General features: G+C 45.2%; 3 protein-coding genes across 4 annotated transcripts; 1 reads left to right on the plus strand and 2 right to left on the minus strand.

The window, feature by feature from the left end:
- Window positions 1-16,852: 16,852 nt before the first annotated feature.
- On the plus strand, window positions 16,853-41,420 carry LOC143809859 (germ cell nuclear acidic protein-like). Of its 2 annotated transcripts, XM_077292842.1 has the most exons (14): window positions 16,853-16,963; window positions 18,183-18,261; window positions 18,754-18,796; window positions 19,027-19,097; window positions 19,198-19,314; window positions 19,606-19,651; window positions 20,109-20,250; window positions 20,555-20,687; window positions 21,142-21,349; window positions 21,487-21,726; window positions 22,091-22,231; window positions 22,532-22,660; window positions 23,079-23,283; window positions 23,842-24,096. In XM_077292842.1, exons 1-10 carry the CDS (start codon window positions 16,895-16,897, stop codon window positions 21,566-21,568), a joined length of 990 nt encoding a protein of 329 aa, XP_077148957.1. In that variant the 5' UTR covers window positions 16,853-16,894; the 3' UTR covers window positions 21,569-21,726; window positions 22,091-22,231; window positions 22,532-22,660; window positions 23,079-23,283; window positions 23,842-24,096. The 2 variants fall into 2 exon arrangements, with proteins under 2 accessions (XP_077148957.1, XP_077148958.1); XM_077292843.1 differs by lacking the exons at window positions 18,754-18,796; window positions 19,027-19,097; window positions 19,198-19,314; ... (7 more) ...; window positions 23,079-23,283; window positions 23,842-24,096 and adding exons at window positions 38,577-38,616; window positions 38,847-38,917; window positions 39,018-39,134; ... (3 more) ...; window positions 40,961-41,168; window positions 41,306-41,420.
- Window positions 41,421-127,131: 85,711 nt separating this feature from the next.
- On the minus strand, window positions 127,132-397,093 carry LOC143807683 (amine sulfotransferase-like). The gene is made up of 6 exons (XM_077289511.1): window positions 396,909-397,093; window positions 337,311-337,519; window positions 279,236-279,362; window positions 205,891-205,985; window positions 182,831-183,011; window positions 127,132-127,525 (listed from the first exon to the last, which is right to left on the minus strand). Exons 1-6 carry the CDS (start codon window positions 397,066-397,068, stop codon window positions 127,395-127,397), a joined length of 903 nt encoding a protein of 300 aa, XP_077145626.1. The 5' UTR covers window positions 397,069-397,093; the 3' UTR covers window positions 127,132-127,394.
- LOC143807684 (uncharacterized) lies at window positions 324,366-325,422 on the minus strand. Its single transcript, XM_077289512.1, has 3 exons — window positions 325,405-325,422; window positions 325,164-325,311; window positions 324,366-325,084 (listed from the first exon to the last, which is right to left on the minus strand). The coding sequence occupies exon 3, from the start codon at window positions 325,060-325,062 to the stop codon at window positions 324,436-324,438; it is 627 nt and encodes a 208-aa protein (XP_077145627.1). The 5' UTR covers window positions 325,063-325,084; window positions 325,164-325,311; window positions 325,405-325,422; the 3' UTR covers window positions 324,366-324,435.
- Window positions 397,094-475,338: the final 78,245 nt, after the last annotated feature.

Below are 475,338 nucleotides of genomic sequence, written 5' to 3' on the forward strand. Positions count from 1 at the left end.
AGATGATCCGCATGGAAGTAAGGGAATCTCTGCGTTCCCTATCCCAGGCGGGTGGTTCAAAGCATAAGTCTCCCCTGGTGTCTGATTCTTCGGAGGAAGAAAGAGAAGAAGGTTCTTATGCCTCTATTCCCTCTTCCTCTTCATCTGAAGAGGACTCTGGCCAGTTCTGCCTACCTCTGGATCGGGTTGACAAACTAGTTAAGTCAGTCAGAGGCACAATGGGCCTGGAAGAGCCTAAAACTCAGCCTTCCAGGCAAGAGATTATGTTAAGTGGGTTGGATCATAAAAAACGTAGATCCTTTCCTGTGAACGATAAGATTCAGGATTTAATTCTACGAGAGTGGAAAAAACCTGAAAAGAAAGGCTCATTACCGCCAGCATTGAAGCGCAGATACCCCTTTGATGATACAACAGTGGTTACCTGGGACAAAGCCCCTAAATTAGATGCTGCAGTGGCGAAGGCATCAAAGAAAGCCTCACTACCATTTGAGGATATGGGGTCCCTTAAAGATCCTCTTGATAGGAAGGCGGACACCTTCCTTAAAGGTACCTGGGAGATGGCGGCCGGATCGTTGAGACCAGTAGTGGCCACAACATGTACAGCTAGATCGCTAATGGTCTGGCTGGATCAGTTGGAGTCACAACTTAAGGAAGGCGCGTCTAGGAATACAATCCTAAATGCGCTCCCCGTAATTCAAGATGCTGCGGCCTTCCTGTCGGACGCTTCGGTTGACTCAGTCAGAATGGCGGCCAGGGCAGCAGGTCTTTCCAATGCGGCTCGTAGAGCCTTGTGGTTAAAGTGTGGGTTCGGGGTACATTCAATCAAGATCCAAGCTCTGCGAGGAGTTCCCTGGGTGATGTGCAGCGCCCCAGAGTCCTGGTCGTTGCAGTACTGTGGCTCCGCCACTATGGGGAGCTATGGTGCATCCGATGGCACTGAAGGAGTTCATCTGATCAGGTATCACAGACACCAATACATTTCACAGCCGGGCCTCCGGGGGGAGCTAAGGGTGCTATTCATTAGGCCACTCCCCACCATAGTGGGTAAACTGGGGGTCAGGCAGGAAGTTAGATCAGAAGCTGACTGGGTTGGAACCAGGCAACACCTTGTGGCAGAGGGTGTTGTAGGGGAAGATGCAGTAGGGTCTCTGTCAGGGGTGGGATCCTGACAGAGGCTTGGCAACAAGAACGAACGTAACGGGACCGTGCCTGCTCCGGGTAGCGGCGGTGCCCAAGAAAGGATTAGAAGAGAGATAGATTGTGCTGAGTGAGAAACGGGATCACGCAAAGGAGAAATACCAGTAGGAGTCGTGCTGTAAGACCGAAGCAACATCCTACTGAGGCGCACTACCGGTGGCCGGAACGCCGAGGGAGTAGAATAACATTCAGCTTCAAGCAATACTCCAAACAGCGGCAGGACAGTCAGTCTCAGGCGGGCTGTCTAACTCAAATCACCTATGAAGTCTTGGGAGGCAATTGTGGGAGAGGGGCGTCTCTAGGGTCCCGGAAGAACTCCAGGCCTACCCGTCAAACGGGTGCCGTTCCTACCCGAACCTCAGGGAGGGACGGAGGATTAGCAGAACATCATTTAATCGAGTTGTGAGGGAACACCAGAAACAGACACAACAGTTGTGGGGTACTTTCCGTAAGCACAGCAGGGAAGGACTACAACACATAGCGCTAGGGGGAAGGCACAGATTTCCTCCTGTGAAGAGAACTCTGGAAGTGCCATTGGACCGGCCAGACTTGCGTAGCCTGGTGAGCCGTATTCTGGATTGAGGACCCAGAGATCTTCAGTAAAGAGGTAAAGAGACTGCAACCTGGTGTCCTTGTTATTTATCGCGACCTGCACCCCACAACTGCACCGTTACAACACCTCTTATTTCACCGGACGTCCCCCACTGACAGACAGGGCCACGGACCGGGTCTAGCCACCGTGACAACCCCAGGACTGAGACCCAGAGGCCCGGTGCCGGGTACCCCTAGGCCCTGCGGCGGTGTGGGGGCGCTCTAACTTGGCGTCACGAACAGGATCTACTTAAGCCTGAAGAATCAGGTCATGTGTGCCTTGGAACTGTGATTTATCGTGCTTGGACTGTGCTTTATTACAAGGACTGTGTGTTGCCACTTGCCGCCAGAAGTTCCCGCCAAAACCGCCGCCATTACAGTGCTAAGGAGAGCGCAGGAGAAGAAGAAGGGCGTGGAAGTGGGCGTGAACAAGCTGAAGAGCGCGAAAGACAATGGCCGCCCAGTCTAAATATCTCGGCCCCTTGAGGACGTGTCCGTCAGCAGCCGAGATCCGCCTCCTGATCCTTAATGGTGGGCAGAGACAACGAAAACGAAACCGCCCACGAAGAAGAGAGCGGGAAAAGGACCAGGAAGAAGGAGCGAGCAACATGGAGGCCGCCATGGCCAGCCGCCCGGAGCCGGAGCGTGGGGTCGGAGCCGAGGACTCCCCCAGCTACCCGGAGAGGCACCGCAGCCAGACCTCCACAGTTGACGCTGACCTCCTGCAGACCGGAGCGGACGGGCTGATCCATCAACCCCGGCGGATGCAGCTGAGCACTGAGGCCGGGTGGAAGAAGACCATCATCGGGAGCCTCGCCAGACGTCTGTCGGCAGCCTCGTCTGGTCCGGAGCAAGAAAGAAGTTCCAGCGCTCCGAAGCCAGAAAGCAAGGCCCTGCCGGAAAGCGAGGTGCTGCAAGTAGAGATGACAGCGTCGCAGCACAAGGCCCCGCAGCCAGCGTTCCAGACCCCAGCGGAGACGGAGCAGACCGGCACCGGAGGAACCGCATCTGAAGCAGGTAGGAAGAGCCACCCTGCCCTGACGACCGACACCACTCCAGTGACTGCTAGTGCCACAGCTGCTGACTCCGTTCCAGTGACTGATCTTGCAGCAGCCGCTACCTCTGCTGCAGCAGATGCCCATACTCAAGCTGCGCAGACCTCCATCGCTGCGCATGATTTAATCGTACATGAAAGACGGATTAACGGCGTTTGCCCAGCACTGGGTGCAACCCTGGACCTCACTTTGCCCAGGCCAAGAAGGGTTAAGTGCCAGGTGCAGCCCTGGAAGCCGTCCAACTAAGCCTCGGAAACCTGAAACTGTAAATAGTTAACTGTTTATTTCCTTGCTGTTTTGCTGCTAAAACCCATCCTGGGTTAACTCTTAAAGGGATCCCTTTGTTTACCCGGGATCCCTATTGCTTTTTATTTTTGCTTTCACTTTCATTTTTGCTTTTTTGTTCCACAATGTTATAAAAACTGTTGAATCATGAACAGTGCATGATACAAACTTCCTGTATATAGTTTGCACCTTCTTAACCCCTTAAGCCCGTATGACGTACTATACCGTCGAGGTGGGGTGGGCCTTAATTCCCGGTGACGGGATAGTACGTCATACGCGATCGGCCGCGCTCACGGGGGGAGCGCGGCCGATCGCGGCCGGGTGTCGGCTGCATATCGCAGCTGACATCCGGCACTATGTGCCAGGAGCGGTCACGGACCGCCCCCGGCACATTAACCCCCGGCACACCGCGATCAAACATGATCGCGGTGTACCGGCGGTACAGGGAAGCATCGCGCAGGGAGGGGGCTCCCTGCGTGCTTCCCTGAGACGATCGGTACAAGGTGATGTACTCACCTCGTACCGAACGTCTTCTCCCTGCAGGCCCCGGATCCAAAATGGCCGAGGGGCTGTATCCGGGTCCTGCAGGGAGCACTTCCGGGTAGGAGCAGGCTGCAGATGAAAGCTGCAGCCTGCTCCGATGAAAGTATGATCGCGGATCTGATAGAGTGCTGTGCACACTATCAGATCTGCGATCTGTGATGTCCCCCCCTGGGACAAAGTAAAAAAGTAAAAAAAAAAATTTCCACATGTGTAAAAAAAAAAAAAAAAAATCCTAAATAAATAATAATAAAAAAAAAAATATTATTCCCATAAATACATTTCTTTATCTAAAAAAAACAAACAAAAACAATAAAAGTACACATATTTAGTATCGCCGCGTCCGTAACGACCCAACCTATAAAACTGGCCCACTAGTTAACCCCTTCAGTAAACACCGTAAGAAAAAAAAAAAAAAAACGAGGCAAAAAACAACGCTTTATTACCATACCGCCGAACAAAAAGTGGAATAACACGCGATCAAAAAGACGGATATAAATAAACATGTTACCGCTGAAAACGTCATCTTGTCCCACAAAAAACGAGCCGCCATACAGCATCATCAGCAAAAAAATAAAAAAGTTATAGTCCTCAGAATAAAGCGATGCAAAAATAATTATTTTTTCTATAAAATAGTTTTTATCGTATAAAAGCGTCAAAACATAAAAAAATGATATAAATGAGGTATCGCTGTAATCGTACTGACCCGACGAATAAAACTGCTTTATCAATTTTACCAAGCGCAGAACGGTATAAACGCCTCTCCCAAAAGAAATTCATGAATAGCTGGTTTTTGGTTATTCTGCCTCACAAAAATCGGAATAAAAAGTGATAAAAAATGGTCACGTGTCCGAAAATGTTACCAATAAAAACGTCAACTCGTCCCGCAAAAAACAAGACCTCACATGACTCTGTGGACCAAAATGTGGAAAAATTATAGGTCTCAAAATGTGGAGACGCAAAAACTTTTTTGCTATAAAAAGCGTCTTTTAGTCTGGTTTCACACTTGCGTTTTTATCTGCATGCGTTTTTTAAAAAAACCGCATGTGTGAAAAAATGCATGTAAACGCGGTAAAACGCATGCGTTTTTATAGAAAAACACAAGAAAACAAGAAAAAAACAAAAAACCCTAACCCTACCCCTAACCCTACCCCTAACCTGAAATACGTGGCACTGAAATACGTGGCACTGAAATATACGTTTATATACGTATATACGTGCCACAATATTTCAGTGGCCACGTATATAAGTGCCACGTATTTAAGTGCCACGTATTTAAGTGCCATGTATTTAAGTGCCACGTATTTCAGTGCCACGTATTTACGTGCCACGTATTTACGTGCCACGTATTTTTCAGTGCCTGAAATACGTGGCACTGAAATACGTGGCACTGAAATATCGTGGCACTGAAATATCGTGGCACTGAAGTATTTACGTGCCACGTATTTTTCAGTGCCTGAAATACGTGGCACTGAAATACGTGGCACTGAAATATCGTGGCACTGAAATACGTGGCACTTAAATACGTGGCACTTAAATACGTGGCACTTAAATACGTGGCTCTTAAATACGTGGCACTTATATACGTGGCACTTATATACGTGGCACTTATGACTGTCAGAAAATGTTCAGTAAACTGTTAGGGGTGAGGTTAGGGGTAGGGTTTCAGGTAGAATTGGGGAGTTTCCACTGTTCAGGCACATCAGGGGCTCTCCAAACGCGACATGGCGTCCAATCTCAATTCCAGCCAATTCTGCGTTGAAAAAGTAAAACAGTGCTCCTTCCCTTCCGAGCTCTCCCGTTCGTCCAAAAAGGGGTTTACCCCAACATATGGGGTATCAGCGTACTAGGGACAAATTGAACAACAACTTCTGTGGTCCAAGTTCTCTTGTTATCCTTGGGAAAATAAAAATTTGGGGGGCTAAAAATCATTTTTGTGGGAAAAAAAATATGTTTTATTTTCAAGGCTCTGCGTTGTAAACTGTAGAGAAACACTTGGGGGTTCAAAGTTCTCACAACACATCTAGATAAGTTCCTTGGGAGGTCTAGTTTCCAATATGGGGTCACTTGTGGGGGGTTTGTACTGTTTGGGTACATCAGGGGCTCTGCAAATGCAACGTGACGCCTGCAGACCAATCCATTTAAGTCTGCATTCCAAATGGCGCTCCTTCCCTTCCGAGCTCTGTGATGCGCCCAAACAGTGGTTCCCCCCCACATAGGGGGTATCAGCGTACTCAGGACAAATTGGACAACAACTTTTAGGGTCCAATTTATCCTGATACCCTTGTGAAAATACAAAACTGGGGGCTAAATTTCATTTTTGTGAAAAAAAAATAAATATATTTTCACGGCTCTGCGTTATAAACTGTAGTGAAACACTTGGGGGTTCAAAGTTCTCACAACACATCTAGATAAGTTCCTTGGGGGGTCTAGTTTCCAATATGGGGTCACTTGTGGGGGGTTTGTACTGTTTGGGTACATCAGGGGCTCTGCAAATGCAACGTGACGCCTGCAGACCAATCCATTTAAGTCTGCATTCCAAATGGCGCTCCTTCCCTTCCGAGCTCTGTCATGCGCCCAAACAGTGGTCCCCCCCCCACAAATGGGGTATCAGCGTACTCCAGACAAATTGTAAAACAACTTTTGGGGTCCAATTTATCCTGATACCCTTGTGAAAATACAAAACTGGGGGCTAAAAAATCATTTTTGTGAAAAAAAAAAATAATTTTTATTTTCACGGCTCTGCGTTATAAACTGTAGTGAAACACTTGGGGGTTCAAAGCTCTCAAAACACATCTAGATAAGTTCCTTAGGGGGTCTACTTTCCAAAATGGTGTCACTTGTGGGGGGGTTTAATGTTTAGGCACATCAGGGGCTCTCCAAACGCAACATGGCATCCCATCTTAATTCCAGTCAATTTTGCATTGAAAAGTAAAATAGCGCTTCTTCCCTTCTGAGCTCTGCTATGCGCCCAAACAATGGTTTACACCCACATATGGGGTATCGTCGTACTCAGGACAAATTGCACAACAACTTTTGTGGTCTAATTTCTTCTCTTACCCTTGGGGAAATAAAAAAATGGGGGTGAAAAGATCATTTTTGTGAAAAAATATGATTTTTTATTTTTACGGCTCTGCATTATAAACTTCTGTAAAGCACTTGTTGGGTCAAAGTGCTCACCACACATCTAGATAAGTTCCTTAGGGGGTCTACTTTCCAAAATGGTGTCACTTGTTAGGGGTTTCAATGTTTAGGCACATCAAGGGCTCTCTAAATGCAACATGGCGTCCCATCTCAATTCCAGTCAATTTTGCATTGAAAAGTCAAATGGCGCTCCTTCCCTTCCGAGCTCTGCCCTGCGCCCAAACAATGGTTTACACCCACATATGGGGTATCGTCGTACTCAGGACAAATTGCACAACAATTTTTGGGGTCCATTTTCTTCTCTCACCCTTGGGAAAATAAAAAATTGGGGGTGAAAAGATCATTTTTGTGAAAAAATATGATTTTTTATTTTTACGGCTCTGCATTATAAACTTCTGTAAAGCACTTGTTGGGTCAAAGTGCTCACCACACATCTAGATAAGTTCCTTAGGGGGTCTACTTTCCAAAATGGTGTCACTTGTTAGGGGTTTCAATGTTTAGGCACATCAGGGGCTCTCCAAATGCAACATGGCGTCCCATCTCAATTCCAGTCAATTTTGCATTGAAAAGTCAAATGGCGCTCCTTTGCTTCCAAGCTCTGCCATGCGCCCAAACTGTGGTTTACCCCCACATATGGGGTATCAGCGTACTCAGGACAAATTGTAAAACAAATTTTGGGGTCTATTTTCTCCTGTTACCCTTGGTAAAATAAAACAAATTGGAGCTGAAATAAATTTTGTGTGAAAAAAAGTTAAATGTTCATTTTTATTTAAACATTCCAAAAATTCCTGTGAAACACCTGAAGGGTTAATAAACTTCTTGAAAGTGGTTTTGAGTACCTTGAGGGGTGCAGTTTTTAGAATGGTGTCACACTTGGGTATTTTCTATCATATAGACCCGTCAAAATGACTTCAAATGAGATGTGGTCCCTAAAAAAAAATGGTGTTGTAAAAATGAGAAATTGCTGGTCAACTTTTAACCCTTATAACTCCGTCACAAAAAAAAATTTTGGTTCCAAAATTGTGCTGATGTAAAGTAGCTATGTGGGAAATGTTATTTATTAAGTATTTTGTGTGACATATGTCTGTGATTTAAGGGCATAAAAATTCAAAGTTGGAAAATTGCGAAATTTTCCAAATTTTCGCCAAATATTCGTTTTTTTCACAAATAAACGCAAGTTATATCGAAGAAGTTTTACCACTAACATGAAGTACAATATGTCACGAGAAAACAATGTCAGAATCGCCAAGATCCGTTGAAGCGTTCCAGAGTTATAACCTCATAAAGGGACAGTGGTCAGAATTGTAAAAATTGGCCTGGTCATTAACGTGCAAACCACCCTCGGGGCTTAAGGGGTTAAAGGCGCTTCCTACTGGTCTTACTTGGAAAGAGACTCTTTGCGAAGATACCATACCGGAACCTTTGCTGAGTAAGGACTGGTAGCTTGAGAAGAAATGCTACCTCATAGAGACTTGGTCCCTTCTTAAAGGGGATGTTCAATTGTTGCACTTAAACGGTGATATTGCTTTAAGACAGGTAGCAATAATGTTTGATGAAAGAAAGTGATGATAATGTGTACATGAGAAAGTTGTATGTATCCAACCAGTTAATTGTGAAGAAATGATGATGATGTTTCTCGAAAGAAAAGGAATGATTGATAATGTTGATAGAAAGTGGGGATAGAAGGTAAACCCTGAGTCCTCCATAGTAAGTTGGTTATTGTAAAGAAAGAGTTAATAATGTGTTACAGAGGACAGAAAGTGAACCCGTAGGGGTTAGGTAGAGAGTCCTCCTAGGAGCCATACGTAGATGGCTCAGTGCTTCTAAAACTGAAAGTAATGTTATGATCTGTACTGTGTATAGAAGTTGAAAAGGCAGTAGGCCCTGGCTGAACGGGGCGGTCCTGTAACCGAAAGGAGAGGCAGTAGGTCTGGTGCCGATAGGACAGGCAGTCCTGCAGATTTAAAGAAGGGGAATGAAAAAGTTAACTTACCTTATAATGTGATTATAGGAAGGTCTTTGGTGGATACAGAGTGTATGTCCTTAAAGGCAATGTTAAAGTATTGTTCAGCAATTTTTGCACTTAGTAGAATACCCGGTTGGGTAACAGGAGTTATTTATAGCCTGTAATTTATAATGTTTAATGTTTAACCATGTTTTGTAACGTTCAAGTGTCCTCACCTCCCATAAAGGGAAGCTTGTTCAAGTATACGTATTGTTATTTGCACTCAACAAAAATTGTATGTCTTTTTGCTAAACTTGTATTGTTGTTTTCTTCCCAGTCCCGGAGTACTGTGTTTAACCAGGGGGGAGTGCAGCGCCCCAGAGTCCTGGTCGTTGCAGTACTGTGGCTCCGCCACTATGGGGAGCTATGGTGCGTCCGATGGCACTGAAGGAGTTCATCTGATCAGGTATCACAGACACCAATACATTTCACAGCCGGGCCTCCGGGGGGAGCTAAGGGTGCTATTCATTAGGCCACTCCCCACCATAGTGGGTAAACTGGGGGTCAGGCAGGAAGTTAGATCAGAAGCTGACTGGGTTGGAACCAGGCAACACCTTGTGGAAGAGGGTGTTGTAGGGGAAGATGCAGTAGGGTCTCTGTCAGGGGTGGGATCCTGACAGAGGCTTGGCAACAAGAACGAACGTAACGGGACCGTGCCTGCTCTGGGTAGCGGCGGTGCCCAAGAAAGGATTAGAAGAGAGATAGATTGTGCTGAGTGAGAAACGGGATCACGCAAAGGAGAAATACCAGTAGGAGTCGTGCTGTAAGACGGAAGCAACATCCTACTGAGGCGCACTACCGGTGGCCGGAACGCCGAGGGAGTAGAATAACATTCAGCTTCAAGCAATACTCCAAACAGCGGCAGGACAGTCAGTCTCAGGCGGACTGTCTAACTCAAATCATCTATGAAGTCTTGGGAGGCAATTGTGGGAGAGGGGCATCTCTAGGGTCCCGGAAGAACTCCAGGCCTACCCGTCAAACGGGTGCCGTTCCTACCCGAACCTCAGGGAGGGACGGAGGATTAGCAGAACATCATTTAATCGAGTTGTGAGGGAACACCAGAAACAGACACAACAGTTGTGGGGTACTTTCCGTAAGCACAGCAGGGAAGGACTACAACACATAGCGCTAGGGGGAAGGCACAGATTTCCTCCTGTGAAGAGAACTCTGGAAGTGCCATTGGACCGGCCGGACTTGCGCAGCCTGGTGAGCCGTATTCTGGATTGAGGACTCAGAGATCTTCAGTAAAGAGGTAAAGAGACTGCAACCTGGTGTCCTTGTTATTTATCGCGACCTGCACCCCACAACTGCACCGTTACAACACCTCTTATTTCACCGGACGTCCCCCACTGACAGACAGGGCCACGGACCGGGTCTAGCCACCGTGACAACCCCAGGACTGAGACCCAAAGGCCCGGTGCCGGGTACCCCTAGGCCCTGCGGCGGTGTGGGGGCGCTCTAGATGCATGTGACTCGTGTAATAACAACAGACGCCAGCCCTACGGGATGGGGGGCACACATGGGTGACATCGTATTTCAAGGGCTATGGGACCCTCAAACATCAGCCTCTTCTAATCAGAGAGAGTTAATGGCTATTGATTTGGCAGTTAAGGAACTCCTCGTGTATCTACAGGGTCACCATGTCAAGATCCTCTCCGACACCCAGGTGGCAGTAGCCTACGTAAATCACCAGGGTGGAACACATTCCGAATCTCTGATGGAAGTAGTGGATCGCCTTCTCCAGACAGCAGAGAGCCATTTACTATCTTTAACTGCTCTGCATTTAAAGGGGAAAGAAAACATAACAGCGGACTTTCTAAGCCGCAACACCTTAAAACAAGGAGAATGGTCCCTGAACAGGAACATCTTCAGTCAGATTGTCCACATGTGGGGTCATCCAGAGGTGGACCTGTTTGCCACCAGGGACAACAGAAAAACAAAAAAGTTCTGTTCCCTGAATCCCAGGGAGAATCCGTTGGCAGTGGATGCTTTCCTGATCAAATGGGACTTCCAATTGGCTTATGCGTTCCCCCCGCTGGGCCTATTACCTCTTGTGGTCAGGAAGATAAGGGAGGACCGAGCAAGGGTCATACTGGTCGCCCCTTTCTGGCCCAAGAGGGCTTGGTTCGCTTGGCTCAGGACCATGTCGGTGGAAGATCCCTGGGTACTCCCGGACATTCCAAATTTACTCCATCAAGGTCCGATCACCCATCCGCAGGTGAAGGGACTCCATTTGACGGCATGGTGTTTGAGAGGTCATTGTTAAAAAACAGAGGTTTTTCCCCAAATTTAATTGATACCCTTATGAAGAGTAGAAAAAATATAACAACAAAGATCTACTCTAGAACCTGGAGGAAGTTCTTGGCCTCTTCAGATTTTAGAATCGAAGAAGGGTTACCAATTAACCAAATTTTAGAATTCCTGCAGAAGGGGTTAGAGCTAAATCTATCTACAAGTACGTTAAAAGTACAAGTCTCAGCCCTAGGGGCCCTGTTTTCTTGTAACATTGCTAATAATTATTGGGTATCAAGGTTTATAAAAGCTTCTAGTAGAGCTAGACCTATACACAAGAACAGGTCGGTACCTTGGGATCTCAACCTAGTCCTTTCAGCCTTGACTAGAGAACCATTTGAGCCCTTACATTCAGCCTCAGTTAAATTATTGTCCCTCAAGACAGCATTATTAGTAGCAATAACATCTGCTCGTAGGGTAGGGGACATACAGGCGCTCTCTAGACTCTCCCCTTATACAGATTTTCTACAGGACAGAGTAGTCCTCAGACCGGACCCAGCCTATTTGCCAAAAGTGGCCTCACATTTTCACAGATCACAGGAGATAGTGTTACCATCATTTCTCCCTAATCCTTCTAATACTAAGGAAGAACTACTCCATACGTTAGATGTTAGAAGATGCCTGTTAGAATATATCACAGTCACTGATGCTTGGAAGAGAGAGGATGCGTTATTTTTATCCTTCCAAGGTCCTAGGAAAGGGCTTAGAGTTTCGAAGTACACACTAGCGAAGTGGATTAGGGAGGCTATCTCTCTGGCTTATACTGCAGGTGGAGGTCCGGCTCCGCAGAATCTGAGGGCGCATTCCACCCGGGCCATGGCTACATCCTGGGCGGAGAGATCTGGAGTATCAATCGACCAAATATGTAAGGCAGCTACGTGGTCGTCCCCTTCCACCTTTTTTAAACACTATCGGTTGGACTTGGGGTCCTCCTCTGATCTCACCTTCGGGTTAAGGGTGCTGCAAGCTATAGTCCCTCCCTAAGGTAGTTTTACATCTCTGTAATTCTCTCGTAGTGCTGTCATGGGAGTCCGAATAAAGCATTAAGCTACTTACGGGTAGCGGCATTTTTCGGAGGCCCATGACAGCACCCTTAGTTCCCTCCCTATTCACGTGGGGGCTGCACTTCCTTTAATGAGACATATAGATCTCACGTGTGATTTCTAGTTATATTTCAATTGATTGATTTGGTATATAAACTGTATATAATGTATATAATGTATACTTGTGTGCTACTAACCGCGGTAGTCCTCTCAGGCTCTAATATACAACCGATGCATGGGGAGAGGTGCCGCCCTTTTGTATCTGTAGGTTTCCTGTTCCTAAAGGGCGGATCCCCTCTCTCGTAGTGCTGTCATGGGCCTCCGAAAAATGCCGCTACCCGTAAGTAGCTTAATGCTTTTCCTTTCACTCATGACAGCACACCTGAGAGAGAGAGAGAGGGATCCGCCCACCCAAGACTGGAACCTACTGAAATAAAAAGGCTGTACCTCTCCCCCACTTTGGTTGGGTTCCTAGCCTTGATGGGATTCCCATACTGAGAAAGACGGTCACCTGTAATGGGTGAAAGGAAAGGTCCCAGGCCCGTCCCGGAGTCTGAAGAACAGGTCTCGTACCTGTTGTGCTGGCCTTCCGGTTCTGGAAATGCTGTCCATGAGTCCCCCAGGGGCTCAGTGTATTAGGGGGCACAGGCGGCATAGTCGGTTTATCCTGGCTTGGTCCACCATGCCGCCTTCCCCCTGCTGCACTCCCTGAGCTGGCTCCCAGCTGGTCTCAGCATGGTTGAGCGGCTGGGGCATCTAATGGGTACCACCTACAACATGGGCAGGATGGTGGTGCGACAAGGCATGCTGGTAGGCGCCCCCGAGTGACGTCAAGAAGGTGTGCCGGAAGCAAGAGACGGCACCCTATGCAATGCCGGATGCTATTTTGGAATGAGGAGTGTGTCTGGCCGGCTTTTGCGGCGAGGGGGAGGGCAATCATCGGAACTGGAAGGGAGGCCCCACAAGATGGCACTGGCTACCACTTCATAAGGTCAAGGAGCGGAGCAGGTAGCTGCTGAAGCCAGATCATCGCATGAGATGAAGATGGACCAAAACGATTTGCTCACCATCAGCATGGACACAAGGAAGGCAGCCGTTCAAGTGGCAGGAGCAGCAGCCGTCCCAGCCAGAGGAGCAGGGCATACCAGGGCTCCTCTCTGTCCAGAGAGGATTCGTCATGTGTCCCGCCGCAGCCTCCGAATCCTTTACCTTTGATTGACAATATACTATTGGCCCCATTTCCTACTCCTTTTATAATTGTCCCCATATACTGGTCCATATGTAATTGGCCCCATATACTGCTCCATATGTGATTGACCCCATATACTGGTCCATATGTAATTGGCCCCATATACAGTACAGACCAAAAGTTTGGACACACCTTCTCATTTAAAGATTTTTCTGTATTTTCATGACTATGAAAATTGAACATTCACACTGAAGGCATCAAAACTATGAATTAAAATATGTGGAATTATATACTTAACAAAAAAGTGTGAAACAACTGAAAATATGTCTTATATTCTAGGTTCTTCAAAATAGCCACCTTTTGCTTTGATGACTGCTTTGCACACTCTTGGCATTCTCTTGATGAGCTTCAAGAGGTAGTCACTGGGAATGGTCTTCCAATAATCTTGAAGGAGTTCCCAGAGATGCTTAGCACTTGTTGGCCCTTTTGCCTTCACTCTGCGGTCCAGTTCACCCCAAACCATTTCGATTGGGTTCAGGTCTGATGACTGTGGAGGCCAGGTCATCTGGCGTAGCACCCCATCACTCTCCTTCTTGGTCAAATAGCCTTTAGACAGACTGGAGGTGTGTTTGCGGTCATTGTCCTGTAGAAAAATAAATGATGGTCCAACTAAACGCAAACCGGATGGAATAGCATGCCGCTGCAAGATGCTGTGGTAGCCATGCTGGTTCAGTATGCCTTCAATTTTGAATAAATCCCCAACAGTGTCACCAGCAAAGCACCCCCACACCATCACACCTCCTCCTCCATGCTTCACGGTGGGAACCAGGCATGTAGAGTCCATCCGCTCACCTTTTCTGTGTCGCACAAAGACACGGTGGTTGGAACCAAAGATCTCAAATTTGGACTCATCAGACCAAAGCACAGATTTCCACTGGTCTAATGTCCATTCCTTGTGTTCTTTAGCCCAAACAAGTCTCTTCTGCTTGTTGCCTGTCCTTAGCAGTAGTTTCCTAGCAGCTATTTTACCATGAAGGCCTGCTGCACAAAGTCTCCTCTTAACAGTTGTTGTAGAGATATGTCTGCTGGTAGAACTTTGTGTGGCATTGACCTGGTCTCTAATCTGAGCTGCTGTTAACCTGCGATTTCTGAGGCTGGTGACTCGGATAAACTTATCCTCAGAAGCAGAGGTGACTATTTGTCTTCCTTTCCTGGGGCTGTACTCATGTGAGCCAGTTTCTTTGTAGCGCATGATGGTTTTTGCCACTGCATTTGGGGACACTTTTAAAGTTTGCCCAATTTTTCGGACTGACTGACCTTCATTTCTTAAAGTAATGATGGCCACTCGTTTTTCTTTACTTAGCTGCTTTTTTCATGCCATAATGCAAATTCTAACAGTCTATTCAGTAGGACTATCAGCTGTGTATCCACCAGACTTCTGTACAACACAACTGAAGGTTCCAACCCCATTTATAAGGCAGGAAATCCCACTTATTAAACCTAACAGGGCACACCTGTGAAGTGAAAACCATTCCGGGTGACTACCTCTTGAATCTCATCAAGAGAATGCCAAGAGTGTGCAAAGCAGTCATCAAAGCAAAAGGTGGCTACTTTGAGGAACCTAGAATATAAGACATATTTTCAGTTGTTTCACACTTTTTTGTTAAGTATATAATTCCACATGTGTTCATTCATAGTTTTGATGCCTTCAGTATGAATGTACAATTTTTTCATAGTCATGCAAAGACAGAAAAATCTTTAAATGAGGAGGTGTGTCCAAACTTTTGGTCTGTACTGTACTTCTCCATATATAATTGGCCCCATAAGATGCTCCATATGTAATTGGATCCACATTATTCTCCATTTATAATTGGCCCCATAAGATTCTCCATATGTAATTGGCTCTATATTATGCTCCATATGTAATTGGCCCCATATACTATTGGTCCCATATACTGCTCCATTCATAATTGGCACCATATACTCCTCCATATGTAATTGGCCCCCTAAATTGTTCCATATGTAATTGGTCCAATATACTGCTCCATATGTAATTGGCCCCTTATAATGCTCCATATGTAATTGGTTCAATATTCTGCTCCATATGTAACTGGCCCCTTATAATGCTCCATATGTAATTGTTCCCTTATAATGCTCTATATGTAATTGGTCCAATATACTGCTCCATATGTAATTGACCCCATAAGATGCTCCATACATAATTGACCCCATAAGATAATCCATATAAAATTGTCCCCATATACTGCTCCATATATAATTAGCCGCATATACTGCTCCATATATTATTGGCCACATACGCTGCTGCATATGTAATTGTCACCATACACTGGTCCATATGTAATTGTCCCCATACACTGGTCCATATGTAATTAGCCCATATACTACTCCTTATATAATTAGACGCATATACTGCTCCATATATTATTGGCCACATATGCTGCTGCATATGTAATTGTCACCATACACTGGTCCATATGTAATTGTCCCCATACACTGGTCCATATGTAATTGTCCCCATATACTGCTCCATATGTAATTAGCCCATATACTACTCCTTATATAATTAGACGCATAAACTGCTCCATATATTATTGGCCACATATGCTGCTGCATATGTAATTGTCACCATACACTGGTCCATATGTAATTGTCCCCATACACTGGTCCATATGTAATTGGTCCCATATACTGCTCCATTTGTAATTGGCCCCATATACTGCTCCATATGTAATTGGTGCCATATGCTGCTCCATATGTAATTGGCCCCATATACTGCTCAATATATAATTGGAACTATATACTGCTCCATATGTAAATGACCTCATGTACTCCTCCATATTTAATTGGCCCCATATACTGCTCAATATATAATTGGCCCCATAAGATGCTCCATATATTATTGCCCCCATATACTGCTCCATATGTAATTGGCCCCATATACTGCTCCATATATAATTGGCCCCATAAGATGCTCCATATGTAATTGGCACCATACACCACTACATATGTACTTGTCCCACAGTCCTGTAAGCCTCGGTTTCTTATAGAAGAATATTGGTCTTATTTGATAAATCTGAGCCATTTTTTTATAAAACTGTAATTTTTTTAAGTTACAGAAAAAGCTAAACAGCGAGAAAAGATTTAGGAAGCAGACATACAAACTTATAAAAGCAATGATAAAATGAGGAACAAGGGGAGAGAAGGGAGGAAAATAAAAGGGGGAAATCTATTTTCACCAATAGACAACAACACTTTTTACAAACAGACTTCATTGGAAATAACCCCACCATTATTACCCCATGTGATTAGAATAATTAGCGGGGATATTCGTGCAGCCTCCTGTCTGTACATACATAGCTGCTTATAATTGTATATGTGCTGAGGTCACAGTGACGATGGTGTAGAGCTGATGGAGTCACTACAGTGATGTCACAGTTACCGGACAGTTCTAGATGCCGTGTAACGCGTAATTCCGTTGAGGGTTGTTGAAGGCGTTGGAGAGAGTGGATTGTGGTTTTGTGAGAGTCATAAAATGGCGAATAAAAAGCGAACATTTGTTCTGTCTGATTCAGAGAACAGCAGCGATGAGGATTTCCATCAGGTGAGCCGTCACTTCTCTGCATTATTCTTATATATAACTCATTTAGGCAGTGGCGTAGGAAGGGGGGTGCGGGGGGGCGGGCCGCCCCAGGCAGCACAATGCGGGGGTGGGTCACCGGGCCGCGGCCGGCGCTGCAGGCTGCAGCTGTTTAACGCTATTGACGTGCGAGACCGCACCCGCACGTCACTAGTTAACAGCCACCAGCCAATCTGAGGCTGGCAGCTGACGTCAGTCCCAGCGTGCATGTCGCCGGCGTCTGATGTCATTGTCAGTCGCCGGCGAGTGCACGCTTCAGCTGCGTGGAGAGAGCAGGAGCGCGGTCAGGTAAGCAGAACTTGGTTTTTTTCGTATTGTTATACTTTTATATTATATATACATATGTATTTGTGCTGCCCATATAATGCCCTCATGGATATACATGTGTCTGATAGTAATTAGCATTATATAATCTATATGTGATTATGTGTTGGATAATTTGGTACCCCGTTTAATTTATGTAAATGAATTTTTTGCTAGTAAATGCCACCTTTATGCGCCCGATGCTGATTATTTTGCCATAAGTGTTTCTTCTTTTTTCTTGGGTCGTTATTTATATATGTAATGTGTCACTCTGTGGACTTGCCCGGTTTTGCGTGCTATGTGGTGTGCCATTCTTGCAACTTGACCTTATTCGGTCTTATATTTGCGCAAGTATACCCCTTAGAGATGGTGACTTGGCTCCTTATGCACATGTTTATTTTCCTCTCCAAGATGGCCACTTCATCGCATATGCATGCCCGAGTATGGTCTCCAGTAAAATGGCCGCACGGTATAATCTGCGCATGTCTATCTTCATTTCACTCTATGACCCCTGTGCGATGCCCCCAGACGTCATTTTTTTTTCGTGAGGGTGCATTGAGCCGGGGGCATTTATGGCCAATGATTTATGTGTTAGAATACATAACATTGCTGATTGTTGGCTCCTTACTAACTGATAATGGAGAGTAATATTCCTGTTTGGGTATTGGGTAAATGAGCTTTGACCTTAGAAAATCGCAAAAGAGTTTATATCCATCTTACTAGACCTTCTCTATCATTATTAGTATTAATATAAGAATAACATGCCCCCCGCACCCGCATCCGTTACCTCATGTGCCCTTGTGTTATTTTCATACCCTTTACTGATGTTTCTGATGATTTATGTGACATTGGGGGTCTTATATTTCTTCTCTTTTTCTAGTCCCATCCGAAAAAAAGACCGAGACTTCCGGACCAACAGGAAGCTGGCTTTGATACTGGGGTAACATCTGCAGACCCAGGTACTGACCCCGATACAATGTAATCTGCTGATATGGGCCCTCACAATAATGGGTTTATAATAACAGCTTTGCCTGGGATTGTACGGTTTACAGTTTCTATACTTTCTTATTTTTATTCAATTTTAATGTCTTGTGTGTAACTTAAACGTGAATGGCCTATTCTTAGTAAAAGCTGTCAGTGTTTGATCAGTGGTGGTCGGATCCTGGAAAACATCCTTCATTGTAAGCTCAGGCTTGATCTCTTGGGCAGCTGATTCTGGTACTGCAGCTCACACAATAGGACTGGGTTACAAACAATGAAGGGGGCAATGATTAGGTTTCCAGAGGCACTGCGGCTCCTTTATTGTTTTGATAAGACCCACACTAATCATTATGAGCCTATACTAAGTATTGCAACCAATCTTCACGTCCTGAAAGATCCCTTTAGTTATCACTTATTGCTGTTACCTATAATAAACGTCTAACATATCATCTTTTTTTTCACTTCCTCAGATGTAATAACAACTTTTCCGTCATTCAGCAATGACATTTACAGGTAGGATGAATCTCATCTTCTCCATCTCTGAGCTCAGGTCCCATTGGGAGACATTTCTATTGGGGACAATCAGTGTCCTTCATCGTGGCTTCATATGAGACCCTAATGGTTCCTGGGCTGTGAATTATTTCATCTGATCCATTTATATCAATAATTTCATAATTAATTTCATGTAGTTTTAATATTAGAATTTTCCCCATTAATTCCAATTTCTTTATTTGCTTTCACAGTGACTTCAACGTCATTGTTGTGTCTGATGACGATGATTATCTTAGTGGGGAGGAGACATCATCTCCCAAAAGTAAGGACTAATTAGCTGTGTTTTCTAGACACAACCTAGATTTCTGGTATCTGACACAGTCCATTAATCCATTTTCTGTTCTGTTCTATGTTATTCACAGGACTCAGGACTTCTGACATCGAGGCTGATGACGCCCCTGAGCAATGTGGATCTCCACAGATTTATATTCTTAGCGATGGAGACTACAATATAATAACACCATCATCTCCTGTCACTGGTCAGTGTCCAAAACTATGGATTATATCACAGTTTATAAAGATTACACATATTTCCCCTAAATATAATCTAACAACAGACAGGGCACCTTGGCCGGATAGCCAAAAAGTGGTCACAGTCAAGGCACTCTAGAGTAAAAAGGAGTAATGGCCCCGAATATCTGCTGCCTTTTCACTCCCTTTAAATCAAGGGTGGCAAATTTAGCTAAACTGTATACGAATATTACGTAGATGCCCTAATGTAAAAATGACCAAAGATGAAAAGATTTTCACTGCTCCATGTTTCCTTCCAGATACAGAATCATCAGGATGCCTGGAGAGATCCACCTCAGAGGAGCAGTAAGTTACATAAAGTTATGGTATCCTATAAACTAAAAAGTGGTGCAGCCTACTGGTGGACGTCCTCAGCCATCACCTCAGTTCACATAATCCAGCACTCCCACATCTCCTTGCTTTACACCCCAATCCATGTCAGGGTGTAGTTAATCCTCCTCTCTGCCCTATAGAACTCCTGGCTCCCAATGAGACGTTCCAGCTCCGCTCACATAGCAATATATTATATTCTTGCATAGACATTTTCGGGAGATTTATCTCCGTGCTGATACTTCCACCTGCCCGGACTCGTAGCTTGTTGCTGGATGCCCCTGCTGTATATGTGACCTTCTACCATTGGGGTGACTTGATTCTTAATTGGGAAATCCCTTCTAAATTGTAGGGCAAAGGAATGAATAGGTAAATGTTCTGTATGTCCTGAGATATGACCCAAGGCTTCATGTATGATCTTCTATACTTCTAGGCCTATTTGTGCCACTCAGGGCTGGGTCTTAATGGACCTCACATCTCCGGCATCTCCGTATGTGCAGGACTTCCAGAACACCAAATATGAGCTGGTTACATGGCTGTTCAAGATCTTCAACAGCACCGTGTTTGAGAGCAAGGTAAAGTATTACAATCCCCGGGTCGTACATCCTCATTTATATTCTGCTATCTGTAACTCTTCATGTAAACGTCTGTGTAATAAATCATCTATAACTTTTACTATTCCTCCATGTAAATGCACAGTGATACTGCTGCGGAGGAGGTAGCACTCACCCCGGGACCCCGTGGCTACGGGAGTCTTTAGGACCAGTAGTCACAAGTTATACCTCCCTTTTGTAGTGTCTTAGAAGGGACTGTATTTTTCGCTGTTTTTCATTGAATTACAGATATAAAGTATTTTATTTCTTCATTCCTCATCTTTAGCTTCCTGAGTCAAACATAGAAATAAAGTGGAGTAAGAGACTCAGGGTATCAGCTGGAAACTGCCGTAACACCTTTCTGGATGGAGATCTATACTCCATAATTCAACTGTCAGAGAAAGTGTGCGACTCTGCAGGTAAGTCTGATATGACCATCATATAGCAAAAAATTGTCATTGTGATAGAAATAACAGGTTGTTAGGGCCAGACTGAAGTTACTGAAACTTTCATAGCTTGCAAACCAGAGAAACACAGACACACATACACGGCTGTAGGCTCTTAACTGGATAGGATAATTGAAAAACCTTCCATGGCTCCTTTTTCCCTAAGTGTGGGGGGTCCGAAGGTGAACAATGCATAAAATACACATAAATAGTAACTTCCAGGCTTGTAACTAGAAATGACTGGGTCGATGAATCAGAAAAGTCAGCCTGGGTGATGGAGATCCTTCAGATCCTTTAGTTGGGGAAATCTCCAAAGCTCCAGGGCAAAGGTTTCTGAAGCTTTCCCGATTATATGGCCCAGCAGGTTGGCACTTGTGATGTGAAGTATCTTTATAACTTATAGTAACTGTGTAATTTCTATCTTTAGAGCGCCTTAGAGACACATTACTGCACGAAATGTGCCATGCCGCTTGCTGGCATTTAAATGGCGTACAAATTGATGGACATGGTCCATTCTGGGTGTCGTACACCGAACAGGCCGCACGTGTCCACCCCGAGTTACCACCTGTGAGCGTCTATCACACTTTTGACATCAAGTACAAGTACAACTATGTGTGCGCAGGTTGTGGACGCAGGTAAGGAAATATTTTATTTTTATATAATTATAAAGAAACTACATTAATGCAATATTCTGATACCCGGACATCATCTCTAGTAACTGATATTCCTGCCCTTTCTTGCCTGCTAATCCATGTTCTTTCTGTCTCCTTAGAGTCGGACGTTTCTCTAAGATCTGTAAAGAGAAGGAATATTGCCGAAAATGTGGAGGCAAACTTCTTATGGAAAACATCTAAGATGAATACCACCTACCTCTGGGAGGACCATCTACATCTCAGGGAGACCTGCATTCCAGAAATAAGACCTAAATCTGGAAAAATCCACCAAAACCTGCAGAAACATAATCAGGGCTGGACTACCAATCAGAAGCAATTTATTGCTTCCTTTATCCCATGTAAGTATACATGTTTATTGTATAGTAACAATATGAACAACATTTATGCAATGGTCAGTGTCCAGTACATCAGGAAACATATATCCTACCGAAACAATGTTTTATAAACTCACAGCATTAGAAAGGATGGCAGATTAAGATTACAGTGTTAGACTCACCAGTTGAGGTGGATCCTCCAAGCCCAAGGTTGGGGTGGGCACACGGACAACAGACATCGGTGCAGCATAAAGATTGAACCCATAGGACACGGACAGTTGAGGGAAAGGAAACCACAGATAGACAATAGATGTCTAGACAACCGCAAACAGGCAGTCAGAATGAGACATTATCCACGGCTTACTATACGAGCTTCCATTATTTGCAGACCTTGCATAACATCCACGGCTGCTTCCTAAAGGATATTACATCATCCACATCTCATTCCATGATGGATTTCCAGGAGACAAAACATGAGCTGGTTACATGGCTGTTCCAGCTCTACAACCGAACCGTGTTTGAGAACAAGGTAAAATATTACAATCCCCGGGTTGTACATCCTCATCTATGTTCTGCTATCTGTAGCTCTTCATGTAAACTTTCATATAAAAAAAATCAACAATACCCTTTACTATCCCTCTATATAAATGCAGTTATAGAGGTGTAAATGTAACAGTCACCCCAGGCCCTGGTGCCCAACAGAGTCTTTAGGACCAGTAGCCACAAGTTATTCCTCCATTTTGTAGTGTCCTAGAAGGAACTGCTTGTCTACTGTTGTTGATGGAACAACAGATTTAATACATTTTGATTCTTCATTTCTCATGTTTAGGTTCCTGCTTCCATACAAATATCGTGGACCAAAAGACTGAGGGCAACATGAGCCCATTGTATCCATATCTATCAGGAAAAGGATCGATTTCCCAGGATGAGCGGTCAGAAAAAGTCAGTGACTCCGCAGGTAAGTTTCACATGGCAATTATTTTGCAAAAATATAACATTTTCATAGAAGTAACAGATTGTTAAGGCAGGACTAAAGTTACTGCAACTTTTGTAGCTTCCAAGCTGGAGAAACACACATGCTCGGTTATATGTTGTTAACCAAACCATTGAAAAGCCTTTTTTCCGTGTTCCAGAGGTGAGCAGTGGATACACTACATATAATAACTGACTGCCAGGGGTGTAACTAGAAATTGCTGGGTCAATAGATCAGAGGAGTCATCCTGGGTGATGGAGTTACTTTACATCATTTACTTGACGAAAACTCCAAAGCTCCAGGGAAAATGTCTCTTCAGCCTTCCCTATAATATGGCCTAGCAGGTTGGCACTTAGGATGTAAAGTATCTTTACAACTAATATTGTGTATTTTCTATCTTTAGAGTGCCTTACAGACACATTAGCACAGAAATGTGCCATGCCACCTGCTGGCATTTCCAGAGTGCAAAATGATGGACATGGTCCACTGTGGATGTCCTACACTCAGAAGGTCACCCATGTTGACCCTGGGCTTCCACCAGTGAGCATGTATCATACAATTGATGACAACTGAATGCACAATTACGTGTATGCAAGTTGTGAAAACAGGTAAGAAGATATTTTATTTTCATATAGTTATTAAGTATATATTAATGACATTTATATTCTGACACCAAGAGTTCACTGAAGACAAGGATCTAATATTTCACTAATAATCCATGCCCTTCCACTAATAACTGATATTCCTGCTCTTTTCTGTCTATTGTCTATTCTTAAGATAGAAACAAAATGAAGATATACCCTGCTGTTAGTAAATAAGTAAAGGCAATACAGCATATAAATAATAAAGTACTTAGTAAACACCACTTTTGATTTAAAAAAAAGCGTAAAAGCCATCCTACCAGCGTCAGCATATAGTCCAGTACACGTCAGGAAACACATATCCTATGGAAACATTGTCTTATGGACTCACAGCATCAGACTGAATGACAGATTAAGATTAAAGCCAGTATTAAGAGAAATATCAATTGAGCAAAAGACATTTTCTGTAATCACTCAGTTGACATGGGACTGCAAACATGATCATATTCATAAAGTTATATCCTTACGCTATAAAATAAGTGTATTTTTGTTTTAACAAGTCATTCTTATTATCCACATTCACAGAATACGACCAAGGATGCACCTCTTCTTCCAAAATTAAACATCCTGCTCACGGCCTACATGCTATTCTGAAGGCTACGTACTTGGTGGACAACATGACTTGTCCTATCGGAGACTATGCCTACGACTCCTGCGAATGTACATCCTAATGGAAAGTTGTCTGCAAGAGTCATCATAAAGCCTGGAAGAGCAGCTAATGATACCAACCATTGGCCTACTGCAGAAGAGGAGGAAGAGTGTGCTGAGAAAAGGTTGTAAGAGGAAAAAAATAAAATTAGCAAAAATTATATAAAAAAATTATATTCTTCTTCCTCACCCCGACCCCAAATAAAAACAAAGAATATACAGTATGTATTCCTCATCTCTTCATTATCTACTCCTATATCTGCTGGCCATCCTCAGGAACTTCAGATTGCCGAGATGCAGAACCTGCCTGCCACTATCTCTGGCACTGCCTTGTAAGTGAGAAAAATAAAAGGAAACCTATAGGAGTTATCACCTATTCAGGCCATAGGCATCGGAGGTCTGTTGCCTTTACTGTAGACTGCAGTTTGGGGGGAATTTTTCTGTAGACTGAGGGGTTGTGGGACTTCTATTGAAAAAGGAGACCAGCTCACCTGGTCCAGCTTCAAGTTTGACATCAATAGTTAGAATCCATTATTTATTGGTTGCAATTAAAACATGATGATACGGTGCACAATGTATTCAGTGTATGATCAGGTTTTAATCACAACCAATAAATAATAGATTTTAACTATTCATGCCTCAAACTTGGAGCTGGACCATTGTGGAGTGTGATCTTTTTCAATTGTTAGGGGCGCTTACAAAAAGAGGGATAGTGCAAGAGACAATATGGATGTGTCACAGTGTGAGTGTTTCTTTTCATTCAAATGTCAATGGATAATTCACACTGACACTGATGTACCCTGAGACTTCAGGGCAGCTTCAATTTCTTTGGAACTTAATTTTAGCTGCTTATCTACTATCCAGACTATCCTGTGTTTCAACCTTTCAACAATTTTTCTCTGCCGTCCACATCCAGGGAGGTTAGCCTCGGTGTGCCCGGGATGAGTCCGGAATGTGATGGTCAGACGGCGCCATTATTCCAGATACCTTAAGCCCCAGCTGGGACTTCTGTCTTCAATATACCTAGGTCAATCCTGGCTATTTTTTTTTATTTCCCAAGGGAGGTTTGATAAAGACCCAGGAACAGGGTCGAAACGTTACCTTACCTTGGCACTTAATTGTAGTGATATTTTCCTGTGGTGAATGTTCAATAAACTTAAAATCTTTTTTTACTTGCAAATTGAAGCATAAAATCCCTTTTTTTGAGTGCGGCTGCTTCTCTCACCTGATCCAGTCCCACAGTGACTCTGAGCATGAGTGAGCCCTCCCCTTGACCAGACCACAGAGGGCGCAGTTCTAGACTCGACATCCCGGCCGTGAACCAAGTGCGGCCGTTAAATGTATACTCTCCCGCCTGTATTAGCGTTGTGCCGACGCTTAAAAAGAAAGGACTGTCCTCTCTCCAGCGTGACCCATCGTGGAACCAGGACCCGCAAATGGACATTCCAGGACCCCAACGACACCAGAACCCAGGACTTAGACCAGGATGCAAATTAAGGTCTGCGGAAAGAATCTGGGCCACAAAGGAGTGGTGCTGACCTCGGGGGACATAGAACGAGGGTACACGGTCACCTTGGCGATGAATGTGTTGAAAGAGTTCAGAAGTGTTTTGATAAATGAGGCCCCGGATGTATTCCTGCTACAGTGGAGTCCACAGACCCCCAGCAATTGATACGGTTGGCACAGGCCTAAGAAGCCACCGGCGAAGGGAAACTGCTGGGAAAGGTAATCACCCCAGCTACATGTGGATTTAAAATACCTCCTGGAAAGACCGTGCTATCCTTGCCTGTCTGGGCCCAGACGCCCCTGGAAGGGGTAGAGACACAACTGGAGCCAGCTGCTCTGGAGAATTTACCACCCGGGTTATTGGTCGTATGGACGCTGGCTACCGTATGTGAAGGAAAGGTACCAGTGCCCTTTATAAATTTAAAGGAAGAACAGCTCACTTTGTCCCCCACGTGTGAGTTAGCCCAAGTCATCGGCATGCCAGAAGAATTGATACCACGCCAGACCATCCGATTAACCACAAGGGAAGAAGATTCTTGGATCGTAGCTGTAAGAACTATCTCTGCGTCAGAGCCATTCCAGCAAAAAGAGGGGTGGAAAATACTTGACCAAATGCGGACTGAACTTACTGGGCTTACACCTAGCCAGATATAAGTGGAATTCCTGCTGGGACGCTATCGGGATGTGTTCACTCAGCATGACGAAGACTTCGGCTGTACCCCCGCTATCACCCACGAGATCCCAATGGGACAAGCGGCCCCTGTGGGAGCGTTATCGACAGATTCCTCCACAGCTGTATCAGGAAGTAAAGGGGATGTGCAGCGCCCCAGAGTCCTGGTCGTTGCAGTACTGTGGCTCCGCCACTATGGGGAGCCATGGTGCGTCCGATGGCACTGAAGGAGTTCATCTGACCAGGTATCACAGACACCAATACATTTCACAGCCGGGCCTCCGGGGGGAGCTAAGGGTTCTATTCATTAGGCCACTCCCCACCATAGTGGGTAAACTGGGGGTCAGGCAGGAAGTTAGATGAGAAAGCTGACTGGATTGGACGAAGCAACACCTAGTGGCAGAGGGTGTTGTGGACGAAGAGACAGTAGGGTCTCTGTCAGGGGTGGGATCCTGACAGAGGCTTGGCATTGAAAAGAACGTAACGGGTCCGCGCCAGCTCCGGGAAGCGGCGGGATCCAAGAAAGGACTAGAAGCGAGATAGATTGTGCTGAGTGAGAAACGAGATCAAGCAATAGGAGAATTCCAGTAGGGGTCGTGCTGTAAGACCGGAGCAACACCCTACTGAGGCGCACTACCGGTGGCCGGAACGCCGAGGGAGTATTATAACATTCAGCTTCAAGCAATACTCTAAACAGCGGCAGGACAGTCAGTTTAAGGCGGGCTGTCTAACACATATCACCTATGAAGTCTTGGGAGGCAATTGTGGGAGAGGGGCGTCTCTAGGGTCCCGGAAGAACTCCAGGCCTATCCGACAAACGGGTGCCGTTCTAACTGTAACATCAGGAAGGGACGGAAGATTAGAAGAACATCATTTAATCGAGTTGTGAGGGAACTTAAGAAACAGACACAACGGTTGTGGGGTACTTTCCGTAAGCACAGCAGGGGAGGACTACAACACATAGCGCTAAGAAGGAAGGCACCGATTTCCACCTGTGAAGTGAACTCTGGAGGTGCCATTGGACCGGCCGGACTTGCGCAGCCTGGTGAACCGCATTCTGGACTGAGGACTCAGAGATCTCCAGTAAAGAGGTAAAGAGACTGCAACCTGGTGTCCTCGTTATTTACCGCGACCTGCACTCCACAACTGCACCGTTACAACACCACTTACTGCACCGGACGTCCCCCACTGACAGACAGGGCCACGGACCGGGTCTAGCCACCGTGACAACCCCAGGACTGAGACCCAGAGGCCCGGCTCCGGGTACCCCTCGGCCCTGCGGCGGTGTGGGGGCGCTCCAAACTTGGCGTCACGAACAGGATCTACTTAAGCCTGAAGAATCAGGTCATGTGTGCCTTGGAACTGTGATTTACTGTACTTTATTGCAAGGACTGTGTGCTGCGCCACTTGCCGCCAAAATTCGCCGCCATTGCAGCGCTGAGGAGAGCGCCGGAAGAGAAGAGGGGCGTGGAGTGGGCGTAGACGAGCTAGAGAGCGCGAAGAACAATGGCCGCCCAGTCTAAACATTTCTTGGTCCTGAGGACGTGTCCGTCAACAGCCGAGGTCCGCCTCTTGATCCTGTTTGGAGGGTGGAGACCATGGAGACGGGGCCGCCCACGAAAGAGACCGCGGGAAGAAGACATTGGAGAGGAGATAAAGATGGCGACATCAGAAGCACCGCATGGGGATGGTCGAACTCCGAGAGAGGCTGGACAGCCCGGTGTGGCTCGGGATACGCCGCCGCTGCGGGAGCTGACCCTTACGGAGCCAACGATGGGCCAACCCCCCAAGCCGCCGTCGGAAGAGTGCACGGCCGCAGCCGAGGCCCGGCGGATCGCTGCTCGCCTGGAGGCCGATGCTCGAGTGACTGCTCGGCTGGGCCAGCCCACGGAGGTCTGCTTGTCTCCAATGTCCCTTGATCCTCTCAACCCGGTCGCGGCTGGAAGTGCGCCGCTGACACCAGGCTTGAAGCTCATGCCTGAAGCCGAACACCTGCGGCACATGATGGCTGCATGGCGAGCCCGGCCACAACCGGTACCCCAGGTAGACTTACTCACTGTTGCGGAGTCCCCCTTGTCCCACTGGGGTGTAGTGGTCTCCTTCAACCCCCGATACGGACGCGGGGTTATCCAGGAGATCGGGGAGCCGCTACAAGTCCACGTGGACCGAGGAGAGGTGGAGCCTTGCAGTGGAAGATTTGATCGTGACCTGGAGCCGGGTGATGCCGTCACTTATACCAGGTGGAGGAGGGCAACCAGCAAAGCGGGCTGGATGGCGCGGGGCGTCCAGCGGTGCATTGCGCTTCAGGCCGCCGCTGCCACTTCCGAAGAGAAACCTCCCACCGATAGGACAACAGAACCTGGTCCTGGGGAGCAGCGAGGGACCCGGACCTACCATGCACCGTGGGGGCGTGCCGGATCCTCGGTAAAAAGAACATCCCGGCGGGGAATCCTGTCGCTGTTGGGGCGGGACCCGATCCTTGAACCAGCCGGACGACCCATTGGTCTGGTGAGGCCCGGGAGGAAACCACCTTCCTCCCCGAAGAATGAGTAAGCATGACTGCTTTAAAAATGTATATAGTTCTTCGTTTAACTGTTTGTTCCTGTTTTGCTGCTGAACCCGTCTAGGGTTAACTTTTAAAAGGGATCCCTTTGTTGACCCGGGATCCCAATTGTTTGGTTTGTTTTTCCACTTTTTGTTTCCTGTTATCAAGAACTGCCGCAATCATGGACCGTGCATGATACAAACTTTTTGTATATAGTTAGCACCTTATTAAAGGTGCTTCCTACTGGTTTTACTTAGAAAGAGACTCTTTGTGAAGATACCACACTGGAGCTTTTGCTGAGTATGGACTGGTAGCTAGAGAACAAATGCTACCTCCTAAAGACTTGGTCCCCTCTTAAAGGGGATGTTCACGTGTTGCACTTAAAGAAATGGTATTGCTTTAAGACTGATAGATAGCAATGATGTTTGATAAGAGAAAATGATGATGCTTACATGTAAAAGTTATATGTATCCAACTGGTTAACTGTAAAGAAATGCTGATAATGTTCCTTAGAAGAAAGATTGAGAGACAGAAGGAAGATGCAGTAGGCCCATAGGGGTAGACAGAGTGTCCTGCATAGTTGGAAGTAAGAAAGTATTAATGAAGGTTGATGATCTAAGAAGATAGTTGATAATGTTGATAAGAAACTGGGGATAGAAGGTAAACCCTGAGTCCTCCATAGAAAGTTAAGAAGAGTTAATAATGTGCTACAGAGGACAGAAAGTGAACCCGTAGGGGTTAGGTAGTGAGTCCTCCTAGGAGCTATACGTAGATGGCTCAGTGCTTCTAAAACTGAAAGTATGTTATGTCCTATACTATGTATAGTAGTTGAAAAGGCAGTAGGCCCTGGCTGAACGGGGCGGTTCTGTAACAGAAAGGAGAGGCAGTAGGTCTGGTGCCAATAGGACAGGCGGTCCTGCAGATCCAAAGTAGGAGAATGAGAAAGTTAAAATGCCTTATAATGTGATTATAGGAAGGTCTTTAGTGGATAAAGAGTGTATGTCCTTAAAGGCAAAGTTAAATTATTGTTCAATAATGTTTGCACTTAGTAGGATACCCGGTTGGGTAAGAAAAGTTAATTATAGCATGTTGCTATGACATTTTTGCCATGTTTGTAACGTTCAAGTGTCCTTACCTCCCATAAAGGGAAGCTTGTTCAAGTATACTTATTGTCATTGCACTCAACAAAAATTGTATGTCTTTTTGCTAACTTGTATTGTTGTTTTCTTCCCAGTCCCGGAGTACTGTGTTTAACCAGGGGGGAGTGCAGCGCCCCAGAGTCCTGGTCGTTGCAGTACTGTGGCTCCGCCACTATGGGGAGCCATGGTGCGTCCGATGGCACTGAAGGAGTTCATCTGACCAGGTATCACAGACACCAATACATTTCACAGCCGGGCCTCCGGGGGGAGCTAAGGGTTCTATTCATTAGGCCACTCCCCACCATAGTGGGTAAACTGGGGGTCAGGCAGGAAGTTAGATGAGAAAGCTGACTGGATTGGACGAAGCAACACCTAGTGGCAGAGGGTGTTGTGGAGGAAGAGACAGTAGGGTCTCTGTCATGGGTGGGATCCTGACAGAGGCTTGGCATTGAAAAGAACGTAACGGGTCCGCGCCAGCTCCGGGAAGCGGCGGGATCCAAGAAAGGACTAGAAGCGAGATAGATTGTGCTGAGTGAGAAACGAGATCAAGCAATAGGAGAATTCCAGTAGGGGTCGTGCTGTAAGACCGGAGCAACACCCTACTGAGGCGCACTACCGGTGGCCGGAACGCCGAGGGAGTATTATAACATTCAGCTTCAAGCAATACTCTAAACAGCGGCAGGACAGTCAGTTTAAGGCGGGCTGTCTAACACATATCACCTATGAAGTCTTGGGAGGCAATTGCGGGAGAGGGGCGTCTCTAGGGTCCCGGAAGAACTCCAGGCCTATCCGACAAACGGGTGCCGTTCTAACTGTAACATCAGGAAGGGACGGAAGATTAGAAGAACATCATTTAATCGAGTTGTGAGGGAACTTAAGAAACAGACACAATGGTTGTGGGGTACTTTCCGTAAGCACAGCAGGGGAGGACTACAACACATAGCGCTAAGAAGGAAGGCACCGATTTCCACCTGTGAAGTGAACTCTGGAGGTGCCATTGGACCGGCCGGACTTGCGCAGCCTGGTGAACCGTATTCTGGACTGAGGACTCAGAGATCTCCAGTAAAGAGGTAAAGAGACTGCAACCTGGTGTCCTCGTTATTTACCGCGACCTGCACTCCACAACTGCACCGTTACAACACCACTTACAGCACCGGACGTCCCCCACTGACAGACAGGGCCACGGACCGGGTGTAGCCACCGTGACAACCCCAGGACTGAGACCCAGAGGCCCGGCTCCGGGTACCCCTCGGCCCTGCAGCGGTGTGGGGGCGCTCCAGATGCTCTCTCCAAAGCCTCATTATGGTGGTCAATTAGACCTTTAACTTCACGGATACCGCTACGGAACCCGCAGAACAGGCGGTTTCGTTTAGAAGGTCGAGACCAGCTCCTAAGGTCTTTGCCACACTCAGAGAATTTGAGGAGGTATTTTCTACGGAATGGGAAAACCCAACCAGATGCTTCCAAAGAGAGAAGTGCCTCAGCGTCCTATATCCCTTCGCCCCTGAGCTCACGGCGAACTGGACCACTTCTCAAACTGTGGACCCTCCAGTTTCCAGACTGTCCACCAACACGGTCGTCCCACTTACAACGGGAGCATCCCTCATGGACTCAAATGACAGGATCATAGAGTCTTTTGCTAAGTCTGCCTTTGAAGTGGCCGCTTCTACATTGTGCCCTGCCCTTGCCACCGCCTGGGTGTCAAAGTCCATAGCTGCATGGGCTAAACAACTCCGTCAGGGCATTCTTTCTGGAGTCCGAACGGAGGAATTGGCCGACCTCGAGGACCAGTTTCCTCATGCAGGGAAGTACATGGTATCCACCTCCCTGGACACCGCTTCATGTGCAGCTCAGGCGTCCAGCAATATTGTGGCCATCTAATGGACTATTTGGCTTAAGGCATGGCAGGCGGACTTATCTTCAAAAAAGTCACTTACCAGCTTGCCTTTCCAGGGTTCGCGTCTATTTGGCTCCAAGTTGGACCAAATTATTAAGGAGGCAACTGGAGGGACGAGCTCCCTCCTTCCTCGGTCCAGACTTCACCGGCCTCCTCTGAAGGGTAAGTTTTGTTCCTTTCTGCCCTTTCAGCGTTTGTCTGCAACGGAAGATTTTTCCCACCAGGAGTGGCCACAGGCTCGCCAGGATAGGAAAATTGCATATTTTCCTTTCACTCATGACAGCACACCTGAGAGAGAGAGAGAGGGATCCACCCACCCAAGACTGGAACCTACTGAAATAAAAAGGCGGTACCTCTCCCCCACTTTAGTTGGGTTCCTGGCCTTGATGGGATTCCCATACTGAGAAAGACGGTCACCTGTAATGGGTGAAAGGAAAGGTCCCAGGCCCGTCCCTGCGTCTGAAGAACAGGTCTCGTACCTGTTGTGCTGGCCTTCCGGTTCTGGAAATGCTGTCCATGAGTCCCACAGGGGCTCAGTGTATTAGGGGGCACAGGCGGCGTAGTCGGTTTATCCTGGCTTGGTCCACCATGCCGCCTTCCCCCTGCTGCACTCCCTGAGCTGGCTCCCAGCTGGTCTCAGCATGGTTGAGCGGCTGGGGCATCTTATGGGTACCGCCTACAACATGGGCAGGATGGTGGTGCGACAAGGCATGCTGGTAGGCGCCCCCGAGTGACGTCAAGAAGGTGTGCCGGAAGCAAGAGACGGCACCCTATGCAATGCCGGATGCTATTTTGGAATGAGGAGCGTGTCTGGCCGGCTTTTGCGGCGAGGGGGAGGGCAATCATCGGAACTGGAATGGAGGCCCCACAAGATGGCACTGGCTACCACTTCATAAGGTCAAGGAGCGGAGCAGGTAGCTGCTGAAGCCAGATCATCGCATGAGATGAAGATGGACCAAAACGATTTGCTCACCATCAGCATGGACACAAGGAAGGCAGCCGTCCAAGTGGCAGGAGTGTAATAGTGTGCAGGGTTGCGTATGTCACCACGGAACAGACAGACCAACTGTTGAGGGGAATTTATTAACAGGAGTAGATTCTCCTCGCAGGGAGTAAACAGGGGGTTAATAGAGGTAAATCAATAGTAAACAGTTAAACGGAAACGAAAGGGTTAACGAGTGTTCTTGTAACTTATCAGTCCAGGGAGGTCCTGACTGAAGGGTCCTTATTCCAATGTGGGTACAGTCACCAACAGCACTTGAAAAGTCTGAAGTCTTTCCTGTCTTCTGAGAACTGGAGACTCCTGGAGACTCCGGGGTTAAACCTTTGCAGCCTGTTCTTCTCAAAGTGAAACTGGAACCAGGAAATAGCACAGTCTCCGTCGCTGCTGCAAGAGCCTCTGTGCACCAGGCTGACAGTCTCTCTGTAGTAACGGTGTCACACACACACTGGGCAGTTACTTATCACACTCAGGGATCTTTGCTTGTCACTGCGGTCACCAGGGCTGCACAGTCACTGTCTCTGATTCAGGAGGCTTCCAAATCTAAACCCCTACATCCAGCCTTCACTCTGGTGGGTATCTCAGCCTCAGTGCCCTCACGGGGAGCACTACTTTTAGGGGAGCACGGCGCTGCAGCCTGCCCTCTCTTTGGCGCGCTGCCTTTCCTCTGCTCTCCCGCTCTTTTCTGACCACTCCCCTCTCTCTTCCCAGCAGTCCCCTGGTCCCCTCTGTCCAAGGCAGAAAGTCTTCCCCCCAACAACCCAGCTGTCTGACTAAGTGGTTCCAGGCAAGGAGCAGGGAAAGCAACCTCCTTACAGGAGCAGCAGCCGTCCCAGCCAGAGGAGCAGGGCATACCAGGGCTCCTCTCTGTCCAGAGAGGATTCGTCATGTGTCCTGCCGCAGCCTCCGAATCCTTTACCTTTGATTGACAATATACTATTGGCCCCATTTCCTACTCCTTTTATAATTGTCCCCATATACTGGTCCATATGTAATTGGCCCCATATACTGCTCCATATGTGATTGACCCCATATACTGGTCCATATGTAATTGGCCCCATATACAGTACAGACCAAAAGTTTGGACACACCTTCTCATTTAAAGATTTTTCTGTATTTTCATGACTATGAAAATTGAACATTCACACTGAAGGCATCAAAACTATGAATTAAAATATGTGGAATTATATACTTAACAAAAAAGTGTGAAACAACTGAAAATATGTCTTATATTCTAGGTTCTTCAAAATAGCCACCTTTTGCTTTGATGACTGCTTTGCACACTCTTGGCATTCTCTTGATGAGCTTCAAGAGGTAGTCACTGGGAATGGTCTTCCAATAATCTTGAAGGAGTTCCCAGAGATGCTTAGCACTTGTTGGCCCTTTTGCCTTCACTCTGCGGTCCAGTTCACCCCAAACCATTTCGATTGGGTTCAGGTCTGATGACTGTGGAGGCCAGGTCATCTGGCGTAGCACCCCATCACTCTCCTTCTTGGTCAAATAGCCTTTAGACAGCCTGGAGGTGTGTTTGCGGTCATTGTCCTGTAGAAAAATAAATGATGGTCCAACTAAACGCAAACCGGATGGAATAGCATGCCGCTGCAAGATGCTGTGGTAGCCATGCTGGTTCAGTATGCCTTCAATTTTGAATAAATCCCCAGCAGTGTCACCAGCAAAGCACCCCCACACCATCACACCTCCTCCTCCATGCTTCACGGTGGGAACCAGGCATGTAGAGTCCATCCGCTCACCTTTTCTGCGTCGCACAAAGACAAGGTGGTTGGAACCAAAGATCTCAAATTTGGACTCATCAGACCAAAGCACAGATTTCCACTGGTCTAATGTCCATTCCTTGTGTTCTTTAGCCCAAACAAGTCTCTTCTGCTTGTTGCCTGTCCTTAGCAGTGGTTTCCTAGCAGCTATTTTACCATGAAGGCCTGCTGCACAAAGTCTCCTCTTAACAGTTGTTGTAGAGATATGTCTGCTGGTAGAACTTTGTGTGGCATTGACCTGGTCTCTAATCTGAGCTGCTGTTAACCTGCGATTTCTGAGGCTGGTGACTCGGATAAACTTATCCTCAGAAGCAGAGGTGACTATTTGTCTTCCTTTCCTGGGGCTGTACTCATGTGAGCCAGTTTCTTTGTAGCGCCTGATGGTTTTTGCCACTGCACTTGGGGACACTTTTAAAGTTTGCCCAATTTTTCGGACTGACTGACCTTCATTTCTTAAAGTAATGATGGCCACTCGTTTTTCTTTACTTAGCTGCTTTTTTCATGCCATAATGCAAATTCTAACAGTCTATTCAGTAGGACTATCAGCTGTGTATCCACCAGACTTCTGTACAACACAACTGATGGTTCCAACCCCATTTATAAGGCAGGAAATCCCACTTATTAAACCTGACAGGGCACACCTGTTAAATGAAAACCATTCCGGGTGACTACCTCTTGAATCTCATCAGGAGAATGCCAAGAGTGTGCAAAGCAGTCATCAAAGCAAAAGGTGGCTACTTTGAGGAACCTAGAATATAAGACATATTTTCAGTTGTTTCACACTTTTTTGTTAAGTATATAATTCCACATGTGTTCATTCATAGTTTTGATGCCTTCAGTATGAATGTACAATTTTTTCATAGTCATGAAAAGACAGAAAAATCTTTAAATGAGGAGGTGTGTCCAAACTTTTGGTCTGTACTGTACTTCTCCATATATAATTGGCCCCATAAGATGCTCCATATGTAATTGGATCCATATTATTCTCCATATATAATTGGCCCCATAAGATTCTCCATATGTAATTGGCTCCATATTATGCTCCATATGTAATTGGCCCCATATACTATTGGTCCCATATACTGCTCCATTCAAAATTGGCACCATATACTCCTCCATATGTAATTGGCCCCCTAAATTGTTCCATATGTAATTGGTTCAATATTCTGCTCCATATGTAACTGGCCCCTTATAATGCTCCATATGTAATTGGTCCAATATACTGCTCCATATGTAATTGACCCCATAAGATGCTCCATACATAATTGACCCCATAAGATAATCCATATAAAATTGTCCCCATATACTGCTCCATATGTAATTAGCCCATATACTACTCCTTATATAATTAGACGCATATACTGCTCCATATATTATTGGCCCCATATGCTGCTGCATATGTAATTGTCACCATACACTGGTCCATATGTAATTGTCCCCATACACTGGTCCATATGTAATTGGCCCCATATACTGCTCCATTTGTAATTGGCCCCATATACTGCTCCATATGTAATTGGTGCCATATGCTGCTCCATATGTAATTGGCCCCATATACTGCTCCATATATTATTGCCCCCATATACTGCTCCATATGTAATTGGCCCCATATACTGCTCAATATATAATTGGCCCCATAAGATGCTCCATATGTAATTGGCACCATACACCACTACATATGTACTTGTCCCACAGTCCTGTAAGCCTCGGTTTCTTATAGAAGAATATTTGTCTTATTTGATAAATCTGAGCCATTTTTTTTATAAAACTGTAATTTTTTTAAGTTACAGAAAAAGCTAAACAGCGAGAAAAGATTTAGGAAGCAGACATACAAACTTATAAAAGCAATGATAAAATGAGGAACGAAGGGAGGAAAATAAAAGGGGGAAATCTATTTTCACCAATAGACAACACTTTTTACAAACAGACTTCATTGGAAATAACCCCACCATTATTACCCCATGTGATTAGAATAATTATCGGGGATATTCGTGCAGCCTCCTGTCTGTACATACATAGCTGCTTATAATTGTATATGTGCTGAGGTCACAGTGATGATGGTGCAGAGCTGATGGAGTCACTACAGTGATGTCACAGTTACCGGACAGTTCTAGATGCCGTGTAACGCGTAATTCCGTTGAGGGTTGTTGAAGGCGTTGGAGAGAGTGGATTGTGGTTTTGTGAGAGTCATAAAATGGCGAATAAAAAGCGAACATTTGTTCATTCTGATTCAGAGAACAGCAGCGATGAGGATTTCCATCAGGTGAGCCGTCACTTCTCTGCATTATTCTTATATATAACTCATTTAGGCAGTGGCGTAGGAAGGGGGGTGCGGGGGGGCGGGCCGCCCCAGGCAGCACAATGCGGGGGTGGGTCACTGGGCCGCGGCCGGCGCTGCAGGCTGCAGCTGTTTAACGCTATTGACGTGCGAGACCGCACCCGCACGTCACTAGTTAACAGCCACCAGCCAATCTGAGGCTGGCAGGTGACGTCAGTCCCAGCGTGCATGTCGCCGGCGTCTGATGTCATTGTCAGTCGCCGGCGAGTGCACGCTTCAGCTGCGTGGAGAGAGCAGGAGCGCGGTCAGGTAAGCAGAACTTGGTTTTTTTCGTATTGTTATACTTTTATATTATATATACATATGTATTTGTGCTGCCCATATAATGCCCTCATGGATATACATGTGTCTGATAGTAATTAGCATTATATAATCTATATGTGATTATGTGTTGGATAATTTGGTACCCCGTTTAATTTATGTAAATGAATTTTTTGCTAGTAAATGCCACCTTTATGCGCCCGATGCTGATTATTTTGCCATAAGTGTTTCTTCTTTTTTCTTGGGTCGTTATTTATATATGTAATGTGTCACTCTGTGGACTTGCCCGGTTTTGCGTGCTATGTGGTGTGCCATTCTTGCAACTTGACCTTATTCGGTCTTATATTTGCGCAAGTATACCCCTTAGAGATGGTGACTTGGCTCCTTATGCGCATGTTTATTTTCCTCTCCAAGATGGCCACTTCATCGCATATGCATGCCCGGGTATGGTCTCCAGTAAAATGGCCGCGCAGTATAATCTGCGCATGTCTATCTTCATTTCACTCTATGACCCCTGTGCGATGCCCCCAGACGTCATTTTTTTTTCGTGAGGGTGCATTGAGCCGGGGGCATTTATGGCCAATGATTTATGTGTTAGAATACATAACATTGCTGATTGTTGGCTCCTTACTAACTGATAATGGAGAGTAATATTCCTGTTTGGGTATTGGGTAAATGAGCTTTGACCTTAGAAAATCGCAAAAGAGTTTATATCCATCTTACTAGACCGTCTCTATCATTATTAGTATTATTATAAGAATAACATGCCCCCCGCACCCCGCATCCGTTACCTCATGTGCCCTTGTGTTATTTTCATACCCTTTACTGATGTTTCTGATGATTTATGTGACATTGGGGGTCTTATATTTCTTCTCTTTTTCTAGTCCCATCCGAAAAAAAGACCGAGACTTCCGGACCAACAGGAAGCTGGCTTTGATACTGGGATAACATCTGCAGCACCGCTGCGCTCTGCTCTCACTTTCCGGCCGGCACTCAGAGCAGGAAGCAGACGGCAAGGGACCTGAAGGACACCGACGGGTGAGTATGTACGGTTTGTTTTTTTACGTTTACGCTTGTAACCAGGGTAAACATCGGGTTACTAAGCGCGGCCCTGCGCTTAGTTACCCGATGTTTACCCTGGTTACAAGCGAAGACATCGCTGGATCGCTGTCACACACAACGATCCAGCGATGTCAGCGGGTGATCAAGCGACGAAAGAAAGTTCCAAACGATCTGCTATGACGTACGATTCTCAGCAGGGTGTCTGATCGCAGTAGCGTGTCAGACCCAGCGATATCGTAACGATATCGCTAGAACGTCACGAATCGTAACGTCGTAGCGATGGAAATTTCAATGTGTGACGGTACCCTAAGTATTGCAATTTGCCACCAATCTTCACGTTCTGAAAGATCCCTTTAGTTATCACTTATTGCTGTTACCTATAATAAACGTCTAACATATCATCTTTTTTTTCACTTCCTCAGATGTAATAACTTTTCCGTCATTCAGCAATGACATTTACAGGTAGGATGAATCTCATCTTCTCCATCTCTGAGCTCAGGTCCCATTGGGAGACATTTCTATTGGGGACAATCAGTGTCCTTCATCGTGGCTTCATATGAGACCCTAATGGTTCCTGGGCTGTGAATTATTTCATCTGATCCATTTATATCAATAATTTCATAATTAATTTCATGTAGTTTTAATATTAGAATTTTCCCCATTAATTCCAATTTCTTTATTTGCTTTCACAGTGACATCAACATCATTGTTGTGTCTGATGACGATGATTATCTTAGTGGGGAGGAGACATCATCTCCCAAAAGTAAGGACTAATTAGCTGTGTTTTCTAGACACAACCTAGATTTCTGGTATCTGACACAGTCCATTAATCCATTTTCTGTTCTGTTCTATGTTATTCACAGGACTCAGGACTTCTGACATCGAGGCTGATGACGCCCCTGAGCAATGTGGATCTCCACAGATTTATATTCTCAGCGATGGAGACTACAATATAATGACACCATCATCTCCTGTCACTGGTCAGTGTCCAAAACTATGGATTATATCACAATTTATAAAGATTACACATATTTCCCCTAAATATAATCTAACAACAGACAGGGCACCTTGGCCGGATAGCCAAAAAGTGGTCACAGTCAAGGCAGTAAAAAGGAGTAATGGCCCCGAATATCTGCTGCCTTTTCACTCCCTTTAAATCAAGGGTGGAAAATTTAGCTAAACTGTATACGAATATAACGTAGATGCCCTAATGTAAAAATGACCAAAGATGAAAAGATTTTCACTGCTCCATGTTTCCTTCCAGATACAGAATCATCAGGATGCCTGGAGAGATCCACCTCAGAGGAGCAGTAAGTTACATAAAGTTATGGTATACTATAAACTAAAAAGTGGTGCCCCCTGCTGGTGGACGTCCTCAGCCATCACCTCAGTTCACATAATCCAACACTCCCACATCTCCTTGCTTTACACCCCAATCCATGTCAGGGTGTAGTTAATCCTCCTCTCTGCCCTATAGAACTCCTGGCTCCCAATGAGACGTTCCAGCTCCGCTCACATAGCAATATATTATATTCTTGCATAGACATTTTCGGGAGATTTATCTCCGTGCTGATACTTCCACCTGCCCGGACTCGTAGCTTGTTGCTGGATGCCCCTGCTGTATATGTGCCCCTGACCTTCTACCATTGGGGTGACTCGATTCTTAATTGGGAAATCCCTTCTAAATTGTAGGGGAAAGAAATTAATAGGTAAATGTTCTGTATGTCCTGAGATATGACCTAAGGCTTCATGTATGATCTTCTATACTTCTAGGCCTATTTGTGCCACTCAGGGCTGGGTCTTAATGGACCTCACATCTCCGGCATCTCCGTATGTGCAGGACTTCCCAAACACCAAATATGAGCTGGTTACATGGCTGTTCAAGATCTTCAACAGCACCGTGTTTGAGAGCAAGGTAAAGTATTACAATCCCCGGGTCGTACATCCTCATCTATATTCTGCTATCTGTAACTCTTCATGTAAACGTCTGTGTAATAAATCATCTATAACTTTTACTATTCCTCCATGTAAATGTACAGTGATACTGGTGCGGAGGAGGTAGCACTCACCCCGAGACCCTGTGGCTATGGGAGCCTTTAGGACCAGTAGTCACAAGTTATACCTCCCTTTTGTAGTGTCTTAGAAGGGACTGTATTTTTCGCTGTTTTTCATTGAATTACAGATATAAAGTATTTTATTTCTTCATTCCTCATCTTTAGCTTCCTGAGTCAAACATAGAAATAAAGTGGAGTAAGAGACTCAGGGTATCAGCTGGAAACTGCCGTAACACCTTTCTGGATGGAGATCTATACTCCATAATTCAACTGTCAGAGAAAGTGTGCGACTCTGCAGGTAAGTCTGATATGACCATCATATAGCAAAAAATTGACATTGTGATAGAAATAACAGGTTGTTAGGGCCAGACTGAAGTTACTGAAACTTTCATAGCTTGCAAACCAGAGAAACACAGACACACATACACGGCTGTAGGCTCTTAACTGGATAGGATAATTGAAAAACCTTCCATGGCTCCTTTTTCCCTAAGTGTGGGGGGTCCGAAGGTGAACAATGTATAAAATACACATAAATAGTAACTTCCAGGCTTGTAACTAGAAATGACTGGGTCGATGAATCAGAAAAGTCAGCCTGGGTGATGGAGATCCTTCAGATCCTTTAGTTGGGGAAATATCCAAAGCTCCAGGGCAAAGGTTTCTGAAGCTTTCCCGATTATATGGCCCAGCAGGTTGGCACTTGTGATGTGAAGTATCTTTATAGCTTATAGTAACTGTGTAATTTCTATCTTTAGAGCGCCTTAGAGACACATTACTGCACGAAATGTGCCATGCCGCTTGCTGGCATTTAAATGGCGTACAAATTGATGGACATGGTCCATTCTGGGTGTCGTACACCGAACAGGCCGCACGTGTCCACCCCGAGTTACCACCTGTGAGCGTCTATCACACTTTTGACATCAAGTACAAGTACAACTATGTGTGCGCAGGTTGTGGACGCAGGTAAGGAAATATTTTATTTTTATATAATTATAAAGAAACTACATTAATGCAATATTCTGATACCCGGACATCATCTCTAGTAACTGATATTCCTGCCCTTTCTTGCCTGCTAATCCATGTTCTTTCTGTCTCCTTAGAGTCGGACGTTTCTCTAAGATCTGTAAAGAGAAGGAATATTGCCGAAAATGTGGAGGCAAACTTCTTATGGAAAACATCTAAGATGATAACCACCTACCTCTGGGAGGACCATCTACATCTCAGGGAGACCTGCATTCCAGAAATAAGACCTAAATCTGGAAAAATCCACCAAAACCTGCAGAAACATAATCAGGGCTGGACTACCAATCAGAAGCAATTTATTGCTTCCATTATCCCATGTAAGTATACATGTTTATTGTATAGTAACAATATGAACAACATTTGTACAATAGTCAGTGTCCAGTACGTCAGGAAACATATATCCTACAGAAACACTGTTTTATAAACTCACAGCATTAGAGAGGATGGCAGATTAAGATTACAGTGTTAGGCTAGGTTCACATTGCGTTAGGGCAATCCGTTTAGCGCTAGCGCTAGCGGATTGCGCTAACGCAATGTTTATTTAGGGGCCGCGTTCAGGGGTCGCGTTAACGTCTCCGCTCTCGCAGATCCCCGATCTGCGAGAGCGGGGAACGGACCTCGGGCGCGCCGCGGACGCTGCAAGCAGCGTCCGAGGCGCGTCACAGAAGAACGGCACATCACTAGCGCGAGCCGAAAAAGGCACACGCTAGTGATGCGCTGCAGGCGAAATTTACATTGCTGTCAATGGGTGCGCTAACGGACCCGTTGCACGGCGTTAATTGCGACATTTTCGCCGTGCAACGCTGTCCGTTAGCGATCACCCACTAACGCAATGTGAACCTAGCCTTAGACTCACCAGTTGAGGTGGATCCTCCAAGCCCAAGGTCGGGGTGGGCACACGGTCAACAGGTGCAGCATATAGATTGAACCCATGGGACATGGACAGTCAAGGGAAAGGAAACCACAGATAGATAATAATTGTCTAGACAACCGCAAACAGGCAGTAAGAATGAGAAATTATCTCCGGCTTACAATATGATCTTCCATTATTTGCAGACCTTGTATAACATCCACGGCTGCTTCCTAAAGGATATTACATCATCCACATTTCATTCCATGATGGATTTCCAGGAGACAAAACATGAGCTGGTTACATAGCTGTTCAAGCTCTACAACCGAACCGTGTTTGAGAACAAGGTAAAATATTACAATCCCTGGGTTGTACATCCTCATCTATGTTTTGCTATCTGTAGCTCTTCATGTAAACTATCACATAAAAAATCATCAATACCCTTTACTATCCCTCTATATAAATGCAGTTATAGAGGTGTTGAGGACCCCTGGACGAAGCATTTCAGTGCGAAACGTGCATCAGTTGTGGTGTGTTCCCCAGGAGTACTCCTCAGGTAACGATATGTATTGTCTGCACAAACACTTGTATGAATAATAACCTATTGTGTGGCGCTAACATGTGCCTTCTGTGCATAGTTACATAGTACTAATCTTGATTTCATGTGTATATATAAGTCTGAACTCTAACTTTTTTGATTACATTTATATGTATATATACAGTGCTTTGCTAAAGTATTTGGGCCCCTTGAACTTTTCAACCTTTTCCCACATATCATGCTTCAAACATAAACATACAAAATGTAAATTTTTGGTGAAGAATCAACACCAAGTGGTACACAATTGTGAAGTTGAACAAAATTCATTGGTTATTTTACATTTTTGTGGAAATTGAAAAACTGAAAAGTGGGGCGTACAATATTATTTGGCCCCTTTAACTTAATACTTTGTTGCGCCACCTTTTGCTGCTATTACAGCTGCAAGTCACTTGGGGAATATCTCTATCAGTTTTGTACATCGAGAGACTGAAATTCTTGTCCATTCTTCCTTAGCAAATGGCTCGAGCTAAGTGAGGTTTGATGGAGATAGTTTGTGAACAGCAGCTTTCAGCTCTTTCCACAGATTCTTGATTGGATTGAGGTCTGGACTTTGACTTGGCCATTCTAACACCTGGATACGTTTATTTGTGAACCATTCCATTGTAGATTTTGCTTTATGTTTGGGGTCATTGTCTTGTTGGAAGACAAATCTCCGTCCCAGTCTCAGGTCTTTTGCAGACTCCAACAGGTTTTCTTCAAGAATGGTTCTGTATTTGGCTCCATCCATCTTCCAATCAATTTTAACCATCTTCCTTGTCCCTGCTGAAGAAAAGCAGGCCCAAACCATGATGCTGCCACCACCATGTTTGACAGTGGGGATGGTGTGTTCAGGGTGATGAGCTGTGTTGCCTTTATGCAAAGCATATCGTTTGGCATTGTTGCCAAATAGTTCGATTTTGGTTTCATCTGACCAGAGCACCTTCTTCCACATGTTTGGTGTGTCTCCCAGGTGGCTTGTTGCAAACTTTAAACGACACTTTTTATGGATATCTTTGAGAAATGGCTTTCTTCTTGCCACTTTTCCATAAAGGCCAGATTTGTGCAGTGTACGACTGATTGTTGTCCTATGGACAGACTCTCCCACCTCAGCTGTAGATCTTTGCAGTTCATTCATAGTGATCATGGGCCTCTTGGCTGCATCTCTGATCAGTCTTCACCTTGTTTGAGATGAAAGTTTAGAGGGACGGCCGGGTCTTGGTAGATTTGCAGTGGTATGATACTCCTTCCATTTCAATATGATCGCTTGCACACTGCTCCTTGGGATGTTTAAAGTTTTGGAAATAATTTTGTATCAAGATCCGGCTTTAAGCTTCTCCACAACAGTATCACGGACCTGCCTGTTGTGTTCCTTGGTCTTCATGTTGCTCTCTGTGCTTTAAACAGAACCCTGAGACTATCACAGAGCAGGTGCATTTATACGGAGACTTGACTACACACAAGTGGATTATATTTATCATCATTAGGCATTTAGGACAACATTGGATCATTCAGAGATCCACAATAAACTTCTGGAGTGAGTTTGCTGCACTGAAAGTAAAGGGGCCTAATAATATTGCACGCCCCACTTTTCAGTCTTTGAATTTCCACAAAAATTTAAAATAACAAATAAATTTCGTTCAATTTCACAATTGTGTTCCACTTGTAGTTGTTTATTCAACAAAAATTTACATTTGGTTTCTTTCGGCTTGAAGCATGATATGTGGGGAAAAGGTTGAAAAGTTCAAGGGGGCCGAATACTTTCGCAAGGCACTGTATTTATGCACACTATTTTTGGGTTACTTCCTGGGTTACCCACCCCTTTTTTCCTGTGCTTGTGGTTTTTGCCTACTTTTAACATTATTGAATTTTTCTAATAAAGATTATGTTTAGTTTTATTGGCCTTGTGTGAAGTTCTGTTCTTAGGTGGATTATACATGTTGACTTCATGGCTTTGCTTAAGGGATATGCTTAGGTGTGTTTGAACGACAGATTAAGATTAAAGCCAGTATTAAGAGAAATAACAATTGAGCAAAGGACATTATCTGTAATCACTTAGTTGCCATGGGACTGCAAACATGATCATATTCATAAAGTTATATCCTTACTATATAAAATAAGTGTATTATTGTTTTAACAAGTCATTCTTATTATCCACATTCACAGAATACGACCAAGGATGCACCTCTTCTTCCAAAATTAAACATCCTGCTCACGGCCTACATGCTATTCTGAAGGCTACGTACTTGGTGGACAACATGACTTGTCCTATCGGAGACGACTATGCCTACGACTCCTGTGAATGTACATCCTAATGGAGAGTTGTCTGCAAGAGTCATCATAAAGCCTGGAAGAGCAGCTAATGATACCAACCATTGGCCTACTGCAGAAGAGGAGGAAGAGTGTGCTGAGAAAAGGTTGTAAGAGGAAAAAAATAAAATTAGCAAAAATTATATAAAAAATACATTCTTCTTCCTCACCCCGACCCCAAATAAAAACAAAGAATATACAGTATGTATTCCTCATCTCTTCATTATCTACTCCTATATCTGCTGGCCATCCTCAGGAACTTCAGATTGCCGAGATGCAGAACCTGCCTGCCACTATCTCTGGCACTGCCTTGTAAGTGAGAAAAATAAAAGAAAACCTATTGGATAATCTGACAACTTAGGGTACTGGCACACAGTGCAATTTTGATCGCTACGACGGCACGATCCGTGACGTCGCAGCGTCGTATGATTATCGCTCCAGCGTCGTAGACTGCGGTCACACTTTGCAATCACGGTGCTGGAGCAATGCCGAAGTCCCCGGGTAACCAGGGTAAACATCGGGTTACTAAGCGCAGGGCCGCGCTTAGTAACCCGATGTTTACCCTGGTTACCAGCGTAAACGTAAAAAACGTAAAACGTAAACGTAAAAAAACGTAAACGTAAACGTAAAAAAAACAAACAGTACATACTTACAAAAAAACAAACAGTACATACATACTCCGGTGTCTGTCCCCCGGCGTTCGGCTTCTCTCCACTGTGTAAGCACCATAGCCGGAAAGCAGAGCGGTGACGTCACCGCGTCACCGCTGTGCTCGCTTTCCGGCCGGCAGGCGCTCACAGTGCAGAGAAGCTGAGACGCCGGAGGACAGACACCGGAATGTGAGTATGTACTGTTTGTTTTTTTTACGTTTACGCTGGTAACCAGGGTAAACATCGGGTTACTAAGCGCAGCCCTGCGCTTAGTTACCCGATGTTTACCCTGGTTACAAGCGAACACATCGCTGGATCGGTGTCACACACAACGATCCAGCGATGTCAGCGGGTGATCAAGCGACGAAAGAAAGTTCCAAACGATCTGCTACGACGTACGATTCTCAGCAGGGTCCCTGATCGCTGCTGCGTGTCAGACACTGCGATATCGTAACGATATCGCTAGAACGTCACGAATCGTACCGTCGTAGCGATCAAAATTGCACTGTGTGACAGTACCCTAAGTCATGAATAATCACAAAGGGAGCTTCTTTTTGTTTTCTTTTTAACTAATAAGGTATTTTGGTAAAAAGGAGTTATCACCTATTCAGACCATAGGCACCGGAGGTCTGTTGCCTTTACTGTAGACTGCAGTTTGGGGGGAATTTTTCTGTAGACTGAGGGGTTGTGGGACTTCGAGTGAAAAAGGAGACCCACTCACCTGGTCCAGCTTCAAGTTTAAGACATCAATAGTTAGAATCCATTATTTATTGGTTGCAATTAAAACATGACGATACAGTGCACAATATAATCAGTGTATGATCAGGTTTTAATCACAACCGATAAATAATGGATTTTAACTATTAATGCCTTAAACTTGGAGCTGGACCATTGTGGAGTGCGATCTTTTTCAATTGTTAGGGGCACGTACAGAAAGATGGATAGTGCAAGTGACAATATGGATGTGTAACAGTGTGAGTGTTTCTTTTCATTCAAATGTCAACGCATAATTCACACTGACACTGATGTACCCTGAGACTGCAGGACAGCTTCAATTTCTTTGGAACTTAATTTTAGCTCCTTATCTACCATCCAGACTATCCTGTGTTTCAACCTTTCAACAATTTTTCTCTGCCGTCCACATCCAGAGAGATTAGGTACAATGCCATGGGTAAATTTCTTGATTATGTGTGTGTAAGGAGGAAAGCCAGCCTCGGCGTGCCTTATCTAGGACAAGTCTGGAACCATCAGTGCTGTCACCCAAGTTGCAGGGGGGAGAGTTTAGTGCCCTGGACAGACTTTTGAACTGGAGATCTGGGGGCGTGAAGGGTATAAGAGGAGGACAGTGCGCGGGAACAGGCTCTCAGTTGGCGGGAATCTGCAGTGTGCGGAGACAAAGTGAGAGCCTTCCCAAGCTGTACAGTCAGGACATAGTAGGCTCAAGTCAGAGAGGTCCACAGAGACTTACCGGAGACTGTAGGAAGAGAAGTCTCCCGAGATCCCTGACATCCACTCCCGCAGTGTCACTGAGCGTGAGTGAGCCCTCCCCATGACCAGACCACAGGGGGCGCAGTTCGAGACTCGACATCCCGACCGTGAACCAAGTGCAGCCATTGAACGTATACTCTCCCCCCTGTATTAGCGCTGTGCCAACGCTTAAAAAGAAAGGACTGTCCTCTCTCCAGCGTTACCCATTGTGGAACCAGGACCCGCGAAAGGACAGGAACCCCAACGCCACCGGAACCTAGGACTCATCTCAGACCAGGAAGAAGCCGGATTTATCAAGCGTTCAGGCCGGAACGCCACCACTATCTTCACAGAGACTGATCGTCAACAACGCCGGACTGATAAGTTTGATACCTTTGTATTTACCTCAACCCTTCATTGCCCCTGCTATACCTATATCCACCAGACACAGTTCTATTATCCTTATCCCACTCATTTACCTTCTCCCTGCGTGGAGTAGCGCTGTTTCATTAAACCCCCTGTTAACCCTTGTTCTTCTTCCGATTGTTACTGCATCCTGGTACCTTCTCACATGTGCACTGTTGACAAAGAACAGCAAGATCTCTGGAGATAGACTTGTAACCTTGAAATTGTTGATGTTTATCATATAACACCCCCACAGCATTATGCCTCTAAACTCCCCCACCTGCCACCTCCCACTCAGTATGGGGGTCCCTCACCTTTTCCCTACTTAGTTTGGAATCCCCCAATGTGCGGGGGGCTTCCATACTATGGTTGCCTTCAGAGCCTCTCATAGCATAGTGACCCCAAAATTGTCCACTCAGCATGAAGGGAACACTTTCCCCATACGAGCAGTATGACGCCCACAACACAGTAGAATACCCCCACAGCATGATGCCCCTCCAGTGCCCATTTCTATGCAGTATTATGGCCCTCCCCATAAGTACTGACATTTAAAAACAAACACTATATACCAATCCTCATTACCCCACCCTGCTGCTTGGGTCTTTGCAATGTAAAAACCACACACAGCAGGTGCAATCGAGTGATGTCATCTTGCTAGCACCGTGCTCAGTCTCAAACACACAGGGGCAGGCTGAATGATCGATCACAGAGGCTATGATCTCCTGATTCACCATTCTATTCAACTATACATAGAACTGAAATTGTGAGAACGAGTGAATGAAGGGCCATGTGTGGTTTGGTGGTAAGAACTGTACGCCCCTGTTGGCGGAGGTCTTACCATTGGGTCCCACATGATGGGCAATATGAACCTCTTTAAACTACGTTAGAATAGGGTAACAGTGCACATGCTTGATAGTCGCTCTATTCATTCCTCATTGGCCTGTTGAGTGCTGCATTCTGCTGATCAGTACGGCTCCCAGCAGTCGGTCTTTCTCCAATCAGTAAGTTAACACCCATCCTGTGAATAGGTGAGAACCTATTTTAAGCAGACATTAAAGTTCCCTGGTCTATAATTATCTGGGAAAGACTTTGAGCCCTTTGTGAAAACAGACTTCTTCAGCAGGACACAAACAATACAAGACCTTTTCCTAGACAGGGTCAGACTGGCCTGGTGGATAGAGATGTGCGAACCATTTAAGGTTTGATTCAGTTTCATTTGCTGAACGTTTAGATGTTCACCAACATGTTTGCCGAACGTACCCGATCCCCATTAAATTCAATGAGAGGCCAAACGAAAAGTATACACTTAAGGGATGCCAAAAAGCTTTCCAATCAGCTAAAATTAAGGGCAGATACCATGAAAAGTGGCATCAATTGACCCACAGCCATGGGCCATTCATGAGGTATTAGGTTCTGGCCCAGCAGTTCCAGCTTTGAATTGAAGTTTAAGTGAAGACCTGGTGGTTAAGGGAGCGGTGTAAGCCACCTTTGCTGGCAGCCCTGATATCTCATGCAATAGCACAAATTTTTTTCCAGCCACACTCAGGTGACACAAACGTCAGTTTCACACATTACTATTGTAGAAAAATGGAAGGAAAGTAACACAGCTTGTTGACTGATCAACTGACCCACAGTAGAACATTTTATAGTGGCACAGCAGCAGTCAGCCATGGGCTGTGCATGAGGTATCAGGGTCTGGACAGCATTTACAGCTTTGAATTGAAGTTTGAATGAAGACCTGGTGGTTAAGGGAGGGGTGTAAGCCTTCTATGCTGGGAGCCCTGATACCTCAAGCAACAGTTCCAATTTTTGCCTCTGAAGTTCAGAGGCTCAATGGAGTGAGGAAATAAAGCTGAGCGAATGCACAATATTGGTATAGAGCTGGTGATGATGCTGATGCTTGTAAGGCTAGGTTCACATTGCGTTAATGGGTTTCTGCTAGTGGACTCCGTTACATGGCAAAATTGTCGCAATTAATGCCATGTAATGGGTCCGTTAGCGCACCCATTGACAGCAATGTGCTAACGGGTCACCAACGCATTGCTAGCGCATGCCATTTTCGGCACGCGCTAGCGATGTCCCCTTATTTTCGGATGGACCTCGAACGCTGCTTGCAGCGTCCGAGGTCCGTTCCTCGCTAGCGCAGATCGGGCATCTGCGCTTTCGGGATCGGCAAACGCGATCCCTAAAGTGACATTGCGTTAGCGCAATCCGCTAGCGTATGCGCTAAACGGATTGCCCTAACGCAATGTGAACCTAGCCTAAGTCATGTTATTCCGCCCACAGGGTGGTAATAACGTGCTAAGTGAGCCGACTAGACTGGAAAAACTAACACTCCATTGACTAGTCAAAACCCTCATTTACCTATAATAAACGAACTTTAGAAATATTTTTTATAAAGATCTGTTTCTGTGTGCAATTCATGCCACAACTGTCAGTGATTCTGGGGGCACGGGGAACCTGACAGGTTCACTTTTAGAAGACCAGAAGTCTGTGATTGAAGACTAGACTGGAATGACCAAGAGGGGACCCGCATGGATAAGGGGAGCAACAAGGAGTACTAAGTATAATTTTATTTATTTTTAACACCTTTCTTGCCCTTTCTAATTAAGCAAATTAAAGACCACATAGCTGTCATTTTCTGGATTAGCAGGATTAAAACTGCAATATCTCCTAACCTGGCAGCTTCTGAGCCTTTGTGCAAAATCTGTAACTGGTTCGCGCATGCACCATGTGCCATTATACAGGGTGGGCCGTTTATATGGATACACCTGGGTGGGCCATGTAAATGGATAAACCTAAATAAAATGGGAATGGTTGGTGAAATCAACTTCCTATTTTTTGGCACATTAGTATATGGGAGGGGGAAAACTTTTCAAGATGGGTGATGACCATGGTGGCCATTTTGAAGTCAGACATTTTGGATTGCATCTTTATAAATGGCCCACCCAGGTGTATCCATATAAATGGCCCACCCTGTATATGCCCTACAATGTGGGCAGAATATTTCCATATGATTTTGCCAGTTATCCTTACTGTTCAGAAACTGTCATCCAAGGATGGAAGCTCTTGAGTTTTCTGTCTAATATATTACATTGTGTTTAGTGATGCTGTGGCGCCCCTGAGGGTCCAGTCACCACAGAAGTACTGCACCTCAGCCAGAGGTGTGGTACTCCGCTGTCGGGTAAGGAGGGGGCACTGCATAAAACTCCCACTAGCATCCAACACCACACCACTCCAGGCCAGGGGATCTGGGCGGACCCTATTGAGAGAGGGTGCCATCTCAGGCTGGAGGTGGGAACTAGGTAGAGGGTATGGGTGGAGAGAGTGACAGTTAAAGGGAGGAGTTAGTTAGGAGTTAGTGAGGAGTTGGTGGGGAGGTGCTGATGAGAGCAACCATTTAGAGATAAGCTCCTGAGAGGAGGAAGGAAGAGGTCCTAGGGGCCAGGGAACTGAGGAATCCACCCTGGGCGCTCGAATCCATGCCGACCGAAGATGGGTGGAAGGACCAGGTCGCAGTGGGGGGGACCAGCCCCAGACTAGTGGAGGAACTTCAAGGCTCAGCTAGCAAGCCGAAAAGGCAGCCGCATAGGATCAAGGGGGCCAAGAGAGAGTCGCCCGACAGGACCCAAGGCTGCTGGCTTGAGATACTGTGTGTAAGGCGCAGGGCAGGAGGGCGAAGCCAGCACAGAGACACAACCAGGGAAGGAACATAAGAAAGGGAGTCTTGGGAAAGTAAACCCCAAATTACTTGAGAGCTGGCTGGACCACAGACCCAGACTAGCACCCGGCTGGGGACTGCATCTAAGAACTGTGAGTGAAGTGTGGAAACTGCACCCTGCGGTATCCTCAGAATTATTTACTGCATCACCTGTCCTGCACAACAACATTTACCATCATTGACTTTAATTCCTTATCTAACCCGGGGCGTAGCTCTATCCGTGGAGAGCTGTAACATCTCTGCTGCGTCACCAACTGCCCCGGTGGACCACCAATGCTCCAATGCATTCAGAGCAGTAATTAATTCAGCAAACATCACTTTCATTGTGGAACTTCAGCAGCTTATATTGCTTCTGTAAATGGCAGGAAGAGAGATATTAGGAAGATTTCTTGTGTATAGCAGATTGAACATTTCCAAGATTATCTTCATCATCATTGACTGAATGCACTCACCCTAGAAAGACGCTGTTAGACCACATTAGGAAAATCAGCAACAATGTAGTCAAAATTCAATAACAAGCAATTTAGAAAAAGAGTGAATGATTCCTATGGAGCAGCATTATGCAATGTGTCTTTTATGTTTCTTGTAATGACTAACGCTATATTCACGCGTTGCGTTCTTTGCTGTGTTTTTTTAATGTAAATTTTAAACTGCCTATTACACTACCAGCAAAGTGCATGAAATTTCAGAACGCGCACATTGATTTTATTTTTCTGAATGATATGGAAAAATTCTGCGCTTTTGAAAACTGCAGCATGTCACTTCTTTCAGTGTATTTTCGCCCATATAAAACAATGGGTAAGAGCAGTAGCGTAGCTACCGGGGAGCAGAGGGTGCAGGCGCCCCGGGCCCGGTGCTCTGACACGGAGCTACGCTACTGTAACTGATACTGATACAGCTACATTCTGCGGCAGAACAGGGAGAATCGATCTCCCTGCTCTGCCGCCCGGCCGCTATGGGGCCCCTGAGCAGGCGGGGGGGCTGTGCCAGCAGTGGGCGCCCCGCCATCATCGGAAGATCAGCTGTACCGGCATTAAGCCCATACAGCTGATCGCAATGATGGGAGAATGAGCGCTACTCTCCTTCTCCCATCATCCCCCTGTCAGTGTCGGCGTCTGACGTCGCCGACACTGACAGCGGGCGCGATGACATCACTGCCCGGCACCAGGTGTAAGGAGATCAGCGGGAGCCGCGTAGAAACCAGGAAGAAGAGAGGTGAGTATTTATTTATTTAACGGGTGCTGCTGCCTTATTACAGGGTCTGACTATGGGTGCTGCCTTATTACAGGGTCTGACTATGGGTGCTGCCTTATTACAGAGTCTGACTATGGGGGCTGCCTTATTACAGGGTCTGCTGCCTTATTACAGGGTCTGACTATGGGGGTGCTGCCTTATTACAGGCTCTGACTATGGGGGCTGCCTTATTACAGGCTCTGACTATGGGGGCTGCCTTATTACAGGGTCTGCTGCCTTATTACAGGGTCTGACTATGGGGGTGCTGCCTTATTACAGTCTCTGACTATGGGGGCTGCCTTATGCTATACAGTCTGCCTATGGGGAGTGCATTAAACTATACTGTGAACTATTTGGTGCATTATGCTACTGTATATGGAGGCTATCTAGGGGGCCATCATACAGTATGGAGATTCCAGTGTTGGGGTCATTATACATTGTTGGAGCCATCAAACAGTTTGGGGGCTACTAAGGAGTCAGTATTACTGTGTGGGTGCATTATACTGTGTATAAGAGAGCATCATGCTGTGTATAGGGGAGCTATACAGGGAGAGACTTGGAACTTTATTAAATGTAAAGTGGGCAGATATTGTTATAGGGGAACTCAGGTTACTGTGGCTATCAAAGGGGCACACATGGCATTATTACTTCCTAGGGGCAAAATCGCCCATATTTAGGGCATATAGGGCACTTGCGCCTGGCATTACTATATTATAGAGGGGTGCTTTAGAATTTACCGGGCACAGAGAACAACACAGCAGGTGCAGTAATAGGGACACATACGGCAGCAGTGGCTCAGTATTGGGGTATCAGGTGGAGTAATAGGGTCACATACAGCAGCAGTGGCTCAGTGTTGGGGTATCAGGTGCAGTAATAGGGACACATATGGCAGTAGCGGCTCAGTATTGGGGTATCAGGTGCAGTAATAGGAACACATACAGCATTAGCGGCTCAGTATCGGGGTATCAGGTGGAGTAATAGGGTCACATACAGCAGCAGTGGCTCAGTATTTGGGTATCAGGAGCACTAATAGTGACGCATACGGCAGCAGCGGCTCAGTATTGGGGTATCAGGTGCAGTAATAGGAACACATACAGCAGCAGCGGCTCAGTATCGGGGTATCAGGTGGAGTAAAAGGGTCACATACAGCAGCAGTGGCTCAGTTTTGGGGTATCAGGAGCACTAATAGGGACACATATGGCAGCAGCAGCTCAGTATTGGGGTATCAGGAGCACTAATAGGGACACAAACGGCAGCAGCGGCTCAGCATTGTGCTATCAGGTGCAGTAATAGGGACACATACGGCAGCAGCGGCTCAGTATTGGGGTATCAGGGGCAGTAATAGGGACACATACGGCAGCAGCGGCTCAGTATTGGGGTATCAGGTGCAGTAATAGGGACACATACGGCATCAGCAGCTCAGTATTGGGGTATCAGGTGCAGTAATAGGGACACATACGGCAGTAGCGGCTCAGTATTGGGGTATCAGGTGCAGTAATAGGGACACATACAGCAGCAGCGGCTCAGTATTGGGGTATCAGGTGCAGTAATAGGAACACATACGGCAGCAGCAGCTCAGTATTGGGGTATCAGGTGCAGTAATAGGGACATATACAGCAGCAGCGGCTCAGTATTGGGGTATCAGGTGCAGTAATAAGGTCACATACGGCAGCAGCGGCTCAGTATTGGGGTATCAGGTACAGTAATAGGGACACATACGGCAGCAGTGGCTCAGTATTGGGGTATCAGGTGCAGTAATAAGGTCAGATACGGCAGCAGCGGCTCAGTATTGGGGTATCAGGGGCAGTAATAGTGACACATATGGCAGCAGTGGCTCAGTATTGGGGTATCAGGTGCAGTAATAGGGACACATACGGCAGCAGCGGCTCAGTATTGGGGTATCAGGGGCAGTAATAGGGACACATACGGCAGCAGCGACTCAGTATTGGGGTATCAGGGGCAGTAATAGGGACACATACGGCAGCAGCGGCTCAGTATTGGGGTATCAGGGGCAGTAATAGGGACACATACGGCAGCAGCGGCCAAGTATTGGGGTATGAGCAGGATGAGGAGTTTGTGCAGGTTGGAAATAGATGGTGATGGGGCTGGAATATGAGAAGTGAAATGTGTCTTTTTTGTATTCTCCGCAGGTGAGTCGTTGCTGGAAGAAGTTGTCATGTAGGTCTGGGCCAGATGGAAAAGACGGGAAAAATGATCGATTCCATCAGAAAGGACGTCAGCTGTAAGTCATTATCTGTTACTGTGAAGTGATCTGTTAAATGTTCTATAGGGCTGGTATCTACCACTGACCATATGGCGGTAATATCCATATTGGTCTTTATATAGAGACTAGCTGAAGAGCCCGGTGTTGCCTGGGCATAGTAAATATCTGTGGTTAGTTATAGCACCTCACTACTCTTATTTTCCCATCACACCTCTCATTTTCCCCCTCACATCTCTCATTTTCTCCCTTACACCTCTCATTTTCCCCCTCACTCCTCTCATTCCCCCTAACACTTGTCATTTCGACCTCACATCTGTCATTTTCCGATCACTCCACTATTTTCCCTCACTCCTCTCATTTTGCACTCACACCTTTTCATTTTCACCTCACACCCCTCATTTTCACCTCACACCTCTCATTTTCCCCTCAGTATATACATGTTTGTCATCTCCCTTATATATAGTATACACCTGTATGTCATCTCCCCTGTAAATAGTATATACCTGCTGTATGTCATCTCCTCCTGTATATAGTATATACCTGCTGTATGTCATCTCCTCCTGTATTCTGTATATACCTATGTGTCATCTCCTCCTGCATATAGTATATACCTGTATGTCATCTCCTCCTGTATATAGTATATATGTGTGTGTCATCTCCTTCTGTCTATAGTATATACCTGTGTGTCATCTCCTCCTGTATATAGTATATATCTGTGTGTCATCTCCTCCTGTATTAGACCTCGTTCACACGTTATTTGCTCAGTATTTTTACCTCAGTATTTGTAAGCTAAATTGGCAGCCTGATAAATCCCCAGCCAACAGGAAGCCTTCCACCCTGGCAGTATATATTAGCTCACACATACACATAATAGACAGGTCATGTGACTGACAGCTGCCGTATTTCCTATATGGTACAGTTGTTGCTCTTGTAGTTTGTCTGCTTATTAATCAGATTTTTATTTTTGAAGAATAATACCTGACTTGTGTGTGTTTTAGGGCGAGTTTCATGTGTCAAGTTGTGTGTGTTGAGTTGCGTGTGGCGACATGCATGTAGCGACTTTTGTGAGATGAGTTTTGTGTGGCGACATGCGTGTAGCAATTTTTTGTGTGTCGAGTTGCATGTGACAGGTTAGTGTAGCAAGTTGTGTGCAGCAGGTTTTGCGCATGGTGAGTTTTGCGTGTGGCGAGTTTTATGTGTGGTGCGTTTTGAGTATGTGCAAGTTTTGTGTGAGGCAACTTTTGCATGTGTTGCAACTTTTGTGCATGTGGCAATTTTTCCGTGTGTGCAAGTTTTGCGTGTGGCGAGTTTTTAATGAGGTGAGTTTTGCACGTGTGGCGAGTTTTGCGTGAGCCTAGTTTTGCATGTGGCGAGTTTTGAGCGGCGACTTTTGTGTTTCGACTTTTATGTGGCGAGGTTGGTGTATGTGTTGTGAAATGTGTGCTGAGGGTGATATATGTGTTCGAGCACGTGGTAGTGTGTGGCGCATTTTGTGTGTGTGTTCATATCCCCGTGTGTGGTGAGTATCCCATGTCGGGGCCCCACCTTAGCACCTGTACGGTATATACTCTTTGGCGCCATCGCTCTCACTCTTTAAGTCCCCCTTGTTCACATCTGGCAGCTGTCAATTTGCCTCCAACACTTTTCCTTTCACTTTTTCCCCATTATGTAGATGGAGCAAAATTGTTTGGTGAATTGGAACGCACGGGGTTAAAATTTTGCCTCACAACATAGCCTATAACGCAGAGGCGTAGCTAGGGTTTCAACTTAGGGGGGGCGAAACATCTGAGTAGGCCCCTAACCAGCTAACCCTGATTACAGCTACGGTTGCGCACCCTTATTGTGAATATAGGGGAACCTCAGAATATGACAGCTCTGTTATTGAAAATAAATCTATATACAAAAACGAACATTGACTTTACCGCCATATTGTGACCATATGCAACTTTGATGGTCACAATACTCTGAGTGCCCCTATAACAATAATGCTTAAGTGCCCACTTAACATTTATTAATGTCCCCAAAGTTCCCCCATGTACTGCTCCATTATACACAGTATGGTGAGCTCAAAGCTTCCCTATACACAGTCTAAGGCCCCCACAGCTCCTCTATACACAGTATGATGATTCTATAACTCCCCTATACACCACATGATGGTCCCACTGCTCCCCTTTGCACAGTATGATGTTCCCACTGCTCCCCTCTACACAGTATGATCCCACTGCTCCCCAATAGATAGTATGAACCCAATGCTCCGCTATACACAGTATAATGCTGACAGGACTCCACTATAGAAAGCATAATGCCCCCCAGAGCTCCCCTATATACAGTGTAATAGGCCAACAGCTCCCATATGCACAATATGCCTTCACAGTTCCCTATACACAGTATGATGGGCCTGCAGCTCCCGTCAAACAGTATGATGTCCCTCACAGTTCCCCTGTACACAGTATGATGGGCCCACAGCTTCCTTATACACAGTATGATGGGCCCACAGCTCCCCTATACATAGTATGATGGGCCCACAGCTCCCATATACACAGTATGATGGACTCACAGCTTCCTTATACACAGTATGATGGGCCCGCAGCTCCTGTATACACAGTATGATTGGCCCGCAGCTCCCGTATACACAGTATGATTGGCCCGCAGCTCCTATATACATAGCATGATGGGCCCGCAGCTCCCTTATACACAGTATGATGGGCTCACAGCTTCCATATACACAGTATGATGGACTCACAGCTTCCTTATACACAGTATGATTGGCCCGCAGCTCCCGTATACACAGTATGATGGGCCTGCAGCTCCCGTCAAACAGTATGATGTCCCTCACAGTTCCCCTGTACACAGTATGATGGGCCCACAGCTCCCTTATACACAGTATGATGGGCCCACAGCTCCCTTATACATAGTATGATGGGCCCACAGCTTCCTTATACACAGTATGATGGGCCCACAGCTTCCTTATACATAGTATGATGGGCCCACAGCTCCCATATACACAGTATGATGAGCCCACAGCTCCTTTATACACAGTATGATGGGCCCGCAGCTCCCGTATACACAGTATGATGGGCCCGCAGCTCCCGTATACACAGTATGATGGGCCCGCAGCTCCCTTATACACAGTGTGATGGGCCCGCAGCTCCCTTATACACAGTATGATGGGCCTGCCACTCCCTTATACACAGTATGATGGGCCCGCAGCTCCTGTATACATAGTATGATTGGCCTGCAGCTCCCGTATACACAGTATGATGGACCCACAGCTCCCGTATACACAGTATGATGGGCCCGCAGCTCCCGTATACACAGTATGATGGGCCCACAGCTCCCTTATACACAGTATGATTGACCCGCAGCTCCCATATACATAGTATGATGGGCCCACAGCTCCCTTATACACAGTATGATTGGCCCGCAGCTCCCTTATACACAGTATGATGGGCCCGCAGCTCCCTTATACACAGTATGATGGGCCCGCAGCTCCCTTATACACAGTATGATGGGCCCGCAGGTCCTGTATACACAGTATGATGGGCCTGCAGCTCCTCTATACACAGTATGATGAGCCCGCAGCTCCCGTATACACAGTATGATGGGCCCACAGCTCCCGTATACACAGTATGAGCCCGCAGCTCCCTTATACACAGTATGAGCCCGCAGCTCCCTTATACACAGTATGATGGACCCGCAGCTCCCGTATACACAGTTAGATGGGCTCGCAGCTCCTGTATACACAGTATGATGGGCCCGCAGCTCCGATATACACAGTATGATGGATTCACAGCTCCCTGTCATGATTTGGATACCCTGGTCATTTACTCATCCTCCGGCGTATTCACTATTTTGTGGCACCGCTCCAGTCCCACAGCTTAAACTTGTGAGCGCAGCTTCTGACAGGTCAGAAGTTAGAAGCTATGTCACAAGCGCTCAATGTAAGACTATGAGGCTATGTGCACTTGTTGCGGATTCGTGTGCGGATTTACAGCGGATTTCCTGTGTTTTTTGTGCAGATTTCATCTGCGTTTTACCACCTGCGGAATCCTATACAGGAGCAGGTGTAAAACGCTGTGGAATCCGCAGAAAGAATTGACATGATGCGGAAAATACAACGCAGCGTTTCCGCGCGGTATTTTCTGCACCATGTGCACTGCGGATTTGGTTTTCCATAGGTTTACATGGCACTGTAAACCAGATGGAAAACTGCTGTGAATCCGCAGCGGCTAATCCACAACGTGTGCACATAGCCTGAGAGTGAGAAAGAGGCCAGAACGAGGCTCCCACAGACTCACACTGATTAGTGACCTCTGCGCTGCTCCTGAAACACTGGAGCCTCGGACAGGCCACAAACTGCAGGAGACGGAGCCGAGCGGAGACTAAAACAGATGAAAACGCCAGCAGGTGAGGATCAGACAGGGGATGTGGATTTTCAGCACCGCTCCAGCAGTGAAATAAAAAATAATACTGGAGTGGTTCTGTAAATGTGATGCAGCTCTTGGTTACTGTATGTGGACTCCTTATACTAATACTCATAAAAGACCCAGGTGGTATGTATCAAAGGCCCCCTACCCCCCCCCCCCTTCATCTCCAGCCTCCCCAGACAGCAAATATTACATGATAGATCACATATAATGTCATAACTAAACATTAATATTCAGCCCCCAGTGACCTGTCCCCCCTCCCCCACTTCAGCCTCAATGCCCCCATCATCTCACATCCACTCCTCAGTGCCCTGTCCCACCTCACCCACCTTCTCCCCTCACAACCACCAAATGGTCTCACATTCACTCCCCAGTGTCCTGTCTCCCCTCCCCCACAATACCCCCACGATGCCACAATACCCCCACGATGCCAATCCCGGACATACACATACACATACACACACACATTCAGCTTTATATATTAGATTATCTTCAGTAATAGAGCGGTCATCTGCTGAGGTTCTCCTCCAGTATTAGGGCGCGTCACTGAGTTGTAATCAAGGTTACCTGGTTAGGGGCCAACTCAGAAGTTTTGCCCCCCCTGAACCAAAATCCTAGCTACGCCTCTGGGTAAGAGGAAAAACTCAGCAAAAAACACAGATATCAGTTTTTGATGGGTTTTTGGTGCAAACGCCTAAGGAATTTAAATCATGCTCTTTTGGGGGCCACTAAACTTTATCAACATGCACAAGAGACAACAAAAATGCAGCAATAAAAATGCAGCAAAACCTACTTTTTGTAAACCGCTTCTTTACAGCCAAGAGAGCAGGTTTTGCCTTCTGTACAAAGAATGCAGCAAAAATGCCACGTATGAACACAGTCTAAGATCTACGGAAAAAAATTCTCGTATTGTTTGAGCTTGGCACATTCCTTCATTATCAGAAATTAACAATAAGATTGTGCAATTACTTTCCTTTCACAAATCAATGATGAAAGATGCTCTATCATTTAGAAATGCATTCAGGAACAGAATATGACCTTGACAGCCTTTTTTACTCTTTAGGGCTCATACTCACATGTGAAAAACTCGGATGTGTCTTGCACGTCTATACGCGCACTGCATCCGGCGCTCAGGAGTGGAGCGTGCGGCTGCATGTGGAGCGACCTACCAGGGCAGTGGGGTACTCGGCATCAGGTCCCGTTTCTCTTAAAGGGGATGTCACGGTGGCTGCGACCCAGTCCGTGGCCCTGGGAGTCCAATAAAAGGGGAACGGACTTTAAATGGATATTGTAAATAAGTCTGTTGTGACACCACCTGTGGTGTTCGGTCAATTGTGGGACCGATGCTGCATTAAAGGGGTCCTCTGGGGGATGTTGTCGCAGCGATGATGGTACCGCTTCCCACAGGTGAAGCGGGGTCCCCAGAGATCCTGAAGTGTATGGCAATGATTGTGTAGGCTGGTAAAATGAGTAAAGGACACAAGTTGTAAGTCTTTACCTGGTTTACTGTAGTTAGCAGGCCACAGTCCAGAGTACCAGGCATGGGTGATGGTATGGCCCGGCCGGCTATGAGGCAATGGAAGATTCTTTTTTTCCAGTCGAGGTCCGTGAGCCTTTCCAACTAGCGCTTGCTGTATATGAAGTCCCTGCTGCCTGAAGCTTTCTGCAGAGTACTCTATTCCCCCTGTCCTGAGACAGGTACCTGCATGATGGGCAGCTTGAGCCTTTTTATAGGGACTCTATCATGCCCCGTGCTCCTCAGGTGCTGCTGCGTCTCAGGTGTGGTTTGGGCCAATCCCATAAATTTCTCAGCCCTCTGGTTCTGCCAACTCCCCTTCCAGACCAGGACATATATCCATATTTGAGGGTAGCTCCCCAGAATCCGGGTCTTGAGCTCCCCCTCCTGGCCTGGATTCGGAATGTGTTGCATGCGGGTGCCTTACCTGGTGAAAAGAACTCCATTAGCTCTGAGCATGTTAGTACCCTCCCCGAAGGGAAAGCATCATCAATGTAACAACCAGTTACCTGGGGTGTTACACAAGAAATGGCCGGAGCAAGGCCGCCCAACCCCCTCACCCAAGGCCTGAAGCGGAGGCCAGCATGACAGTGGGTTGGAGGTGGGTATTTAGGGAAATTTAGGAGAGGGAACTATGGAGAAGGGTTTTATGGGTCAGTTGGGGGAGGGGCCTGGCAGTTCCTGCTCTCCGAACCCTGAAGCATCCCGCCCCCCCGCCCCCTTTATGTTTTTTATATGAATATTGTGTGGTAGGTCATGTGTTTATTTGCTTTTACGGGTCACTGTGGCCTAGGCGGCTGGGGGGAGTCCTTGGAGTTGGTGGAAAATTGGTTCGGGGGATCCGTTGGCTTATCGGTCCCCTGTTTTTTCAGAGTTTAACTGGGTTCGGATCTGGTGAATTGTGGTGGGGACTTTCGGCTAGTGTGGCCGAATCCCCGGGTAGTTATCGTGAACAGTTAAACCTTTGAGTTTATTGGTGCTCCCGAGCCAGGGTGGTAACGGCTGGGAGTAATTCTGTGTTTACTGTTATGTTCACAGTTATTGTATGGGTATTCGCCAGATTCTTTGTAGCTTCAAGGACTCCTCCTAGTAAAAGATAGTGTCTACATTGTGTGTAATTATTATTTATTTGTTGTGTTAAAATAAAAAGGCTGCTGTGGCCAAGTTATTCCAAAAGTAATTATTGTCATGTGTTCTTTGTGTGAGTTGGAGTGTGGATGGGGGCTGGGGTGATAGATGGGGAGGTGGTGATAGGTGGGTTTTGGAGGGAGACAAGGGGGGTTCACCCGGGATACCCAAAGTATCGACAATGCCATTGTCATGTATTGCTACGCGGCCGCACGCTCCGCTCCTGAGTGTCGGGTGCAGTGCCGGGTATTGACATGTGAGACTCATCCGAGTTTGTTGCATGTGAGTATGAGCCCTTTCCAAGAACCTGCCAGCGTGATTTTACATGTTAAAGTAAAGGCATCACTATAATGGCCTTACTACTCAGGGTAAATAGATACTTTTAGTGAAGAAATTTGTATGGTGGTTGTTCCTTAATCAGCTGTTGAAGTTTTGGTGTAATTAGCTTTAAGTCATGGGGCAGGACTGAGGGTAGAGGCTTCTGCACGGGCCCCTCCACCGGCCTCTGGTGTTTGTGGGACAGGTTACTGCTATGTGAGTGACCTGCCTCCTGCTTGAAAGCTTGCGCTGGTGCCATTCTCGCTGAGGGTGGCACTTGTGTAGGTTAATGTGACAGTGGTCTTCAGTAAAATGGTAATACATGCGCAGATTGAGATCTTGGCGCAATTAAATATCTAAAGGCCTTCATTGAGGCGAGATCTCAATCTGTGCATGCGCCACCACAGGAGTGATTTTACTGAAGGCAGCTGGAGGTCAATCTTCAGTGTCATCTTGTGGTGCCCCAGGGACCTGGTTGTCACAGTAGCATTGCTTCCCTCACGGGGGAGGTGATGTTACGTTTGGAGGCAAGAAGGGATAACTGTAACCAGTTAAAACACAACATGCAACACATTCACACTCCAGGCCACCAGGAGGAGCTTTTGATTCTATTTACTAGGTGACTCCCCATATATATGGGAGTTTGTAGGGAAAGTCAGTGAGCTCTTGCCAGGAAACAGACTGGAGCAGTCTGAGGCAGAAGAGGGTTTACGGAGCTGTGTAGCCGCAGTGCATCAGTTCCTGGAAAGAGATATACAGAAAGCCGAATTGATTGCAGTGAACGTGCAGGAGAGCAAAGCACAGGAGAGGATACCAGGGGGAGACCAGCCACGAGCAGACTGCCTCCCTCTGAGGCACAGAGACCGGTAGCCGGAACACCAAGGTCGTAAGGCCCTCCACGACTTACATCAGAGACCGGCAGGACGGCTGAACTGCAAGTTACCTGTCCGCCTTAGTACCCAGGAGGCATGGTGACACCCTTAGAGCCTGGGGCGTGCTAGAGTCCCTATAAACCAGCTCAAGTCACCAGTCATACGGGTCGTGTCCTATCTTATATGGGGACGGAGAGAGAGAACATCTGTGAGGACCTTATCTGAAGCAATAGGCAGTAAGGGACTACAACACCACGGTGCCAGAGGAAGGCTTTGATTTCCACCTGGATAAGGGGACTCCTAACTTGCCTTCAAGCAGGCTGGACCCTGCCTGCCCTGTGATCTGGTGCCCTGGATTGGGGCTGCTGAAGTCTTCAGTAAACCAGGTAAAGAGACTGCAAACCTGTGTCCTCATTCTTTACTGCACCATTCACCATCTTCCATCTACACACCGGGAGCCCTGGGGATATACTTCACCTGTTTGAAGTAATACCATCTAGCTGCCATAACATCACCCCAGAGGACCCCTTAAAGCAGCGTCGGTCCCCACTAACCAAATACCACAGGTGGCGTCACGAACACAAACTTTATTCGCTTTAAAGATCCCTTTCACATGGGCGCCCTGGGCCACGGACCGGGTCGCCGCCGTGACATTCCCCTGTGAACGCAGGACCCGGTACCGAGTACCTCACGGCCCTGGCGGGCGACTCAATCTTTATGACACTTAAATTAAATTTGCAGAATAATTGGAACACAATATTAAGTAGGTAACTTTAAGCTGAAGCTAGCCATACACATTATATTAACCCCTTCCGACCTTTGACAAACTGGTACGTAAATGGTCATGTCCCTGCCTTTTAAGATAGCTCCGACACTGAGGTTTTATCTTTCCCTGCACTTGAGGGCTGATTTAATCAACCATCAAGTGCCCTTAACAGCCGGAGGTCTTCCGTAGCTGTTAAACTGTTAAATCCCGCTGTCCACCACTGACAACAGGATTTAACACGCGGCAGCCGAAAGCATGTCACAATTCCAGCCCATGGGCGCCCCTGTCAGAATAGCCAGGTAGGGGCAGATGTGGTCTGCTCTTGTTAGGGTGGGAGTTTTGAAAGACCGAGGCAAATGTTTAATGTTAAGGACCAAATAGGATGTTTTCCAAATCCCACTGTTGGATCATACTGGATTGATTAGAATTGACTCTGGAGGTTGTGGAGTTTTCCCCTGAACATAAGAAAAATGGGTGAGATGTTTCTCATTTATTTTATTGCCATTTATTGTTTTAGACTGTTGCTATATACTCGCATGTGAACTCGACCAACGTGAGGCTCAGTGTTACCTTCAGTTTGATAATAGTTAAATTGATCACTGTCAATTCCACAAAGTTGCTACCTCACTGGATGGACTACTACTGTATTCAAACAGCCAAGACGTTATGAGGTTGTTTCACCTGTTCTATGATGGTGTGAGGGAGGGCCAGGGCCTTAGTCGTGGCTGAGAATATCTGTTTACATGCGCCCTCTCCTTCCGCCACATGGAAACAATGTCCCCTTCAGCTACACCTTCTGCACCATCAGGGTCCCATCTGGGCGGCTGAAGTACTGCTGCTGGCGTTGTTATACAAAAAGAGACAGAGTCCAGGTCCAACTTAACAATAAAGAATTTACGTGCTTCAGTACACAGTAGGTCCATTTCAGTTACAGCCATGTCATAAGGTTCCACACAGTATGCATCCTTCGCTTTGCCTGTGTCTTCCCTCATTCCTCCCAGGGCGTCACCGAGACGTACCGACCCTTCGGTATTGCAGCGTCCTCCCTGTCTGGATTAACTACTTTCAGGAATTCCCCTGTCCATTTCGCAACAGACATAAGGACATCTGCCCACGTAGTAAGCTGCAACATTTTGGAGCGACCTGGGTCTCTGTTCTGCTGTGACTTCTGCTGTCACTGCTGCTCTCACTTCTTCTGTAACCTACAGCCACTATCCGGCCCTGGACCAACTGGACTCTTAACTTGAACATTGCAGAGTCACTGCACTGTCCTGGGCTCTAAAGCCCTACAGGACACCATGGGCTCCCTGGTCCTTCTGGGCTGTCTGGGCTCCCTGACTCTACTGCCTCACTATCTTATCCCACAGTAGACTTCTCCTATGTAAACTATGTACATTAATGTATCCACATCTAGTGTCCACCTTGAGGTATTGCACTTACCCTAAACTACAGCATAATACACTATTTACAGTTATGTACATTACACATTAGTACAGAGGGGGTGGGGTACACGTCAGTCCTGGTACACTCCTTACAACAGGTCATTTTAAATGTGTGTTTTGTGTTCAATTTATGGATTTTTTTATGACTAATCTATTACAAGCTATGCTTTAATATTTATTCACATTCTCCTTATCCAATATTTATAGTGAGTTGGGAGAGCCTTGGTGTTAGGACAAATATCTTGACAGATGTTTTTTGCTTATACCGTACATCTATCAAAATATAAAAGCAATTAACCCGTTTGGTAAACAGCGCAACAAGAAAAAAATCAAAACACCAGAATTTAGTTTTTTGGCCATCATAACATTGCAATAAAATGCAAAAAGAGGCGATCAAAATATCATAACTACCCCAAAACATCAATAAAAATGTCAGCTCAAGCTGCAGAAAAATAAACCCTCAGTTGAGTATACTCGAGCATAAGCCGATCTGAGTATAAGCCGAGGCACCAAATTTTGCCACGAAATACTGGGTAAACTTATTGACTCGAGTATAAGCCAGGTTTGCATTGTCCCCTCATCCTTGTCCTGGTATGCATGGCTCCCCTCTTCCCTGTCCTGGTACGCATGGCTCTCCCGCCCCTGTCCTGGTATGCATGGCTCACCAGACCCTGTCATTGTATGCATGGCTCCCCCGTCCATGTCCTTGTATGCATGGCTCCCCTGTCCCTGTCCTTGTATGCATGGCTTCCCATCCCTGTACTTGCATGCATGGCTCCCCTGTCCCTGTCCTTGTATGCATGGCTCATCAATCCCTGTCGTTGTATGCATGGCTCCCCTGTCCCAGCGCGTGGCAATATCAATGAGGGACACCGGAACAGGTGCCAAACTATTTATAATACAGTTCTCAGGTAACACTCTATATTTTAACTGTACAGAAAAACATCAACATAACATATTTATAACTTTACTTTCACTCAGGTGAATGTCTTTTTACTTTTTCTTCCAGGGCAGGTCCTGGTGTGCACAGCTTCCTAGCTGGGGAAGTCCTTTGGTGTAGGTGTCAACAGGTGACTCCATAGGAAACTGCTCTGCTTCCAAAGTCTGTGTGGCTACACGAGTATTAGTGTGCTGTATTGGGCACCTTTTAACATAAAGGGAATAGCATCCCCTTTCTCCATGGTGCCGGGTAAAAGTTACTTTGTCACCGGGGTACAAATCACGGTCAGGGTGTCCCCTTAAGAGATGCGATTCCACGTCTCTGCGGTTGACAAATAGTTCCTTATGTCCTCCTTGTTCTCTGATAAAACCCCATCCTCTGCTCAGGTTGAAGGTTACAACAGTTCCTGACTGTATAGGTCCACTATTAGTAGGTCTAGCTGCACGGGACTGAGCTTTAGCTAGCAGGTTCCTTTCCTCCATAGCCTCCCATCTAGCTCTACAGTGTTTTTCCTCTGTGGCCAGTTTTAAGATCTGCTGTCTGCAGTAATTTTCTGTTTCAGTGATTTTAACACTATTAGCTGTGGATTGAGCCTCTATTGCGAATCCCATTAAGTCTGTTTTAGGATGCCTCCAATGAACAGTCTCTTTGGGCCTGCATACTTTCAAGGGTGACGGTTCAGGTACCATTGGCTCAGTAAGTGCGTCTCCCATACCAAGCATATGGTCCCAGGTCACTGTGACTGTTACTACTGGCCAGGTGATAAAGTCGGTGAGGATGTTAGGGGTCCCACTAGGGTGTCTTCAGCTACCGGGGCAGTTTGCATACCTGTCTCGCTGGTGCCGGGGTCTTTTTCCGCCTCCGCTGGGGTCAAGATCGCTGGTTGCAAGGCCTGATGCCTTGTTATCTCTGATTGCGGCGTCTTGCTTTCTGGTTCTGCTGAGGTCACAGGTGCGGGCTCCGGGTTCTCCATCGGTGTCGTCTCACTTTCTGGCAGTGCCTCACTTTCTGGCTCCATCGGGGTTACAGGAGCAGGCTCCGGATCTGTCACTGGCACCATCTCCTGCAGCAGCGTTGCTCCCTCTCGCTCCGCTGGGGCCTGTGAGCGCTGTTGGTAAGCTCCGGTGAGTTTCAGTCTTTATTCTGTGGATCAGGGCCTCCTTCCAGGTGGCCACACTGTCACCTGGGTCCGCAGGAGTCGCCGGGCCAGGTCCTCCATTTATGACTCTGTTGGAGTCAGCTGATCTAGGCGGCTCTTCACTGTTGTCCGCTAATGCATTTTCCAGGTAGCGTGCAGCCATGCTGCTGCCGCACTTTCCTGCGTGTTCACTGTAACAACCGGTTACCTGGGGTGTTACATGTGTATGTGCAGCGCCCCAGAGTCCTGGTCGTTGCAGTAACGTCGCTCTGCCGCTAAGGGGAGTGATGTTACGTCTGATTGCACTAAAGGAGTTCACCTGATCAGGTAACACTCACATTACACTTCACACTCCGGCTACCAGGGGGAGTGGTTCTATCTAGTAGGCCACTCCTCACACTCTGGTAAAACTGGGGGTTGGACAGGAAGACAGAGAGAGAAGTAACTGGGAAGAGCGAGAGAGAGGACCTGTCAGGGATGGGATCCTGACAGATTCCTAAGAAAGGACAAGAAGCGAGGTTTATTGTGCTGAGTGAGAAAAGCAGGAATACAGCAAAGAGGCAATAGGACCAGAAGGAGTCATGCTGTAAGACCGAGGCAACATCCTTCTGAGGCGCAAACAGTTGGTGGCCGGAACGCCGAGAAAGTAAGAGACTTTAAGCAATACTTCAAACCACGGCAGGACAGCCAATTCTAGGTTGGCTGTCTCACACAAATCACCTAAGCAGACAACGGAGGCAGCTGTGGGAGAGGGGCGACTCTAGATTCCCAGAATAACTCCAGGCCTACCCCGACATACGGGTGCGTCCTAACCATATCACCTGGGGGACGGAGAGAACGAGCATCAGAGACAGACAGAATCAGTTGTGAGGACTATCCCGGGGTGCTCAGCAGGGAAGGACTACAACATACACAGGCGCTAGAAGGTAGACGCTGATTCCCACCTGTTAAGGGGACTCTTGATGTGCCTTCGGATCGGCCGGTCTCCGACAGTCCGGCTAACAGTGCTCTGGATTGGACACCTGAAGCCTTCAGTAAAGAGGTAAAGAGACTGCAACCTGGTGTCTTCGTTATTTGAGAAGGAAAGAAAACTGGGGAGCCAGCTCACTGATCCTGAAGAGAAGCACGGAAGCAGTCCCAATAAAATGTGGTGAATAGAAAAAAACGAAATTTCCAGCTTGCTCTAGATAAAATATAAATCTTTAATCCAAATGGTTAAAATAGCAGTACAAGCTCCATGGACCCACCATGAACCCCTGAGGGTGAGCGACGCGTTTCGACTGACAAGCAGTCTTTATCCAAGCTAATTTACCCCACACAGACACCGTTATTTAAGGACCCGACAGCCAATAAGATTTCTATATACAAATCACATGGTATAATCAATGAACAGGTCCTAAAAATATGTGAATGGAACATATAAAAATACAAAAAAATATGTACAAGAATCAAACAAATGAGAAACAAATATATACAAATATAACAAATATAAATTAAGCTGCAAAAAAATTGACGGAAATCAGTAGTGAAACATAATTTCATTTCTGCGGTTGAGTCCATCAGGAAATCTTGTGCCCAGCATGAAAATCCAATATGCTTCACGGGTGAGTAAAGTTCTATGTAAATCACCCCCACGGTGAGGTTTATTAACCCTCTCGATGCCAGAAACTCTAAAAGATGAAATGTCACGTGAATGATAATCTATAAAATGTTTGGCTGCAGAAGAAATGTTGCGATTAAAATTTCTTTCATTAGAAATATCATGCAGATGCTCAGAAACACGAGTTTTTAACTTGCGAATAGTGCAACCGACATAAGATTTATTGCAGGCAACACAATCAATTTTATATATTACAAAACGGGTATTGCAATTAATAAATTTATTTATATAAAAAAATATTAGAACCCGTATAATCAGTAAAAGATTTGGTGGTAATCATTTGTCTGCAGGTGGAACAATTACGGACATTACATTTATAGCTACCTTTACAACTCAGCCATGTAGGTTGCGGTTTCTCAGAAATAAATAGACTGGGTGATAAAATATTCCCAAGAGTGGGTGCTCTCCTAGCTACAACATTGCATCCATCTTGTAAGATTTTAAATAGAATTGGATCTTCATATAAAATTGGAATAAATTTATTAATGAGAGTTTTAATTTTGTGAAATTGAGGACTATATTGTAAACAAACAAATGGTTTGTCAATCTTTTGATTAATGGCTAAATTGGTACTAGATACAACATTTCTATTATCATTTATGTTACTGTTCGAAATGTTACCTGAATTATGCGTTACATCAGAATTCAAACGAATACCAGGAGATGCAATGTTGAGGGCTCTGTTAAGCATCCAGTTGGGATAACCCCGTTTGTTGAATTTGACACAGGATTTGGCAAGATCTTGTTTCAAGAAATTATTATTGTTGCAATTTCTCTTCAGTCTAATGAACTCGCCAACAGGAACCGAACGAACAGTATGTCTGGGGTGGCTGCTCTTTGCATGCAAGATAGAATTCCCTGCCAATGGTTTAAAATAAGTTTGAGTAGATATTAATTCATCTGCCACACCCGTCAGTTCCAAATCAAGAAATGAAATTTTAAATTTATTATGAACAAAAGTGAACCTGATATTGAAATCATTATTATTAATATAGAAAATAAAGTCCGGTATGGCAGATACATCGCCCCTCCAAATGATGAGTGTGTCGTCGATGTATCTGCCATACCAGAATATTTTGACAGTGCTAAAAGTGAATTGAACTCTCACAATGTTGTTTTGGATGAAAATATATGTTTCATAAAAATTCAGGATGAATTAACTAAACTAGAGGATGGTATTATGCTTAGAAAAAAGCGAAAATTCCAGCGTGATTTGGAGGATTATACATCCAATAAAGTCTATGAATGGGATTCTTTTTCTAGAACTCCTAAATCTATTTTAAGACAGAACAATTATAAAAGGAGACACTCCAGGAGATATGTCAGTTTTAGTTCTCATGAAGGAGATTCTGGAGATTATGGTTCCAGTGTGTCAGATGCGTCTTTAAATGAATCTTCTGCATGCAGCACTACCAAGAGCATGAACAAATCAAAAAACGCAAAAGGCGTGGCGGCCGGAAACATAGAAGGCAGTTCTGGCATGCAAACACGCCAGAAGAAATTCACACCGAAATAAGTCCTAACAATGTATTAAATCTTTCTTCTCGTAATTTTTCGGACGAACAGTTAAAATTGTTGTCGTATGGACTTAATTTTGTTCCAGATCACAATTTTAATTTATTTACCACTTTATTGGATATTAATAAATTTGTCCGTAATTTAACGGTAAAAAAACATTTTTGGGCTGACGATCCTGATATTTGTGATGATGACCAGACTGTCATTACAAAAAATGAATTTCATTCGCTTGATTTTCAGGAACAACTAACCTTATTGACATTACAAGAATTGCAGGATCATGACACCATTTCCCATCCTCCTATCAATCAGTCTAATCAGCTGAAACTAAAAAATCCTTTTTTTTACCCAATTCAATCCAGAGCAGATTGCATGAATCGCTTTCAAGAAGAATCCTGTGTCAAATTCAACAAACGGGGTTATCCCAACTGGATGCTTAACAGAGCCCTCAACATTGCATCTCCTGGTATTCGTTTGAATTCTGATGTAACGCATAATTCAGGTAACATTTTGAACAGTAACATAAATGATAATAGAAATGTTGTATCTAGTACCAATTTAGCCATTAATCAAAAGATTGACAAACCATTTGTTTGTTTACAATATAGTCCTCAATTTCACAAAATTAAAACTCTCATTAATAAATTTATTCCAATTTTATATGAAGATCCAATTCTATTTAAAATCTTACAAGATGGATGCAATGTTGTAGCTAGGAGAGCACACACTCTTGGGAATATTTTATCACCCAGTCTATTTATTTCTGAGAAACCGCAACCTACATGGCTGAGTTGTAAAGGTAGCTATAAATGTAATGTCCGTAATTGTTCCACCTGCAGACAAATGATTACCACCAAATCTTTTACTGATTATACGGGTTCTAATATTTTTTATATAAATAAATTTATTAATTGCAATACCCGTTTTGTAATATATAAAATTGATTGTGTTGCCTGCAATAAATCTTATGTCGGTTGCACTATTCGCAAGTTAAAAACTCGTGTTTCTGAGCATCTGCATGATATTTCTAATGAAAGAAATTTTAATCGCAACATTTCTTCTGCAGCCAAACATTTTATAGATTATCATTCACGTGACATTTCATCTTTTAGAGTTTCTGGCATCGAGAGGGTTAATAAACCTCACCGTGGGGGTGATTTACATAGAACTTTACTCACCCGTGAAGCATATTGGATTTTCATGCTGGGCACAAGATTTCCTGATGGACTCAACCGCAGAAATGAAATTATGTTTCACTACTGATTTCCGTCAATTTTTTTGCAGCTTAATTTATATTTGTTATATTTGTATATATTTGTTTCTCATTTGTTTGATTCTTGTACATATTTTTTTGTATTTTTATATGTTCCATTCACATATTTTTAGGACCTGTTCATTGATTATACCATGTGATTTGTATATAGAAATCTTATTGGCTGTCGGGTCCTTAAATAACGGTGTCTGTGTGGGGTAAATTAGCTTGGATAAAGACTGCTTGTCAGTCGAAACGCGTCGCTCACCCTCAGGGGTTCATGGTGGGTCCATGGAGCTTGTACTGCTATTTTAACCATTTGGATTAAAGATTTATATTTTATCTAGAGCAAGCTGGAAATTTCGTTTTTTTCTTTTCTTGTCTTCATTATTTACTGCACCGCACCTCCACCACCATCCGCATCTATTATTGTACGCCCCTCAGCAGGGTCACGGACCGGGTCTAGCCACCGTGACAACCCCAGAGCAGAGACTCAGAGGCCCGGTACCGGGTACCCCTCGGCCCTGCGGCAGTGGGGGCGCTACAACTTGGCGTCACGAACAGGATTTACTTAAGCCTGAAGAATCAGGTCATGTGTGCCTTGGAACTTTGATTTATTATACTTGGACTGTGACTTATTGCAAAGACTGTGTGTTGCCAATTACCGCCAAGAGTTCCCGCCACGATTCGCCATTGCCGCGCACGGAGGAGCCTTAGCTTCGTTGGCGGAACCGGTCAAAAGAAGCGCGGAACGAGAAAACGCGGCAAAGCGCCAACCCCGGAAGAGGAACTCCGACCTCCAGCAGGTTAGTGGGAGGAAGGGACAGCCATGTCCGAGTCGGGAGGAGAGGAGGTGGCGGCCGCAGCCGTGGCCGCAGGGGCACCTCCGGTCCCCGCAGCGGGCGAAGCCGCGGCCCTAATACCACCACTGGCAGCCCCGGAGCCCGCTGCCCCCATCAGCCAGTCGGACACCGCCGCTACCGCAAAGGCTATAATGCCCTTCTCCGTGCCATACCTGCCCGGGGCGGCCTGGCTCCCACGATACTCCGGGGATTCACATACATTCACTGACTTTAAAGAAGGGATCTGCAGCCTGCTCGAGTTCTATCCCCTGACAGAGCCTCAGAAGGTTCATCTGATAACAAACCAACTCTTTGGGGCGGCTCTGAGAGAAATGAAATCCTGGCCCGCCACGGATAAGGGAACTGCACAGCAGGTTTTTGCAAAGCTTAAAGCCACCTTTGATACCCGCACTGCTACCGAAATTAAACTGACTTTCTATGCGTGCAAGCAGAGGCCGCAGGATATCTTACGGGATTATGCCCTTAATCTTCAGGAGGCGATGCGGGCCATTAAGCAGAGTGACCCTGACAGCATGCAGGATGAGGATAAACTCCTGAAGGAGCGGTTCATTGAGGGGCTCCTGTGCAGCCACCAAAGGGGTCAACTGCACTTCCTGGCCATGCAAAATCCAGACTTGACTTTTGCGCAATTCAAGGATAAAGCTATCCAGGCATGGCAGGAGCGACAGCCTAGCCGTGCAGCACCTCCCAGGAGTCCCGCTCTCACATACCACCAGGAGGTGGCGTCGGATGTTCCAGTCGCCGCCGAGGCCGATGCCCAGAGCTTAGAAGACGACTCCCCTGCAGGTCTCTGCCTCCAGATGCAGGAGCTGACCAAGAGCGTTGCTGCCCTGGCCCGGACGGTGCGGTCCCTACAAAAGGCCCCCAAGGAGAAGATCCAGCTGGCCACCAGACCGGAGGATGTTCCTTGGATGCGACAGAGGAGGACCCCGCCGACCAGAGGCCGGTCCGACGATCGCTTCCATGAGGATGGATGACCCATCTGCCGCCGGTGTCATCAGGTGGGCCACCTTGCAAGGTACTGTCCTTTAAACGAGCAACCCCTGGGGCAAAGGGCCAACCCCCAGGAATAGGACGGTCAGGCCCACAGCATTGGAGAGCCAAATACATTGGAGGGCGACCAGTTCTTCCTGTAGTGGTTGACGGCATCCCCCTGAATGCTTTGCTGGACACCGGCTCTCAGGTGACGACTATGCCTTATGTACTCTATAAACAGTATTGGGAGGACAGCGATATTACTCGTGGCGCCGATGACGATTTCACCATAATAGCCAGTAATGGTCAGCCATTGCCACAAGTGGGGTATAAAGAGGCCACTATCAAAGTGGGGTGGGTGGAGTTGAAAGCCCAGGGGATTGTGATTGTTGATATTGACCGCCGAGAATGTAATCCCATGATGACTATCGGTACCAATGTTATAGAAAATTGTCTTGCAGAAGTTATTGTTTTGTTGCAACAGGTAGCCGAGACCGCTGGCCACAGCGAACAACTTGCCCTGCAAAAAGAAATCAGAGCTCTGATGCAGAGACAGCAGGTAGAGCTGACTGGTGGTGAGATTGGCCGTGTCACTGTGAGTGATTCAAACCCCATTGCGATACCCCCCAGGAGTGAAATGTTAATATGGTGTCGGGCAGCCATAGGCCTCAGGGGAAAGGACTACCAGGCCCTGGTAGAACCCGTGTATTCAGAAAATAGGCCTACTATTCTGACAGCCCGGGGGGTGGTCGACGTGCGCCAGGGGAGGGTGCCCGTACGTGTCCTCAATTGTGGGGAGGAAGAGGTTCATCTCACTAAGTATGCCACGCTCGCCAAACTGTTCACTGTCAACAATAGTGTGATACGGACACCTGAACCCTTGGTCCCGTCAGACGTGACGGAGTACAATGGTTCTGCAGGGCACATGAAAGATTGGTGTCGGGAATTGCATGTGGGCACTGACTCCACCCCATCCCATCAGAAACAGGGGGCCTACAGGGTGGTTCACGAGTACAAGCGGGTATTTAGCAAACACCCCTTAGATTTTGGACAAGTGAAGGGGATCCAACATCACATCCCCACGGGAGATCATCGGCCCATAAAAGAGAGGTATCGCCCTGTACCCCCAGCTCATTACCAGTGTGCCAAGGACATGTTGCGAGAAATGAAGGAGGCTGGGGTGGTGAGAGACAGTTGTAGCCCCTGGGCAGCTCCATTAGTCCTTGTTAAAAAGAAGGATGGTACAATGAGGATGTGTGTTGATTACAGGCAGTTGAATCGCATTACACATAAGGATGCATACCCACTGCCCAGGATAGAGGAGTCTCTGGCTGCTCTAAAATCCGCTAACTACTTCTCTACCTTAGATCTCACCAGTGGGTACTGGCAGGTTCCCGTGGCAGAGGCGGACAAAGAAAAGACGGCCTTCACGACGCCGATGGGGCTCTGCGAGTTCAACTACATGCCTTTCGGATTGTGTAATGCCCCGGGGACGTTCCAGAGGATGATGGAATGCTGTCTGGGGCACAAGAACTTTGAGACCGTACTGCTGTATTTGGATGATGTCATTGTCTTCTCTAAGACCTACGAAGACCATCTGAAGCACCTGGCTGAAGTGTTTGAAGCCCTGTCCAACTTTGGCTTAAAGGTGAAACCGTCCAAATGTCATCTGCTGAAACCCAAAGTGCAGTACCTGGGCCATGTGGTGAGCGCCGAAGGAGTGGCCCCAGACCCCAACAAGGTCACGGTGATCCAAGACTGGCCGAAGCCCAGCAACCTCCACGAAGTCCGGCAGTTCCTCGGACTAGTAGGCTACTACCGAAGGTTCATCAAGGACTTCACCAAGAAGGCCGCACCCTTGCAAGACCTGTTGGTGGGCCAATCAAAGAAGGCCAATGGGAAGCACGCCCCATTTGACTGGAACGAGGGGCTGGAAGGGTCCTTCACGTGTTTGAAGTCGGCACTGACGGGAGAAGAGGTACTGGCCTATCCTGAATACGACCAACCGTTTGTGCTGTACATGGATGCCAGCAATGTGGGATTGGGAGCCGTGCTGTCCCAGGTCCAGAAAGGCAAGGAGAGGGTGATCGCTTATGCCAGCAGGAAGCTTCGTCCCACGGAAAGGAACCCTGACAACTATAGTTCCTTTAAACTGGAGTTCCTTGCCATCGTCTGGGCAGTGACAGAGAGGTTCAAACACTACCTGGCCTCCACGAATTTCACCGTCTTCACGGACAACAATCCGCTAACACATCTGGATACAGCCAAGCTCGGGGCCTTGGAGCAGCGGTGGATGGCTCGGCTGTCCAACTACAACTTCACCATCAAGTACCGGGCAGGACACAAGAATGCGAATGCTGATGCCTTGTCTCGGATGCCCAATTTGCCAGAAGCAGAGGAAGACCCGGAGGCACTTGAAGAGGTGGAGCTGCCCACATTCCATCGCCCTAAAGCCACTCAGAATTCCCATCATGTGAGGAACAGGCATAAGAATCAACCGGAAGCTACGCTGAACCCCCTGCCCCATCACAGGTGGGCGGCAACCCAGGATGGTGACCCCGCGGTCCGTCGGGTGAAAGAGCTCTTGACGCAGGCAGGGTTACGTCCCGGCCCAGATGACCCACAGGAAACCCAACAGCTGTGGAAGGGGAGAAGCAAACTGTTTATCCATGATGGCAAGCTGTGCAGGAGAAGCATCGATCCACGTACTCATGAATTGGTGTTGCAGATAGTGGTGCCAAGGCGAGATGCGCCCATGGTTCTGGGAGCCTACCACGATGGAGCCGGACACTTCGGATGGAGGAAGCTAGAGAGGCTGCTCCAAGGGAGGTTCTATTGGATTGGCATGAAGAGAGCCATTGAGAAGTGGTGTCGGGAGTGCGGTCCATGTAGCCTATGCCGGAAGGACCGTGACAGCCAATGGGCTCCCCTGCGGCCTATCATCACCAAACGGCCGCTCGAACTGGTCGCGCTGGATCATGTGAAGCTGACACCTAGCCGGTCAGGCTATATCTACGCTCTTACCATCGTAGATCACTACTCCAGATTTTTGGTGGTTGTACCTGTCAAGGATCTAACGGCCAGGACTGCCGCCAAGGCCTTCCAGCAGTACTTTTGTAGGCCCCATGGCTACCCAGAGAAGGTACTGACCGATCAGGGACCAGCCTTCGAAGCAGAAGTGTTCCAAGAGTTCTGCCAACTGTACGGGTGTAAGAAGATCAGAACCACACCGTACCATCCTCAAACCAATGGGATGTGCGAAAAGATGAACCAAGTGGTGATTGACTTATTGAAAACCTTGCCCGTAGAAGAACGGAACCTGTGGCCGACAAAGTTGCCTGACTTGGTGGATATATACAATCACATCCCAGTAAATTCTACCAACTGCACTCCAGCGTACCTGATGCGAGGAAGGTCTAGCCAGTTACCCGTTGATCTGGACATGGGGGTCCTAGTCCCCGAAGATACCTCACCGGATGCAAATTGGGATGTAGAAAGGCAGCAAAGGTACCGCAGGGTACAGGAGTGCGTAGAGAGGAGTCTCGCCCAGGCTAGGCAAAAACAAGAAAGGGACTACAACCAGCACGCTCCTGCGATTCCCCTGTCACCTGGTGAGCAAGTACTCAAATGAAAGAGGAGACTACACAAGCTCGATGACCAATGGGAAGCGGAACCGTATACCATCCTGCCATCCGATTTCGACAACACGAAGGTCTGTCTCATCAGCAAGGATGGAGGGGAGACCTCAACGGCGATATCCAGGGATCACCTTAAGGTCTGCCCTGATAAGTTGAGAGAGAGGGAAACGGCTCCAGGAATCTCCCCACCTGAAGAAAAGGAGAAGATGATCCACACTGTCCTTGGTGACTTCCCCAGTCTTGGACTCAGATAAATCAGGCCATCGTGGTACCTGTTCTAACGTTCCAACAGCCGGACCCACCAGAAACAATGGTGGTACCAGATCATCCGGCCCCGCAGCCTCAGCCAGCTCAGCAGATCCGATTTGAAAATGCCATGCCAACCGTTGAACCGGCAAGTCCTCCCTCTGCTATCGGCGAATCTGTCGTACCCACTGTTGGTAGCAGCAGCCCTGAGAGCTCTAGCCTGCCAGTGCTACCCAGACTCACTAGAAGTGTAGCCAGAAGACAGTGCACTACACCAGCGGTAGCAAGCATAGCGGGTCCTGTTAGGTCAATAGCGACCACTGCGCTGCGAAGGTCCACACGCAGCACTCAGAATCAAACTCCACTCCGCTACAAAACTTGGAGGTATTAATGAGGGCTGCTATTTAGTTGAAAATGTTTGTGTGCATATTTTCTGTTACAGGTTTTAAAAAAAATGGACAACGGAGTAATGGACAGTGAATTGCTCCAAAAACTTCTAAAAGGGGACCCCTTTGTTTACCCGGGGTCCCCGCTGTTTCAACCACTGAACTGAGAGTCATAAACTGTGCATGACCTAACTTCCGCAACGTTCAAGAAGTCCTCACCTCCCATAAGGGGAAGCACTGTTATGTTTAATTGTTTATAATCTTTCAAAATGTTGTGTGTTTTCCTGTTAACATGTATTGTTGTTCTTATTTTCCCAGTCCGGGAGTACTGGATTTAACCGGGGGGGAGTGCAGCGCCCCAGAGTCCTGGTCGTTGCAGTAACGTCGCTCTGCCGCTAAGGGGAGTGATGTTACGTCTGATTGCAGTAAAGGAGTTCACCTGATCAGGTAACACTCACATTACACTTCACACCAGGGGGAGTGGTTCTATCTAGTAGGCCACTCCTCACACTCTGGTAAAACTGGGGGTTGGACAGGAAGACAGAGAGAAGTAACTGGGAAGAGCGAGAGAGAGGACCTGTCAGGGATGGGATCCTGACAGATTCCTAAGAAAGGACAAGAAGCGAGGTTTATTGTGCTGAGTGAGAAAAGCAGGAATACAGCAAAGAGGCAATAGGACCAGAAGGAGTCGTGCTGTAAGACCGAGGCAACATCCTTCTGAGGCGCAAACAGTTGGTGGCCGGAACGCCGAGAAAGTAAGAGACTTTAAGCAATACTTCAAACCACGGCAGGACAGCCAATTCTAGGTTGGCTGTCTCTCACAAATCACCTAAGCAGACAACGGAGGCAGCTGTGGGAGAGGGGCGACTCTAGATTCCCAGAATAACTCCAGGCCTACCCCGTCATACGGGTGCGTCCTAACCATATCACCTGGGGGACGGAGAGAACGAGCATCAGAGACAGACAGAATCAGTTGTGAGGACTATCCCGGGGTGCTCAGCAGGGAAGGACTACAACATACACAGGCGCTAGAAGGTAGACGCTGATTCCCACCTGTTAAGGGGACTCCTGATGTGCCTTCGGACCGGCCGGTCTCCGACAGCCCGACTAACAGTGCTCTGGATTGGACACCTGAAGCCTTCAGTAAAGAGGTAAAGAGACTGCAACCTGGTGTCTTCGTTATTTACTGCACCGCACCTCCACCACCATCCGCATCTATTATTGTACGCCCCTCAGCAGGGTCACGGACCGGGTCTAGCCACCGTGACAACCCCAGAGCAGAGACTCAGAGGCCCGGTACCGGGTACCCCTCAGCCCTGCGGCAGTGGGGGCGCTACATATGCATGGCTCCTATTAAAAAAAAAACATCCTTCTCACCTTCTTGCACGCCCTTGCAGCATCTCATTCCGGCGCTGGCAGCTCCTGCAGCTGAGCGATCCCATGTCCCCGCACATTAAGGTAATGAATATACACTCCACGCCTATGGGAGTGGAGAGGCATGCATATTCATTACCTTAATGAGCGGGGCCACGTGATCGCTCAGCCGCAGGAGCTGCTGGCATCAGGACCACATGCAGCGAGGGTGCGGCTGCGATTGTAACTGTGCGTGCTATAAGAGAAATGAATATTAATTTTTCTTTATCAGTGGCACAGGCTTTAGGCACAGCAGCCATCTCCTGTCTCTGTAACCCGCTGCTCTGTCGCTACCCCTCCCCCTCCAGCTCCTGCCTCTGTGTCCCTCTGCTCCCCCTCCCCCCGCTGGCTTTGTTGGATAATGTCTTGTGTATAAGCCAAGGGGGGGTGTTTTCAGCACAAAAAAATGTGCTGAAAAACTTGGTTTATACACGAGTATTTATGCATAGCTCCCAACCGTCCCTCATTGTGCGGGACTGTCCCGGTTTTGTTGCTTCGCCCCGCTGTCCAGCACGGGATTCTCTGATCCCGCCGCCTGCCCGCCCTCCCTCCCTGCTTGAAGACAATACTCACCTCACCTTGCTCCAGCGATGCTTGGTCTCGGCGTACACAGCTCGTCCTGAATGAGCGGTCACGTGGTACCGCTCATTAAGGTCATGAATATGCGCATATTCATGACCTTGATGAGCGGTATCACGTGACCGCTCATGCAGGAAGAAGCTGCTGCGCCGGGAGTCGGGACAGAGCGAGGGGGATGTCGGCGCGGCCACGCGATGTGAGAAAGGTGAGTATCAGGGACAGGTGAGTATGAGGGACGGGGACGGGGGGATGAAGGAGGACATAAGCCGGCGCGCCATGCAAGATGGGAGCAGGAGCGGGAGCGGGGGGTGGAGAGATAAGCCATGCATTCAGGGGGAATATGAGCCATGCATGGGCCCCACTGCTGTATATACTCCCCCGTGCTGTATATACTCCCCCACTGCTGTATATACTCCCCTGTGCTGTATATACTACCCCCACTGCTGTATATACTCCCCCAGCCCTGTATATACTCCCCCACTGCTGTATATACTCCCCCACTGCTGTATATACTCCCCAAGCACTGTATATACTCCCCCAGTGCTGTATATACTCTGCCAAAGCTGTATATACTCCCACAGCGCTGTATATACTCCCGCACTGCTGTATATACTCCCCCACTGCTGTATATACTCCCCAAGCACTGTATATACTCCCCCAGCGCTGTATATACTCCCCCAGCGCTGTATATACTCCCCCAGAGCTCTATATACTTCCCCAGCACTGTATATACTCCTCCACTGCTGTATATACTCCCCCCACTGATGTATATACTCCCCCTACTGCTGTATATACTCCCCCAGTGCTGTATATACTCCTCCACTGCTGTATATACTCCCCCAGCGTTGTATATACTCCCCCAGCGCTGTGTATACTCCCCCAGCGCTGTATATACTCCCTCACTGCTGTATATACTCCCCCCACTGCTGTATATACTCCACCTACTGCTGTATATACTCCCCCAGCGCTGCATATACTCCCCCAGCGCTGTATATACTCCCCCAGTGCTATATATACTCCCCCAGCGCTGTATATACTCCTCCACTGCTGTATATACTCCCCCTACCGCTGTATATACTCCCCGAGCGCTGTATATACTCCTCCACTGCTGTAAATGTAGCGCCCACACTGCCGCAGGGCCGAGGGGTACCCGGTACCGGGCCTCTGAGTCTCTGCTCTGGGGTTGTCACGGTGGCTAGACCCGGTCCGTGACCCTGCTGAGGGGCGCCCAATGAAAGGTGTGGGTGGTGATGCTGTATTGATGCGGGTCGCAGTAAATAACGAGGACACCAGGTTGCAGTCTCTTTACCTCTTTACTGAAGGCCCCAGGATCCTCAGTCCGGAATACGGTTAACCGGGCTGCGCAAGTCCGGCCGGTCCGATGGCACCTCCAGAGTTCCCTTTGCAGGTGGAAATCTGTGCCTACCTTCTAGCGCTTGTGTGTTGTGGTCCTCCCCTGCTGTGCTTACGGGATAGTCCCCACAACTGTTGTGTCTGTTTCTGAAGTTCCCTCACAACTTGATTATGATGTTCTGCTTCGTCCCCCAGATCATATGGATAGGACGCACCCGTATGACGGGTAGGCTCGGAGCTCTCCCGGGACCCTAGTGTCGCCTGTCTCCAGTTGTTGCCCCCTATGTCTTCTTAGGTGAATTGAGTGAGACAGCCCGCCTATAACTGACTGTCCTGCCGTAGGTTTGAAGTTAGGCCTGGAGCTCTATACTTCCTCGGCGTTCCGGCCACCGGCTGCGCGCCTCAGTAGGATGTTGCCTCGTCTTGCAGCACGACTCCTACTGGTGTTTCTCCTTGTTGCATTGATCTCGTTTCTCACTCAGCACAATAAACCTCGCTTCTTGTCCTTTCTTAGGGCACCGCCGCTATCTCGTGCAGGTGCGGTCCCGTAACGTTCTCTCTGTTCGCTAGGCCTCTGTCAGGATCCCACCCCTGACAGTGACCCCCCTGAATCTTCCCCTGCAACACCCTCTGCCACAGGATGTTGCCTGGCTCCAACCCAGTCAGCTTCTGTCTAACTTCCTATCTAACCCCCAGTTTTAGCAGACTGTGAGGAGTGGCCTAATACATAGCGCCCTTAGCTCCCCCTGGAGGCCAGACTGTGAAGTGCATTGGTGTCTGTGATACCTGGTCAGGTGAACTCCTTCAGTGCCATCAGACGTACCATAGCCCCCCTTAGCGGCAGAGCATCAGTACTGCAACGACCAGGACTCTGGGGCGCTGCACTCCCCCTGGTTAAATCCAGTACTCCTGGACTGGGAAGAAAACAACAATACATGTCAGCAAAAAGACATACAATTTTTAAATGCAATAACAATAAGCAAGTTTGAACAGGGCTTCCCTTTATGGGAGGTGAGGACACTTGAACGTTACAAACATGGTTGAAAATTTTAAATAACATACTATAAATAACTTCTCTTACCCAACCGGGTATTCTACTAAGTACAAATTTTTGAACAATAATTTAACGTTGCCTTTAAGGACGTACACACGAAATCCACTAAAGACCTTCTTATAAAACATTATAAGGCTAATCAACTTTTCTTCACTTTCCATCTTTACATCTGCAGGACCGCCTGTCTATCTACCCCAGGCCTACTGCCTCTCGTTCTGTTGCAGGACCGCCCCTTTCCGCCCGGGCCTACTGCCTTTCTGCTACTATACACAGTATAGAACGTATCATCCATCTCTCAGTTCAGGATCACCGAGCCATCTCTGTATGGCTCCTAGGAGGACTCACCGACTAACCCCGTACCGGTTCACTTCCTGTCCTCATTCTCTAACACATTATTAAACATTCCTTACAATTAACTAGCTAATTACATATAACTGTTGCATGTCAGCATTATTACTTCTTCTGTTAAAGTATCATCATTCTCTAAGTGCTATCGATGAACGTCCCCTTTAAGAAGGGACCAAGTCTCTACGAGGTAGTGCAACTTCTCAAGCTGCAAGTCCGTATGCAGTAAGGACTCCGATGCTGTTTCCAGGAACAATTTCTTCGCAAAGAGTCCCTTTCTTTGTAAAACCAGTAGAGGGCACCTTTAAGAAGGTGCAAACTATTTACAGTTTGTAATCATGCAGTGTTCATGATCCAGCAGTTCTTTCAACAATGATAAAACAGGAAACAAAAGCAAAAGCAGAGGAAGGGATCCCGGGTAAACAAAGGGATCCCTTTAAGAGTTACCCTAATCGGGTTGTAGCAGCAAAAAGCAGGGAAACAAGCAGTTAACTATTTACATATCCATGGCATCGAGGTTTACTCTCGCTCTGGCGGCCGTAGCTCCGCATAGACCTCGCTAGGCAAGGTGATCGGCGAGATCGGGGCCTTTAAGAAGTGCTCCATACCCGTGGCCCGATCCCAGGGTGTAAGGCGCCAGAGTCTATAGGTCCCAGGGAGAGGGGGTACCGCGACGGGGCCTACCAGCAAGTCCTCTGCCGGCGAGGCAGGGTCGTTCTTCATACCTGCTTCAGATGCGGTCCCTCCGGTGCCGATCTGCTCCGTCTCCGCTGGGGTCTGGAACGCTAGTTGCAGGGCCTTGCGCTGTGGCGTTGTCATCTCCGTTTGCAGCACCTCGCTTTCCAGCAGGGCCTTGCTTTCTGGCTTCGGAGCGCTGGAACTTCTTTCTTGCTCCGGACCAGACGAGGCTGCCAACAGACGTCTGATGAGGCTCCCGATGAAGGTCTTCTTCCACCCGGCCTCAGTGCTCAGCTGCGTCCGCCAGAGTTGGTCGCCGAGCTCATCCACTCCGGCCTGCAGGAAGTCAACATCAGCGGTGGAGGCCTGGTTGCGGTGCCCCTCCGGGCAGCTGGGGGAGTCCTCTGCTCCTACCCCACGCTCCAACTCCGAGTGGCTCGCCATGGCGTCCTCCATGTCGCTGACTCCTTCCTGGTCCTTTTCCCGCTCTCTCCTTCGTGGGCGGTTTCGCTTTCGTTGTCTCCGCCCCCCATTGAGGATCAGTAGGCGGATCTCGGCTGCTGACGGACACGTCCTCAAGGGGCAGAAATATTTAGACTGGGCGGCCATTGTCTTTCGCGCTCTCCAGCTTGTCTACGCCCACTCCACGCCCTTCTTCTTCTCCTGCGCTTTCCTTAGTGCTGTAATGGCGGCGGTTTTGGCGGGAACTTTTGGTGACAAGTGGCAATACACAGTCTTTGCAATAAGTCACAGTCCAAGCACAATAAATCACAGTTCCAAGGCACACATGACCTGATTCTTCAGGCTTAAGTAGATCCTGTTCATGACGCCAAGTTGTAGCGCACCCACTGCCGCAGGGCCGAGGGGTACCCGGTACCGGGCCTCTGAGTCTCTGCTCTGGGGTTGTCACGGTGGCTAGACCCGGTCCGTGACCCTGCTGAGGGGCGCCCAATGAAAGGTGTGGGTGGTGATGCTGTATTGATGCGGGTCGCAGTAAATAACGAGGACACCAGGTTGCAGTCTCTTTACCTCTTTACTGAAGGCCCCAGGATCCTCAGTCCGGAATACGGTTAACCGGGCTGCGCAAGTCCGGCCGGTCCGATGGCACCTCCAGAGTTCCCTTTGCAGGTGGAAATCTGTGCCTACCTTCTAGCGCTTGTGTGTTGTGGTCCTCCCCTGCTGTGCTTACGGGATAGTCCCCACAACTGTTGTGTCTGTTTCTGAAGTTCCCTCACAACTTGATTACGATGTTCTGCTTCGTCCCCCAGATCATATGGATAGGACGCACCCGTATGACGGGTAGGCTCGGAGCTCTCCCGGGACCCTAGTGTCGCCCCTCTGTTGTGGATTCTGTTTGTGGGCTCCCTCTGGTGGTTGCTGCTGGTACTGGGTGACTTTGGTGGGTTGCGGCCTTTGGTTTCCACCTGTCCATCAGAGGCTGGGTGTTTCCTATTTTACCTGGCCTTTCTGTCATTCCCTTGCCGGCTATGAATGTATTCAGATGTGCTCTGTTTGGTTCCTGCCTACCTGCTCCCAGATCTTTCAGGATAAGCTAAGTGCTGATTTTCAGTTGTTTGGTTTTTTGTCCAGCTTGCTTATTATGTCTCTATGCTAGCTGGTAGCTCTAGTGGACTGAGGTTCTCCCCATGTGCCATGAGTTGGCACATGGGTTCTTGTAATCTCAGGATGGTATTTTTGATTAGGGTTTTTTGCTGACCGCTCAGTCCCCTTTTGTATCTTTCTGCTTTCTAGTTTACAGCGGGCCTCAATTTGCTAAAGCTATATATATCATCTCTATGTGTGTGCCTTCCTCTCATTTCACCGTCAATACATGTGAGGGGGCAACTATATCTTTTGGGGTTCATTCCTCTGGAGGCAAGTAGGTCTTATTTTCTCTGCAGTACTAGTTAGCTCTTAGGCTGGTGCGTGGCGTCTAGAACCAACGTAGGCACGCTCCCTGGCTATCTCTAGTTGCGTTTGTCAGGCGTAGGGCAGCGGTCAGCCCAGGTTCCATCACCCTAGAGCTCGTCCGTTATTTATTTGTACTTTGTTTGTCCTGTGCTATCCCTAGCCATTGGGGATTCATGACAGTATAGCCGGCCCACAAAGTGTTAATATTTTGGGCTGAAGCAGGAGAAATAGAAGTGTTTAAGGGAAATTTTTTTTTTTTTTTTCCCTTCAGAGTTTTGCTGCCTAGCCCTTAATTGCTTCTAGCTGCTTCTTACCTCCTCTTAACCCTTGAATGGCTCTGATCTTAGCTGTTTAACATGGATGTCCAGAGTTTGGCTTCCAGCCTGAGTAATCTCGCGGCAAAAGTTCAAAACATACAGGATTTTGTTGTTCACACTCCCATGTCTGAACCTAGAATTCCTATTCCAGAGTTCTTTTCTGGAGATAGATCTACCTTCCTGAATTTCAGGAACAATTGTAAATTGTTTCTTTCTTTAAAATCTCGCTCCTCTGGAGACCCTGCTCAACAGGTTAAGATTGTAATATCTTTCCTGCGGGGCGACCCTCAGAATTGGGCATTTGCATTGGCACCAGGGGATCCTGCATTGCTCAGTGTGGATGCGTTTTTTCTGGCATTGGGATTGCTCTATGAGGAACCTAACCTGGAGATTCAGGCTGAAAAGGCTTTATTAGCCCTCTCTCAGGGGCATGATGAAGCGGAAATATATTGTCAAAAATTTCGGAAATGGTCGGTGCTTACTCAGTGGAATGAGTGCGCCCTGGCTGCAAACTTCAGAAATGGTCTTTCTGAGGCCATTAAGGATATTATGGTGGGGTTCCCTACGCCTACAGGTCTGAATGAGTCTATGGCTATGGCCATTCAGATTGATCGGCGTTTACGGGAGCGCAAACCCGTGCACCAGTTGGCGGTGTCTTCTGAACAGGCACCTGAGACTATGCAATGTGATAGAATTCAGTCCAGAAGTGAACGGCAAAATTATAGGCGGAAAAATGGATTGTGTTTTTATTGTGGTGATTCAGCTCATGTTATATCAGCATGCTCTAAACGCACAAAAAGGGTTGATAAATCTTTTGCCATTGGTACTCTGCAGCCTAAGTTCATTTTGTCTGTGACTCTGATTTTTTCACTGTCTTCCATTTCCGTCGATGCCTATGTGGATTCGGGCGCTGCCCTGAGTCTTATGGATTGGTCATTTGCTAAACGCTGCGGTTTTAGTCTGGAGCCTCTGGAAGTTCCTATTCCTCTGAAGGGAATTGACTCTACACCATTGGCTATGAATAAACCGCAGTACTGGACACAAGTGACCATGCGCATGACTCCTGTTCATCAGGAGGTGATTCGCTTCCTTGTACTGTATAATTTACATGATGTACTAGTGCTTGGTCTGCCATGGTTACAAACTCATAATCCTGTCCTGGACTGGAAAACAATGTCTGTGTTAAGCTGGGGATGTCAGGGGGTTCATGATGATGCACCTCCGATTTCAATTGCTTCATCTACTCCTTCTGAGATCCCTGCGTTTTTGTCTGACTATAGGGATGTTTTTGAGGAGCCTAAGCTCAATTCGCTCCCTCCTCATAGAGAGTGTGACTGTGCTATAGAATTGATTCCTGGCAGTAAGTTCCCTAAGGGTCGTTTATTTAATCTGTCACTGCCAGAGCATACTGCTATGCGGAATTATATTAAGGAGTCCTTGGAAAAGGGACATATTCGTCCATCTTCGTCCCCTCTGGGAGCAGGTTTTTTTTTCGTGGCAAAAAAAGATGGTTCCCTGAGGCCTTGTATAGATTATCGCCTTTTGAATAAGATTACAGTCAAATATCAGTATCCATTGCCATTATTAACTGATTTGTTTGCTCGCATTAAGGGGGCTAGGTGGTTCACTAAGATAGATCTTCGCGGTGCGTATAATCTGGTGCGGATAAAACAGGGTGATGAGTGGAAAACCGCATTTAATACGCCTGAGGGCCATTTTGAGTATTTGGTAATGCCTTTTGGACTCTCCAATGCTCCGTCAGTCTTTCAGTCCTTTATGCACAATATTTTCCGTGAATATCTGGATAAGTTTATGATTGTGTATTTGGATGATATTTTGGTGTTTTCTGATGACTGGGAGTCTCATGTTCTACAGGTCAGGAAGGTGTTTCAGGTTCTGCGGGCCAATTCTCTGTTTGTGAAGGGCTCAAAGTGTCTCTTCGGAGTCCAGAAGATTTCTTTTTTGGGGTACATTTTTTCTCCTTCTACTATTGAGATGGATCCCGTCAAGGTTCAGGCTATTTGTGACTGGACACAACCTACATCTGTTAAGAGCCTTCAGAAGTTCTTGGGGTTTGCTAATTTTTATCGTCGGTTCATTGCTAATTTTTCCAGTATTGTTAAACCTTTGACTGATTTGACTAAAAAGGGTGCTGATGTTGCTGATTGGTCTCCTGCGGCTGTGGAGGCCTTTCAGGAACTTAAGCGCCGGTTTTCTTCTGCTCCTGTGTTGTGTCAACCAGATGTTTCACTTCCTTTTCAGGTTGAGGTTGATGCTTCCGAGATTGGAGCGGGGGCGGTTTTGTCGCAGAGAAGTTCTAATGGCTCGGTGATGAAGCCATGTGCATTCTTCTCTAGAAAATTCTCGCCCACCGAGCGCAATTATGATGTGGGTAATCGGGAGCTTTTGGCCATGAAGTGGGCATTTGAGGAGTGGCGTCATTGGCTTGAGGGTGCTAAACATCGTGTGGTGGTCTTGACTGATCACAAGAATCTCATTTACCTTGAGTCTGCCAGGCGTTTGAATCCTAGACAGGCTCGTTGGTCGTTGTTTTTTTCTCGTTTCAATTTCGTGGTTTCATACCTGCCAGGTTCAAAGAATGTAAAGGCAGATGCTCTTTCCAGGAGTTTTGTGCCTGACTCTCCTGGAGACTCTGGGCCTACTGGTATCCTTAGGGATGGGGTAATATTGTCCGCCGTATCCCCAGACTTGCGACGTGCATTGCAGGAGTTTCAGGTGGATAAATCGGATCGTTGTCCACCAGAAAGACTGTTTGTCCCGGATGATTGGACCAGTAGAGTCATCTCCGAGGTCCATTCTTCTGTGTTGGCTGGTCATCCTGGAATATTTGGTACTAGAGACTTGGTGGCCAGGTCTTTTTGGTGGCCTTCCTTGTCTAGGGATGTGCGTACCTTTGTGCAGTCTTGTGAAGTGTGTGCTCGAGCTAAGCCTTGCTGTTCTCGAGCCAGTGGGTTGTTGTTATCCTTGCCCATCCCGAAGAGGCCTTGGACGCACATTTCCATGGATTTTATTTCTGATCTCCCGGTTTCACAGAAAATGTCCGTTATCTGGGTTGTGTGTGACCGCTTTTCTAAGATGGTTCATTTGGTGCCCTTGCCTAAGTTGCCCTCCTCCTCTGAGTTGGTCCCGTTATTTTTTCAGAACGTGGTTCGTTTGCATGGGATTCCGGAGAATATCGTTTCTGACAGGGGATCCCAGTTTGTGTCTAGATTTTGGCGGACGTTTTGTGCCAAGATGGGCATTGATTTGTCTTTTTCGTCTGCATTCCATCCTCAGACAAATGGCCAGACGGAGCGAACTAATCAGACCTTGGAAACTTATTTGAGGTGTTTTGTTTCTGCTGATCAAGATGACTGGGTTGCTTTTTTGCCACTGGCCGAATTTGCTCTTAATAATCGGGCTAGTTCTGCCACGTTGGTCTCTCCTTTTTTTTGTAATTCGGGGTTTCATCCTCGTTTTTCCTCTGGTCAGGTGGAGTCTTCGGATTGTCCTGGAGTGGACGTGGTGGTGGACAGGCTACATCAGATTTGGAATCAGGTGGTGGACAATTTGAAGTTATCTCAGGAGAAGACTCAGCAGTTTGCTAATCGCCGTCGCCGCGTGGGTCCCCGACTTCTTGTTGGGGATTTGGTGTGTGTGTCTTCTCGTTTTGTCCCTATGAAGGTCTCTTCTCCTAAGTTCAAGCCTCGGTTCATCGGTCCTTATAGGATCTCGGAGATTCTTAACCCTGTATCTTTTCGTTTGGATCTCCCAGCATCGTTTGCTATTCATAATGTGTTCCATCGGTTGTTGTTGCGGAGGTATGAGGTACCCGTTGTTCCTTCGGTTGAGCCTCCTGCTCCGGTGCTGGTGGAGGGAGAATTGGAGTATGTTGTTGAGAAGATCTTGGATTCTCGTGTTTCCAGACGCAAACTCCAGTATTTGGTTAAGTGGAAGGGTTATGGTCAGGAGGATAATTCCTGGGTGGTCGCCTCCGATGTTCATGCGACTGATTTGGTCCGCGCCTTCCATAGAGCTCACCCTGATCGCCCTGGGGGTTCTTGTGAGGGTTCGGTGACCCCTCCTCAAGGGGGGGGTACTGTTGTGGATTCTGTTTGTGGGCTCCCTCTGGTGGTTGCTGCTGGTACTGGGTGACTTTGGTGGGTTGCGGCCTTTGGTTTCCACCTGTCCATCAGAGGCTGGGTGTTTCCTATTTTACCTGGCCTTTCTGTCATTCCCTTGCCGGCTATCAATGTATTCAGATGTGCTCTGTTTGGTTCCTGCCTACCTGCTCCCAGATCTTTCAGGATAAGCTAAGTGCTGATTTTCAGTTGTTTGGTTTTTTGTCCAGCTTGCTTATTATGTCTCTATGCTAGCTGGTAGCTCTAGTGGACTGAGGTTCTCCCCATGTGCCATGAGTTGGCACATGGGTTCTTGTAATCTCAGGATGGTATTTTTGATTAGGGTTTTTTGCTGACCGCTCAGTCCCCTTTTGTATCTTTCTGCTTTCTAGTTTACAGCGGGCCTCAATTTGCTAAAGCTATATATATCATCTCTATGTGTGTGCCTTCCTCTTATTTCACCGTCAATACATGTGAGGGGCAACTATATCTTTTGGGGTTCATTCCTCTGGAGGCAAGTAGGTCTTATTTTCTCTGCAGTACTAGTTAGCTCTTAGGCTGGTGCGTGGCGTCTAGAACCAACGTAGGCACGCTCCCTGGCTATCTCTAGTTGCGTTTGTCAGGTGTAGGGCAGCGGTCAGCCCAGGTTCCATCACCCTAGAGCTCGTCCGTTATTTATTTGTACTTTGTTTGTCCTGTGCTATCCCTAGCCATTGGGGATTCATGACACCCCTCTCCAGTTGTTGCCCCCTATGTCTTCTTAGATGAATTGAGTGAGACAGCCCGCCTATAACTGACTGTCCTGCCGTAGGTTTGAAGTTAGGCCTGGAGCTCTATACTTCCTCGGCGTTCCGGCCACCGGCTGCGCGCCTCAGTAGGATGTTGCCTCGTCTTGCAGCACGACTCCTACTGGTGTTTCTCCTTGTTGCATTGATCTCGTTTCTCACTCAGCACAATAAACCTCGCTTCTTGTCCTTTCTTAGGGCACCGCCGCTATCTCGTGCAGGCGCGGTCCCATAACGTTCTCTCTGTTCGCTAGGCCTCTGTCAGGATCCCACCCCTGACAGTGACCCCCCTGAATCTTCCCCTGCAACACCCTCTGCCACAGGATGTTGCCTGGCTCCAACCCAGTCAGCTTCTGTCTAACTTCCTATCTAACCCCCAGTTTTACCAGACTGTGAGGAGTGGCCTAATACATAGTGCCCTTAGCTCCCCCTGGAGGCCAGACTGTGAAGTGCATTGGTGTCTGTGATACCTGGTCAGGTGAACTCCTTCAGTGCCATCAGACGTACCATAGCCCCCCTTAGCGGCGGAGCATCAGTACTGCAACGACCAGGACTCTGGGGCGCTGCATATACAGTATACTCCCCCTACTGCTGTATATACTCCCTAAGCGCTGTATATACTCCCCCAGAGCTGTATATACTCCCCCAGCGCTGTATATACTCCTCCACTGCTGTATATACTTCCCCCACTGCTGTATATACTCCCCCTACTGCTGTATATACTCCCCTACTGCTGTATATACTCCCCCAGTGCTGTATATACTCCCCCAGCGCTGTATATACTCCCCCAGCGCTGTATATACTTCTCCACTGCTGTATATACTCCCCTACTGCTATATATACTCCCCCTACTGCTGTATATACTCCCCAAGCACTGTATATACTCCCCCAGAGCTGTATATACTCCCCCAGCGCTGTATATACTCCTCCACTGCTAAATATACTCCTCCACCAGGGCCGGCCCGAACATATAGGCGAACTAGGCGGCCACCTAGGGCGCCGACCCTAAGGGGGCGCCAGAGAAAAAATAGAAAAAATTATAAAAAATATTTTCAAAAGGCAAAAGGTGTATGGAGCGGAGCTGAATGTGTATGAGGTGTATGGAGCGGAGCCGTGTGTGTATGAGGTGTACGGAGCAGAGCCGTGTGTATGAGGTGTACGGAGCGGAGTCATGTGTGAATGAGGTGTATGGAGCGGAGCTAAATGTGTACGAGGTGTACGGAGCGGAGCCGCGTGTGTACGAAGTGTATGGAGCGGAGCGCGTGTGTACGGAGTGCAGCCGCGTGTGTAGGAGTAGCTATGTGTGTCCATTATACGGTGCGAAGTATCATGTGCGGCCAATATACAGTATGGAGCATCATGTGCGGTCATTATACAGTATGGAGCATCATGTGTGGCCATTATACAGTATGGAGCATCATGTGTGGCCATTATACAGTATGAAGCACTGTGTGGTCATATTTTTTTGTTTATAATTATTCTTTATAAAACAGTGTGATCAGCAGTGCTAAATGGGTATGGTTGGGACGTGGATATGGGTGTGGCTGGTTATGAATGGGTGTGGTCAGAGGCGTGGCCTAAAATTTGCCACGGCGCGCTTTGCGCGCCACAAACTTTGTCCCTCTTTTCCATCTTCAAAAGTTGGGAGGTATGTTTATGGTATACATGTTTGATATCTGTGTACTCATATTGTGGCCATAATATTAACTAATACCTTACATATTTTGATATATTTTTGTGCACTTTATTTTTACTTTTTGGGGTGCAGTTGGGCCCAGATGGCTTTGTAGACTGTGGCCTCTGTTCACACGGGACACATTACAGTTAGCACAGGGCATTACTAATAGGCTATGATCCAGATGCTTTGCATTCTCTGTGTGAACACTGCTGCAGATTATTTGTTTGCACTGGTGTGCCAAGCGGCCAATCCCTGATTGTAGGCTGGCTGTCTCATTGGTATTACCACACCTGTGTAGTCGCCATCTTTACTTGGGCCCGTTGCACCATGAGAGTGCATTTGATTCAAGGTAGACAGGTAAGCACCTTTGCCTGTTTTTTCGTGTGTTTTCTAGACTAGTGGAGGTTTTTTCCTCTTTTTCCTCCTTTTGTGGTTTATGCTATAGAAGCGATCAGCCTGCACAAAATGAGTTTTACAGTGTAAAACTAAGAATTAAATAAAAACATTTTTTATTAAAAATAATACAAAATAATAATAAAAAAAATGTTTATTCAATCAAATAAGTATTTAAATAAAAAAAATCTACACAATAAAGTACACATATTTAGTATTGCCACGTCCGTAATGACCAGACCTATAAAAACGTCCAAGAAGTTAACCCCTTTAGTGAACACCATAAAAAAAACCAAGGCAAAAAAAGTAATGCTTTATCATCATACCGCTGAACAAAAAGGGGAATAACATGTGATCAAAAAGATGGATATAAATATACTTGGTACCGCTGAAAAGGTCATCTTGTACTGCAAAAAACAAGTCCCCATACAGCATCATCAGCAAAAAAATAAAAAAGTTATAGCTCTCAAAATAAAGCGATGCAAAAATAATTATTTTGTATAAAATAGTTTTTATTGCATAAAATCATCAAAACATAAAAAAATATACATGAGGTATGAGGTATCGCTGTAATCATACTGACCCGAAGAATAAAACTACCTTAATAATTTTACCACACGCAGAATGGTATAAACGCCCCCCCCCAAAAAAAAGAAATTCATGAATTGCTGGTTTTTATTCATTCTGCCTCCCAAAAATCGGAATAAAAAGCGATCAAAAATTGTCATGTGCCCAAAAATTATCTGTGGGCCAGAATATGGAAACATTATAGCTCCCAAAATATGGTGATGTAAAAACTATTTTTTGCAATAAAAAGCATCTTTTAGTGAGTGACAGCTGCCAAACATAAAAACCTGCTATAAAAACCCGCTATAAATAGTAAATCAAACCCCCCTTTATCACCCTCTTAGTTAGGGAAAAATAATAAAATAAAAAAGTATTTATTTTCCCATTAGGGTTATGGTTAGGTTTGGGATTAGGGTTAGGGTTTGCTTTACAATTGCAGGGGTTCCAATGTTAAGGCACATCAGGGGCTCTCCAAACGCGACATGGCGTCTGATCTCAATTCCAGACAATTTTGCATTGAAATTCAAACGGCGCTCCTTCCCTTCTGAACTCTGCCATGCGCCAAAACAGTGGTTTACCTGCACATATGGGGTATTAGCGTACTCAGGAGAAATTGCACCTCAACTTTTGGGGTCCAATTTCTCCTGTTACCCTTGGTAAAATTAAAAAAATTGGATCTGAAGTAAATTTTTTTGTGAAAAAAAGTTAAATGTTCATTTTTTTTTAAACATTCCAAAAATTCCTGTGAAACACCTGAAGGGTTAATAAACTTCTCGGATGTGGTTTTGAGCACCTTGTGTGGTGCCGTTTTTAGAATGGTGTAACTTTTGGGTATTTTCTATCATATAGACCCCTCAAAGTGACTTCAAATGTGAGGTGGTCCCTAAAAAAATGGTGGTGTAAAAATGAGAAATCGCTGGTTATCTTTTAACCCTTATAACTTCTACTTCTCCACATGCAATTGACCCCATATACTGCTCTATATGTAAATGGCCCCATATACTGCTCTATATGTAAATGGCCCCATATACTGCTCCATATATAAATAGCCCCATATACTGCTCCATATATAAATGGTCCCATATACTGTTCCTTGTGTAATTGGCCCCATATATTGTTCCATATATAACTGGCCCTATATTCTGCTCCATATGTAATTGGATCCTTATACTTCTCCATATGTAATTGGCCCCATATGCTACTCCATATGTAACTGGACCCATATATTGCTCCATATGTGACTGGACCCATATATTGCTGCATATATTATTGCCCCCATATACTGCTCCATATGTAATTGGCCCCATATACTGCTCAATATTTAATTGGCCCCATACGATGCTCCATCTATAATTGGCCACATGAGATTCTCCATATGTAATTGGCCCCATATACTATTGGTCCCATAAACTACCCCATATGTAATTGTTCCCATATACTGGTCCATATATAATTGGCCCCATATACTGGTCCATATGTAATTGGTTCCATATACTTCTACATATGTAATTGGCCCCTTACAATGCTCCATATGTAATTGACCCAATATACTGCTCCATATGTAATTGACCCAATATACTGCTCCATATGTAATTTGTCCCATATACTGCTCCATATGTAATTGGCTCCATATACTGCTGCATATGTAATTGGCCCCTTATAATGCTCCATATATAATTGGTCCAATAAACTGCTCCATATGTAATTGGCCCCATAAGATGCTCCATATATAATTGACCCAATGAGATAATCCATATAAAATTGGCCCCATATACTTCTCCATATGTAACTGGCCCCATATACTACTCCATAGGTAATTGTCCCCATATACGTCTCCATATATTATTGGCCCCATATACTGCTGCATATGTAATTGTCCCCATACACTGGTGCATATGTAATTGGCCCCATATACTGCTCTATATGTAATTGGCGCCTTATACTGCTCTATATATTATTGGCCCCATATACTGCTCCATATGTAATTGGCCCCATATACTGCTCCATATGTAATTGGCCCCATATACTGCTCTATATATTATTGGCCCCATATACTGCTCCATATGTAATTGGCCCCATATACTGCTCCAAATGTAATTGGTGCCATATACTGCTCCATATCTAAATGGCCCCATGTACTGCTCCATATGTAATTGGCGCCATACACTGCTCCATATATATATTTCATGTATCCTTTAATAAGATGTGTAGTAGAGAGGTTACAAGGACACTAAACTTCAGGATGGCAAATTTCCAACGGATGAGAGAGGATCTTGGCGCAATTAACTGGGACGATATCCTGAGACATAAAAATACACAAAGAAAATGGGAGACGTTTATTAGCATCCTGGATAGGACCTGTGCACAGTATATACCGTATGGGAATAAACATACTAGAAATAGGAGGAAACCAATATGGCTAAATAGAGCTGTAAGGGGCGCAATAAGGGACAAAAAGAAAGCATTTAGAGAATTAAAGGAAGTAGGTAGTGATGAGGCATTAAATAAATACAAAAAATTAAATAAATTCTGTAAAAATCAAATCAAGGCAGCAAAAATTGAGACAGAGAGACTCATTGCCAGAGAGAGTAAAAATAATCCCAAAATATTCTTTAACTACATAAACAGTAAGAAACTAAAAAATGGTAGTGTTGGCCCCCTTAAAAATAGTCTGGGTGAAATGGTGGATGAGGATGAGGAAAAAGCCAATATGCTAAATGACTTTTTTTCATCAGTATTTACAAAAGAAAATCCCATAGCAGCCAATATGACTAGTGATAAAAATTCCCCAGTAAATGTCACCTGCTTAACCCAGCAGTAAGTACGGCGGCATCTAAAAATCACTAAAATTGACAGATCTCCAGGTCCGGATGGAATCCACCCCCGAGTACTGCAGGAACTAAGTACAGTCATTGATAGACCATTATTTCTAATCTTTAAAGACTCCATAATAACAGGGTCTGTACCACAGGACTGGCGTATAGCAAATGTGGTGCCAATATTCAAAAAGGGGACAAAAACTGAACTCGGTAATTATAGGCCAGTAAGCTTAACCTCTACTGTGGGTAAAATCCTGGAGGGCATTCTAAGGGATGCTATGCTGGAGTATCTGAAGAGGAATAACCTCATGACCCAGTATCAGCACAGGTTTACTAGGGACCGTTCATGTCAGACTAATTTGATCAGCTTCTATGAAGAGGTAAGTTCCGGACTAGGCCAAGGGAACCCAGTGGACGTAGTGTATATGGAATTTTCTAAAGCTTTTGATACGGTGCCACACAAAAGGTTGTTACATAAAATGAGAATAATGGGGATAGGGGAAAATATGTGTAAGTGGGTTGAGAGCTGGCTCAGGGATAGGAAACAAAGGGTGATTATTAATGGAGCACACTCGGACTGGGTCGCGGTTAGCAGTGGGGTACCACAGGGGTCAGTATTGGGCCCTCTTCTTTTTAACATATTCATTAATGACCTTGTAGGGGGCATTCAGAGCAGAATTTCAATATTTGCAGATGACACTAAACTCTGCAGGGTGATCAATACAGGGGAGGACAATTTTATATTACAGGATGATTTATGTAAACTAGAAGCTTGGGCTGATAAATGTCAAATGAGCTTTAATGGGGATAAATGTAAGGTCATGCACTTGGGTAGAAGTAATAAGATGAATAACTATGTGCTTAATTCTAAAACTCTGGGCAAAACCATCAATGAAAAAGACCTGGGTGTATGGGTGGATGACAAACTCATATTCAGCAGCCAGTGTCAGGCAGCTGCTACAAAGGCAAATAAAATAATGGGATGTATTAAAAGAGGCATAGATGCTCATGAGGAGAACATATTTTTTCCTCTATACAAGTCACTAGTTCGACCACACTTAGAATACTGTGCACAGTTCTGGTCTCCGGTGTATAGGAAAGACATAGCTGAACTGGAGCGGGTGCAGAAAAGTGACCAAGGTTATTAGAGGACTGGGGGGTCTGCAATACCAAGATAGGTTATTACACTTGGCGCTGTTTAGTTTGGAAAAACGAAGGCTAAGGGGTGATCTTATGTTAATGTATAAATATATGAGGGGACAGTACAAAGAACTTTCTGATGATCTTTTTAATCATAGACCTGAGACAGGGACAAGGGGGCATCCTCTACGTCTGGAGGAAAAAAGGTTTAAGCATAACAATAGACGCGGGTTCTTTACTGTAAGAGCAGTGAGACTATGGAACTCTCTGCCGTATGATGTTGTAATGAGTGATTCATTACTTAAATTTAAGAGGGGACTGGATGCCTTTCTGGAAAAGTATAATGTTACAGGGTATATATACTAGATTCCTTGATAGGGCGTTGATCCAGGGAACTAGTCTGATTGCCGTATGTGGGGTCGGGAAGGAATTTTTTCCCCAATGTGGAGCTTACTCTTTGCCACATGGGGTTTTCTTGGCTTCCTCTGGATCAACATGTTAGGGCATGTTAGGTTAGGCTATGAGTTGAACTAGATGGACTTAAAGTCTTCCTTCAACCTTAATAACTGTGTTACTATGTTACTATATGTAATTGGCCACATATAATGAATCATATATAATTGGCCACACAAGATTCGCCATATGTAATTGGCCCCATATACTGTCCTTATATAAATGACCTCATATACTCCTCCATATGTAATTGGCCTCATATACTGCTCAATATATAATTGGCCCCATAAAATGCTCCATATGTAATTGGCACCACATACCACTAGATATGTACTTGTCCCACAGTCCTGCAAGCCTCTGTTTCATATAGAATATTGGTCTTATTTGATAAATCTGGGCCATTTTTTTTATGGTATCAGAAGGCAATCGACCTTCCAACATACCTTAAATGGGACAGTTTCCATCCAAAACACATAAAAAACTCTATTGTCTACAGCCAAGCCATCAGAGTCAATCGTATATGTTCCAACCCCATGGATAGAGATGAACATCTTGATCGCCTCAGAAAGACCTTTTTGAATCAGGGCACGGAAATTACAACCTTTATTACAAAAAGATGCCCGATTACAATCCATTTTTCCAGACCCCCACTACTGTGTTTTAGGCAGCCCTCAAATTTAAAAAATCATCATTGTCAGAAGCTCCCTGTCCTCTCCAACAGCTGCAGGAACCTTTCCTTGCAACCAGAAAAAATGTAAAACCTGTCCATTTATAATGACCACGGACAAGATAAATATCCCCAATTCACATCAGGACTACAAGATCCCAGGTACTTTCAGCTGCACCACATCTAATGTGGTGTACCTAATTATATGTACCAAATGTCCAGCTGGAAGTCTGTATGTTGTATGTTGCTGTATGTTGGGGAGACAGGGCAGAAACTGAGAACAAGGATAAATTCTCACCGCCACACAATAAGAGATAAAAGAATGGATCTACCTGTGGCCAAACATTTTTGTATGCCTGATCATAGCATCATGGACCTGAAATTACTTGTATTGAAAAGTAGCTTAAAATCTCAGAGAGACAGGAGAATCTGGGAGTATAAACTTATGACAACCTTTAACACACTACAGCACTGCAGGAATGAATATGTTGCATAGATTTGTGTCTTTTTACATCAATTAAGGAATTTGCACTTCAGACCTTATGGGGCATCATGACACAGAACCAGACCCCAATCAGAGGACAAAAAAATGTTCACTCCTTATCTACGAACTGTTCCAATATTTATTCACACAACTGTTTATCACTCTCCCATAATGACAGTTCTGTGCTGTGTTGTGTATAAATATGTGATTCTTCAGATGTTGTATTAGTCTATGCCTGATGAAGAAGCCTGAGTAGTCTCGAAAGCTTGCAATTTGTTACCATCTTTTCAGTTAGCCATTAAAAGGTATCAACCACTGAGGACTTTCAATTCCAAATATTATTGTAAATGCCACTGAAATATTACTGTGTTATGGTGAAATATGTGAGCATTTGGAGCCCCACTTAAAACTTTTGCCCAGTGCCCACTTTGTTTAAAACCAGCCCTGATAACAGGATGTCCTAAACGGAGAAAGAGGTCGTTTAGAAGGGAAAGTTGTACTTTCCCAAAGGGCAATTGACTCCATGGCTTGGTGGCTGGACTCAGGGAATCTGTTTCAGGGAATTCCATGGTCTTACCAGGTACCAAATGTGATTGTGATGGATGTGAGAGCAGAAGGATGGGGAGCACATCTCAGGGATCGCATAGTCCAGGGTGTCTGGTCAGAGACAGAAGTCAGCCAGTCCTCAAGCATGAAAGAGCTACTGGTGGTATAAAAAGCAGTAGTAGAATTCCTTCACCATCTAGAAGGGCACCACATTCTGGTAATGTCAGACAATGGGATGACGGTTACCTATATCAACCATAAGGGGGGCACAAGATCTCGGGCCCTGATGTTGCTATCACAGTCAATTCTCGAGGTCATGGAAGAACACCAATTGAGACTAACCACACTGTATATTAAAGGGAAGGAGAATGAGGAAGCAGATATTCTCAGCCGGAATACCCTGATGCAGCGGGAATGGGAACTGGATCCGCTAGTTTTTCAGCAGATTGTGGATCGATGGGAACAGCCAGAAATAGACCTGTTTGCCAACAAAAAAAACAGGTAAACAAACATCTTCTGCTCTTTGAACCCAAGAGAAGGACCGTATGCAGTAGATCCACTACAGATTCCTTGGGTTTTCAGGCTGACTTACGCATTTCTCCCATTGATGTTGATTCCAGTAGTCCTAAAGAAGATTCGAGAGGAGGGAGCAAGGTCATTGCTCCTTTTTGGCACAAGAGGCCATGGTTCTCATGGATGAGGAGAATGTCCTTATCAGATCCCTGGATTCTCCCGGATACTCTGGGTCTCCTCAGGCAAGACCCAGTGTCTCATTCTCACAGGTTAGGTCTGCATTTGACAGCATGGATTTTAAGAGGGCACTGTTAATACAAAAAGGCTTCTCCCCGGCCTTAGTTGTTGCCCAGCTGCAGATGAGGAAGCCAGTAGCGACTAGAATATTCGGCAGGATATGGGCTAAATTCTTAGATTGTTCAGGACAGTCCATGGGGGCAAGGTTCCGATTAAAGCTATATTGGAATTTACTCAAAAGGGTATGGAGATGGGCCTAGCCACTAGCACCCTTAAGGTGCAGGTGTCTGCTTTGGCAGCCCTATATAATTATAACCTAGCGGAAGATAGATGGATAGTTAGGTTCATTAAAGCATGCCATAGGCCGAGACCAATGCCAGCCCCAAATATGCCTCCTTGGGATTTAAATCTAGTTCTTGAGGCATTGACAAGATCTCCCTTTGAGACCTTGAGTGAATTACCGGCTAAAGTACTAAATCTAAAAACTGCGATATTACTGGTCCTAACATCAGCCCGCAGGGTCAGTGATTTGCAGGTTCTATCAATTAATCACCCATTCATGCAGGTATCAGATGACAGGGTTATTCTGAGGCTAGATCCAGCATATCTTCCGAAGGTAGCTTCGAAATATCATAGAAGCCAGGAGATAGTTCTCCTCTCCTTTTCTAAGGACCCAGAAAATGCAAAGGAACGCAGGCTTCACATATTAGATGATAGGAGAGCCTTGGTACAATACTTAGATTTGCCGAGACTGTGGAGGAAGAGTGAGTCCTTATTCGTGTCGTTCTAGGGAATCAGGAAAGGTCTTAAGGTTACGAGAGATACTATAGCTAGATGGATTAGGGACGCCATTAGCCTAGCAAACACCTCTAGGAATATGCTGATTCCTGAGAACCTGAAGGCCCATTCCCCCAGGGCCATGGTGACCTCCTGGGCTACGAAGGCGGAGGTGTTGATTGAGATAATATGTAAGGCGGCAACATGGTCCTCCCTTTCAACATTCTAGAAACACCACAGTCTTAAGCTATCTTCCTCTGATGACCTTTCCTTTGGGAGAAAGGACTTGCAAGCGGTGATCCCTCCCTAAGGTGCATTTGATCTATATAAATCTCTCAGGTGTTGCTGTCACGGGAGAAGGGGAAAAAATCTTCGTTACTTACCGGTAACGGGATTTTACAAAGCCCATGACAGCACCCTTATATTCCCTCTCCGTTTTATCACTAGTGGTGCGCACTTTTAATTTAAATTGTATTTTTTCATTAAAAATTGTTCAAATTTTACATGAAAAGAAAAGGGTGTGTTAGGAAAAATGTTTTTGGGGATGGTTATGTTACTAACTGTCTGGAGGTTCTCTGATGCTCTAAAACCCAAAATAATGCGGAGGAGAGGTACCACCCTTTTATTCAGTAGGTTTCCTGTCCTTGATGGGCGGATACCCTCTCTCAGGTTGTGCTGTCATGGGCTCTGTAAAATCCTGTTACCGGTAAGTAACTAAGATTTTTTCCTGTGGCACTAATCCTGCAAAGTTTTCTCAACATGGATATATCATACGTAATTTAAAATGAACAAGTCGCGTGGTAAGGGACAGGGAAGTGGACGTGATGCTAATGATGAGCACAGAGGCCAAATGGTTTTTCTCCATGTGCATGTAAAATCTCTATCAGAGATACTATGCAGGTAGCGATGCTCAAATATTTGAGCAGCCATGGTCACATGAGGGTGATGGTGGGAAAATGCAATTACTGTCTCAAGAGGTGGATGATGACAAGACACAATTGTCAACAAGTGGTGCTGTTAAATCAGCAAGTCAGGAGGAGGATCAGGGTGCAGAAGTGGAAGACGAGGTGGTGTACGATGAAGTCACTGACCCAACCTGGGAAGGTGATATGCAGAGCCAGGACGGCAGCGCAGAGGAGGAGAGATAAGCAGCACCACAACAGTCAGGAAGAGGCAGTGGGGTGGCCAGAGACACAAGACAAGCAACTGTTCCCCAGAGCACCAACACAGGTAAAGTTGTCAGGCCAAGGGTTAGTTGTTCCCAAATCTGGGGCTTTTTTTTAGAGACAGTCCAGTTAACCCAGCTGTTGTGTATGGGTCATAGTGACCCATACAGAGAATTTGTGAGGCCAGGTAGATATTTTTGTCTAAGTTTTTTTTTTGTTTACTTTTTGCTACACGCCGATTTGTACACTTGTCGTGTTCGGGCATCATTTTTTACAGCTGTGAGGCCATATTTTCAGTGAAATAAAGGAGTTATAACCTCAGTTGGGTCTATTTATTGCATCTACTATTGTATATCAATTTATTCCTAAATTATTTCAATGGGGTCGTACTTGCGCTCTGCCGGGTGTATGCATTGAGATCTGCGCACCATAAAAATGGCTTTATATTGATTATTTTTGGTGCACAGTCTGTACTAAAATGTAGAGCGCATCCAGAGAGATCACTAGGTGTGCACTACACATGTATATTCTGCGCAGAACGCGCTGTGTAAGAGGGCCTTATTTTGTAAAGCTGAGCTCTAAAGGCCTGCAAATGATTTTTTTGGCTAAGTAAGTCTGTATTCCTGGCTTATCTCCTTGTTTTCAGAACGGAAGGAGCAGCAGGCCTTGCACAGAGCATCCAGCAACATGCTCAGGAAAGTGAAACCGTGGCCTCCACAAGGACTTCTACCCCCATGGCCTCTATCAGCGGTGCTTCCAGAATAAAAAGAAAAAGGTGCAGCTATTGCCCTTATTCTTGTGATAATAAAACAAGTATTACATGTTCTGGATGCAAAAAATTCTTATGCAAAGCCCATGTTTATTGTTCTTCATGCAAGAATACTTAAATTTATATTACCATGTAAATATGTTCAAATTGAAGTGTTTTTTATCTTTAATTTTTTATCACAAAATGTTTCATTTGCTTGTTTTTTTTTTTACCACATATGTGTAGTTTGCTTTTTTTCGTTTTGCTTATTACTAAGGTTTTTTTAATAGAAAAATAAAAATAAAGATTTCAATTTCATTTTTCTTTTTTTTTTATATTTCCAAACATGTTCCCATACAGTCTAGTAAGCAAAAGGTATAAAAATAATTGAGTTAGAGTATCTAAAATCAAGATTTAATAAACCGGGTCAAAGTGACCCAGGAGCAATACAAGTGTATAGTACATGGGAACAAAACAGCAGGGTTAACCCAATAAAGGCCATTTGCAACAGCTGCCATGCCAGCATCAGCCACCACCAGCATGCTCAGGCACATGGCAGCAGAGCACCCGACTAGTTGGGCAAAATGACAGGGACCAGACACATGCCAATACCCTGTTCATGACGCAGCCCACCCTACACCTGTCATTGCACACTTGCAACCACTGTCAGAAACCACGTCCTTGTCCCAGCGCAGCATTCAGTTGTTCCTACCCAAGTCCTTGGAACACAAGCGCAAATATACAGCCACCAACCCACGGACCACAATACTAAGCGATCACATTTTCAGACTGCTTGTTCTGGAAATGTTGCCATATAGGCTTATGGAGATGGATTCCGCAACCTCATGGCAGCGGCCTTCCCTTAGTACTTGGACCCCATCGGCCACTATTTCACCCAGTGTGCTATACTCGCCTTACGCAAGCACATGTCCCATAACATCAGCCGTGCTCTGATCAACACTGTTACTGGGAAGGTCCTCTTAACCATGGACATGTGGACAAGTGCTTGTGGCCAGGGATGCTGCATTTCCCTGACAGCACACTGGGTTAACATTTTGGAAGCCGGGATCCAGTCGCACCCTACGATGGAACACGTGCTACCGACACAGAGGATTGTGGGCCCTAGTTCAATCTGGGTTTCCCCCACCTTCTACAGCAGTTCCTGTACCTCCTCCTCACCTTCTATCTCTGAAATGTAAACATCAGTCACAAGCTTGAAGCACTGAAGCACTGCCTCGACCAAGCAGCAACAGGATCTGTTGAAGCTAGTCTGCTTAGGTTACAAATGGAACACCGCCTCAGAGTTGTTGAAATGTCTAAGGCTATGTGCACACGTAGGAAGGGTCCTCTGCGGGTTCTCCCGCAGCAGATTTGATAAATCTGCAGGGCAAAACCGCTGAGGTTATCCCTTCAGATTTATTGCGGTTTGTCTTGCGGTTTCCGCTGCGGGTCTACTCCTGTACTTGTTTTACTATTGATGCTGCATATGCAGCATCAATAGTAATGTTAAAAATAATAAAAAAATGGTTATACTCACCATCCGACATCCCGATCTCCTCGGCGCTGCACGCGGTGGTCCGGTTCCAAAGATGCTACGCGAGAAGGACCTTCATAACGTAACGGTCATGTGACCGCGACGTCATCGCAGGTCCCGCTCGCATAGCAACCCTGCGACCAGACTGCTGTGTGCAGCGCTGAGAGGTGAGTATATCATTATGTTTTATTTTAATTCTTTTTTTTTTACACAAATATGGTTCCCAGAACCAGGAGGAGAGTCTCCTCTCCTCCACCCCGGGTACCATCCGCACATGATCCGCTTACTTCCCGCATGGTGGGCATAGCCCCATGCAGGAAGTAAGCAGATCAATGCATTCCTATGTGTGCAGAATTGCCGCGATTCCGCACAAAGAAGTGACATGCTGCGGATTGTAAACCGCTGCGTTCCCGCGCGGTTTTTTCCGCAGCATGTGCACAGCGTTTTCGGTTTCCCATAGGTTTACATTGAACTGTAAACTCATGGGAAACTGCTGCGGACCCGTGGAGCGCCCCCACTGCCGCAGGGCCGAGGGGTACCCAGTACCGGGCCTCTGAGTCTCTGTTCTGGGGTTGTCACGGTGGCTAGACCCAGTCCGTGACCCTGCTGAGGGGCGTCCAATGAAAGGTGTGGATGGTGATGATGTTGTGGTGGTGCGGTACAGGTCGCGGCAAATAACAAGGACACCAGGTTGCAGTCTCTTTACCTCTTTACTGAAGGCTTCAGGATCCTCAATCCGGAATACGGATAACCAGGCTGCGTAAGTCCGGCCGGTCCGATGGCATCTCCAGGGTTCCCTTTGCAGGTGGAAATCTGTGCCTACCTTCTAGCACTTGTGTGTTGTGGTCCTCCCCTGCTGTGCTTACGGGATAGTCCCCACAACTGTTGTGTCTGTTTCTGAAGTTCCCTCACAACTCGATTATGATGTTCTGCTTCGTCCCCCAGATGATATGGCTAGGACGCACCCGTATGACGGGTAGGCTCGGAGGTCTTCCGGGACCCTAGAGTCGCCCCTCTCCAAATGTTGCCCGCTATGTCTTCTTAGATGATTTGAGTGAGACAGCCCACCTATAACTGACTGTCCTGCCGTAGGTTTGAAGTAAGGCCTGGAGCTCAATACTTCCTCGGCGTTCCGGCCACCGGCTGCGCGCCTCAGTAGGATGTTGCCTCGACTTACAGCACGACTCCTACTGGTGTTTCTCCTTGTTGCGTTGATCTCGTTTCTCACTCAGCACAATAAACCTCGCTTCTTGTCCTTTCTTGGGGTACCTGTTGTGATTTTGCTTTTTGCTCCCTCTAGTGGTCATTAGTGATTTGACTCTGGAGCTTCTGTCTTTTCCTATATCCTCACCTGGGCCGTTAGTTCAGGGGCGTTGCTATATAAGCTCCCTGGACCTTCAGTTCAATGCCTGGCATCGTTGAAATCAGAGCTAATCTGTTGTGCTCTTGTCCTATGATCCTGGTTCCTGTATTTCAAGCTAAGTCTGCTTCCTTGCTTTTTGCTTTTGTTTTGTTTGGTATTTTTGTCCAGCTTGTTCCAATCTGTATCCTGACCTTTGCTGGAAGCTCTAGGGGGCTGGTGTTCTCCCCCCGGACCGTTAGACGGTTCGGGGGTTCTTGAATCTCCAGCGTGGATTTTTATAGGGTTTTTGTTGACCAGATAAGTTATCTTGCTATATTCTGCTATTAGTAAGCTGGCCTCTCTTTGCTGAACCTGGTTCATTTCTGTGTTTGTCATTTCCTCTTACCTCACCGTTATTATTTGTGTGGGGCTTGTATCTTGCTTTGGGGTCCCTTTCTCTGGAGGCAAGAGAGGTCTTTGTTTTCTTCTCCTAGGGGTAGTTAGATTCTCCGGCTGGCGCGAGTCATCTAGCGATCACTGTAGGCATGATCCCCGGCTACTTCTAGTGTTGGCGTTAGGAGTAGCTATTTGGTCAACCCAGTTACCACAGCCCTATGAGCTGGATTTTTGAATCTCGCAGACTTACACGTTCCTCTGAGACCCTGTCCACTGGGGTCATAACAGTATGCCAGGCCAGTATTAAATGTTTAATGCATTGCAGAAGTGGGATTATAAGAAAGAAAATTTTGAGGTTTTTTTTTCCCTCTCTCATTTTTTTTTTTTTTTTTTTTTTTTTCCCCTTTACCTCAGAGTGGCTTAAGCTTGCTGCAGACATGAATGTCCAGACCTTGATTACAAGTGTGGACCAGCTTGCCGCTCGTGTGCAGGGTATACAAGATTATGTTACCAGAAATCCTAGGTCTGAACCCAAGATTCCCATTCCTGAACTGTTTTCAGGAGACCGATTTAAGTTTAGGAATTTCAGGAATAATTGTAAATTGTTTTTGTCCCTGAAACCTTGTTCGTCTGGAGACTCTGCTCAACAAGTAAAAATTGTTATTTCATTCTTACGGGGTGACCCTCAAGATTGGGCTTTTTCGTTGGCGCCAGGAGATCCGGCATTGGCTGATATTGATGCGTTTTTTCTGGCGCTCGGTTTACTTTATGAGGAACCCAATCTTGAGATTCAGGCAGAGAAAGCCTTGCTGGCTATGTCTCAGGGCCAGGACGAGGCTGAGGTGTATTGCCAAAAATTTCGGAAATGGTCCGTGCTGACACAGTGGAACGAGTGTGCACTGGCCGCTAATTTTAGAAATGGCCTTTCTGAGACCATTAAGAATGTTATGGTGGGTTTTCCCATTCCCACAGGTCTGAATGATACCATGTCCCTGGCTATTCAAATTGACCGGCGGTTGCGGGAGCGCAAAACCGCAAATTCCCTCATGTTGTTGTCTGAACAGACACCTGATGTGATGCAATGTGATAGAAAAACCGCAAATTCCCTCATGGTGTTGTCTGAACGGACACCTGATTTGATGCAATGTGATAGAATCCTGACTAGAAATGAGAGGAAAATTCATAGACGCCGGAATGGCTTGTGCTACTACTGTGGTGATTCTACACATGTTATCTCAGCATGCTCTAAACGTATATCTAAGGTTGTTAGTCCTGTCACCGTTGGTAATTTGCATCCTAAGTTTATTCTGTCTGTAACTTTGATTTGCTCACTGTCATCTTATCCTGTCATGGCGTTTGTAGATTCAGGTGCTGCCCTGAGTCTTATGGATCTCTCATTTGCTAAGCGCTGTGGTTTTATTCTTGAACCATTAGAAAATCCTATCCCTCTTAGGGGTATTAATGCTACGCCATTAGCAGAAAATAAACCGCAGTATTGGACACAGGTTACCATGTGCATGACTCCTGAACACCGCGAGGTGATACGTTTTCTCGTTCTACATAAAATGCATGATTTGGTTGTTTTGGGGCTGCCATGGTTACAGACCCATAATCCAGTCCTTGACTGGAAGGCTATGTCAGTGTCTAGTTGGGGCTGTCGTGGTATTCATGAGGATTCCCTGCCTGTGTCTATTGCTTCTTCTACGCCTTCGGAAGTTCCGGAGTATTTGTCTGATTATCAGGATGTCTTTAGCGAGTCCAGGTCCAGTGCATTGCCTCCTCATAGGGAATGTGACTGTGCAATAGATTTGATTCCAGGCAGTAAATTTCCTAAGGGAAGCTCTAGGGGGCTGGTGTTCTCCCCCCGGACCGTTAGACGGTTCGGGGGTTCTTGAATCTCCAGCGTGGGTGGATTCTGTGGTGGATAGGTTGCAGCGGATCTGGAATCTTGTGGTGGACAACTTGAAGTTGTCACAGGAGAGGGCTCAGCGCTTTGCCAACCGCCGCCGCGGTGTGGGTCCCCGACTACGTGTTGGGGATTTGGTGTGGCTTTCTTCCCGCTTTGTTCCTATGAAGGTTTCCTCTCCCAAATTTAAACCTCATTTTATTGGTCCTTACAAGATATTGGAAATCCTTAATCCTGTATCCTTTCGCCTGGATCTTCCTGTGTCGTTTGCTATCCACAACGTGTTTCATAGGTCCTTTGTTGTGAATTTGGATTCTGGGCTCCCCCGGTGGCTACTGGTGGAATTGAACTTGTGACATCATCTTCCCTGTTCACCTGTTCTGATTAGATCTGGGTGTCGCTATATAACCTGGCTTCTCTGTTAGATGCTTGCCGGTCAACAATGTTATCAGAAGCCTCTCTGTGCTTGTTCCTGCTCCTAGACATCTACTAGATAAGTTGGACATTCGTCCATGTTTTGTTTTTGTATTTTGGTTCCAGTTCACAGCTGCAGTTTCGTTACTGTGTCTGGAAAGCTCTTGTTGATCAGGAATTGCCACTCTGGTATTATGAGTTAATGCCAGAGTCCTAAAGTAATTTCTGGATGTGTTTTGTTAGGGTTTTCTACTGACCATGAAAGTATGCTTTCTGTCTTCTGCTATCTAGAAAGCGGACCTCAAATTTGCTAAAACTATTTTCCTGCTGCGTTTGTTGTTTCATCTCATATCACCGCCAATATATGTGGGGGGCTTCTGTCTCCTTTTTGGGCATTTCTCTAGAGGTGAGTCAGGTCTTATATTTCCCTCTGCTAGCATTATTTAGTTCTCCGGCCGGCGCTGGGCATATAGGGATAAAAAGTAGGACATGCTACCTGGCTACTTCTAGATGATGCGGTAGGTTTAGTTCATGGTCAGTACAGTTACATCTTCCAAGAGCTTGTTCCTATTGAGGCTTATACTAGTTCTCTGGCCATGGAGATCATGACAGTCCTTGTTGCGGCGGTACGTTGTGCCTGTGGTTCCTTCTGCTGAGCCTCCTGCTCCGGTGTTGGTTGAGGGCGAGTTGGAGTACGTGGTGGAGAAGTTCTTGGATTCTCGTCTCTCCAGGCGGAGGCTTCAGTACCTGGTCAAGTGGAAGGGCTATGGTCAGGAAGATAATTCTTGGGTGGTCGCCTCTGATGTTCATGCGGCCGATTTAGTTCGTGCCTTTCACGCCACTCGTCCTGATCGCCCTGGTGGTCGTGGTGAGGGTTCGGTGACCCCTCACTAAGGGGGGGGGGGGTACTGTTGTGATTTTGCTTTTTGCTCCCTCTAGTGGTCATTAGTGATTTGACTCTGGAGCTTCTGTCTTTTCCTATATCCTCACCTGGGCCGTTAGTTCAGGGGCGTTGCTATATAAGCTCCCTGGACCTTCAGTTCAATGCCTGGCATCGTTGAAATCAGAGCTAATCTGTTGTGCTCTTGTCCTATGATCCTGGTTCCTGTATTTCAAGCTAAGTCTGCTTCCTTGCTTTTTGCTTTTGTTTTGTTTGGCATTTTTGTCCAGCTTGTTCCAATCTGTATCCTGACCTTTGCTGGAAGCTCTAGGGGGCTGGTGTTCTCCCCCCGGACCGTTAGACGGTTCGGGGCTTCTTGAATCTCCAGCGTGGATTTTTATAGGGTTTTTGTTGACGAGATAAGTTATCTTGCTATATTCTGCTATTAGTAAGCTGGCCTCTCTTTGCTGAACCTGGTTCATTTCTGTGTTTGTCATTTCCTCTTACCTCACCGTTATTATTTGTGGGGGGCTTGTATCTTGCTTTGGGGTCCCTTTCTCTGGAGGCAAGAGAGGTCTTTGTTTTCTTCTCCTAGGGGTAGTTAGATTCTCCGGCTGGCGCGAGTCATCTAGCGATCACCGTAGGCATGATCCCCGGCTACTTCTAGTGTTGGCGTTAGGAGTAGCTATTTGGTCAACCCAGTTACCACAGCCCTATGAGCTGGATTTTTGAATCTCGCAGACTTACACGTTCCTCTGAGACCCTGTCCACTGGGGTCATAACAGGTACCGCCGCAACGGAGTGCAGGCGCGGTCCTGTAACGTTCTTTCTGTTCGCTAGGCCTCTGTCAGGATCCCACCCCTGACAGGGACCCCCTTGAATCTTCACCTGCAACACCCTCTGACACAGGATGTTGCCTGGTTCCCACCCAGTCAGCTTTCTGACTAACTTCCTATCCAACCCCCAGTTTTAGCAGATTGTGAGGAGTGGCCTAATACATAGCACCCTTAGCTCCCCCTAGAGGCCAGACTGTGAAGTGTATTGGTGTCTGTGATACCTGGTCAGGTGAACTCCTTCAGTGCCATCAGACGTACCATAGCCCCCCTTAGCGGCGGAGCATCAGTACTGCAACGACCAGGACTCTGGGGCGCTGCACTCCCCCCGGTTAAATCCAGTACTCCTGGACTGGGAAGAAAACAACAATACATGTCAGCAAAAAGACATACAATTTTTAAATGCAATAACAATAAGCAAATTTGAACAAAGCTTCCCTTTATGGGAGGTGAGGACACTTGAACGTTACAAACATGGTTAAATACTTTAAATAACATACTATAAATAACTTTTCTTACCCAACCGGGTATTCTACTAAGTGCAAATTTTTGAACAATAATTTAACGTTGCCTTTAAGGACGTACACGCTGAATCCACTAAAGACCTTCTTATAAAACACTATAAGGCTAATCAACTTTTTCTTCACTTTCCATCCTTACATCTGCAGGACTGCCTAGTCTATCTGCCCCAGGCCTACTGCCTCTTGCTCTGTTGCAGGACCGCCCCTTTCCGCCCGGGCCTACTGCCTTTCTGCTACTATACACAGTATAGAACTTATCAACCTTCTCTCAGTTCAAGATCACTGAGCCATCTCAGTATGGCTCCTAGGAGGACTCACCGACTAGGTTCACTTCCTGTCCTCATTTTTTTAACACATTATTAAACATTTCTGACAATTAACTAGCTAACTACATATAACTTTTACATGTAAGCATTATTCGACTTTAAGTGCTACCGTTGAACGTCCCCTTTAAGAAGGGACCAAGTCTCTATGAGGTAGTGCAACTTCTCAAGCTGCAAGTCCGTATGCAGCAAGGACTCCGGTACTGTTTCCAGGAACAGTTTCTTCGCAAAGAGTCCTTTTCTTTGTAAAACCAGTAGAGGGTACCTTTAAGAAGGTGCAAACTATTTACAATGAGTTTGTAATCATGCAGTGTTCATGATCCAGCAGTTCTTTTCAACAATGATAAGACGAGAAACAAAAACAAAAGCAGAAGAAGGGATCCCGGGTAAACTAAGGGATCCCTTTAAGAGTTAACCCTAAACGGGTTGTAGCAGCAAGAAAACACATAGGAAAACGAACAGTTAACTATATACAAATGATGAAGCATTCTTGCTTACTCAGTTTCTGGCTGGACAGGAGGCGGCCTCCTCCCGGGCCTCACCAGACAAACGGGTCGTGATGGTGTAGCAAAGACCGGTCCCAGTAACGATAGGATCCCTCGTTGGGACACCCTACTCACTCGTGGGTGAGCACGACCCATAGCGACACGGTGGGTCTGAATTCCCTGGGGTTCCGCGGGGGCAGGTTCCGGCACCTTCCCTGCAGGAGGCTCGTCTTCCGACGTTCCGGCAGCGGCCTGGAGTGCGACGCACCGCTGGATGCCCCGAGCTATCCAGCCAACCTCCCTCCTCCACCGGGTGTAAGTCACTGCGTCTCCGGGCTCCAGGTTGCGACCGTACCTTCCCCCACAGGGTTCCACCTCTTCCCGATCCACACGGACCTGCAGTGGCTCTTCAATTTCTTGTATAACTCCCCATCCTTCCCGGGAGTTGAAGAACACAACCACACCCCAATGTGACGGGGGAACCTCCTCGACTTCCGTCAGGTCGATCTGGGCCGCAGGTTGGGATCTATTCCTCCACGCCGTCATCAGGTGCCGCAGATGTTCTGCCGCCGGCAGGATCCTCAGGCCCTGTGCCTGCAGCTCGCACTCTGCCGCGGCCGGGATGGAGGAAGCAGGGGACACCTGAGTTAGGTGGACGTCCGTAGGCTGGCCCAGCCGAGCGGTCACACGAGCATTGGCCTCCCGGCGGCATGCTATCTGCCGGGCCTCGGCTGCGGCCACACACTCCTCAGATGGCGGCCAGTTGGGTCGGCCCGTCGGTAGCTCCGTAAGGGCCAGTCCCTGCAACGATGGCGCGTCTGGGGCTGTGTCGGGTGGTGCAGCCTCATGCTGGGTCGGGTCGTCCCCACACGGTGCTCCCGGCGTCGCCATCTTTGCTTCCTCTCCAGTGTCTTCTTCCCGCGGTCTCTTTCGTGGGCGGCCCCGTCTCCATGGTCTCCACCCTCCAAAGAGGATGAGAAGGCGGACCTCGGCTGCTGACGGACAAGTCCTCAGGATGCAAAAATGTTTAGACTGGGCGGCCATTGTCTTTTCGCGCTCTTCAGCTGGTCCACGCCTACTTCACGCCCCTCTTCTTCTCCTGCGCTCTCCTCAGCGCTGTAATGGCGGCGGTTTTTGGCGGCAAGTGGCACTGCACAGTCTTTGCAATAAGTCACAGTCCAAACACAATAAATCACAGTTCCAAGGCACACATGACCTGATTCTTCAGGCTTAAGTAGATCCTGTTCGTGACGCCAAGTTGGAGCGCCCCCACTGCCGCAGGGCCGAGGGGTACCCAGTATCGGGCCTCTGAGTCTCTGTTCTGGGGTCGTCACGGTGGCTAGACCCGGTCCGTGACCCTGCTGAGGGGCGTCCAATGAAAGGTGTGGATGGTGATGATGTTGTGGTGGTGCGGTACAGGTCGCGGTAAATAACAAGGACACCAGGTTGCAGTCTCTTTACCTCTTTACTGAAGGCTTCAGGATCCTCAATCCGGAATACGGTTAACCGGGCTGCATAAGTCCGGCTGGTCCGATGGCACCTCCAGGGTTCCCTTTGCAGGTGGAAATCTGTGCCTACCTTCTAGCGCTTGTGTGTTGTGGTCCTCCCCTGCTGTGCTTACGGGATAGTCCCCACAACTGTTGTATCTGTTTCTGAAGTTCCCTCACAACTCGATTATGATGTTCTGCTTCGTCCCCCAGATGATATGGCTAGGACACACCCGTATGACGGGTAGGCTCGGAGGTCTTCCGGGACCCTAGAGTCGCCCCTCTCCAAATGTTGCCCCCTATGTCTTCTTAGGTGATTTGAGTGAGACAGCCCGCCTATAACTGACTGTCCTGCCATAGGTTTGAAGTAAGGCCTGGAGCTCAATACTTCCCCGGCGTTCCGGCCACCGGCTGCGCGCCTCAGTAGGATGTTGCCACGACTTACAGCACAACTCCTACTGGTGTTTCTCCTTGTTGCGTTGATCTCGTTTCTCACTCAGCACAATAAACCTTACTTCTTGTCCTTTTTCGGGGTACCGCCGTAACGTTCTTTCTGTTCGCTAGGCCTCTGTCAGGATCCCACCCCTGACAGGGACCCCCCTGAATCTTCCCCTGCAACACCCTCTGCCACAGGATGTTGCCTGGTTCCAACCCAGTCAGCTTTCTGACTAACTTCCTATCCAACCCCCAGTTTTACCAGATTGTGAGGAGTGGCCTAATACATAGCACCCTTAGCTCCCCCTAGAGGCCAGACTGTGAAGTGTATTGGTGTCTGTGATACCTGGTCAGGTGAACTCCTTCAGTGCCATCAGACGTACCATAGCCCCCCTTAGCGGCGGAGCATCAGTACTGCAACGACCAGGACTCTGGGGCGCTGCACTCCCCCCGGTTAAATCCAGTACTCCTGGACTGGGAAGAAAACAACAATACATGTCAGCAAAAAGACATACAATTTTTAAATGCAATAACAATAAGCAAATTTGAACAAAGCTTCCCTTTATGGGAGGTGAGGACACTTGAACGTTACAAACATGGTTAAATACTTTAAATAACATACTATAAATAACTTTTCTTACCCAACCGGGTATTCTACTAAGTGCAAATTTTTGAACAATAATTTAACGTTGCCTTTAAGGACGTACACGCTGAATCCACTAAAGACCTTCTTATAAAACACTATAAGGCTAATCAACTTTTTCTTCACTTTCCATCCTTACATCTGCAGGACTGCCTAGTCTATCTGCCCCAGGCCTACTGCCTCTTGCTCTGTTGCAGGACCGCCCCTTTCCGCCCGGGCCTACTGCCTTTCTGCTACTATACACAGTATAGAACTTATCAACCTTCTCTCAGTTCAAGATCACTGAGCCATCTCAGTATGGCTCCTAGGAGGACTCACCGACTAGGTTCACTTCCTGTCCTCATTTTTTTAACACATTATTAAACATTTCTGACAATTAACTAGCTAACTACATATAACTTTTACATGTAAGCATTATTCGACTTTAAGTGCTACCGTTGAACGTCCCCTTTAAGAAGGGACCAAGTCTCTATGAGGTAGTGCAACTTCTCAAGCTGCAAGTCCGTATGCAGCAAGGACTCCGGTACTGTTTCCAGGAACAGTTTCTTCGCAAAGAGTCCTTTTCTTTGTAAAACCAGTAGAGGGTACCTTTAAGAAGGTGCAAACTATTTACAATGAGTTTGTAATCATGCAGTGTTCATGATCCAGCAGTTCTTTTCAACAATGATAAGACGAGAAACAAAAACAAAAGCAGAAGAAGGGATCCCGGGTAAACTAAGGGATCCCTTTAAGAGTTAACCCTAAACGGGTTGTAGCAGCAAGAAAACACATAGGAAAACGAACAGTTAACTATATACAAATGATGAAGCATTCTTGCTTACTCAGTTTCTGGCTGGACAGGAGGCGGCCTCCTCCCGGGCCTCACCAGACAAACGGGTCGTGATGGTGTAGCAAAGACCGGTCCCAGTAACGATAGGATCCCTCGTTGGGACACCCTACTCACTCGTGGGTGAGCACGACCCATAGCGACACGGTGGGTCTGAATTCCCTGGGGTTCCGCGGGGGCAGGTTCCGGCACCTTCCCTGCAGGAGGCTCGTCTTCCGACGTTCCGGCAGCGGCCTGGAGTGCGACGCACCGCTGGATGCCCCGAGCTATCCAGCCAACCTCCCTCCTCCACCGGGTGTAAGTCACTGCGTCTCCGGGCTCCAGGTTGCGACCGTACCTTCCCCCACAGGGTTCCACCTCTTCCCGATCCACACGGACCTGCAGTGGCTCTTCAATTTCTTGTATAACTCCCCATCCTTCGCGGGAGTTGAAGAACACAACCACACCCCAATGTGACGGGGGAACCTCCTCGACTTCCGTCAGGTCGATCTGGGCCGCAGGTTGGGATCTATTCCTCCACGCCGTCATCAGGTGCCGCAGATGTTCTGCCGCCGGCAGGATCCTCAGGCCCTGTGCCTGCAGCTCGCACTCTGCCGCGGCCGGGATGGAGGAAGCAGGGGACACCTGAGTTAGGTGGACCTCCGTAGGCTGGCCCAGCCGAGCGGTCACACGAGCATTGGCCTCCCGGCGGCATGCTATCTGCCGGGCCTCGGCTGCGGCCACACACTCCTCAGATGGCGGCCAGTTGGGTCGGCCCGTCGGTAGCTCCGTAAGGGCCAGTCCCTGCAACGATGGCGCGTCTGGGGCTGTGTCGGGTGGTGCAGCCTCATGCTGGGTCGGGTCGTCCCCACACGGTGCTCCCGGCGTCGCCATCTTTGCTTCCTCTCCAGTGTCTTCTTCCCGCGGTCTCTTTCGTGGGCGGCCCCGTCTCCATGGTCTCCACCCTCCAAAGAGGATGAGAAGGCGGACCTCGGCTGCTGACGGACACGTCCTCAGGATGCAAAAATGTTTAGACTGGGCGGCCATTGTCTTTTCGCGCTCTTCAGCTGGTCCACGCCTACTTCACGCCCCTCTTCTTCTCCTGCGCTCTCCTCAGCGCTGTAATGGCGGCGGTTTTTGGCGGCAAGTGGCACTGCACAGTCTTTGCAATAAGTCACAGTCCAAACACAATAAATCACAGTTCCAAGGCACACATGACCTGATTCTTCAGGCTTAAGTAGATCCTGTTCGTGACGCCAAGTTGGAGCGCCCCCACTGCCGCAGGGCCGAGGGGTACCCAGTATCGGGCCTCTGAGTCTCTGTTCTGGGGTCGTCACGGTGGCTAGACCCGGTCCGTGACCCTGCTGAGGGGCGTCCAATGAAAGGTGTGGATGGTGATGATGTTGTGGTGGTGCGGTGCAGGTCGCGGTAAATAACAAGGACACCAGGTTGCAGTCTCTTTACCTCTTTACTGAAGGCTTCAGGATCCTCAATCCGGAATACGGTTAACCGGGCTGCATAAGTCCGGCTGGTCCGATGGCACCTCCAGGGTTCCCTTTGCAGGTGGAAATCTGTGCCTACCTTCTAGCGCTTGTGTGTTGTGGTCCTCCCCTGCTGTGCTTACGGGATAGTCCCCACAACTGTTGTATCTGTTTCTGAAGTTCCCTCACAACTCGATTATGATGTTCTGCTTCGTCCCCCAGATGATATGGCTAGGACGCACCCGTATGACGGGTAGGCTCGGAGGTCTTCCGGGACCCTAGAGTCGCCCCTCTCCAAATGTTGCCCCCTATGTCTTCTTAGGTGATTTGAGTGAGACAGCCCGCCTATAACTGACTGTCCTGCCGTAGGTTTGAAGTAAGGCCTGGAGCTCAATACTTCCCCGGCGTTCCGGCCACCGGCTGCGCGCCTCAGTAGGATGTTGCCACGACTTACAGCACAACTCCTACTGGTGTTTCTCCTTGTTGCGTTGATCTCGTTTCTCACTCAGCACAATAAACCTTACTTCTTGTCCTTTTTCGGGGTACCGCCGTAACGTTCTTTCTGTTCGCTAGGCCTCTGTCAGGATCCCACCCCTGACAGGGACCCCCCTGAATCTTCCCCTGCAACACCCTCTGCCACAGGATGTTGCCTGGTTCCAACCCAGTCAGCTTTCTGACTAACTTCCTATCCAACCCCCAGTTTTACCAGATTGTGAGGAGTGGCCTAATACATAGCACCCTTAGCTCCCCCTAGAGGCCAGACTGTGAAGTGTATTGGTGTCTGTGATACCTGGTCAGGTGAACTCCTTCAGTGCCATCAGACGTACCATAGCCCCCCTTAGCGGCGGAGCATCAGTACTGCAACGACCAGGACTCTGGGGCGCTGCACCCACAGCTGCAGAAACGCTGCGGATCCGCAGCAAAATCCGCAACGTGTGCACATACCCTAAGAGACCAGACTGATCTTTGGCTTTCGCCCCGGAACCTACAACAAGGCATGGTCAAGTGTGACAATGGCCATAACCTGGTGGCTTTGAAGCTTGGCAACCGCTCACAAGTACCTTGCCTGGCCCATGTGCTCAACTTATGGTTCAGCAGTTTCGCAAAACCTACCCAGATCTGCCTGAGCTGTTTGTGAAAGTATGCCACATGTGTGCCCATTTCCACAATTCAGATACAGCTTCTGCTCCCTGGCAGTGCTGCAGCAGCGTTTGCAACTTCCAGCTTACCAACTGCGATATTCACCACGCATTGGAACTCAACGTTACATATATTGGCAAAGCTTTCTGTGCAGCAGAGGGCAGTATATGCTATATATCCCAGCCTCATCTCATCTTCTCAATGCGATTGGGTGATAGTGAGGAGGGGGAGGGGGAACAGAAGCTGGTTGCCTGTGATACAGACGGTACTACACACACCACATTCATACCGTCTGTTTAGCATGGATGGCCTGAATACGAGGAGGAGAGGGAGGACTAGGAAGAGAAGATGGACAGTCGTCCTCTTGGTGGAGACAAGGAATTTTTGCCTGTTGACAATCTGGCACACATGGCTGAGTTTATGCATTTTGGCCAAAACTTATTACTGGTTGGTCACCCTTCTAGACCTATGCTACAAGGAGAACTTTACATCTCTCCTTCCTGTGGAGGAGAGGTCTAATAAAATGTTGCAGGACCAGAAGGCTGTAGTTCCTTGGATAACCATGGAGTGGAGACACACATCTGATGCAACAAAGACAGTGAAACACTATCACATGTCTGGGTCAGTATTCTCAGACCCTCCCAGCACCCACGCCATGATGCACGGGATACTCAGACAAGGAGGGAAAAGATTTTGAAGTTTCTGAAGGAGTACCTTGCCAGTACCAGTATCCCCCATGATTCTTTTGTGCCTTACAACTATTGGGTATCCAAGCTAGACACTGTCTTTCTGGCATGAACTCTCTCTCTACACCTTGGAGTTCCTGTCCTGCCTTTCTGCTAGCATTTTGGGAGAGCGGATTTTTAGTGCCGCCGAGGTATTAGAACTGATAGACGCATCTGCCTGTCAACTGAAAATGTTAATAGGCTGACTCTTATCAAAATAAACCAGGGCTGGATTGGGTCAGACTTCTCAACACCACCGGTTGACAGCTGAGGAACATAAACTCAAATCCAGTGGGTTTTTTTCTGGCGTATTCCCATGCATCCCTTTCCACTCAAAAATGGATAAACACTTCTGGATTTTGTCTTTTTTGTATCACCCTCCTACTTCTACTCCTACTCCACCATCATATCAACAAGGTGATCATGCTTCCATCGCTATAAACCTCTAACAGTCTTTTTTAATATGTACTGTATGTATACCCCCACGTGGTAAATGTTTTTCAGCCCATGCACTTAGTGCATGCACATTACCTGTCACGGGTGTGTCAGATGCTGCAGACAGTCGCTCTGCATCTGGCTGCAGAAGATCTCTGCATTTGGCTTTACAGATGCCTTCTTGATCCTTCTGACTCTTGGACCCAGTGGCAATCTCTTTCTGGCTCTAATTGACACACCTGGACCAGGGTTTTTATTGACTCCCAGTCTGCTTCTGGGAATCGCCGGTGATATTCACATTTTTCCCGAGAACTTGAAAGCTCTACAATGTTTTCTGGGTAATTTTTACTGGAAATTCATCCAGAATTATTCAGTAATTGTGAAACCCCTTACTCACATGACAAGGAAGGGGTCTGATTTTTCCAAATGGTCGGATGTCGCCCTGCAGGCTTTTTCTACCCTAAACAGCTGTTTTGCCACAGCTCCTATACTCAGTCCACCAGGATGTTCTCCCAACCCTTTGTTGTGGAGGTTGATGCGTCGGAGGTAGGGGTTGAGGCTATGTTGTCTCAGGGTCCGTCCACTGGTAAATGGCATCCATGCACTTTCTTTTCTAAATAATTGTCTTCAGCTGAGATAAATTATGATGTGGGTAAAAGGGAGCTTTTGGTGATTAAATTGTTATTTGAAGAATGCAACATTGGTTGGAGGGGGCTGTCCATCCTATTACTGTTATTACTGACGATAAGAGCCTCTCAAATCTTCAATCGGCTAAACATCTCAACCCAAGGCAACATAGATGGTCCTTGTTTTTTACTAGGTTCAATTTTGTTGTCACTTTCCATCCAGGGGTCAAAAATGTCAAGGCTGATGCTTTGTCCCAGAACTTCCCTGGTGGTGGTAACCATGAGAACCCTGCCCCGATTTAGCAGAAAGGGGGAGTCTTTTCAGCATTGTACCCTGAGCTGGAGGGTGAGGTGTTGGAGGCCCAAGGGGACGCCCCTGCCTTCTGCCCTCCAGAATGGGTATTTGTACCATTTGCGCCACAAGGTAATTAAGGAACATCAAAACTCTGTGTTTGGTGGTCATCTAGGGGGTAAGGTTACTGCGGACCTCCTTTCTCACTTTTTTGGTGGCCGGGGTTGCATCAGTTTGTGGTTAAAAATGTATGTGCTTGTAGTCTCTGCATGCATTCTAAAGTATCGCATGCCTGTCAGTCAGGTTCTTCTGCTACCTATTCCTTGCAGACCATGGATATACTTGTCAATGGATTTTATTACTTACCTACTGGTATCTGCAGGAAAGACTGTGGTCTTGGTGGTTGTAGATAGGTTCAGTAAAATGGTTCACTTCGTCGCATTACCGGCACTTCCGAATTCCCAGGCTGTTTCTCAGGTGTTTATAAATGAGACCGTGAAGCTCCATGGGTTCCCTTCGATGTGGTGTCAGAATAGGGGACCCAGTTTGTTTTCAAGTTTTGGAGGTTGTTCTGTTCTCGACTGGGGGTGCAGCTAGCCTTTTCCTCTGCCTTCCATCCCCAGTCGAATGGACAGACCGAACACGTTAACCAGAATTTGGAGACTTACCTCAGGTGTTTTGGCTCCGAAAATCCTACTTACTCATGGCAGAATTTGCTATTAATAATCACAGTCAAGAATCTACCGGCAGGTCACCGTTCTTTTGTGCATACGGTTACCATCCACAGTTTGGTACTTTTAGCGGGGGAGGAGCGTCAGGAGTTCATGAAGAGGAACATTGTACTTCATCGCTTTCCTCAGTGTGGTGGGGGGTTCTGAGTAATTTGAAGATTTTGGGAGACTGGTACAAACCTATGGCAGACAGAAAATACTTGCCTGGTCTGGACCTGAATGTGAATGTGTGGTTGTCTACAGGGAATATCAGGTTGAAGGTTCCTTCCTGGAAGTTGGGACCTAGATTTATTGGTCCCTATAAAAAGAACCGTCATCATTAATCCAGCAGCGTTTCGTCTTGAGCTACCTCAGGCCCTTAGGATCCACATTGTCAATCACAGGTCCTTGCTCAAGAAATATGTGGAACCTCTTGAGTCCTCACCCCTTCCGCCACCTCCAATAATGGTTGATGGAAATCTAGAATTTCAGATTTCGAAGACTATAGATTCTCGCCTGCAATGTTGTTCCCTACAATACTCATAGTGACACAATGTTGAGAACTGTTTACTTATTGTCTGAAAGCTTGTACCTCACAAACAGTTCTATGTTTCTCTATGTTTGTTTTTGTAAAACATAAAGGTTTATTTAACCTCTGTCTGTGGTGGACTTATCTAACCCTTGTGGGGCTTTTATATTCAGGGTTTATGGCCTATCATTGGATGTTTGCGTGGTATCTCTGTTTCATCTTATGTTGAAAGCTGGCCACTGGAGGGGTGAGATGAAACCAGAGTTACTACATAGGATACATCACTATATAAGATACACCAAGAAAAATCCTTCAATCCTACTGTCAAAAAACCCCTCAGGGAAGGAAAAGAGAAACTGCAAAATACACCAAAAAAGAAAGACTCATTCCCAAAAATGGGTTAAAAATAATTTTTTATTAATACAGAATATCATTAATACATAATCATGTTCAGAAAAAATATACCATAAAGGGGACCACACAGGGACAGAGATACAGACATTGTCTATAAATGTATGACCAGCAATGCTGCTCTCTGATGGTCTGAATGCATTCTGTATGTTTCAATATGGACTTAAAATATCCATTTTTATATTCACACTACAGGGCTGCATTATACTGTGTGTGTAGGGGGCTGATTTATTCGGTGTATGTGTGGGGGACTACATTTTGCTGTGTGTGTGGGGGCAGCACCATATTGTGTGTGGGGGGAGCTGAATTATACTGTGTGTGCAGGGATGTATTATACTCTGAGGGGGCTGCATTATGCTCTATGAGGGGACTATATTATACTTTATGTGTGCGGCTGCATTATACTCTATGAGGGGACTGCATTATTCTCTATGATGGGGGCTGCACTATACTCTATGATGGGGGCTGCAGTATACTCTGTGAGGGGGACTGCAGTATACTATAAGGGGGCTGAAGTATACTCTGAGGAGGACCATGGTCAGCGCATTATAATACTTGTACTATATGGGACCTGCTTTATACTGAATCGAGGAATATAGCTGTACCCATCAATGTTCCTCAGGTGTAAAGAGGCCTGGAAACAAGCATCAAACAACTTAAATATTGTCGATTGCAGTCGTTTAACGGCCTGAACTCAGGGCATGTAAATACAACAGAAATGTTTGTGTGATGGTGCAATATGTGAGCATTTGGGGCCTCACTTTAAACACTTGCCCAGGGCCCCACTTTGTCTTAAACCAGCCCTAACTATACTAAAAGATCTGTGTGTCCCCAAACTTTTAATGATTATTGCAACTCATGGTTAAAGTGGTCATCATTCTGTACTACTCTAGGTTGTAATCCTATATCAGGTCATCCTTTGTTATCTATAACATTTTCTGCTTCTTTGGCCAATAATAAGTATTGTTATTCCTCTGTGGCCCGCATTTTGCACAGTGTATCATTTTTTCAGAAATTATTCTAGTCCAGACCAGCAATTAATGTTTTTCAGGTATGACAGCTGTTTAAAGGGTTAAAGAAGGAGATTGGTGCAAAAAACACATGACACCCAATAACAATTGATTTATTGCAGAAGTTATTGAGTATATTAGATAGTGTTTGTTCATCTCAGTTTGAATTTATATATTATTTAAATCCTTGTTTTCTATTGCCTTTTTTGCAACCTTGAGAATTGGCGAGTTGGTTTCTGAGAGCAGGTCTCGTCCTTCTAGTTTAGGTTATGATAACATAGTTTTAGAAGACAGTTGTGTTAACCTTTGTATAATGAGATCGAAGACAGATAAAATTGTTAGAGGAACATGGCTGTGGCTATCAGCGATCAATAATTTCATATGCCCTTACTATTCTGTTGTTGATTACATTGCTATCAGACCCCTGATTAGCGGTCCGTATTTTGTTCACTCTAATGGTTCTTTTGTAACAAAATTTCAATTTAATTATATTTTAAAAAGAAAGCTTTGAAGTTTTTAAACCTAGAACAATGCACTGGAACTGCTACAGAAGTGGTGATGATGGATCTTAGCGAAGAAGCGGTGATGCAGGTGGAAATCTAGAAGGTATAATATTTATGTTAGAACAGATTTCATTTTTGTTTAATCTCTCCTAGAATCCAAACAACGCTATGTATGGATCATTGGCCACTCTTTTTGTACATTGGGCCAAAAAAAAAGCATCCTTAAGGAGTTATGGTGATAACTTAAGTTTTGACCAGTATTTATATTCTATCTGTGGGTCAAGTGTTAGGGGTTTATAATGGGGTCATGTAATGAATCGCTGCATGCTAAAGTGATTCTTCAGGTACCTAGTTTGATTGTTTTGTATGCTGGTGGTAACGATTTGGGTAGAATAAAAACAAAAGAATTGATTGACGAGATGAAATGTGTAATTTTATGCTGCTATGCCACTTTTCCAGCTACAAAAATAGTGTTTTCCAAAATTATTCCAGAATTACTGAGGGATGGCAGCGAATTTTCCTTTTTAGATAAAATTTGGAAAAGAGTGAATAGGATGATGTAAAAAATGTATGTAATCCTTAAATACTTTTTCATATCATCATGTCCAGCTGGAAGGTTTTGTACCTGGTTTATTTCGGAATGATTCAGTGAATTTGTCTAATATCGGTCTAGATATTTTTATTTTGGATTTACCGTACAGATCATTGTTGAGGCCGCTTTTTCTGTAAGTCACCATGGCTGGTTGGTGGGAGGAAAAGCCTAGCTCTCTAAATGAGGTTTGTTATGTTTTAATTGTTAATGGACTCAATGATCTGCTCGAGTCAGTTAAGGACTGAGCCCCCTTTTCTTGTTTTGTTTATTGTTGTAATGATTTAATGGATTATTTATTAATACAGTTTAATCGATCTAGTGATATAATTTAATGATATCCTTAATAAATCATTGCAGCCTTTTTGGTCTATGTCTGTTATTATTTTAGTTTTAAGTATAGTGCATATATTCCCATGATTGGGACAGTTGCACAATTTTCTGAAACAAAATCTGTAGTGTGTAAATTCACTCTAAGGCTATATTCACTTCTACTGACTTTTTTATTAAAGAGGACCTGGCACTTGCTCAAAAATTATATGTATCTTGTAAAAATCCCTGAGCTCCCTTGATTCCGACACTTTGGCCGGTGTCCCACCAGTGACTGCAATGCGAGAAACTCGTGCAAGTCTCTCGCCTCAATACCCGGCACTGCTGCCAGCACACGGGACCGGAGCGTTCAACTGCATAGAAATACATGCAGCTGCACACTCTGGTCCCAAGGGCCGGTGGCAGTGCTGGGTATTGAGGTGACAGACTTGCACGAGTTTATCGCATTGCAGTTTCAAGTGGGACACTGGCCTTTTTCTCATTCTGCGCTGCCTCACTCCATTGCAGAGATATTCACCTTTGTTGTGTTTGGAGAGTAGTAAGTGAAATTTCTGCTTGCACTCTAACTTGAGGTTATTTTCGCCTTATCTGGGTAAATGTGCTTTCACCTATTCCTCCCATATGCTGTTAGCTGGCAGCTGATCTAGTAGTGTAGCAGTCTCAGAAGCTGTGACTGACAGAGTCTAGGAGGAAGAGATGAAAGTGCATGCCCCCGAGAAAACTTTGAAGAAACACCTAATTGCACTAAAGGCAAAGATTTCACATACTGCACCCCAAAAGCAATAAATCTGAATATTTCTGTGATGGAGTGAAATAGTGCAAAATGGAAAAACAATAATTTTTTTTTCTCAAGTGACAGCACATGGACTTGGAGAGATTAATTAATTCATACATGGATCCAAAAATGAGAAATGGAAGACATACGTTTTTTACCTCAGTGTTCTATCCATGCTTCATCTATTTTTCACTGATCCATCGTTAATAGTCAATGGATAAATAAAAGTACAGATAGTTTACCTCCGCTGATTTTAAACACAGATGAGGAAGAAATTAAATGCAGCATATAGGCAAAACGGATGACATATTGAGAGAATAACGGCCCTTATTACACAGACATAAAACTACACAGATGTGTGAATGCAAATATTGTGATATCCAGTGCGATAAGCACATATTTATTGTTGCTGATTTTCATGCATAAAATATTCTGTAAAATACAGTACTAGCAAAGTTGATGACATTTTTAAGAAATCTCGTTTGCATGTCGTGGAAAAAAATGTGAATCAGACGTCCACCTGAAGCGCAGATTTAAAAGGCAAAAAGTGAAATCTGTTGCCACAGGATAGCTGCAATAAAAAATGTCAAAAAATTAGTGTATTAGTGTAATTTTTAGCAGTGGTGTAGGAACATACCCTGTTCTCAGACATTGCTACTGCATTGCATTGTTTTGCTGGTGTTAGAGCAGCAAAAAATCCATAAGGTCAAATGCACACGTTGAGTATTTGGTGAGTTTTTTACCTCAGTATCTGTAAGGCCGGTTTCACACGTCAGTGGCTCCGGTACGTGAGGTGACAGTTTCCTCACGTACCGGAGACACTGACACACGTAGACCCATAAAAATCAATGCATCTGTTCAGATGTCATTGATTTTTTGCGGACCGTGTCTCCGTGTGCCAAACACGGAGACATGTCAGTGTTCGTGGGAGCGCACGGATTACACGGACCCAATAGAGTCAATGGGTCCGTGTAAAACACGGACCTCACACGGACGTTCTCCGTCTGGGGTCCGTGTGCGTGCAGGAGACAGCGCTACAGTAAGCGCTGTCCCCCCCACATGGTGCTGAAGCCGCGATTCATATGTTCCCTGCAGCAGCGTTTGCTGCAGAGAAAATATGAATCATAGTGTTTAAAATAAAGATCTATGTGTCCGCCGCCCCCCCACCCCCTGTGCGCCCCCCCACTGTTCTGAAAATACTCACCCGCTCCCACGTTGGCTGTCACTCCTTCCTCTCTGCCCCGCGCCTTCTACTGTATGCGGTCACGTGGGGCCGCTCATTTACAATCATGAATAGTCGGCTCCGCCCCTATGGGAGGTGGAGCCACATATTCAAGACTGTAAATGATCGGACCCACGTGACCGCATACACTAGAAGCCGCGGCCAGACCAGGAAGCAGCGAGGGAGGCGGGTAAGTATTTTCAGAACAGCGGGGGGGCGCACAGGGGGTGGGAGGGCGGCGGACACATAGATCTTTATTTTAAACACTGTTATTCATATTTTCTCTGCAGCAAACGCTGCTGCAGGGAACATATGAATCGCGGCTTCAGCACGATGCAGGGTACCACACGCGTGGGTACCACACGCTCCGCGTGGTACCCACTCGCCATACGGGCGGCACACATGTGCCGCACGTATGGCCTACATGAGTTCCCAGGCACACGGACACGGATAACTCCGGTACCGATTTATTCCGATACCGGAATTATCTGGATGTGTGGGACAGCCCTAAGTCAAAATCAGCAGTGGGTGAGAAATACAGGAGTGGTGACGTGTTTCTATTCCACTTTTCCTCTGATTGTTGCATTCCTGGTTTGGCTTACAAATACTGATGTAAAATACTGACCAAATACTGAACGTGTGCACGTGGCCAAAGTTTACCAAGCTTTTTCAGTATCATGGCAAAAAATGTGGTTCTTCTGCGCTCAAAGCAAAAAACAATTGTAATGCAATTGTAACGTGCAAACACAGTCTTAAACTTCTAGCAGGACATGCAGGAAAAAAATTAGGAAACAACATTTAGGGGATTGATATGTGCCCTATAGTTTCATGTAGAAGGTTCTTTTTGTGGCATGCATATGGATTTCTGCAAGTTCCAGTCAGATAAATGAGGCACCAAAGACAGGTGATGAGTAAATTCACCTGACAAGAAGAAGAGATTCCCAGCATTTAAGAATAAAATAATATATTTTTTATTGATACACAATTTTAAAATAATTTAAAATGGTGGGGGAGGAGAATTTGACCTCCCAAAAAGGGAGGGGAAGTTGCTGCAAGCCAGAAATAACCTGTTGATCAAGGGAGGTAAAGACTGGGAAACCAGAGAGGGGAAAAAGGGATTGTAAAATAAGGTTGTGTAATTAGGCTACGTTCACATTTGCGTTGTGCGCCGCAGCGTCGGCGCCGCAGCGCACAACGCAAACGAAAACGCGGCAAAACGCACGCTAAAACGCTGCGTATTGCGCCGCATGCGTCCTTTTTGGCCGAAAGTTGGACGCAAAAAAAATGCAACTTGAAGCGTTTCTTGCGTCCAACGCTTGCGGCCATGCGGCGCAAAACGCAGCACAACGCATGTCCATGCGCCCCCATGTTAAGTATAGGGGCGCATGATGCATGCGGCGCCGCTGCGGCGCCCGACGCTGCGGCGCTGACCGCAAATGTGAACGTAGCCTTAATGAGAGGCAATATAGTATGCTGATTACATACCAAGCAGTCCTTTGTAAGGCTCTGCAGGATGTGAGGGGAACACCACACACGCCATCCTGATTTAATACCATCTCTGTGGAGATAATAATTACTAATTCCATGCTTATATATTTTGTCATGCATCACTATGGGAAGGGATTGTATACATACCTCATTTATAGGTGTTTTTGCACAGCCTGCAGAACCTTACAAAGGACTGCTTGGTATGTAATCAGCATACTATATTGCCTGTTATTAATTACACATCCTTATTTTACAATCCCTTTTTCTCCTCTCTGGTTTCCCAGTCTTTACCTCCCCTGATCAACAGGTATTTCTGGCTGGCAGAAGATTCCCCTCCCTTTTTTGGAGATGACATTCCCCTCCCTCCCTGTTTTCATTGATTTTAAAACTGTGTATCAATAAAAATATATTATTTTATTCTGTTGGAAATCTTTTCTTGTCTGTTGAATTTACTCATCACCTGTCTGTTTTTTCACACAGATTTTTGACATGCCTAATGCTTACTTTTTATTTTGGACTTAAGATTTAGGTACGGTAAATGGGGCAGTCATCAGAATGTACGCGTCTCAATCTGTTACATGGGAATTCATCCAAAGAGATACCGTATACAGTTATTATTAAGCTAGCAGATTTCTAGTTTGTTGATTCTTCATTAAGGTCCCAGAAAAACTTGATTGGCAGATCTCCCATCTTCTCTTTGTACACTTTATCAAGTATCTCACTATGTGCCACCGTCATTATAGTTTTCCAGTCACCAACAACACCTGGTAAAGAAAAAGGGATAAAACTGAGTGAATGCAATGGCTTTAATTAAATCTAACTGTTTATGTTAAAAAACACAATATTTTACACCCATTTTTGCTTTATATTCCCAACTTAAAAAGAATATGAAACCTGAAAATGACATTGTTTAAATCAGGTTTTCATATTATGGACTGGAGAGCGGTGTGGTCCGTGAGGAAAGCTGCACTAAAAATAGCAGGAGGAGGACCTGTCATAGGCCGGGGTTACACTTGCGAGTGTGATGCGAGAAACTCGAGCATCAATACCCGATACTGCCGCTGGCACTCGGACTAGAGCGTGCGGCTGCATTTATTTCTATGCAGCTGAACGCTGTGGTCCCGAGTACCTGCGGCAGTACCGGGTATTGATGCGAGAGACTCATTCGAGTTTCTTGCAGCACACTCGCAAGTGTAACCCTGGCCATACATATATAATAGTAAGTGCCACAAAATCATGCCCCCAATACATCTGATGATATAAAGATAAAGTGGCCGACCTCATTACCTCATTTTGCAGGCAGCAATAGAGCGTGTAAGAGTATGTGCACATGTGGATTTGGCTGCGGATCCTCAGTGGATTTTCCATGCGGTTTACAGTACCATGTCGACCTATGGAAAACCAAATCTGCAGTGCACATGCTGCAGAAAATTCCGTGTGGAAATGCAGCGGTTTATTTTCCGCAGCATGTCAATTTTTTCTGCGGATTCCGCAGCGTTTTTCACCTGTTCCATAATTGTAATCCGCAGGTGTTAAAACGCAGGTGAAATCCGCACAAAATCCGCATTAAATCCACGGTAAATCCACAAGTAAAACACAGGGCGTTTTACCTGCGGATTTTTCAGAAACCATGCAGAAAGATCCGCAATGGAATCCGTAACGTGTGCACATACCCTAATACAAAGGCTATAGGAAGCAACCATTGCAAAAGTTTTAATGAAACCCAATTGCAAAATTGAGTTTTAGCTCCAATTGCATGCATGTTTAGAAAAAATGTCACAAAAGATGGACAACACGTTTGACCCTTTTACGACCTTAGACATATCCATATGTCCAGGTTGGCTGGTACATACCAACCTTGGACATATGAATCCGTCTGGGCGATTTTGCATGCATAGATGCTGTGCGCACACGATTAGTGCCAGATGCCAGCTGATTCTGACAGCTGACACCAGGCTCTTAGCTGACACTCGGCACTTGTCTCAGATAGACAAGAGAGACTGAGTAACTGTAAGCAAACACGTCCATCTACTGGACCAAACAAAGTGAAAGTAAAAAAAAGAAAGAATTGTGTAAGGAGGAACGATAATACAGCTCAGTTTTGTAGTAATATCGAGGAATTCTTCCACAGATTATGGCTCAAATAATTATTTCATAATCATACAGATATCACATCACAAGACAATATGAACAACACATCATAAAAGAAAAAGAGGACAAATTGGACCCCGTAACCTGGGCACAACCAAACTCTGGTTAAATTTGACATTGTGGGCAGACACCATAAAGTGGGACACTACCAATATGGAGGAAAGAAAAGCCATATACAGTAATCCTTGAAAGCTAACAACAATATCATCATCAAACCAGACAAAGGAGGAGCTCTATTCATCATGAACATGTTATTGTTAGATTACATCCTAGTAGCACACACCCAACTCTTAGATAGAAAATACTACCCTCCACTTCAGGAAGACCCCACTAAAAATACACAGAGGAACTAACACATATCATCAATGGGTTTGATTATACTTCATCTTCACTACTGGAACTAATAAAAAACAATCCCCAAACAGGTACCTTCTACATGTTACCTAAAATACATAAAGAAGGTAATCCTGGGAGGTCTATTATCTCTGGTATTGGGACATTTACTGAGAATATCTCAGGCTTAGTGGAGAACATTTTGAAACCCTTGATGAGTCGCACACCCAGCTATATCCAGGACACCATGAATATTCCCTGCAAATTGTCTTCCCTGGGCCAACTACCGGAGGACACAATACTAGCCACTATGGATGTAGGGTCTATTCCAACTTTCCTCATGAGGATGGGATTGCGGCATAAAAATATTTCCTTAAAAAAAACAGTCTAGCCACAGAACCAACACTGCAATTTATCAGGTCTGTGCTCCATCAGAATTATTTTTCCTTTGGGAACAATTTATACCAACATTTCTTTTCATGTACATCCTCCAATGTGGTGTACATCAGAGGTGTCAAACTGCATTCCTCGAGGGCCGCCAACAGGTCATGTTTTCAGGATTTCCTTGTATTGCACAGGTGATAATTTAATCACCTGCACAGAATGATTCCAGCACCTTGTGGAATGCTAAGGAAATCCTGAACACGTGACCTGTTGGCGGCCCTCGAGGAATGCAGTTTGACACCTCTGGTGTACATGATACAATGTACCAGGTGCCCTGGAGGTATCTATATTAGGGAAACCATACAAAAACTACAAACAAGGATTAATCTACACAGACACAATCACAAATGTACTGGACACTCCTGTCGGATAACATTTCTCTGGAACTGAACACTGTATAACAGACTTAAAAGTTTTAATCCTAAAAGGTCATTTTAAGGAAGACATAGAGAGAGAAGAATTTGGGATTTCAAACTGATAAAGATGTTAAATTTTTTGATAATAGGACTCAATTTGACACCTGGATTTATGACTCACTACATGGATACAATTGACACCTCCACCAGAGGGACGCTAGATAACTAAGAAGAACATACCCTCTGCCTCTCCATTTGTAACAAAATGCTTAATTTGATTTCCTTGGCTTATCTTTAGGAGGCATTACCCCTTATACCTAATGAAACAAATGTTCTGCTGTAATATCTCTTAATTGTACCTTTGTCTTATTAATTAATTCGTAATTAGTGTTGAGCGATACCGTCCGATACTTGAAAGTATCGGTATCGGAAAGTATCGGCCGATACCGGCAAAGTATCGGATCCAATCCGATACCGATACCCGATACCAATACAAGTCAATGGGACTCAAGTATCGGACGGTATTCCTGATGGTTCCCAGGGTCTGAAGGAGAGGAAACTCTCCTTCAGGCCCTGGGATCCATATAAATGTGTAAAAGAAAGAATTAAAATAAAAAATATCGCTATACTCACCTGTCCGACGCAGCCTGGACCTCAGCGAGGGAACCGGCAGCGTTGTTTGTTTAAAATTCGCGCTTTTACTTGGTTACGTGAAGTCCCGGCTTGTGATTGGTCAGGGCGGCCATGTTGCCGGGACGCGGACCAATCACAGCAAGCCGTGACGAAATTACGTCACGGCTTGCTGTGATTGGTCCGCGTCCCGGCAACATGGCCGCCATTAACCAATCACAAGCCGTGACGTCACGGGAGGCTGGACACGCGCGCTTTTTAAAATGGGCGCGTGTCCAGCCTCCCGTGACGTCCCGGCTTGTGATTGGTTGCGCCGCGGTCAACCAATCACAAGCCGGGAGGCTGGACACGCGCGCATTTTAAAATGGGCGCGTGTCCAGCCTCCCGGCTTGTGATTGGTTGACCGCGGCGCAACCAATCACAAGCCGGGACGTCACGGGAGGCTGGACACGCGCCCATTTTAAAATGCGCGCGTGTCCAGCCTCCCGTGACGTCACGGCTTGTGATTGGTTGCGTCTCCCATGTGACTGCGACGCAACCAATCACAAAGCCGGGACGTAATTTTAAAATCCTTAAGGACCTGAAATTACGTCACGGCTTGCTGTGATTGGTTGCGTCTCCCATGTGACTGCGACGCAACCAATCACAACGCCGGAACGTAATTTTAAAATCCTGAAGGACCTGAAATTACGTCACGGCTTGCTGTGATTGGTTGCGTCCCGGTCACATGGGCGGCAGGCAACCAATCACAAGCCGGGACTCACGTAAAGGAAAGAAAAGCGCGAATTTTAAACAAAGAACGCTGCCGCTTACCTCGGTAAGGTGCAGGCTGCGTCGGAGAGGTGAGTATAGCAATATTTTTTATTTTAATTCTCTCTTTTACACATTTTTACATTAATGTTGTTTCGATACCGATACCCGATATCACAAAAATATCGGATCTCGGTATCGGAATTCCGATACAGCAAGTATCGGCCGATACCCGATACTTGCAGTATCGGAATGCTCAAAACTATTCGTAATTATTCCTGAAGAAGGAGCCTCTGTACTCTGAAAGTCTTGCAAACATTTTTTTTCTGGTTAACCAATAAAGGTATCACTCCTAGAATACTTTTGTCATCATAGGGCAGAAAAGTATTCACATCAATTGTTAGCAGGAACCAAATTGAGCTGGGGTATTTGCAATGGGAGTGAACCTGATCAGGTGACACACAGGAAGGACTTCCTTAACCCCTTAATCCCATATGACGTACTATCCCGTAGAGGTGACCTGGGACTTAATTCCCAGGGACGAGTGCATCATAGGCGATCGGCCGCGCTCACGGGGAGAGTGCGGCCGATCGCCGTCGGGTGTCAGCTGATTATCACATCTGACATCCAGCACTATGTGTCAGGACCGGTCAAGGACTGCTCCTGGCACATTAACCCCTGGAACACTGCGATCAAACATGATCGCAGCATTCCGGCAGCATAGGGAAGCATCGCACAGGGAGGGGGCTCCCTGCATGCTTCCCTGAGACCCTCGGAACAACGCGATGTGATAGCGTTGTTCAGAGGGTCTCCTACGTCCTCCTCCCTGCAGGCCCCAGATCCAAAATGGCCGCAGGGCTCATTCCGGGTCATGCAGGGAGGTGGCTTGCAAGGCAAGCCGGCAAGCTTCCTGCACTGCCTGCCAGATCGCTGATCTGACACAGTGCTTAGCAAAGTGTCAGATCAGCGATCAGACACTATAGCATGATGTTCCACCCTAGGACAAAGTAAAAAAAAAAATATTTACATATGTAAAAAAAAAAAAAAAATCCTAAATAAACAAAATAAAATATTGTTCCAATAAATACATTTCTTTATCTAAATGAAAAAAAAAAAAAAGTAGACATATTTAGTATCGCTGCATCCGTAACGACCCAACCTACAAAACTGCCCCACTAGTTAACCCCTTCAGTGAACACAATAAAAAAAAAAAAACAAGGCAAGAAACAATGCTTTATTATCATACTGCCGAACAAAAAGTGGAATAACACGTGATCAAAAAGACGGATATAAATAAACATGGTAAGCTGAAAACATCATCTTGTCCAGCAAAAAAACGAGCCGCAATACAGCATCATCAGCAGAAAAAAAAAAAAAAGTTATAGTCCTCAGAATAAAGCAATGAAAAAGTAATTTTTTTTTATATAAAATAGTTTTATCTTATAAAAGCACAAAAACATGAAAAAAAGATATAAATGGGGTACCGCTGTAATCATATTAAAGGGAAAATGTCACCCCCAAAATCACGGGTAAGGTAAGCCCACCGGCATCAGGGGCTTATCTACAGCATTCTAGAATGCTGTAGATAAGACCCCGATGTATCCTAAAAGATGAGAAAAAGACGTTAGATTATACTCACCCAGGGGCGTTCCCGCTGCTGGTCCGGGTCCAGGCAGGCACCGGGAAAGGTCAGAGAGGCCCACGCCTGGGCACTGCAGTACTTTGCTCTGACCTCAACAGAGCAGACAAAGAATGCCTGCGCAGGAGCCGCAGCGTGAAGACCAGAAGAGGACGTCATCTGATGAAGATGGGAGGCGCCGGACCCAGACCAGCAGCGGGAACGCCCCTGGGTGAGTACAATCTAACGTCTTTTTCTAATCTTTAAGGATACATCAGGGGGCTTATCTACAGCATTCCAGAATGCTGTAGATAAGCCCCTGATGCCGGTGGGCTTACCTCACCCGCGATTTTGGGGGGGCGATTTTGACAGGTTCCCTTTAACCCGAAGAATAAAGCTACTTTATCAATTTTACTAAACGCGGAACGGTATAAATGCCCCCCCCCCCCAAAGAAATTCATGAATTGCTGTTTTTTTTTGTCATTCTGCCTCATATAAATCAGAATAAAAAGCGATGAAAAAATGTCACGTGCCTGGAAATGGTACCAATACAAACGTCAACTCGTCCCGCAAAAAACAAGACCTCACATGACTCTGTGGACCAAAATATGGAAAAATTATAGCTCTCAAAATGTGGAGACTCAAAAACTATTTTTTGCAATAAAAAGCATCTTTTAGTGTGTGACAGCAGCCAATCATAGAAATCCACTAAAAAACCCACTATAAAAGTAAACCAAACCCCCCTCCATCACCCCCTTAGTTAGGGAAAAATGATAAAATTAAAAAAATGTATTTATTTCCATTTTCCTGTTAGGGTTAGGGCTACAGTTAGGGTTGGGGCTAAAGTTAGGGTTAGGGTTGGGGCTACAGTTAGGGTTGGGGCTACAGTTAGGGTTAGGGTTGGGGCTAAAGTAAGGGTTAGAGTTGGGGCTAAAGTTATGGTTAGGGCAACAGCTAGGGTTGGGGTTAAAGTTAGGGTTAGGGTGGGGCTAAAGCTAGTGTTGGGGTTAAAGTTAGGGTTGCGGCTAAAGTGAGGGTTGGGGTTGGGGCTAAAGTTAGGGTTTGGATTACATTTACGGTTGGGATTAGGGGTATGTCAGGGTTAGGGGTATGGTTAGGGTTATGGTTGGGATTAGGGTTAGGGGTGTGTTGGGGTTAGGGGTGTGGTTAGGGTTATGGTTGGGATTAGAGTTAGGGGTGTGTTGGGGTTAGGGGTGTGGTTAGGGTTGGGATGAGGGTTAGGGGTGTGTTCAGGTTAGGGGTGTGGTTAGGGTTGGGATTAGGGTTAAGGGTGTGTTTGGGTTAGGGGTGTGGTTAGGGTTATGGTTAGGGTTGGGATTAGGGCTAGGGGTGTGTTCGGGTTAGGGTTGGATTAGAATTGAGGGGTGTCCACTGTTTAGCCACATCATGGGCTCTCCAAATGCGACATGGCGTCCGATCTCAATTCCAGCCAATTCTGCGTTGAAAAAGTAAAACAGTGCTCCTTCCCTTCCGAGCTCTCCGATGCGCCCAAACAGGGGTTTACCCCCAAAAAATCGGGAGGCTAAAAAATCATTCTTGTGGGAAAAAAATGTTTATTTATTTTCACAGCTCTGCATTATAAACTGCAGTGAAACACTTGGGGGTTCAAAGTTCTCACAACACATGTAGATAAGTTCCTTGGGGGGTCTAATTTCCAATATGGGGTCACTTGTGGGGGGTTTCTACTGTTTAGGTACATCAGGGGCTCTGCAAATGCAACGTGACACCTGCAGACCAATCCATCTAAGTCTGCATTCCAAACGGCGCTCCTTCCCTTCTGAGCTCTGCCATGTGCCCAAACGGTGGTTGCCCCTCACATATGGGGTATCGGCATACTCAGGACAAATTGGACAACTTTTGGGGTCCAATTTCTCCTGTTACCCTTGGGAAAATACAAAACTGGGGGCTAAAAAATAATTTTTGTGGAACAAAAAAGAATTTTTATTTTCACGGCTCTGCATTATAAAGTGTAGTGAAACACTTGTGGGTTCAAAGTTCTCACCACACATCTAGATAAGTTTCTTAGGGGGTCTACTTTCTAAAATGGTGTCAGTTGTGGGGGAATTCAATGTTTAGGCACATCAGGGGTTCTTGAAACGCAACATGGTGTCCTATCTCAATTCCAGTCAATTTTGCATTGAAAAGTCAAACGGCGCTTCTTCCCTTCCGAGCTCTGCCATGCGCCCAAACAGTGCTTTATCCCCACATATGGGGTATCAGCGTACTCAGGACAAATTGCACAACAACAATTCAGGTCCATTTTATTCTGTTACCCTTGGGAAAATAATATATTTTTACGGCTCTACATTATAAACTTCTGTGAAGCACTTGGTGGGTCAAAGTGCTCACCACACATCTAGGTAAGTTCCTTAGGGGGTCTACTTTCCAAAATGGTGTCACTTGTTGGGAGTTTCAATTATAAGGCATATCAGGGGCTCTCCAAGCGTGACATGGTTTCCTATCTCAATTTCATTCAATTTTGCATTGAAAAGTCAAACGGCGCTCCTTCCCTTCCGAGCTCGGCCATGCACCCAAACAGTGGTTTACCCCCATATATGGGGTATCAGCGTACTCAGGACAAATAGTACAACAACTTTTGGGGTCCAATTTCTCCTGTTACCCTTGGTAAAATAAAACAGATTGGATATTAAAAAAATTCCTGTGAAACACCTGAATGGTTAATAAACTTCTTGAATGTGCTTTTGAGCACCGTGAGGGGTGCAGTTTTTAGAGTGGTGTCACACTTGGGTATTTTCTATCATATAGACCCCTCAAAGTTACTTCAAATGAGATGTGGTCCCTAAAAAAAATGGTGTAAAAATGAGAAATTGCTCATCAATTTTTAACCCTTATAACTCCCTAACAAAAAAAAAAATTGGTTCCAAAATTGTGCTGATGTAAAGTAAACATGTGGGAAATGTTACTTAGTAAGTATCTTGTGTGATATATCTCTGTGATTTAAGGGCATAAAAATTCTAAGTTGGAAAATTGCAAAAGTTTGAAGATTTTTGCCAAATTAGTTTTTTTTTTCACAAAAAAACGCAGGTAATATCAAAGAAATTTTACCACTATCATGAAGTACAATATGTCACGAGAAAACAGTGTCAGAATCATCAGGATCCTTTGAAGCGTTCCAGAGTTATAACCTCATAAAGAGACAGTAGTCAGAATTGTAAAAATTGGTCCGGTCATTAACGTGCAAACCACCCTTGTGGGTTAAGGGGTTAATCTAAAAGGCCTGGCCAGGCTGAGAAGAGCAGTTTGCTCCAGAACCTGCACCATTGTATGCCTGCGAGGTGGGCTTGCAGGAGAGTCCGGAAGCGGCCATTTGCTGGAGAAGGTCCCCCCGGGGTGCCCTGGGAAGAAACACATAAGGGACCTGGTCACACACCTATGCTTCGGTAATTACTATTTTAAAAAGTCTTATCTACCTCCATCTGCGTTTGCACTTTACCTTACATATTTATTCAGAACATACATGGACTACAAATTGCACCTTATCTTATGGTTTCCTGTTGTAATTTATTATTTATTGTCTTACTGTATATTAATTTAAAATACTAACACATACACTCACTGGCCACTTTATTAGGTACACCTGTCCAACTTCTTGTTAACACTTAATTTCTAATCAGCCAATCACATGGCGGCAACTCAGTGCATTTACAAGTAGAGGAGCTGCGGAGACACCATCACGTGTTTCTCAACGCAGGCAGTGAATAGCCAGGCCTTTCCCCGGGAAGGAACAACCAAGGGAAGGGCAGCATCCAATAAAGGAAAACATCCAATAAAGGAAAACCACCTGTGCCAAGCATGGTATCCATCCACAGACAGCTGTTTCGGGGTTTTTGCCCCTCATCAGTGTGGAGTAGGAAACTGGCTATCAGGAGCAGTGCCTAGTAGAAAGACTATAAAGGCACGGATGATTGACCTCGTGGAGACCAAAACATCCAACACTGCGGAGACACCATCACGTGTTTCTCAACGCAGTTATCCAGAACACTGCCCCCAAATATGCAAATGCACTAGGCACTGCTCCTGATAGCCAGTTTCCTACTCCACACTGATGAGGGGCAAAAACCCCGAAACAGCTGTCTGTGGATGGATACCATGCTTGGCATAGGTGGTTTTCCTTTATTGGATGTTTTCCTTTATTGGATGCTGCCCTTCCCTTGGTTGTTCCTTCCCGGGGAAAGGCCTGGCTATTCACTGCCTGCGTTGAGAAACACGTGATGGTGTCTCCGCAGCTCCTCTACTTGCATTTGCATATTTGGGGGCAGTGTTCTGGATCACTGTGTTGAGAAACACGTGATGGTGTCTCCGCAGTGTTGGATGTTTTGGTCTCCACGAGGTCAATCATCCGTGCCTTTATACTCAGTGCATTTAGGCATGTAGACATGGTCAAGACAATCTCCTGCAGTTCAAACCGAGCATCAGTATGGGGAAGAAAGGTGATTTGAGTGCCTTTGAACGTGGCATGGTTGTTGGTGCCAGAAGGGCTGGTCTGAGTATTTCAGAAACTGCTGATCTACTGGGATTTTCACGCACAACCATCTCTAGGGTTTACAGAGAATGGTCCGAAAAAGAAAAAAAATCCAGTGAGCGGCAGTTCTGTGGGCGGAAATGCCTTGTTGATGCCAGAGGTCAGAGGAGAATGGGCAGACTGGTTCGAGCTGATAGAAAGGCAACAGTGACTCAAATCGCCACCCGTTACAACCAAGGTAGGCCTAAGAGCATCTCTGAACGCACAGTGCGTCGAACTTTGAGGCAGATGGGCTACAGCAGCAGAAGACCACACCGGGTACCACTCCTTTCAGCTAAGAACAGGAAACTGAGGCTACAATTTGTACAAGCTCATCGAAATTGGACAGTAGAAGATTGGAAAAACGTTGCTTGGTCTGATGAGTCTCGATTTCTGCTGCGACATTCGGATGGTAGGGTCAGAATTTGGCGTAAACAACATGAAAGCATGGATCCATCCTGCCTTGTATGGAGCATCTTTGGGATGTGCAGCCGACAAATCTGCGGCAACTGTGTGATGCCATCATGTCAATATGGACCAAAATCTCTGAGGAATGCTTCCAGCACCTTGTTGAATCTATGCCACGAAGAATTGAGGCAGTTCTGAAGGCAAAAGGGGGTCCAACCCGTTACTAGCATGGTGTACCTAATAAAGTGGCCGGTGAGTGTATAAGCTGGTTTATCATCTTCATTGTCCTTTGTGCTGCATTTATTTTTAGAGGTTTCATTGTGACATATTGTACCCCAAGCATTACATTTGTGTTGTGCACTGCTGCATTGATTCAGCTGGTCAATTTTTGTTTATTAAATATTTTTTGCTATCTGATAAACTTTTAGACGTATTCTTACTTATGGTCTGGTCTACATAGCTTTCTTGTATATGATCCATGTTTGCATATCTGTGCTTGACCCCTTTGTCCTTTACCATACCTTTTGGGTAAACCTTAGGTTGCCTTTGGTGTCCAATCTAGGCTTATTAAGACTCCAGATTAACCCTGCTGCCTCATTATAGTGAATCAATCCCTTGGAGGGTTTCATCTGAATTACGTCACTTGGAGATTAAAATGGAAAACCTGATGTAACGGCTCAGCATAGTGTGCTGGATAAATGTGATACAAAATACTATGTAAAATGTCCCAAATAAAAAGTTTCAACTCAATTCACAAAAAAAGCAAGTCCCCACTCAGGACTGTCATCTGTTAATGGACATAGGGGGTTTTCATGTGACTAGCAGTACAAAGACTCTGGAAAACCTAAAAGGCCCTCTCCACCCAAAAGAAGTTCAGCAAATTCTGTGCTCCAAAATCCAAATGCCCCGCCCCCTTCTCAACGCCAGTGTGCCTAAACCGCAGTTATTGTCCACATGTTCGGCATTTCTGTAGTGATGAGAGCCCGCCTAATTTACGGGTGCATGAGCTTGGCACAATGTATGTGCACTACAATGAACTGGTCACTGCAAAGTACTGGTCACTACAATATCCACTGCTGCTTGTTTTTGGAAAACACCCATAGAGTCACACTTGTCACGACACCTGTAGATAAATTCCCAAAGGGTTATAATTTCCAAAATTGGTTCACTTGAGGGGGGATTCTGATCTTCTAGCAATTAGGAGCTCTGTATATGGAGTCTGCAGACTATTATAGAAAATTCTGCACTCCAGGATGCCTCCTGTATAACAGTACTGCTTAGCCATATGGTGAAATTCAGAAGGGGCAGAGCACTATTTGCCAATTAGCAAGTAACGCTCTGTCCCTCCCGAGTCTTGCTGTATGGCTAAGCAGTACTGTACAGCTACATATGGGGTATTTCAACATTCAGCAGAAATTGTAGGACAAATTTTGGTTACATTTTTACCAAATTCCCAATGTGAAAATGTAAAATCTGGGGATAAAACTACATTTTGATGGTAAAAAATGTAATTATTTTTTCTTCATTGCCCAATGGTTAAAAATTCAGTGACCCAGCTGTGATGTCAATATGATCACTGCACCCCTGGATGAATTCATTGACAGGTGTAGTCTCTTAATTGGCGTTCTGCTATATTGGCACCTCAAGGGCTCTGCCAATGTGACATTGCACACTGAAACGGTCCATCAAAATCTGAATTCCATGGTATAAGCAAGAGTATAAAGGCAGAATGGCACTAGGTGGCAGCTTTATAACGATCAGTCTAACGTTGAGGCGTTGAAATCCAGACTTTCTTAACGAAGAAACCGAGGGATATAGGATTCTGTGGAAGACCTCTTTGGCACGCAGTATTTATCAGCATACGGGTGGTGCTCAACAATAGTGGAGATATGGATCCAAACAAGAGAAGAAAAAAGAAGTGGCACTCACCCTGGTCTTGCTGTGCAATGATGTCCTTTATTCAAAATACAAAGGCACAAACATAATGTGGAGAGGCGGCTGGTGAGGGAGAGGGTACAAGAGGAGACGAAAGGACGATGGCCGTTTCGCGCCGGTGCGCTTCCACGGGTCCAGGTGCATTAATTAAAAACGTCATGTCCTATATAGGAAACTAGACAGCTTTGTGAACAGGTGAAACAATTAAAAACATATTCAAATATGAACACCAAATCATGCTGATAAGTACAATAGATCAATGTCTTTACTTTATACATGTTCTTAATCTGGCTTATTATAAGAAAATAGACATATCGAGTTTGTCATTTAGTCCGGTGGCTCCCTGCGCTTTAGTTTCCATAATCCACCTCGCTTCGCGTTGTAAAAGTATCTTACCCCGATCTCCTCCATTCTGGGGATTTTTTACAACCTCTATTCCTGCAAAGCGCAATACATTCGGATTTGCGTTATGTACGTCCTGCATATGTTTTATAAAGCGAGGACATCCTTTGCCAGTGGAGATGGAATTACAATGCTCCCTAAACCTGTGGAACATTGGGCGAATGGTCTTACCAATATAATAGTACTGGCATGGACATACTATTAAATAGACAACATACTGAGTTTTGCATGTGATCAACTGTCGGACTGTGTGACAAACGGGACCAATGTGAATGGGATTATCCAAAAGCCTAAGATGGCAAAAACTACAATTTCCACACTTGTGGTTACCTGTCGGTTGTAGTTTTTTGAGCCAATTAGTACCTTCATTCGTTACTAAACGATTTTTTACAAGGATATCACCTAAATTTTTTGACCGTTTGTAAGCAAAGATTGGATGGCTTATTGTTAAAGATGATAATTCTCTATCAGTTTGCAGTAAGTGCCAATTTTTGTTAATAGCTGCATAAATTGCTTTATCCATCGGGCTATGTGTAAAAGTAAACACAAATTTCTTATTGGCTTTATCGTTAGGGGCATATGCAGACTTCTTGCGACTCTTTAATAGATCAGTCTGTGTTAGTTGCCTTACTCTATTTTCAGCTGATGACAAGATTTTTTGAGGGTAATCCCTACTCAGGAAATTAGCTTTAAGTTCAGAAATCTGTCTATTAAATGTTATTTCGTTATTGTTAATTTTTCTATACCTAATCATCTGGCTGTAAGGAATGCTATTCTTTGTGTGAAATGGATGAGCGCTCTTAAAGTGTAATAGGCTATTTGTTGCAGTGGATTTTTTGTGTACAGACGTATTAATTCTATTCTCTACTATTTCAATTTTAACGTCCAAAAACTCGAGTGACATACCGCCAAAACATGCAGTAAATTGCATATTGTCGTCATTAACATTATTGAGATAAGAAACAAATTTATTAAATTCATTTTCAGAATTGTCCCACACGATAAAGACATCATCAGCAAATCTATGATAGGAACGTATGAATCGCAAAAACGGATTAGTAATAGAGGTGATGTACTTTTCCTCAAATACTGCCAAAAATAAATTAGCAAAAACGCATGCGACGGGTGTCCCCATCGCAGTTCCAGTGCGTTGAAGGAACCATTTATTGATAAATTTAAATGCGTTATGCGATAAAATAAAGTCCAAGCTATCAGTGATGAAATCAATGAAGTCTTGGTCCTTATTGCAGTTTTGCAAAATAATGCGAATAGCTTCGATGCCTTTATCTTGGGGGATACGTGTATACAAGTTTACAATATCTATTGAGACCAAAGAAAAAGTGGGTTGCCAATCTAATGCCCGTAGGACTGATAAAAAGTCACCAGAGTCCTTCACGAAGGATGGAATTTTTTTAAGAAGTGGTTTGAGTAACCAATCCAGGAAATTGGACAAGGGTTCCGTTAAAGAGCCAATGCCGGATATTATAGGCCGTCCAGGTGGTTTCGTGGCATGTTTGTGAATTTTAGGAAGACTATACCAATTGGGAATGGTAGGATGTTCAGGAAGAAGTTTCTCTGCTTTATTTTTTAACAATACACCTTTTACTACATATTTATTCAGAAGTATTCTTAATTTCTCTTTAAATTTCACAGTTGGATTGTGATCTAATGGAATGTAGGTGTTTTTATCATTCAATTGGGACATAGCTTCCTCAACATAATAATTCTTATCAAGAATAACTATGTTGCCACCCTTGTCCGCTTTCCGTATGATCGTATCCTCCCACTGTTGCATTTCACATATCGCTTTTTCTTCATTTGGGGACAAATTTTTTTGTGGACGATGATATAGGATGGCCTCCACATCTTTTATTACTGAATCCTGGAATAGATCGACAACATTTCCTGGGGAAATAGGGGGCATAAATGTTGACTTTGTGCCTCCTTTAAACGGTTCGATGTTGGGAGGATCTTCCTGGACGGAGTTCACATCACGTATACTATTTGGTTCACATAAATTGGCTAATAGCCACGCATTTTCAATGTCTTTCGGATCTGTAGGTGAAAAAGCCATGAAGCCTAAATTACCGATAGAAACCGGGCTTTCTGTAGCAATATCAGAAGAAGATTTTTTATCTTTCACATTTGAAAAGAATTTTTTTAAATGTAATTTTCTTGTGGCTTTAAATAAATCAACTCTAAAGTCTGTTAAATTAAATTCCTCCGGGATACAAAAATTTAAACCCAGCGATAACACTTTTTTCTGTTCATTAGTAAGAATTCTTTTAGAAAGATTTATTATTTGAAGTTCATTATTATCCACTCCTACTTTCTCCAAGAGACCTGTTTGCGTTTTTTCTGTTGATTTCTTTTTCCGTCCACCCCGTCGGGTCTTTTTCCTAAAGGGAAGTCTTCCCGTAAAGAAGTTGCTGCGGCTTCAGTGTTTCCCAATGGTTCTTCCACGCCGCTGGAATCAGAATCCGTTACCCATCCATCTTTATACGTTTTATGTTTATTGAATTTTCTGAAAGATTGATTTCTCTGAAAATTTCTTTTCTTGTTATATTTGTTCCAGGAAAAAATCTGCCCTGTGGCAAAATCATTTTTGTCTCTCAAAAATTTATCTTTTTTCTTTTGCTTAGTTTCTATTTGTATTAAAACGAGTTTTTTATTTAATTTCTTTAAAAAAGTACTATAGTAGTTGTCTGTAACACGTGAATTTAATTCCTGTTTAGCCTTGTCCAATTGATCACACAAAATAGCATATTCTTTTTCATTTTGAGTGACAACTAAAGCCAAAAGACTTCGTGAACATTGCAGATGGATATCTTCCCAAGCTTTTTGGAATAATTCATCTCCACTAAATTGGGAAATTTCTTTATAAACACGTAGTCCTCTGGGGACTCTCCCACATTCCATATAAGATTTTAAAGACTGTATGGTCCAGTATAGTCTGATTTCTCTCTCAGCCAGAGAGTATATTTTAGTTTCTAAAGTTTTGGTACTTATCAGCAATAAATCATCTTTATGGTTACAGTCCATAAAGAACTCCTCTGCACCCTCTCTACCAGCCTGTAAACCATCCTCCAAAGTAGTACCCAGGTCCGAGTCCATAATATCCTCATGAGAATTATCCATTTTACAAGTCTTTTATATGGCCACCTGTGCTCAATTCAAAAAAGTTTAGTAACGAATGAAGGTACTAATTGGCTCAAAAAACTACAACCGACAGGTAACCACAAGTGTGGAAATTGTAGTTTTTGCCATCTTAGGCTTTTGGATAATCCCATTCACATTGGTCCCGTTTGTCACACAGTCCGACAGTTGATCACATGCAAAACTCAGTATGTTGTCTATTTAATAGTATGTCCATGCCAGTACTATTATATTGGTAAGACCATTCGCCCAATGTTCCACAGGTTTAGGGAGCATTGTAATTCCATCTCCACTGGCAAAGGATGTCCTCGCTTTATAAAACATATGCAGGACGTACATAACGCAAATCCGAATGTATTGCGCTTTGCAGGAATAGAGGTTGTAAAAAATCCCCAGAATGGAGGAGATCGGGGTAAGATACTTTTACAACGCGAAGCGAGGTGGATTATGGAAACTAAAGCGCAGGGAGCCACCGGACTAAATGACAAACTCGATATGTCTATTTTCTTATAATAAGCCAGATTAAGAACATGTATAAAGTAAAGACATTGATCTATTGTACTTATCAGCATGATTTGGTGTTCATATTTGAATATGTTTTTAATTGTTTCACCTGTTCACAAAGCTGTCTAGTTTCCTATATAGGACATGACGTTTTTAATTAATGCACCTGGACCCGTGGAAGCGCACCGGCGCGAAACGGCCGTCGTCCTTTCGTCTCCTCTTGTACCCTCTCCCTCACCAGCCGCCTCTCCACATTATGTTTGTGCCTTTGTATTTTGAATAAAGGACATCATTGCACAGCAAGACCAGGGTGAGTGCCACTTCTTTTTTCTTCTCTTGTTTGGATCCATATCTCCACTATTGTTGAGCACCACCCGTATGCTGATAAATACTGCGTGCCAAAGAGGTCTTCCACAGAATCCTATATCCCTCGGTTTCTTCGTTAAGAAAGTCTGGATTTCAACGCCTCAACGTTAGACTGATCGTTATAAAGCTGCCACCTAGTGCCATTCTGCCTTTATACTCTTGCTTATACCATTGAACTATATACTTTTTTGAATTGAGCACAGGTGGCCATATAAAAGACTTGTAAAATGGATAATTCTCATGAGGATATTATGGACTCGGACCTGGGTACTACTTTGGAGGATGGTTTACAGGCTGGTAGAGAGGGTGCAGAGGAGTTCTTTATGGACTGTAACCATAAAGATGATTTATTGCTGATAAGTACCAAAACTTTAGAAACTAAAATATACTCTCTGGCTGAGAGAGAAATCAGACTATACTGGACCATACAGTCTTTAAAATCTTATATGGAATGTGGGAGAGTCCCCAGAGGACTACGTGTTTATAAAGAAATTTCCCAATTTAGTGGAGATGAATTATTCCAAAAAGCTTGGGAAGATATCCATCTGCAATGTTCACGAAGTCTTTTGGCTTTAGTTGTCACTCAAAATGAAAAAGAATATGCTATTTTGTGTGATCAATTGGACAAGGCTAAACAGGAATTAAATTCACGTGTTACAGACAACTACTATAGTACTTTTTTAAAGAAATTAAATAAAAAACTCGTTTTAATACAAATAGAAACTAAGCAAAAGAAAAAAGATAAATTTTTGAGAGACAAAAATGATTTTGCCACAGGGCAGATTTTTTCCTGGAACAAATATAACAAGAAAAGAAATTTTCAGAGAAATCAATCTTTCAGAAAATTCAATAAACATAAAACGTATAAAGATGGATGGGTAACGGATTCTGATTCCAGCGGCGTGGAAGAACCATTGGGAAACACTGAAGCCGCAGCAACTTCTTTACGGGAAGACTTCCCTTTAGGAAAAAGACCCGACGGGGTGGACGGAAAAAGAAATCAACAGAAAAAACGCAAACAGGTCTCTTGGAGAAAGTAGGAGTGGATAATAATGAACTTCAAATAATAAATCTTTCTAAAAGAATTCTTACTAATGAACAGAAAAAAGTGTTATCGCTGGGTTTAAATTTTTGTATCCCGGAGGAATTTAATTTAACAGACTTTAGAGTTGATTTATTTAAAGCCACAAGAAAATTACATTTAAAAAAATTCTTTTCAAATGTGAAAGATAAAAAATCTTCTTCTGATATTGCTACAGAAAGCCCGGTTTCTATCGGTAATTTAGGCTTCATGGCTTTTTCACCTACAGATCCGAAAGACATTGAAAATGCGTGGCTATTAGCCAATTTATGTGAACCAAATAGTATACGTGATGTGAACTCCGTCCAGGAAGATCCTCCCAACATCGAACCGTTTAAAGGAGGCACAAAGTCAACATTTATGCCCCCTATTTCCCCAGGAAATGTTGTCGATCTATTCCAGGATTCAGTAATAAAAGATGTGGAGGCCATCCTATATCATCGTCCACAAAAAAATTTGTCCCCAAATGAAGAAAAAGCGATATGTGAAATGCAACAGTGGGAGGATACGATCATACGGAAAGCGGACAAGGGTGGCAACATAGTTATTCTTGATAAGAATTATTATGTTGAGGAAGCTATGTCCCAATTGAATGATAAAAACACCTACATTCCATTAGATCACAATCCAACTGTGAAATTTAAAGAGAAATTAAGAATACTTCTGAATAAATATGTAGTAAAAGGTGTATTGTTAAAAAATAAAGCAGAGAAACTTCTTCCTGAACATCCTACCATTCCCAATTGGTATAGTCTTCCTAAAATTCACAAACATGCCACGAAACCACCTGGACGGCCTATAATATCCGGCATTGGCTCTTTAACGGAACCCTTGTCCAATTTCCTGGATTGGTTACTCAAACCACTTCTTAAAAAAATTCCATCCTTCGTGAAGGACTCTGGTGACTTTTTATCAGTCCTACGGGCATTAGATTGGCAACCCACTTTTTCTTTGGTCTCAATAGATATTGTAAACTTGTATACACGTATCCCCCAAGATAAAGGCATCGAAGCTATTCGCATTATTTTGCAAAACTGCAATAAGGACCAAGACTTCATTGATTTCATCACTGATAGCTTGGACTTTATTTTATCGCATAACGCATTTAAATTTATCAATAAATGGTTCCTTCAACGCACTGGAACTGCGATGGGGACACCCGTCGCATGCGTTTTTGCTAATTTATTTTTGGCAGTATTTGAGGAAAAGTACATCACCTCTATTACTAATCCGTTTTTGCGATTCATACGTTCCTATCATAGATTTGCTGATGATGTCTTTATCGTGTGGGACAATTCTGAAAATGAATTTAATAAATTTGTTTCTTATCTCAATAATGTTAATGACGACAATATGCAATTTACTGCATGTTTTGGCGGTATGTCACTCGAGTTTTTGGACGTTAAAATTGAAATAGTAGAGAATAGAATTAATACGTCTGTACACAAAAAATCCACTGCAACAAATAGCCTATTACACTTTAAGAGCGCTCATCCATTTCACACAAAGAATAGCATTCCTTACAGCCAGATGATTAGGTATAGAAAAATTAACAATAACGAAATAACATTTAATAGACAGATTTCTGAACTTAAAGCTAATTTCCTGAGTAGGGATTACCCTCAAAAAATCTTGTCATCAGCTGAAAATAGAGTAAGGCAACTAACACAGACTGATCTATTAAAGAGTCGCAAGAAGTCTGCATATGCCCCTAACGATAAAGCCAATAAGAAATTTGTGTTTACTTTTACACATAGCCCGATGGATAAAGCAATTTATGCAGCTATTAACAAAAATTGGCACTTACTGCAAACTGATAGAGAATTATCATCTTTAACAATAAGCCATCCAATCTTTGCTTACAAACGGTCAAAAAATTTAGGTGATATCCTTGTAAAAAATCGTTTAGTAACGAATGAAGGTACTAATTGGCTCAAAAAACTACAACCGACAGGTAACCACAAGTGTGGAAATTGTAGTTTTTGCCATCTTAGGCTTTTGGATAATCCCATTCACATTGGTCCCGTTTGTCACACAGTCCGACAGTTGATCACATGCAAAACTCAGTATGTTGTCTATTTAATAGTATGTCCATGCCAGTACTATTATATTGGTAAGACCATTCGCCCAATGTTCCACAGGTTTAGGGAGCATTGTAATTCCATCTCCACTGGCAAAGGATGTCCTCGCTTTATAAAACATATGCAGGACGTACATAACGCAAATCCGAATGTATTGCGCTTTGCAGGAATAGAGGTTGTAAAAAATCCCCAGAATGGAGGAGATCGGGGTAAGATACTTTTACAACGCGAAGCGAGGTGGATTATGGAAACTAAAGCGCAGGGAGCCACCGGACTAAATGACAAACTCGATATGTCTATTTTCTTATAATAAGCCAGATTAAGAACATGTATAAAGTAAAGACATTGATCTATTGTACTTATCAGCATGATTTGGTGTTCATATTTGAATATGTTTTTAATTGTTTCACCTGTTCACAAAGCTGTCTAGTTTCCTATATAGGACATGACGTTTTTAATTAATGCACCTGGACCCGTGGAAGCGCACCGGCGCGAAACGGCCGTCGTCCTTTCGTCTCCTCTTGTACCCTCTCCCTCACCAGCCGCCTCTCCACATTATGTTTGTGCCTTTGTATTTTGAATAAAGGACATCATTGCACAGCAAGACCAGGGTGAGTGCCACTTCTTTTTTCTTCTCTTGTTTGGATCAAAATCTGAATTCCGATATGGTGCTACTTCCCGTCTGAGCTTTGCACTGTGCATCAAAAGTAGTTTTCAACCACTCATGGGGTATAGGCTTACTCAGGAGAAATTGCACAACAAAATTTGGGGTCCACTTTCTCCTGCTATCCTTCTAAAACTAAAACATTTGTGGGAAAATTGCATTTTTTTATTTTTATGGCTCTACATTACTACTTCTTTGAGGCAGCTGGGGCTTCAGGGCGCTCACATCCGATCTAGATAAGTTTACTGAGGGGTCTAGTTTCCAAAATGGTGTCACTTGTGTGTGATTTACACTGTTTAGGCACATCAGAGGCTCTCCAAACGCAACATGGTATCGGCTAATTATTCCATCAGTTTTTATAATCAAAAAGTCAAATGGGCACTCCTTCCCTTCCGAGCCCTGCTTTGTGCCAAACCAATTGTTTTTCCCCACATATAGGGTATCGGCATGCTCAGGAGAAATTGCACAACGCATTTTGGGGTATATTTTTTCCTGTAATCCTTGCGAAAAAAAATAAAAATTGGGGTCTAAATTAAAATTTTTGCGACAAAAATTTAAATGTTTATTTTTTCCTTCCACATTCCGAAAATTCCTGTGAAGCACCTGAAGGGTTAATAAACTTCTTGAATGTGATTTTTTTGAGCACCTTGAGGGGTGCAGTTCTTAGGATGGTGGCACTTTTGAGTATTTTCTGTCATATAGACCCCTCAAAGTCATTTAACCCCTTAAGCCCCGAGGGTGGTTTGCACGTTAATGACCGGGCCAATTTTTACAATTCTGACCACTGTCCCTTTAAGAGGTTATAACTCTGGAACGCTTCAAAGGATCCCAGTGATTCTGACACTGTTTTCTCGAGAAATATTGTACTTCATTATAGTGGTAAAATTTCTCTGATATTACCTGCGTTTATTTGTGTAAAAAATGGAAATTTCGCAAAAATTTTGAAAATTTCGCAATTTTCCAAATTTGTATTTTTATGCCCTTAAATCACAGAGAAATGTCACACAAAATCTTAATAAGTAACATTTCCCACGTGTATACTTTACATCAGCACAATTTTGGAACCACATTTTTTTTTTGTTAGGGAGTTATAAGGGTTAAACCTTAACCAGCAATTTCTCATTTTTACTACACAATTTTTTTTTAGGGACCACGTCACATTTGAAGTCATTTTGAGGGGTCTATATGATAGAATATACCCAAGTGTGACACCATTCTAAAACTTGCACCCCTCAAGGTGCTCAAAACCACATTCAAGAAGTTTATTAACCCTTCAGGTGTTTCACAGGAATTTTTGGAATGTTTAAAAAAAATGAACATTTAATTTTTTTTTCACAAAAAATTTACTTCAGCTCCAATTTGATTTATTTTACCAAGGGTAACAGTAGAAATTGGACCCCAAAAGTTGTTGTACAATTTGTCCTGAGTACGCTGATACCCCATATGTTGGGGTAAACCCCTGTTTGGGCACACGGGAGAGCTCGGAAGGGAAGTAGCACTGTTTTACTTTTTCAACCCAGTATTTGCTGGAATTGAGATCGGACGCCATGTCGCATTTGGAGAGCACTGATGTGCCTAAACATTGAAACCCCCCAGAAGTGGCACCATTTTGGAAAGTAGACCCCCTAAGGAACTTATCTGGATGTGTGGTGAGCACTTTGACCCACCAAGTGCTTCACAGAAGTGTATAATGTAGAGTCATAAAAATAAAAAACAATATTTTTTCACAAAAATGAATATTTCTCTTCCAATTTTTTATTTTCCCAAGGTTACCAGAAGAAATTGTACCCCAATGATTGTTGTGCAATTTGTCCTGAGTACGCTGATACCCAATATGTGGGAGTAAACCACTGTTTGGGTGCATGGCAGAGCTCGGAAGGGAAGGAGCGCTGTTTGACTTTTCAATGCAAAATTGGCTGGAATTGAGATGGGACGCCATGTTGTGTTGGGGAACCCCTGATGTGCTTAAACATTGAAACCCCCCACAATTGACACCATTTTGGAAAGTAGACCCCCTAAGGAACTTATCTAGATGTGTGGTGAGCACTTTGACCCACCAAGTTCTTCACAGAAGTTTATAATGTAGAACCGTAAAAGTAAAAAATAATATTTTTTCACAAAAATGAAATTTTATCCCCCAGTTTTGTATTTTGCCAAGGGTAACAGGAGAAATTGGTCCCCAAAAGTTGTTGTGCAATTTGTCCTGAGTACGCTGATAACCCATATGTGGGGGGAACCACCGTTTGGGCGCATGGCAGAGCTTGGAAGGGAAGGAGTGCCATTTGGAATGCAGACTTAGATGGATTGGTCTGCAAGCATCAGGTTGCATTTGCAGAGCCCCTGATGTACCTAAACAGTAGAAACCCCCAACAGGTGACCCATATTGGACACTAGACCCCCCAAGGAACTTATCTAGATATGTTGTGAGAACTTTGAACCCCCAAGTGTTTCACTACAGTTAATAGCGCAGAGCCGTGAAAATAAAAAAATCTTTTTTGTCCCACAAAAATTTTTTTTAGCCCCCCCCAATTTTTTTTTTCACAAGGGTAGCAAGAGAAATTGGACCCCTTAAGTTGTTGTCCAATTTTTCCTGAGTACGCTGATACTCCATATGTTGGGGTAAACCCCTGTTTGGGCACACGGGAGAGCTCGGAAGGGAAGTAGCACTGTTTTACTTTTTCAACGCAGTATTTGCTGGAATTGAGATCGGACGCCATGTCGCATTTGGAGAGCACTGATGTGCCTAAACAGTGGAAACCCCCAATTCTAACTGAAACCCTAACCTGAACACACCCCTAATCCCAACCACACCCCTAACCCCAACGCTATCCCTCAGACTAGGGAAAACCCTGTCTGTCCCTCTCCCAGAATTTACACTGATCGTGTGCTTATCTGGGCCGCCAGGCCTGACCCTGACTCCTGTTTCAGTCCTATGCTGAAACCTCGACCCGCCACCCAGTGATTAGACCACACACCAACCCCTACAGAAAGCGCAGACAGGGAAAACTAAAAACACACCATGCCGCAGACACACAGGAAAACACTAAAATGTGCACAGGGCAAAACAAATACAAATATAGGAAGGAGAAATATGACAAAGGATAATACACCACCAGATATGATATTTCTTCTCTTAGACCACCACTCCAGACCGAGATCACCAGACACAAGACACAAGCTATAATCGGCGATGCCCAAAGTCCAGAATGACTATTTAAAAGCCACGGGCGTGACCCAGCCTCCAACCCGATTACCAGCTAGATTAACCCCGGACAACCTGGATAAAGTCTAGCCGGCGCCACAGAACATATAGTGGACGAATGTGGAATTACTTCTGTCTGTCGGATGCCCTAGTGTGAATAGCGTCCGACATGACAGTACCCCGCCTTCTACGAGGGACCCCAGGGCCCTCACGACTTATAGGACCATGGCGGCGGTGAAACATACTGACCAGCTGGTCCGCATGTATGTCCGAAGCTGGTACCCAAGACCTCTCCTCCGGCCCATAACCACGCCAGTGTACCAGATACTGTAATGTGCGGCGCACCATATGAGAGTCAACCACCTTGGAGACTTCAAACTCCAAATTGCCATCAACCAAGACTGGAGGTGGCATCGGCGCCACGTCCACGGAACCCACCACCTTCTTTAAAAGAGATCTGTGAAACACGTTGTGTATCTTATAAACTGTAGGAAGCTCCAATCGGTAGGCTACCGGGTTAATGATGGCGGCGACCCTAAATGGACCAATAAACCTTGGACCCAATTTCAGGGATGGTACTTTGAGTTTTATGTTTTTTGTGGACAACCACACCCAATCACCCACACTCAGGTCCGGACCTGGCACACGTCTACTGTCAGCCACTCGTTTGTACCTTGCACCCATGCTCAACAAGCGCTGTTTCTCTCTCCTCCAAACGGATGACAGTTGTGCTCCTAGCTGGTCCTCCTCCGGAACGCCAGCAGAGCCACCCTGACACAGAGTACAAAATTGAGGATGGTACCCGTAAACACAAAAGAACGGGGACTCCCCAGACGATTCCTGGCGGTGATTATTAACTCAGCCAAAGGAAGGAACGTCGACCACTCCTCCTGATTGTCAGAAACAAAGCAGCGTAAATACTGCTCCAAATTCTGGTTCATACGCTTATCTGACCATTTGACTGAGGATGAAACGCCGAAGAATGTGACAACTTGATCCCCAGCCGTGAGCAAAATGCTCTCCAAAATTTTGGCACAAACTGAGACCTTCTATCAGACACGATGTCAGACGGAACCCCATGAAGTCTGACCACCTCCTGCACAAATACCTGAGCCAGAGTCTTAGCATTAGGCAACGAAGGCAAAGACACACAGTGTGACATTTTAGAAAACCGATCAACAATCACCAATATGACCGTGTTCCCAGCTGATGAGGGCAAATCAGAGATGAAATCCATGGACATTTCCGTCCAAGGCTTACTAGGTACCTCAAGAGGAAGTAGTGTGCCAACAGGACGGGAGCGAGGCGTCTTAGCCTTAGCGCACGTGGTACAAGCTGACACGTATGAGACCACGTCCTGTCGGATCTTGGGCCACCAAAACCGACGTGACACCAACTCCAAGGTACCTCTAACCCCTGGGTGGCCAGCCAGGACAGCATCATGATGCTCCGCCAAAACCTTTAGGCGAAGATGAAGCGGTACAAAAGATTTGTTGATGGGAAGCTCAGATGGTACCTCCTCCTGAGCCTCGGCAATCTCAGCCTCAACCTCGGTAGTGAGAGCCGAAACCACAACACCCTTTTGGAGGATGGGTACTGGATCCTCCCAAGGTTCTCCCCCCGGAAAACACCTGGATAGAGCATCTGCCTTAGTGTTTTTAGACCCCGGTCTGTAAGTGACCACAAAATTGAACCGTGTGAAAAACAATGCCCAGCGAGCCTGCCTGGGGGACAGACGCTTGGCTGACTCCAAATACAGCAGATTCTTTTGATCGGTAATAACAGTAACCTGATGTACCAACCCCTCCAAGAAGTGTCGCCATTCCTCAAAGGCCAACTTAATTGCCAACAACTCCCTGTTGCCGTTATCGTAGTTACGTTCGGCGGATGACAGTTTCTTGGAGAAATAGGCGCACGGACGTAAACCACTCAAAGATGAGCCTTGAGATAGTACCGCCCCCACACCAACCTCAGACGCATCGACTTCCACAACAAAGGGTTTAGATACGTCTGGTTGCACCAGAATGGGGGCCGAAGCAAAACTGTTCTTCAGAAATTCGAATGCGCACACAGCAGCCTCAGGCCAGGCGGAGAAATTGGTACCCTTTTTCGTCATGTCAGTAAGCGGTTTAGCAATGGTAGAAAAATCTTTGATACATTTTCTATAATAATTAGAAAATCCAAGGAACTGCTGGAGTGCTTTTAGGTTATCAGGCCGTTCCCAATGCAGCACCGCTTGCACCTTAGCGGCGTCTATTTTAAACCCTGAAGAAGACACAATATAACCCAAGAAAGGCAACTCCTGAACCGAAAAAACACATTTCTCCAGTTTTGCACAGAGCTTGTTTTCTCTGAGTAGCTGTAACACCTGCCTCACATGCTCTAAATGAGTATCACGGTCGCATGAATAAATGAGAATGTCATCTAGGTACACAATAACGAATTTCCCCAGTAGATGCGAGAATAGATCATTTACGAAATGTTGAAATACAGCAGGCGCTTTTGTCAACCCGAATGGCATCACCAAATTTTCAAAATGACCCTCAGGAGGAGTATTAAAAGCCGTCTTCCACTCATCACCTTGATGGACTCTTATGAGGTTGTACGCCCCCCTGAGGTCAAGCTTGGAAAACCACTTAGCACCAGCCACCTGGTTGAACAAATCAGGTATCAGTGGCATAGGGTATGGATCACGAACCGTAATTTGGTTTAACTCCCTGAAATCCAGACACGGACGTAGTCCGCCATCTTTCTTCTTAACGAAGAAGAACCCCGCTACCACCGGCGAAGACAAAGGCCTGATGTGCCCTTTGATCAAACTCTCAGCAATGTAGTCTTTTAAAGCTTGCCTCTCAGGACCAGAGATGTTAAACATCCTTGCTTTTGGCAATTTGGCCCCTGGTTTAAACCTAATAGTACAGTCATAGGGGCGATGTGGTGGCAATTCTGAGCAACCCTTCTCAGAGAACACATCTGCGAAATCCAGCAGAGACTCAGGAATGCTAGAAGTCACAGCAGACACACATGTGGCCAGGCAATTCTCCTGGCAGAATCCGCTCCACTGAATTATGTCCTGAGTTTTCCAGTCAATCACCGGGTTGTGCATAGACAACCAAGGAAAACCCAGAACAATTTGTGCAGGAAGATTACTGAGCACCTTACATGTAACTTGCTCAGAATGTAGGAGCCCAATGTGGAGTTTAACCTCAGCCACAAACTCAGTAATCTCCCCCTGTGGGAGTGGAGTAGCATTGATGGTGACCACCCGGATAGGATGAGGCAGTTTTTCAACCGTGAACCCGGCCGTGCGCGCAAACTCCTCATCAATGAGATTAGTGGCCGACCCACTATCCACAAAAACAGTGATTGGCAGCTCTCTTCCAGCGACCATAACTCTGGCAGGAAGCATACATTGAGAGACCACCATGGAGGATATGCATAAGCTCAGATTGGCCTCCTCCACACCCTCTGAGCTTAGTAGTTTTCCGCTGTTGCGCTTTTCTTAGAAAACAGAGGACAAGCATTAACAATTTCCTTTTTAACCACAGCAAAAACAGGCTCCCTGTTTCCTGAGTGAGGGGGCTCGATGATGTGACACCCCTGCGATTTGCATAGGCTCCGTGGGCTCACCTGCAGCAACCTCACGTGCACCTATGCCCTCCCCCATAAGCGGCGTCTCTTGCACCCCCTGACGCAAACGGCGATCAATGCGGACTAGGGTTGAGCGAAACGGGTCGATCATTTTCAAAAGTCGCCGACTTTTGGCTAAGTCGGCGTCTCATGAAACCCGATCCGACCCCTGTGCTTGTCGGCCATGCGGTACGCGACTTTCGCGCCAAAGTTGCGTTTCAATGACGCGAAAAGCGCCATTTCTCAGCCAATGAAGGTGAACGCAGAGTGTGGGCAGCGTGATGACATAGATCCTGGTCCCCACCATCTTAGAGAAGGGCATTGCAGTGATTGGCTTGCTGTCTGCGGCGTCACAGGGGCTATAAAGGGGCGTTCCCGCCGACCGCCATCTTACTGCTGCTGATCTGAGCTTAGGGACAGGTTGCTGCCGCTTCGTCAGAAGCAGGGAGAGCGTTAGGCAGGGTCCACTAACCACCAAACCGCTTGTGCTGCAGCGATTTCCACTGTCCAACACCACCTTCGGTGTGCAGGGACTGTGGAAGCTATTTTTTTTTTTTTTTCCCCTCAGCGCTGTAGCTCATTGGGCTGCCCTAGAAGGCTCCGTGATAGCTGTATTGCTGTGTGTACGCCACTGTGGAAACCAACTGCTTTTTTCAAAGCACATATCCTCTTGTTCCTTCCTTTCTGCACAGCTATCTTTTTTGTTTGTCCACACTTTTTATTTAATTTGTGCATCAGTCCACTCCTATTGCTGCCTGCCATACCTGGCTTACATTACTGCAGGGAGATAGTAATTGTAGGACAGTCCCTGTTTTTTTTTTGTTTTTTTTGTGGGAGATTAAGATTGGCATTTCTGCTACAGTGCCATCCCTGTGTGTGCCATCTCTCACTGAGTGGGCCATAGAAAGCCTATTTATTTTTTCCGTGATTTGTGTTCTAAATTCTACCTCAACACAAAAACACTACATCAATCAGTGGGAGAAAAATATTGGCCTCAGTCAGGGCTTGTGTGCCACTGCTGTGTGTGCTATCTCTCATTCAGTGGGCTATAGCAAGCCTATTTTTTTTTTTTTAATATTATTTGGTTTCTAAAGTCTCCCTGAAAAAAAAAAAAAAAACCTAAAAAAACAGTGGGAGAGTAATATTGCCCTTTCAGCTTGTGTGCCAGTCTTGACTCCTGGGTGTGCCACCTCTCTCCCTCTCATTCAGTGGGCCATAGAAAGCCTATTTATTTATTTTTTAAAATATTATTGGGTTTCTAAAGTCTCCCTTAAAAAACAAAAAATACATAAAAAAACAGTGGGAGAGTAATATTGCCCTTTCAGCTTGTGTGCCAGGCTTGACTCCTGGGTGTGCCACCTCTCTCCCTCTCATTCAGTGGGCCATAGAAAGCCTATTTATTTTTTTTTTTAAATATTATTGGGTTTCTAAAGTCTCCCTTAACCCCTTCCCGACATTTGACGTACTATCCCGTCGAGGTGGGGTGGGCCCGTATGACCGCCGACGGGATAGTACGTCATCACCGATCAGCGGCGCTCACGGGGGGAGCGCGGCCGATCGCGGCCGGGTGTCAGCTGCATATCGCAGCTGACATCCGGCACTATGTGCCAGGAGCGGTCACGGACCGCCCCCGGCACATTAACCCCCGGCACACCGCGATCAAACATGATCGCAGTGTACCGGCGGTATAGGGAAGCATCGCGCAGGGAGGGGGCTCCCTGCGGGCTTCCCTGAGACCCCCGGAGCAACGCGATGTGATCGCGTTGCTGCGAGGGTCTCCTACCTCCTTCCTGGCTGCAGGTCCCGGATCCAAGATGGCCGCGGCATCCGGGTCCTGCAGGGAAGGAGGTGGCTTACCGAGTGTCTGCTCAGAGCAGACACTTGGTAAGCCTGCAGCCCTGCACAGCAGATCGTCGATCTGGCAGAGTGCTGTGCACACTGCCAGATCAATGATCTGTGATGTCCCCCCCTGGGACAAAGTAAAAAAGTTAAAAAAAAATTTTTCCACATGTGTAAAAAAAAAAAAAAAAAAAATCCTAAATAAATAATAAAAAAAAAATATATATTATTCCCATAAATACATTTCTTTATCTAAATAAAAAAAACAAAACAATAAAAGTACACATATTTAGTATCGCCGCGTCCGTAACGACCCAACCTATAAAACTGCCCCACTAGTTAACCCCTTCAGTAAACACCGTAAGAAAAAAAAAAAAAAAACGAGGCAAAAAACAACGCTTTATTACCATACCGCCGAACAAAAAGTGGAATAACACGCGATCAAAAAGACTGATATAAATATCCATGGTACCGCTGAAAACGTCATCTTGTCCCGCAAAAAACAAGCCGCCATACAACATTATCAGCAAAAAAATAAAAAAGTTATAGTCCTGAGAATAAAGCGATACGAAAATAATTATTTTTTCTATATTTTAGTTTTTATCGTATAAAAGCGCCAAAACATAAAAAAATGATATAAATGAGATATCGCTGTAATCGTACTGACCCGAAGAATAAAACTGCTTTATCAATTTTACCAAACGCGGAACGGTATAAACGCCTCCCCCAAAAGAAATTCATGAATAGCTGGTTTTTGGTCATTCTGCCTCACAAAAATCGGAATAAAAAGCGATCAAAAACGGTCACGTGTCCGAAAATGTTACCAATAAAAACGTCAACTCGTCCCGCAAAAAACAAGACCTCACATGACTCTGTGGAGCAAAATGTGGAAAAATTATAGGTCTCAAAATGTGGAGACGCAAAAACTTTTTTGCTATAAAAAGCGTCGCTGGTTTCACACTTGCGTTTTTGTCTGCAGCGTTTTTTGCACAAAAAAACGCATGCGTTTCTTCCCTATATTTAACATTGAAAACGCATGCGGTTTTTTTGTACGCGTTTGGTCGCGTTTTCAAACGCATGCGTTTTTTTTCTGCATGCGTTCATTTTCAGAAATACAACCTGCAGTATTTTCTTGCGTTTTTAAGCACATGCGTTTGTTTGAGTTAAAAACGCATGCATTTAAACACACTGAAAAGCCACCCACCACCATCAAGGTGATAAAGGGATCCAAACCCTAACCCTAACTCTACCCCTAACCTCACCCCTAACCGTTTAATGAACATTTTCTGACAGTCATAGTGCCACGTATTTCAGTGCCACGTATTTCAGTGCCACGTATTTCAGTGCCACGTGTTTCAGTGCCACGTATTTCAGTGCCACATATCACATATTTCAGTGCCACGTATCACGTATTTCAGTGCCACGTATCACGTATTTCAGTGCCACATATTTTAGTACCACGTATTTCAGTGCCACGTATTTCAGTGCCACGTATTTCAGTGCCACGTATTTCAGTGCCACGTATTTCAGTGCCACGTATTTCAGTGCCACGTATTTCAGTGCCACGTATTTCAGTGCCACGTATCACGTATTTCAGTGCCACGTGTTTCAGTGCCACGTATTTAAGTGCCACGTATCACGTATTTCAGTGCCACGTATTTCAGTGCCACGTATTTCAGTGCCACGTATCACGTATTTCAGTGCCACGTATTTCAGTGCCACGTATTTCAGTGCCACGTATTTCAGTGCCACGTATTTCAGTGCCACGTATTTCAGTGCCACGTATTTCAGTGCCACGTATCACATATTTCAGTGCCACGTATCACATATTTCAGTGCCACGTATTTCAGTGCCACGTATTTCAGTGCCACGTATTTCAGTGCCACGTATTTCAGTGCCACGTATTTCAGTGCCACGTATCACGTATTTCAGTGCCACGTGTTTCAGTGCCACGTATTTAAGTGCCACGTATCACGTATTTCAGTGCCACGTATTTCAGTGCCACGTATTTCAGTGCCACGTATTTCAGTGCCACGTATTTCAGTGCCACGTATTTCAGTCACGTTTAGGGTTAGGGTTAGGGGTAGGGTTAGGGTTAGGGTTAGGGCTAGGGTTGGAGGTAAAGTTAGGGTTGGGGCTAAAGTTAGGGTTGGGGCTAAAGTTAGGGTTAGGGTTTGGATTACATTTACGTTTGGATTAGGGTTGGGATTAGAATTATGGGTGTGTCAGGGCTAGGGGTGTGGTTAGGGTTACCGTTGGGATTAGGGTTAGGGGTGTGTTTGGGTTAGGGTTTCAGGTAGAATTGGGGAGTTTCCACTGTCCAGGCACATCAGGGGCTCTACAAGCGCGACATGGCGTCCAATCTCAATTCCAGCCAATTCTGCGTTGAAAAAGTAAAACAGTGCTCCTTCCCTTCCGAGCTCTCCCGTGCGCCCAAAAAGGGGTTTACCTCAACATATGTGTTATCAGCGTACTCGGGACAAATTGAACAACAACTTCTGGGGTCCAAGTTCTCTTGTTATCCTTAGGAAAATAAAAATTTGGGGGGCTAAAAATCATTTTTGTGGGAAAAAAAAGATGTTTTATTTTCACGGCTCTGCGTTATAAACTGTAGTGAAACACTTGGGGGTTCAAAGTTCTCACAACACATCTAGATAAGTTCCTTGGGAGGTCTAGTTTCCAATATGGGGTCACTTGTGGGGGGTTTGTACTGTTTGGGTACATCAGGGGCTCTGCAAATGCAACGTGACGCCTGCAGACCAATCCATTTAAGGCTGCATTCCAAATGGCGCTCCTTCCCTTCCGAGCTCTGTCATGCACCCAAACAGTGGTTCCCCCCCACATATGGGGTATCAGCGTACTCAGGACAAATTGGACAACAACTTTTGGGGTCTAATTTATCCTGTTACCCTTGTGAAAATACAAAACTGGGGGCTAAAAAATCATTTTTGTGAAAAAAAAAAAGAATTTTTATTTTCACGGCTTTGCGCTATAAACTTTAGTGAAACACTTGGGGGTTCAAAGTTCTCAAAACACATCTAGATAAGTTCTTTGGGAGGTCTAGTTTCCAATATGGGGTCACTTGTGGGGGGTTTGTACTGTTTGGGTACATCAGGGGCTCTGCAAATGCAACGTGACGGCTGCTGACCAATCCATTTAAGTCTGCATTCCAAATGGCGCTCCTTCCCTTCCGAGCTCTGTCATGCGCCCAAACAGTGGTTCCCCCCCACATATGGGGTATCAGCGTACTCAGGACAAATTGGAAAACAAATTTTGGGGTCCAATTTATTCTGTTACCCTTGTAAAAATACAAAGCTGGGTGCTAAAAAATCATTTTTGAGAAAAAAAATAAAAATTATTTTCACGGCTCTGCGTTATAATCTGTAGTGAAACACTTGGGGGTTCAAAGCTCTCAAAACACATCTAGATAAGTTCCTTAGGGGGTCTACTTTCCAAAATGGTGTCACTTGTAGGGAGTTTCAATGTTTAGGCACATCAGGGGCTCTCCAAACGCAACATGGCGTCCCATCTCAATTCCAGTCAATTTTGCATTGAAAAGTCAAATGGCGCTCCTTCCCTTCCAAGCTCTGCCATGCGCCCAAACAATGGTTTACACCCACATATGGGGTATCAGCGTACTCAGGACAAATTGCACAACATTTTTTGGGGTCCAATTTCTTCTCTTACCCTTGGGAAAATAAAAAATTGGGGGCGAAAAGATCATTTTTGTGAAAAAATATGATTTTTTATTTTTACGGCTCTGCATTATAAACTTCTGTGAAGCACTTGGTGGGTCAAAGTGCTCACCACACATCAAGATAAGTTCCTTAGGGGGTCTACTTTCCAAAATGGTGTCACTTGTAGGGGGTTTCAGTGTTTAGGCACATCAGGGGCTCTCCAAACGCAACATGGCGTCCCATCTCAATTCCAGTCAATTTTGCATTGAAAAGTCAAATGGCGCTCCTTCCCTTCCAAGCTCTGCCATGCGCCCAAACAATGGTTTACACCCACATATGGGGTATCAGCGTACTCAGGACAAATTGCACAACATTTTTTGGGGTCCAATTTCTTCTCTTACCCTTGGGAAAATAAAAAATTGGGGGCAAAAAGATCATTTTTGTGAAAAAATATGATTTTTTATTTTTACGGCTCTGCATTATAAACTTCTGTGAAGCACTTGGTGGGTCAAAGTGCTCACCACACATCAAGATAAGTTCCTTAGGGGGTCTACTTTCCAAAATGGTGTCACTTGTAGGGAGTTTCAATGTTTAGGCACATCAGGGGCTCTCCAAACGCAACATGGCGTCCCATCTCAATTCCAGTCAATTTTGCATTGAAAAGTCAAATGGCGCTCCTTCCCTTCCAAGCTCTGCCATGCGCCCAAACAATGGTTTACACCCACATATGGGGTATCATCGTACTCAGGACAAATTGCACAACATTTTTTGGGGTCCAATTTCTTCTCTTACCCTTGGGAAAATAAAAAATTGGGGGCAAAAAGATCATTTTTGTGAAAAAATATGATTTTTTATTTTTACGGCTCTGCATTATAAACTTCTGTGAAGCACTTGGTGGGTCAAAGTGCTCACCACACATCAAGATAAGTTCCTTAGGGGGTCTACTTTCCAAAATGGTGTCACTTGTAGGGGGTTTCAGTGTTTAGGCACATCAGGGGCTCTCCAAACGCAACATGGCGTCCCATCTCAATTCCAGTCAATTTTGCATTGAAAAGTCAAATGGCGCTCCTTTCCTTCCGAGCTCTGCCATACGCCCAAACAGTGGTTTACCCTCACATATGGGGTATCAGCGTACTCAGGACAAATTGTACAACAACTTTGGGGGTCCATTTTCTCCTGTTACCCTTGGTAAAATAAAACAAATTGGAGCTGAAATAAATTGTGTGTGAAAAAAAGTTAAATGCTCATTTTTATTTAAACATTCAAAAAATTCCTGTGAAACACCTGAAGGGTTAATAAACTTCTTGAATGTGGTTTTGAGCACCTTGAGGGGTGCAGTTTTTAGAATGGTGTCACACTTGAGTATTTTCTATCATATAGACCCCTCAAAATGACTTCAAATGAGATGTGGTCCCTAAAAAAAAATGGTGTTGTAAAAATGAGAAATTGCTGGTCAGCTTTTAACCCTTATAACTCCGTCACAAAAAAAAATTTTGGTTCCAAAATTGTACTGATGTAAAGTAGACATGTGGGAAATGTTACTTATTAAGTATTTTGCGTGACATATGTCTGTGATTTAAGGGCATAAAAATTCAAAGTTGGAAAATTGCGAAATTTTCAAAATTTTCGCCAAATATTCGTTTTTTTCACAAATAAATGCAAGTTATATCGAATAAATTTTACCACTAACATGAAGTACAATATGTCACGAGAAAACAATGTCAGAATCGCCAAGATCCGTCAAAGCGTTCCAGAGTTATAGCCTCATAAAGGGACAGTGGTCAGAATTGTAAAAATTGGCCCGGTCATTAACGTGCAAACCACCCTTGGGGGTGAAGGGGTTAAAAAACAAAAAATACATAAAAAAACAGTGGGAGAGTAATATTGCCCTTTCAGCTTGTGTGCCAGGCTTGACTCCTGGGTGTGCCACCTCTCTCCCTCTCATTCAGTGGGCCATAGAAAGCCTATTTATTTTTTTTTTTAAATATTATTGGGTTTCTAAAGTCTCCCTTAAAAAAAAAAAAACATAAAAAAACAGTGGGAGAGTAATATTGCCCTTTCAGCTTGTGTGCCAGTCTTGACTCCTGGGTGTGCCACCTCTCTCTCATTCAGTGGGCCATAGAAAGCATTTTTTTTTTTTTCCTTGATTTGTGTTCTAAAATCTACCTCAACACAAAAACACTACATCAATCAGTGGGAGAAAAATATTGGCCTCAGTCAGGGCTTGTGTGCCACTGCTGTGTGTGCTATCTCTCATTCAGTGGGCTATAGAAAGCCTATTTTTTTTTTTTTCTTTTTAATATTATTTGGTTTCTAAAGTCTCCCTGAAAAAAAAAAAAATACCTAAAAAAAAAAAACAGTGGGAGAGTAATATTGCCCTTTCAGCTTGTGTGCCAGTCTTGACTCCTGGGTGTGCCACCTCTCTCTCATTCAGTGGGCCATAGAAAGCATTTTTTTTTTTTCCTTGATTTGTGTTCTAAAATCTACCTCAACACAAAAACACTACATCAATCAGTGGGAGAAAAATATTGGCCTCAGTCAGGGCTTGTGTGCCACTGCTGTGTGTGCTATCTCTCATTCAGTGGGCTATAGAAAGCCTATTTATTTATTTATTTATTTTCTTATTATTTGGTTTCTAAAGTCTCCCTGAAAAAAAAAAAAAAAACATAAAAAAACAGTGGGAGAGTAATATTGCCCTTTCAGCTTGTGTGCCAGTCTTGACTCCTGGGTGTGCCACCTCTCTCCCTCTCATTCAGTGGGCCATAGAAAGCCTATTTATTTATTTTTTTAAATATTATTGGGTTTCTAAAGTCTCCCTTAAAAAACAAAAAATACATAAAAAAACAGTGGGAGAGTAATATTGCCCTTTCAGCTTGTGTGCCAGGCTTGACTCCTGGGTGTGCCACCTCTCTCCCTCTCATTCAGTGGGCCATAGAAAGCCTATTTATTTTTTTTTTTAAATATTATTGGGTTTCTAAAGTCTCCCTTAAAAAACAAAAAATACATAAAAAAACAGTGGGAGAGTAATATTGCCCTTTCAGCTTGTGTGCCAGGCTTGACTCCTGGGTGTGCCACCTCTCTCCCTCTCATTCAGTGGGCCATAGAAAGCCTATTTATTTATTTTTTTAAATATTATTGGGTTTCTAAAGTCTCCCTTAAAAAACAAAAAATACATAAAAAAACAGTGGGAGAGTAATATTGCCCTTTCAGCTTGTGTGCCAGTCTTGACTCCTGGGTGTGCCACCTCTCTCTCATTCAGTGGGCCATAGAAAGCATTTTTTTTTTTTTTCCTTGATTTGTGTTCTAAAATCTACCTCAACACAAAAACACTACATCAATCAGTGGGAGAAAAATATTGGCCTCAGTCAGGGCTTGTGTGCCACTGCTGTGTGTGCTATCTCTCATTCAGTGGGCCATAGAAAGCCTATTTATTTATTTTTTTAAATATTATTGGGTTTCTAAAGTCTCCCTTAAAAAACAAAAAATACATAAAAAAACAGTGGGAGAGTAATATTGCCCTTTCAGCTTGTGTGCCAGGCTTGACTCCTGGGTGTGCCACCTCTCTCCCTCTCATTCAGTGGGCCATAGAAAGCCTATTTATTTTTTTTTTTAAATATTATTGGGTTTCTAAAGTCTCCCTTAAAAAACAAAAAATACATAAAAAAACAGTGGGAGAGTAATATTGCCCTTTCAGCTTGTGTGCCAGGCTTGACTCCTGGGTGTGCCACCTCTCTCCCTCTCATTCAGTGGGCCATAGAAAGCCTATTTATTTATTTTTTTAAATATTATTGGGTTTCTAAAGTCTCCCTTAAAAAACAAAAAATACATAAAAAAACAGTGGGAGAGTAATATTGCCCTTTCAGCTTGTGTGCCAGTCTTGACTCCTGGGTGTGCCACCTCTCTCTCATTCAGTGGGCCATAGAAAGCATTTTTTTTTTTTTCCTTGATTTGTGTTCTAAAATCTACCTCAACACAAAAACACTACATCAATCAGTGGGAGAAAAATATTGGCCTCAGTCAGGGCTTGTGTGCCACTGCTGTGTGTGCTATCTCTCATTCAGTGGGCTATAGAAAGCCTATTTATTTATTTATTTTTTTTCTTATTATTTGGTTTCTAAAGTCTCCCTGAAAAAAAAAAAAAAAACATAAAAAAACAGTGGGAGAGTAATATTGCCCTTTCAGCTTGTGTGCCAGTCTTGACTCCTGGGTGTGCCACCTCTCTCCCTCTCATTCAGTGGGCCATAGAAAGCCTATTTATTTATTTTTTTAAATATTATTGGGTTTCTAAAGTCTCCCTTAAAAAACAAAAAATACATAAAAAAACAGTGGGAGAGTAATATTGCCCTTTCAGCTTGTGTGCCAGGCTTGACTCCTGGGTGTGCCACCTCTCTCCCTCTCATTCAGTGGGCCATAGAAAGCCTATTTATTTTTTTTTTTAAATATTATTGGGTTTCTAAAGTCTCCCTTAAAAAACAAAAAATACATAAAAAAACAGTGGGAGAGTAATATTGCCCTTTCAGCTTGTGTGCCAGGCTTGACTCCTGGGTGTGCCACCTCTCTCCCTCTCATTCAGTGGGCCATAGAAAGCCTATTTATTTATTTTTTTAAATATTATTGGGTTTCTAAAGTCTCCCTTAAAAAACAAAAAATACATAAAAAAACAGTGGGAGAGTAATATTGCCCTTTCAGCTTGTGTGCCAGTCTTGACTCCTGGGTGTGCCACCTCTCTCTCATTCAGTGGGCCATAGAAAGCATTTTTTTTTTTTTCCTTGATTTGTGTTCTAAAATCTACCTCAACACAAAAACACTACATCAATCAGTGGGAGAAAAATATTGGCCTCAGTCAGGGCTTGTGTGCCACTGCTGTGTGTGCTATCTCTCATTCAGTGGGCCATAGAAAGCCTATTTATTTATTTTTTTAAATATTATTGGGTTTCTAAAGTCTCCCTTAAAAAACAAAAAATACATAAAAAAACAGTGGGAGAGTAATATTGCCCTTTCAGCTTGTGTGCCAGGCTTGACTCCTGGGTGTGCCACCTCTCTCCCTCTCATTCAGTGGGCCATAGAAAGCCTATTTATTTTTTTTTTTTAATATTATTTGGTTTCTAAAGTCTCCCTGAAAAAAAAAAAAAAAACATAAAAAAACAGTGGGAGAGTAATATTGCCCTTTCAGCTTGTGTGCCAGTCTTGACTCCTGGGTGTGCCACCTCTCTCTCTCATTCAGTGGGCTATAGAAAGCCTATTTTTTTTTTTTTTTTTTTTTTATATTATTTGGTTTCTAAAGTCTCCCTGAAATAAAAAAAAAACTTAAAAAAACAGTGGGAGAGTAATATTGCCCTTTCAGCTTGTGCGCCAGTCTTGACTCCTGGGTGTGCCACCTCTCTCTCTCTAATTGTGGGCCATAGAAAGCCTTTTTTTTTTTTTTTTTTTTTAATATTATTTGGTTTCTAAAGTCTCCCTGAGAAAAAAAAAATAATAAATTAGGTGGGAGATTAATATTGACATTAGTGCTTGAGTGACAGTCCTGCGTGTGTGTCATCTCTGTGATTTTGTGCCACAGAAAACAGAGTGTGTAACATTGTGCCTGATTTTCCTTGTGGTCTCACCAACCTGTTAAGGGATATTGAAATCATACTGAAGTTATAGCTCACCGTGTAAGTTGTTTGACAGCAACAAATAAAGTTACTTTGGTTAAGATTTTAAAACAATGAGGAAGTCTGGTGCAAGAGGTCGTCGTGGGCGTTCATTGTCAGCTGGTAATGATGGTAGTGGTAGTGGAGCATCAGGTGGTCGTGGGGATAAAAATATTCCACCTAAGTCTGGAGCTGTGGAGCCAGTTTCGTCGTCAGGCTACACAAGGCCTCGAACGCTCTCTTTTCTGGGAGTAGGAAAACCGCTTTTAAAGGCGGAGCAGCAACAGCAAGTTTTGGCTTACATTGCAGACTCAGCCTCTAGCTCTTTTGCCTCCTCTTCCGAAACTGGTAAATGTAAAAGCAGCGCGTCGCTTGTGGATGTTCACGGTCAGGGACAAGTCGCTTCCTTGTCCTCCTCAGCAAAAACTACAACAAGAGAGAAGGATGCAGCAGGCGACACAACGGGTCACTCCATGGAGCTCTTTACACATACCGTCCCTGGCTTAGAAAGTGAAACATTTAACAGGCCATGCCCATTACAAGTATATTCTGACATGGAGTGCACTGATGCACAGCCACAGCCAGAGTACTATGCTGCTCCTTTGACTCAGACCACCACATTGCCCTCTCAGGGTACAGATCCACAATCAGACCCTGATGAGACTATGTTGCCCCGCCACGAACGCTATACCACCGACCGACACAGTGACACAGACGAAGTTGCACACGAGCTCGAAGAGGAGGTAATAGATGACCCAGTTATTGACCCCGATTGGCAGCCATTGGGGGAACAGGGTGCAGGCGGCAGTAGTTCAGAAGCGGAGGTGGAGGAGGGGCCGCAGCAGGCATCAACATCGCAACAGGTTCCATCTGCCGGGCCCGTATCTGGCCCAAAACGCGTGTCAAAGCCAAAACCTGTTGGAGCACAGCGTTGCCATCCGGTTAAAGCTCAGTCTGCAATCCCTGAAAAGGGATCCGAGTCTAGGAAGAGTGCAGTCTGGCATTTTTTTAAACAACATCCAACTGATCAGCGCAAAGTCATCTGTCAAAAATGTTCAACTAGCTTAAGCAGAGGTCAGAATCTGAAAAGTCTAAATACTAGTTGCATGCATAGACACTTAACCACCATGCATTTTCAAGCCTGGACTAACTACCAAACGTCCCTCAAGGTTGTAGCACCCTCGGCCAATGAAGCTAGTCAGCAACGCAACATCCCTTCCGTCACTGTAAGGCCACCATTTTCCGCACCACCGGCAGTATCTGTGCAGGTTTCTTTGCCAGCCAAAAGCAGTCAGGGTCAGGGAATCACCAGTTTTGTAGGAGGAAATATTGCATCTAGGGCACCGGCGGAAACAATACCGTCTCCAACCGTCTCTCAGTCTGCCATGTACACCGGCACACCCGAAAGTTCCACGATCTCCAGCTCTCCAGTCCAGCTCACCCTACATGAGACTCTGGTTAGAAAAAGGAAGTACTTATCCTCGCATCCGCGTACACAGTGTTTTAACGCCCACATAGCTAGACTAATCTCGTTAGAGATGATGCCCTACCGGTTAGTTGAAAGCGAAGCTTTCAAAGCCCTGATGGAGTACGCTGAACCACGATACGAGCTACCCAGTCGACACTTTTTTTCCAGAAAAGCCATCCCAGCCCTGCACCAGCATGTTAAACAGCGCATCGTCCATGCACTCAGGCAATCTGTGAGTACAAAGGTGCACCTGACTACAGATGCATGGACCAGTAGGCATGGCCAGGGACGTTATGTGTCCATCACGGCACACTGGGTGAATGTGGTGGATGCAGGGTCCACAGGCGACATCAATTTAGGGACAGTTGTGCCTAGCCCACGGTCTAGGAAACAGTTGGCTGTAGGCGTTCGCACCCCCTCCTCCTCCTCGTCCTCCTGCAGAAGCTACAGCTCTTCCACAGAACGCAGTCTGCCAACCACTCCATCGGCAGATGACACTGTTGCACACCAGTTGTCCCATTATGGGCCAGCTACTGCCAAGCGTCAGCAGGCTGTATTGGCTATGAAGTGCTTGGGCGACAACAGACACACCGCGGAAGTTCTGTCCGAGTTCTTGCAACAAGAAACACAGTCGTGGCTGGGCACAGTAGATCTTGAGGCAGGCAAGGTAGTGAGTGATAACGGAAGGAATTTCATGGCTGCCATCTCCCTTTCCCAACTGAAACACATTCCTTGCCTGGCTCACACCTTAAACCTGGTGGTGCAGTGCTTATTGAAAACTTATCCTGGGTTCTCCGACCTGCTCCTCAAAGTGCGTGCACTTTGCTCACATATCCGACGTTCGCCTGTACACGCCAGCCGTATGCAGACCTATCAGCGGTCTTTGAACCTTCCCCAGCATCGCCTAATCATAGACGTTGCAACAAGGTGGAACTCAACACTGCACATGCTTCAGAGACTGTGCGAACAGAGGCGTGCTGTTATTTATTTGTGGGAGGATACACGGGCAGGCAGTAGGATGGCAGACATGGAGTTGTCAGGTGTGCAGTGGTCTAAGATACAAGACATGTGTCAAGTCCTTCAGTGTTTTGAGGAATGCACACGGCTGGTTAGTGCAGACAACGCCGTAATAAGCATGAGCATCCCCCTAATGCGTCTGCTGATGCAAAGTTTGACGCACATAAAGGAGCAGGCGTCTGCACCAGAGGAAGAGGAAAGCCTTGATGACAGTCAGCCATTGTCTGGTCAGGGCAGTGTACAGGACGAGGTAGCGGGCGAAGAGGAGGTGGAGGATGAGGAGGATGATGGGGATGAGTATATTTTTAATGCCGAACCTTTCCCGGGGGCACAGGAAATTGGTTGCGTGTCACGGCCGGGTTCTGGTTTTTTGAGGGACACAAGTGACGTAGATTTGCCTGCAACTGCCCCTCAACCAATCACAACCGGAGATTTTACAACTGGAACTTTGGCCCACATGGCGGATTATGCCTTACGTATCCTAAAAAGGGACACATGCATTACGAAAATGATGAACGATGACGATTACTGGTTGGCCTGCCTCCTTGATCCACGCTATAAAGGCAAATTGCAAAATATTATGCCACATGAGAACTTGGAACTAATATTAGCAACCAAACAATCAACTCTTGTTGACCGTTTGCTTCAGGCATTCCCAGCACACAGCGCACGTGATCGTTCTCACACGAGCTCCAGGGGGCAGCAGACTAGGAGTGTTAGGGGTGCACACATCAGAAGTGGCGTTGGACAGAGGGGTTTTCTGACCAGGTTGTGGAGTGATTTTGCTATGACCGCAGACAGGACAGGTACTGCTGCATCAATTGAAAGTGACAGGAGACAACATTTGTCCAGTATGGTTACTAACTATTTTTCATCCCTTATCGATGTTCTCCCTCAACCGTCATTCCCATTTGATTACTGGGCCTCCAAATTAGACACCTGGCCAGAATTGGCAGAATATGCATTGCAGGAGCTTGCTTGCCCGGCAGCAAGTGTCCTATCAGAAAGAGTATTCAGTGCTGCAGGTTCAATATTAACCGAAAAAAGGACTCGTCTGGCTACCCAAAATGTTGACGATCTAACATTCATTAAAATGAACCACAACTGGATTTCGAAATCTTTTGCCCCACCTTGCCCGGCCGACACCTAGCTTTCCTATGAAAGGCTCTTGCCTGTGAATTACTTTTCTAATGTCTAATTTGCTGCAGCTGATTGTACAGCATACGACATGTTTACACCTCCCTAAATGGCCAAACTCCCCACACGGGGCCGTGGTATCGCGACTTGGCGCAAGCACCCGTGAGACTGCTGTTTGTCTGAAGAGGTGGGTGTGCTCGCTTTTGGTTGACGGCATTGCTACTGGGTCCCTCATAGTACAATGTAGTGTCTCTGGCGGTGGTGGTGCACACCCAACGTCAGACACACCGTTGTAACATGAGGGGCCCTGGGGCGGTCCCGCCGGCCTCTAGAGAGTTCCCCCCTACCCCAGCTCAAAATGTGCTCTACCACATGCAAAATTATGTCGCACAGCTCCACCAATCTTTAGTCTATTCGCTGACATCATTCAATGTCTGGCACTGACAATACAAATTTGTAGACATCTACGATGCAACTTAAAGTAGTCTGTGTCTGTGTCCTATATTGGCACCATTAAATAGTTACTGCCAAATTACTATGTCAGAAACTCAGCAGATGAGCCCACCCCTGTACCTAAGTATGCCACCTTTTTTTTTGTTTTGGTTGTTTTGCGAGACATTAACATCTATTTATATTTTGGGAGTACTGGGACAGACACTCCTTGCACTACTCCTCCACTCACCACCAAGCTGCCCGTGTATCCATGTAACCGCTGTAAAACTGCCATGAGCCTATTGTTTGTTATTTTAGGCCTTTGAAGCCTGTCTGCGGTCCCTCCTTCCACTAGTCCTCCACTGGCCAGACCACTGCTGCCCGTGTACCCCTGGAACCAATTATAAAGTGCCTACAGCCAGCCCATTTTTTTATGTTAGGCCTTTGAAGCCTGTCTGCGGTCCCTCCTTCCACTAGTCCTCCACTGACCAGACCACTGCTGCCCGTGTACCCCTGGAACCAATTATAAAGTGCCTACAGCCAGCCCATTTTCTTATGTTAGGCCTTTGAAGCCTGTCTGCGGTCCCTACTTTAAATACTCCTCCACTGACCACCAAGCTGCCTGCCCGTGTATCCATGTAACCGCTGTAAAACTGCCATGAGCCTATTGTTTGTTATTTTAGGCCTTTGAAGCCTGTCTGCGGTCCCTCCTTCCACTAGTCCTCCACTGGCCAGACCACTGCTGCCCGTGTACCCCTGGAACCAATTATAAAGTGCCTACAGCCAGCCCATTTTTTTATGTTAGGCCTTTGAAGCCTGTCTGCGGTCCCTCCTTCCACTAGTCCTCCACTGACCAGACCACTGCTGCCCGTGTACCCCTGGAACCAATTATAAAGTGCCTACAGCCAGCCCATTTTCTTATGTTAGGCCTTTGAAGCCTGTCTGCGGTCCCTACTTTAAATACTCCTCCACTGACCACCAAGCTGCCTGCCCGTGTATCCATGTAACCGCTGTAAAACTGCCATGAGCCTATTGTTTGTTATTTTAGGCCTTTGAAGCCTGTCTGCGGTCCCTCCTTCCACTAGTCCTCCACTGACCAGACCACTGCTGCCCGTGTACCCCTGGAACCAATTATAAAGTGCCTACAGCCAGCCCATTTTTTTATGTTAGGCCTTTGAAGCCTGTCTGCGGTCCCTCCTTCCACTAGTCCTCCACTGACCAGACCACTGCTGCCCGTGTACCCCTGGAACCAATTATAAAGTGCCTACAGCCAGCCCATTTTCTTATGTTAGGCCTTTGAAGCCTGTCTGCGGTCCCTACTTTAAATACTCCTCCACTGACCACCAAGCTGCCTGCCCGTGTATCCATGTAACCGCTGTAAAACTGCCATGAGCCTATTGTTTGTTATTTTAGGCCTTTGAAGCCTGTCTGCGGTCCCTCCTTCCACTAGTCCTCCACTGGCCAGACCACTGCTGCCCGTGTACCCCTGGAACCAATTATAAAGTGCCTACAGCCAGCCCATTTTTTTATGTTAGGCCTTTGAAGCCTGTCTGCGGTCCCTCCTTCCACTAGTCCTCCACTGACCAGACCACTGCTGCCCGTGTACCCCTGGAACCAATTATAAAGTGCCTACAGCCAGCCCATTTTCTTATGTTAGGCCTTTGAAGCCTGTCTGCGGTCCCTACTTTAAATACTCCTCCACTGACCACCAAGCTGCCTGCCCGTGTATCCATGTAACCGCTGTAAAACTGCCATGAGCCTATTGTTTGTTATTTTAGGCCTTTGAAGCCTGTCTGCGGTCCCTCCTTCCACTAGTCCTCCACTGACCAGACCACTGCTGCCCGTGTACCCCTGGAACCAATTATAAAGTGCCTACAGCCAGCCCATTTTTTTATGTTAGGCCTTTGAAGCCTGTCTGCGGTCCCTCCTTCCACTAGTCCTCCACTGACCAGACCACTGCTGCCCGTGTACCCCTGGAACCAATTATAAAGTGCCTACAGCCAGCCCATTTTCTTATGTTAGGCCTTTGAAGCCTGTCTGCGGTCCCTACTTTAAATACTCCTCCACTGACCACCAAGCTGCCTGCCCGTGTATCCATGTAACCGCTGTAAAACTGCCATGAGCCTATTGTTTGTTATTTTAGGCCTTTGAAGCCTGTCTGCGGTCCCTCCTTCCACTAGTCCTCCACTGACCAGACCACTGCTGCCCGTGTACCCCTGGAACCAATTATAAAGTGCCTACAGCCAGCCCATTTTTTTATGTTAGGCCTTTGAAGCCTGTCTGCGGTCCCTCCTTCCACTAGTCCTCCACTGGCCAGACCACTGCTGCCCGTGTACCCCTGGAACCAATTATAAAGTGCCTACAGCCAGCCCATTTTTTTATGTTAGGCCTTTGAAGCCTGTCTGCGGTCCCTCCTTCCACTAGTCCTCCACTGACCAGACCACTGCTGCCCGTGTACCCCTGGAACCAATTATAAAGTGCCTACAGCCAGCCCATTTTCTTATGTTAGGCCTTTGAAGCCTGTCTGCGGTCCCTACTTTAAATACTCCTCCACTGACCACCAAGCTGCCTGCCCGTGTATCCATGTAACCGCTGTAAAACTGCCATGAGCCTATTGTTTGTTATTTTAGGCCTTTGAAGCCTGTCTGCGGTCCCTCCTTCCACTAGTCCTCCACTGGCCAGACCACTGCTGCCCGTGTACCCCTGGAACCAATTATAAAGTGCCTACAGCCAGCCCATTTTTTTATGTTAGGCCTTTGAAGCCTGTCTGCGGTCCCTCCTTCCACTAGTCCTCCACTGACCAGACCACTGCTGCCCGTGTACCCCTGGAACCAATTATAAAGTGCCTACAGCCAGCCCATTTTCTTATGTTAGGCCTTTGAAGCCTGTCTGCGGTCCCTCCTTCCACTAGTCCTCCACTGGCCAGACCACTGCTGCCCGTGTACCCCTGGAACCAATTATAAAGTGCCTACAGCCAGCCCATTTTCTTATGTTAGGCCTTTGAAGCCTGTCTGCGGTCCCTACTTTAAATACTCCTCCACTGACCACCAAGCTGCCTGCCCGTGTATCCATGTAACCGCTGTAAAACTGCCATGAGCCTATTGTTTGTTATGTTAGGCCTTTGATAGCCTGTCTGCGGTCCCTACTTTAAATACTCCTCCACTCACCACCAAGCTGCCTGCCCGTCTATCCATGTAACCGCTGTAAAACTGCAATGAGCCTATTGTTTGTTATTTTAGGCCTTTGATAGCCTGTCTGCGGCCCCTACTTGCAATACTCCTCCACTGACCACAATGCTGCCTGGAGTGCCTGCCTGTGTATCCATGTAACCGATGTAAAACTGCCATGACTGCCTACTGTTTGTTATTTTAGGCCTTTGATAGCCTGTCTGCAGCCCCTACTTGCAATACTCCTCCACTGACCACACCAATGCTGCCCGTGTACCCCTGGAACCTATTTAAAAGTTCATAGAGCCTAGTTATATATTTTATTTACTATTAATAAGGCCATGATGGACTACGCTGTACCACGCTACAAGCTAACCAGTCGACACTTCTTTTGCGAGAAAAGCCATCCCAACCCTCCACCAGCATGTAGAAGACCGCATTGTCCATGCACTCTGGCAATCTGTGAGTACAAAGGTGCACCTGACAACAGACGCATGGACCTGTAGGCATGGCCACGGAAGATTACGTGTCCATTACGGCGCAATGGGTTAATGTGGTGGATGCATGGTCCACAGGGGACAGCCTACTAAGTCTGTCTGCAGTCCCTAATTCAAATTGTCCTCCACTGTCTAAATCGGAGCTTCCACCTTCTGGCTTTCGGCCTATAGTATCAGAAATTAAACTGCATTTGGCCTTCAACTTTGGTTAGGGCCTACTAACGGCTTCTGCCCCTCCCTGGTGTTGCCCTCAACTAAATAAAGCTGAGCTTCAACCTTCCGGCTCTCATTAAGTGGTTTTAAAAAAAAAAAATGGTGGTTAGGGCCTACTAACGGCTTCTGCCCCTCCCTGGTGTTGCCCTCAACTAAATAAAGCTGAGCTTCAACCTTCTGCTCCAAATTACCATTTTAAAAAATGCAATAGGCTTTTCCGGCCTACTAAAGGTGTCTGTCTGTGTGCCCCTGCCTGGTGTTGCCCTCAACTAAATAAAGCTGAGCTTCAACCTTCTGCTCCAAATTACCATTTTAAAAAATGCAATAGGCTTTTCCGGCCTACTAAAGGTGTCTGTCTGTGTACCCCTGCCTGGTGTTGTCCTCAACTAAATAAAGCTGAGCTTCAACCTTCTGCTCCAAATTACCATTTTAAAAAATGCAATAGGCTTTTCCGGCCTACTAAAGGTGTCTGTCTGTGTGCCCCTGCCTGGTGTTGTCCTCAACTAAATAAAGCTGAGCTTCAACCTTCCGGCTCTCATTAAGTGGTTTTAAAAAAAAAAAATGGTGGTTAGGGCCTACTAACGGCTTCTGCCCCTCCCTGGTGTTGCCCTCAACTAAATAAAGCTGAGCTTCAACCTTCTGCTCCAAATTACCATTTTAAAAAATGCAATAGGCTTTTCCGGCCTACTAAAGGTGTCTGTCTGTGTGCCCCTGCCTGGTGTTGTCCTCAACTAAATAAAGCTGAGCTTCAACCTTCCGGCTCTCATTAAGTGGTTTTAAAAAAAAAAAAGGGTGGTTAGGGCCTACTAACGGCTTCTGCCCCTCCCTGGTGTTGCCCTCAACTAAATAAAGCTGAGCTTCAACCTTCTGCTCCAAATTACCATTTTAAAAAATGCAATAGGCTTTTCCGGCCTACTAAAGGTGTCTGTCTGTGTGCCCCTGCCTGGTGTTGTCCTCAACTAAATAAAGCTGAGCTTCAACCTTCTGCTCCAAATTACCATTTTAAAAAATGCAATAGGCTTTTCCGGCCTACTAAAGGTGTCTGTCTGTGTGCCCCTGCCTGGTGTTGTCCTCAACTAAATAAAGCTGAGCTTCAACCTTCCGGCTCTCATTAAGTGGTTTTAAAAAAAAAAAAGGGTGGTTAGGGCCTACTAACGGCTTCTGCCCCTCCCTGGTGTTGCCCTCAACTAAATAAAGCTGAGCTTCAACCTTCTGCTCCAAATTACCATTTTAAAAAATGCAATAGGCTTTTCCGGCCTACTAAAGGTGTCTGTCTGTGTGCCCCTGCCTGGTGTTGTCCTCAACTAAATAAAGCTGAGCTTCAACCTTCCGGCTCTCATTAAGTGGTTTTAAAAAAAAAAAATGGTGGTTAGGGCCTACTAACGGCTTCTGCCCCTCCCTGGTGTTGCCCTCAACTAAATAAAGCTGAGCTTCAACCTTCTGCTCCAAATTACCATTTTAAAAAATGCAATAGGCTTTTCCGGCCTACTAAAGGTGTCTGTCTGTGTGCCCCTGCCTGGTGTTGTCCTCAACTAAATAAAGCTGAGCTTCAACCTTCCGGCTCTCATTAAGTGGTTTTTAAAAAAAAAAGGGTGGTTAGGGCCTACTAACGGCTTCTGCCCCTCCCTGGTGTTGCCCTCAACTAAATAAAGCTGAGCTTCAACCTTCTGCTCCAAATTACCATTTTAAAAAATGCAATAGGCTTTTCCGGCCTACTAAAGGTGTCTGTCTGTGTGCCCCTGCCTGGTGTTGTCCTCAACTAAATAAAGCTGAGCTTCAACCTTCCGGCTCTCATTAAGTGGTTTAAAAAAAAAAAAATGGTGGTTAGGGCCTACTAACGGCTTCTGCCCCTCCCTGGTGTTGCCCTCAACTAAATAAAGCTGAGCTTCAACCTTCTGCTCCAAATTACCATTTTAAAAAATGCAATAGGCTTTTCCGGCCTACTAAAGGTGTCTGTCTGTGTGCCCCTGCCTGGTGTTGTCCTCAACTAAATAAAGCTGAGCTTCAACCTTCCGGCTCTCATTAAGTGGTTTAAAAAAAAAAAAAGGTGGTTAGGGCCTACTAACGGCTTCTGCCCCTCCCTGGTGTTGCCCTCAACTAAATAAAGCTGAGCTTCAACCTTCTGCTCCAAATTACCATTTTAAAAAATGCAATAGGCTTTTCCGGCCTACTAAAGGTGTGTCTGTGTGCCCCTGCCTGGTGTTGTCCTCAACTAAATAAAGCTGAGCTTCAACCTTCTGCTCCAAATTACCATTTTAAAAAATGCAATAGGCTTTTCCGGCCTACTAAAGGTGTCTGTCTGTGTGCCCCTGCCTGGTGTTGTCCTCAACTAAATAAAGCTGAGCTTCAACCTTCCGGCTCTCATTAAGTGGTTTTAAAAAAAAAAAAGGGTGGTTAGGGCCTACTAACGGCTTCTGCCCCTCCCTGGTGTTGCCCTCAACTAAATAAAGCTGAGCTTCAACCTTCTGCTCCAAATTACCATTTTAAAAAATGCAATAGGCTTTTCCGGCCTACTAAAGGTGTCTGCCCCTCCCTGGTGTTGTCCTCAACTGAACAAAGCTGAGCTTCCACATTCTGGCTTTCGCCCTATACTATCAGATATTAAACTGCATTTGGCCTAGTAGTGTGGTTAGGCCCTTGAAACAGTGTCTGCTGCTCTTGGGTTTGCTACTCCACTGAACAAAGCAATGCCGCCTGTTTAGTCCTGTTACCAATTTTGAACTGCATGTAGCCTACTTTATTCTTTGGCCCTATATCTGTTTCCTCCTCATCCTGCCCATTGCCCAGCCACTGCTAAATGAGTCTGCTGGTACATTGACCTAGACCACTACATTCCCCTTGTACTCTACACAGCCAGAATCTGACCCTGCTGAAAGTAAGGTTCCCCTTCCCGCATGTTATACCACCTTACACAGGGACAAAGAGGAAGGTGCAGATGAAAGTGCAGGTTCCTTCATCAGGTGGGGGGGCATACTCGTTGGCGACGTCACTGGCACAGGGCCCCTCAGAGTACGCAAAAGTGTCGCTGCTGGTGGGAGGCGCCCCCGCCATGCAAACACACCGCCGTACTTTGAGGGGCCCTGTGCCAGTGGCAATGCGAACGAGTGGGCCCCCCCCTGCTTGCTCAGGATCACAGCACTTGCAACTTTTAAATACTTACCTTTCCCTGCAACACCGCCGTGACGTAGTCCGCATTTCCTGGGCCCACGAAAAACTTGAGCCAGCCCTACTCCCCCCACAACTTTCCCCCAATTCCCTATGCCCAACTATTATTATACAGTTAATTAAGATTGGCAAGCTTCAGAAACAAGAATGGATGTTTTTGGCATTAAAATGGGCACTGTAGGTGTTTTCCTGGCCTCCACTCACTGCCGACTATGCTTCCCCATTGACTTGCATTGGGTTTCGTGTTTCGGTCGATCCCCGACTTTTAGCGATAATCGGCCGACTGCACTCGACTCGACTCTGGACAAAATCGGGTTTCCCAAAACCCTACTCGATCTTAAAAAAATGAAAGTCGCTCAACCCTAATGCGGACAACAAGACTCATAGCAGACTCTAGAGGAGCAGGAGTCTCATACATCAGGAGGGCTTGTATAACCCTTCTCGAAACCCCATGTACAAACTGACTCCACAGCGCCGGGTCAGTCCATTGTGTGTCCACCGCCCAGCGGCGAAATTCAGAACAGCAATCCTCCGCCATTCGCTCCCCTGGCGGAGAGCGCGCATTTTAGATTCTGCTAGAGCCAATCTGTCAGGATCATCATATATGAGCCCAAGAGCAGAAAAAAAAAACTCCACTGAGTTAAATGCAGCTGAATCAGATGGTAATGAAAATGCCCATGCTTGGGGGTCTCCGTTCAGTAATGACAATACCAGGCCCACACGCTGAGCCTCATTACCTGAGTAAACCGGGCGCATACAAAAATATAATTTGCAAGCTTCACGAAAAACAACAAATTTACTGCGTTCCCCAGCAAAGCTCTCAGGTAAAGGAATCTTTGGCTCTGCAACTCTACCTGCATTTTCAGCTTGCACATTAGATACTACCAGACCCTGTTGCTGAACTGCCCCCTTCAACTCAGTGACCTGTAAGGACAGTGCCTCCAACTGGCGGGTTATGGAAGTCATGGGATCCATGGCATCCAAAATTTATTTAGGCCGATTATAATGTCATGCGGGTACTGGGTAGACTACAGCTTATTACCCGGGCCCCTGCGATATCCCTCAGACTAGGGAAAACCCTGTCTGTCCCTCTCCCAGAATTTACACTGATGGTGTGCTTGTCTGGGCCGCCAGGCCTGACCCTGACTCCTGTTTCAGTCCTATGCTGAAACCTCAACCCGCCACCCAGTGATTAGACCACACACCAACCCCTACAGAAAGCACAGACAGGGAAAACTAAAAATGCACCACGCCGCAGACACACAGGAAAACACTAAAATGTGCACAGGGCAAAACAAATACAAATATAGGAAGGAGAAATATGACAAAGGATAATACACCACCAGATACAATATTTCTTCTCCTAGACCACCACTCCAGACCGAGATCACCAGGCACAAGACACAAGCTATAATCGGCGACGCCCAAAGTCCAGAATTACTATTTAAAGGCCATGGGCGTGACCCAGCCTCCAACCCAATTACCAGCTAGATTAACCCCGGACAATCTGGATAAAGTCTAGCCGGCGCCACTGAGCGTATAGTGGACGAATGTGGAATTACCGCTGTCTGTCGGACGCCCTAGTGTGAATAGCGTCTGACATGCCATAGTGCTGTATAGAATTAGAGTATCAGACAGCAAAAAAAGGGGTACACCGGCCTACAATGACCAAACTTGGAGCACGCAGATATATGAGGGCTGTCACGGAAATACCACGCTGGCAAAAATGTGGCCTTTTTATTTTTTTATGCTAAATAGTGCTGTATATAATTTGAGTAACAGACAGCAAAAACAGTGGTACACCGGCCTGCAATGACCAAACTTGGAGCACGCAGATATACGAGGGCTGTCACGGAAATACCACACTGGCAAATATGTGTTCTTTTTTATTTTTTGAAGCTAAATAGTGCTGTATAGAATTTGAGTATCAGACAGCAAAAAAAAGGGTACACCGGCCTATAATGACCAAACTTGGAGCACGCAGATATATGAGGGCTGTCACGGAAATACCACACTGGCAAATATGTGGCCTTTTTATATGTTTTTATGCTAAATAGTGCTGTATATAATTTGAATAACATGCAGCAAAAAAAGTGGTCCACCGGCCTACAATGACCAAACTTGGAGCTTGCAGATATATGAGGGCTGTCACAGAAATACCACGCTGGCAAAAATGAAGCCTGTTTTTTTTTATTTTTTTATGCAAAATAGTGCTGTATAGAATTAGAGTATCAGACTGCAAAAAAAAAAGGGGTCCACCAGCCTACAATGACCAACCTTGGAGTGTGCAGATATTTGAGGGCTGTCACGAAAATACCACACTGGCAAATATGTGGCCTTTTTAGATTTTTTTTATTGCTAAATATTGCTGTATATAATTTGATTAACAGACAGCAAAAAAAGTGGCACACCGGCCTACAATGACCAAACTTGGAGCACTCAGATATATGAGGGCTGTCACGGAAATACCACACTGACAAATATGTGGCCTTTTTATAATTTTGGAAGCTAAATAGTGCTATATAGAATTAGAGTATCAGACAGCAAAAAAAGTGGTCCACCGGCCTACAATGACCAAAGTTGGTGCACGCAGATATGAGGCCTTTTTCAGTGAATTTAAAACGCATAAAAAAAAGTGGCACAAGGCTACCACACACAACTATGCTACGTATGCCTGACGACCTATGATTTTTAAACAGGCCTCAGTCTGACAGTACAGTTTGTTTGTTTTTCTTTTTTGTTGGGTTAATTTTTGGAAAAAAAAAGTAACTAGGTATATGGTAAAGAAGCTTCAGCAGCAGCAGACAGTTATGGAGCTTTGGGAGGGATGCAGTGGGAGCAATGGACGTACATACAGTTCCTGCAGGCCTTTCACTAATGAGGATATGCTGTGCCCTGCCTACCTAGTGCTGCAATATCAGGACCCACGAATTAGCCCTAAAAAGGACTTTTATTTCTGAGGAGTTGTGGATTTAAGAGTTGCACACCTACACTAACTCTAAAAACCACAATTCTGACCCTATCTCTGTAGCAGCTCTCCCTACTCTCGCTGAATCTGGAGATGAATGCGGCTAACAGGGCGGTGCCAGGTCTCTTATACTCGGGATGATGCTGCTCGGCCAAGCCAATCGCTGCATGACCACAACAAAAATGGCTGCAACATTTCATGGTCTGGCAGACAATCTCTGCACTGTGATTGGGTCTCTAAAGTCCGCCAAAAATGCTGGGTGGAGACACCAGTTACCGCCGAATAATCCCAGAAATGCTCGGTGCTCGCCGAGTACACCGAGCATAGTGATACTTGGGCGAGTAACGAGTAGTGGCGAGCATGTTCACTCATCACTACTCAGAATTATTTTTTTGTCTGGGTGTCACGACTCTGTTTCGGTGTCCTAGGACCAGGGGCTCATTCACTGTTCCTCACGTTAGGGGAGTCCTAGCTTGCCCTGTTCATTGGATTACTTCTGATGGGGAAGGCACCGGGGCCATGTACCTTGCCTTAGCTCCTGAATCCGTGCACAGTCTGTACCCTTCCCCTACTCAGGGAAGAGGGGAGTACTAGTGTGCTGTAATACTCCAACCAGACTAACAAGGTAATACAAACAGGGATAACGAAAAATACCAAACATACAAATATACTCACTCAGATAACAGAGGAATGCACCAGACAGTGGAGGATGGGATTAAACCAAAGTTGGAGAAGAAATGGAATTATCACACACTCTAAACCTAGCAACAGTCACAGATAAATCCACCAAACTCCTTCTCCTATAACAACCACCAACAACCACCAGCCATGCAGCATAAGCTACTCTGACAATGAGTGCTATCCAGGACCCAGATTATATAGGAGATTGGAGTGGCTAACAGTGTACACCTGAGAGCCTTAACCCTGCTGTGGAACCATGAAAAAAATCACTACTTTGGTACCATGGGGTCTATATGACCCCAGGCTCAAAATCGTCATTTTTCATTAAAATGAACATGCTGGCTGTTCAGAATAATCAAGTTTTATTCTGTCATCATTTCAGAACACAGTTATGAAATCAAACTTAACTTTGAAGTGATTTATTTGTCATCATCAAACACAAACTGAAATTTATGCCAAAATGCTTTACTAATAACTTAAAAGTATTGAAATTGAATAAAAAAGCACAATAACTGCAACTGTGTGGATTTTAATAAAAACATAATGACAACGAATGATCTGGCAATAAATTTAGCCCTTGCATTCACTGCACATCATAGTGCCATGTTCTTCACAAATGAACTTCTTGCAGTCATTGCAGTCAAATCTCGTCTTTTTGTCCTTTGATCGAGGTCAAATATAGCACCGTTTGCACTGTCCTGTGTCACTTGGAACTAGCCATTGTTTATTTACAATTATATTACAAAATCTGTGAATAAACAGAAAATATTCCCAAAAAAATGTCAGACAATAAAGGTACTATGGGGTCAGGAGAGTCCCAAACACAGAAAATTGAAAATAACTTTGAAACAAAATTGAAAAACAAATTCAAAATATCATCAACATAAGCAGAAATATGTTACTTGAAAATACATAGAAGGTCAATGTCTGAGATTTACCAGTTTTAGAAATATTTCAATTTATTCAGCGCTGGGGTCTATATGACCCCATGGTTCCACAGCAGGGTTAATGCTCCAGGAGCTTTCAACTGAGCAGATTTACCTAAAGAAAATACATTTACACAATTTATTATGAAGGTGAAGTGCTTCTAATCAGTGAAGGAGTAGGAAAAATTAGAAGATGCGGTATTCTGGCTCCTCTCAGGTGCAATAAACCCGTGACACTGGGTGCCCCATTTTAATAACCAGTAAAGGCTAAGTATACAACTGTGAGCCTATATTAATAGCCTGGGAAGCTACATGGGTATTACCCCCTTCCCAGGCTATAAACTAAACATCAGCTGCCAACTGTCCACTTTTCCTCTTCTGGTTAAAAAAATGTCAGGGTATCCCACACCACTTTTTTCAGAAAATTATTCATTTATTAATTAAAAAGATGTACAGTAAGCTACACACGCACCATAATAATTATATATGTCATTGACATCTTTATATCTATTCTATTCTGACGGTTCACACTGTAATTTTACTGTACGCAGCTGATGAAATGTCGGGTTTTCAAGGACTTGGGTGTGTAAAAATTGGACAGCACTTTTCAAGGACTTGGGTGTGTAAAAATTGGATGGCACTCCCATGGTCCAATTGTCGTTTGATTTTTTTTTTATGACCCCCATTGACTTGCATTGGAGAGTCTCGTCCGAGATATGAAAACAATCGCAACATGTTGTGATTTTTTTTTTCAGTACGATTGGAGCTGAGAAAAAAAATCGCAGATTAGCAGGGACTCCAAAATTATCAGTAACAGTGCAATCCAATTTTCTATTGGATTGCACTCGTTTTTCTCGCAGATGAGTATGAGCCCTTATACTGATGTGTTAGAGATATATACATAAATCTCTAATTGCAAAGCTGTATATAAATATTGTAACCTGAGTGCTTATAGATGTAAACTACTGATTTTAGATAAATATTAACCCCTTTACCTTTACGGAGAAATGCATTTTCACTGGCTTCTATTAGATCATTTGGGTAAAATGTGTAATTTGCATCTGGATCATCTTTCATGGTTTTAAAAGTTGCTTTTTGCACAACCATGTCAATTGCTTTCTTATCAAGACTTTTGTCTAAAAATGTGCATATTTTCAGCACAGCGGATCTTAGGTCCTGAAATGAAAAAAAAAAAAGCTACAAGAATGCGCAGAAAGAGAATAGTCAATGTGAATTTGTAAATTATGATTAGTATTACAGCATAACCATCCTTTACCTCATGTATGAGATATGAAACATAACAGACTTCTTTCATGAGCTGATTTGGAAGATGTACCATGTTTTTTGGATTATAGGATGCTCTTTTTTCTTCAAATTTGGGAGGAAAATGGGAGTGCATCTTGGGCCGGTTTCACACGTCAGTGGCTCCGGTACGTGAGGTGACAGTTTCCTCACGTGCCGGAGACACTGACACACGTAGACCCATAAAAATCAATGCATCTGTTCAGATGTCATTGATTTTTTGCGGACCGTGTCTCCGTGTGCCAAACACGGAGACATGTCAGTGTTCGTGGGAGCGCACGTTTTACACGGACCCAATAGAGTCAATGGGTCCGCGTAAAACACGGACCTCACACGGACATTCTCCGTCTGGGGTCCGTGTGCGTGCAGGAGACAGCGCTACAGTAAGCGCTGTCCCCCCCACATGGTGCTGAAGCCGGTATTCATATCTTCCCTGCAGCAGCGTTTGCTGTAGAGAAAATATGAAGAATAGTGTTAAAAATAAAGATTTAGGTGTCCGCCGCCCCCCCACCCCCTGTGCGCCCCCCCGCTGGTCAGAAAATACTTACCCGGGTCCCTCGCTCCTTCCTGGTCTGGCCGCGCCTCCTACTGTATGCGGTCACGTGGGGCCGATCATTTACAATCATGAATAGTCGGCTCCGCCCCTATGGGAGGTGGAGCCACATATTCATGACTGTAAATGATCGGGCCCACGTGACTGCATGCAGGAGAAGCCGCGGCCAGACCAGGAAGCAGCGAGGGAGCGGGTAAGTATTTTCTGACCAGCGGGGGGGGCGCACAGGTAGCACAGGGGGCGGGGGGGGGCGCACAGGTTTGGACACATGGATCTTTATTTTAAACACTATTCTTCATATTTTCTCTGCAGCAAACGCTGCTGCAGGGAAGATATGAATCGCAGCTTCAGCACCATGCAGAGTGGGTACCACACGCTCCGTGTGGTACCCACTCGCCATACGGGCGGCACACGTGTGCTGCACGTATGGCCTCCGTGAGTTCCCAGGCACACGGACACGGATAACTCCGGTACCGATTTATTCCGGTACCGGAATTATCTGGACGTGTGGGACAGCCCTTATAACTCGAATGTAGCTTACCAGAGGGGAGAGGCTCCCAGGTTTCCAGAAGGCAGGTTCGCTCCTACAGGAAACTGGTTGTGGCGACAGGAATTTGCTGCAGATTCGCTGAGTTTCTGTTTGCGTTTTGTACCAACTTCCTATGGTGTTTCCCATGCTGTCACCTGTGTCACAGTGTGGGAAACACCGGCTCTGAGGCAGTAACTGTGCGGAAGCGGTAACGCTACCACCGTTAAGACCGTCAGTCAGAGCGCTGCGGTTCTACACAAACGAAATAGTGCAATTAACAGTGCCCTAGACAGTGTAATGCCCCTTCTTTGTCCCATATAGTAATAGTACCCTCCTATTGTGCCCCGCACAATAATAGTGCCCCTCTCTGTGCCCCTACACAGTAATAATGTTCCCTCTCCATGTCCTTGTAGTAATAATGCTGTGCCTCCTTACAGTTATACAGCACTCTATAGAAATAACATCCACCCCCTTTATTATTATGCTTCCTTTGCTTCCCCTATAATGATAATGACTCACTTGGTTTTTATACTTTGAGAAAGGTGCCGGTCCAGCACTGAAACGTTGGTAATAATAAAACAAAACATTTTGGAATCCCAAGGCTCTTCATTTCATTTCATGCCAGCTTCCATTTTTGCAACGATTCCCCAGTGTGTTTTTTCTTTAATAATACCTCCTTATTGTGCTCTCTTATAATGACACTCATTGCCTATTTATTATAAAAATGCTCCTGAGCAGGGGTGTATATAAAAATAACATCAAATAATATCAAACGTATCTGTCATAGAAAGGCATACCTCCCAACTTTCTAAATAAGCACTCCTCCCATGAAAATGTTTATCCTCTTAACATTTTACAATTGTCATATTATATAGCACTGTGTACTTACTATTACTCATTTTGCCCTTCTACCAAACTAATTTTTCTCTTTTTCATTAGGTCTGTGACATCACAAGATTAAAAACAGACTAGCTAAATCCTTCTAGACTCTATGTAGAAACAGGACATCTCTATTCCCTATAGGTCATGAGTCACTGCAAAAGTCCCTTGCAGGGGGAAGAGTGAGCAGCTGGGTCAGTAGCTGAAGAAGGGGATGATAAATGCAGGGAGAAGAAACTTCCTCTTTCTACATAGAGCAGAGAAAATAATAATTAGCTGGGTAAAAAGGGAAACTGAGCAATTGTAAGTACACAGTGCTTTATAATATGATGATTGCAATACATTAAGAGAACAAAAACTTTGATGGGAGGACTGCTTCTTTAAGACACAGTGAGGGATTTGTATTGTTGCACTTGCACAATTATTTTGCCCCTCCTGAAGCCCCTAAGTGGTCACACCCATTTTTATGACTCCCATAAAGTATGATTGCCCCACAAACCCCACACAGTAAAATGGTCATTACAGGCCCCCATGGGCTACAGCACATGGTATTGCAGACAACCCCAATATATAGCTTGAGGTCTATCAAAAACCAAACCCCCATACAGTATGATGCCTCCCATAACCACTCAATACAGCATGCTTGTCCCCAAATACCTCCACATAGTATGATGGCCTCCACAGCCACACCTAACAGTATAATGTCCACCACAACCACCCCACACAGTATAATGATCCCCCCACAGCAGAGGTATTCACATTCACCCAGGAATTCAGTCATCAGCCTTAGAGAGGTATTCACACAGGTCAGGGCCCCATCAGGCTGAGACCACCTTAATGATGGTTGATGGGCACATAATATTTGGTCAAATTTTATGCTAAGGGTCTCATGTTTTTTCATAATCCTCCAAAGCTGTATTGCTATTCAAATTTCACATATTCCAAATTGACATGCTTTAGCATAATACAGTGCAACCTTTTTTTGTATATTGCTTGGATATAGAGTCCTGCTTAAGCTGCAGACACCTTCTAGAACATTCCAGAATCTTAATTCCTTATGGAGTTATAGAAATACTATATGTCCTATATGTTCTAGCATCCAGAGTTATGGAGGTATACAGAACATATAGTAGAAACCAGATAGCAAAGCTGTGTTTGGTCTTAAAGCAAAGCAGGGGCCCGGCCGGATCTAATGGCACCAAAATTGCCTAACTCGGACCATTTATTAAGGAACCTATCCTAGATTTTGAAGTTTTTAGCTGCTAGAGGTAAGGGTTGGGGATTTAGGTTCAGTCAAGAATGCAGGAGGGAAGTGACCCAAAGGGGATAAAGGCTAGTGTAAGGCCATGTGGTCTATCTCTCTCAGTGATGCATGCGGTCCACTTCAAAAGGGGGGTCATGCCGAGTAACGTGATGTGAAAGACCAAGGAGCCAGCTGGCCCATGCCCCGTGTGCACACGTCGTCAAACTGGTAATTGCCATTATCCATCTGCTTATATCTTTTGTCCTACCACTGTGTTTGCATATCCGACCATTGTAACCATCATTTATATAGTGGCGATTAAATATATAACTTAACCTTGGGCTATTCATTTATCTCAATCCACATGTCCATTTCTTGATTTAACTTTTAATACTACCGGGCTGGTTTCTGGCCTGATATAATCCCATTAACGGACTGGGCTTATACCTAACAAGAAACTGGTGGCAGTCCTACAAGGCTGGCAGGGCTCTGTTTCAATGGTGCTAGTGAAAGGGGCCTGTCAGGGTTGTGAGCAAGTGTAATGCCATGTCAGTGACTGCATGGGCCACATCCTCTCACTCCCCATGCTTCCCTGGGCCCATGTGGAAAGGGTTGTCTCTGTATAACTGTGCCAAGCTGACCTTTCTTGTCGCCAGGTGGTGTGGAACAAAATTTCAGTAGGCCAGCATTTCAGATTTTAAAATAATTTTTCAAGCTGGTGTTATAAAGTATTCTAATTTACTGAGATAATGACTTTTGGGTTTTAATTGGCTGTAAGCCATAATCATCAACATTAACAGAATTAAACACTTGAAATAGATCACTGTTTGTAATGACTCTATATACTAAATGAGTTTCACTTTTTGTATTGAAGAACTGAAATAAGTTAACTTTTTCATGATATTCAAATTTAGTGAGAAGCACTTGTATATCCCATGATATTACAAGCCTTATTGGTACTTTTGATAATCAAAATGACGGGATTATGTTGATACTATGCAAATATTGGGATATTCTATTGGTGAACCCAGATATCTCGGACCAGGTATCATCTAAACTATCGGTCATTTTCAGGAGAGGCAGGTCCGTGCGTGACTGTGTAGTTCACAGCCACTACAACCCCCCCAAAAAGACGGTCACCTGGCTCGATTGTAGAAATGTTGTCACCAGTGCGTCTCCGGCAGTTTTTGCCAATACATTAATCTATCTAAGATCTTTACCAGTGCAGTAACAGGAAATTTTATGAAAACAGGGATTTTGTTAACTGCAAAACTGCAGGGGTTATTTATGTATATACATGCACGTGTCCTAAAAACTATGTTTGGAAGACCAAGAGGCCCCTAAAAGTCAGGATTGAGGAGCACATTGACAATATCAATCTTAAAAGGGATACGCCACTAACTCGCCATATGGTCAATGTTCATCAGGGAGATTTAGTCTATGTGCACACGATGCATTTTGATGCATTTTTGCAGCATTTTTTTACGCACATAAATGGTCCTAAAAAGCAATGGAATACTAAAGCAAGGTAATTCAATGACAATCATGTACTGTTGTTCACATGATCAGTAAGTTTCCGTCCGTATTTGCAGTGTTTTTTCTTTTCTGCAGCATGTCAATTCTTTTTCTGATTCTGTAGCATTTTGGATTCATTGATTTCAATTGAGTACGTCAAATCTGCACCAAAAACGCAGGTATAAAAAGTAGTGATGATGAGCGAATATACTCCTTACTCGAGATTTTCCAAGCACGCTTGGGTGTCCTCCGAGTATTTTTTAGTGCGCAGAGATTTAGTTTTCATCGCCTCAGCTGAATGATTTACAGCTGTTAGCCAGGCTAAGTACATGTGGGGGTTGTCTGGTTGCTAGGGAATTCCCACATATAATTAAGCAGGCTAGTAGCTGTAAATCATCCAGCTGCGGCGAAGAAAACTAAATCTCCGTGCACTAAAAAATGCTCGGAGGACACCCGAGAGTGCTCGGGAAATCTTGAGTAATGAGTGTATTCGCTCATCACTAGTAAAAAGGTTTGCGTATTTGCTGCCAAAAACACTGATTTGTCAAAGGGATATGATGTCAGAAGGAGGAAGAGTGTGTGGGCAGAGAATATGTTTGTGTGCAGAGAATATGTGCATGTTTCTCTGTGTTTGGGTGGAGAATATGTCCGTGTGTCTGTGTGTGTAACCAGGCGTCGTCTGATAACAGAGATAGCATAAGCCGATGATGGGAGAATTGTCCCATCATCTGGCACCTGTGTTCAATTGTAAAAAAAAGAAAAAAAATTATAGATGCCTCTCCATTACTAATCCATGAGCTTCATGTCACTTGACAATACAAAAGTGACATCAACCCCATAAATATGAACCCCACTTGCCACCGCTATAGAGCAAGTGGGAAGAGCGAGGCTAAGTGCCAGAATTGGCGCATCTATAAGATTCGCCATTTCTGGGGCGGCTTAGAGCTGATGTTTTTAGCCTGGGGGTGCCAATGTTAGGTGTTGAGTTCCCACCGCTGCACAAGGGGAATCTCGAGCCACCTCTGCTGCGGTCTCTCATTCTTCTTCAGCCGCAGTGGAGCCTGCTCAGCGGAGACATCGGTCCCAGCGTCTGGCTCAGGCAGATACTGTGCGCTTAGTTACTGCTGATCTTCCAGGTTCAGCCATTGCAACCAGCACTGCTCTGCGGAGAGCAGATGCCCCTGGGACTAAGTCCTGCTTTTCCGGTACTGCGTATGCCCAGGGAACAACCTCTCATTGGAGATCGGGGGTCACATGCTCAAGTCCTAAAGTGGTTCCTATTGGACCACTAGGAAGGTCCTGGAGAGCTCTCTCTATAAAAGGTTCGCATGGCCACATGGCTATCTTGTGGTCTGTGTCTGCATGTGTTCAGGGTCGGCTGTATAGCCACTAGAATTCCGGCACCTCCGGAGAGGAGTTGTTTGTGTGCTATGCTGGCTATATGACCACTGTATGCTACCTGCTCTGTTAGTTAGCTGTGATCCTCTGTGAGGTTAACAGGGCACAGCGTTATCCTAATCCCGGCGACTCTGTGAAGCAATAGAGCTCACTCCTATATAGACCGGGTGACTGAACCCGTGTCTATTCAGGCGTTGTACTGCCATATAGTGCCACAATATACTAGCAGCAGGTTCCACTCCTGCACGGTAAACCCTGGGCTGTGAACGCACCTATATTATCTCAATATTTACTCGGTGCGTTCCGCCAGTCCTAACAGCCAATAATCATGGCCCCTTCCCAGGCTATTAATATAAGCCTGCAGCTGTCTGCCTAGCCTTTGCTGGTTAGATTTTATAGGGGGGCCCCATGTCAATTTTTTTCTGGGGTTCCCCTGTAAGCTAGCCAGTAAAGGCTAAGCAAACAGCTGTGAGCTGATATTAATAGCCTGGAAATCTTTGGCAATTGTCTCCTTCCCAGAATATTAACATTAGCCCTCAGCTGTCGGCTTTCCATCTGCTGGTTATGTAAATTATGTTGGAGCCCATGCGATTTTTTTTAATTTTTTTGAAAAATAAACAGATATTGCATTTCACATAGATTCCTGACAGTTGCTGTTTTGTTACAGCATATGCAGGTAAATTATGTTAATGCGCCTTCATAGGCTGGTGACTGTGTGTGTGTACAGTATGTCTTTATTGAATATTAATGAGGGTATCTGGCTAAAGAGTTTGAACAAGGAAATTACATCACAATTCTTTTTTCTTAAATAACATATCTTTATTTGGCTCTTTGGATTTACAAAAATGCATGCAAAAACGCATAAAAAATGTGCGTATTATCAGCTGTGTTTTTCTGCCAAGAGATACAGAAACCTTGCAGAAATTTCTGCAAGCAAATACGCAACGTACGCACATAGCCTAAAAGTCATTCTCTTTTGGTGTGATCGAGACAGTACCCCAGTCATTAATAATGGGTGATTGGGACAGAAGGATCATACAAAGAGAGACACATTGGATCTTCCTGCTTTAGTCTAGGAGTCCAGGGGAATCAATGAACAACTCAGCTTTGCTAGCTATATATGAATATGCATTTACTAATTTGTCCACTACATGGCAAAACAAGCACCAGTATATTTATACCTAAAGGAACCTGCCACATAATGTCCTTTTCTCAGTCCCAATGTGGACTGCATGTACCCACACACCTTCCCTATTTATCATGTCTTTGTGTCTCTGGGCGCATACACTATCTCGGTTTCTGTCCTTACTGATATATTTAATAAGGTGCCTGAGACGTAAAACATTTAATTGGGGGATGTGCTTTTCTTCATATGAGAAAGAGCGGTTACCCCATGACTCTATAGAATATTGTATTTTCTATGCCCACTTAATATTATTACATATTGATGTGGATTTAGGATGTCCCTTCTACTAAAGGTGTTCCTAACCCAGCACTGACCCCATCTCCTTGGCCCTACGGTGAAGTACATCCTGTGTTCCACCAATTGTGTATTACATTCTTATCGGACTGATTATGTGTCCGGATTGACATCACTTCCAGTCACATGTAAGGGCCCCATGCTCATCTGTGGAACGCATTCTGTGTTCCACCTGGACACTCCCATCATTGCGATCATGTGACTGGCCTTATATCATTTCCGGTCACACGCTTGCAGCCCGCCACCTTCCTGGAGCACGGCGTGCATTCCATTTGGAACAGTGGACTCATGTGACCAATATTTCCTTGCTTCCAGTCTATCCAGTGGCAACTCTTGAAATAGGACAGCGCTACGTACATGAACCACAGACGCACACAAGACCTGATGATATGTGGTCTGAGTGATAGGAGCTGATCGGAGCCCATCAGTCTCAATCCCCTGATGAACTCCTTACTTCTTCTGTAAGGGGGGAAAACGCATCAGGATGCGGTGTTATTCACCATAAGGTAAGTGATACCTACTTATTTCAGTTGGGAGGTGGTGTCATTAACCACATGTTTCGTTGACATGGAGTGAGGGGCGCCAATTTGATTTCATATAGGCAGCCGGCCTCCGTTGTCATTTAGGGAAACAAAGCATCAGTTCTATTTCCATAGTATATGTCCATTTTTGTACCTAATGTAATATTTAGCCTGGTTTATGAATATTATGTACTCCTACATAAATTGTCTGATTCTTTCACCGAATTGTTTTTACAGATTGAAGCATTTTAGAGGAATATATGATTAAAGCTATTTTTTTTAGGTCTGATTTATTTTGTTTTTTCATATTTATACTGGACCTGCTATACCCCTTTTGGTTTTTCTACATGTAGTTTTGAGCACCTTGAGGGGGGCAGTTTTTAGGATGGTGTCACTTTTGAGTATCTTGTATCATATAGACCCCTCAAAGTCACTTCCAATGTGAGGTGGTCCCTTAAAAAATGGTTTTGTAAATTTTGTTGGAAAAATGAAAAATCGCTGGTCAACTTTTAACCATTATAACTTCCTAACAAAAAAAGTTAGTTTCAAAATTGTGCTGATGTAAAGTAGACATGTGGGAAATGTTAGATATTAACTATTTTGTGTGACATATCTCCGTGATTAAAGGCCATGAAAATTCAAAGTGGGAAAATTGCGACATTTTCCAAATTTTCACCAAATTTCCGTTTTTTTCAGAAATAAAGCCAAGTCATACCAAAGAAATGTTATGACTATAATGAAGTACAATATGTCATGAAAACATAATCTCAGAATCATCAGGATCTATAGAAACTTTCTAGATTTATTACCTCATTAAGTGACAGTGGTCAGAATTGTAAAAATTGGTCTGGTCATTAACGTGCAAACCACCTTCGGGGGTAAAGGGGTTAAATTAGTGATATGTGTAAAGTAAACAATGACCTACCAACTCGGTGCCCTACCATTGTGGGAAAGCACCAATTCATTTTCCCCATCCTCTTTTTTGCATAAAATGTTTTATGGTATCACATACGTAATATTTTGATTTATGATATGCCTCAACTATGTTATATGTGGGTACTTTGCACTTTGCAATAACTTGTCTCATTCTTCTTTTACTGCCTTGTGAATTAGCTGATTGAAGTGGATTACACAACATTTGGTCAGCTCATTGAATGTGTGAATTATCCTTGGGCCAGTGTCACACTACTGTATAAAACTGCCGAGTGCTATGCGTAAAACATCACATAGCGCTCAGTCCAGTGTTATACTATGGAGCAGCTCAGATCTGCGATTATTTTCTTATGCCAATTACAACATACCGTATATACTCGAGTATAAGCCAACGCGAGTATATGCCGAGACTCCTAATTTTGCCACAAAAAACTGGGAAATCTTAATGACTCGAATATAAGCATAGGGTGGGAAAAGCAGCAGCTACTGGTAAATTTCAAAAATAAAAATAGATACCAATAAAAGTAAAATTAATTGAATCATCATTAGGTTGTGTTTTTGAACATCCATATTAAATCAGGAGCCCCATATAATTCTCCATAAAGTTCATGATGGGCCCCATAAGATGCTCCATACAAAATACACCCCATATAATGCTCCAAAACGTTCATGATGAGACCCATAAAATGCTCCATAATAAAATATGCCCCATATAATGCTCCATAAAGTTTATGATGGGCCCCATAAGATGCTTCATACAAAAATATGCCCCATATACTGTAATGCTGCACAAAGGTTGATTATGGTCCCATAAGATGCTCCATAGAAACATTTGCCCCATACAATGCTGCTTAAAGGTTGATTATGGCCCCATAAGATGCTCCATAGAAAATGTGCCCCATATAACCATATCATGCTGCACAAAAGTTGATCATGGACCCATAAGATACTCCATAGAAACATTTGCCCCTTATAATGTTGCATTAAGGTTGATTATGGCCCCATAAGATGCTCCATAGAAAATTTACCCCATATAACTAAATAATGCTGCACAAAGGTTGATCATGGACCCATAAGATGCTCCATAGAAACATTTGCCCCATATAATGCTACATTAAGGTTGATTATGGCCTCATAAGATGCTCCATAGAAACATTTGCCCCATATAATGCTGCATTAAGGTTCATTATGGCCCCATAAGATGCTCCATAGAAACATTTGACCCATAAAACGCTGCATTAAGGTTGATTATGGCCCTATAAGATGCTCCATAGAAACATTTGCCCCATATAATGCTGCATCAAGGTTGATTATGGCCCCATAAGATGCTCCATAGAAACATTTGCCCCATATAATGCTGCATTAAGGTTGATTATGGCCCCATAAGATGCTCCATAGAAATATTTGCCCCATAAAACGCTGCATTAAGGTTGATTATGGCCCCATAAAATGCTCCATAGAAACATTTGCCCCATATGCTGCTGCGATTAAAATTGGAATACTCGGGTACTCAACCCGCGCAATGAACCCAATGTAAGTCTATGGGAAACCCAAGTATTTTTACCGTGATTCCCCTGGGGGTCCTTTTAAGGTCTAAAAACGTCTGAAAATGATGGAAACACTGCTCAAATGACATGGGAACATCATGGGATCGCCCCTGGACTCCTAGGTCACAGCTGTAAGCAATGTTATCAGAGTTTCATGCTATTTTTGCAGGTACACCAAAAAACATACAAAATGAAACCAAAATGGATTTTGCTGAGAATTATGTTAAGGTACATCCTTTCCAGGGTAATGACTTGTATATAAGGTAAAATAATTAACCCCAGACCAAAATGTTCCTCCGCCAGTTGGGCTATGTTCACACGCAGTGTTTTTGATACTTTTTTCAACTTTTACATTGCTTTTAACCAATACAAATGCATTCACTGGGAAATATCATTGTAACATTTAACAACCCTAAGCGGCCATGTGGTGTGTGATACATAAGGAGACACATCTTGTTTTATTTATGAAAGAGGGACTCAGTCTTAAAGTCTCAAAGCCTATTTTTAGAGGGGCTTCAGGCGGCATTAATATTCTTAAAGAGCCATTATTAAACAAACAGTGTGTCTCCTATGCTGTTATTGACTATGAAGTGAGTGGCTGGGCTGCCAACAGTTACAACGCACCCCAATACCCCTTTCACGAGAGGTACAGGAGGGCTTCCTGAAAAAATGTTGCATTGAATACAAGGCCTGCCCTGCTATCAAGTTATATGCACCCCAATAAGCCTTTGAACCCAGGTACTGGATAGCCACAGGAAAATCCACTTCACATTCTTCAGATGGTCCTGCCATACTGTTTTCTTATGTGTTACCTGCAAGGCCTGCCCTGCTATCAAGTCATATGCACCCCAATAAGCCTTTGAACCCAGGTACTGGATGGCGACAGGAAAACCCACTTCACATTCTTCAGTTGGTCCTGCCACACTGTTTTCTTTGGCATTGAATGCAACGGCCGCCTTGACCCAAATTTGTATGCATGCACCCCAATCCCCCTTGGAAGAAACGTGGAGGAGGGACTCTTAAAAAAACTGTCCCATTACAAATTCCTAGACTCATAATGCCTGTTCACTAAGTGTATGGGCTGACAAACATTTCCCCATGGGGGATACATTTTTTAAAAAATATTTAATTGGGATCACAGACACCCTTGCCAAAAAATTGACTGTCTGTAGCAGCACGGAACATGTGAACCCTGGTGATCTAGTGGTGGAAAATGATGAGAGGTGGAGGAAGGCTTCATTAAAAACTACGCCCAATTTAAAGGAGCGGGTTGATTATGGCCCCAGAAGTGGATAATGGCACTGGATTATGGCACTAAGTGAATGGGCTGACAAACATTTCTCCATGGGGGTTACAGCTTTAAAAAATTATTTATGGGTCGTATCATAGTCACCCTTGCCCAAAAATTGAATGGCTGTAGCAGCATACAACATGTTCACCATGGTGATCAAGTGGTGGAGAATAAGGAAATATTGATGAAGGCCTCATTAAAAACTAGGCACAATACACACCAGTGCGTGGTTTGTGAACAAAGTAAACGATGAGCTGACTAGCAAGATCCTGGGCCTGCGGCCAAGCTCGTGATCAGGAGCAGGCCCCACAAAGACCACCTGGACAGGTACAGCAGCCCCAAGGACCCCAGCCAGTCGTCAGATCTCAGCAGCCTGCACCCGAGCTTTGCTCATCAGAAGAGGGCACCAGAGAGATCCGCCGGCAGCAGAGAGACCATCTCTCAAGGTTCTGCAGGTATCAGCTGGACTTGCAGAAGTGTCTATTGGGGAACGGAGGAGCCGTAGGCTTGACTTCCTGGCAAACTATCGAACACGCCCAAATATCAAAAGCTGGCGCCTCTGGAACCAAGATTGCTCTTGTGACCAACCACATCAAGCTGGTGTCCGACCACAGCGGGCTCTATACCAGTATCATGTTGACTTCAACAACGCCATGGAGTCCAAGCGTTTGCGGTATGGCCTCCTATACCAGCATAAGGAAACCATCGGGAAGACGTGGGTGTTTGATGGAACCATGTTGTTTTTACCAAAAAGACTGAATAAGGTCACTGAGATGTTCAGCCAAACTTGAAATGGAGAGAACGTGCGGACAAAAATCACCCTGACCAGCGAGCTTCCACCAACCTCGCCCACCTGCTTCCATTTCTATAACATCATTTCCCGAAGACTCCTGAAGACAATGTATATGAAGCAGATAGAATGCAACTATTACAACCCGAGCGACGCCACAGAAGTCAGAGTCCACCGACTCGCCATCTGCCCGGGGTTTTCCACCTCCATCCTCCAGTACGAGTCCAGCGTCATGTTGAGCATTAATGTTAGCCATAAAGTCCTCAGGATCGAGACTGTGCACGACATCATGAGCAGCCTCTACTCTTCGTGTAGCCCTCAGAGATTCCAGGACGCCTGCTGCAATGAGCTGATCGGACAGATCGTCCTCACCAATTCCAACACTAAAACCTAATGTATAGATGAGATCAGCTGGAACATGACTACAGCATCCACCTTCAAGAAGGCAGATGTAAGCGAGATCAGCTTTGTGGACTACTATAAGAACCAATACAATGAACAAGTGAAAGACATGATCCAGCCGCTAAACTTTAATATCCCCTGAGGCCGTAACAGGGAGTCACAGACGGAGCCATAATACTGGTGCCAGAGTTCTGTAACCTAACAGGTCTGACAGACAAAATGAGAAACGACTTCAACGTCATGAAAGATCTGGTCGTTCACACCCGCTTATCACCAGAACAGAGGGAGCGGAAAGTTGGGAAGTTCATGAACTACATACACAAGGATGAGAGCATTCAGAAAGAGCTACATGACTGGGGGCTGAATTTCAATACTGAACTGCTACATTTCGAAGGGAGAATTGCACCTCCGGAAATAAATCATGCTAAAAGACAAATCTGCTGAATATAATCCACAGTTTGCTGATTGGTTGCGAGAGCAGAGGGGTCCCGTCCTGATCAGCCCCTGAGATATGAATAACTGGCTGCTCTTTTACAACTGGAGAAATTAGGATGCGGCGAGCGCTCTTCTGCAAAACCTGTTCAAGATCACACAGCAAATGCGCATCAAGATGAACCGGGCGATGTTGGTTGAAGTCAAGGACTTTTTGGGGGGGTTTTTGGTGAATTTTTTAAAAAAGAAAAAAAGAGTAGAACAAGGCTAGCAGACAGAACTATGCAACTACTTTTTTGGGGCCAGCTAAAGTTTTTTGGGGCAGCAAAATGGTGTCCAAAATGTTATAAGACACTGCAAAATATTAGATAGTACCCCAAAAGAAAGGACAGATTGTTAGGCCCACTCACATCTGATGCCTGGGCCCTGCAAAAAATAGGTAAAAAATTATATTTTCATGCTGTTGTATTGCAATCACCTTGCTGTAGTCAGCAGCGTGACCAAGCAAATAAATGTCGAAAAAAGGAGGCTATAGATTGCTTTATAACAAAATGAGCAGGTATAATCTTAAAAAAAAAAAAAAAAATTGCCACAGATAACTGCAGCTAGGTATATATAAAATGCGCAGCAGCAGACAGTAATGGAGCCTTTTGATGTATGCAGGGAGATCTATACACTCACATACAGTGCATGCAAGCCTTGCAGTTATGTGGATATGTGCACATAGACTCCCCTGCCCAACTAGCACAATTAAAAACTAGGCCCAATGATAAGGAGCGGGTCTGCTAGGCTTGTAATGACCATACACAAAGTGCATGGGCTGAGAAACATTTCACCATGGGGGCACCTTTTTAAAAAATCTTTTATGGACATCATAAACAGGCATGGCAAAAATTGGACTGCCTGTAGCATCACAGAACACGTTAAACGTGGTGATCTAGTGGTGGAGAATGAGGAGACATTGCTGAAGGCCTCATGAAAAAATAGACACAATGTAAAGGAGTGTGCCTCCTAGACTTGTAATGCCCACACACGCAGTGCATGGGCTGACAAACATTTCCCCAAGGGGAATACATTTTTTAAAAATATACTATGGACATCATAGACACCCTTGCCAAAAATTGGACTGCCTGTAGCGACACAGAATACGTTAAGCCTGGTGATCTAGTGATGGAGAATGAGGAGGCATAAAGATAAATCATACTGAAATTAAAAAAAAGGATGTGAATACACCGATGAAAGTAAATGACAAAAGGGAGGGGCGAATACACGTTCATATATATTATTATTATTATTATTATTTATTTATATAGCACCATTGATTCCATGGTGCTGTACATGAGAAGGGGTTACATACAAGTTACAGATATCACTTACAGTAAACAAACTAACAATGACAGACTGATACAGAGGGGCGAGGACCCTGCCCTTGCGGGCTTACATTCTGCAGGATTATGGGGAAGGAGACAGTAGGTTGGGGGTTGCAGGAGCTCCGGTGTTGGTGAGGCGGTAGCTTCGGTAGTGATGAGGAGGCAGCGGGGTCAGTGCAGGCTGTAGGCTTTCCTGAAGAGATGAGTTTTCAGGTTCCGTCTGAAGGATCCGAATGTGGTTGATAGTCGGACGTGTTGGGGCAGAGAGTTCCAGAGGATGGAAGATGATGCCAGATTGTGTCCAGCGAGATATGCTTGTCTCCAGCAACAGCTCAGAGACAGGGATATAAAAAATATATAATAGTATTTCAATATTTTCATATTGTAGAGGTATGCACTGCATCATAAAAGGACGGTGCAGAGATATTAAAACTGGAATATATAAGAATAAATGGGAAAAATATACGTACATCTCATTTTAATGACCGTTCCCCTTGGGGGAGTTTAATTTGGTTTCTAATTAGTAACGGGCATCTGAAAAACACCCTTGCACAAAAATTGAGTGACTTTTGCATCATGGAATACATTCACCCTGGTGTTGTACTGGTTGTGGATAATGAGGATGAGAATAAGGAGGAGGATAACACCAAACAGACAAAATCAGGAAGCGGAGAGCCATGTGTGGATGTGTGGTTGGGGAGAGGTGCATGACAATACACCTCCACAAAAAAGACAATGTATTACAGGTTACACAGACCTGTAGAAGCGCTGGAATAGCGCGAAACAGCTGTTGTCGATCCCTGCTCACTTCCTCCATGTCCGTACTCCCCCGTGCCGTGAACACGCTGTAATGAATCTTTTATCTTCAATAAAGGACTGAACCACGTCATCTGGTGAGTGCTGCCGCATATCTTCTTTTGTATTTGTACTGGAATGCCTGTTTTTCATGCGAGCACCTCCAGCTACTGAAGTTGCAAACAGAGAGAAAAAAACACCCACAATTGACTTTGTTTTATACATTGCGCTCAGTTCAGAGGCTGTGCAGGGCCACATTTTTTCTTGACCAGTATTACAGGTTATGTTTCGCTGTTTTCACTAGGTGGTGTACAGAAATCTTGCCCAATCCAGCCCTTGTTCATTTTTATAAGAGTCAACCTGTCAGCATTTTCAGTTGACTGGCGGATGCACTTATCTGTTATAATTCCACCAGCGGCACTAAAAACCCTCTCTGACAGAACTCTAGCAGCAGGGCAGGCCAGGACCTCCAAGGCGTAGAGAGCCAGTTCATGCCACGTGTTCAGCTTGGATACACAATAATTAAAAGGCACAGAGGAATCACGGAGGGCGTTTGTACGATCTGCAAGGTACTCCCTCAGCATCTTCCCAAACATTGCACTTCTTGTGACAGCACCCCTTGCCTCTGTGCCAGCATGATGGAAGGGTCTGAGAAAACTGTCCCAGAACTTTGCCATTGTTCCCCTGCCTGAGCTGGATTGTACTTCTGTCTCCCTTGCTTGGACTCCTTGGTTGTACAACAAACTCTGACGTCTGCTGACACCATTCTCACATGGGAAGTAATTCCGCTACAAGGGCCCTCTGGTACTGCAACATTTTAGTACACCTCTCTGCCTCTGGCAGAAGAGATTGAAAGTTATCCTTGTAGCATGGGTCTAGAAGTGTCACCAACCACTAATGAGTGTCACCATAATTTTTTATAATTCGAGGGTCACGTGAAACGCAATGCAACATAAAGTCAGCCATGCGTGCCAAACTGCTAACAGGCAAGACTTCCGTGTCCTCACCAACAGAATGACTTACCATGCTGTCGTCCTCATACTTATCCTCCTCCTCCCTGTCCTCAGGCCATCCCTGCTGAACAGACGGTATCACTGCTGTGCTTGTAGTACCGTCTATAGTGCATGAAAGTAGCTCCTGTTCTTCCTCCTCCTCATTGCCTAACAATCCACGTTGGGAAGACTTGAGGCTAGGCTGAGTGTAATCCCCATGTATGGTTCCTTGTTCCATGTCCTCATGCTCTGCCTGCAATGCATCCTCTTTAATTGTGAGCAGAGAGGTTTTCAGAATGCTGAGAAGCAGGATGGTGATGCTAATTATGGCATCATCGCCGCTCACCATCTTGGTGCAGTCCTCAAAGTTTTGGAGGATGGTACATATGTCTGACATCCATGTCCACTCCTGAGGTCTTATGTGTGGAGTCTGAACGGAATATCGGCGGCCTTGTTGATGTTGGTAGTCAACAACTGCCCTCTTTTGCTCCCAAATCCTTTCCAACATATTCAGCGTAGAGTTCCAATGCGTGAGGACATAACACACCAGTCGGTGAGCTGGAAGCTGCAAACGCTACTGAAGCACGGCAAAGATGGCTGAAGCTGTAGCTGACTTTCTAAAATGGGCAGACAGATGGTGTACTTCCACTAGCTGATCCGGCAGCACCAGGTAGCTTTTTATAAAATGTTGAACCACGAGGTTAAGCACATGGGCCAGGCAAGGTACGTGTGTGAGCTCTCCTTGCCTCAGAGCTGCCACCAGGTTCTGGCCATTGTCACACACGACCATGCCTGGCTGTAGGTTCAGCAGTGTTATACAAATATCTGACTGCTCGTTCAGCACTGTCAACAACTTTTTTGCATTGTGCGGTTTGTCACCTATGCAGATTAGCTTCAGCACAGCCTGTTGCCACTTAGCTGAGGCAGTGCTGCAGTGCTTCCAGCTTCTGACTGATGCGTTGATTTCAGAGATGGAGGCTGAAGAGGAGGAGGTGCAGGAGCTGTAGACTGTGGGGGAAACCCTGATTGATGTAGGGCCCGCAACCCTCGGCATGGGGAGGATGTGCTCCATCTCAAGGTCCGACTGGGTCCCAGCTTCCACTATGTTAACCCAGTGTGCCGTCAGTGAGCTGTACCGTCGCTGCCCACAAGAACTTGTCCACATGCCCTTGATTCGGTGGACTTTCCCAGTAACAGCATTGTTGAGGGCACGGGTAATGTTGTGGGACACATGCTGGTGTAATGCTGGTATGGCACGCCAGAAGAAATAGTGGCGACTGGGGACTGAGTACCTTGGGACGGCCGCAGTCATCAGGTTGCAGAAAGCTTCCGCCTCAACGAGCCTAAAAGGCAACATTTCAAGTGCAAGCAGAAGAGAAATGTTAGAATTTAGTACTGTGGCCTGTGGGGCGTTGGGTGGGTATTTCCTATTGCGTTCCAATGACTAGGGTACAGACAACTGAAGGCTGTGCTGGGACAAGGACATGGACGTGCTTCATGATGGTGCTGCTTGACTGTGGGCAACAACAGGTGCAGGGCTAGAGGCATCTTTACATGCACGGTGGACGGGGGATTGGCTTATACGCAAATCAGTGGTGTCACCTGCAGACAGTGTTCCTGGACCCTGGGGTATGGCCCACAAAGTCGGGTGCTTTACTGCCATGCACCTGATCATGCTGGTGGTGATCAGTCTGGTAGTTTTGCGACCCCTGCTGATGCGGACATGGCAGGTGCTGCAAATGGCCTGTTTGGGGTTAACGGCAGAGTCTTTAAAAAATAACCTGACTCGGGAAGATCTAACAGTTGGAATGGCAACTTATGTCATGTTGGTGTTACGAGGAATGGATGAACGCCTTCTGTCTGTGGCCACCACACTGCTTCTTCCTGCTTGTTGCGGTGATATGCCTCCTTCTCCATGTGTGCTGCTGTCCTTTCTCTGCATGTCCTCCTGCCAGGTTGGGTCAGTCACTAGGTCATCCACCACATCCTTCCACATCCGCACGCTGCTCCTCGTCTTGACTTTCTGGCAATTGTGTCTCATTATCTTCCACCTCTTGTGACACTTTCCCACCATCGCCTTCCTGTGACCGTGGCTGCTCAAATCTTTGGGCATCGCTACATGCGATCTCATCTGGCCCCACTTCAAGATGACCGTCCAAGAGTCCAGAATCTTTAAGGGGAAAACTGAACAGCTCTTCGGAGTGTCCAATTGTGGGATCAGTTGTCTCAGGGCACTCAACATGGTGGGAGGAAGGAGGATTTTTTTTTCTTTTTGAATATCTGACATGCTACTTGGTCCCTTATTCTTAGAGACCAGGAATTAACTAAAAAACTTTATTCTGTGTTTGCCATCCGCAGCATGTCTTCGCTTAATAAATAGATTTTGGTCTTTTTTGCAACTTATATGATTGATGTCTGTTTTTTTTCTAACATGTAAGCAATTTCCCCTTCCTTATTTCTCAATTTTTATATGGCATATTTGCCATGTCATTGTTTATTTTGTCATCCACATTCTCTTATCTAATCTTCCTTTGTACATGCTTTGATACTCACTCTCTAATTTGTCCATATATTCATTATTTTATTATTTTTTCATCCATTGTTGTCTTTATTTACTCATTTATTTTTGCATTCATTCTTCACATATATATTCATTCACACATTTTTTTTTTCCTTTTTCCATTTTCTTTATTTCTTGCTCATTTGTGGTAGTCTATCAATATTTGCATTTTATACCCTTGGCATCCTACAGCATATCATGTTCCATCTTATTAGGTGACCCCTTTGCCTTTATGTTCAGGTACTTTGACTATAGGGACCATGCTGTACAGCAAGCCAGACGCTGGGACTCGTTCTCCCAGCATCTGGCTATGATGACTGCGCACACCTTTCTTTAAATCCTGACGCTGCTCTTCACAGCGCACGCGCCCTCTTTTAATCCTGGTATTTCCCAGGTTGTTGTGGCACCGGGCGCATATGCAGTCATTCTCTACTCTTCTCCCCATGTACAGCTTTACTTCCTGCTTCGGCGCCATGTTCCTGATTCAGGTGTGGCTGAGTAACACATTCCTGACACAGCGGTAACCAGCTTTCTAATTATCTTAACTCCTTTTGCCTCTACTTAAAGACTGGTAAAAGACACAGTAGTGACACCTAAATAGTAGATAAATTAAAAAGATAAAATATACAATATAATTAGTGGGTCACCACATGTGCCACAGTTTATAGTGGAAAACCACTAAAGAAAGGAAACCAAAGCTCCCAACATAGAGACCCGAACCAATGAGAACGTGACAGGGAATATTGGTAATATAAAAATAATTTTAATTTATTTAATAGCAATAGTGACAAACATTTAAAAAATTAAATACTTAAAGACTGCAATAGTCACTGGCTGGCTCTTCCCCTGACAAAGCTGCACCGCAGCGATACGGGTGGGGCTCTCCCACACTCCCATCTTTCTACGCCATCCATCTTCTTCCCTTCATCCAGGGGCTCACTGCTGCCATTTTCTCTATTGACTTAGGGACTTTCTAGCTACAGTGCCTTGCAAAAGTATTCAGCCCCCTTGAACTTTTCATCCTTTTCCCACATATCATGCTTCAAACATAAAGATACCAAATGTAAATTTTTAGTGAAGAATCAACAAGTGGAACACAATTGTGAAGTTGGACGAAATTTATTGGTTATTTTAAATTTTTGTGGAAATTCAAAAACTGAAAAGTGGGGCATGCAATATGATTCGGCCCCTTTACTTTCAGTGCAGCAAACTCACTCAAGAAGTTCATCCTGGATCTCTGAATGATCCAATGTTGTCCTAAATGCCTAATGATGATAAATATAACCCACCTGTGTGTAATCAAGTTTCTGTATAAATGCACCTGCTCTGTTAAAGTCTCAGGGTTCTTTTTGAAGCACAGAGAGCATCATGAAGACCAAGGAACAAAACAGGCAGGTCCGTGATACTGTTGTGGATAAGTTTAAAGCCATATTTGGATACAAAATGATTTCCAAAACTTTAAACATCCCAAGGAGCAATGTGCAAGTGATCATATTGAAATGGAAGGAGTATCATACCCCTGCAAATCTACCAAGACCCGGCCGCCGTTCTAAACTTTCATCTCAAACAAGGAGAAGCCCATGATCACTCTGGATGAACTGCAGAGATCTACAGATGAGGTGGGACAGTTTGTCCATAGGACAACAATCAGTCGTACACTACACAAATCTGGCCTTTATGGAAGAGTGGCAAGAGGAAAGCCATTTCTCAAAGATATCCTTAAAAAGTGTTGTTTAAAGTTTGCAACAAGCCACCTGGGAGACACACCAAACATGTGCAAGAAGGTGCTCTGGTCAGATGAAACCAAAATCGAACTTTTTGGCAACAATGCCAAACGATATGTTTGGCGCAAAGGCAACACAGCCCATCACCCTGAACACACCATCCCCACTGTCAAATATGGTGGTGGCAGCATCATGGTTTGGGCCTGCTTTTCTTCAGCAGGGACAGGGAAGATGGTTAAAATTAATGGGAAGATGGATAGAGCCAAATACATGACCATTCTTGAAGAAAACCTGTTGGAGTCTGCAAAAGACCTGAGACTGGGACAGAGATTGGTCTTCCAACAAGACAATGATCTCAAACATAAAGCAAAATCTACAATGGAATGGTTCACAAATAAACATATCCAGGTGTTAGAATGGCCAAGTCAAGTCCAGACCTCAATCCAATCCAGAATCTGTGGAAAGAGCTGAAAACTGCTGTTCACAAACGATCTCCATCAAACCTCACTGAGCTCGAGCTGTTTGCCAAGGAAGAATGGGCAAGAATTTCAGTCTCTCGATGTACAAAACTGATAGAGACATACCCCAAGCTACTTGCAGCTGTAATCACAGCAAAAGTTGGCGCAATAAAGTATTACCGTAAGTTAAGGGCACGCCCCACTTTTCAGTTTTTGAATTTCCACAAAAATTTAAAATAACCAATACATTTCGTTCAATTTCACAATTGTGTTCCACTTGTTGTTGATTCTTCACCAAAAATTTACATTTGGTATCTTTATGTTTGAAGCATGATATATGGGAAAAGGTTGAAAAGTTCAAGGGGGCCGAATACTTTGGCAAGGCACTGTATTTACCCTGGCTCTTTTGCAGCGCAGCATATCTATTTGACATTGTAGGCATTTAATATTGGATTATAACTTTGTCCACTATAATACGTCTTTTCTGCGCTCTTGTTCCAGTTTGTATAGTGCTATTTTGCATGCGTGAGGGATTTAGGATGGCTTCCTGTCACATTATGTGACCCCCCTTCTTTGGACAATTGCTTTATCTTTCTCAGACACTGAGCTTACACCTGTGGGGACGTCCACATTCTAGGGTCCATGGTATGTGCACTCAGCCAAATATATTGACTTGATTGTTATTTTATTATTTATGGATGGATTGTTATGACCTTATGATAACTTTTTGGTGTTTGTTTACATTATTCATGCATATTGCACTTCCATTATGAGTGCCTATGTTGCTATGGTATCATTTCCTAGGGTCACATAGATGTATTATTGTACATGGATGGGGGTGTTATCGTTGTTTTTAAATGTTTTTAATCATGTTTGTGCTTTGGTGATAATAAAGTAGTTTTTGATATTTTTTGTTCCTCGGGTGTGCACTTTCTACATATGCTTTCCTCCAGTTATTGTTCCGCATTCCTATGCGTTAGTAGCACCCTGTGATTATTATAATTGCATTTGAAATATATACTGTGGTGCACCCTGCCCTTTGTTGTTTAGCCATAAAAATAATGATTTGGCATACTAGGCAAAATGCCGTTTCCTTTCCTAGAAACTTAAGAAGGGTATTATCCTTTAGCAAAAAGGCTTAAATACTGGGTTGTTTTTTTTGAACAATTATACATAAATGCCTTGAAGTAAATGAGTTTTGAGTAAATCCTATTCAATTGTACATGTCGAAGTCAATTAGAATGTATTCACAGTTTTGCTATATCTTTTCACAAATATTTGTGAAATTAGGCCAAAAAATACCATAAAACCTGCTTTGTTAGAAAATAATCTATTAATTACCTTGACCATTTCCTCATATGTCAGAAAAATAATGTTGAATTCATCTTTATGTGTCATCCAGTCTCTAATATGATCAAACCACGAGCCACCTAGAACTACACAAAATTGAGGTATTGTTTATAGAATTTTAATAGCCATATATAAAATTTTGCAGTGCAATTTAAAGTATGCATGTTGTTAAGTTATCACATTATCAGGCATAAATTAAAAGGAAACCAGCAAAAATTAGATTTTTCCATTGTAAATTATTCAATAGAGGGAAACCATTATCAGAAAATGAATTCTTGTTCAAAATCACATTTCTATGTTATATGTATTTAAACAAAATGGCAAATTTTATTTCATGTCATCTTCTCTATTTAACCCCTCTCCCAAAAATTAGTAATACTGCAATTTTCCAAGCGGCCACTGGACTTTTTTTTAGACTCATTCTCTCTATCCTTTCAGGAAGGGTTTTTAGCAAGGTTCCTTATCAGTGGCAGGCTTACAATGACATGTAACACCTATGACTCTGCTCCCTCTCGCTTCACAATGACCTTTACACAAAACAATAGGCCTGAGATACAACTGTGGCTCTGTACATGTGTTGTTTCCTGAAAAAAAGGAAGCTAGAATCTAAAAAAGATTATTTATTATTTTTAAAATGAATAATAAATAGTGATGAGCGAATATACTCGTTACTCGAGATTTCTCGAGCATGCTCGGGGGTCCTCTCAGTATTTTTTAGTGCTCGGAGTTTTTGTTTTTCTTGCCACAGCTGAATGATTTACATCTGATAGCCAGCATAAGTACATGTGGGGGTTGCCTCGGGGTTTTATTTGACAGTATTCTGAAAGTTTTTTCTACCTCAAGGTGGATAACCACATTAACCCCTTCATAACATAGAACGTACTGGTATGTCCTATTTTGCAATGTGTTCCTGCAACTGGATGTACTGGTATGTCCTGGTGACGCCCACAGGATCGCCGCCAGTAGCTCAGCTTCAGTGATAGCCAAGCTCTGGCTGTTTAACCCTCTAAATGCCATGATGAATACTGTTTGCAGCATTTTGAAGTCTGGGACAAAGAAGGGGTGAACGGGTGAACTCTCCAGTCCCATCAGCACCCCCATGATGTTATCGCCGGCTACCGATCGTGTCATGGCAACCCGAGGTCAAATGATGACTTCTGGATCTGCCAGCAAAAATGCCCTGTTTAATCCATAACAGCAGCATGATCTAAAAGGCATTCTGTCAATGTAACACTGGCAGGTATAATGCATAATATATAGTGATCAGAGTAATAAATGCTAAAGTCCCATAAAGGAGCTAAGTAGAAAAGTAAAAAAAAAATTGTTAAAATATGAAAATAAAAATAAAATAAAGAACAAAAAATAACAATAATATACCAATAAATATGTATATTTATGTAAAAACAAGAGTAAACAAAAAAAGTACATATATTTGGTATCGCCGTGACCGGAAACACCCAACTTAAAACACACACTGTCACACTAGTTAGCTCTTTCAGTGAACACTGTAAAAAAAAAAACGAGGCAAAAAATTATGCTTTCATCAAAGCGCCAACCAAAAAATGGAATAAAACGTGATAAAAGACTAATGTAAATAAAAATGGTATAGCTGAAAATGCCATCCTGTTTCACAAAAACCAATAGCCATACAGCTTCATTAGTGAAAAATAAAATCTATAGCTCTCAGAATATAGAGATGCAAAAACAATTTTTTTTTGGGGGGGGGTAAAATGTCAAAACATAAAACAAATAACATAAATGTGGTATGCCTCTAATCATACTGACCCAAAAAATCAGGCTGTGTGCACACGGTGCGTTTTGCTACGAGAATCCTGAAGTGCTGTGCACATGATCAGTAATTTTCCTTTGAGTATTTGCAGTGCGTTTTTTTCTGCAGCATGTCAATTCTTTGTGCAGATTTTTTGCGGATTTCACCCATTGACTTTAATTGTGTCAGTCAAATCTGCAGCAAAAATGCAGGCCTAAAAATATTTGCAGATTAGCTCTGGATTTGCTGAGTTTTTAAGGACTTCCTATGGTTGCCATCTGTGTGACAGCGTGGGAAACACCGGTATGGCAGTTCTGATCGGCGGTAACACAGAGCTACTCTTAACCGCGGTACGAAGCTTACCACAAGTAAGCAAGCGTTGGCTGATGAGAAACTACTACTCCCTTCAGGCTATGTCTGCTTTCACTGAAAACCATGATAGCAGTCGCCAATGTTGGAAGAAGTAGTCTCTCGTCAGCCAGTGCCTGTGTTTAAACTTAAAAAAAACAAAAGACAAAAAGCAAACATGTAAAATAATTACCGTAAATACATATTCAAATAAAAATAAAAAACACATTATACTTCTCTAACGCCCAATCCCCCAAGCCCTTGTCTCCTAAAAGAAGTATAAAATAAAAAACAACATATACTCACCTTAATGCCCAATCCTCGATGCCCCTGTCTCTTATAATAAACCAGCATATACTCTCCTGCCCGCCGTAATCCACATAATCCAGAGTGTCCCACGACGATCTCATAGATGTGACTGCTATTACCGGCTACACACTGACAGGAGCACCATCACTCCCGCAGTGTATAGGGCTCAGCTGATGTACCCCAGTGACCTCACTTACGGCACCACTTTTGCGTAAAAACTTTCTCACGCACCGGTCGTGCCGTGAGATCACCAGGGCTCATCAGCTGGTGAATTCCGGTGAACTCTCTCACGGCAGCTCAGCACTACACACTGAATGATTACCTCCTTTGTCAGTGTGTAGCCGGCTGTCCTTAAAGTCATATGTCTCAAAGTCATAAGGATCATCGTGGGACATTATGGATTATCTTCTCAGCACACAGGTGAGCAATATAGGTGTTTATTATTTTATTTAATTTGCAGGGGACATTGGATTCAGTGGATTAGGTGTTCGACTATGGTTTAATTTAGATTCAATAAAGGAGTCTGTGTCATTCTTTCAGATAAAGGATTTTATTCTAGGTGTGTTTTTTTTTTATCACTATGGGGCTAGTAATGGGGGCATCTTATAGACGCCTTTCCATTACTAACCCCTGGGCTTGATATCACCTGACAATACAAAAGGGACAACAGCCCCCCAACCATTACCCCACTTGCCGCCGCACCAAGGCAAGTGGAAAGAGTGAGGCTAAGCACCAGATTTCGTGCATGCTATTGATGCACCATTTCTGAGGCAGCTGAGAGCTGATGTTTTTATCCTGGGAGGGGGCCAATAACCATGGCTCCTCCTTAGGCTATTACAGCCCACTGCTGTCTGTTTATCCTTTGCTGGTTAGATTTTATAGGGGGCCATACATAAATCTTTTTCTGGGGTCCCCCTGTAAGTATGCCTGTAAAGGCTAAGCAAACAGCTGTGATCTGATATTAAATGCTTGAGAACCTTTATCACTATTGGCTCCTTCCCATAATATTAATATCAGCCCTCAGCCTTCATCTTTCCTTCTGCTGGTTATGCAAATTACGCTGGACCCCATGAAATTTGTGTTTTTTTTTCATTTTTGTTTTAAAATTAACAGTTGCTAATTGATTTCAGCCTATGTAGATTAATTCTGTCAATGCTCCTACATGGGCTGGTGACAATATTTGTATGTTTATTTAACTCTTTACTTACCAGTTTAGTAATGAGGGTGTCTGACTGACACCTCTTCATTACTAAACCTAGAGCTTGGTGTCAGCGACACTGCTGACACCGACCCTAATCCCATTACCCTGATGCTACTGCACTAGAATGAAAAAGGTGTTAAACCAGGAAATTACATCACAAGACATTTTTTTTAAATATCTATATTTAGCTCAAAAAAGCAATCATTGCTGTATGTAAAAAGGACAGGGTTTCCTCCTACGAATTACTAAACTTATAGTATCAAAGGGGGACTCTCTTTGCACCTCTCTTGAGGTCCGATATCAACTATTAACGCCAAATTGACTACTAATAATTAATATCCACTTAATACCACAACGTTATCTTTACCTTATACTATACACGAACTGTTATCTATTCCTTATACTATATACTAACTTAGACAAAACGGTGTATCAATAAAGGGTATTTATTACACACACACACAAGTCTGCAGTCTATAACATACATATATATTTATACCCAAGCTGGCGACTATATATATATATATATATATATATATATATATATATATATATTGTAGGGATTTCACTCACTCAGGTGCAATGGCTGACACTCAGGAGGCACGTTCCTTTAAAGTTCAGAGGGTTTATTGCCTCATAAACCACATGGAAAAATAACAGCAAACAAAATAGCCTTAAGTTCAGGAAAAGAAAAACAAAGTGTCCAGTCCACCAGGCTCACTCTTGTAGCCTTAACACACTCAGGAGGGTTTCACCTCCACACATATCCCCTGTGTTAAGCATTTGCCTGTCTTATATAGAGCTAACCACACCCAGTAACCCATCACATGATTAGCCATGTGGTCTGACATCACCACAGGTCCTGAAGCAGATATATATACATGGTTATATACAATAAAGAAATACTCCGGGCTACATTACAGCAACAAGGCACTTATGTGGCACATACCTCCCGTCGACTACACACCCTTTAGCCATGCTACATACCTCCCCCCTCTGCCTAAAGCCGTGGGGCTTGGCACTTTTCCCCACTAAACAAGGGATTCTTGATAGGGCATCCGCATTACCGTGCAGCTTTCCGGCCCTATGTTCCACATGGAAACTGAAGTCCTGCAGGGCTAAGAACCAACGGGTGACCCTAGCATTTCTACCCTTTGTTTCCCTCATCCATCTAAGTGGGGCATGGTTAGATATTAGTCTGAATTTATAGTTATTAAGGTTGAAGGAAGACTGTAAGTCCATCTAGTTCAACCCATAGCCTAACCTAACATGCCCTAACATGTTGATCCAGGGGAAGGCAAAAAAACCCCATGTGGCAAAGAGTAACTCCACCATGGGGAAAAAAATTCCTTCCCGACTCCACATACGGCAATCAGACTAGTTCCCTGGATCAACGCCTTATCAAGGAATCTAATATATATACCCTGTAATATTATACTTTTCCAGAAAGGTATCCAGTCCCCTCTTAAATTGAAGCAATGAGTCACTCATTACAACATCATACGGCAGAGAGTTCCATAGTCTCACTGCTCTTACAGTAAAGAATCCGCGTCTGTTATTATGCTTAAACCTTCTTTCCTCCAGACATAGAGGATGCCCCCTTGTCCCTGTCTCAGGTCTATGATTAAAAAGATCATCAGAAAGGTCTTTGTACTGTCCCCTCATATATTTATACATTAAAATAAGATCACCCCTTAGTCTTCGTTTTTCCAAACTAAATAGCCCCAAGTGTAATAACCTATCTTGGTATGGCAGACCCCCCAGTCCTCTAATAACCTTGGTCGCTCTTCTCTGCACCCGCTCCAGTTCAGCTATGTCTTTCTTATACACCGGAGACCAGAACTGTGCACAGTATTCTAAGTGTGGTCGAACTAGTGACTTGTATAGAGGTAAAATTATGTTCTCCTCATGAGCATCTATGCCTCTTTTAATACATCCCATTATTTTATTTGCCTTTGTAGCAGCTGCCTGACACTGGCCACTGAATATGAGTTTGTCATCCACCCATACACCCAGGTCTTTTTCATTGACGGTTTTGCCCAGAGTTTTAGAATTAAGCACATAGTTATACATCTTATTACTTCTACCCAAGTGCATGACCTTACATTTATCCCCATTAAAGCTCATTTGCCATTTATCAGCCCAAGCTTCTAGTTTACATAAATCATCCTGTAATATAAAATTGTCCTCCCCTGTATTGATTACCCTGCAGAGTTTAGTGTCATCTGCAAATATTGAAATTCTACTCTGAATGCCCCCTACAAGGTCATTAACAAATATGTTAAAAAGAAGAGGGCCCAATACTGACCCCTGTGGTACCCCACTGCTAACCGTGACCCAGTCCGAGTGTGCTCCATTAATAACCACCCTTTGTTTCCTATCCCTGAGCCAGCTCTCAACCCACTTACACATATTTTCCCCTATCCCCATTACTCTCATTTTATGTAACAACCTTTTGTGTGGCACCGTATCAAAAGCTTTGGAAAAGTCCATATATACTACGTCCACTGGGTTCCCTTGGTCCAGTCCGGAACTTACCTCTTCATAGAAGCTGATCAAATTAGTCTGACATGAACGGTCCCTAGTAAACCCGTGCTGATACTGGGTCATGAGGTTATTCCTCTTCAGATACTCCAGCATAGCATCCCTTAGAATGCCCTCCAGGATTTTACCCACAGTAGAGGTTAAGCTTACTGGCCTATAATTACCGAGTTCAGTTTTTGCCCCTTTTTTGAATATTGGCATGACCCAGCAGATAGTACCGTACCGTGTCCACCGCCCACTTTATGGCCAAACACTCTTTTTCCACGACTGAGTAGTTCTTCTCAGATGAAGACAGCTTTCTACTCAGATAGAGAACAGGATGCTCCTCCCCATGTAGCTCTTGGGAAAGGACTGCTCCTACCCCAACATCTGAGGCATCTGTCTGAAGAATAAATTCTTTATTAAAGTCTGGGGCCATCAGAACGGGCTGCTTACATAGAGCCCCTTTCAACTCTTGGAAGGCTTACTCTGTCTCTTCGGACCATTTAACCATCACCGATTTTGTCCCCTTTAGCAGATCAGTCAGAGGCGCAGCCACTGTGGCGATGTTCGGGATGAACCTCCTGTAATATCCCACGATTCCCAGAAAGGCTTTAACTTGCTTTTTGGAGAGTGGTTTCGGCCATGTTTGGATTGCCTCCACTTTCCTGATTTGGGGCTTTATTTCTCCACGACCCACTATATAGCCTAGGTATTTAGCTTCTTCCTTACCCAAGGCACACTTCTTCGGGTTTATTGTAAACCCCGCCTCTCTTAGGGCATCAAACACCGCTTGGACTTTCTCCAGATGACTCTCCCAGTCCAGGCTAAAGATGACGATATCATCTAGGTACGCAGCAGCGTAGGCCTTATGGGTTGCAAGGACTCTATCCATAGCCCTCTGGAAGGTCGCCGGAGCTCCCTGTAGGCCAAACGGCATCCGGACATACTGGAAGCATCTATCAGGTGTCGAAAAGGCCGTCTTCTCCTTGGCTTCCTGTGCCATGGGGATCTGCCAATACCCCTTTGTCAAATCCAAGGTGGATATATATCTGGCATGCCCAAGCCTTTCGATGAGCTCATCAACGCGGGGCATGGGATAAGCGTCAAACTTGGAGACCTCATTCAACTTCCGATAGTCGTTGCAAAACCTCCACTCTCCATCAGGTTTTGGGACCAGGACAATTGGGCTCGACCAACCGCTCTTGGATTCCTCAATGACTCCAAGCTTCAACATACGCTCCACTTCCTTGGAGATAACTTCTCGACGAGCCTCAGGAATACGATAGGGCTTCACGTTCACCCGCACATGTGGCTCTGTTAGGACCTCGTGCTCTGTGACCTTCGTGTGTCCTGGCAACTCTGAAAACAGGTCCCTGTTTTTCTGGAGTAACTCCCGGCACTGCTGTTTCTGGGTCTTCGATAGCGTATCTGCTATAGTAACCGCTCCAACCTCACCTTCTGGGTTGCTTAACAACGATGGAGTAACTGTCGGCTCTCTATCTTGCCAGGGCTTGATGAGGTTGACATGGTATACTTGGAATGGTTTCCGCCTTCCTGGTTGGTGAATTTTATAATTTACTTCACCAAGTTTCTCGACAACCTCATATGGCCCTTGCCATTTGGCCAAGAACTTGCTCTCCACCGTCAGAACTAACACAAGAACTCGGTCTCCCGGATTGAACTGCCTCACTCTTGCAGACCGGTTGTAGACTCTGGCCTGAGCTTCTTGTGCCTGGAGGAGGTGTTCTTTCACAATAGGCATCACCTTTGCAATCCTCTGCTGCATCAGGGCCACATGCTCAATGATGCTTCTGTGGGGCGTGACTTCGGCTTCCCAGGTTTCCTTGGCTATATCCAGGAGTCCTCGTGGATGTCGGCCATATAGAAGCTCAAACGGTGAGAATCCTGTGGAGGCCTGTGGAACTTCACGAATAGAAAACATCAGGTAGGGTAAGAGACAATCCCAGTCTCTACCATCTTTCTCTATAGCTTTTCTCAGCATGCTCTTCAGTGTCTTGTTAAATCTCTCAACAAGGCCATCTGACTGGGGATCAGGGCCGGCTCCAGGTTTTCATGGGCCCTTGGGCGACAGAACCTCAGTGGGCCCCCTTGTGGAGCAAATCATGTGGCGACAGTAAAACAGCAGGGACCACAGAGACCCAAATATTTTATTTAGAAAAAAACTATGTAAACTTTATAAAAACACTAGTGCAAAATAGAGAAAGTGCAATATATCAGGGAAACTTTTGATAAATTTGCTTCTCTGTAAGTTGTAAACTTCTAAACAAATTTAAACAATTTATGCCTTTTGCTAGATCTTTAACAGTAGTTACTTTTCTTAGGTGCTCCTTTAAACCTTTCTTCCCCATCTATTCCCTACCTACAAAAACTCCCCACTCTGTGTGCACCTGCAGTGTGGACCACTGACCCCAATATTTAATCAATTGTGTCATTGCTAGGATTACTCCCACCCCCCAAAATCCCACAGAAAGTAGTAATGCCCCTACTGTGCAACGACATGTATGGGCCTTTGAAGGATATAAATATATAAATACAATTGTAAATGCATTAATTTAAAAAAACCCACAATACTAAGTGCTATTTACATGAACTCTGTATTTACTGTCAGTGTACATGTAACACAGTGATCACTGGTGACATTATACACAGGAGCTCTGTATATAGTGTCAGTGTACAGGTAATACAGGGATCACCAGTGACATTATACACAGGAGCTCTGTAAAAAGTGCCAGTGTACAGGTAATACAGTGATCACCACTGCCAGTGACATTATATACAGGAGCTCTGTATATAGTATACAGTGTATAGTGTCAGTGCACAGGTAATACACTGACTCACCAGTGACGTCTCTAGCTGAAGTCCTTCATCTTTGCTTTTCTCATTCATGCAGCACAGACCGCCATCGCTTCTTCCAGCCAGGACTCGCCTCTGCATAAAAAAAACACAGTTATCTAGAGCACATTCCCCACTTTTTCCCTTTCTTCTACACTACACATCTGAATACAGAGGTCCACCCACAATCAATATATAATTGGTTATTATGCAACCTCATAGATTGCAAGCTTACGAGTCCCCCATCATGTGCAGTCCCCCTTACCTCCCACTTCATGTGCAGTCCTCCTTACCCCCACTTCATCATGTTCAGCCCAACTCCCCCACTTCATCATGTGCAGCCCAACTCCCCCACTTCATCATGTGCAGCCCAACTCCTCCTTCATCATGTGCAGTCCTCCTTACCCCCACTTCATCATGTTCAGCCCAACTCCCCCACTTCATCATGTGCAGCCCAACTCCCCCACTTCATCATGTGCAGCCCAACTCCTCCTTCATCATGTGCAGTCCTCCTTAACCCCCAAATTCCATCATGTGCAGCCTCCTTTAACCCCCCAAATTCCGTCATGTGCAGCCTCCTTTAATCCCCCCAAATTCCACCATGTGCATCCTCCTTTAACCCCCAAAATTCCATCATGTGCAGCCTCCTTTAACCCCCCAAATTCCGTCATGTACAGCCTCCTTTAACCCCCCAAATTCCATCATGTGCAGCCTCCTTTAATCCCCCCAAATTCCACCATGTGCATCCTCCTTTAACCCCCAAAATTCCATCATGTGCAGCCTCCTTTAACCCCCCAAATTCCTTCATGTGCAGCCTCCTTTAACCCCCCAAATTCCAACATGTGCAGCCTCCTTTAACCCCCCAAATTCCGTCATGTGAAGCCTCCTTTAACCCCCCAAAATTCTGTCATGTGCAGCCTCCTTTAACCCCCCCAAGTTCCATCATGTGCTGCCTCCTTTAATCCCCCCAAACTCCATCATGTGCAGCCTCCTTTAACACCCCCAAATTCCATCATGTGCAGCCTCCTTTAACCCCCCAAATTCCATCATGTGCAGCCTCCTTTAATCCCCCCAAATTCCACCATGTGCATCCTCCTTTAACCCCCAAAATTCCATCATGTGCAGCCTCCTTTAACCCCCCAAATTCCGTCATGTGCAGCCTCCTTTAACCCCCCAAATTCCAACATGTGCAGCCTCCTTTAACCCCCCAAATTCCGTCATGTGAAGCCTCCTTTAACCCCCCAAAATTCCGTCATGTGCAGCCTCCTTTAACCCCCCCAAGTTCCATCATGTGCTGCCTCCTTTAATCCCCCCAAACTCCATCATGTGCAGCCTCCTTTAACACCCCCAAATTCCATCATGTGCAGCCTCCTTTAACCCCCCAAATTCCATCATGTGCAGCCTCCTTTAACCCCCCAAATTCCGTCATGTGCAGCCTCCTTTAACCCCCCCAAGTTCCATCGTGTGCAGCCTCCTTTAATCCCCCCAAACTCCATCATGTGCAGCCTCCTTTAACCCCCCAAATTCCATCATGTGCAGCCTTCTTTATCCCCCCAAATTCCATCATGTGCAGCCACCTTTAACCCCCCAAATTCCGTCATGTGCAGCCTCCTTTAACCCCCCAAATTCCATCATGTGCAGCCTCCTTTAACCCCCAAAACTCCATCATGTGCAGCCTCCTTTCACCCCTCCCCACTTCTTCATTTGCAGTTACCCACCATTTAATTTAAAAAAAAAAAAAAAAAAAAGGTTTTTTTATACTTACATCACCACTCGCTCCCTTGCAGCGCCTCTCCGCTAGCGTCCTGGCCGGGACATGTCGGCACGTGCGCGATGACGTCATCGCGCACGCCCGACACCTGACCCGGAAGCATAGAGAGATATCATGGAGCCTGGAGGGAGCAGGAGCTGTGCAGCCGTCAAGCTGACAGCCGCGCACAAAGCTCCCGGACCCGGCGCGGACGTGTGCGCCGACTGTGACTGCTGCCGGCCGCTTCACAGTGCAGCGCACACGGCCGCGCACAATTTGATGCAGCTTTGCACACAATTTGCAGCTTTACAGCCACCACCAGGCGGCCGGCCCTGATCAGCTGCAGGGGGAGCGGCCCGGGGGGCATTTGCATCTTTGCAACCCGGCCCAGTCCGCCCCTGCTAGGGGGGCCCCCAGAAGTCAGGGGGCCCCGGCATCTGCCCGACCCTGCCGTCCGCTGACGCCGGCCCTGCTGGGGATGGTACACCGAGGTCCTCAACTGGGAGATTTTCAGGGCTTTGCATAACTCCCTCATCACCTTGCTCATGAAAGGTGTCCCCTGGTCAGTCAGGATCTCTTTCGGCAGACCTGTCCGGGAAAAGACATGGACCAACTCGCGGGCTATATTCTTCGAGGAAGAATTTCTCAGAGGAATTGCCTCAGGATAGCGTGTGGCATAGTCCAGGATGACTAATATATACTGATGGCCCCGGGCTGATTTAACTAAGGGACCGACCAAGTCCATGGCAATTCTCTCGAACGGCACCTCAATAATGGGCAGTGGCACAAGGGGGTTCCGGAAATGAGGAGTGGGAGAAGTTAGCTGACATGTAGGGCAGGACTTGCAATAGTTCACTATTTCCCGGTGACACCCAGGCCAATAGAACCTCTGCACAACCCGTTCCTGCGTTTTTTCCACCCCTAGGTGTCCACCCAAGATGTGGGAATGGGCCATGTCCAACACCTTCCGTCTGTACGGACCTGGCACTATCAACTGCTCTACCAACTCCTCCCTTATTTTCGTGACCCGGTACAACAACTCCCCACTCATCAGAAAATGGGGAAATCTTGTGTCTGCGCCCGGTTCCTGTACCAACCCGTCAATAACTGTGACATTATTAAAGGCTTCCCTCAGAGTGGGGTCCCTATGTTGGCCAGTCCCAAAATTTTCACCGGTTACCTCTAACTCCATAATGTCAGATGCAGGGGACACTTCCTCCTCATCCCCAACCAGAACACAAAAAGGAAACCTGTCTGACTCCGGGTGGGGCGACACCCTTCCAGGGTTCATTGGTTCCCTACTCTTGCTAGGGAGCTCAGAACCTTTTCCCCACAAATCCCAAAACAAACAGAAATCCCGGCCAATAATTATAGGGTGCAACAAGTCCTGCACGACGCCGACTATGTGGGACTCAGTGCCACATGCCGTTTCAATGTCCACCCTGGCCAAAGGGTAGTCCTTTGCATCACCATGTATGCACCGCACTCCAACCTTCTTTCCCGGGAGCAGGTGGAGAGGAAAAGTGGCCCTCACCAGGGTCACCAGGCTCCCTGAGTCTAACAGTGCCGTTACTGCTCGACCGTTCACCTTTACGGGACACGCTTGAGGTCCCTCGTTGGGCGGAGAGTTCACACTGCAGGCTGGATACGCATAGTATGAACAACGGCGTCCCATGCTGCAGTCCATCTGCTCAGTGGTCTGGGAACAACGGGCAGCTATATGTCCTGGCCGGTGGCACCTCCAACAAATAACATCACCCGTAGGGACCTTGGGCACCACCTCCCCCGCCCTTTGTGACCTTGCACGCGCCACCCCATTTTGGGACTCAGCTCCCTTCTGGGACTCCCAGTACGGCATGGGTTGCCTCCCGGAGGAGCCTTCCAACCCTTGGTATCTCTCAACCAGTCCGATCAGCTCGTCGGCATTCTGGAGATCACCCTGGGCAACCCAAGTCTGTATGGACCTCGGGAGGGAATGCACAAACCGATCCATCATCACCCGTTCCACCATCTGTGCAGGTGTACACGACTCTCGCTGCAGCCATTTCTGGACCAGGTGCAACAGATCAAACATTTGAGAGCGAGGCTGTTTGTCCCGGTGATAGGCCCAGCTGTGAACTCGCTGTGCCCTGACAGTCAGTGTCACCCCCAAATGTGCGAGAATCTCGACTTTCAATTTGTGATACTCTTTGGCATCCTGCAAGGTCAAATCATAGTACCATAGTCAGGTATGGCGCCTGTACCTCTGCCCAATGCTCTGGCGGGAGTTTTTCCCTCTCAGCAACCCTCTCAAACACCGTCAGGAAGGCCTCAACATCATCCCCGGGGGTCATTTTCTGCAATGCACGTCTTACCGTCTTCCGGACGTAGGTGTCATCAGCCAAACCTGGGGTTGGGGCACTCGACTTGCCCTGGATGGCGGTTGCCAGAAGCTGCATCTGCTGCCGTTGCTCCTGCTGGCTCTGTTGTATCTGCTGCATCAACAGCCTGTTGGTCTCTTGCTGCCGTTGCTCCTGCTGGCTCTGCCGTTGCTCCTGCTGTGACTGCAACTGGACCAAGTGTTTCAGCAGTTCCTCCATTTTCCCTGGCTGGCTTACAACAGACTTGACCCAGGACATTCAATAACAGACTTTTCGTCTCCGCTGGGAACGCTGCCCGTCTACCACCAATTGTAGGGATTTCACTCACTCAGGTGCGATGGCTGACACTCAGAAGGCACGTTCCTTTAAAGTTCAGAGGGTTTATTGCCTCATAAACCACATGGAAAAATAACAGCAAACAAAATAGCCTTAAGTTCAGGAAAAGAAAAACAAAGTGTCCAGTCCACCAGGCTCACTCTTGTAGCCTTAACACACTCAGGAGGGTTTCACCTCCACACATATCCCCTGTGTTAAGCATTTGCCTGTCTTATATAGAGCTAACCACACCCAGTAACCCATCACATGATTAGCCATGTGGTCTGACATCACCACAGGTCCTGAAGCAGATATATATACATGGTTATATACAATAAAGAAATACTCCGGGCTACATTACAGCAACAAGGCACTTATGTGGCACATACCTCCCGTCGACTACACACCCTTTAGTCATGCTACAATATACACAATATACGGATATTACAACTCTAATGCAGTAATACCACTACAGTATACAGTGATATCCCAACAGTATCACACAGTAATAACCAACAATATCCAGTAATATCACAGCAATATCACCACAATATAAAAACCCACAATAACTGCCCGATTACCCAAATCAAACATGCAATATCAGCCCTCCCATCTATAGATTACTAACCCTAAAGCCTAAGAGGTTACAGGGTAGAAAGAAAAGGGGATACAGATCTACTCAACTACCATGTGGATCCATGATCATTCCAGTGTGCAGGCACAGCAAAAGAGGCAGAGCACATGTGTCTTGTGACTTTTATGTCCAGCTAGAAGAGGTGTGTCCAGCCCCAGGTGTGTGGGGATGAGGTCACAAGTCTATTGTCCACTGGCCTTAGTCCTAAATGAAACCTGATATACCAGCTTGAGGAGGGGGCTACTGAGCACATGTGGGGGAATTATATATCACTAAACACATCTCTACGTAAAGATATATATTTTGGAGCACTTCCCTTCTACACTGTACAAAAATGCATGCAAAAAAACAAACAAAACCATGGCAAAAACATACCAAAAAGTGCAGCAAATTGTGCATTTTTGATGCAGCATTTTTGCTGCCAAGAAATGCAGAAACCTTGCAAAAACTCTGCAAGCAAATACTCAACATGCATGCATAGCCTACAGATGTATTATCACTTTCACCACATAGTGAGCATTTCTGGTATTGCTGGTTCTTGTTCAAAAAAATGTTATGTGCCCGTAAGTTGTACCAATGAAAACGTGTTCTTGTCTCGCAAAATAAAAGCCATCACATGACTATGTCAGGATAAATATAGACAAATTATAGCGCTCAAATTATTGTGATGTAAAAACTTTTTTATAAAAAAATGCATCTTTTAGTGTGCGATAGTAGCCAAACATATAAAAACAAAATAAATCTTGTATTGGTGTAATCGCACCGACCCGAAGAATAAAGCCATCTTATCATTTATACCACATGAAAAATGGCATAAAAATAGAACAAATTTTTGATCCACTGTCGATTTGTTAATTTTGCCTTCCAAAGATAACGGTAACGCTTTGCTCACATTTATCCTGTGCTGAGCGCTTACACTAGGATTTCCGTGTAAATCTTATGTACGTGATTCAGACAGAACCCTCGATGGCAGAGTCCCTTTAATGAGGCAGATGGAGGCACTGTGGACGAGTCTGGTCTATGATCCAGTGGTGTCCTTCTTTTTTTTTTTTAGGCGTGCATAAAAGCATGGTTGGTGACTGTTTTGTGCCCTTCTGAAAAGGACACCACTGAGCAGAGACTTGCCGGCATCCAGAATAAGTTTGCTGCCTCATTATAGTGAATGGATCCCTCAGAGGTTTTATCTGAATCACGTAATTCAGAGCTTTAGATGGAAACCCCAATGCAAGTGCTCAGGGTAGAGCACAGGATAAATGTGATCTGAAACGTTCCCAATAAAAGTTTCAACTCAATCCACAAAAAAAAATCAACTCCTCACTCAGGTCCATCATCTGTTCATGGAAATATATGGGGTTTCCATGTTACTGGTAGCGCAAAGGATGTGGAAATGCGCTATGGCACTTCACCCCCCCAAAAAAAATCCAGCTAATTTTGAGCTCCCCCCTTCTGAGCCCCAGTGTATTTAACCACAGTTAGCATCCACATGTTTGGCATGTAGCGGAGGGCCCAATTAATGTATGGGCGCAAGTCTCCAGAAGCCCGAGCTGTGCATAATTTTATTATTATTTATTTATATAGCACCATTGATTCCATGGTGCTGTACATGAAAAGGAGTTACATCTAAAATACTAATATCACTTACAGTAGACAAGCTAACAATGGTAGACTAGTACAGAGAGAAGAGGACCCTGCCCTTGTGAACTTATATTCTACAGGATGATGGGGAAGGAGACAGTAGGTTGTGGGTTGCAGTAGCTCTGATGGTGTTGAGGTGGCAGCATGGTCATTGCAGGTTGTAAGCCTTCTTGAAGAGATGAGTTTTCAAGCTTCGTCTGAATGATCCGAATGTGGTGGATAATCAGATGTGTTTCAAAGGATGGGGGATTTTCGGGAGAATGTTATGACCTGGTGGTTAAGGAGCAACATGGGACGAGCTCTGAGGAGGTGGTATCTGTACTGACTGCAGTTCCTAATCCTAACACCAACACTAGAAGTAGCCATGGGATGTTCCTGTCACTCCCTAGACACCTCGTCACAGCCTGAGAACTAACTACCCCTAAAGATGGAAACAGAAAGCTATCTTGCCTCAGAGAAAACCCCAAAGGAAAGATAGCCCCCCACAAATATTGACTGTGAGTGGAGAGGGAAATGACATACACAGAATGAAAACAAGATTTAGCAAAGGAGGCCAATTCTAACTAGATAAACAGGATAGAAAAGGATACTGTGCGGTCAGTATTAAAAGCTAAAAATCCACACAGAGTTTACAAAAAATCTCCACACCGACTCACGGTGTGGAGGGGCAAATCTGCTTCCCTAGAGCTTCCAGCTAAGCTGAATATATCATACTGACAAGCTGGACAAGAAAAAACATAACATGAGCTGAACGATTAAGTCCACAGCAAGTGGACAACCAAAAGAAAAGCAATGACTTATCTTTTGCTGAAATGGACAGGCTATCAGAGAAATCCAAGGAGAGATCTAAATCCAACCAAGAAACATTGACAGCTGGCACTGGCTGAAGACTAGAGCCAGGCTAAATAGCAAAGCCAGGAGAGACGATCAGTGGAAGCAGCTGCTAATGCTAAACCCAAGGAGCAGCAGTTCCACTCAAAACCACCGGAGGGAGCCCAAGGGCAGAATTCACAAAAGTGCCATTTACAACCACCGGAGGGAGCCCAAGAACGGAATTCACAACAGGAGAAGTCTTGAAGGCGATTGGGTGAAGAACGAATTAGTGTAGAGGAGAGAAGGAGGTCTTGAGAGGGCAGGAAATAATTACATGAGGGAAGATATCTGGAGATTAGTTCAGAGATATGCAGAGGAGAAAGGTTATGAATGGCTTTGTAGGTCAGTGTTAGTAAGTTTAAACTGAATACACTGGGAAATTGGGAGCCAGTGAAGGGATTTGAAAAGGGGGAAGCAGGAGAGTAGCGAGAGATGAATTAGTCAGTCAGCAGATTTAAGGATGGACTGGAGAGGTGCAAGAGTGTTAGAAGGTAGACCACAGAGGAGGATGTTGCAGTAGTCGAAGTGGGACATGATTAGGACATGTACAAGGATTTTAGTAGATTGAGGGTTGAGGAAAGGATGGATTCTGGAAATATTTTTAAACTGGAGGTGATAGGAGGTGGCGAGAGCATGGATGTGCAGTTTGATGTATGGACACTACAACATACGGGGCGGCACTACAGTGGCAAATTTGCAATTTTCACTCAGCAACATCCAATGCTGTTGTTTCTTGGAGAACAGACATGGAGTGAAAAATCATCAATACATCAGTAGAGACATTCCCAGAGGAGTGTAATCTCCTAAGTGGGGTCACTTCAGGGGGGATGCTGTTTTTCTGGCACTTAGGGGCTCTGTAAACAGAGTCTGCAAACAAATAGCACTACTTCCTTCCTGATTCTCGCCGTGTGGTGAGCAGTACTGTACAACCACATATGGAGTATATAAACGTTCATCAGAAATTGTGTCACAATTAATGTGAAAATGTAAAATTGGTGGCTAAAACTAAATTTTTATTGTAAAAATTTAATTATTTTTTCTTCACTGACCAATAGTATAACATTTTGTGACAAACCCATGGTGTCAATGTAATCACTGTGCCCTTAGATTAATTCATTGATATGTGTAGTTTTTTAGGCCCCCTTCACACATCCATTTTTTATGTCTGTATGCGGTCCGTTTTTTTAAGGATCACAAATACAGACACATGCACACTCATTGTAATCAATTATGTCAGGTTTTTCACATGGACCATGGACAAAATACATGTTGCACGCATGCACACTGATGACACAGGAATGACATCCATGTGTCATAAGTGTGACACCTAACAGTTCCTGGGAAAAAGGGTACAATTCATGCTATTCCCAGGCACCACGAATCCTGAGATCAGCGCGACCCCGCAACAATTATGGGAGTTTTATTCAGTGCCTGCTGTGTACATCATGTGTTAAATAAATAAATAAATAAATAATTTAAAAAAAAAATAATGGTGTGGGCTCCTGCATAATTTTCATAAACAGCAGAGGAAAAGGCGACCAGTAAGGGCTGATGTTAATAATCTGGGAAAGGGGCAAATATCCTAAAAGGTTCCCATGCTATTAATAACAGCTCACAGCTGATTGGTTAGCCTGTACTCGTTAGTTTACAGAGACTTCAGAAAAAAAATGATGTAGGTTCCCACAATTTCTAACAAGCAAAGGCTTAACAGACAGCTGTGGGCTGATATTAATAGCCAGTGAAGGGGCCATGGAAATTGGCCTCCCTCCTAAGCTAAGAACATCAGCCCTCAGCTGCCCCAGAAATGGAGCATCCATAGGATGTCCAAAATCTGGTGCTTGGCCCCTGCTCTTTCCCACTTACCCTGGTGCGATGGCTAGTGGGGTAATAGGGTTGGGGTTGATGTCAGCTTTGTGATGTCAGGTGACATCAAGCCCACAGCTTAGTAATGGAGAGACAACTATAAGACACCCTCATTAGTAACCACATAGTCAAATGTACTGTAATAGCGTAAAGTCCTTTAGTTGAAATAAACACTCCCCACCCTCTTTTTGCCATTTATTACTGTAAAATAAATAATAATAAAGCACCATATTACTCTCCTTTCTGACGACAATCCATTGTCTCACGAAGAGCTCCACTCTGCTTCATATGAATTGCATGGCTGAGTGGTGGCATGATGCGACTGCTAAGCCGTGAATTCAGGAGACACTGACCTAAGCGTGAGCGCACAACTTTAGTGACGAGCGGTAACTTCATTAAGGATACCGCAGGTCACAGCAAGCTGTTCCCATGGCCACTTTAGTGTGAGCTGGGAAATAAACTGTGGTAACCTTCATGACGTCACTGCTAGCAGTGAGAAATTTCTTAGTGTGTAAGTGGTGAATGATGTCATAAAGGTTACCGCAGTTCACCAGCCAGCTCACACTGAACTGACTGGGGGAACAAGGCTGCCTGTGACTTGCAGTAACCTCAATTACCTCATCACAGTTCAATCTATCTATCATGTTCTTCATTAACCCCTCTGTGAAGTTAGACGTACTATCCCGTCGAGGTGACCTGGGCCTATCTGACCCTCGACGGGATAGTACGTCATAGCCGATCGGCCGCGCTCACGGGGGGAGCGCGGCCGATCGCGGCCGGGTGTCAGCTGCATATCGCAGCTGACATCCGGCACTATGTGCCAGGAGCGGTCACGGACCGCCCCCGGCACATTAACCCCCGGCACACCGCGATCAAACATGATCGCGGTGTACCGGCGGTATAGGGAAGCATCGCGCAGGGAGGGGGCTCCCTGCGGGCTTCCCTGAGACCCCCGGAGCAACGCGATGTGATCGCGTTGCTCTGAGGGTCTCCTACCTCCCTCCTCGCCGCAGGTCCCGGATCCAAGATGGCCGCGGCATCCGGGTCCTGCAGGGAGGGAGGTGGCTTACCGAGTGTCTGCTCAGAGCAGACACTTGGTAAGCCTGCAGCCCTGCACAGCAGATCGCAGATCTGGCAGAGTGCTGTGCACACTGCCAGATCAATGATCTGTGATGTCCCCCCCTGGGACAAAGTAAAAAAGTAAAAAAAAAATTCCCCACATGTGTGTAAAAAAAAAATAAAAAAAATATCCTAAATAAAGAAAAAAAAAAAAAATTATTCCCATAAATACATTTCTTTAGCTAAATAAAATAAAAAAAAACAATAAAAGTACACATATTTAGTATCGCCGCGTCCGTAACGACCCAACCTATAAAACTGCCCCACTAGTTAACCCCTTCAGTAAACACCGTAAGAAAAAAAAAAAAAAAACGAGGCAAAAAACAACGCTTTATTACCATACCGCCGAACAAAAAGTGGAATAACACGCGATCAAAAAGACTGATATAAATAACCATGGTACCGCTGAAAACGTCATCTTGTCCCGCAAAAAACGAGCCGCCACACAGCATCATCAGCAAAAAAATAAAAAAGTTATAGTCCTGAGAATAAAGCGATACCAAAATAATTATTTTTTCTATAAAATAGTTTTTATCGTATAAAAGCGCCAAAACATAAAAAAATGATATAAATGAGATATCGCTGTAATCGTACTGACCCGACGAATAAAACTGCTTTATCAATTTTACCAAACGCGGAACGGTATAAACGCCTCCCCCAAAAGAAATTCATGAATAGCTGGTTTTTGATCACTCTGCCTCACAAAAATCGGAATAAAAAGCGATCAAAAAATGTCACGTGTCCGAAAATGTTACCAATAAAAACGTCAACGCGTCCCGCAAAAAACAAGATCTCACATAACTCTGTGGACTCAAATATGGAAAAATTACAGCTCTCAAAATGTGGTAACGCAAAAAATATTTTTTGCAATGAAAAGCGTCTTTCAGTGTGTGACAGCTGCCAATCATAAAAATCCGCTAAATAACCCGCTATAAAAGTAAATCAAACCCCCCTTCATCACCCCCTTAGTTAGGGAAAAATAAAAAAATTAAAAAATGTATTTATTTCCATTTTCCCATTAGGGTTAGGGTTAGGGCTAGAGTTAGGACTAGAGTTAGGGCTAGGGTTAGGGCAAGGGTTAGGGCTAGGGTTAGGGTTAGGGCTAGGGTTGGGGCTAGGGTTGGGGCTAGGGTTGGGGCTAGAGTTAGGGCTAGGGTTAGGGTTAGGGCAAGGGTTAGGACTAGGGTTAGGGCTAGGGTTGGGGCTAGGGTTAGGGCTAGGGTTAGGGATAGGGTTGGGGATAGGGTTAGGGCTAGGGTTAGGGCTAGGGTTACGGCTAGTGTTAGGGCTAGTGATAGGGCTAGGGTTATTGCTAGGGTTAGGGCTAGGGTTAGGGTTAGGGTTGGGGCTAGGGTTGGAGCTACAGTTAGGGTTGGGGCTAAAGATAGGGTTAGGGTTTGGATTACATTTACGGTTGGGAATAGGGTTGGGTGTGTCTGGGTTAGAGGTGTGGTTAGGGTTACTGTTGGGATTAGGGTAAGGGGTGTGTTTGGATTAGGGTTTCAGTTATAATTGGGGGGTTTCCACTGTTTAAGCACATCAGGGGCTCTCCAAACGGGACATGGCATCCGATCTGAATTCCAGCCAATTCTGCGTTGAAAAAGGAAAACAGTGCTCCTTCCCTTCAGAGCTCTCCCGTGTGCCCAAACAGGGGTTTACCCCAACATATGGGGTATCAGCGTACTCAGGACAAATTGGACATCATCTTTTGGGGTCCAATTTCTCCTGCTACCCTTGGGAAAATACAAAACTGGGGGCCAAAAAATAAGTTTTGTGGGAAAAAAAAGATTTTTTATTTTCACGGCTCTGCGTTGTAAACTGTAGTGAAACACTTGGGGGTTCAAAGTTCTCACAACACATCTAGATAAGTTCCTTGGGGGGTCTAGTTTCCGATATGGGGTCACTTGTGGGGGGTTTGTACTGTTTGGGTACATCAGGGGCTCTGCAAATGCAACGTGACGCCTGCAGACCAATCCATTTAAGTCTGCATTCCAAATGGCGCTCCTTCCCTTCCGAGCTCTGTCATGCGCCCAAACAGTGGTTCCCCCCCACATATGGGGTATCAGCGTACTCAGGACAAATTGGACAACAAAGTTTGTGGTCCAATTTATCCTGATACCCTTGTGAAAATACAAAACTGGGGGCTAAAAATCATTTTTGTGAAAAAAAAAAAGGAATTTTTATTTTCACGGCTCTGCGTTATAAACTGTAGTGAAACACTTGGGGGTTCAAAGCTATCAAAACACATCTAGATAAGTTCCTTAGGGGGTCTACTTTCCAAAATGGTGTCACTTGTGGGGGTTTTTAATGTTTAGGCACATCAGGGGCTCTCCAAACGCAACATGGCGTCCCATCTCAATTCCAGTCAATTTTGCATTGAAAAGTCAAATGGCGCTCCTTCCCTTCCGAGCTCTGCCCTGCGCCCAAACAATGGTTTACACCCACATATGGGGTATCAGCGTACTCAGGACAAATTGCACAACAATTTTTGGGGTCCAATTTCTTCTCTTACCCTTGGGAAAATAAAAAATTGGGGGCGAAAAGATCATTTTTGTGAAAAAATATGATTTTTTATTTTTACGGCTCTGCATTATAAACTTCTGTGAAGCACTTGTTGGGTCAAAGTGCTCACCACACATCTAGATAAGTTCCTTAGGGGGTCTACTTTCCAAAATGGTGTCACTTGTGGGGGTTTTTAATGTTTAGGCACATCAGGGGCTCTCCAAACGCAACATGGCATCCCATCTTAATTCCAGTCAATTTTGCATTGAAAAGTAAAATAGCGCTCCTTCCCTTCCGAGCTCTGCTATGCGCCCAAACAGTGGTTTATCCCCACATATGGGGTATCGTCGTACTCAGGACAAATTGCACAACAACTTTTGTGGTCTAATTTCTTCTCTTACCCTTGGGGAAATAAAAAAATGGGGGCGAAAAGATCACTTTTGTGAAAAAATATGATTTTTATTTTTACGGCTCTGCATTATAAACTTCTGTGAAGCACTTGTTGGGTCAAAGTGCTCAACACACATCTAGATAAGATCCTTAGGGGGTCTACTTTCCAAAATGGTGTCACTTGTGGGGGGTTTCAATGTTTACGCACATCAGGGGCTCTCCAAATGCAACATGGCGTCCCATCTCAATTCCAGTCAAATTTGCATTGAAAAGTCAAATGGCGCTCCTTTCCTTCCGAGCTCTGCCCTGCGCCCAAACAATGGTTTACACCCACATATGGGGTATCAGCGTACTCAGGACGAATTGTACAACAAATTTTGGGGTCTATTTTCTCCTGTTACCCTTGGTAAAATAAAACAAATTGGAGCTGAAACAAATTTTGAGTGAAAAAAAGTTAAATGTTTATTTTTATTTAAACATTCCAAAAATTCCTGTGAAACACCTGAAGGGTTAATAAACTTCTTGAAAGTGGTTTTGAGTACCTTGAGGGGTGCAGTTTTTAGAATGGTGTCACACTTGGGTATTTTCTATCATATAGACCCCTCAAAATGACTTCAAATGAGATGTGGTCCCTAAAAAAAAATGGTGTTGTAAAAATGAGAAATTGCTGGTCAACTTTTAACCCTTATAACTCCGTCACCAAAAAAAATTTTGGTTCCAAAATTGTGCTGATGTAAAGTAGACATGTGGGAAATGTTACTTATTAAGTATTTTGCGTGACATATGTCTGTGATTTAAGGGCATAAAAATTCAAAGTTGGAAAATTGCAAAATTTTCAAAATTTTCGCCAAATATTCATTTTTTTCACAAATAAACGCAAGTTATATCGAAGAAATTTTACCACTATCATGAAGTACAATATGTCACGAGAAAACAATGTCATAATCGCCAAGATCCGTTGAAGCGTTCCAGAGTTATAACCTCATAAAGGGACAGTGGTCAGAATTGTAAAAATTGGCCCGGTCATTAACGTGCAAACCACCCTTGGGGGTGAAGGGGTTAACTATCTTGGAAAATTTTTAATACATGACACTCTTTAATTTCAATGCTGCATTTTATTCCACACATGGCACACTGACAGCACACGGAGACATGGAAAACAAACAGCACACGGACATATAGATGTCACATAAGTATACATGGATGGCACATGGACATGGACCACGCATCTCACCAGTACTGGTTTTTCGAGTATCAAAATCACCAAAACATGTGAAGGAGGCCTTAACTGGGGTAACTTAATGGGGGGGTTCTGCTATTCTGGCAACTTAGGGGCTCTTCCAGTGAGTCATGGCACCCGTAAACCATAACAGATAAATCTGAATTGTAATATGGCACTCATTCCCTACTGAGCATTCCACTGTGCCTCAAAAGTAGTTCCCAATTTACATGTAGGCTACTGACGTACTCAGGAGAAATTGCAATTACAAATTGAAGTCCAATTTCTCCTGTTAGCCCTTATAAAAGTTGAAACTTAGGGGTGAAACAACATTTAGTGGTAAAAATGTATTTATTCTTTCTTCCCCGCCCAGTGGTATATAATTCTGTGTGGCACATGTGGTATCAAAATGCTTACTGCAGCGCCTAGATGAACTCAGTGGGAGGGGTGTAGATAGAAAAATGGGGCCACTTTGGAAGGATTCAACTTTTCTGGCATGTCAGGGGCTCTGCCAATGCACATGGCACCCTCAAACCATTCCAGCAAAATCTGAACTCAAATCTTCCCTTCGCTTTGCACTGTGCCTCAAAAGTAGTATTGGCATACTCAGCAGAAATTGTGTAACAAATTGTACTGTTAATTTTCTCTTATTATCCCTGTGACAACACCGTGTGAATTCTTAATTATGCCAGACGTATTATTAAGTAGGCCCTGGGACATGAACTAGTGTTTATATGAGTCTTAACATTAACTCTTGTTGTAGGTTGAATTGATGACCTCTTGCCACGTACCCCCAAACCTGTGGATAATGGCCTGCAGAACAGCTAAGGGTATAAAATGGGACCTATATCATTCTACAGAGAGACTAGAGGACAGCAACCAAGGCACCATGACTCCAACCACAGGAATGCAGATTTGATCCTCTGCCCATCAGTGAACTTAATGAGACATTTGGAGAACCCAGGTTGGGACGATCAGGTCTCCTGGTCACATACCTCAATGGATTGTCAGCTTCCTAAGCTTGCTGCTACCTCCTCTCTGTGAGTGCCCACCAAAAGCCGGGTGACACTGGATTGGGTAGATGGAACTATATCCTTCTGCAGAGAGACTAGAGGACCGCAACCAAGGCACCATGACTCCAACCGCAGGAATACAGATTTGATCCTCTGCCCATCAATGAACTTAATGAGACATTTGGAGAACCCAGGTTGGGACAATCGGGTCTCCTGGCCACATACCTCAATGGATTGTCAGCTTCCTAAGCTTGCTGCTACCTCCTCTCTGTGAGTGCCCACCAAAAGCGGGGTGCAACTGGTTTGGGTAGATGGACCTGAAAGCCCCGAAATTGCAGTTGTTCTAATTCTCGGTAAGCCAGCAGAAGGGTGAGACTCTGTCATTTGAACTTATATACTTGCTGGTACTGTACTATATGTTGTTGATGGTCAGTGAATAAATAAAGTACCACCACAGTGCATTAACCTCACCCTGTGTTGTCTGAGTAGCATTCTGCCCATGGGAAAGAAGCACAAGTGTTCAGTGGGATGAGCCTTAGGCTATGTGGTCTTACTAAAGACAGCACCTATTAACCGTTGTGTCTCCACACTTGGTGGCAGCAATAGGATACTACTCAGCCTGGTGTACCCAGGGGAGTTGTAGGGGACTGGTGTTCATAGACACTGTCCAAGAGTTCCACAACCAGAGAGGTAGATAGACAGACGTAGCACACGATAGGTGAGGCATTCAAAGCTGGTGTTGGATGCCTCTTTGTCCAACCACCAAGCTCTGCCTTGAGAAGTGGACCGAAACAAATGAAACAAATGCTGATGGACTGTCCCCGACAAGTGGAGAAAGATCATCAGAAGCCTATCACATCTGGCTAATTAAGGGAGGGGAGGACGTATTATTCAGTAGGCCCAGGGACATGAGCTATTGATCATAGGAGACTAAAAATTGTTGTAGGTTGAATTGATCTTGAATTGATGTTTGTTGATTTGATAAATGGTTGCTGACAACCTACAGTAGTGACCAAAAGTTTAGCAATTTTTTTTAGCGTGTAATTACTTCTTTCTGGTTGTTGTGATGTCATTTTCCTGGTGATTTTAGTTAACCGAAACCAAATGGTTCTCAGCTATAATCATGAAAATTGTGTTTGACATTGTTTTATCCCTTTATGTATTAGTTTTTAACATTTGCTGGGTCAAATATTTTGCATATTTTATCATGAGTAGACAAATTTTGTTTTGCTTTTTGTTTGTTTGGGAAAGAAAAAGAAGGTTATGGAACAGCTGACAAACCTAGAAGTTGACAAAAACTTCCTCCAAAGTTGATCACATTATTAAGAAAAACTCAGTATCTGATGTTCATAAAAGTGCTGTACAGATTTCTCACAAAATGAAAGAAAAATATGGGGTTAAAGTGAGTTGCAAAACTGTGGTTTAATGGCTAGGGAAGTAGAGTTGAATGCATGAGTTCCAGTCAAGACGCCTTTCATCTCTGCAAAGAACCGGAAGGTCCGACTTGAGTTTGCCAAAAAACACAGCCAATGAAAAAAGTCAGATTGCTGTAAGGTATTGTGGTCAGATGAATCCAAGTTCAATCTGTTTGATAGTGAGGGCAAGCACTATATATACCACCCAATTGGAAAACGTAATGCTGTAAGGTACCAAACACCGACAGGGAAACATGGTGGTTACCACCATGGTGTTTGGGGCTGCTTTTCTGCATCTACCATTGGCCCGATGGAAATATGAATGCTACCATGTACAAGAATATCATGGAGAATGTAATGCTGCCACATGATCCTAAACACACATCCAATTTAGCAAAAAAAAAAAAATGGTTAGCAAAGAAAACTAGATGGGTATTTCCTGAAGGAACTACAGATAATGCTTTGGAATGGTGCCCGGGCTGCCCCTGCAGGACTTTCACACTTGGGTGCCCCTCAGATGCTGGTTTGGTAGTTGTAGCCCCTCAGGGTTGAGGATTTGGTGGGCGGGCCACTCTGGGTCCGATTTGGTGGGCGGGCCACTCTGGGTCCGATTTGGTGGCCCGGGTCACTCTGGGTCCGATTTGGTGGCCCGGGTCACTCTGGGTCCGATTTGGTGGCCCGGGTCACTCTGGGTCCGATTTGGTGGCCCGGGTCACTCTGGGTCCGATTTGGTGGCCCGGGTCACTCTGGGTCCGATTTGGTGGCCCGGGTCACTCTGGGTCCGATTTGGTGGCCCGGGTCACTCTGGGTCCGATTTGGTGGCCCGGGTCACTCTGGGTCCGATTTGGTGGCCCGGGTCACTCTGGGTCCGATTTGGTGGCCCGGGTCACTCTGGGTCCGATTTGGTGGCCCGGGTCACTCTGGGTCCGATTTGGTGGCCCGGGTCACTCTGGGTCCGATTTGGTGGCCCGGGTCACTCTGGGTCCGATTTGGTGGCCCGGGTCACTCTGGGTCCGATTTGGTGGCCCGGGTCACTCTGGGTCCGATTTGGTGGCCCGGGTCACTCTGGGTCCGATTTGGTGGCCCGGGTCACTCTGGGTCCGATTTGGTGGCCCGGGTCACTCTGGGTCCGATTTGGTGGCCCGGGTCACTCTGGGTCCGATTTGGTGGCCCGGGTCACTCTGGGTCCGATTTGGTGGGCAGGGGGCACTTACTTTTGCACACGGGGCCGGGGCGCACTTACTTTTGCACACGGGTCCGGGGGGGGGCACTTACTTTTCACACACAGGGCCGTGGGGGCACTTACTTTTCACACACGGGGCCGTGGGGGCACTTACTTTTCACACACAGGGCCGGGGCGCACTTACTTTTGCACACGGGGCTGGGGGCGCACTTATTTTTCACACACGGGGCCGGGGGCGCACTTACTTTTCACACACGGGGCCGGGGCGCACTTACTTTTGCACACGGGGCCGGGGGCGCACTTACTTTTGCACACGGGGCCGGGGGCGCACTTACTTTTGCACACGGGGCCGGGGGCGCACTTACTTTTGCACACGGGGCCGGGGGCGCACTTACTTTTGCACACGGGGCCGGGGGCGCACTTACTTTTGCACACGGGGCCGGGGGCGCACTTACTTTTGCACACGGGGCCGGGGGCGCACTTACTTTTGCACACGGGGCCGGGGGCGCACTTACTTTTGCACACGGGGCCGGGGGCGCACTTACTTTTGCACACGGGGCCGGGGGCGCACTTACTTTTGCACACGGGCCGGGGGCGCACTTACTTTTGCACACGGGGTGCACTTACTTTTGCACACGGGGCCGGGGGCGCACTTACTTTTGCACACGGGGCCGGGGGCGCACTTACTTTTGCACACGGGGCCGGGGGGCACTTACTTTTCACACACGGGGCCGGGGGGGCACTTACTTTTCACACACGGGGCTGGGGGGCACTTACTTTTCACACACGGGGCCGGGGGGCACTTACTTTTCACACACGGGGCCGGGGGGGGCACTAACTTTTCACACACGGGGCCGGGGGGCACTTACTTTTCACATACTCTGCGCTGTATGCTGCGGGGCTCTGCGCTGTATGCTGCGGGGCTCTGCGCTGTATGCTGCGCGGCTCTGCGCTGTATGCTGCGCGGCTCTGCGCTGTATGCTGCGCGGCTCTGCGCTGTATGCTGCGCGGCTCTGCGCTGTATAATGCGCGGCTCTGCGCTGTATACTGCGGGGCTCTGGGCTGTATGCTGCGGGGCTCTGCGCTGTATGCTGCGGGGCTCTGCACTGTATACTGCGCGGCTCTGCGCTGTATGCTGCGCGGCAACGCGCTGTATACTGCGTGGCTCTGCGCTGTATACTGCGGGGCTCTGCGCTGTATGCTGCGGGGCTCTGCGCTGTATACTGCGCGGCTCTGCGCTGTATACTGCGGGGCTCTGCGCTGTATGCTGCGGGGCTCTGCGCTGTATGCTGCGGGGCTCTGCGCTGTATGCTGCGGGGCTCTGCGCTGTATGCTGCGCGGCTCTGCGCTGTATGCTACGCGGTTCTGCGCTGTATGCTGCGGGGCTCTGCGCTGTATGCTGCGCGGCTCTGCGCTGTATGCTACGCGGTTCTGCGCTGTATGCTGCGCGGCTCTGCGCTGTATGCTGCGCGGCTCCGTGCTGTATAAGGCGCGGCTCTGCGCTGTATACTGCGCGGCTCTGCGCTGTATGCTGCGGGGCTCTGCGCTGTATGCTGCGGGGCTCTGCGCTGTATGCTGCGGAGCTCTGCGCTGTATGCTGCGCGGCTCTGCGCTGTATGCTGCGCGGCTCCGTGCTGTATAATGCGCGGCTCCGCGCTGTATACTGCGCGGCTCTGCGCTGTATACTGCGGGGCTCTGCGCTGTATACTGCGCGGCTCTGCGCTGTATACTGCGGGGCTCTGCGCTGTATACTGCACGGCTCTGCGCTGTATGCTGCGGGGCTCTGCGCTGTATACTGTAATAATAATAAGACTACAGATAGTGCTTTGAAATTGTGCTTTACTGTCACTTTAAGAGCCGATATTATCTGACAAAACTGTGACCTGGTGGAGTTGGTAGGCGTTGGCATAGTAACTGTGTCTGACTGCGCATATCAATGAGCTAATCAGCCAGGTGGCATTTGGCAGTTAAGTTATTTTTAGAAATTGCCTCAGAAACCAGGCCATTTTAAACGTATAGGAACATTTCCCTATTGAAATGCATTGAAACAATGCTTTCCAATGAGGGGGAAACAATTTTCAAATGCAAATTGCGCCAAAACTACAAATCCGATCAACACGAAAAATACTTAGCACACCTCTCGTGGACGCTGGCTTCGAAATGACACCTCACTGGAGTCTGTGCGTTTTACGGTTTGGGCCGCATTAATTGCGGAAAAAAGCCTAATAATAATAATAAGAAGAAGAACTAGATGGGTATTTCCTGAAGGAACTACAGATAGTGCTTTGGAATGGTGCCCGGGCTGCCCCTGCAAGACTTTCACACTTGGGTGCCCCTCAGGCGCTGGATTGGTAGTTGTAGCCCCTCAGGGTTGAGGCTTGGTGGCCCGGGTCACTCTGGGTCCGATTTGGTGGCCCGGGTCACTCTGGGTCCGATTTGGTGGCCCGGGTCACTCTGGGTCCGATTTGGTGGCCCGGGTCACTCTGGGTCCGATTTGGTGGCCCGGGTCACTCTGGGTCCGATTTGGTGGCCCGGGTCACTCTGGGCCCGATTTGGTGGCCCGGGTCACTCTGGGCCCGATTTGGTGGCCCGGGTCACTCTGGGCCCGATTTGGTGGCCCGGGTCACTCTGGGTCCGATTTGGTGGCCCGGGTCACTCTGGGTCCGATTTGGTGGCCAGGGTCACTCTGGGTCCACTTTGGTGGCCCGGGTCACTCTGGGTCCGATTTGGTGGCCCGGGTCACTCTGGGTCCGATTTGGTGGCCCGGGTCACTCTGGGTCCGATTTGGTGGCCCGGGTCACTCTGGGTCCGATTTGGTGGCCCGGGTCACTCTGGGTCCGATTTGGTGGCCCGAGTCACTCTGGGTCCGATTTGGTGGCCCGGGTCACTCTGGGTCCGATTTGGTGGCCCGGGTCACTCTGGGTCCGATTTGGTGGCCCGGGTCACTCTGGGTCCGATTTGGTGGCCCGGGTCACTCTGGGTCCGATTTGGTGGCCCGGGTCACTCTGGGTCCGATTTGGTGGCCCGGGTCACTCTGGGTCCGATTTGGTGGCCCGGGTCACTCTGGGTCCGATTTGGTGGCCCGGGTCACTCTGGGTCCGATTTGGTGGCCCGGGTCACTCTGGGTCCGATTTGGTGGCCCGGGTCACTCTGGGTCCGATTTGGTGGCCCGGGTCACTCTGGGTCCGATTTGGTGGCCCGGGTCACTCTGGGCCCGATTTGGTGGCCCGGGTCACTCTGGGCCCGATTTGGTGGCGCGGGTCACTCTGGGCCCGATTTGGTGGGCCGGGTCACTCTGACTGACAGCAGGATAAGGGAATGGCTGATAACAGAGAATAGACTGACAACAGGACAAGGGAATGGCTGATAACAGAGAGAATAGACTGACAGCGCCACCCTGGGTCCGATTTGGCGGGCGGCGGCACACTGGGTCCGATTTTGCGGGCGGTGCCACACTGGGTCTGATTTTGCGGGCGGCGCCACTCTGGGTCTGATTTGGCGGGCGGCGCCACTCTGGGTCCGATTTGGCGGGCGGCGCCACTCTGGGTCCGATTTGGTGAGCGGGGCAATAATTATAACTAGATGGGTATTTCCTGAAGGAACTACAGATAGTGCTTTGGAATGGTGCCCGGGCTGCCCCTGCAAGACTTTCACACTTGGGTGCCCCTCAGGCGCTGGTTTGGTAGTTGTAGCCCCTCAGGGTTGAGCTTAACCCCTGGGGACCTGCTGAGGCCACTTGCGCCTCCTAGGGCCCATTTTTTGATCTTCAGAAAATGTAAGAGCAAATTAAAAATGGAAATTGCAGATCTGACATCGGCCAACATGTGGAAGATCCCCAGAACATATAAGGTGAAGTTTAAATGTGTCAAGATTAGGGTTGAGCTGAACCGTTCCCTGAGGTTCGTTATTAGTAGCGAATCTTGTGTGTTTGTATTCACTTTTGGTGCATACGAACACACGCTGAAAGTTCGTTCCCCCCAATTTTTTTTTTTTCTGTCATCTTACCTGTCGGCGGCGTGGGGTCAGCAGAGCAGGTTTCCAGGATCAGCACCATTCACAGGTCCCGGCATCAGCACCATCAGCAGCTCCCGGCATCATCACCATCGGCAGGTCCTGGCCTCATCACCATCGGCAGGTCCCAGCATCATCGGCATGTCCCAACATCAGCACCATCGGGAAGGTCTCGGCATCAGCACCATCGGCAGGTCCCGGCATCAGCACCATCGGCAGGTCACAGCATCATCACCATCGGCAGGTCACAGCATCATCATCATCGGCAGGTCCCACAGCATCGGAGTAGCAGGTCCCGGCATCAGCAGCATGTGAGATGACAGCGAAAGAGCAGGTCCCGGCATCAGTGGAGTCAATGGGTTAAGAGCAGGGACTCTTCCGGAGCTCTGGAGTCCCTGCTCGTAACCCATTGACTCCACCGCCTATGCCGCTATGCATATGCATATGCGTACACATAAGACAATATGCGTACGTATATGAGAGAATATGTGTACGCATATTAGCGAATATATGTACGCATATTAGCGAATATGCATACGTACAGTATATACGCACTTTTTCCCCTATTGCGTATGTTCGTATTCGTGTGTATTAGTATTCAGATTCGTACAAAAAAAAGTTAGTATTTGGAAATGGTTCCAACTAACGGCAAAAAGACGGTTTCGGCTCATCCCTAGTCAAGATCACTAGCAATATCGTCTGCCAAAAGCGGCTACCAAAGATCTAGCAATCAGATTTCTCTAAGCTTAAACTTGGTCGAGAACCGGGCACCAAGCAATCATTTGCTCATCTCTATCTGCTAGCAGATGATATTGCAACCAATATTGTATTGTGTAAAGCCCACCATGCAAAATTCTCACATTCATTTGTTTGTCTACTTTTTTGTACCACAATGATTGTATATGAGGTCTTGGTTAGTATTCTGCCCAAATTTCAGTTTTTAAAAACGTAATTTATGCAAAATGCAACTCTTAAAAAAAAAAAAGTAGCTGAAAATTTGTGCAGCAATACGTAAGCTCGCAAGCCACGTCAAGGCTCCTCATCTTCTTGCGAGTCCTAACTAACTAAAAAAAATAAAAGGGGAGACTATCTAAGCTAGGGTGGTCAAAATTTAGAGTAGCCAATGTACATTTGGCTTTGCGAATAAAAAAAAAAAGTTTGATTGCAAAAAATTCTTTTTTTTTTTTTTTTTTTACATTTTACTCCTTTTATTTGCATTTAGCAGAGGAGCCATTAATAATGGCGTGTATTATAGGACAGGAGCTGCGTCTCTAGTATCAGGACCCCTGTGGAGCCTGAGCTCCGGGAGACAAATCGTCCTCCTATTGTAAGACAGAAGAGACACAACTCGATGATACAGAGAAAGGCGAAGAAAACCCCCGGAGATCCGAGTCTCAGGGGGGAAAGAAAATTCCTTCCTGACCCCAAATATGGCGGTCGGTTCAGGGTCTGTCATGTTTCGTTTTTCTGCCCTGTGGGTGTCCAGCTACAGGAAACTACAAAGAGGCGAATATTGAGACGAAGCTAACAGAAAAACGAAGCATAATGGAGCCTTCATCACCCTGCATCATATCTATCCTCCTACCTAGCGCTAACCCCGCTCCTAAAAGCTTACAATCTAAAGTGATGATCAGTTCAGGTTCTTACACGTTTTGTCTTCCGCCATGTGTAGGCGCCATCTCGGTTGTCCTCTTGGGTGTCCGTCTTCTATACAGAAAACTGCAAAGAGACGGACCCCGAAATGGAGCCGACAGAATCGAAAACTTTATGAAAGAAGCGTCAGTAGTAGCCCATGCTAGCCAGAGAACACGACTAGTGGTGATGCATGCCCACATATGCCACACGTGATCCTGCAAAGCAAATCAGTTATAACCCCTTCCCCAAGTGTGGTGATGATAGGTGCAGGTTCTTTGAAAGAAGAGTCAGTTCCCCATGCTAGCCAGAGAACCCAACTAGTGGAGATGCAAGCCGTCCGCTTGCAATAAAACTATCTCATGCAAGTGGCATGCATGCCTTCAGTAAATGCCACTACATCATAGAAGTACAGTGTGATATATGCACGATATAGGTGCCGCGATTACATGCATTAGATACATGCTTGTGCTTGCATGCAAGTGCATGTTTGTGCTTCACACATAAGGTGTATGGGGTGCACGCAACTTGCACTTTCCTGCCTTCTGTGCATGTCACTAACGCCGAACAAAGGATGATACATGGTCTAACAAAGTATGATACAAAAATATATACTTTATTGATAACAATAAAACCAAGTGCAAGGAAGGGAATAATAATGGCTATACAGGGGAGATTCTGTGCATGTCGCGGTATACACTTAATGTGAGGGTGCTCGGACTTTCCTGCCTTCTGTCCAAACACTTGCACCCCATGCCTTCAGTACATGTTTGCTCTGCATATATCCTGAGCATGCTTGCGCTGCATATATCGTGTGCATGCTTGTGATGCACGCCTGCGATGCGTGCTTGCGATATGTGTCTGATAGAAGTGTGAAGCATTTCTTCAGGCATGCAAACAATTGACACGAGAAGACTTGAGAGATATGTGTGACAGGTGGGCAATGACATGTATAATAAATTTGGGTGATAGACGTGTAATAGAGATGGGTGAAAGATTGTTAACATGTTCCCCACTTGACTGACCAAAATATGTCTGCTCTGTTTCCTCTCTAGCCCCCCCCCCATCTCTAGTGTGTGTAAACCCATTGAAATCAATGGGGTGCATTTTTTTAGTGCAAATTCGCACTAATAAAACACGTGTGTAGGAGCCATAACTCAGCTTCATACATATGTATATTATATGTTCCATACCAGGGATACCGCGTCTCCCTAGATGTCACATACCGGGGATAAATCTTCTCCCAATCTTGGCTAGGTCCCCACAGATTGCCTCCCCGCATTCGATTTTTACCTACAAATTTGCACACACTATTATTTTGACCCCTTATGCTGAAGAACGCCCTGTGTCCATCCAGTTCAGCCTATTTTAGTGTACCTATCCTGCAGTGTTGATCCAAAGGAAGGCAAAAAACCCCATGAGGTAGCAGCCAATTTTCCACATAGGGAAAAAATTCCTTCCCGACTCCAAATATGGCAGTCAGATTAAATCCCTGGATCAACAACTATTCTGTAAAATGTAGTTATTTATAACATAATATTGTTACTCACAGAAAAGAATCCATACCTTACTTGTAAAACTAAAAAAAATAATAATAAAACCCATATTCCACTGGGTCCTGAGTCAAATACACGAAAAAAGGACTGCTGTATACCTGATATAGTCTCAGGTAAATAGAGAACTAGTAAAGACAAAATAAACTACAGCAGTATAAGTAAACTTAAAAGGACTGCTGTATACCTGATATAGTCTCAGGTAAATAGAGAACTAGTAAAGACAAAATAAACTACAGCAGTATAAGTAAACTTAAAAGGACTTCTGTATACCTGATATAGTCTCAGGTAAATAGAGAACTATTAAAGACAAAATAAACTACAGCAGTATAAATAAACTTAAAAGGACTGCTGTATACCTGATATAGTCTCAGGTAAATACAGAACTAGTAAAGACAAAATAAACTACAACAGTATAAGTAAACGTAAAAGGACTGCTGAGGCAAGATACCCCACTCAGCAGTACAGGGTTAGGCTTCGTTTCCACTTGCGCCCCTCTCCATCAGAAGGTGATCCGTGATGGATTTGACATGACATGGATCACAACACATCAGGTGTTTGTCTACATCCTGGCCCTGAGTTCAGCAAAGATAAGATTGCTAGAGGGCATGTGGAATAGAGAGGAGATTAAGCCAAAACCCAGCCAACTAGTTAGTAAGCTGTAATCATACTTTAAAAGGTCCCATCACACTAAGCGACTCTCCAGCGATCCCAACAACGATCTGACCTGGCCAGGATCGCTGGAACGTCGCGAAATGATCATTGGGATCACTGGTGAGATGTCAAAAACAACTACGTCCACAGCGACACAGCAACGATATGGGTCGTTGTAACGACCCATACGCCGACCTGTTAGACGAGCCACGCACCAGGAAATCGCTGTGGAGGTCGTTGCTTAGGCGTCAAACACGCTGATGCATGCCGCCCTGCGGGAGAGGAATGATCAGAAAATGGTCCAGGCCGTTACGTCACGATCAGCGATCTCACAGCGGGGGTCTGGTCGCTACTAGGTGTCAAACACAGCAAGATCGCTGCCGAGGTCGCTGTAGCATCACAAAACTGGTGACTTAGCAGCGATCTTGCTAACGATCTCATTATGTGTAATGGGGGCTTTACTCCCAGTCTCTGTGCTTCCCTCATAAAAGAGAAAAGATCCACAACACAGGTGTTTGTCTGCATCCTGGCCCTGAGTTCAGTACAGATAAGATTGCTAGAGGGCATGTGGAATAGAGAGGAGATTAAGCCAAAATCCAGCCAACTAGTTAGTAAACTGTAATCATACTTGTACTCCCAGTCTCTGCTCTTCCCTCATAAAAGAGAAAAGATCCACAGAACAGGTGTTTGTCTGCATCCTGGCCCTGAGTTCAGTAAAGATAAGATTGCTAGAGGGCATGTGGAATAGAGAGGAGATTAAGCCAAAACCCAGTCAACTAGTTAGTAAGCTGTAATCATACTTGTACTCCCAGTCTCTGCTCTTCCCTCATAAAAGAGAAAAGATCCACAGCACAGGTGTTTGTCTGCATCCTGGCCCTGAGTTCAGTACAGATAAGATTGCTAGAGGGCATGTGGAATAGAGAGGAGATTAAAGGTGCCGTTACACTGAGCAACTTACCAGCGATCGCGACCAGCGACGTGATCGCTGGTAAGTTGCTGTGTGGTCGCTGGGGAGCTGTCACACAGACAGCTCTCTCCAGCGACCAAGCGACTTCGGCATCGCTGAAACTGTCTTCAGCGATGCCGAAGTCCCCATGTAAAAAAAAAAAAACACTACATACGCACCTTCTGTCGTCCTTCATGTCCCTCGGCGCTTGCCGCACTGACTGTGTCTCAGCGCCGGCCGGCCGTAACAGCGGTGCCCAGCGGTGAACCGCTGTTACTGCAGGTTCACCGCTGGGCTCTGCTTTACGGCCGGACGGCGCTGAGACAGTCAGTACGGCAAGCTCCAGGGGACGTGACGGACAACAGACGGTGAGTATGTAGTGTTTTTTTTTTTTACTTTTACCATGGTATCCATGGTAAATATCGGGTTTCTAAGCGCGGCCCTGCGCTTAGTAACCCAATGTTTACCATGGATACCAGTGAAGACATCGCTGGATCGGCGTCACACACGGCGATCCAGCGGTGTCAGCGGGAGAGTTGCGACGAAAGAAAGTTCGTCCACTCTCCCTGCAACCAGCGATATCCCAGCAGGATCCAGATCGCTGCTGCGTGCCAAACATAGCGATATCGCTATACAGGACGCTGCAACGTCACAGATCGCTGGCGATATCGCCTAGTGTGACGGTACCTTAAGGCAAAACCCAGCCAACTAGTTAGTAAACTGTAATCATACTTGCACTCCCAGTCTCTGCTATTCCCTCATAAAAGAGAAAAGATCCACAGCACAGGTGTTTGTCTGCATCCTGGCCCTGAGTTCAGTAAAGATAACATTGCTAGAGTGCATGTGGAATAGAGAGGAGATTAAGTCAAAACCCAGCCAACTAGTTAGTAAACTGTAATCATACTTTTACTCCCAGTCTCTGCGCTTCCCTCATAAAAGAGAAAAGATCCACAACACATCAGGTGCTTGCCTGCATCCTGTCCTGAGTTTAGCTCCTGCCATTTAACCCTCCACAGGGAAAGGAATGGGAGGAGAACCACATGTCTAGCAGTACTGCAGGAGATCAATTGATTACAGGAGTGCAAATTAGGTTAAAATACAATAAACAGGATTATGATAACTGTAATATGTCTGGAGTACACCAGATTCGGCACAATACTCCTGGCTGAAAATATACAAATGATCTAGAAGTGTATTCTTCTCTGTAGTAGCTGCTGTAATTAGCTGTTTGTAGCCTCTGGACTGCAGCATTTCAAATATGGGCTTCTTTCTATCTGACAATAGATCCTCATTGAAGTCACCACAAATAATTAGTGGACCATGTTGAATAATTTCTAAAGAATTCAACAAGTTAGAGAGTTGTGGCAAAAACAGATTAGTGCTGTAATCTGGAGGCCTGTAAATTACTGAAATTAGAGATGGAATTGGTGCCTCAACTCTCAAAACCAGGAACTCAAGGTCAGTCACGCTCTGCATATATTGCATTGGACTTGCTTGAATGTCATTTTTCACATAGATGGCTACTCCACCGCCATTCTTATTAGACAGATTAGAATAGGTTGAATATGAAACCTGCCTGTTTCTTTTAAACATTTGATAGTTTTGTAATTCTATGTCATTACTGACAAATTGGCCTGAAAGATGAGTTTTGGTGAAACATAAAATGTCTGCACGACACATTTCATGATGACTTCTCACATCATCAATGTGGACTGACAGTCCTTCCACGTTGTGGTGAATAAATGTTAGAAAAGGAGAACTTGGCCATTGAAGACTATTGAGTAAAGGCATAGCATTATTGACTGTTGCTATTTTCATGTTTTCCAAAGATCTTGTGATTTGTGGATCAGCATAGATTTGATTTTCATTGAAGTCAAAAATGTGTAGTCCAGAAAGGGAAGTTGTTCTACTGAGAGCAACATATGCCATGCCTGGTTCAAAAATATGCTTTAATGAAACTACTGCAGAAGTTGTAGTCATGCCTTGCACCTTATGTACTGTGCAGGCAAAAGCAAGTTTAATAGGAAACTGGTGACGAACAACTCCTTTTTTGCTCAGGGGCTCTTCTATTCTCTCTATATACACCAAGTTACCTGTTGGTGTGCATGTCCTGTTGTGATTCTTCTGTCCGGCATTTGGATTATCTAATTCAACACCAAGCTTCATTACAACTATTTTATCATCTTCTAATTGGGAAACAATAGCAGCAATTTTTCCAAATGAACCATTTACTAGTCCATCCTCCACATCTATGTTTCTAATCAGCATCACACGTGCACCCTCAGCAACTTGTAGCCTGTCTGGCAGATCCCCTTTTTGACTTGCAAAAGGTATTTTCTGCTTTTCCATCCGCCCTGTTTTAAGATCTTTTTTATAGTCATGTGCATCGATGTTTATCACTACAGAATGCAAAGCAGATATAATGGCTGCGTTATGCTCATCTACATCTTTATTTCTGGCAAACACATGAAGGACGTCCTTTGGACAATCTTCAATTTGAGTCACAAACTGCTGAGAAAGTAAGGCTCTATCTACTTCAGATATTGCCTCTTCCTTGCCTTTTAATCTAATTCTGTTTAATAGTTCGGCAAACGCTACATCCTCTTTTTGGCGCATTATTTCCGTGAGGGTAACTACCTGAAAGAGGTCCTGCCAGAAATCAAGCATGTGGTCTTCAAAAACACAGAGAGGTTTCGCTTTACCTGGAGGTGGCAACTGGTAGAAGTCTCCCACTGCTAGAACAGACATGCCTCCAAAAGGTTTTTTGATACCTTTAATGTCTTGTAGCCTCCAATTGATGTAAGCAAACAGTGGTTTGGAGACCATGGACACCTCATCAATAATAATAATTTCAGCATTTGACAGCGCTACTCTCAGTTCATCAAGACAATTTCCCAACCCCTGGTATGGTGGTTTAAGACTTCTTGGTAATTTCAAAATGGAATGTAAAGTTTTGCCTGAAATGTTAAAGGCTGCTGTGCCAGTGAAGGCTGAGAGTAGGACAGTAGGCATGGAAATATCAGTTTCCTCAGAAATCCTGGGAAGCCTCTGAAGTATCTTTGATGCCTCTAAATAGATACATTTAATGAGGTGTGATTTACCAGTACCAGCTCCACCAGTCACAAATAGAAAAAACTGTTCTGGATTTTCTCCGCACACACGTCTTACGCACCATTTACGTATTGTATAGAAAATGGATGCCTGACTTTGATTCAGATTCTGATACATCTGTTTCATCACAGCAGGGTTTGCAACAGGTCCTTCAAATGTTGCTGCTGTGGTACATTTCTTTTTGGGACTTTTACTGTATTCAGGAACATCATCTAATTCGTTCAGTTCCTCAGGGTTTATCTCCTCACGCTCTGAAATACACTACAGTCTAATAAGCTCAGACTCTGGAGCAAGTGTCGCCCATGCATCCTCCATCGGTCCATTTTTTTCAAGCTCTTCAATGGCCTTTTCGACTGTTTTACTGTATTTTTCGTACGGTGCCCTATTTTTTTTGACAATTGAAAACACGGTCTGAACACAGTTACTTCCAGGAAGCTGTACAGTTCCACAAGCTAAGAAAGATTCGTATGATGGGAAATCTTTTGGTTTGAGCTGTGTAGGTGAGCGGTAGGGTAGGTATAGTTTTAGTACTGTGGCATAGAATTTCTCAGGAGAATTTTTCTGGGAAAATCGAGCATATCTAATGACAGCAGGTTTTCCTTGTGTTCGTTTTTGAATGGATCCAATACCATTTAGAAGGGACAGGACATTTCTGCTTTTTCTCTGCCTACCATAGACTACTCTATAAGTGGAAGCGAATTCTGCCATGCACATGTTTTCAAACTCTGGTGTGTCTGGCCTGTTTTGATATTTTTCTGTTATTCCTGACATCCAAACATTTTCTGATTCTGGACTTTTATCATTTAAGGACCTCAAAGGCAAACTCATTTTTAAGGCATTGTCATCAGTGGGTATGAATACAACAAGACGAGAACAGGATTTAAGTTTCAGACTGCATACACGGGCAACGGCTTCTTGAATACTGACCTCTCGATTTTTAGAATAGGCCTGCATAATCTGTTTCATTTCATCACGATCAGATATGTTAGCTTGTCTTGTGTCGGCAACAATTCTTTTAAGGTAATGACTCATCTCATGTTCACCTTTTGAAATGTATGATAAAATATACATTATACAAGAGTGTGGATTTAATATATACTGAATATCGATATTTGCATTCCATGCTCTTAACAAATGCTTGTTATAATTATTTACCCAGGCATCCTTTGGCTGTCGTTTCATCATTAGCGCACTAGAACTGTTTAGGAAACTTATACAACACTTGTATTCCTCATGACTTAATTTGCATTGTGCAAGTAGTTGGGATATGCTTGCAGATGAAGCCTCAGGTTTATGCAGTAAATCCCAAAGGGGTTTAAGTCTCCTTTTTGCTTTTTCAAGGGACATGACAGATGGATCACTGTCTGAATCAGCTGCTTGTTCTTCACTGGTCTGTGCTGGAACAGGTCTCGTTATATAAGTATGTTCTACTGGTGGCTTTGGAAATCCGAATCTACAATGTTTTTCTCCTTTCTTACATGACTTTGAATGTGTTTTGCTGTGAGTTTGTACTTCAGTTACAATTTTGTAAAGATCTGGGTCTGCATTAGGATCCGGTAGCTGACATGTTATATATCTATCCACGAACTCACACACTTTTTTATCGGGATCTTTCTCAAATTCAGGTGCATCTTTACACCAAGCCAAAAGATGTATATGTGGAGATCCTCTAGCTTGGTATTCCACTCGATAAAAGTAGTCAATGACCTCTCCAATAGGCTGTGCGGGTGACAAGAGTAGATGTCTTAGTAGTGCTTCTACTCTTTTTTCAAAAATACGCATAGTTGTTACAGGGTTACTATGTAAAACTTCACATTTTGAGGCCCAGTCCATCTCAGAAAAATTAACTTGCTCATTTTGCTGCGCCTTTATTATTTGAATGACTTCTGGCCATCTCATTTCTGCAGCACTAAATGTGCAGAAGAAAGTTGGAGTTCCCAACTGACGAAGCATAGCAAAAAGATCTCTCAAGGTTTTCTCCCAATAAGCTGGAGTGCCTCTCAATGGCTGCATAAATCTAGTTGCATCTTTATTCCTTACTAGTCTTTCAACTTCATTCTTATCTTTCAGCATTTGAACTGTGATTTTACGTCCATCTCTGGTCACAGGTTTTCCTTTCCGGAGCTGAATGGACATACTGGATGTTGCTAAATGCATTTCAGTGACAAACTGTGCAAAGAAAATATAATTTGAATCAATAGCAAAACGATTGTCGACAGAAAGGAGACGTACATTAAAGTACCTGCTCGGAGTCAAATTCCTAATTCTGTTCATTTGATCTAAGGTGTTAATACCAGTCGGGAACTGAACTGGAAAAGCCATAGCCTCTAGTTTTGGTACTCTAAAAAAACTCACTGGCTTTTTTCCTTCTGATGGTGCAACACAAAAGATACCCTCACCAAATGCTATAAGCTCTTGGGCAATATCAGATGGCTGTAAACAACTATCAAAGTAGCAAGCGCCATTCTGTTCATTAGTTTCTTGCTCCGAAGCATGCAAGTCCTCCTGATCAATGTTTTCTTCTGAGGGTTCTGGGAGTTGGCTATTGGGTCTTGCTTCTTCGTTTACTGTAATGTTATCCCAATTGTCTGTTTCCATTAAATCAATTGCTTGTTGAATATCATCTCTAATTTCAGATATGTTTTCTATTATATCATCTTCATTTGTTAAGTCATGACATAGCTGATCAAAGTGACAGCTATCATGAATGATATCTATATTTTTGTATTCTGAATGTACTTCTTTCAGTTTAAGCAGTGCAGTTAGTATTTTGCACATATTTAACGTTTGGAATTGGTAGTGTCCTTTGTAATTAAGTCGTCTTTTTAGTTTTACTTTTAACAACTGAGACTGACTAATGGGTCTCGGTAAAGCATTGACTGTTGTCTCCACTTCTGATGGAACACACACAACAGAACCATGGATCGCTCTCTGTTGCCCTTTAGGGAGAGTGATTATTTTTGCAAATGGTATATATAGTGCTATTATGTGTCTTTCGAGTATGTTTAAGTCAGCAAGTTCAGCTGGAATTGGCGCCAGTTCTAACTTATTAAAAACTGCAATTGGAGGAACATTTCCTGTCATTAGGTTTTCGTGGCAGCTGTGGCAAATCCACTCTGTCATCCTTTCAGGTACTGCACATAGTTCTACATGTTGACAGCCATCACTACAAACATGAACATATTTCCCTGTAAGACAATGTGATACCATGGCTGTGTTTTTTTTATATTTCTCACGTTTACACACTTTCACCTGTTTGGGGAACAGGGCTCTGTGACAGCTTGTGCAGATGTGAGTTGGTCCACTCTGTATTTCCATATGAAAGGCGTCAATGGCTTGTTGCATTATAGCACTAACCCTGTCATCAGAATTTGATTTAACTGCTTTCATTTTTTGTCGAATTAGTTGAAGTTTAGACTGCTTATATTTTTGTTGTATCCTGAAAGCACATAACATTTTATGAAACATTCTGAAATAAGTTTCATTTTTGTATTTTTCTACAAAACGTTGCTTCCTATTCTGTTTGTTTTGAAGGTCTGATGCATACTGTCGCATGTAGTTTTTCCGTTTTCTTTGAAATTCAGGGTAATTGAGATAACGTTTCTTCATGTATGCTATCCGTTTAAATCTGTAGTCTGCATCACAGGCATAACGTACATTTACATATGATTATTTCCTCAGTCTGTAATCTGGATCATGGGCATAACGTACATTTACATATGATTTTTGCCTCAGTCTGTACTCTGGATCATGAGCATAACGTACATTTGCACATGATTTTTTCCTCAGTCTGTAATCTGCATCCCTAGAATAATGCAACTTGACATATAATTGTTGCTTCATCCTGTAGTGCGCATCACGGGAATATCGATCTGTAATAAATGCTTTTTGTTTCATTCTAAAATGAGAATAATTTAAATACTTGTCTTTTTGGTTCTTTAACATGTTTGTCTTATTTTTTTCATAATAAATATGATTTCTCAATTTGATGACCTCTTTATGGTACATTTTCTTTTGTTTATTTGCTATTACTATTCTGCGTCTTCTATTTTTGTTACGCTTTAGCATGTTTAATGTGTTTAAATTTGAAGTACCACATTCGTCGACTGGTGCATTCTTTTTGCTCACTGCAGATTGTATATTAGAAGAACTGTTTGCCTGCTGACTGTCCATTGTACAGATAAACATAACTGGCATAAACTCATAAATGCAGTCATCAGGTGTTGGTAGCAATGCATGAAATAAAAGCAGTCTTTCAATCATGTCATTCAGATATTCAAAAGTCACCATTACAGCAGTACCTGTGTCAGAGAACAATCCTTCAGGAGACCTACAGTGAGGATCGAAAAAACCAAAGTGGCCTAAACTATTGCAGAACACAGCAATAGTCAGACTGCTCATTGTGAGTAGTGCATATTTTATATCTGAAGACAGACACTGTAATCTTTCAGAAAGTTCCAAAAAGTCTGGCGCACCATCAGGTCCCCGCTTCCTTAAATATCCATACTGTGAGGGAAATTTAATAACACTGTATGTATGCATATTGTACACAACAGTGTCTGGAAGCTCATCATGAGCTAAAAAGTCATGCACAAACTTGCCTTCAGTAATTAGCTTTTGCTTTGTGCTTGTATACAACAAGTCACCCTCTTTCAAAATATAATCAAGATCATTACTTGATAACTTTGAGTTCTCATTAAGGGCAATGAGAAAAATTAGGGAATTACATGTGCACTGTTTGTTTCTGGAAAATTCTGTATACCTGTAATCGCCCTGACTATGAGACGCTTGTACAGAAGTAACGCTTTTGACCTGTTCTTTTTGTAATTCAGCAGCATCACACACAATTTCTAACTGCTTCTTCTCTTCTATGCTATGACCAAGTGGCAGCTTACCAGACTTTTCACAAGCAGAAATATTGATTCTTTGCAAGCGTTTTTTTTGAGCTTCAGATCGTTTCCCTTTGCGTGGCATTCTGTACAGTAATAATGATAATGCATCCCTTTAGCAACATGTTTTCAGAAACAAAATGCTGTCAAATAACAGACATAAGGTTTACACTCTTCAATGATTGTGCAATCATTGTTCATTAGATCGGGGACATATTGTTCCATTTGTACATGGCCACAAACCTGGCATTGAACGATTTATCTCCAAAAGTTGTTAGTCATGCATAGACTGCAGGACAACACACGATTTTCAGTGAAAAATTGTTCAGTGCCAGGTTTGTGGCCATGTACAAATTGAACAATATGTACAAGATTTCACTGCAAACATAGCTCTGAATTAATAATTATTTAATCATTATAATGATAGCACAATTATTTAGGCATGTAAGCCCAGCCTACAGATGGGTTTAGACACTATGATATTAGGCTATGTTCACACTTGTCGGATTACAGACTGATTCTTCCGTCGGATTGGGCGCTGAAATTCTGCCGATAAATCCGATCCACTGCTTTTGGCATCGGATTTACCGGCGGAATTTAGGAGCGGGTTTTTTTACAATGCATTGCCCCCATCGGAGCTCCAACATGGATCCGACGAGAACAACAACATGCAGCGGAGTGAAAAATCCGGACGAATCCGGTCAGAAAATTCCCCTAGCAAGTGTGCACAGGGATTTGACTGTTTTACATTGCTGCCTATGGGTTAATTCAGATTAAGCCTACGGAACTGAAAAATCCTACTGAAAATTCTGACAGAAGAATCAGTCTGTAATCCGACAAGTGTGAACATGACCTTAGACAAATCCATCACTAGCTATAGTGGCTGTTGTGACTACACAACCAATAGTTCAGTTTTAGCGCTGCGACAATCACTAGCAGCCAAATAAGACCTAGCACACACTGTCTGACATGAGATCCAACATCCAAAGTCAGATCCAATGTCAGATGCTACTGATGGCATCTAATTGTACCCTATCCAATTTTGATGTTGGAGCCATTGATTCCTATGGATCAACATTCAATCTCACATTAAAGTCCGACAGGTCTGATCTTTAAAAATCAGATCAGACTGTCAGATAGTTGAATTGGATGCTAATTTAGGGCTGTCCCACACGTCCAGATAATTCCGGTACCGGAATAAATCGTTACCGGAGTTATCCGTGTCCGTGTGCCTGGGAACTCACGTAGGCCATACGTGCGGCACACGTGTGCTGCCCGTATGGCGAATGGGTACCACACGGAACGTGTGGTACCCACGCGTGTGGTACCCTGCATCGTGCTGAAGCCGCGATTCATATGTTCCCTGCAGCAGCGTTTGCTGCAGAGAAAATATGAATAATAGTGTTTAAAATAAAGATCTATGTGTCTGCCGCCCCCCCACCCCCTGTGCGCCCCCCCCCCCGCTGTTCAGAAAATACTCACCCACTCCCTCGTTGGCTGTCGCTCCTTCCTGGTCTGGCCCCATCTTCTCCTGTATGCGGTCACGTGGGGCTGATCATTTACAGTCATGAATATGTGGCTCCACCTCCCATAGGGGCGGAGCCGACTATTCATGATTGTAAATGAGTGGCCCCACGTGACCGCATACAGTAGAAGGCGCGGGGCAGAGAGGAAGGAGTGACAGCCAACGTGGGAGCGGGTGAGTATTTTCTGAACAGCGGGGGGGGGCGCACAGGGGGTGGGAGGGCGGCGGACACATAGATCTTTATTTTGAACACTATTATTCATATTTTCTCTGCAGCAAACGCTGCTGCAGGGAACATATGAATCGCGGCTTCAGCACCATGTGGGGGGACAGCGCTTACTGTAGCACTGTCTCCTGCACGCACACGGACCCCAGACGGAGAATGTCCGTATGAGGTCCGTGTTTTACACGGACCCATTGACTTTAATGGGTCCGTGTAATACGTGCGCTCCCACGAACACTGACATGTCTCCGTGTTTGGCACACGGAGACACGGTCCGCAAAAAATCAATGACATCTGAACAGATGCATTGATTTTTATGAGTCTACGTGTGTCAGTGTCTCCGGTACGTGAGGAAACTGTCACCTCACGTACCAGAGCCACTGACGTGTGAAACTGGCCTTAGTAAGCAATGGACCCATAGAGCTCAATAGGATCTGACATTGGATGTCCAATCTCAAATAGGACAGTGTATCCTACTTCTAATAGTCGTTCACTAAAACATTTGCGTCAGTGAAAATTTGCCTCATTGGCTACACTACAAATTCATTGCAACAGTTGTGCAAATATCACTGAAAAGCAGACTGCAAATGACCTATGACTTTTGAGCAATTAATTGCGCACTGCCAGATATGTGGCTGTGTACAAAAGGAAAGATATTATATTGTATCTGCACAAATTTGCTTCCGTCAACAACCAGACATACAATGATTGTATCGTGTAAACACACCCAAAGGAGAGCTTTACACAATGTATTGCTCATGATATTGTGCAGGTGATCGCTAGTGCCAGCTGTATGTGGCCGATATTTTTCCATTTGAATGCAGCCACAAACCTGACAGAGCAATCCATCACTAATTGATTGCAGATGCTCAGCAGATTTTAGATCGCAGTAACTTTCATTATCTCAAATGGAGTGAATTGTATTGGAATGTAATAGAATTGATTTTGCATTGCAGCAGTTGAAACGACCAACCAGACAAGCTGTTTTTAACGCTAGTGATCATCTCTAAGATTGAATGCAACAAACGTTGGGTCATGCAATCACACTAGCGACAATTACTAGCAATCACTACCAAATATATTATAGTGTGTAAAGCTCCCCTAAGAGTGAACCCCCATGGGCTTGTGTGATAGTCATGCGGCACTGTTGTAACATCACACGACCTTGTCGCTTGACTATTATATTACATTGTTCTACTGTGCTGCGATACCCACAGCAGAATAACACATTAGCACTTTTTTTACTTGCCGCCATTGTGGCAAGAAAAACATCCATCTGTTTAAGCCCATTAAAAACTATGAGCTGCAACTGCTAGGAAGATTTTATCACACAACAGTTATGCGAAAGTCTTGCCCGTGTGTTTTAGTCCTATGGCTACATTTACATCTACATTATTGCATAGTTCAGTAAAACGCATTGTAACATCGTGCACTAAGTGGAGGTTTACACATGAGAATATCACTGTGAATGATCCCTGGCAGCCACAAACAGTCAAGGCTGCTAATCAGAGAGAGAAATCATAGTTTGTGATTCCACTACACCCACGGCAATAAAAATACATTGCTCAGGTCTAGTGATATTACTAGAGCTGCTTTCAAATGGCACTATCAATTAGCTATAGTGAACATCAGAATGGACCACAATCTGCTACACATCAAGCAATTAATTCATAACTGGATGCCAGAATTGCAGCCCACTTCTAATATAGTGATATTGTTCGTTAGATCGCTGGTGCCAGCCTCTAACAAACAATATTTCTAGAGATATCTGTGCATGTGACCCCCCATAACACTAAAAAGAGGAACCATAGACTAAAATAATGTTAATCTGCTAGCACTTTTTATAAACAAGGATAAAAATACTGCATACATGAGTTGTCTTTCCACTTATAAAAAGCACAAGCAAATTAACGCAATTTTAGTACATGGTCTCCTCTTGTCAGTGTTAGGGGAGGTTTACACAATGAACATCAGTATCAATGATATTGGCTGGCATCAGCCATCTAACAAGCAATATTACTAGCTTTGAATGCAGCCACAAACTGGGTACTGAGCAATAAATCATACTTAACTGCTTATGCCTGGGAGATGGCAAGTCATTCACCTGTCACTAGCGACAGGCAAATACTGCATTTAAATGCAATTCTAGCAATACTGCTAAAACCACAGCAATGTATTTATATTGCCATATTTTAGAAGAATTGCAACCATGGCTAATTGTTCAATAAGTTGCTATGATTACTAGTGAGTATCACTGGGTCTAACCAAAGCGACCAACATACCAGCATATAGCCATGAGCGATGCTTGTCAACAATCGCTTATAGCAACATCACAGTATTAGACCCCCTTTAGTAATAGTTTCTATGTGTGTTACCAATTCATCTTGCTGCTGAAAAGCAGAGTAGGGTGGATCTGTCAAAATGTAGATGTCAATGAACCCTGAGGACCCATTTATACACTTCAATGATTGTTTATTGATGGTTCATCACATCAGTGCTTGCTGTTAAATTGGGGACATATTCCATTTGCACATGGCCACAAATCTGGCCTTGATTGTCCACAATTTCACTGCAACCACAGATCTGCCGAACAATTGATGAACAATGATTGAAGAGTGTAAAGGGGTTCTCATACTGATCTGTTTTTTGGAGCAACTAAACTAAAAGACAGATGTATAGCGGCTAAAAAACACGGGCAAGTGTTTGCCAGAAATCTTGCACCAGAGAATCATGGCAAAAGTCTGAACGCATTGTTTTCAACAGTAAGAATCACCTCAGAATAGCAAATATAAATAGCATTTTTGTGCAACAGGGTTGTGTGATGCCACACTATATAGTCACGCAATAATTGTGCTCGTACATATGTTTTAGCATGTAACAAAATCATTTTTCTGCTATTGATTTCAATGAAGCTTGAAAAAACGGAATGGCTTCAGTTTGCTTTAGATCCATTTTGTTTTAGCTTTATACACTTAAACATCTCTGCTGCAGCCTGTGCTGTTGTGTTACTCAAAAACTGAAATAAAAATGGATCTGAAGCAAACAGATGTTTTTTTTTTTTGGTGCAGCCAAATGAAAAAAAAACTGATCAGCATAACTGAAAAAAATGAATGTGTGAACACAACCTAATAGATAAATTCTGTCTGAAAAATCCTGTCAAAGTAAGGGCAAAGACACACGGGTGAATATTCCCATCTAAATTTGGACAGGGATATCCACCCTGGATGCCTGGTCTGCAGAACTGAACTCTGCAGCTCAGGTGAGCCCCAGAGCACAGCCCGGCCTGAACACGGCACTCAGGGACTGAACTCTGAGCACCCGACAATTGCTCAGTGCTCAGAGTTCAGTCTCTGAGTGCCATGGTCGGTCTGGCCTGTACTCGGAGGCTCACCTGAGCCTCAGAGTTCTGCACTGCTTACTCGCGGCCAGAGCTTCACACACGCCCAAAAAAAGCATCTGAATTCAGATGCTTTTTTTGGCCGTGTGTTTTAGCCCTAAATGCTGACTTCTACTGTTCTGACTCCCTTTCTCTACAAGTTACTCCATCCATGAATTGAAGAAAATGGAGAAAAATTGATTCGTTTTTGTTCTCATTGAAGGCAATGGGAAATTATATGATTCATTTTATATTCATTTGTATTCTTTTCAGTTTTTTTAAACAGAAACAAAAGGGTTGCAACCTTTGCTTTTGTATTTTTAAAAACGGAAAGCATACCACAGAGGCCAAATGAATCCATTCCATTCCCACTATCAAAAAGAACAAAAATTAATACATTTTTCTCCTCTTGCCTTTCGTTCAGTTGTTTCTATGACAGAGCAGGTGACCAAAAACCTGTAACAATACTGAAAATGTAGCTTAATAGAAAAATCCTCTAAAATAACAGAGTAAGGGCCCTGTCACACTGGCAGATAACCTCTGCAATTGTGATTCTGCGACATATGTATACAATGTCATATCCCGCTGTCACATGTAGCGATAGCGCGGTCACAGCAGGATTCCTAGGAGCAAAGAAAGGGCTGAACTTTCACCTTATACAAAGAAGAGCAGGGGCCCAACCATGTACAGTATTTCACACAGTATGAAGTCAGAGTTACAAGCCTGCTACATCACAGATTGTCAAATCGTTATGACAAATCTCGTACTGTGTGATGGGGCCTTAAGAGCCTATTCACACAAGTGCTTTTTCTGGCTGCGATTATCACCACCGAAAATTCATAGTAGGACTGCGCCCTAATTATTTCAATGGGGCCAGCAAAAAGACCAGTGGTAATTGCTGATTATACAGTAGGCAGGGCCGGCGTTAAGCACAGGCAGACCAGGCAGCTGCCTGGGGCCCCCGCTCCTCCAAGGGCCCCCTGCTGGTTCCACAATGGAGCTTGCTTAAAATTAAAATAGCACAAGGCAGTGCTTCACTTTGCAGAAGAGGCAGACATAAGTGCATCTGTCTTATCTGTTCTGCAATGCGAGCGTTTCCTGACGGCGCTGCACTGCCTCGTGTTATCTATTGTAACGTCGGCTGCAATCCCCCAGGCAGAAGCAGTCAGGCGTGTTATACTGACCTGACCTGCGATCTGCATGTTCTCCTGTTCTTCTGCTATGGCCGTCGATCCTCACTCTGCAGCAGGCTTCAGGGTTATAATTTATACTGTGTCCTGGGCTGGCAGCTGCTGTTCAGCGGCAGGACCTTCCTATGTCACACCTGACCACTGACGTTGTCCTGACGCTGCACAGCAGCCCCTGTCAGGACACAGTACAGGAGCTGTGCTGCCACCCAGGAGTTTTCCCATATGGAGACTTCACTGCTTACTGGTGAGTTTTTTTTCAACTGCACTACCACACCAGTCACACACTGGCCACACCACCTCATTTTTTTGTTTCTCTAGCATTTTGTGTGTCTTTTGTACTTGGTATTTTTCAGCAGTAAAGAAACTGCTAAGGCTGGGTTCACATTGCGTTAGCAGCAGCCCGTTCAGCACATACGCTAACGGGCTGCTGTTAACGCAATTGCCGACGTTACATCGCGCTAGCGCAGATAGAGCATCTTCTAGCTCTATCTGCGCTAGCAGTGACGGACCCGGAAACGTTGCAGCCCGCGTCTCAGGGTCCGTTACTCAGTGACGGCACATCCCTAGCGCAGCCCATTGTGGGCGTGCGCTAGCGATGTGTCCGACATTGCATTCAATGGCGGCGTTAACGGACTACGTTACACCGCGTTATGCCGTGGTGTAACGTAGTCCGTCTAACGGACGCCAGGAACGCAATGTGAACCCAGCCTAATGGTTTCTTAAGAAAAAAATGCTCAAAAAGATGTCAGGGTGTCTTCTAAGCCACTGACTTGTAAAGTATAGAGCATCCTCGGAGAAGAAAACCCCTGAGGGTCTCTTGTAACCAGGGCCGGACTGGCCATCGAGCAGTTCTGGCAAATGCCAGAAGGGCCTGTGCCAGTAGCGGGCCGCTGCGTGCCGACTCACCCCCCACCAGCGTTTTGCCACCGCATTCAACTATACTGGTGTCTATGACGCCGGTACAGTTGAATACAATGATGGAGGAGAGAGCGTCCGCTGACTCTCCCTCTCCCATCATTCCCTGCTCAGCCTCTGACACTGCGGGTGTGCGCACACTCACTATGTGCCAGGCAGTGCAGCGGCAGCCGCCGAGACAGGCGCAGGGAGCAACGCGGGCACAAGGAGAGGTGAGGAGTGTGGGTTGTTTTTTTTACTGGACTGTGGGGCCATTCTCGGGGGGGAGGAGAGATGCGGGCTGTGCTGTATACTACTATGCGGGTTGTACTATATGCTATGCGGGTTGTGCTATATACTATGCGGGCTTTGCTATATACTATGCGGGTTGTGCTATAAACTATGCGGGCTTTGCTATATACTATGCAGGTTTTGCTATATACTATGCAGGCTTTGCTATATACTATGCGGGTTGTGCTATATACTATGCGGGTTCTGCTATATACTATGCGGGTTGTGCTATATACTATGCGGGTTTTGCTATATACTATGCGGGTTTTGCTATATACTATGCGGGTTGTGCTATATACTATGCGGGCTTTGCTATATACTATGGGGGTATATTATATTCTATGGGGGAGGCCGTATTATATACTATGTGGCTGTGTTATACACTATTGTGGAGGTTAAGTTGTAAAGCGCTGCGGAATATGTTGGCGCTATATAAATAAAATTATTATTATTATTATATTCTATGGGGGAGGCTGTGTTATATACTATGGGGGGGTATATTATATTCTATGGGGAGGCTGTGTTATATACTATGGGGGGTATATTATATTCTATGGGGAGGCTGTGTTATATACTATGGGGGGCTGCATTCTATTCTATGGGGGCTACATTATATATTATGGGGAGGTGAGCTGTATTATATTCTATAGGGGTCTGTATTAGATTTTTTGAGGGATGATTGCATTATACTTTTTGATGGGGCTGCATTATATTCTGAGGGGAGGTGGGCTGCATTATATTCTATTCGGGGCCACATTATATTCTATGGGGGCTGTATTATATTTATATTCTTTGATGGGTGATTGCATTATACTCTATGAGGGTGCTGCATTAAACTTTGAGGGGGGCTGCATTCTATTCTATGGGGTGGCTGCATTATACTCTGGGTTGGCTGCATTATACTCTGTGGGGTGGTGGCTGCATTATACTGTATTGAGGACTATGGGGAATACGTTATACTATATGAAGAACTATGGGGTGCATTACACCATGGGAAGTGAATTGTACTACATGGAGGACTATGGCGGTGCATTATACTATATGGAGCACTATGAGGAGTGTATTATGCTATATGGAGGACTATGAGGAGTGTATTATACTATATGGAGGACTAAGTAGTGTATTTTAATATATGGAGGACTATAGGGAGTGTATTATACTATATGGAGGACTGTGGTGCACATTATAATATATGCAAGACTATGGGGTGTATTTTACTAAACAAGCAAAAAGCTGCGTATTCATCGAGTGATTGGATTGTTTATGCCGAAATAGAAATCATTGTTCTCAGCAGCACATCGCTGGTGTAAACTGTAGATGTGCTGCTGATAACATGATACTGTATAGTGATCTGTTAGTGATCATTCTGTCCCATCATTATTCCTCAGCTGGTGGAAAGAGGTCGGGAAACAAGTGTTGAACTTCAGTATTGTCGATCAAACTCATTTAGCGGCCTGAGATCAGCGCATGTAAATACAACCGAAATGCTTTTGTGTGATGTGCAATATGTTAGCATTTGGGGCCCCATTTTAAACTTTGCCTAGGGCCCCACTTTGCCTAAAACCGGCCCTGACAGTAGGTCACTGACCTATAATGGTAATGGTGGAGAAAATCAAAATGATAATTACCAGCAGCACTGGGCAAAAGTGGCCATGTGCATGAAGCCTAAGACCTTATTCACTCAGGCGATTTTCCCTAGCAATTATTGCTAGCGATTTTTCTAGTGAACAATCACTTTGAACAGAGACTATATTTTTACTATGGTGTCCTATGACAGGAAAGCACTGCCCTAAATTTTTAAATTTTAAATTGCTAGCAATTATTCTACCATAGGAGCCCATAGAAAAAAAATCACCTCTGTTCAAAGCAATTTTGCTAGCACTAATTTCCTGTGTGAATAAGACCTAATCTAAAAATTCTATAAAACAGATGGTGGGTCAGAAATGGATCTGTCACCATAGGTTAACAGAAAAAACCCCAAAAAGAATGCACCAGACAATAACAAAAGCCAGTAAGTAAATGTATCATCTCCAATATATTAATTACATAAAATGTCTCTAACCTGTTCACTGTAATATGCTAATTGAATTGATGATGATGTGTTCGGTTACACAGGCTGTAGCAAAGTTGAAGGTAAAAATGCTCCCGTTCAGCTTTTTCTGTGATAGGAAACCTATAACAGTAGTGGGAATATAGCAAAATAGAAAAATCCTCTCAGAACAATCCCTACCAAATAACAGAGTAATGGAAAAATCCTGTCATAAAACAACTGGCGACTCCAAAATGTGTCTGTCCCATAAGTTACCAACAAATGTTAAAAAAAATGCACCAGACAATAACAAGAGCCAATAAGTAAATGTATGATCACTAATATATTAATTACATATAATTTTTCTAACCTGTTCAGTGTAATATGACAATTGAATAGATGTTGAAGTGCTCTCTCACACAGGCTGAGGTAAAGTGAAAGTAAAAATCCTAGGTTGCATCACAGCAATCAACTTCAGCTGACCACACAGCTGATTGACAAAAAAATAAGCATATTATCAATTTTTTGTGTAATTTAAGTTTTCTGTTTGAAGATGTGCCTTCAGCTCGAATCCATAACTATTAGAAAGCCAAAACATACACAATAGGCTTTTCCCCCTCAATTAGATACAGTAGAACTGAGAGCAAGGAATTATCAAAATAGTGTTTTTTTCAAAGCACTATAATAAATTAGCAGCGTTCAGATTACAAGATAGTGCTTTTCAAAGCACTATAATAACTAGACAATTACCTCACGGTACTAGCAGCTCTGAGGCGTTTTCCTCTCCCAGAGCGTTACCTCACAATATGGCCCACTCTGAGGCATTTGCCTCATCCAAAGATCTACTGTACATAACATAACATAACCAGTTATGAGGTGCTCACCTCTCCCAGAGGTTTACTTCACGATTCTCAAAAATCCTATGGACAAGTAGACAACTCAGGGCGTGAGATATTCTGAAGTGTTCGCATCACTCAGTATTTTACCTCAGGTTTTGAGATATTCTGAGGTGTTTGCATTACTCAGGTGCTGATTTGGTGGGTGGGGCCACTCTGGAACCGATTTGGTGGGTGGGGCCACTCTGGAACCGATTTGGTGGGTGGGGCCACTCTGGGTCCGATTTGGTGGGTGGGGCCACTCTGGAACCGATTTGGTGGGTGGGGCCACTCTGGGTCCGATTTGGCGGGCGGCGCCACTCCGGGTCCGATTTGGCGGGCGGCGCCACTCCGGGTCCGATTTGGCGGGCGGCGCCACTCCGGGTCCGATTTGGCGGGCGGCGCCACTCCGGGTCCGATTTGGCGGGCGGCGCCACTCCGGGTCCGATTTGGCGGGCGGCGCCACTCCGGGTCCGATTTGGCGGGCGGCGCCACTCCGGGTCCGATTTAGCGGGCGGCGCCACTCCGGGTCCGATTTGGCGGGCGGCGCCACTCCAAGTGCGATTTGGCGGGCGGCGCCACTCCGGGTCCGATTTGTCGGGCGGCGCCACTCCGGGTCCGATTTGGCGGGCGGTGCCACTCCGGGTCCGATTTGGTGGGCGGCGCCACTCCGGGTCCGATTTGGCGGGCGGCGCCACCCCGGGTCCGATTTGGCGGGCGGCGCCACCCCGGGTCCGATTTGGCGGGCGGCGCCACCCCGGGTCCGATTTGGCGGGCGGCGTCATTCCGGGTCCGATTTGGCGGGCGGCGCCACTCCGGGTCCGATTTGGCGGGCGGAGTTACTCTGGGTCCGATTTGGCGGGCGGCGCCACTCCGGGTCCGATTTGGTGGGCGGGCCACTCTGGGTCCGATTTGGCGGGCGGCGCCACTCCGGGTCCGATTTGGTGGGCGAGGCCACTCTGGGTCCGATTTGTTGGGCGAGGCCACTCAGGGTCCAATTTGGTGGGCTGCGCACCTCGGGATCCGATTGGTGGGTGGGTCACTTTAAGAGTTGATATTATCTGGCAAAACTGTCATGGTAGAGTTCGTAGGCGTTGGCATAGTAACTGAGTCTGACTGCGCATATCAATGAGCCAATCAGCCAGGTGGCAGTTGGCAGTTATTTTTAGAAATTGCCTCAGAAATCAGGCCCATTATAAACGTATGGTAAAATTTCCGTATTGAAATGCATTGAAACACTTTTTTCAAACGCAAATTGCGCCAAAACTACAAATCCGATCGACACGAAAAATACTTAGCACACCTCTTGGGGACGCTGGCTTCGAAATGACACCTCACTGGAGTCTGTGAGTGAAGCGGTTCGGGCCGCATTACGTGCGGACTGAATAATAAGAATAAGAAGAAGTTTACCACGGTGGAATAACAGTATAGTGCTTTGTTCCAAAGCACTATAAATAAGAAGAAGAAGTTATCCACGGTGGAATAACAGTATAGTGCTTTGTTCCAAAGCACTATAATAAGAAGTTTACCACGGTGGAATAACAGTATAGTGCTTTGTTCCAAAGCACTATAACTAGATGGGTATTTCCTGAAGGAACTACAGATAGTGCTTTGGAATGGTGCCCGGGCTGCCCCTGCAAGACTTTCACACTTGGGTGCCCCTCAGGCGCTGGTTTGGTAGTTGTAGCCCCTCAGGGTTGAGGCTTGGTGGCTCGGGTCACTCTGGGTCCGATTTGGTGGCCCGGGTCACTCTGGTCCGATTTGGTGGCCCGGGTCACTCTGGGTCCGATTTGGTGGCCCGGGTCACTCTGGGTCCGATTTGGTGGCCCGGGTCACTCTGGGTCCGATTTGGTGGCCCGGGTCACTCTGGGTCCGATTTGGTGGCCCGGGTCACTCTGGGCCCGATTTGGTGGCCCGGGTCACTCTGGGTCCGATTTGGTGGCCCGGGTCACTCTGGGTCCGATTTGGTGGCCCGGGTCACTCTGGGTCCGATTTGGTGGCCCGGGTCACTCTGGGTCCGATTTGGTGGCCCGGGTCACTCTGGGCCCGATTTGGTGGCCCGGGTCACTCTGGGTCCGATTTGGTGGCCCGGGTCACTCTGGGTCCGATTTGGTGGCCCGGGTCACTCTGGGTCCGATTTGGTGGCCCGGGTCACTCTGGGTCCGATTTGGTGGTCAGGGTCACTCTGGGCCCGATTTGGTGGCCCGGGTCACTCTGGGTCCGATTTGGTGGCCCGGGTTACTCTGGGTCCGATTTGGTGGCCCGGGTCACTCTGGGTCCGATTTGGTGGCCCGGGTCACTCTGGGTCCGATTTGGTGGCCCGGGTCACTCTGGGTCCGATTTGGTGGCCCGGGTCACTCTGGGTCCGATTTGGTGGCCCGGGTCACTCTGGGTCCGATTTGGTGGCCCGGGTCACTCTGGGTCCGATTTGGTGGCCCGGGTCACTCTGGGCCCGATTTGGTGGCCCGGGTCACTCTGGGCCCGATTTGGTGGCGCGGGTCACTCTGGGCCCGATTTGGTGGCCCGGGTCACTCTGGGCCCGATTTGGTGGCCCGGGTCACTCTGGGTCCGATTTGATGGCCCGGGTCACTCTGGGTCCGATTTGGTGGCCCGGGTCACTCTGGGTCCGATTTGGTGGCCCGGGTCACTCTGGGTCCGATTTGGTGGCCCGGGTCACTCTGGGTCCGATTTGTTGGCCCGGGTCACTCTGGGTCCGATTTGGTGGGCCGGGTCACTCTGACTGACAGCAGGATAAGGGAATGGCTGATAACAGAGAATAGACTGATAACAGGACAAGGGAATGGCTGATAACAGAGAGAATAGACTGACAGCGCCACCCTGGGTCCGATTTGGCGGGCGGCGCCACCCTGGGTCCGATTTGGCGGGCGGTGCCACCCTGGGTCCGATTTGGCGGGCGGCGCCACTCCGGGTCCGATTTGGCGGGCAGCGCCACTCCGGGTCCGATTTGGTGGGCGGCGCCACCTTGGGTCCGATTTGGCGGGTGGCGCCACCCTGGGTCCGATTTGGCGGGCGGCGCCACCCTGGGTCCGATTTGGCGGGCGGCGCCACCATGGGTCCGATTTGGCGGGCGGCACCACTCCGGGTCCGATTTGGCGGGCGGCGCCACTCCGGGTCCGATTTGGCGGGCGGCACCACTCTGGGTCCGATTTGGCGGGCGGCGCCACTCTGGGTCCGATTTGGCGGGCGGCGCCACTCTGGGTCCGATTTGGTGGACGGCGCCACACTGGGTCCGATTTGGCGGGCGGCGCCACTCTGGGTCCGATTTGGCGGGCGGCGCCACTCTGGGTCCGATTTGGCGGGCGGCGCCACTCTGGGTCCGATTTGGCGGGCGGCGCCACTCTGGGTCCGATTTGGCGGGCGGCGCCACTCTGGGTCCGATTTGGCGGGCGGTGCCACTCTGGGTCCGATTTGGCGGGCGGCGCCACTCCGGGTCCGATTTGGCGGGCGGCGCCACTCTGGCGGGCGGTGCCACTCCGGGTCCGATTTGTCGGGCGGCACCACTCCGGGTCCGATTTGGCGGGCGGCGCCACTCCGGGTCCGATTTGGCGGGCGGCGCCACTCCGGGTCCGATTTGGCGGGCAACGCCACTCTGGGTCCGATTTGGCGGGCGGCGCCACTCTGGGTCCGATTTGGCGGGCGGCGCCACACTGGGTCCGATTTTGCGGGCGGCGCCACACTGGGTCTGATTTTGCGGGCGGCGCCACTCTGGGTCCGATTTTGCGGGCGGCGCCACTCTGGGTCCGATTTGGCGGGCGGCGCCACTCTGGGTCCGATTTGGCGGGCGGTGCCACTCTGGGTCCGATTTGGTGAGCGGGGCAATAATTATAATAAGACTACAGATAGTGCTTTGAAATTGTGCTGTGCTATCACTTTAACCCCTTAATCCCATATGACGTACTATACCGTCGAGGTGGGGTGGGCCTTAATTCCCGGTGACGGTATAGTACGTCATACGCGATCGGCCGCGCTCACGGGGGGAGCGCGGCCGATCGCGGCCGGGTGTCGGCTGCATATCGCAGCTGACATCCGGCACTATGTGCCAGGAGCGGTCACGGACCGCCCCCGGCACATTAACCCCCGGCACACCGCGATCAAACATGATCGCGGTGTACCGGCGGTACAGGGAAGCATCGCGCAGGGAGGGGGCTCCCTGCGGGCTTCCCTGAGACGATCGGTACAAGGTGATGTACTCACCTCGTACCGAACGTCTTCTCCCTGCAGGCCCCGGATCCAAAATGGCCGAGGGGCTGTATCCGGGTCCTGCAGGGAGCACTTCCGGGTCGGAGCAGGCTGCAGATGAAAGCTGCAGCCTGCTCCGATGAAAGTATGATCACGGATCTGATAGAGTGCTGTGCACACTATCAGATCTGCGATCTGTGATGTCCCCCCCTGGGACAAAGTAAAAAAGTAAAAAAAAAAATTTCCACATGTGTAAAAAAAAAAAATAATAATTCCTAAATAAATAATAATTAAAAAAAAAATATTATTCCCATAAATACATTTCTTTATCTAAAAAAACCAAACAAAAACAATAAAAGTACACATATTTAGTATCGCCGCGTCCGTAACGACCCAACCTATAAAACTGGCCCACTAGTTAACCCCTTCAGTAAGCACCGTAAGAAAAAAAAAAAAAAACGAGGCAAAAAACAACGCTTTATTACCATACCGCCGAACAAAAAGTGGAATAACACGCGATCAAAAAGACGGATATAAATAACCATGTTACCGCTGAAAACGTCATCTTGTCCCGCAAAAAACGAGCCGCCATACAGCATCATCAGCAAAAAAATAAAAAAGTTATAGTCCTCAGAATAAAGCGATGCCAAAATAATTATTTTTTCTATAAAATAGTTTTTATCGTATAAAAGCGTCAAAACATAAAAAAATGATATAAATGAGGTATCGCTGTAATCGTACTGACCCGAAGAATAAAACTGCTTTATCAATTTTACCAAGCGCAGAACGGTATAAACGCCTCTCCCAAAAGAAATTCATGAATAGCTGGTTTTTGGTTATTCTGCCTCACAAAAATCGGAATAAAAAGTGATAAAAAATGGTCACGTGTCCGAAAATGTTACCAATAAAAACGTCAACTCGTCCCGCAAAAAACAAGACCTCACATGACTCTGTGGACCAAAATGTGGAAAAATTATAGGTCTCAAAATGTGGAGACGCAAAAACTTTTTTGCTATAAAAAGCGTCTTTTAGTCTGGTTTCACACTTGCGTTTTTATCTGCATGCGTTTTTTAAAAAAACCGCATGTGTGAAAAAATGCATGTAAACGCGGTAAAACGCATGCGTTTTTATAGAAAAACACAAGAAAACAAGAAAAAAACAAAAAACCCTAACCCTACCCCTAACCCTACCCCTAACCTGAAATACGTGGCACTGAAATACGTGGCACTGAAATATACGTTTATATACGTATATACGTATATAAGTGCCACGATATTTCAGTGGCCACGTATAAAAGTGCCACGTATTTAAGTGCCACGTATTTAAGTGCCACGTATTTAAGTGCCACGTATTTAAGTGCCACGTATTTAAGTGCCACGTATTTAAGTGCCACGTATTTCAGTGCCACGTATTTCAGTGCCACGTATTTACGTGCCACGTATTTTTCAGTGCCTGAAATACGTGGCACTGAAATATACGTTTATATACGTATATAAGTGCCACGATATTTCAGTGGCCACGTATATAAGTGCCACGTATTTAAGTGCCACGTATTTAAGTGCCACGTATTTAAGTGCCACGTATTTAAGTGCCACGTATTTCAGTGCCACGTATTTCAGTGCCACGTATTTACGTGCCACGTATTTTTCAGTGCCTGAAATACGTGGCACTGAAATACGTGGCACTGAAATATCGTGGCACTGAAATATTGTGGCACTGAAGTATTTACGTGCCACGTATTTTTCAGTGCCTGAAATACGTGGCACTGAAATACGTGGCACTGAAATACGTGGCACTGAAATACGTGGCACTGAAATATTGTGGCACTGAAATATCGTGGCACTTAAATACGTGGCACTTAAATACGTGGCACTTAAATACGTGGCACTTAAATACGTGGCACTTATATACGTGGCACTTATATACGTGGCACTTATATACGTGGCACTTATGACTGTCAGAAAATGTTCAGTAAACGGTTAGGGGTAGGGTTTCAGGTAGAATTGGGGAGTTTCCACTGTTCAGGCACATCAGGGGCTCTCCAAACGCGACATGGCGTCCAATCTCAATTCCAGCCAATTCTGCGTTGAAAAAGTAAAACAGTGCTCCTTCCCTTCCGAGCTCTCCCGTGCGTCCAAAAAGGGGTTTACCCCAACATATGGGGTATCAGCGTACTAGGGACAAATTGAACAACAACTTCTGGGGTCCAAGTTCTCTTGTTATCCTTGGGAAAATAAAAATTTGGGGGGCTAAAAATCATTTTTGTGGGAAAAAAAATATGTTTTATTTTCACGGCTCTGCGTTGTAAACTGTAGTGAAACACTTGGGGGTTCAAAGTTCTCACAACACATCTAGATAAGTTCCTTGGGAGGTCTAGTTTCCAATATGGGGTCACTTGTGGGGGGTTTGTACTGTTTGGGTACATCAGGGGCTCTGCAAATGCAACGTGACGCCTGCAGACCAATCCATTTAAGTCTGCATTCCAAATGGCGCTCCTTCCCTTCCGAGCTCTGTCATGCGCCCAAACAGTGGTTCCCCCCCACATAAGGGGTATCAGCGTACTCAGGACAAATTGGACAACAACTTTTATGGTCCAATTTATCCTGATACCCTTGTGAAAATACAAAACTGGGGGCTAAATTTCATTTTTGTGAAAAAAAAAAATAAAATTATTTTCACGGCTCTGCGTTATAAACTGTAGTGAAACACTTGGGGGTTCAAAGTTCTCACAACACATCTAGATAAGTTCCTTGGGGGGTCTAGTTTCCAATATGGGGTCACTTGTGGGGGGTTTGTACTGTTTGGGTACATCAGGGGCTCTGCAAATGCAACGTGACGCCTGCAGACCAATCCATTTAAGTCTGCATTCCAAATGGCGCTCCTTCCCTTCCGAGCTCTGTCATGCGCCCAAACAGTGGTCCCTCCCCACAAATGGGGTATCAGCGTACTCCAGACAAATTGGACAACAACGTTTGGGGTCCAATTTATCCTGATACCCTTGTGAAAATACAAAACTGGGGGCTAAAAAATCATTTTTGTGAAAAAAAAAATAATTTTTATTTTCACGGCTCTGCGTTATAAACTGTAGTGAAACACTTGGGGGTTCAAAGCTCTCAAAACACATCTAGATAAGTTCCTTAGGGGGTCTACTTTCCAAAATGGTGTCACTTGTGGGGGGGTTTAATGTTTAGGCACATCAGGGGCTCTCCAAACGCAACATGGCATCCCATCTTAATTCCAGTCAATTTTGCATTGAATAGTAAAATAGCGCTTCTTCCCTTCTGAGCTCTGCTATGCGCCCAAACAATGGTTTACACCCACATATGGGGTATCGTCGTACTCAGGACAAATTGCACAACAACTTTTGTGGTCTAATTTCTTCTCTTACCCTTGGGGAAACAAAAAAATGGGGGTGAAAAGATCATTTTTGTGAAAAAATATGATTTTTTATTTTTACGGCTCTGCATTATAAACTTCTGTGAAGCACTTGTTGGGTCAAAGTGCTCAACACACATCTAGATAAGTTCCTTAAGGGGTCTACTTTCCAAAATGGTGTCACTCGTGGGGGGTTTCAATGTTTAGGCACATTAGGGGCTCTCCAAACGCAACATGGCGTCCCATCTCAATTCCAGTCAATTTTGCATTGAAAAGTCAAATGGCGCTCCTTCCCTTCTGAGCTCTGCCCTGCGCCCAAACAATGGTTTACACCCACATATGGGGTATCAGTGTACTCAGGACAAATTGCACAACAATTTTTGGGGTCCAATTTCTTCTCTTACCCTTGGGAAAATAAAAAATTGGGGGTGAAAAGATCATTTTTGTGAAAAAATATGATTTTTTATTTTTACGGCTCTGCATTATAAACTTCTGTAAAGCACTTGTTGGGTCAAAGTGCTCACCACACATCTAGATAAGTTCCTTAGGGGGTCTACTTTCCAAAATGGTGTCACTTGTTAGGGGTTTCAATGTTTAGGCACATCAAGGGCTCTCTAAATGCAACATGGCGTCCCATCTCAATTCCAGTCAATTTTGCATTGAAAAGTCAAATGGCGCTCCTTCCCTTCCGAGCTCTGCACTGCGCCCAAACAATGGTTTACACCCACATATGGGGTATCAGCGTACTCAGGACAAATTGCACAACAATTTTTGGGGTCCAATTTCTTCTCTCACCCTTGGGAAAATAAAAAATTGGGGGTGAAAAGATAATTTTTGTGAAAAAATATGATTTTTTATTTTTACGGCTCTGCATTATAAACTTCTGTAAAGCACTTGTTGGGTCAAAGTGCTCACCACACATCTAGATAAGTTCCTTAGGGGGTCTACTTTCCAAAATGGTGTCACTTGTGGGGGGTTTCAATGTTTAGGCACATCAGGGGCTCTCCAAATGCAACATGGCGTCCCATCTCAATTCCAGTCAATTTTGCATTGAAAAGTCAAATGGCGCTCCTTTGCTTCCAAGCTCTGCCATGCGCCCAAACTGTGGTTTACCCCCACATATGGGGTATCAGCGTACTCAGGACAAATTGTACAACAACTTTTGGGGTCTATTTTTTCCTGTTACCCTTGGTAAAATAAAACAAATTGGAGCTGAAATAAATTTTGTGTGAAAAAAAGTTAAATGTTCATTTTTATTTAAACATTCCAAAAATTCCTGTGAAACACCTGAAGGGTTAATAAACTTCTTGAAAGTGGTTTTGAGTACCTTGAGGGGTGCAGTTTTTAGAATGGTGTCACACTTGGGTATTTTCTATCATATAGACCCGTCAAAATGACTTCAAATGAGATGTGGTCCCTAAAAAAAAATGGTGTTGTAAAAATGAGAAATTGCTGGTCAACTTTTAACCCTTATAACTCCGTCACAAAAAAAAATTTTGGTTCCAAAATTGTGCTGATGTAAAGTAGACATGTGGGAAATGTTATTTATTAAGTATTTTGTGTGACATATGTCTGTGATTTAAGGGCATAAAAATTCAAAGTTGGAAAATTGCGAAATTTTCAAAATTTTCGCCAAATATTCGTTTTTTTCACAAATAAACGCAAGTTATATCGAAGAAATTTTACCACTAACATGAAGTAAAATATGTCACGAGAAAACAATGTCAGAATCGCCAAGATCCGTTGAAGCGTTCCAGAGTTATAACCTCATAAAGGGACAGTGGTCAGAATTGTAAAAATTGGCCCGGTCATTAACGTGCAAACCACCCTCGGGGCTTAAGGGGTTAAGAGCTGATATTATCTGGCAAAACTGCTGGTGTGGTCATGTACAGTTCGCAGGCGTTGGCATAGTAACTGGGCCTGACTGCGCATATCAATGAGCTAATCAGCCAGGTGGCAGGTGGCAGGTACATTTCAAATTGCCTCAGAAACCCGGCCATTATAACCTATGGGAAAATTTCCCTATTAAAATGCATTACAATGAGGGGAAAAAACATTTTCAAATGCAAATTGCGCCAAAACTACAAATCCGATCGACACGAAAAATACTTAGCACACCTCTTGGGGACGCTGGCTTCGAAATGACACCTCACTGGAGTCTGTGAGTGAAGCGGTTCGGGCCGCATTACGTGCGGACTGAATAATAATAAGAACTAGATGGGTATTTCCTGAAGGAACTACAGATAGTGCTTTGGAATGGTGCCCGGGCTGCCCCTGCAAGACTTTCACACTTGGGTGCCCCTCAGGCGCTGGTTTGGTAGTTTTAGCCCCTCAGGGTTGAGGCCACTCTGGGTCCGATTTGGTGGGCCGGGTCACTCTGGGTCCGATTTGGTGGGCCGGGTCACTCTGGGTCCGATTTGGTGGGCCGGGTCACTCTGGGTCCGATTTGGTGGGCCGGGTCACTCTGGGTCCGATTTGGTGGCCCGGGTCACTCTGGGTCCGATTTGGTGGCCCGGGTCACTCTGGGTCCGATTTGGTGGCCCGGGTCACTCTGGGTCCGATTTGGTGGCCCGGGTCACTCTGGGTCCGATTTGGTGGCCCGGGTCACTCTGGGTCTGATTTGGTGGCCTGGGTCACTCTGGGTCCGATTTGGTGGCCCGGGTCACTCTGGGTCCGATTTGGTGGCCTGGGTCACTCTGGGTCCGATTTGGTGGGCGGGGCCCCCCAGGGGCCAATTTGGTGGGCCGGGCCCCCCAGGGGCCGATTTGGTGGGCCGGGCCACTCTGGGTCCGATTTGGCGGGCGGCGCCACTCTGGGTCCGATTTGGCGGGCGGCGCCACTCTGGGTCCGATTTGGCGGGCGGCGCCACTCTGGGTCCGATTTGGCGGGCGGCGCCACTCTGGGTCCGATTTGGCGGGCGGCGCCACTCTGGGTCCGATTTGGCGGGCGGCGCCACTCTGGGTCCGATTTGGCGGGCGGCGCCACTCTGGGTCCGATTTGGCGGGCGGCGCCACTCTGGGTCCGATTTGGCGGGCGGCGCCACTCTGGGTCCGATTTGGCGGGCGGCGCCACTGTCTATATACAGACACCACTCCTATATGCAGACATCCCCCTATATACAGACACCACTCCTATATACAGACATCCCCCTATATAGACACCACTCCTATATACAGACATCCCTCTATATACAGACACCACTCCTATATACAGACATCCCTCTATATACAGACACCACTCCTATATACAGACATCCCTCTATATACAGACACCACTCCTATATACAGAAATCCCCCTATATACAGACACCACTCCTATATACAGATATCCCCCTATATACAGACACCACTCCTATACACAGACATCCCTATATATACAGACATCTCTCCTATATTCAGACATCCCCCTATATACAGACACCACTCCTATATACAGACATCCCTCTATATACAGACACCACTCCTATATACAGACATCCCTCTATATACAGACACCACTCCTATATACAGACATCCTCCTATATACAGACACCACTCCTATATACAGACATCCCTCTGTATACAGACACCACTCCTATATACAGACATCCCCCTATATACAGACACCACTCCTATATACAGACATCCCTCTATATACAGACACCATTCCTATATACAGACATCCCTCTGTATACAGACACCACTCCTTTATACAGACATCCCTCTATATACAGACACCACTCCTATATACAGACATCCCTCTATATACAGACATCTCTCCTATATACAGACATCCCTCTATTTACAGACACCACTCCTATATACAGACATCCCTCTATATACAGACATCTCTCCTTTATACAGATATCCCTCTATATACAGACACCACTCCTATATACAGACATCCCCCTATATACAGACACCACTCTTATATACAGACATCCCTCTATATACAGACACCACTCCTATATACAGACATCCCTCTATATACAGACACCTCTCCTATATACAGACATCCCTCTATATACAGACACCACTCTTATATACAGACATCCCTCTATATACAGACACCACTCCTATATACAGACATCCCCCTATATACAGACATCACTCCTATATACAGACATCCCTCTATATACAGACACCACTCCTATATACAGACATCCCTCTATATACAGACACCACTCCTATATACAGACAATCCCCTATATACAGACACCACTCCTATATACAGACATTCCCCTGTATACAGACACCACTCCTATATACAGACATCTCTCTAAATACAGACACCACTCCTATATACAGACATCCCCCTATATACAGACTCCTATATAGAGGTCAGAGTTGTGGGTCACTTACTTTTCACACACGGGGCCGGGGGGCACTTACTTTTCACACACGGGGCCGGGGGGCACTTACTTTTCACACACGGGGCCGGGGGGCACTTACTTTTTACACACGGGGCGGAACTTACTTTTCACACACGGGGCCGGGGGGCACTTACTTTTCACACACGGGGCCGGGGGGCACTTACTTTTCACACACGGGGCCGGGGGGCACTTACTTTTCACACACGGGGCCGGGGGGCACTTACTTTTCACACACGGGGCCGGGGGGCACTTACTTTTCACACACGGGGCCGGGGGCGCACTTACTTTTGCACACGGGGCCGGGGGCGCACTTACTTTTGCACACGGGGCCGGGTGGCGCACTTACTGTTGCACACGGGGCCGGGGGCGCACTTACTTTTGCACACGGGGCCGGGGGCGCACTTACTTTTGCACACGGGGCCGGGGGCGCACTTACTTTTGCACACGGGGCCGGGGGCGCACTTACTTTTGCACACGGGGCCGGGGGCGCACTTACTTTTGCACACGGGGCCGGGGGCGCACTTACTTTTGCACACGGGGCCGAGGGCGCACTTACTTTTGCACACGGGGCCGGGGGCGCACTTACTTTTTACACACGGGGCGGAACTTACTTTTCACACACGGGGCCGGGGGGCATTTACTTTTCACACACGGGGCCGGGGGCACTTACTTTTCACACACGGGGCCGGGGGCGCACTTACTTTTGCACACGGGGCCGGGGGCGCACTTACTTTTGCACACGGGGCCGGGGGCGCACTTACTGTTGCACACGGGGCCGGGGGCGCACTTACTTTTGCACACGGGGCCGGGGGCGCACTTACTTTTGCACACGGGGCCGGGGGCGCACTTACTTTTGCACACGGGGCCGGGGGCGCACTTACTTTTGCACACGGGGCCGGGGGCGCACTTACTTTTGCACACGGGGCCGAGGGCGCACTTACTTTTGCACACGGGGCCGGGGGCGCACTTACTTTTGCACACGGGGCCGGGGGCGCTCTTACTTTTGCACATGGGGCCGGGGGCGCACTTACTTTTGCACACGGGGCCGGGGGCGCACTTACTTTTGCACACGGGGCCGGGGGCGCACTTACTTTTGCACACGGGGCCGGGGGCGCACTTACTTTTGCACATGGGGCCGGGGGCGCACTTACTTTTGCACACGGGGCCGGGGGCGCACTTACTTTTGCACACGGGGCCGGGGGCGCACTTACTTTTGCACACGGGGCCGGGAGGGCACTTACTTTTCACACATGGGGCCGGGGGGGCACTTACTTTTCACACACGGGGCCGGGGGGGCACTTACTTTTCACACACGGGGCCGGGGGGCACTTACTTTTCACACACGGGGCCGGGAGGGCACTTACTTTTCACACACGGGACGAGAGGGTGTCATAGTCACTTTATTCTGATGTTTGACTTTGATAAATGATCATGTCCTAAAATGGACACCGTACATTTGCATAGCTGCCATCTTTGGAAGGTCAAGTTCGGGGTAATGGAAAGTTCGCCACTATTTCCTATGGGAAATTTTTTTTTTTAAATGCGATTTAAATAAAATCTACATATCGGATCGACTATAAAAGTCATAGCACACCTGTCCCCACCGAGGCCTTCGAAACGCCGCCTGAACGGGGTCTCTGCGCCGAGCGGTTCGGGCCGCATTAATTGCGGAAAACGCGGAGAAGAAGAAGAATAAAATATAAGAAATCGGATTACAATATGTTGCTTGAACCTAGGAGGGTTCAAGCACCATAATAATAAGAATAAGAAGAAGTTATCCACGATGGAATAACAGTATAGTGCTTTGTTCCAAAGCACTATAAATATTCGCCTGTTTCAATGGCCACGCCAAACACCTGGTTTAAACCCTATAGAACATCTTTGGGATGAGTTAGTGTGACAAGTTGGTTCCAGTACCCATAGCAATAAAGATGAATTGTTTGCAGATTTGCAAATGGAATGGAGCAAGATCCCTCAAGATGTATTAAATACCCTAGTGGCTTCAATGCCTCGTTGGTGTGGTGCAGTAATTAAAGCAAGAGTTTATTGTATAAAATACCAAGTTATGGCATTGTAAAACAATGAATTACTCTCTATGTTGCGAGCAATAAATAGTGTATGCAAAACTTTTGGCAGTCAGTTTTCTTTCACTATATGTCCATACCTGTGTTCTAAAGCATTTTGGTTATAATTAAGGTTTTGCAGGATGACAAATTCATGCACTTTCAATTCATCACCAGGAAAATGTCATCACAACAATCAGACAGAAGAAATTATACTTATAAAAAAAAAGAAAAACTTTTGGTTTTCTACTGCATTGTATTAGTCCCTGCAGCTTCTTGTTCTGCTATCCTTGAGGGACACAGTGCAATTGAACAATCAATGTTTGTTAATTTGGTGAATACTTGCTGACTACCTATTGTATCAGTCCATGCAGCTTGTTGTTCTGCAAATATTTTAGGATTAAATAGAAATTCTCCCTCCTCCCCCCCAAACCTGTCGATAATGACCTGAAGAACAGCTGTTGGTAAAAAAGCAACCTCTATCCTTCTACAGAGAGACTCTATAGGACAGCAGCCAAGGCACCATGGCTCCAACCAGAGGAATACCAACTTGATCGATTTCCCATCACTGAACTTATGGAGACGTTTGGAGAACCCAGGTTGGGACAATCAGTTCACATGGCCACATACCTTAATGGACTGTAAGCTCCCTAAACTTGCCGCTACCTCTTCTTTGGAGCAAAGTCAACATTTTTGGCTGAAGACTAAAATTTTCATTTATTCCTTCCACATTTCATTTAATTCCTGTCAAGCAACTAAAGCATTAATGATCTTTTAAATGTGGTTTTGAGCACTTTGAGGGATTAATTTTTAAAATGGTATCGCTTTTGGGTATTTTTTGTCATATAGGCCATCAAAGTCACTTTAGTTGTGATGTGGTCCCTAAAAAAATTGGTTCTGTAAAATGTTTTGGAAAAATGGAAAATTGCTGGTTAACAACATTAATGCTTCTAACTTCCTAACCAACAAATTATGTTTCAAAAATGATGCTGATGTAAAGTAGACATGTGTTAAATATTATGTATGATCTATTTTATCTGGTATAACTTTGCCCCTTAGTGACGGAGCCAAATTTTTTAAATCTGACCAGTGTCACTTTATGTTGGTAATAACTCTGGAACGCTTCAAAAAATCCAAGTGATTTTGAGATTGTTTTTTCGTGACACATTATACTTTATGATAATGGTAAATTTAGGTAGATATGTTTTGTGTTTATGTATAGAAAATATCAGAAATTTGAGAAAAATGTTAAAACATTTGCAATTTTCAAACTTTGAATGATTATCCCTTTAATCCAGAGAGTCATACCACCGCAAGAGATTAATAAATAACATTTTCCTCATGTCGGCTTTACATCAGCACCATTTATAAAATGTTATTTTATTTTGTTAGCATTTTAGGAGGTTTAAAAATATAGCAGGAATTTTTCATTTTTTTCATGGAAATTTACAAAATGTTTTTTTTTAGGGACTCATCCATGTTTGAAGTGACTTTAGGGGTCACATATATTGGGAAAGCCCCAAAAGTTATACCATTTTAAAAACAACACCCCCTGACATATTGAAAACTGCAGTCAGGTAGTTTATTAACCCTTCAGGTGCTATCCAGGAATTAATGCAAAGTGGCATGACAGAAATGAAAATGTGTATTTTTACCACATAAATGTCGGTAACTTCTGAGCAGATTACTACAGCCGTCAGACTCTAAGGCCGCTATTTGGTCATGAATTGCCATGGCAAACATCAGGACCACATAATCATGATCGGAGGGCACCAATTGGGATAAAGAGGAAGCCCCCATGCTCTGTTATCCATTTATATGATGTAGTCACTATTGAGAGCAGCATCTAATGGGTTAAACAGATTTGGACAATGCAAACACTGATCGTGGCTGATGCAGAAAGTTGTCAGCTATAGTGTACAGCCGGCAGCTGCTGGATTGTCACCAGTATGAGGATGCTATTCTCTTATATCTCAGGTCAGTTAAAAGACGTATTGGCTGTCATTAAGGGGTTAAGGGCATAAAAATGCAAAGTGTAAAAAACGCTACATTTCAAATTTTTTTGTGAAATTTTTCACATTTTTATAAATAAACACAAATCATTTTTACCAAAATTTACCACTTACATGAAGTACAATATCTATTGGAATTAATGGAATATGTTGAAGCATTCCAGAGTTATTACCTCATAAATTAGAGCTGGTCAGAATTGTAATTTTTGGCCTAGACAGGAAAACAGGTTCAGAGCTGATGGGATTAAAGAGGATTTTTTATTTAGACCAACTACCTCCTATCTCTAATTAGTAGCCTAAAAAGGTCCTATAAGTCTATGGGAGTAGGAAAATACCAAAAAGCCAACAAAAAATACTCCCATGAAAAAGTCCATGATGCAAAAATTACTCAAAATATATATAATTTTTATTAAACAAATATAACTTCTCTTGACACATGGATACGACTATCAATGAGTTAGCTGGTGTGTGTAGCCTGAAATAACGGACAAATATTTTTCCTCCGGGTGTAGACATTGTGCAGTAATAATATTAGCTCTATCTTTAAACCAGATACAGTTTCATTTTTTACATTGAAAACTGCACAAATTACCCCATATGACCTTGCTTTCATGGTCTAGTTATTGATTGTCTTGCTTAATGGTTTCTAGTTTTAGCAGTAGATTCCCTTTTTTATCTCGTTTTTATATCTTGTTTGTTATTTACATATTTGTTTAATAAAGACTATATACAGTGCCTTGCGAAAGTATTCGGCCCCCTGGAACTTTTCAACCTTTTCCCACATATCATGCTTCAAACATAAAGATACCAAATGTAAATTTTTGGTGAAGAATCAACAACAAGTGGAACACAATTGTGAAGTTGATTGAAAATTACTGGTTATTTTAAACTTTTGTGGAAATTCAAAAACTGAAAAGTGGGGTGTGCAATATTATTCAGCCCCTTTACTTTCAGTGCAGCAAACTCACTCCGTAAGATCATTATGGATCTCTGAATGATCCAATGTTGTCCTAAATGCCTAAAGATGATAAATATAATCCATCTGTGTGTAATCAAGTCTCCGTATAAATGTACCTGCTCTGTAATAGTCTCAGGGTTCTGTTTGAAGCACAGAGAGCATCATGAAAACCAAGGAACACAACAGGCAGGTCCGTGATATTGTTGTGGAGAAGTTTAAAGCCGGATTTGCATACAAAATGATTTCCAAAACTTTAAACATCCCAAGGAGCACTGTGCAAGTGATCATATTGAAATCTACCAAGACCCGGCCGTCCCTCTAAACTTTCATCTCAAACAAGGAGAAGACTGATCAGAGATGCAGCCAAGAGGCCCATGATCACTCTGGATGAACTGCAGAGATCTACAGCTGAGGTGGGACAGTCTGTCAATCGGACAACAATCAGTCGTACACTGCACAAATCTGGCCTTTGTGGAAGAGTGGCAAGAAGAAAGCAATTTCTCAAAGATATCCATGAAAAGTGTTGCTTAAAGTTTGCAACAAGCCACCTGGGAGACACACCAAACATGTGGAAGAAGGTGCTCTGATCAAATGAAACCAAAATTGAACTTTTTGGCAACAATGCCAAACAATATACTTGGCTTAAAGGAAACACAGCTCATCACCCTGAACACACCATCCCCACTGTCAAACATGGTGGTGGCAGCATCATGGTTTGGGCCTGCTTTTCTTCAGCAGGGACAGGGAAGATGGTTGAAATTGATGGGAAGATGGATGGGGCCAAATACAGGACCATTCTTGAAGAAAACCTGTTGTAGTCTGCAAAAGACCTGAGACTGGGATGGAGATTTGTCTTTTAACAAGACAATGATCCCAAACATAAAGCAAAATCTAGAATGGAATGGTTCACAAATAATCCAGGTGTTAGAATGGCCAAGTCAAAGTCCTCAATCCAATCGAGAATCTGTGGAAAGAGCTGAAAACTGCTGTTCACAAACGATCTCCATCAAACCTCACTGAGCTCGAGCTGCTTGCCAAGGAAGAATGGGCAAGAATTTCAGTCTCTCGATGAAAAAACTGTTAGAGACATACCCAAAGCAACTTGCAGCTGTAATCGCAGCAAAAGGTGGGGAAACAAAGTATTAAGTTAAAGGGGCCTAATAATATTGCACGCCCCACTTTTCAGTTTTTGAATTTCCACAAAAATTAAAAATAACCAATAAATTTGGTTCAACTTCACAATTGAGTTTCACTTGTTGTTGATTCTTCACCAAAAAATTACATTTGGTATCTTTATGTTTGAAGCATGATATGTGGGAAAAGGTTGAAAAGTTCCAGGGGGCCGAATACTTTCGCAAGGCACTGTATTTAATAATTTTTGGATCATTGATTTTTTTATGGGATTATTTTTTGTCGGCTCCTCTAATTGTTGCAGCTCCACTGCTTCTGGAACAGTTTTTCTTTTTCTTCTGTGCTTCTCAGGTAACCAACTCTGCATTTACCACAGAACCTCTCTTTTTCTGAGGCCGTGTTTTGATCAACCAGCAACAGAGGCAAAAAAGCAAATTTGTCCATCGAACTTCCGTAATACACACCCAGCAGGTTGAGAGTAAAATTTGCATCTTTATTTTGAGGGGTATAGAATTGGAATGGATAGATGCAGAAGAAAAAGAAAAAACGATCCAGAATAACTGGAACAGAAGCAATTTGAGGAAGTACTTGTTCGAGTTTTAAAATCTAGTGGACGGTCCCCTTGAAAGCGTACTTGTGAGCGAATTATTTCTGCCTTAACAACATATTCCAATGATCAGTGTGGTTACATTTTGTGCGCATGGATACATATATATTTGTTTACAAACCTTAAATATACTTATAATAAGCTTAACAGGAGTTGATAATTACCTCTCCCTGATGTGAAGAGGTCCATAAATTGTCCAATATTCATTTTAAAATTAAATGAATAAAATCTTCGGTAGAAGTGATAATAAGACACAAGGCAATCTTTTGCGTTTCGACACACATAGACAATCTGGAAGTAATTAGAATATCTTAAGTGTGCTAGACTCACAATTACATGGTTAATCATCATTTACCAATTACCTTACAAGTACAACACAGAGTAGTTTGCATATCTTTCATGTATTTTTAAGTTAGTGTTCATTATCCCCTCTACAGCAGCAACAAATGCTGCTAAGCAACGAGTCTTAGTGGGGTTATCTTGTGAAAAAATAGTGCTATTACTAAAATTAATCATCTGTCAATGTTAATGTCCTTGATTGGGACATTTGAATTGTGAGAGATGTGCAGCTTCCTATTTAGGCGACATTCACACATTCAGTATTTGGTCAGTATTTTACCTGTTTCTGTAAGCCAACACCAGGAGTTGAACAATCAGAGGAAAAGTATACTAGAAACACATCACCAATTCTGTATATATCACCTACTCCTGGTTTTTGGCTTAGAAATATCAATGTAGAATACTGACCAAATAATGAACGTGTGAACGTGACCTAAATGAAATACCCAGATCTTCGAATTTACTCACACGTCAGTGTTAGCCACTTGTGTACTGTCAGTTTTTTCTCACTTGTTGCACACTGACTGCATAAAACAACCAGACATATCCTACTATAGTCCATTTTGCAGGCAGAACTTTCCTGTTCAAGTGACAAAGTCAGTGAAAAAACCCAAAAAATATAAAACAGCATATACAGCTGGGAAAATAAGTATTTGATACACTGGCGGTTTTGCAAGATTTCCCACCTACAAAGAATGGAGATGTCTGTAATTTTTATTGTAGATACACCACTGAGAAAGACGGAATCTAAAAATAAAATCAAGAAAATCACATTTTATTGTATGAAATAAGTAGAGCCGGAATTCTTGATGGTTGGAAGGTGATCACATACCTGGTTTTCTTTAAAAACTAAGGAGTGGCTCTGTAAGAAGCATTTCAAGGTCCTAGAGTGACCTAGCCAGTCTCCAGACCTGCACCCAATGGAAAATCTTTGGAGGTAGCTGAAACTCAATGCTGCCCAGCGACAGCCCCGAAATCTGAAAGATCTGGAGAAGATCTGTATGGAGGAGTGGGCCAAAATCTCTGTTGCAGTATGTGCAAACTTGATCAAGAACTAAAGGAAATGTCTCAACTCTGTAATTACAAACAAAGGTTTCTGTACTAAATATTAAGTTCTGTTTTTCTATTGTATCAAATACTTATTTTTCCCACTGTATAGCAGGGTCTCAGAAAACATTATATTCCCATTATTAAGTGGGACTACTAGACTGGTATAGTATTTTCACTATATGAAAGGGCTGAATAACGTTTACACTTGGGGTATATACATAAGAGAATTGTCGAGGTAGGCCTCATATACATCCTGAAAAAATATGTATTATGTCATCATACACACCCTGGAAAATTAACAACAAGGAACAGATCATGACCCTGTACATATAGTGGAGGAGGAGGACACAAAAAATTAGAAAATCAATTACCATAAACCCTTGTTTGGGTGGAAAGTGGTGCATGGGAATATCACCAGAAGAAAGGGAACATTTTAGATCACTTTATATTCCGCTGTTGTCATACAGTGAGGTTGAGAAGTCTGGGCCAATCGAGGACTTGTTCATTTTGATAAAGTCAGCCTGTCAGCATTTTCAGTTGACAGGCAGATGCACCTATCAGTTAATATGCCTCATGCAGCACTAAAAACTCACTCAGACAAAACTCTAGCGGCAGGGTAGGCAAGCACCTCCAAGGAGTAGAGGGACAGTTCATGACACGCGTCCAGCTTAGATACTCAATAGTTGTATTTCACAGAGGAATCATGGATGATGCTGGCATGGTCGGCTAAGTACTCCTTCTCCATCTTCAAAAACGTTTCCCTTCTTGTCAGAGTATCCAGCACATCAGGGCCTGGGCGATAGGAGGGTCTAATGAAACTATCCCAGACTATTTATAGAGCTCCCCTGCCTCTGATGGACATGTTGTGTATCACCCTCATCTCTACTTCTTGTTTGTCCAAAGAACTCTGACCTCTGCAGACAATGACACGCCTGCAGGGCAGTGGGGTACTCGATACCGGGTCTGGTCGCAAGGGGGATGTCACGGTGGCTGTGACCCGGTCCGTGGCCCTGGGCATCAACTTTAAAGGGGGTTAAATGTTCAACGTTTGTCGTGACACCACCTGTGGAGTTTGGTCAATAAGGGGACATATGCTGCATTAGAGGGGTCCCCTGGGGGATGTTTCGGCAGCCCAGATGTTACACTTCCCACAAGTGAAGCGGGGTCCCCAGGGGTCCTATGGTGTGTGGCGTAAATGGTAAGGCCGGTGAATAAATGGAGGAGACAAGTTATAAGTATTTACCTGGTTTACTTGTGGGTGACAGGCCACAGTCCAGGGTACCAGGTATGAGATATAGTGATGTGGCTGGCTCAGAGGCAAGTGAGAGTTCTCCTGTAATAGTAGAGGTCTGTGAGCCTTTCCAACTGGCGCCTTTCAAGGTGAGGTCCCTGCTGCCATAGCTTCCTACAGGGTCCTCCAGTTTCCCCCTGTCCTGGGACAGGTACCTGCATGATGGGCAGCTTGAGCCTTTTTAAAGGAACCCTAACATGCCTCGGGCTCCTCAGGTGCTGCTGCATCTCAGGCGTGGTGCGGGCAGGTAACGTGTAGTGCCGTGCCCTCCAGTTCTGCTCTGTGTCCTAGAGTCCCACAAAAGCCTCAGGCTCCTGTTTCCCGGTTACTGCGCTTCAGCTCTGAGGGTGCCATGCCACAGTTCCCCTCTGAGCTCTGTTCCTCTCCTGTGCTCCTTTCCTTCTGGCTACTCCACATACAACAACCCTTCAGGTTCTCTCACTCCTTCCAGAGGCTGCAGCTCCCTCATGGCTGCCAGGCCTCTCTGTCTGCACTGCGTCTCTCCTAGACGTCTGCTCTGCTTGGTCTCCTAGGACCAACTCCCTAGCTCCTCGTCCAGGTCAGGATACATAAACCCTAGGGAAGCTCCCCTGAATCCAGGTCCTGAGCTCCCCATCCTGGCCTGGATTCAGAATGTGTTGCATGTGTGTGCCTTACCTGATGAAGAGAACTCCTTTGTCTCTGAGCATGACATCACCTTCCCTGAAGGAAAAGCAACATCACTGCAGCAACCGGTCACCTGAGGGGCTGCAATAGCATAGCTAGATGCAGGGCCGGCTCCAGGTTTTCATGGGCCCTTGGGCGACAGAACCTCAGTGGGCCCCCTTGTGGAGCAAATCATGTGGCGACAGTAAAACAGCAGGGACCACAGAGACCCAAATATTTTATTTAGAAAAAAACTATGTAAACTTTATAAAAACACTAGTGCAAAATAGAGAAAGTGCAATATATCAGGGAAACTTTTGATAAATTTGCTTCTCTGTAAGTTGTAAACTTCTAAACAAATTTAAACAATTTATGCCTTTTGCTAGATCTTTAACAGTAGTTACTTTTCTTAGGTGCTCCTTTAAACCTTTCTTCCCCATCTATTCCCTACCTACAAAAACTCCCCACTCTGTGTGCACCTGCAGTGTGGACCACTGACCCCAATATTTAATCAATTGTGTCATTGCTAGGATTACTCCCACCCCCCAAAATCCCACAGAAAGTAGTAATGCCCCTACTGTGCAACGACATGTATGGGCCTTTGAAGGATATAAATATATAAATACAATTGTAAATGCATTAATTTAAAAAAACCCACAATACTAAGTGCTATTTACATGAACTCTGTATTTACTGTCAGTGTACATGTAACACAGTGATCACTGGTGACATTATACACAGGAGCTCTGTATATAGTGTCAGTGTACAGGTAATACAGGGATCACCAGTGACATTATACACAGGAGCTCTGTAAAAAGTGCCAGTGTACAGGTAATACAGTGATCACCACTGCCAGTGACATTATATACAGGAGCTCTGTATATAGTATACAGTGTATAGTGTCAGTGCACAGGTAATACACTGACTCACCAGTGACGTCTCTAGCTGAAGTCCTTCATCTTTGCTTTTCTCATTCATGCAGCACAGACCGCCATCGCTTCTTCCAGCCAGGACTCGCCTCTGCATAAAAAAAACACAGTTATCTAGAGCACATTCCCCACTTTTTCCCTTTCTTCTACACTACACATCTGAATACAGAGGTCCACCCACAATCAATATATAATTGGTTATTATGCAACCTCATAGATTGCAAGCTTACGAGTCCCCCATCATGTGCAGTCCCCCTTACCTCCCACTTCATGTGCAGTCCTCCTTACCCCCACTTCATCATGTTCAGCCCAACTCCCCCACTTCATCATGTGCAGCCCAACTCCTCCTTCATCATGTGCAGTCCTCCTTACCCCCACTTCATCATGTTCAGCCCAACTCCCCCACTTCATCATGTGCAGCCCAACTCCCCCACTTCATCATGTGCAGCCCAACTCCTCCTTCATCATGTGCAGTCCTCCTTAACCCCCAAATTCCATCATGTGCAGCCTCCTTTAACCCCCCAAATTCCGTCATGTGCAGCCTCCTTTAATCCCCCCAAATTCCACCATGTGCATCCTCCTTTAACCCCCAAAATTCCATCATGTGCAGCCTCCTTTAACCCCCCAAATTCCGTCATGTACAGCCTCCTTTAACCCCCCAAATTCCATCATGTGCAGCCTCCTTTAATCCCCCCAAATTCCACCATGTGCATTCTCCTTTAACCCCCAAAATTCCATCATGTGCAGCCTCCTTTAACCCCCCAAATTCCTTCATGTGCAGCCTCCTTTAACCCCCCAAATTCCAACATGTGCAGCCTCCTTTAACCCCCCAAATTCCGTCATGTGAAGCCTCCTTTAACCCCCCAAAATTCTGTCATGTGCAGCCTCCTTTAACCCCCCCAAGTTCCATCATGTGCTGCCTCCTTTAATCCCCCCAAACTCCATCATGTGCAGCCTCCTTTAACACCCCCAAATTCCATCATGTGCAGCCTCCTTTAACCCCCCAAATTCCATCATGTGCAGCCTCCTTTAATCCCCCCAAATTCCACCATGTGCATCCTCCTTTAACCCCCAAAATTCCATCATGTGCAGCCTCCTTTAACCCCCCAAATTCCGTCATGTGCAGCCTCCTTTAACCCCCCAAATTCCAACATGTGCAGCCTCCTTTAACCCCCCAAATTCCGTCATGTGAAGCCTCCTTTAACCCCCCAAAATTCCGTCATGTGCAGCCTCCTTTAACCCCCCCAAGTTCCATCATGTGCTGCCTCCTTTAATCCCCCCAAACTCCATCATGTGCAGCCTCCTTTAACACCCCCAAATTCCATCATGTGCAGCCTCCTTTAACCCCCCAAATTCCATCATGTGCAGCCTCCTTTAACCCCCCAAATTCCGTCATGTGCAGCCTCCTTTAACCCCCCCAAGTTCCATCGTGTGCAGCCTCCTTTAATCCCCCCAAACTCCATCATGTGCAGCCTCCTTTAACCCCCCAAATTCCATCATGTGCAGCCTTCTTTATCCCCCCAAATTCCATCATGTGCAGCCACCTTTAACCCCCCAAATTCCGTCATGTGCAGCCTCCTTTAACCCCCCAAATTCCATCATGTGCAGCCTCCTTTAACCCCCAAAACTCCATCATGTGCAGCCTCCTTTCACCCCTCCCCACTTCTTCATTTGCAGTTACCCACCATTTAATTTAAAAAAAAAAAAAAAAAAAAGGTTTTTTTATACTTACATCACCACTCGCTCCCTTGCAGCGCCTCTCCGCTAGCGTCCTGGCCGGGACATGTCGGCACGTGCGCGATGACGTCATCGCGCACGCCCGACACCTGACCCGGAAGCATAGAGAGATATCATGGAGCCTGGAGGGAGCAGGAGCTGTGCAGCCGTCAAGCTGACAGCCGCGCACAAAGCTCCCGGACCCGGCGCGGACGTGTGCGCCGACTGTGACTGCTGCCGGCCGCTTCACAGTGCAGCGCACACGGCCGCGCACAATTTGATGCAGCTTTGCACACAATTTGCAGCTTTACAGCCACCACCAGGCGGCCGGCCCTGATCAGCTGCAGGGGGAGCGGCCCGGGGGGCATTTGCATCTTTGCAACCCGGCCCAGTCCGCCCCTGCTAGGGGGGCCCCCAGAAGTCAGGGGGCCCCGGCATCTGCCCGACCCTGCCGTCCGCTGACGCCGGCCCTGGCTAGATGTTTGTTTTTTTTACTACTTGTTCAACTAGGACCTTCTGGTATTGCACCAATTTACTAGCCCTCTCTGCTGCAGGAAGGAAAGATGGATAGTTTTCCTTGTAGCTTGGGTCAAAAAGGGTGAACAACCAGCGCTGGCCAAAATGCGTGTATAACACGAATGTCATGGGAAAGGCAGTAGTACATAAAGTCAGTAATCTGTGCAAAACTCCCAACAATCAAGACTTCTCTGACCAGAGGTGTATCTAGGGTTTCTGACACCCGGGGCAAGATTTCATTTTGGCGCCCCCCCAGCACACATGCGATTTGCACACTTTGCCATGTACCCATGAGCTCCTCTCCCTAATGCTCTCAATGTTCATTAAATACCCCCATCTCCACTCCAAATCTCCCCACACACATTAAATCCCCCATCCCCACTCCAATTCTCCCCACACAATAAATCCCCCCATTCCCCATACAGCCCCTCATCACCCCATCTCCTCATCTCCACAGCACCTCATCAACCCCATCTCCCCCTCAGCCTCTCATCAACCCCACACAGCCCCTCCTCATCCCCCCATTCCCCACACAGCCCCTCATCATCCCCCCATTCCCCACACAGCTCCTCATCACTTCCCCATTCCCCACACAGGCCCCCATCTTCCCCCAATTTTAGGCCATGCCTCTGACCACACCCATTTCACAACTAGTCACGCCCCAACCACACCCATTTAGGACTGCTGATCACAATGATTCAAAAACAATAATTATAAACAAAAAAATATCGCCACACAGTGCTCCATACTGTATAATGGCCACACATGATGCTCCATACTCTATAATGGCCCCCCATGATGCTCCATACAATATAATGGCCACACATGATGCTCCATACTGTATAATGGCCACACATGATGCTCCATACTGTATAATGGCCAAACACAGTGCTCCATACTGTATAATGGCCCCAAATAATGCTGCGTACAGTGTACTGGCCCCACGTGATGCTCCATACAGTATTATGGGCCCACATTATGCTGCATACTGTATAATGGCCACACATGATGCTCCATACTGTATAATGGCCACACATGATGTTCCATACTTTATAATGGCCACACATGATGCTGCATACTGTATAATGGCTCCACATGATGCTCCATACTGTATAATGGCCACACATGATGCTACGTACAGTATACTGGCCCCACGTGATGGTCCATACAGTATAATGGGCTCACATGATGCTTTGTACAGTATAATGGCCACACATGGTTACCCCACCCCCATCATTGCCTTCTCCATCACTACACACACACCTTTCACCGCGCTCCCTCACAGCAGCCGGCAGCTTCCACTCCCGCGGCGCTGAATGATGTCATCCAGCTGCGCCGCTGACTGCTCACATCGCTGCAGCAGTGATACGCCACTGATAAAAGACCTCTCCGTGTCTCCTGTGCCAGTCAGTGTCAGAGCGAGGAGCAATATCTGCTCTGATCCGACACAGCTAGCATCCGCTCCGTACACCTCTTACACAAACGAATCCGCTCCATACACCTTGCACACATGGCTCCGCTCCATACACCTCGTGTACACACATGGCTCCACTCCGTACTCACATGGCTCTGCTCCGCACACCTCGTACACATGCAGCTCCGCTCTGTACACCTCGTACACACACGACTCCACCTACATACACCTCGTACACATACGACTCCACCTACATACACCTTTCACACGCTGCTCCGATCCGTACACCTCTTACACACACGGCTCCGCTCTGTACACCTCTTATACACGGCTCTGTACACCTCTTACACACATAACTCCGCTCTATACACCTTTCACACACTGCTCCAATCTGTGCACCTCTTACACACACGGCTCCGCTCCATACACCTCATACACACGGCTCCGCACACCTCTTACACACATGACTCCGCTCCATACACCTTTCACACGCTGCTCCGATCCATACACCTCGTACACACACAGCTCTGCTACATCCACACTGTAAACACCTCCTGACCTCACACATACGCTTACCCTCGTCCAGCGCCATAACAACCAGCAGACAGTGTCAGGCTTAGCTTAATGTCAGGCTTTACAAGGCTGCAGCACGAGACTCAATTGCATGTGGATTATTAGTGAGGCTGCCAGTGGGGAAAAACAGCAAGCCACATTAATTAGCCCTCTCCCAGGGAGCTGCAGCTGCTTCTGCTCCTCCTCCTCCTCCAGCATTCACTGGACTGTGACATTGACTACTGATGATAGTCTCTCTGCAATCACAGCACTGAGCAGCCAAGGCCAGTTACAGAGGAGGAAGTCTGTGACGAGTCTCCATCCCACCCTGCTCAGCCCCACTCATTCTACATAGGATTACTGGGGCATTAGCTTCACTGTTGCTTACACTAGCACCCGTTTGGCAGGTAAGCTGTTACTAACAACAGTTGCGTACCTCAAATGCCCCCTCTCTCTCCCTCTCTGTCTCTGAGCTGTACTGCACTGCATACAGAAGGGGTGTGGCCTAACACAAGGGGGCATGTCGGCTGCTTCTCCTGCTGTCTGCGGGAAGCAGAGCGTCCCATGCGGGAGCGCGGGGTAAAGGCTCAAAACCGGGACAGTCCGGCAGAATGATGGACAGTTCGGAGCTATGCAATTGAATACTGGGAGCCGGCGCGCTGCAGCTTCTCTGTGCCGGCTGTCAGCTTGACAGTCAGCACAGAGAACAGCTGCATCCCAGTCCGGGGGGCAGCAGAATTCAGCTGCTGGGGGAAACACTGCGGACCGCCGCATTAGGCGGCCCGACTGCGCCCACCTGCCAGCTGTGCCCGGGGCACATGCGCCGGCTGCCCCCCCTAGATATGCCACTGTCCCTGTCCCTACTAGGAAGACGACTTTCCATTTCCTCCTCCTGCTCCTCCTCTTCAGGCCATCCATGTGAAATAGATAAGAAGCTGGTATTGGAATTACCCTCTGTAGCACAGGCAAACATTTCTTGTTTCTCCTCCTCAAAAAATATACTAGAAGGAAACAGCTTTACCAACACCAGTCAGTTCATAAATGCACAGGCAGCCACCCCCTCCATAATTTGGTAGGTCTGTGAGCGGCTGCTTTTATCAGTAGTTTGCACCTGTACTGGCCCTGCCATTATAATGGGGGTCTGCTGCATCCTGCTGATGCATTTGTGATTTGACTGGTGTTGGTAAGATTGCTTCCTTCTGGTATTTTTTTTCTGCAAAGTTGCTGTTTTTGAAATTAATGCTAGGAATCGCAAACATGAGTACCCTTGACGTGGGTTGCGAGTTTGCAAGCTTTTCTATTTTGGCCAAAATATCAACCAATACCTCATTTAATGTATTTATCATATGCTTTTTTTCATCTTTTATTGCACTTTTATCATTTTTTGCAGGATGCAGCTGTAGGGGGTGTGAAAATATTGTTGTTCCCTCTTCTCCCCAACCCCTTTAAGAATGCAAATAATGTATATAATTAATGTGTTCATACATGGTGGTACTGCTACACAAAGAGTGTTACAACCGTGTACAAGAGCATTGCTATACCTCATATACAGTTAGGTTCATACAGTGGGGCAAAAAAGTATTTAGTCAGTCAGCAATAGTGCAAGTTCCACCACTTAAAAAGATGAGAGGCGTCTGTAATTTACATCACAGGTAGACCTCAACTATGGGAGACAAACTGAGAAAAAAAAATCCAGAAAATCACATTGTCTGTTTTTTTATCATTTTATTTGCATATTATGGTGGAAAATAAGTATTTGGTCAGAAACAAAATTTCATCTCAATACTTTGTAATATATCCTTTGTTGGCAATGACAGAGGTCAAACATTTTCTGTAAGTCTTCACAAGGTTGCCACACCCTGTTGTTGGTATGTTGGCCCATTCCTCCATGCAGATCTCCTCTAGAGCAGTGATGTTTTTGGCTTTTCGCTTGGAAACACGGACTTTCAACTCCCTCCAAAGGTTTTCTATAGGGTTGAGATCTGGAGACTGGCTAGGCCACTCCAGGACCTTGAAATGCTTCTTACGAAGCCACTCCTTCGTTGCCCTGGCGGTGTGCTTTGGATCACAGTCATGTTGAAAGACCCAGCCACGTTTCATCTTCAATGCCCTTGCTGATGGAAGGAGGTTTGCACTCAAAATCTCACGATACATGGCCCCATTCTTTCTTTCATGTACCCGGATCAGTCGTCCTGGCCCCTTTGCAGAGAAACAGCCCCAAAGCATGATGTTTCCACCACCATGCTTTACAGTAGGTATGGTATTTGATGGATGCAACTCAGTATTCTTTTTCCTCCAAACACGACAAGTTGTGTTTCTACCAAACAGTTCCAGTTTGGTTTCATCAGACCATAGGACATTCTCCCAAAACTCCTCTGGATCATCCAAATGCTCTCTAGCAAACTTCAGACGGGCCCGGACATGTACTGGCTTAAGCAGTGGGACACGTCTGGCACTGCAGGATCTGAGTCCATGGTGGCGTAGTGTGTTACTTATGGTAGGCCTTGTTACATTGGTCCCAGCTCTCTGCAGTTCATTCACTAGGTCCCCCCGCGTGGTTCTGGGATTTTTGCTCACCGTTCTTGTGATCATTCTGACCCCACGGGGTGGGATTTTGCATGGAGCCCCAGATCGAGGGAGATTATCAGTGGTCTTGAATGTCTTCCATTTTCTAATTATTGCTCCCACTGTTGATTTCTTCACTCCAAGCTGGTTGGCTATTGCAGATTCAGTCTTCCCAGCCTGGTGCAGGGCTACAATTTTGTTTCTGGTGTCCTTTGACAGCTCTTTGGTCTTCACCATAGTGGAGTTTGGAGTCAGACTGTTTGAGGGTGTGCACAGGTGTCTTATTATACTGATAACAAGTTTGAACAGGTGCCATTACTACAGGTAATGAGTGGAGGAAAGAGGAGACTCTTAAAGAAGAAGTTACAGGTCTGTGAGAGCCAGAAATCTTGATTGTTTGTTTCTGACCAAATACTTATTTTCCACCATAATATGCAAATAAAATGATAAAAAAACAGACAATGTGATTTTCTGGATTTTTTTTTCTCAGTTTGTCTCCCATAGTTGAGGTCTACCTATGATGTAAATTACAGACGCCTCTCATGTTTTTAAGTGGTGGAACTTGCGCTATTGCTGACTGACTAAATACTTTTTTGCCCCACTGTATATATTTGGACAGAGACAACAATTTTCTAATTTTGGGTATAGACCTTACCACAATGAATTTTAAACAAAACAATTCAGATGCAGTTGAAGATCAGACTTTCAGCTTTCATTTGAGGGTATCCACATTAAAATGGGATGAAAGGTTTAGGCGTTTCAGCTCCTTAACATGTGCCACCCTGTTTTTAAAGGGACCAAAAGTAATTGGACAATTGGCTCCAAGGCTATTTCATGGATAGGTGTGGGCAATCCCTTCGTTATGTCATTCTCAATTAAGCAGATAAAAGGCCTGGAGTTGATTTGAGGTGTGGTGCTTGCATTTGGAAGGTTTTGCTGTGAAGTAAACATGCGGTCAAAGGAGCTCTCCATGCAGGTGAAACAAGCCATCTTTAAGCTGCGAAAACAGAAAAAACCCATCCGAGAAATTGCTACAATATTAGGAGTGGCAAAATCTACAGTTTGGTACATCCTGAGAAAGAAAGAAAGCACTGGTGAACTCATCAATGCAAAAAGACCTGGGCGCCCACGGAAGACAACCGTGGTGGATGATCGCAGAATAATCTCCATGGTGAAGAGAAACCTCTTCACAACAGCCAACCAAGTGACCAACACTCTCCAGGAGGTCGGCGTATCAATATCCAAATCTACCATAAAGGGAAGACTGCATGAAAGTAACTACAGAGGGTTCACTGCACGGTGCAAGCCACTCATAAGCATCAAGAAGAAAAAGGCTAAAAAACATCTAAAAAAGCCAGCACAGTTCTGGAAGAACATTCTGTGGACAGATGAAACCAAGATCAACCTCTACCAGAATGATGGAAAGAGAAAAGTCTGCCGAAGGCGTGGTACAGCTCATGATCTAAAGCATACCACATCATCTGTAAAACACGGCGGAGGCAGTGTGATGGCTTGGGCATGCATGGCTGCCAGAGGCACTGGGGCACTAGTGTTTATTGATGATGTGGCACAGGACAGAAGTAGCCGAATGAATTCTGAGGTATTCAGAGCCATACTGTGTGGTCAGATCCAGCCAAATGCAGACAAAACTGATTCTTCGTCATTTCATACTATAGATGGACAACGACCCAAAACATAAAGCCAAAGCAACCCAGGAGTTTATTAAAGCAAAGAAGTGGAATATTCTTGAATGGCCAAGTCAGTCACCTGATCTCAACCCAATTGAGCATGCTTTTCACTTGTTAAAGACTAAACTTCAGACAGAAAGGCCCACAAACAAACAGCAACTGAAAACCACCGCAGTGAAAGCCTGGCAGAGCATCAAAAAGGAGGAAACAGCATCTGGTGATGTCCATGAGTTCAAGACTTCAGGCAGTCATTGCCAACAAAGGGTTTTCAACCAAGTACTAGAAATTAACATTTTATTTAAAATTATTGAATCTGTCCAATTACTTTTGGCCCCTTTAAAAACAGGGTGGCACATGTTAAGGAGCTGAAACTCCTAAACCCTTCATCCAATTTTAATGTGGATACCCTCAAATGAAAGCTGAAAGTCTGAACTTCAACTGCATCTGAATTGTTTTGTTTAAAATTCATTGTGGTAATGTCTATAACCAAAATTAGAAAAATGTTGTCTCTGTCCAAATATATATGGACCTAACTGTATATTGCTCTACATACATATATATATATATATATATATATATATATATATATATATATATGTTCACATGTCTTTGCACACATATAGTTGGTAGGGAAAGTTTGTCCCCGGTCTCAGTTTAGTGTTAGGGGTCTAGTGTCCAGTTGGCCACTAGAGGGGCACAGTGAGGATAAGGTAGTGTTAGTTCCTGGTTGTAGTCAGTCAGGGCCTGGGCACCCATGCAGCTTACAGGGCTGCCTTATGCCCCACAGCAATAAGGAAGGGGCCCAGTATAGAACAGCAAAGTGAAGAATTCCTCTAGAAGGAAGGAGTGCGGCAGTGCTGCAGATGCAACTGAAGGGAATTTGTCCCCATAAAGAGAGAAGTTGGTTCAGCTGGGCACCACAAGCAAGATGTGGCTGGTCTTTGCCTGGGTGGCAGTACTTAGAACCGAGGCAAAGTGGTGTAGGACTCCCCCATGTGATGCAAGAATTCGTGATGGAATAGATTCTGCGGGACCGGAAGATTCGGTCCAACCTTGGGCTGAGCATAGAGAAGGAAAGGACAGAACAGGAACAGAAGAGAAATTACCGAATGCTATACCCGAAGTGCCTGTATTTGAACGGACTGTGCTGAGTAAACAAGTTGTTATTGAAGTTAAGCTGGAGTGTTTCTCCTTTATTATAAACCATCTGTGAGGAATACATCCCTGTACCAGGCAAGTATAGGTGGCGCAGAGAATCAACACAGAGGTAACACAACAGAGAAATGTGAACATATGTCGGAAGGGACCAGGGAATGATTCAAGGATTGCTATCGGCCATGATTACCGCCCTGGCTCACCCTTCCTTCACAGCCAGGCCCCTTTTTGTTGGTCGGGTGTACTGGGGCATCTGTCCTTGTGGGGTGCACTCATATAGTGCTGGGCAGACCATCTGACATAATATTATGGGCATTATTAATTGGCTGTAAGCCGGACACTGTGCACCACACATACCTGTGTGACTGGAAAGTAGGAAGGGGTTGTCATCAACTGCGCTGCTGATAAGGACTCAATAGCAGGATAAAATCATCGGATTTTTTTATAAGGTTTTCAAGGTCACACATGACCTCTTCATCAGGACAAAAACCTATGGGTGACTATTGAGTGTGTTTGTCTTAATAGCGGTCTTTTAAAAAAAACGCCAAACTGAGAGGGGGATTGATCTGGATCAGTTAGGCTCGTTGACATTGTGAAAAATCAGGAAATAGGGCTATGAGCCACTGCGCAAGTGTCTGATTGCAGTGTTTCCCATAGGAGAAAGAAGAATGATGACTGAAAGGAGCAAGTAACTCAATCTAAGAGAGAGAGGACTTTATATAGATGCAAAAAATATATGAATCTCCGATGCCAGCAGCTTACAGTAGTGTGCCATTCAGAGCATTACAAATGGACATGACATCGGGAAGAGAGAGTGAAAACAAGAAGAAAGAATATGGCCCACATGTTGTAATGTAGATCAAAAATGCTGATGAGAACAGAGAGCACAGAACATGAAAGTATCGTAGGACATCCTTTCCCGATGTCATGTCCATTTGTAATGCTCTGAATGGCACACTAAGCTGCTGGAATCAGAGACTCATATTTTTTGCATATATATAAAGTACTCTCATCATTCTTCTTTCTCCTATGGGAAACACCGCACTCAGACACTCATGCAGTGGCTCATAGCCCTATTCCCTGGTTTTTCACAATGTCAAAGAGCCTAACTGCTAACTGATCCAGATCAATCAATCCCTATGCTTTTCAGACATTTCACCTCATCTTTTTATCAATTATGGGACTTCTCTTATTTTTTGCTTTATTTTTTTTTAATGTTTTATCATTTTTATGGTATTTATTGCTAATAGAAATGTGTTAAAAAAGTTTTAATAATATTCAAACGTTACAAATCAAATGTCTTAACATCAATACTCATCTAGAGCCACTGTTTGAACTTTGACATAGTCATGTGCTCATTTGGCTTTTTTTTTTTTTAAACACAGCTTATAGGACAAACACTCTCGATAGTCACCCATAGGTTTCTGTCCTGATGCCGAGATCATGTGTGATCTTGAAACGTGTTGTTCTGTAAACCTTATAATAAAATCAGTTGATTTTATCCTGCTGTTGAGTCCTTATCAGCAGAGCAGTTGATGACACCTTCCTACTTTCCATTTACCCTGGGCACATTTGTGCATCGGATACGACCCTATTGCACTCTTTTGTCTCCTAGTTCTTTCTCTTCCGTACCTATGTGACTGGTATTCTACTCAAGCCTCATTTGTGTGCATTTTTTCTACTAGGCAGCCACCCCTTCCATAATTTGGTACGTCCATGAGTGGTTGCTTTTTTCAGTAGTTTGCGCCTGTGCTGCCCCTGCCTTTATAATGGGGGTCTGCTGCATCCTGCCTATGCATTTGTGATCTGACTGGTGTTGGTAAGACTGTTTCCTTCTGGTATATTTTTTCTGAATTGATCTATGTTGCTGTTCTTGTTTCTCCTCCTCCTCAGCCTCTTGCTCCTCATTATCACCCATTCCACGCTGAAAAGATAAGATGAGGTTGGGCTGGGTAGTAACACCCTGTGTTCTTTCTTCATCTAGCTCCATATGGTCTGCATGCAAATCTTCCTCTTTAATTGTGAATAGCAAGTAGATACAGAAGTGGGATGACTACACTGATTATGGCATAATTGACACTCCCCATATTGGTTGATTCCTCAATGTTTTGGAGAACTGCCCAGATGTTAGACATCCATGTCCACTCATCATTTATTATGTGTGGAGGCTGACCGAAATACAGATGTGCATTTTGAAGCTGATATTCAACTACTGTCCTCTGCTGCTTGCAAAGCTTTGCCAAGATATGTAATGTTGAGTTCCAAAGCATGGTCAGGACGCAAACCAATAGATGAGGTGGCACTTGCAAGCGCCACTGTAGCATTGCCAGACCAGTAGCAGCTGTAGGTGACTTGCGGAAATGGCGCACAACCGGTGTACCTTCAAAAGTAAAGCAGGAATATCTGGGTAGGTTTTCAGAAAGCACTGAACCACTAAGTTGAGTACGTGGGCCAGGCATCATATGTGTGCCAGCTTGCCAAGCTTCAGAGCTGCCTCCAGGTAATGACGATTATCACATGCAACCATGCCTGGCAAGAGCACCAGATCTGCCTGGTCTGTTAGACCTTTCAACAACTCTGTGGAGGTGTGTGGTTTGTGACATAAACAAATTAGTTTCAGCAGAGCCCGTTGTCGCTTCACAGATGCAGGGCTACAGTGCTTTCAGCTTGTGACCGATAAAGATGATAATTCGGAGATGGAGAATGTGGAGGAGAGGGGGGGTTGCAGGAACTGGTGTAGGAGGTGGGGGAAACCCTGATGGAACTAGGTCCAGCAATTTTTGGCATCGGTAGCACATGTGCTGTCCCAGGGTATGACTCTATGTTAACCTCCACAAGGTTCACAGAGTGTGCAGTCAGGGAAATGTAGTGTCCTTGGCCACAAGCACTAGTACCCATGTCGGTGGTTAAGTAGACCTTCCCAGTAACTGCGTTGGTCAGGGCATGGGTGATGTTATGGGACAAGTGCTTGTGTAAGGAGGAAATGGCACATGAGGAGAAATGGTGGCGGCTGGAGACCGAAAACCGAGGCACGTCCGCCACCATGAGGTTGCGGTACATCTCAGTGTCCACAAGCGTAAAAAGCAACATTTCCAGGGAAAGTTTAGTGTTTGGGCATGTGGGTGGGTGGCTGCGTATTTCTGCTTGTGTTCCATGGTTTAATGTAGGGACAGCTGAACTCTGTTCTGGGACAACATGGTCACCTGCAGACAATGATTGTAGAACCAGGCATTCGTCCCACCTAATTATGTGCTCAGATGACATGTGCCTGAGCATGCTGGTGATGTCCGGCTAGTAGTGGTCAGACCCCTGCTTATTTTGGTACAGCACAGGTTGTAAATGACCATTTTCTTGTCTCATGCCCTTTCTGTAAAATAATGCCAGACATGGCAACACTTAACGCTTGGCTGGGATCTTGCAGCATGTGAATTCTCCCTCATGCCTACCCACAACTTCTGCCTGCCAGTTCAAGTGCTGCAGATCCCTCCCCCTCTGTGCTGCTTTGCTCATTCTGCATGGCACTTTCCCAGGTTGGGTGAGTGACTTCATTGTCCACCACCTCGTCCTCAACTTCCACACTCTGGTCCTCCACCTGACTTGTTGACTTAACATGTTGGAAATTTTGTATCACTATCCACTTCTTGAGACAGTAATTACAGCTCCTCGCCATTGTCCTATGTAGAACAGATGGGACAAAGTTTGTGTGCTAGCCAACAGCTCCTGTTCCTCTTCCTCCTCCTCAGCCTCCATGTACTCATTGTTACCAAATCAGCACTGAGCTGATGAGATGAGGCTGGGTTGGGTAGTATCTCCCTATCTCATGTCTTCCTCCATTTCCACCTGGTGCACATGCATAGCTTCATGTTTAATTGTGAGCAGGAACTGTTTTTACAGAAGCAGGATCATTGTGCTACCATGTAATCACTACTCACCATCTTTGTGGAGTCCTCAAAGTTTTGTAGAATCGCACAAATGTCAGAACATCTATGCCCACTTTTCAGTTTTATGTGTGGTGACTGACCAGAATACTGATGGGCGTGTTGGAGCTGGCATTCAACAACTGGCCTCTGCTACTCATAAAGCCTTGCCAGCATGTGCACTTGAGTTCCATCATGTGGGCATTTTGCATACCAGTCGGGGAGCTGGCACTAGCATGTGTTGTGTGCTCAGCACTGCCAGAGCAGCGGAAGCTGTAGCCAACTTGCAGAAATGGGCACTGACATGATGTACCTTGACCAGAAGCTCTGTGTTCCAAGCATGGTACATGTGTGAGCTTGCCAAGCTTCACAGCCACCACCAGGTTATGTCAATTATCACACATGACCATACTTGGATGTTCGGCAGTAAAAGTCACATATCTGTCTGATCTGTTATTCCTTTAAGTAACTGCCGCGATGTGCAGTTCGTCTCCTAGAAAAATTGGCTACAGCAGAACCTGTTGCTGCTTCGCTGAGGTAGTGCTGCAGATCTTCTGGCTGATGTGGGCAATGTGCTCTGAGATAACACATAGGAGATGGAGTATGAGGAGGAGCAGGAGAGGGTGCAGGAACTGATGCATGATGTGCAGGTAACCCTGTTAGAAGTAGAGCCAGTGCTCCTCGGCATTGGTAGCACATGTGACGTGCCAGAATGGGACTTAACTCCAGCCTCCACAATGATCACCCAGTGTGCCTTCAGGGAAATGTAGCATCCCTGGCCACAAGCGCTTGTCCACGCATCAGTTGTTAAGTGGACAATCCCAGAATCCATTTTGGTAAGGCCACATGTGATGTTCCTGGACACTTTCTCGTACAAGGTGGGTACGCCACTTTGTGAAAAAAGTGGCTTCTGGGGATCGAGTACTGAGGGATGGCTGCCACCATGAGTCGTCAAAAATCCTCTGTGTCAACATCTCTAATTGCCAACATATCTATGACAATAGATGCAAAAAAACGTATCAACTAGATACCCTGTTTTCTTTACATCTTTTGACTAGCACTTGCTTATTACTGTGATTTTTTTTAACAACAGAGTATTTTTGACCTCACTGTGCTTTTTTTTTATGTCTTCAAGTTTTCTGGTGGTGTGAACAGGTTCCTACAGACTTGTTCAATGTGCAAGTAGCCCATGTGTTTCTGGTTCTATAATTGTTCTCTTGTTTCTACAAGACTGGGGAGTCCACCACTCCTCTGTGGGTCATTTGCATTTAAGCTGTTCCATCCTGCATGTCCACATGTATATTTTTTTCTCTCTGAACCCTGCTTATACAGGTACTATACAGATAATCAGGTTTTAAATACATCAGATAGGGATTGCATACATTAGTTAGGACTGCTCTATAGGGGTATACCTTGGCGATTTGGTGGAGCAGCTTAGTATACATTTTTTTGCAAAAAAACGTATCAACTAAATACCCTGTTTTCTTTACATCTTTTGACTAGCACTTGCTTATTACTGTGATTTTTTTTAACAACAGAGTATTTTTGACCTCACTGTGCTTTTTTTTTATGTCTTCAAGTTTTCTGGTGGTGTGAACAGGTTCCTACAGACTTGTTCAATGTGCAAGTAGCCCATGTGTTTCTGGTTCTATAATTGTTCTCTTGTTTCTACAAGACTGGGGAGTCCACCACTCCTCTGTGGGTCATTTGCATTTAAGCTGTTCCATCCTGCATGTCCACATGTATATTTTTTTCTCTCTGAACCCTGCTTATACAGGTACTATACAGATAATCAGGTTTCAAATACATCAGATAGGGATTGCATACATTAGTTAGGACTGCTCTATAGGGGTATACCTTGGCGATTTGGTGGAGCAGCTTAGTATACATTTTTTTGCAAAAAAACGTATCAACTAAATACCCTGTTTTCTTTACATCTTTTGACTAGCACTTGCTTATTACTGTGATTTTTTTTAACAACAGAGTATTTTTGACCTCACTGTGCTTTTTTTTTATGTCTTCAAGTTTTCTGGTGGTGTGAACAGGTTCCTACAGACTTGTTCAATGTGCAAGTAGCCCATGTGTTTCTGGTTCTATAATTGTTCTCTTGTTTCTACAAGACTGGGGAGTCCACCACTCCTCTGTGGGTCATTTGCATTTAAGCTGTTCCATCCTGCATGTCCACATGTATATTTTTTTCTCTCTGAACCCTGCTTATACAGGTACTATACAGATAATCAGGTTTTAAATACATCAGATAGGGATTGCATACATTAGTTAGGACTGCTCTATAGGGGTATACCTTGGCAATTTGGTGGAGCAGCTTAGTATACATTTTTTTGCAAAAAAACGTATCAACTAAATACCCTGTTTTCTTTACATCTTTTGACTAGCACTTGCTTATTACTGTGATTTTTTTTAACAACAGAGTATTTTTGACCTCACTGTGCTTTTTTTTTATGTCTTCAAGTTTTCTGGTGGTGTGAACAGGTTCCTACAGACTTGTTCAATGTGCAAGTAGCCCATGTGTTTCTGGTTCTATAATTGTTCTCTTGTTTCTACAAGACTGGGGAGTCCACCACTCCTCTGTGGGTCATTTGCATTTAAGCTGTTCCATCCTGCATGTCCACATGTATATTTTTTTCTCTCTGAACCCTGCTTATACAGGTACTATACAGATAATCAGGTTTTAAATACATCAGATAGGGATTGCATACATTAGTTAGGACTGCTCTATAGGGGTATACCTTGGCGATTTGGTGGAGCAGCTTAGTATACATTTTTTTGCAAAAAAATGTATCAACTAAATACCCTGTTTTCTTTACATCTTTTGACTAGCACTTGCTTATTTCTGTGATTTTTTTTAACAACAGAGTATTTTTGACCTCACTGTGCTTTTTTTTTATGTCTTCAACATATCTATGACAAGCAGCTTAGACATATGCCCATTTAGCCTTTGGATCAATGTGTAGGTGGCTGAAAACTTTCTCTTTCTTTCCAAGGTCTGGTGTAGGGACAGCTTAGCGCTGTGCTGGGATAAGGATTTGGAAGTGCTAAGTCTTTGAAGGAGAAATTCAGGAGTGTCATTGCTATGCAGAACGGTTGCTAACCTTCTTCCTCTGGTCACCACACTGGCTTATCCTTCCTGTTTTGGTGCTTCCGATCAATCCCTATCCCTCAGCGTTGCTGGCTTTGCTTTGCTTTGCATGCCAAATTCCACGTTTTGGTCAGTGACTTCATCACCACCTCGTTTTCCATCCCGCACTCTGGTCCTCCTGACTTGCTGACTTAACAACATCTTGACTTATCAGCAACTGTGCCACAACATCTTCCTCCTTAGACAAAATTGGCCATTCCAAACCATCATTTTCTTATTGCTGTGGCTACTCTAAGTTTTTTGCATCTCTAAACAGCATCTCCGTCTGTCCCTCTTAGAACATGCAGGATGAGAGTACACAATCATGAAGTGAAGTTATAAATAACTCATCAGAGTGTCCTAGTGTGGGATCACTAGTCTCCTGGGTAGTGTTGAGCGATACCTTCCGATATTGGAAAGTATCGGTATCAGATTGGATCGGCCGATATTCCAAAAATATCGCCGATACCCGATACCAATGCAAGTCAATGGGACCAAAATATCGGAATTAAAATGAACCCTTTCTTTCCTTGTAGGTTCATTCTACATGAAGGAAAACAACTAAGAATAATGTAGGATGTATTGGGGGAGGTGGCGGAGACATTAAAGGCATAGAGTTTTAGCCATATCAAATAGAATAGCAGGAATTTTATTTTTTTTTTTAAGACGTTCGGAGTTACAAAGATATTGACTATGTTAAGATTTTTTTTATTTTGTCAGATATTGATGTTTCACTACTTCCATGCCCTTCACCTTCTTTTTTACTTCTCCCACACTTTCTTCATCATCCTCAGCAGCAGCAGCATCTTTGACATCAACTTCTTCTTCATCTTATTCATCTTCTTCTTCATCTTCTACCTATTATTTTTTTTTGTTACATTCTTCATACTCTTTTTATTAAACTATTATTCTTCTTCATATTCTACTTCTTCATCATATTCTTATTTGTGACAGGCATTCCTGTAGTTGTTATCTATAAAAGTTTGAAGATTACACCTTTCATTCTGCCTGTCACAAAAGAGTTACGACAGGATTTGTCCGCGTTCAGTTAGGCCTGCAGCAGCAGGCTTTTTCCAGGGGCACCACGAGGAAGAACAGACTCACCCTCATACACTGCTTAGTCTTCTTCTGCTTATAAGTTAGATAATATCTTTTGCTCTGATGTTTAGTCTTATGCTTAATGTTCTGCTCTTTGTTCTACAGCTTCTTGTTCTTCTGCTTATTGGTCTTCCGGGTCGTCGTCTCCAGGGTCGTCGTCTCCGGGGTCGTCGTCGTCATCGGGGTGGTCTTCAGGGTTGTCGTCTCCAGGGTCGTCGTCTCCAGGGTCGTTGTTTCAGGGGTTGTCCTCTCTGGTGTCGTTGTCATCTTAGGGGTGGTCTTCAGGGTCGTCGTCTTTAGGGTCTTGAACTTGGAAATGTAGCAGAAGGTACAAGAAGGCTGAGAAAATGCCGAGAACCAGCTGATGGAACTGGAACCCGGATGGCTACCCGAAGGTCCAAGAGCCAATGGAACTACCGAGGACCAGCTGACGTTACTGGAACCCTGTTACTAAGCAGGAGGTACCCGTGCCAGAAAGCACTACCAAGGACCACCTGACGTTGGTGGAACTCGGATACCCAAAAAGAGGCACCTAAGCCAAAGGCTCTGCCCGGAACCAGCTGATGGCACTGGAAACAGGATGGGGAGCAGAAGGTAAAAGAGCAAAAGACACTGCCGAGAACCAGCTGACGGTACTGGAAGCCGGATGGGTAGCCGAAGGTACAAGAGCCAATGGAACTACCGAGGACCAGCTGACGGTACTGGAACCCGGTTACTAAGCAGGAGGTACCCATGCCAGAAAGCACTACCAAGGACCACCTGACGTTGGTGGAACTCAGATACCCAGAAAGAGGCACCTAAGCCAAAGGCTCTGCCCGGAACCAGCTGACAGTACTGGAACCAGGGGGACCTATTCAAGATTGTCTTCCTACAGCCCCAACTAGCGGTGTTGGAGCCCAGGGTCAGCAGGAGGAGCAGGACACATTGCCGCATACACAGCTGGGGATCAGCTGACGTTACTGAAACCCAATAACCGAGGTGCAACTCTTGACTGTGCAAACAGCACTTCCAGGCAGCAGCTAGCGGTATTGGAGCCCAGGGTCATCAGGAGGAGCAGAGTGTAGGCCAAGGCCTGCACTGGAGGCAGTTTAATATCTGATGGAGTGTCGGTGTGGTGGTCGCAGGACACATTGCCGGATACACAGCAGGGGAGCAGCTGACGTTACTGAACCCCACTAACACAGGAGCAAGTGTTTTTCTCTGTGCAAACAGCACTTCTGGGAAGCAACTGGCGGTGTTGGAACCCAGGGTCAGCAGGAGGAGCAAAGTGTAGGCCGAAGCCTGCACTGGAGGCGGTTTAATATCTGATGGAGTGTCAGCGTGGCGGTCGTAGGACACATTGCCGGACACATTGCCGGACACACAGCAGGGGAGCAGCTGACGTTACTGAACCCCACTAACACAGGAGCAAGTGTTTTTATCTGTGCAAACAGCACTTCCGGGAAGCAACTGGTGGTGTTGGAACCCAGGGTCAGCAGGAGGAGCAGAGTGTAGGCCGAAGCCTGCACTGGAGGCAGTTTAATATCTGATGGAGTGTCAGCATGGCGGTCGCAGGACACATTGCCGGATACACAAGCTGGGGATCAGCTGATGTTACTGAAACCCAATAACAGAGGAGCAACTGTTGACTGTGCAAACAGCACTTCCAGGCAGCAACTAGCGGTGTTGGAGCCCAGGGTCATCAGGAGGAGCAGAGTGTAGGCCGAAGCCTGCACTGGAGGCAGTTTAATATCTGATGGAGTGTCGGCATGGCGGTCGCAGGACACATTGCCGGATACACAGCAGGGGAGCAGCTGATGTTACTGAACCCCACTAACACAAGGGCAAGTGTTTTTCTCTGTGAAAACAGCACTTCTGGGAAGCAACTGGCAGTGTTGGAACCCAGGGTCAGCAGGAGGAGCAGAGTGTAGGCCGAAGCCTGCACTGGAGGCAGTTTAATATCTGATGGAGTGTCAGCGTGGCGGTCACAGGACACATTGCCGGATACACAGCAGGGGAGCAGCTGACGTTACTGAACCCCATTAACACAGGAGCAAGTGTTTTTCTCTGTGCAAACAGCACTTCCAGGCAGCAACTAGCGGTGTTAGAGCCCAGGGTCAGCAGGAGGAGCAGAGTGTAGGCTGAGGCCTAATTGGAGCAAATTGAAAGTGAACCTTTAAACCCCCCCCATCATTTGATGTCAGCCTGTGTGGTCGCGCTGCCCATGAATCCCAGCCCCGCAGTGTCTTGTAATTTATTCACACTGCAGGGCTGGGATTCATGGCCTTGCGCAGTAAATACGTTCGCCTCTCACTCATGTCCTTACGCCTGCTTCAGGCTGTGCGGCGTCCGCTGATCCCTAATCACATGCCACGGCCGTGAAGCGGCACAGTCTGAAGAAGGTGGAAGGAGATGAGTGAGAGGCGAAGATATGCACCGCGCATGCCCATGAATCCCAGCCCCGCAGTGTCCTGTGATTTATTCACACTGTGGGGCTGGGATTCATGGCCTTGCGCAGTAAATGTGTTCGCCTATCACTCATGTCCTTACGCCTGCTTCCGACTGTGTGGCATCAGCTGATCCCTAATCACATGCCATGGCCGTGAAGCTGCACAGTCTGAAGAAGGAGGAAGGAGATGAGTGAGAGGCGAAGATATGCACCGCGCATGCCCATGAATCCCAGCCCTGAAGTGTCATCTGATTTATTCACACTGCGGGGCTGGGATTCATGTCCTTGCGCAGTAAATATGTTCGCCTCTCACTCATGTCCTTACGCCTGCTTCAGACTGTGGGGCGTCAGCCGATCCCTAATCTCATGCCACGGCCGTGAAGCCGCACAGTCTGAAGAAGGCGGAAGGAGATGAGTGAGAGGCGAAGATATGCACCGCGCATACCCATGAATCACAGCCCCAAAGTGAGAATAAATAAGACACTGTGGGGCGTTATCTGTGGCAGGGCGGCTGCACAGGCGCAGCCAGCCTGATACCAAATGATGTCAGAAGACGGGCAGCGCTAACTGCGCATGGCCAAGGTTGAACATAACAGCGCAGGCTTCGGGACAGATTCAAACAACGCAGAGGAGGCAGCGCACAGCGCCAAGGGGGTTGCTGCGTGTCATTACGAAGGAAAGTCACACCTCAGGGACGGTTTAACGGTATCATGGGACACATTTTATACGTGTTTAGTTCTGCGTGTGCAAGGAGAATAAGTAAATGAGCCACCTTGCAAAAATGCAGCATTAGTTATGCACAAGTTGGCTCTTCTAGTTACAAACGCCTGGGGGGGGGACAGGTTCCCTTTAATTTGTGTTGTAGTGTCAGCGTGGCGTTTGCAGGACACATTGCCTACTACACAGCAGGGGAACAGCTGGCCTTACTGAACCCCACTGACACATTGGTGAGTGTTTTTCTCTGTGCAACCAGCACTTCCGAGCACCAACTGGCGGTATTAGAGCCCAAGGTCAGCAGGTGGAGCAGAGTGTAGGCCAAAGCCTGCACTGGAGGAAGTTAAATATCTGTAGTGTCTGCGTGGCGTTTGCAGGACACATTGCCGGCTACAAAGCAGAGGAACAGCTGGCGTTACTGAACCCCACTGATACAGTGGCGAGTGTTTTTCTCTGTGCAGCCAGCACTTCCGAGCACTAACTGGCGGTGTTAGAGCCCTGTGTCAGCAGGAGGAGCAGAGTGTAGGCCGAAGCCTGCACTGGAAGCAGTTAAATATCTGTTGTGTCTGCATGGCGTTTGCAGGACACATTTCCGGCTACACAGCAGGGGAACAGCTGGCGTTACTGAACCCCACTGACACAGTGGCGAGTGTTTTTCTCTGTGCAGCCAGCACTTCCGAGCACCAACTGGCGGTGTTAGAGCCCAGGGTCAGCAGGAGGAGCAGAGTGTAGGCGGAAGCCTGCACTGGAGGCAGTTAAATATCTGTAGTGTCTGCGTGGCGTTTGCAGGACACATTGCCGGCTACACAGCAGGGGAACAGCTGGCGTTACTGAACCCCACTGACACAGTGGCGAGTGTTTTTCTCTGTGCAGCCAGCACTTCCGAGCACCAACTGGCGGTGTTAGAGCCCAGGGTCAGCAGGAGGAGCAGAGTGTAGGCCGAAGCCTGCACTGGAGGCAGTTAAATATCTGTTGTGTCTGCGTGGCATTTGCAGGACACATTGCCGGCTACACAGCAAGGGAACAGCTGGCGTTACTGAACCCCAATAACACGGCAGCAAGTGTTGACTGTGGAGACAGCACTTCCGGGCAGCAACTGGCGGTGTTGAAGCTCAGGGAAAGCAGGAGGAGCAGAGTGTAGGCTGAGGCCTAATTGGAGTAAGTTGAAAGGTAACCTTTAATCCCCCCAGGCGTTTGTAGCTGAAAGAGCCAACTTGTGCAGCACTAATGCTGCAAAGGAAAAGGTGGCTCTTTTAATTATGCTCCTTGCAAACGCAGAACTAAACACTTATAAAATGTGTCCCCTGATACAGTGAAACCGTCCCAGAGGTGGGACTTTACTTCTCAATGGGACGCAGCACAGCCATTATTCCTACCCCCTTGGCGCCGTGCACCGCCTCCTCAGCGATGTTTGAATCTGTCCCGGAGCCTGCGCTGTTATGTTCAACCTTGGCCGTGTGCAGTTACCGCTGCCCGTCTTCTGACATCATTTGTTGTCAGGCTGGCTGCGCCTGTGCGGCCGCGCTGCCAGAGATCACGCCTCGCAGTGTCGTCTAATATAATCACACTGCGGGCCTGGGATCCATGGGCATGCGCAGTGCATATCTTCGCCTCTCACTCATCTCCTTTTGGATTCTTCAGACTGTGCGTCGTCACGGCCATGGCATGCTAGTAGGGATCAGCTGACGGTGCACAGTCTGAAGAAGGCGGAGGGAGACAAGTGAGAGCCTGAGGTGAAGCTATGCACTGCGCATGCCCATGGATCCCAAGCCCGCAGTATGACTAAATCAGAAGAGACTGCGAGGCGGGATGTTGGGCAGCGCGGCCGCACAGGCCCTGTCCGCCTGACACCAAATGATGTCAGAAGACGGGCAGCACAAACTGCGCATGGCCAAGGTTGAGCAAAACAGCGCAGGCTAGGGGACAGATTCAAACAACGCTAAGGAGGCGGCGCACAGCGGTAAGGGGGTAGGGATGATGGCTGTGCTGCATCCCATTACAAAGGAAAGTCCCACCTCCGGGACAGTTTTACAGTATCAGGGGACACATTTTATAAGTGTTAAGTTCAGCGTGTGCAAGGAGCAAAACTAAAAGAGCTACCTTTTCTTGTGCAGCGGGGGGGACAGGTTCCCTTTCAGTTGTTGAGTCAGCGTGACGGTCGCAGGACACATTGCCGCATACACAGCTGGGGATCAGCTGACGTTACTGAAACCCAATAACACTGGATCATGTGTTTTGACTGTGCAGACGGCACTTCTGAGCATCAACTGGCGGTGTTGGAGCCCAGGGATTACAGTTCAGGTGGTAGAAACATGAATGCAACAGGAGACATGGATACTGTAGCCAACCAATGATTTAATCTGGAAGAGGAGTGGCAAATTCCTGCGAGATCCAGGCCTTGTTCATTTTCAGAAAAGTAAGCCGGTCAACGTTATCGGAGGATAGTCGCATGCGACGGTCTGTTAGTACACCACCTGCGGCACTAAAGATGCATTCCGATAATACACTAGCAGCAGGGCAAACCAGCACCTCCAATGCGTACTGGCTTAGCTCTGGCCATGTATCCAGCTTAGAGACCCAAAACTTGAAGGGGGAAGAGCCATCTGGGAGTACAGTAAGAGGGCAAGACATGTAGTCTGTCACCATCTGACGGAAACGTTGCCTCCTGCTGACTGGAGCCGCCTGTGATGGTGTAACATTTGTGGCGGGCACACAAAACTGTGCCACAGTTCGGCCATACTGGTCTTGCCTTGTGCTGAGGCACTGCTTCTGCTCCCTCTTTGTGCAGAGCTTCCTCCACTGCCTCGACGCACTGAGCTGCTTTGTAAAGCACTAGCAGCACTTCTCTCAGTTGGACTGGAGAAGATGATGGAATTCACCAGTGTGTCTTGGTACTCCCGCATTTTACGCTCCCGGTTCAACGGTGTTATGAGGCTTTGTAAGTTGTCCCGGTAGCGAGGATCTAGAAGGGTGTACACCCAATAATCAGCTGTGTTGAGAATGTGGGTGATGCAGTGGTCATTTCTCAGGCACTGCAGCATGTAATCAATCATATGCTGCAGACTGCCAACTGGCCAAGAAAAGCTGTCCCCTGCTTGAGGCGTGATCTCTGTCTGCTCTGCATCACCCCATCCTCGCTCAACACACTGACTATTGGAGAATTTTGTAACTCCCTCCTCTGGACCGATGTCTTCATCCCCCATTGACTCCTCCTCATCCTCCTCACAAAGTGACCCCTGCCTAGGCCTTTGTGAGGAACCATGTAGCACTGACTGTCCAGAAGCTGATAGAATTGGTGACTCCTCATCCTCCACCTCTTCCACAACATCATCCCTTAGCGCTTGCAGTGTTTGTTGAAGCAGGCAGATAAGGGGGACAGTCATGCTGACTAGTGCATCATCTGCACTCGCCATCCGTGTGGAATCATCTAAGGAACGCAAAACCTGGCAGACATCCTTCATACTGGCCCACTCAGTGGTTGTGAAGTCTGAACGGTGCAAACTGCGACTTCTTTGCGCCTGATGTAGCTGGTACTCAATTACTGCTTGCTGCTGCTCACACAACCGCTCCAACATATGTAACGTGGAATTCCACCTGGTGGGTAGGTCACATATGATGCGATGTTCCGGAAGGCGAAATCGGCACTGCAGAGCTGCAATGCACGATCTTGCCATGCTGGAACCCTGCAAGTGAGCACACTCTAGGCGGACCTTGTGCAGCAGTGCATCAAGATCCAGATAGTCCCTCAAAAACTCTGCATGACCAAGTTGAGCACATGTGCCAGACATGGGATGTGAGTGAGGTTGCCTAGGGCAAGAGCTGCCTCCAGATTTCGGCCATTGTCACACACTACCATGCCAGGCTGGAGATTCGCTGGCACAAACCACACGTCACTCTCCTGCTTGATGGCATTCCAGAGCTCCTGCGCTGTGTGGCTTCGATTCCCCAAAGAAATTAATTTCAAGACGGCCTGTTGACGTTTGGCCACAGCTGTGCTCATGTCGGTCGTAACAGGTAAACGTTCACGGGTCCATGTGGAGGTGGACTGTGACGGCTCCTGCTGCGATGATTCTGAGGAACTTGTGTATGAGGAGGAGTCAATGCGTACCGACTAGATTCCTGCTATCCTTGGAGTTGGCAGAACACATCCTGCGCCACTCGCACGATCTGTACCCGGCTCAACAACATTAACCCAATGGGCAGTGAGGGAAAGGTATCGCCCCTGTCCATGGTGACTGGTCCACGCATCGGTGGTGAGGTGGAACTTGCTACTGACGGCGTTCAGTAGCACGTGTTTTATGTGTCACTCCACATGCTTGTGCAGGGCAGGGACGGCTTGCCTGCTGAAATAAAAGCGGCTGGGCACATTGTATTGTGGGACTGGCAATGCCATCAAGTTACGGAAGCTGTCAGTCTCCACCAGCCTGAATGACAGCATTTCAAGGGACAGTAGTTTTGCAATGCCAGCATTCAGAGCCTATGCTCGGGGGTGGTTTGCCAAGAATGGCCGCCTTTTCTCCCATGCCTGTGCTACCGATGGCTGTAGACTGGGCTGGGAGTGTGAGGATGACTGGGAACGTGGTGCTGTGGGTGGAATTACACTGGGTCTGTGGACAACAGTGCCAGAGGTTCTTCCATGGCGATCCTGTGAGGAAGCCGAACCAGCTGTGTGCGAGCTGGAGGAAGAGGCTACAACACGAGCTGAAGAGGTGGTAGGTGCCGCTGTAGGTTGGCCTAGGTCTTCAGTGAGTTTTTGTAACTCCACTGTCTGCTTGGTCCGCACATGTTTCCACATATTTGTCGTATTGAGGTTGCTGACATTTCTCCCTCTTTTAACTTCGTGATGACACACCTTGCATTTGACAAAGCAAATGTCATCTGCAACTGTGTCAAAAAAGGACCAGGCACTGCAAGTCTTGGGAGCGCCCGTTTTGGCTTTTGGAAGAGGCATGCTCCTAACGGGTGCCAAAGTGGAGGCTACAGGCTCCGCAGTCTTCCCCCTCCCTCTCCCTCTTTGGGCCGTTCGGGGAATCTCTTCCTCAGAGCTGCTCCCACCACCTTCCTGTACCTCACGCCATGATGGGTCAAGGACCTCATCATCTACACTACCCTCTTCCACCAACTGCTTCTCCTGGGTAGTCTTGGCAGCACAGTACGCACCTGAAAGTGGCATCTGAGTCTCATCATCAGATGCTTACTGAGGTGTGCTGACCGGAGGCACTGGCCCACCCGTGTCTTCAGAGTCAGACAGACAAAGCTGTTGCGCATCACTGCATACTGCCTCTTCTTCCATTTCTCCAATGCTGCTTGGCTGGCCTCCTCTTTCCAAGCCAAGAGATTCAGAGAACAGAAGTAGCGATGGCTCCTGTCCTGGGCTCTCTGACTGCCTGGGCAATTTGGCAGGTGGTGAAGAGACAGACTGGTGCTCTCCAGTGCTCTGTGCCTGAGAGGATGTGGCACTAATTGAAGTCGATGCGTTAGCTGCCATCCATCTGACAACGGCTTCAATTTGTTCTTCAAGCAGCAGCGGTGTACGGCGATCTCCTACAAAGCTGCGCATGAAGGACTGTTCCCTGCTGAAACTGGGTGATGATGAGTCACCGGTGCCCGCAGCAGGCACAGTATCCCCATGTCCTCTCCCTGCTCCACGCCCACGCCCACGTGCCTTACTCCCTGCCTTCTTCATCTTGGTTGACTGATAAAGATACGTAGAAAAGTACTAAGGGCTTTGTCAGGACTCTGAACATTTTTTATTACCTTTTGTGCATTACTGCCTTTTTCCAAGATGGCGTCTTTGGTCTCATGTGCACTGTGTCTTCCTGCTATAAAACTCCACCCCAGCCTTCAGTCTGTGCTAGAGTATTCTGCCTTGCATCCAGCTCCATCCTGGCAACTCTCTGGCTTTGTACCTGCACCTGCTCCTGTGAACCTGTGTGGAGATCCTGCTACTCAGCTCTGAGTTTCTGCTGCATACATCGGTTTCCAGTAATCCTCCATCTGGCTGCTTGTGTTTGTTTCCATCTGCATTTGCTGGACATGTAAGCTGTTGCTGCTCTGCTTAAAGTTGAGACTTTTACCCAGGCCTCCCTGGTTGTGCTAAGATATTATTTGAACTGCCTTATATGCATATCTATCTGTGTTTGGACTACCAAGGACTTATTCGTGTCAAGTATCCTCAAGAATAATTGTGCTTCATAGACTTTCTGCGTGATTGCATTTTCCTCTGAAGTTTTCTATAGACTGTTAAGCTGCGTTTATATTTAAACCAGGTGTTGTGGACTTGAGTTTCTCTCTGCACCTGTTTGAATCACCGTGTGGTAATATAGACTTTACCAGTTATAAAACTGTGTCCTGTAGTTGTCTTGTTCCATGAAAAGAGTCTCCTGAGTTATCCCTTATAATCATTACAGGATACTCTAGCCTCAAAAGAGGAGACTGTTGGAACAATGACTGCAGAAAGCAGACTAGAGCAGGTGTTCTCCATAATTAGATCACTGCAGAAAGATGTGGAATGTCTGCAAAAGAAGTTTGGAAGCTTTGAACACAATCAACAAGTGTTTGGACAAACTTTGCAGGACTTAAGCACCCACATGGCAGCCCAGGAAAACAAACTTGCTGGCATAGAGTCCCAGTATGGACGGGCTTTTCAGGACATAAGCACTCAAATGGCTGCACAAGCGACTTTTCCATCTGGGCAACCGCCACCAGCTAGCCCACCTAAGTTGCCCCCATTCAGATTTAATGGTGATCGTGAGAAATTTCGTGGCTTTGTGAATCAATGTGCATGCTGACCGTTTTCCTACTGATAGAGCCAAAGTATTGTGTGTAATAATGCTGCTGACCGCACGAGCGCTCGCCTGGGCGAATCCGATGATTGACTCTCGTGACCCAAAGTTAAATGGTTTGGACGATTTTTTGGCCGCTATGGCATTAATGTTTGATGACCCTAATCGCCGAGCAACCGCTAAATCCGCTTTGTCTTTACGCCAGGCTATATGTTCTGTTATTGAGTATGCTACTGAATTCAGGAGATTAGCGGTAGATACTAATTGGGACAGTAATGCACAATTACCTATTTTTAAAAGGGGTCTGTCAAAGGATGAATTAGCTTGCTCTGAATCACCACAAGAGCTAGAAACATTTATACAGCATTGTGTGCGCATTGACATTCGCCTTACTGAGCGTAGGCAGGAGAAGTTTGCTGCATATAACCGTATTTCTAACTTTTCCCTTCCTTCCAAAGAGCCTGCAGGTAAAACATCTCGAGAGGTAGAGGAGGTGCCCATGCAAATTGATTTTGTTCAGAGACGCGAGAGTAATGAGCGCCAGGAGCATCGACTTCGAGAAAGTCTATGTTTCTACAGCAGCCAGTCTGACCACTTTCTTATCAACTGTCCCAAGTGTCCTAGACGGCCTAACAAGGTGCTAGCAGCAGTAGGGGAGTATGACAACTATGATGATGAATCTGACATCTCTGAATGTAGCCCGCCTTTATATTGATATTGATGAAAATCTGGCCAACGGCTTCATACGTCCTTCTTCCTCACCAGCAGGAGCACCTATATTTTTTGCAAAGAAGAAGGATGGGTCCCTGAGACCCTGTGTGGACTATCGAGAGCTCAATAAGGTAACTGTAAGGAATCATTACCCTTTGACTCTGATTCCCGAATTACTGGAAAGAGTCCGCCATACTAAGGTGTTCTCTAAACTGGATTTTCGTGGGGCTTATAATTTGGTGCGTATTCGTCCAGGGGATGAGTGGAAGACAGCATTCCGATGCCGGTATGGACACTTTGAATATCTCGTGATGCCCTTCAGGCTTTGTAATGCCCCTGCAATGTTTCAACACCTTGCTAATAACATTTTCAGAGATTTGTTGGACCAGTTTGTGGTGATCTATTTGGACGATATTCTAATCATTTCTGACTCTCTACAGGAACATGAAGAACATGTGAAATCTGTTTTAAGACGTCTAAAAGAGAACCATCTGTATATCAAGCCAGAGAAATGAGAGTTCCATCTTTCTGCGATACAGTTCTTGGGTTATATCATCTCTCCCCAGGGGATGAACATGGAATCTGGTAAGATTCAGGCTATCCTTGACTGGCCGGTACCCAAGAACGTTAAGGAGGTGCAACGTTTTATTGGTTTTGCAAATTTCTACAGACATTTTACTCAAAATTTTTCTGATATTGTCCGTCCCATTACTTCCTTGACAAAGTAGGAAAAGCCCTTTAAGTGGTCATCACAGGCTCAAGAAGCTTTTGATCGGTTTAAGATCTGTTTCACCTCAGCACCGCCGTTGATACACCCAGATCCAACACTTTCTATCATTGTTTAGGTGGACGCTTCTGATAATGCCTTGGGGGCTATTCTCTCCCAAAGAACTGGAGAGAAGGGTCTGCTACATCCTTGTGCTTTCTTTTCCCATAGACTAACCTCAGCAGAGAAGAATTACGATGTGGGAGACAAGGAATTGCTGGCTATTATTGTTGCTTTCAAGGAATGGAGGCATCATCTGCAAGGAGCTGCACAACAGATCGTAATGCTTACTGAACATCGCAATTTAGAGTTCCTCAGATCCGCTAGATGTCTTTCTCCTCGTCAGGCTCGTTGGAATTTATTTTTAAATCAATTTAATTTTGTTATCTCGTACCGTCCAGGTTCTGGTAATGGGAAGGCTGATGCTTTATCCTGAATCCATGCTGCGGATTCAGTACCTGGAGCCCCGTCCAAAACCATTCTATCTGATGCCAATTTCATCGGAGTTATCCACGATCAGGACTTGTGGAAGAAGTGCAGGGAGGCTTATGACGGTGATGTACTTCTGGCCAACCCACCTGTTAATATTAATCTTGTCTTTAAGGGTGGCATGTGGTTCAGAGATCGACATATCTACATCCCTGAGGCCGTCCGTCTGCAGATCCTCAAGTTGGTACATGACTCCGAGTTGGCTGGTCACAGGGGGGTACAGAAGGCACAAGAGTTCCTAAGCCAATTTTTCTGCTGGCCAACTTGCCTGAAGGATACTAAGGACTATGTTCTCTCTTGCGAGGTATGTGCTCGTTACAAGACTCCTCGTGTGACACCTATGGGTCTCCTGTAACCATTACCTGTTCCGTCCTGACCTTGGGGGTCTATATCAAGGGACTTTATTGTGGAGCTGCCTACATCGGGGGCATGAATACGATCATGGTGGTAGTTGATCGCTTGACTAAAACCACTCATTTTGTTCCATGCACCGCCCTCCCCTCAGCTAAGGATACAGTGAACTTGGTTATTCAGAATGTCTTCCGGCTGCATGGGATCCCGGATGAGATCATCTCTGACCGTGGAGTACAGTTCGCTTCAAGATTCTGGAAGGGTTTTTCTCTGCACTCAATATTAATGTCTGTCTCTCTTCCGCTTACCATCCCCAGACAAATGGTCAGACTGAGCGTAACAACCAGACATTGGAACAATATCTAAGATGCTATGTTAGCCATCTCCAAAATGATTGGTTGGAGTTACTGCCGTTAGCTGAATTTTCATACAACAATTCTCAGAGCACCTCCACTAAGTTCACTCCTTTCTTTGCCAATCTGGGTTATCATCCATGTATCTTACCTAGGTCTCCAATTAATTCTCCGGTTCCAGCAGTTGAGGAAAGGCTGACTGAAATGAGGCAAAATCTGGAGGTTCTGAAGGAATCCCTGACCATGGCTCAAGAATGTTATAAGAGATCGGCTGATAGATTCCGTAAACCTGCACCCATGTTCAAGGTAGGAGATTCCGTGTGGTTATCAACTAAGGGTACTGTCACACTATACGATTTACCAACGATCACGACCAGCGATACGACCTGGCCGTGATCGTTGGTAAGTGGTTGTGTGGTCGCTGGGGAGCTGTCACACAGTCAGCTCTCCAGCGACCAATGATGCCGAAGGCCCCGGGTAACCAGGGTAAACATCGGGTTACTAAGCGCAGGGCCGCGCTTAGTAACCCGATGTTTACCGTGGTTACCAGCGTAAAAGTAAAAAAAACCAAACACTACATACTTACATTCCGGTGTCTGTCCCCCGGCGTTCTGCTTCTCTCCACTGTGTCTGCGCCAGCCGGAAAGCACAGCGGTGACGTCAGACGTCACCGCTGTGCTCGCTTTCCGGCCAGCCGGCGCTCACAGTGTAGAGAAGCAGAACGCCGGGGGACAGACACCAGAATGTAAGTATGTACTGTTTTTTTTTTTTTACTTTTACGCTGGTAACCACGGTAAACATCGGGTTACTAAGCGCGGCCCTGCGCTTAGTAACTAGATGTTTACCCTGGTTACAAGCGAACGCATCGCTGGATCGCTGTCACACACAACGATCCAGCGATGACAGCGGGAGATCCAGCGACGAAAGAAAGTTCCAAACGATCTGCTAGGACGTACGATTCTCAGCAGGGTCCCTGATCGCTGCTGCGTGTCAGACACTGCGATATCGTATGGATATCGCTGGAACGTCACGGATCGTACCGTCGTAGTGACAAAAGTGTCACTGTGTGACAGTACCCTAAGAGTCTGAAGTTAAACGTTCCTTCACAAAAACTTTGGCAGAAATTCATTGGCCCTTTCAAGATGAATGGTATTGTGAGCTCTGTGGCCTGCCGTCTGAAGCTGCCTAGGACAATGAAGGTACACTCAGTTTTTAATGTATCTTTACTAAAGCCTGTATCTCCTAATACCTTCCAGGGACGTGTTGTGCTACCTCCGCAGCCTGTGGTGATTGATGGGCAAGAACAATTTGTTCTGAATTAAATGAATTATGCATACATCATATGATGTACATTAGATCACAGTGTGTGAACCATTATATTTTAAGCACCACTGTGATCCACTAGTTTCCTGCAGATTGTGACCTGCCCGCTGCTCCAGTGTTTCATGGAGCGGCGGAGAGGTCTCTAGTCAATGTCAGTCTATGAGAGCCTCTTTCTGGCCTCATTATCACCTCATTCTTGCCTCTTTCTGTATCTCATATTGAGCGCTTGTGACATAGCATCTAATTTCTGGCCAGTCAGAAGCTGCACTCACAAGATGGAGCCACGGGAGTGGAGTGGTGCCAAAAAATGATGAATACGCTGGAGGATGAGTTTATGACCGGGGAAGGGGACTTGCGCTTAAAGCACCAGTTCAGCGGTGATTAAAAAAAACCCTCCAGAGTGGAGCTTTAATGATAAGTAATTTATTATTATACTAGATGGAGGCCCGATGGAGGACGGAAATGTCACGATGGGGGCAGGCATTGCAGTGTTGAGAATCTCTCCCCCCATGTTCGCACCCACCTGTTAAGACTGCAGATTTCTGTTTGCGGCGCTGTTTTTGCCTAATGGCATCCTGTGATAATCTAATGACTTTTGCATCAGGGGATTCATGTGCTTGACGCCTACTCTTATATGCATTGTTTTTGTCCCAGCGATGCTGTTGCTCTTCAAGAGTCTCATTTGCCCGTTGCTGTCTTTGACATTGTGCCTTTGCGGCTTTCCTTTCATTGTCATTGGCATACTTTTTAAGAGGAGCCATGTTGGCATTGATATTTGCTTTTTAAAGGGGTTTTCCCACAAACGAAAGTTAATTGTCTGTGTCTGACCATGTACAGAACATATCACAGCTCCTGGGCAGGGGAGGAAGCAAAAGGCAATACTGACATTACTGCAGGAGTAAATATAGAAAAACTGACTGAACAGCCATCTAGTCTGAACTGGTGCATAACCAAAAAGTCTTACATAGCAAATAGATAATGGCTGCACTCAAGTTTATTGTGCTAAAGCAAGGAAATGTGCAATACATGAAATGTGAACAGCATAATGGCTTGTGAAATCTATGAAAAAACACATGAGATTTTTAGCACAAAATTTGGCCAAATATTGTGAGCCCATTCACCAAACGTCAAGGTAATCTCAGATCGAATGGGTAACTAACCTGTCTGCCTAGTGTGAACACTTACCTATGGCTAATAACATGGTAAAGCCTGTATTTATAGAGGAGGTTAGAACCAACTGTGTTTGGATGTAGTTAAAATCACAGCATGGTGAAGGGCGGGGCGTTCAAGTCAGAAAAAGCAATACATAGTAAATATAGAAAAACTGACTGAACAGCCATCTAGTCTGAACTGGTGCATAACCAAAAAGTCTTACATAGCAAATAGATAATGGCTGCACTCAAGTTTATTGTGCTAAAGCAAGGAAATGTGCAATACATGAAATGTGAACAGCATAATGGCTTGTGAAATCTATGAAAAAACACATGAGATTTTTAGCACAAAATTTGGCCAAATATTGTGAGCCCATTCACCAAACGTCAAGGTAATCTCAGATCGAATGGGTAACTAACCTGTCTGCCTAGTGTGAACACTTACCTATGGCTAATAACATGGTAAAGCCTGTATTTATAGAGGAGGTTAGAACCAACTGTGTTTGGATGTAGTTAAAATCACAGCATGGTGAAGGGCGGGGCGTTCAAGTCAGAAAAAGCAATACATAGTAAATATAGAAAAACTGACTGAACAGCCATCTAGTCTGAACTGGTGCATAACCAAAAAGTCTTACATAGCAAATAGATAATGGCTGCACTCAAGTTTATTGTGCTAAAGCAAGGAAATGTGCAATACATGAAATGTGAACAGCATAATGGCTTGTGAAATCTATGAAAAAACACATGAGATTTTTAGCACAAAATTTGGCCAAATATTGTGAGCCCATTCACCAAACGTCAAGGTAATCTCAGATCGAAACACAGTTGGTTCTAACCTCCTCTATAAATACAGGCTTTACCATGTTATTAGCCATAGGTAAGTGTTCACACTAGGCAGACAGGTTAGTTACCCATTCGATCTGAGATTACCTTGACGTTTGGTGAATGGGCTCACAATATTTGGCCAAATTTTGTGCTAAAAATCTCATGTGTTTTTTCATAGATTTCACAAGCCATTATGCTGTTCACATTTCATGTATTGCACATTTCCTTGCTTTAGCACAATAAACTTGAGTGCAGCCATTATCTATTTGCTATGTAAGACTTTTTGGTTATGCACCAGTTCAGACTAGATGGCTGTTCAGTCAGTTTTTCTATATTTACTATGTATTGCTTTTTCTGACTTGAACGCCCCGCCCTTCACCATGCTGTGATTTTTAACTACATCCAAACACAGTTGGTTCTAACCTCCTCTATAAATACAGGCTTTACCATGTTATTAGCCATAGGTAAGTGTTCACACTAGGCAGACAGGTTAGTTACCCATTCGATCTGAGATTACCTTGACGTTTGGTGAATGGGCTCACAATATTTGGCCAAATTTTGTGCTAAAAATCTCATGTGTTTTTTCATAGATTTCACAAGCCATTATGCTGTTCACATTTCATGTATTGCACATTTCCTTGCTTTAGCACAATAAACTTGAGTGCAGCCATTATCTATTTGCTATGTAAGACTTTTTGGTTATGCACCAGTTCAGACTAGATGGCTGTTCAGTCAGTTTTTCTATATTTACTATGTATTGCTTTTTCTGACTTGAACGCCCCGCCCTTCACCATGCTGTGATTTTAACTACATCCAAACACAGTTGGTTCTAACCTCCTCTATAAATACAGGCTTTACCATGTTATTAGCCATAGGTAAGTGTTCACACTAGGCAGACAGGTTAGTTACCCATTCGATCTGAGATTACCTTGACGTTTGGTGAATGGGCTCACAATATTTGGCCAAATTTTGTGCTAAAAATCTCATGTGTTTTTTCATAGATTTCACAAGCCATTATGCTGTTCACATTTCATGTATTGCACATTTCCTTGCTTTAGCACAATAAACTTGAGTGCAGCCATTATCTATTTGCTATGTAAGACTTTTTGGTTATGCACCAGTTCAGACTAGATGGCTGTTCAGTCAGTTTTTCTATATTTACTATGTATTGCTTTTTCTGACTTGAACGCCCCGCCCTTCACCATGCTGTGATTTTAACTACATCCAAACACAGTTGGTTCTAACCTCCTCTATAAATACAGGCTTTACCATGTTATTAGCCATAGGTAAGTGTTCACACTAGGCAGACAGGTTAGTTACCCATTCGATCTGAGATTACCTTGACGTTTGGTGAATGGGCTCACAATATTTGGCCAAATTTTGTGCTAAAAATCTCATGTGTTTTTTCATAGATTTCACAAGCCATTATGCTGTTCACATTTCATGTATTGCACATTTCCTTGCTTTAGCACAATAAACTTGAGTGCAGCCATTATCTATTTGCTATGTAAGACTTTTTGGTTATGCACCAGTTCAGACTAGATGGCTGTTCAGTCAGTTTTTCTATATTTACTATGTATTGCTTTTTCTGACTTGAACGCCCTGCCCTTCACCATGCTGTGATTTTAACTACATCCAAACACAGTTGGTTCTAACCTCCTCTATAAATACAGGCTTTACCATGTTATTAGCCATAGGTAAGTGTTCACACTAGGCAGACAGGTTAGTTACCCATTCGATCTGAGATTACCTTGACGTTTGGTGAATGGGCTCACAATATTTGGCCAAATTTTGTGCTAAAAATCTCATGTGTTTTTTCATAGATTTCACAAGCCATTATGCTGTTCACATTTCATGTATTGCACATTTCCTTGCTTTAGCACAATAAACTTGAGTGCAGCCATTATCTATTTGCTATGTAAGACTTTTTGGTTATGCACCAGTTCAGACTAGATGGCTGTTCAGTCAGTTTTTCTATATTTACTATGTATTGCTTTTTCTGACTTGAACGCCCCGCCCTTCACCATGCTGTGATTTTAACTACATCCAAACACAGTTGGTTCTAACCTCCTCTATAAATACAGGCTTTACCATGTTATTAGCCATAGGTAAGTGTTCACACTAGGCAGACAGGTTAGTTACCCATTCGATCTGAGATTACCTTGACGTTTGGTGAATGGGCTCACAATATTTGGCCAAATTTTGTGCTAAAAATCTCATGTGTTTTTTCATAGATTTCACAAGCCATTATGCTGTTCACATTTCATGTATTGCACATTTCCTTGCTTTAGCACAATAAACTTGAGTGCAGCCATTATCTATTTGCTATTACAGCAGGAGATCACAGAGGATACATTTTGTGAGGTAAAATATTGTTTAAAACAGTCAGTGAAATATTTTACCTGACAAAATGAATGCTCTGTGATCCAATGCTGTAATGTCAGTATTGTCTTTTGCTTCCTCCCCTGCCAAGGAGATGTGGTATGCTCCGTACATGGTCAGTCACAGACAATTTTTAAAATGAACTTTTGTTCATGGGAAAACCCCTTTAATGTGCGAGCCTTCCTCTGCCTGTAGACACGTTGCGCATTTGCCGCCGGGATCAGTCGAATGATTCACTGCACCTGCGTGGAATTCACACAGGCGCAGTAAATCAGACTGCCGCCATCTTTTTGCAGAAAGATAGCGGCGGTCACAATAAAACTGTGCATGTGCTCCTCCTGTACAATGATGGCGGCGGTCAGTGAATCATTGGGCTGATCCCGCCGATGGCGTGTTCGTGTTCCGCTGGTGGTACCATGCAAGAGGCTGCTTACGACGTATACAGTGTGTGTGTGTGTGTGTGGTGCGTACGGCGTATACAGTGTGTGTGTGGTGCATACAGCACATACAGTATGTGTTTGTGTGTGTGTGTGTCTGCATGGTGCATATGGCATATATAGTGTGTGTGTGTGGTGTGACGGTGTTTCGCTGGTGGTACCGCGCAACAGGCTGTTACCACCAGCAGTTTCCATATTTAGAAACCCATCACTTGGGTGTCCCAATATGGCAGTCGGTGAACTTCCGCAGCTTGGAATTCTGGGATCCGGACACATCTGGACGGAACAGGATGTGAAGACAGTACAAGGTAAGTATATATTAAGAAAGTTAATAAAAGTTGGGAATAAATGTCTGAGGTCACTTTATGTGACTGCAGACTGCCAATTCATGACAGGGAGCGCCTGCTGCATGAACCCCCCAATAACACCGCCGTTATCAGGTGGTCATGTGACCATGTTTGCTATGTGCACTAGAAAGTTTTGGTTTCTCTCAATAGAAGAGAATTGGGAGAAGCCGAAAGAGTCATCACATTACTGCCTGCTCGAATCTGTGATACTGGGACCATTGTTACTGTATATAGGGGGACTCAGGTGACAGTATTAAATGTTAAGTGGGCACTTAAGAAGCATTATTGTTATAGGGGCACTCAGAGTATTGTGACCATCAAAGTTGCATATGTGGTATTATTACTTTTTAGGGTTAAAATGTGGAGAGCAATAGCACAGGGCAGTAATATTTATTCAGGGGAATTTTACTAGAGAGCACAAATGTGGCATTATTACTATTTAAGGGGCACAGTGGTGGCAGTATTATGTGGTGGTAAGATGTGATGGTAAGATGAGCATGGTTATTGTACCGCACAGTAGGAGCAGTAATAGGGACACATACAGCAGCAGCGCTTCAGTATTGGGGTATCAGGCAGTAATAGGGACACATACGGCAGCAGCGCCTCAGTATTGGGGTATCAGGGGCAGTAATAGGGACACATATGGCAGCAGCGGCTCAGTATTGGGGTATCAGGGGCAGTAATAGGGACACATACGGCAGCAGCGGCTTAGTATTGGGGTATCAGGGGCAGTAATAGGGTCACATACGGCAGCAGCGGCTCAGTATTGGGGTATCAGGGGCAGTAATAGGGTCACATACGGCAGCAGCGGCTCAGTGTTGAGGTATCAGGGGCCGTAATAGGGACACATACGGCAGCAGCGCCTCAGTATTGGGGTATCAGGCAGTAATAGGGTCACATACGGCAGCAGCGGCTCAGTGTTGAGGTATCAGGGGCCGTAATAGGGACACATACGGCAGCAGCGCCTCAGTATTGGGGTATCAGGCAGTAATAGGGACACATACGGCAGCAGCGCCTCAGTATTGGGGTATCAGGTGCAGTAATAGGGACACATATGGCAGCAGTGGCTCAGTATTGGGGTATCAGGTGCAGTAATAGGGACATATATGGCAGCAGCGGCTCAGTATTGGGGTATCAGGGGCAGTAATAGGGACACATACAGTAGCAGCAGCTCAGTATTGGGTGTATCAGGTGCAGTAATAGGGACACATACGGCAGCAGCGCCTCAGTATTGGGGTATCAGGGGCAGTAATAGGGACACATGGCAGCAGAGGCTCATTATTGGGGTATCAGGGGCATTAATAGGGTTACATAAATAAATAATAACTTGGCACTCAGAAGTTCTTTTTGCATGATGAAAATAACTTTTTCGTTTATTAGTGCAACCAGTTCAATGATAAATGATTTTAAACGTTTTCGGTCACAAGACCTTCATCAGAAACATCTCATATTTAGTGCGCCCTCTCTAGTATACCTCCCAGGATCCTCCAGGTCTAATTGCCCGGTTACGTCTGTGCGCAGGCCACTTGGGCCTATACATTACGCTGCCTTGCTTCCAGTTTCATATGAGATGTTTCTGATGAAGGTCTTGTGACCGAAAACGTTTAAAATCATTTATCATTGAACTGGTTGCACTAATAAACGAAAAAGTTATTTTCATCATGCAAAAAGAACTTCTGAGTGCCAAGTTATTATTTATTTATTGACGGGTTGGAAACCTCACTTGAGCACCACCCAGGACCCTCGAGTGCCGTGTGTAACTTATATATCAAATAGGGTTACATAAGGCAGTAGCGGCTCAGTATTGGGGTATCAGGGGCAGTAATAGGGTCACATACGGCAGCAGCAGCTCAGTATTGGGGTATCAGGTGCAGTAATAGGGTCACATACGGCAGCAGCGGTTCAGTATTGAGGTATCAGGTGCAGTAATAGGGACACATACGGCAGCAGTGGCTCAGTATTGGGATATCAGGTGCAGTAATAGGGACACTAATAGGGACACATACAGCAGCAGTGGCTCAGTATTTGGGTATCAGGAGCAGTAATAGGGACACATATGGCAGCAGCGGCTCAGTATTGGGGTATAAGCAGAATGAGGAGTTTCTGCAGGTTGGGAATAGATGTAGATGGGGCTGGAAATGTGAGAAGTCAGATGTGTCTTTGTTGTATTCTCTGCAAATGAGTCCTGGCTGGAGAAGTTGTCATGTCGGTCTGGGGGGTAAGATGGAAAAGACGTGAAAAGTGAAAGATTCCATCAGAAAGAACGTGAGCGGTAACTAACTGTACTGTGATCTCTCATATGGTCTGCAGGACTGGTATCTACCATGATATGGTCTCCATATGGAAACCACCGGAGACTAGATGGAGGTGGACATGACTTGGGGATGGGTGGACCATGAACTCCTGCAGCTTTTGCTTGTATTGCGGTGTAGATTTTAAACAAGAGTGATGTTGCTTTAAGAGGAAGGAGTTTAGATGTTTGTGCCTGGTGTATTACTGTGAGGAGAGTGGGGCTTATATAGGGGAGGCAACTCTGTCTCTCTCTTAGGCTACTTTCACACACAGCATATTTGCTGCGTATTTTTACGCGCGCGTATTTTGCTGCTGCTTTACCTGCGTTTTTTTACGCAGGCAAAAAACGCAGCTGCTTTCACACACTGCGTTTTTTGCTGCGTTTTTTGCTGCGTTTTTTGCAGCTGCGTTTTTTTCAGCATTGTGTACTGAAATTAAAGTTTGTTTGAAAAAAAAAAAAAGAGGAAAAAAAAAAAGAGTCATTGAGGTCATTTCCTGTCTTTATGACTCAGAATACAATACACACTGGAGTTAACACTGGAGTTTTCCGGTACTCCACATTGTTTGCTGTACGTTATTCCTGACACTCCTGTGAGTTCTTCTACCATAGATATAGAGTGCCTTCTATTCAGCAGTTCCCCTCGTAGTATATCTGATTTCTAGGGGGTGTCCTCTATTCATGGCAAGTGGGTGTTATGTAATGTGTATTTTTTGCCATGGTCGACAAATCAAAGAAGCAGACTACATCATAGTTAATAGTTCAAATATTTATTTGTAGTAACTGTCAAAATTGAAAAACTTTTCTAATAAAATTGAGAATAGAATGATTTGTTGTTTTTTTTTGTTATTAACAAAATTTCACACGTAAACACTGTAAACATCCCCAAAATGGGATTATAAACCTGTGGATGTCCAAGTCCACTCATTAATTGCCGCCAGGAGGGCATGCTTCCAGCTTTCATTAGTATTGCGCAAGGCCCTTTCCTCGTCACCACTGACGGTGAGTCATTCGGCACTTGCGCAACACTAATCAGAGCTGGAAACATGCCCTCTTGGCGGTAACTGAGGAGTGGACTTGGACATCATGGCGTTTTAAACATGAAAAGCAACATTATGCCTACTGGTCCTCATATAGGCTTTGTGAATATGAGTAGTAGCTCCAGTCTGGATAACATCCCCAAAATGGGATTATAAACCTGTGGATGTCCATGTCCACTCATTAATTGCCGCCAGGAGGGCATGCTTCCAGCTTTCATTAGTATTGCGCAAGGCCCTTTCCTCGTCACCACTGACTGTGAGTCATTCGGCACTTGCGCAACACTAATCAGAGCTGGAAACATGCCCTCTTGGCGGTAACTGAGGAGTGGACTTGGACATCATGGCGTTTTAAACATGAAAAGCAACATTATGCCTACTGGTCCTCATATAGGCTTTGTGAATATGAGTAGTAGCTCCAGTCTGGATAACATCCCCAAAATGGGATTATAAACCTGTGGATGTCCAAGTCCACTCATTAATTGCCGCCAGGAGGGCATGCTTCCAGCTTTCATTAGTATTGCGCAAGGCCCTTTCCTCGTCACCACTGACGGTGAGTCATTCGGCACTTGCGCAACACTAATCAGAGCTGGAAACATGCCCTCTTGGCGGTAACTGAGGAGTGGACTTGGACATCATGGCGTTTTAAACATGAAAAGCAACATTATGCCTACTGGTCCTCATATAGGCTTTGTGAATATGAGTAGTAGCTCCAGTCTGGATAACATCCCCAAAATGGGATTATAAACCTGTGGATGTCCAAGTCCACTCATTAATTGCCGCCAGGAGGGCATGCTTCCAGCTTTCATTAGTATTGCGCAAGGCCCTTTCCTCGTCACCACTGACGGTGAGTCATTCGGCACTTGTGCAACACTAATCAGAGCTGGAAACATGCCCTCTTGGCGGTAACTGAGGAGTGGACTTGGACATCATGGCGTTTTAAACATGAAAAGCAACATTATGCCTACTGGTCCTCATATAGGCTTTGTGAATATGAGTAGTAGCTCCAGTCTGGATGGTGTTCTTCAGACTGGGCTACTACTCTGGATGTTGGTGCACCTGCAGCAGCACTTGGAGCAGATGGCAGAGGTCTATTGAATGCTGCTGCAGGTGCAAGAGGAGTCGGCGTCGGTGGATGCCAGATGTGGTTTAGTGAACAAACCATTTCTTCAAAGGTTGGATTTATATGCGGATACTTCTTAAAACATGTCACCGCCATTGAAATATACGTCATGCAGGAGTCCTGGACCTCGGGGGACAGAGTACGCATTCTGGAAGCTAGAGTGGTTCCATATGCTGAGAATTGATCCTCTTCAGGTTGGCGATCAATTAGAGAAATTGCCCTTGCCAAGGCAGCCGTCTCCTCATCCTCCTTTGAAGAGCCTCTTTTCCTCTTCCTCTGTGTTGAGGCTGGAGGTGGAGGTGGTGTTGGTGGTGGCGGCGGCGATGCCAATGAACTAGTCTCGGAGAGGGGCAGATCATCATTTTGGGTAGAAGGGTCAGGCCTTGGCTCATTTGGAAGAGAGCTGGTAGCAGGCTGTGAAGCATGTTCATACACTGGAGTTGTTGCTGTGGCCGGGATTTCGGTCATCGGCTGGACATTGCCTATGGTTCTGTAAAGAGAAACATCAAAACAATAGTTTTAATACATTTTATTTTCTATTCAAAATTAAAGACGTTACTGATACTTACGGTCGGTAATGTAGACTGCCGTTTAAAAATTGGAGTTCCTGTTCAAAACGCCCTTGAGAAGCAGGTGCCGCAGAGCCACTTGGTGCTTCTGACCGTGACCGTGTAAATCTGTCCCTCACCGACCTCCAGCGGGTTCTCAAGGCTGAAACTAAAAAGTGAAAAATTGAACCTATTAATATACTATTCAACTACATACAGACAAGAAATTCAAAAATACTCCTCCAAAATGGAAAATATTTACCAATTTCTTTTTGCCGCTCCTTTGGGTATGACTCGTACAGGGGATAGAGGGTGACACAGACCTTGTGCCAGGAAGCAGTTTTTGTATATTTGTTGGAAAACTCCCGGCACCCCTTATCCCAAAGACATGGGAAGTTTTGAACCTAAAAAAGGTAAAACATTAACTACTATTAGTTATACACACAAAATTTGACAAACTTGATAGAGGCAGAAAAAGTAACACAGGCTGCTGAGGAATGACAACCCCAACTGCTTGTTATTACCTTCACACGCATACGGGACACACACGCACAGGGGACACACACGCACAGGGGACAGAAAATCCGGTGAAGAGCGTTTTTTTAATAAATATTTTGCTAGGTTTAAAACTAAATTGGAAATAAATAGGGATTCAACGCAGGGCGCAGAGAACGCAGCAAGTTGCGTATTTAAGTGCCACGTGCCACGTATTTAAGTGCCACGTATCACGTATTTCGGTGCCACGTGCCACGTATTTCAGTGCCACGTATCAAAGTGCCACGTGCCACATATTTCAGTGCCACGTATCAAAGTGCCATGTGCCACGTATCAAAGTGCCACGTGCCACGTATTTCAGTGCCACGTGCCATGTATCAAAGTGCCACGTGCCACGTATCAAAGTGCCACGTGCCACGTATTTCAGTGCCACGTGCCACGTATCAAAGTGCCACGTGCCACATATTTCAGTGCCACGTATCAAAGTGCCATGTGCCACGTATCAAAGTGCCACGTGCCACGTATTTCAGTGCCACGTGCCACGTATCAAAGTGCCACGTATCAAAGTGCCACGTGCCACGTATCAAAGTGCCACGTGCCACGTATTTCAGTGCCACGTGCCACGTATCAAAGTGCCACGTATCAAAGTGCCACGTGCCACGTATCAAAGTGCCACGTGCCACATATTTCAGGGCCACGTGCCACGTATTTCAGTTCCACGTGCCACGTATCAAAGTGCCACGTGCCACATATTTCAGTGCCACGTATTTAAGTGACACGTATCACGTATTTCAGTGCCACGTATTTCAGTGCCATGTGCCACGTATCAAAGTGCCACGTGCCACATATTTCAGTGCCACGTATTTAAGTGACACGTGCCACGTATCAAAGTGCCACGTATCACGTATTTCAGTGCCACGTATTTAAGTGACACGTGCCACGTATCAAAGTGCCACGTATCATGTATTTCAGTGCCACGTATTTAAGTGACACGTGCCACGTATCAAAGTGCCACGTATCACGTATTTCAGTGCCACGTATTTAAGTGACACGTATCACGTATAAGTGCCACGTGTCACGTATTTAATTGCCACGTATTTAAGTGCCACGTATCAAGATTTTCCATGGAGAACAGACACATCCAGAGATATGTCTGCTCTCCACGGCTGCAGCAACACACTGACAGGAGCCATAGTTCCTGTCGGTGTGTCACTGCGCATGCGCGAGCGAGTTTACCGGCGGTCATTGACCCCGGCACTCTCGCTTAACGGCAGTGCTGCGTGGGAAAGTTCAACGCAGCTGTACTGCTGTTAACCGAGACGCCGGAGCCATTGAACTCCGGAACAGTACGCGATACACTGCTAGGAGCTTCGCTCCTGGCAGTGTATCGCCGGAGAGCAGGGGATCGGCGTGAGACACTCGTTTTATGGATTCTGCGGACAGGGAGTATGGATTTGGTTTATTATTTTTGGATTTTTTCCTGGAGGATCGAGGGCTTCGCCTACAAGTGTGCTGTTGGTGAGTATATACTCTATGTTATGTGTTGTATGTACTGTACTGTGTGTCATGTATGTGTATTGTGTGTAGGTGTTTTGTGTAACTTTACAACTGTGCTAAGTCGCCGGACACAGGGACAACTCTCCCATCCTAATACCGGATGGGAGTAGTAGTCCCATACGGCGACTTAGCACAATGGTGGCACTAGCGTCGCATGGGGACACACACACACACACACAGACACACACACATACATACATAAACACACACACACACACACACACACATACCGTCTCGATCAGCAGCCCTACGTTTATGGTCATTCTGTTGAATGACTCCATGCTGCTTCACTGGGGGGCGGGGGCTTCCCTCTTCCTGTCCGACGTCACGTCCGGTCCTGGGTGTCAACCCCTCCGTACAAAGACGCCGACACCCAGGACAAAGGCGCTGTGTGTGGACGGTAAGATGGGGCCCTATGGGGACACGCAGACACGCCGCTGCGTAAAGAATTGACATGTCAATTCTTTTTACGCCGGCGTGTTTGCAGACAAAAGCGCCGCGTTTTTTTGCGGTGTGTCTGAACGGCAAAGTGAATTTCTCATTCACTTTGCCGGCAGACGAAAATGACATTGCGCATTTTTGAAAAGCGCCCGCAAAATAGCGCTCAAAAATGCGCTATGTCTGAAAGTAGCCTTACTCTCACAGGATGGACAGGAGGAAACATGTCTGCAGTTTCAGGGAGTATAATACTGGGGCTATCACCTCACATTATAGCTGATAGGAGTACATTCACCTCACACATCATGTATTAGTGTAGTATCAGGTCCTACATCATATATGGGATCATTTTTACCTCAGAAATTCATGTAGCCGCCATGTTCCCTCATGTGTACCTCCCTGCAGACATGGCTGATATATTACTCCACATTCATCATGTATTAGTGTAGTATCAGCTCTTACATCTTATTTGGGAGCAATATTACCTCAGAGATTCATGTAGCTGCCATGTTCCTTCATGGGTCTGTTACAAGTTGCCTCACACACTGCAGAGTCAGCTCCTGTGTGACCTCCCTACAGTATCACATTTCTGCTGTATTATACAGAGTCTTCATGAGTTTTGGGTACATGTATGAAAGGTCAGAGCATTGACACATACAGTGTCTGCTATTGCTAGCATGGAGCTGGGCAGTTACAGGTACTAATCACTGGTGAAGGGGAGCAGTAATGGGATGGTATATGTATACCATATATATATGATGGTAAGAGGCTGCACTTTATGTCTGTGCATTGCATGCTGCTGTGTGCTGATTAACTCAGCACATGGCAGGTAGTGAGTGGGCATAATAACTCAGCACATGGCGGGCAGTGAGTGGGCACTCCTAGTGTGATGCTGCACCTTGCTGTGGAGAACACATCATGGGCCCATTTTTTCAGCCCTGTCTCTCGTCTATTGTATGTAGGTAGCGTGACTGACTGGGGACACAGACCTTGCAGTTTTCTGCACATACACTTATGGCTGCAGGCAGCTTATACTAGACCTACATATTATATTTTCTTACTATGTATGTGCAGCTGGTGATTAGAGAGCCTGTCTGTAACTGCTGTAGAGGAGCATACGGCTTCTCCTTTATTGTTACAGCCAGGGCCGGCGTCAGCGGACGGCAGGGTCGGGCAGATGCCGGGGCCCCCTGACTTCTGGGGGCCCCCCTAGCAGGGGCGGACTGGGCCGGGTTGCAAAGATGCAAATGCCCCCCGGGCCGCTCCCCCTGCAGCTGATCAGGGCCGGCCGCCTGGTGGTGGCTGTAAAGCTGCAAATTGTGTGCAAAGCTGCATCAAATTGTGCGCGGCCGTGTGCGCTGCACTGTGAAGCGGCCGGCAGCAGTCACAGTCGGCGCACACGTCCGCGCCGGGTCCGGGAGCTTTGTGCGCGGCTGTCAGCTTGACGGCTGCACAGCTCCTGCTCCCTCCAGGCTCCATGATATCTCTCTATGCTTCCGGGTCAGGTGTCGGGCGTGCGCGATGACGTCATCGCGCACGTGCCGACATGTCCCGGCCAGGACGCTAGCGGAGAGGCGCTGCAAGGGAGCGAGTGGTGATGTAAGTATAAAAAAACCTTTTTTTTTTTTTTTTTTTAAATTAAATGGTGGGTAACTGCAAATGAAGAAGTGGGGAGGGGTGAAAGGAGGCTGCACATGATGGAGTTTTGGGGGTTAAAGGAGGCTGCACATGATGGAATTTGGGGGGTTAAAGGAGGCTGCACATGACGGAATTTGGGGGGTTAAAGGTGGCTGCACATGATGGAATTTGGGGGGATAAAGAAGGCTGCACATGATGGAATTTGGGGGGTTAAAGGAGGCTGCACATGATGGAGTTTGGGGGGATTAAAGGAGGCTGCACACGATGGAACTTGGGGGGGTTAAAGGAGGCTGCACATGACGGAATTTGGGGGGTTAAAGGAGGCTGCACATGATGGAATTTGGGGGGTTAAAGGAGGCTGCACATGATGGAATTTGGGGGTGTTAAAGGAGGCTGCACATGATGGAGTTTGGGGGGATTAAAGGAGGCAGCACATGATGGAACTTGGGGGGGTTAAAGGAGGCTGCACATGACGGAATTTTGGGGGGTTAAAGGAGGCTTCACATGACGGAATTTGGGGGGTTAAAGGAGGCTGCACATGTTGGAATTTGGGGGGTTAAAGGAGGCTGCACATGACGGAATTTGGGGGGTTAAAGGAGGCTGCACATGATGGAATTTTGGGGGTTAAAGGAGGATGCACATGGTGGAATTTGGGGGGATTAAAGGAGGCTGCACATGATGGAATTTGGGGGGTTAAAGGAGGCTGCACATGATGGAATTTGGGGGTGTTAAAGGAGGCTGCACATGATGGAGTTTGGGGGGATTAAAGGAGGCAGCACATGATGGAACTTGGGGGGGTTAAAGGAGGCTGCACATGACAGAATTTTGGGGGGTTAAAGGAGGCTTCACATGACGGAATTTGGGGGGTTAAAGGAGGCTGCACATGTTGGAATTTGGGGGGTTAAAGGAGGCTGCACATGAAGGAATTTGGGGGGTTAAAGGAGGCTGCACATGATGGAATTTTGGGGGTTAAAGGAGGATGCACATGGTGGAATTTGGGGGGATTAAAGGAGGCTGCACATGATGGAATTTGGGGGGTTAAAGGAGGCTGTACATGACGGAATTTGGGGGGTTAAAGGAGGCTGCACATGATGGAATTTTGGGGGTTAAAGGAGGATGCACATGGTGGAATTTGGGGGGATTAAAGGAGGCTGCACATGACGGAATTTGGGGGGTTAAAGGAGGCTGCACATGATGGAATTTGGGGGTTAAGGAGGACTGCACATGATGAAGGAGGAGTTGGGCTGCACATGATGAAGTGGGGGAGTTGGGCTGCACATGATGAAGTGGGGGAGTTGGGCTGAACATGATGAAGTGGGGGTAAGGAGGACTGCACATGATGAAGGAGGAGTTGGGCTGCACATGATGAAGTGGGGGAGTTGGGCTGCACATGATGAAGTGGGGGAGTTGGGCTGAACATGATGAAGTGGGGGTAAGGAGGACTGCACATGAAGTGGGAGGTAAGGGGGACTGCACATGATGGGGGACTCGTAAGCTTGCAATCTATGAGGTTGCATAATAACCAATTATATATTGATTGTGGGTGGACCTCTGTATTCAGATGTGTAGTGTAGAAGAAAGGGAAAAAGTGGGGAATGTGCTCTAGATAACTGTGTTTTTTTTATGCAGAGGCGAGTCCTGGCTGGAAGAAGCGATGGCGGTCTGTGCTGCATGAATGAGAAAAGCAAAGATGAAGGACTTCAGCTAGAGACGTCACTGGTGAGTCAGTGTATTACCTGTGCACTGACACTATACACTGTATACTATATACAGAGCTCCTGTATATAATGTCACTGGCAGTGGTGATCACTGTATTACCTGTACACTGGCACTTTTTACAGAGCTCCTGTGTATAATGTCACTGGTGATCCCTGTATTACCTGTACACTGACACTATATACAGAGCTCCTGTGTATAATGTCACCAGTGATCACTGTGTTACATGTACACTGACAGTAAATACAGAGTTCATGTAAATAGCACTTAGTATTGTGGGTTTTTTTAAATTAATGCATTTACAATTGTATTTATATATTTATATCCTTCAAAGGCCCATACATGTCGTTGCACAGTAGGGGCATTACTACTTTCTGTGGGATTTTGGGGGGTGGGAGTAATCCTAGCAATGACACAATTGATTAAATATTGGGGTCAGTGGTCCACACTGCAGGTGCACACAGAGTGGGGAGTTTTTGTAGGTAGGGAATAGATGGGGAAGAAAGGTTTAAAGGAGCACCTAAGAAAAGTAACTACTGTTAAAGATCTAGCAAAAGGCATAAATTGTTTAAATTTGTTTAGAAGTTTACAACTTACAGAGAAGCAAATTTATCAAAAGTTTCCCTGATATATTGCACTTTCTCTATTTTGCACTAGTGTTTTTATAAAGTTTACATAGTTTTTTTCTAAATAAAATATTTGGGTCTCTGTGGTCCCTGCTGTTTTACTGTCGCCACATGATTTGCTCCACAAGGGGGCCCACTGAGGTTCTGTCGCCCAAGGGCCCATGAAAACCTGGAGCCGGCCCTGGTTACAGCATATAACACAGCATTGCCCATCATTGAATTTATCTGACCTTATGATCGGACATTTCCCAGTATCAACCTGTAATATACCTTGGTTGTAAACTTACATGGTGTTTTCATCTTCACTTATCCCACATCTTGTGCATTCGGGGGGTCCTTGAAGTTGGTTATAAATTGGTCTGGGGGATCCATTGGGATATGGATTCCTCTTTTTGGAATTTAATTTTGGTTCTTGATCTGGTGAATGGTAGAGGGGATTTTCAGTAAGGGTTTGTTGAATCCTCAGGAAGTTCAAGTGAACATTGGAACCCTGTGGTTATGGTGCTCCCAAGCCAGTGGGGTAATGGCTGGGAGTAATTTTATGTTCACTCTATGATTGGTAATCGCCAGATCTTATGAGCTTCAAGGAATCCTCCCAGTGAGCTAAGGTTATTTATGCTTTGTTGGGTTATTGAATGTTTGATTTAATAAAGGTGTGTATTAAAAAAAATAAATAAATAAAAAAAGCACGTATTTGTTTCTTTTTTAGTGGGTCTTTGAAGCTAATTATAATTTGGTCAGTAGGGGTAACCATCTCAGGTATGGACCCTCGGTTTAGGGGGGTATTCATCATAGTATGACCCCTTGTGTGGAGGAGTAAACATCTCGGTTATGGCCCCTGGTTGGAGGGGTGTACATCATAGTATGACCCCCTGGTATAGAGGGGAAACCATCTTTGGTATGGCCCCCTGGTGTGGAGGAGTGACCATCACGGTATGGCCCCCTGGTCTCCAGAAGCATTTATATCTTACCAAGACCCTGTTAGGGTAAAGTCCCTGTGGTCATGGCAATCATATTTTGCATGCCTACAGATTAAATTGGGTCCTATGAGCTAGGAACAATGGCTGGAAAAAAAAAGTAGGCATGCATTTCAATACAATCTATGGCTTCAAGGACGCTCTCTATTTTCATGTAACTTGAGAATGCTGAGGCATGGATTTTGACATTTTATATTGATTAACTCCTGTTTCTTTCAAGGTTGTCGTCTGGACAATGCAGTAATCTGGGGCATTAAACTGAAGAGCAATGTGTTAGGGCTAGCGGAACGCACCAAATGAATATAGAGATTTTATTATAATAGATGCGTTCGCAGCCCGGGGTCCACCGTGCAGGAGAACCTGCTGCTAGCAAACGGCGGAACAATATGGCGGTATGAGCTAACTCTGTTACTTCACAGAGTAGCCGTGAACTCAAAGCACTGCACCCTGTTAGACTTCACAGTGGCACAGGCTAACTACCCAAACGAGAGCAGTCAGTGGTCATGCATGCACACAAAACTCCTAGCCGGAGGTGCCAGCGTTCTAGTGGCTTTTCTCAGCCAGGTGCCTTAATACACACACACAAACTCCTCGCCGGAGGTGCCAGCATTCTAGGGGCTTATTTCAGCCAGGTCCCTGAACACAATCATACATGACCACACTGGCGCAAAGTACATAAGTTAGAACAATACTAGCGCATGGCCGTGTGGCCATGCAAGCCTTAATTAGTTGCAGCACGCACAGGACCTTAAGTTAGAAGGACCAATGAGAGGCTGCCGGCTAAGGGTGAAGTAATCAAGCGCATTAACACGAAAGGCAATGTGCCTATTCCCAATGCCTTTGTCCCAGTTGGAGAGGGTTAATGGTATATGTTATCAAGTGCCTGTAAAGCAATTAACAATGGCGTGGCAAGGTTATTAATAATGTCTTTGTAGATTTTTCTGCTATAGGCTTATTTCATTTACTATGTCCAAATATTACAGAAATTATTTAATGATCGGTTATAATGTCGCTATTATATTGTGTATGGCTTTTAATTACTCAGCACTTTTCGGGTAGTAATAGTAAGTGGGTTTAACCCCTTAATGACCGCCAATACACCTTTTAACTGACCTGAGATTTAAGAGAATAGCCTCTCCATACAGGTGACAATCCAGCAGCTATCGGCTGTCCACTATAGCTGACAAGTTGCTGTATTAGCCATGATCATTGTTTGCACCTTCAAAATCTGTTTAACCCCTTAGATGCTGCTGTCAATAGTGACTGCATCATATAAATGGTTAACAGAGTTTGTGGGCTTCCTCTTTATCCCAATTGGTGCCCTGAGATCATGATTGTGTGGTCCTAGTGTTTGCCATGGCAATTCATGACCAAATAGCGGCCTCAGAGTCTGACAGCTGTTGTAACCTGTTCAGACATTAGGGCCATTTAGGTGGTAAAAATACACATTTTCATTTCTGTCATGCCATTTTGCATTAATTCCTGAAAATAACCTGAAGGGTTAATAAACTACCTGACTGCAGCTTTCAATATGTCACGGGGTGCTGTTTTTAAAATGGTATAACTTTTGGGGGTTTCCCAATATATGGGACCCATAAAGGCACTTCAAACATGAATAGGTCCCTAAAAAAATAAAATTGTAAAAAATGAAAAATTACTGCTACACTATTAAACCTTCTAAAGTGCTAACAAAATAAAATAACATTTTACAAATGGTGCTGATGTAAAGCCGACATGAGGGAAATGTTATTTGTTAATGCTTTTCTGTGGTATGACTATCTGGATTAAAGGGATAATCATTCAAAGTTTGAAAATATGTTTGATATTTTTTATAAATAAACACAAAACATATTGACCTAAATTTATCATTATCATAAAGTATAATGTGTCACGAAAAAACAATCTCAAATTCACTGGGATATGTTGAAGCGTTCCAGAGTTATTAACACATTAAGTGACACTTGTCAGATTTTAAAAATTTGGCTCTGTCACTAAGGGGTTAAGAAATAATTACTGCACAGCCCAGCTACTCTATGTAATTGTGGTTTCTAAAACTAAAATCTGTGAACTGGTGAGTTATTAGAGCTGGCTACAATACATGTAATAGTTTTTGAGGCATGACAGATGTCATTATACAGGTAGTCAGACTGTGGCTACCCCCTTATTATGGTTTAGTTTCTGCATTCCCCATTATAGGATCCTCATTCCTCATTTCAGGATGTTTAGAGGCTGTTATTTTGCTGTAGTTACCGTATTATCGATCATAATTTGGTAGTGTTGCATTGTTAAAATTAATCTGTTGAGCACTGGAATTTTGTTACTCATATGCACAGTCTTTCCATAGCATGCAAAACTGGTTGATGACTTTATTAGGCATGGGTGATGGGGGTCGAGTCCATTCAAGGTGTCAAATGGCCTTGCTGGTGGCAGTTTAGGAGTCAGGTGGAAGCTGCAGAGTCAGGTGGAAGTTGCAGACAAGTTAAGGTGGGCTCATTTTAACTAATAGAGGATGTAAAACCTCATGGTGGTGAGCAGGCTCGGCTTTGGTGGCCAGCCTCAAGGACGTTGTAATGGTAACATCAATCAGGGGCGAGCACAGAGGTTAAGCACAGGAGTGAGGATAATAGGGTCATTGGTGCCCTGAAAGTTTACTGGCTCTGCTTGAATGGCAAACCAGTGCGTGCCTCCCCTTTATGGCTGTCTGTCCTGGTGCTGTATGTCAGACAGCTGGGGATATCGCAGTACTTGTGAATCCCAATGTACTAGCACTCCACCTGACTCCTACTGTGATTATTTAATCCTGTGATTTGAATAAAAGCTGTGGCCATTTTGACAACCAAAATAATGTTTTGTGTATTTATTTTAGTGCCTAGATTTACAGTAGTTATGGTGGTTTTAAGATGGAGTGGGGTCCATCCCATATCCAAAAGTCAATTAATATCAGTGTTCGTTTTTATATATAGATTTATTTTCAATCACAGCGTGGTCATATGCTGATGTTCCCCTATACTCACAATTAGGGGGCGCCATGTAGCTGTAGACAGGATTACCTGGTTAGGGGCCCACTCACATTTTTCGCCCCCCCTAAGGCTACTTTCACACTAGTGTCGGTACGGGGCCGTCGCGCTGCGTCGGCCCGACGTACCGACGCAAACTGTGAAAGCGCTGCACAATGGGGGCAGCGGATGCAGTTTTTCCACGCATCCGCTGCCCCATTGTGAGCTCCGGGGGGGAGGGGGCGGAGTTCCGGCTGTGCATGCACGGTTGGAAATGCTGGACATGACGCACCAAAAAACGATACATGCAACTTTTTTTTGCGCCGACTGTCCGACGCAACACGACGCAACCATCGCACGACGGTTGCAACGTGTGGCAATGCGTCGCACTGCGTCGCTAATGTAAGTCTATGGAGAAAAAACGCATCCTGCAAGCACTTTTGCAGGATGCGTTTTTTCTACAAAATGACGCATAGCGACGTGCAGTGTACGACGTTAGTGTGAAAGTAGCCTTAGCTGAAAACCTAGCTACACCTCTGAATAGAATGCATGTAGCCCTGATAAGGACTGTTGGTTTTAGGTTTATGCAGCAATGCCTGTGATGTAATATAAACTGTGACTAGGCCTCTTATTATAACTTTCTCTTCCGTAGCACCTCTCTCCACACTGTTTCCAGGGTACAGTGTAGTGAGTAATGCCAGTAGCCAACATGACTACAGCATTACCGTGACTGACAAGCAATCCCCATATGTCTAGTAGCTGAAAAACAGCCGTGAAATATGTGGGGTGGGTACTTGAGCATGTGCAAGAGCACCAGAAGTACTCGATAAAAGAAGCAAGCGTGCCCGAGCACCCTGATGCTCGATCGAGTAACGAGCACGTCCGCTCATTACAAGTATTTGTACTAATAAAAGATGCTAACTTGTCATTTAAAAACAAGCCCTCACACATCTCCTTAGATAGAAATATTAAAAAGTAATGGCTCTCAAATAATGGCGACACAAACCAGATTTAATTTTTTTTTTGTTTTTACAAATTTGCACATCTTTGCACCTAAAAATTTACAACCCAAAAAGCAACTACAGAATGCATTTTTTCCGTCATCATCATTGGGTTTGTTTCCCTATTTCCCAGTACATTGTATAGTAAAATTAAAGGTGTCATTCAAAACTACAACTTGTTCAGAAAAAAAGCCCTCATACAACTAAGTTGTCTGAAAAATAATGTCTTGGCTCTTGGAAAAAGGGGAGATAAAACATCAGATTAAAGTTATTTTTCATGGTTTTTTCTTTCCAAAAACACCTGCAAGTTGTGTATGTGGTGTTGTACCGCAGCCCTTTTTGGATCAATGGAGCTGATTGGCAAAGATATAACCCATGGACAGTGATTCTATATTCAATTAATAAAAGACAACTAAATAACAGTTGAAAACATTAAGAAAATTCTATGATCACTAGTTTACATTTTGACAATGCTTTTCTTGACCTCATGTTATACAGAACCTACAATATAACTTATAACCCATGGAGGTTTTCAAAGACATCTTCTTCACGAGTAGTGTAAATCAGTGCATGGCTTTCTTTCTTACAGTAACTTTGATATTAGCAAATGAGAGCAAAGTGATAATAGGGCCAAAAGTTCTATTCTGCACAGTATCACAAAGACATTATTTGAATTAATTAAAATTAGAAAAATAAATTCATTATTAACACTTATAGTATTTACTTTTCCTCTTTTGCGCTTCAGATCACTTGGCATTAGATAATACGGCAGATGAGATGTGAAAAGACGAGGAGATGGATGGTTACTGAAGTTCACATTGGTTATGTTATATTCAAGCCATGGTGCTCTGGTCATGTTGTCAATATGTTCCATTCCATTTCGATGCCCATCATTAAGTATCAGAGATAGAATTTGCTGTGTCCACACTGTGCCTAGAACAATAGTATAATAATTATTTATACATTTCATATTGAAGTAAATAAAAAATGAGATGGTGCCAAGTTCTTCCTTAAGTAATTGGTAACACAAAATATGAGTTGCATGTTACTATCTGGTCAATGCTAGATGTTTTATGGATCAAATCAGACAAAAATGCAAAATGGATTTTTAAAAAAAAATCTATGTAATGTGGATACAGTCTAAGGTTATGCTCACATGTCCAGTAATCATCCGTTAGAATGGATCCAGCAGCAATCTTTTGGCATCTACTCCTTGTCCATCATGTTATATATTCCAAAATTTCTGATGCTGAGACTGCTGTTGCAGCCTCAAACCTGCCACACCTCTCCTTGCATTCCCTGTCCTAACACTCTACCATGCTGCTCCTGCAGCAACCACTGCTCATCCATGCCAGCTACACATCTCCTTGCTGCCTTTTTTTCATAGGGCTAGACTAGGTTATTGATGCTGGGAAATGTTATCTTTTAAGGGTGCACAAATAAGAAACAGCTCCCAAAATGGGGCTAATTTTATTTAAAGTCTTGATGTCAACAAGCCATAGATTCTTCAATTTGAAAACAGTAATCATGTTTCTTCTCCCTAAAAAAGGGTATAATTTTTGGAAGGCTTGATAATTTTTCAATCCTAGTTAAGAAAATTAACAGGAATCTAACAGTAGGATTAATGCTCTTAAGCTGTCTATATGGGCATATAGGTAAAAGAAAATTTAATAAAATAATACCTTGATGTCTGAGATTTGATGAATTATTCCAGAGTAATCCATATTTTTATTAATATGCAAATTAGCTGTTAAACTCTATATTCCAGATATCCCTCAGAATCTATCTCCAGAGCGTACATAAAATAAAATGGGGCGTTACCAGTGTCAGACATGTAATGACTGAGAGCAACTTTGGTACAAGGTAACTAGCAAAAGTGTTTAGGAACAAACTTACAACGTTGCACCATGCTGGAGGAAGTGCCTTACTTAGTAAGTGTGCTCTAGCCATTGGCTGGGGACACTTTAGGAAGAAGTGCATGATCCCTTTAAGAGAGGGGAAGAGTGCTCACGCATGCCCTAAGCCTAAATGTCCATGGACCTGCACGCGGTGCATGCACCCTAGGCTTCTACAGACCAGGAAGGAAGAGACAAAATAGGACTGGGGCCGCAGTGGTGAGTACGCTAGCATCTCTGCCAGTGGAGATTAGCAGAGGGCAGAGATGCTGGCACTACAGTACCCCACTTTATGCCCACTTTTTTCAAGCCTGCAATAAATCTCCCCAGAAGGAGAGGGGCAGAGATGTTCTCCCTGGGCTCCCATGACCTCTCATCAAGACTGAACCCCTTCCAATCCACAAGAAAAAAGGTCTCACTTCTTATGTTCTTGGTGGCCAGAAAGTTCTCTACCTTGCAAATGTCTTCAGTGCTGACTGGAGCAGGAGTGGTATAAGGATCTTTGAAGAAAGAACTGAGGATGAAAGGCTTGAGAAGAAGAGACACATAGAAGGAATTGGGGATTCATAAAGAGGCCATCACATTAATTTGTTTCAACACCTCGAAGGGACTGATGAAGCGAGGACCCAATTTATAGGAGGGTATCTTGAGACAGACATACTTAGACGATGGCCAGACCTTATCTCCAGAATGAAACAGAGGTGAATGCAGACCTCTCTTGTCCACATGTTTTTTCATCAGAGAGTCTTGATTAGGGAATCACCAGAAGGACTATTGGAGGTGGTAGACACAGGAAACAAAATTTTTAGATATTGTCCGTAGAATTGGCAGAAGACTCACATTATTATTGTATGAGAATTTGGCCCAAGGCAGGAGTTCAGCCCAGTCACTGTGGTGACCATTAAAGTGCTGGAGGAAATTAGGCATGATGTGATTGACCTGCTCCACCTGGCCAATGGACTGAGGATAGTATAATGATGGGAAATTCAAAGTAACATTCAGTAGCTTACAGGTGGCCCACCAGAAACAAGAGGTAAACTGGATGCCTCTATCTGAGCAGTAGACCATGGAAGAGGAAAATACGTAGAATAAATTCTTTTGCTAGCACTGACAGATGAAAAGCTGGGTAGCGGAGTGAAGTGAGCCATCTTGGAGAAGCGATCCACGACCACCCAGAAGACTGTATTTAGGGCCGATACTGGCATTTCGGTGATTAAATCCATAGCAATGTGCTGCTATAGAGCCTATGGCATGGGCAAGGGAGACAACTGACCAATTGAAACTGCTTGGGAGTTTTGTTTTGGGCGCACAAGGGACAGGCAGAGACGAAATCTGCAATGTCTTTGAGCAGGATCGGCCATCAATAGTGTCGTGAAATGAGGAGAGCCATGTTCTTCTGTCCGGCATTATAAGAGAAAACCGCATGCACTATCCGGATCAGGTGCCTTAGTAGGGTCCAAAGCCGTATATATAGGAAGATAAACTTAGTCACTCAACTTAAATGAGGTTTTTGTGGTTTTTATTGTAGTCATCAAAATAAACGTTTCGGCCTCTATATCTTGCCTTTTTCAGTAACTACATGCAAGAAAAAAGTGTATTTGCAAAAAATTATAAACAAACAGCCTGTTGGACAACCAACAAGCAAAAAGTGTTCAGCAAAAACAAAGTATATACAACAACAGGGAGATATAGCGATATGGCCAAACAGTGCATTAGAAATACATAGAAAGCAGGGAAAACGTATTATGCTCAAAAAATACTAGTGAATAAATATCCAGAGGAATAGTATATTAAGTTGGAGTCTACACCCAGGACTAGATGGACCAAGTTAATAGGTAACAACCAGATAAGTCGTTCAACTGAAAACCTACCAATTCAATAGGGAAAATATGAAGGCATCCTTTGGACGTGGTGTAAGAAAAATGGCACTGATGCTGCAAGAGGTGAAAAGAATGGTGAGTGCCCTTAATATCATATTGTAAGATGGTGCACAGGTGGCCACAAGGAAGGTAGGAAAGTTACCAGTAAACACTGCTCAAGGTAATGCTGTACGGATAAGAATGTTCACACTAAAGTATCTGCAAGGAAACGTGATGGGTCCTTAAATTGCAGGTTCCGGAGGTGAAGGTGAACAGTAGTGGTTGATTCTAAGTGAGCGTTAGTGGCATAATTTACCAAGACACTGGTGCCGGCTTGCGCTTATGCGACGCGGTATCCACCGCTAGTGTGCAGAAGCTGGCAGGACGTGATGTGCTTAAGTGCAGGATGGGTGGGACCTATAGGCCGGTCATGTGATTGGCGCTACTGTGCAAAGAGAACATAGCAGAAGTGATGCGGCTGGGTTGTGCGTTCCACAGTCAGAGTGTTTGCGTTCCAGCAGACATTTCTAAGGGGGCAGATGATGATTCTTAAGGCTCCGGAGACATTGTAGTGTATCACCCATACAAACAAGTGCACACAGAGAGACAATGTACAGATGGGCAAGTGGACAGTGTCATAAACGTATTCTCAGTATAACCGGCTTCTTATTTTCAGAGCTGAAAATAAGAATACATAGATTAATATCTTGCATATAAATAATTATACATTAAATTAGTACAATATCTCTATATGAGCCAGTCTAAACATGTATGATCAAGATTGTTAAGTAGGGCACCTTGGGAGATTATAAAGAAGCTGATTTTACAAAAGACATGAGATCATAGTCCCTATTTAACCCACGAGGGTGCAAAATATCAAGTGTGTGTATCCAGTATGCCTCTCTTTGTTTAAGCAGTCTAACACGATCCCCACCTCACCTGGGAGTGGAGACCTGTTCTATTATCTGAAACCTCAACTGTGAAACCTTGTGATTATGATCAGCAAAGTGTTTAGGGATGGTCCATACGAGAAAAATTGAGAAGGCACTCACCGGTCTTCAGAAAATCAACTCTTTATTAATTCCATCTTCAGATAAAATTCATGGCCGGGGGAAAGGGAGCCGAAGCTCGTGTGAGCAGGGGAAGACGACGGCCATTTCGCGCTGTGTTTGCGCTTCTACGGGTCAGAATTTTATCTGAAGATGGAATTAATAAAGAGTTGATTTTCTGAAGACCAGTGAGTGCCTTCTCAATTTTTCTCGTATGGATTGTACAGATGGATGTTTTTTTCAGAAGAGCACCAATGGTTTTTTTCAGGCGGCTATTCAGTTTATGAATTTTGCACTATACCCGGATCATGTTCTTGGAAGAACCTCTGTGCTAGTGGCTGTGCTGCTCCTTTCTTTTTTCTTTCGGCATTGTGTTTAGGGATGGGCAGTAGGAGATTTTTGCACCTAACAGTAGACTTGTGCTTTGAAATCTGGTCCTTAATAGGTTGAGTGGTTCCTCCTACATAACCGAAGCCGCAGGGGCATTTAATTAGGTAGACTACATTAGGGGTATTGCATGTGTAGTAGTCCTTAATCTTGAACTGTTTACCTGAACGGGGGTGAGAGATCAATCTGCCCTTCTGTACGTTGCCACACTGGTTACAGTGTAGGCAAGGAAATGTACCACACCTAGGTTGATGTAAAGTCAACTGATGTGACGAAGATGGGTCCCCTCCGAGGTCAGCTCTTAACCAATTTATCCTTTATGTTTGGCACCCTTTTAAAACAGGGAAGAAATGGGGAATTGAACTCAGGGATGTTCGGATGTGCCTCTCCAAGGTGATGCCAGTGACGGTGTATGGTCCTATGGAGAATGTATGCAGATGGGTGATAGCCATGTACAAATGGATTACGGTTATCTGTTTTAATGTCAACTCATTGATTGGTGATTCTACAGGAGTTGAGAATATGATCAGGGTAACCCCTCTCGCGAAACTTGGTATGTAGCTCGCTTCGACGTTGGTCACGTAATGTGTCATCGGAAACAATGTGATCTATACGCTGTGTTTGAGACTTAGGAATAGATTTTTTTACGGGGTTGGAGTGGAAACTTTGATAATGCAGTCTACTGTTACGATCAGTACTTTTGATATATAGATCTGTGGAGAGTCATCCTTCATCATCTTTGATAATCATGGTGTCAAGGAAATTGATCCTATGTGGATCAGAGGACATGGTAAAAGATAAGATGGGCCACGCAGTATTAAGGAACTCAAAAAAGGTCTGTAGAGAGTCTGAGGTTCCCTTTCATATACAAAAGATATCATCTATAAAACGTTTCCATACTAGGATGTTACTGAAATACAGGGGATTCGTATATATCTTAGTACCCTCGAAACATTTATTTTGATGACTACAATGAAAACCACAAAAACCTCATTTAAGTTGAGTGCCTAAGTTTATCTTTCTATATATACGGCTTTAGACCCTGCTAAGGCACCTGATCCGGATAGTGCATGCGGTTTTCTGTTATACTGATATTCCTTTACGTGTTGCACTCCATGAGGCCATGTCATCACTTGTTTTCTTCTATAACGCAGAGGAAACATCTAGTATTATTGCTCAGACCACCATCTCTAGTGAGTTCCTTAAAGTTCCCCCCAGGGAAACCCGGGGGGAGAAACTTGGAATGTGAGTTACGTCACAACGTTATTATAGAGCTACACTGTGCCACTCTCACAGAGTACTTGAAAGTCCAACACATTCCACGAGGATTGAGGGTTCCTTTACGCCCCACTCTGTTCAGTGATTCTCCTGATTATTACATGAAATTTGAGAAATATTGAATAAATGTTCTTTTGACCTTATCACCCTCACAATGGAACATCTAGATAAAGCTATAACAACGAGTTCTGAGCATATCAAAAATATTGAAGCACAACTGATGGCCACAAGCACACCAGAAGAACCTACTGCTCTTAAAGCTCAGATCCAGACTGTTATAGAACAACACAAGAAAGACGGAACAGAAAAAAAGAAATAAATTTGCCCGTGATGCAGAGGACTATAAATTAGACTGGTTGTATAGATGGCGCAACAAACCTTGACTCAGACGACCTCCATTACGCACTACCTTCAGGTCATCCACAGATCTGTCAAACCTCCATCTCCGAAACGGAAAGGAGGGATCCACCATCCTCCGCCCGTTTTTTCGAACAGCGAAGGAAACAACAAAGAAAAAAAAAGGACAAGAAGAGGGCATGGATCCAGGAAGAAGGAACGATCCACCACGCATGACTCGCTCACAGGTACTTGGCCACTTGTGGTAAATATATATCGTTAAGAACTTTGGGCATATCTGAACATAATGTGTTACAGAAAGGTCTTTCCTTTTGTCCTGCACAGAATCTTAATACCTTTGATTTAGAAATGGACTTAAGCCATTTTTTCCGTTGTTTGCGATTCAAAGCATATTTTGCTGACTCCCCATCCCATGAGTCCCTTATGTCAGGTATTGAGGATTGTCAGGGACCTCTGACAGCAACCAGTCTAGGTTTGAGGTCTACGAGTTTCTTCAGACCTCCTCACGGCTCCCATGCCCTTGAAGCATTTATTGGCTTTGTCAATAAATCCTTTTCTGACCTTCATAGTAATATTGAGCGTGGATTACTACACTATCCTCCCAACTTGTCTGTTTCGGACCGCCAAGCTTTAACATCCTTACAGGAGGATTCAAGTCTTATCAAACCGGCAGACAAGGGGGGAGCTATTGTGGTGATGGACAGAACATATGTTCAGGAGATCCTGAGACAGCTCCAGGACACCTCCACCTATGTAGAATTATCCAGGGATCCAACACCACAGATCAGGGAACTTATTTCTGGGGTTCTATCTAAATATTTGGAGCTAGTGGTACTTAACTTAAAAACACGGGATTATCTAACCAAAAATCATCCTATTACCCCGGTCTTCTACATCCTACCGAAGCTTCATAAGAATCTTAATCGACCCCCAGGGAGACCAATCGTGGCATCCACGGAATCTATTTTATCTCCACTCTCCATTTTTTGGGAGAAAGACTTAACACCTCTGATTCGTAAGACCCCCTCCTTCATTTTGGATACGGGTGATTTTCTTAATACTGTTAGAGAATTATATACAGTTCCCAGGGATGCTCTCCACGTCTCATTTGATGTAAAAGATCTCTATACTTCCATACCTCACACGGAAGGCATTAACTCAGTGCATAAACTATTAACATTCTCAGGGATGTTTCCCGAACAGACACATATGTGTATTGAGCTCTTACAACTAGTTCTTTCTAAAAACTTTTTTCTGTTCCAGGACAAGTACTAGCTGCAAAGGAAGGGGACCGCAATGGGCTCAAACGTAGCCCCCCCTTTCGCTAATTGCTATATGGCAGATTTCGAGGGTACTAAGATATATACGAATCCCCTGTATTTGAGTAACATCCTAGTATGGAAACGTTTTATAGATGATATCTTTTGTATATGGAAGGGATCCTCAGACTCTCTACAGACCTTTTTTGAGTTCCTTAATACTGCGTGGACCGGCTTATCTTTTACCATGTCCTCTGATCCACATCAAAGATGATGAAGGACAACTCTCCACAGATCTGTATATCAAAAGTACTGATCATAACAGTCTATGCATTATCAAAGTTTCCACCCCAACCCCGTAAAAAAAATCTATTCCTAAGTCTCAAACACAGTGTATAGATCGCAATGTTTCTGATGACACATTACGTGACCAACGTCGAAGCGAGCTGCATACTAAGTTTCACGAGAGGGGTTACCCTGATCATATTCTCGACTCCTGTAGAATCACCAATCAACGGGTTGACATTAAAACAGATAACCATATTCCATTTGTAAATGGCTATCACCCATTTGCATACAATCTCCATAGGACCATACGCCGTCACTGGCATCTCCTTGGAGAGGCACATCTGAACATCCCAGAGTTCAATTCCCCGTTTCTTCCCTGTTTTAAAAGGGTGCCAAACAAAGGATAAATTGGTAAGAGCTGACCTTGGAGGGGACCCATCTTCGTCACGTCAGTTGACTTTACATCAACCTAGGTGTGGTACATTTCCTTGCCTACACTGTAACCAGTGTGGCAACGTACAGAAGGGCAGATTCATCTCTCACCCCCATTCAGGTAAACAGTTCAAGATTAATGGCTACAACACATGCGATACCCCTAATGTAGTCTACCTAATTAAATGCCCCTGCGGCCTCGGTTATGTAGGAGAAATCACTCAACCTATTAAGAACCGGATTTCAAAGCACAAGTTTACTGTTAGGTGCAAAAATCTCCTACTGCCCATCCCTAAACACTTTGCTGATCATAATCACAAAGTTTCACAGTTGAGGTTTCAGATAATAGAAAAGGTCTCCACTCCCAGGCGAGGTGGGGATCATGTTAGACTGTTGAAACAAAGAGAGGCATATTGGATACACACACTTGATACCTTGCATCCTCGTGGGTTAAAAAGGGACTTTCATCTCATGTCTTTTGTATAATCAGCTTCTTTATAATCTCCCAAGGTGCCCTACTTAACAATCTTGATCATACATGTTTAGACTGGCTCATATAGAGTTATTGTACTAATTTAATGTATCATTATTTATATGCAAGATACTAATCTATGCATTCTTATTTTCAGCTCTGAAAATAAGAAGCCGGTTATATTGAGAATACGTTTATGACACTGTCCACTTGCCCGTCTGTACACCGTCTGTCTGTGTGCACTTGTTTGTATGGGTGATACACCACAATGTCTCCAGAGCCTTAAGGATCATCATCCGCCCCCTTAGAAATGTCTGCTGGAACGCAAACACTCTGACTGTGGAACGCACAACCCAGCTGCCTCACTTCCGCTATGTTCTCTTTGCACAGTAGCGCCGATCACATGACCGGCCTATAGGTCCCACCCATCCTGCACTTAAGCACATCACGTCCTGCCAGCTTCTGCACACTAGCGGTGGATACTGCGTCGCATAAGCGCAAGCCGGCACCAGTGTCTTGGTAAGTTATGCCACAAACGCTCACTTAGAATCAACCACTACTGTTCATTGTTCACCTTTACCTCCGGAACCTGCAATTTAAGGACCCATCACGTTTCCTTGCAGATACTTTAGTGTGAACATTCTTATCCGGACAGCATTACCTTGAGCAGTGTTTACTGGTAACTTTCCTACCTTCCTTGTGGCCACCTGTGCACCATCTTACAATATGATATTAAGGGCACTCACCATTCTTTTCACCTCTTACAGCAACAGTGCCGTTTTTCTTACACCACGTCCAAAGGACGCCTTCATATTTTCCCTATTGAATTGGTAGGTTTTCAGTTGAACGACTTATCTGGTTGTTACCTATTAACTTGGTCCATCTAGTCCTGGGTGTAGACTCCAACTTAATATACTGTTCCTCTGGATATTTATTCACTAGTATTTTTTGAGCATAATACGTTTTCCCTGTTTTCTATGTATTTCTAATGCACTGTTTGGCCATATCGATATATCTCCCTGTTGTTGTATATACTTTGTTTTTGATGTACACTTTTTGCTTGTTGGTTGTCCAACAGACTGTTTGTTTATAATTTTTTGTAAATACACTTTTTTCTTGCATGTAGTTACTGAAGAAGGCCAGATATTAAACATTTATTTTGATGACTACAATAAAAACCACAAAAACCTCATTTAAGTTGAGTGCCTAAGTTTATCCTTCTGTCCGGCATGGCCTTCCAGCTTAAACGAGCGACCCAAGAGAAGAACACGCTTCCTATCATGTTTTGCTACATAAGTCTTACTAGAATGAAGATCAGACAAGTCCAATATGGCGACTGTAATTATTTTAGAAGCTCCTTCTTCTGGTCCGTGACCTGGAAAGATCTAGAGAGAGCATCTGCCTTGACATTTTTATCAGCCAGCCAAAAATGGAGAGCGAAGATGGTGTGAGCGAAGAACAACAACCACCTGGCTAGTCGAAGGTTTAGTCACTGTGCAGATTGCAAATCGGCAAGGTTCTTGTGAACAGTGTACAGTGTATATCACCACAGGGTGCATCGTTCCTTCAAGCAAGTATTGCCTCTCTTTCAGAACCAGCTTGAACTCGAGCAGTTCACTATCTCCTACAGAGGGTACGGAAAGTATTCAGACCTCTAAATTTTTCACTGTTTGTTTCATTGCAGCCATTTGGTAAATTCAAAAAAGTTCATTTTTTCACATTAATGTACACTCTGCACCCCATCTTGACTTGGCGAACATCCCTTCTGTGTTTTGACAGATCAGGAGAGAACAACAAGATATCATCTAGATACACCACCACACACGTGTAAAAGGAGGTCCTGGAAGATGTTGTTAACCAGTTCTTTTAAGATGGCTGGGGAATCACAGAGCCCTAACAGCATAACGCCTTACTTGTAATTGCCATCACGGGTGTTAAAGGCCATCTTCCATTCATCTCCCTGGAGAATTCAAATCAGGTTACACACCCTTGCAGGTTGAGTTTCTCATGGAGGAAATGTGCTAAGAAGGTGAATTGGACAGTCATGTGGCTGTCAGGACTCTGAACATTTTTTACCTTTTGTGCATTACTGCCCTTTTCCAACATGGCGTCTTTGGTCTCATGTGCACTTGTCTTCCTGCTATAAAACTCCACCCCAGCCTTCAGTCTGTGCTAGATTATTCTGCTTTGCATCCAGCTCCTGATTACTCCCTGGCCTTGCACCTGCACCTGCTCCTGTGAACCTGTGTAGTGATCCTGCTACTCTGCTCTGAGTTCCTGCTGCATACACCAGTGTTCAGTAATCCTCCTTCATCTGCTGCTCATGTTACTTCCATCTGCATTTGCTGGACATGTAAGCTGTTTGCTGCTCTGCAAAACCTAAGACTATTAACCAGGCCTCCCTGGTTGAGCTAAGATATGATTTGAACTGCCTTATAGCATATCTATCTGTGCCTGGACTAAGTCAAGGATCTATTCGTGTCAAGTTTCCTCAAGAATAACAGTGCTTCATATACTTTCTGTTTGTTTGCATCTACCTCTGAAGTTTCCTATTGACTGCTAAGCTGTGTTTATTATTTGCACCAAGTGTTATGGACTTGAGTTTCTCTCTGCACCTGTTTGAATCATAGTGTGATAATATAAACTTTACCACTTATAAAACTGTGTCCTGTTGTCTTGTTCCATGCAAAGAGTCTCCTGAATTATCCCCTATAATTATTACAGGATAATCTAGCCATAAAAAAAAGGAGACTGCTGGAACAATGACTGCAGAGAGCAGATTAGAGCAGGTGTTTTCCATAATTAGATCACTGCAGAAAGATGTGGAAGGTCTGCAAAAGAAATTTGGAAGCTTTGAACACAATCAACAAGTGTTTGGACAAACTTTGCAGGACTTAAGCAATCGCATGGCAGCCCAGGAAAACAAACTTGCTTTCATAGAGTCTCAGTATGGATGGGCTTTTCAGGACATAAGCACGCAAATAGCTGTACAAGTGACTTTACCCTCTGGGCAACCGCCACCATCTAGCCCACCTAAGTTGCCCCCATTCAGATTTAATGGTGATCGCGACAAATTTCGTGGCTTTGTGAATCAATGTATGCTATATTTTGATGTGCATGCTGACCGTTTTCCTACTGATAGATCCAAAGTATTGTGTGTAATAATGCTACTGACCTCACGAGCGCTCGCCTGGGCGAATCCGATGATTGAGTCTCGTGACCCATGGTTAAATGACTTGGATGATTTCTTGGCCGCTATGGCATTAATGTTTGATGACCCTAATCGCCGTGCAACCGCTGAATCTGCTTTGTTGTCTTTATGCCAGGCTAAACGTTCTGTTATTGAGTATGCCACTGAATTCAGGAGATTAGCGGTAGATACCAATTGGGACAGTTATGCACAATTGCCTATTTTTAAAAGGTGTCTGTCTAGTATTATAAAAGATGAACTAGCTCGCTCGGAGTCACCACAAGAACTAGAGACATTTATACAGCATTGTGTGCGCATAGACATTCGCCTTACTGAGCATAGGCAGGAGAAATTTGCTGCATATAACCGTATTTCTAACTTCTCCCTTCCTTCCAAAGAGCCTGCAGGTAAAACATCTCGGGAAGTGGAGGAGGTGCCCATGCAAATTGATTCCGTTCAGAGACGTGAGATCAATGAGCGCCGGGAGCATCACCTTCGTGAAAGTCTATGTTTCTACTGCGGCCAGTCTGACCACTTCTTGATCAATTGTCCTAAGTGTCCTAGACGGCCTAACAAGGTGCTAGCAGCAATAGGGGAGTATGACAACTGTGATGATGAATCTGACATCTCTGAATGTAGCCTGCATTTAAACGCTATATTTCATTCACTTTCTATGACTTCACCCCCCAAGGAGCTGAAGGAAAAGAACTCTCACTGTTCTCTCCCTATTAAGATCCTGTGTTCAGGACAGTGGATTTCCAGTTCAGCTATGATTGACTCTGGTGCAGGTGGCAATTTCATGGATATCGCATTTGCCAAGGAACATGGTATTAAAATTCAGCAAAGAGCCTCTCCAATTACCATGGAAACAGTGGATGGGTCACCTTTAATCTCTGGGCCTGTGGATCAGGAGACCGTACCCCTTGAAATTTTGTTGGAGCCTAATCATCAGGAGCAACTTTCTTTCTTGCTAATTTCTTCTCCTCATTTTCCTGTGATTTTAGGCATTTATTGGTTGCGTTCTCAGAACCCAATTATCAACTGGGAGACAAAGGAGATTATCTTTCCAACAAGGAGCAACTCAGCGTTAACAGAAGCTGCCCCTGAGTCCACGGCTACGGAACCACATGTACAGGTATTTTCTTTACCTCCAGCATATAAAGAGTTCTCTGACCTCTGTGACAAGAAGAATGCAGATCAGCTTCCTCCACACAGGCATTATGACTGTTCCATTGAGTTGCTTCCTGGGGCAGATATTCCTTTTGGTCACATATACCCTTTGGCGGCACCTGAGCTTCAAGCCTTAAAGGAGTATATTGATGAAAATCTGGGCAAAGGCTTCATATGTCCTTCTTCCTCACCAGCAGGGGCACCCATTTTTTTTGTAAAGAAGAAGGATGGGACCCTGAGACCCTGTGTTGACTATCGGGAACTCAATAAGGTAACCGTACGAAACCGTTACCCTTTGCCTCTGATTCCCGAATTACTGGAAAGTAAGCTAAGGTGTTCTCTAAGCTGGATCTTCGTGGGGCTTATAATTTGGTGCGTATTCGTCCAGGGGATGAGTGGAAGACAGCATTCAGATGCCGGTATGGACACTTTGAATCTCTTGTGATGCCCTTCGGGCTTTGTAACGCCCCTGCAGCATTTCAACACCTTGTTAATGACATCTTCAGAGATTTTTTGGACCAGTTTGTGGTGATTTATTTGGATGATATACTAATCTTTTCTGACTCTCTACAGGAACATGAAGAACATGTCAGAACTGTTTTAAGACGTCTGAAAGAGAACCAACTGTATATCAAGCCGGAGAAATGCGAGTTCCATCGTTCTGAGATACAGTTCTTGGGTTATATCATCTCTCCCCAGGGGCTGAACATGGAATCTAGTAAGATTCAGACTATCCTTGACTGGCCGGCACACAAGAACGTTAAGGAGGTCCAACGTTTTATTGGTTTTGCAAATTTCTACAGACACTTCATTCGAAATTTTTCTGATATTGTCGGTCCCATTACTTCCTTGACAAAGAAGGAAAAGCCCTTTAAGTGGTCATCACAGGCTCAAGAAGCTTTTGATCGGCTGAAGATCTGTTTCACATCAGCACCGCTGTTGATACACCCAGATCCAACACATCCTTTCATTGTGGAGGTGGACGCTTCTGATAATGCTTTGGGGGCTATTCTCTCCCAAAGCACTGGAGAGAAGGGTCTGCTACATCCTTGTGCTTTCTTTTCCCGTAGACTAACCTCAGCAGAGAATAATTACGATGTGGGAGACAAGGAATTGCTGGCTATTATTGCGGCTTTCAAAGAATGGAGGCATCATCTGCAAGGAGCTGCAAAACAGATCATAGTGCTAACTGACCATCGCAATCTAGAGTTCCTTAGATCCGCTAGATGCCTTTCTCCTCGTCGGAACTTATTCTTAAATCAATTTAACTTTGTTATCTCGTACCGTCCAGGTTCTCGTAATGGGAAGGCTGATGCTTTATCCCAAATCCATGCTGCGGATTCCGTACCTGGAGCCCCGTCCAAGACCATTCTATCTGATGCCAATTTCATCGGAGTTATCCACGATCAGGACTTGTGGAAGGAGTGCAGGGAGGCCTATGAAGGTGATGTATTTCTGGCCAACCCACCTGTGGATATTAATCTTGTCTTTAAGGGTGGCATGTGGTTCAGAGATCGACGTATCTACGTCCCGGAGGTCGTCCGTCTGCAGATCCTCAAGTTGGTACATGACTCCAATTTGGCTGGTCACAGGGGGGTACAGAAGACACAAGATTTCCTGAGCCGATTCTTCTGGTGGCCAACTTGCCTGAAGGATTCCAAGGACTATGTTCTCTCTTGCGAGGTATGTGCTCATTACAAGACTCCTCATGTGGCACCTATGTGTCTTCTACAACCATTACCTGTTCCATCCCGCCCTTGGGGGTCTATATCAATGGACTTTATTGTGGAGCTGCCTACATCGGGGGGCATGAATACAATCATGGTGGTAGTTGATCGCCTGACTAAAGCTGCTCATTTTGTTCCATGCACCGGCCTCCCCTCAGCTAAAGATACAGTGAACTTGGTTATACAGAATGACTTTCGGTTGCATGGGGTGCCGGATGAGATCATCTCTGACCGTGGAGTACAGTTCACTTCAAGATTCTGGAAGGGGTTTTGCTCTGCACTCAATATTAATGTCTGTCTCTCTTCTGCTTACCATCCCCAGACAAATGGTCAGACTGAGCGTACCAACCAGACGCTGGAACAATATCTAAGATGCTATGTTAGCCATCTCCAGGATGATTGGTTGGAGTTGTTGCCGTTAGCCGAATTTTCAAATAATATTTCTCAGAGCGCCTCCACTAAATTTACACCTTTCTTTGCCAATCTGGGTTATCATCCGTGTATTTTACCTAGGTCTCCAATTAATTCTCCGGTTCCAGCAGTGGAGGAAAGGCTGACTGTGATGAGTCAAAATCTGGAGGTTCTGAAGGAATCCCTGACCACGGCCCAAGAACGTTATAAGAGATCGGCTGATAGATTCCGTAAACCTGCACCCATGTTCAAGGTAGGAGATTCCGTGTGGTTAGCAACTAAGAATCTGAAGTTAAACATTCCTTCACAAAAACTTGGACAGAAATTCATTGGCCCTTTCAAGATCAACGGTATTGTGAGCTCTGTGGCCTGCCGGCTGAAGCTAATTAGGACAATGAAGGTACACCCAGTTTTTCATGTATCTTTACTAAAGCCTGTATCTCCTAATACCTTCCAGGGATGTGTTGTGCCACCTCCGCAGCCTGTGTTGATTGATGGGCAAGAACAATTTGTGGTGGAGGAAATTATTGATTCCAGGATTCGCAGGAATCGGCTCCAATATCTGATAAGATGGCAGGGATATCCCCTGAGGAAGACTCTTGGAAACCTGTGGAAAACATCAATGCCCAACAGAAGATTTCTCGTTTTCATCAGAGATTCCCTGAGAAACCAGGTCCAGGATCGTCCTGAGGCCGCTTCTAAGGAGGGAGTAATGTCAAGACTCTGAACATTTTTTACCTTTTGTGCATTACTGCCCTTTTCCAACATGGCGTCTTTGGTCTCATGTGCACTTGTCTTCCTGCTATAAAACTCCACCCCAGCCTTCAGTCTGTGCTAGATTATTCTGCTTTGCATCCAGCTCCTTATTACTCCCTGGCCTTGCACCTGCTCCTGTGAACCTGTGTAGTGATCCTGCTACTCTGCTCTGAGTTCCTGCTGCATACACCAGTGTTCAGTAATCTGTCATGAATCCCCAATGGCTAGGGATAGCACAGGACAAACAAAGTACAAATAAATAACGGACGAGCTCTAGGGTGATGGAACCTGGGCTGACCGCTGCCCTACGCCTGACAAACGCAACTAGAGATAGCCAGGGAGCGTGCCTACGTTGGTTCTAGACGCCACGCACCAGCCTAAGAGCTAACTAGTACTGCAGAGAAAATAAGACCTCACTTGCCTCCAGAGGAATGAACCCCAAAAGATATAGTTGCCCCCTCACATGTATTGATGGTGAAATGAGAGGAAGGCACACACATAGAGATGATATATATAGCTTTAGCAAATTGAGGCCCGCTGTAAACTAGAAAGCAGAAAGATACAAAAGGGGACTGAGCGGTCAGCAAAAAACCCTAATCAAAAATACCATCCTGAGATTACAAGAACCCATGTGCCAACTCATGGCACATGGGGAGAACCTCAGTCCACTAGAGCTACCAGCTAGCATAGAGACATAATAAGCAAGCTGGACAAAAAACCAAACAACTGAAAATCAGCACTTAGCTTATCCTGAAAGATCTGGGAGCAGGTAGGCAGGAACCAAACAGAGCACATCTGAATACATTGATAGCCGGCAAGGGAATGACAGAAAGGCCAGGTAAAATAGGAAACACCCAGCCTCTGATGGACAGGTGGAAACCAAAGGCCGCAACCCACCAAAGTCACCCAGTACCAGCAGCAACCACCAGAGGGAGCCCACAAACAGAATCCACAACAGTACCCCCCCCTTGAGGAGGGGTCACCGAACCCTCACGAGAACCCCCAGGGCGATCAGGGTGAGCTCTATGGAAGGCGCGGACCAAATCAGTCGCATGAACATCGGAGGCGACCACCCAGGAATTATCCTCCTGACCATAACCCTTCCACTTAACAAATACTGGAGTTTGCATCTGGAAACACGAGAATCCAAGATCTTCTCAACAACATACTCCAATTCTCCCTCCACCAGCACCGGAGCAGGAGGCTCAACCGAAGGAACAACGGGTACCTCATACCTCCGCAACAACGACCGATGGAACACATTATGAATAGCAAACGATGCTGGGAGATCCAAACGAAAAGATACAGGGTTAAGAATCTCCGAGATCCTATAAGGACCGATGAACCGAGGCTTGAACTTAGGAGAAGAGACCTTCATAGGGACAAAACGAGAAGACAACCACACCAAATCCCCAACAAGAAGTCGGGGACCCACGCGGCAACGGCGATTAGCAAACTGCTGAGTCTTCTCCTGAGATAACTTCAAATTGTCCACCACCTGATTCCAAATCTGATGTAGCCTGTCCACCACCATGTCCACTCCAGGACAATCCGAAGACTCCACCTGACCAGAGGAAAAACGAGGATGAAACCCCGAATTACAAAAAAAAGGAGAGACCAACGTGGCAGAACTAGCCCGATTATTAAGAGCAAATTCGGCCAGTGGCAAAAAAGCAACCCAGTCAACTTGATCAGCAGAAACAAAACACCTCAAATAAGTTTCCAAGGTCTGATTAGTTCGCTCCGTCTGGCCATTCGTCTGAGGATGGAATGCAGACGAAAAAGACAAATCAATGCCCATCTTGGCACAAAACGTCCGCCAAAATCTAGACACAAACTGGGATCCCCTGTCAGAAACGATATTCTCCGGAATCCCATGCAAACGAACCACGTTCTGAAAAAATAACGGGACCAACTCAGAGGAGGAGGGCAACTTAGGCAAGGGCACCAAATGAACCATCTTAGAAAAGCGGTCACACACAACCCAGATAACGGACATTTTCTGTGAAACCGGGAGATCAGAAATAAAATCCATGGAAATGTGCGTCCAAGGCCTCTTCGGGATGGGCAAGGATAACAACAACCCACTGGCCCGAGAACAGCAAGGCTTAGCTCGAGCACACACTTCACAAGACTGCACAAAGGTACGCACATCCCTAGACAAGGAAGGCCACCAAAAAGACCTGGCCACCAAGTCTCTAGTACCAAATATTCCAGGATGACCAGCCAACACAGAAGAATGGACCTCGGAGATGACTCTACTGGTCCAATCATCCGGGACAAACAGTCTTTCTGGTGGACAACGATCCGGTTTATCCACCTGAAACTCCTGCAATGCACGTCGCAAGTCTGGGGATACGGCGGACAATATTACCCCATCCCTAAGGATACCAGTAGGCCCAGAGTCTCCAGGAGAGTCAGGCACAAAACTCCTGGAAAGAGCATCTGCCTTTACATTCTTTGAACCTGGCAGGTATGAAACCACGAAATTGAAACGAGAAAAAAACAACGACCAACGAGCCTGTCTAGGATTCAAACGCCTGGCAGACTCAAGGTAAATGAGATTCTTGTGATCAGTCAAGACCACCACACGATGTTTAGCACCCTCAAGCCAATGACGCCACTCCTCAAATGCCCACTTCATGGCCAAAAGCTCCCGATTACCCACATCATAATTGCGCTCGGCGGGCGAGAATTTTCTAGAGAAGAATGCACATGGCTTCATCACCGAGCCATTAGAACTTCTCTGCGACAAAACCGCCCCCGCTCCAATCTCGGAAGCATCAACCTCAACCTGAAAAGGAAGTGAAACATCTGGTTGACACAACACAGGAGCAGAAGAAAACCGGCGCTTAAGTTCCTGAAAGGCCTCCACAGCCGCAGGAGACCAATCAGCAACATCAGCACCCTTTTTAGTCAAATCAGTCAAAGGTTTAACAATACTGGAAAAATTAGCAATGAACCGACGATAAAAATTAGCAAACCCCAAGAACTTCTGAAGGCTCTTAACAGATGTAGGTTGTGTCCAGTCACAAATAGCCTGAACCTTGACGGGATCCATCTCAATAGTAGAAGGAGAAAAAATGTACCCCAAAAAAGAAATCTTCTGGACTCCGAAGAGACACTTTGAGCCCTTCACAAACAGAGAATTGGCCCGCAGAACCTGAAACACCTTCCTGACCTGTAGAACATGAGACTCCCAGTCATCAGAAAACACCAAAATATCATCCAAATACACAATCATAAACTTATCCAGATATTCGCGGAAAATATTGTGCATAAAGGACTGAAAGACTGACGGAGCATTGGAGAGTCCAAAAGGCATTACCAAATACTCAAAATGGCCCTCAGGCGTATTAAATGCGGTTTTCCACTCATCACCCTGTTTTATCTGCACCAGATTATACGCACCGCGAAGATCTATCTTAGTGAACCACCTAGCCCCCTTAATGCGAGCAAACAAATCAGTTAATAATGGCAATGGATACTGATATTTGACTGTAATCTTATTCAAAAGGCGATAATCTATACAAGGCCTCAGGGAACCAACCATCTTTTTTTGCCACGAAAAAAAAAACCTGCTCCCAGAGGGGACGAAGATGGACGAATATGTCCCTTTTCCAAGGACTCCTTAATATAATTCCGCATAGCAGTATGCTCTGGCAGTGACAGATTAAATAAACGACCCTTAGGGAACTTACTGCCAGGAATCAATTCTATAGCACAGTCACACTCTCTATGAGGAGGGAGCGAATTGAGCTTAGGCTCCTCAAAAACATCCCTATAGTCAGACAAAAACGCAGGGATCTCAGAAGGAGTAGATGAAGCAATTGAAATCGGAGGTGCATCACCATGAACCCCCTGACATCCCCAGCTTAACACAGACATTGTTTTCCAGTCCAGGACAGGATTATGAGTTTGTAACCATGGCAGACCAAGCACTAGTACATCATGTAAATTATACAGTACAAGGAAGCGAATCACCTCCTGATGAACGGGAGTCATGCGCATGGTCACTTGTGTCCAGTACTGCGGTTTATTCATAGCCAATGGTGTAGAGTCAATTCCCTTCAGAGGAATAGGAACTTCCAGAGGCTCCAGACTAAAACCGCAGCGTTTAGCAAATGACCAATCCATAAGACTCAGGGCAGCGCCCGAATCCACATAGGCATCGACGGAAATGGAAGACAGTGAAAAAATCAGAGTCACAGACAAAATGAACTTAGGCTGCAGAGTACCAATGGCAAAAGATTTATCAACCCTTTTTGTGCGTTTAGAGCATGCTGATATAACATGAGCTGAATCACCACAATAAAAACACAATCCATTTTTCCGCCTATAATTTTGCCGTTCACTTCTGGACTGAATTCTATCACATTGCATAGTCTCAGGTGCCTGTTCAGAAGACACCGCCAACTGGTGCACGGGTTTGCGCTCCCGTAAACGCCGATCAATCTGAATGGCCATAGCCATAGACTCATTCAGACCTGTAGGCGTAGGGAAACCCACCATAATATCCTTAATGGCCTCAGAAAGACCATTTCTGAAGTTTGCAGCCAGGGCGCACTCATTCCACTGAGTAAGCACCGACCATTTCCGAAATTTTTGACAATATATTTCCGCTTCATCATGCCCCTGAGAGAGGGCTAATAAAGCCTTTTCAGCCTGAATCTCCAGGTTAGGTTCCTCATAGAGCAATCCCAATGCCAGAAAAAACGCATCCACACTGAGCAATGCAGGATCCCCTGGTGCCAATGCAAATGCCCAATTCTGAGGGTCGCCCCGCAGGAAAGATATTACAATCTTGACCTGTTGAGCAGGGTCTCCAGAGGAGCGAGATTTTAAAGAAAGAAACAATTTACAATTGTTCCTGAAATTCAGGAAGGTAGATCTATCTCCAGAAAAGAACTCTGGAATAGGAATTCTAGGTTCAGACATGGGAGTGTGAACAACAAAATCCTGTATGTTTTGAACTTTTGCCGCGAGATTACTCAGGCTGGAAGCCAAACTCTGGACATCCATGTTAAACAGCTAAGATCAGAGCCATTCAAGGGTTAAGAGGAGGTAAGAAGCAGCTAGACAGCAATTAAGGGCTAGGCAGCAAAACTCTGAAGGGAAAAAAAAAAAAAATTCCCTTAAACACTTCTATTTCTCCTGCTTCAGCCCAAAATATTAACACTTTGTGGGCCGGCTATACTGTCATGAATCCCCAATGGCTAGGGATAGCACAGGACAAACAAAGTACAAATAAATAACGGACGAGCTCTAGGGTGATGGAACCTGGGCTGACCGCTGCCCTACGCCTGACAAACGCAACTAGAGATAGCCAGGGAGCGTGCCTACGTTGGTTCTAGACGCCACGCACCAGCCTAAGAGCTAACTAGTACTGCAGAGAAAATAAGACCTCACTTGCCTCCAGAGGAATGAACCCCAAAAGATATAGTTGCCCCCTCACATGTATTGACGGTGAAATGAGAGGAAGGCACACACATAGAGATGATATATATAGCTTTAGCAAATTGAGGCCCGCTGTAAACTAGAAAGCAGAAAGATACAAAAGGGGACTGAGCGGTCAGCAAAAAACCCTATTCAAAAATACCATCCTGAGATTACAAGAACCCATGTGCCAACTCATGGCACATGGGGAGAACCTCAGTCCACTAGAGCTACCAGCTAGCATAGAGACATAATAAGCAAGCTGGACAAAAAACCAAACAACTGAAAATCAGCACTTAGCTTATCCTGAAAGATCTGGGAGCAGGTAGGCAGGAACCAAACAGAGCACATCTGAATACATTGATAGCCGGCAAGGGAATGACAGAAAGGCCAGGTAAAATAGGAAACACCCAGCCTCTGATGGACAGGTGGAAACCAAAGGCCGCAACCCACCAAAGTCACCCAGTACCAGCAGCAACCACCAGAGGGAGCCCACAAACAGAATCCACAACAGTAATCCCCCTTCATCTGCTGCTCGTGTTACTTCCATCTGCATTTGCTGGACATGTAAGCTGTTTGCTGCTCTGCAAAACCTGAGACTATTAACCAGGCCTCCTGTTGTGAACTCTGTTTTCAGGCTCCCTCTTGTGTTCACAGGTGGTATTGTGTGACTTTTGTTTTGGGCTCCCCCTGGTGGCTTTGTTTGTTATCCTGCGGGTCTGTGGCTGATCAGCTGCCTCGTTATTCACTTGGGAGTTTCCTATTTAGCTCTGTTTCACTTACACTTGTTGCCGGCTGTCAATGTATTCAGTGCTATTCTGATTACTCCTGATTATCTTCAGTTTCAGTCTCTTCAGGAGAAGCTAAGTTCTGTTTAATTATTTTTTGCTCATCAGTCTGCAATATGATTTCTGTGTATGATGAGTTTAGTCCAGCTTGCTAATATGTGATTTCTTGCTCTGGTTTGCTCTGGGATACAGAGTTGCTTCCCCCGCACCGTTAGTTGGTGCGGGGGCTCGAGCAATCTCTGCGTGGATATTTTGAATAGGGTTTTTAATTGACCGCACAGTTCCCTTTCTATTTTCTGCTATCTAGTGTTAGCGGGCCTCATTTGCTAAATCTAATTTCATCTCTGCGTTTGTGCTTTCCCCTTAACTCACCGTTAATATTTGTGTGGGGCTATTCTATATCTTTGGGGTCATTTCACTGAGGCAAGTGAGGACTTTCGTTCCCTCTAGGAATAGTCAGTTTCTCAGGCCGTTACGAGACGTCTAGGATTTTCAGGTAACGTTCCACAGCTGCCTATAGTTGTTTGCGGATAGGATCAGGTTGCGGTAAATTCAGTTACCACTTCCCAGAGTTTGTAGTCGGTTTAGTTACTTAGCTAGTCCTACTTGCAATCCTTGCCACTAGGATCATAACAGTACAGCCGGCCAGTAAAGTGTTAATTGCATGGCAGAAGCAGGAGAAAAGAAGCCTTGAGAAAAAAAAAATTTTTCTTTTTTTTTTTTTTGCCGTGTGTCTAGCTGCTGTGTGTCTAGCTTCTCTCCTCCTCTTAATCTTGGTGTGGCTCTGAACTCAGCTGCTGATATGGATATTCAGAGTTTGGCCTCCAGTGTAGATCATCTTGCTGCAAGGGTACAACCTATTCAGGATTTTGTTGTTCACAGTCCTATGTCAGAGCCTAGAATACCTATTCCGGAGTTGTTTTCTGGAGATAGATCTAGGTTCCTGAATTTTAAGAACAATTGTAAATTGTTTCTTTCTTTGAAACCTTGTTCCTCTGGTGATTCCGTTCAGCAAGTTAAAATTATAATTTCTTTCTTGCGTGGTGACCCTCAATATTGGGCCTTCGCATTGGCGCCAGGGGATCCTGCATTGCTCAGTGTGGATGCGTTTTTTCTGGCACTTGGATTGCTCTATGAGGAACCTAATCTTGAGAACCAGGCTGAAAAAGCGTTGTTGGCCCTCTCTCAGGGGCAAGATGAAGCAGAGGTGTACTGCCAGAAATTTCGGAAATGGTTGGTGCTTACTCAGTGGAATGAGTGTGCCCTGGCTGCAAATTTCAGAAAAGGTCTTTCTGAGGCCATTAAGAATGTCATGGTGGGGTTCTCTACGCCTGCAGGTCTGAATGAGTCAATGACTCTGGCCATTCAGATTGATCGGCGTTTGCGGGAGCGCAAACCTGCGCACCATTTGGCGGTGTCTTCTGAACAGACACCTGAGTCTATGCAATGTGATAGAATTCTGACCAGAAGTGAACGGCAAAATTATAGATGGCAAAATGGGTTGTGCTTTTACTGTGGTGACTCAGCTCATGTTATCTCAGCATGCTCTAAGCGCAAAAAAAGGTTGATAAATCTGTCACCATCGGTACTTTACAGCCTAAGTTCATTTTGTCTGTTACCCTGATTTGTTCCCTGTCATCTTACCCGGTTATGGCTTTTGTAGATTCAGGTGCTGCCCTGAGTCTGATGGACTTGTCATTTGCCAGGTGCTGTGGTTTTGTTTTGGAGCCTTTAAAAATCCCTATTCCACTAAGGGGAATTGATGCTACACCATTGGCTACGAATAAACCTCAGTACTGGACACAAGTGACCATGTGCATGACTCCTGTTCATCAGGAGGTGATTCGCTTTCTTGTAGTGCATAATTTGCATGATGTTGTCGTGTTGGGTCTGCCATGGTTGCAGACTCATAATCCAGTCCTGGATTGGAAAGCAATGTCTGTGTCAAGTTGGGGTTGTCAGGGAATTCATGGCGACGCTCTTGTGGTGTCAATTGCTTCATCCACTCCTTCTGAAGTCCCTGCGTTTTTGTCAGACTACCAGGATGTATTTGATGAGCCCAAACTCAGTTCTCTACCTCCTCATAGGGATTGTGATTGTGCTATAAATTTGATTCCTGGTAGTAAATTTCCTAAGGGATGACTTTTCAATTTGTCAGTGCCAGAGCATGCTGCCATGCGGAGTTATATAAAGGAGTCCTTGGAGAAAGGACTTATTCGCCCCTCCTCCTCCCCTCTTGGTGCGGGGTTCTTTTTTGTGGCTAAGAAGGATGGTTCTCTGAGACCTTGTATTGATTATCGCCTTCTAAATAAAATCACGGTCAAATTTCAGTATCCTTTGCCATTGTTATCTGATCTGTTTGCTCGCATTAAGGGGTCTAGTTGGTTCACCAAGATAGATCTTCGTGGTGCGTATAACCTTGTGCGTATTAAGCAGGGTGATGAATGGAAAACTGCATTTAATACGCCCGAAGGCCATTTTGAGTACTTGGTGATGCCTTTTGGACTTTCTAACGCTCCTTCTGTCTTTCAGTCCTTTATGCACGACATCTTCCGCGAATATCTGGATAAATTTATGATTGTGTATCTGGATGATATTCTGTTTTTTTCTGATGATTGGGAGTCCCATGTTAAGCAGGTCAGGATGGTGTTTCAGGTCCTGCGTGCCAATGCTTTATTTGTGAAGGGCTCAAAATGTCTTTTTGGAGTCCAGAAGGTTTCTTTTTTGGGTTTCATTTTTTCTCCTTCTACTATTGAGATGGACCCAGTCAAGGTTCAGGCTATTCATGACTGGACGCAGCCTACATCTGTTAAGAGTCTTCAGAAGTTCTTGGGTTTTGCTAATTTTTACCGTCGCTTCATCGCTAATTTTTCTGGTGTTGTTAAGCCTTTGACGGATTTCACCAAGAAAGGTTCTGATGTTACTAACTGGTCTCCTGCGGCTGTGGAGGCCTTTCGGGAGCTAGCTGAAGCGCCGGTTTTCTTCGGCTCCGGTCTTATGTCAGCCAGATGTCTCTCTTCCTTTCCAGGTCGAGGTTGATGCTTCCGAGATTGGAGCGGGGGCTGTTTTGTCGCAGAGAAGCTCCGATGGCTCTGTGATGAAGCCATGTGCTTTCTTTTCAAGAAAGTTTTCGCCTGCCAAGCGGAATTATGATGTCGGTAATCGGGAGTTGTTGGCTATGAAGTGGGCATTTGAGGAGTGGCGACATTGGCTCGAGGGAGCTAAGCATCGTGTGGTGGTCTTGACTGATCACAAGAATCTGATTTATCTCGAGTCGGCCAAGCGGCTGAATCCTAGACAGGCTCGTTGGTCGTTGTTTTTCTCTCGTTTTGATTTCGTGGTCTCGTACCTGCCTGGTTCGAAGAATGTAAAGGCTGATGCTCTTTCTAGGAGTTTTGTGCCTGACTCTCCTGGAGATTCAGAGCCGGCTGGTATTCTCAGAGAAGGGGTGATTTTGTCTGCCATCTCCCCAGATTTGCGACGAGTGCTGCAGGAGTTTCAGGCGGATAGACCTGACCGTTGTCCACCGGAGAGACTGTTTGTCCCGGATAGATGGACCAGCAGAGTTATTTCCGAGGTTCATTCTTCGGTGTTGGCAGGCCATCCTGGAATATTTGGTACCAGAGATTTGGTGGCCAGGTCCTTTTGGTGGCCTTCCTTGTCGCGGGATGTGCGTTCCTTTGTGCAGTCTTGTGGAATTTGTGCTCGGGCTAAGCCTTGCTGTTCTCGTGCCAGTGGTTTGCTGTTACCTTTGCCTGTCCCGAAGAGGCCTTGGACGCACATTTCCATGGATTTTATTTCGGATCTCCCTGTCTCTCAGAGAATGTCTGTCATCTGGGTGGTGTGTGATCGTTTTTCTAAGATGGTCCATTTGGTGCCCTTGCCTAAGTTGCCTTCCTCCTCCGAGTTGGTTCCGCTGTTTTTTCAAAATGTGGTTCGTTTGCATGGGATCCCTGAAAATATTGTTTCCGACAGAGGATCCCAGTTTGTGTCTAGATTTTGGCGGACCTTTTGCGCTAAGATGGGCATTGATTTGTCTTTTTCGTCGGCCTTCCATCCTCAGACGAATGGCCAAACCGAGCGAACTAATCAGACCTTGGAAACCTATTTGAGATGTTTTGTTTCTGCTGATCAGGACGACTGGGTGACTTTTTTGCCATTGGCCGAGTTTGCCCTTAATAATCGGGCTAGTTCTGCTAATTTGGTTTCTCCTTTTTTTTGTAATTCGGGGTTTCATCCTCGTTTTTCCTCGGGTCAGGTGGAGCCTTCTGACTGTCCTGGAGTGGATGTTGTGGTGGATAGGTTGCATCAGATTTGGAATCATGTTGTGGACAATTTGAAGCTGTCACAAGAGAAGGCTCAGCGCTTTGCCAACCGCCGTCGCTGTGTGGGTCCCCGACTTCGCGTTGGGGACTTGGTGTGGTTGTCTTCTCGCTTTGTTCCTATGAAGGTCTCCTCTCCTAAGTTCAAGCCTCGGTTTATCGGTCCTTATAAGATTTTGGAAGTCCTTAACCCTGTGTCATTTTGTTTGGACCTCCCAGCATCGTTTGCTATTCATAATGTGTTTCATCGGTCGTTGTTGCGGAGGTATGTGGTGCCTGTGGGTCCTCCGGTTGAGCCTCCTGCCCCTGTGCTGGTTGAGGGAGAATTGGAATACGTGGTGGAGAAGATCTTGGATTCTCGTATTTCTAGACGGAGGCTTCAGTATTTGGTTAAATGGAAGGGCTATGGTCAGGAGGATAATTCCTGGGTTGTCGCCTCTGATGTTCATGCGGCCGATTTGGTTCGTGCCTTCCATGTGGCTCGCCCTGATCGCCCTGGGGGTTTTTATGAGGGTTCGGTGACCCCTCCTCAAGGGGGGGGTACTGTTGTGAACTCTGTTTTCAGGCTCCCTCTTGTGGTCACAGGTGGTATTGTGTGACTTTTGTTTTGGGCTCCCCCTGGTGGCTTTGTTTGTTATCCTGCGGGTCTGTGGCTGATCAGCTGCCTCGTTATTCACTTGGGAGTTTCCTATTTAGCTCTGTTTCACTTCCACTTGTTGCCAGCTGTCAATGTATTCAGTGCTATTCTGATTACTCCTGATTATCTTCGGTTTCAGTCTCTTCAGGAGAAGCTAAGTTCTGTTTAATTATTTTTTGCTCATCAGTCTGCAATATGATTTCTGTGTATGATGAGTTTAGTCCAGCTTGCTAATATGTGATTTCTTGCTCTGGTTTGCTCTGGGATACAGAGTTGCTTCCCCCGCACCGTTAGTTGGTGCGGGGGCTCGAGCAATCTCTGCGTGGATATTTTGAATAGGGTTTTTAATTGACCGCACAGTTCCCTTTCTATTTTCTGCTATCTAGTGTTAGCGGGCCTCATTTGCTAAATCTAATTTCATCTCTGCGTTTGTGCTTTCCCCTTAACTCACCGTTAATATTTGTGGGGGCTATTCTATATCTTTGGGGTCATTTCACTGAGGCAAGTGAGGACTTTCGTTCCCTCTAGGAATAGTCAGTTTCTCAGGCCGTTACGAGACGTCTAGGATTTTCAGGTAACGTTCCACGGCTGCCTATAGTTGTTTGCGGATAGGATCAGGTTGCGGTCAATTCAGTTACCACTTCCCAGAGTTTGTAGTCGGTTTAGTTACTTAGCTAGTCCTACTTGCGATCTTTGCCACTAGGATCATAACAGCCTCCCTGGTTGAGCTAAGATATGATTTGAACTGCCTTATAGCATATCTATCTGGGCCTGGACTAAGTCAAGGATCTATTCGTGTCAAGTTTCCTCAAGAATAACTGTGCTTCATAGACTTTCTGTTCGTTTGCATCTACCTCTGAAGTTTCCTATTGACTGCTAAGCTGCGTTTATTATTTGCACCAAGTGTTGTGGACTTGAGTTTCTCTCTGCACCTGTTTGAATCACCGTGTGATAATATAAACTTTACCACTTATAAAACTGTGTCCTGTTGTCTTGTTCCACGCAAAGAGACTCCTGAATTATCCCCTATAATTATTACAGTGGCATATAATGTGGCAAATTCTCAGCCTCCTTTTTGTCAAAGACATCTGTGTATGTCCAATATGCTGCAGGCAAACCAAACAAATTAGTGGGAGAAGTTGAAGGTCAGGCAGGGTGAATTAGAGCAAGGGAACTCTTGTGACAGACTGGACCCCAGCAGAGTACCTCTTTGGACTTCCAGTCCAAGACTGGCTCATGTTTTTGCAGCCATGGCAAGCCTAGGAGCAGAGTGTGAGACAGACCGGACAGCACATAAAGAGGAATCCTTTCAGAGTGCAGCATTCCTACCCAAAGTTCCACTGGTTCAGTAATGGAAAAGATGGCCTCGGAGAGGGGTGTTTCATCCACTAATGAAACCACCAACTGATCCTGTAGATGTTGGACCAGGATCTTATATCGCTCCATGAGGGTCTATTGGATGAAATTACCTGCAGAACCGCAGTCCAGGTAGGCTGATTCAACAAAACATCACAGTAAACAGCTACAGTCATAGACAGTGATGGAGAGGAGTAGTTCTTGCCCAGAGTAGCCTCTCCAACAGACCCTAGGCTTTGGAGTTTCACTAATTCTCAGGACAGGAGTGGATGTCATGCTCAGAACTGCCACAATAGAAGCATCTATACTCTTGGTACAACAAACTTCCTGGTGATGCTTGGCCATCGTCACTTGGCCAACTTGCATAGACTCTGAGGAGGTTGCCAAGGCTGAGGCATGCTGTAAGACTGGCCTTGGGAAGGTAGGGGCCAGGTGTAAGGGTTTTCTCTCACAAATCACTTTCCTGGAGCGTTCCTGGAACCTGATGTCAATCCGTGTAGCCAAAGACACCAGGTCATCCAATGAGGAGGGTATGCCATGACTGGCCAGCTTGTCTTTGATTCACTCAGAGGTCTTCCCAGAAGGTGGCCACCAGAGCTTCATTATTACAGGTGAGTTCAGACGAAAGTGTGCGCAAATGTACAGCATACTGACCCATTGTGAGGTTTCCTTGATGCAGACAGAGGAGAGAAGAGGCCGCTGAGGAAACACTTCCAGGCTCATCAAAACCCTCCTGAAGGCCTCTAGGAAGTTTTGGGATTCTATACAAGGGGGTCCTCTCTCTCTCAAAGGAGAATGAGCCAAGCCATATCTTAACCAAAGAGATGGGACATGATGAAAGCCACTTTGGACTGGTCAAAGATGAACTGATGAGCCAGGAGTTCGAAGTGCAGCGTGCACTGATTAATAAACCCCCGATATAGGGCAGGGTCTCCCCCATAGTATTGAAGCGCAGACAGACGAGGTCTGGAACCAAGTACACAGCTGGCAGGCTATTGGGTCAAGGCGTGGTGGTCGCAGATTGAGTAGGTGCGAGTGCTGCTAGGGTTGTCAATGTATGCAGATGGATGATTAGAGTCCGTAGGTAGGAGAGCATTTTATCCTACTGCTCCTTCTGGCGGGAGACCTCCAGGTACAGGTCTGTGAAAGGAGAGGCCTGGAAGCCAGCGGATTCCATGTCCTGTGCAAACTGTAACAGGCTAAGTGGTGTAACCACTGTGCTGTGGACCAAAGAAAGCCTGGAGGGGCGTAACTAGGTGCCTCACCAAATATAATCTTGGATACACGGTGGCTGACAATACCATTATCTGTGGAGAGACCAAGAAGGTGGGAACAGGTGCTACATCAGGACTGACCTCAGGAAGATGGCAACTGATCCCCTAGTGACGTCAGTAGTATTCACTGAGGGTGCGCAGACTCCCCACCTGACCCGTGGTGAACTGACAGCGTGGGAAAATGTTCCGAAACTTTCCCACCTTAATGAGTTCATGACCAACCAGGCAGGGAGGCTGTGCAGGTAGCTTTTCATTAACTACACAGTGGTTTACAGTCAGGGCGGTAGCATTAGCACCGCTCCTGGTTATAAACTATTTAACCCCTTGAGATGGATTGCAGCGTGGGAATTGACTGAACGGAGAGAAAATCAAATCACCGCACTCATCTTGTTCATTTTTGCTAACATGAAAATTTTATTCAAAGTGAAGACGAAACAACAGGGCAATAGTATTATAATGTTTCGGCCACCCCGTGGCCTTGGTCACAAAATAAATGCTGTAACAAAATAGAGAAAGAGAATGTGTGAACACATAATATATACAGTGCTCAACTATACAGTATATACAATAAACCGCTACAAGAGCAATATACATAATGTACATTTATAAAGAACACATGTCAGGCATATATAAATAGTAGGCAAGCAGGTAGACAACGACACAGTTCTGTAGGCCTACGTTAGATAATGGGCCGACAGACGAGGCCTGGTTTTGGCCGAGGGTTGAGTATAGATCTGAGAAAAGACTAGAGATGGTCTGATACAGGAGGTAAAAATGGATACACATACCCGTTGTGGTTGTTTGTATAACGTCATGGGAGATAAAATTGTTCTACTCTAATCCTGGGGGAAGGAGGCCCAGTAATTCCCTGTTCAAGAGTGATAGGAGAACATGAGATACAAAAATATATATATGTTTTGTTACATTTTATTGTATCAGCTAATGCATTTAATACCCCCGAATTTGAGACCACCATGTTTAAGTGTATATAGACCAAAAAGTCTATGGGCGTAACGTAGTGTGGGTGGTACATGCGGGTTTAAACGTATATATCCAAGAAGGAGGAAGTATTTACCAAAATTGATGGAGTACTGCCTTTAGTCCAATATGTGCTTAACAGGGACAGTGTATATAAGCTTCTGGGACATCTGACACAAATTAGGTTAGCTGCAACAGAAATACAATTGAATATATATATAGCTCCTGGGTGTTAGATGAAGTTACAGAGTTACATGTAAAGGTTGGAACTACCTTAATATTTGACTATATGCCTTATTTATACCGTAGGGTCCTGGGCAGATAGAGTGAAAGGTTTTGTTTATAGGAGCAAATCGGCTCCCAGTTTTGTAGATCCACTTAGAGTGGAGGAGTCTGCTCCGATCTGTAAAGATACATGGTTGTATCAAAATCGGTACATATGTGTGTGGGACTTATCTGAGATGGATCCGTTGCCTCACATCCAGCGCCAAGGAGAGTGCACACCGAGGGCCTGGAGTCCGCGTTGGTGGAGAGGTGGGAGACGCCGACACCGACAGTGTCTTGGCTGAGAAAGCGGTGGTGTAAGCAGCTACATGATGCTGCTCTAAATAGCGCTCTAACCGGTCATGTGACCGGAAATAATGTGGACGCCGGCGCTTGTGCTGAACATGGAGTGAATGTCCCGGTGATGTGCGCCTGCGCAGTGGGGGCACAGCCGGTGCTTGTACAGAGCTGGGCGAGAGGACCGGCGCCAACACAGGCTGTGCAGCGGCAGTACAGACGCACCCACTCAGCGCCTGCGCACTGGAAGCGCCTCCCTATCTACGTTGTGTGTAGTAAAAAAAGGAAGCGTAATGTTAGTAACTGGTGCATTACTACAGGGCCTAATAGGAACCGTTAGTCAGAGGGATATGAATAGTTATGTGCCCTAGAAGTACTACTATGTTGTAGCAGAGTATAATAGTGGCTCAGTTCGCTTAGTTGGAAGAAACAAGCACATATCACTGTATAACATAATGCAAAACAATATCCATGCCATGACGTCATAAACATACGGAAGTAGGAGTCCAAACTAAACATGATTATTCAGGCTGAAAAGAAAACCTTGAGTTGAAGGAAATAAAAATGGGCAAAAGGAATGAAATGAATGAAAAAATGAAAATAATTGAAATGATGAAATGAAATGCACGAAAAAAATGAAATGAATAAAATTGAAAAAAATATGAAAATGATGAAATGATGAAATGAACGAAAAAAATGAATGAAATGAATAAAAAGGGGGTTCTATAAATAAATGAAAAAATAAAAAAATTAAAAAAATAATCAAAATAAATAGAAAAAAAATTGAAAAAAATTGAAAATAATGAAAAAAATGAAGAAAAAAAAACAATGTGAAAAAAATGAAAAAAAAATTGAAAAAAAATTGAAAAAATGAAAAAAATTGAAAAAATGAAACTTGAAAAATATTGAAAAATATTGAAAAATATTAAGGGGTAGAGGTCTTACCATCCTGTCTACAAGTGCAGTGGGTCAATTCGCCTACGGAAAATAAAAGCTTGGTTAGATAAGCCATTCAAGTTCCCTGTTTAGACCTCTAGGGTGGAGTGTATCAAGCGTATAAATCCAGTATGTCTCTCTCTGTTTTAACAACTGGACGTGATTACCCCCCCTCCTCGGGCGATGAACTTTTTCTATGATTTGAAATCTTAGTTGAGCGACACTATGTTGTGCTTCATTAAAATGTAGGGGAAGAGGCAACCAGATCTTATTGCACCTTATGGTGGATTTATGGCTTGAGATCCTATCCTTAATAGCTTGGGTGGTCTCGCCTACATAGAGTAATCCAAACGGACACTTGATGATATACACCACAAAATTTGAATCACACGTGTAATATTCTTTAATGGGGAAAGCTTTACCTGTGCAGGGATGTAGTATTTCACTACCCTTGATAATGTTGGAGCAACACCTGCAATTTAAACAAGGGAATGTGCCTACCCTCCTTTGTCCTGTTAAGGTCCTGGGTGTAGGTATTTTGGACGTACCCAAGTCAGCCCGCACCACTTTGTTTCTTACATTCTGTGGTCGTCTCATACTCATTAGAGGAGGATCTTTAAAAATTTGGATTTGTGGGTAGGCCTTTGTCAAGAGGGGCCAGTGTCCATGAATAAGGTTGTGGATTCTACGCATGGTAGGGTGATGGTTATGAGCAAAAGGAAGTCTGGGATTCTTGTGTGTGGCTGTGGCTGTATTATCAGTGTTGACTAAGGCCCTGGAAGCTTCCAACTCGAGGAGCTCAGTTGGATAATTACGTGCCTTAAATTTGTCGGCCATTTCACTCACTCTAATGTTCCTGGTCTCCGGGTTGGAAACAATCCGCGTGACCCTCTTGAATTGTGATCTAGGGAGGCTATCCCTGGTCGATTTGGGGTGGCAGCTGTTGTACAACAATAAACTGTTACAATCTGATGGTTTAATGTATAGGTCTGTACTCAAATTTCCAGATATATCCTTTAGGACTTTGGTGTCTAAAAAAGAAATCTCCTCTTGGTGATGTACCAAGGTAAATGTCAACTCCGGTCTAGCTGTATTGATGGTGTTGAAAAACTCATGTAGGCTGGTTTGATCCCCTCTCCAGATGCAGAAGATGTTGTCTATGTATCTGTACCATGTCAGGGCATTTTGCTGGAAGATGGGGTTTGAATAGACATGTGTATGTTCAAAATGATCCATGTATATATTTGCGTACGCCGGGCCACATTGGACCCCATGGAGGTCCCGCAGGTCTGTAGGAAGAAATCATCTTCGAACATGAAAAAGTTTTCCCTCAAAACGAGGTTGAGTAGATCGATACATAGGTTTTGTGAGTCATTGTCAATGTTGGCTCTACGGAGGGTCAGTGCCACTGCCTCTATACCCCTGTCATGTTGGATGGATGTATATAAACTATTTACATCAAGGGTACATAAAGTACTTGCAGGAGGGACATTATTGATGTTACGGATTTTATTGAGAAATCACCAGTGTCTAGGATGTAGGACCTTGTGGAACGAGCATATGGGGTAAGGACTTTCTCAATAAAAATTGACAGCGGATTAAGAATAGAGTTAGTGGATGCCACTATGGGACGGCCAGGAGGATTATGAAGATCCTTGTGAATTTTCGGAAGGATGTAAAGTACTGGGGTTATTGGATGGTGATTAATAAGGTATGTTCTTGTTTTGGTGTCGATACTTTTGAGTTGTAGATGTTTATCCAATACAGTGTTGATTTTCTGTTGTATGTTAAAAGTAGGGTCAGTGGGTAGTTTCCTGTAGGTCTTAGAATCAGAAAGTTGGCGTCTAACTTCGGCAATATAGTGATTCCTATTCATAACAACTGTGGCCCCACCCTTATCTGCTGGCTTTATGATAATATTTTTATTCCTGCTTAGTGAATCCAAAGCCTATTTTTCAGAAGTGTTGAGATTGTGGCGGACCGGGAGGAAACCTAGACGTTGATCGTGAATGGTACTCTTAATGTCCCTATCTAGTAAATTGATAAATGTTTCTACTGCATGGTGGGATTTTGGTGGCATAAACGTACTGGGATTTCTGAGTCCTAGAGAATCAATGGAGATTTTCAATGTGGCCTGATCCGATAATGTACCTGGAGTGATGTCCCTGTTTGTGGTGTTTGCTGTTATGACCCCAATGGCAGGGGGTCTCAGAGACAATAGCGAAGTCTGCAAACATAAAACCCAGCTCATAGGGCAGTGGTAACTGGGCTGACCATATACCTGAACCTAGCACACCAATGGCAGGGGGTCTCAGAGTCTATGTCTATGGGCGTAACGTAGTGTGGGTGGTACATGCGGGTTTAAACGTATATATCCAAGAAGGAGGAAGTATTTACCAAAATTGATGGAGTACTGCCTTTAGTCCAATATGTGCTTAACAGGGACAGTGTATATAAGCTTCTGGGACATCTGACACAAATTAGGTTAGCTGCAACAGAAATACAATTGAATATATATATAGCTCCTGGGTGTTAGATGAAGTTACAGAGTTACATGTAAAGGTTGGAACTACCTTAATATTTGACTATATGCCTTATTTATACCGTAGGGTCCTGGGCAGATAGAGTGAAAGGTTTTGTTTATAGGAGCAAATCGGCTCCCAGTTTTGTAGATCCACTTAGAGTGGAGGAGTCTGCTCCGATCTGTAAAGATACATGGTTGTATCAAAATCGGTACATATGTGTGTGGGACTTATCTGAGATGGATCCGTTGCCTCACATCCAGCGCCAAGGAGAGTGCACACCGAGGGCCTGGAGTCCGCGTTGGTGGAGAGGTGGGAGACGCCGACACCGACAGTGTCTTGGCTGAGAAAGCGGTGGTGTAAGCAGCTACATGATGCTGCTCTAAATAGCGCTCTAACCGGTCATGTGACCGGAAATAATGTGGACGCCGGCGCTTGTGCTGAACATGGAGTGAATGTCCCGGTGATGTGCGCCTGCGCAGTGGGGGCACAGCCGGTGCTTGTACAGAGCTGGGCGAGAGGACCGGCGCCAACACAGGCTGTGCAGCGGCAGTACAGACGCACCCACTCAGCGCCTGCGCACTGGAAGCGCCTCCCTATCTACGTTGTGTGTAGTAAAAAAAGGAAGCGTAATGTTAGTAACTGGTGCATTACTACAGGGCCTAATAGGAACCGTTAGTCAGAGGGATATGAATAGTTATGTGCCCTAGAAGTACTACTATGTTGTAGCAGAGTATAATAGTGGCTCAGTTCGCTTAGTTGGAAGAAACAAGCACATATCACTGTATAACATAATGCAAAACAATATCCATGCCATGACGTCATAAACATACGGAAGTAGGAGTCCAAACTAAACATGATTATTCAGGCTGAAAAGAAAACCTTGAGTTGAAGGAAATAAAAATGGGCAAAAGGAATGAAATGAATGAAAAAATGAAAATAATTGAAATGATGAAATGAAATGCACGAAAAAAATGAAATGAATAAAATTGAAAAAAATATGAAAATGATGAAATGATGAAATGAACGAAAAAAATGAATGAAATGAATAAAAAGGGGGTTCTATAAATAAATGAAAAAATAAAAAAATTAAAAAAATAATCAAAATAAATAGAAAAAAAATTGAAAAAAATTGAAAATAATGAAAAAAATGAAGAAAAAAAAACAATGTGAAAAAAATGAAAAAAAAATTGAAAAAAAATTGAAAAAATGAAAAAAATTGAAAAAATGAAACTTGAAAAATATTGAAAAATATTGAAAAATATTAAGGGGTAGAGGTCTTACCATCCTGTCTACAAGTGCAGTGGGTCAATTCGCCTACGGAAAATAAAAGCTTGGTTAGATAAGCCATTCAAGTTCCCTGTTTAGACCTCTAGGGTGGAGTGTATCAAGCGTATAAATCCAGTATGTCTCTCTCTGTTTTAACAACTGGACGTGATTACCCCCCCTCCTCGGGCGATGAACTTTTTCTATGATTTGAAATCTTAGTTGAGCGACACTATGTTGTGCTTCATTAAAATGTAGGGGAAGAGGCAACCAGATCTTATTGCACCTTATGGTGGATTTATGGCTTGAGATCCTATCCTTAATAGCTTGGGTGGTCTCGCCTACATAGAGTAATCCAAACGGACACTTGATGATATACACCACAAAATTTGAATCACACGTGTAATATTCTTTAATGGGGAAAGCTTTACCTGTGCAGGGATGTAGTATTTCACTACCCTTGATAATGTTGGAGCAACACCTGCAATTTAAACAAGGGAATGTGCCTACCCTCCTTTGTCCTGTTAAGGTCCTGGGTGTAGGTATTTTGGACGTACCCAAGTCAGCCCGCACCACTTTGTTTCTTACATTCTGTGGTCGTCTCATACTCATTAGAGGAGGATCTTTAAAAATTTGGATTTGTGGGTAGGCCTTTGTCAAGAGGGGCCAGTGTCCATGAATAAGGTTGTGGATTCTACGCATGGTAGGGTGATGGTTATGAGCAAAAGGAAGTCTGGGATTCTTGTGTGTGGCTGTGGCTGTATTATCAGTGTTGACTAAGGCCCTGGAAGCTTCCAACTCGAGGAGCTCAGTTGGATAATTACGTGCCTTAAATTTGTCGGCCATTTCACTCACTCTAATGTTCCTGGTCTCCGGGTTGGAAACAATCCGCGTGACCCTCTTGAATTGTGATCTAGGGAGGCTATCCCTGGTCGATTTGGGGTGGCAGCTGTTGTACAACAATAAACTGTTACAATCTGATGGTTTAATGTATAGGTCTGTACTCAAATTTCCAGATATATCCTTTAGGACTTTGGTGTCTAAAAAAGAAATCTCCTCTTGGTGATGTACCAAGGTAAATGTCAACTCCGGTCTAGCTGTATTGATGGTGTTGAAAAACTCATGTAGGCTGGTTTGATCCCCTCTCCAGATGCAGAAGATGTTGTCTATGTATCTGTACCATGTCAGGGCATTTTGCTGGAAGATGGGGTTTGAATAGACATGTGTATGTTCAAAATGATCCATGTATATATTTGCGTACGCCGGGCCACATTGGACCCCATGGAGGTCCCGCAGGTCTGTAGGAAGAAATCATCTTCGAACATGAAAAAGTTTTCCCTCAAAACGAGGTTGAGTAGATCGATACATAGGTTTTGTGAGTCATTGTCAATGTTGGCTCTACGGAGGGTCAGTGCCACTGCCTCTATACCCCTGTCATGTTGGATGGATGTATATAAACTATTTACATCAAGGGTACATAAAGTACTTGCAGGAGGGACATTATTGATGTTACGGATTTTATTGAGAAATCACCAGTGTCTAGGATGTAGGACCTTGTGGAACGAGCATATGGGGTAAGGACTTTCTCAATAAAAATTGACAGCGGATTAAGAATAGAGTTAGTGGATGCCACTATGGGACGGCCAGGAGGATTATGAAGATCCTTGTGAATTTTCGGAAGGATGTAAAGTACTGGGGTTATTGGATGGTGATTAATAAGGTATGTTCTTGTTTTGGTGTCGATACTTTTGAGTTGTAGATGTTTATCCAATACAGTGTTGATTTTCTGTTGTATGTTAAAAGTAGGGTCAGTGGGTAGTTTCCTGTAGGTCTTAGAATCAGAAAGTTGGCGTCTAACTTCGGCAATATAGTGATTCCTATTCATAACAACTGTGGCCCCACCCTTATCTGCTGGCTTTATGATAATATTTTTATTCCTGCTTAGTGAATCCAAAGCCTATTTTTCAGAAGTGTTGAGATTGTGGCGGACCGGGAGGAAACCTAGACGTTGATCGTGAATGGTACTCTTAATGTCCCTATCTAGTAAATTGATAAATGTTTCTACTGCATGGTGGGATTTTGGTGGCATAAACGTACTGGGATTTCTGAGTCCTAGAGAATCAATGGAGATTTTCAATGTGGCCTGATCCGATAATGTACCTGGAGTGATGTCCCTGTTTGTGGTGTTTGCATCAAAATGTACCTTCAACCTAATGTTTCTGTAGAAACGTTGAAGGTCTTTCTCTAGTTGAAATGTGTCCCACCTTGGTGTAGGACAAAAAGACAAACCCATGTTGAGGACTTTCAACTCAAGGGGAGACAGAGAATAATCAGATATATTAACTACCGAGTTTGGACTCCTACCTGGGATCTGAGGGTCATGTGGCGATCTGGAATTCTTCCTCCTTGACCTCCTGGTGGGTGTCCGTTTGGTCCTAAAAAACGAGGTCCTGGTGATGGACCTTCGCTCCCAGATCCTGCTGAGGAACCTTCTGCTGGTGAGGAGCCCCCTGAGGGATAGTTTCCTCTTTGTGTGCGACGGTATCGTTGTCGTGATTGCCGGGGAAATGGGTCCTCCCATTTGTATACTTTATTGGTGAGATAGTCTTCAGTGTCCCTCTGGAACTTAGTCCTTGTTCTTTCTTCCAATGTTATTTGATGGGTAGATAGTATAGAGTCTACTTTCCCCTTCAGAGTGGAGAATTCAGTACTGTTCAGAGTTGTAGTGAGCTGGGTCTCGATAGATGCAATTTTTTCCTCTGTAGTTATTATGGCCTCCTGAAGGTACTCAATGGTTAGCAGAATGATGTCGAGGGAGCACTTATTCAGGATTTTCTGGAATGTGGCACAGTATTTCTCGTTGTCGGCAAAGAGGGTTGGGCGCAGGTTGCAGCGTAAGCCTCGAGGTATTTTCGAATAAAATTTTCACGTTAGCAAAAATGAACAAGATGAGTGCGGTGATTTGATTTTCTCTCCCCTTGAGTTGAAAGTCCTCAACATGGGTTTGTCTTTTTGTCCTACACCAAGGTGGGACACATTTCAACTAGAGAAAGACCTTCAACGTTTCTACAGAAACATTAGGTTGAAGGTACATTTTGATGCAAACTGTTGTGAATTGACCTTTTGGCTCCCTCTTGTGGTCACTAGTGATATGACACTTTGATATTCCTTCCCTTGCTTGGTATCCACCTGGCCTCGTTAGTCCAGGGGTGTCGCTATTTGAACTTCCTGGATTTTCAGTCTGGTGCCTGGCATCGTTGTAATCAGATCCTTCTGTTTGCTCCTATCTGCTGGTCCTGGTTCTATGCAAAATTAAGCTAAGTCCTGCTTTCTTGTTTTTGGTTATTTTCTGTGCTCTTATTTTTGTCCAGCTTGTACTAAATGTGATTCCTTATATTGCTGGAAGCTCTAGGGTGCGGATGTTCTCCCCCCGTGCCGTTAGACGGTTCGGGGGTTCTTGAATATTCCGCGTGGAGTTTTTGTGAGGGTTTTCGCTGACCATATAAGTCATCTTCCTATATTCTGCTATTAGTTAGCGGGCCTCTCTTTGCTAAAACCTAGTTCATTTCTTGCGTTTGTCTTTTCTTCTTACCTCATCGTTATTATTTGTTGGGGGCTTGTATCCAACTTTTTGGGGTATTTCCTCTGGAGGCAAGAAAGGTCTTTCTTTTCCCTGCTAGGGTTAGTTAGTTCTCCGGCTGGCGCGAGACGTCTAGAATCAACGTAGGTACGTTCCCCGGCTGCTGTTATTTGTGTGCTAGGTTCAGGTATATGGTCAGCCCAGTTACCACTGCCCTATGAGCTGGGTTTTATGTTTGCAGACTTCGCTATTGTCTCTGAGACCCCCTGCCATTGGGGTCATAACAGCAAACACCACAAACAGGGACATCACTCCAGGTACATTATCGGATCAGGCCACATCGAAAATCTCCATTGATTCTCTAGGACTCAGAAACCCCAGTACGTTTATGCCACCAAAATCCCACCATGCAGTAGAAACATTTATCAATTTACTAGATAGGGACATTAAGAGTACCATTCACGATCAACGTCTAGGTTTCCTCCCGGTCCGCCACAATCTCAACACTTCTGAAAAACAGGCTTTGGATTCACTAAGCAGGAATAAAAATATTATCATAAAGCCAGCAGATAAGGGTGGGGCCACAGTTGTTATGAATAGGAATCACTATATTGCCGAAGTTAGAAGCCAACTTTCTGATTCTAAGACCTACAGGAAACTACCCACTGACCCTACTTTTAACATACGACAGAAAATCAACACTGTATTGGATAAACATCTACAACTCAAAAGTATCGACACCAAAACAAGAACATACCTTATTAATCACCATCCAATAACCCCAGTACTTTACATCCTTCCGAAAATTCACAAGGATCTTCATAATCCTCCTGGCCGTCCCATAGTGGCATCCACTAACTCTATTCTTAATCAGCTGTCAATTTTTATTGAGAAAGTCCTCACCCCATATGCTCGTTCCACAAGGTCCTACATCCTAGACACTGGTGATTTTCTCAATAAAATCTGTAACATCAATAATGTCCCTCCTGCAAGTACTTTATGTACCCTTGATGTAAATAGTTTATATACATCCATCCAACATGACAGGGGTATAGAGGCAGTGGCACTGACCCTCCGTAGATCCAACATTGACAATGACTCACAAAACCTATGTATCGATCTACTCAACCTCGTTTTGAGGGAAAACTTTTTCATGTTCGAAGATAATTTCTTCCTACAGACCTACGGGACCGCCATGGGGTCCAATGTGGCCCCGGCGTACGCAAATATATACATGGATCATTTTGAACATACACATGTCTATTCAAACCCCATCTTCCAGCAAAATGCCCTGACATGGTACAGATACATAGACGACATCTTCTGCATCTGGAGAGGGGATCAAACCAGCCTACATGAGTTTTTCAACACCATCAATACAGCTAGACCGGAGTTGACATTTATCTTGGTACATCACCAAGAGGAGATTTCTTTTTTAGACACCAAAGTCCTAAAGGATATATCTGGAAATTTGAGTACAGACCTATACATTAAACCAACAGATTGTAACAGTTTATTGTTGTACAACAGCTGCCACCCCAAATCGACCAGGGATAGCCTCCCTAGATCACAATTCAAGAGGGTCACGTGGATTGTTTCCAACCCGGAGACCAGGAACATTAGAGTGAGTGAAATGGCCGACAAATTTAAGGCACGTAATTATCCAACTGAGCTCCTCGAGTTGGAAGCTTCCAGGGCCTTAGTCAACACTGATAATACAGCCACAGCCACACACAAGAATCCCAGACTTCCTTTTGTTCATAACCGTCACCCTACCATGCGTAGAATCCACAACCTTATTTGTGGACACTGGCCCCTCTTGACAAAGGCCTACCCACAAATCCAAATTTTTAAAGATCCTCCTCTAATGAGTATGAGACGACCACAGAATGTAAGAAACAAAGTGGTGCGGGCTGACTTGGGTACGTCCAAAATACCTACACCCAGGACCTTAACAGGACAAAGGAGGGTAGGCACATTCCCTTGTTTAAATTGCAGGTGTTGCTCCAACATTATCAAGGGTAGTGAAATACTACATCCCTGCACAGGTAAAGCTTTCCCCATTAAAGAATATTACACGTGTGATTCAAATTTTGTGGTGTATATCATCAAGTGTCCGTGTGGATTACTCTATGTAGGCGAGACCACCCAAGCTATTAAGGATAGGATCTCAAGCCATAAATCCACCATAAGGTGCAATAAGATCTGGTTGCCTCTTCCCCTACATTTTAAAGAAGCACAACATAGTGTCGCTCAACTAAGATTTCAAATCATAGAAAAAGTTCATCGCCCGAGGAGGGGGGGTAATCACGTCCAGTTGTTAAAACAGAGAGAGACATACTGGATTTATACGCTTGATACACTCCACCCTAGAGGTCTAAACAGGGAACTTGAATGGCTTATCTAACCAAGCATTTATTTTCCGTAGGCGAATTGACCCACCGCACTTGTAGACAGGATGGTAAGACCTCTACCCCTTAATATTTTTCAATATTTTTCAATATTTTTCAAGTTTCATTTTTTCAATTTTTTTCATTTTTTTAATTTTTTTTAAATTTTTTTTCATTTTTTTCACATTGTTTTTCATTTTTTTTCATTATTTTCAATTTTTTTCAATTTTTTTTCTATTTATTTTGATTATTTTTTTATTTTTTCATTTATTTATAGAACCCCCTTTTTATTCATTTCATTCATTTTTTTCGTTCATTTCATCATTTCATCATTTTCATCTTTTTTTCAATTTTATTCATTTCATTTTTTTCGTGCATTTCATTTCATCATTTCAATTTTTTTCATTTTTTCATTCATTTCATTCCTTTTGCCCATTTTTATTTCCTTCAACTCAAGGTTTTCTTTTCAGCCTGAATAATCATGTTTAGTTTGGACTCCTACTTCCGTATGTTTATGACGTCATGGCATGGATATTGTTTTGCATTATGTTATACAGTGATATGTGCTTGTTTCTTCCAACTAAGCGAACTGAGCCACTATTATACTCTGCTACAACATAGTAGTACTTCTAGGGCACATAACTATTCATATCCCTCTGACTAACGGTTCCTATTAGGCCCCGTAGTAATGCACCAGTTACTAACATTACGCTTCCTTTTTTTACTACACACAACGCAGATAGGGAGGCGCTTCCAGTGCGCAGGCGCTGAGTGGGTGCGTCTGTACTGCCGCTGCACAGCCTGTGTTGGCGCCGGTCCTCTCGCCCAGCTCTGCGCAAGTGCCGGCTGTGCCCCCACTGCGCAGGCGCACATCACCGGGACATTCACTCCATGTTCAGCACAAGCGCCGGCGTCCACATTAATTCCGGTCACATGACCGGTTAGAGCGCTATTTAGAGCAGCATCATGTAGCTGCTTACACCACCGCTTTCTCAGCCAAGACACTGTCGGTGTCGGCGTCTCCCACCTCTCCACCAACGCGGACTCCAGGCCCTCGGTGTGCACTCTCCTTGGCGCTGGATGTGAGGCAACGGATCCATCTCAGATAAGTCCCACACACATATGTACCGATTTTGATACAACCATGTATCTTTACAGATCGGAGCAGACTCCTCCACTCTAAGTGGATCTACAAAACTGGGAGCCGATTTGCTCCTATAAACAAAACCTTTCACTCTATCTGCCCAGGACCCTACGGTATAAATAAGGCATATAGTCAAATATTAAGGTAGTACCACCCTTTACATGTAACTCTGTAACTTCATCTAACACCCAGGAGCTATATATATATTCAATTGTATTTCTGTTGCAGCTAACCTAATTTGTGTCAGATGTCCCAGAAGCTTATATACACTGTCCCTGTTAAGCACATATTGGACTAAAGGCCGTACTCCATCAATTTTGGTAAATACTTCCTCCTTCTTGGATATATACGTTTAAACCCGCATGTACCACCCACTACGTTACGCCCATAGACTTTTTGGTCTATATACACTTAAACATGGTGGTCTCAAATTCGGGGGTATTAAATGCATTAGCTGATACAATAAAATGTAACAAAACATATATATATATTTTTGTATCTCATGTTCTCCTATCACTCTTGAACAGGGAATTACTGTGCCTCCTCCCCCCATGATTAGAGTAGAACAATTTTATCTCCCATGACGTTATACAAACAACCACAAAGGGTATGTGTATCCGTTTTTACCTCCTGTATCAGACCATCTCTAGTCTTTTCTCAGATCTATACTCAACCCTCGGCCAAAACCAGGCCTCGTCTGTCGGCCCATTATCTAACGTAGGCCTACAGAACTGTGTAGTTGTCTACCTGCTTGCCTACTATTTATATATGCCTGACATGTGTTCTTTATAAATGTACATTATGTATATTGCTCTTGTAGCGGTTTATTGTATATACTGTATAGTTGAGCACTGTATATATTATGTGTTCACACATTCTCTTTCTCTATTTTGTTACAGCATTTATTTTGTGACCAAGGCCACGGGGTGGCCGAAACGTTATAATACTATTGCCCTGTTGTTTCGTCTTCACTTTGAATAAAATTTTCACGTTAGCAACAATGAACAAGATGAGTGCGGTGATTTGATTTTCTCTCCATTACGAAGAGGGCCCTTGGCTCCGTTCACCTGCACCATCGAAACTCCACCTATAGTCGAGTGCTAGCTCTTCGTCTCTTCCAGGACTTGACTGTACGGCGGACAGGTATGGGATATTGTCATTTTTTATTTTGGATTTTTTACAGAAGAGCGAGGGCTTCGCTTGGAATGAGAGTGTAATAAAGAAAACCTGTGTGTTTAATTATTTCATTAAAAGACTTTATTCTTCATGTGTGTATAATTTTTAACCCTTTCAAACTCTTGGATTAGTAATGAATAGGTGTCTTATTGACACTTCTCCATTATTAAAGGGGCTTAATGTCCCCGTACAATAGCAAGGTGACATTAACCCCTTATTACCCCATATGCCACTGCTACAGGGCAATGGGAAGAGAGAGGCTAAGTGCCAGAATTGCCACATCTTACAGATGCGCCTTTTCTGGGGAGGCTGGGGGAAGATGTTCTTAGCTGGCGGGGGGGGGGGGAGGCAATAACCATGGTCCCTCTCTAGGCTATTAAAATTTGCCCTCAGTCACTGGCTTTCCCTCTGTGGGGGAGAAAATTGCAAGGGAGCCCATGCCAATTTTTTACGTGAATTATCCTTTAATTTAACACCTACAGCTCCAAAATTTTACACACACACTTACTACTAACATTATTAGCGAGGGACATATAAAAAACAGACGAATATGCAATGGTTTGCTGTATGTAAACCATGTCTCATATCCTGTCAGGTTTTGTAATGATTTTACAGATGCCGACAATTTAAGTATCGACTATTCTGCTATGTAGCTCTGTATGAAATATAAATATATATATATATATATATATATATATATATATATATATATATATATATATACACATTGTTTTGTTTTCACAAATATTTGAGGCCATGGATCCATTATATGTCCATTTTGCAAGCCGGTGAGAAAATCTCGCCATACGGATGTCAAATGGATGCTTACATGTGAGAAAATCGCATCTTCGCATTGCACACGGATGACATACGGATCACTGGTCAGGGAAAATTTCTGCGATTCTCATCCGTGTAAAACGAACCGATTTTTTTATACGTTGTGTTTGACTCCAGCCTTAGAGATAGAATCACTTCCAGTGTTTGCCTGATAGGAAGTGTATCTGTGCACACGATATGTCTGAGTGTACCCTAATGCCGCAATTCATTAAGACTGGCGTTTTGTACACCAGTGAAAGGCCCCGTTCACACATATGGTATTTGGTCAGTTTTTTACCTCAGCATTTGTAAGCCAAAACCAGGAGTGTAATAATCAGAGTAAAAGTATAATGAAAACACGTCACTTCTGTATTTATCACCCACTCCTGGTTTTGGATTGCAAATACTGAGATAACTTACTGACCAAATACTGATCGTGCGAACGTGACCTTAATGAAGTGAAGGCACAGCCGGAGTATGATGCACAAAATTCACTAAAATGCATCCGCCTATAATGATCTTGGTGCATCTTAAAACTGACATGCACCTGCAGCGCCCCAGAGTCCTGGTCGTTGCAGTACTGTGGCTCCGCCACTATGGGGAGCTATGGTGCGTCCGATGGCACTGAAGGAGTTCATCTGACCAGGTATCACAGACACCAATACATTTCACAGCCGGGCCTCCGGGGGGAGCTAAGGGTTCTATTCATTAAGCCACTCCCCACCATAGTGGGTAAACTGGGGGTCAGGCAGGAAGTTAGTTAGAGAAAGCTGACTGGATTGGACGAAGCAACACCTAGTGGCAGAGGGTGTTGTGGAGGAAGAGACAGTAGGGTCTCTGTCAGGGGTGGGATCCTGACAGAGGCTTGGCATTGAAAAGAACGTAACGGGTCCGCGCCAGCTCCGGGAAGCGGCGGGACCCAAGAAAGGACTAGAAGCGAGATAGATTGTGCTGAGTGAGAAACGGGATCAAGCAATAGGAGAAATACCAGTAGGAGTCGTGCTGTAAGATCGAAGCAACATCCTACTGAGGCGCACTACCGGTGGCCGGAACGCCGAGGGAGTAGAATAACATTCAGCTTCAAGCAATACTCCAAACAGCGGCAGGGCAGTCAGTCTCAGGTGGGCTCTCTAACTCAAATCACCTATGAAGTCTTGGGAGGCAATTGCGGGAGAGGGGCGTCTCTAGGGTCCCGGAAGAACTCCAGGCCTATCCGACAAACGGGTGCCGTTCTAACTGTAACATCAGGAAGGGACGGAAGATTAGCAGAACATCATCTAATCGAGTTGTGAGGGAACATCAGAAACAGACACAACAGTTGTGGGGTACTTTCCGTAAGCACAGCAGGGAAGGACTACAACACATAGCGCTAGGGGGAAGGCACAGATTTCCTCCTGTGAAGAGAACTCTGGAAGTGCCATTGGACTGGCCGGACTTGCGCAGCCTGGTGAACCGTATTCTGGACTGAGGGCTCAGAGATCTTCAGTAAAGAGGTAAAGAGACTGCAACCTGGTGTCCTCGTTATTTACCGTGACCTGCACCCCACAACTGCACCGTTACAACACCACTTATTTCACCGGACGTCCCCCACTGACAGACAGGGCCACAGGTCTAGCCACCGTGACAACCCCAGAGCAGAGACTCAGAGGCCCGGCTCCGGGTACCCCTCGGCCCTGCGGCGGTGTGGGGGCGCTCCAGAACTTGGCGTCACGAACAGGATCTACTTAAGCCTGAAGAATCAGGTCATGTGTGCCTTGGAACTGTGATTTACTGTACTTTATTGCAAAGACTGTGGATTGTCACTTGCCGCCAAAAGTTCGCGCCAAAACCGCCGCCATTACAGCGCTAAGGAGAGCGCAGGAGAAGAAGAAGGGCGTGGAAGTGGGCGTGAACAAGCTGGAGCGCGAAAGACAATGGCCGCCCAGTCTAAATATCTCGGCCCCTTGAGGACGTGTCCGTCAGCAGCCGAGATCCGCCTCCTGATCCTCAATGGTGGCCAGAGACAGAGAAAACGAAACCGCCCACGAAGGAGAGAGCGGGAAAAGGACCAGGAAGAAGAATTCAGCGACATGGAGGACGCCATGGCCAGCCGCCCGGAGCCAGAGCGTGGGGTCGGAGCCGAGGACTCCCCCAGCTACCCGGAGAGGCACCGCAGCCAGACCTCCACAGTTGACGATGACCTCCTGCAGACCGGAGCGGACGGGCTGATCCATCAACCCCGGCGGATGCAGCTGAGCACTGAGGCCGGGTGGAAGAAGACCATCATCGGGAGCCTCGCCAGACGTCTGTCGGCAGCCTCGTCTGGTCTGGAGCAAGAAAGAAGTTCCAGCGCTCCGAAGCCAGAAAGCAAGGCCCTGCCGGAAAGCGAGGTACTGCAAGCAGAGATGACAGCGTCGCAGCACAAGGCCCTGCAACCAGCGCTACAGGCCGCAGTGGAGACGGAGCAGACCGGCACCGGAGGGACCGCATCTGAAGCAGGTATGAAGGACGACCCTGCCCTGACGACCGACACCACTCCAGCGACTGCTAGTGCCACAGCTGCTGACTCCGTTCCAGTGACTGATCTTGCAGCAGCCGCTACCTCTGCTGCAGCAAATGCCCCTACTCAAGCTGCGCAGACCTCCATCGCTGCGCATGATTTAACTGTGCATGAGAGACGGATTAACGGCGTGTGTCCAGCACTAGGTGCAACCCTGGACTTCACCCTTCCCGGGCCAAGAGGGGTTAAGTGCCAGGTGCAGCCCTGGAAGCCGTTCAACTAAGCCTCGGAAACCTGAAACTGTAAATAGTTAATTGTTTATTTCCTTGCTATTTTGCTGCTAAAACCCGTCCTGGGTTAACTCTTAAAGGGATCCCTTTGTTTACCCGGGATCCCTATTGCTTTTTATTTTTGCTTTCACTTTCGTTTTTGCTTTTTGTTCCACAATGTTATAAGAACTGCCGTAATCATGAACAATGCATGATACAAACTTCTTGTATATAGTTTGCACCTTCTTAAAGGCGCTTCCTACTGGTCTTACTTGGAAACAGACTCTTTGTGAAGATACCACACTGGAACCTTTGCTGAGTAAGGACTGGTAGTCTGAGAAGACATGCTACCTCAGAAAGACTTGATCCCCTCTTAAAGGGGATGCCAAAAGTGTACTTATGAGTGATACTGTTCTAGAACAGTAATGTGAAAGTAAAAATGATAATGTTTACATGTAAAAGTTATATGTATCCAACTGGTTAACTGTAAAGAAATGCTGATAATGTTCCTTAGAAGAAAGATTGAGAGACAGAAGGAAGGTGCAGTAGGCCCCTAGGGGTAGACAGAGTGTCCTGCATAGTCGGAAGTAAGAAAGTATTAATGAAGGTTGATGATATAAGGAAATAGTTAATAATGTTGATAAGAAATGGGGATAGAAGGTAAACCCTGAGTCCTCCATAGAAAGTTAAGAAAGAGTTAGTAATGTGTTACTAAGGACAGAAAGTGAACCCGTAAGGGTTAGTGGGTGAGTCCTTATAGGAGCCAAGTAGAGCCGGCTCAGTGTTCTCAAACTGAAAGTATGTTATGTCCTATACTATGTATAGCAGTTGAAAAGGCAGTAGGTCCTGGCTGAACGGGACGGTCCTGTAACAGAAAGGAGAGGCAGTAGGTCTGGTGCCAATAGGACAGGCGGTCCTGCAGACTCAAAGAAGGAGAATGAAAAAGTTGATATGCCTTATAATGTGATTATAGGAAGGTCTTTAGTGGATACAGAGTGTATGTCCTTAAAGGCAATGTTAAATTATTGTTCAATAATGTTTGCACTTAGTAGAATACCCGGTTGGGTAAGAAAAGTTATTTATAGCATGTTGCTATGTTATTTAACCATGTTTTGTAACGTTCAAGTGTCCTAACCTCCCATAAAGGGAAGCCTGTTCAAGTATACTTATTGTTATTTGCACTCACAAAAATTGTATGTCTTTTTGCTAACCTGTATTGTTTTCTTCCCAGTCCCGGAGTACTGTGTTTAACCAGGGGGGAGTGCAGCGCCCCAGAGTCCTGGTCATTGCAGTACTGTGGCTTCGCCACTATGGGGAGCTATGGTGCGTCCGATGGCACTGAAGGAGTTCATCTGACCAGGTATCACAGACACCAATACATTTCACAGCCGGGCCTCCGGGGGGAGCTAAGGGTTCTATTCATTAGGCCACTCCCCACCAAAGTGGGTAAACTGGGGGTCAGGCAAGAAGTTAGTTAGAGAAAGCTGACTGGATTGGACGAAGCAACACCTAGTGGCAGAGGGTGTTGTGGAGGAAGAGACAGTAGGGTCTCTGTCAGGGGTGGGATCCTGACAGAGGCTTGGCATTGAAAAGAACGTAACGGGTCAGCGCCAGCTCCGGGAAGCGGCGGGACCCAAGAAAGGACTAGAAGCGAGATAGATTGTGCTGAGTGAGAAACGGGATCAAGCAATAGGAGAAATACCAGTAGGAGTCGTGCTGTAAGATCGAAGCAACAGTTGCAGTAGGCCCCTAGGGGTAGACAGAGTGTCCTGCATAGTCGGAAGTAAGAAAGTATTAATGAAGGTTGATGATATAAGGAAATAGTTAATAATGTTGATAAGAAATGGGGATAGAAGGTAAACCCTGAGTCCTCCATAGAAAGTTAAGAAAGAGTTAGTAATGTGTTACTAAGGACAGAAAGTGAACCCGTAAGGGTTAGTGGGTGAGTCCTTATAGGAGCCAAGTAGAGCCGGCTCAGTGTTCTCAAACTGAAAGTATGTTATGTCCTATACTATGTATAGCAGTTGAAAAGGCAGTAGGTCCTGGCTGAACGGGACGGTCCTGTAACAGAAAGGAGAGGCAGTAGGTCTGGTGCCAATAGGACAGGCGGTCCTGCAGACTCAAAGAAGGAGAATGAAAAAGTTGATATGCCTTATAATGTGATTATAGGAAGGTCTTTAGTGGATACAGAGTGTATGTCCTTAAAGGCAATGTTAAATTATTGTTCAATAATGTTTGCACTTAGTAGAATACCCGGTTGGGTAAGAAAAGTTATTTATAGCATGTTGCTATGTTATTTAACCATGTTTTGTAACGTTCAAGTGTCCTAACCTCCCATAAAGGGAAGCCTGTTCAAGTATACTTATTGTTATTTGCACTCACAAAAATTGTATGTCTTTTTGCTAACCTGTATTGTTTTCTTCCCAGTCCCGGAGTACTGTGTTTAACCAGGGGGGAGTGCAGCGCCCCAGAGTCCTGGTCATTGCAGTACTGTGGCTTCGCCACTATGGGGAGCTATGGTGCGTCCGATGGCACTGAAGGAGTTCATCTGACCAGGTATCACAGACACCAATACATTTCACAGCCGGGCCTCCGGGGGGAGCTAAGGGTTCTATTCATTAGGCCACTCCCCACCAAAGTGGGTAAACTGGGGGTCAGGCAAGAAGTTAGTTAGAGAAAGCTGACTGGATTGGACGAAGCAACACCTAGTGGCAGAGGGTGTTGTGGAGGAAGAGACAGTAGGGTCTCTGTCAGGGGTGGGATCCTGACAGAGGCTTGGCATTGAAAAGAACGTAACGGGTCAGCGCCAGCTCCGGGAAGCGGCGGGACCCAAGAAAGGACTAGAAGCGAGATAGATTGTGCTGAGTGAGAAACGGGATCAAGCAATAGGAGAAATACCAGTAGGAGTCGTGCTGTAAGATCGAAGCAACATCCTACTGAGGCGCACTACCGGTGGCCGGAACGCCGAGGGAGTAGAATAACATTCAGCTTCAAGCAATACTCCAAACAGCGGCAGGGCAGTCAGTCTCAGGCGGGCTGTCTAACTCAAATCACCTATGAAGTCTTGGGAGGCAATTGCGGGAGAGGGGCGTCTCTAGGGTCCCGGAAGAACTCCAGGCCTATCCGACAAACGGGTGCCTTTCTAACTGTAACATCAGGAAGGGACGGAAGATTAGCAGAACATCATCTAATCGAGTTGTGAGGGAACATCAGAAACAGACACAACAGTTGTGGGGTACTTTCCGTAAGCACAGCAGGGAAGGACTACAACACATAGCGCTAGGGGGAAGGCACAGATTTCCTCCTGTGAAGAGAACTCTGGAAGTGCCATTGGACCGGCCGGACTTGCGCAGCCTGGTGAACCGTATTCTGGACTGAGGGCTCAGAGATCTTCAGTAAAGAGGTAAAGAGACTGCAACCTGGTGTCCTCGTTATTTACCGCGACCTGCACCCCACAACTGCACCGTTACAACACCACTTATTTCACCGGACGTCCCCCACTGACAGACAGGGCCACGGACCGGGTCTAGCCACCGTGACAACCCCAGAGCAGAGACTCAGAGGCCCGGCTCCGGGTACCCCTCAGCCCTGCGGCAGTGTGGGGGCGCTCCACACCTTTGCCAGAAATATTAGTCAATGAAGGGACTGGTGCATGACACTGGTATTGGTGAAGTCTCACGGGGGATAGCCACTGACTGACCCCCACCTGAAAAATAAACCAATTAAAATAAAACCAGGACAACAAATTCTTTTTGGAATAATTATGCCCACAGCAGCCTTTATTTAAAGCAACAAACATAAAAAACATTCAAGAATAAAATAACATTAAACGCTGGGAGTTGTCCTTGAAGCTTCCAAAATCTGGTGATTAACAAATATATAAAGTCAACACAAATCATCCCTGATTTTACTCCCAGCCATTACCCCATTGGCTCGGGAGCACCATAACCACAAGGGTTCCAATTTTCCCCTCAAACATTCTGGGGATTCGACAACCTTGCTGACTTCCCCACCCCATTTCACCAGATCCAAAACATATTAAATGCCAAAAAGGAGGAAACGATTTGCCCATAGATCCCCCGTACTAATTTCCAACTAACTTCAAGGACTCCGCCAACCTCCACAATGCGGGCCTTTGAACACCTAAAAGGACCGAGGCCCCACCACACCAAACAGCTATGGCCCTTTCAATGCCTTTCTGAAAGCCAAGTGCCCAAATGTCACTGCCCACACCATTCAAATGAACCCCAACAGCCAACCAAAAATCGTGCACCCTTTTACCAACTCAAAGTGCCTCACTGCCACATCCCCATTCCTCAAAACGAATGCAGAGACTGCCCTATTGACCTTACTCCTGGCTTTGTTAATTTTGGCCACCGACCTCGCATTCCGCCAACATAGTCGCGGCACAAACTTAGACCACACAGAGGTAATCCTGGAGTATGACAACCACAGCCGCAACAAGTCATACATAATATCCTTTACCAACTGCCTGAAAGCCCGGACCCCCAAATCATTGCCGCCCACATGCAACACCAAAATGTCCGGGGCCCTGTCCAACTGAGCGCTGCCATGAATTTCACACAACACCCGATTCCAAGTCATCCCAACCAAGAAAACCAAACTGTATACCTTCCTTCCTCACATCAGATTGCAAAGTTCCTCAATGGACATACAAATGGCTGAAAATCCACACAAGCAATGGGGTGGAACCTGGAAAAACAAAAAAGAAAACACAAGGCTCTAAGAATCCAAAAGGGGGGAAAGACGGTTAAACAAAAACTCTCACAAACTAAAGCTTGAAAGCACCCCCTCCGGCCTAACATAACCATCATAACACCTCGACCGCCATCTCCCAATATGCTGTACCGCTGCAGCTCTGAGCCCTCCTAATGCTGCCTTCGTCGCCGCCAAATATGAAATGAATGAGGCGCAAAAAGAGATTCATCCAAACCCAGCCTGCGCACACCCTTTCTAAATATAGCAGTGAACTGGTACCTGGACAAAAAGGACCCACCCACATGACATAATAAAGGACCAACATAGCTGGGCTGCAAGGCACGAAAACGTTGCAAACACTCAACTGGACACATAAACGAACCCTGGATGGGGCCCAAAACGACCCGCTTACTCTTACCCTCTTGCTCTATTTTAGACCTACACAACCAGAACGCCACTCCATTCGTGGTAATCACCATATCCTTGGCCAAAAGGTCCCCCGACGAGCTTTTACTCGGCGCCACTAACTCACTGACCCTCAGAGCCCCAAAAAATGCGAGAGAAAAGGCCAACCTAAAAAGACAGATTTCGAAAAATGAACTGCAAATCAATCCCAAGATCCCCCCTGCCTTTCCAACAGGCCAAAGGAAACGGGACGCCTAGCATCGCCATGACTCCTAACTCTATGAAAACCCCTGACAGCCTGTTTCACCAGGAACAGTTTGGTCAGATCAGGTTGCCCTCGCATTCTAAAACCAAATGCCAGGGCAGCCATCAGCCGCAAAACTTTTGCAGAAGACCAACCCTCCGCCAAACCACTACCCAGCCATGAAAGCAATACTCCCACCTGATGCTCTACAGACAGCAGGCCTACGCTCGCAGACAACAAACCCTCCCACGAATACCAAACTGCCTGGTAAGCCACCCAGGTCTTAGGAGCCAAAGAAGCCCTGATCAACAATTCCGCAGCACTGAGACCACACTCCAAAGCACTTCTGTGCATTCCAGCCCCAAAACCTCCGACTCCGGAGACAGCACACGAAAACGGTCCCACTGTGAATGAGAAAGAGAATCAGCAGTAGCATTCTTGATCCCTGGCACATGAGACACCATCTCATAAGAATTCAAAGACAAATAAACCAGTACCAGCTGACAAAGCACTTGCATCACCTGAGGCGACGATGCCGTAAGGCTGTCAATCACACACACACCATATTGTCACAATTGAAATGCACAGGCCTATCCTGAAACTCCCGCTTTCACAAGTGAACAGCCAATAAAATCGGAAAAATCTCCAATAGTGCAATATTCCAGACCAAGCCCGAAGAAAACCAAGCCTCCGGCCAACATGCCGCACACTACTGACCCCTGAAATATGCTCCAAAACCAATTCCACCAGATGCAGCTGGGAACTAATCCAAAACCCCATTGTCCACTGTCTCCTCCATGAACATTGAATGACCATTTTACTACTCCAAAAACGTATTCCAAACCGCTAAATCCTCTCTCTGTTCTGCGGAAAGCGGAATAAAGTAATGAGGAGCTGAAACACCCGCAGTGGCACTGGCTAAACTCCGCAAAAAACTCACCTCATCTGGATAATCTAACATGCAAAATTCAGCTTTCCTAAAAGCGACTACAGATCATGCAGAGACAGCTTCCTTAGACGTCGTGCCCTAGCAACCTCCTTCCTCAAATCGATCACTTTTTCCTCGGGCAAACAAAATTCCCATTCAACAGTGTTAATAACAATACCCAAAAAACGTAAAGAAGTAGATGGACCCTCCGCCTTACCTAGAGCCAGCGGCACCCTGAAATGGCCCGAAACTCACTCCAATGTCATCAGAAGTGTCTGACAACACAGTGACCCACCCGGGCCAATGCACAAAAAGTCATCCAAATAATGGATCACAGTGTCAAGACCAGAAACATCCCGACCCACCCATTCCAGAAAAGAACTGAAAGCCTCAAAGTACCCACATGACAATGAACAGCCCAAAGGCAAGCACCAATCTATGAAAATTCCCCTTTCCAATAACAGCCCTACAACTTAGAGCTATCTGGATGCACCGGCAGTAAACAAAAAGCAGAATCAATAACCGTCTTCACCAACAAAGCCCCTTTTTCACACTTTTTGACCAACCAAACTGCCTCATCAAAGTAAGTGTAGACAACAGATCAGAGCTGCGGATCAATTCTGTCGTTCACTGACATGCCCCGGGGATAAGACAGATGATGAATGAGCCAAAACTTATTTGGTTCTTTCTTGGGCACCACCCCAAGGGTGAAACTACCAAATCCTCAAACGGAGGACAACTAAACGGACCCATCATACAACCCAAAGCGACCTCCTTACCCAATTTATCTGAAACTACATCCCCATATATTTCAGCCAACCGGAGGTGCTTAAGCACCCGGGGGATGATAAAAGGAGGGGTAGGGATTGTAAAACTAACTTTAAAGCCTAGTAACAACAATTCTGCTTTCTCCCTATCAGGGTATCTATTTAGATGGGGATTATTCTTTCCAACCTCACAGGAGTCTCCCCATTGAGAATTAGTGCCCCCTGCACTGGGCTTTCCTTTCTTGAAGCATCTGGCAGCCCCATGTGAGGAGCCATTGCAATGGGAAAACCAAAAAAGCAATAGCAAAGGGTATACGAAGTCTGTAAACCACAAAGAAAACAACCCTAAAAATATTCTTTAATCTTGTACATTTAAAAATTCTTAATTATCTAACAAATTTACTACCAACACAAAAAAACCTATAGATTGGAGCTAGGTATTGATACAGTATAAATAGATGCAGGTCTTGATAAAGCCAGGAATCTTAAATAATGGTGACACAGTTCTACTATGACCCTGATCGGTTCCTATTGGGTTGTACCTTCCTGACAGTGGAGGTCGCCACCCTAATTTCGACTTGGCGCCCCCACTTCACGTTGACTGTCCCTCCTGACCCTATAGACCCTATCAACTACCCACGCCCAAATCCCAACACCATGCACGCAAAACCAGACACTTGATCTATCTGACGAATATGTTCAAAATTGACCTCCAGAAGATAGAAGTGATAATACACTTCAGCCACAAAGATAGACTGCAATGGAAGTAAACTTCCTTGTCCACTTTCTATCAGAGGCTGTTCTTGGCTTACCCTCCAGAAAATTTCGGATGTATATATAGCCTGCATAGCTCTCAAAGGCATAGAGGAGGGACAAATAAACCCTCCAGAGAAAAAGGATTATTTTACAAATACGTAAAGTGCTCTTGTGCGTAGAAGCTATACATACTCTAATGCCTCAATTGGCTGCATAGTCAATTCTCAGTGATCAAGCTACAAATGCATAGCATGCTAAAGAGAAACATAATGTTTAATCAGTTCTCTCATGACCACAGCACAGCACATTGCCGTAGTGCAAATATCATAATACACTGTCAGGAAGGTACAGCCCAATAGGAACCGATCAGGGTCACAGTAGGACTGTGTCACCATTATTTAAGATTTCTGGCTTTATCAAGACCTGCACCTCTTTATATCAATACCTAGCTCCAATCTATAGGGTTTTTTTGGTGTTGGCATTAAATTTGTTAGATAATTAAGAATTTTTAATTGTTCAAGATTAAAGAATTTTTTAGGGTTGTTTTCTTTGTGGTTTACAGCCATTGCAATGGGAACAGAGGTAATTAAACTTACAATTGGCTCCAAACTTGCTCTGGCTATCGCTGAACTGCCAGTATAATCATTTTTTTTTAACCTTCGGCCTGCCCCGTCTGACCCCCAGCCCCTGTGGTGCTGGACTGACTGTTGGCGTGGCCGGCAGACCCGCCACCCTGAAAGGAATTACCCGATCTATTGGCTGCCATAATCCTCATCCACAGGCCTATATCTTTTGATATCACCTAATCGCAGGCCTTATCGCCTTCTTCTGCCAAAACTGCTCATCATAGCAGAGCCAAACTTATCCCTATAAATGGAGTCCATGTAAGTTTGAGGGATCAGACGCCACCTACGCTTCTCCTCTACCTCCTTCTGACTATTGTCTTTCTTTCCCTTGTCTAAATTGAATTTTTCCAAAGAAAGCAGGGAAAAAATCTCAACATATTCATCCTTCCAGATCTTTTCCCGGACTTCCTTTTTAAGATGCACCCCAAAGGACCCTCAAAGCACACATAAACCTCCACGTGCGCCCTGTCATCTAAATTAACTCTGCACTTCTTTTCCTTCTCTGTCTGCACTGACACAGAATAAGAAAGTCTATCCAGCCCCTCAAGCGACCTATTCAGCCAAACATACCCTCCAGCTTGCGTACCTATCCAAGCTGCTAAATGCCCAGGTGCCACCACTCCCCTTTCCAGACGGGTAAGCAAATCCCACACTTTGGACAAAACCTCCCTTACACTCCCGCTAATCAGATCCTCTGTATCACCAACCCTCCCCCCAGGGGCCTACGTCAACCTTCTGACTATCCCTTAAAACAGGGGACAACAAAATCTCTGGAGATGGACAAGACACAGAGTAATACTCACCAGGCTGCAAGGGGGCTGTGACCCCTCCAGCTGGAAAAGTGGAATCCAGATGTCCGTCCGATGTGCTGTTCCCGCTCCTCAAGCCATCCAGAGGCCCCAGATAGAACCCCAGCGTCCCAGAGGTTCCTGACATCACGGGAAGATGATCCAGAAAATAGAAGGAAGATCCCAACCGATGCCCTGCATCAGCAAGCTGTGCCTGCGCTGGTGGACCCGCAGCACATGGCTTGCTGTCCGAAACCCCCGGCAGCCAGGGAGAAGATGTTACCTGAGCCCCACTAGGTGCAGGAGAGACCCCTGCTGCAGATAAAGAAAAGGCCAGCACCCCCAGGCCTGAATGGATGCCACCCACCGCTGCCCCATCTCCTCGCACCGAAGTGTCCCTCCATGGTGCAGAAGCAGGCCACCCAGCTGGGATCTCACCACGGCAACCCCCGTGACATCACCTCTCCCAAAAGGCCCGACGCGCGTTGACTCCACCCCCACACTGCCGTATGATGAAGGCCAAGACGACGACGCTGGACCCCGCCTGGCATTCAGATTCCTCCCAGACCGGGGCCTGCTGGTGTGAGATCTGACTGGCACTCGGCCTGAAGGGTCCCTAGAGGGGCTCCTCTGCCTCTGCTTGGTCTGGGGAATAGCATCCTGTGACAGCCTCTCCGGAGGCCTCACCCGACGAGGATGCCTCTCACAGGAGGGGGGCTCCCCAGCAGAACCCGCCATCCCTCCGATGATACCGGCTACCTGCCTCTCTAGCCAGCCATGGGGCTGCGAAGATGCCGCAGACCTCAGGCTCTCCAAGATCCAGTCCACGTCGGCCATGGTGAGTGAAGGATGTGGGGAGAACCCATCGTGACCCTGGAGAGCAAGAAGTGACAAACCCCTCCCAATCCCTGCCATATAACCGGCCCCACCAATCCCCACCCACTCATGAATATCCACTACCTTCCTCAACCTTTGTCATGCCGGCCTCCGCCCATGCTGGGGGGGGAGGTGCGGCTTTGCTCCGGCCTTTTCTATATTTCTGTCATAATTTATGCCACTGTAGAAGCATGAACACCAAAAGTTTCAAGATGCTTTAGAACAGAATTCTGGTGAAAATAAATACCTTGATGAATTAGGGCCTATGTGTCTGGAATATGTGTTCCAAATGTCTACTAGATTACAAGGACAAATGTATACAGTACAGTACTTCTCTTTACTATGATGATGCAGTTTTACGGCCATGATTATTGAAAAAAAATTATGCGAGAATCTTTTTTTTTCTGTAGCAATGGCTTTATTACTGCATCCATGTATATATATAGTAACTAGATGGTGGCCCGATTCTAGCGCATCGGGTATTCTAGAATATGTATGTAGTTTATTTATGAAGTTTTCAGAATAATGTAATTTATACACAGGATTTGGTCAGCCGGGCGCGACCAATTAGCGAAGCGTGGTTCAAATTCCGCTCCAATTCGTGGCCGGACTGCGCCTGTTGCTGATTGTTCACAGCTGGGCGTGACCAATCAGTGAAGCCAGGGCCTGCTTCAGGTTTTTGAGGGTCCCGGGCGAAAGAGTATCAGTGGGCCCCTCTCTTTAACACATACCACTATTCATGATGCAAAGATACAGCCGAGAAATATAGCACAGCCAAGTAGCATACAGCCCTCGTAGTATATAACACAGGCCACGTAGTATATAACACAGCCAATGTAGTATATAGCACAGCCCACCTAGTATATTGCCCAGCCACGTAATATATAGCACAGCCCTGTAGTATATAGCACAGACACGTAATATATTGCACAGCCACGTAATATATTGCACAGCCACATAATACATTGCACAGCCACGTAGTATATAGCACAGAGACATAGTATATAACACAGCCCATGCAGTATATAACACAGGCCACGTAGTATAGAGCACAGCCATGTAGTGTATTGCCCAGCCACGTAGTATATAGTACAGAGACGTAGTATATAACACAGCCCAGGCAGTATATAACACAGCCCATGCAGTATATAACACAGCCCACGTAGTATCTAACACAGCCACGTAGTATATAGCAATGTGAACACCATATCCCTGTTAAAAAAAAGAATTAAAATACAAAATAGTTATATACTCACCTTCTGTCGGCCCCCGGTTCCAGGCGAGGTGTTTAGCGATGCTCCTCACGACGCTCCGGTCCCAAGAATGCATTGCGGTCTCGCGAGATGAGGACGTAGCGGTCTCGCGAGACCGCTACGTCCTCATCTCGCGGGACCGCAATGCATGGACTGGAGCGTTGTGAGGAGCAGCGGGAAAGGCGACGGAAGGTGAGAATATAATGATTTTTCATTTTGTTTATTATTTTTAACATTAGATCTTTTTACTATTGATGCTGCATAGGCAGCATCAATAGTAAAAAGTTGGTCACACAGGGTTAATAGCAGCGTTAACGTACTGCGTTACACCGCGGCATAACGCGGTGTAATGCAGCCATTAACCCTGTGTGAGCGCTGACTGGAGGGGGCACTGACAGAGAGTAGGAAGGGGCGCGACCAATCAGCGACGCAGGATTTCCGTGACAGACAGACAGATGGAAGTGACGATTATATAGTAGATATTCATTAGCAGAACTTACCAGATTTTGGGTAGGTGACAAGAAACACATCACTTTCTCTAACTTCCATATGTTCTATATCATCTACAATTTCAGGTGATGTAATCCGAGTTTCAAAATATACACCTTTATGTTCAAACATTAATCTTTTGAGAGCTTCCTCCATTTCATCTCTGTCCATTGTTGTTTCTTTAAACTAAAATAAAAGACCTAAAAGACATAGAAAAGACAAAAACTAAGAAAATAAACCTAAAAGACATTGGTATACTTTTGTTTAAAATTGTATTAAATATATATTTTATAGAGTAAGCTTTAGGTCAATAGGTCAAGATTCCAAATCCTAGAGTAAAAGCTAGGTTCTTGTAAGAAATTAACAGCTATCACCAGTTCTGTCGAATTGCTGGGGTTCTCAACTGTTTGATCAGATCCAATCTACAAGTTTTCGTGATAACTAGAGATGACAGAGCACTAAAATGTTTGGATGCTCGTTACTGGATCAGAGCAATTTTCCTGTACTTCGTTCTCCTTTGTGTTTATATTTCTTGGAGTATTCCACTGGCTTATCATCAATAGTTGTGGTGGACTTATTCGGGGAGTGAGGTGTTTCCCTCTCTTGGCTGTACTGTTATGAATTGCTTATAGTAGAGTAGAGTAGACATGAGCAAATATGTTTGAAAAATGATCGCCATACATAAATTCAGCACGAATATGGCACATTTGGATTCGTGATCGGAAACATGCACAAAGTTTATAAATCACCCCCCAAAAAAATTTTTTTTAGTACTTTGGCTAGAATAGTGGTGGTGTATAACGAGCGTGGGGCACATGTTTGATGAGGGTAGGGGGTGAGAATAGTTCAGAAAAGCAGCATGCTTGTAAATTTTTTTATCTAAATGTGGCTAGCAAATCAGGGCGCAGGAAACATCCACAATGTCCTGACACAAGGGCTTGTGTCATTGGCTGCTGAAATCACATGTCCCGACCCTCTCTATATAAAGAGCAGACAGGTACGCGGCTGCTGAATTGCCGGCTTTTCTTTTTACTATCTATCTATCTATCTATCTATCTATCTATCTATCTATCTATCTATCTATCTATCTATCTATCTATCTAAAGAGAAAAAAAAGAGAAAAAATTGGAACAGCACCAAATACTACCTTAAATATGTGAAAAGTTTCCCCAACCAGTATTCAAATGTTTTACAAAATAAAAATAGAAAAGGAAAACAGCACGAAAAACTCAAAAAAGTGGACAAGGCTTGAAAAAGGATATTACATCCGAAACGTCGCCACGCCGTTTGGGCAATAAAGTCCACTTTTTTTGAATTTTTCGTGCTGTTTTCCTTTTTTATTTTTATCGATCTATCTATCTATCTATCTATCTATCTATCTATCTATCTATCTATCTATCTAATCTATCTATCTATCTGTGTTTTGGAGAAAATTTCCTTTGAAAATGATGTGTAAATGACATAGAGAATTGCTCTATATAAAAGCTCATGGTAAAATTACATTGCAATCGCACTGCATTAGGATGTAAATCAGATGCTTGGAGTTAGATTGTACTCCCATGAAATATGCATGACACACTACCTTCATCCGACTTTGCAGGAATAAAATCGGACTGATTTTAAAATCGCTAGAGTGACTCCAGTCTAACTGCATTGGTAAGGGTAATGTTCCTGGACACGTTCTGGTACAAGGCAGGGACGCCACATCAACAGAAATAGTGGCGACTGCAGACCCAGTATCGAGGGACCAAACATGTACACCTGTAGCAGGCCATTCTTTGTATTTATTTTTAACTGACAAAATTTCACACAAAGCAGGTTCTACAGCATATATGCCAATAGTCAATTGTGGAGCAACCAAATTTGTACACTTGTAGCAGGGCATATTTTGTATTTATTTCTAACCAGTTTCACACAAATCAAGTTCCAGAGTATACATGATAATAGTCAATTTTTGAACAACCAAATTTCTACACCTGAAGCAGGCCAATTTTGTTTTTAATTTTCAAACCAATTAAATTTAACAAAAATTATGCTCTACAGTATATTATTATTATTATTATTATTATTATTATTATTTATTATTAAAGTGCCATTTATTCCATGGCGCTTTACATGTGAGGAGGGGTATACATAATAAAAACAGGTACAATAATCTTGAACAATACAAGTCACAACTGGTACAGGAGGAGAGAGGACCCTGCCCGCGAGGGCTCACAATCTACAAGGGATGGGTGAGGATACAGTGGGTGAGGATACAGTAGGTAGGATAGAGCTGGTCGTGCAGGGGTTTGGTCGATCGGTGGTTACTAGTGTTGAGCGATACCTTCCGATATCGGAAAGTATCGGTATCGGAAAGTATCGGCCGATACCGTCAAAGTATCGGATCTAATCCGATACCGATACCCGATCCCAATGCAAGTCAATGGGACGAAAATATCGGAATTAAAATAAACCCTTTCTTTCCTTGTAGGTTAATTCTACATGAAGGAAAACAACTAAGAATAATGTAGGATGTATTGGGGGAGGTGGCGGAGACATTAAAGGCACAGAGGTTTAGCCCAAACAAATAGAATAGCAGGTTTTTTTTTGTTTTTTTTTATGACGTTCGGCGTTAGAAAGATTTTGACTATTTTTTTTTTTTATTTTGTCAGATATTGATGTTTCACTACTTCCACGTCCTTCACCTTCTTTTTTACTTCTCCCACACTTTCTTCTTCATTATCCTCATCATCAGCTTCTTTGACATCAACTATCTTCACCTTATTCATCTTCTTCTTCTTCTACCTATAATTTTTTTTTTTTACATTGTTCATATTCTTTTTACTTAACTATTATCTTTTTCATATTCAACTTCTTCATCATATTCTTATTTGTGACAGGCATTCCCGTAGTTGTTATCTATAAAAGTTTGAAGATTACACCTTCCGTTCTGCCTGTCACAAAAGAGTTACATTTGTCCGCGTTCAGTTTGGCCTGCAGCATCAGGCTTTATCCAGGGGCACAACGAGGAGGAACGGACTCACCCCCATACACTGCTTAGTCTTCTTCTGCTTATAATTTAGATAATATCTTTTGCTCTTATATTTAGTCTTATGCTTAATGTTCTTCTGCTCTTTGTTCTGCAGCCTCTTGTTCTTCTGCTTCTCGGTCTTCCAGGTTGTCGTCGTTGTCTCCAGGGTCGTCGTCTCCGGGGTCGTCGTCATCGGGGTCGTCGTCATCGGGGTCCTCTTCAGGGTCGTCGTCATCTCGGTGGTTGTCGTCTCTGGTGTCGTCATCATCTTAGGGGTGGTCTTCCGGGTCATCGTCTTTAGGGTCTTGAACTTGGAAATGTAGCAGAAGGTACAAGAAGGCTGAGAAAATGCCGAGAAACAGCTGATGGAACTGGAACTCGGATGGCTACCCGAAGGTCCAAGAGCCAATGGAACTACCGTGGACCAGCTGACGTTACTGGAACCCGGTTACTAAGCAGGAGGTACCCGTGCCTGAAAGCACTACCAAGGACCACCTGACGTTGGTGGAACTCGGATACCCAGAGGGAGGCACCTAAGCCAAAGGCTCTGCCCGGAACCAGCTGACGGTACTGGAACCAGGATGGGGAGCAGAAGGTACAAGAGCAAAAGACACTGCCGAGAACCAGCTGACGGTACTGGAACCCGGATGGGTAGTCGAAGGTCCAAGAGCCAATGGAACTACCGAGGACCAGCTGACGTTACTGGAACCCGGTTACTAAGCAGGAGGCACCCGTGCCTGAAAGCACTACCAAGGACCACCTGACGTTGGTGGAACTCGGATATCCAGAGGGAGGCACCTAAGCCAAAGGCTCTGCCCGGAACCAGCTGACGGTACTGGAACCAGGATGGGGACCTATTCAAGCTTGTCTTCCTAGAGCCCCAACTGGCGGTGTTAGAGCCCAGGGTCAGCAGGAGGAGGAGCAGGAGGAGGAGCAGGGGGAGGGGAGTGTAGGCCGAAGCCTGCACTGGCGGCAGCTTTGGGTCTGTTGTGTCTGCGTGGCGGTCGCAGGACACGTTGCCGGCTACACAGCAGGGGAATAGCTGGCGGTGCTGGACCCCACTGACACATTGGCGAGGTGTTTGGCTCTGTGCAGCCAGCACTTCCGGACAGTAACTAGCGGTGTTGGAGCCCGGGCTCTGCAGGTGGAGCAGAGTGTAGGCCGAAGCCTAATTGAACCGATTTTAAAAGTAACCTTTAACCCCCCCTCAGGGGTTACAAACTAGAAGAGCCACAGCTTATGCAGCAGTAGTGCTGCACAAGTCAAAGGTTGCTCTTTTAATTTTTCTCCTTGCACACGCTCAATGAAACACGTATAACATTTAGCCCTTTATACAGTCAAACTGTGTTGGAGGCGAGAGTTCCCTTCGTAATGAGACGCAGCACAGATGTCAAGAATCCCACCTTGGTGCTGAGCGCAGACTCCTGAGCGTTGTTATTTGCTGTACAGGAGTCTGCGCTGTCGTGTTATCCCTTGGCCTTGCGCTGTTAGCGCTGCCCATCTTCTGACATCATTTAATGTCGGCTGTTGCGCTTTGCGATGACCATGAATCCCAGCCCCGCAGTGTCTTTACATAGTTAAAACACTGCGGGGCTGGGATTCATGGCCTGGCGCAGTACATATGTTCGCCTCTCACACTCGGGTCCTTACACCCGCTTCAGACTGTGCGGCGTCAGCTGATCCCTTATCGCATGCCACGGCCATGAAGCCGCACAGTCTGAAGAAGGCGGAAGGAGATGAGGGACAGGCGAACATAGGCACTGCTCATGCCCATCAATCACACCCTCGCAGTCCAAATAAATAAGACACCGAGGGGCGTTGTGTGGGTCAGGGCGGCCGCAGAGGCGCAGCCAGCCAAACAATGATGCCAGAAGACGGGCAGCGCTACCAAGGGGGTTGCAGCGTGTCATTACAAAGGAAAGTCACACCTCCGGGACGGTTAAATGGTCACAGAGGACACATTTTAGACGTGTTCAGTTCCCCATGGGCAAGGAGAATAAGTTTCCGCGCCACCTTGCACACATGCAGCATTACTGCTGTACAAGGTGGCTGTAAAACATAGAAACACCTGGGGGAGGGGGGACCGGTTCCCTTCAATTTCAGTTCTTGTGTCTGCGTGGCTGTCGCAGGACACGTTGCCGGCTACACAGCAGGGGAACAGCTGGCGGTGCTGGACCCCACTGACACATTGGCTGGTGTTTTTCTCTGTGCAGCTAGCACATCTGGGCCCCAACTGGCGGTGTTAGAGCCCAGGGTCAGCAGGAGGAGGAGCAGGAGGAGGAGCAGGGGGAGGGGAGTGTAGGCCGAAGCCTGCACTGGCGGCAGCTTTGGGTCTGTTGTGTCTGCGTGGCGGTCGCAGGACACGTTGCCGGCTACACAGCAGGGGAACAGCTGGCGGTGCTGGACCCCACTGACACATTGGCGAGGTGTTTGGCTCTGTGCAGCCAGCACTTCCGGACAGCAACTAGCGGTGTTGGAGCCCGGGCTCTGCAGGTGGAGCAGAGTGTAGGCCGAAGCCTAATTGAACCGATTTTAAAAGTAACCTTTAACCCCCCCTCAGGGGTTACAAACTAGAAGAGCCACAGCTTATGCAGCAGTAGTGCTGCACAAGTCAAAGGTTGCTCTTTTAATTTTTCTCCTTGCACACGCTGAATGAAACATGTATAACATTTAGCCCTTTATACAGTCAAACTGTGTTGGAGGCGAGAGTTCCCTTCGTAATGAGACGCAGCACAGATGTCAAGAATCCCACCTTGGTGCTGAGCGCAGCCTCCTGAGCGTTGTTATTTGCTGTACAGGAGTCTGCGCTGTCGTGTTATCCCTTGGCCTTGCGCTGTTAGCGCTGCCCATCTTCTGACATCATTTAATGTCGGCCGTTGCGCTTTGCGATGACCATGAATCCCAGCCCCGCAGTGTCTTTACATAGTTAAAACACTGCGGGGCTGGGATTCATGGCCTGGCGCAGTACATATGTTCGCCTCTCACACTCGGGTCCTTACACCCGCTTCAGACTGTGCGGCGTCAGCTGATCCCTTATCGCATGCCACGGCCATGAAGCCGCACAGTCTGAAGAAGGCGGAAGGAGATGAGGGACAGGCGAACATAGGCACTGCTCATGCCCATCAATCACACCCTCGCAGTCCAAATAAATAAGACACCGAGGGGCGTTGTGTGGGTCAGGGCGGCCGCAGAGGCGCAGCCAGCCAAACAATGATGCCAGAAGACGGGCAGCGCTACCAAGGGGGTTGCAGCGTGTCATTACAAAGGAAAGTCACACCTCCGGGACGGTTAAATGGTCACAGAGGACACATTTTAGATGTGTTCAGTTCCCCATGGGCAAGGAGAATAAGTTTCCGCGCCACCTTGCACACATGCAGCATTACTGCTGTACAAGGTGGCTGTAAAACATAGTAACATCTGGGGGAGGGGGGACAGGTTCCCTTCAATTTCAGTTCTTGTGTCTGCGTGGCTGTCGCAGGACACGTTGCCGGCTACACAGCAGGGGAACAGCTGGCGGTGCTGGACCCCACTGACACATTGGCTGGTGTTTTTCTCTGTGCAGCTAGCACATCTGGGCCCCAACTGGCGGTGTTAGAGCCCAGGGTCAGCAGGAGGAGGAGCAGGAGGAGGAGCAGGGGGAGGGGAGTGTAGGCCGAAGCCTGCACTGGCGGCAGCTTTGGGTCTGTTGTGTCTGCGTGGCGGTCGCAGGACACGTTGCCGGCTACACAGCAGGGGAACAGCTGGCGGTGCTGGACCCCACTGACACATTGGGAGGTGTTTGACTCTGTGTAGCCAGCACTTCCGGACAGCAACTAGCGGTAGTGGAGCCCGGGCTCTGCAGGTGGAGCAGAGTGTAGGCCGAAGCCTAATTGAACCGATTTTAAAAGTAACCTTTAACCCCCCCTCAGGGGTTACAAACTAGAAGAGCCACAGCTTATGCAGCAGTAGTGCTGCACAAGTCAAAGGTTGCTCTTTTAATTTTTCTCCTTGCACACGCTGAATGAAACACGTATAACATTTAGCCCTTTATACAGTCAAACTGTGTTGGAGGCGAGAGTTCCCTTCGTAATGAGACGCAGCACAGATGTCAAGAATCCCACCTTGGTGCTGAGCACAGCCTCCTGAGCGTTGTTATTTGCTGTACAGGAGTCTGCGCTGTCGTGTTATCCATTGGCCTTGCGCTGTTAGCGCTGCCCATCTTCTGACATCATTTAATGGCGGCCGTTGCGCTTTGCGATGACCATGAATCCCAGCCCCGCAGTGTCTTTACATAGTTAAAACACTGCGGGGCTGGGATTCATGGCCTGGCGCAGTACATATGTTCGTCTCTCACACTCGGGTCCTTACACCCGCTTCAGACTGTGCGGCGTCAGCTGATCCCTTATCGCATGCCACGGCCATGAAGCCGCACAGTCTGAAGAAGGCGGAAGGAGATGAGGGACAGGCGAACATAGGCACTGCTCATGCCCATCAATCACACCCTCGCAGTCCAAATAAATAAGACACCGAGGGGCGTTGTGTGGGTCAGGGCGGCCGCAGAGGCGCAGCCAGCCAAACAATGATGCCAGAAGACGGGCAGCGCTACCAAGGGGGTTGCAGCGTGTCATTACAAAGGAAAGTCACACCTCCGGGACGGTTAAATGGTCACAGAGGACACATTTTAGACGTGTTCAGTTCCCCATGGGCAAGGAGAATAAGTTTCCGCGCCACCTTGCACACATGCAGCATTACTGCTGTACAAGGTGGCTGTAAAACATAGAAACACCTGGGGGAGGGGGGACAGGTTCCCTTCAATTTCAGTTCTTGTGTCTGCGTGGCTGTCGCAGGACACGTTGACGGCTACACAGCACGGGAACAGCTGGCGGTGCTGGACCTCACTGACACATTGGCTGGTGTTTTTCTCTGTGCAGCTAGCACATCTGGGCCCCAACTGGCGGTGTTAGAGCCCAGGGTCAGCAGGAGGAGGAGCAGGAGGAGGAGCAGGGGGAGGGGAGTGTAGGCCGAAGCCTGCACTGGCGGCAGCTTTGGGTCTGTTGTGTCTGCGTGGCGGTCGCAGGACACGTTGCCGGCTACACAGCAGGGGAACAGCTGGTGGTGCTGGACCCCACTGACACATTGGCGAGGTGTTTGGCTCTGTGCAGCCAGCACTTCCGGACAGCAACTAGCGGTGTTGGAGCCCGGGCTCTGCAGGTGGAGCAGAGTGTAGGCCGAAGCCTAATTGAACCGATTTTAAAAGTAACCTTTAACCCCCCCTCAGGGGTTACAAACTAGAAGAGCCACAGCTTATGCAGCAGTAGTGCTGCACAAGTCAAAGGTTGCTCTTTTCATTTTTCTCCTTGCACACGCTCAATGAAACACGTATAACATTTAGCCCTTTATACAGTCAAACTGTGTTGGAGGCGAGAGTTCCCTTCGTAATGAGACGCAGCACAGATGTCAAGAATCCCACCTTGGTGCTGAGCACAGCCTCCTGAGCGTTGTTATTTGCTGTACAGGAGTCTGCGCTGTCATGTTATCCCTTGGCCTTGCGCTGTTAGCGCTGCCCATCTTCTGACATCATTTAATGGCGGCCGTTGCGCTTTGCGATGACCATGAATCCCAGCCCCGCAGTGTCTTTACATAGTTAAAACACTGCGGGGCTGGGATTCATGGCCTGGCGCAGTACATATGTTCGCCTCTCACACTCGGGTCCTTACACCCGCTTCAGACTGTGCGGCGTCAGCTGATCCCTTATCGCATGCCACGGCCATGAAGCCGCACAGTCTGAAGAAGGCGGAAGGAGATGAGGGACAGGCGAACATAGGCACTGCTCATGCCCATCAATCACACCCTCGCAGTCCAAATAAATAAGACACCGAGGGGCGTTGTGTGAGTCAGGGCGGCCGCAGAGGCGCAGCCAGCCAAACAATGATGCCAGAAGACAGGCAGCGCTACCAAGGGGGTTGCAGCGTGTCATTACAAAGGAAAGTCACACCTCCGGGACGGTTAAATGGTCACAGAGGACACATTTTAGACGTGTTCAGTTCCCCATGGGCAAGGAGAATAAGTTTCCGCGCCACCTTGCACACATGCAGCATTACTGCTGTACAAGGTGGCTTTAAAACATAGAAACACCTGGGGGAGGGGGGACAGGTTCCCTTCAATTTCAGTTCTTGTGTCTGCGTGGCTGTCGCAGGACACGTTGCCGGCTACACAGCAGGGGAACAGCTGGCGGTGCTGGACCCCACTGACACATTGGCTGGTGTTTTTCTCTGTGCAGCTAGCACATCTGGGCCCCAACTGGCGGTGTTAGAGCCCAGGGTCAGCAGGAGGAGGAGCAGGAGGAGGAGCAGGGGGAGCTGAGTGTAGGCCGAAGCCTGCACTGGAGCAAGTTGAAAGGGAACCTTTAACCCTTTCGCGACATGCGCCGTACATGTACTGCGCATGTCGGGTCCCCTGCTTTGATGTGCGCTCCGGCGGTGAGCGCACATCAAAGTCGCGACATGTCAGCTGTTTTGTACAGCTGACATGTGCGCGCAATAGCGGCGGGTGAAATCGCTATTCACCCGCCGCTATTAACCTGTTAAATGCCGCTGTCAAATGCAGACAGCGGCATTTAACTACTGCATCCGGCCGGGCGGCCGGAAATGACGTCATCGCCGACCCCCGTCACATGATCGGGGGTCGGCGATGCATCAGGAAGGTAACCATAGAGGTCCTTGAGACCTCTATGGTTACTGATCGCCGGTAGCTGTGAGCGCCCCCCTGTGGTCGGCGCTCACAGCACACCTGCATTTCAGCTACATAACAGCGATCTGATGATCGCTGTTATGTAGCAGAGCCGATCGGGCTGTGCCTGCTTCTAGCCTCCCTTGGAGGCTATTGAAGCATGGCAAAAGTGAAAAAAAAAGTTTTTAAAAATGTGAAAAAAATATTAAAAATATAAAAGTTTAAATCACCCCCCTTTCGCCCCATCCTAAATAAAACCATAAAAAAACCCAAACCTACACATATTTGGTATCGCCGCGTTCAGAATCGCCCGATCTATCAATTAAAAAAAAGCATTAACCTGATCGCTAAACAGCGTAGCGAGAAAAAAATCCGAAACGCCAGAATTACGTTTTTTGGTCGCCGCAACATTGCGTTAAAATGCAATAACGGGCGATCAAAAGAACGTATCTGCACCGAAATGGTATCATTAAAAACAACAGCTCGGCACGCAAAAAATAAGCCCTCACCCGACCCCAGATCACGAAAATTGGAGACGCTACGGGTATCGGAAAATTGCACTTTTTTTTTTTTTTTTTTTTTTTTAAGCAAAGTTTGGAATTTTTTTTCACCACTTGGATAAAAAACAACCTAGACATGTTAGGTGTCTATGAACTCGTAATGACCTAGAGAATCATAATGGCAGGTCAGTTTTAGCATTTAGTGAACCTAGCAAAAAAGCCAAACAAAAAACAAGTGTGGGATTGCACTTTTTTTGCAATTTCACTGCACTTGGAATTTTTTTCCCGTTTTCTAGTACATGATATGGTAAAACCAATGATGTCGTTCAAAAGTACAACTCGTCCCGCAAAAAAATAAGCCCTCACATGGCCATATTGACGGAAAAATAAAAAAGTTATGGCTCTGGGAAGGAGGGGAGCGAAAAACGAAAACACAAAAACGAAAAAGGGCCGCGACTTGAAGGGGTTAACCCCCCCCAGGCTTTTGTAGCTGAAAGAGCCATCGTGTACAGCAGTAATGCTGGAAAAGGTAAACTTAGCTCTTTTAATTATGGTCCTTGCACATGCTGACCTAACACTTATGAAATGTGTCCCCTCACACCGTTAAACCGTCCCGTAGGTGAAACTTTCCTTTGTCATGTGACGCAGCACAGCCGTCATTCTTACCCCCTTGGCGCCGTGCGCCGCCTCCTCAGCGTTGTTTGAATCTGTCCCGGAGCCTGCGCTGTTAGGTTAGCCCTTGGCCATGCACACATTTTGCGCTGCCGGTTTTCTGACATCATTTGGTGTCAGGCTGGCTGCGCCTGTGCGGCCGCGCTGGCCGAGAGCCCGCCTCGCTGTGTCATCTAATGTAATCCCACCGCGGGCCTGGGATCCGTGGCCATGCGCAGTGCATGCGCCTCTCACTCCCCTCCCTACGGCTTCTTCAGACTGTGCGGCGTCACGGCCGTGGCATGCTATTAGGGATCAGCTGACACCGGACAGTCTGAAGAAGCCGTAGGGAGATGAGTGAGAGGCGGAGGTTCAGATATGCACTGCGCATGTCCATGGATCTCAGGCCCCCAGTGGGATTAAATCAGAAGACAATGCGAGGCGGGCTCTCGGCCAGCGCGGCCGCACAGGCGCAGCCAGCCTGACACCAAATGATGTCAGAAGATGGGCAGCGCAAAATGTGTGCATGGCCAAGGGCTAACCTAACAGCGCAGGCTCCGGGACTGATTCAAACAACGCTGAGGAGGCAGCGCACGGCGCCAAGGGGGTAAGAATGGCGGCTGTGCTGCGTCACATGACAAAGGAAAGTGCCACCTACCGGACGGTATAACGGTAGGAGGGGACACATTTCATAAGTGTTAGGTTCAGCATGTGCAAGGAGCACCACGAAAAGAGGCACTTTTTCCCTTTGCATCATTACTGCTGCACAAGGTGGCTCCTTCAGTAACAAACGCCTGGGGGGGGGGCAGGTTCCCTTAAATTTAACTTGTTGTGCCTGCGTGGCGGTCGCAGTACACGTTGCCGTATACACAGCAGGGGAACAGCTGGCGGTGCTGAACCCCACTAACACATTGGCGAGGTGTTTGGCTCTGTGCGTACAGCACTTCTGGACAGCAACTAGCGGTGTTGGAGCCCAGGGACAGGAGGAGGAGGAGGTGGAGGAGATAGGAGGGATTGCCACACACACAGCGGGGGAGCAGCAGGCGTTACTGAACCCCAATAACAGAGGAGCGAGTGTTGGGACTGTGCGTACAGCACTACCAGGCAACAACTAGCGGTGTTGGAGCCCAGGGACAGGGGGAGGAGGAGGTGGAGGAGATAGGAGGGATTGCCACACACACAGCAGGGGAGCAGCAGGCGTTACTGAACCCCAATAACAGAGGAGCGAGTGTTGGGACTGTGCGTACAGCACTACCAGGCAACAACTAGCGGTGTTGGAGCCCAGGGACAGGGGGAGGAGGAGGTGGAGGAGATAGGAGGGATTGCCACACACACAGCAGGGGAGCAGCTGACGTTACTGAACCCCAATAACAGAGGAGCGACTGTTGGGACTGTGCGTACAGCACTACCAGGCAACAACTAGTCCCTGTCCATGGATCTCAGGCCCCCAGTGGGATGAAATCAGAAGACAATGCGAGGCGGGCTCTCGGCCAGCGCGGCCGCACAGGCGCAGCCAGCCTGACACCAAATTATGTCAGAAGATGGGCAGCACTAAGTGTGCCTGGCCAAGGGATAACATAACAGCGCAGGCTCCGGGACGGAATCAAACAACGCTGAGGAGCCGGGGCACGGCGCCGAGGGGGTAGGAATGACAGCTGTGCTGCGTCATATTACGAAGGAAAGTCCCACCTCCGGGACGGTTTTACGGTATCAGTGGACACATTTTATAAGTGTTAAGTTCTGCGTGTGCAAGGAGCATAATGAAAATAGCTATCTTTTCCTTGTGCAGCATTACTGCTGCACAAGGTGGCTCTTTCAGTAACAAACGCCTTGGGGGGGGGGACAGGTTCCCTTACATTTCAGTTGTTGTGTCAGCGTGGCGGTCGCAGGACACATTGCCGGCTACACAGCTGGGGATCAGCTGACGTTACTGAAACCCAATAACACTGGGTCGTATGTTTTGACTGTGCAGACGGCACTTCTGAGCCTCAACTGGCGGTGTTGGAGCCCAGGAATTTAAGTTCAGGTGGTAGAAAGATGAACACAACAGGAGACCTGGATAACGTAGACAGTCACCTAATTATTTAATCAGGAAGAGGAGTGGCAAATTCCTTCGAGATCCAGGCCTTGTTCATTTTCAGGAAAGTAAGCCGGTCAACGTTATCGGAGGATAGTCGCATGCGACGGTCAGTTAGTACACCACCTGCAGCACTAAAGACGCGTTCCGATAATACACTAGCCGCAGGGCAAGCCAGCACCTCCAATGCATACTGGCTTAGCTCTGGCCATGTATCCAGCTTTGAGACCCAAAACTTGAAAGGGGAAGAGCCGTCTGGGAGTACAGCAAGAGGGCAAGACATGTAGTCTGTCACCATCTGACGGAACCGTTGCCTCCTGCTGACTGGAGCCGTCTGTGATGGTGTAGACTTTTGTGGCGGGCACAGAAAACTGTGCCACAGTTGGGCCATACTGGTCTTGCCTTGGGCAGAGGCACTGCTTCTGCTCCCTCTTTGTGCAGAGCCTCCACCACTGCCTGGACGCACTGAGCTGCTTTGTAATGCACTAGCAGCACTTCTCTCACTTGGAATGGAGAAGATGAAGGAATTCACCAGTGTGTCTTGGTACTCCCGCATTTTTCGCTCCCGGTTCAACGGTGTGATGAGGCTTTCTACGTTGTCCCGGTAGCGAGGATCGAGGAGGGTGAACACGCAATAATCAGACATGTTGAGAATGTGGGCGATGCGGCGGTCGTTTCTCAGGCACTGCAGCATGTAATCCACCATGTGCTGCAGACTGCCAACTGCCCAAGAAACGCTGTCCCCTGCTGGAGGCGTGATCTCTGCCCGCTCGTCATCACCCCACCCTCGCTGTACACACTGAGTACTGGACAATTGTGTAACTCCCTCCTCTGGACGGATGTCTTCCTCCTCCATTGACTCCTCCTCATCCTCCTCACAAACTGTCCCCTGCCTACGTGTTTGTGAGGAACCACGTGGCGCTGACTGTCCAGAAGATGATGGAAGTGGTGAATCCTCATCCTCCACCTCTTCCACAACATCATCCCTTAGCGCTTGCAGTGATTTTTCAAGCAGGCAGATAAGGGGGACAGTCATGCTGACTAGTGCATCATTTGCACTCGCCATCCGCGTGGAATAATCAAAGGGACGCAAAACCTGGCAGACGTCATTCATAGTGGCCCACTCTGTGGTTGTGAAGTCTGTACGGCGCGGAGTGCGACTTCTTTGCGCCTGATACAGCTGGTACTCCATTACAGCTTGCTGCTGCTCACACAACCGCTCCAACATATGTAACGTGGAATTCCACCTGGTAGGTAGGTGACATATGATGCGATGTTCCGGCAGGTGGTGTCGGCGCTGCAGAGCCGCAATGCGCGCTTTTGCCATGCTGGAATGCCGCAAGTGAGCACACTCTAGGCGGACCTTGTGCAGCAGCGCATCAAGATCCGGATAGTCCCTCAAAAAACTCTGCACGACCAAATTGAGCACATGTGCCAGACATGGGCTAGGCGGACCTTGTGCAGCAGCGCATCAAGATCCGGATAGTCCCTCAAAAAACTCTGCACGACCAAATTGAGCACATGTGCCAGACATGGGATGTGAGTGAGGTTGCCGAGGCCCAGAGCTGCCACCAGATTTCGGCCATTATCACACACTACCATGCCTGGTTGGAGATTCGCTGGCACAAACCACACATCGCTCTCCTGCTTGATGGCATTCCAGAGCTCCTGCGCTGTGTGGCTTCGATTCCCCAAATGTCGGTCGTAACAGGTAAACGTTCATCACGGGTCCATGTGGAGGTGGACTGTGACGGCTCCTGCAGCGATGATTCTGAGGAACTGGTATAAGAGGAGGAGTCAATGCGTACAGAATGGATTCCTGCAATCCTTGGAGTGGGCAGGACACGTCCTGCGCCACTCGCACGATCTGTACCCGGCTCAATGACATTAACCCAATGGGCAGTGAGGGAAAGGTATCGCCCCTGTCCATGTTGACTGGTCCACGCATCGGTGGTGAGGTGGACCTTGCTACTGACGGCATTCAGTAGCACGTGTTTTATGTGTCCCTCCACATGCTTGTGCAGGGCAGGGACGGCTTGCCTGCTGAAGTAAAAGCGGCTGGGCACATTGTACTGGGGGACTGCCAATGACATCAAGTCACGGAAGCTGTCAGTCTCCACCAGCCTGAATGACAGCATTTCCAGTGACAGAAGTTTGGCAATGCCTGCAGTCAGAGCCTGTGCTCATGGGTGGTTTGACGAGAAAGGCCGCCTTTTCTCCCATGCCTGTACTACCGATGGCTGTAGACTGGGCTGGGAGTGTGTGGATGACTGGGAAAGTGGTGCTGCGGGTGGAATTACAGCGGGTCTCTGGACAGCAGGGCCAGAGGTTCTTCCACGGCGATCCTGGGAGGAAGCCGAACCAGCTGCGTGTGAGCTGGAGGAAGAGGCAACACGAGCTGAAGAGGTGGTAGCTGCCGCTGTTGTTTGGCCTAGCTCTTCAGTGTGTTTTTGTAACTCCGCCGCGTGCCTGTTGCGCACATGTTTCCACATGTTGGAGGTATTGAGGTTGCTGACATTTCGACCTCTTTTTACTTTGTGATGACACACCTTGCATTTGACATAGCAAATGTCATCTGCAACTGTGTCAAAAAAGGACCAGGCACTGCAAGTCTTGGGAGCGCCCTTTTTGGCTTTTGGAAAAGACATGCTCCTAACGGGTGCCAAAGCGGAGGCTGCAGGATCCGCAGTCTTCCCCCTCCCTCTCCCTCTTTGGGCCGTACGGGGAATCTCTTCCTCAGAGCTGCTCCCACCACCTTCCTGTCCCTCACGCCAAGATGGGTCAAGGACCTCATCATCTACACTACCCTCTGCCCCCAACTGCTCCTCCTGGGTAGTCTCAGCAGCAGAGCACGCACCAGTAAGTGGCACCTGAGTGTCATCATCAGCGGATGCGGCCTGCGATGTGGTGATCGGAGGCACTGGCCCACCCGCCTCTTCAGACTCAAAGAGAAAAAGCTGTTGGGCATCACTGCACCCTGCCTCTTCTTCTATTTCTCCAATGCTGCTTGGCTGGCCCCCTGTTTCCAAGCCAAGAGATTCAGAGAACAGAAGTAGAGACGGCTCCTGTCCTGGGCTCTCTGTCTGCCTGGGCAATTTGGCAGGTGGTGAAGAGACAGATGGCTGCTCTCCAGTGCTCTGTGTCTGAGAGGATGTGGCACTAATTGAAGTTGATGCATTAGCTGCCATCCATCCGACAACGGCTTCAATTTGTTCTTCACGCAGCAGCGGTGTACGGCGCTCTGCGACAAAGCTGCACATGAATGACTGTTCCCTGGTGAAAGTGGGTGCTGATGAGTCACCGGTGCCCGCAGCAGGCACAGAATCCCCACGTCCCCTCCCTGCTCCGCGCCCACGCCCACGCCCACATGCCTTACTCACTGCCTTCTTCATCTTGGTTGACTGATAAAGATAAGCAGAAAAGTACTAACGGCTTTGTGTGCTTATTCCTGAACAACTCCTAACAGGTATAAGAAACACTAATTTTCTAAAGTGTGGACTAGACTTTAATATGAGCTAATGTGGCCTACACAAATGTAAAGTGGTGTCACTGGTGTGTTTGGTGAACTTTATTATTTATTTTTTTTGGGGGGGCTGAACTGACAACAGAGAGAGCTGCAGTCACAGGGAGACCGTGCAGACAGCCGTAAACGGCGCTGCAAGGCCAGAAAACCCTCCTCTACGTTATCCTATGTAGTGTTTTTCCACAAATTAGCTGGAGACGGGTGGAAAGACACTAATAGGAATTTTTTGAAAAAATGTGCAGCAGCCTGCACTACTTAAAAGAAAAGGAAAATTGATTTTACGGTATGACGCATTGAAGAACCCTGAGCTGGAGACAACCAGGCTATGGCTGCTCACAGACTACAGGGCGAGCTGCAGTCACACGGAGACCGTGCAGACAGCCGTAAACGGCGCTGCAAGGCCCAAAAACCCTCCTTTACGTTATCCTATGTAGTGTTTTTCCACAAATTAGCTGGAGACGGGTGGAAAGACACTAATAGGATTTTTTTGAAAAAATTAGCAGCAGACTACACTACTTGGAAAATAAAAAAAACAAAACCAGTATGAGGCAATGAACCACCCTCCCTGAACTGAATACAACCAGCTATGGATGGCCTATGTGGCTGCACTCAGACTAGAGAGTGGGCTGCACTCACACACACACACACACAGACCTTGCAGATCGCTGTGAAAACAGCGCTACAAGGCAACAGCAAGGTGAATAGTAGGTGAACACAGCGGTTGCTAAATTAGCCTTTGAAAAGCACAAAAAAGCAAATCGCTATCTCTAAACTGGCCCTCAGTCAGCAAACAGCGTCCTGTCACTAACTGAATTCACAGCAGAGTGAGCGCAAAATGGCGCCAGCGACTTTTAAACTGCATCATGACATCATTTCAGCAGCCAATCACAGCCATGCCAGTAGTTTCATGCCTTCCATGCTGAACAGGATGTGCCCACACTTGGAATCATTGTCATTGGCTGAATTTGTGCAGTTTGAATCTGGGAACTTCCGATTCCGGTATCCGATACGCGGCAAGTATCGCAATCCCGGTATCGGAATTCCGATACCGCAAGTATCGGCCGATACCCGATACTTGCGGTATCGGAATGCTCAACACTAGTGGTTACTGCAGGTTGTAGGCTTGCCAGAAGAGGTAGGTCTTCAGGTTCTTTTTGAAGGTTTTGATGGTAGGTGAGAGTCTAATATGTTGTGGTAGAGAGTTCCAGAGTAGGGGGGATGCACGAGAGAAATCTTGTATGCGATTGTGGGAAGAGGAGATAAGAGGGGAGTAGAGAAGGAGATCTTGTGAGGATCGGAGGTTGCGTGCAGGAAAGTACCAGGAGACGAGGTCACAGATGTACGGAGGAGACAGGTTGTGGATGGCTTTGTATGTCATGATTAGGCTTTTGTACTGGAGTCTCTGGGTAATGGGGAGCCAGTGAAGGGATTAACAGAGGGGAGAGGCCGGGGAATAGCGGGGGGACAGTTGGATTAGTTGGGCAGCTGAGTTTAGAATAGATTGGAGGGGTGCAAGAGTGTTAGAAGGGAGGCCACAGAGCAGGAGGTTACAGTAGTCGAGGCGGGAGATGATTAGGGCATGGACTAGGGTTTTTGCAGATTTTTGGTTTAGGAATGTACGGATCCATGAAATCTTTTTGAGTTGAAGGCGTCAGGAAGTGGAAAGGGATATGCGGTTTGAAGGAGAGATTAGTGTCGAGTATTACCCTGAGACAGCGAGCTTGTGGGACTGGGGAGAGTGGGCAGCTGTTTACTGTAATGGATAGGTTCGTTGGGGGGTCGCGTGAGATGGGGGAAAGAATATGAATTCTGTTTTGTACATGTTAAGTTTTAGAAATCTAGCGGAGAAGAAGGATGAAATAGTGAATAGACATTGAGGGAATCTAATTAGTAGTGTGGTGATATCTGGACCAGAGATGTAGATCTGTGTATCATCAGCATAGAGATGATACTGAAAACCGTGAGATTCTATGAGCTGTCCCAGGCTAAAAGTGTAAATGGAGAAGAGCAGGAGCCCTAGAACTGAACCTTGCGGGACTCCGACAGATAGGGGGTGATGTGAGGAGGTGGTGTGTGAATGGGAGACGCTGAATGTTCGGTCAGTTAGGTATGACGAGATCCAGGATAGGGCCAAGTCTGTGATGCCAAGGGATGAGAGGGTCTGTAGTATTAGGGAATGGTCCACTGTGTCAAAGGCAGAGGACAGGTCCAGGAGGAGGAGGATAGAGTAGTGTTGCTTGCTCTTAGCGGTTAATAGGTCATTGATTACCTTAGTTAGGGCAGTTTCAGTGGAGTGATGTGACCGGAAGCCTGATTGTAAGCGGTCAAAGAGGGAGCAGGAAGATAGATGGGAGGACAGTTCAAGATGGACGTGTTGTTCCAGTAGTTTTGAGGCATAGGGGAGAAGTGATAAAGGGCGATAGCTAGATACAGAGGATGGGTCAAGAGAGGGCTTTTTGAGGATAGGTGTGATTGAGGCATGTTTAAAGCTTGAGGGGAAAACACCAGTTGTTAGTGATAGGTATATATGACAATAGTCAATTTTTGGAACAAAATTATTTTGTGAACTGTACCAGGCCAAGCGGTTTTAAAAAGTGTTCAAACACTGTAAATTTACACAAATCACGTTAAACTGTATAAACAGTTTAACGTGCAGTTGCAGGTGTACTAATGTCAGTTAAGTGACTTATATGTTATGGACCTGGTGGTTAGGTGCACCAGGAATGACCTGATAGTTAAACACGGAATCGGGACGAGCTCTGGGGAAATGGGAACTCTGCTGACCACAAACCCTACTCCTATCAACACAACTAGAAATAGCCGTGGAGCGTGGCTGACTCTGCCTAGATGCCTCTTCACAGCCTAAGAGCTAACTACCCCTAAAGAAAGGAAACAAAGCCTCACTTGCCTCAGAGAAATTTCCCCAAAGGTAAAAGCAGCTCCCCACAAGTATTGACTGTGAGTTAAGAGGAAATCACAAACACAGGATGAAATAGGTTTTAGCAAAGGGAGGCCAGTCTAACTAAACAGATTGAGGATAGAAAAGGGATCTTTGCGGTCAACACAAAAAACTACAAAAACCACGCAGAGTGTGCAAAAAATACCCCCGCACCGACTCACGGTGCGGTGGTGCCACTCTGCACCCCCAGAGCTTCCAGCTAGCCAGGCAGTTTCATGATAACAAGCTGGACTAGAACTTAGCAAGAAAAACCATATGAAACAAATGAACAAGCAGGAACTTAGCTTCTCTTGGAGTAGAAAGGTCCTCAGAAAGATCCAGGAGAGATCTGAACCAGTACTAGAACATTGACAGCTGGCATGGGGTAACGATCTGAGTGGAGTTAAATAGAGAATCCAGCCTAGCCCAAAACGAGGGCAGCTGGGGAAGGAATCTCAGAACCAGCAGCTCCACTCACAGCCCCCAGAGGGAGTCCACGGACAGAACTCACCGAAGTACCATTCATGACCACAGGAGGGAGTTCGAGAACGGAATTCACAACACTTATATACCTGTACTACCCTGTTGTGAATTCTGCTCTTGGGTTCCCTCCGGTGGTTGTTGGTAGTAATGCAGTTGTCCCTGGGTTGCAATCCTGGGCAGGTGTCCCTGCTGATTGCAGCTCTGACTGGGATATTTAGGTGTGCAGGATTCATTAGCCCTTGCCAGTTGTCCATTGTTCTTGGAGGTTTTGCATCTCTGTCTGGTTCCTCCTGCCCTGCTGCCAAATCAGCAAAGATAAGTGTCTGCTTTTGTTTCTGCAGCACACATGCTGTGTGCTTTACAATTCAGTACTATTCAATGTTTTTTCTTGTCCAGCTTAGACTGTGTTTGGATATTTCAGTCAAGTTGGATTCTCAGGAGATGCAGATATACATTCCATGTCTTTAGTTAGATGGTGGAATTTTTGTATTATCTGCTGTGGATATTTTTAGGGTTTTAATACTGACCGCTTAGTATTCTGTCCTATCCTTTCCTATTTAGCTAGCGTGGCCTCTTTTGCTAAATCCTGATTTCTGCCTGCGTGTGTCTTTCCTCTAATACTCACAGTCAATATTTGTGGGGGGCTGCCTATCCTTTGGGGTTCTGCTCTGAGGCAAGATAGAATTCCCATTTCCATCTATAGGGGTATTTAGTCTTCCGGCTGTGTCGAGGTGTCTAGGATGTGTTAGGTACACCCCACGGCTACTTCTAGTTGCGGTGACAGTTTAGGGTTTGCGGTCAGTACAGGTCCCACCTACTCCTGAGAAAGTCTCATGCGGCTCCAAGGTCACCGGATCATAACAGTACAACTGGCCAACAATGAGTTAAATGCATCTCAGAAGAAGGGAAGAAAGAGCCATTTGTTTTCTGTAGCCTGCTTTGTCTTTTCTTCCCTTTTTTACTCTGGGTGGCTGAGGAGTCTTGTGCTAGCATGGATGTTCAGGGATTAGCTTCTCGTGTAGACCAGCTTGCTGCTAGGGTACAGGGTATTTCTGATTATATTGTTCAGATTCTAGTTTTAGAGCCTAAGATTCCTACTCCTGATTTGTTTTTTGGGGACAGGTCCAAATTTTTGAGTTTTAAAAACAACTGTAAACTGTTTTTTGCTCTGAGACCTCGATCCTCTGGTGATTCCATTCAGCGGGTTAAAATTGTCATCTCCCTGCTGCGTGGTGATCCTCAGGATTGGGCATTTTCCCTGGAATCTGGGAATCCGGCCTTGCTTAATGTAGACGCCTTTTTTCAGGCTTTAGGATTATTATATGATGAACCAAATTCTGTGGATCAAGCAGAGAAGACCTTGTTGGTCCTGTCTCAGGGTCAAGAAGCGGCAGAATTGTATTGTCAGAAATTTAGAAAATGCTCTGTGTTGACTAAATGGAATGATGATGCTTTGGCGGCAATTTTCAGAAAGGGTCTTTCTGAATCCGTTAAAGATGTTATGGTGGGGTTTCCCACGCCTTTCGGTCTGAGTGATTCTATGTCTCTGGCCATTCAGATTGATCGGCGTTTGCGAGAGCGCCGAACTGTGCGCGCTGTGGCGTTGTCCTCAGAGCAGATGCCTGAGTCAATGAAGTGTGATAGGATTCTGTCTAGAACGGAACAACAGGGATTCAGACATCAGAATAGGTTGTGTTTTTATTGTGGCGATGCTTCTCATGTCATTTCAGTCTGCCCTAAGCGTACAAAGAGGATCGCTAGTTCATTTACCATCAGTACTGTACAACCTAAATTTTTATTATCTGTGTCCTTGATCTGCTCATTGTCATCATTTTCTGTCATGGCGTTTGTGGATTCAGGCGCCGCCTTGAACTTAATGGACTTTGAGTTTGCCAGGCGTTGTGGTTTTCCCTTGCACTCGTTACAGAACCCTATTCCTTTAAGGGGCATTGATGCTACACCTTTGGCTAAAAATAAGCCCCAGTTCTGGACACAGGTTACCATGTGCATGGCGCCAGCCCATCAGGAAGATTGTCGATTTCTGGTGTTGCATAATTTACATGATGCTATCGTGCTGGGTTTTCCGTGGTTGCAGGCACATAATCCTGTTTTGGATTGGAAGTCTATGTCTGTGACTAGTTGGGGATGTCAGGGGGTTCATAATGATGTTCCTTTGATGTCAATCTCCTCTTCTTCCACTTCTGAAATTACAGAGTTTTTGTCTGATTTTCAGGATGTATTCGATGAGCCCAAGTCCAGTTCCCTTCCACCGCATAGGGACTGTGATTGTGCGATTGACTTGATTCCAGGCTGTAAGTTTCCTAAGGGACGACTTTTCAACCTGTCTGTGCCTGAACATACCGCCATGCGGAGTTATGTTAAGGAGTCTTTGGAGAAAGGACATATTCGGCCATCTTCTTCACCGTTGGGAGCGGGATTTTATTTTGTTGCTAAGAAGGATGGCTCCTTGAGACCCTGTATTGATTATCGCCTCTTGAATAAGATCACGGTCAAGTTTCAATACCCTTTACCTCTGCTTTCCGATTTGTTTGCTAGGATTAAGGGGGCTAGTTGGTTTACGAAGATTGACCTTCGGGGGGCATATAATCTTGTTCGTATTAAGCAGGGTGATGAATGGAAAACTGCGTTTAATACGCCCGAAGGCCATTTTGAATACCTTGTGATGCCATTCGGGCTCTCTAATGCTCCATCTGTTTTTCAGTCCTTCATGCACGATATCTTCCGGACTTATCTTGATAAATTCATGATTGTATATTTGGATGACATTTTAATTTTTTCCGATGATTGAGAGTCTCATGTGAAACAGGTCAGGATGGTATTTCAGATCCTTCGTGATAATGCTTTGTTTGTGAAGGGGTCTAAGTGTCTCTTTGGAGTGCAGAAGGTTTCTTTTTTGGGCTTCATTTTTTCTCCCTCATCTATAGAGATGGATCCGGTTAAGGTTCAGGCCATTCATGATTGGATTCAACCCACATCTGTGAAGAGCCTTCAGAAATTTTGGGGCTTTGCTAATTTTTATCGCCATTTCATTGCTAACTTCTCCAGTGTGGTTAAACCCCTGACCGATTTGACAAAGAAATGCGCTGATGTGACGAATTGGTCCTCTGCGGCTGTTTCTGCCTTTCAGGAGCTTAAACGCCGATTTACTTCTGCCCCGGTGTTGCGTCAACCGGATGTTTCTCTTCCGTTTCAGGTTGAGGTTGACTCTTCTGAGATTGGGGCAGGGGCCGTTTTGTCTCAGAGGGATCCTGTTGGTTCCTTGATGAAACCGTGTGCCTTCTTTTCCCGTAAGTTTTCGCCCGCTGAACGCAATTATGATGTCGGCAATCGGGAGTTGTTGGCTATGAAGTGGGCGTTTGAGGAGCGGCGACATTGGCTCGAGGGAGCTAAGCACCGTATTGTGGTCTTGACTGATCATAAAAATCTGATTTACCTCGAGTCTGCCAGGCGGCTGAATCCTAGACAGGCTCGATGGTCCTTGTTTTTTTCCCGTTTTGATTTCGTGGTCTCGTATCTTCCGGGTTCTAAGAATATTAAGGCTGATGCCCTCTCTAGGAGTTTTTTGCCTGATTCTCCTGAGGTCCTCGGACCGGTCGGCATTCTGAAAGAAGGGGTGGTCCTTTCTGCCATCTCCCCTGATTTACGACGGGTTCTTCAGGAATTTCAGGCTGACAAACCTGACCGCTGTCCAGTGGGGAAACTGTTTGTTCCTGATAGATGGACTAGTAGAGTGATTTCTGAGGTTCATTGTTCTGTGTTGGCTGGCCATCCTGGTATTTTTGGTACCAGAGATTTGGTTGGTAGGTCCTTTTGGTGGCCTTCTTTGTCACGTGATGTGTGTTCTTTTGTGCAGTCCTGTGGTACTTGTGCGCGGGCCAAGCCTTGTTGTTCCCTGCTAGTGGGTTGCTTTTGCCTTTGCTGATCCCTGAAAGGCCCTGGACGCATATTTATATGGATTTTATTTCTGATCTTCCAGTTTCCCAGAAGATGTCTGTCATCTGGGTTGTTTGTGACCGGTTTTCTAAGATGGTCCATTTGGTGCCTTTGCCTAAGTTGCCTTCCTCTTCTGATTTGGTTCTGTTGTTTTTTCAGCATGTGGTTCGTTTGCATGGTATTCCGGAGAATATTGTGTCCGACAGAGGTTCCCAGTTTGTTTCTCGGTTTTGGCGGGCCTTTTGTGCTAAGCTGGGCATTGATTTGTCTTTTTCTTCTGCATTTCATCCTCAGACAAATGGCCAGACCGAGCGAACTAATCAGACTTTAGAAATTTATCTGAGATGCTTTGTGTCTGCTGATCAGGATGATTGGGTGGCTTTCTTGTCATTGGCCGAGTTTGCCCTTAATAATCGGGCTAGTTCGGCTACCTTGGTTTCGCCCTTCTTTTGTAATTTTGGTTTTCATCCTCGTTTGTCTTTGGGGCAGGTTGAGCCTTCTGACTGTCCTGGTGTGGATTCTGTGGTTGACAGATTGCAGCAGATTTGGGCTCATGTGGTGGACAATTTGGTATTGTCTCAGGAGGAGGCTCAACGTTTTGCTAACCGTCGTCGGTGTGTTGGTTCCCGGCTTCGGGTTGGGGATCTGGTCTGGTTGTCTTCCCGTCATGTTCCTATGAAGGTTTCTTCCCCTAAGTTTAAGCCTCGCTTTATTGGTCCTTATAGGATTTCCGAGATTATTAATCCAGTGTCTTTTCGATTGGCCTTCCGGCTTCTTTTGCTATCCATAATGTCTTCCATAGATCTTTATTGCGGAAATATGTGGTGCCCGTTGTTCCCTCTGTTGATCCTGCGGCCCCTGTGTTGGTTGATGGGGAGTTGGAGTATGTGGTTGAGAAGATTTTGGATTCTCGCTTTTTGAGGCGGAGGCTTCAGTACCTTGTCAAATGGAAGGGTTATGGCCAGGAGGATAATTCTTGGGTTTTTGCCTCTGATGTCCATGCTGCTGATTTGGTCCGTGCTTTTCATCTGGCTCGTCCTGATCGGCCTGGGGGCTCTGGTGAGGGTTCGGTGACCCCTCCTCAAGGGGGGGGTACTCTTGTGAATTCTGCTCTTGGGTTCCCTCCGGTGGTTGTTGGTAGTAATGCAGTTGTCCCTGGGTTGCAATCCTGGGCAGGTGTCCCTGCTGATTGCAGCTCTGACTGGGATATTTAGGTGTGCAGGATTCATTAGCCCTTGCCAGTTGTCCATTGTTCTTGGAGGTTTTGCATCTCTGTCTGGTTCCTCCTGCCCTGCTGCCAAATCAGCAAAGATAAGTGTCTGCTTTTGTTTCTGCAGCACACATGCTGTGTGCTTTACAATTCAGTACTATTCAATGTTTTTTCTTGTCCAGCTTAGACTGTGTTTGGATATTTCAGTCAAGTTGGATTCTCAGGAGATGCAGATATACATTCCATGTCTTTAGTTAGATGGTGGAATTTTTGTATTATCTGCTGTGGATATTTTTAGGGTTTTAATACTGACCGCTTAGTATTCTGTCCTATCCTTTCCTATTTAGCTAGCGTGGCCTCTTTTGCTAAATCCTGATTTCTGCCTGCGTGTGTCTTTCCTCTAATACTCACAGTCAATATTTGTGGGGAGCTGCCTATCCTTTGGGGTTCTGCTCTGAGGCAAGATAGAATTCCCATTTCCATCTATAGGGGTATTTAGTCCTCCGGCTGTGTCGAGGTGTCTAGGATGTGTTAGGTACACCCCATGGCTATTTCTAGTTGCGGTGACAGTTTAGGGTTTGCGGTCAGTACAGGTTCCACCTACTCCTGAGAAAGTCTCATGCGGCTCCAAGGTCACCGGATCATAACACTACCCATATTTATTTGTTATGTAATGTTGGTATACTTGTGCAAGATTTGTGTCCTAATATTTTATGTACTGCTGTTTGTATTGCTGCTGTAATACCGTAATGTCCCCCGAGATCAATAAAGTGTATCATTGGAAGTGTTCTACACCACTGAAATTTAACTGAAAGCATGCAATACTCTACGGATGACTACTTGAATCCTGAAGAAATGTACAACTTCTTTTGGAGTGTAACAAGAACTTTGTTAGAGTGTATGGAGCAATCATTGAATCCCAAAAAAGTTTCGGGAGAGATTTTTCAAGTATTATATACCACCGTAATGTAACAAGAACCACGATACACGTAAGGATGAGTTATTGCATTCATAAAAACATTTTTAAGGGTTTTTTAAGTTGTATATATTACCGTAATGTAATAAGAACTGCGTTAAAGTGTATGGATGAATCATTGAATCCATAAAAAATGTTGTAACTTTTGGGGGGAGTTTTATATACCACCAAAATATCACAGAAAGCTCATAATACTCTATGGATGAGTAATTGAATCCAGACAATTCTTTTAATGCTTTTTGGAGTGTACATAGCACAGAAATGTACCACAAATCATGTAATACAGAATGAGTGACAATATAGTAAATTTTTTCATCCAAAAAAACTGGTCACATGCAATTGCTATTTATTTTACAATGGACTATTAAGCTCTCAGCAATGCCTAGAGCCTTTATTCTGTCACTCTACGTGCTCGTGCCACTGTCCCAGGCTAAATGCAGAATGTGTCTGATACAAACAGGAAAATACTGGATTAGCCTTTAGAAGAACTGTTTGATAGAATCTGTTTAGTTTGTGACTGTCCGCAATTTTCTTGTGGTGTTCTGGCTGCTGGTCTTTTTCCCTGGTGCTGGGTTTCTCTTGGGTCAGGTGTTTGTATCACTCTTTATTAACCAGCACCTGCCTCCCATTGCTTGCTGGACAACAGTGTTAATCTGTTTGAGTTCTGGCTTGGTGCTTTGCTTTGTCTTCTGTGTGTATAATTTGTGCAGTACTGGGACCTCTGGTTCTGCTAGTCTTAGTTTCTGTTTTCAATTGGTTTCTGCAGCCTTTTCTGTGTTTTCTATTAGGAGTTGACCCCTTTTTGTACCCAGCTCTTAGATATTTCAGGGAACCCCTTGCCCCTATCTATAGGTCTTTGCTTGAGATTAATCTAGGATCGTCGGTGGGTCTATTCGCAAGGAATGGGTTTTCCCCTTCTACCCTACTTCTGTGTTGCAGTTCCGTAACACTGTTAGTATGATGGTTCAAAATCAGCACTAGTATCAAAGTTACAGCACTCTGATTCATTTGACTGTGCACACGCAGCCCTGGACAAATGCTCTCTCCCTCTATTTCGAACTGTCTGAGCAGTGCAATGGCATCAGTGTGATGAGCGTGACGCTGCCTGTCCTTTTATAACCTCTTATGAGGTATTACAGCCACAGTAATGACACTACCAAGATGGGAATGGCATTACAGTGACTGGAAGGCAATCCCCGCATTGTGTAACACGTGCCAAATATGCATGTCAGGTGCCAGACATCCGAGCACCAGACAATGCTTGACGAGTGCCGAGCACATCCAAGCACCCAGATGCTTGAGTGATATCCGAGTATTACCAAACATGCTCATTCATCCCTATTCCGTAAAAGTAGTTTGTTGGCAAAAGTAAATTAAGTTTTCTAGAATTATAGGTCGACTAATAAGTCTAGGTTCACATGGATCTGGACATTCTGAAACTGGAAAAGGCCTTTATTTCAGATACAAAAAAAAATAATTATGTATCTGTCCCTATTTTTCAAGAATTTTGCAATGAAGGTTTGAGGCAAACTCTCCCTAGGGCAATGGCTGGGTAGGGATATGATGATGTGTCTCTAATTTGAGAAAAGCCAAGAAACTATCTCAGCCATAGGTATAGATTAATAGATTTTTAAAAAGTGCTGTGAGTCTCACTCCTAATGGGGGAGCAGCAGGATGTCATGGTCAAAGAGGAAGGTAAATAAAGCATGTGCATTCTTACAAAACACAATTCCCCATACATATAGGGGAATAGGGGAATATTGGGGTCGCAACACAGGCACCAGACATCTATCATAGCATTAATGTAAGTTACATCTATAGGCGTGTATACTATTCAGTTGGTGCACATTTACCTTCACCCTAAGCATTTGCATGTCTGCATTCAGACATAGCATTGTTATTTGAATCAAATTTTTCCCATAGAGATTGCGTATTGTACCTATTAAGGTTTCATATAACTATAGGCTTTTGGCACTAATTGCACTTTACTATATATCTCTAATTTTCTTTATGCCTGCTATACATTTATTTAGCATATATGGCATTTCAATTATCTTTATTGGTCTAACGTATGTAGCACTTTTTTGCTTATTACACGCATTTATATAGGTTGTGTGAACCCAATCTTAGAGTAATTGCTGTACAGTCAGTACTTTGTAGTACAGTAACATTTTTAGCCAGTCATACTGGCATATGTGATATATTGGCACAGTCACATAGTACACATTATATTTTAGTCTTTGGACTACATTGACTGGGTTTCACAAAAGAACCATACAAATAATATATACTCATTATGTCTGGTATATTACATCTGCCCAGTGTTTGCTTTGTTTTTAATTGAGATTTTCCCTGTTTGTTTATTTTTCATGATTTTTCATGGTTATTGTTAATAAAGTTGTTTTCAATTTTATACTTTCTCGTATGCCTTTATTTCCCCTATATGTATGGGGAATTGTGTTTTGTAATAGTAATTGAAGGTTTATATGATATTTTGGATCTTGTGTTATAAAAGCATGTGCATTCTGTAGATCTTTTGGTGGATTAGGAAAAAGTATGGAATCCAATGCAGAAAAGGATCTCAAAGAATCCCTAAGGGAGTGACTCACCAATGGTGTACTTTAAAAACACCAACAAAAGGCCCTAGTGAGATGGAGGCCCAAGGGAGACAATTTTACATTGAACCGGACTCATGCAGCCAAAGTAGACCTGCCAGATGGGTAATAAGAACCGAGAGATGACAAATCCCCATCACAACACTATAGATATCACATATAACAGATAATTAGAGTGGAATACTCCAATAAAAAAAATCATATTTGGTAGGGTCACAGAAGAGCATATCTCACAACTTTGCATCTCTTATAATGTAATTTTCCTCCTATTGAGGCCCCTTTATATTGTGTCAAGCAAATCTATTTGTGAGAGGGTTCATCAGTGTAATGTTAACATAAAGGAACCCCAATACCAAACCAATATAACTTTTAATTACTTAATTTAAAAAGGAACAAACATGTACAAACACCACACTAAAAAGTGCACACTATGTTCACCTTTTCCTAAACTGAATGCTTACTTGCCTGCGAAGGTTGGCACCCTATAAACAGCCTATACGAGAATGACGCTCCCGCTCCACGATGGCTGACCCTACTGTCCTGTTATACCCTATTGACAAGTGATGATTTATCCACTTTCCTACCATTTGAGGATAGTACTGAGTAGTGACAGCCAGAAAGGAAGGACGTGCAGGTGTACAGTACAGACCAAAAGTTTGGACACACCTTCTCATTTAAAGATTTTTCTGTATTTTCATGACTATGAAAGTTGTACATTCACACTGAAGGCATCAAAACTATGAATGTGAAATTATATACTTAACAAAAAAGTGTGAAACAACTGAAAATATTTCTTATATTCTAGGTTCTTCAAAGTAGCCACCTTTAGCTTTGATGACTGCTTTGCACACTCTTCGCATTCTCTTAATGAGCTTCAAGAGGTAGTCACCGGGAATGGTCTTCCAACAATCTTGAAGGAGTTCCCAGAGATGCTTAGCACTTGTTGGCCCTTTTGCCTTCACTCTGCGGTCCAGCTCACCCCAAACCATCTCGATTGTGTTCAGGTCTGGTAACTGTGGAGGCCAGGTCATCTGGCATAGCACCCCATCACATTCCTTCTTGGTCAAATAGCCCTTACACAGCCTGGAGGTGTGTTTGGGGTTTTGTCCAGTTGAAAAATAACTGATGGTCCAACTAAATGCAAACCGGATGGAAAAGCATGCCACTGCAAGATGCTGTGATAGCCATGCTGGCTCAGTATGCCTTCAATTTTGAATAAATCCCCAACAGTGTCACCAGCAAAGCACCCCCACATCATCACACCTCTTCCTCCATGCTTCACGGTGGGAACCAGGCATGTAGAGTCCATCTGTTCACCTTTTCTGCGTCGCACAAAGACATGGTGGTTGGAACCAAAGATCTCATAAGACCAAAGCACAGATTTCCACTGGTCTAATGTCCATTCCTTGTGTTCTTTAGCCCAAACAAGTCTCTTCTGCTTGTTGCCTGTTCTTAACAGTGGTTTCCTAGCAGCTATTTTACCATGAAGGCCTTCTTCACAACGTCTCCTCTTAACAGTTGTTGTAGAGATGTGTCTGCTGCTAGAACTCTGTGTGGGATTGAACTGGTCTCTAATCTGAGCTGCTGTTAACCTGCGATTTCTGAGGCTGGTGACTCGGATAAACTTATCCTCAGAAGCAGAGGTGACTCTTGGTCTTCATGTGAGCCAGTTTCTTTGTAGCACTTGATGGTTTTTGCCACTGCACTTGGGTACTCTTTCAAAGTTTGCCCAATTTTTCGGATTGACTGACCTTCATTTCTTAAAGTAATGATGGCCACTTGTTTTTCTTTACTTAGAATTTGTATTATGGCAAGAAAAAAGCAGCTAACAGTCTATTCAGTAGGACTATCAGCTGTGTATCCACCAGAATTCTGCACAACACAACTGATGGTTCCAACCCCATTTATAAGGCAAGAAATTCCACTTATTAAACCTGACAGGGCACACCTGTGAAGGGAAAGCTATTTCCGGTGACTACCTCTTGAAGCTCATCAAGAGAATGCGAAGAGTTTGAAAAGTAGTCATCAAAGCAATAGGTGGCTACTTTGAAGAACCTAGAATATAAGACATAATTTCAGTTGTTTCACACTTTTTTGTTAAGTATATAATTCCACATGTGTTAATTCATAGTTTTGATGCCTTCAGTGTGAATGTACAATTTTCATAGTCATGAAAATACAGTAAAATCTTTAATTGAGAAGGTGTGTCCAAACTTTTGGTCTGTACTGTATATCAGGTCAGGTCAGTGAAAAAGGTGACTTGCCATGCCTGATTATAAAAGATGTGATAAAAAATGTGAGATAGACACACCCCTCTGATCTGTACCTACGTTGAACCCTGCCTGTACAGCGGAGGTTGGCACCATACTTGTCAGCGGATTTGGCACTCCCGCTCAACGGTGGCTGACCCTGGGAAACCATTAAACCCAGTGATCAGCATTACTAAGCATAAACAAAGGGTGATTGGACAAAAATGAAAGACTGCATTTAAACATAGTTAATCCGATCTTCAAATGTTCAGATTTAGTCTTAAAAAAGTCAATAAAGACATATATAATATAGTATCAAATAAGGCAGTCAGAAGGGGTACTTATCATTCAGATGCCATGTGACCTCTATGCATTTCACCACACAGCTCATCAGGAGGTTAGATAGGGTGCCATCCTCCTCTGTACAGGAAGGGTTCAGCGTAGGTACAGATCAGAGGGGTGTGTCTATTTTATATTTTTTTATCGCACCTTTTATAATCAGGCATGGCGAGTCACCTTTTCACTAACCTGATATACACCTGCACTTCCTTCTTTTCAGGCTGCCACTATTGAGTACTATCCTCAAATGGTAGGAAAGTGGATAAATCATAATTTCTCAATAGGGTATAATAGGACAGTAGGGTCAGTCATTGTGGAGCGGGAGTTCAGTTCTCGTATAGGCCGTTTATAGGGTGCCAACTTCCGCAGGCAGGAAGGCTTTCAGTTCAGGTTTATCCATAGGGTGAACGCAATGAGCAATTTTTAGTGTGGTGTTTGTACATGTTGTTTGTTCCCTTTTAAATTAATATATATTCATAGCAAGTGAGGTATTCTGCTACATGCTGGCAATCTGATCATTGCATGCTTGTTTCAGAGCCAATCGGGTTATGGCAGCTTCTAGTCTACCATGGAGACTATTGAAACATGCCAAAAGTTAAAAAAATGTTTTTTCAAATATAAAAAAAAAAATAAAAAAGTTTGTCCCATTCAAAATAAAACATATACATATTTGGTATCACAACATTCAGAATTGCCCGATCTATCAATAAAAAAGAGGATTAACCTGATCCCTAAATGGCGTAACAAGAAAAAAAGTAAAAACGCCAGAATTACGTTTTTTTGGTCGCCGCACAGTAATGGGCGATTAAAAGATCGGATCAGCACCAAAATGGTATCATTAGAAACATAAGCCGTCACCTGACCCAAGATCACGAAAAATGGAGACATTACAGTATTGGAATATGGTGCAATTTTTTTATTTTCTTTGTTTAACAAAGTTTGGAATTTTTTTCACCACTTAGATAAAAAAAACCTATACATGTTTGGGGTCTATGAACTTGTATTGACCTAGAGAATCATAATGGCAGATCATTTTTAGCATTTGGTGAAACTAATAAAGAGGCAAAACAAGAAACAACTGTGGGTTTGCAATTTCAACGCACTTAGAATTTTTTTCCCATTTTCCACAACATGATATGTTAAAACCAATGGTGTTGTTCAAAAGTACAAATCGTCCTGCAAAAAACAAGACCTCACATGGCCATATTGATAGAAAAATAAAAAAAAGTTATGGCTCTGGGAAGAAGGGGAACAAAGAACGAAAACCAAAAATAACTCTGGTCATGAAGGGGGTTAAAGATTAAACTATCATATATATTTATATTTCATGAGCTTTAGGCCGGCGTCACACTCAGCGTAAGACAATACGGTCCGTTTTTTACGGCCGTAATACGGCCGTAATATGGAGAAATGTTCTCAAAATAGTGATCCGTAGTCAGGGTGTGTCAGTTTATTTTGCGCATGGCATCCTCCGTATGGCATCCGTACTGCGAGATTTTCTCGCAGGTTTGCAAAACCGACATCTAATGGATTTATGTGCTCAAATGTTCGGTAAAACATATATACAGTATATATATATATATATATATATATATATATATATATATATATATATATGTCATTGAGACACATATATATATTCTGTATTTATATTTCATTCAGCGCGATATCTGTGAAAAGCCGGTAATTCAATTGCCGGCTTTTCATTTCTCCTTCCCAAACCCGACAGGATATGAGACATGGTTTACATACAGTAAACCATCTCATATCCCCCCTTTTTTTGCATATTCCACACTACTAATGTTAGTAGTGTGTATGTGCAAAATTTGGCCGCTGTAGCTGCTAAAATAAAGGGTTAAATGGCGGCAAAAATTGGCGTGGGCTCCCGCGCAATTTTCTCCGCCAGAGTGGTAAAGCCAGTGACTGAGGGCAGATATTAATAGCCAGGAGAGGTTCCATGGTTATTGGCCCCCCCGTGGCTAAAAACATCTGCCCCCAGCCACCCCAGAAAAGGCACATCTGGAAGATGCGCCTATTCTGGCACTTGGCCACTCTCTTCCCACTCCCGTGTAGCGGTGGGATATGGGGTAATGAAGGGTTAATGTCACCTTGCTATTGTAAGGTGACATTAAGCCAGATTAATAATGGAGAGGAGTCAATTATGACACCTATCCATTATTAATCCAATAGTACGAAATGGTTAATAAAACACACACACACATTATTAAAAAGTATTTTAATGAAATAAACACACAGGTTGTTTTAATATTTTATTGCTCTCTCAATCCATTTGAAAACCCTCGCTTGGCAAAATAATAAACGCACAAGATACATACCCTCAGATGAACCGTCACGTCCCACGAGGTAATCCATCTGAAGGGGTTAACTCAATTTACAGGCAGGAGCTGCGCTAAAGCACTGCTCGTGTCTGTAATCCCCCGGGTAATGAAAGGAAATCTGAGTGATCTGTACTTACATTGAGTTGCGGTGAGGCGCCCTCTGGTGGATGAACTCATATGAACTCGAGCATGGGAACTTTTCCAAGGCTACAGTTCATAAGAACATCCACCAGAGGGCGCCTCACCGCAACTCAATGTAAGTACAGATCACTCAGATTTCCTTCATTCCCGGGGATTACAGACACGAGCGAGTGCTTTAGCAGAGCTCCCGGCTGTAAAATAATTAACCCCTTCAGATGGATTACCTCGTTGGACGTGACAGTTCACCAGAGGGTATGTATCTTGTGCGTTTATTATTTTGCCAAGCGAGGGTTTTCAAATGGATTGAGAGAGCAATAAAATATTAAAACAACCGGTGTGTTTATTTTATTAAAATACTTTTTAATCATGTGCGTGTGTGTGTTTTTTAACCCTTTCAAACAATTGGATTAATTCTCTCCATTATTAATCTGGCTTAATGTCACCTTACAATAGCAAGGTGGCATTAACCCTTCATTACCCCATATCCCACCGCTACACGGGAGTGGGAAGAGAGTGGCCAAGTGCCAGAACAGGCGCATCTTCCAGATGTGCCTTTTCTGGGGTGGCTGGGGGCAGCTGTTTGTAGCCAGGGGGGGCCAATAACCATGGACACTCTCTAGGCTATTAATATCTGCCCTCAGTCACTGGCTTTACCACTCTGGCGGAGAAAATTGCGCGGGAGCCCACGCCAATTTTTTTCGCCATTTAACCTTTTATTTTAGCAGCTACAGCGCCCAAATTTTGCACATACACACTACTAACATTAGTAGTGTGGAATATGCAAAAAAAAAGGGGATATGAGATGGTTTACTGTATGTAAACCATGTCTCATATCATGTCGGGTTTGGGAAGGAGAAATGAAAAGCCGGCAATTGAATTACCGGCTTTTCACTAACACCGCTGCGTTTTTCTCGCAAGTCACACTGCTGGTCCGTGTGGAATCCGTATTTTTCTTGCCCCCATAGACTTTCATTGGCGATGTTTTTGCGCAATACGCTGACAAACGCAGCATGCTGCGATTTTGTACGGCCGTAGAAAGCCGTATAATACTGAACCGTAATATACGGCTGATAGGAGGAGCCCCATTGAGAATAATTGTGCCGTTTGTTTGGCGAGTTTTACGGACGTATTTTCTGCGCTCTTACGTCCGTAAAACTCGCTAGTGTGACACCGGCCTAAGTCTGACACCAAAGGGCAGCAGCAAAGGATCAGTAGTATAAATCTGCTGTCTCCTGACTCATACTCTCGAGTATCAGTATATTCTACAAGAAACAACTTCATCTTATGAATACACATACTTTATGTTTCAATGTCAATTTTATATCTCAACACTTAGCAGTCATTAGAGTGTAATCAAACAGCTAAAATATTTTGGTGGTAACATGCTGAATCTGGTGGAATTGGAATATTTCTCAGAATAAAAGATTTTTTTTAATAGTAAAGTACTAGTTCATATATTGAATAGTTTGCTCTAATTAATCTGTATTAGGCTATGTTCACACTCCGTGGTCACGCTGTGGCTTTTAACTGCAAAATCCCTGTGCCTCTATGGTCATTACACTGCATCCCTGCACAATTGCTTCATTTAATAGTAAAACAGCTGCCTTATTTGAAGACCATATCAGATTGTGATGGACTTGTGGCTTTTCAGGTGACACAGCCATTTTCCTGAGAGTTTAAAGGGACTCTGTCACCTGAATTTGGAGGGAACAATCTTTAGCCATAGGGGTGGGGTTTTCGGGTGTTTGATTCACCCTTTCCTTATCCGCTGGCTGCATGCTGGCTGCAATATTGGATTGAAGTTCATTCTCTGTCCTCCGTAGTACATGCCTGCACAAGGCAATCTTGCCTTATGCAGGCGTGTACTATGGAGGACAGAGAATGAACTTCAATCCAATATTGCAGCCAGCATGCAGCCAGCCGGTAAGGAAAGGGTGAATCAAACACCCGAAAACCCCACCCCTATGGCTGAAAATTGTTCCCTCCAAATTCAGGTGACAAGAGTCCCTTTAAGTGATTATGCAGGGAAACAGGACTGTTGTGGTTGAAAGCTGCAACATGACTGCTGTGTGTGAATGTAGCATTACGTTCATACATGATCGAAAACTATATTCTACAAGGCGCAACAAGCAGATGTCATGGCTTAACAAAGAAAATAATGATTTTGGCAGAGCATACTGTTTGCAGATCAAATCAGCAACACACAATGACACCTGCTAGACAGTCAAAATGTTGTTTTGGAGCTAGGAGCCTCATATAAACGAAAAGAACTAAAAAACAAACAAACATTGCTTCTCACCTCTTTTATATGGGCTCTTCGGAAATGTATATAGTTTCCTCCTTCAGACTTGTCTGCTTCTCTGGTGTCCCTAGTTAAACTCAGCACAGCTTATGTTCTCCTTGCAACAAATTACCATTAGCAATTTTGGGACACACCCCACATTCATCTGGAACTTTTTAAAGTAAAAATTTGCCTGGAAGCTTACCAAGAACTAAAGAATATCGCTTCAGGATAATTACCAGTTTCACTTACTCTGGTTCTGTCAGATAAATTAACTTGAGGCATCAAATTCACTACAAAGAGCAAAATGGTTTGCTTGGACAGACTGTAGAGACAAAACAAACATAACTAAGTCCCCATATATTTATATACAGGTGCTTCTCACAAAATTAAATAATCAAAAAGTTAATTTCTTTCAGTTCTTCAATACAAAAAGTGAAATTCATATATTATATAAAGTCATTACAAACAGAGTGATCTATTTCAAGTGTTTATTTCTGTTAATGTTGATGATTATGGCTTACAGGAAATGAAAACCCAAAAGTCATTATCTCAGTAAATTAGAATAATTTATAACACCTGCTTGAAAAATTATTTTAAAATCTAAAATGTTGGCCTACTGAAATGTATGTTCAGTAAATTCACTCAATTTTTGGTCGGGGCTCCTTTTGCATCAATTACTATATCAATGTGGCACTGGTGAGGTGTTGAAGCCCAGGCTGCTTTGATAGCAACCTTCAGCTCATCTGCATTGTTAGGCCTGGTGTCTCTCATCTTCCTCTTGACAATACCCCATTGATTCTCTATAGGGTTAAGGTCAGGTATTGATACTTTGAGCAGTGTGGACAGGTGGCAAGTCCTGCTGGAGAATTAAATTTCCATCTCCAAAACGCTTGTCAGCAGAAGGAAGCATGAAGTGCTCTTAAATTTCCGGTAGATGGCTGCGCTGACTTTGGTCTTGATAAAACACAATGGACCTACACCAGCAGATGACATGGCTCCCCAAACCATCACTGATTGTGGAAACTTCACACTAGACCTCAAACAGCTTGGATTGTGTGTCTCTCCACTCTTAATCTAGACTCTTGGACCTTGATTTCCAAAAGAAATGCAACATTTACTTTCATCTGAAAACAACACCTTGGACCACTGAACAACAGTCCAAGACTTTTTCTCCTCGGCCCAGGTAAGACGCTTCTGGCATTGTCTATTGGTCATGAGTAGTTTGACACAATGGATGTGAGACACTGGTAGCCCATGTCCTGGATATGTCTCTGTGTGGTCGCTCTTGAAGCAATGTCTCCAGCAGCAGTCCACTCCTTGTGAATATCCCTCAAATTTTTGAATGGCCTTTTCTTAACAATCCTTTCAAGGCTGTGGTTATCCCAGTTGCTTGTGCACCTTGTTCTACCACACTTTTTCCTTCCACTCAACTTTCCATTCATATGCTTGGATACATCACTTCGTGAACAGTCAGCTTCTTTAGCAATGACGTTTTCGTGGCTTACCCTCCTTGCTCAGTTCAGCAATGCCTGCCTTCTGGACATCTGTCAAGTCAGCAGTCTTCCCTATGACTGTGTAGCCTACTGAAACAGACTAAAGGTACCGTCACACTCAGTGACGCTGCAGCGATATAGACAACGAGCCGATTGCTGCAGCGTCGCTGTTTAGGTCACTGGGGAGCTGTCACACAGACAGCTCTCTCCAGCGACCAACGATCAGGGGAACGACTTCGGCATCGTTGAAACTGTCTTCAACGATGCCGAAGTCCCCCTGCAGCACCCGGGTAACCAGGGAAAACATCGGGTTACTAAGCGCAGGGCCGCGCTTAGTAACCCGATATTTACCCTGGTTACCATTGTAAAAGTAAAAAAAAAACACTACATACTCACATTCTGATGTCTGTCACGTCCCCAGGCGTCCACAGGGTTAAACTGCTTTCGGCAGGAGCGCTTGCTAATGCACGCGCAGCTGCCGAGAGCTTCCCTGCACTGAATGTGTCAGCGCCGACACCCGGCAGTAACAGCGGTGACGTCACCGCTGTGCTCTGCTTTACGGCTGGCACTGACAGTCAGTGCAGGGAAGCTCTCAGCAGCAGCGCGTGCATTTAGCAGCCTTGGAACCCACATACTGGATGTGCCCATGAAAATCTACTTCACAATATGGATTTTGTACTCCCGTTCTCCTTGGTTTTACACATTGGCGGCAAGGCCAGCCCTGCTGCATAGTCAGTCATATGCACCCCATTAGGCCTTGGAACCCACATACTGGATGGGCCCAGGAAAATCCACTTCAAAATATGCATTTTGTACTCCCGTACTCCTTGGTTTTACACATTGGCGGCATGGCCAGCCCTGCTGCATAGTCAGTCATATGCACCCCATTAGGCCTTGGAACCCATGTACTTCATGGACCCAGGAAAATCCACTTCACAATATGCATTTTGTGCTCCATACTCCTTATTATTTACAGGAGAATTTGGCAATTTTATTTGACATGTTTTTAACACTAAGTTTCAGATACGGCTTTAAAAAAGGCAAATCCTTGCAATACAAGGCAATTTTATTGCAAATAACAAAATTCAAGGAATAGTATAATTGAATAGTGTGAGTGCGTACACTTTTGAATGTGTTAACATACAGGTTAATAAATACTTATAAGGATTAAAAAAATATAGTGATTACGTATATATGAAGATTAACTACATACAGTATAGTTAGATCATCACCAAGAAGCTTTTAAACATCATCCGTCTGGAATATCAAAGAAGCAACACCAAGACAGAGAACCCCTGGGAGATTACCTACACTGCATGGGCGTGCCCAATTATGCAGGTATCAGCACACTGTACATGTACAGGTACCCTAGTTTTGGCATCTGTCTTAGTCATGTTTCTCTGGTCTTATATAGTGAATAACACTATGTAGTAACTCTAGTTTCACCCAAACCTTCAAGTGGCCACTTTTCAAGGTTGGATGAAACTGAGATATCATGGAGTCATCAAATGAGGGGCCATAAAACCCTAGAAAATAAAAGCCACAAGGATTTAGATCAAACCACCACCAACCTTAATGTTTTACAATGACAAACAGCAAACACATAGAGGCTTAGAACTGTTTGTGAAGTGAATAAACAAACATTTATCAAGATTATGTCACTATGAGCATTGTCTGTCACATCTCTAAATCTTTTACAACAAATGCAGCTATAGGATTGTCTGAATGCATTCGGTATAGAGTATTTTAATCTTGTTTACAAATCACCATTTGTATATTCTCCATTTGTACATTTGAGGCAGACAAAGTTAAGGCTCTCAAGGAGAGAAACAAATATAGTGTACAAAGCTATATTTTTAATGAACTACTGAGGCAAAGTAACAGCATTGCTTTATCAAATTTATATGAAGTGTATTGTGTCCAATGTTAGCAACCAGGCAACACAAAAAGGAGATTTAGATTTTCAAGTGAGCTCTTTCAGGTACACAAATGTTATGAAGTGTTTGCCAACAAGGATGTGGTTTCACCAATGGGGGGTACCTTTTGTAAAAATAGACTAATGCCATCACAGGCACCCTTGACCAAACTTCACTAGTCTATAGCAGTACAAAGCACGTTCACCCTAGTGATCTAGTGGCAGTTATTCAAGAGAAATTGCAGGAGACAGAGTAAAGAAGTAGGCCCAATGGAATGCCATGCCCAATTCCCCAATGTGGGGTCCTTTTTGGACTTAAAAAAATAGTGCCATCACAGCCCACTTTCCCAAATTTCACCGGCCTATAACAGTATTGAGCACGTGCACCCTGGTCATGTCGTCGGAGATAAGGATGAGACATTGCAGGAGACAGAGTCAAGACTTAGGGCCAATGTAGTGCTGTGGGTCTCTGAGACTTTTAATGCAGTGCATGATCTCCCAAACAATTCCCCAATGGGGTACCTTTTTTAAAAATACACTAGTGCCATCGCACAAATTCAATGGCCTATAACAGTACTGAGCACGTTCACCCTGATGATCTAGTGGCAAGTACATTTTAGATTGCAGGAGACCGAGTTAAGAAATCGGCCCAATGTAATGTCATGCCCAATTCCCCAATGTGGGGCCCATTTTTTTTAAAAATAAAAGAGTGCCATCATAGCCCCCTTGGCCAAAATGCATCGTACAGAGCACGTTCACCCTGGTGATCTACTGGTAGGTACAGGTCAGATTGCAGGAGACCGAGTTAAGAAGTAGGTCCAAAGAAATGTCATGCCCAATTCCCTAATGTGTTGTCCTTATTGGACTTAAAAATATAGTGCCATCACAGCACACTTGCCCAAAAATCACCGACCTATAACAGTACTGAGCACGTGCACCCTGGTCATCTAGTGGCAGTTAAATGACACATTGCAGGAGACCGAGTTAAGAAGTAGGTCCAATGTAATGTCATGCCCAATTCCCCAATGTAAATGTCAAAGCTTTGGGCAGCTCTACATGCGATCTCATCTTTCCCCACTTCAAGTTAACTTGCCAGAGATTTCTGAATCTTGAAATGGAAAACTGAACAGCTCTTCAGAGTGTCCAAGTGTGGGATCAGTTGTCTCAGGGCACTCGGCATGGTGGGAGGAAGGAGGATCAGGGTGAGGAATATCTTGGCCATACTCACGGCTACTCAGGCTTGACTGTGTGGAAGACAAGGTGGTGGCTAAGTGACTGGAAGCATTATCCGCTATCCAACCAACAACCATTTCACACTGCTCTGGCTTCAATAGTGGTGTGCTGCAGTCTCCTAGAAACTGGAATAGGAAGGTCGAGCTAGAAGATGTGGGTCTTTGTTGTTGCCCACTTTCACCTTGCCCACGGCCTCTTCCTCTAGATGCACCATCAGCATCACGTCCACTTCCTTTCCCTTGTCTTTTTAAATGGACTGCTGCACAATTTCAAATGCTCAACACAAATGTCTTTATTACTAGCTAAATAATATGTGATCAGTATGCCTGCAAATCTACGATTTTTCAAACCCAAACACCAGGCAGGCCTCAGCCTGACCTAACAGACTGTATTAAAAAAATTTTTTAAGTTAATTGATGCTAAATAGTGCTGTATAGAATTTGAATATCACACAGCCAAAAAATAAGTACACCGGCCTCCAATGCTCAAAATTGGAGCACAGAGATATATGACGGCTGTAACGGAAATATCCCACTGGCAAATCGGTGGCCTTTCAATTTTTTTTATGCTGAATAGCGCTGTATAGAATTTGAGTATCACACAGCCAAAAAATAAGTACACCAGCCTCCAATGCCCAAGCTTACAGCACAGAGATATATGGCAGCTGTAACGGAAATACCACACTGGCAAATCTGTGGCCGTCCAATTTTTTTTATGCTAAATAGCACTGTATAGAATTTGAGTATCACACAGCCAAAAAATAAGTACACCGGCCTCCAATGACCAAACTTGCAGCACACAGATATATGGGGCATTTTTCGATGAATTTAAAACACCAAAAGAAAAAAAGGGGCACAAGAGTAGCACACACAACTATGCTACGTATGCCTGACAAACTATCACTTTTCAACTATCCTCAGTCTGACAGAACAGACTGTATTTTTTTTTGGGGGGGGGTGGGGAATTTGTGGAAAAAAAATAGGTATATAGACAGTAAATAAGCTGCAGCAGGCAGTTATGGAGCTTTTGGAAGGATGCAGTGGGACTAATGGATGCACATACAGTGCCTGCAGGCCTTGCACTGAAGTGGATATGCTGTGCCCTGCCTACCTAGCGCTTATCGGGACCCACAAATTAGCCCTAAAAAGGACTGTTGGTTTCTCAGGAGTTGTTGATGTAAGAGTTGCAGACCTACACTAACTCTAAAACCACCATTCTGACCCTATCTCGGCAGCAGCTCTATCTACTCTCGCTGAAACAGGAACCAAATGCGGCGAGAAGGGCGGCGCCAGGTCTCTCATACTCGGCATGATGCTGTACGGCCCAGCCAATCACTGTACAACCACAACAAAGATGACTGTGGCGTTTCATGGCATGGCAGACAATCCCTGCACCGTGATTGGGTCTCTAAAGTCCGCAAAAAATGCGGGGTGGAGACTGCAGTTACCACCGAATAATCGCGGAAAGGCGAGTACCCCAATACTCGGGCGAGTAACGAGTAGTGGAGAGCACGTTTGCTCATCACTAGTGTTGAGCATTCCCTACTGCAAATATCAGGTATCGGACGATATTTGCTGTATCGGAATTCTGATACCGAGTTCCGATATTTTTGTGATATCGGAATCGGAAGTTCCTATAAGTTCCCAGTCATCTTCGGCGTGTGCGGTGCGTATGGTTCCCAGGGTTTGGAGGAGAGGAGACTGTCCTTCAGGCCCTAGGATCCATATTCATGTAAAAAATAAAGAATAAAGATAAAAAATATGGATATACTCACCCCTCCGACGGACCCTGGACCTCAGCGGTGCAACCGGCAGCCTCCGTTCCTAAGAATGCAGTGAGTGTAGGACCTGCGATGACGTCGCGGTCTTGTGACTGGTCGCGTGACCGGTCGTGTGACCGCGACGTCATCGCAGGTCCTACACTCACTGCATTCTTAGGAACGGAGGCTGCCGGTTGCACCGCTGAGAGCCGGGGGCCGTCAGAGGGGTGAGTATATCCATATTTTTTATTTGTATTCTTTATTTTTTACATGAATATGGATCCCAGGGCCTGAAGGAGAGTTTCCTCTCCTTCAGACCCTGGGAACCATCCAGTATCGCTTCCGATATTTGTGTCCCATTGACTTGCATTGGTATCGGGTATCGGTATCGGCGATATCCGATATTTTTTGGATATCGGCTGATCCAATCCGATACTGATACTTTTGAATATCGGAAGGTATCACTCAACACTACTCATCACAATTTATTATATGTTTTCCAAAAATTTATGATGCATTTCAAAACATGTCCCGCGCACGGTAGCCAACCATAATAATTGAATCAGGTATATAATTCAACATTTCGGCTTTCTATAAAGCTGGAGTCACATACAATGTATAAAAAAATCTGTCTGCCGAGAATCGCACAAATGTTCTCCATATGGTGATCCGTATGTCATCCGTGTGCAATGTCAGGATGCTTTTTTTTCTGTTTCAAATAATTTTTATTTATGTATAACATATGGGAAAGAGGAATGGAGGGGGGAAGGGAGGGGGGGGAGGAAGGGAAAGGATCAGTGTAAATAAAATTCAGAATCTAATCAACTATTAACAATTTTAACATTTTTAACATATGTTCTCTTCACAAGTATACGACAGATGTCGCTTTACCTTTTAATGTGATAATTCAGAATATATCTCAACACATTTCTTCCATTTTTTGTCATATTTCCCATAGTAGTTGTTCGCAATTGCGAAATTCTCTTCAAATGATTTATGTAGATTAACTTGTTCTACGATTTAATTGAAAGCTGGTAAAATTGGATTTTTCCTGTGGAAGGCTACCATTTGTTTAACGACTAAGCATATATGAATTATTATAGGTCTCGCATTTGTGCTAACATTTTCCTATTGCAGAGACAATAAGGCCATTGCTGGGGTGACTATGATATTGTCTTTTAGTATGTTATTAATTAATTTTCTGGCCTGTCTCCATAAGGGTTTCACCTTTGGACACTTCCAAAACATATGTAACAAGCTCCCGTATTCTCCGCACTCTCTCCAGCACAAGGGAGACCCTCCCGAAGGTAGGTGGGAAAGGCGAGCCTGTGTGAAGTACCACCTTGTGAGGATTTTAAAATATGCTTCTTGCAGTGTCATGCAAATATTTAATGAGTAAGTAAAATGAATTGTGTTTTCCCATTGTTCTGGGATAAAAGTCATGTTCAAATCGTTTTCCCATTTACTCATGTAAGGTAGCTTATCAAATTCTGTGTCCTTGATAAACCACTTATAAATTTGTTTATTACTCCAGAATAAATAATGTTTAGGGTTTTTTAATAAGCTAATAGTAGCTTCAGAAATTTTTGTTTTTTTATTGATGACATTTTGAGCTTGTTCTTTCAATGTTATAAAATGAAGAAAAGCTTAGGAGGGAATTTTAAATTTTTCTTTCAGGGAGCTGAAACTGATAAATTTATCCCCATCATGAATATCGCTTAGTTTTAGAATCCCTTTCTCTCGCCACATGGGAGAGGGATTGATGTTTTGGGTTAGCATAATGATATCTATAGGAGTATTGTAGAGAAATTTTTCCTTTTTAGAACCTCTTTTCCTCTTAGAAAGTTTGTCCCACGCATAGATGATAGGAGAAAAAATAGGGTGTTTAAAGTGGATGTTGTTAGTTCTGTTTAAAATATGGTTGAAGACTAGTTCTTTAGGAGGATTATTATGATTTTGAGTGATTTCCAGATCAAGCCATTTTGGATAGTCATCTTGTATAAACCAATATTGACTTTGTTTAATAAGGTTTGATAAGTATAGGGCGGTTATATTGGGAAGGCCCATACCCCCAAATTCTTTGCATTTATGCAGGATATTAGTGGGTATTCAAGCCCTTTTCTTGTTCCAAATGAACAAGTTGATTGTAGATTGTATACTGGTAAGGTAAGATGTGTTAATTTTTAGGGGGAGTGTTCTTTGTAAGTATGAGATTTTAGGGATGATGAAAATTTTGATAACCAGTATTCTACCCCACCATGATAGGTCTTTTGTACCAAAGAAATTAAGGTCTTGGTTAATTGTCTCTAAGAGTTTATCAAGATTTTTTTTCATAATTACATCCAGGTTTTTTGTGATGATCATGCCTAGATATTCTAATTCATCATCTGACCAGCTTAGTGGCAATATGCTCTCGATTTTTTCTTTTTTCTAAGTCGTTCAAATAAAATGGCAAGATTTTTTATTTCTTCTCGTTAATCTTGAAAAAATAAATATTTGAGAAAGTTTTGAAGGTTTTTTGTAGTTCTGCGATTGATTCGTAAGGATCGGTTAGGATAATCATCAAGTCATCGGCAAAGAGGCCTATCTTATATTGACATGTTTGTGTTTGTAATCCTTTGATTTTGTTGTTTTGTCTGATTGATTGAGCCAGTGGTCCCAATGCCAATATGAAGAGAAGTGGAGAAAGAGGGCAACCTTGTCTAGCACCATTTTAAATTTCAAAAAGTGCGGAAGAACGATTATTGGAATATAATTAGGCTTTTGGCCTAGAGTAAAGTTCCATGATGTTGTTAATGTAGTTCTCATTGAAACCAAATTTCCTGAGAACTGATGTTAAATAAAGCCAGTTTAGGCGGTCAAATGCCTTTTCGGCGTCTAAAGTTATAATTAATGTTGGTAATTTAGAGGAGTGAATCTATTTGATGGAATTAATTCGTCTTCTTGTCCCGTCTGAGGCTTGACGGTCCCTGATGAAGCCCAACTGGTCCTTATTAATCAATGAAGGTAGGTAAGATTTGAGCTTGTTTGCTATTAGTTTGGAATATATCTTTATATCTGCATTGATTAAGGAAATTGGTCTGCATTGTTTACAAGAGTCAGGTTGGAATTATGTTTGGGGGTCAGTATTATTGTTGACTCTAACATTTCTTTTGGAAATTTTCCTGAAGAACTTGCTATATTAAAGATTTTTAGTAAATGTGGGGAATGTATTTTGATGAAGGTTTTATAGTATTCATTCCCGAAACCGTCTGGGCCTGGTGATTTAAAATCTTTGAGTTGGAGAATGGTCTTTTCAATTTCCTCTTGGGTGCATGGAGAAGTTAGGTTTTCCACATTGTCATGAGTCAGTTTGGGGAGTTCGATTGTGGCCAAGAATTTTTCAATGTCAGAGGTATTGGGTTTTGGGGTAGAGGTTTGTGAGTGTAGGTTGTCTAATTTACTGTAAAAATCAGCAAAGGAATTAGCTATGTCTTGAGGATGAGATACTAAAGTAAAATTTTGGTTCTTTATTTTGTTGATCCTATTTGATTGTCTTGTTTTTTTATTCTATTAACCATGTACCGTGTGTTAAGGTACCTTCACACTAAACGATATCGCTAGCGATCCGTGATGTTGCAGCGTCCTGGCTAGCGATATCGTTGAGTGTGACAGGCAGCAGCGATCTGGATCCTGCTGTGATATCGCTGGTCGTTGCTGAAAGTTCAGAACTTTATTTGGTCGTCAGATCGCCATGTATCATTGTGTTTGACAGCAAATGCAACGATACCAGCGATGTTTTACAATGATAACCAGGGTAAATATCGGGTTACTAAGTGCAAGGCCGCGCTTAGTAACCCGATGTTTACCCTGGTTACCAGTGTAAAATGTAAAAAAACAAACAGTACATACTCACCTTCGCGTCCCCCGGCGTCCGCTTCCTGCACTGACTGCACTGTGTGTGTATTCAGGGACCCGGCTGAAATAAGCCCCTAGAATGCTGGCACCTCTGGGGGGAACTGCGTGTTTGCATTTGACTGCATGACCACCATCTGCTCTACTAAGTAGCTGTGTTCCTCTGTGAGCCAAACAGGGCACAGCGCTATCCTTGCTAACAGACTCTGTGAAGTAACAGAGTCTGTTTATATTACTAATTTTACCGCCATATCTAGCTGCAGGTGCTTTCCTGCACGGTGGATCCCGGGTTGCGAACGCACCAACTTCTTCTAATAAATATATATATTCGTGCATTCCGCCAACCTTAACACCGTGTTGGCTTGTTTATTGAAGAGTATTGCTTAAGTTTTGAATTTTTGATCATTGTGTTATAGGATGAAAAAATGATTCTTTTGAGATCCTGTCTGAGCTTAAATAAATCTAGTTTGATTTGTGGTGATGGGGTGTCTAATTTTATTTGTTCGTTTTCCTTGTCCTTTATTTTGTTTTGAAGGTCTTCGATCTGAGTCCTAAATATTCTTTTCTTTTTGGAAGATAGCTGTATCATGGTGTCTCTTATAACCGCCTTATGGGCGCACCAGTTAATGAATGGAGCTGTGTCTGTTGGGGGGTTTTCTGTAAAATAGTTAATGATTTTTCTATTGATAATCTGTATTCAGGGTGGTGTAGCAGATTAGAGTCACATTTCCATAATGGGTTTTTGTTAATTGTGTGGCCTATTTGTACTTTAGCTGATACTGGAGAGTGATCCGAGAAGGTTTTTCTTTCTATGTTAATTTTATGAAACTTGGGAAGTGTGAAAATATCTGATAAAATCAGGTCAATGCATGATGCAGATTGGTGGGGGTCAGAAAAGTGAGAGAATTTGATTGATGTAGTGTTAAGACACCAAAAGATATCAAATAATTTGTTATGGTGGATCCAGTTGTCTAAACTGTTTGGTCTATACCTGTTTGGGGAGGAAGAGTCCATATTTGCATTTAGGATCAGATTGAAATCTCCCAACCAGATCAGAGCACCTCTCTTAACTGACATGACTTTTATGTTTATTTTGTTCAAAAAATTTATTTGGCCCGTAAATTAGTATATGGAATCTACCATTGACATCTTTAAACTCCTCTATGAATTTAAAAGAGAGCGTGTTTTTGATGATTGTGATCACACCAGCTTTCTTTTTCACATTATCAGATTTAAAAATATGTGGGAAATTTTTATGGGAGAATTTTGGGTTGGCCTTGTCTTTGAATTTTGATTCTTGTATACAGATAATTTCAGCTTGGCTTTTGCTAATTTCTTTCCAGAGTGTGTGACTTTTATGCGGGTTATTAAGTCCTCTAACATTGTAGGATAGCAATTTTAAACTCTATAAACATAAGGGTGAATGACCTCGGAGAGATCAAAACATCCAACACCGTGGAGACACCATCACATGTTTCTCAACGCAGTGATCCAGAACACTGCCCCCATCCCTAAAGGGAAACATGCAAATGCATGTAGAAAAGCCGCGGAGACACCATCACGTGTTTCTCAACGCAAGCAATGAATAGCCAGGTGGTTTTCCCTTCTTGGATGCTGCCCTTCCCGTGGTTGTTCCTTCCCGGTGAAAGACCTGGCTATTCATTGCTTGCATTGAGAAACACGTGATGGTGTCTCCGCGGCTTTTCTACAAGCAATTTTAAACTCATCATGGGCTGAGTTAAATGGGTGGAGAAAGTAACCAGGAGTATAATAAAACAAAGATAGGAATATTTTACGGTATTTCTACTTTGCAGACCTGTGAAGAGAACTATACTTATATCTTTAACAAACCTATAGGCAGTTAATACACGTTAAACCAATAAACAATAATGATAATTTCCAAACTGGAATGTCCACTTGAAGGGGTTCACTTCACTTCAAGTCTGTGTTGCTTTTTTTTCTCAAAAAAGTATCTGTCTGTCATCCGTATGTCATCCATATGGTGAGATTTTCTCACACACTTGTAAAATAAGCAAATAATGGCTGAGCCAATTTCCTGTCACCTGCCCAATGCCTGAGAATTTCTCACAAGTCACGCGCATGGTCCGTGTGCTGTGCGATTTTTTCTCGCACCCATAGACTTGCATTGGCGTTTCTCTGCTGAGATATGTGGACAATCGCAGCATGCTGTGATTTCACTCGCAAGTATAATACGGATGAGAAAAAAACGGATGATGGGAGATGCCCCATAGATTAACATTAGTCCGAGTGCTATGCAATTTTTTATTGCTTGGCACTCATCTGTATTACGCTGTAGTGTGACTCTGGCCTAAGCCTTTATCAAGAAATACCTATATCTCACATAACGAAAGTTCCGGGGGTCCATGGCGAGGTGGACGCTGATCAGCCGGGAACTTTCGTTATGTGAGTGCAGCGCCCCAGAGTCCTGGTCGTTGCAGTACTGTTGCTCCGCCACTAAGGGGAGTGATGGTATGTCTGATGGCACTTAAGGAGTTCACCTGACCAGGTATCACAGTCACACATTACACTTCACACTCTGGCCACCAGGGGGAGCAAAGGGTTCTATGGATTAGGCCACTGTTATGGTTCTCAATGGCAAGAGAACATAGCCCAGCATACATAGGAACTAGCTCTTGGAAGGATGGAAACTTAAACTGACCATGAACTAAACCTGCCGCACAACTAACAGTAGCCGGGTAGCGTAGCCTGCGTTTTATCCCTAGACGCCCAGCGCCGGCCGGAGGACTAACTAATCCTGGCAGAGGAAAATATAGTCCTGGCTCACCTCTAGAGAAATTTCCCCGAAAGGCAGACAGAGGCCCCCACATATATTGGCGGTGATTTAAGATGAAAATGACAAACGTAGTATGAAAATAGGTTTAGCAAAATCGAGGTCCGCTTACTAGATAGCAGGAAGACAGAAAGGGTACTTTCATGGTCAGCTGAAAACCCTATCAATACACCATCCTGAAATTACTTTAAGACTCTAGTATTAACTCATAACATCAGAGTGGCAATTTCAGATCACAAGAGCTTTCCAGACACAGAAACGAAACTGCAGCTGTGAACTGGAACAAAATGCAAAAAACAAACAAGGACAAAAGTCCGACTTAGCTGGAAGTTGTCTGGTAGCAGGAACATGCACAGAAAGGCTTCTGATTACAATGATGACCGGCATGGAAGTGACAGAGGAGCAAGGTTAAATAGCGACTCCCATATCCTGATGGGAACAGGTGAACAGAGGGGATGATGCACACAAGTTCAATTCCACCAGTGGCCACCGGGGGAGCCCAAAATCCAATTTCACAACAGGCCACTCCTCATGCTTTGGTAAAACTGGGGGCTGGATAGGAAGTTAGAGAGAAGCTGACTGGGTTTTGCCCAGGCAACACCTAGTGAGAGAAGGGGTTGCTTGGGAAGGATTCAGGGGGGTCCCTGTCAGGGGTGGGATCCTGACAGAGGCCTAGCGAAAAGGACAGATCGTTACAGAACCGCGCCTGCACTTCATTGCGGCGGTATCTTAAGAAAGGATAAGAAGCAAGGTTTATTGTGGAGAAGTGAGAAACGAGATCACAGCACAAAGGAGAATAGAACCAGTAGGAGTCGTGCCCCGAGATCGGCAACATCCTACTGAGGCGCGTAGCCGGTGGCCGGAACGCCGAGGAAGTATTGGGCTCCAAGCATTACTTCAAACAGCGGCAGGGCAGTTGACTTTAGGTTGGCTGCCTCACCTAAATCACCTAAGCAGACATAGGAGGCAATTGTGGGAGAGGGGTGACTCTAGGATGCCAGAAGAACTCCAGGTCTACCCGTCATACGGGTGCGTCCTAGCCATATCATCTGGAGGACGGAGAAGAACATCAGAAGAGAAACGATAGTTGTGAGGAAGAACATCAGAAACAGACACAACAGTTGTGAGGACTATCCAGTGGTGCTCAGCAGGGAGGTACTACAACACACAGGTGCTAGAAGGTAGGCACTGATTTCCACCTGCTAAGGGATCTCTGGAAGTGCCTTCGGACCTGCCGGTCTCAGCCAGCCCGGTTAGCAGTGCTCTGGATTGCGGACCCTGAAGCCTTCAGTAAAGAGGTAAAGAGACTGCAACCCTGTGTCCTCATTATTTACCGCGACCTACACCACCACCTACACCTTTTATTGGGCGCCCCTTAGCAGGACCACGGACCGGGTCAGGCCACCGTGACATCCTCAGAACCGATAGACCCGGTACCGAGTACCCTGCCGTCCTGCGTCTGGGGGCCGCTCCAACTGATATAGGTATTTCTTGATAAAGGCTTATAGAAAGCCGATACTTTGAATTATATACTGTACCTGATTCACTTATCATGTTTGGCTACCATGCGCGGGACATGTTATGAAATGCATAATCAATTTTTGGAAAACATATCATAAATTATACCATTTATCTGGAACTTTTAGTGTGCCGGAGTTATTTTTGATATTTATATACTATTTTTCTCCAGAGCACCTCTCTTTAACAGTGAGCACCCCTTATATATGTCTGATTAACAACTACAGTTTGTTCAAGCTTGAACTGCTTGCACTTGTCTGGGCTGTTACAGAAAAATTCAAGGACAACCTTCACTGTCTACACAGACAATAATCTGCTAGCGCACCTGGATACTGCCCAATTAGGACAAACATGAAACAATGGTGGGCTTCATGCCTAGCGAACTACAAATTCACAGTCAAATACACAAATTCACAGTCAAATACTGCAGTGGCAAATCAAATGTCAATGCTAATGCACTGTCCCGACTACCTGTTGTAGAAGAAGCACCCTGAGATGACATCTGGGAAAAGGTAGAAATTCCTCCTTTCTACTCAAGATTTGCCCAACAAAGTGTCATCACTACATCTGCTGAAAAGGAAGAATCTCATTCCAAGCCACCTGCTGAAGCTCTTCAAGAACCTTCCATGGGGAAGAAATTACAAGAAGAGAGCAGAGTCCGGGGAGAACTCCATGACTTCAAGCTCATACTGATGTGGAACTTATCCACCTCTGGAGACAAAGAAAATGTCTATTTGCCCAGAAAGGCTCATAATGAAATACACTTTGGACCCTGTCTCAAGCGACAGACTTAACTAAATACTCATTCCACCGTAGAGATGCATGGGTGATCCTTGAAGCCTATCATGATCGCTCTGGCCCTTTCAATGTCCAGAAAACTGAAGCTACCATCCACCAAAGGTTTTAGGGTTTGTGCACACATTGCGGATTTGGCTGTGGATCCGCAGCAGATTTGGCCCTGCGGATCCACAGCAGTTTTCCATGCGTTGTACAGTACCATGTAAATCTATAGAAAACCAAATCCTCAGTGCACATGCTGCGGAAAATTCCGAGCGGAAATGCGGCGGTTTATTTTCCGCAGTATGTCAATTCTTTGTGTGGATTCCGCAGTGTTTTATACCTATTCCATAATAGGAATCCGCTGGTGTAAAAATGCAGATGAAATCCGCACAAAATCTGCACGGAAAAATCCGCAATGGAATCCACAACGTGTGCACATAGCTTTACTGGGTTGGTATGAGAGGAGACATTGAAAGTTGGTGCTTAGAATGTCCTGCATGTAACATTACAAAAGAGGGAAGCAGAAATCAAAAAGCGCCCTTACACCCTAACAGGTCACAAAGACAAGGAGAAATTGTTGCTCTTGATCAAGTGAAATTGGGTCCAGTATTGCAATGCTTTATACCTGTTAGTTCTGCACTGACAGAAGCTTCTTAGACCATGTTTTGAGCATGGTCTAAGAAGCTTGCTGGAGCTGGGTGACCTGGATGTCATCATGATGACCTTGGTTTGCCATGGCATTGATTGGGCCCTTGCAATGATCTCACGGGGGGAGCACACCACCCTCTCCCTGCCTTCTGTTATACTGATAACAGCATTTAGGGGGTTAAATGGCCCCTAGAGGTGCAGGCACCGCTCCTCGCCTTGATAGCAGGAGCTCAGCTATAACTTACGCCAAGCTTCCAGAGGTGATCATGTGGGCATTGCTCTTGTGACTGATTGATCGCCATGATGTAAATTTACTTTATTTTGCTGGAACCCCTTCCCAAACATGATGTACACTTACGTTGTGAGGGGGTTAAACTAAGGCTATTATACAGTACATGTCTATTGACCCTAAGGCCGTAACATATTGTACTCACATTCAAACAAGTCACATTATTCTGGCTAAGCAACTCATGCTTAGCACATGATTATATTGCAAGGATCATACATATTTTTATCCGTACAGTAATGTTTATTATTTAAAAAATGTTTCCCTTTAGCATAAAATTTGGCAGCATGCTACTCTTTTTTACTCTATATAAAACAGAAACATTAGGTCTCCCAGTAAGAAAATAACTCAAAATAGGGTGTGGTGCATTCCTGAGTGTGAATGAGAAAGGAGAAAAATGGCAGAAACCGCAAAAATAAGTAAATTAAAACATCACATTTATTATAGTATGTAAAATTATAAATACATACAAAAGATAAGATACCGGGTCTATGCATTTCAAGATGACTATCTCTTAGTCTTGACGAGGTGTAAGTGAGGACATAATGTTTTTTATAGTACCCATAGTTAATATAAACAATTACCCCTATTTAGGAAAGACTGAAAGTAGCAATAGAAATAAACTTATTACATTCACCAAAGATATGTCGTATTGAAATAGTTAAAATCACGCATATCATATAAAATACAAAATAAATAATCATTACATTTACATAGTGTCATTGCACATAATAAAATACATGATTTATCAAAGACATCGGATAGTGATATATGATTCTCACATTTGCTATACTTATACCTTAAGTGAATGTATTAAATTTATTTCGGCCACTTTCAGTATTAGGCCGGGGTCACATTAGAGAGAAATACGGACGTATGAGAGGCGCAAAAACAACGCATTGCCCACGGACCAATGTTTCTCTATGGGGCAGCTTCCATCAGCCGTATGTTTCTTGGCCATATTTTGCAGGCTGAAAAAATCGCAGCATGCTGCGTTTCTCAGCGTATTGCACAAAAAATCCGCCAATGAAAGTCTATGGTGGCGAGAAAAATACGGATTACACACGAACCATGCGTGTGACTTGCGAGAAATACGCAGCGGTGTTCTATAGAAAAGGCGGCAATTCAGTGCGGTGTACAGTAAAATTACAATGACAGGTTAGAATAGAATAGATAAAATAAATGTCTACACATAGAATAGGTATATCTAATATGTAAAGCTGAATGTGTATGTATGTATGTATGTATGTGTGTGTGTATGTCCAGGATAGGCATCTGCACAGTCGCAGCTACAGCCACAAAATTTTGCGCAGTCACACGTCGGGACCCCAAGGCTATATAGGCTATGTTGTGAGGCGAAATTTTAACCCTGCGCGTTCCAATTCACCAAACAATTTTGCCCCTATCTACATAATGGGGAAAAAGTGAAAGGAAAAGTGTTGGAGGCAAATTGACAGCTGCCAGATGTAAATAAGGGGGACTTAAGGAATGAGAGCGATGGCGTCAAAGAGTATATACCGTACAGTTGCTAAGGTGGGGCCCCGACATGGGATGCTCACCACACACAGGGATATGAACACACACACAAAATGCGCCACACACTACCACGTGCTTGAACACATATACCACCCTCAGCACACATTTCACCACACATACACCAATGTCGCCACATAAAAGTCGAAACACAAAAGTCGTCACTCAAAACTCGCCACATGCAAAACTAGGCTCACGCAAAATTCGCCACACGAGCAAATCTCACCTCATGGAAAACTCGTTACACGCAAAACTTGCACATGTGGAAAAATTGCCACATGCACAAAAGTTGCAGCACATGCAAAAGTTGCCTCACACAAAACTTGCACATAGGAGTTCGAGTACCACAGTAGTGCTGCCTTCCTCTCGGGGGAGGTAGTGCTATGTCCGGAGACAAGCGGGATTTCCTTTGGTAGGTTTACGCACACACAACACCTTCCAATTCCAGGCCAGGAGGGGAAGCTCAAAACCCTGTTTTAGGGCAGCTTCCCTCAATAAAGATCCTGGTTTGGAGGTGGAGTGAGCTCAGTTTGTAGTAGGAGTCTGTGTGCGAGGACAAACAGAAGTGGAGCACAGAGGAAAGTGAGAGCTCCAAGAGGCCTTGAACAGGCTCACGTGGACTCTACGATACGGAGCAGAACCGGATTGCATTGTATTACCAAAACTTTGCCCACAATTACATGTGGCACAGCAGCACTTAGGAGCCCGGAGTTGCCAAGAATGGACTCCAGAACCTACGGCTCGAGCTGCCTGCCATACAGGTACCTCTCCTAGGACAGCAGAACGATTAAAGACATTGTTGAGACACTTAGTGGCAGCATGGACTTAGAGACAGAAAGCGCAGAGTGGTAGGCTTCCACCTGACTTACCCAGGGGAACTTGCTTGTCTCTGGACTGCCCAGACTTCTCTGCCTGCCCGGACTTCTCTGCCTGCCCTGTGATCTGGTGCCCTGGACTGTGGCTGTTGAAACCAACAGTAAACAAGGTAAAGAGACTGCAATCCTGTGTCTTCGTTCTTCTCTACACCTCTCACCATATCACCATCTACCCACCGGGAGCCCTGGGGAAATACTTCACCTGTGGGAAGATATACCATCTAGCTGCCATAACATCACCCCAGCGGACCCCTTAAAGCAGCGTCGGTCCCCACTGACCGAATACCACAGGTGGTGTCACGAACATAAACTTTATCCCTTTAAAGACCTTTCCCCCTTTTACATGGGCACTCAGGGCCACGGACCGGGTCGCAGCCATCGTGACATCCACACATTTCACCACACATACACCAACTTCACCAATCTGCACCGTTGCAGCTACAGCCACAAAATTTTGCACAGTCATAAGTCTGGACCGCGAGAGCATCATAGGCTATGTTTTGAGTTGAAATTTTAACCCCGCGTGTTCAAAGTCACCAAACAATTTTGCCCCTATCTACATAATGGGGAAAAAGTGAAAGGAAAAGTGTTGGAGCCAAATTGACAGCTGCCAGATGTGAACAAGGGGGACTTAAAGAATGAGAGCGATGGCGCCAAATAGTATATACCGTACATTTGCTAAGGTGGGGCCCCAACATGGGATACTCACCACACACGGGGATATGAACACACACACAAAAGGCGCAACACACTACCACGTGCTTGAACACATATACCACCCTCAGCACACATTTCACCACACATGCATCAATGTCGCCACATAAAAGTCGAAACACAAAAGTCGCCACTCAAAGCTCGCCATGCGCAAAATTCGCCACATGCAAAAATTACCACATGCAAAACTAGGCCCACGCAAAATTCGCCACACGTGCAAAACTCACCTCATGGAAAACTCGCCACGCGCAAAACTTGCACATGCGGAAAAATTGCCACATGCACAAAAGTTGCAACACATGCAAAAGTTGCCTCACACAAAACTTTCACATGCTCAAAATGCATCACACATAAAACTCGCCACGCGCAACACTCGCCATGCACAAAACTTGCTGCACATAACTTGCTATACTAACCTGTCACATGCAACTCAACATACAAAAAGTTTCTACACGCATGTTGCCACACAAAACTCATCTCACAAAAGTCGCTACATGCATGTCACCACGCGCAACACTCAACACACACAACTTGACACATGAAACTCGCCCTAAAACACACACTAGTCTGGTTTTATCCTTCAAAAATAAAAATCTGATTAATAAGCAGACAAACTACAAGAGCAACAAATGTACCATATTGGAAATACGGCAGCTGTCAGTCACATGACCTGTCTATTATGTGTATGTGTCAGCTAATACAGTATATACTGCCAGGAGGGAGGGTTTCCTGTTGGCTGGGGATTTATCAGGCTGCCAATAGCAACCATTCACAGCTCAGCTTCTATTTTGCTACAGTTAATTAATCTGACCTCTGATTGGTTAATATAGGCAACAAAGGACATTCTCAGTATAACAAAGCTTGTGTGAGGTAATAGCATGTCAGTTAGGGTGTGTTGGTGGAAAGGCTGATGTCAGTCACATTACCTCTATGTGAGAGGATATAGAAACTGCCAGTTACAGACTATTTTTTACCACAATAATGCCTCATAAGAAAAGGAATTCCATGGCATGAATGTCAGATGATGCGAAAAGAAAAGCTGCATTATGGGCCAATGAAAAATGTGAAGAGAAACAAGGCTGACACACATGAGAACAACATTTAGAGCCAACAAAGCTGTGTAATGGAACAAGACTCTTGATTAAGAACCTGTTTTAACATGAAATTGAGGCAACCATTTTGACAGGATGTGTCAAAGGAGAAGATGTTTTCATTGCAACAATTCCTCTCATTCCATCTGATTTGCCTTTTGGTTTTAAACACCTCCAGTTTCCTGTTCGACTGGCATTTGCTATGTCCATCAACAAGGCTCAGGGACAGTCCTTCAAAGTAGTTGGAATCGATTTACAATCTCCATGCTTTTCTCATGGTCAACTTTATGTGGCCTGTTCAAGAGTTGGAACAGCCAAAAATCTGTTCATCTTTGCACCTGAAGGAAAAACTAAGAATGTCGTTTATGAAAAGGCTCTTGAATAAGTAGTAGAAGATTACTTCACATTACTTGGTCAATTTAGTTAAATCTGTGTGGAATATCTCTGGTGTTGAAATATATGTTGTGAAATGCTGCTATTAGCTTAGTTTTTGCCGTTTAATAATTACATTTCCATATATTTGTTTTGTGGTTATTATGTGCAGAATACATTTTTGTTAACACATTCTATTTTGCTAACAGCAGTTATTAACCCGGGCGAAGCCGGGTAGTACAGCTAGTATATATATAAATATATGTCATTGACACACACACACACACACTATATAGCTTACAGGCCGGTAATTCAATTGCTGGCTTTTGCTATCTCCTTATCAAACTCGACAGGATATGAGACATGGTTTACATACAGTAAACCATTTCATATCCCTTATTTTTTTACATATTCCTCACTAATAATGTTAGAAGTGTCTGTGTGTAAAATTTGGGAGCTCTAGGTGTTAAAATAAAGGGTTAAATCACGGAAAAAACTGGCGTGGGCTCCAGCGCAATTTTCTCCGCCAGAGTGGGAAAGCCAGTGACTGAGGGCAGATATTAATAGCCTAGAGAGGGACCATGGTTATTGCCCCCCTAGCTAAAATCATCTGCCCCCCAGCCACCCCAGAAAAGGCACATCTGTAAGATGCGCCTGTTGTGGGACTTAGCCACTCTCTTCCCACTCCCGAGTAGCGGTGGGATATGGGGTAATAAAGGGTTAATGTCACCTTGCTAATGTAATGTGACATTAAGCCATGTTAACAATGGAGAGATGTCAATAAGACACCTATCCATTATTAATCCAATAGTTATAAACGGTTAAATAAACACACACACATTATGAATAAAGTATTTTAAAGGGAACCTGTCACCCCCCCAGGCGTTTGAAACTAAAAGAGCCACCTTGTGCAGCAGTAATGCTGCATTCTGACAAGGTGGCTCTTTTTAGTTATTGGTGCTGTAACTGCAGAAATAATTCTTTTTGTAATTTGTCCCAAATACCTTTCTTCAGTCAAGGAGGCAGGCCTTTTCCCCCCTGCTGCAGATGCCACACAGCCGTCACTCAAATCCTCTTGGCGCCGGGCGCCGCCTCCTCAGTGCTGTTTTGAAATGAGCCGGCACCTGCGCTCTTTTCTCCAGCCTTGGGCAGGCGCACTGAGCGCTGCCCGTCCTCTGTGCTCATATGCAGTCTAGCTGACTGCGCCTGTGCGGCCACCCTGCCTGTGAATCCAAGCCCCGCAGTGTCTTCTGATTTATTCTCACTGCGGGGCTGGGATTCACAGGTAGGGCGGCCGCACAGGCGCAGTCAGCTAGACTGCATATGAGCACAGAGGATGGGCAGCGCTCACTGCGGCTGCCCAAGGCAGGAGAAAAGAGCGCAGGTTCATTTCAAAACAGCAATGAGGAGGCGGCGCCCGGCGCCAAGAGGATTTTAGTGATGGCTGTGTGGCATCTGCAGCAAGGGGAGAAAGGCCTGCCTCCTCGACTGAAGAAAAATATTTGGGACAAATTACAAAATGAATTATTTCTGCAGTTACAGCACCAATAACTAAGAGAGCCACCTTGTCAGAATGCAGCCTTACTGCTGCACAAGGTGGCTCTTTTAGTTTCAAACTCCTGGGGGGGGGGGGTGACAGGTTCCCTTTAATGAAATAAATACACATGGGGTTTTAATATCTTTATTGTACTCTCAATCCAACTGATGACCCTCGATCTTCTGAAAAAAATTGAAAAATAAAAAAACACCAATATCCAATACCTGTCCGCCGTGTAGTCATGTCCCACGATTTAAATCCATCTGAAGGGGTTAAATGATTTTGCAGCGCCCCAGAGTCCTGGTCGTTGCAGTAATGTTGTTCTTCCACTAGGGGGAGTGATGTTACATCTGATGGCAATAAAGGAGATCTTCTGTCCAGGTAACACAACCACACACAACACACTTCACACTCCAGGCAGCCAGGGGGAGCTACGCTTCTATCTATTAGGGCACTCCTCACAGTTAGGTAAAACTGGTGGTATGGATAGGAAGTTAGTCAGAACCCGACAGAGTTTGGCAGAAGCTGGCTGGAGTGGGTTCCAGTCAGCTCCAGACTGCGGTCTGCCGAGGACGAGGGTCCATGCAGCTGCGCCTGCCCCACGTGCGGCAGCATCCTAAGAGAGAGACATTAGAAGAGAAGTGTTTTGCAGTGAGTGAGAAACGAAGTCATAGCAGAAGGAGAGGAAAACCAGAAGGAGTTCTGCTCTGTGAAAGGCTGCCTCCTTCTGAGGCGCAAGATTCCCGGTGGCCAGAATACCAAGGGAGTAAGGATCTCTATGCTTTACTTCAGAGACTGGCAGGACAGTTAATTCCATGTTGGCTGCCCGACCATATACCCAGGTGGCAACTTGTGGGGGCTGGGGTGTCGTAGGGTCCCTATAAAAAGGGCCACCACTCATACGGGTTTTGTCCTATCCTATCCATCAGGGGGACAGAGAGGAAGATAATAAACATCTCCAATAGTTGTGAGCACCTTACCGAGAAGCTCAGCAGGGAGGCACTACAACACCCAGGTGGTAGAGGAAGGCTACTGATTTCCACCTGGATAAGGGGACTCTGGATTTGCCTTCAGACCGGCCGGACTCTGCCTGCCCTGTGATCTGGTGCCCTGGACTGTGGACACTGAAGCCTTCAGTAAAGGTAAAGAGACTGCAGCCTTGTGTCCTCGTTATTCACTGCGCCTCACACCATTCACCATCTACACTCTGGGAAGCCCTGGGGATACACTTCACCTGTGGGAAGGAATACCATCTAGCTGCCATAACATCACCCCAGCGCACCCCTAAGCAACGTTGGTCACCCTGACCGAATACCACAGGTGGCGTCACGAACTTTATCCCTTTAAAGACCTTTCCCCTATTTATTCACGGATGCCCCTAGGGCCATGGACCGGGTCAGCCACTGTGACATCCCCACCGAGAACCGAAGGGCCCGGCTCCGAGTACCCCACGGTACTATGGGGGCGCTCCAACTTTGGCGTCACAAACAGGATCTACTAAAGCCTGAAAATCGGGTCATGTGCGCCTAAGAACTGTGCCAGAATTGTATTTGAACTGTGACTTGCTTAAAGACTGTGTAATGCAAATGACCACCAAAATTCACGCCAAAACCACCGCCATTACAGCGCCACGAGGAGCGCCGGAGAAGAAGAAGGGCATGCCAACATGGGAGGAGACTACCAAAGCGGCGCCAAGAGTGACGACCGCCCCCTCCGACTACTGCTACGGGAAGATGACGTGCCCAGCACCCAAGTAACTCCGCCCCCAGAAAATGGAAGAACAGCGTGCGTGTGCTACCAAAGGTCCCGGAGCAGAGATGGCAACCAGCGGGCACCTGAAATAGGACGACCCGATCCACAGCAATCTCGAGACACCAGATGAGGAGTGCCTGGGCATGCCGCCACTAGTGGAGGTCGACTTCTTGCAGCTATGGGTAGAGCAGCTGCGTCGGCTGTCGTGGCACAATGGATTTACAGCACCGAGGATAGTGAGACCCACCCTACACCGGGAGAACGCCCAGGTGGAGCTGTCGTCCGTGCAGCCATCGACCCCAGCATCCCGGACAGCGGAACGGATCGGCATCAGGGAGACCATATCCGGTACAGGTATGGAGAATACCATCGCCCCGGTGACCAAGCCGACTCCAGCGATTGCTTGTAGCCCAGGCTCTGACCCGACACCTGCACTTCCAGTACGATGGGGGGTGGTGGTGGCCTCTCCCCTCCAGAACGGGACGGGCTACATCCAAGAGATAGAACCACCAATAGGGGCCCCTGCCACCAAACAAGAAGGACCCTCTTCCACTGAAATACTGTCCTGATTATGAGCCGCGTAGGGGGGACATAGTTACGTATACCCGCTGTCGGGTAGACAACAGTTGGCATGCCCAGGGAATGAGAAAAAGTGCCTCATTAATGGTATCACCCGACACCCAGCAGGCTGATCTTGCCGCCCCCGCAGCTATCAATGATGTGGCAGTACAAACTAATGCAGTAACTGATATGCGCACTCAAGCCACTCAGACTGCAATTGCAGCTCACGATCTTAAGGTAGCTTCACACGAAACGACTTTGTAACGATATCGCTAGCGATCCGTGACGTTGCAGCATCCTCGCTAGCGATATCGTTTAGTTTGACACGCAGCAGCGATCAGGATCCTGCTGTAATGTCGCTGGTCGCTGAATAAAGTCCAGAACTTTATTTGGTCGTCCGATCGCCGTGTATCGTTGTGTTTGAAAGCAAAAGCAACGATACCAGCGATGTTTTACACTGGTAACCAGGGTAAACATCGGGTTACCAAGCGCAGGGCCGCGCTTAGTAACCCGATGTTTACCCTGGTTACCAGCGTAAAAGTAAAAAAAACAAACAGTACATACTCACCTGCGCGTCCCCCAGCGTCTGCTTCCTGACACTTACTGAGCGCCGGCCCTAAAGTGAAAGTGAAAGCACAGCGGTGACGTCACCGCTGTGCTGTTAGGGCCGGAGCTCAGTCAGTGTCAGGAAGCAGACGCTGGGGGACGCGCAGGTGAGTATGTACTGTTTGTTTTTTTTACTTTTACGCTGGTAACCAGGGTAAACATCGGGTTACTAAGCGCGGCCCTGCGCTTAGCAACCCGATGTTTACCCTGGTTACCCGGGGACCTCGGCATCGTTGGTCGCTGGAGAGCGGTCTGTGTGACAGCTCTCCAGCGATCAAACAGCGACGCTGCAGCGATCGGCATCGTTGTCGCTATCGCTGCAGCGTCGCTTCGTGTGAAGGTACCTTAACAATGCATGAGCAACGGACCCATGGGGTCGACGTAGATGAGGACATATACACGAGTTGTCCAAGGCCAAATGTTACCAAATATTGTATAAGGCCCTGGATGCAGTTTTGCCAATAAACCTCTAAGGATCTGACAAGACTGTACATAGTTTAAAACCTTTTCCTGTTTCCTTGCTGCTTAAACACGTCCAGGGTTAACTCTTAAAGGGGTCCCCTGTTTAAAGGGATCCTATGTTTCGGTTGCACCTGTTTTGCACAAGTTTTATCGTTGCCTTAAAGAACATTTGGATCATGGAGGGTGAATGATTCACAAACTGCCTGTAAATAGTTTGCACCTTCTTAAAGGTGCTCTCTACTGGTTTTACAAGTTTACGAAGAGACTGTTCCTGATGACATCGTGAAAGTTCTTGCTGTTTTATAGTTGATGATTGACTTGCATCTTGATTGTTTGCACTGCCTCAGAAAAAGATTTGTTTCACCCATAAAGGGAATGTTTACTTGTTGCACTTTGCCTAAGAGTGATAATGTTGCCCTGAGTAATTAGATAGTAATAATGTTTACATAGTTGATAGTATGTAGCTAAGAATAGAAAATGTTTAATGATGTACTTTAAATAAAATTGCGGTTTTATGTGAGTAAGTTGAAGAAAATGCTGTGAGCCCGTGGGGGTAGATAGATAGTCCTGCATGTGTAGAAGAGTAAGACTGGCATATTGATTTGCACTTTGAAGTTTTATAGTATACCCTTAGAGGGTATTTGCACTTAGTAGATAATAGATAGTATACCTGTACGGGTAATTGTGTTTCATAGCTAGTTAACAACCGTTTTCTAATTGACTTAAAGTCGCGCGCACAATGTAAATATGTTCTTGTTTGTAACTATCAAGTGTTCTCACCTTCCATAAAGAGAAGCATAGTTATATTAACTTGTTTTATGGCATTTCAAAAATTTTGCATGTCTTTTGCTAATGTATTGTTGTTTTCTTTTCCCAGTCCGGGTGTAATAATTATAGGGGATAATTCAGGAGACTCTTTGCGGGGAACAAGACAACAGGACACAGTTTTATAAGTGGTAAAGTTTATATTATCACACGGTGATTCAAGCAGGTGCAGAGAGAAACTCAAGTCCACAACACTTGGTGCAAATAATAAACGCAGCTTAGCAGTCAATAGGAAACTTCAGAGGTAGATGCAAACAAACAGAAAGTCTATGAAGCACAGTTATACTTAAGGAAACTTGACACGAATAGATCCTTGACTTAGTCCAGACACAGATAGATATGCTATTAGGCAGTTCAAATCATATCTTAGCTCAACCAGGGAGGCCTGGTTAATAGTCTCAGGTTTTGCAGAGCAGAAACAGCTTACATGTCCAGCAAATGCAGATGGAAGTAACACGAGCAGCAGATGAAGGAGGATTACTGAACACTGGTGTGTGCAGCAGGAACTCAAAGCAGAGTGGCAGGATCTCCAACACAGGTTCACAGGTGCAGGTGCAAGGCCAGGGAGTAATCAGGAGCTGGATGCAAAGCAGAATAATCTAGCACAGACTGAAGGCTGGGGTGGAAGTTTTATAGCAGGAAGACAAGTGCACATGAGACCAAAGACACCATGTTGGAAAAGGGCAGTAATGCACAAAAGGTAAGAAATGTTCAGAGTCCTGACATTACTCCCTCCTTAGAAGCGGCCTCAGGATGATCCTGGACCTGGTTTCTCAGGGAATCTCTGATGAAAACGAGAAATCTTCTGTTGGGCATTGATGTTTTCCACAGGTTACCAAGAGTCTTCCTCAGGGGGATATTCCTGCCATCTTATCAGATATTGGAGCCGATTCCTGCGAATCCTGGAATCAATAATTTCCTCCACCACAAATTGTTCTTGCCCATCAATCACCACAGGCTGCAGAGGTGGCACAACATGTCCCAGGAATGTATTAGGAGATACAGGCTTTAGTAAAGATACATGAAAAACTGGGTGTACCATCATTGTTCTAGGTAGCTTCAGCTGGCAGGCCACAGAGCTCACAATACCATTGATCTTGAAAGGGCCAATGAACTTCTGTCCAAGTTTTTGTGAAGGAACATTTAACTTCAGATTCTTAGTTGCTAACCACACGGAATCTCCTACCTTGAACATGGGTATAGGTTTACGGAATCTATCAGCCAATCTCTTATAACATTCTTGAGCCGTGGTCAGGGATTCCTTCAGAACCTCCAGATTTTGTCTCATCGCAGTCAGCCTTACCTCCACTGCTGGAACCGGAGAATTAATTGGAGACCTAGGTAAAATACACGGATGATAACCCAGATTGGCAAAGAAAGGTGTAAATTTAGTGGAGGCGCTCTGAGAATTGTTATATGAAAATTCGGCTAACAGCAACAACTCCAACCAATCATCCTGGAGATGGCTGACATAGCATCTTAGATATTGTTCCAGTGTCTGGTTGGTACGCTCAGTCTGACCATTTGTCTGGGGATGGTAAGCAGAAGAGAGACAGACATTAATATTGAGTGCAAAGCAAAACCCCTTCCAGAAACTTGAAGAGAACTGTACTCCACGGTCAGAGATTATCTCATTCGCCACCCCATGCAACCGAAAGACATTCTGTATGACCAAGTTCACTGTATCTTTAGCAGAAGGGAGGCCGGTGCACGGAACAAAATGAGAAGCTTTAGTCAGGCGATCAACTACCACCACCATGATTGTATTCATGCCCCCCGATGTAGGCAGCTCCACAATAAAGTCCATTGATATAGACCCCCAAGGGCGGGATGGAACAGGTAATGGTTGTAGAAGACCCGTAGGTGCCACATGAGGAGTCTTGTAACGGGCACATACCTCGCAAGAGAGAACATAGTCCTTGGTATCCTTCAGGCAAGTTGGCCACCAGAAGAATCGGCTTAGGAACTCTTGTGTCTTCTGTACCCCCCTGTGACCAGCCAACTTGGAGTCATGTACGAACTTGAGGATCTGCAGACGGACGACCTCCGGGACGTAGATACGTCGATCTCTGAACCACATGCCACCCTTAAAGACAAGATTAATATCCACAGGGGGGTTGGCCAGAAATACATCACCTTCATAGGCCTCCCTGCACTCCTTCCACAAGTCCTGATCGTGGATAACTCCGATGAAATTGGCATCAGATAGAATGGTCTTGGACGGGGCTACAGGTATGGAATCCGCAGCATGGATTCGGGATAAAGCATCAGCCTTCCCATTACGAGAACCTGGACGGTACGAGATTACAAAGTTAAATTGATTTAAGAATAAGTTCCAACGAGCCTGATGAGGAGAAAGACATCTAGTGGATCCAAGGAACTCCAGATTGCGATGGTAAGTTAGCACTATGATCTGTTGTGCAGCTCCTTGCAGATGATGCCTCCATTCTTTGAAAGCCGCAATAATAGCCAGCAATTCCTTGTCTCCCACATCGTAATTCTTCTCTGCTGAGGTTAGTCTACGGGAAAAGAAAGCACAAGGATGTAGCAGACCCTTCTCTCCAGTTCTTTGGGAGAGAATAGCACCCAAAGCATTATCAAAAGCGTCCACCTCCACAATGAAAGGATGTGTTGGATCTGGGTGTATCAACAGCGGTGCTGATATGAAACAGATCTTCAGCCGATCAAAAGCTTCTTGAGCCTGTGATGACCACTTAAAGGGCTTTTCCTTCCTTGTCAAGGAAGTAATGGGACGGACAATATCAGAAAAATTTTGAATGAAGCGTCTGTAGAAATTTGCAAAAGGAATAAAACGTTGGACCTCCTTAACGTTCTTGGGTGCCGGCCAGTCAAGGATAGCCTGAATCTTACCAGATTCCATGTTCAGCCCCTGGGGATAGATGATATAACCCAAGAACTGTATCTCAGAACGATGGAACTCGCATTTCTCCGGCTGGATGTACAGTTGGTTCTCTTTCAGACGTCTTAAAGCAGTTTTTACATGTTCTTCATGTTCCTGTAGAGAGTCAGAAAAGATTAGTATATCGTCCAAATAGATCACCACAAACTGGTCCAACAAATCTCTGAAGATGTCATTAACAAGGTGTTGAAATGCTGCAGGGGCGTTACAAAGCCCGAAGGGCATCACAAGAGATTCAAAGTGTCCATACCGGCATCTGAATGCTGTCTTCCACTCATCCCCTGGACGAATACGCACCAAATTATAAGCCCCACGAAGATCCAGCTTAGAGAACACATTAGCGTGGCGGACTCTTTCCAGTAATTCGGGAATCAGAGGCAAAGGGTAACGGTTTCGTACGGTTACCTTATTGAGTTCCCGATAGTCAATACAGGGTCTCAGGGTCCCATCCTTCTCCTTTACAAAAAAAATGGGTGCCCCTGCTGGTGAGGAAGAAGGACATATGAAGCCTTTTGGCCAGATTTTCATCAATATACTCCTTTAAGGCTTGAAGCTCAGGTGCCGCCAAAGGGTATACGTGACCAAAAGGAATATCTGCCCCAGGAAGCAACTCAATGGAACAGTCATAATGCCTGTGTGAAGGAAGTTGATCTGCATTCTTCTTGTCACAGAGGTCAGAGAACTCTTTATATGCTGGATGTAAAGAAGATACCTGTACATGCTGTTCCATAGCCGTGGACTCAGGGACAGCTTCTGTTAACGCTGAGTTGCTCCTTGTTGGAAAGATAATCTCCTTTGTCTCCCAGTTGATAATTGGGTTCTGAGAACGCAACCAAGGAATGCCTAAAATCACAGGAAAATGAGGAGAAGAAATTAGCAAGAAAGAAAGTTGCTCCTGTTGATTAGGCTCCAACAAAATTTCAAGGGGTACGGTCTCCTGATCCACAGGCCCAGAGATTAAAGGTGACCCATCCACTGTTTCCATGGTAATTAGAGAGGCTCTTTGCTGAATTTTAATACCATGTTCCTTGGCAAATGCGATATCCATGAAATTGCCACCTGCACCAGAGTCAATCATAGCTGAACTGGAAATTTACTTTCCTGAACACAGGATCTTAATAGGGATAGAACAGTGAGAGGTCTTTTCCTTCAGCTCCTTGGGGGGTGAAGTCATAGAAAGTGAATGGAATACAGCGTTTAAAGGCAGGCTACATTCAGAGATGTCAGATTCATCATCACAGTTGTCATACTCCCCTATTGCTGCTAGCACCTTGTTAGGCCGTCTAGGACACTTAGGACAATTGATCAAGAAAAGGTCAGACTGGCCGCAGTAGAAACATAGACTTTTAAGAAGGCGATGCTCCCGGCGATCATTGATGTCGCATCTCTGAACGGACTCAATTTGCATGGGCACCTCCTCCACTTCCCGAGATGTTTTACCTGCAGGCTCTTTGGAAGGAAGGGAAAAGTTAGAAATACGGTTATATGCAGCAAATTTCTCCTGCCTACGCTCAGTAAGGCGAATGTCTATGCGCACACAATGCTGTAGAAATGTCTCTAGTTCTTGTGGTGACTCCGAGCGAGCTAGTTCATCTTTTATAATACTAGACAGACCCCTTTTAAAAATAGGCAATTGTGCATATCTGTCCCAATTGGTATCTACCGTCAATCTCCTGAATTCAGTGGCATACTCAATAACAGAACGTTTAGCCTGGCGTAAGGACAACAAAGCAGATTCAGCGGTTGCACGGCGATTAGGGTCATCAAACATTAATGCCATAGCGGCCAAGAAATCATCCAAGTCATTTAACCGTGGGTCACGAGACTCAATCATCGGATTCGCCCAGGTGAGCGCTCGTGAGGTCAGTAGCATTATTACACACAATACTTTGGATCTATCAGTAGGAAAACGGTCAGCATGCACATCAAAATATAGCATACATTGATTCACAAAGCCACGAAATTTGTCGAGATCACCATTAAATCTGAATGGGGGCAACTTAGGTGGGCTAGCTGGTGGCGGTTGCCCAGAGGGTAAAGTCACTTGTGCAGCTATTTGCGTGCTTATGTACTGAAAAACCCGTCCATACTGGGACTCTATGCCAGCAAGTTTGTTTTCCTGGGCTGCCATGCGATTGCTTAAGTCCTGCAAAGTTTGTCCAAACACTTGTTGATTGTGTTCAAAGCTTCCAAACTACTTTTGCAGACCTTCCACATCTTTCTGCAGTGATCTAAGCATGGAAAACACCTGCTCTAATCTGCTCTCTGCAGTCATTGTTCCAGCAGTCTCCTTTTTTTTATGGCTAGATTATCCTGTAATTATTATAGGGGATAATTCAGGAGACTCTTTGCGTGGAACAATATCTTAGCTCAACCAGGGAGGCCTGGTTAATAGTCTCAGGTTTTGCACAGCAGAAACAGCTTACATGTCCAGCAAATGCAGATGAAAGTAACACGAGCAGCAGATGAAGGAGGATTACTGAACACTGGTGTATGCAGCAGGAACTCAGAGCAGAGTGGCAGGATCTCCAACACAGGTTCACAGGAGCAGGTGCAGGTGCAAGGGAGTTATCAGGAGCTGGATGCAAAGCAGAATAATCTAGCACAGACTGAAGGCTGGGGTGGAGTTTTATAGCAGGAAGACAAGTGCACATGAGACCAAAGACGCCATGTTGGAAAAGGGGAGTAATGCACAAAAGGTAAAAAATGTTCAGAGTCCTGACACCGGGAGTACTGGATTTAACGGGGGGGGGGGGGGGGGTGGGGGGTGTGCAACGCCCCACAGTCCTGGTGGTTGCAGTAATGTTGTTCTTCCACTAGGGGGAGTGATGTTACGGCTGATGGCAATAAGGGAGATCTTCTGTCCAGGTATCACAACCACACACAACACACTTCACACTCCAGGCAGCCAGGGGGAGCTACGCTTCTATCTTTTAGGGCACTCCTCACAGTTAGGTAAAACTGGTGGTTTGGATAGGAAGTTAGTCAGAACCCGACGGAGTTTGGCAGAAGCTGGCTGGAGTGGGTTCCAGTCAGCTCCAGACTGCGGTCTGCGGAGGACGAGGGTCCACGGAGCTGCGCCTGCCCCACGTGCGGCAACATCCTAAGAGAGAGACATTAGAAGAGAAGTGTTTTGCAGTGAGAGTGCACTCTCCACCACTCGATTATTACCCTCTCGACCATCTCCATCATTGCACTCTAAACCACTCCTATCATTGCCTTCTCTGCCACCTCCATCATTGCACTCTACCACATACATCATTGAACTCTCCACTGCATCCACCATTGCCTTCTCCACCACACCCATCATTGTTCAACCCCACCACATCCACCATTGCCCTCTCCACCACCCTATCATTTCCCTCTCCCCATCTCCATCATTGCACTCTCCACCACCCCAATCATTGTTCTCCCTCACCACTTCTATCATTGCACTCTCTGCCACCCCATCATTGCCCTATCCACCACCCCAATCATTGCCCTCTCCACCACCTCCATCACTGCACTCTCCACCCCCGTCAATGCACTCTTCACCACCCCCATCATTGAACTCTTCACCACCCCATCATTGTCCTCTCCACCACCCCAAAAATTGTTCTCCACCACCTCTCCCCAGTGTAATGTTAAAAAAACACACAACATCACTCAGCTCTCTACACGTTCCCCTGCAGCCGCAGCATCATCGTCGCCAGCAGCTACAGTATCTCTCTGATACAGGCACATTCTGAATGCTGATGCCATCCAGCAACGCAGCCTGTGTCTAGACAAAAAGCACCTGGAAGAAAGTAGAGGATGGCTCCCTGCTAGTGATGGGTGAGCACTAACATGCTTAAGTGCTCATTGCTCAGGTCGAGCAAATTGGAATGCTCGGGTGCTTGACCTGAGCAACGAGCCCAATGTACAGTACAGACCAAAAGTTTGGACACACCTTCTCATTTAAAGATTTTTCTGTATTTTCATGACTATGAAAATTGTAAATTCACACTGAAGGCATCAAAACTATGAGTTAAAACACATGTGGAATTATATACTTAACAAAAAAGTGTGAAACAACTGAAAATATGTCTTATATTTTAGGTTCTTCAAAGTAGCCACCTTTTGCTTTGATGACTGCTTTGCACACTCTTGGCATTTTCTTGATGAGCTTCAAGAGGTATTCACCGGAAATGGTTTTCACTTCACAGGTGTGCCCTGTCAGGTTTAATAAGTGGGATTTCTTGCTTTATAAATGGGGTTGGGACCATCAGTTGTGTTGAGCAGAAGTCTGGTGGATACACAGCTGATAGTCCTACTGAATAGACTGTTAGAATTTGTATTATGGCAAGAAAAAAGCAGCTAAGTAAAGAAAGATGAGTGGCCATCATTACTTTAAGAAATGAAGGTCAGTCAGTCAAAAAAATTGGGAAAACTTTGAAAGTGTCCCCAAGTGCAGTTGCAAAAACCATCAAGTGCTACAAAGAAACTGGTTCACATGAGGACCGCCCCAGGAAAGGAAGACCAAGAGTCACCTATGCTTCTGAGGATAAGTTTATCCGAGTCACCAGCCTCAGAAATCGTAGGTTAACAGCAGCTCAGATTAGAGACCAGGTCAATGCCACACACAGTTCTAGCAGCAGACACATCTCTACAGCAACTGTTAAGAGGTGACTTTGTGCAGTAGGCCTTTATGGTAAAATAGCTGCTAGGAAACCATTGCTAAGGACAGGCAACAAGCAGAAGAGACTTGTTTGGGCTAAAGAACACAAGCAATGGACATTAGACCAGTTGAAATCTGTGTTTGGTCTGATGAGTCCAAATTTGAGATCTTTGGTTCCAAACCACCGTGTCTTTGTACGACGCAGAAAAGGTGAATGGATGGGCTCTACATGCCTGGTTCTCACCATGAAGCATGGAGGAGGAGTTGTGATGGTGTGGGGGGCTTTGCTGGTGACATTGTTGGGGATTTACTCAAAATTGAAGGCATACTGAACCAGCATGGCTACCACAGCATCCTGCAGCGGCATGCTATTCCATCCGGTTTGCGTTTATTTGGACCATCATTTATTTTTCAACAGGATAATGACCCCAAACACACCTCCAGGCTGTGTAAGGGCTATTTAACCAAGAAGGAGAGTGATTGGGTGCTAAGCCAGAAGACCTGGCCTCCACAGTCACCAGACCTGAGCCAATCGAGATGGTTTGGGGTGAGCTGGACCGCAGAGTGAAGGCAAAAGGGCCAACAAGTGCTAAGCATCTCTGGGAACTCCTTCAAGATTGTTGGAAGACCATTTTCGGTTACTACCTCTTGAAGCTCATCAAGAGAATACTAAGAGTGTGCAAAGCAGTCATCAAAGCAAAAGGTGGCTACTTTGGAGAACCTAGAATATAAGACATATTTTCAGTTGTTTCACACTTTTTTGTTAAGTATATAATTTCACATGTGTTAATTCATAGTTTTGATGCCTTCAGTGTGAATTTACAATTTTCATAGTCATGAAAATACAGAAAAATCTTTAAATGAGAAGGTGTGTCCAACTTTTGGTCTGTACTGTAAGTCTATTGGAAACCCAAGCAATTTTCTGGTGGCCCCGCCCCGGCGGTCTGCAGAGGAACTAGAAATTGCAGAAATCAATGGGAACAGTGGTCAAATGACATGGGAACAGCATGGGGAAGACCCCTGGAAGCATGTGTGACTCCTAGGTCACTGCTGTGAACAATGTCAGAGTCTTACGCCACTTTTACAGACTCACAATAAATCATACAAAAACAATACCAAAATGGATTTTCCTGGGACATATATTAAGGAACATCCTTTCCAGGGTAATGACTTTTATATAAGGCAAAATAAATAACCAAAAACAAAAATGCTCCTCCACACCTTGGGCTATGTTCAAATGTAGTGTTTTTGATGCATTTTTGAACTTTAGCATTGCTTTCCACCAAGACAAAAAGACATGCATTCAATGTGAATTGTAATTTTAACATTTTACAACCTTATGCGGCCATGTGGTGTGTGACACATCATCAGACACATCCTGCTTCATTTATGAAGGAGGCACTCTGAAAGTCACAAAGCCTATTTTTATAGGGCCATCAGGCGTCCTTTAGTTTTCTTAAAGGGCCAGCAGTCAGTCCTCGCTATTCTTAGAGAGCCATCAGTCGGCTATGCTTTGTTGTTACCATTATTAAACAGAGGGTCTACTATACTGTTATTGCATATGCAGCGAGTGGCAGGGCTGCCCAAAATTTGGATGCACCCCAATACCCCTTTGAAGAGACTTACAGGAGGGCCTCCTGAAAACAATGTTCCCCTTATTAGGAAGTGGGTCTCCCATAGTGTTTGCCTATGCAGTGAATTCAAGGGCTGCCAAAAATTTGGAGGAACTCCAATGGCCCTTGGAAGAGACGTGAAGGAGGGCCTCATAAAAAAGTTCCCTTTAGAAAAGAGTGGGTCTCCTATACTTGTAATGCCCATGCACTAAGTGTATGGGCTGAAAAACATTTGCCCCTGGGGGATATATATGAACACGCTGTTTAACAATTTTTTTAAAGGGCATCATAAACACTCTTTAAAATAATTATGTGGGTGTTGCATCACAGACCACAGTCACCATGGTGATATGGTGGTGGATGATGAGGAGAAAGAGGAGGACAACAGCAAATAACCAAAACCAGGAAGCGTATACCCATGTTTGGGTGTGAAGAGGTGCATGGGAATAGACCTCCCAAAAAAGACACTGGATTTGAGTTTATGTTGCACTGCTGTCATTCAGTGGTGTTGAGAAGTCTGGCCCAATCCAGCCCTTGTTCATTTTTATAAGAATCAGCCTGTCAGAATTTTCAGGCAAATGCACTTATCAGTAGTGTTGAGCATTCCGATACCGCAAGTATTGGGTATCGGCCGATATTTGCTGTATCGGAATTCCGATACCGAGATCCGATACTTTTGTGGTATCGGGTATCGGTATCGAAACAACATTAATGTGTAAAAGAAAGAATTAAAATAAAAAATATTGCTATACTCACCTCTCCGACGCAGCCTGGACCTCACCGAGGGAACCGGCAGCGTTGTTTGCTTAAAATGCGCGCTTTTCCTTCCTTCCGTGACGTCACGGCTTCTGATTGGTCGCGTGCCGCCCATGTGGCCGCGACGCGACCAATCACAGCAAGCCGTGACGTAATTTCAGGTCCTTCTAGGCATTCAGTATTTTAAAATTACGTCCCGGCTTTGTGATTGGTCGCGTTGCGGTCACATGGGCGACGCGACCAATCACAAGCCGTGACGTCACGGGAGGCAGGAGACGCGCGCATTTTAAAATGCGCGCGTGTCCAGCCTCCCGTGACGTCACGGCTTCTGATTGGTCGCGTCGCCCATGTGACCGCGACGCGACCAATCACAAGCCAGAACGTAATTTTAAAATACTGAATGCCTAGAAGGACCTGAAAATTACGTCACGGCTTGCTGTGATTGGTCGCGTCGCGGCCACATGGGCGGCACGCGACCAATCAGAAGCCGTGACGTCACGGAAGGAAGGAAAAGCGCGCATTTTAAGCAAACAACGCTGCCGGTTCCCTCGGTGAGGTGAGTATAGCAATATTTTTTATTTTAATTCTTTATTTTACACATTAATATGGTTCCCAGGGCCTGAAGGAGAGTTTCCTCTCCTTCAGACCCTGGGAACCATCAGGGATACCGTCCGATACTTGAGTCCCATTGACTTGTATTGGTATCGGGTATCGGTATCGGATTAGATCCGATACTTTGCCGGTATCGGCCGATACTTTCCGATACCGATACTTTCAAGTATCGGACGGTATCGCTCAACACTACTTATCAGTTATAATTCCACCAGTGGCACTAAAATCCTGCTCTGACAAAATGCTGGCGGCAGGGCAGGCTAGGCTCTCCAAGGCGTAAAGAGCCAGTTCATGCCATGCGTCCAGCTTCGATACCCAATAATTAAAGCGGAATCACGGATGACGTTGGTATTGTCAGCAAGGTACTCCCTCAGCATCTTCAAAAACTTTGCACTACTTGTGAGAGTACCCTTCTCCTCAGGGCCTGTGCGATGGGAGGGTCTGAGAAAACTCTCCCAGAACTTTGACAGTGTTCCCCTGCCTCTGCTGGATTGGAGTTGTGTCTCTCTTGCCGGTACTCCTTGGTTGTCAAACGAACTGTGACCTCTGCCACCAGAGTTTTCAGAATGGAATTTTTTAAATAATTCCACAACAAGGACCTTCTGGTACTGCCCCATTTTAGTAGACCTGTCTGCCTGAGGAATATGAAAATGACTGTCACCCAAAATTTTGAGAATGCGGGGGTCACTGGAAAGGCAGTGTAGCATAAACTCAGCCATGCATTCCAGACTGACAACAGGCAAGACTCCCATGTCCTCACCAAGAGGATGACTGACAATGCTCTCCTACTCCTCCTCAGGCCATCAACGCTGAACAGACGGTATGACAGTTGTGCAGGTAGTACCGTCTATAGGGCATGAAACTAGATCCTGTTCTTCCTCGTCTTCCTCATTGTCTTCCAATCCACATTGGGATGAGATGAGGCTGGGCTGTGTGTAATCATCCTGTATGGTTCCAAGCTCCATCTCATCATGCTCCGCCTGCAATGCATCCTCTTTGATTGTGAGCAGAGAGCATTTCAGAACACAGACAAGCGGGATGGTGATGCTAATTATGGCATCATTGCCGCTCACTATCTTGGTGGTGTCCTCAAAGTTTTGGAGGATGTTACATATGTCTGACATCCATGTCCACTCCTGAGGTCTTATATGTGGAGTCTAAACTGAATACCCAATGGCCATGGTGGTTTGTCACCTAAGCATATTATCTTCAGCACAGCCTGCTGCTACTGGGCTGAGGCAGTGCTTCCAGCTTGTGGCTGATATGTTCATTTCGAAGATGGAGGCTGAAAAAGAGGAGGATGAGGTGCAGTAGCTGTAGACTGTGGGGGAAACCCTAATTGACCTTAGGCCCGCAATCGTCGGCTCCATCCCCAGGTCCAAACGGGTCTCGGCTTCCACTATGTTAACCCAGTGTGCCATCAGCGAGATGTACCATCCATGCCCAAAAGCACCTGTCCACGTGTCCGTGGTTAGGTGGACTTTCCCAGTAACTGCACTGGTAGTTTTGATACCCCTGCTGATGCTGGCCTGGCAGGTGGTGCAAATGGCCTTTTTGAGGTTATTGGCAGAGTCTTTAAAAAACAACCAGACTTGGGAAGACCTAACAGTTGTACTGGCAACTTACGTCACGTTGGTGTTACGGGGAATGGTATCCTGCCTTCTGTCTGCGTGCACCACACTGCTTCTTCCTGCCAGTTAGGGTGCTACACCTCCCTTCCCCTGTGTGCTTCTGTCCTCACTCTGCATGTCCTCCTGCCAGATTGGGTCAGTTATTATATAATCCACCACCTCGTTTTCCACTTCCGCACCCTGGTCCTCCTCTGACATTTGTGTTTCATCATCGTCCACCTCTTATGACACTTTCCCATCATTGCCTTCGTGTGACCATGACTGCTCAAATATTTGGGCATCGCTACGTGCTATCTCCTCTTGTGCCGCGTCAAGTGGACGAGGCGAGAGGCCCGAATCTATAAATGGAAAAGTGAACAGTTCTTCTGAGTGTCCAAGTGTGGGATCAGTTGTCTCCAGGCACTCAGTATGGTGGGAGGAAGGAGGATCAGGCTTAGGAATATGTGGTCCAGACTCACGGCTACTGAGACTTGACCGTGTGGAAGACAGGGTGGTGGTGGTGAGAAAGTGAATGGAAGCATTTTCAGCTTTCCAACCAATAACCTGTACGTTTTCTCTCGGGCATGCGCAGTTGCGGTGCCCTTTGAACTTACAGCGCAGGTGCCGGGGACGCTAATGAAGGAAGAAGAGGCGGCGCCCGCACGCAGAGGCCCTGAGTGATGGCTGTGGTGCGTCTGTGTTTTGGGGGGGAAAGACCTGCTCCCAGGTCTAATTCGAGGTATGAGGGGCACATTATAAAAGCGATTATTGCAGCATTGGCATGGACCAGAACTAAAAGAGCCACCTTGACAGAATACAGCATTAGTGCTGCACAAGGTGGCTCTTTTAGTTAAAAACGCCTGGGGGGGGGGGTGACAGGTTCCCTTTAATGCCCCTTCCTCACTGATTTTTGAATAATTTTAATAATTTATATTTAGAATGTATATAATTATTTTTCTAGCAACATATATAAAAAATACAGGGGTAAGTTTTGGTGAAATGTCCTGTTTATAGATTGCCGGCACCATATCACATTTGCTTAGCCCCTGAAATAACATAACAGCATAAATACACACAAGTGACCCCATTTTGGAAATTAGACCCATCAAGGAATTCATCTAGGGGTGTAGGGGTGTGTTGAGCATGTTGAACAGCTATGTGTTCCACAGAAATTTTTAAAATATGGAGTTGAAAACAAAAATTATTTTTTTTCCACTAAAATGTTTTAGCCCCAAATTTGTAATTTTTTCAAGGGATAATACAAGAAAAGTGACCCCATATTTGTTACGCAATTTCTCATGTATGTGATAATACCCCATATGAGGTTAAAAACTGCTGTTTGGGCACATGTAAAAGGAAGTGAACAAGAGAGAAGGTGAGTAGACTTGATGCCTAGCTGAGTAACTGCAAGTGAACACCACCATGTACTTGTCAAAGGTGAAAGTGAAAGTAAAGGAAGACTTACAGTAGTAGGAACCTAATAGTGCAAAAAAGCAGGGTGTGATTAATTAGTTAAAAGTTAACTTTTAATGTATTAATTTAAAAATAGTATGCCAGAGATAGTGACAAACAATACATATAGGACTCACAAGATATCACATTCCAAAGGAAATGCCAATAAAAAACGATACCACAGACTTCAAACCATTAAATATCTAGTTACACAGTTCTTCTCGGCAGAGAACCACGCAATTTCACACTAAATATCTTTCAGTAGACCAAAAACCATGTAAACAACAATATATATTCTCCATACAGAACACCCAAGACTGAGTGTGGAGCAATAATTTCTTTTCTTATAGTCTCTGAATGGTGTGTTAAACAATACAACTACGAAAATAAACAATCTCACCCTATTGTCATGCTAGGTGAGCTAGTAACCGTTTACATCTGGCGCTATATCAGGGGAGATGGCATCTTCTCCACCATACAAATACCCCATAATTAAGTATCACCATTTCTCATAAACAAACCCCAAATAAATAAAGTATACTTCCCTATGTGTTTCGTTTTCTTATACTCATCAGGGGAAGATTCCTATGTAGCTCCATTCATGTGGGAGGCAGGGGTACTGTCACGGTCTTACCTATCTCTTGCCGGCTGCTGTTAAATAGCCCGCCCGCTCATTTTTGTGTCCCGTAGTCAGGCGTCACTTCCTGTGCATCCGCTGTGAAGCACATAGCTGAACCACACACATCATTTCCGGTGACGCGTACCTGGAGTTTCCATGACAGCGCATCACTGAACCGTAAATATCAATTCCTGGTCAAAGCGTCTGAGTCATTTCGTGACTACCGGAGTCCTCTTAATAGAAGCGCTGTGCTGGAACAATAAATCTCGTATCCCAGAGCCTCGCTATGGACTAAAAAAACTATTAACCCCTACTGGTTATAGCATCGCTATACAAGCGTGCATAGCCCACTTAATATTAGGGACCATTTTTTATATAGACAAATAAGATTCTACCTGAACCTCCTTCTAGGAAGGAGAATCTTTTGTCAAGGGCATATGCTTGGTTTTTCCAAAAAAATAAACCATATACATAAAGTATAATTCATCCACTTATCTGTATTTTCAAAGGTGGCTTTTTCCATGGTTTTTCCATGGTGGCAGACTCTTATTCCTACAGGGAATATAATTATGCTAGAGTGTTCAAGAGATCAAAGGGAATTTTTGAGGATAAAGGAGAAATATACATAGGGGGGAATGGCTCTCCCTATTATCAGCCCTACAAATCCCTAATGTTAGATAAAGTAAGAAGAAAGTACAGGGTTAGTACCCAAATTAGTCAAGTCCATATTTTTTCAACTTATAGCATACTGGGGGTTCCTACAGGAAGCAGCTGTATGTCAAAAGCTGCTTCCTGTAGGAACCCCCAGTATGCTAGGGAGAGCAGCCGTGGAATGGGGGCGACTATTCTTCCGTTCTTTCTATCCTAGGGTGCCAACCTCCATTGTTAGGTAGGTTATCGGTATTAGGAGATGGATAGAAAAAAGGCGTGGGTGAGTACACCATACTATCCCTCAAACTATTTTTTCGGGGCACACAATGAAGGTTATCACCAAGAAAGCCATTCCCCCCTATGTATATTTCTCCTTTATCCTCAAAAATTCCCTTTGATCTCTTGAACACTCTAGCATAATTATATTCCCTGTAAGAATAAGAGTCTGTCACCATGGAAAAACCATGGAAAAAGCCACCTTTGAAAATACAGATAAGTGGATGAATTATACCTTATGTATATAGTTTCTTTTTAAGGAAAAACCAAGCATATGCCCTTGACAAAAGATTCTCCTTCCTAGAAGGAGGTTCAGGTAGAATCTTATTTGTGTATATAAAAAATGGTCCCCAATATTAAGTGGGTTATGCACGCTTGTATAGCGATGCTATAACCAGTAGGGGTTAATAGTTTTTTTAGTCCATAGCGCGGCTCTGGGATGCAAGATTTATTGTTCCAGCACAGCGCTTCTATTCAGAGGACTCCGGTAGCCAGTAGAAATGACTCAGACGCTCTGACCAGGAATTGATATTTACGGTTCAGTGATGCGCTGTCATGGAAACTCCAGGTACGCGTCACCGGAAATGATGTGTGTGGTTCAGCTATGTGCTTCACAGTGGACGCACAGGA

Source organism: Ranitomeya variabilis, chromosome 2 (assembly GCF_051348905.1).
Source record: "Ranitomeya variabilis isolate aRanVar5 chromosome 2, aRanVar5.hap1, whole genome shotgun sequence".
Lineage (NCBI taxonomy): Eukaryota > Metazoa > Chordata > Amphibia > Anura > Dendrobatidae > Ranitomeya > Ranitomeya variabilis.

Bases quoted from the DNA above. Each gene is read 5' to 3' on its own strand.
- LOC143809859 (XM_077292842.1), top strand. From the start codon at position 16,895: ATGGCGAATAAAAAGCGAACATTTGTTCTGTCTGATTCAGAGAACAGC. The intron at 20,251-20,554 runs GTAAAGTATTAC...CCTCATCTTTAG, and splicing joins GCACCGTGTTTGAGAGCAAG to CTTCCTGAGTCAAACATAGA. The intron at 21,350-21,486 runs GTAAGGAAATAT...CTGTCTCCTTAG, and splicing joins TGCGCAGGTTGTGGACGCAG to AGTCGGACGTTTCTCTAAGA.
- LOC143807684 (XM_077289512.1), bottom strand. From the start codon at position 325,062: ATGACCGAAATCCCGGCCACAGCAACAACTCCAGTGTATGAACATGCT.
- LOC143807683 (XM_077289511.1), bottom strand. From the start codon at position 397,068: ATGGACAGAGATGAAATGGAGGAAGCTCTCAAAAGATTAATGTTTGAA. The intron at 183,012-205,890 runs GTAATTAATAGA...TTTTCATTTCAG, and splicing joins CATATGAGGAAATGGTCAAG to GACCTAAGATCCGCTGTGCT. The intron at 127,526-182,830 runs GTAAAGGGGTTA...TTTCTTTACCAG, and splicing joins AAATGCATTTCTCCGTAAAG to GTGTTGTTGGTGACTGGAAA.